The 576,716-nt window shown below is 40.8% G+C and overlaps 7 protein-coding genes, 1 non-coding gene and 1 pseudogene across 18 annotated transcripts in view; 5 read left to right on the top strand and 4 right to left on the bottom strand.

Moving 5' to 3' along the window:
* ADI1 (acireductone dioxygenase 1) overlaps positions 1-7,488 on the bottom strand; it is an 18,156-nt gene extending 10,668 nt beyond the window's left edge. Inside the window, exons 1-2 of one of the 2 annotated variants that reach the window (XM_060187032.1) lie at positions 7,249-7,488; positions 3,047-3,166 (exon numbers count right to left, since the gene is read on the bottom strand). In XM_060187032.1, coding sequence (XP_060043015.1) covers positions 3,047-3,166; positions 7,249-7,368 — 240 coding nt within the window. In that variant the 5' untranslated portion in view covers positions 7,369-7,488. The remainder of the gene's footprint in view (positions 1-3,046; positions 3,167-7,248) is intronic. The other variant, XM_007518927.3, reaches the window with a different exon arrangement.
* Positions 250-648, bottom strand: LOC103109809 (large ribosomal subunit protein eL39). The gene has a single exon (XM_007518926.3). It carries the CDS (start codon positions 582-584, stop codon positions 429-431), a length of 156 nt encoding a protein of 51 aa, XP_007518988.1. The 5' UTR covers positions 585-648; the 3' UTR covers positions 250-428.
* Positions 7,489-33,186: 25,698 nt separating the features above from the next.
* On the bottom strand, positions 33,187-53,230 carry RNASEH1 (ribonuclease H1). Of its 2 annotated transcripts, XM_007518925.3 has the most exons (8): positions 53,035-53,230; positions 50,992-51,107; positions 47,301-47,465; positions 43,514-43,613; positions 40,586-40,640; positions 39,161-39,245; positions 38,414-38,538; positions 33,187-36,035 (listed from the first exon to the last, which is right to left on the bottom strand). In XM_007518925.3, the coding sequence occupies exons 1-8, from the start codon at positions 53,154-53,156 to the stop codon at positions 35,949-35,951; spliced, it is 855 nt and encodes a 284-aa protein (XP_007518987.3). In that variant the 5' UTR covers positions 53,157-53,230; the 3' UTR covers positions 33,187-35,948. The 2 variants fall into 2 exon arrangements, with proteins under 2 accessions (XP_007518987.3, XP_060043024.1); XM_060187041.1 differs by lacking the exon at positions 47,301-47,465.
* Positions 53,231-68,355: 15,125 nt separating this feature from the next.
* On the top strand, positions 68,356-75,420 carry RPS7 (ribosomal protein S7). Its single transcript, XM_007518924.3, has 7 exons — positions 68,356-68,425; positions 68,722-68,805; positions 68,946-69,017; positions 70,230-70,373; positions 71,515-71,579; positions 74,240-74,390; positions 75,308-75,420. Exons 2-7 carry the CDS (start codon positions 68,731-68,733, stop codon positions 75,383-75,385), a joined length of 585 nt encoding a protein of 194 aa, XP_007518986.1. The 5' UTR covers positions 68,356-68,425; positions 68,722-68,730; the 3' UTR covers positions 75,386-75,420.
* Positions 75,025-75,230, top strand: LOC132537900 (small nucleolar RNA SNORA73 family). The gene has a single exon (XR_009549313.1). It is a non-coding gene; the product is annotated as a small nucleolar RNA SNORA73 family (small nucleolar RNA).
* Positions 75,421-103,326: 27,906 nt separating the features above from the next.
* COLEC11 (collectin subfamily member 11) lies at positions 103,327-142,043 on the top strand. Of its 2 annotated transcripts, none has more exons than XM_007518920.3 (7): positions 103,327-103,506; positions 110,552-110,695; positions 118,843-118,914; positions 131,516-131,587; positions 136,777-136,830; positions 140,849-140,944; positions 141,112-142,043. In XM_007518920.3, the coding sequence occupies exons 2-7, from the start codon at positions 110,578-110,580 to the stop codon at positions 141,501-141,503; spliced, it is 804 nt and encodes a 267-aa protein (XP_007518982.1). In that variant the 5' UTR covers positions 103,327-103,506; positions 110,552-110,577; the 3' UTR covers positions 141,504-142,043. The 2 variants fall into 2 exon arrangements, with proteins under 2 accessions (XP_007518982.1, XP_016041821.1); XM_016186335.2 differs by having other exon boundaries at positions 141,094-142,043.
* Positions 142,044-153,222: 11,179 nt separating this feature from the next.
* Positions 153,223-201,046, top strand: ALLC (allantoicase). 2 transcript variants are annotated; one of them, XM_007518918.2, is made up of 12 exons: positions 153,223-153,317; positions 167,288-167,435; positions 172,332-172,382; positions 178,019-178,106; positions 180,599-180,724; positions 183,554-183,633; positions 185,726-185,858; positions 190,622-190,777; positions 192,712-192,785; positions 195,469-195,577; positions 199,051-199,175; positions 200,735-201,046. In XM_007518918.2, exons 2-12 carry the CDS (start codon positions 167,346-167,348, stop codon positions 200,939-200,941), a joined length of 1,239 nt encoding a protein of 412 aa, XP_007518980.1. In that variant the 5' UTR covers positions 153,223-153,317; positions 167,288-167,345; the 3' UTR covers positions 200,942-201,046. The 2 variants fall into 2 exon arrangements, with proteins under 2 accessions (XP_007518980.1, XP_060044562.1); XM_060188579.1 differs by lacking the exon at positions 172,332-172,382.
* Positions 201,047-203,198: 2,152 nt separating this feature from the next.
* On the top strand, positions 203,199-406,392 carry DCDC2C (doublecortin domain containing 2C). Of its 7 annotated transcripts, none has more exons than XM_060187034.1 (14): positions 203,199-203,508; positions 221,929-221,980; positions 251,757-251,833; positions 257,458-257,586; positions 274,389-274,526; positions 277,985-278,027; positions 301,581-301,704; positions 307,349-307,449; positions 314,663-314,731; positions 344,139-344,180; positions 358,502-358,565; positions 392,585-392,632; positions 402,689-403,275; positions 406,143-406,231. In XM_060187034.1, exons 1-13 carry the CDS (start codon positions 203,222-203,224, stop codon positions 403,138-403,140), a joined length of 1,626 nt encoding a protein of 541 aa, XP_060043017.1. In that variant the 5' UTR covers positions 203,199-203,221; the 3' UTR covers positions 403,141-403,275; positions 406,143-406,231. The 7 variants fall into 7 exon arrangements, with proteins under 7 accessions (XP_060043017.1, XP_060043018.1, XP_060043020.1 ...); XM_060187035.1 differs by having other exon boundaries at positions 402,689-403,252; positions 406,143-406,217; XM_060187037.1 differs by lacking the exon at positions 402,689-403,275 and having other exon boundaries at positions 406,143-406,392.
* A 59,942-nt stretch (positions 406,393-466,334) lies between these two features.
* Positions 466,335-466,858, bottom strand: LOC103109804 (thioredoxin-like; annotated as a pseudogene).
* Between the last annotated feature and the right edge of the window lie 109,858 nt (positions 466,859-576,716).

The raw sequence follows: 576,716 nt of genomic DNA, 5'->3' as shown, positions 1-576,716 counted from the left end.
TGAAGCTGAAAGAGTGGAAGAAAAAAAAATGTCTCCTAGAAGCAGTGGAATCACACTGGCATGAGGCCATAGTGGACAAATAGAAGTAAAATACAGGGGGTCAGGCAGTAGCACAGCGGGTTAAGTACACATGGCACAAGGACCAGCATAAGGATTCTGGTTCAAGCCCCTGGCTCCCCACCTGCGGGGGGGGAGGGGGGTCGCTTCATAAATGGTGAAGCAGGTCTGCAGGTGTCTGTCTTTCTCTCCCCTTTTCTTTTTCTTCTTTTTTTTTTTCAAATAGCTCACATATTTATTATTACTGAGTCAGGTACAGGAAGAGATACAAGGCTGAGTGGGGTCCTAATCAAGTGTGCAAGACAGAGCTCCGCTCAAAATCCTAGCAGTCTATCCCAGCATAAACATGTGTGCATCTTAGAGAGGAATCCTTATAGACCCAGCTTTGTTCTTCTCCAGTGTCTCCTCTTGGAGTTGTACCTGATCTTATTACCAGTTTTCATCCGAATCCACTGAGGAATAGGACGGTTCTGCTTTTGCTTCTTAGCCAGGAAGCGCTTGATTCTAAAAGTCTTGTGGGAAGACATGGCGAAGACAAGTCAGTCCGCCACCACGATGGCGGAGAAAAGGAGAGAAAGCTCTCTCCCCTTTTCTGTCTTCCCCTCTCTTGATTTCTCTCTGTCCTATCCAACAACAATAACAACAACAATAATAACAACAAGGGCAACAAAAGGGAAAAAATAGCCTCCAGGAGCAGTGGATTCATAGTGCTGGCACTGAGCCCTGGCAATAACCCTGGAGACAAAAAAGAAAAAGAAAAAAAAAAAAGAAGTAAAAAATAGACAGCAGCTCCTCTTTATAGAAGATCAATTAAAAAAATCAATTCATTAGAAGAGAAGGATCAATGAAAGATCACAACCCTGTTAGTGATAAACCATTCAAGCAGCAATCATGAAGACTGACTTAACACAATCAGTGACAATTTGATAGGAAACTGGATAGTCAGAGTCTAGAAATAGCTCTCCATAAAACTATTGTTATAGAGGGGGAAAAATAGTAACTTCACAATAAAGAAACCTTGTAAACATCAACTTAACCAAATTTACCTCCAATGGTGAGGGGTTCTTCATTGAGGTCAAACTCTGTCCACCAAGCAGAAGACACCTATAGAATTCCTGCTAAGAATGTAACCTGCATCTCATGAGGACAAACCTAAGACACATACCAGATGATCATAGTAAAGAAGGGTGTTTCTAGAAAAATGAGTCTCCAGATCAGGAAAAGAGAGAAAAGCTATGCCAGAAGATAATAATAAAAGTGTCTTCTCTGCTAAAATTAGCAAAATATGAGCCCTCTTATCTAAGATAAAATGTTATTAAGAAGACAGGTCATCTGAAAAATCCAAATCAGAATAGAAATTCAAAAAAAAAACTTACGAACTGTTAAAGCACCTGGTGAGAAATTCCATAAGTTATTTTAATAGCTGTGCCTTAGCTGGCAAAAATAATTTGATCAAGAGCAAAGTCAAAGGAGATAAAAATCATTCACCAGGCTTAGGGAGATATCACAGCAATTTACACAACAGACTTTCATGCCTGAGGTCCCAGGTGTAATCCCTGGCACCATTATAAGCCAAAACTGAGTAGTGATCTAATTAAAATAAGTAAATAAATATTTCATTTTATTTTTTTAAGATTTTATTTATTTATTAATGAGAAAGATAGTGGAGGAAAAAAAGGAAGTAAAGATAATTATGAATACAAGGTCGCTTTTTTAGTCAAATGTATTTAACTCCATTAAAAACTTTCTACAAGGGGGTGCCGGGAGGTGACACAGGGGATTAAGTGCATAGGAGCAGTGGATTAATAGTGCAGGCACCAAGCCCCAGTGCTAACCATGGAGGAAAAAAAAATGGGGGCCAGGTGGTAGCACACCTATTGAGCACACATGTTACAATGCACAAGGACCTGGGTTCAAGCCCCCAGGCCCTACCTACAGGGGGAAAGTTCTGCAAGTGGTGAAGCAGTGCTGCAGCTATCTCTGTTTCTCTCCTTCTCTATCTCCTCCTTCCCTCTTGATTCTTTTTAAGATTTATTTATTTATGAGAAACATAGGAGGGGAGAAAGAACCAGACATCACTCTGGTACATGTGCTACTAGGGATTGAACTCAGGACCTCATGCTTGAGTGTCCAATGCTTTATCCACTGCACCACTTCCCTCTTGATTTCTGACTGTCTCTATCTAATAAATAAATAGAGATAATTTAAAAAAAATTTTAAAGAGATGCAAAAAAGAAATAAAACCTTTAAAAGTTCTAAATAAATTTTAAAAATCCATTCTACAAATGCTTTTCCAAAACTCCAAAAAGGAAGAAGTATTTTTGAGCTTCTATACACTATCAGGTCGAGGAGGTGACACACTGGACTCTCAAGCAAGAGTTCCTGGGTTCAATCCCTGGCAGCACACATAACAGAGTGATATCTGGTTCTTTCTCTCACTTCTCCTATCTTTCTCATTAATAAATTGTTGTTAAAATTTTCGGAGGCTCTTGCCGGGTGGGTAACAGAGACGCAGAGACAACGGCTGGGCAGGGAAGCTGTATTTCTTTATTCAGGAACAACGATTCATAAACTAAGACCAACTAATCACCAAACAGAACTCTGCTGTCTCTTTGCAGCGGCGCAAGCACTCTCTCTTACTCTCCAACTCAGGAACCCCCTAACTCTGGAACTCTGAAACTCTTCAACTGTGGAACTCTGTCACTCTGGAACTCTGGCACTCCGGAACTCTCCAACTCTCGCACTCCCGAACTCTGGCGGGGTCCCTAGGGGCCCGCGAAATTAACTGGACTGATCTAATTCTCTTGGCAGGGGAGAACTAGCACCCAATGTAAAGCATACAACAATAAATAAAATATGTTTTAAAATATACAATAAATAATAAAATAAATAAAAACAACACTACACTGAGACAAAGCTGAAATGAAGTTATTTAAAGAAAAAAAGTTTATGTTTATGAGTATTTCTTCATAATTTATAGTTTCCTTACCTTTTCTTCATAATTTGGCAGTTTATCTTTGCATATGGTTATTATATCCATCCAACAATAGTTTCTTTCTTTGCGAATCTTTTCTAATTCTGGATCATTTTCATATTTGTCAGCATCCAACTAACAGAATTTAAATAAAAACAAAGAGGAGCTCACATTAGTAGAAGGAGACATGATTTTTTTTCTCCTTTGGGAGGCAATGGGGAATAGCTGAGCTGGTGATTGCTGGGCTTGCCTACCTGAGGCTCCCAGTTCAAGACACCCTAAAGTACCACATGAACTAGTACTCTGGCTTCTCTGACACACATATGAAATTCTCTATCATAATTTAAATAATAAGATTGCGTGTGAGTGTGTGTGTGTGTGTGTGTGTGTGTGTAAGAAATTGTCTTTTTTTTTCTTTCTTATTAGAGCACAGCTCAGCTCTGGCTTATGGTGGTGCAGGGAATTAAACCTGGGACCTTGGAACCTCAAACATGAGTGTCTACTCTGCATAACCATTATGCTATCTCCTCCACCTAGAAATACAGTCTTTGATCAAGTTGCTAGTACAGCCTAAGAAGATGACAGACTCATGTCTCAGAAAATCATCTCAGGGGCCAAGGAGTGGTACATATGGTTAAGTACCAACGTTACAATGCACAAGGACCCAGGTTCAAGCCCTCAGTCCCCACCTGCAGGGGAAAAGCTTCACAAATGGTAAAGCAGTGCTGCAGGTATCTCTCTCCTTCTCTATCTCCCCCTTCCTCTCAATTTCTGGCTGTCTCTATTCAGTAAATAAATAAAGATATTTTAAAAAATAAAATAGGGGGAGTCGGGCGGTAGCGCAGCGGGTTAAGTGCAGGTGGCGCAAAGTGCAAGGACTGGCACAAAGATCCCGGTTTGAGCCCCCGGCTACCCACCTGCAAGGGGAGTCGCTTCACAGGCAGTGAAGTAAGTCTGCAGGTGTCTGTCTTTCTCTCCCCTTCTCTGTCTTCCCTCCTCTCTCCATTTCTCTCTGTCCTATCCAACAACAATGACATCAGTAACAACAGCAACAATAATTACAACAATAAAACAACAAGGGCAACAAAAGGGAGTAAGTAAATAAATACAATTTTTTTTAAATTAAAATAGGGAGTCGGGCGGTAGCACAAGGACGGACATAAGGATCCTGGTTCGAGCCCCAGGCTCCCCACCTGCATGAGAGTCGCTTCAAAGGCAGAGAAACAGGTATGCAGGTGTCTTTCTCTCCTCCTCTTTCTTCCACTCCTCGCTCCATTTCTCTCTGTCCTATCTAACAACGATGACATTAATAACAACAATAATAACTACAACAACAATTAAAAAAAAACAAGGGCAGTAAAATGGAAAATAAACAAATAAATATTTAAGAACCTTCTATTTAAAAAAAAATTAAAATTACAAGGACTGGCCTAAGGATCCCGGTTCAAGCCCCCGGCTCCCCACCTTCAGGGGAGTCACTTCACAGGTGGTGAAGCAGATCTGCAGTTGTCTATCTTTCTCTCCCTCTCTCTGTCTTCCCCTCCTCTCTCCATTTCTCTTTGTCCTATCCAACAACGACGACATCAATAACAACAACAACAATAAAACAACAAGGGCAACAAAAGGGAATATTTTAAAAAACTAAAATTAAAATATATCTTAAAAAACTATCTCAACATCGCACACAGACTGTCATCAGGTTTTTAAGGGTAAAGTGCAGGCAGATAGTCTTTGTTGTACTTAAAAAGTAGTTGATACTCCATACTTCACACCACTGGTACGTACAATTTCAACTAGAATGTGTTTTCCCTATTTTCACTGAACACAAGGCTACCTATTATTTAGGGTCAACTTTAATGTCATCTTCATGAAATACTCCCCTAGGGGCTCAAGCAAATTAATCTAACTCCTACTCAAAATTGCTGGCAGTAAATTTAGCATACTATGCCATATGTTACAATAAAACACACAGTTTCTGTTTTCATAATTACTGAACAGCAAGCTCCAAGTATCTCAAAGCACTGGCCACGGATGCAGTACTATTAGAAAAATGACACCCCACACCAGCAATTCCACATGACATGTAGGCTACCACTCCACACTAAAGCAACCTAGCCTCAAATTCTGAGGATGTATATGTTAGAGTTCTCTGTCTCTTATCATTCTGCTGTGTCACTGATAGCAAGTCTTCACTGAACAAGAATAGCTGTTATTGAGCAAACTTAAAAAAATCCAAGTCCTCTGTTACAGTGCACAAGGACCCAGGTTCAATCCGCCAGCCCCCACCTGCAGAGGGAAAGCTTTGCGAGTGCTGAAGCAGGGCTGCAGGTGTCTCACTGTTTCTCTCCCTCTCTATCACCCCCTTCCCTCTCAATTTCTGGCTGTCTCTATCTAATAAATAAATAAAGATAATTTTTTTAAAAATCCAAGTCCTCATTTACCATAGTAAATAGATTCTCAGGATCTGCAACTTTAAGCAAAACAGTATTTTAAGAAGTGCTGGACTAATGCTTTCGTGTTTTGTTCAACATCCGTGGGAATACTTTTCTCATCAACCTTAGAGTGTAATGTTATTCAAGCACCTGATGTACACAAGATACTAAGGCTAGAGTAAAAGTAACTTTAGCAGTCCTTTGATTTATCATTTGAAGCTCAACTAAAAGGTAAGAGCTGCTGGGCTTGACCCCATGGAACAACTCAGAAAATGCCTTTTAAAATAAGTCTGCCATGGAATAACTCAAAGGATACCTCTTAAAATAAGTCTGATTTTTTTTTTTTTGCAGCCCCAGAGCTGGCATACTGGGTACACCAAGCTTCCCTGTATGCATGAGGCCTCAGGCTCATGTTTTACTCTTTGGATACACTTAAAAGTTGGTCTATATTGAATTCTTTCTCTTACACTGTCGATGCACAAATGAAAACCCAAGATATAATTTCACTCTTAACGATTCGTTGGGTTGCAGATAAATTATATTTTATTTTAAAATTTATTTTCCTCTTGGAATAACTAATATAGGGGCCAAGTGATGGCAGCAGCATCTGTTTGAGTGCACATCTAAGGACCTTGGCCTTCACCTGCAGGGGGAAGCTTTTCAAGTGGTGAAACAGTGCTGCAAGTCTCTCTCTCTCTTTGTATCTCCCACTACCCTCTCGATTTCTGGCTTTCTTTACCCAATAAATAAATATTTAAAATAAAAAAGCATAGCTATTATGTATCGTTTGATTGCTTTGAAGATGGTACTGTCCAGATTAAGTATTCACTCTTAGCCCAGAAAAATAATCACTATTATGTAAAAAAATCAACATAAACCCAGACTCAATACTATTATTTTTTCCTCCATCTCTCTCTCTTTCCCTCTGCCTCTCTCTCTCTCTACCAAAACACTGTCAGCTCTGGCTTATGGTGCAGTGCAGGGGACTGAACCTGGGACTTCAGTGCCTCAGTCATGAGAATCTCTGTATAACTGTTATGCAGTCTACCCACAATTTTTTTTTTAAGGGCAGAGACACCTGGCATCACGCACCTTAATCAACTGGCTTTACAGTGGAGGACTGACTTCCCTCGTTAATACAAGATTTAAAAGGTCTTGTGAGTCTCATGGGGAATATGTAGTTATCAGTCTTATTCAGGTTCCAGGAAGAGGCTGAACACATGGAAGCTGATGTCACAGCAGCCTAGCAATGGACCTTTCTGCACAGCCTGGACTAAGCGCAGGCCCCCAGGAGAGGAAAGTCCACCAGGACCCGCACTCCACGCCGGCAGGGTGCACTGCTAGACTTCAGGGACCTCTCTCTCCCCTTTGCTCGCTCCCAGCCTGCTCAAAGCACCCAGTCGGACCAGACAAGCCCTAGAGGGCGCCTGAACCGCGACAGAAGGGGGTGGGGAACGGGGGTGGTGAGGCATCCGTCCTATCCGAGGAGCCCCCGCGTACCAGCCATCCACCACAGACCAACCGACCCGCTGCTGAACTTGCGGCCACTGATCCCAGACACAGGCCGCCTAGCCCCGCTACTGCGCGTGCGCAGAGCACTCAGCCCTCGGACCACTCTGTCCCTCTACTGAGCACACGGGCTTCCACGAGGCTCCATTGAGCATGCGCAGCGCTCCCAGGTCCAATGGCCGCTGCAGCTCCTATGCTGTGTACTTTGGACTTCTGGGGAGGTCGGGGAGGCCTCTTTCCTTCCCACCACCCCCGGGAGCCCCGCGCCCCACACACCTTCCAGTAAAGGACCCCGAGTTTGCGCAGCTGTTCCAGGTCCACCGGGCGGCTGGGCTCCGCGCGGTGGGGCCGCCACGGGTCATCAGCGGACTCGTCCATGTACCAAGCCTGCACCATGTCGGGGCCCACACTTCACAGACACACTTCACCTGCACTCAGCTGGCACCGCACCTGACCACAAACCTGCACCGCGGCCCAAACCCCAGCCTGCCCCGGCCCCGCCCCCGCCCTGCCCACTGCCCGGCACCGACTGGCTGCAGGAGGTGGGACGGCCTGGGCGGGGAGTAGGGGGTGGGGGGTTGGGGCTTCGGAATCGGGCGGCCGGGGAGTTTCTGCTGCCCAGGGCTACTGGATCTTGGAACTTCTACCCACCCACTCCCCACCACCATTTGCTGGGCTCGATCTTTTTTTTTTTTTTTTAATATTTATTTATTTATTCCCATTTGGTGCCCTTGTTTTATTGTTGACAAGACAGAGAGAAATGGAGAGAGGAGGGGAAGACAGAGGGGAAGAGAAAGACAGACACCTGTAGACGTGCTTCACCGCCTGTGAAGCGACTCCCCTGCAACTGGGGAGCCGGGGGCTCGAACCGGGATCTTTGTGCGGGTCCTTGAGCTTTGCGCCACCTGCGCTTAACCCGCTGCGCTGCCGCCAGACTCGCTGGGCTGGGCTTGATCTTAAGCAGATACTCCCCACTCCCCACTGGGAGGGAGACAGGGAGCTGTTTTATGTCTTTAGAAACTATGAATGGGGTGATCCGGGAGGCAGTACAAGTGGATAAAGCATTGGACTTTCAAGCATTAGACTGTCTTGCATGAGGTCTTGAGTTCAATTCCTGGCAGCACATGTACTGGAGTGACGTCTGCTTTTTTCTCTTTCCTCCAATCTTTCTCATTAATAAATAAAATCTTTAATATATATAATGGGGACAGTTAAGTAGATAGCTTAGTGGTTATGCAAAGAGGTTTTCATTCCTGAGGCTCCAAAGTGCCCTGAATAACTGTCAAAGGGGCCTGAGCTTACTGCCAGAGCCAGTTAAAGCAGGCCTACTCAGATGAGAACAGAATTCATTATTTTCATGAGACCGTTGTTGACCCGTGGGACTCCTCCTTTGAAGGAGTCTTTTGAACTTGAGTTTCTTCCAGAAGAATAGCCAGCAGCGATCCAAAAATACGTTCTGTGACCAGAATTTATTGCCCTAAGAATGCAAGCAACTTGGTAAAAATCTGTTCAGATGTTTTAAAGGTGAATAGTTCCAGCGCTGCAGCCCTGCCAGGTTTTCTGCGGGTGCTCTCAGCCAAGGGGTACACTAGCAAATGGTAAAGGAATATGGAAGAGCAGAGTCCAAGCTGCCCAAAACACAGGACATGGAGAAACACCTATGCCAATGGCAGTGATCATCTTTGTGATATTCCAGAGAATAATTTTTCAGATTTTGCAGGTCAAGAAAAAAAATTAAGGATAATACCCATAGTTCATTCAAAAGCAACTACTTGATGTAGAAATCATTCTAAGCTCAGAAAACTTATAAAAAGAGATACCAGAATGCCTAGTGGTGGCGCACTTGATTGAGCACACATACTCCCATGCAGGTGCCTCTCTCCCTCTCTATTTCCCCCTCCCCTCTCTTTATTTCTCTGTTTCTATCTAGTAGATAAATAAAATATTTTAAAATATTATAAATATATCTAAACTTACTCCTTTTTAAAATATTTATTTATTCCCTTTTGTTGCCCTTGTTTATTGTTGTTGTTACTTCTGTCGTTGTTGTTGGATAGAACAGACAGAAATCAAGAGAGGAGGAGAAGACAGAGAAGATAGACACCTGCAGACATGCTTCACCGCCTGTGAAGCAATTCCCCTGCAGGTGGGGAGCCGGGGGCTCAAACCAGGATCCTTACGCAGGCCCTTGCGCTTTGCTCCACCTGTGCTTAACCCGCTGCACTACTGCCCGACTCCCAAAATTACTCCTTTTTCTTTGCATTCACTTAGTGGAACTCTTAGGCTGCTCACTGCCTTCATTATTATGGTGAAGTAGGTCATCTGCTCATCATCTCATGAGATACAGGAAGTGTGTGTCCTATCTAGGGCTGAATGCTCTTCCATGTCTTTGGTGAAAATGAATACATTATCAATTTTAGGACACTTTGATCTTCGAAGAGACCTTCAGTGTTATTGCGGGGGCTGGGTGCCTGCACCACATCCACTGCTCCTGTCAACCATCTTGTTTCCATTGTTGTCTCTGCTGCTGCTGTTGGTGGATAGGACAGAGAGGAGAGGACGATAGAGAGGGGGAGAGAAAGACCCACTTCACCTGCAGACTCACTTCACTGCAAAGCAACACCCCTGCAGGTGGGGAGCCAGGGTATCAAGCCGGGATCCTTAAGTTGGTCCTTGTGCTTGCACCTTGAGCACTCAATTCAGCCCGCGATGTCTTTTTAATTTTCCCTATGGCAAAATGGGGAGAATACAGAAAGCATCCGTACTGTATACCAAAGTGTGATGGTTACAATGAGGAAAAACACTGGTAGGATTGAGTTTCAAGTCAATATAAGTTCATGTGAGTGATGGCAGAAGTTTCATAGTAAATCTGAGATCCCGTTGTGTTTGTAAGTGTTCACCAGAAATGACTTGCAGCCTCTCAGTCCACAGGTTGCCCTATGTCTAATGACCCCTCTATTCAAGGCTTACTTCTTAAAGCAAACAAGGAAGAATCTCGCCCTTGATTGTCTTTTTTCAGAAAGCCTTAACCTGATGAACTCAGACTCATGAAAGATAATCACCCTTTTGATTAACGCAAAGTCCAGATGATGCTATGGTTTTCCCTCCTCTTCCTCTTTTCTCTTATTAAGAAGTAAATCTGTAAAAAGTAGACAAAAGTAAAAAAGGGGGGGAAGTATGACACTTAAAACTTTACAAATCTCTTTACTGTATGACTTAGAAGAAAGAGATTCTGATATCTGCTTCTACTATGAAAGATCATCATTGAATTATATCATTGGAGGCTTAAGGCTGGGAAGTAATTCAGCAGCTAAAGCACATGCCTTAATATTCATAAGATCCTGGGTTCAATCCTTGGCAACTCATAGAAGCACAAAGGAGAGTACCAAGAGAACTCCAAGAATGATACTTTGAACTCTCACTCTCTCCTGAAAATATAGAATAAAAATTGGCTGGCAGGCAGTTGGGCAGTGGCACAGCAGGTTAAGCGCAGGTGGCACAAAGTGCAAGGGCCTGCGTAAGGATCCCGGTTCAAAGCCCCGGCTTCCCACCTGCAGGGGAGTCTCTTCACAGGCGGTGAAGCAGGTCTGCAGGTGTCTATCTTTCTCTCCCCCCCTCTACCTTCCCCCTCCTCTCTCCATTTCTCTCTGTCCTGTCCAACAACAACAACATCAATAACAACGACAATAATAACTACAACAAGACAAGGGCAACACAAGGGAATAAATAAATAAATATTTTTTTAAAAAATTGGCTGATTAAGAGCACACATTATAGGGGGTTGAGCAGTAGCATAGCTGGTTAAGTGCACATGGCGCCAAGCATACGGAACGCAGTGAGGTTCCAGTCCTCGGCTCCTCACCTGCGGGGGGGGGGGGGGTGTCACTTCACAGGCAGTGAAGCAGGTTTGCAGGTGTCTCTTTCTCTCCCCCCTCTGTTTTCCCCTCCTCTCTCGATTTCTCTGACCCATTCAGCAACAATGACAGCAATAATAATAACAACAACAAAGATAAACAATATGGGCAACAAAAAGGAAAAAATAGAAACATAGCTTCCAGGAGCAGTGATTTTGTAGTGCAGGCACGGAGCCCCAGCAATAACCCTGGAGTCAAAAAAAAAACAAAAAAAAAAAACACACATTATAGTGCAGGAGATTCCAGTCTCCAGTCCCCATCTGCACGAGGAAAGCTTTTCAAGTGGTGAAGCAGGGCTGCAGGTGTCTCTCTTTCTCTCTTCTTCTCTCTCTACCTCCCCCTCCACCCCCCATTTCTGGCTGTCTTTATCCAATAAATAAATAATAATTATTTTAAAAATTAAATAAAATTGGACTGCAAAGCTACTGAGCATTTTTCCTTTTTTTTTTTTATTAATGATTTACAAAATTACAAAATAACAGGGGTACAATTCCACACCATTCCCACCACCAGAATTCTGTGTCCCCATTCTTCTTATTGAAAACTGCAGTGGCTCTCCCAAGGTCACAGATATGAGTTGACTTTTATTTCTATTTTTTTAAAAAAGTATATATTTCCCCACCCCCGCCCCCAGGGTCCTTCCAAATGTCCTTCCTTTTTTCCTCTTCTGTCTCTGGGGTCCTAATTAACTTGGTTTTAGAGCCCTGTAGTCATCTTCCCTAACATTTCTCCCCCTCTGAGAGTCTGGACCAAAAAATTTGGGGGGGGGGGATGCAGAAGGTGAGAGTTCTGGCTTTTGTAATTACTTCTCTGCTGGACATGAGCATTGACAGGTTGATCCATACCCTCAGCCTATTTCTATCTTCCCCTAGTTGGGGAGGGATCTAGAGAGGTAAGGTTCTGGAACACATTGGTGAGGTTATCTGCCCAGAGGTCAGGATGGAATCATAGTAGCATCTGCAACTTGGTGTCTAAAAGGCAGTTAAGATATGAAACAAGACCAGATGCTTAACAAACAGGAATCAGCAAGTAGAATAGAGCAGGTAAGAATAGGGATTTTATGTATGCATAAAGTCCTGGGTTCATACCCTGGCAGCAATAGGTGTATAGTCTCACTTCATTTTTGAGAAAATATTTACCAGGCACTATAAGTGGAATAATACTTTGTTTGGTGCTTTCGATTGACTTGAAACTCAATCTCACCAGTGTTTTTCCTCAAAACAATCTTCACACTTTGGATGTTTTAATTTTTTTTAACTTATTTTCCCTTTTGTTGCCCTTGTTTTTTTTTTTTTTTTTTTTAGAGTGAGGATTATAATTTTTTTTTTTTTAAAGAAAGGATTAATTAACAAAACCATAGGGTAGGAGGGGTACAACTCAACACAATTCCCGCCACCCAATCTCCATAACCCACCCCCTCCCCTGATAGCTTTCCCATTCTCTATCTCTCTGGGAGCATGGACCCAGGGTCATTGAGGGTTGCAGAAGGTAGAAGGTCTGGCTTCTGTAATTGCTTCCTCGCTGAACATGGGCGTTGACTGGTCGGTCCATACTCCCAGTCTGCCTCTCTCTTTCCCTAGTAGGATGGGTCTCTGGGGAAGCTGAGCTCCAGGACACATTGGTGGTGTCTTCAATCCAGGGAAGTCTGGCCGGCATCCTGATGACACCTGGAACCTGGTGACTGAAAAGAGAGTTAACATACAAAGCCAAACAAATTGTTGAGCAATCATGGACCCAAAGCTTGGAAAAGTGGAGAGGAAGTATTAGGGAGGTACTCACTGCAAACTCTAGTATACTTCTGCTTTCTTTTTTTTTTTTTTTTTATTTTTTTATTTAAGAAAGGATTAATTAACAAAACCATAGGGTAGGAGGGGTACAACCCCACACAATTCCCACCGCCCAATCTCCATATCCCACCCCCTCCCCCGATAGCTTTCCCATTCTCTATCCCTCTGGGAGCATGGACCCAGGGTCATTGTGGGTTGCAGAAGGTAGAAGGTCTGGCTTCTGTAATTGCTTCCCCGCTGAACATGGGCGTTGACTGGTCGGTCCATACTCCCAGTCTGCCTCTCTCTTTCCCTAGTAGGGTGGGTCTCTGGGGAAGCGGAGCTCCAGGACATATTGGTGGGGTCTTCAATCCAGGGAAGTCTGGCCGGCATCCTGATGACACCTGGAACCTGGTGACTGAAAAGAGAGTTAACATACAAAGCCAAACAAATTGTTGAGCAATCATGGACCCAAAGCTTGGAAAAGTGGAGAGGAAGTATTAGGGAGGTACTCACTGCAAACTCTAGTGTACTTCTGCTTTCTTACTTTGGTGCCATACTCCAAACTCAGTCAATTTCTGCTTTGCGTTTCTACTTCTTTTTTTTTTTTTTACATGCATAACATTCCCCAGATTCCCATTTAGCAATACAACCCCCACTATTTCATTCATCATTTTTCATGGACCTGTATTCTCCCCACCCACCCCCCACCCCAGAGTCTTTTACTTTGGTGTAATACTCCAATTCCATTTCAGGTTCGAATTGTGTTTTCTTTTCTAATCTTGTTTTTCAACTTCGGCCTGAGAGTGAGATCATCCCATATTCATCCTTCTGTTTCTGACTTATTTCACTCAACATGATTTTTTCAAGGTCCATCCAAGATCGGCTGAAAACGGTGAAGTCACCATTTTTTACAGCTGAGTAGTATTCCATTGTGTATATATACCACAACTTGCTCAGCCACTCATCTGTTGTTGGACACCTGGGTTGCTTCCAGGTTTTGGCTATTACAAATTGTGCTGCCAAGAACATATGTGTACACAGATCTTTTTGGATGGATGTGTTGGGTTCCTTAGGATATATCCCCAGGAGGGGAATTGCAGGGTCATAGGGTAGGTCCATTTCTAGCCTTCTGAGAGTTCTCCAGACTGTTCTCCACAGAGGTTGGACCAATTTACATTCCCACCAGCAGTGCAGGAGGGTTCCTTTGACCCCACACCCTCTCCAGCATTTGCTGCTGTTACCTTTTCTGATGTGTGACATTCTCACAGGAGTGAAGTGATATCTCATTGTTGTCTTGTTGATTTGCATTTCTCTGACAATCAGAGACTTGGAGCATTTTTTCATGTGTTTCTCGACCTTTTGGATCTCTTCTGTGGTGAATATTCTGTCCAATTCCTCCCCCCATTTTTGGATGGGGTTATTTGTTGTCTTGTTGTTGAGTCTGGTAAGCTCTTTATATATGTTGGTTATTAAACTCTTATCTGATGTACGGCATGTAAAGATCTTCTCCCATTCTGTGAGGGGTCTCTTGATTTGGGTAGTGGTTTCTTTTGCTGTGAAGAAGCTTTTTAATTTGATGTAGTCCCATAGGTTTATACTTGCCTTAGTCTTCTTTGTAATTGGATTCGTTTCATTGAAAATGTCTTTAAAATTTATGCGGAAAAAAGTTCTTCCAATATTTTCCTTTAAGTATCTGATAGTTTCTGGTCTAACATCCAAGTCCTTGATCCACTTGGAATTTACTTTTGTATTTGGTGAAATACAGTGATTCAGCTTCATTCTTCTGCATGTTTCAACCCATTGTTTCCAACACCATTTGTTGAAGAGACTCTGTTTCCCCCATATAATAGTCTGGGCCCCTTTGTCAAAGATTAGATGTCCATAGGTATGGGGCCTCATTTCTGGGCTCTCAATTCTATTCCACTGGTCAGTGTGTCTGTTCATGTTCCAGTACCAAGCAGTTTTGATGACAATGGCCCTATAATATAGTTTGAGATCTGGCAGTGTGATGCCTCCGGTTCTGTTCTTTTTTCTCAAGATTGTTTTGGCAATTCTAGGTCTTTTCTGGTTCCAGATAAACATTTGTAGCATTTGTTCTATTCTCCTAAAAAATGTGCTTGGGATCTTGATGGGGATAGCATTAAATTTGTAGATGGCTCTGGGTAATATATTCATTTTGATGATGTTAGTTCTTCCAACCCATGAGCATGGAATATCTTTCCACTTCTTTGTGTCTTTTTCAATTTCTTTGAGTAGTGACTCATAATTTTCAGTATACAAGTCTTTCACTTCTTTGGTTAGGTTTATTCCTAGATATTTTATTGTTTTTGTTGCTATAGAAAAAGGAACTGATTTCTGGATTTCAATTTCTTCTAACTTAGTGTTTGCATAGAGGAATGCCACTGACTTTTGAATGTTAATTTTATAGCCTGACACATTACTGTATTGCCTGATGATTTCCAAAAGCTTCTTGCTAGATTCCTTAGGTTTTTCCATGTATACTATCATGTCATCTGCAAATAAGGAGAGTTTGACTTCTTCTCTTCCAATCTGTATTCCTTTAATTCCTTGCTCCTGCCTGATTGCTATGGCAAGAACTTCCAACACTATGTTGAATAGTAATGGTGATAGTGGGCATCCCTGTCTAGTACCTGATCTGAGGGGAAATGCTTCCAGTTTTTCACCATTGAGTATGATGTTGGCTGTAGGTCTGCTATATATAGACTCCACTATCTTCAGGAATTTTCCATCTATTCCTATTTTTTGTAGTGTTTTGATCATAAAGGGATGTTGTATTTTGTCAAAGGCTTTCTCTGCATCTATTGATATGACCATGTGGTTTTTGGTCTTGCTTTTGTTGATGTGGTGGATCACATTGATTGATTTACGTATATTAAACCAACCTTGCATGCCTGGGATAAACCCCACTTGGTCATGATGAACAATTTTTTTGATATACTGCTGTATCCGGTTGGCTAGAATTTTGTTCAATATTTTCGCATCTATGTTCATCAGAGATATTGGTCTGTAGTTTTCTTTTTTGGTTGTGTCCCTGTCTGCTTTTGGTATCAGGGTGATGTTGGCTTCATAGAAGCTGGCAGGGAGTATTCCAGTGTCTTCAATCTTCTGGAAGACTTTTAAAAGTAGAGGTATTAGTTCTTCTTTGAAAGTTTTGTAGAATTCATTTGTAAAACCATCTGGTCCAGGACTTTTATTTTTGGGAAGATTTTTGATAACTGTTTCAATTTCATTAGCTGTGATGGGCCTGTTCATGTTATCCACTTCCTCTTTACTTAGTTTTGGAAGTTGGTAGGTATCTAGGAAATCATTCATTTCTTCCAGGTTCTCTAACTTGGTGGCATATAGTTGTTCATAGAAGCCTCGCATGATCTGTTGAATTTCTGCAGTGTCTGTTGTGATATCTCCTCTTTCATTTACTATCCGATTTATTTGGGTCTTCTCCCTTTTTTGTTTTGTGAGTCTGGCTAAAGGTTTGTCGATTTTGTTTACTCTTTCGAAGAACCAACATTTACTTTCATTGATCTTTTGTATGGTTTTCCTATTCTCAATGTTATTTATTTCTGCCCTAACTTTAGTAATTTCTGTCCTTCTGGTTGCTTTAGGGTTCCTTTGTTGTTCTTCTTCTAGGTCTTTAAGATGTGCAATCAGGCTGTTTATTTGTGCCTTTTCTTGTTTCCTAATGTGTGCTTGTATAGCTATGAACTTCCCTCTTAGGACTGCTTTAGCTGTGTCCCAAATATTTTGATAGCTTGTGTCTTCATTTTCATTGAACTCTCTAAACATTTTGATTTCTTCCTTGATTTCCTCTTTGACCCAGAAGTTGTTAAGAAGTGTACTGTTGAGCTTCCACATTTTGGTACTGTTACTAATCTTTTGTTTATTGTTAAGTGTTAGTTTAATTCCACTGTGGTCTGAGAAGATGCTTGGGATGATTTCAGTGCTCTTGAATAGGCTGATGCTGTCTTTGTGGCCTAACATATGGTCTATCCTTGAGAATGATCCATGCAGATTTGAGTAAAATGTGTATTCCAGTTTCTTGGGATGAATGACTCTGAAAATGTCCAATAGTTCTAGTTTATCTATCTCTTCATTTAGCTCCCTTATGTCTTTACTGATTTTCTTCCTGGATGATCTGTCAAGTTGAGAGAGTGGGGTGTTGAAGTCCCCTACTATGATTGTGTTACTGTTAATATATTGCTGTAGCACTTTCAGTAGAAGTTTGATGTATTTAGATGGCTTCTCATTGGGTGCATAGATATTAATAATTGTTAAGTCCTCTTGATTGACTGATCCTCTGAGCATTAAGTAGTGTCCATTCCTATCTTTTTTAATCTTATCTATTTTAAAGTCTATCATGTCAGATATGAGAATAGCTGTTCCTGCCCTTTTTTGTGGGCCATTGGCTTGAATGATAGTTTTCCATCCTTTCACTTTAAGTCTGTGTTTGTCTTGTTACATTAGGTGAGTTTCCTGTAGACAACATATTGTTGGGTTGTGTTTTCTGATCCATCTTCCTACTCTGTGTCTTTTAATAGGTGAATTCAGGTCATTGACATTTATTGATATCAAAGATTGAAGATATTTTAACGCCATCCTTGTAGAGTTTTAGAGTGTTTTGATATATGTCCTATTTGTGGTGGTCTGGTTGTTTATAGGAAACCTTTCAGAACTTCTTTCAGGGCAGGCTTGGTGATGGTTGCTTCCTTCAACTGTTGCTTGTCTGAGAAGGTTTTGATGCTTCCATCTAGTCTGAATGACAGTCTAGCAGGATATAGTATTCTTGGCTGAAAGCCTTTCTCATTGAGCACTCGATAGATATCTTGCCATTCTCTTCTGGCCTGTAGTGTTTGTATGGAGAAGTCTGCTGCTAATCTTATGGGTTTTCCTTTGTAGGTGACTCTTTGTTTTTCTCTTGCAGCCTTGAGGATCCTTTCTTTATCCTTATTCCTTTCCAATCTAAGTATGACATGTCTTGGTGTCTTTAGGTCTGGGTTAATTCTGTTTGGGACCTTCTGGGCTTCTTGAATCTTTATGTCTTTGGTGTTGTCTAGACTAGAGAAATTTTCAGCTATTATGGCCTGGAGAACGCTTTCTTCCTCCCCTTCTCTTTCTTCCTCTGGTAAGCCAATAATGCGTATATTGTTTCTTTTGAAGTCATCCCATAGGACTCTGTTGTTGTTTTCAGCATCTCTTAATCTCTTTTTGAGATCTCTTACTTCTTTTTTAGTTGTCTCTAATTCATCCTCAATCTTGCTAATTCTGTCTTCAGCCTCATTGATTCTATTCTCTCTGCCCTCTACTGCTTTCTGGAGTTCATCTATTTTGTTGCCCTGCTCTGATACTGTTTTAGCTTGTTCAGCTAGTTGCCTTCTTAGCTCAGCAATTTCAGCTTTCAGCTCTCTAATAACCATGAGATAATTAGAATTTTCTTCCATATTCTCATTTGTTGTTCCTGCAGTTCTGATTACAATTTTTTCAAATTCTTTACTCACTCCTGTTATTATTTCCTTAGCTAATGTTTGGATGTTGAACTCATTGTTTTGTGCTTCACCCTCTGGAGGACTTTTAGCTGGACTCTTGTCCTGGTTTGAGTCTCCAATATTTTTTCTTGTTGTTTTAACCATTTTATATAAGTTAACAGTTTTTTCAATCCCTGAGTTGGAGTTCAGTGGTGTAAAAGCCTTTTTTTTTTCCCCTGTAGGCTATGGGAGCCTGAGGGCTTTTAAACTATCAATAGGCTTCTTAGCTTAATCACTGACTCCTGACCAAGAGATAAAGCAGGGTGTGGCAGAGATAATCCAGTGGTTATGCAAAGAGACTTTCACAGCCCCTCAGCTATGCCACCAAGGTATAGGTCTTCTCCTGAGTTTTCCGGTTAAATCTCTGTACCCTGGTGTACCCTGGTGTCCCTCCCTGTTGCTGCTCCAGATTCTGAGGGTAGTAGCAATGGAGACTCAGAGTTGCACTTGGTGAGTCTCTGGGGAGTCCTTTCCTCCCTTCAGCTGTCCCCTTGTTGGTGGAGCAGACTGGAGGTGGTGTCTCCACTGACAAACTGTTGAACTGTTAGCAGTCACTTAGTCTCTCCTTAGGCCCCTCTCTCCTCTCTGTCACCAGCCACGCGTGTTTGTACTCACGGGTGATTTACTGGGTTTCTGTGGTCATTCTAGTCCTGTCTTGTTTCGGTCCGGGTGGTCTCCTTTGGTATTCCTAGTTGATCCGGGAGAGGAGAGGAGAGGAGAGAAAGCGATCTGCTGCTCGTAGCTCCACCTCCGGAAGTCGAATCCTATTTTTTATTTTTTAAAAAAATTATTTATTAGGAAATTAATGTTTTACATTCAACAGTAAATACAATAGTTTGTACATGCATAACATTCCCCAGTTTCCCATTTAACAATACAACCCCCACTATGTCATTTATCATCCTTCATGGACCTGTATTCTCACCCCAGAGTCTTTTACTTTGGTGCAATATGCCAATTCCAGTTCAGGTTCTACTTGTGTTTTCTTTTCTGATCTTGTTTTTCAACTTCTGCCTGAGAGTGAGATCATCCCGTATTCATCCTTCTGTTTCTGACTTATTTCACTTAACATGAATTTTTCAAGGTCCATCCAAGATCGGCTGAAAACGGTGATGTCACCATTTTTTATAGCTGAGTAGTATTCCATTGTGTATATATACCACAACTTGCTCAGCCACTCATCTCTTGTTGGGCACCTGGGTTGCTTCCAGGTTTTGGCTATTACAAATTGTGCTGCCAAGAACATATGTGTACACAGATCTTTTTGGATGAGTGTGTTGTGTTCCTTAGGATATATCACCAGAAGAGGAATTGCAGGATCATAGGGTAGGTCCATTTCTAGCCTTCTGAGAGTTCTCCAGACTGTTCTCCACAGAGGTTGGACCAATTTACATTCCGACTAGCAGTGCAGGAGGGTTCCTTTGACCCCACAACCTCTCAGGTGGAATTTTTCATGACATCAAATATTCAGACAGCAGGATATAAAAGAGCTCCCTTTGGAAATAGTAATAAGTGTTGGTGTGACCTGGAAAGAAGTGAAGGTAGGGCCATAGAAGTGAATAAAAATGGGCAAATATATATATATTTGCATATATATCCATATATAGAGAGATAGATATAGTTTTGCCTATATAGATATAGACTTGCATCTCTCTCTTCATATATATATATGACAGAGAGACAGACAGACAGAGAGAGATATACACATATAATCAAACCATATCTGTGACTTTGGGAGAACTATTGCAGGTTTTTTTTCTTAATATTTTATTTATTTACTCATGAGAAATGATAGGAGAAAGAAGAAACCAGACATCACTCTGGTACATGTGCTGCCAGGGATAGAACTTTCTGTCTGTCTCTCTCTCCCCCTCTCTCAATTTCTCTCTATCCTATCTAACAACAACATCAATGACAACAATAACAACAACAAGGTCAACAAAATGGGAAAAAATGGCCTCTAGGAGCAGTGGATTCATAGTGCAGTAGTGCAGGCACTGGGTCCCAACAATAACTCTGGAGGCAAAAAAAAAAAAAATACTAAAGAAGAGTGGGCATAAGAAATAATGGAAGCCGTGGCTCAGGAAGTGGCAAAGTGGATAAAGCGGTTGACTCTCAAGAGTGAGGTCCTGAGTTCAAGCCCTGGCAGCACATGTACCTGAGTGATGTCTGGTTCTTTCTCTCTCTCCTCCTATCTTTCTCATCAATCAATAAATAAAATCTTAAAAAAGAAAAGAAAAGAAAAAGACATAATGGAAGCCCTATCTATCTATCTATCTACTTATCTATCTGTCTATGTTCTCTATTTTTTTTTTTTCCAAAGCACTGCTCAGCTCTGGCTTCTGATGGTGTTGGGGATTGAACCTGGAACTTTGGAGCCTTGTGCATGAGAGTCTCTTTGCATAACCATTATGCTATCTATCCCTGCCCTCTATCTCCCCTTTCCCTCTCAATTTCTGTCCCTATGCAATAGTAATAATAATAATTTAAAATGGTGGTCTGAGAGGTAGTACAGTGGATAAAGAATTAGACTCTCATGGTCTGGGAGGTGACCCAGTGGGTAAAACATTGGATTCTCAAGCATAAGTTCCTGAGTTCCATCCCCAGCAGCACATGTACCAGAGTGATGCCTGTTTTTTTCTCTCTCTCCTCCTGTCTTTCTCATTAATAAATAAATAAATAAATAAATAAATAAATAAAATCTTTTGTTGGGAAATTGTGAGGATGTGGAAGAGCCTGGCAGGGCTTGACCTAAGGAATGCATTTACCCTGTTAGTCTCTCTCTCTCTACTGAGAGGTTGAGCAAGAAGAGACAGGAGTAACCCCAAAGGTTTGTCCGTCTTATCAGACTCCCTGCCTCATAAAGAACCCTGCATTCCTGATACTATGGCCTGCTCCCTTATTATCTACATAATCATTGTTTGCCTGAAGGATCCCCACCCATTCCATTCCTTTGATCTACTTTCTTTCTACCACAAGACCCTCCCTGCCTGCAGGGTATTATTATTTATCCTACCAGTTAAAACCTTTGCAAGAGTTGCTAAGGAAGTTACCTTTTCCAGCCCCTTTTGCCTTTCTCCACCCCTTTCCAAATCATGTCAAGCCATTTCCATTTCCCACTTGCCACTTCCAGGTCTGACCTTTAAAAGCCTGGGCTCCCTGATCAATAAAGAATCGAATTGCCTAATTCCCCAATAAATAAATAAATTTAAAAAAAAAAAAGAATCGAATTGCCTCGCCCCACAAACTCTGTTCATGAGTCATCTCCCTCATATCACTGAGTGAGTAGCGGCCCAGGCTGGCTCTGGTTGTGTTCTCTCCAACCCAGAGAGTACGCATCCCTGGAAAGAGGCACCCTCACGCCAGCCTGGCAATCTTAAAAAAAAAAAAAAAAAAGAAAAATAATAATTAGACTATCAAGCATGAAATCCTGAGTTTGATCCTTGGCAGCACATGCACTAGAGTGACAGCTGGTTCTTTCTCTCTCTCTCTCCTCTTACCTTTCTAATAAATAAATAATTGTTTAAAAAAAACAAAAAACTAAAGTGTGTACTTTACTGGTTGAGTCATCTCCCTGCCTTCCTTCTTCATTTTGAAGGAAGAGCTAAACATACAAGTTGCAAACATCAGGGTTCAACGACAGATAAACTGGGTTAACAGGAAGATCCAGAGAATGAAAACTGGGTTCAAGCCCTGGTCCCCACCTGCAGGGGGAAGCTTCATGAGTGGTGAAGCAGGGCTGCAGGTGTCTCTCTGTTTCTATCTCCCCTCCCCTTTCAATTTCTCTCTGTGTCTGTCCCATAATAATTAAATAAAAATATTAAATAAAAAAAGAATGAAAGCCAATGGGACTGCTCTATATTCTGCATATCAAGAAAATTTAAAGTGCTTGCTGACTATTAACTACAGGAAACATTAGCATAATGAAGATGGCAACAGAGAAATAACAGACATTCAAGAAAGTGTCCTCTTTTCATTATATCTAAAAAATTCCAGTAATGATCATGATCATAAATTATGGTACAGTATTTTGAGTTAAGAAACAAGCCATCTGTGCATATAGATGTTCTTAGTTGAGCAAAGGGAGTGTGGGCCTGGATTTCTGAACAAAGAAGCAACATGCAGAAACAGCTGCCTTGAGGCCAGAGTCAGCAACATTCTGTTCAAACTAATTAAAAGGAAACATTTCTCTGGGTCTTAATACATCATTGAAATAAGTCAAAAGACTTTCATAGGACTCTAGGTTCTTTCTCCTGGGGGTGGGGGTGGGAGTGGGGAAATGCAGACTTTCCCCAGCATTTCAATGAATTATCTGGAAACTTAGTGCTTCCAGGGTGAAAATGAAACCAAGTATTTATTCCAGTGTGAAGTCACCTCTCCTTCGTCATCGTATGTAAAGTCACAGTGTCTCTAAAGCATTTGTTCCAATTAGACTGTTCCCAAAGTGTAAAGGTCTTTTCCATTAAAAAAAAAAAAAAAAAAACCAGCCCCAGCGATAACCCTGCAGACAAAGAAGGCACTTGCTAACCCCAAAACTATTTTGTATAATATATTTTTCTCAACACGTCAAAAGTTCAGAAATAGTAGTAGTAGTTATTGTGTAGCACCAAAAAAGACAGTTTGGAAACAACCTGAGCTTAAAATGAGGCTCAGGTGGTGGATTGTTTTAAAGTAACTTGTAGGAAGAGCACAGTGACTAATTACTTTTTACAGTGAGTGGTTATAATAAATTTTTTAAAAACTTTATCATAAACTTAATTTGTTTTAATTATCTTTATTTATTTGATAGAGACAGACAGAAATTGAGCAGAAGGGGGAGGTAGAAAGGGAAAGAGAGAGAAGCAACTACAGAAGCCAGAACTCCTACCTTCTGCTCCCCCAAAACAACCTTGATCCATACTCCCAGCAGGGGAGAAGTGATAAGATGAAGATAAGAGGCCTCTAAACTCCAGCTCCATCAGCACCCAGAGAGAGCGAGAAAAGAAAAAGGAGAGGGACTTATGGAGGTAGTTATGTTGTCATGAGTGGCTTGGAGAGGGAGAGATGATTGAATCAGAAAAAAAAAGGGGGGGGGAATTAGGTGTAAATGTGGACAGATAGTTGTAGAGATGATGGTTGGCCTATGTCTACAACTTTAGGGGAACTGTAGTGGTTTGCAGTGGGAAGACTGAAGATTCAGAACTCTGGTGGTGGGAATGGTGTGGATACAAACCCCTGTCGACATGTAATTCTGTAATATAAAAATAAGTAAATAATTTTTTAAAAAGAGAAAGGGAGAGAGACAGAGAGACACCTGCAGACCTGCTTCACTGCTCATGAAGTTTTTTCCCCTGCAGGTGGGAACTGGGGGCTTAAACCTGGGTCCTTGCACACTGTAACATGTGTGCTCAACCAGGTACGCCACCACCTGGCCCCATAACATTTTTCTTTTTAATGATAGGTAATAGCTAGTGGCTGCTTCATATCCATTTTGAACTAATGGTTTAAGTTTCACTCATAGGGCAGGGAAAATGGCACTGTGGTTTATACAATAGACACTCATGCCTAAGCCTTAGATGTACCAGGTTCATTCATTGTTGGCTGGCGATACCATAAGCTAGAGTTGAGCAGTGCTCTGGTGGAAAAACAAACAAACAAACAAACAAAACATCCAGTGTATCCATTGTACTAACTCCCAGGCTGCATATATAAGTAAATCTCTTTTTTTTCCAGGCTGCATATATAAGTAAATCTCTTTTTTTTCTTCTTCCAGGGTTATCACTGGGGTTCTATGCCTACACTACGAATCCACTGCTCCTAGTGGCCATTTTTTCCCCATTCTTGTTGCTGTAACTGTTGTTGTTTTTGCTGCTATTGTTGTTGTTGGATAAGACCAGGAGAAATGGAGAGAGGAGGAGAAAGACAGAGAGGGGGAGAGAAAGACAGACACCTGCAGACCTGCTTCACCTCCTGTGAAGCAACCCCTTGAAGGTGGGAATTTGGGGGCTCCAACCCAGATCCTTGCAACAGTCATTGTGCTTTGCAAGCCCCAGTCCAACAACAACAACAACAAAGGTTTCACTCATGATTTTCAGAACCATAAGCAAGAAATGACCCAAGTCAAGTTAGTCTTGCAAAATACGCTAAACTAAGCTTCATTTGCATGACCAATTGGTTTTGTCTGCTCAGGTAATTTTCTATTTTGGGGGGCAATTTTTAAGGTTAGTATCTTTTTTTAAAAATAACGTCAATATTAGGGGTCAGGGAAGCAGAAACAAGAGAAAACTAAAATCAGCATTAGAGCTAAATCTCCTTAGTAATAGGAAACTTCAAGAACATATAAATAAGGAAAGTTGAAAACTAAACTACAGTTTGTTCTTTGTTTTGGTTTTTGTGATACTGGGTAATGAACCCAGCACCTGGAACACATGTGATACCACCTCTGAGTGGCCTCCCTGGGGTAACTTTTTCATGCAGATGCTGGCAGGCCCTACCTGGCTCTGCAGATGGAACAAGAGACAGGACAAGCTGAAATCCTAGGGGAATGACAGCCTCAGTTGAGACTCTTGTTACAGAGACAAAAAAATTTTTAAAATTTTTTGTATTAATTATATTTGTTTATTGGATAGAGACAGCTAGAAATTGAAGGGGAACGTGGGGATAGAGAGGGAGAGAAACAGAGAAACACCTGGAACACTGCTTCACTTGCAAAGATTTCCCCTTGCAGGTGGGGACTGGGCGCTTACACTTGGGTCCTTGTGCATTATACATGGGCACTCAACCAGGTGCACCACCTGGCCCCGACAAAAGTTCTTTAAGAATTTTCCCTGGGGGTCGGCAGGTAGCGCAGCAGGTTAAGCACAGGTGGTGCAAAGCACAAGGTCCAGTCGGTGTAAGGATTCCGGTTCGAGCCCCAGCTCTCCACCTGCAGGGGAGTCGCTTCATAGGCAGTGAAGCAGGTCTGTAGGTGTCTTTCTCTCCCCCTCTGTCTTCCTTTCCTCGCTACATTTCTCTCTGTTCTATCCAACAATGAACACAGACAACAATAATAACTACAACAATAAAACAAGAAGGGCAACAAAAAGGGAATGAATAAATATTTAAAAAAAGAAAAGAAAAGAAAAGAAATTTCCCCAAGGGAGTCCCGCAGTAGCGCACGTAGCACAAAGCCTAAGGACTGACATAAGGATACCAGTTCAAGCCCCCGGCTCCCCACCTGCAGGGGAGTCACTTCACAGGCAGTGAAGCAGGTCTGCAGGTGTCTTTCTCTCCCCCTCTCTGTCTTCCCCTCCTCTCTCCATTTCTCTCTGTCCTATCCAACAACAACACAGCAGTAACAATAACAATAATAACTACAACAATAAAACAACAAGGGCAACAAAAGGGAATAAATAAATAATTTAAAAAATTTACAAAAGAATTTTCCCCAAAAGATGGGGACACAGAACTTTAGTGGTTGATGTGGTGTGGAACTATACCTTGTAATCTTACAATTTTGTAAACCACTATTAGTCACAAATAAATGGGGAAAAAATATTTTCCAAACAGAAAACACATTCCACTAGAGACATAAGCAAATATAAAATGATTCCATGGAACACTAAGAAAACTACCAGGAAAGAGCTTGGGAGTCCAGAACTTTCTCCAGTCACTGAATCTTTAATATCTCATAAATGTTTTCATGGTACCCCCAGGCCAAAGCAAATACCTAAGAGTTCCATGTATAAAGCAGTGAGGCCTAAGCAAACTAATAAATATTTATTATAACTGCAAAGAACAAAAACTGTATTTCACTTGTAAGTAACTACAACTGCAGATATTGGGATGTGTGCCCCCAGTGAACCCCGCACAGAATGGACAGGTCACTTCAGTCAGTCTTGGCAAATATTGACTTTCTGTCCCAGCACAGAATGGGAAATGGAGTAGTTGTGCAGTCAAGGCTGCCATAGAACATAACTCCATGTGGAGTGTGGGGCCGGGTGTAGGGGAGGGCAGGGAGTGTCAGATTATGTTCTTTTTCTTAGGTTAAAATTTCCCAGATAGCTTTCCCAGCTGGCAAGGAAGGTCTCCTAAATGAGCTAGAGTGGGCATTGTATTTCAGGATTATGAACATTGAAAAGGCAAAAAGCCAGGTAGGGGGAGATAGAATCATTATTCTGCAAAGAGATTTTCCTTCCTGGGGCTTCCAAATTCCAGGTTCAATCCCCTGCGCCACCATAAACCAGAATATGGATCAACCTGCCAACACCCATGTCCAGTGGAGAAGCAATTATAGGAGCCAGACCTTCCACCTTCTGCACCCCATAATGATAATGGGTCCATACTCCCAGAGAGATAAAGAAAAGTTTCCAATGGAGGGGATGGGATATGAAATTCTGGTGGTGGGAATTCTGTGAAATTATACTCCTCTTATCTTATGGTCTTCTTGATCATTATTAAATGAATAATAAAAAAAAATGCCAAAAGTACAAGGAAAACTCACAAATGGGGAACCAGGCGAGCAAGGATGTGGAAGGCAAACAAAGGGTGAGAGAGGAGAGAGGAGACTTCAGATGGCCAGGAAGCATGATCCTTCAGAAGGCAGTTACTTTATAATTATGTTTGGCATAAAGTGACTATAAATAAACACCTGCACAGAGGCCCAGGAGGTAGTACAATGAGAAAGTGTTGGATGCTTAAGTTTGATCCCTGGCATTCATATGGTAGAGTTGCTACTCCACTCTGGTTCTCTCTACACACATCCCAGTAATAAATAAATTAAGTTTATTTTAAAAAGAATAATAAGGAGAAAAGAGGGTGGGGGAGACAGCATAATGGTTATGCAAAAAGACTCTCATGCCTGAGGCTCCTAAATCCCAGGTTCAATCCCCCAAACCACCATAAGCCAGAGCTGAGCAGTGCTGTGGTGTTTCTCTCTCTCTGAATCTCTCTCAAAAATAAAATAAATAAACTATGTACTCTACTACCTTCTTAAAAAAATTAAAATAAAAAAAGAAGAAGGAAGAAGAAGAAGAAGAAGGAGGAGGAGGAGGAGGAGGAGGAGGAGGAGAAAAGAAGAAGAAAAGAGCTCCACAGTGTAATTTCGGATGGAGGGGATATGCCAAAGATAAGCATGAAGTGGCATTATAGATTTTACAGGGTTGAGAAACACACGTAATTGAAAATGTTTTGCTCCGATGCACACCATCCCCACTGCTTATCACCTGAATGAGGAATACTCAGGAAGTGCCAGGCGAAACAATTAGACATGAGACTGTAATAAGTGATATAAGTACAGGAAAGGTGGAGTGAAATTATTATTATTACTAGCAGATGATAAGACTGCATACCTGGAAAATTCAAGGAAATTAATGGAAACAGTTTCAGAAACAGTTAATTGGTATTAGAAAATAAATGTTACAAGAAAGAGTGGTTTTTCTATGTGTAAACACTAATCATTCTTAATAATTGCATTAAAAGCAGATTAATTTGGAATAAATGGCATACTATTTTGCTGCTGCCAGAGGAATGTTATTTCTTTCCCCCATACATTTAGCTCAGAGTTACATCTTTTCTGTTGTGTATGTTGTTGCAAGTTTCCATATAGCTTTAGTGAGATATAATTAACAAATTTGTATGTTAGAAAAATATGAAGCTGCGTGATTTAGTTACAGTCCTCAGAGAACTCCAAAAGAAAGATGTAGATTGCCTTATAGGGACAGATTCAACCTGCAAGTGAAGGAAGCAGTGTAGGCAGCTGGCGACTGGCGGTCAGAGGACCACGCTAAACCTTGAACTTCCTCTTGGAATAAAAGAAGACTGGACTTTACCAGCCTAAACTGCTCTATGGAATACCACCGGTAGGTGGTGAAAATATTATAGCAATTCTAGAAGCTTGAGAAACCGTAAATTCAATATTCAGTTTCCAGTCAAACTAGCTTCTGGAAAGAACTCTCCCCCTGCTTGTCCTTTCCTCCTCTCCTCAGTGGTAAAGACAGAGCGGGAATGAGATTACTTATCTCCAGCTCTGGGTTAACTGTAAAAAAATCTAATTGTCCCTATTAAATGAACCAAGCAGTATTTCTTCCAGTAAGTTGAAAGTTGTTTCAAAAAAGTGCACAAAGTGGGAGTCCATGCTCCTAGCCTATTTCTATCTTTTCTTAGTGGGTCAGGGTTCTGGAGACTGAGTGAGCCACCCATCTTTTTTTTTTTGGATAGGACAGAGAGAAATTGAGAAGGGAGGGGAAGGTGGGAGAGATAGACACCTACAGACCAACTTCACTGCTTGTGAAGCAACCCCCCTGCAGGTGGGGAGCCAGGAGCTCAAAACCAGGATCCTTGTGCTGTTCCTTATGCTATGCACTATGTGCGCTTAACTGGGTGTGCCACCACCTGGCTCCCTGATTTTTATTTTTTAATTAATTTATTGAGTAAGCTATGGCTTATGGTGGGATTGGGGGTTGAACCTAGGACCTTGGAGCCTCAAGCTTGAAGGTCTTTTTTGCTTAGACACTATGCTATATCCTCAACTCCTAATGTGATTATTTTAAATATTTTAATATTCATTTATAGTTAATAGATCTGAAATCTGCTGAGGGCAAAAATAGGCTGTCCCAGAATGTACCTAAGTGACATTGTTGTATGCTTTACATTGGGTTGTTCTAGTTCTCCCCCACCAAGAGAATTGGATCAGTCCTGCTAATTTCGCGGCCTGCTTGGCCCCGCCCCAAGAAACCCCGAGAGGGTTCCTGAGTTCCAGAGTAAGAGAGAGTGCTTGCTCTGCCGCAAAGAGACAGCAAATTTCTGTTTGGTGATTAGTTTGGTTTAGTTTATGAATCGTTGTTCCTGAATAAAGAAATACAGCTTCCCTGCCCAGCCGTATGTCCCTGGTCGTCTCTGTTACCCGCCCGTGAAGCTAGCCCGGCCAGCTGGAGCCACCGAATTTTAACAACATGACATGATGCTTGTTTTGAGTTAAAAAAGACTAAAGATTCAAGAATGATGCTTTCAAAAAACCTTACCTTGGGAGTCGGGTGGTAGCACACATGGCACAAAGTGCAAGGGCTGGTATAAGAATCCGAGTTCGAGCCCCCAGCTCCCCACCTGCAGGAGGTTGCTTTGCAAGCGGTGAAGCAGGTCTTCAGATGTCTTCCTCTCCTCTCTCCATTTCTTTCTTTCCTATCCAATAACAACAGCTATGACAACAATAACAACTACAACAAGCACAACAACAAGGACAACAAAATAGGAAAAATAGCCTGAAGGCACCGAGCCCCAGCAATAACCCTGGAGGCAAAAAAAAAAAAAAAAAAAACCTTACCTCACTAGAATCAGGAAATCTCACTAGAATCAGGAAATCAATCTTCTCTTTTATTTTACTAGTGATTTACAAGATTGTATTAGGGGGTATAATTCCACACCACTTCCACCACCAAAGTTCTGTGTCCCCTGGAGGTCAATCTTCCCTGTGGTAATCCTAGAAGTGATAGTTTTACCATCCCAGACTTGGGTTTGTAACTTCATTGATAAGTTAAAAAAGAAGGCTGTTGGGCGGGGTAGATAGCATAATAGTTATGCAAAGAGACTCTAATGCTTGAGGCTCCAAAGTCCTACAATTGGTGAGTTACTGTTCTTCTTCTAGCGTTTGCCCTTCTTCCGTAGCCAGTCAACAGCATCAGGTTGAGCCTGATGTAAAGTTTCGAGATCTCCTTTGAATCTGGAGAGGTGGCAGTCGTTGACTATGTGGGACATAGTCTGTCTGTAGCCGCAGGGGCAGTTCGGGTCGTCTCTGGCTCCCCATCAATGGAACATAGCAGCGCACCGGCCATGGCCTGTTCGATACCGATTGAGGAGGGCCCAATCATAATGTGCTAGGTCAAAGCTGGGTTGATGCTTGCAGGGGTCTGTGATGAGGTGTTTGTTCTTTACCTCAGCTGACTGCCAACTCTGTTTCCAAGAGTCTGGAACTGAGAAGTTCAGTGTAGGCGTAGGGGACCAGATTGGGTGACGAGACATCAAGCGTTGGACAGGGTGGGCGAAGGTATCCGCGTATATTGGCAGGTCCGGTCGAGCGTAGACGTGGGAAATGAACTTAGATGATGCCGCATCCCGACGAATATCTGGCGGGGCGATGTTGCTAAGAACTGGCAGCTATGGAACCGGGGTGGAACGGATGGTTCCAGAAATTATCCTCATGGAGGAATATAATTTGGAATCGACCAAGTGGACATGGGGGCTACGGAACCATACTGGGGCACAGTATTCTGCAGTGGAATAGCATAATGCCAGAGATGATGATCGCAGTGTGGGAAGCACTCGCGCCCCATGAGGAGCTGGCCAGTCTTGCAATGATGTTATTCCTCGCACCCACCTTTGCTGCAGTTTTTATGAGATGTTCTTGAAATGACAGGGTGCGATCGAGAGTAACGCCAAGATAGACTGGCTGGGCTTCATGCCGCATTCTCGTATCGCCAAGCTGCACATTAAGCTCACGCGAGGCCGAGGCATGGTGTAGATGGAAAACAGATGATACCGTTTTTGCAGTGCTAGGGATTAGTCGCCATTTTTTACAGTAATCAGATATCAGAGACATGTCTTTCGTGAGTGTTTCCTCAAGGATGTCGAACTTGGATGCCTGAGTTGCACAGCAGATGTCATCGGCATAGATGAACTTCCTTGAAGAAGTTTCTGGGAGGTCATTGATGTAAATATTAAATAGCGTAGGAGCCAGAACAGAGCCCTGGGGGAGGCCACTTGGGACAAGTCTCCATATGCTAGACTTTCTTTCTGTAGTAGGGTGGGGCTCTGGTTTAAGCGGAGCTCCAGGACACATTGGTGGGATCCTCTGTCCAGGGGAGTCTGGTCGGCATCAAGCATGAAACTTTTTGAGTAACAGCTATGCAATCTTCCCGTCTCTCCCAAGGGAATTTTTAACCAAACTAGGGAATGATATAAAGGCAATCAGAAAGTGCTGCCTTCCTGGTGGGAATGGAAAATGGTAAAGGTTAGTAGCTTTCTTTCTCTCTTTGGCCACCAAGCTTGCTGCTGGGGCTCGGTGCCAGTACATTTTTTTCCTTCAATTTTTTAAAAAGTAATTAAATCTTTATTATTTATTAGAGAAAGAAATAGAAAAGGGGGATTTAGAGAGGGAGATACACTTGCAGCCCTGCTTCACCACTCATGAAGCTTCCTCCCTGCAGGTGGGGACCAGGGGCTTGAACCTGGGTCCCTGTGCACTGCAATGTGTGTGCTTGTCCAGGTGTGCCACTGCCTGCCCCCCACTTGTATTTTTTTTATTGATAGGAGAGGAATTGAAAGGGGAAGAGGAAATAGGGGGCAACAGATACCTGCAGATGTTTGATGACTCATAGAACTTCCCTCGCATATGGGGAGTGGGGATTTGAACCCAGGCTCTTGCTCATGGTAATGTATGAGAGCGTCTTATTATTTTTTTTAATTCGTTACTTATTTTAATGAAAAAGATACAGAGAGGAGAGAGTGCTGGCAGTCTGGCACTGCTCAGCTCTGGCTTATGGTGGTGCTAGGGACTGAACCTGAGACCTCAGAGCCTCAGGCATGAGTCTTCTATATAACCATTATGCTATCTCCCCAGTTTGGTTGGTAGCTTCCTACAAAGCTGTATTCACCACTCTACTCCTAAGTGTTTATTCAACAGGATTTAAAACACACACATTCAAGAGAAATGCTCACAGCAGCTTTATTTACAATAGTCTGAAGGTGGTAACCATCCAAATGTCCATCAATGGAAGAATGGATACACAGATTGGCACATTCATCTAACATTACTCTACAATAAAAAGCAAAGGAATGATATACATACATGGGTGGATGCCAAAGTAGCTATGCTAACAGAAATCTCCCCTCCCCAAAAGTTTCTTGTATAATTCCATTTATACACAATTCTAGAAAGTACAAATTAAGTCTACAATGACAGAAAACAAATCAGTTATCAAGGTGAAGTAGGGATAGGAATTCAAAGCAGTGTGAAACAGCATCAAAGTTGTCTCACAGTTGCACACACAGTCTCAAATATGTAAACACGTGCAATTTACTATCAGTTATACTTTAGTACAGCCTGAAAAATCAAGAAGGTGCTAAGACTCTACAAAACCACAATGCACAGGAGTGAAAGGCACAGCTTATCTATCACAGGCCTGGGGAAAACACCAAGGCAGGGCCATTGGGCTCATGAATGATTCTCAAACAGGAATACCCCAATGCAGCAAAGAGGTATCCACTGCAAAGTGTGAGAAATCAGTGTCCAGACAAAGGCTGGTGCTAGCACATTTGTCTGTACCAAAGGAAGAGCAAGGACGAATGGTGAGGTCTGTGTTAGAAGGTGCGGAGGGTCCCCACTTGCAGGGGAGTCACTTCACAAGCGGTGAAGCAGGTCTGTAGGTGTCTAGCTTTCTCTCCTCCTCTCTGTCTTCCCCTCCTCTCTCCATTTCTCTCTGTCCTATCCAACAATGACAACAACAATAATAACTACAACAATAAAACAACAAGGGCAACAAAAGGGAATAAATAAAATAAATATTAAAAAAAAACTTAAAATTAAAAAAAAAAAGAAGGTGCGGAGGGCTGGAGACATGTAGGATAAAGGATCCCTCCTCTAAGGAAACGGGACACAGAGGATAAAAGCTATTAGGAAAGTCCACACTCACTGGGAAGAATAGAGTCAGGGGAGCTCAAAAAGCCAGCTGTCACAACTGTAATATTATTCCAAATGTGACCAGAGAGAGAGAGAGAGAGAGAGAGTTCTGTGAAGTGAGAAAAGCTACCTGAACTAAAGACTTTAGGGAAAAAATGAGCAACAGCAAAGTGTCAATTCCACACAGAGCTATTCTAAAGAAAAAAGCAAATGTCCTACAGATAGTGAGAGCATGCCAGAAAGATTTGCCCATGAAACAGATCAAACATAATGCTTCAAAACATTAACAAACGAGATACAGGAGAGGGAGCACTATAAGTCAGCATTAGGGAATAAGGGAATGATGACAAAACTCAAGAAAATCCAAAAGGCAAGAAAAGTTTTATTTTAGACAACAGTAAATCAAGACAGGAAGGGTAAGAACATGTAAAAAGACATATAAGAAATTAAGAATTTCAAGATGAAGCAACAAGGATTAAGGATGGTCAAATCAAATAAAATTTCAACATACAAATAACAGAAGTCCCCCCTCTCCCAAAGAAATCAAAATAAGAAAAATAGAACACACAGCCCAATAGGTGGATTAAAGCACTGAACTCCCAAGCATGAGGTTCCAAATGTGATTCCTGGCATTACATATACCAGAGTGATGCTGTAATTCTTTCTAGTAAATAAATGCATCAAAAACAAACAAAAATAAAACATCAGGTCATATTTCAAGAAACCTCACTGAAAGTTTTAAAACATTTGTAGAAATATACCATATACATGCAAACTACTGATCCAGGGCAATCAACATATAATTTTTTTTATTTGTTATTGGATAGAGACAGAGAGAAATTGAGAGAGAAGGGGGAGATAGAGAGGAAGAGAGACACTTGCAGACCTGCTTCACCGCCTGTGAAGCACACAATATATTCTAAAATTACTAACTTGAGAAAAAAGGAAGACTTGGGAGGTGCAGGGGAGACAGCATAATGGTTATGCAAAAAGACTTTTGTGCCTGAAACTGTGAGATACCAGGTTCATTCTTCAGCACCACCATTCAGCTAGAGCAGAGCAGTGCTCTGGTCTTTCTCATTAAAAAAATAAAGACAAAGTAGATAAAGACTTTTGAACACCTTAAGAAAAAGAGCCTAGGACTCATAAGGGGGGAAAAAAAGGCCTTTTCTGTAATGCTTTATGCTAGAATAAAACATTTTAAACAAGAAGTCGGGTGGTAGCGCAACAGGTTAAGTGTACATGGCGCAAAAGCTCAAGGATCCGGTTTGAGCCCCCAGCTCCCTACCTGCAGGGGAATCACTTCACAGGCAGTAAAGCAGGTCTGCAGGTGTCTGTCTTTCTCTCTACCTCTCTGTCTTCCCCTCCTCTCTCCATTACTCTCTGTCCTATTTAACAACAATGACATCAATAACAACAGTAAGAGCAACAAAAGGGAAAATAAATTAAAAAAAAAAAAAAGAATGTTTTAAACAGTTAAGGAGTAGAGGTCTGGGAGGTGGTGCAGTGGATAAGGCTTTGGACTCTCAAGCATAAGGTCCCAAGTTCAATCCCCAGCAGCACATGGACCACAGTGATTTCTGGGTTTTTCTCTGTCCTATCATTTCTCATGAATAAATAAGTAAAATCTTAAAAAAAAAAAAAAAAGTCAAGGAAAGAGTGTGAGCTAAGGCTTCCATATCCTGCACAACTAATCTTCTAGAATGAAGGATACAAACTAATTTCAACATAAAAAGCATGGCTAGCCAGATAATAATGAAATACAGACTGGTTGTAAGCAGTAAATTCTCAGAGCTAATTCTAGGTGAAAATAAGAGAGATTCTGTTGAGGAATAATTGACAATGTTAACACAGTACTATTTTCATTCTAAGTACATTACTAACATTAATATACATATGTTGTATGTCAAAGTGGAATAATCAAGCAAGTAATTAAGGGATATTCTATTCCACTATGCTATGTTTTTGCTGAGAACAGAATCCTCAATGTAGGGAGAGAAAGAGAGATTAATTAACAAAGAAGAGGTAACATAACCTGCAGTCCTGAGTTTGTATTAGGAGTATCAAAATATTTAATCTTTCATAGTATATGTGTACATAAATGTAACTTCTTTTTCCTTTATTGGGGGATTAATGGTTTACAGTCAACAGTAAACTACAGTAGTTTGTACATATGTAACATTTCTCAGTTTTCCACTTAACACTCTAACCCCCCACCTAGGTCCTCCTCTACCATCAAGTTCTAGGACCTGAACACTCTCCCCACCTCCCCCCAGAGTCCTTTACTTTGGTGCAATACAATAAAAGTTTATATAAATATCCATTGAAAAAGCCTGGAGGTGACAACCAACCCTGCAGCAATGGATACTCCTAACTTGAAATAACCTGTCATACATTTCATTTCAAAAGGCTTCACAAATTTGTGTCATATCCTTGCACAGAAGCCCTATCAATCTTCATTGTATCATCCCAATTTCAGTGTATGTACTGCTGAAGTGAGCACTGTGTCACGTTTTCAAACAAAAACAGTCAAAGAAAAAAAATTAAATCTAGACATTTTATTGTTTAAAAGTTGTCGCTGCTGCTATGTAATGATCAAGTTGCCAGGGCACAGGCTGGCCCTATACCTGTGTCCAGCCAGCTGAGAACATGCCTGCATTATCTTTGTTGAGCTGTGGCTCCCAGCTGAGCAGTGCACCTTTTAGAGAAAAGTCCATATCACAAGATTACAAGATTCAGTTCTCACAAGTAGAAGGCAAACAAACTCTTTCTGGATATTTCTGGATTGCATGTCTGCAATTTTTAACCAAGTGTTTACTCATCCCTTATTAAACCAAAATCTGAAAATATTTGTCCAGACTAGAGTAAAACTAGTGAGAACAGTATTAAGCCTAATAAATCACACTGTAAATTAAAAGGATCCTCATGTTTTAAAGGACGCTCAATGTATACATTCAATCATATTTTATTACATGATAGCACAGAATGCTACTTTGCCTTTCTGACTCAGTGTGAGGGTTTGTTAGTACATCTGCTCACTGGTCCATCTTTGTATTTTCATACCAGTAAGTAAAGGCAAAATAGTCACAGCCTCAAAATTTTCCAAGAGTTAAAGTGACTTCATTCAGTTTTCAGATTGCTTAGCCCCTTCTCTTGCTAATCTGTCCGCTTCTTCATTGCCTCTAAATCCCGAATGACCAGGAATGTGCATCTGTTAAATAAAATGTATTTATTTTATGTTAATTAATTTTTTTACACAATAGCATATGACTAAATCATTGTTAAACAAACAAACAAAACGGCTATTTTGCATAGAATAGGGGAACACTCAAAATTTCGATGTAATGGACAAAGGACAAATAGGGTTTTAAAAAATATTTATGTATGGGTGTCGGGCGGTAGTGCAGCGAGTTAAGCGCATGTGGCGCAAAGCTCAAGGACCGGCCTAAGGATCCTGGTTCGAGCCCCTGGCTCCCCACCTGCAGGGCAGTCGCTTCACAGGCAGTGAAGCAGGTTTGTAGGTGTCCTGTCTTTCTCTCCCTCTCTCTGTCTTCCCCTCCTCTTTCCATTTCTCTCTGTCCTATCTAACAACAACAATAATAACTACAACAACAATAAAAAACAAGGGCGACAAAAGGGAAAATAAATTTTAAAATATACTAACATATATATATATATTTATTTATTCCCTTTTGTCGCCCTTGTTGTTTTATTGTTGTCGTTATTATTATTGTCGTCATTGTTGGATAGGAAAGAGAGAAATGGAGAGAGGAGGGGAAGACAGAGAACAGGAGAAAGATAGACACCTGCAGACCTGCTTCACAACTTGTGAAACGACTCCTCTGCAGGTGGAGCGGAGGCTCTAACTGGGCTCTTTACACTGGTCTTTGCAGTTCACGCCATCTGCGCTTAAACTGCTGCACTACTTGCCTGAGTCCCCACAAATAGGTTTTAATTAAGAATTAGGTACACAAATTGTAGTTTACACTTTGTACTGGATTTCTCCACTTAATGATGGGATGTAGTAAACTTTCCTAGCAAAACATCTGTCAAAAAAACCCAAAAAACACATGTGTCCTGGGAGGTGAAGTAGTGGATAAAGTGTTAGATCCTCAAGAACGAGACAGACAGACAGATATATAGATATTGATTTACCAGAGCATTGCCAGGGGCTGAACCTGGGATTTGGAGCCTCAGGTATAAAAATCTGTTTGCATAACCATTATGCCATCTTCCCCACCCCCTGGTTCTCACTCTCCTTCCACTAAATAAATATTTTTATTTATTAATGAGAAAGATGGGAGAGAGAAAGAACCAGACATCACTGGTACATGTGCTGCCAGGGACTGAACTTGGTATCTCATGCTTGAGAGTCCAGTTCTTTATCCATTGTGCCACCTCCCAGACCACAAATAAATAAACCTTAAAGCAAAACAAAACATATTAAAAAAGAAACACATGGCTGCCAAATAACTCACTTGAATCATGTATTGCTTTGTATGTGTGCACCCCAGGTTCGAGTTCAGCCCCCACTACACTGAAGGAAGCTTTAGAACTGTGGTCTCTTTCCCTCTCTCTGCCTTTATCTAAAAATAACTAAATAATTACATAAATAAGAAACATAGGAGCCGGGTGGTGGCACACCTGGTTGAGCACACATGTTACAGCGTGCAAGCCTCCAGTGAAGGGGGAAGCTTCATGGACAGCGAAGCAGGACTGCAGGTGGCTCTTTCTCCCACCCCTACCCACCTCAACCCCTCAATTTCTCTCTGGCCTATTAAGTTGAAAAAAGGGGGAAGGAAAAAAATGGCTGCACAGAATGGTGGCACCAATGATAACCCAGTGATAACCCTTAGTAAAATAATTAAAAAATAAAGGAAAATAATTCCATTGGGAAAAACATCACTCTACAAAGTTTTTTTGTAGGTAAACGAGAGAGAGAGAGAGAGAGAGAGAGAGAGAGAGACTAAAGCACTGCTCAGCTTGGCCTTATGGTGGGGCTGGGGAATGAACTTTAAAGCCTCAGAAATGAGGGCCTTTTGCATAACCACCATGCTATCTCCTCAAGTTTTTGTTTTTTAAATGCAGTGAAGGGAGTACATACAACCCAGAACCTCACATGTAAGAGGCGTGTGTTCTACTGCCAAGCCATCTCTTTGGCCCACTAAGGTCTTATCACACAGCATTTTTTATAATTAAATTAGTTATGAATTAATCTTATTTAATTTTATAGCTAATTGCAAAGAACTAACAGACTAACTACTACAATTCACTTTAACAGTGATGAGGTGTGTCCAGGCAAGGCACTACAAAGCACTGCAACATAAGAACACAGACCCCAGCTGGTCTAGAAGGTGTGTTGGTCTCTCAAGGTGCTGAGATTGATCCTGGCAGTGCATGTGCCAGTGCACAAGGTCCCTAGTTCAAGCGCCAGGTCCCCACCTGCAGTAGTATGCTTCACGAGTGCTGAAGCAGGGCTGCGGGTGTCTCTGCCTCTCTCTCCTTACCTTTTTAATTTCCCTCTGTCTCTATCCAATAATCAATAAATATATTTTAAAAAGAAAGAAAGAAAAAAAAGAAAACACTCACCCACTGAATGTCCATGTCCTGGGTAAGTTTCTCCAGCTGCACAAAGTCATCTTTGTTGATCACATCTTTCCCTATGCTAGTTCTCCATCCATTTTTCTTCCAATTTTGAACCCAACTGGTGATACCTAGAAGAAATCACTTATCAGTTAATCTCACGTGTTTTGATCTTTTTTTTCTTTCTTCTTCTTTCCTAGTCTTATTTCTCTCTTTAACCACTCCCACATATGTTCAGGGTAGTCCTCAGGACTTCACAATCCCTTGCTTGAATCCAGCTCTGGCCTCTGGCAGACCTGAAGCACCTCCTTACTCTTACCTTTGCTACAACGTGTCTTCAAGCTCCAGTTCCCCGTCTCAGATGTCACTTCCTCCAGTCTCTTCATCATCTCTCCTCCTCCCTCCCACCCTGATCCTAGACACCGTATTTCTCAAAGGAGCTGTCAATGTGCCATCTTAAGTTACTTAACACACTTAAACCTCAAAGGGCCATAAGAGGAGGTGCTATCTGATAGCTATGCTCCTAGTGCCCAGCGAAGAAAAACTTGTGAAAAATTATGAAGCAGTAAAAGTAAGGCTCTCAAATCCTCATCTTTTTCTAATACTCCAAATATAATCTCCATCTACTATACTAGCTATATTAATCCTTAGCAGGGTAGTAAATACTTATTTCCCCTCATACTTATTTACCAGGAAAACTGTAAAAGTAGACTGGAGGGGAAAAAAAAAAGTAGACTGGAGAAGTGAGCATACCATTTATGGTAAACATACTGTCCGTATAGAGAACCAGCTTATTGATGTTTTGAGCCTTTGCTTGTTCGATGGCTTTGCAGGCTGCCTTGAAGAAATAAGACAGTTATGTTATAGTGATTGTTCACTTTTTCACATTACTCTTCAAAACTACTTGAAAAATGCAAAACATATTACTTCTTTCCTTGTGCTAACTGTAATAACTATATACTCTATGTGACCAATGCAACATACAAATCTCCTATTTAGAAATGCACTTGAAGCTCTTTAATTTTTTTTTCTCTTTTTTAAATTTATTTAAGAAAGGATTAATTAACAAAACCATAGGGTAGGAGGGGTACAACTCCACACAATTCCCACCGCCCAATCTCCATATCCCACCCCTCCCCCAATTTTTTTTTTTTTTTAATCAGAACTCGGCTCAACTCTGGCTTACAGTGGTGCTGGGGACTAAACCTGGTACCTCAGAGACGTTTTGTTTGTTGTGTGAACTATGCATTGTCTTTTTTTTTTTTTAACTTTTAAAATGAAATTTTTTAAATGAATTTTATTTTAAATTTATTTTATTTGATAGAACAGAGAGAAGATGATAAGGGGAGATACAGAAGGACAGAGACAAAGACATCTGGAGACCTGCTGTGAAGCTTCCTCCATATAGATGGGGGTAGGGGTTGAACCTGGGTCCTGGTGCATGGCAATACGTGTACTTAACCAGGTGCACCACCGCCCAGCCCCCGATGTGTTATCTTTCTAGCTGAGCTTTTTAAATTTTTCAATTTTAACATTTTATTTATTCATTCATTTATTGGATGGAGTCGGGAGGGAGTGAGCAGGACTGCTTTATCACTCATGAAGCTTCTCCCTGTATATGGGAAGCAGGGGCCTGAACCTGAATGCTTGTGCATGGTAACATGTGAGCTCAACCCAATGTGCCACCACCCAGGTCCAGCTTTTTTTTTTTTTTAATATTTATTTATTTTCCCTTTTGTTGCCCCCTTTATTTTATTATTGTTCTTGTAATTATTGTTGTTGCTCTTACTTAAATCGTTGTTAGATAGGACAGAGAGAAATGAAGAGAGATAGGGAAGACAGAGAGGGAGAGAGAAAGACACCTGCAAACCTGCTTCACTGCCTGTGAAGCGACTCCCCTGCAGGTAGGGAGCCGGGGGCTCGAACCAGGATCCTTACACCGGTCCTTGCACTTTGCGCCACGTGCGCTTAACCCGCTGCGCTACTGCCTAACTCCCAGCTTTTTAAATTTTCCTTGATACACATACCCTTAAGAATTTTTACTAACCCCAAACTAAATACTTTCTGGACTTTTAATATATTAGATACATAGATAGAAAAAAAAAATCTTACTAATACATTTATAGTCAATGCCAAAGAACAATAAACTCAGTAGAAAAATATGTCTTGATAACTTACATGAATTTCTGCTCTTTGGTTTGTCTGTCGCCCAGGAAGTCTAGTGCTTAAATTTCTGATTTCAAAAAGAAGAAAATGAAATTATAAAGCCAACATTCAACAACTCCTTATGCCTCTTAACCAAGGATTATAGGCTGGTCTGTATTTTTATCTAAAATATGAAAGGACTGTACAGGCATATAGTATTTAAAATTCAAACCAAAACCCCCTGTTACCTTAAAATCTTGTTAATCATTATTAAAGCACTAATAAAAATTTCAAACCAAAAACACTTTTCATTGGAAAGCCCTATAGTATGGTATTGTAGAAAGGCCAAAAAAGGAAAAGGAGTGGGACAGTGGGGAGATGGGACGTGGGAGGGGGGTCTTGGGGTCCTGGTGTAGGTAGGTGGTAAAAGACCTGCATTGAGGATAAGAATGTTTTGCAGACACCTATCATAGGGAGACAAGACATTGTAACCAAGTGTCAACAACTGTATGTAAACCACTAAAATGATAAAGGGGAGGGGGGCCGGGTGATTCCACAACGGATGGTGAAGCAGGTCTACAGGTTTCTTTTTCTCCCCGTCTTCCCCTCCTCTCTCGATTTCTCTCTGTCCTGTCCAACAAGGATGACATCAACAGCAACAATAATAACTACAACAACAGTAAAACAACAAGGGCAACAAAAGGGAAAATAATAAATAAATTAAAATGATAGAAAGGATGTCAGCCAGTCCACCCACTGGATCAGAAGTCAAACCTGAAATTTAATTTCTAGATCCGAAATAATTAGTACATGAGCTTGGGAAACACCAAGACAGTAGATAATTAATGCATAAAGGTATTTTCTCTTCCAGGGTTTGAAGTAATAAGATATCAACATGAAGGAAAACGAAAGAATGTTGTGGACTATAGAGCTCAGGACATGTGAAATGGTATTATTAATGAGCAGTTTGTGTCAATTACACAAGCATAAGTACAGGGCCCTAAGAACTACAGAATAAAGCTTAGGAGAGTTGAGCGGTAGTACAGCAGTTAAGTGCACATGGCACAAAGAGCAAGGACTGGTGTAAGGATCCCGGTTCGTGTCCCTGGCTCCCCACCTGCAGGGGAGTTGCTTCATAAACGGTGAAGCAGGTCTGCAGGTGTGTCTCTCTCTCTCTCCCCCTGTCTTCCCCTCCTCTCTCCATTTCAATGTCCTATCTAACAATGACATCAATAACAACAATAACTACAACAACAATAAAAAAAAAACAAGGGCAACACAAAAGGGAAAATAAATAAATTTTTTTAAAAAAAGAATAAAGCTTGGAACTGATATGAATATTTCCTTTTGGATTTTCAGGTGACTTATTTCACACTTGTGGTTCAGGTGCATTTGAATAATCCTAGTTCTCTTTATCTTGGCTTTGTGCTGTGTAAAACAGCAGTTCAACTCTTTGCTCATATGTCTTCAGAAAAAGTCAGAGGGATAGGACAGAATCCAAGTTTAGTGATCTATCTTTTGTATATCATTGCCGAAAACATCTTTTAGGAGGCAGGCTATTATGGTGTAAAATCTTTTCAATGAGACAGAAGTCTACTGAGATTTAGAACTATAGAAATGCCAGGTGGGGGGAGTCGGGCAGTAGCGCAGCGGGTTAAGTGCACATGGCGCAAAGTACAAGAACTGGCATAAGGATCCCGGTTTGAGCCCCCGGCTCCCCATCTGCAAGGGAGTTGCTTCACAGGCGGTGAAGCAGGTCTGTAGGTGTCTCTTTCTCTTCCCCTGTTTTCCCCTCCTTTCTCCATTTCTCTCTGTCCTATCCAACAATAACGATATCAACAAAAATAACTACACTAATAAAACAACAAGGGCAACAAAAGGGAATAAATAAAAAAAAAAAAACTAATATAAAAAGAAATGCCAGGTGGTCTGGGAGGTAAGGCACTAGACTCTCAAACATGAGTTCCTGAGTTCAATCCCCAGCAGCACATGTACCAGAGTGATGTCTGGTTCTTTCTCTCTTTCCTATCTTTCTCATGAATAAATAAGTAAAATCCTTTTAAAAAAATGCCAGCAAAGCTAAAGTATTCTACATCCTGGAGAGCAAAGTTATCAGTGTCAACATGAATAAATGCTTGCTCTTCTGCTATCCCCTGCTAAGGCTATTTACCAAGCAACCAAATGAGCAAATCCTCCATTTTTTCACAAGGTTTGGCATATAATTTATTTAAATTTGAGGTTTAAAAAACAAGATATTTTGGGAGTCGGCAGTAGTGCAGCGAGCTCTGCACCCCACAATGATCCTGGGTCCATGCTCCCAGGGATAAAGAATAGGGAAGCTGGGAGGCAGGTGGTAGCGTAGCGGGTTAAGTGCACATGGTGCAAGGACCGGCATAAGGATCCTGGTTCAAGCCCCCAGCTCCCCACCTGCAGGGGGTCACTTCACAGGCAGTGAAGCAGGTCTGCAGGTGTCTATCTTTCTCTCCCCCTCTCTGTCTTCCTCTCCTCTCTCCATTTCTCTCTGTCCTATCCAACAGCGACAATATCAATAACAACAACTTACAAAAAAAAGAATAGGGAAGCTATCAGGGGAGGGGGTTGGATACAGAGCTCTGAGGGCGGGCACTGTGTGGAAATGTACCCCTTTTATCCTATAGTATTATCAATATTTCCATTTTATAAATAAAAATTATTAAAAAAAAAAAAGTGGCGCAAAGTGCAAGGACCTGCTGAAGGATCCTGGTTTGAGCCCCCGGCTCCCCACTTGTAGGGGAGTCACTTCACAGGCGGTGAAGCAGGTCTGCAGGTGTCTATCTTCCCTTTCTCTCTCCATTTCTCTCTATCCTATCCAACAATGACACCAATAACAACAATAATAAAACAACAAGGGCAACAAAAGGGAATAAATAAATAAATATTTTTAAAAAACAGAAGATTTTTTTTGGGGGGGGGTTTACTTACAAAGGATGGCCAGGTCCCCAGTACACACCAATTCCTGCTCGAGCCTTCCTGCGCCCATTACTGCAGCAGCAGCCATCAGTATAGACAACAACAAAATCTCCTGTGAGAAATACAGTGAGTGCTGCATTACTAAGAACTGAAATTCATAATGGTTATGCAAAGAGACTCTCATGCCTGAAGTTCCAAAGTCGCAGGTTCAAGCCCCTGCACCACCATAAGCTAGAGCTGAATAGTGCTCTGGTTTTGTTTTTTTTTTTTAAAAAAAGGACTGAAATTCACCTGAAAAGTTTAAGATTTTTTTTTTTTTAAGCAAAACTAAACTGTCTTTTGGGCTGGGGACTGCAAAAGACTTTCATGCCTGAGACTGTGAAGTCCCAGGTTCAATTCCCAGTACTATAAGCAGGAGTTGAGCAGTGCTCTGGTCTCTCTCTGTATAAAATACATTGAAACAAATAAATTAAAAAAAAAAAAACCACCTGAATTGTCATTTTACATGAAAAAGGTATTTTACAACACTGGTATTAAATTTTCTATCTAGGAAAACACTACAAAATACTTGTATGGGGCACTAAATGTTTCACTTAAGAGTCCTCTCATATTTCAGTTCCATATGCCAAGCAAATGAACAACAAACGCATTCACTTTGTAAAACCTAAAACCCACAGCTGTTAAGAACTGCTGCTTATACAGCCCTCCCCTGCTGATGCTAATGAACAATGGCACAGAGGGGTCAGGTTCATTCCAAGGAACTTTTCTTACAGCAAAGTAATAAATGGATATGATGGTGGTTTGACAGAAAGCCAAGTTCTCTTACAAATACTGAACTCATTTCTTTTTTTCCTAGTATTTTTGCCCTTAGGGTTTCATCAACATGCTAAAGCTGTAGAAAACAATACAGAGGGATCGAGCGGTAGCGCAGCGGGCAAAGGCCCGGCTTAAGGATCCCAGTTCGAGCCCCCAGCTCCCCACCTGCAGGGGAGTCGCTTCACAGGCAGTGAAGCAGGTCTGCAGGTGTCTATCTTTCTCTCCCTCTCTGTCTGCCCCTCCTCTCTCCTATCCAACAACAACGACATCAACAACAACAGTAACTACAAAAAAAGAACAAGGGCAACAAGGCAATAAATATTAACAAAAATTTTAAAAAGGGAGTCGGGTGGTAGCGCAGCAGGTTAAGTGCACGAGGTGCGAAGTGCAAGGACCGGCATAAGAATCCTGGTTCGTGCCCCTGACTCCCCCCCCCTGCAGAGGGGGCACTTCATAGGTGGTGAAGCAGGTCTGCAGGTGTTTGATTTTCTCTCCCCCTCTCTCTTCTCCTCTCTCCATTTCTCTCTGTCCTATCTAACAATGAGGACATTAATAACTACAACAACAATAATAAAAAAAAGAAAAGAAAAAGGAAAACTTGGGCGGAGGTAGATAGCATAATGGTTATGCAAAGAGATTCTCATGCCTGAGGCTCCAAAGTCCCAGGTTCAAACCCTCCCCCGCACTACAATAAGCCAGAGCTGTGCAGGGCTCTGGTGTTTCTCTGTGTCTTTCTGAATCTCTCTCAAAAATTAAAAAAAAAAAAAAAAAATAAATAAATAAAAGCTTTAAAAACAAAACAAAACAAAAAAGAAAATGCAGAAAAGGGCTGACACGAAGTCACATTCAGGCTACTGGTGAGTAACATTCCCAGAAATACAGTGGGTAATTAGCAGCCTGGGAGGTGGTACAGTGAATAAAGTAGTGGATTCTGAAACATGAAGTCTTAGTTCAATCTCTGGTAACACATGTGCCAGAATGATGTTCTGGTTCTCTCTCTCTCACCTTCCCCCCCCCCCCATTAATTGATAAATCTTTTCTTCTTTTTCTTTTGGTTTATGGTGGTGGTGCAGGGGCATGAATCTGGGACCTCAGAGACTCAGGTATGATAGTTTTATTTATTTATATATTTTTTTCTTAACCATTATGCTATCTCCTCTGGCAAGTTGATAGATCTTAAATTAAAAAATAAATAAATCTAATTTTAAAAAAATAAAGAAAAGAAAAAAACAGGGCTAGTTTTTTTTCTTTTCAAGTTCCAGAGCTATGTTATGTCTCCCACTCTTTCTCCATCTTTTCCTGCATGAAAGAAGTGACCCAGAGAGGTGAAATCACACATGTATGATGCCCCAGTTCTGCAAAGAATAGATACATAGATAAACTATAAATATATATAGAGAGAGAGGAGAGGGAGAGAGAGCTTCTGAGGGAAAAGCTGAATCTATAAACACATCAACTTATACCAACAATTCTATGCATCCTTTCTGTCCACACATGCAAATAACAAAGATGAAATTTACATACTACATACTGCAAAAACAGAAATCCACTCCTGGAGTGAAACACAGGAGGAAAATTCATGACTATCCTGTGTTTTAGGACAAGGCAGGATCAAGTTTTGCCAAGATTGAATATAAAAGATAAAAAGTACTACTGAGGGTCTTTCTTATTTGAAGATGGGTCTTTGCCTTTCTCTTGTATTTCAAAAGATTACAGTGTAGATTTCATTTGTAGCCTATATAATGAGTTTCCTACAGATGTCCAAATTCTTAATAATTCTACACTATATTAGCAACTATAAAACAGTGGTCTTAGAAGTTTTTAAAGTAGTGGTCCGGGTGGTAGGGCAGTGATAAAGCTTTGGACTCTCAAGCATGAGGTCCTGAGTTCGATCCCCAGCAGCACATGTGCCAGAGTGATGTCTGGTTCTTTCTCTCTCCTAACTTTCTCATTAATAAATAAATAAGATCTTTAAAAAAAACAAAGGTTTTGGGGCTGGGTGGTGGCGCACCTGGCACATGTTACAATGTGCAAGGACCAGGGTTCAAGCCCCAGGCCCCCACCTGCAGGGGGAAAGCTTTGCAAGTGATGAAGTGGGGCTGCAGGTGTTTCTCAGTCTCTCTCCCTCCCCCTTCCTTCTCGAATTCTAGCTGCCTCTATCCAATAAATAAATAAAGATTAATTTCTACAAAGAACTTTCACAGGAAGATGAGAAATTGTACCTACATGTCAACAACTGCATTACAAATCATTAGGCCCACAATAAAATAAACAAAATAAAATAGAAGCCATAAACACACCAAAGATTTCAATGCATATGGGAAAACTTGCTTACTCAAAAAAAAAAAAAAAATAGGGGAAAAAAATTCTTCTGAACCAAACAACATGGATAAAAAGAGAAAACATCAAAGGAATTATTCCATAAAGTGTTATGTTGTAAAAATACAAATAAACAATTTTAAGGTACTATAGAACTATGTACAATAAATACTTATTGAATGATAAAGAATGAAAATAAATAAATAAATAAAGATTAATTTTAAAAAAAATTTAAGTTTTTAAAATAACCTTTTTTTCCTGGTAAAAGTGAGGACATTTGGGCTTGGAAGGTAGTACAATGGTTAGGGTGCTGGGCTCGCATGAGTTGTCTTTGTCACAGTATGTGCTTGAGTGATGCTCTGGTTCCCTTTCTCATATATATAGTTATAGTTATTTTTAATGAGGATGTTAAACACCAGCTCAATTTCTCTCATTGAGAAAAGTAGGAAAGAAGTCCGGAATGTTGCATAGTAGCTGCAGTGTTGGACTTAGGAGCACGACGTAAAAAGTTTGGTCACTGGCACTACATGTGCCAGAGTGATAGTCCGGCTCTCTCTTTCTTATTAGTACATAAATCTTGGGGTGGGGGGGGAGAAAGTGAAAAGTGTTTACATATATATTTCATATTAATATATTAAGAATTTTAAATCCAAAAAAGATATACCCATATATGAAAATGTGTCTTTGCTAACTGAAGGTATTGACTCTGTGTTCTGCTTTACGTATTTCACACAGGGCTCTGTATTTTCATATTCATCTTCCTCCAAGGGCTCACGGAGTCGCTTGTTTGCTTTTACTTGTGGTTCTTGTACAAGTCCATTTTTCTGCCCTGAAAAAATAAGAGTCTATTCAAAGTCCAAGAAAAAACAGACATCATGAAATGATGAAGAATCCAGAAATAATCTAGCAAAATATCTCACTTCAACTTTTTTTCCTTCCTTTTATTTGATAGGGCAGAGAAATTGAGAGGGAGGAGAGGAGATAGAGAGGGAGAGAGACAGAGGGATACCTGCAGCACTGCTTCATCATACATGAAGATCACTGCCTCGAGTAGAGATCAAGGAATTGAACCCAGGTCCTTGCACATGTAGTGTGCCTTCTACCAAGAATGTCACTGCTTGACCTGTTGAAATAGCTCACTTGGATAATGCACTGTACTGTTATATATACAACCCAGGTTTGAGCCTAGATTGCACTGCACTGAAGAAAGCTTCAATGTTGTGGTCTCTTACACTTAAACGCACACATCCACTCTCTCTGAGTCTATCATAAATAAATAAATGAATAAATAAATAAAGTCCAAATCCAGACCCAGACCTGGGTCATGGTACAATGAGTAGGGTATTGGACTTGGAAGCGTTTAGTCCATAGTTTGGTCCCTGGTTTCCCATATGCCTTGGTGTTCTTTCTCATCTTGTTAATAAATAAAATCTCTTTTTTAAAAAATCTAGAAATTCCACAGGTTAACAAAGCTAAATCAGATCAAAATAACCTCCACAAGTAGCCTGGCAAAACTTAAAACATTCTATACCATCTCCGACTTCATCTCAGACTTTGACGTCTTATGAATTATTCTAAACCACAATAAGCTTAGTAAGAGCAATGTGAAAACAAAAGTGATGGTCCTACTTGCAAAAAAAAAATAAAAATAAAGGAAAAATAATAACTCTTACTGTGATGGAGATAGTAGTTCTGAAACCTTTAGGGATTATAGAGAATCTCTAGAAAAGCTTAAAGGGGCCTGGGGAGACAGCCTAATGCTTATGTTAAAAGGTTTCATGCCTGAGACCAAAGTTCCCAAGTTCAATCCCCTACAACACCAGAAGCTAGACCTGAGTGGTGCTCTGTCTAATGTGTGTGTGTGTGTGTGTGTGTATTTATATATACATATATATATATATATATTTTTTTTTTTTTAAAGGAAGGCAAGAAGAAAGAAAGGAGGAAAAATTTAAAGGGCAGGGTGGAGAGACAGCATTATGGTTAAGTATGCCTAAAGAACCAAAGACATCAGGTTCAATCCCCAAACTAAGCTGAGCAGTGCTCTAATGGAAAAGAAAAAAAAAAACAAAAAACAAAACAAACGATGCTTTATGAGTCAAGCAGGTCTGCAGGTGTCTCTCGCTCTATGCCCCCTCGCCCCAATTTCTCTCTATTCTATCAAATAAGATACAAAAGAGGGGGGGAGGGAGAGGGATAGGGAGAGGCAGAGGGAGAAAGCAAGCTGAGAAGTACTCTGGTAAAGAGAGAGAAAGAAGAGATACTTGGAGAACTGCTTCACCATTCCTGAAGGCCCTCCTCCTCCCCTGCTTAGGGAGGGATGGGGGCTTGGACCTGGGTCCTTGAGGAAGGTAACCTGTGGCCCCTCCTCTTTATGCTATCTCTCCTGCCCATGTCTCTTTCTCCCTTCTGTCTCAATGTCTCTGTTCTATCAACTAATAAATCTATAAATATTAAGAGTCTAGAAGGCACGGGTAAGAGGACCTTAAATAAATAAAATATGACACAACAAGACAACAAATAACCCCATCCAAAAATGGGGGGAGGACATGGACAGAATACTCACCAAAGAAGAGATCTAAAAGGCCGAGAAACACATGAAAAAATGCTCCAAGTCTCTGATTGTCAGAGAAATGCAAATAAAAACAACAACAAGATACCACTTCACTCCTATGAGAATGTCATACATCAGAAAAGGTAACAGCAACAAATGCTAGAGAGAGTGTGGGGTCAAAGGAACCCTCCTGCACTGCTGGTGGGAATGTAAATTGGTCCAACTGTGTGGAGAACAGTCTGTAGAACTCTCAGAAGGCTAGAAATGGACCTACCCTATGACCCTGCAATTCCTCTCCTGGGGATATATCCTAAGGAACCCAACATATCCATCCAAAAAGATCTGTGTACACATACGTTCTTGGCAGCACAATTTGTAATAGCCAAAACCTGGAAGCAACCCAGGTGTCCAACAACAGAGGAGTGACTAAGCAAGTTGTGGTATATATATATATATATATATATATATATATATATATATATATATATATATATATACACAATGGAATACTACTCAGCTATTAAAAATGGTGACTTCACCGTTTTCAGCCGATCTTGGATGGACCGTGAAAAATTCATGTTAAGTGAAATAAGTCAGAAACAGAAGGATGAATATGGGATGATCTCACTCTCAGGCAGAAGTTGAAAAACAAGATCAGAAAAGAAAACACAACATAGTGGGGGGTTGTATTGTTAAATGGGAAATTGGGGAATGTTATTCATGTACAAACTATTGTATTTACTGTTGAATGTAAAACATTAATTCCCCAATAAAGAAATAAATTAAAAAAAAAAAAAAAAAGAAAACACAAGTAGAACCTAGCAGAGCTGAGCAGCGTTTTGGAAGAAAAAAAAAAGGAGAAAAGGAACTTTAAGTACATAGACTCTGGCTTTCATTGTAACTGTCAAGAAGTGAGCTATCAGTCCAAGTACTGCTGCTTTGAGTATAATAATCTTTAATATTTTACTTTTGTTTTGCGACAGTTTCACTTTCCTTTTACATATCGTTTAGTATCTGTTGGACTTTTGATCTATAAGTTACTGTTTTCTCTTAGTTTTGCAGATTTCTGTTCTTGTTAGTATTTCCTCACATTGCCATTTCCTTTTCTCTTTCTGGTTAAATGTCAGACTTTCTCTCAAGATATTTATTCTTTCTGTGGCCTAGGAGGTGGCGCAGTGGAGAAAACATTTGACTCTCAAGCATGAGGTCCTTAGTTCAATCCCTGGCAGCATATGTACCAGAGTGATGTCTGGTTCTTTCTCTCTCTCCTCCTATCTTTCTCATTAATAAATAAATTAAATCTTAAAAATAAATAAATAAAATATGACATGTTAAGGGAACTAGCAACCAAAGGTAGAAGGGATTGAATTCCTTGAGTCAGTGGTGTTGCACAGTCATATCTTCATATCTAAGATATGAAAGACATTGGTGGTGCATTGGATAAAGTACTGGACTCTCCAGCATGGGGTCCCAAGTTAGATCCCAAGCAGCACATGTGTCAGAGTGATACTCTGGTTCTTTCTCTCTTTCGTATCTCTCACATAATAAACTATTAAAAATAAATAAATAAAACAGCCTAAGGGGCTGGGTTGTGGCTCAGAGCACGTTACAATGGACAGGAGCTAAGTTTTAGCCCCCGGTTCTCACCTGCAGGGGGAAAGCTTTGCAAGTGGTGAAGTAGTTTTGGAGCTCTCTCTCTCCCCTTTTCTGCCCCTCCCAATTTGATCAAATAAAAATAAGACAGTTTAATAAAAAGAAAGAAAGACACTGAAGAAGTTAAAATGTGGTAGACATAAGTTACCTTCTGAATCATCAGGGTTTACAGAGTTTCTGACAAAGGTCCAGGCCTCTTCCTCTGTGGCAAACTTCTTAAATCTGGCAGCAGGAAATCGGTCCACTTGGGCTCTACATTCATTCCTGAGACAGAGTGTAATATTATTTCCTTCCTCAGTCTCTCACTTACTTACCCAACTTTTGCTTTTTACTTTTGTGTGTGTGTGTGTGTGTGTGTGTGTGTGTGTGTATGTGTCGAATCAAAGCCTAGTGTCTACACCATTTCACCATGAGTCACATTTTCATTAGGAGAGAGTGTCAGGGTGCGACAAGACAGTATGGTGTTTTCTCTGGCAACATAGCACTTCTCATGTGGTGCCAGGGCTCAAACCTGAGCTGTACACATAGCAAGGCACATCCCCTTCACAAGTGAGCTCTCTCTCCTGCCCCCCCACCTCCTTTTTTTTTTCCTCCTCCAGGGTTATTGCTGGGCTCGGTGCCTGCACCATGAATCCACCGCTCCTGGAGGCCATTTCCCCCCCTTTTTTGTTGCCCTTGTTGTAGCTTCATTGTGGCTATTATTATTGCCCTTGTTGACGCAATTCGTTGTTGGATAGGACAGAGAGAAATGGAGAGAGGAGGGGAAGACAGAGAGAGAGGGGAGAGAAAGATAGACACCTGCAGACCTGCTTCACCACCCATGAAGCAACTCCCCTGCAGGTGGGGAGCCGGGGGCTCGAACCGGGATCCTTACGCCGGTCCCTGCGCTTTGCGCCACTTGCGCTTAACCCACTGCACCACCGCCCGACCCCCCCCCCTCCTTTTTTTAACGGATTCTCTTCTTAGGATGACACCAACGTGAAAAAAGATAAGGCTGTCAGTTCTTTACTATCTAATTTCAACTTGCATGTCTAGCCCTTCACCTGTTGTGCTGTCTGTCAGAGTACACCAGCATCAAAAGTTTTTCCTCAAGCTCAAACCATGCTAGAATTGGCGTATCTTTAGAAGAAAAAAAAAAAAATCCTACGTGGGAGTCGGGCGGTAGCGCAGCGGGTTAACTGCATGTGGCACAAAGCGCAAGGACCGGCATAAGGATCCCGGTTCGAGCCCCCGACTCCCCACCTGCAGGGAAGTCGCTTCACAAGTTGTGAAGCAGGTCTGCAGGTGTTTATCTTTCTCTCCCTCTCTGTCTTTCCCTCCTCTCTCCATTTCTCTCTGTTCTACCCAACAACAACGACATCAATAATAATAACTACAACAATAAAACGAGGGCAAGAAAAGGGGAATAAACGAATATTTTAAAAAGTCCTACGTATGATATCATTTCAATTCAGTAAAAGGGCTAATTTATGAGAAGCTTCTTCAACACACACAAAACCAGTAAGTTTTATTTAACTTTTAGTTGTGAAATCAGAACAGCTGGGCTGGGGGCCCTATCATCAAGTGCAAAGACCCGATCTGAGCCTCCAGTCCCCACCTGCAGGGGGGAAGCTTCACACGGGGTGAAGTGCTGCAGGTGCCTCTTTCTCCTCCCTTCCCCCTCTCAGAGTCTCTCTGCCCTATGAAATAAATAAATAAAACGAAACAAAATAAAGAACGTCTGGGTTCAAGTTCTGTCCTTAGATTCATAAACTTCCGGATTATATTCAAACCTGAACGTCAGAATAATCCCATCTACCGGGATGGATGGTTGCGCCAACATAAATATTAGCTAACGATACATTTCTCTTTGAGACACTGGGAAGATTAGCTTTTATCTGAGTTCCGCCATTTTTTCAAAAAGAAAAAAAAGTTTCACCAGCCACTTCAAACTGTATGTATTTCAGAGTTCCCCCAAATCATGAAATGGAGCTGACGTCTCTGTACAGCCTGAAGCGCGTGTGACAGTCGGGGGCAAGCTCGGGACCTGGCTCCCGATCGCTTGCCAGAGGGAAAGGGGGGGACCCCAGCGCGTCCTGCCGCAGCCCGAAGGCCGCACTCGAGGGACAGTCGCTGAGCCCGCCCGCCGCCCAGCACCTTCCCACGGGGCAGCTCCGCGAACTTTCTGCGTGATGACGGGCGGCTCACTCACCAGGTCCGGTAGACCCCGGCCTTGCGGCCCCTCTTCACGGCATAGTACATGCTGTGCCCGCCCGAGCCCGGGTTATACGCGGCGGTCCAGGCTCTATGCACCAAGCTCAAAAATCTGACCATCGCTCACAGCCGCACATCGGGCAGCATCTTAACTTCCGGGCTCGGTGGCGCCTTAGCGCCCACTTAAATTCTGCTCGCGGCGCAGGGATATGACGTATGTTGGGGCGGAGACTGGGTGACGCAACCGCTAGGCGCCAGTGTCAGCGAGAAAGCTGGGATGGGGCGACTGGGATTGCGGTGGGGTGGGTTCTGGAGAAGGGTGGGGTCTAAAGAAGATTGAGGATAGGCGGGCGGGGAAGGTGAGTCCTAGGCAGGGAGCAGTCCCATTTTCAGGTGTGTCAGAAACCTTCATATCTGGTTGTAGGATTTTCTTGGGGATGGATGGTATAATGGTTAACTAGAAAAAAATTTCATCCTGAGGCTCCAAAATTCCAGGTTCAATCCCCAACACCACCATAAACCAGAGTTGAGCAGTGCTCTGCTTTGAAAAAAAAAAAAAAAGGCTTTTGTTTTTTTAAATGAATTTTATTTGATAGGACAGAGAGAAATGGAGAGGGGAGGGGAGTTGCCGGGGGTAGGTAGCACAAATGATTATGCAAAGAGACTGTCTTACCTGAGGCTCCAAAATTCTCAGTTCAGTTCCTTGCACCACCATAAGCCAGATCTGAGTAGTGCTCTGGTTAAAAAAAAAGGGGGGTTGCGGGCCAGATAGTAGCGCAGGGGGTTAAGCGCACGTGGCGCAAGGATCCAAGGACGGTGTAAGGCTGCCAGGTTCGAGCTCCCACCTGCAGGGGATTCGATTCACAGTCTGTGAAGCAGGTCTGCAGGTGTCTACTTTTCTCTTCCCCTCTCTGTCTTCCCCTTCTCTCTCCATTTCTCTCTGTCCTGTCCAACAATGACGACATCAATAGCAACAATAATAACTATGATAATAAAACAACAAAGGCAACAAACGGGAAAAAAAATTTTTTTTTTAATAAAAAAGACACCTACAACACTGCTTCAGCGCTTGCAAAGCCGCCCCGCCCCCCAACCTCCGCAGCTGCAGTTAGGAACCAGGGACTTGAAACGGGCTTTTTGAGCATGGTAACGTGTACTCAACTGTGCCGAGGAAAGTTTTTTTTTAAAGTATGTTTAATTTTTTAATAACTTATTGATAGAGATAGAGAGAAGTTGACAGAAAAGAGGCAGAAATGATTATGTAAATAGGCCATAGTATCAGCAATGCAGGATGGAGCAGGGGGGCTGGCTTAATGCCTTACAATATGTCAATGTGTGTATAAATAGCATGATGTTATGTAGCCATAAAATTGATCTAAAGAGTAAGAAAAAAAAAAGAGGCAGAGAGCACTGCTTCACATTATATGAAGTTTTTTCCTTACAGGTGGAACCAACTACTTGAACCCAGGTCCTTGCACATTGTAACACTTGCATTCAATCAGATGCACCACCAGCTGCCCCCCTAAGTTTTTGTTGTTGTTTATTTTGTTGTTGCTTTGTTTTTAAGATTTATTACATATGAGAAAAAGAGTTTCACAGGAGACAGAGCAGCCTGAGCACCACTGTGGTATATGTAGCATTGGGGATGGGACTGGCAACCTCAGACTTACAAATAGTCTAACACTCTGCTAGTTGAGTTATTTCTCCAGCCAACTGGTCGTTTTCTTTTGCATCTGTGTACATAAGAGGAAACTCATGGAAATACACATTGTGTGAGAATAGCCCAGTGAGCACAGATAAATTGCTGTGCTAATGACATTTCATTGATTGATTGATTTTTGATAGAAACAGAGTGAAATTGAGAGGGCATGAGGAGATACAGAGAAAGACACCTGCAAAACTGTTTCCCCACTCTTGAAGCTTTCCCCTTGTAGGTGGGGATCAAGGGCATGAACCTGGATCCTTGTACACTTTAATTCGTGTGCCTAACCAGGTGTGCCACCACCAGCCCTGGACAACTTTTTTGTTTAATATTTTATTTATTTATTCATGAGGAAGATAGGAGAGAGAAAGAACCAGATATCATTCTGGTGCATGTGTGGCTGGGGATTGAACTCAGGACCTCATGCTTGAGAGTCCAATTCTTTATCCACTATGCCACCTCCCAAACCACAACTTTTTTTTTTAAAGCCAGAACAGTACTCAACTCTGGTTTATGGTGGTGTTGGGGATTGAACCTTACAAAGGATGGTCAGGACCCCAGTGGAGGTGCATCTGGCTAAGCATACACATTACAGTGCATAAGGACCCAGATTCAAATCCCTGCTCTCTATCTGCAGGGGGAAAGCTTCACAAGTAGTGAAGCAGGGATGCATATGCCTGTCTCTCTCTTTCTCTTCCTATCTCCCCACCCCTCTCAATTTCTCTACCTCTGTACAATAAATATACCTTGGAATAGACCTAAAATAGACCTACTAGCTTTTTCCAAAGTGGAAACCCCCAAATCTTCATCTGCCATATTCTTTAGGTTTATGATTAGTCAACAATTTCTTCTGCTTTATATCTTAACTCTTTTTCAGCCACTGGGTTCCAAATGCTACCATGATGCCAACCTGACTTCCGTGAGCAGATGACCTCACCAATGTGTCCTGGAATCCTGCCTCCCCAGAGGTCTGCCCCACTAGGCAAAGAGAGAGAGAGGCTGGGAGTATGGATCAACCTGCCAATGCCCATATTCAGCAGGGAAGCAATTACAGATGCCAGACCTTCCACCTTCTGCACCCTATAATGATCTTGGGTCCATACTCCCAGAGGGATAAAAGAATAGGAGAGCTCTCAGGGTGGGGGGGGGGGATAGGGAGTTCTGGTGGTGGGAATTGTGTGGAACTATACCCCTCTTATGGTCTTGTCAACATCTCCATTTTATAAATAAATAAATTACTAATATAAATATAAAAATTTAAAAACTTGAAAAAGATAAAAGAATGTTAAAAATATGTGGAAGATAAACAAATGAGGTTATGATTTTTTTAAATGTGTGAATTATTTAGTTACCTTCTATCTTTCTAAATGTCTCACAGATTTTTTATTATTTTTATTAGTGATTTAATATTGATGTACAAATTATAACAGGAGTAGGAGCCGGGTGGTGGTGCACCTGGTTAAGTGTACAAATTACAGTGTACAAGGACATGGGTTCAAGCCCCCATTCCCCACTTGCAGGGGGAAAGCTACACAAGGGGTGAAGCAGGTCTGCAGGTGTCTCTCTATCTCTCTCCATCCTCCTTCCCTCACAATTTTTCTCTGTCCTAACCAATAAAATAAGTAAAATTTTAAAAAGAAATTCTCAAATTATAACAGGAGTATAATTCCACACCTTTCCCACCACCAGAGTTTGTGCCCCCATTCCCTCCATTGGAAGCTGCTGTAGTTTTCCCAAGATCACATATACTGGTTGACTTATTTATATAACTATCTATATTTATTATATTTGACCTTTTTTTCTATGGTCTTGCCTTCTCTTCCTAAGTCACACCTACTTCATACTACTACTACTGAGTGTCTTTTTTCCCCCTCTTCTCTCTCAAAGTCCTGATGGAATTGAAGTTAAGAGCCCTCTGGTCATCTTCCTTTAACATTAACCTTTCTGGAAGTATGGACCAAAATTCATTATGGGGTACAGAAGATAGAAGATCTGGTTTCTGTAATTGCTTCTCCACTGGACATGGGCATTGGCAGATTGATCCTTACCCCCAGCCTGTTTCTTCCCTAGTGGAGTAGGGCTCTGGAGAGGTGAGGTTCCAGGACACACTGGTGAGGGCATCTCCCTAGGGAGTTCTGGATGAAATCATGATAGCATCTGCAACTTGGTGTCTAAAAGGTAGTAAGAAATAAAGCAGGACAAAATGTTTAATAAACAGGAAACAAAAAGTAGGAGTAGAACAGATAGGAATGGGATTTTAGGTTGAAAACAAACTAGGAAGTCTATTTTAGGTATGTTCCTAGGAGCCCATGACTTGGGTAATTATTGCTGGCACTTTATAGCTAACATGGAGGTGTATGGGCCTATGTGTAATCTTGATAGAGCTTAGGGAAAACTCCCCCCATCCTTGGATGGAGGTCTGGGAAAGACACCCCCTTGTTAGTCTCTCTCAACCAAGATGAGCAAAGGGGATAAACATTCTCTCAAACTTAGTTCTTCCCTTTCAGACTCTCAAGCCCACAGAAACCTCACTGTCTCTCCCCATTAACTGCAGGCCACATGGCTGCCTGCCTTAAGGTTCATTCAAAGTTCACATAGTCACCCACAGTTCACACAATCACCTCACTTTTGATCCCTAGGGAAAGCATACTCCATCAAACACCTCTCTGACATCAGTCAGTGAAACTCCAAACTTTATTTCCTTATAGCTTTGATAACTACCATGCTCTGTTTATCTTCTCTCTATCTCATCCTGCTGGTTTAACCCCTATGTTTCTCTCAAATACCTTTGGATAATTAAGTTGCTTACATCATGGAGAATAATTGTCTTGACCTTTATGTATCTCATCAATTCCTGTCATACCAGCCCCCTACCATAGGGGCAAGCTGACCTTTAAGAAACCTGTAATTTCTGACATATTTGAAAAATGTTCTTTGTCTGAATCTCTATTTTTTTTTATAAGGACAGCCAGAAACCAAGAGGGAAGGGGATGATAGAGAGGGAGAGAGACAGAGAGACACCTGCAGCGCTGCTTCACCACTTGCAAAGCTTTCCCCCTGCAGGTGGGGACCGGGGGCTCGAACCTACGTCCTTGTACATTGTAATACATGCGCTCAACCAGGTGCGCCACTACCTGGCCCCCTGAATCTCTATTTAAGCCCATGTCCATCTGCCATTAAATGGGAGTGTCCCAATTCTCCCCAGTGTCTCTTATCTCTTTCACGTCGTCTCTTGAATAAGCGAGGGAGAACTGGTCGTTTACCTTCCTTGCTGGAATTCACCTCATGTAAGCTCCAGCAGAAGTAGACTAGAAATGTTGTCCAGGAAGATGGTGTCAGAGTTAAGAACAGAACTAGAAAACTGGATCAGGGCAAAGAGTAGCTACCAAACTTGAAGGAAATATGTAATACAATTAACTGTTTACCACATCAATCTGAACCAGGGCCCATATATATATTCATACTTAGCACAGGAGCTTGTATGACCTCTGAGCCCCTGCCAGTCTGTGTTTGCAGTCCATGGTTACAGCTGAGAATATTCTAGACTTCTGTCATTTCAGGACCAGTCTTCCTGGAGTGGTCCTCCCTTTGGAGAGTGGGACAGTCCTTATCATTGCTAGTTCACATTGAGGGTATCCCTGAAGAAGCCCATAAGAGGGCTTATACTGAAGTTCCTGATGGAAGTGACCAGTGATGGTGGAAAAAGGGGTCTATTAGAGGTATAGGCCCATTGAATTTATGGGTAAATCCAGGCATTCCTTGACTGTCGAACTTTTTGTGGGGAGGCCTCTTCCCGGGCACAAACTCCTGGCTTACCTGCTCTGTTGCACACCAGATGCGGGGGTCCAAAGAATGTTCTGGGGCAGCAAGAGTGAGCCTGGGGGACTCAGTGCCTGGTGCTAGTGCCACAGCAAGAGATGACCCAGGGAATGCTTCATGAGCAATCCATTTATTGAACAGCAAAGCAGGTTTTATAAGGGATCGCAGGAGGAAGTAACATGTGTATACCATGTATAGTAGGGAGGCAAAGGGTCTGGGAAGGGTCAGGACTTTTCCAGTAATTGTTGAGCAAGAGGTTTAATTTGTTAAAGGAACGAAGAAGCAAGGTTATCAGTAACCAGCAGCCAGAGGGGGCTCCTGAGGGCAGAGAGAAGATAGATCTGATATGATCAAAGGAATGGATGGGTGGGGAAGTTAACGGACTTTCAGGCAAAACAGTGATTATGTAGATAATATGGGAGTGGGCTATTATAAGATAGGAAAGCTGATAGGTGGGGCAGATCCTGGAGGCAGTGTCCTTCCTTGCTCAATCTCTTAGTAGAGAGAGACTGATAGGATTGGCCGTGCCCCTCAGACGCCCATCTTTCAGTGGGGGGTCTACTTCCTGCGAAGCTCTACCCTATCCTCACAATTCCCTACACCTGACTAGGGCCCCGGGTGAGGGGGTGGCCTGGTAATGACCAAAAAGTCCATCATCAAGTGAGCCAGTCTCTTTACCTTTTGCAACTTTTGTAGTCTCTTTTTTTATATATGATTATTTAATATTTTTATCTATTTATTATTGGGTAGAGACAGAAATTGAGAGGGGAGAGGAAGATAGAGAGGGAGAGAGACGAAGAAACAATTGCAGCCCTGCTCCACCACTCATGAAGTTTTCCCCCTGCAGGTGGGAACCAGGGGCTTAAACATGCAATCTTGAGCTTAGCCAGGTGTGCTTAGCCAGGTCACCACCTGGCCCCGTGTAGTAGTCTATTCTTTACCTGACAAACTTGGGCTTTCTCCCAGTTGTTAAAGTGTTGAGTTCCATTTGTTGTATCTGGCTGTCTGATTTAAAAAAAAAATTAAAGATTTTATTTTATTTCTGAGAGGCAGAGAGAGAAAATGAAAGAGACCACAGTACCCAAGTACCCTTAATGCAGTGGAGGCAAGGCTTAAATCTAGGTCTTGACCCTGGATCCATGCTCCCAGAGGGTTAAACAATAGGAAAGGTACCAGGGGAGGGAATGGGATATGGAGTTCCAGTGGTGGCCATTGTGTGAAATTGTACCCCTCTTATCCTATGGTCTTGTCGGTGTTTCCATTTTATAAATAAAAACTAAAAAAAAAAAAAGAATCTGAGTCTTGAGCATGGCAAAGTAGGGACAGGAACCAAGTGAGCTATTTCATCTGGGCAGTAGTATACCAGTTTGAGCATATATATTACTATGTGGAAGGACTCAGGTTCAAATACCTGGTCCCTATCTGCAGGGGGGTTGCTTCACAAATGGTGAAGCAGTGCTACAGGTGTTGTTCTTTCGCCCTCGCTCACCTCCGTCTCTCAATTCACTCTATCCTATTAAGTAAATTAATTAAATTTTTTGAAAAGTTACCAAGTGAGCTATGTTATGAGCCTGGCACACTGATATTTAAAGATCATGTACTATTGTATACAAGAGTGACCTTGCAGTTAAATGCATGTGAGTTTCACATCCATCACTGACTTGCACATTCATTTCACTAGCATGCTCTGTGCACAAACCAATAGATAATAATAGCAAAACTGTCATCTTTAAAAGCAAGGAGAAAAACCTTCTGTTAAATTCAATCCATTAATTCTTCATCCAACAGACAGGTTCATAAATTCATTTTTACATGCAAGGACTCATCAATAATCCTCCGAGGTCACTTTGTCAATTGGAAATTGGGGTTTGGAGGGGAAGAGTGACTTTGAAGCCTGGGCTTCCCCCCACCCCCATTTAACCTCTAGGTTTTCTGCCTCCCTGAGATGATTCACACATGGTTCTTTTTCATGGGGAGTTTTACATCCCCCCACCCCCACTCAGACATTTACTAGTGAGTAAAAATTGAAAACAGAAACATACAAATAAAAAATGTGTTTTTTTTTTTTCCCTAGTGTTATTGCTGGGGCTCAGTGCCTGCACTAGAATCCACTCCTCCTGGCAGCCACTTTTTCCATTGTTGCTGTTAACTGTTGTTGCTGTTACTGCTGATATTGTTGGATAGGGCAATGAGAAATTAAGAGAGAAGGGGAAGACGGGGCAGGGGTGGGGGGAGAAAGAAAGACACCTGCAGCCCTGCTTTACTATTTGTGAAGCAGCTCCCCCCCCCCCCCGCAGGTGGGGAGCTGGGGTTGGCACCTGAATCCTTGTGCTGGTCCTTGTGCTTTGCACTATATGCGCTTAACCCGGTGTGCTACCGCCCAGCCCCCCCCAAATGGTTTCTTATTCAAATTTGGTCAAATAGTAGTTGTGCTTTTATCAGGATGACAAGCAACTAATGACATATTACAATATAAATAAACATGTGCCATCTTGAGCAATTTCTTTTATTTTTTTGCAAATTCTTTTTTTTATTTTTTATTATCTATTTATTGGATACTCAACCAGAAATCAAGAGGGAAGGGGATGATAGAGAGGGAGAGAGACAGAAAGACACCTGTAGCACTGCTTCATCACTCTGGAAGCTTATCCCCTGCAGGTGGGAGATCCAGGTCCTTGCTGCTCTGTAACATGTGAACTCAACCAGGTGCGCCACCACCGGCCCCTCATGTGCAATTTCTTATAGAGCTAAGTCAGTTCTTCCCCAAAGTGTCTTAGAGTTGTACCTGAGTTTTAGTTTTCATCCAAATCCACTAGGAAATGGTACAATTCTTTTTCTATTTTGTTTTTCATTTGGTAATTGCTTGATTTGAAGAGTCTTGTGAGAAGACATAGTGGAGCACAGTCAAAGGAGACATCATATGTATAGTTTTCTTATTTTGTAAAAAAAAAAAAAAAAGTTTATCATTTCCATTTTTTGTTTAAAACACATGGAAGAAACCACTCAACAAACAACTGTTACCACACAAAAGGTAGTTTTACCAAATTTCGAGCCGAAAAACATACAGTTATTTATCATGTCTAAAGTAATTGTCGCTTTGGGTCCATGATTGCTCAACAATTTGTTTGGCTTTGTATGTTAACTCTCTTTTCAGTCACCAGGTTCCAGGTGTCATCAGGATGCCGGCCAGACTTCCCTGGATTGAAGACCCCACCAATATGTCCTGGAGCTCAGCTTCCCCAGAGACCCACCCTACTAGAGAGGCAGACTGGGAGTATGGACCGACCAGTCAACGCCCATGTTCAGCGGGGAAGCAATTACAGAAGCCAGACCTTCTACCTTCTGAACCCACAATGACCCTGGGTCCATGCTCCCAGAGGGATAGAGAATGGGAAAGCTATCGGGGGAGGGGGTGGGATATGGAGATTGGGAGGTGGGAATTGTGTGGAGTTGTACCTCTCCTACCCTATGGTTTTGTTAATTAATCCTTTCTTAAATAAAAAAAAAATTAAAAATAAAGTAATTGTCAATGCTTTTCAGCTAAACTTTTATTTAATTTCACATGTCCCCATTTCTTTATTTCCTCCAGGGTTATCGTTGGGGCTGGGTGCCTGTACTATGAATCCACTGCTTCTGGAAGCTATTTTTCCCCCTTTTGTTGCCTTTGTTGTTCATCGTTGTTGTTATTGTTGTTGTTATTGATGTCATTGTTGTTGGATATGACAGAGAGAAATGGAGAGAGAAGGGGAAGACAGAGGAGGAGATAAAGACACCTGCAGACCTTCTTCACCAGTTGTGAAGCGACCCCCTGCAGGTGGGGAGCCAAGGGCTTCCAACCTGGATCTTTATGCTGGTCCTTGAGCCTTGTGCCATGTGCGCTTAACCTGCTGCGCTACTACCGGACCCCCCCCCATTATCCCCATTTCTTTATTTTATTTTATTTTATTTATTTATTTATTCCCCTTCGTTGCCCTTGTTTTTTTTATTGTTGTAGTTGTTATTGTTGTCATTGTTGAGTAGGACACAGAGAAATGGAGAGGGGAGGGGGAAGATAGAGAGAGGGAGAGAAAGATAGACACCTGCGGACCTGCTTCACCGCTTGTGAAGCGACCCCATGCAGGTGGGGAGCCAGGCCTCCAACCAGGATCCTTACGCGGGTCCTTGTGCTTAGCGCCACCTGCGCTTAACCCGCTGCGCTACAGCCTGACTCCCTATCCCCATTTCTTCTGTTCCAGTCACAACAGTAGAAAGATAGGGGAGGAGAGCAGTAGTGCAGCAGGTTAAGCGCTCATGGTGCAAGGTGCAAGGGCCTAGCTCCCCACCTACAGGGGAGTCGTTTCACAAGCAGTGAAGTAGGTCTGCAGGTTTCTATCTTTCTCTCCCCTTCTCTGTCTTCCCCTCCACTCCTGATTTCTCTGTCCTATCCAACAACAACGATAAACAACAAGAGCAACAAAAGGGGAAAAAAAATAGCCTCCAAGAGCAGTGGGTTCCTAGTGCAGGCACCTAGCCCCAGCAATAACTCTGGAGGTTAAAAAAAAAAAAGGCAATGATATATAAATATAGATAGTTGTAGAAATAATAGTTAACCCATATCTGCAACTTTAGGAAAACTGTTGTTACTTAAAATAGAGGTATTGTAGATTCAGAGCTCTGGTGATTGGAATGGTGTAGAATTATACCCCTGTGACTTACTATTTTGTGAACCATTATTAAATCACTAATAGAAAAAAAAAGGGGTGGGCTGGGAGGTGGCACAATGGGTGAAGCACTGTATTCTCAACTATGAGATCCCGAGTTCAATCCCTGGTAGCACATGTATCAGAGTAATGTCTGGTTCTTTCTTTCTTTTTTTTTTTTTTTTTAAGATTTTATTTATTTATTTATGAGAAAGATAGGATGACAGAGAGAAAGAACCACACATCACCCTGGTACATGTGCTGCCGGGGCTTGAACTCAGGACCTCAGTTTGAGAGTCAAGCGCTTTATCCACTGCACCACCTCCCGGACCAAATGTCTGGTTCTTTCTTTCTCTCTCTCTCTCTCCTCCTACCTTATGAATAAGTAAATAAATTCTTTAAAAAGTAAAAAGAAAAAAAGAGGGAAGGGGACACAGAAAAGGAGAGAGACATTTGAGTAGTTTCACCACTTGTGCTTCCCCCCTTGCAGGTTGGGACTGGGGGGCTTGATCCAAGATCCTTGTACTGGGGGCATCATTGTTTGGTCTCTATTTTTTTTCTTTTTCTAATTTTATAAAAATGTTTATTTCCTTTTGTTACCTTTGTTTTATTGTTGTTGTTATTGATGTCGTCATTGTTGGTTAGGACAAAGTGAAATGGAGAGAGGAGAGGAAGACAGAAGGGGAGAGAAACATAGACACCTGGAAGCCTGCTTCACCGCTTGTGAAGCGACGCCCCTCAAGGGGGAGCTGTTGGTATGCTTCTAATTCTGCTTCTAAAAACCCCTTCTGTTTCATTGGTTTAATACTCCCTGCTTAACACTGTATTCTATTTACATAACCACTGTATTCTATTTACATAACCACTGCAGGACATTGGTTTAATCCCCATTGGTTCATGATGTGTTTTTGCTCCGCCCCCTCTCCTTGTCACACCCTGATTTTCACCAGTCACTTTTCTCTCCACCCTCTCTACATCACATCCTGTTTACACCCTACTTGGCAAGTATATATAAATACAGCATTGTGAGTTTTACTTTAGTTTAGCTTAGCTTGGCTTAGATTGTGCTGCGTTCGCATGAATAAAGAGATACTGCGTGCAGCTCAACCATGAGTCCCAGGTCGTCGTCTGTCTCCCGTCAGTGAAGCTCAGCCCGACAGGGAGCCGGGGACTTGAACAGGGATCCTTAATCCGGCATGTGCGCTTAATGTGCGCTTAACCCACTGCGCTACTGCCTGACTCATGGTCCCTATATATATATATATATATATGATCCCTATATATATATATATATATTTTTTTTTTTCCTCCAGGGTTATTGCTGGGCTCGGTGCCTGCACCATGAATCCACCGCTCCTGGAGGCCATTTTTCTCCCTTTTTGTTGCCCTAGTTGTTGCAGCCTTGTTGTGGTTATTATTGCCATTGTTGACGTTGCTTTGTTGTTGGATAGGACAGAGAGAAATGGAGAGAGGAGGGGAAGACAGAGAGAGAGGGGAGAGAAAGATAGAAACCTGCAGACCTACCCAGGTGTCCAACAACAGATGAGTGGCTGAGCAAGTTGTGGTATATATACACAATGGAATACTACTCAGCTGTAAAAAATGGTGACTTAACCATTTTCAGCCGATCTTGGATGGACCTTGAAAAAATCATGTTGCGTGAAATAAGTCAGAAACAGAAGGATGAATATAGGATGATCTCACTCTCAGGCCAAAGTTGAAAAACAAGATTAGAAAAGAAAACACAAGTCGAACCTGAAATGGAATTGGAGTATTACACCAAAGTAAAAGACTCGGGTGGGTGGGTGGGTGGGGAGAATACAGGTCCATGAAAGATGATGAAATAGTGGGGGTTGTATTGTTAAATGGGAATCTGGGGAATGTTATGCATGTACAAACTATTGTATTTACTGTTGAATGTAAAGCATTAATTCCCCAATAAAGAAATAAATTATTTAAAAAAAAAGAAAGAAAGAAACCTGCAGACCTGCTTCACCGCCCGTGAAGCGACTCCCCTGCAGGTGGGGAGCTGGGGGCTGGAACCGGGATCCTTACGCCAGTCCCTGCGCTTTGCGCCACGTGCGCTTAAGGTCCCTATATTTTTAAAAAGATTTATTTCATTGATCTCATGTGTTTTTGTTTAGAACTAGTATCCAAGACTCTGATTCCTTTTTAATTTTTTAAACAGAGCACTGTCCAAGTCTGGTTTACAGTGGTGCCAGGGATTGAACTAGGGCATTCTAGGTGTCTCAAACATGAAAGTCTGTTGTGCTATGGATGGTGCTATCACCCCAGTGTCTGTTGTTGTTATTATTTTAATGTACTAGAATTGCATTAGGAAGATAGCATAGAAATTATGCAAAAAGACTTCCATGCCTGAAGAACCAGAGGTCCTAAATTCAATCCCCAGGACCACCATAAGCCAGAACTGAGAAGTGCTCTGATTAAAAAAAAAAACAAAAAAACTAGGACTGAATTCAAGACTTCTTAAGTGCTCTACTCTGAGCCACCTGTGCCCATTTTATTTTATTTTTTTATTACCACCAGTGTTGTTGCTGGGGCTCAGTGCCTCACTAAAATTCACTGCTCCTGGCAGCCCCCCCCCCCACACACATTTTATTGGATAGGACAGAGAGAAACTGAGAGAGGAGGGAGAGATAGAAAGGGAGAAAGACAGACACCTGCAGATCTGTTTCACCGCTTGTGAAGCATCCCCCTGTAGGTAGGGAGCGGGGTTCAAATGCAGATCCTTAAGCGGGTCCTTGTGCTTAGTACGGTGTGTGCTTAACTGGGTGTGCCACCACCCAGCCCCGTCCCCCAGTTTCCTTCTCCTTTTATATCTATCTATCTATCTATCTAACTATCCAACTACTTATTTATTTAAAATTTTCCCCAGAGCACTTCTCAATTCTAACTAATAGTGGTATGGGGAATTAAATTTAGGACTGAATTTAGGACCTCAGAGCCTTAGGTATGAGAGTTTTTTTTTTTTTTTTTGCATAACTTTTGCTATCTCCCTGCCACTTGCTCAAGAAAATAAATGTTAAGTTTAAAAATAAGATAGAGGGGGGGCAGGTGGCGGCACACTGGTTGAGCGTACATGTTACAGTGTCAAGGACCGGGGTTCAAACCCCCGGTCCCCACCTGCAGGGGAAAAGCTTCACAAGTGGCGAAGCAGTGCTGCAGATGTCTCTCTGTCTCCTTCTCTATCTCCTCTTTCCTCTCAATGTCTGTCTGTTTCTATCAAATAAATAAAGATTAAAAAAAAAATTAAAGTGGTCCAGGAGGTGGCACAGTGGATAAAGCACTGGATTCTCAACCATGAGGTCCCACATTCAATCCTCAGCAGCACATGTATAAGAGTGATGTCTGGTTCTTTCTCTCTCTGCCTATCTTTCTCATGAATAAATAAATAAATTAAAAAAATAAGATAGAGGAGCCAGGCAGTGGTGCACCTGGCTAAGCGCTCAGTTATAATGCAGAAGGACCAGGGTTCAAGCCCCTGGTCCCCACCTGCAGGGAGAAAGCTTCACGAGTGGTGAAGAAGGTCTGTAGGTGTCTCCCTCTTTATCACCGCCTCCCCTCTCAATTTCTTACTTTTTTTTTAAAAAAAAATTATTCCCTTTTTTGCTCTTGATGTTTTAAGTTATTATTGGTGTCGTTTTTGGATAGGACAGAGAGAAATGGAGAGAGGAGGGGAAGACAGAGAGGGGGAGAGAAAGATAGATACCTGCAGACCTGCTTCACCGCCTGTGAAGCGACTCCCCTGCAGGTGGGGAGCCGGGGGTTTGAACCGGGATCCTTATTACGGGTCCTTGTACTTAACCCGCTGTGCTACCGCCCAACTCCCTCCCCTCTCAATGTCTCTATCTCTTACCCAGTAATAAATATTTTAAAAAGTAATAAATAAATAAAAACAAGATAGAGAGGGGGCTGGGCAGTAGCGCACTGGGTTAAGTGCATAGTGCGAAGCTAAGGACCGGCATAAGGATCCTGGTTCGAGCCCTGGTGGTTGCTTCACAAGTGGTGAAGAAGGTCTGCAAGTGTTGTGTGCCCCCCCACATCCTTATCCCTCCTCTCTCGAATTCTCTCTTTCCTATCCAACAGCAATAGCAATAACAGTAACAACAACCACAAAATAGAAAAAACAGCCTCCACAAGCAGTGGATTCATAATGCAGGCACTGTACCCCAGTGATAACCCTGGAGGCAAAAAAAAAGGGGGGGCGAGGTTATGCTCCACCTGGTTGGTTCAGTCCTCTAGTCCCCACCTGCAGGAGGGAAGCTTCAATAGTGGTCAAGTAGTGCTGCAGCTGTCCTCCCTATCTCCTCTTCCCCTCTCAAAAAAATAATAAAAATAGTAAGAGGCCGGGATGTAGTGCACCCAGTAGAGCACACACGTTACCATGTACAAGGCCCGGGTTCAAGGCCCTGCTCCCCAAATCTGCTGGGGAGACAATTTATGACTGGTGAAGCAGTGCTGCAGCTCTGTTTTTGCTTATCTCTACTTGGCTCAAAATTTATTATTTTTAATTTCTTTATTGGGTACTAATGGCTTACAGTCAACAGTAAAATACAGTATTTGTACAATTGTAGCATTTTCTAGTTTTCCACATTTCCATTCAACTCCCACTAGGTCCACCTCTGCCATCCTGTTCCAGGACCTGAGCCCTCTCCCCACAACACCCGAGTCTCTTACTTTGGTGCAATACACCATTCCTCGAAATTTGTCTCTATCAATAAGTAAGTAAATTAAATAAAGTGCCTAGGAAGTGACACAATAGATATGGTGTTGTACTCTCAACATTAAGTCCTGAGTTTCATTTCTAGCCACGCATGTGCTAGAGTGATGCTTTGGTTCTCTCATTATAATAAGCCTTTAAATTCTCTCATCTCCAGTTAGCCTTTCGAAATGACCTATGTGCTATGTAGCAGAATTTGCTGCCTCTGGACCAAGACGAAGACTGAGGGTTAGAGGTTCTCCATGCATGAGCGAAAACTCCTTGGAAACGAAATGCAAATACATCCCAGGAGCTACATCCTGGACCTCTCTAGACATCTACCATTTCTCAGTGGTTCTTCCGAGCTCCGCTCCGCCCACCTCCTGTCTCCTCCTCCTTCTTTCCGGCCGCCGGGATTTGACGTCATCTCGCGAGACTTAGGTCTCTTCCTACGCCGGCGCTCAACAAGGTAAGTCTATGGCCTTCTGTGTCCTCCGATTTTTTGGGGGGACTTTGGGAAAAACACGCTTTGGAGTCCGCGCTTGATTGGGGGGCCATGCTTCTCGGGTGGAGATACGGCCGATTACCTAGCCTGTGCCCCCCGATGGCTGCTGCCGATGGTCCCGGGCACCGGGTCGGGGTCGGAGACTTGCGAGCTGTGCGAGAGCAGAGCGTCGGCGTCCGGAGCCGCTCGGGAACTCGCTGTGCCTTGCGGGCCCCGGGGTGGCGGAGACCCTCCGAGCCCAGCGCCCTGTGTGTTTCCAGGAGAACGCCATGTTCAGTTCGAGCGCGAAGATCGTGAAGCCCAATGGCGAGAAGCCGGACGAGTTCGAATCCGGCATCTCTCAGGTGAGAGCGGGGCGGCCGAGTTCCCGCGCGGGGCACTGAGCTGGCGGGTGGGCGGGCGGCGCGGCCGGGGCTCCCGGGAAGCGCTTGCACGTGGGCGGCCCGGCGGCTCTGAGTGTCGCTTCTCCCCACTGCTGCTCTAGGCTCTGCTGGAGCTGGAGATGAACTCGGACCTCAAGGCCCAGCTGCGGGAGCTCAACATCACGGCCGCCAAGGTGAGCGCGGGGCCATGCGCGTGGGGGGCTGGGTGGCCCCTGGCGGACAACGTGCTGACAGGCAGCCGGAGCCACTGAGCCGCGGACGCCCTTTGCCGAGCTGTTGGCGGGATCCGGGGCGGGGGGGAAGAGGCAGCCGTTTCCGAAACACATGTTAGGAAGGGGTCATAGCTTTTTTTTTTTTTTTTAATCATCTATATTGGATAGAGGTAGCCATCAATCGAGAGGGAAAGGGGTGATAGAGACGGAGACATCTGCAGCCTTGCTTCACCACTGGAAAAGCTCCCCCTCCCCCCAGTGCAGGTGGGGGCCAGGGCTCGAACCTGGATCCTTGAGCACATGTGCACTCAACCAGGTGCGCCACCACCCCGCCCCTCATAGCTCTCTTAGAGGGAAGCCCGCCCGGCCTGTGTGCTGTGCTGTCTGGGGTGGAGAAATGATGCAGAGAAGTTGTCGGGGCCCCAGCTGCAGGCTCTGTGCACTGTTTAATATTTTTATCTGTTACTGGAGAGACGGAAATTGTGAGGGAAAGAGGAGAGGGGAGACACACACACCTGCTGCCATCGGGAAGCTTTCTCCCTCTGCAGGTGGGGACCAGGGGCTTGAACCCGGGCTCCTGTGCATTGTGATGTGAGCGCTTAACCAGGTGCGCCACCACCTCCTGACCCCCATTTGCACTGTTAATGTATGTTGTCTGATGTGTCCCCCACTGCTTCCAGTTTGACTGAAATGGCTTTTTTTTTTTTTTAAAGTTTATCTCCCTGTGCTTGAATGAGGAAGATACTGAAACCACATCACTGCTCAGCTCTGGCTGGTGCTGGGGATTGAATCTGGGACCTCAAAGCCTCAGGCACGATGGATGATTCTTGGCCATAAGCTTTAGTGCTGTCTCCTCAGCCCCAATGCAATTTTCTTTTTAAGTAGACTTATTCTGTACAGCTTGAAATCTTAATTCGTCAGTGATTTTTTTTTTTGAAGGTGCTCTTATGTTGAAACAGCTTTTGAAGAAGCTTGTGCAGGGCTTACAAACAACTTGAATTAACTTTGTGTAAATTCACGTTGTCTTGTGTGCCTGCTTGACTGCCAGCTGGTTCACAGGTTGAAAGTTTAGTGTGGGATCTTTAAGGCATGTGAAAGATGTGGTATGCTGCAGCAGAGAATGGTTAAGATCTTGGGTTTCAGTGTTAACGATGCTCATTTGTTTTCCTTTAGGAAATTGAAGTTGGCGGTGGTCGCAAAGCCATTATAATCTTTGTTCCTGTTCCTCAACTGAAGTCTTTCCAGAAAATCCAAGTCCGGCTAGTCCGGGAATTGGAGAAAAAATTCAGTGGGAAACACGTTGTCTTTATTGCTCAGGTATCAGATTTTGTTTTATTTGGGACTTTTGTTGAAGATGGCTTGTATTTAGACATTATATTGATAGCTAACAATGGAACTATTGAGTAACTGTCCTAGGTAGGATACTGAAAACACAGTGCTTACAGTGGGTTGTTAAAACAGTACTACCTGCTATTAAATGATTTTTACAGTGTCATGATCATACTTCTGTTTGGTCCCAGGCATGGTGGTTGAGTCATGATTTCTCAGCAAGATAGATTACCTTTTTGTACACATTTCCAGGTGTGTCACTGGTGAGCTTGGGAGGAAGAGGCCAAAGAATACTTTGTAGTGGAAAGGACTGGCAGTGAAGAAAAAAGTAGGGACTCATTAGTAGTTAATATCAAGTCTTGTAACAAAAATAGTGGTTGTGGCCAGGCGGTAGTGCAGTGGGTAAAGCACATAGCACAAAGCACAAGGACCTCTGTAAGATAAGAATCCCCGTTCGAGCCCCCGGCTCCCCACCTGCAGGGGTGGTCGCTTCACAAGCGGTGAAGCAGGTCTGCAGTTGTCTTTTTCTCTCGCTGCCTCTGTCTTCCCCATCTCATTTCTCTCTGCTATCCAACAGTGACAGCAATAACAATAATAGCAATGATGAACAACAAGGGGAAAATAGCCTCCAGTATCAGTGGATTCGAAGTACAGGCACTGAGCCTGGTGATAACCCTGGAGGCAAAGAAGAAGAAAATAGTGGTCCTGGTTAAACATGATAGGTGTATTATTGGGCAGGTATAAAAGACTTTTTTTTTTTTCCTGCTAATGTTTTCGTATACACTATTATTTCTGAATGAAGTATCAGGAAGTCTGGAAGGACTTGTTTTTCTCTTGGGAGATTGAACTAGAGGATCAACCTGGCATATGTGGTGTCAAGGATTGAACTCGACCTTTAAGCCACTGCCACCTGCCAGGCCACTCAGAAATACTTCTCAGTGACTCAGTTTGTCTAGGTGGTTGAGTTTTTTTTTTTTTTTTTTTTACACAAATCTGCCAAAACAAAACCCACTAATTTTAGATTGGGTGTGGTTGAGTTTTTGAGTGTATTTTGTTGCTAAAACTATTAAAGCTATTTAGTAGGTCTTAAACCTGTCTTCCAACGTTTTTGTTTTTCTTAATCTTACAGAGGAGAATTCTGCCTAAACCAACTCGAAAAAGTCGTACAAAAAATAAGCAAAAGCGTCCCAGGAGGTAAGTATTTTCTCAGCATCAAATGTGGGTGCTACTGTTAAATGTTGACTTGGGAGATAACATAATTTTATTTATTTATTTTGAGAGAGATGCAGATAGACACAGACACCAGAGCACTGCTCAGCTCTGGCTTATGGTGGTGTGGGGGATTGAACCTGGGACTTTGGAGCCTTAGACATGAGAGTCTGTTTGCATAACCATTATGCTATCTCCCCCACGATAACATAATGATTATGCAAAGTGCCTTTCATACCTGAGGTACCAAAGAACCCAGATTCAATTCCCAGCACCACCATAAGCCAGAGCTGGTAGTAAAATAAAATTAAATGTTGGTAGTATAAAAAAGGATGAGCTAATTGGTTTTTCTCTTTGAATTCTTCAGTAGTTTGAATTTTTTAAACAAATGTAAACATTACTTGTGCTCACTTGAAACATGAGTAAACTTACCCAGTTCTCCCCAATCTTGCACATGGCACATTATAGCTAATAGCAATAATGCTGGTCTTTAGGTATTTGGGGGAGGGATGGGATGACAGTTATGCAAAAAGACTTTTAATGCCTGAGATTGGTAAAAAGAAAGAAAACTTGTTTTTCACCCCCGTAGAAAAAGTTGGGAGTTGGCAGTAGCACAGCGGGATAAGCGCACATGGCATAAATCGCAAGGACTGGCATAAGGGTCCTGGTTTGAGCCCCCGGCTCCCCACCTGCAGGGGAGTCACTTCACAGGCGGTGAAGCAGGTCTGCAGGTGTCTACCTTTCTCTCCCCATCTCTGTCTTCCCCATCTTTTATTTCTCTCTGTCCTATCCAACAACAATGACAACAATAATAACTACAACATTAAAACAGAGGCAGCAAAAGGGAAAGTAAATAGAACAGTAAAAAAGAAAGCTATGGAATGCTAGTGTTATGGGTAGGCACTACTGTAGTGAACGAGTATTCGAAGAAGAGGCAAGTGCCGGGCTTTCTGGAACTGGTATGATTTTAGTACTTGGCATGTACTTTGTGCAATTGCAGTAGTAAAAGAAATTGGGGTATTTGTATTTCAGATAATTTGTTAGTAAATACAGGCTATAAGACATTTATTGTTTGGAAAAGTAAGAAATGCTATGCATGTACAAACTTATTTACTGGTGACTGTAAAACATTAATCCCCAATAAAGGGAAAAAATGTAAAAGAAAAGAATTTGTGAGCAACTCAGGAAAAGTGTCCCAGTGAGTAAGGTATTAGACTTAAAAGGCTAAAGTTCTGAGTTTGTATCAAAGTGATATTCTGATGTCAGTCTCATTCATTATATATGGTCTCAGTTTGATAATCCATGAGAAGCCCTTTGCACCTCTCTGAGGAACTGGCACTATTTTTTAAAATTTCATTTATTTTTCCTCTTGTTGCCCTTGTTGTCTTTTTATTGTTGTTGTAGTTACTGTTGTTGTTATTATGTCAGTTGTTGTTGGATAGAACAGAGAGAAATGGAGAGAGGAGGGGAAGACGGGGAGAGAAAGACACCTGCAGACCTGCTATTTGTTAACACAAACTTGGGAGAGTGAATCAGTATCACTGGCACGTAGAATGTCAGGGGTTGAACTTGGTGTTTTTAAGACCAGAACCTTACTATGCCACCTCCTGGGACTGACTGATCTTTTTCCTACTCAGGTTGTAGATTAACATTTTCTTCTGGAGTGTACATTAACTTGTCTATACAGTGTTTCAGTTACTCATCTCTAGCACTTTTCCTATGGCTTGTCATTGAGATTGCATTGTGTATTTTCCTAGATTATTTTAGAATGGGACATAACTGAATAGCTTGAGTCAGTCACCTAGAATGTAGGAGCTTACAGTCCAATTGCTTTTGGAAAGTGAACTCTGGAAGTAGAATGTGAAACAGTGACAATTATTTGAGATCCGCTACAAAACATGGATTTTTGGGAGTTGGGGGATAACAAGGACCAGAGTAAGGATCCCGGTTCCAGCCCCCGGCTCCCCACCTGCAGGGGAGTCGCTTCACAAGCAGTGAAGCAGGACTGCAGGTGTCTATCTTTCTCTCCCCTTCTCTTCCCCTCCTCTCTCCATTTCTCTCTATCCTATCCAACAGCTGTGACATCAAGAACAACAATAATAACTACAACAATAAAACAAGGGCAACAAAAGGGAATACATAAATATTTTTAAAAAACATGGATTTTTACGTGGGGATGCCAAACAGGAAATGAACAGAGTATAGAACCTGCTCTATTGTGGGGTGAATAGAGCTGGACAAACTACCAGTATAGTTCTGTAAGCAGTGAAAATTAAAAGCTGTCTCCACTTATTCCTGGCATGTGTACATAACCAACCTCCATTCCCTGTCCACTTGGGGATTATAAGTTTTGGAGTGTGGTAAGGAAGAAGCTTCTGTTGATGGTTTTGTGAAGTGGGTTGACATGAGGGACTGCTATCACAGACTTGGTGAGGCAGTATCTTTTGGGGCTGAAATTGTCTCATTCAATTGTAGGAAATAAATTTGGTTACCAAAGAGTGCTGAAGTATTTTAGTCTCAACACATTGCAGGGATGGTTTGGGGTAGAGCAAGAGTAGTTAACCCATTCATAATGCTTTTTTTTGGGGGGGTGTCTTAAAGAGCTTCCGTTGGGACTCACCTTTTTATCACTATTTTTTGTTTAGCCGCACCCTGACAGCTGTGCATGATGCCATCCTGGAGGACTTGGTCTTCCCAAGTGAAATTGTGGGCAAGAGAATTCGCGTGAAATTAGATGGCAGCCGGCTCATAAAGGTTCACTTAGATAAAGCACAGCAGAACAACGTGGAACACAAGGTAATGATTCACTTTATTATGAAAGGATCCAGATAGATAGTGATGGCTTAGATAGAGGATAGCATATCTTCCCTTTTACAACTTAAACACTACTGACAAAAACTATGGCTAGGTTGTTTCATTGGATTATATGCCAGGTTTTATTTTATAATTTTATTATCTTTATTTATTGGCTAGAGACAGCCAGAAATTCAGAGGAAGGGAGAGACAGACACCTGCAGCACTGCTTCAACACCTACAAAGCTTTCCCCCTGCAGGTGGAGATCAGGGGCTTGAACCTGGGTCCTTGTGAACCAAGTGTGCTACCACCTGGCCCCACATATGCCAGGTTTTACATTGGAATATTTAAGGTTGGAGCACGGTATTCTTTATGTTTGAAGTTGCTAGGAACAACAGATGTAGTTTTTTTTTAAGATTTTATTTAATTTATTATGAGAAAGAACCAGACATCACTCTGGCACATGTACTGCGGGGATTAAACTCAGGACTTCATGCTTGAGAGTCCATAGCTTTATCACTGCACCACCTCCCAATAAATTTTATGGCTTGACATGATACTAAGGCTTCATCATTTACAAGTGTGGTGGCAGTAGTGTTCCAAGGCTGGAGCAGTCGTGTTTCATTCCTGGTGTGACCAATGTGGACAGCCCCTGGGTTCTCCCAAGGGCTCTCCAGGTGGCCCAGAGGAGCACCGCACCGCAGTGCAGTGGTGTAGAGTCCTGTCCCACAACATTGGAGATGATGTTGTCCCCAGTCTTGGACTGCTGAGGACATGTCCTGTATATTCCTTATCTTTTCAGTGTCTAGTCGCTGAGGAGAAAAACCATACAGGGCACAATTTCACAAAAATTGTTAGATGTTTAAGAACTATACATTTAAATGCAAATCTTGTGATAATTTCCTTTTTCCTTTTGTAGGTTGAAACTTTTTCTGGTGTCTATAAGAAGCTCACTGGCAAAGATGTTAATTTTGAGTTTCCAGAGTTCCAGTTGTAAACAAAAAATGACTAAATAAAACATCGTTCACAGTATTGCATCAGGCACATTTTTCAAAAAATCTGATGGATACACAGCTACCATGTTTTCTCCAGGAATTTCTACATCGTACTAGTTTTTGAGGAGGGAAGGTGTATAGTTGGTGCCAGGAAGATTGATGTGGATGAAAGAGGTGTACTTATTTCCAGTGATGTGGTGGGTGTGACCATGAAATTTGCCTAAAAAGAAGTGACAGGTACAGGCAATAGGAATATTTTGAACATCTATCCCATCTTTTCACACAGTGCTGTGATTCAGATGTGTCTCCTGGGAAAACAGAATCATACTGCTGATGCTTTTACTTAGCTGAATTGTTCTTTTTAAATACTTACTTATTAATGAGAAACGTAGGAGGAGAGTCAGGCATCATCCTGATGCATGTGCTGCCTGGGATTGAACTCAGGACCTCATGCTTTAAGAGTCCGATGCTGGGAGTTGGGCGGTAGCATAGCGGGTTAAGGTAGCATAGTGGGTTAAGCACAAGTGGCGCGAAGCGCAAGGACTGGTGTAAGGATCTCAGTTCAAGCCCCCAGCTCCCCACCTGCAGGCAGTGAAGCAGGTCTGCAGATGTCACCCTCCCTCTGTCTTCCTCTCCTCTCTCCATTTCTGTCCTGTCCAACAACAGCGACATCAATAACAACTACAACAAAACAAGGGCAAAAAGGGAAAAGTCTGATGCTTTATCCACTGTGCCACCTCCCGGACCACGGACCACAGCTGAATTGTTCTTACTAAAATAATACTTGAAAATAGTTCAGCTTGGGGCCAGGCGGTGGTGCATGGTGCACCTGTTAAGCAAGCGCACACATTGCAGTGCACAAAGATCCAGGTTCAAGTCCCTGGTCCCCATCTGCAGGGGAAGGCTTCATTAGTGGTGAAGCAGGGCTTGCAGATAGATGTCTATCTCCCTTTCCCCTTTCAATTTGTCTGTCCAATAATAAAGTATAAATTTAGTAAAAAAAAAAAAATTTCAACTTAAATTAAGGAATGAACTTAATAACTGGAAATAATGCCATGTGTTTCAGGAGAATTTTTTCCTCAGCAAAATCTGATGAGAAAACAGTACTGCCCATTATTAATTCTATAGCCTTGTGAACTAACCTGTGTTGTGAAATGTCTCAAACCCATGGCATCTTGAATCTATATATGTAGAATATTCCCCCTTCCCACAATTGTTTATTTAGTTCTTAATGCACTTGTGAGATAAGTGTAAGAGCAGGGTTAAGGGTGGGGGAGATAGCATAATGGTTATGCAAACACTGTCATGCCTGAGGCTCCAAAGTCCCAGGTTCAATTCTCCATGCCACCATAAGCCAGAGCTGAGCAGTGCTCTGGTGTTTCTGTATCTTTCTCAAAAATAAAAGAGCAGGGTTAAATTTTGAAACTTTTTTGTGTCTCTGGACTTTGATGCTCAGTTCCCAGATCTATCTTCCCTCCCCTCATTTCTCCTTTTTCCTCTCCCTTGCTGGATTTTTAAAAGTTACTCACGAGAAAAAGAATTCTAGACAACTGGCACGTGTGCTGCCAGGGACTGAACTGACCTCATGCTTGAGAGTCCAGTGCTTTATCCACTGCCACCTCCCAGCCCACAAATTTTGAATCTTTGTAGGTGTTATGTAGAAAGTACTGCTCAACTCTGTTTTTTGGTGGTGCTGGGGATTAAATCTGAACTTTGGAGTCTCAGGCATGAGAGGGTTTTCTTGTTTTTTCAAATATTTTTAGTGAAAGAGGGATACAGAGAAAGATATACAGAGCTACTAGAGCACTGCTCAGCTCTGGCTTATGGTGGTGCTGGGGACTGAACCTGGGACTTTGGAGCCTCAGGCTTGAAAGTCTTGCATAACCATTATGCAGTTCTCCCCACCTCCAAAGCTTCCATTGCAGTGGGGGCCAGTCTTAAACCTGGGTCAAGTACACGGTGTGTGACCACCTCATCTGAGTGCTGTTTTGCTGCCCTCTTACTCATTTTTTTAGTCCTTTGATAATCACTTGAGTTAGTGTTACATGAATTTGTAAAAAGCTGTACTAGGGCCACCAGGTGATCCACCCAATTGAGTACACATGCAAGGACCCAAGTTCAAGCCTACTGGGAGGAAGCTTCACAGTAGTGAAGCAGTGCTGTGGGTGTATCCCTCTATTTCCCTTTGTAAATTTGTCTAATTAGGTTGGAAAATGACAATACAATAAATTATTAATAGAGGGGCCTGAGCAGCGGGTTAAGTTACAATGATGTGTGAAACACTAGGATGGGGCGTAAGGATCCCAGTTCAAGCCCCTGCCTCCCTACCTGCGGGAGGGTGGGGGGGTTAGCTTTACAAATGAAGCAGGTCTGCTGGTGTCTTTTCCCCTCCCCCATCTTTGCCTCTTGATTTCTTTCCGACAATAACAGCAACAAAATGGGGGAAATGGCCTCCAGGAGCAGCGGATTATAGTGCAGGTACTAAGCCCTAGCAATAGTCCTGGAGGCAAAAAGATTATTACTAGAGAATCAGCCTGGCCCTGACAACATCTGGGGTCGAACTCTGGTTACCTGGCTTTCTAGTCAGGTGCTCTACCTGCTGTACCACCAGCACCCAAAGGCCGAGTTGCAAGAATTTTTGGATTGCCAAGTGGTTAGGTTTCACAGAAATGATAAAAACTTGTAACAATTTTAACTTTGAATCGAATCCTGTTAAAGATGTAAATATGTAATACCTTGCAACTACACAGTACCAAGGAAGGTGGTAAATGTCAAGCATTTGTATAGTTGAAACAGCCGATGATAAGCTGCTTCCATTACCATCTTTTTCAAAACTTTATACTGCTTTTTTTTTTGTTGTTACCAGAGCACTGCTCAACTCTGGTTTGTGGTGAGGATGATTGAACCTGGGACTTCGGAGCTTGAGGCATGAGAGTCTTTTTGCATAATAACCAGTATGCTATCTTCCCATGCCCTTTACTGCATATTCTATACAAATCTTCCTGGCCTTAGAATTGGCTTGTTCTGATAAATTCACCCTGTGCTGAAAGTTCTTAAGAAATTGAACATTTTGAGTTTGGGCTACTAGTAGGCAAAAGGTTAGATTTCTTAAAAAGTGGTAGATTTGACGGGAGTCGCTGGTAGCGCCGGTGGGTTAAGGATCCTGGTTTGAGCCCCCCGGCTCCTCACCTGCAGGGGTGTCACTTCATAAGCGGTGAAGCAGGTCTACAGGTGTCTTTTCTCCTTCCCCCTGTGTCTTCCCCTCTAGATTTCTCTGTCCTATCCAACAACGACATCAATAATAACTACAACAATAAAATAAGGGCAACAAAAGGAATAAATACTAAAAAGTTTTAAGTAGTAGATCTGATAAAAGATAACACTGATAGTCTGCTAAAATGTTAACATTTCTAACCAGAAATGGATCTGCTTACTATGATTTCTATTAGTAGAGACCTGTTAATGTTCTTTTAACTTTGTCTCTAAATAGCAAAAGCAACCACTGTTAAAAGCTTCCCCCAGCTCTAAGTACTCATAGGGTTTTGTAGGTTATTCTTTGCTTGTTTTTGCTTTTCAATATTCTAAACTTTTAATCAGGCAAATGAGAAGGCACACAGCAGAGAAATGTGGGCCATTGGGGCAAAGATGAATAATCTTATGCCATTTATCTAATTTTTCTTTGATAGGACAGAGAAATTGAGAGGGCAAGGGGAGACAAAGAGGGAGACAACTGTAGCACTTGCTTCACCACTTGTGAGGCTTCTGTAGGTGGGGAGCAGGGACTGAAACCCGGGTCCTCTTGCATGGTAATGTGTGTGCTTAACCAGGTACACCACTGCCTCGCCCCTCAGATTTTTATATGGTAGTCATGTGGTTGACACTTTCGTCATATTTGGGGTGCTCAGTTTCAGGCATTTTGTTTAATATTTATATTATGAGAGATAAGGAAAGAGCACATACAAGGCACCAGCACACTGCTCAGCTCTAGTTTATGATGGTGCTGGGGATTGAACCTGAGACCTCAGAACCTCAGGCATGATGTCTTTTGCCTAAACATGATGTCTCCTCAGCCCTCAAATTTGTTTTGTGCAGAGTAACCTTACTCTGAGTTGACGACAGCATTGTCTAGTCTAACTGATAATCTCTACATAAGTCACTGTGATTCACTTAGCAAATCCACCTTATATCCAGAACTTTTCTTCAAAATTCATTTAGCCTTCCCCCCAGCCCTAGTTAAACATTTTTTGAGGTGGTGGGGAACTGGTATCAAGTGGCAGGGGTAAGAATGCTGCTACAAAGCATCCCACAATGCAGTTTCCCACCAGCTTACCACCCTACCTCCCACCCCACCCCAGTGTCAGTGCTGAAGTGGGAACCTTTTAATCATCCAATGGCTACTTCAATGCTGCTCAATAGGATAGAAGCAGCCCTTATTTTTAATGTTTGTTAACAGTTTTATATATTTTCATTGCTGAGACTTTACGATTCTGGGATGACTTTTTTTTTCCTCTAGGGTTATCACTGAGGCTTGGTCAAGCCAGCACTGTCCCTGGTAGCCTTTTTTTTTTCTCCATTTTATTGGCTAGGACAGAGAAATTGAGAGAGGAGAGGGAAAGAGAAAAATAGACACCTGCAGACCTCCACCACTTGTGAAGTGTCTCTCCTATAGGTGGAGACCAGGGCCTTGAACCCAGATCCTTGTGTGAGTCCTTGCACTTAGTACTATATGCCTTTAACCAGATGTGCCAACTGCCAGCCCTTACAACACCCCACCCCCATCTCTGGCTGACTTTTTTAGCACGAAAGAAGACGGAGAGAAAGACACTGTAACACCAAATTCTTCCAGTATGGTAGGGACTGGGTTGAATCTGGATCATGCACAGGACAAAGCAATTAACCCTTCCAGGTGAGCAATCTTGCTGGTCCTCAGTTTTGGCATTTAAACTATCTCACTTAGGTCATCTTTTCATCCTACATGTAATACAGAATGGGGCAAAATATTACCACCTAGGTGTGGGTGAGGCTCACTAGGTCACTGCTTGGAAGAAAGCATTCATACCACAGAGAATTAGAGCGCCTACCTTAGGCCATGCGGTTATTGGAGAAGTATCATATTGAATGAACTCTGTCTCAACCAAGCTAGTCTCTTGACTTTGAACAACACTAAAGTTGTGACTAGAGAACAGCCTTTTCCCTAAGGACCACTGACCCATCTGAATAGCCTGGCCATTTCCAGTGTGTTGGAAGAAGAATCTGGCATGCCTCCCAGTTGTTATTTACATTCTCAGAGATAGCTGAGAAATCTGGACGCAAGGTCAGATTAAGCTCACTTATCTCTGGATGACAATTTTCACTATCGGTCACACACTGTGTATAGTTCTATCTGGACATTTTGTTCGGAAGGACATTGACCACAAACTACCTTTTTCTCCTCATGCCTGAGGAGGGTTCACTAAAGGGTTAATTTATGCAGAATGCCCTGCAAGTGTGGGTCTGCATTCAATCTATAAGCTACTTACAATAGCCAGTTAAGGAGACAGAAAATAGAATGTTGTTTGGATGTGGGGGTGGGAATGGAGGGTTAATGTTTCATGAGGAAAAGTTTCAGTTTTACAAGATGAGAAGAACCATAAAAGTGAGTGGTGATGATTGTATATGTCTTCTATGTATCTAATGCTGTTCAGCTATACATTAGAAGTGATTAGTGTGGTCCGGGAGGTGGCACAATGGATAAAGCTCTGGATTCACAAGCATGAGGTTCCAAGTTCAATCCCTGGCAGCACATGTACCAGAGTGATATCTGGTTCTTTATCTCTCTCTTCCTATCTTTCATTAATAAATAAAAAAAATATATTTTTTAAAAAAAGTGATTAGAACCATACATTTTATGTGTTTTGCCATAATAAAAAAAACTTGATCAATTTGGCATGTGTAGACTTATTTCTGTGTTCTCTGTTTCATTCCATTGTATAAGCTTTGCAACTGGACAGCCTGGTTTCTCTTTTTTTATATTTATTTTTTATTTTTGAGCTGTTACGCATTTTTTTTTTAACCAGAGCACTGCTCAGCTCTGGCTTATCATGGTGTAGCAAACTGAACCAGGGACTTTGGAGCCTCCGGTATAAGAGTCTCTTTACATAACCATTATGCTATCTATCCCTGACCTTATTTTTAAAAAATTTTTAATGAGAGAGATGCTGAGAGACACAGAGAAACACCAGAACACTGCCCAGCTGTGGTTTATAGTGGTGCTGGGGATTGAACCTGAGACCTCAGAGCCTCAGGCATGAGATTCTTTTGCATAACCATTATGCTATCTTCCCAGCCCACAATATTCTAAAGCATTTTTAATGGGGGGGGGGGGTTTAATGGTTTACAAGCTGCAAGGCAGGTCTGCAGGTGTCTATCATAATTTCCTCTCCAATAAAATGGAAAAAAAAAATCCACCAGGAGCAGCAGGGGGGAAAAAAGAGGGAGGGAGTTGGGCGTAGCGCAGTGGGTTAAGTACACGTGGCACGAAACACAAGGGCTGGCATAAGGATCCTGGTTCAAGCCCTTGGCTCCCCACCTGCAGGGGAGTCAGTTCACAGGCAGTGAAGCAAGTCTGCAGGTGTCTATCTTTCTCTCCCCCTCTCTGTCTTCCCCTCCTCTCTCCATTTCTCTCTGTCCTATCTAACAATGATGACATCATTAACAACAACAATAACTACAACAACAATAAAAAAAACAAGGGCAACAAAAGGTAAATAAATAAATATAAAAATAAAAAGGGAGAGAGAAAGGTGCAACCCTGCTTCACAGTTCCTGAAGCTTTTCTCTTGCAGTTGGGAGCTGGAGGCTTGAACCTGGGTCCTTGTGTATTATAACAGTACCAGTTTGCCACCACCCTTGGGGTTTTTTAAGTGTACAGTTATGCCACCTGCCACAAGGGACTTGTAATTTTCCCCCTTTCTGATCTGCATACATTTTGTTCCCTTTTTGTGCCTTCTGAATTGACTGGAACCTCCAATATGGTGGTCAGTAATTCGTGAGAGTAGAGGGCTAGCTGTATCCTCTTCAGTGAGTATTTTAAAATATTTATTGATAGAATGAAAACATCAGAGCATCACTCTGTCATGTGATACTGGGGACCTCTCTCATGATGTCATGTTTGTAAGCCCAATACTTGACTCACCGCATCTCCTGCTAGGTTACCACCTGTGATGCTTACCCCTTGCACGTCAGGACAGGTACTTTAACTCAGATCCTTTCACGTAGCAATTAATGTATGTACTCTAACAGCTTTATCACCACCTGAGTCCCCAAGTGTATTTTTGAAAATATTTTATTTTTATTGAGAGAAAGAGAGGGTCTCTGATACACAGAAAGATACAGAGAGAAATACCAGAGTGCTGCTCAGCTCTGGCATACGGTGTTGCTGGGGACTGAACCTGGAACCTTGCAGCCTTAGTCATGGAAGTCTTTTGCATATCAATTATGCTATCTCCCCAGCCCTTGAGTGTATTTTTAAAAATTCATTTATTATTCCTTTTTGTTGTCCTTGTTATTTTACTTTTGTAGTTACTACTGTTGTCGTGGTTGTTGGATAGGACAGAGAGAAATGGAGGGAGGAGGGGAAGTCAGAGATGGGGAGAGAAAGATAAACACCTGCAGACCTGCTTCACCACTTGTGAAGTGACTCCCCTGCAGGTGGGGAGTCGGGGGCTCTAACTGGGATCCTTACGCCACTGGTCCTTGCCCACTGCTACTGCCTGACTCCTGAGTGTATTTTTAAAATTATCTTTATTTATTTATTGGACAGAGACAGTCAGAAATTGAGAGGGAGGGGGAAGACAGGGTAAGAGAGACACCTGCTGCCCTGCTTTGCCACTCAAAGCTTTCCCCCCTGCAGGTGGAGACTGGGGGCTTGAACCTGGTCCTTACACGCTGTAACATGTGTGCTCAACCAGGTGTGCCACCACCTGGTCCCTATATATTTTATTAGATGTTATCAAGTTAAAGTTTACACTCTAAGATTAATTTTTTAATTATAAAAAGTGTGTTGAATTGTGCAAAATATTTTTTCTGAAGCAATTTGATCCTGTGATTTTTCTTTAGTGTGTTACATGGTGGATTATTTTTGTCACCAGGGTTATTTTTTTTCTATAAACAATTGGGATATACTTTACTCACAATTAAACATTTTTTTACAAGATGATCAATACAAAAGGAAGAACCATTTAATTAAACATATCTTGGGATAAAATGAAACTCTTACTGTCTGATGATCAAAGGTGTAGAATTTTTCATGGACACTGCTTCTCCTCTGTTTTGTTACTTTGAAAATACATCTTAGGGAGTCGGGCGGTAGTGCAGCAGGTTAAGCACAGGTGGTGCAAAGCACAAGGACTGGTGTAAAGATCCCAGTTTGAGCCCCTGGCTCGCCACCTTCAAGGGAGTCGCTTCACAGGCGGTGAAGCAGGTCTGCAGGTGTCTTTCTCTCCCCTCTCTGTCTTCCTCTCCTCTCTCAATTTCTCTCTATCCTATCCAACAACGATGACATCAATAACAATATCAATAGGGAGTCGGGCTGTAGCGCAGCAGGTTAAGCGCAGGTGGCGCAAAGCACAAGGACCAGCATAAGGATCCCGGTTCGAACCCCGGCTCCCCACCTGCAGGGGAGTCGCTTCACAGGCGGTGAAGCAGGTCTGCAGGTGTCTATCTTTCTCTCCTCCTCTCTGTCTTCCCCTCCTCTCTCCATTTCTCTCTGTCCTATCCAACAACGACAACAACAATAATAACTACAACAATAAAACAATAAGGGCAACAAAAGGGAATAAATAAATAAAATAAATATTTAAAAAAAACTATAAATAATAACTACAACAATAAAAAACAAGGGCGGAAGTCGGGCGGTAGTGCAGTGGGTTAAGCGCACTTGGCACGAAGCATAAGGACTGGCGTAAGGGTCCGGGTTGGAGCCCCTGGTCCTCCACCTGCAGGGGAATCACGTCACAGGCAGTGAAGCAGGTCGGCAGGTGTTTATCTTTCTCTCCCCCTCTGTCTTTACCTTCTTTCTCCATTTATCTCTGTCCTATCCAACAATGATGGCATCAATGACAACAATAATAAATACAACAATAAAAAAATGGTTCTTATAAAAAAAAAACCCACATGAAAGATGATGAATGACATAGTAGGGATTGTATTGTTAAATGGGAATCTGGGGAATGTTATGCATGTACAAACTGTTGTATTTACTGTTGAATGTAAAACATTAATTCCCCAATAAAGAAATAAATTAAAAAAAAAACCCAAGGCCAACAAAAGGGAATAAATAAATAAATATTAAAAAAAAAAAAAGAAAGTACATCTTTAAATGAAAGCTAGGTCATTGGGTCTAAGAACTCCAGTCTAGGAAAAAAAAAAAAAAAAAAGGAAATGGTGACCAGGAGCAGTGGATTCCTAGTGCAGGCCCCTAGTCCCAGCGATGACCCTGGAGGCAAATAAAACAAAACAAACAAACCAAACCAGGCTTATTGCTGTGGCTCAGTGCTGGCACTACGAATCCCCTGCTTCCAGCATGCTTTTTTTTTTTTTTCATCCCCTTCCCGCTTTTTATTTTACTTGATAGGATGAACTTGAGAAAGGAGAAGGGAGAGAGGAAGACAAACAGAGAGATACCTGCAGTATCTTGCTTCACCACTCATGAAGGTTACCCTCTTGCAAGTGGAGAGTGGAGGCTCAAACGTGGTAATGCTTACACTTAATCAGCTATGCTACTGCCCAGTCTTCTATGAGATAGAAACAGTGGCAAAACATCATTTTGACATCTCTGCACATATGTCTACTGTGTGACTTGTGCTCTCTGTTTCTTTTTCTTTTCTTCCTTTCTTTCTCTCTCTCTTTTTAAAAAGATTTTATTTATTTATTAATGAGAAAGATAGGAGGAGAGAGAAAGAACCAGACATCACTCTGGCACATGTGCTGCCAGGGATCGTGCTCAGCTCTGGCTCATTGTTGATATTTTTGGTTGTAGACCCAACTTTGCATCTTTGGAATAAGCCTGAATTGGTTGTGGTGTATTGATCTTTTTTAGATATTGATAAATTCCATGTGCTAACATTTTGTTAAAGATTTTTGCATTTCTATTCATGAGACTACTTGCCCATACTCTTCCTTTTAACCCCAGGGTTCTTTGGGGTTCCATACCTGTAGGCTTCCTTTACTAACGGTGGACATTTTTTTTTTTCCCTGACATCGAAGACTAGACTCAGAGAGGAAGAAACAGTTAGAGGAGAGACACCACAACACCACTCTACTGCTTGTTGAATCTTGTGATGTGTAGGGGTTTAAAACCCAGGTCCTTGTTTATGGTGAGGTGTGTGCTCTATTGAATAAGCTCTCATGGCCTGGTCCATAGTTTTCTTCTTCCTCTTCCCCTCAACATCTTTATTTATTTGACAGAAACTGTGGTGATGCAGTATACCGGCAACCATGGATGGAAGTCCCGACACAGTGTTGACGTCAACCTTGGTGACAGAGTATGCAGTGATCTGCGTAGGTGCATGGTGGATTGTGGGCGGATCCAGTCTGTGCTGGTGTACAAAGAAAAGTACAGTCAGCTGGAACTCGCTCTCTTTGGCTGCTGTTTCTTTTCCTGGTCAGAAGCATCTTGAAGGAGGTGCTCCAGGCATCCATCCACCATGGCTACTTCTCCTGGGAACTGAACACATATGACTCTGCTAGTTGATAAACTTTTAGACCCCTCTACAGCCATGAGCAACCTTTACCAGAGCTGATAATTGTTTATCTTATGGGACTAAACTTCTGATAACTATACTCAGACTTTATGAACCTAGTGTACTCTTAACCCTTGATGATAAGTGCTTATTTTGGCTTTTACCTGTTTCACCCTAATAAACCTTGTATTGTTTAAACCTGTTCCCAGCTCCTGCTGGGAATCCTTTCACGCTGCAGCAGCCTCCAAAAAAACCTCTTATTAAGTTAAATAACAACAAGAAACAGCCAGACATTGAGAGGGAAGGGGCGTGATAGGGAGAGAGGCAGAGAGACACCTGCAGCACTGCTTCACCACTCGAAAAGCTTCCCTCCTGCAGGTGAGGACTGGAGGCTTGAACCTGGGGGTCCTTGATCAGTGTGACATGTGCACCCAACCAAGTGCTCCACCACCTGTCCCCATAGTTTTCCTCTCTATTTTGTTTTTAGAGACAGAAATTGTGAGTGAAGAAGGAACCAGAGAGAAAGAGAGACACTTGCAGCATTGTTTCACTGCCCATGGAACTTCTCCCTTGCAGGTGAGGACAGGGGGCTCAAACTCAGGTCCTTGTACATTGTGACATATATGTTCTACCAGGTGTGCCACCACTCAACCTCCACTTCCTTCTTCTCTCCCTCTCTTCTTTCCTTTCCTTTTCCTCCCTCTCTCCCTTCCTTCCTCTCCCTCCTTTCCTTTCTTCCTTCCTTTCCCCCTTCCTCCCTTCCTTCCTTCCCCCCTTCCTCCCTCCCTCCATCCTTCCTTCCTTCCTTCCTTCCTTCCTTCCTTCCTTCCTTCCTTCCTTTCTCCCTTTCTTTTTACCACTATCCTTGTTTGGTATTATCATATTAACACAGACTTCACAAAATGAATTGATAAGTGCTCCCTCTTTGTCTATTTTCTGGGAGAGGTATATAGAAATGTTGTTAATTTTCTTTTAAGCATTTGGTAGAATTCTCCTGTGAAACCATCTGGCCTGGAGATATTCTTTTTGGGAGTTTTTAATTATGGATTTAATTCTCTTAATTTTTTATGGGACTACTAAATTCTCTGTTGCACATTCCATTGTAGTAGTTTGTGTTTTTCCAGAAAGCAGTACATTTTTCTTAGGTTGTCAAGTCGATTTATGTTGTCAGTTTACTGTCACAAAGAATCTATTTTCTGTCATATTTTGTGATGTGTGTGAATTTATCAGTTTTTACAATTATAACTAGTGATTTCTTTTTCACTTTAGATAAATATTCATCTTTGAGTCTAACTCTTTTAAAATATTTATATCATTTTAATGAGAGAAATACAGAGGGAAAGATACAGAAAGATTAGAGTATTACTCAGCTCTGGCTTATGGCAGTGCTGGGGATTAAACCTGGGAACTTGGAACCTTAAACATGAAAGTTTTTTTTTTAAGTATTTTATTTATTTTATTTTTGAGAGAGAAAGACAGAGAGAAACACCAGAGCACTGCACAGCTCTGGCTTATTGTGGTGCAGTGGATAGAACCTGGGACTTCGGAACCTCTGGCATGAGAGTCTCTTTGCAAAACCATTATGCTATCTACCCCGCCCAAGCATGACCATTTTTTTCGTAACCGTTATGTTGTCTCCCTGGCTTGAGTCTAAATCTTTTTTTTTTTTTTTTTTTGCCTCCAGGGTTATTGCTGGGGCTCAGTGCCTGCACTACGAATCCACTGCTCCTGGAGGCTACTTTTTTCCCCCTTTTGTGGCCCTTGTTTTATCGTTATTGTGGTTATTATTGTTGTTGTTACTTGTGTGTATGTGTGTGTGCCTGTTGTTGTTATTGATGTCATTGTTGTTGGACAGGACAGAAAGAAATGGAGAGAGGAGGGGAATACAGAGAGGGGGAGAGAAACAAAGACACCTGCAGACCTGCTTCACCACTCGTGAAATGATCCCCTTGCAGGTGGGGAGCCGGGGGCTCGAACTGGGATCCTTGTGCCAGTCCTTGTGCTTTACGAAGTGTGTGATTAATTCGCTAAGCTACCACCCGACCCCAAGTCTAAATCTTATGATCGTTGTTCTATATGTTTATTTATTTAAAAAACTATTTATTTATTTATTTACCAATGAGAAAGATAGGAGGAGTGAAAGACATTACTCTGGTACATTTGCTTCTGGGGACTGAACTCGGGACCTCATGCTTTTGAGTCCAATGTTTTATCCAATGCGCCCCCCCTCCCAGACCACTATATGTTTATTTTTAAAAAGTCTTGAATTTCTCTAGTTATTGTAAAATATTTCTTTATGAGAGAGGGAGGGAGAGGGAGAGGGAGAGAGAGAAGGAACCAGAGCACCACTTTGGCTCATGTGGTGCCAGAAATTAAACTCAAGACCTCTTGTTTACAAGCCCTGTTTTATTCCACTGTGCCACTTCTCAGACCATTGTATCTTTTTCTTTTTTAAATTTCTTTTAAAAATTATTTAAACTGTATTTATTTATTAAAAATTTCCCCCCTTTTGTTGCCCTTGCTTTATTGTTGTTATAGTTATTATTGTAGTTGTTACTGATTTCGTTGTTGGATAGGACAGAGAGAAATGAAGAGAGGAGGCAAAGAAAGAGACGGGGACAGAAAGACAGACACCTGCAGACCTGCTTCACCACTTGTGAAGCGACTCTCCTGCAGGTGTGGAACCAGGGGCTCCAAGCCGGATCCTTATGCTGGTTCTTGAGCGGTCCTTGCGCTTCGCACCATGTGCGCTTTACCTGCTGTGCTACCGCCCGACTCCCAAAATGTATTTATTTTTATTTGGTAGGACCGAGAGAAATTGAGTGGCAAGAGGAGACTGAGAGAGAAAGAGTGACACCTGCAGCACTGCTTCATCATTGCTTCTCCCCTGTTAGTGGGGATCAGGGACTTGAATTGGGGTCCTTGTGCATGGTAATGTGGCACCACCACCTACCCCCCTTTTCTCCCTCTTCTGCCCCCTCTCCTTCCTTCCCCTCCTTCCTTATTCTCTCCCCTTCCATCCTTTCTCTCCCCCTTCTTCCTTTTTTCCTCTTTTTTCTTCCTCTCTGTTTTTTCTTCTTTCTCTTTCTCTCCCTCTCTCTCTTCCTTCCTCCTTCCTTCCTTCCTTCCTTCCTTCCTTCCTTCCTTCCTTCCTTCTTCCTTTCCTTCTTTCCTTCCTTCCTTTCTTTTTCAGATAGAGACAGAGAGACAGAAAGAACACAAAAAAGAACAACATCAAACTTTCCTTCAGTGCAGTGGAGGCTGGAATTGAAGCTGGTTCACATACATGGCATTTCAGCACTATCCATCCAGTTGAGCTGTTTCACCACCCTTGCATCGTTTTCTTAAAGAATCGCCTCTTCTTTAAGAGGGCCACATTTACAGTAGCCTTCACATCCTGTAGTTGTTTTCATGCTTTCCATATTCTTAGTGTTAGGAATGCAAAGTACTGTAGCTCCTCTGGAAAATAGTTTGGAGAATTCTGTAACAAAATAAAAATGGAAATACCTTACAATCCAGCAATACCACTCTTGGGCATTTATCCAAAAGATATGGAAGCACTAACTTGAAAAGATATATGATGAAAAAAAAATTTTTTTAAAAAGGGTCAGTTGGTGGCACACCTGCTTGAGCGCACATATTACAATGTGCAAGGACCCAGGTTCGATCCCTGGTTCCCCCCTGCAGGAGGAAAGCTTTGCAAGTGGTGAAGCAGGGCTGCAGGTGTCTCTCTCCCTCACTGTCTTCTCCTACCCTCTCGATTTCTGGCGGTCTCTATCCAATAAATAAAGATAATAAAAAAATAACTAAAAAAGAGATATATGCACTTCTATGCTAATAGCTGCACCATTCCCTATAGCTAAACTATGGATGCAAACTATGAATACATACCCAATAACAGATGATGGATAAAGAAGTCATGGGATATATATTTGATAGAATGTTCCACTGTGATGAAAAATGATGAGATTGTGTCTGTCATTTGTCATAAAATGGATGGGAATGGAAGTGATTATGCTAAGTGAAAATAGGTAAAGAGGTGAAAGACAATTACCAGAAGACTTTGCTGATATGTGAAATACAGAGGACTAAGGTAAATTAACTGCAAGACAAACATAATCAGGTAACCAAAATGTCTCTTTGACTTGTTGAGAACTATGGTGGTTATGGGGGGAGGGGCACAGAATTTTAGCCAAGGGTGTGGTGACTTATACCAAGTGTGAGTGTGAAAATATCCCCCTGAAATCATATAAAGGTCCAGGTGGTGATGCACCAGTCTGAGTGGACATGTTACAGTGCACAAGAACCTGGGTTTGAGCCCCCAGTCCCCACCTACAGGGGGAAAACTTCATGAGTGGTGAAGCAGGGCTACAGATGTCTCTGTCTCTCTTCCTTCCTATCTCCCCTTTCCCTCTCAATTTCTGACTGTCTCTACCCAATAAATACATAAAGATAATAAAAAATTAAAAATAAATCATATATATTTTATTTTATTACTTAATTATATTTTTTATTTTATTTATTTATTTTTTTTTCAATGGGGATTAGTCTTCAAATTCTGCATAGCAGGATCTTTTTTAATTTTTTTATTTAAGAAAGGATTAATTAACAAAACCATAGGGTAGGAGGGGTACAACTCCACACAATTCCCACCACCTAATCTCCATATCCCACCCCCTCCCCCGATAGCTTTCCCATTCTCTATCCCTCTGGGAGCATGGACCCAGGGTTATTGTGGGTTGCAGAAGGTAGAAGGTCTGGCTTCTGTAATTGCTTCCCCGCTGAACATGGGCGTTGACTGGTCGGTCCATACTCCCAGTCTGCCTCTCTCTTTCCCTAGTAGGGTGGGTCTCTGGGGAAGCTGAGCTCCAGGACATATTGGTGGGGTCTTCAATCCAGGGAAGTCTGGCCGGCATCCTGATGACACCTGGAACCTGGTGACTGAAAAGAGAGTTAACATACAAAGCCAAACAAATTGTTGATCAATCATGGACCCAAAGCTTGGAAAAGTGGAGAGGAAGTATTAGGGAGGTACTCACTGCAAACTCTAGTGTACTTCTGCTTTCTTACTTTGGTGCCATACTCCAAACTCAGTCAATTTCTGCTTTGCGTTTCTACTTCTTCTTCCTTTTTTTTTTTTTTTTACATGCATAACATTCCCCAGATTCCCATTTAACAATACAACCCCCACTATTTCATTCATCATTTTTTATGGACCTGTATTCTCCCCACCCACCCACCCACCCACCCCAGAGTCTTTTACTTTGGTGTAATACTCCAATTCCATTTCAGGTTCGACTTGTGTTTTCTTTTCTAATCTTGTTTTTCAACTTCGGCCTGAGAGTGAGATCATCCCGTATTCATCCTTCTGTTCCTGACTTATTTCACTCAACATGATTTTTTCAAGGTCCATCCAAGATCGGCTGAAAACGGTGAAGTCACCATTTTTTACAGCTGAGTAGTATTCCATTGTGTATATATACCACAACTTGCTCAGCCACTCATCTGTTGTTGGACACCTGGGTTGCTTCCAGGTTTTGGCTATTACAAATTGTGCTGCCAAGAACATATGTGTACACAGATCTTTTTGGATGGATGTGTTGGGTTCCTTAGGATATATCCCCAGGAGGGGAATTGCAGGGTCATAGGGTAGGTCCATTTCTAGCCTTCTGAGAGTTCTCCAGACTGTTCTCCACAGAGGTTGGACCAATTGACATTCCCACCAGCAGTGCAGGAGGGTTCCTTTGACCCCACACCCTCTCTAGCATTTGCTGCTGTTACCTTTTCTGATGTGTGACATTCTCACAGGAGTGAAGTGATATCTCATTGTTGTCTTGATTTGCATTTCTCTGACAATCAGAGACTTGGAGCATTTTTTCATGTGTTTCTTGGCCTTTTGGATCTCTTCTGTGATGAATATTCTGTCCATGTCCTCCCCCCATTTTTGGATGGGGTTATTTGTTGTCTTGTTGTTGAGTCTGGTAAGCTCTTTATATATGTTGGTTATTAAACTCTTATCTGATGTATGGCATGTAAAGATCTTCTCCCATTCTGTGAGGGGTCTCTTGGTTTGGGTAGTGGTTTCTTTTGCTGTGAAGAAGCTTTTTAATTTGATGTAGTCCCATAGGTTTATACTTGCCTTAGTCTTCCTTGTAATTGGATTCGTTTCATTGAAAATGTCTTTAAAATTTATGCGGAAAAAAGTTCTGCCAATATTTTCCTCTAAGTATCTGATAGTTTCTGGTCTAACATCCAAGTCCTTGATCCACTTGGAATTTACTTTTGTATTTGGTGAAATACAGTGATTCAGTTTCAGTCTTCTGCATGTTTCAACCCATTGTTTCCAACACCATTTGTTGAAGAGACTCTGCTTCCCCCATATAATAGTCTGGGCCCCTTTGTCAAAGATTAGATGTCCATAGGTGTGGGGCCTCATTTCTGGGCTCTCAATTCTATTCCACTGGTCAGTGTGTCTGTTCATATTCCAGTACCAAGCAGTTTTGATGACAATGGCCCTATAATACAGTTTGAGATCTGGCAGTGTGATGCCTCCGGTTCTGTTCTTTTTTCTCAAGATTGTTTTGGCAATTCTAGGTCTTTTCTGGTTCCAGATAAACATTTGTAGCATTTTTTCTATTTTCCTAAAAAATGTGCTTGGGATCTTGATGGGGATAGCATTAAATTTGTAGATGGCTCTGGGTAATATATTCATTTTGATTATGTTAATTCTTCCAACCCATGAACATGGAATATCTTTCCACTTCTTTGTGTCTTTTTCAATTTCTTTGAGTAGTGACTCATAATTTTCAGTATACAAGTCTTTCACTTCTTTGGTTAGGTTTATTCCTAGATATTTTATTGTTTTTGTTGCTATAGAAAAAGGAACTGATTTCTGGATTTCAATTTCTTCTAACTTAGTGTTTGCATAGAGGAATGCCACTGACTTTTGAATGTTAATTTTATAGCCTGACACATTACTGTATTGCCTGATGATTTCCAAAAGCTTCTTGCTGGATTCCTTAGGTTTTTTCATGTATACTATCATGTCATCTACAAATAAGGAGAGTTTGACTTCTTCTCTTCCAATCTGTATTCCTTTAATTCCTTGCTCCTGCCTGATTGCTATGGCAAGAACTTCCAACACTATGTTGAATAGTAATGGTGATAGTGGGCAGCCCTGTCTAGTACCTGATCTGAGGGGAAATGCTTCCAGTTTTTCACCATTGAGTATGATGTTGGCTGTAGGTTTGCTATATATAGACTCCACTATCTTCAGGAATTTTCCATCTATTTCCATTTTTTGTAGTGTTTTGATCATAAAGGGATGTTGTATTTTGTCAAAGGCTTTCTCTGCATCTATTGATATGACCATGTGTTTTTTGGTCTTGCTTTTGTTGATGTGGTGGATCACATTGATTGATTTACGTATATTAAACCAACCTTGCATGACTGGGATAAACCCCACTTGGTCATGATGAACAATTTTTTTGATATACTGCTGTATCCGGTTGGCTAGAATTTTGTTCAGTATTTTCGCATCTATGTTCATCAGAGATATTGGTCTGTAGTTTTCTTTTTTGGTTGTGTCCCTGTCTGCTTTTGGTATCAGGGTGATGTTGGCTTCATAGAAGCTGGCAGGGAGTATTCCAGTGTCTTCAATCTTCTGGAAGACTTTTAAAAGTAGAGGTATTAATCTTCTTTGAAAGTTTTGTAGAATTCATTTGTAAAACCATCTGGTCCAGGACTTTTATTTTTGGGAAGATTTTTGATAACTGTTTCAATTTCATTAGCTGTGATGGGCCTGTTCATGTTATCCACTTCCTCTTTACTTAGTTTTGGAAGTTGGTAGGTATCTAGGAAATCATTCATTTCTTCCAGGTTCTCTAACTTGGTGGCATATAGTTGTTCATAGAAGCCTCGCATGATATGTTGAATTTCTGCAGTGTCTGTTGTGATTTCTCCTCTTTCATTTACTATCTGATTTATTTGGGTCTTCTCCCTTTTTTGTTTTGTGAGTCTGGCTAAAGGTTTGTCGATTTTGTTTACTCTTTTGAAGAACCAACATTTACTTTCATTGATCTTTTGTATGGTTTTCCTATTCTCAATGTTATTTATTTCTGCCCTAACTTTAGTAATTTCTGTCCTTCTGGTTGCTTTAGGATTCCTTTGTTGTTCTTCTTCTAGGTCTTTAAGATGTGCAATCAGGCTGTTTATTTGTGCCTTTTCTTGTTTCCTAATGTGTGCTTTTATAGCTATGAACTTCCCTCTTAGGACTGCTTTAGCTGTGTCCCAAATATTTTGATAGCTTGTGTCTTCATTTTCATTGAACTCTCGAAACATTTTGATTTCTTCCTTGATTTCCTCTTTGAGCCAGAAGTTGTTAAGAAGTGTACTGTTGAGCTTCCACATTTTGGCACTGTTACTAATCTTTTGTTGATTGTTAAGTGTTAGTTTAATTCCACTGTGGTGGAAGATGCTTGGGATGATTTCAATTCTCTTGAATTTGCTGATGCTGTCTTTGTGGCCTAACATATGGTCTATCCTTGAGAATGATCCATGCGGATTTGAGTAAAATGTGTATTCCAGTTTCTTGGGATGAATGACTCTGAAAATGTCCAATAGTTCTAGTTTATCTATCTCTTCATTTAGCTCCCTTATGTCTTTACTGATTTTCTGCCTGGATGATCTGTCAAGTTGAGAGAGTGGGGTGTTGAAGTCCCCTACTATGATTGTGTTACTGTTAATATATTGCTGTAGCACTTTCAGTAGAAGTTTGATGTATTTAGATGGCTTCTCATTGGGTGCATAGATATTAATAATTGTTAAGTCCTCTTGATTGACTGATCCTCTGAGCATTAAGTAGTGTCCATTCCTATCTTTTTTAATCTTATCTATTTTAAAGTCTATCATGTCAGATATGAGAATAGCTGTTCCTGCCCTTTTTTGTGGGCCATTGGCTTGAATGATAGTTTTCCATCCTTTCACTTTAAGTCTGTGTTTGTCTTGTTGAGTTAGGTGAGTTTCCTGTAGACAACATATTGTTGGGTTGTGTTTTCTGATCCATCTTCCTACTCTGTGTCTTTTAATAGGTGAATTCAGGCCATTGACTTTTATTGATACCAAAGATTGAAGATATTTTAACGCCATTCTTGTAGAGTTTTAGAGTGTTTTGATATATGTCCTATTTGTGGTGGTCTGGTTGTTTATAGAAGACCTTTCAGAACTTCTTTCAGGGCAGGCTTGGTGATGGTTGCTTCCTTCAACTGTTGCTAGTCTGAGAAGGTTTTGATGCTTCCATCTAGTCTGAATGACAATCTAGCAGGATATAGTATTCTTGGCTGAAAGCCTTTCTCATTGAGCACTCGATAGATATCTTGCCATTCTCTTCTGGCCTGTAGTGTTTGTATGGAGAAGTCTGCTGCTAATCTTATGGGTTTTCCTTTGTAAGTGACTCTTTGTTTTTCTCTTGCAGCCTTGAGGATCCTTTCTTTATCCTTATTCCTTTCCAATCTAAGTATGACATGTCTTGGTGTCTTTAGGTCTGGGTTAATTCTGTTTGGGACCCTCTGGGCTTCTTGAATCTTTATGTCTTTGATGTTGTCTAGACTAGAGAAATTTTCAGCTATTAGGCCTGGAGAATGCTTTCTTCCTCCCCTTCTCTTTCTTCCTCTGGTAAGCCAATAATGCATATATTGTTTCTTTTGAAGTCATCCCATAGGACTCTGTTGTTGTTTTCAGAATCTCTTGATCTCTTTTTGAGATCTCTTACTTCTTTTTTAGTTGTCTCTAATTCATCCTCAATCTTGCTAATTCTGTCTTCAGCCTCAGTGATTCTATTCTCTCTGCCCTCTACTGCTTTCTGGAGTTCATCTATTTTGTTGCCCTGCTCTGATACTGTTTTAGCTTGTTCATCTAGTTGCCTTCTTAGCTCAGCGATTTCAGCTTTCAGCTCTCTAATAACCATGAGATAATTAGAATTTTCTTCCATATTCTCATTTGTTGTTCCTGCATTTCTGATTACAATTTTTTCAAATTCTTTACTCACTCCTGTTATTATTTCCTTAGCTAATGTTTGGATGTTGAACTCGTTGTTTTGTGCTTCACCCTCTGGAGGACTTTTAGCTGGACTCTTGTCCTGGTTTGAGTCTCCAATATTTTTTCTTGTTGTTTTAACCATTTTATATAAGTTAACAGTTTTTTCAATCCCTGAGTTGGAGTTCAGTGGTGTAAAAGCCTTTTTTTTTTTTCCCCTGTAGGCTATGGGAGCCTGAGGGCTTTTAAACTATCAATAGGCTTCTTAGCTTAATCACTGACTCCTGACCAAGAGATAAAGCAGGGTGTGGCAGAGATAATCCAGTGGTTATGCAAAGAGACTTTCACAGCCCCTCAGCTATGCCACCGAGGTATAGGTCTTCTCCTGAGTTTCCCGGTTAGATCTCTGTACCCTGGTGTACCCTGGTGTCCCTCCCTGTTGCTGCTCCAGATTCTGAGGGTAGTAGCAATGGAGACTCAGAGTTGCACTTGGTGAGTCTCTGGGGAGTCCTTTCCTCCCTTCAGCTGTCCCCTTGTTGGTGGAGCAGACTGGAGGTGGTGTCTCCACTGACAAGCTGTTGAACTGTTAGCAGTCACTTAGTCTCTCCTTAGGCCCCTCTCTCCTCTCTGTCACCAGCCATGCGTGTTTGTACTCATGGGTGATTTACTGGGTTTCTGTGGTCATTCTAGTCCTGTCTTGTTTCGGTCCGGGTGGTCTCCTTTGGTATTCCTAGTTGATCCGGGAGAGGAGAGGAGAGGAGAGAAAGCGATCTGCTGCTCGTAGCTCCGCCTCTGGAAGTCGAATCCTATTTTTTATTTAAAAAAAAAAATTATTTATTAGGAAATTAATGTTTTACGTTCAACAGTAAATACAATAGTTTGTACATGCATAACATTCCCCAGTTTCCCATTTAACAATACAAGCCGCACTATGTCATTTATCATCCTTCATGGACCTGTATTCTCCCCACCCACCCACCCACCCCAGAGTCTTTTACTTTGGTGCAATATGCCAATTCCAGTTCAGGTTCTACTTGTGTTTTCTTTTCTGATCTTGTTTTTCAACTTCTACCTGAGAGTGAGATCATCCCATATTCATCCTTCTGTTTCTGACTTATTTCACTCAACATGATTTTTTCAAGGTCCATCCAAGATCAGCTGAAAACGTTGAAGTCACCATTTTTTACAGCTGAGTAGTATTCCATTGTGTATATATATACCACAACTTGCTCAGCCACTCATCTGTTATTGGACACCTGGGTTGCTTCCAGGTTTTGGCTATTACAAATTGTGCTGCCAAGGACATATGTGTACACAGATCTTTTTGGATGGATGTTTTGGGTTCCTTAGGATATATCCCCAGGAGAGGAATTGCAGGGTCATAGGGTAGGTCCATTTCTAGCCTTCTGAGAGTTCTCCAGACTGTTCTCCACAGAGGTTGGACCAATTGACATTCCCACCAGCGGTGCAGGAGGGTTCCTTTGACCCCACACCCTCTCCAGCATTTGCTGCTGTTACCTTTTCTGATGTATGAAATTCTCACAGGAGTGAAGTGATATCTCATTGTTGTCTTGATTTGCATTTCTCTGACAATCAAGAGACTTGGAACATTTTTTCATGTGTTTCTTGGCCTTTTGGATCTCTTTTGTGGTGAATATTCTGTCCAAGTCCTCCCCCATTTTTGGATGGGGTGATTTGTTGTCTTGTTGTTGAGTCTGGCAAGCTCTTTATATATGTTGGTTATTAAACTCTTATCTGATGTATGGCCTGTAAAGATCTTCTCCCATTCTGTGATAGGTCTCTTGGTTTGGGTAGTGGTTTCTTTTGCTGTACAGAAGCTTTTTAATTTGATGTAGTCCCATAGGTTTATACTTGTCTTAGTCTTCTTTGTAATTGGATTCGTTTCATTGAAAATTGTCGTATGTTTTACATTGGTTTGTCCTAGCCCTCCCCCCGCCAAGAGAATTGGATCAGTCCTGTTAATTTCGCGGGCCTGCTTGGCCCCGCCCCAAGGAACCTGAGGGTTCCTGAGTCCGAGAGTTCCAGAGAGAGAGAGTTCCTGGGTTCCTGAGTTCGGAGAGTTCTAGAGTTGGAGAGTTCCTGAGTTCAAGAGTAAGAGGGAGTGCTTGTGCCGCTGCAAAGAGACAGCAGAGTTCTGTTTGGTGATTAGTTTGTCTTAGTTTATGAATCGTTGTTCCTGAATAAAGAAATACAGCTTCCCTGCCCAGCCGTTGTCTCCGCGTCTCTGTTACCCGCCGTGAAGCAAGCCAGCCCGACCAGAGCCTTCCGAAATTTTAACAACAAATGGCGCCCAACGTGGGGCTGACCTGCGCATCTCTCAGATAAGTAAAGACAATTTGGCTACCTATGTACTATGGCCTTCTCTTCTGCTTGTGAAGAGATCTCCAAAGGCCTCTGCTCTTTCTTCATGAGACTGTTTTGCTGTTTCTGGAACATTTATCTCTGGACCACTCTGTGGTTTCCATTCGCTCTGGCGAACTCACAACAGCCAGCGGGAAGAGCCAGCGGGCGGGAGGAGAGGCACGGAGCTGCTGTTTCCGCCTGGTTAAACAGCCAGCCAGCCGGCTGCGCCCAGACAACCCCGCGCACCGCGCCCGCAGCCCCGCAGCCCCACAGCCCGCAGCCCCACAGCCCGCTGGAGGCCTACGCCACCATACAAGAGCCCGATGCCAGCTCACTAGAGCCCGATGCCAGCTCACTAGAGCCCGATGCCAACATGCTGGAGCCCGATGCCAACATGCTGGAGCCCGAGGCCAACATGCAAGAGCCCGAGGCCAGCCCACGAGAGCTGGCTCTCCACCGCGTGGTGCAGGGCACTGGACGCGTGATCCCTCCACGCTGCTCGGCCACTGCGAACAGGGCAGCAGACATGACAGGGCCATGGGGAAGGGCCGCGGTGGCCTATCATGGCCGCCACCCCTGGGCACCTAGGCCCACGCCTTCTACAAAGATGGCCTGCCTGCCCTCTTTCTATAAATTCTGGAACCATCCTGGGCCTCCCAGACCCCCGGGCTCCCTGCCAAAACTGGGCACACGAGATCTCCAGCTGCCGGTCCGGTCTAAAGGCAGACAAGCTGCAGTACGCAGAGATTTGTGCAGAGATCACAACCTGCAATTCCTAGTAGTAGAGCTGCTCGGAAATGGAGCTGCACGGGAAGCCACCTCCGGATGGTGAAAACCCCCCCCCCCCCCAACAACTAAGACAGTACAGACTTAAATTCGTGTTTAAAATGACATGTCTTCGTAACAAAGGTTTCTCTCCTTGTGTATTAATGACCATGTTTATGTGTATGTTTAAAGTTTGATAAACAGTAGCTTTAAGGCTAAATTCTTACTAGTCAAAGTTAAATGAAAAAGGTTTTCAATATAATTCTCATAAAGATAAAATTAACTTACATTTAAAGTCTAAGGTAAAAATTAGTTAACAATCAATATATTTTAACTAAGTTGGTCTAAACAAAAGGTTAAATAGACTTGTTGATATGTAAAACACTACCTATTAGAAATGGTAGATCGCACAATGGCTATGCTAATTATTCTCATGCCTGAGGTTTCCTCTCCGGCCCACACCTAGGGTGTGTCTCCATCTTGAATGGGTGTAACAAAAGGTTAAAAGACGTTGTTGATATGTAAAAGTCTCAAATTCCTTCTCTATTAGAAACGTTGGATCCTGCAGTAGATATGCTAATAACAAGTTTTGTTTCATAGTAAGTAAGTTGCAGCCAGCTGCCTGTGGGACCCTAGGCCGTTCCCCGCCCCCATGCAATTGCCCGTTGAGGCAAGTAGCCCCCCAGAGGCAAGAAATGTTTTTTTTTTTTCAGATATGGCCCCCTCAGGCCTTCCCTTGGCAACATGCTGGTTTTTGTTATATATGTTTCTGTTCACCCCACACCCTTGATACTATAGTCATTTAGTTAAAAAGAAAAGGGAGAATTGTCGTATGCTTTACATTGGTTTGTCCTAGCCCTCCCCCCGCCAAGAGAATTGGATCAGTCCTGTTAATTTCGCGGGCCTGCTTGGCCCCGCCCCAAGGAACCTGAGGGTTCCTGAGTCCGAGAGTTCCAGAGAGAGAGAGTTCCTGGGTTCCTGAGTTCGGAGAGTTCTAGAGTTGGAGAGTTCCTGAGTTCAAGAGTAAGAGGGAGTGCTTGTGCCGCTGCAAAGAGACAGCAGAGTTCTGTTTGGTGATTAGTTTGTCTTAGTTTATGAATCGTTGTTCCTGAATAAAGAAATACAGCTTCCCTGCCCAGCCGTTGTCTCCGCGTCTCTGTTACCCGCCGTGAAGCAAGCCAGCCCGACCAGAGCCTTCCGAAATTTTAACAACAGAAAATGTCTTTAAAATTTATGCAGAAAAGAGTTCTGCCAATATTTTCTTCTAAGTATTTGATAGTTTGTGGTCTAACATCAAGTCCTTGATCCACTTGGAATTTACTTTTGTATTTGGTGAAATACAGTGATTCATTTTCTTTCTTCTTTATGTTTCAACCCATTGTTTCCGACACCATTTGTTGAAGAGACTCTGCTTCCCCCATATAATAGTCTGGGCCCCTTTGTCAAAGATTAGATGTCCATAGGTGTGGGGCCTCATTTCTGGGCTCTCAATTCTATTCCACTGGTCAGTGTGTCTGTTCATGTTCCAGTACCAAGCAGTTTTGATGACAATGGCCCTATAATACAGTTTGAGATCTGGGAGTGTGATGCCTCCGGTTCTGTTCTTTTTTCTCAAGATTGTTTTTGCAATTCTAGGTCTTTTCTGGCTCCAGATAAACATTTTATTTTATTTTAATTTTTTATAATTAAAAAAATTTTGGGTGGAGGGTAGATAGCATAATGGCTATGCAAAGAGACTCTCATGACTGAGGCTCCAAAGTCCCAGGTTCAGTCCCCCACACCACCATAAGCCAGAACTGAGCAATGCTCTGGTAAAAAAAAAAAAAATTTCCCTTTTGTTACCCTTTTTTTTTTTTATTGTTGTTGTAGTTATTATTGTTGTTGTTATTGATGTCATCATTGTTGTTAGATAGGACAGAGAGAAATGGAGAGAGGAGGGGAAGATAGAGGGGGAGAGAAAGACACCTTCAGGGGGTTGGGCAGTAGCAGGTTAAGTGCATTGTGGCGTGAAGCGCCAGGACCACCATAAGAATCTCGGTTTGAGCCCTCGCTCCCCAACTGCAGGGGAGTCGCTTCACAGGCAGTAAAGCAGGTCTGCAGCTGTCTATCTTTCTCTCCCCTTCTCTGTTTTCCCCTCCTCTCTCCATTTCTCTCTGTCCTATACGACAACAACGACAGTAACAACAACAGTAATAACTACAACAACAATAAAACAAGGGCAACAAAAGTGAAAAAAAAAAAAAAGACTGTGAAGCAACCCTTCCCCCAGCAGGTGGGGAGCTGGGGGCTGAAACCGGGATCCTTACCCCAGTCCTTGAGATTTGCTCCATGTGCGCTTAACCCTCTGTGGCTACCACCCGACCCTGCTACTTGGTTTTTAAGTACAATAGCCTGTGGGAAAAACATGAAAGAAAATATGTTTATAGTGTTTATTTGATGTGATAACCAGATGATATAACTTTTGGTTATACTTTGTGGAGTTTTCACACTGTCAATCTTAAAGAAAAAAAAGGGAGTCGGGCGGAAGTGCAGTGGGTTAAGCGCAGGTGGCACAAAATGCAAGGACTGGCATAAAGATCCCGGTTTTAACCCCTAGCTCCCCATCTGCAGGGGAGTCCCTTCATAGGCGGTGAAGCAGATCTACAGGTGTCTATCTTTCTCTCCCCCTCTGTCTTCCCCTCCTTTCCCCGTTTCTCTCTGTCCTATCCAACAACAACGGCACCACCACCGACATCAGTAATAACTATAACAATAAAAACAACAAGGGAAACAAAAAGGAAATACATAAATAAATATTAAAAAAAAATAGTGGGTGGAGGGTATATAGCATGCAAAAAGACTCTTATGCCTGAGGCTTGAGAGTCCCAGGTTCAGTCCCCCTGCACCACCATAAGCCAGAACTGAACAGTGCTCTGGTAAAAAAAAAAAAAAAAAAAGGATGGTATGGAAGATGGCACAGCAGATAAAGCATTGGACTCTTGATCATGAGGTCCTATCCATTTTTTGGATAGGACAGAGAAAAATTGAGAGGGAGAGGGAGATAGAGGTGGGGAGAGAGAGAGAGAGAGACATTTGCAGCTCTACTTCACCACTCATAAAGCTTTCCCCATGCAGTTGAAGACCAGGGGCTTGAACCTGTGTACACTTAACTAGGTGTACCACCACCTAGCCCCTAACTCCTCCTGTTCTCATTCAGAGTCCTTACCATGAACTGATTTCTAACCAGGTGCATAGTTTTCTTTTTAATTCATTTTCCCCATAAACATTGAAAATTTGTTCTGGATTTTGTCTAATTTTAAGTGTGAAGACTTTTTTTTTGCCTCCAGGGTTATTGCTGAGGCTCGGTGCCTACACCATGAATCCACTGCTCCTGGAGGTTATTTTTTTCCTTTTGTTGTCGTTGTCACTGTTGCTTTTACTGTTGTTCTTATTGCTGTCACTGTTGTTGGATAGGGCAGAGAGAAATCAAAAGACGAGGGGAAGACAGGAGGAGAGAAAGATAGACACCTGCAGACCTGCTTCACTGCTTGAGAAGGGACCCCCTGCAGGTGGGGAGCTGGGGCTTGAACCGGGATCCTTGTGCCAGTCCTTGTGCTTTGCACCATGTGTGCTTAACCCGTTGTGTTACCACCCACCCCTCCCTTTTTTTCTTTATTGGGGATTAATGGTTTACAGTTAACAATAACCTGCAGCATTTGGTACATGTGTAACATATCTCAGTTTTCCGCATAACACACATTATTGTGTGAGAGGACCCAACTTAAAGCCCCTGCAATGGGGGGAAGCTTCATGAGTGGTAGAGCAGTGTTGTAGGTATCTTTCCTTCTCTCTATATACCCCCTTCTCTGTCTTTCAGTCAATCAATCATAAATAGAAATACAAAAATAGGAGGAAAATAAGGTTTGGGTGTTGGAGAGTGGGGAGTGAGGAGTGAGAAGGGGCAGCAGGTCCTCCCTGATTCCCAGTGAGAGCCCTGACATCATCATCTCTCCCCCAAGTTCCCACACTCTTGTCTTCACAGCTGGCCAGCAGGGCAGCTGATGTATTTCAAACAGGAAGCTGTTGCAGATAACAGTGCAGCTGCCTGGTCTGATTTGCTGGGCAGCCTGACAGCCGTGCTGCTTGCCTTGTGTGTGGGACTACTGTACCCTCTGTAAATAGCAGCTATGAGGCTCACTGCTGCAGTGTCCTCGTGGGTCCCTGACGGTAAGGACACCCACTTAGTCTAGTCTGCACCTCAGGTAAGAGAACTCTGCCTTCTTACTCCACAGTCTAGGGGAGCAGGACTGGTGGTGGTTGTGGTGGTGGTGTGTGTCTTTGCGTGTGTGTTTGTGGGGGGACTGCATGGTGGGGGGTCTTATTAGTAGGACGATGCTGACAGAGACAGGCAGACTTCAGACAGGGTCAGAGGTAGCACCTGGGCTGAAGCCAGGAGAGAGAACTTGTTCTTCAATTCCGGCAAAGGATCTAGTCTGTCAGAAAACTGGACATTAGAATTACTAAGTTTGACTGGTTTTATAGCATTCCTGCTGGATGAAAAGGGTTTAAGTCTGTCAGTGTTATTAGATGGTAGAATGCATATATTTATTTTTAATACTTTCTTTTTCCTCTCTTTCTGTTGCCCTTGTTTTATTGTTGTTGTAGTTACTATTGTCGTTGTTATTAATGTCATCATTGTTGGATAGGACAGAGAGAAATGGAGAGAGGAGGGGAAGACAGGGAGAGAGAAAGATAAATACCTGCAGACCTGCTTCACCACCTGTGATGCGACTCCCCTGCATGTGGGGTGCCGGGGGTCTCGAACCGGGGATTTTTACACTGGTCCTTGCATTTCGGCCACATACGCTTAACCTTCTGCACTATTGCCCAACCCCTAGAATGTGTATATTTAAAGAGTTGTAAAAGATGGCCTTAGAAACAGTTATTCCAAAAAAAAAAAAAAAAGTAACAGAGAATTAGTTAACTAATAGGGCACTGAACATGGATGCCTGAAATTCCCAGTTTGATCCCTGGTACCACATATAGCAGTGTGGTGCTCAGACTTATCACTCTGTCCCATGTGTAATAAAATAAATAATAAATCCTCTCCAAGGAGTAATTTTATTTATTTCATATGAGAAAGATAAAATTTTACATATGCAAGAAAGAGAAAGAAGCCAGAGCGTCACTTGTCTGACCGGGAGCCTCAGGTATGTAAGTACTGTGCTCAGCCAGTTGAGTTATTGCCCCAGCTGTCACTCAGCCAGTTCCTGAGTGAGAGAGAGGAAAAATGAAATGTTTCATGTGCCTTGGTGACCTGGGAGTGGGACCACTTTGACAAGCTATACTCAGTGACCCAATAGCAGGAATTCCAGATGTGGGGAAAAGTGGGACCTGGTGAGGTAATTTTAAAGAACATCTTATATACAGATGGGTCATCTTATCTTCCAAAGCTGGATAAGATACCAGTCAGTGTCCCAGGGTGACCTGTGACACCTAGTCTTTTGAACTGATTGCCTGTTGGGCTAAAGTTAGATCTGAATTTAAAGGATACTGTTGGTCTTTTTTTTTTTTTCCCCATTCCTTTTATTTATTTATTGGATAGAGACAGAGAGAAATTGAGAAGGAGGGAAAGGGGAGATAGAAACAGAGACACCTGAAGCACTGTTTCATCATTTGTGAAGCTTCCCCCCCTGCAGGGGGGGCCTGGGGTCTTGAACCCAGGTCCTTGCAGATTGTAATATAGGCTCTCTATCAGATGTGTCACTGCTTGGCCCCAAAAGATAATGTTGTAAAGCAGTCACACATGCATGGTTGAATTTTTTTTTTTTTTTGCCTCCAGGGATATTGCTGGGGCTCGGTGTCTGTACCACGAATCCACTGCTTCTGGAGGCCATTCCCCCCCTTTTATTGCCCTTGTTTTTTATTGTTGTTGTAGTTATTATTGTTGTTGTTGTTGTTGTAGGATAGGACGGAGAGAAATTGAGAGCAGAGGGGATGACAGAGGGGGAGAGAAGGATAAACACCTGCAGACCTGCTTCACCACTTGTGAAGCAACCCCCCTGCAGGTGGGGAGCTGGGGTCTCAAACCGGAATCCTTATGCCGGTCCTTGTGCTTTGCGCCATGTGTGCTTAACCCGCTGCGCTACCACCCAACCCCCAGCATAATTGAATTTTTGATTTGATGGGAGACTTTGGTGTTAGGCAGAACACGGCATCAAACTATTTGGGTTGTTTTTTTAAAAAATATTTAATTTATTTATGAGAGATGTAGGAGGAGAAAGAATAAAGAGGACCAGACATTGCTTTGGTACATGCACTGCTGGGGATTGAACTCAGAACCCTGTGCTTGAGAGTCCAACACTTTGCCTACTGTGCCATTTCCTGGTCCACACACAGTAATTTGGTTTACAAGTTTGAAAAATCTTCATGCCAAAGTAAGAGTCCAGACTGATCATATGAGTTAAACTAGGAAAAAATAACAGGGAAGGCCTCTTCTTATTGGTGTTTTCAGTAAAATGATAGGGAAGCTGTGGACACTGTTGCCCTGGGGAAGTCAGATCCAGGGTGGGAGGGGTGTCAGTTTGCCAGTGAGACCAAGTCCCAGGTGCTCCTTGGGATGAGGTTTTACAGTAGATATTTATGGAACTTATACAATTTAGGGCCCTGTTACAGCTGTTTTTTATGAACATGTATAGTTCTGTGCTTGGCAAATTAAACCACTCCCCCACTGTAATTTCATTTGAATAATCTATTTCTAGTAGGAATTCCAAATTGAATCCTTTCCCCACCTGAAAGGTGGTCCCCTTCATTGGCAGGTTGGTCTGAACCTCCTGAAACCTCCCTGGCTAGGAGATAAGGATCTTGGGTTCTTACAGAGGTCTAAGGTGAGCTGTGGCTTCTCAGTTTATCAAACAGAATTCTTCTGACACTTCGACAAAAATATAGAACTTTCAAGGATGAGTTTTCCACTGCTGCCTGCCCTCCTCCTTTTGGCAGGTCGGCTCCACGGAATTAAACCAGGTAGGAGTTGGAGGTGTCTCAGGAGAGGCCTGGAGAGTGTGCAGAGAGTGGACATGGACAGGAATGGACTTGGGGTGAAGCAACAAATGAGGAATCCTGATGTCAGTGTATTCTGGGGTTTCCTTTCACTGCTCACCTCCTTCTGTAGAAAGCAGAAAGTGATCTTCCTTGAAGTTACACATAAGAAGAGCATTTATTTTATTTTATAGATTTTATTTATTTACTAATGAGAAAGATAGAAGAGAGAGAGAGAGAGAGAGAGAGAGAAAGAACCAGACATCACTTTGGTACATGTGCTGTCAGGGATTGAACTCAGGACCTCATGCTTGAGAGTCTAGTGCCTTAGCCACTGTGCCACCTCCCGGACCACTTTATTTTTAAAAGTTCTTTATTGGGGAATTAATTGTTTAAAATTGACAGTAAAATACAGTAGTTTTTACATGCATAAAATTTCCCAGGTTTTCAACCTCCACTAGGTCCCTGAGAGGAGCATTTATGTGGGAGTTACAGAAGACCTAATAAACAATATGGTTGTCTTTTGATCATTATTTCTTACTATAGAAAAAAGTTGTCTCAGCTTCTAATGCCTGAGGTGTTTAACGATTATTTATTTATTTATTGCCTCCAGGATTATCACTGGGGCTTGGTGCCAGCACTATAAATCCACTGCTCCTGGTGGCCATTTTTTTTTCTCCCCATTTTATTGGATAGGACAGAGAGAAATTGAGGAGAAAAAGATAGATACCTGAAGACCTGCTTTGCCACTTGTGAAGTGTCCCCTCACAGGTGGGAGCTCGAACCCGGATCCTCAAGTGGGACTTTTCATTTAGTACTATGTATGCTTAACTGGGTGCACCATTTCCTGGCCCCCATGATTTATTTATTTAACAAAAGACAGAGAAAGAAACCAGAACATCATTCCAACATATGCAGTGCTAGGGGTTAAGCCCAGGGCCTCACATATTCAAGTCCTTTACTTTACAAACTGAGTCACCTCCCTGGATAAGGGAGACATTAAAAGAGAAATTTTAACTATAAGGTCAATTAGTTGTGGACCACAAGAGATAGTGTAATGGTTATGTTAAAGACTTTTTTTTTTTGCCTTCAGGGTTATTGCTGGGGCTCGGTGACTGCACCACGAATCCACTGCTCCTGGAAGCTATTTTTTCCCCTTTTGTTGCCCTTGTTTTATCGTTGTTGTGGTTATTGATGTTGTTGTTGTTGTTGGATAGGACAGAAAGAAATGGAGAGAGGAGGGGAAGACCGAGATGGGGAGAGAAAGGCAGACACCTGCAGACCTGCTTCACTGCCTGTGAAGTGACTCCCATGCAGGTTGGGGAGCCAGGTGCTCTAACAGGGATCCTTGCACTGGTCCTTGTGCTTTGCGCAACCTGTGATTAACCTGCTGTGCTACTGACCGACCCCCGTTAAAGACTTTCATGTCTGAGACTTCAAGGCCCCAGCTTTAATCCCCTGACCCACCCTAAGCCAGAGCTGAGCAGTGCTTTTTTTTTTTTTTTTTTTTTAAAAAAGAGAAAACAAAGCAAAGCAAAACAAAACAAACAAAAAACCAATCAGTGGTTGCTGTAGGAAATAGAGGGCTTGGTAAGTGAAGTAAAAAGGGTTGATTATATGGTGAAGATAAGATTGAGCTTTCAGTCCTTAGTACCTCCATAAACTAAAGCTGAGCAGTATGTTCTAGTAAAAAAAAAAAAAAAATAGGAAGAAATGGAAAGAAAACAGCAACATATTTGCTATTAAAGCAGATGTTGAGTTTATTATCCTTCATCACACAATGGGATAATCACATATGGCTATGAACTACAGTGCCCCGTCTTTAATAAAAATCATTTAGATTTTTCAACTCCAGGGCCAGTGTTGTGAGTTCTTTACTACTGTGGAGGCATCAACCTCTACCCAGTATAGTCACACAGACCAAGTGCCAAGCACACCAAGGAGAACAAAGGGAGTGAATGCATCTGTGAGTTGTGGGTAAATTTGCATGCACCCTTCCTTTCCTTTCCTTTCCTTTCCTTTCCTTTCCTTTCCTTTCCTTTCCTTTCCTTTCCTTTCCTTTCCTTTCCTTTCCTTTCCTTTCCTTTCCTTTCCTTTCCTTTCCTTTCCTTTCCTTTCCCTTCCCTTCCCTTCCCTTCCCTTCCCTTCCCTTCCCTTCCCTTCCCTTCCCTTCCCTTCCCTTCCCTTCCCTTCCCTTCCCTTCCCTTCCCTTCCCTTCCCTTCCCTTCCCTTCCCTTTTCCCTTCCCTTCCCTTTTCCCTTCCCTTCCCTTTTCCCTTCCCCTCCCTTTTCCCTTCCCTTCCCTTCCCTTCCCTTCCCTTCCCTTCCCTTCCCTTCCCTTCCCTTCCCTTCCCTTCCCTTCCCTTCCCTTCCATTTTCCCTTCCCTTCCCTTTTCCCTTTCCTTCCCTTCCCTTCCCTTCCCTTCCCTTCCCTACCCTAACCCTAACCCTAACCCTAACCCTAACCCTAACCCTAACCCTTCCCTCCCCTCCCCCCCTTTTTAAAAAATTTCTTTATTGGGGAATTAGTGTTTTACATTCAACAGTAAATACAATAGTTTGCACATGCATAACATTTCCCAGTTTCCCATATAACAATACAACCCCCACTAGGTCCTCTATCATCCTTCATGGACCTGTATTCTCCTCACCCACCCACCCCAGAGTCTTTTACTTTGGTGTGATATGTCAAATCCATTTCAGGTTCTACTTGTGTTTTCTTTTCTGATCTTGTTTTTCAACTTCTGCCTGAGAGTGAGATCATCCCATATTCATCCTTCTGTTTCTGACTTATTTAACTTAACATGAATTTTTCATGGTCCATCCAAGATCAGATGAAAACGTTGAAGTCACCATTTTTTACAGCTGAGTAGTATTCCATTGTGTATATATACCACAACTTGCTCAGCCACTCATCTGCTGTTGGACACCTGGGTTGCTTCCAGGTTTTGGCTATTACAAATTGTGCTGCTAAGAACATATGTGTACACAGATCTTTTTGGATGGATGTGTTGGGTTCCTTAGGATATATCCCCAGGAGAGGAATTGCAGGGTCATAGGGTAGGTCCATTTCTAGCCTTCCCCTTCCCTTCCCTTCCCTTCCCTTCCCTTCCCTTCCCTTCCCTTCCCTTCCCTTCCCTTCCCTTCCCTTCCCTTCCCTTCCCTTCCCTTCCCTTCCCTTTCCTTTCCTTTCCTATTTACTTATAGCCTGGCCCTTACCACATCTCTCCTCATTCTGTCTCTACATTCCCATCTCTTTATCCTTTTCTGTGCATCATCTTCTATCTTAAAAAAAAAAAAAGTCCTCTGGGAGCAGAGGAATTATGTGGGTTTAGGGCCCTATCAATAACCATGGTGGAAAAATAAAGAGAGAAAAAAGTAAATAAAAATAAACAAATTGTGGTCCGGGAGGTGGCGCAGTGGTAAAGCTTTGGACTATCAAGCATGAGGTCCTGAGTTTGATCCCTGGCAGCACATGTGCCAGAGTGATGTCTGGTTCTTTTTCTCTCCTATTTTTCTCATAAATAAATAAAATCTAAAAAAATAATAAGTAAAATAAACAAATTTAAAAAAGAAAGAATGGAAGAAAGGAAGGAAGGAAGGGTGATTGACTTTGGAGGGGCCAGATGGTAGTGCACCTGGTTGCGTTAACACACTACCAAATGCCAAGGACCTCGATTCAAGCTCCCAGTCCCCCTCTTTAGAGGGGAAGCTTCATGAGTGGTGAAGCAGGGCTGTAGTTGTATCTCTTTTGTTTTCCTTCTCTATCTCTCCTTCCCCCTCTCACTTTCTCTCTGTACTATTAAATAAATAAATAAGTACATATATTTTTTTGTTGAAATATTTTATTTATCTTATTTTTGAGAGAGTTGCAGACAGAGAGAGACACAGAGAGAAACACCAGAGCACTGCTCAGCTCTGGCTTATGCTGGTATGGGGGATTGAACCTGAGACTTTAGAGCCTTAGGCATGAGAGTCTGTTTGCATAACCATTATGCTATCTCCCCTACCCCGTATTTTTTTTTAAAGAAAGAAAATTCTCCAGAGAACAGAGAAAATGTGCATGATGAGAGAGAGAGAGAGAGAGAGAGAGAGAGGAGAGAGAAAGGGGGGGAACAGAAACAACAGGAGAATGAATAGGAGAGGTTCCATTGCCATGTGGAGTGCTCACACAGGGGTGGGCTGGCTTGGGCCTGCTCACTGTCAGGATTGGTCTGGCTGTCAGCGTTTTGTGGAATTCCCGTCACTGTTTATTCCTTCCTTCATGCAGGAGTCAATGTCCTGTGAGCACTCATTATGAAGAGGGATCTGGCGCTAATTGGCCTGGCCTTCCTGTCACTGCTCACATCTGGATATCCTCAGCAGACCGTGGATGATGCCTGCTCTGTGCAAATCCTTGTCCCAGGCCTCAAAGGTAATCTACCTCCTCTTGGGCTTTCATAGCAGCTGTTGGTGGGGGCAGATGGGGAAGCTGTGTGTGACTGGTACACGCTGGTACTGAGTCAGTCCTGGTGCTGGCTTAGGGTCTCATGTGAATCCATTGTTTGGTGACCTGCTACTTCTCTGGTCTCAGTTTCCCCATTTGTAAAATCAAAGATAGGTCTGCCTAAAGTCTTTCTTTGACAAGAGTTTCATATCTCTATCTCCATTAATTAATTAATTCATGAGAGAGAAAGTATTAGAGCATCACTTTGGCACATGCAATGCCTGGGATTATTTATTATTACAGATGGATAAAGTGAAGTGGAGAGAGAGAGAGAGAGAGAGAGAGGGAGAGGGAGAGGGAGAGAGAGAGAGAGAGAGAGAGAAAGATCGCGCCAGAGAGAGAGAGAGAGACTGATACTTAGTCCACCATGCTACCTTCCAGGTCACTGGCTAGAGTTTCTGTCTTCTTGGATGGGGTTCAGCCCTCTCCTTAGAAAGACTGCAGGGAGATGCTGGCTGGTTTCCAGTATGGTATGCATTAAATCCTGTGACTCAGGGATAACTTTATCTGGCCCATTTCACAGATGATGTCATCCAAGCTGCCAGCACAAATTGTTGAGAACTCTGCTCTTTCTTTCTTTGGCAGCTCTGCTACCCTTCACTTTCAGTAGAGCTAACTTCTGCAGATGAGCTGTGGGGTGGGCCCTGGTCCTCAGAGTGGTATTTTTTTTTTTTTAAATCTCAGAAGCTGGGGCAAGGGTAGATAGCATAATGGTTATGCAAAGAGACTCTCATTCTGAGGCTCTAAAGTCCCAGGTTCAATGCCCTGTACCACCATAAGCCAGAGCTGAGCAGTGAGCAGTGCTCTGGTAAAAAAAAAAAAAAAAAAAAAAATTGAAAAAAAAAATCTCAGAAGCTTATGGACCGACCAGTCAACGCCCATGTTCAGCGGGGAAGCAATTACAGAAGCCAGACCTTCTACCTTCTGCAACCCTCAATGACCCTGGGTCCATGCTCCCAGAGGGATGGAGAATGGGAAAGCTACTGGGGAGGGGGTGGGATATGGAGATTGGGCGGTGGGAATTGTGTGGAGTTGTACCCCTCCTACCCTATGGTTTTGTTAATTAATCCTTTCTTAAATAAAAAAATTTAAAAAAAATCTCAGAAGCTACTGTTTTTTCTTTGCTTTGCTTTATTTGCTTTCTTAGATAGAGACAGGAAAGCAGTGAGGGAGAGGGAGTAAAAGAGACCACAGCACTGTAGCTTCCTTCAGTGAGACAGAGATAGGGCTTGAACCTAAGTCATGCACATGACAAAGCAACACACTATATGGGTGAGCTCTGTTGGCAGGCTGCTACTGTTTTTTCTTTTTTTTAATATTTATTTATTCCCTTTTGTTGCCCCTTTTCTTTTCTTTTGTTGCCCTTGTTGTTTCATTGTTGTCATTATTATTGATGTTGTTGTTGTTGGATAGGACAGAGAAAAATGGAGAGAGGAGGGGAAGAGAAAGATAGACACCTGCAGACCTACTTCACCGCCATGAAGTGACTCCCCTGCAAGTGGGAAGCCGGGGGCTCGAACTGGGATCCTTCAGCCAGTCCTTGTGCTTTGTGCCACCTGCGCTTAACCCATTGCGCTACCGCCTGACTCCTGCTGCTACTGTTTTCTACTAAATATGGAATGAGATTCCAGTACCCTGTGTTCCCTAAGCAGGGCCAGTTTCATAATTGGAGGAGTCCATTGCAAAAGGGGAATGTAAGATCTCTTGCTTAAGAGTTATGAATACATTAAAATTATTTATTTATTCTTGGGTAGAGACAGAGAAACTGAGAGGGCAAGGGGAGAGAGAGAGAAAGAGAGAGAGAGAGAGCGAGAGATTGAGACAGACATACAGACCTGCATCATTGCTTCACCGCTCTTGAAGAGATCAAGGTCTTGATCCTGGGTCCTTTTGAATTGTAACATGTGCACTCTACCAAGTGTGCCTCTGCCTGGCCCTGTTATGGATAATTTTAGAACTAGGACAGGAAACCTCACCTTGGAGGGCGAACTTAGGCAGTGTGCTGTTAAGTGTAAGGAAGGTAGAATCACCTAGATTTGAAGAAGTCCATCTGGGTGACATGTGCATTAAGACACCTTTCTGAATCTCTGCTTTTCATCCTCTCTGGGATGGGATCAAAGTTATTGTCGGGGTCTGGTGGTGCTGCACCTGGTTAAGCACTCATTTTATAGTGTGAAAGGACCCAGGTTCAAGCCCCTAGTCCCCACCTGCAGGGGAAACCTTTATGAGTGTTGAAATAGAGTTGCAGGTGACTCTCTGTCTCTTTCCCTCTCCATCTCCCTCCTCTTGTCTCAATTTCTCTATGTCTCTATCAAATAATAAATAAAAATATTAAAGAAAGCTATGGTCTGCTCTTGTATGTAGGTATGTATGTATTTGATAGAGACAAAGAAATTCAGAGGGAACAGGAAGATAGAAAGGGAGAAAGACACCTGCAGACCTGCTTCACCACTTGTGAAATTTCTCTGTTGTAGGTGGGGACCAGGGGCTTGAACCCAGGTCCTTATACATGACAGTGTGTGCACTCAACCCATTGTGCCACCATGCAACCACCATTGTCTGTAATGAGCAGAACATGGAGACAGCACTGGGCTTCTAGGACACAGTATATACACCCACTTCCTTTAAATTCTGACCCTTTCTTTCCTGAACCTGGACTCTACTGTTAAGAGTCTCCCCCACTGCACCTCCAGGCAGCCCTTAACCAAAATGGTGTTGGCCTTTGAGATAACGTTTATATGCAGCTACAGGTCTAATAATTACACATTATGTTTGCATTTGGAGTCACAACTCATTTTGATGGAAAATACATTTCCTTAATGAAAAAAAATTGGCTGAGGTGGGAAAATATTTATGTCTATTAGCAAATCTGCTGCTCAGAAATTTCAAACGGGCATAGCTATGCTTCTAGGTTTTATCTCATTAATTTAAAAATCATCCGCTGTCATCTTGTAAGAGAGAGTGGGTGAAGCCAAGTTGAGACCTGAGTGACATGTGCACTTGGGGTTTTGATCCTCTGACTTGGGGCCTGAGTCTCTTCTTCTCATCACCACCTGCTGTCATTGGGTATGGGCATTTGCATCTGGGCACTTATCAGGATAGTGTCCGTTTGTGAGTTTTTTTCTTTTGGGGTGGCTGGTGGGAGGCCAACAAGGCCTCATACATGCATAGGTTTCCCTCATTTTAATTTCAGGCAGAGAGAGACAGAGAGATATGATAGCATATTATGGGACTGTGCATGGGTCCTTAAGCATCTTTAATGTGTACTCTACCTGGTGCGATAGCTCTTTGCTCATAAACTCTTTCCTTCTCTCTCTCTCTCTTTCTCTTTCTTTCTTTCTTTCTTTCCTTCTTTCTCTTTCTTTCTTTCTTTTTTCTCTCTCTTTCTTTCTTCATTTCTCTCTCTCCCCTTACTGACGAGAAAGAAAGGAGGAGAAAAAGAAAGATAACAAGATATCACTTTGGCACATGTGCTGCCAAGAATTGAACTCAGAATCTCATGCTTGAGAGACCAACACCCTACCCACCTCCCATAACTTGTGGATTTCTTTATTCAGTTGTAGAAGCAGGTTTCATCCTTGGCTTCCTCAGCTGACTGTAGACACATCATAGAACCTCAATCTGCACTAATCACCTGCCCTTTGCCTTCATTGCTGGGCCTAGAATCAGATGCAACCAAGGGAAATACTCTCTGCTCAGATTTTTTTCCCCCCCTTGATTTTCGAGAAGGCCAGTAAGTAGTAAATGCCACCTCCATTTTCTTTATTTCCTTGAATGAGGAGAGAACATTTTGTTAATGATAGTGGAAAAATGAGTGAGATAGCTGAAATGTTAGCCTCTCCTTGCAGCTATAAAATAAGGTGTCATTTAGAGTTTTATGTAGCAAATGAGCCCCAAATCAATACTTGATAAAGAAAGGGATGTGGAGAAAAAGCCATTGTGTTCCCTGGATGGACATTATTGAATGAACCTAATTTCTGAATGGAAATGTTTGTAGAAATACTGCACTTGGTTATTAACACTGGGGACACAGGTTTTCAGGCCTCCATGAGACTAGCTGACAAGCCTTTCCAGATAGAAACAGTGGTTGTAGGGAGTCAGGTATAGCGCAGCAGGTTAAGTGTAGGTGGCACAAAGCGCAAGGACCGGCAGAAGGATCCAGGTTCGAGCCCCCAGCTCCCCACCTGCAGGGGAGTCGCTTCACAGGCGGTGAAGCAGGTCTGCAGGTGTCTGTCTTTCTCTCCCCTCCTCTCTCCATTTCTCCTCTCTCCATTTCTCTCTGTCCTATCCAACAACAATGACAGCAATAACAACAACAATGATAAACAACAAGGGCAGCAAAAGGGGAAAAAAAAGAAAAGAAACAGTGGTTGTAGACAGTCTTCATTCTTAAAAAGCAGGACTAGCTCCTGGCATTCTTCTTGGAACAGGAGGCCTGAGAGAGCAAGGAGCTGGGAGCAGTCCGTCCACATGGGTTCATATGGGGATTGAACTCAGGACCTTATGCTTGAGAGTTCAATGGTTTATCCACTGCTCCATCTCCTAGACCACTCTCTTTATCTCTCTATTTATCCTCTCCTCTCAATTTCTCTCTATTCTATCAAATAAAAAGAAAAGACAAACAAAAAACTAAAGGAAAACTGGTCACTGGGAGTGATGGATTCATTGTACAGGCACCAAATCCTTGTGGCAATAAAAAAATAAATTGGCGCAGGTACCACCATGTGAACTGCTTGACATGGTACCAGCTTCGCAGGAAGTTCAGCATGGCTGGACTCTCCAGGCCAAACTGAAGTCATCTTGCCTTTAGCCATGTATAGGGCTTGGGATTAAGCTCTGTGTGGTCTTAATAATATTTACCTATGGCCAGGCTCAGAGTCTGACCAATAACAAAAGTAATGACAAAACCTGCACTGCACTCTATAAGATTGATCGTAATGGAACAAGCAATACCAATAATGCAGATTTTTTTAGGAGACTCCACGAAGAAGAAATGTCTTCCCTTTTATCTACACCCCTTCCTTTAGTATTCCCACTAAAATATAGGGAAAGATTGGCACTTCCCAGAGTGGAAGGGCCAACTTACATAGCATAATTAATAAATGGAAAGTTATGGTACCTGCCTAGATACAATGGGCCTTTAAATCTACCACCCACCACTGTGCTCCCACTTCCTTATGCAGAAATAGTACATGAGAACCTAGGTCACATAGTGAGCATACACAGAAGATGGATTCCAGTTAGAGAGCTTAACTTTATGGAGAGGCTGGCCAGGTCAGCACCACCTTGGTGCCTTCTCAGTAAGGAACAAAACTCCTTGATCAGACAATCGAACAGATTTTATGAAAAACAGGCTGTTCAATTTGTTTAAGCCCCCAGAAACATAACAAGCTTAAACTTTCTATGAACCATGGCTTGTGATGCATAGGGGCAAGAGAATGGCATAAACATACAGGTAGAATATTAATCTTAATCAATAGGACATCTGCCTAGCACACAGGTACAGGAATAACAAAAAACATAGAAACTGTGATGTGATCTCTAGGGAGAAAAGTGCCCCTGGAATGTGAATGTTTCACAAAGCAGGAGATGTTCCCTACCTGTGCTGTTCTTACTTGGTGATTTTTATTTTAATAATCTAAGCCTTGGTGATTTATGTATTGGTGACCAAAGCCTTGGTGATTTAAGTATTAATAATCGAAGTCTTGGTGATTTTTGTTTTAATGAAACAAAATAACTTTAAATAAAGTTCTACTTAAGTATGACAGATGTCTGCTTGAGCTTGATTCAGCATCAACTCACTCGTCTCTCATTCTTCTTCATTCTACGCCAACGCCCCTCCTTTTCAGGTTACCCTAATAATCTGCTGGGGCTGGCACCCGTTTAATAAATAATTTTTTAAAAAGTCACACACAAAAAAGTCAGTTCATCCAAGAGGACATTTCTGAGTCTTAGCCTAAATTATGTCTCTTGTGTAACATTATTATGTCATTTTTCTTCTTGTAGATTGCCTTGCAAAGGAGACTCCTTATGTCAATTTGATTCTCTTTCCTATGCATTCAGTCTATAAAAATTCTTTTTCCTCTTGAGTAGTTTATGGGAATTTCTCTTGATGTTCTTCAGTGTATCACCCTGACCTGCCTAGGATATTTTTCACTTCATGTCTCCTGCATGGTGCTCTGTGGGCACTCTTAATTGTGTTCCTTCCTTCCTCTCTGGAGTACTAGGAAACCACAGCTATTAAGTCTTTACAGCTATTCCAGCTTCAGCTACTAGTTCTCCCTTTCTGGAATTTCTGTAAGACAAATAGGAGAATGTCCTCAGATTGTTTTCCCTTACTTTCAACTTGATGACTATGAAACCAAATACAAAGGTTTCCAGTCCTACTTCCTAATATTTTCCTCATGAGTTAACTTGTAAAAAATAATTAAATTAGGGCGGGGGTAGATAGCATCATGGTTATGCAAACAGACTCTCAAGCCTGAAGCTCTGTCCAGTCCCAGGTTCAATTCCCTGCACCACCATAAGCCAGAGCTGAGTGGTGCTCTGGTGAAAACAAACAAACTATCAATAAAAAAAAAAAATAATTAAATTAGGGACTGGGAGGTGGGGCATCTGTTAGAGCACACAAATTATAGTGCATAAGGACCCAGGTTCACGACACTGGTCTTCACCTGGGGAAGCTATTACAGTGATAGGGCAATGTTGCAGGTCTCTCTCTCTCTCCCTCTCCCTGCCTCTCTCTCTTATCTCAAAATAAATAAATAGATAAATAATAATTAAGTTAGCCAGTTTTCTTTTATCATTTTATTGGGAGCTAATGGTTTACAGTGCAGTTGTTGCCACATGGAATACAATTTGTCATCTCCCCATCACCTGTTTGTGCAAAAACACCTTCACCTCCAGTTTGAGTCCTTTCCTACCACCATGCACCATGATCCCAAATTTCTTCTATCCTTCTCATGGCCCTTCTTCCTCAGAGTCCTTTGCTTTGGTGCAATACACCAAACTCAGTTTTATACTTTGTTCTCCCTTTCTGTCCTGGTTTTTTCAATTCTGCCTATTTATTTATTTTTACCAGAGCACTGCTCACATGTAGTTTATGGTGGTGCTGGGGATTAAATCTGGATTCTTTTGTGCTTCAGGCATTAATGTTTTTTTCTTGCATAACCATTATGCTAACTTCCCAGCCCCCATGAATTAACTTTTTCCCCTCCAGAGCATAGCTCAGCTCACGTTTATGGTGATGTGAGTGATTAAAACCGGGACTTTGGAGCTTCAGACATCAGAGTCTCTTTGCACAACCATTATTCTATCTCCTCCATCTATGAATTAAATTTTATCATTGACCTTTCTGTTACTTAGCCTATCTATGGAGTGATTCATTAAAAAAAATGGACAGTCTGAGAGTCGGGCAGTAGTGTAGTGGGTTAGGCGCATGTGACGCAAAGCGTAAGGACTGGTGTAAAGATCCCTTTGAGCCCCCAGCTCCCCACCTGCAGGGGAGTCGCTTCAGAAGTGGTGAAGCAGGTCTGCAGGTGTCTATCTTTCTCTCCCCCCTGTCTTGCACTCCTCTCTCTATTTCTCTCGGTCCTATCCAACAACAATAACATCAATAACAACAACAATAATGACTACTACAAGAAAACAACAAGGGCAACAAAAGGGAATAAATAAACAAATATTTTAAAAAGTGGACAAAGTCAGGAGGTAGAACAGTGGATCAAATATTGAACTCTCAAGTGTGAGGTCCCAAATTCAGTCTCCAGTATTACAAGAGCCATGGTGATGCCATGGTTCTCTTTTTCTCCTCTCCTGACCCCCATCTCCCCCCCCCCACACACTCACACGCATCTTCATCAATGGAAATTCACATATACGATCACTGGTAGATTCTTTTTCATTACTGTATTCTCATTTTTATAAAGATTTTCCCCCCCTAATCTTTATTTATTGTTGGATACAGAGAGTAACTGTGTAGAGACAGGGAAAGATTTCTTTTGGTTATTCCTACACACCTCATGCAGAGTCTTGTGTTCAGATTTGAATATAAATATATGTCAATTGTTCTGCAGGGGATGCTGGAGAGAAGGGAGACAAAGGTGCACCAGGAAGGCCTGGAAGAGTCGGCCCCACTGGAGATAAAGGTACCAGCTGCCCCAGCACCCCTCAGAGCATTTCAGGAGAGCACAGCAGGTGTGGAGGGTGTGGGAAGAGACAAATCAACACCTGGGAAACACAAATATGAAGAAGAATAGGAGAAGACACTTTTAAATAGGCCTGCAGGTTGCCAGGAACAGTGCTTGGTATGTGTGCATGACACCGACCTCATCTGCAGAATGGTGATCATTCGTGAACACTACACATAGACATGTAATTATGAGAGTGTACAAAGAACTATGGACGTGTGCAAGCAATTGTAAAAGTACACAGTTTTGAAAGTGCTAATGATTGCAATGATGTAAATATAATTGTAATCATGTGCAATTAGGAATATGTGCAGTTACTGAGGTGTGCAAAGGGGAGTACAGAGACTTAGGTGTGTGTGTGTGTGTGGGGGCACTTCTAGCTCACCATACCTACCATTGAATCTGCTTGCTTCAATGTTACTTAGCAGTTGGAGCCTACTTTTTTCCTGGGGTTGGGTTGAAGTTTCCCCCCCCCCCACAAAGTTATTGCTGGGGCTCAGTGGGACAGAGAGAAATTAAGAGGGACAGGGAGTGGTCTGCAGGTTTCTCTCTCTTTCTCTGTCTCTTTCTCTCACTGCAGACCTGCTTCACCACTTATGAAGTGTCCCCCCTGCAGGTGGGGTTTGGGGGCTCAAACCTGGATCCATGCTCATGGTAATGTGTGCGCCACTGCCTACCTAGCTCCTGAGGTTGGGTTGAATTTTACAGGAACTAGGCCATTTATGTGAATCACCACACAGCATATGGTAGATGTCCAAAACATTTCATACTATTTTTTGGATATATTTACTTTTATTGCCTTACATTTTTTCTTATTTATTTATTTATTTATTTATTTTACCAGAGCACTGCTCAGCTATGGCTTATGGTGGTGCAGGGGATTAAACCCGGGACTTTGGAGCATCAGGCATGAGAATCTCTTTGCATAACCAGTATGCTATCTATCCCTGCCCGCCTTACTTTTTTTTTTTTCAAGTCATTGAAAACTGGGTCAGGCACATGGTAAATCAGGCGCACTGTCCTGGTGAGCTATTTTGCGGCTCCCCTCCCAGATGTGCTCGTTTTTCCATCAGATTGTTTTCTTGTTGGGTTTTGAGTTTTCTCCATACTTTTGGGTATTAAGCCCTTTGTCAAGTGTGTGATTTGCAAATAGCTTGCCTTTTCATTTTGATGATAGTCACTTTCACCTCTAGAAGCTTGTCAGTTTGTTATGTTTTTTTTTCTTTTTCTTCTTCTTCTTTTTTTTTTTTTAAGATAGGACAGAGATTTTCACTGAAAATCATGCTCTAGAATTGTAACTTTTGATGAGCAATTAGCATTGGGGGGGGGGAGAAGGGGAAGGTGTGAGGCAGAAAAACAACATAAAACTCTAGGCTGGTAGGTATGGGGCATGTTCCGTTCTCTTCTTCTCCTCCTTGTCCTTGTCCTTGTCCTTCTCCTTGTCCTTGTCCTTGTCCTTGTCCTTCTCCTTCTGAGGTTGGGGACTCTTTTCACTTGTTATTTTTGCTTTTTGGAATGCTTTGTTTATTTTAAAATTAAAATATTTATATATTTGTATATTTATGTACTTATTGGATAGAGACAGATTGAGAAGGAAGGAGAGACAGAGAGGCAGAGAGAAAGGGAGACATCTGCAGCACTGTCTCATCATTTGTAAAATTTCCTCCTGCAGGTGGGGACTGTAGGATTGAACCTGGGCCCTTGTGCATGGTAATGTGTGTGTACCCTCAACCAGATGAAAAGCCACCCATCCCCTGTTTGTGTGTGTATATATATTACTAGAGCACAGCTCAACTCTGGTTTGAGCACAGCACTGCCAGGAACCTGAAACCTTAGTCTTTTACATAAGCAATATGCTATCTCCCTGCTGCTGTTTACTCTCTTACGTGTCTGTCAGACTGGAACTTTCTTCTTTTAGTCATAGTGATATATGGGCAAATGTGTGCTTTATGGACAGTCCTGACAGTGTGTGGTTGACTTTTCTGTATATGTCAGTTTTGTCACTCCAGTTGTGGAAGCAAAGTCCTGTGGGGGCAGTGATCTCTGGACAGTACTCACCGTATGTTGGCTCTGAGTCTGCACCTACTTTTTGTCACCTATCTTTCATGCTAGGCATATACCATGCTTTGCATTGTTGCTGGGGAGAAAAGTAAATACCCAAGAGCTAGCAGCAGTATGGTAGATTTAACTGAGGGACAGTAATTACTCATTTGTTCACCTACCCACCTGCCATCCATCCATCCATCCATCCATCCATCCATCCATCCATCCATCCATGCATAGTCATACATTTATCCCATCAATCAATCTATCTATCTATCTATCTATCTATCTATCTATCTATCTATCATCTACCTACCTACCTATCATTTAACAGAGTAATAGGGGAGAACGATGAGTGAGCATACCCTATCTATGGGATTTGGACAGCAAGGAGCATGCTTACACTCCTCATGGAAGGACCCTTCCAATAGAAAAAGACATGGTCTCCATGTTCTCTGGGAGGGTGAAGCTGAGGTCATGGGTCTCATTCTGAGCTTGACCCAGGTCCTCCAAACAGGTGTCTTCAGGGTTGTTCTCAGTGACTGTTGGTCTTGGGATGCTGTGAGGAGTCCTCTGCTTTGGGTGGGGAGGGAGGCTTATCTACCCATGCAGGGACTCTGGCTCACCCTCCTACTGGTATAGTTGCTTGGAACTACTTAAGAGCAGCTCATGTAAGAGGATTGCTTGTTCTATACTAATTTCTTCTTCTCCTTCTCCTCCTCCTACAATTCTTCTTTTTACCAGAGTACTGCTCATCTCTGGCTTCTGGTGGTGTGGGGGATTAAACCTAGGACTCTGGAGCCTCATGCATGAGAGTCTCTTTGCATAACCATTATGCTATATACCCCTGTCCCTTCCTTTCTTTTTTAAGATTTTATTTATTTATTCATTAAGAAGATAAACAGAGAGAAAAAGAACCAGACATCACTCTGGTATATTGAACTCAGTAATTCATGCTTGAGAGTCAAATGCTATATCCACTGCACCACCTCCTGTACCACCTATACTAATCTCTCATTCAAAGTTACAATCCTGGAGCATGGTTTTCAGTGACACTGGCTAATTTAGGTTTAGAACTTCTTTCAGGGCAGGCTTGGTGATAGTTGATTCTTTCAACTGTTGCTTTTCTGAGAAGGTTTTGATGCCTCCATCTAGTCTGAATGACAGTCTATCAGGATACAGTAGTCTTGGCTGAAAGCCAGTGAGCACTCGATAGGTAGCTTGCCATTCTCTTCTGGCCTGTAGTGTTTGTGTGGAGAAGTCTGCTGCTAATCTTATGGGTTTTCCTCTGTAGGTGACTCTTTGTTTTTCTCTTGCAGCCTTCAGGATCCTTTCTTTATCCTTATTCTTTTCCATTCTAAATATGATGTGTCTTGGTGTCTTTAAGTCTGGCTTAATTCTGTTTGGGATCCTCTGGGCTTCTTGAACATTTATGTCTTTTATGTTGTCTAGACTAGAGAAGTTCTCAGCTATTATGTCCTGAAGAATGCTTTCTTCCCCTCCCTCTCTTTCTTCGTCTGGTAAGCCAGTAATGGGTATATTATTTCTTTTGAAGTCATCCCATAGGTCTCTGTTGTTGTTTTCAGCATCTTTTAATCTCTTTTTGGATCTCTTACTTCTTTTTTAGTTGTCTCTAGTTCATCCTTGATCTTGCTAATTCTGTCCTCAGCCTCATTTATTCTACTCTCTCTCCCCTCTACTGTTTTCTGGAGTTCATCTATTTTGTTATCCTGTTCTGATACTGTTTTAGATTGTTCAGCTAGTTGTGTTCTTAGCTCAGTTATTTTAGCTTTCAGCTCTCTAATAACCTTGAGATAGTGTTTTCTTCCAGAGTCTCATTTGTAGTTTCTGTATTTCTGATGACAATTCTTTCAAACTCTTTACTCACTCCTGTGATTATTTCCTTAACTAGTGTTTGGATGTTGACCTCATTATTTTGTACTTCAACCTTTGGGGGGCTTTTAGGTGGACACTTTTCTGGGTTCATTTCTCCAATATTTCTTCTTGTTGGTTCTTCTTATTATGAGGTCCCTCTCAGTACTTTTCAAATTACTGATCACTCTTGCCTGGATTGACTTGTGTCTAAGTAAGGTAGTTAAAGGGTTCACAATTGTGGAAATTGATAGTTGTTTCAATATTATTTTAATCCCTGAGTTGGAGCACAGTGGTTTAAAAGCATCTTTTGTTCCTTTTCTTCCCTATAGGCTATGGGAGCCTGAGGGCTTTTAAACTATAAGTAGGCTTCTTAGCTTAATCCTTCACTTATGACCTAGAGATAAAGCAGGGTGAGGCAGAGATAACCCAGTGGTTATGCAAAGAAACTCTCACAGCCCCACTGCTAGGCCACAGAAGTATAGATCTTCTCCAGAGTTTCTTGATTAGTTCTCTGTTCCCTGGTGTCAGCACAGGGCCACGCCCCTGATGCTCCAGCTTCTGAGGGCAGTAGCAATGAAGACTCACAGTTGCATTAGGTGAGTCTTAGGGGAGTCCTCTCCTCCCTTCAGCCGTCTTTTTGTTGGTGAGACAGACTGGAGGTGGTGTCTCAACTGTTAAACTGCTGGACTGTTACCAGCCACTTAATCTCTCCCTAGGCTCCTCTCTGTCCACGAGCCACATGTATTTGCACTCAGTGGTGATTTGGTGGGTTCCTGAAGTTGTTCTAGTCCTGTCTTGTTGTGGTCCCAGATGATCTCCTTTGGTATTCCTAGTTGACCCGGAATTTAGGTTTAAAGTAGTGCTGTGAGATCTGTGCACTGGGTGAGTGACCTACGAAACTTGCTTTGAGCTCTCTATGGTGCCAAAAGGAAGTCACAACCTCTTGAAACAATGGTTATTAAATGTATTATTATTGTTATTGTTATTCTGTGAACCAGAAGCCAGATACAGTACAAGGTGAAGGTAGAATATGTTCTCCTCAGAGCCTTCAGAGTAGAAGAGGAGCCTTTAGGATTGAGAATTTATCTGGGAGATGACACCAGCTATTTATAACCCACACACATGAGCCCTAGCAAAAGAACATTTCTCTTGGGGTCCCTGGGAAATGACCCTGCCTGTGACTAACCTTTATTCCATGTTATGACAGGTACTTGGTGAGCATGGTAGGTCTGTGGTATACTACGGTCATGTCTTTCCACATTTGGTCACCTTACATTGTCCTCTTAGTGTTTCCAGAGCTTTGCACAGGAACAGGTACTTGGAAGGCCTCAACTATTTGAAAAACAGTTTGAAAGTCATCATTTCCAAATATCTTTGAAATATGCCATTGCTCCCCTCTGCAGTTGGCTGAGGGCCTGCCTTGTAAGCACAGCTCCTTCACCAGTTTCTAGAGAGCAGGTGTGCAACTGAGGCTTCCGGCTGTGTCAAGCTGGCTTTAGTCTCCACTGTCTGCTGAGCAGAAGTCTCAATGCACCAACGTTTCTCTAACCTGGTGTGTATGGGAACCAGCTGAGGCCCTGGTGAAATGCAGCACCAGCTCAAGAGGGTGGGCCGTGATGTGGTGCATCCTAACAGAGAACAGAGCTGACCATGCCATATTGCGGCGGGTCAGGACTTGCTCCCAGAGCCCTCTTCCAACCCAGCTCCTGGGAAATGCAAGCTGTCCTCACATGGGATGTAGCTACAGTGCAGGGTGGGAGTCATCCTCAGCTGAGTTGCCATGTTTGAAGGTCTCTGGTTGGTTGGTGGGCACAGGAAGCAGCCCTCACCTCCCCCATGCTGGGGTGGGGATTACAAACATCTGTAGGAGAAAGTGCCCATGCTGACAGATTGCTTTTTCTGAAATAACAAAGGCAAGACAATGGGTTGGCAGGAATCTCCTGCTGTCCTTTGTCCTTTATTGAAGCAAGAATCATTTCCACAGTTCTTGCCTACACAGCTGCGTGGAAATAGCACAGAGCTGGCTTTGCTGACACAATCTGCTGGAAGCATGTCATCTCATGTCCCCAGCTTCTCATCCCAGACACACTCAGACAAGAGCAGGGAGCCTGCAGTGGGGGGGTGGGAAGTGGGGGGGGGAGTGGAGATGTCTCCTAGCATTGGAGGGTGGAGGGCAACCCTGCCTCACAGGGTGGCTTTCTGGGCTTCGTAACATGCATGTGATCCATCATTAAAAATCGCTGAGGAAGCTCAATTCCCAGTGATCTCTTGATCCTGCATCGTCTTCAAACGATCGTGCAGTTTCTTCATTAAAATTAATAAGAATTACCTGCCTGCTGTGAGCTGCTCCTGTGCTCGAGTGCGCGAGTGAGCGTGTCTGGAGGACAGATGAGCACTCTCACACACTTGTCATTCTGGGATGGGGCTGAGGAAAGGCTTACATCACCTTCCAGCTCTTGAGGTGCCTCCCTGGAGCTTCTGAAACTTAAAGGGACAGGATAGCAATGTATCTAGTCATTTCCAATCATCTCACACAACGAGGGGAGGTTTGCTGTTTCTTTACTCTCCCTTTCTTTCTTTCCTTCCTTCTGTCTCTTTCTCTCAAAAAACCTCATGCTAGTTAGAGGAACAAGAAGTCCTTTGTGAAGCAGAAAAAAGGCAACAAAGGGGCCAGGTGGTATCACACCAAGTAGAGTGCACACATTATCATGCACAAGGACTGAGGTTCAAGCCTCTCCCCTCCCCCACCTGCAGGAAGGAAGCATCACTGGGTATAATTTGGGAATGATTCACCTGACTCTTTATCACTGGTGCAAACCTCTAGGTCTCTCTGATGTCTTGCCATGCTGAAGATGCGAATGTTGGATTCTCTTCACATCCTCCTCCTTCATAGGGCACTAGCTTCACCTGAGTGCTCGACCCAGGAGCCTTTGTTTAATCTAACTTAGTGTGTGTGAATTTCTCTGAGGATGAGATCTAGCCACAGACAGCTGAAGATAATGGAAGAAACTGTAAACAAACAAATCCACCCAAGAATTTGGGGGATGGTGGTGGTAATCCCAAGGACATACAAACTTTGACCTTGTCCACTTATCCTGCAGCTCAGCCAATTTTTCCAGCGTTGAGACTGATGCCTAAGCTAACTCCAGAGTCTCAGGAAGGGAACACTGGAGGAAAGATAATTTTTTCAAATAACAGAAGAGAGAGAGGGGACAAAAAAAGGGAGAAGTTTTCTACAATAGGCACTTGGGTCTTAGAATGGCACTAACAGCTGTGTACACGTTAGGGAAAATGTGTAGAATTCTATTTGAAACAGTCAAGAACAGAAATATGTGATCATCTCTGAGATTCACACCATGTGAATGGACAGTCTGGTGGAGAAAAGGGAGATGCCTCTGTTAGCTCAGATGGATATGACTGAATCCTGCAAGCTGGAAATTTATTTTTTTACTTTTTTTAAAAAATGGTTTCATTTGATATAACAGAGAAATTGAGAAAGGAGAGGAGCTAGAAAGGGAGAGAGAAACATAGGGACACCTGCAGCCCTGCTCCACCACCTGTGAAGCTTCCCACTGCAGGTGGGGACAGGGAGCTTGAACCTGGGTCCTTATGCATGGTAATACATGCACTTAGCCAATTGCACAACCATCTGTCCCCCCTTTTTCTTTCTTTCTTTCTTTCTTTCTTTCTTTCTTTCTTTCTTTTTTTTTTTTTTTTACTTTTTATGTGTGTATTTTTATTAGTGATTTAATGCTGCTTTACAAAATTATGAAATAAAGATGGGGGTAGATAGCATAATCGTTATGCAAAGAGACTCTCATATCTGAGGCTCTGAGGTCCCCAGTTCAGCCTGCTCCACCATAAGCCAGAGATGAACAGTGCTCTGTTAAAAAAAAAAAAAGAGAGAGAGATAATAGGAGTGTAATTCCACACTGTTTCTACCACCAGAGTTCCCTGTCCCCATTCTTTCCATTGAGAACTGCAGTAGTTCTCCCAAGGTCACAGATATGGGCTGACTATTATTTATTCTTTTAAAAAATATATTTATTTATTCCCTTTTGTTGCCCTTGTTTTTTATTGTTGTAGTTATTGTTATTGTTATTGTTATTGATGTCGTTGTTGTTGGATAGGACAGAGAGAAATGGAGACAGGAGGGAAAGAAAGAGAGGGGGAGAGGAAGATAAACAAACACCTGCAGACCTGTTTCACCAATTGTGAAGCAACTCCCCTGCAGGCTCGAACCGGGGTCTTTAAGCAGGTCCTTGTGCTTTGCGCCACCTGTACTTAATCTGCTGCGCTACTGCCCGACTCCCTGACTATTATTTCTATAACTATCTGTATTTCTTTTTTTTAATTTTTTAATATTTATTTTATTTATTTATTCCCTTTTGTTGCCCTTGTTGAACTATCTGTATTTCTATATATATATATATTTTTTTTCTATGATCCTGTCTTCTCTTCCTTTCTAAATCATACCTATACCTATTGCTACTTCTGAATGTCTTTCCTTTTTCCCTCTTCTTTCTCCACGTTGATGGAATTAGAGTTCAGAGTTCTCCAGCCAACTTCCCCTAACATTTCTCCCCTTCTGGGAGTATGGACCAAAATATTTTTTGGGGTGCAGAAGGTGGGAGTTCTGGCTTCTGTAATTACCTCTCTGCTGAATATGGGTATTGGCAGGCCAATCCATACCCCTAGCTGGTTTCTATCTTTCTCTAGTGGGGTAGGACTTTGGAAAGGTGAAGTTCTGGGAGACATTAGTAAGGTTACCTGCCCAGGGAAGTCAGGATGGAATCATAGTAGCATCTGCAACTGGTGGATGAAAGGTGGTAAAATATAAAGCAAGACAACATGTTTAATAAACAGAAACCAAAAAATAGCAAGAAAGCAGATAAGAATAAGGATCTTAATGTGGAAAGAAGCTAGGATATCTATTTTAGATATATTCCTAGGGGACCATAAGCCCTCTTACAGGCCTCTCCAGGACCTTGTGCAGGCTGGGATTTTTAAAAAAATTTATTTATTGGGGAATTAATATTTTACATTTAACAGTAAATACAATAGTTTGTACATGCATAATATTCCCTGGTTTCCCATATAACAATACAGCCCCCACTAGGTCCTCTGTCCTTCTTGGACCTGTATTCTCTCCACCCATCCACCCCAGAGTCTTTTACTTTGTTGCAATATGCCAATTCCATTTCAGGTTCTACTTGTGGTTTTTTTTTTTTTTTTTTTTTCTGATCTTGTTTTGCAACTTCTGCCTGAGAGTGAGATCATCCCATATTCATCCTTCTGTTTCTGACTTATTTCACTTAACATGCATTTTTCAAGGTCCATCCAAGATCGGCTGAAAACAGTGAAGTCACCATTTTTTAGAGCTGAGTAGTATTCCATTGTGTATATATACCACAACTTGCTCAGCCACTCATCTGTTGTTGGACACTTGGGTTGCTTCCAGCAGGCTGGGATTTTAAACAGTAGACATTTAACTTCTGGAGGCTGGAAGTTAGATCAGGATGCTGGCAGGGTTGGGTCCTCGTGAGCTTCCTTTTCCTAACTTGTGAACAGCCTCAGTGGGTCTGCCTTCCCCTGGTAAAGAAAGAAATCAGAAAGGAGTAGTAACTGTTTATTTTTCATTTCTTTTTTAGATTTATTTATGAGAGAGACAGAGAGTGAGAGTGAGAGAGAGAAATTGAGAGAAGAACATCATACATTTCTGGGAACTGAACTCAGGACCTCATACTCAAAGACCCAACACTTCATCTATTGCACTACTTCCTGAACCTGTGCTGTGACATCTTCTTGTAAGGACACTAATCTCACCCTTATGACTTCTTATTTGTTGCCCACAGGCCCCACCTCCATCACATAAGGGTTAGGATTGTACTGTAGTTTTTTTTTCTTTCCTAGTGCAGGCTACTAGTAGGTGAACATGCTGATTTATTGATGGGTTGACTGATCAGCTGCTTGAAAACTGTTGTTATTGTCCTTCCCTTCTGTTTGCTTTGGCATTTTGTTATAGAATTAATCAGGTTGGAATCATGTTATGACTTGAAACAGAAAAAACGGGCTCTCACATGTGTGTGATATCACCGCTCTGGGTCACTTTTATTTTCAGACAGAGAGAGAGAAAAACACCACACACAGCACAGTTCCAGTGCCATAGCATCTTCCATATGGTGCCGGGAGTTGAATCTTAACTACGTGCGTGACAATACAAATACCTCATCTACTGAGCTATCTCTCCAGTTCACAACCAGTCCACAACCTCTACAAGCAAGCAGAAGAACACATGGGAAACGTGCTTTGTGAACAAAGACTTCATTTGTATGCCATTTCTGCAGGGTGCATGAGTTTTGATTTTCATTGTAAATCATGCCTCAGCCTATGTTCTCCTCTGATCTCTGTTCTGAATTTAGGAAGATCACAAAGCAAAGAGTTTCTGGCAGAGAAGTCCTCAGTCTTAAGGAGCAAGTTGAGTCACAGCAGGGCAAAACATCATCTACAAGCAGTAGGAAGTCCTTTCTGTCTCCTTCTCTTGAAGAGCTGCTTATACTGAATTCCAATGAATTCTTACAACCCTGTGTGTTAACAGTGGCTATAAAAGTCAAATTGCAGGGAGCTGGGCAGTGGTGCAGCGGGTTAAGTGCACATGACATGAGGCTCAAGGAACAACGTAAGGATCCTGGTCGAGCCCCTGGCTTCCTACCTGCAGGGGAGTTGCTTCACAGGCGGTGAAGCAGGTCTGCAGGTGTCTATTTTTCTCTCCCCCTCTCTGTCTTCCCTTCCTCTCTCGATTTCCTTCTGTCCTATCCAACAATAACAATAGCAATAACAAAAACAACAATAAAAACAACAACAATAAACAACAAGGGCAACAAAAGGGAAAAAAATAAATTAAAAAAAGTCTAATTGCAGTAGTCTGGGAGGTGGCACAGTGGATAGAACACTGGATTCTCAACCATGAGGTCTTGAGTTCAATCTCCGGCAGCACATGTACCAGAGTAATGTCTGGTTCTGTCTTTCTGTCTGTCTATCTATCTTTCTCATGAATACATAAATACTTTATACAAATAAAAATCTAATTGCACATACACACATCCATGGGAAAAAAAGTTTTAAATTAAATGTGATCACTTATTTCCTATTCCAAGTTTTTTTTCTGTGTGTTTTCTGTTTCTTGGTTTGGGGTCACCAGTAGATAAACAAGAGTGACTCCCAAGGCTATAACTGTTTTTAGGGGAAAAAACAGCACAGAGGAAGTTTCCAAGCTGATCTGATGCTCTGTGATTGGGTAAAAGCATCATCCTCCCTCTCAGTGGTTGAAGTGGACGGTCCTGTGGGTTCTCAGGTTGAGCATAATCATTGTGACCACCTGTTGGAGTAAAAAGCATGGAAAAGGAGAGGACAGGAGTGGCTACCCTGGGGCTGACAGTTGTGTGTCACCAGCTGTCACTCTAGTCGGTCTGGCAAAACATCTCTGGATACTCCTCTTCCTCTTCTCTCCTGTCTACCCTTCAACTTTGTAGTTGGGGGAGTCACCATCAACTGGAAAATATTGAAGAGTACACCTTCATATACAGAAGAAAAGAGTCCAGAGTTCTGCAATCTGGCACATGCCTGGATTTGGGCACCAATAACCAGAAGTTAGGTTTCATTTATAGGAATGGAATTTTGATTAATTATTTTTATTGCTACCAGTGTTATCACTGAGGCTTCATGCCTTCATGATGAATCCACTGCTCCTGGAGGAACCCCCCTTTTTGTTTTCCTGATAGACAGAAATTGAGAGGGAGGTGGATAGAGGGGGAGAAAAAGAGACACTTGCAGCACTGCTTTGCCGCTTGTGAAACTTTCTCTCTGTAGGTGGGGACTGGGAGCTTGTACCAAGGTTCTTGTGGATGGTAATATGTGTGTAATCACACATTATGCTACTATCTGGCCTCCCAGGTATGGAGTTTGCTTGATTTGATTTGTGGCATAAATAAGACCTGGGTGGGTGGGGGTAGGTAGCATAATGGTTATGCAAAGAGACTGTCATGCCTGAGGCTCCACAGTCCCAGGTTCTGTCCCCTGCACCACCATCAGCCAGAGTTGAGCAGTGTGCTCTGGCAAACAAAACAAAATAAACAAACACAACAACAACAACAACAACAACAAAAAACACAGACAAACAACCAAACAAAAATCCTGGGATGATAGGGATGGAGGAAAGACAAACTCTCCTTTTAAATAATCACAGAGTAGATGGTCTTGTGTGAGAATGTGCTGTTTGGTTTCCTCTGTTTTGGGGTTAGGAGAGAGAGAGAGTAAGAAAAAGAGAGAGATGAGCCCCTGGCTCCCCACCTGCAGGGGAGTCGCTTCACAGATGGTGAAGCAGGTCTGCAGGTGTCTATCTTTCTCTCCCCCTCTCTGTCTTCCCCTCCTCTCTCCATTTCTCTCTGTCCTATCTAACAATGATGGCATCAATAACAACAACAATAATAACTATAACAATAATAAAAACAAGGGCAACAAAAGGCAAAATAAATAAAATATTAAAAAAAAGAGAAAGGGAAAGTGTGTGTGTGTGTGTGTGTGTGTGTGTGTAAGAGGAAGTATGCTGAATTACCAACTGCGATCTTCTTGTTTTCTACAGGAGACATGGGTGACAAAGGACAGAAAGGCAATGTGGGTCGTCATGGAAAAATTGGTCCCATTGGTTCTAAAGGTATTTGTTGTGCCCTTCTCGCCTTGTATTTGCTCCCCAGCCCCCAGGCCTGGGCATTTTCTGAATGATTCCAGACTGAAGTGTCTGGCCTGGTGGCCTTTGGATGTTTGAGATATGATACATTCTCTCCTGATGTCTGCATATGGGCAGGGGCTCTTTTTTTTCAGGATCCATGTGCCTGTTAGGACAAAGGCAAGAGCTGGTATGCCTAGGCTAGACCGCTTCCTTGACCACTTTAATAATGCCACTAGATCCCACTGGGTGACAGAAAGGTAAGCTTTGGAAACAGTGTCCCCTCCAGTTCTGCTGTCAGCCTTTGAGACTCTGGGAGTTCTTAGTGGGGAGGAGTCGCACGAGGGATTGGAGAGGGAGCTACTGCGGCAGGTGAAAAGTGACATTATTATGGTGCACTTTCAAACTGTATCCTTTTATGACCCAGCTTGACTTATATAGTCCTGTGGGGTGGTGGGTAGGGCAGTAAATCAGGAGACCGGGTCCAGCACAGTTAGGGGAACTCAAATCCCCACAGTGCTCTTTTTTGCCTTCCCCTATCACTCAGTTACCAGAGACTTTCCTTTTTTGCAGACTTGGGGATCTTGAGCATGAATGATTTCACTGCTTCTATTCCTAGATGAACTTTTTTTTTAAAGGAAAAACACAATTTTATTTAAATTTATTTTATAAAGTATTATTTTGGACATTGCCTATAGTTTGACTTAAAAAAATGTTTATTTTTTTCTACCATCACCGAAGGTCTGTGTCCCCACCCCCACCACCCTAGATAACCACTATAGTTGTCCCACAATTTGACATTTTGTTTTTATCAATTCATATACTCAGTTGGCTATATTCTGCATATGAGTGACACATTCTGTACTTGTCCTTCACTTCCTTACTTGCATAACCATTATGCTACCTTTCTTGCTATCTATCAATCATCTATCGAGAGAAATGGACAGATAGAAAGGGAAGGAGAGACAGCATAATATACTATAGAGACACCATAATAGAGCCCCCCCCCCCCCCCCCCGCCTTAGGGTTTCACTGGGACTTCACCTATGTGATTCCATTGTTCCTGGTGGACTCTTTCCCCCTCCTGCTCTTCCTCCTCCTCCTCTTCCTCCTTCTTTTTTTCCTTCAGAGAGAGAGAGAGAGAGAGAGAAATAGCACAGCACTGCTTCACCACTTCTGGAGCTTCCCCATGCTCCTATGTAATGGCCAGGTGCATAGTAAAGTGTGCACTTTACCCAGTGAGCTCTCACCAGCCTCAACAAAGGTTATCTGAGTGCTGGTTTGTTCCACGCCAGTGGTGGACTCTTTTGGTGGGGGTTTGGGTGGGGAGGACACAGTGGAGTGAAAGAGGCAAGGCGCTTCTAGGCCTGTGAGTAATCACAAGGGAATTTTCCCTTCAGTTCTTCCATGGGTGTTAGAGACAGAAATTGAAGGGGGAGGAAGAGGGAGCTGGAGGGAAGGGAGGAGAATGAGGTTGGAGGCGGGGGTTGTTTGCCCATTATAGCTTCCTTCCTTCTTTCTTTCCTTCCTTTTTTATTCATTTATTTATTCAGGAGGGAGAGGAGTGAGTAGGATTGAACCCCAGGATCTCCGAGTCTCAGACATGAAAGTCTTTTGCATAACCATTGTGCTAGCTTCCCTGTCCCCTCCCAGGGCAGGCATGCAAGTGTTTATGTCTTATTAAGCTGCTGGGGGTTTGAGCTGTGAGTGGCTTTGGCTGGTTTGTTCTGATTGGGTGGCCATAGACTAGACCCCTTCTGCATTCCTCAGCTTGTCTCTAGCAGAAGGGACCCTTGGCAGGGAGTGTAACAGTGTGTCTACACTGCTTAGCGGTCACTCCTCCTGGCAAATTATGGGAAGCCCTTGCCCTGTGGACAGCCAGTTCATCGAGTGCACAGACATGCATAGTAGAAGGGCTACATGCGTTTAAAACAGCTTTAAAAACAGTGTGAGAAAATATGGATAACTTACAACTTGCTGTTTCAACTATTTTTAAATACATTTTATTTATTTATACAGACAAATTGAGAGGAAAAGGGGAGGTAGAGAGGGAGGTGTGTTAGCTATTATAAAGAGTACGTTCAGTGGCATTAAGTATGTCTGCAATGTTTCACATGTGTCCCCTTTATCTATTTCTGACTTTTTTTCTTTTTAAACACATTTATTTGTTTATTTATTTATTTTTGATAGAAGTTGAGAGGGAAGGGGAGGTAGAGAGGGGCATATGGTGGTACACTCAGTTGAACACACACTATACCACGTGCAAACACCTGGGTTTAAACCTTTGGCTCCTAGGTGGGTGTAGTGGTGGGGGAGCTTCATGTGCATGGAAGCAGCGGTACATGTGTCTATCTTTCTCTCTTTTAATCTCTCCTTCCCCTCTCAGTTTCTCTTTCTCCTATCAAAAGAAAACAAACAAGAAAAAGAAATAAAACAAGAAAAAGATTTGTCTTTCCAATTCTGACTTATTTCACTTACTGTAAGGTTTTCATTTTATCTATGCTGTAGCATACATCACAGTTTTCTTCCTTTTGGGGGGACTACATAATCCTCCTATCTCTAATAATGCTGCTATACATTGATTCATCCACTCAGCTATTTCTGGGCATTCAGAGTTGGGTCATTTCCACCTTGTAGGCATGGTGAAGAACGCAGCGGCTGTTGGCATCCCAGTTGGACTGTGTACACTACTTTTAATCCATCCATGTGTGCTGGATTCATTTCAACATCTCACCAAGGGACAACTTGCCAAGACCCTCGTTTGGCTCAGCTTACTTGATTTTGCCTCATCTTTGAAATTGTCATCTTGGGTCCTTGTCAGGCTGAACTTTTTGGTCATTGTTAGCCTGGAGGGTTGAACAAAGAACAAAAAAGGACTCAGTTGGCTAGAGAGTGCTGATCGTTCTTTCCTCCTGCACCAAGGGGAGCTGAAGCTCCAGATGGAAAAAGTCACTGCCCCTCACTGGCCTGTGCCAGCTGAGACACTTAAGTTCCTCAGGGAGAGGAAAGATAATGCTTTCGGAATATTCATGTGACTTTCATCTGAATAGTGACTGTCTGATTTTAGAGTCGCTCGGAAAGCTTCGTTGTCATGATTTCATCAAAGGGGTTGTAAAACTCTTTGTTTCGTAAGTTGAGAGAGCTGGAGGTGGAGTGCTGAGGGGGCTGGAGCCCAGCTCTCCTGGTGGCTGTGGCCTCCAGGGACACTAGGCCACCTCTCAAAGGGGCAGAAAGGCCATGGGGACTCAGTGTGAAGTCACCAGCACTGTTTGCTCTTTTGTGTCTGACAGCGTCTGAGCTCCACTCCATATCACCTGTTCTTTCTGAACTTTGTTGTTGCAATTGAGAATACAGAAAGAGCTGGTATAGAAATTAACTGCTACTTACTTAGTCGTGGTAAGGATTCATGAACTCAGATATGCCTGGTACTCCATGAAAACACTCAGAATTTGCCAGAGTTGACTTAAGAATGCTCTTCTGATAATCTTTATTTTTTTACTTGTTTTAATAAATATGTTTAGTTATTTATTGGATAGAGACAGAGAGAAGTTGAGAGAGAAGGGGGAGATAGGGAGAGAGAAAGAGAAACCTGGGGGTTGGGTGTTGGCTGCAGTGGGTTAAGTGCACGTGGCAAAGCGCAAGGACTGGCTCAGGGATCCTGGTTCCAGCGCCCGGTTCCCACTTGCTTGTGTGTGTGTGGGTCGCTTCATGGGTGGTCTTTCTTTTTTAAAATTATTTTTAGTTTATATTTATTTATTTTCCCTTTTGTTGCCCTTGTTGTTTATTATTGTTGTTGTAGTTATTGTTGTTACTGATGTCGGTGTTGTTGAATAAGACAGAGAGAAATGGAGAGAGGAGGGGAAGACAGAGGCAGATAGAAAGATAACTACAGACCTACTTCACCACCTGTGAAGTGACGCCCCTACAGGTGGGGGGGGTGCAGGGTGGGGGGGCTTGAATCCAGATCCTTGCGCTGGTCCTTGAGCTTTGCGCCACGGTGTGCTTAACCTGCTGCGCTACAACCCAACCTCCGTGGTCTTTCTCTCCCCCTCTCTCTGTCTTCCTCTCCTCTCTCGATTTCTCTCTGTCCTAAAATGGCCCCCAGGAACAGTAGGTTTGTGGTGCAGACACTGAACCTCAGTGTCTTTTTTCTGGAGAGAAAAAAAAAAAATAAAGAAAGAAAGAAAGAAAGAAAGAAAGAAAGAAAGAAAGAAAGAAAGAGACACCTGTAGCCTTGTTTTACTACTCATGAAGCTTCTCCTCTGTATGTGGGGACTGGGGGTTTGCAAACCAGGTCCTTGGAAATTGTAATATGTGTGCTCTACTGGGTATGCCAACACATAGCCCCTCCTTTGTTAACCTATTTGTTTTTTACCATTTAAGAATATATTTTATTAGTTCATTATTTATTGAATAGAGACAGAGGGAAATTGAGAGGGAAGGGGAAGACAGGGAGGGAGAGGGAGAGGGAGAGGGAGAGGGGGAGAGACATCTGCAGCACTGCTTTACGCTTGGGAAACTTTCCCCCTGCAGGTGGGGATGAGGGGAAGGGCTTGAACCCAGGTCCTTGTTTATTGTAACATGAACTCAACCAGATGCTCCACTGCCCAGACCTCTTTCTGATAATTTTTTAAAAGTGTTTTCTTTTTTAAAAAATTTATTCCCTTTTGTTGCCCCCCTTTTTATTGTTGTTATAGTTATTATTGTTGTTATTGATGTCATTGTTGGACAGGACAGAGAAATGGAGAGAGGAGGGGAAGACAGAGATGGGCAGAGAAAGACAGACACCTGCAGACCTGCCTTCCAGCCTGTGAAGCGACCCCCCCCGCAGGTGGGGAGCCAGGGCTCGAGCTGGGATCCTTCTGCTGGTCCTCACTCTTTGTCCACGTGTGCTTAAACCGCTGTGCTACAGCACTACTTCCTCTGATAATTTTAAAAATCTTGTCATGTGTATGTATGCTCCATATCACATAAATCAATTTTGAAGGAGGAATTACCTGTAAAACACATTTCTCAACAATTCACGTCAGAAATGGGACTGGGGGAAATCTTAGGGTATTATATATAAAAGAAATAACATTGCTCACCTCAACTTTTTAAAAAAATTTTTTTTTTATAATGCATGTGACATATCTCATGTCTTCTTTGGTGACTTTAACCTTGCTTTCCTTTTTCAGGTGAAAAGGGAGACTCTGGTGACATAGGCCCCCCTGGCCCAAGTGGAGAACCAGGTATAACACAGAGGGTTCAAGTATTATAAAAATATTAAAAAAAGATTTCACTCTTGAAAAAAAAAGTGCATCATGAAATAAATCTGCAACTGACTGCAAAATGGGGACATATTCACTCCATCTCTCAGTCCTTTTAGTAGACCACTATCGATATTTGATTTCCTTTTGCCTGACTGTTTTTATATTTTTCTTTTTTTAATTCCCTTTTTGTTGCCCTTGTTGTTTTATTGTTGTAGTTATTGATGTCATCGTTGTTGGATAGCACAGAGAGAAATGGAGAGAAGAGGGGAAGACAGAGAGAGGGAGAGAAAGACACCTGCAGACCTGCTTCACCACTTGTAAAGTGACTCCTCTGCAGGTGGGGAGCCGGGGGCTGGAACCGGGATCCTTAGCAGGTCCTTGTGCTTTGCACCACCTGTGCTTAACCCGCTGTGCTACTGCCCTACTCCCTATATTTTTCTTATGAAGGCAGTCTGTTTGCTGGCTACACATGATCATCCCTTACACATAGTTCAACCCGTCTAACCCAAACTATGCCATCTTCATTAAAAATATAAGATTTAGGGGTCAGGCTGTAGTGCAGCAGGTTAAGCGCACAGGGAACGAAACTTGAGGACGGGCAAAAGGATCCCAGTTTGAGGCCCCGGGCTCTTCACCTATGGGGTGGGGCGCTTCACAGGCTGTGAAGCAGGTCTGTAGGTGTCTTTCTCTCTCCATCTCTGTCTTTCCCTCCTTTCTCCATTTCTCTCTGTCCTATGTGGCAACAACAACATCAATAACAACAATAATAAGAACCACAACAGTGATAAAAAAAAAAAACAAGGGCAACAAAAAAGGAAAATAAATAAATAAAATGTTAAAAAATATATAAGATTTAATTTATATACTGAGAGAGATATTGAATGAAGACTGAGAGAGAAAGGAGGGAGGGAGGTAGAGGGGAAAAGAGATAGAAAGACAGACAGAGAGAGAGAGATGCAGAACATTGCTCAGCTCTGGCATAAAGTGGATACAGAAATATAACCTGTGGCCTCTGGGACCTCAGGCATGCAAGCTGGTGCTCTTACAGGCTGCGCTGTCTCCTGGCCCCAGCTCTCCTAAGTCACAATGCCTCTCTGGTTCTACAGGGTGCCCCCTAGCTGACCACCTGACTTCTCAGAAAAACACACCTGTACAATCTAGGATTGTCCTTACCCTGGGTGTCCTTAGAGCCATTTCCCCATGACACTCTGCTGAGGCTCCTGAGAGGTCATGGTACCCTGGCCCAGCAGAGTGGGCTTAGCCTGGTCTCCCTTCTGACAGTCCCTTCCTGTGCTGAGGGGGACCCAGCCTGGAGAATGTCCCAGTGCTCCCAGCCCACCCCCATGATATTTTTTTCTTCTTTCTGGAGCTTATCTCCTCTTCTTCCTCGATGTGGTGACAATCTCCTCTGCTCCCTGGGCTTCTCATCACTGTCACCTCCATGTTGGCTCTCTGTCCAGCCTTGCAGTTTCACTTGTCTGATGTCCATGTCACTGGGGTCTTCCTGCCTCCCTGCCCTTCTCTTATTCTCTCTTCACAGTTTCTCCTTCTTGAGCACAAACATCCCACTGAGTACCTTCTGCTGGACTGTGCAGTTTCTTTTTTTTCTCCTGTTTCTGCCGTTACCTGTAATCTCTCAGCGGGTTTACTGAAACACATCCTAACTGGCCTGAACTTTCTCATCCTCTCTCTTTATGAAATAACCACGAGACACAGAACATAGTAGACAGAGGTGGAAGACATGGTGTTTGAGTATCAGAACATTCTTCCAGTTAGATCCCAACTTTCCTTTCCATTTTTAACTAATGAACTTGTAGGTCAGAAGCCAAGAGGAACACCAGAGGTACCAACTATTTATTGTCCCTGGGGCTAGGTCTTGACTTCCATTTCCTGCCTGATGTGTCTAGGGAGATATCTGGTGTCTGCTGTCTTTCACGCATATATATTGCATGCCCACTTGACCTCATTCATCTTTGTAATTCCATACAGATATTATTGATCCAGTTTTATTCTTTTGCACATGTCATCCACATACAACACCACTTTCTTTCCTCCATTTTATGCTCTTGACTCTTTTGTCATAAGTTATCTGTCCAAATATTTGAGGATTTATTCCTATACTCTCAGGTCTATCTCACTGATCTCTGTGTCTGCTCTTATTCCAATACCACCCTGTTTTGATTACTATAACTTTGTAGTGTAGTTGAGTTCAGGCAGTGTATGTCTCTAATATCATTCTCTTTTTGTTCTCTCAGGATTGCTTTGGCAGTGAAGAATCTTTTATGATCCCAAATAAATTTCAGGGCTGGTAAAATAGCTCACTTGAATAGTGCTCTGCTTTGTCATGTGCGTGACCCAGGTTTGCGTCTGACTTCCTTGCACTGAAGGAAGTTTTGGTGCTGTGGTTGCTTTCACTCTCTGTCTCTCAACCTCTTTGTCTCTACCTAAAAAAAATAATAATTTACCTAAACAAAATTTAGTATCATTTGTTCTATGTCCTTAAAGAATGTCATTAGAATTTTAGAGATCACACTGGATTGCTTTGATTTGTGTGTTTGTTTTTTTTAAAATTAAAAAAAATATTTATTTTCCCTTTTGTTGCCCTTTTTTATTGTTGTAGTTATTATTGTTGTTATTGATGTCGTCATTGTTGGACAGAGAGAAATGGAGAGAGGAGGGGAAAGACAGAGAGGGGGAGAGAAAGATAGACACCTGCAGACCTGCTTCACCGCCTGTGAAGTGACTTCCCTACAGGTGGGGAGCCGGGGCTCGAACCAGATCCTTACTTCCAGTCCTTGCGCTTTGTGCCACATGCGCTTAACCCGCTGTGCTACCTCCCAACTCCCTTGTATGGTTGTTTTAACAGTGTTCAAGAGTTTTTTTTTTTTTTTGGTGTGCATTTTTTTTTTTAAGTGAGCGTTTCTCAATTTAGTGTTATAAAGCATGTTTTTTTGATGGGGGGCAGACGTTGATGCACCTGGTTAAGTGCATATGTCATAGTGCATAAGGACCTAGATTCAAGCTCCCAGTCCCCATCTGCAGGGGCCAAGCTTCACAAGTGGCAAAGCCGTGTTTCAGTAATCTCTCTCTCTCTTCTACCTCCTTTCTCTCTTTTAAAAATTGCTACCAGGGTTATTTCTGGAGCTCTGTGTCTGCATTATGAATCCACTGCTCCCAGCTGCCATCCCCCCACTTTTCCCCCTTATCTGGTAGGTCAGAGAGAAATTGAGTGGGGAGAGGGAGATAGAAAGGGGTGGAGACAGAGAGACACCTGTATTACTTGCTTCACCACTTGTGAAGCTTCTCTGCAGGTGGGGAGCGAGGAAGCTCAAATCTCAGTCCTTGTACATGGAGACAGAGAGGCACCTGTATTACTTGCTTCACCACTTGTGAAACTTTTCTGCAGGTGGGGAGCGAGGGAGCTCAAATCTCAGTCCTTGTACATGGTAACGTGTGCTTAACCAGGTGCACCACTGGCTAGTCCCAGTCTCTCCCCCTTCACTCCTGATTTCTCAGTGTCTCTATCCAGTACATAAATATTAAAAAAAATCTTTTGGGGGAGCCAGGCAGTAGCGCTGCGGGTTAAGCGCAAATGGTTCCAAGAGTAAGGACCGGCTCAAGTATCCTGGCTCAAGTATCCCGGCTCAAACCTGGGCTCCCCACCTGCAGGGGCATTACTTCACAAGTGGTGAAGCAGGTCTGCGGGTGTCTTTCTCTCCCCCTCTCCATCTTCCCCTCCTCTCTAGATTTCTCTTTGCCCTATCCAATAACAACGGCAGCAGTGACAACAATAACAATAATAAGGGCAACACAAATGGGGAAAAAATGGCCTCCAGGAGCAGTGGCTTCTTAGTGCAGGCACCGTGCCCCAGCAATAACCATGGAGGATATATATATATATATATATCTTTTGGGGGACTATACATACTAACATATTTCTTCTCTGAGCCCTGCCCCTTGCATAATCTTCCCAGTGTAACAGTCCTGGTTTCTGCAGGCATCCCGTGTGAATGCAGCCAGCTAAGGAAGGCCATTGGGGAGATGGATAACCAGGTCACCCAGCTGACAACTGAGTTAAAATTCATAAAAAATGGTATGTCCTCCACGCTTTCCCTGTTCCTGAGCCTCTCACTCACCTGTCCCTCTGCCCCAACCATAGATTCCAAATACCCACCCCATCTTGTTTGTCTGTGTGGAGCTACACTGAGTTTGTTTATGGAAACGCAAGTGCTCACTTTCCAGCACTGCCCTCCCCCGCAGCTGTTGCTGGCGTGCGAGAGACAGAGAATAAGATCTACCTGCTGGTGAAGGAGGAGAAGAGGTACGTGGACGCGCAGCTGGCCTGCCAAGGGCGCGGAGGCACGCTGGCCATGCCCAAAGACGAGGCCGCCAACAGCGTCATGGCGGCTTACATCGCGCAGGCGGGCCTGGCGCGCATCTTCATCGGCATCAACGACCTGGAGAGAGAGGGCATCTTTGTCTATGGTGACCGCTCCCCCATGCAGACGTTCAACAGGTGGCGCAGTGGGGAGCCTAACAACGCCTATGATGAGGAGGACTGTGTGGAGATGGTGGCCTCTGGGGGCTGGAACGATGTGGCTTGCCACATCACCATGCATTTCATGTGTGAGTTTGACAAGGAGAACGTGTGAGCGCAGCGTGGTTGGCCCCATCATCCATTATGCCAGAGGTGGCACTTCCCAGGGCCCTTGGTGGACAGAGGGCTTACTCCCAAAAGCCTGAGGGAAGGGCTATTATTTCTTATTAATTAAGGGTGATTTTCCTCCGCACCTCACAGAATGGTGCATGCTTAGGAGGCAGAAAAAAAAAAAAGTCTGGGGTGTTGTTTCTGAGGAAGTAAATTTTTATTACTTGTATTGTAGCCAAAACGTTCATTTATGTAAATGCTACTCAGAATCGCTCTTACCTTTCCTCAGGCCGTAACACAAAATCTTTAAATATCTCCCTACTTAAGTACACACAGTGAACTTAGGGTCTTAAACTACTGTCTTCACTTTTAGTTTCTAGTTGGAAGAACACCCCACTCACCTTAGACCAATGTTGCTGTTAATAATATTAAAGCATATGTTCCTTTGTTCAGTGTTATCCAAAATAAAAAAGTAATTTTGCTTTGCTTCAAATCCAGAGTTGAAGAAAAGGAAAGATAAACTTTCCATATTTTAACAACTGAATGTGTGGTGTTATTTTTTTCCTTAAGAAGACACACAGACATGGGCATGTAAGGGAGAGTCAGTCAGGATTGTGGGCAAGAGGAGGTGGTTGGGTGTCAGCTGTGTTGTGTTGGGGCTTCTTGTGCCTCTGTGTGTTTTGGAGGGAGGCCTGAACACCAGTTCTGGTTGGTTTTTTTTCCTCAATCAGTTAGACTGAGGGAGGAGAGGGGTAGTGGGAGGGGGGAAAGAGAGAGAGAGAGAGAGAGAGAGAGAGACACCACAGCATGGGAGCCAACCTTGTGGCACTTCCATGTGGTTCCAGGGTTTGAAAGCTCATCACCCTTCCTTTATGCCTCTACACTGTATGAAATTTTACCTGTAGAACAGACATAGTCCTGGAAGTTGAATGACCACATTTAAATTTTTGATATGTAGTAGGAGATTTGAGTTCTTAATTTTTTTTTTTTTTTTTAGCTAGAGCTCTGGCTTATGGTAGTGCAGGAGACTGAAACTGGAACTTCAGAGCCTCTGGCATGAAAATCTTTGGCGTAACTATTATTTTATCTCCCCTGTTTTGGTAATGCCAGATTTGAGTCAGTTAGCTGGAAGACAAGAGAGAATGCCCTTCCTCGATGAGAAAGTGATAGCTGGGCTGAGGAGCATGGGCAGAGAATCTGAGGCTAAGGTAATTGAGACATGGCGGACAGAGGTAGGAGGCATCCTGAAACAGCCTTGTTGCTTCTCTGTTTGGGCCTTGGAGCTTGTGGAAAGAGATCTTAGGTCCAGAGGGCTGGCCTACATTTTATGTGAGGAGCAGAAGTAATTACCACTAAATTGCAAAAAACAGAGGGTCAACTTTAATCATTATGCTGAATGACTTCTCCCCAGCAATCTTCACATAGCATTTTTTCTTTCTTTCTTTCTTTCTTTCTTTCTTTCTTTCTTTCTTTCTTTCTTTCTTCTCCTCCTTGTCCTCGTCCTTTTCTTATTGCTTCTTTCTATTTCTTTTTCTTTTTGTCAGAACACTGCTTAGCTTTGGCTTGTGGTTGTGCCAGGATTGAATTTGGGACCTTGGAGCCTGAGACATGAAAGTCTTTTTTGCATAACCGTTATGCTATCTTTCTGGCCCTTTATGTTGTGTATTCTCCTTCTCTTTCTCTTTCTTATTACATGGTGGTGCTGAGGAATTGAACCTAAGACCTCTGAAAGTGTTGCATAAATTTGTGGTATCCACCACCTCCACCATCATAGTGTATTCTCCCACTCCCACCACAGTTATCACTGTATTCTTAATTAGGTAACCACAGTATACAAGACTGAGACACAGTACTCCTATGAGGCCACTTCTTGACTCTGGAATGTCTCCTGTGCTCACCGACTAGGGTGTGACTTTTTGGTGCTCTTCCTCACTGTATGAGTGACATCACTGTCCATGTAACCTCACTTGCTATGTGCTCTTGACTCCACCCCCTGCCCCAGTCTTGGGTGAACATGGAGTGGGAAGTTCCTGGGAGAGTTGAGGGTGTTATCTATAAAGGTGACGGAGAGCCTTCCCACGTCCCCTCTCCTCTGTGATCTGGTCACCATCAAGCCCTGTCCTCACGGATCCTCTGCATCCGTCATGCAGCCTGCTCCATCAGGCTGTCAACAGCCACTTTTGTCAAAGAGTGTACAGGGATCTAGATGATATGGGAAGCCCTCACTTGGTCCCATACTAGCCCCCTGTCCTTGTCCTCTTGTAGGTCAGCTCTGCATCTAGACACCTGTCACAACAGCTTGTCCAATGACCTTGATTTGGCTTGCTGCTTTGCAAAATGCATGATGACCACTCCCACCTCACCTATGTGGAGAAGACAACATGAAAAAAAGGCTCAGGGAACATCCCATGGATGAGTATTTCTATCTGATTCACTAGATAACAGTTAATAACAATTTATGATAACCAGTGATCACTGGGAGAAAAAAAGAAACCTGTGCTGGCTGTGGGGGCCAGAGAGCTAGTAAGTTTCCCTCTGGTTCTAGCACAGATCTGAGAGTTGAAAGGGCCAGGTGTGTGTGTGTGTGTGTGTGTGTGTGTGTGTGTGTATGGTATTGATGCTCACTGATTGAAAGGCCAGTGAATCCAGAGGTAAGGGCTGGTGCAGGCAAACCAGTCTTTAACCAGATACCAGCAGGTCTGAGTAGATGGCATGTTTCAAAAACCTTTTTCATGGGAGTTGGGCGGTAGCACAGTGGGTTAAGCGCATGTGGCAGGAAGCACAATGACCAGTGTAAGGATCCCTTTCGAGCCCCTAACTCCCTGCCTGCAAGGGGGTTGCTACAAAGGTGGTGAAGCAGGTCTCCCCCTCTCTGTCGTCCCCCCCTCTCTCTGTTTCTCTCTGTCCTATCTAACAACGACAACATCAGTAACAACAATGATAACTACAACAATAAAAAACAACAAGGGCAACAAAAGGGAAAATAAATTTAATAATAATAACAAAACAAAACAAAAACCATCTTCACATCTCAAGGGTTTTAGAGAGTCAGGAGTGGGGAGGCAGGAGCTGGAGAGAGGCTACAGACACAGGCTCTGGCTTTCTCCACAAACCTCCACAAATTCTTCAGATAAGGCTTATTAGATGAGGGGCCCTGTGAAGAAGCTGAGGTTTTTACTTGTTGGAGCTCCAGCTGTGCTCTGATCTGCGTAATCTCAAGGTCAGCCAGACCCACAGCAAATTTGGAATTCGGTTACGTATGTGGAGAGCAAAATGGAGTTTGTAATACTCATGAACCTTGAGATGTCCACAGGCCAGTGGGGGCACCCTAGGCTGTGGCCTACTGCCCACTGGTGCCTGCCCTTCATTTGGGCAGGGGCAGAGATGTGGTGAGTCCGTGCCAAGAGAACTAACTCTACCCTATAACCAAGGTCAGGCAGGAGTCTGGAGGGGCTTGATGGAGCGTCACTCCCAGTCCTAACATCTCCTGGCCTCTGGGCCATTTCTTCCCATATAAAGACTTTCAATCATCACCCTGGAATGGAACCCCACTCTTTTTCTCCTTTTATCATTTTATGGGGTGTTGGCGGTGGAAGCTAATAGTTTACAATACAGTTGTCGATACATGGGTACAATTTCTTATCTTGCCATAATAGGCGTTTGTAAAACACTTTCACCCCGCCTTAGGTCCTTTTCCATCATTATGCACCCCCAACCCTCCAGATCCCTCCCTGTTCTCTTTCTCTAGAGTCCTTTGCTTTGGTGTAATAGGAAGCCCATTCTTAGTTCTAGGGTGGGTGAGAAGTGTGGGGATCGGGAGCTTCATCTTCTGGCTTATATATGTGAATATATGTGCTTGTTTTAGGCCCATCTCCTCACATGTAGGTGTGGAGGCCAGTGGAAGCACATTAAATCTCCCTGGACCTAGCTGAGGGAACAGAGAATCCAAGGTCTTCTGTTCCTCAAGCCCAGAGGAATCTGTGTAACCTTCAGATTGCAAGGGGGCATACGTTCCTTTCCCTTGCACCCAGTCACAGACCTCTACCAGGCCTGTGATTGTCTTAAGACAATACGTGGCTCTGATAAACAACACATGGAATCAGAACTATTGCCTCATATTATTCCTACAGCTTTGCAGGACCATCCGTTCCCCTCCCCCCCCCCCCCGCCCCAGTCCCCCCCCCCCCCCCCCCGCATCTGGTTTGCAACGTAGAAGGGAGGGAGACGGTTTGATGAAAGAGAGAGCCGGATTTATTAGGTGCTGCAGTGAGGCATAACCAAAAACCTGGTGTGCAGTTTTTTATTTTTTCCTGAGCCCTCAGAGAAGCGTGGGCTGAGATGGATGAGCACAGAGACACCGCCTGGGGCTGCTGGGAGGTGTCGGTGATCTGCAAGTGGACACTGCCATCTAGCGGCAGAGGATGGGTATCGGAACCAGAATTCAAGGCGCTTGCACTCTCGTTTCTGTGGCTGGTGTGTGTGTCTGCAGAGAGGGAGAGGGAGAGGGAGAGGGAGAGGGTGAGAGGTTCTGAAGAACAAAGGGCAGCAGGTAGAGGATGGGGGCTGAGGGGGAGGGACTCTGGCCCTCAACCCCATGGTCACTACCCCTTTCACAAGTCGTTTCTCACCTTTGGTCTCGTCCCCAGAGTGGCAGTGGCTACCCAGCCCTGACAAACAAGACATCAGCCAGGAAAATAGCTGGTTTTATGTGGGTGGAAGGACAGAGTCCGGAAACAGTCTGTCTCCCACCCCTCATCCATTCAGTGCAAGCACAAACCAGGCAGAGGTACAGGAAGATGACCAAGGAAGACAATTCTCCAGGGGCAGCTGGCTCTGATTCCTGGGCAGGTGTCCTGTGGTTCTCAGCCGTCCTTACTGGGGGCACCTGCTGCGTGCCAGGTGGCCACACTGCTGACCCCACGTTTCCTCTGTGGGCTTTGTGGCAGATGACATGAGCCAATTCAATCCCTGATCCTAAAACTTAAGTAGGAGGCATTTCTTAACCATAAGCAGGAAATTCCGAGTCTGACTAATTTAGCAGAAAGGAAATCTGTGGGAAGCATTCTAGGAGTTCATTTGGGAAAGACCTTTTGGTATTGTGTAGCAGGAATAAAGCCTCAGAGTCAGGATGCAGATGACTCCTTGGGTCCCTCTGCTGGTGGCTGCAGGAGGAGCTGCTGCTGTGGAAATTGTATGGTTCTACCTACTACCCCCACTCCAGTTCCTAGTCTGTGTGTGGGGCCTCAGCCAGTGTGTGTGTGTGTGTGTGTGTGTGTGTGTGTGTGTGTGTGTGTGTGTGATTTCTAGAACATGACACACAGGTTGTGTATGCACCTTTCCCGCCTTTAATGGCAGCTGGGGAAGCCACAGTTTCAGTGTCGAGGATTGGAAGAAGCTGTTGCTTTCCAGGGATGCAGATATCCTGAACACACATCAAAGCACCCCCAAATTTAGTGACTTGAGTTGAACTTTATGGTTTGCCTTCTGGGGTCCAGCACCAGAACTTGCTTCTACTGTTCCCTGTGGGCTTTTTTTTTTTTTTTTTCTTTTTCTATTTGGAATTGGTGGGATCTACATGATTTTTTTTTGCTGCATTTCTAACTGGCCAAAGCAAGTTTGAAGGCTAGATCAAAGAAGGGGAGAGAGATTTTATGTCTTGAAGAGAGGAATAAGGGAGTCAGGTGGTAGTGTAGTGGGTTAAGTGCACATGGCATGAAGCACAAGGACAGGCGTTCAAAGCCCTGGCTCCCCACCTGCAGGGAAGCAGGTCTGCAGGTGTCTATCTTTCTCTCTCCTTCTCTGTCTTCCCCTCCTCTCTCCATTTCTCTGTGTCCTAACAATTACATCAGTAACAACAACAATCATATCTACAACAACTAAAAAAACAAGGGCAACAAAAGGGAAAATAAATAAATAAATAATAAAAGAAAAGAACAGCAATTTTGTGACCCAAGTATTTTTTAACTTATTTTTTAAATTTATTATTATTTAAATTTTTTATTTATAAAAAGGAAACATTGACAAAACCATAGGATAAGAGGGGTACAACTTTGCACAATTCCCACCACCAGGCCTCCATATCTCATCCCATCTCCTCCCCTGATAGCTTTCCTATTCTTTACTCCTCTGGGAATATGGACCCAGGATCATTATGGGATGCAGAAGGTGGAAGGTCTGGCTTCTGTAATTGCTTCCCCGCTGAACATGGGTGTTGACAGGTCGATCCATACTCCCAACCTATCTCTCTCTTTCCCCAGTGGGGAAGGGCTCTGGGGAAGCGGAGGTCCGAGGCACATTGGTGGGGTTGTCTGTCCAGGGAAGTTCTGGTTGCATCCTGCTAGCATCTGGAAACTGGTGGCTGAAAAGAGAGTTAACATAAAAGCCAAACAAACTGTTGAACAATCATGAACCTAAAGGCTGGAATGGTGCAGATGAGGAGTTGGGGGAGGGTCTCCATTTTGTAGATAGCTAGAAGGCATATTTTAGTTATATTCCAAAGGGCCTGTGGCATTTGTAACTTACCTTGCATGGAAAGGAGGTTTGGATATAGTCAGATACTGACTTAAGGACAGGCTCAAACATGGCAGAGCTATGTGAAAAGGCCAGGCTCTGACATGTGTCCTCTGAAGGGGGTGCTCCTGAGCACAGCAGAGGATCCAGCTCCACACCTCTTTCCCTGCAGGTATATCATCACTGTTAGAGGGGTGGCCTTGCTGCTCAGAAGTCCCACTGGGGCCTGGGAGGAAGTAGGGACATTAGGTGAGGATGGAGACAACACTTCTGCCTTTGCCCATGGGCTCCCATAGAACTGGAAGCTCCTGGCTCTGGTCTCAGTTTGACTCTGTTTCACCTTCTTTCACAGATCCTGCTTGGGCCAGGCTTGGTGGCCCTATCATTCCACTGGTGATGGCGGCACTGAGGTATATTCGGTTGAGGCTTAAACCCCCCTCCCCACCTCTCTATCATTTTCCACCAGGGTTTTACTATGGCTTCATGCCTGTGTGATTCCACTGCTCCCAGAAGACTCTCATTCTCTCTTCCTTCTTCTCATCCTCCCTCCCTTCTTTTTTCTCTCTTCTTTTCTTCCTTCCTTCCTCCCCTTTTTCAAGATAACAGGTGAGAGACAGGGAAGAAGAAAGAGACAGAGAGACACTAGGGAGCTCGGTGGTGACATACATGGTTTAGTGTATATGTTACTATCTATAAGGATCTGGATTCAAGCTCCTGGTCTCCATTTGTAGAGGGGCGGGGGGAAGTTTCCCAAGAGGTGAAGCAGTGCTGCTGTTGTCTCTTCTCTCTCTCTCTCTCTGTTCCTCTTTCTCTCTCTCCCTCCTTCTCCCCTTTCAATTTCTGTCTCTACCCAATAAAAAGTCTTATTAACAGAAGCCAGACCTTCCATCTTTTGCACCCCATAGTGACCCTGTATCCATACTCCCAGAGTGATGAAGAATAGGAAAGCTATCAGGGGAGGGGATGGGATATGGACTTCCGGTGGTGGGAATTGTGTGGAATTGTACCCCTCTTATCTTATGGCTTTTGTCAGTGTTCCCTTTTTAAAAAATTTTTTTTAAAAAAAATTTATTTTCTCTTTTGTTGCTCTTGTTGTTTTTCATTGTTGTTGTAGTTATTATTGTTGTCGCCATTGTTAGATAGAACAGAGAGAAATGGAGAGAGGAGGGGAAGACAGAAAGGGGGAGAGAGGGGGTCGGGCGGTGGTACAGTGGGTTAAGCGCATGTGGCACAAAGCGCAGGAACCGGCGTAAGGATCCCGGTTCGAGCCCCTGGCTCCCCACCTGCAGGGGAGTCGCTTCACAGGCGGTGAAGCAGGTCTGCAGGTGTCTTTCTCTCCCCTTCTCTGTCTTCCCCTCCTCTCTCCATTTCTCTCTGTCCTATCCAACAACGAATTGCGTCAACAAGGGCAATAATAATAACCACAACGAAGCTACAACAAGGGCAACAAAAGAGGGAAAAAAAAAAAAAGGTCTCCAGGAGCGGTGGATTCATGGTGCAGGCACCGAGCCCAGCAATAACCCTGGAGGAGGAAAAAAAAAAAAAAAGAAAGGGGGAGAGAAAGACAGACACCTGCAGACCTGCTTCACAGCCTGTGAAGCAACTCCCCTGCAGGTGGGGAGCCGGGGGCTCGAACCAGGATCCTTACACCGGTCCTTGCGCTTTGTGCCACCTGTGCTTAACCCACTGCGCCACCGCCTGACTCCCAGTGTTCCCTTTTAATAAATAAAAATAAAAAAAGTTTTATTAAAAAGAAAAAGAGAGACACCACACCACTGTTCTATCATTTGTGAAGCTTCCCCTTTTGGTAGTGTTCCTGTGTAGAACCTGGGGTTTTGAGCCTTGGGGCCTGCATTTGGTAAGTATGTGCTCTTCTGAGTGATCCATCTCCTGGCCCCTCAAGCCTGTTTCCAGTGTGTCCTGTTTCTCAGACTCCCCACCCTTGCTTTCTCTGAGCACCGAGGTCAGCCTGATCTTTGTCCTATTTCATGTCACTAGATATCCCTGCTTGGACTCACTTTTCTTTTCTTTTCTTTTTCTTTTTCTTTTTTTAGCTTTCTTTTCGGTCTGGATTTTTTTTTTTCTTTCTGATTTTTTTTTATCGGGGAATTAATGTTTTACATTCAATAGTAAGTACAATAGTTTGTACATGCACAACATCCCCCAGTTTCTTTTCTTTTCTTTTTAAAAATTTATTTATGAGAAAGGTAGAAGAGAGAAAGAACCAGACATCACTCTGGCACATGTGTTGCCAGGGACTGAATTTGGGACCTCATGCTTGAGAGTCCAAAGCTTTATTACTGTGCCACCTCCTGGACCACTGACTCTCTTTTCTTTTCTTTTCTTTTCTTTTCTTTTCTTTTCTTTTCTTTTCTCTTCTCTTCTCTTCTTTTCTTTTCCTTTCTTTTCTTTTTTCTTTTCTCTTCTTCTCTTTTCTTTTTCTTCTTTCTTTCCTCCATTCTTTTCTTATATTTATTTTATTTATTGTTGGATAGAGACAGAGAGAAATTGAGAGGGGAGGGGGAGATAGAGAGGAAGAGAGACAGAAACACCTATAACCCTGCTTCACCACTTATAAAGCTTCTGCCCTGCAGGTGGGGATCAGGGGTTTGAACCTGGGTCCTTGTGCACTGTAGTGTGTGCGCTTAACCAGGTGCGCCACCACCTGGCCCTCCTTTCTTATTTATTTTTACACTTTTTAAAGGTATTTTATTTTATTTTATTTTTTACCTCCAGGGTTATTGCTGGGCTCGGTGCCTGCACCATGAATCCACTGCTCCTGGAAGTCACTTTTTCCTCTTTGTTGCCCTTGTTGTTCATCATCGTTGTTGCTATTATTATTGTTGTCATTGTTGCTGGATAGGACAGAGAGAAGTCGAGGGAGGAAGGGAAGACGGAGAGGAGGGAGAGAAAGATAGACACCTGCAGACCTGCTTCACCGTTTGTGAAGCAATCCCCCTGCAGGAGGAGAACCGGGGGGCTCAAACCAGGATCCCTACGCTGGTCCATGTGTGCTCAACCCACTATCTGGCCTCCTTTTTTACACTTTTAAAAAATAAATAATTTTATTGGGGGGCTATTGCTTACAATACAATTGTTGACACGAAAGTTCAATTGCTCATCTCCCTATGATAGAAGTCTATAAAACATTCTCCTGCTCCTTCCCAATTTAGGCTCCTTTTCATCATCATGAACTAGGACACCTTCTCTGTCCCATCCCAACTTTCTCCAGAGTTCTTAGCTTTGGTGCAGTAAACCACACCCAACCCAAGCTTCACTTTGTGCTTTTCCTTTCCGTCCTTGTTTATTAAGTTTCACCTGTAAGTGAGAACAGCTGGTCTCTTTCTGGCTTATCTCACTTAATATAATTCCTTCAAGTTTCATCTGAGATAAGGTGAAGGGGATGATTCCATCATTTTTAAAAAATCTATTTCTTTATTGGGGAATTAATGTTTTACATTCAACAGTAAATATAATAGTTTGTACATGCATAACATTCCCAAGTTTCCCATTTAACAATGCAACCCCTACTATGTCATTTATCATCCTTCATGGACCTGTATTCTCCCCACCCACCCACCCCACAGTCTTTCACTTGGGTGCAATATGCCAATTCCATTTTAGGTTCTACTTGTGTTTTCTTTTCTGATCTTGTTTTTCAACTTCTGCCTGAGAGTGAGATCATCCCATATTCATCCTTCTGTTTCTGACTTATTTCACTTAATATGGGTTTTTCAAGGTCCATCCAAGATCAGCTGAAAATGGTGAAGTCACCATTTTTTACAGCTGAGTAGTATTCCATTGTGTATATATACCACAACTTGCTCAGCCACTCATCTGTTGTTGGACACCTGGGTTGCTTCCAGGTTTTGGCTATTACAAATTGTGCTGCTAAGAACATATGTGTACACAGATCTTTTTGGATGGATATGTCAGGTTCCTTAGGATATATCCCCAGGAGAGGAATTGCAGGGTCATAGGGTAGGTCCATTTCTAGCCTTCTGAGAGTTCTCCAGACTGCTCTGCACAGAGGTTGGACCAACTGACATTCCCACCAGCAGTGTAGGAGGGTTCCTTTGACCCCACACCCTCTCCAGCATTTGCTGCTGTTATCTTTTCTGATGTATGACATTCTCACAGGAGTGAAGTGGTATCCCATTGTTGTCTTTATTTGTATTTCTCTGACAATCAGAGACTTGGAGCATTTTTTCATGTGTTTCTTGGCCTTTTGATTCCATCATTTTTAACAGCTGAGTAGTATTCCATTGTGTATATAATACTACAACCTTCTTAGTTACCCATCTGTCCTTGGGCATCTGGGTTGCCTCCACATCTAGGCCATTACAAATTGTGCTACTATGAACATAGAAGAATCAGCCTACTCTCTTTTTGAAGTTTTTATTCTTTATTGGGGGGATTAATGATTTACAGCTGATAGCAAAATACAATAGTCAGGACATGTGTAACTTTTCTCAGTTTTCTGCATTAACACTCTAACCCCCCACCTAGGTCCTCCTCTGCCACCATGCTCCAAGACCATGATTTGTTCAGTGCAGAACACCAACTCTAGTCTCTTCCTTTTTCTCTTCCTCCTCCTTCTTTTATAATCTAATTCATTTTTTATTAGTGACTTAAATATTGATTTATAAAATTGTAAGACAACAAGTGTATAATTCCGCACAGTTCAGTATCCTCATTCTTCCATTAGAATCTACAGTAGTTCTCCCAAGGTCACAGATATGGGTCGATGGTTATTTCTTTTCTTTTCTTTTTTTTTTTTTTTTTTTTTTTTTTTTTACCAGAGCACTGCTTAGCTCTGGCTTATGGTGGTACAGGGGATTGAACCTGGGACTTTGGAGCCCCAGGCATGAGAGTCTGTTTGCATCACCATTATGCTATCTACCCCCACCTGATGGATATATATATATATATCTCCTTTTCCTCTATGGTTGGACCCACTTTCTATTGCTGTGTAACAGTCTAACACTACAGCCCAGCCTCCAAACAACCCACACATGTTCACTGCGCCAGCCCCTTCTTGCTGCACAGAAGTTATTTCCCATAGCCAGTGGCTCAGGAACTTGGGAACAGTTCACTGGGTGGGAAGTGCTGCTTCCCTTAGCGCTCCATCTCCCTCAGCTCTTGTGACATCACACAGGCACAGCCGGTCTCCAGAAAGTTCTGTCTCACTGGCTCACACAGAAGCCTCTAAATTCTCTCTTGGGCTGGCATCTGAGCATCATGGGATCTTGGCTGGCTTGTGAGGAGCAAGAAATTTAATCCTAAACTCTGAGCTTCAGACTCCTGGGTGAGGTTGAAGTGTTGTTTAGCAATGACTTGCTAGCTTTAAAACCTTTAATAGGATAGATATAACTGATATTTGAAAGTAAGAGCAGGACAGGTTATGGTAGACCAAGTTGATTGTTGCTGAACTGTTTGATAATGTCTCTCTCTCTCTCCATCCCTCTCCGCCCCTCCTCCCTCCCTCTTATCTTCTCCCTCCCTCTCTTTCATTGCCACCAGGGTTATTGCTGGGGCTCATTCCCTCTCCCCCCTCCCCCCTCCCCCCTCCCTCTCTCCTTCCCCCTCTCTCTCTTTCATTACCATAACTCTTTCAGGGTTATTGCTGGGGCTCAGTCCTGCAAGATGAATCCACTGCTCCTGGCTGCTATTTTCTCCTCCTTCCTTCCTTCCTTCCTTCCTTCCTTCCTTCCTTCCTTCCTTCCTTCCTTCTTTCCTTCCTTCCCTCCCTCCCTCCCTCCCTCCCTCCTTCCTTCCTTCCTTCCTTCTTTCCTTCCTTCCTTCCTTCCAGAGGGAAGGGGGAGATAGGGAGAGAGAAGAGAGACATCGGGAACACTGCTTCACCACTTCTGATGTTCTGCCCCCCCCTGCAGGTGGGCACTAGGAACTTCAACCCCAGGCTTTTTATATTTATTTATCTATTTTCCCTTTTTGTCGCCCTTTTTTATTGTAGTTATTATTGCTGTTGTTGTCATCGTCGTTGGATAGGATAGAGAGAAATGGAGAGGGGAGGGGAAGACAGAGAGGGGGAGAGAAAGACAGACACCTGCAGACCTGCTTCACCGCTTGTGAAGTGACTCCCCTACAGGTGGGGAGCCGGGGGCTCGAACCGGGATTCTTACGGGTCTTTGCACTTTTTGCCATGTGCACTTAACCTACTGCGCTACCACTGGACTCCCAACCCCAGGCTTTTTACATGGAAAGGTGACCAATCAATTGGTGTGCCACTACCACTTCCCTGGGCACAATGTTTCTAGCAGCAAGAAAGGGTCCCAATGTGAAGGGAGAAGTTCTGGGTTCAGGGCCTATTTGACTATGGTCTTTATAAAAATGCTAGAAGGTGGTGTACTGGGGGGAAATTGGGCTGGCCTCATTCCCCACGTTTAAAGGTTTGTCACACATAAACTCAACAAAGAATCAAGGAGAAAGCATGATGATTTTCCGAAATTTTAAACTTTATTCAGGAAAACTGAGAAAACCCACATGCTGGAGCACACAGGGGGAGAGAGAGAGAGAGAGAGGAGGAAAGAGAGATACATCTAGTTACATGTTGGCAGGCCCACAACAGCAGGGAAGGTGGGGAGAGAAGAAAAGAGAGAGCCATTTAATCACATGTTGGCAGTCCCAAAACAGCAGGAGAGAGAGAGAGAGAGAGAGACCAAGTTAGACCAAGACCATAGAACTAGTTTTTATAAACATTCAAGTCCCACCTTCGCTTCCTAAGTCACACCCACACTCCCATTTCTCCGTGAAACCCCTATTTCCGTTCCCAATGATATGAGAAACATGTGTGCCTGGGGAACATGTGTTCTGGCATGGTATGGCAGAGTCTGTGTTCCCCCAGGTACTTCTTGTGATTTCTGACCTCAACAATGGGATGGGTGGTAGCTTATCCAAAAGGGCACACATGTTGCCATTTGCAAGGACCCAGGTTGAAGCCACTGTCCTGCAGGCAGGAAGCTTCATGGGCGTTGGACCAGTGCTGCAGGTGTCTCTACTTTTCTCTTTCTCATGAACTCTCTTTAAAAAAAATTAAAAAAAATCATCTTTAGTTATTGAACGGATAGAGACAGAAATCAAGAGGGAAGGGGGAGATAGGGAGATAGACAGAGAGACACCTGCAGTTCTGCTTCACCACTCATGAGGCTTTCCTCTTGTTGGGTGTGGGGGGAGGCTAGGGGCTCAAACCCGGGTCCTTATGCACTGTAATGTGTGCACTCAATCAGGTGTGCCAACACCCCACCCCTCTCATGCCCTCACTATAGCTCTCTGTCTCGTTACTTCTATCAGAAAAAAAGGAAAAGGTTGCTGAGAATGGTGGAATAATGCAGGCACGAGGCAGTCCCAGCAATGATCCTGGTGGCAATAAACAAACAAACAACCCCCTCCCCCCCGTGTTGGAGGAACTCAGGCTATATGTTACAAAAACATCCACTCAGGAAAAGAGAAAAATTTGAATATATTATGTCAATCAGAGCTGGGGAGTTAGTTCATGCTCTGACTTTTGCTTCCCCCAAATCTAGTCTTGTCTCAAACTTGAATACTTTTCTCTTACTGCAACTCTCACATTTTTAAAAAAATATTTTTATATTTATTTATTTACTTATAACTTTTGTTGCCCTTCTTATTGATACCGTTGTTGTTGGATAGGACAGAGAGAAATGGAGGGAGGAGGGGAAGACAGAGAGGGGAAGAGAAAGATAGACACCTGCAGATCTGCTTCACTGCTTGTGAAACGACTCTCCTGCAGGTGGGGAGCCAGGGGCTCGAACCGGGATCCTTACTCTGGTCCTTGCGCTTTGCACCACCTGAGCTTAACCGCTGCACTACCGCCGGACTCCCCACACTTTTTCTTCTTTTTTAAAAAAATATTTATTTATTCCTTTTTGTTGCCCTAGTTTTTTTGTTGTAGTTATTATTGTTATTGTTATTGATGTTGTTGTTGTTGGATAGTACAGAGAGAAATGGAGAGAGAAGGGGAAGACAGAGAGGGAGAGAGAAAGATAAGAGACCTACAGAATAGCTTCATTGCTTGTGAAGTGACTTTTCTGCAGGTGGGGTGCCAGAGGCTCGAACCAGGATCCTTACACTGGTCCTTGAGCTTTGTGCCACATGTGCTTAACCCCTGCACTACTGCCCGACTCCCAACTCTCACACTTCTGCCCATACACTGTCTTTTTTTTTTTCTTTCTTTCTTTATTGGGTGGAGTAATGGGTTACACTTGACAATAAAATACAGTCGTTGGTACATGTGTAACATTTCTCAGTTTTCCACATAACACTCTAACTGCCCACGTAGGCCCTCCGTTGTCACAGACTGTCTCAAGATTATCAGCAGCGATGACAAAAAGCCACTTACCATCTTCTTTAACAGGGAATAAGTAACTCCCATCAGAGACACCAGCTTGCTTGTTGAGGAAGGACCCATTTCTCCCACCTACCTACACTCATCCAATTGTCTTTTAAGGGAAATCCTTGAAGGGGTGGGGGAGGGAATGAATGCCTTGACTGTGGAAATTTCAGATTTTATATATATATACATTTTTTTTCAGTAGAAGAGAACAATTGCCTCACCTCACTGAATAGTCATTATAATGCTGCTGGTATTCTGGTGAACAGATTTCAATTTGCATGAGAAGCTTTAGCATATTCATTAGCTAACTCTGGCTGGCCTCAGTCACAGCTGGCTGATTTTGAAGGAGACCTGTTCCTTTGCATAGACTACAGTAGGAAATCTGGTTGGAACCACCCTGTTAGCAAGTTAACTAACAGCTTTAGTTATAGAAGGCAGGGCTGGCTTTTATGATTGTTATTTTTTAATTTTTAAAAATATTTATTTCTTTTTGTTGCCCTTGTTTTATTGTTGTATTTATTATTGTTGTTATTATTGATGTCATCGTTGTTGGGTAGGACAGAGAGAAATGGAGAGAGGAGGGGAAGACATGGGGAAAGAAAGACAGACACCTGCAGACCTGCTTTACCCCTTGTGAAGTGACTTCCCTGCAGGTGGGGAGCCGGGGCTCGAACTGGGATCCTTATGCTAGTCTTTGCGCTTTGCGCCACGTGTGCTTACTGTGTGCTACCGCCTGACTCCTGCTTTTTTTTTTTAATTTCTTTACTGGGGGATTAATGTTTTACATTCAATAGTAAATATAATAGTTTGTGCATGCATAACATTTCTCAGTTTTCCACATAACAATACCATCCCCACTAGGTCCTTTGTCATCTTTTTTGGACCTGTACTCTCCACCCCACCCACCCCAGAGTCTTTTACTTTGGTGCAATACTCCAACTCCAGTTCAGGTTCTACTTGTGTTTTCTTTTCTGATCTTGTTTTTTTTTTTTTATTTCTTTATTGGGGGATTAATGTTTTACATTCAACAGTAAATACAATAGTTTGTACATGTATAACATTCCCCAGTTTCCCATATAACAATACAAACCCCACTAGGTCCTCTATTATCCTTCATGGACCAGTATTCTTCCCACCCACCCACCCCAGAGTCTTTTACTTTGGTGCAATATACCAATTCCATTTCAGGTTCTACTTGTGTTTTCTTTTCTGATCTTGTTTTTCAACTTCTGCCTGAGAGTGAGATCATCCCATATTCATCCTTCTGTTTCTTTCTTTTTTTTTTTTTTTATTTAAGAAAGGATTAATTAACAAAACCATAGGATAGGAGGGGTACAACTCCACACAATTCCCACCGCCCAATCTCCATATCCCACCCTCTCCCCTGATAGCTTTCCTATTCTCTATCCCTCTGGGAACATGGACCCAGGGTCATTGAGGGTTGCAGAAGGTGGAAGGTCTGGCTTCTGTAATTGCTTCTCCGCTGAACATGGGCGTTGACTGGTCGGTCCATACTTCCAGTCTGCCTCTCTCTTTCCCTAGTAGGGTGGGGCTCTGGGGAAGCTGAGCTCCAGGACATATTGGTGGGGTCTTCAGTCCAGGGAAGTCTGGCCGGCATCCTGATGGCATCTGGAACCTGGTGACTGAAAAGAGAGTTAACATACAAAGCCAAACAAATTGTTGAGCAATCCTGGACCCAAAGCTTGGAAAAGTGGAGAGGAAGTATTAGGGAGGTACTCACTGCAAACTCTAGTGTACTTCTGCTTTCTTACTTTGGTGCCATACTCCAAACTCAGTCAATTTCTGCTTTGCGTTTCTACTTCTTTTTTTTTTTTTTTTTTACATGCATAACATTCCCCAGATTCCCATTTAACAATACAACCCCCACTATTTCATTCATCATTTTTCATGGACCTGTATTCTCCCCACCCACCCCCCACCCCAGAGTCTTTTACTTTGATGTAATACTCCAATTCCATTTCAGGTTCGACTTGTGTTTTCTTTTCTAATCTTGTTTTTCAACTTCGGCCTGAGAGTGAGATCATCCCATATTCATCCTTCTGTTTCTGACTTACTTCACTTAACATGATTTCTTCAAGCTCCATCCAAGATCGGCTGAAAATGGTGAAGTCAACATTTTTAATAGCTGAGTAGTATTCCATTGTGTATATATACCACAACTTGCTTAGTCACTCATCTGTTGTTGAACACCTGGGTTGCTTCCAGGTTTTGGCTATTACAAATTGTGCTGCTATGGACATAGGTATACACAAATCTTTTTGGATGGGTGTGTTGGGTTCCTTAGGATATACCCCCAGGAGAGGAATTGCAGGGTCATAGGGTAGGTCCATTTCTAGCCTTCTGAGAGTTCTCCAGACTGCTCTCCACAGAGGTTGGACCAACTGACATTCCCACCAGCAGTGTAGGAGGGTTCCTTTGACCCCACACCCTCTCCAGCATTTGCTGCTGTTATCTTTTCTGATGTATGACATTCTCACAGGAGTGAAGTGGTATCTCATTGTTGTCTTCATTTGCATTTCTCTGGCAATCAAAGACATGGAGCATTTTTTTCATGTGTTTCTTGGCCTTTTGGACCTCTTCTGTGGTGAATATTCTGTCCATATCCTCTTCTCATCTTTGGATGGGGTTATTTGTTTTCTTGTGGTTGAGTTTGGCAAGCTCTTTATATATTTTGGTTATTAAACTCTTGTCTGATGTATGGCATGTGAAGATCTTCTCCCATTCTGTGAGGGGGTCTCTTGGTTTGGGTAGTGGTTTCTTTTGCTGTGCAGAATCTTTTTAATTTGACGTGGTCCCATAGGTTTATACTTGTCTTAGTGTTCTTTGTAATTGGATTTGTTTCATTGAAGTTGTCTTTGAAATTTATGTGGAAAAGAGTTCTACCAATATTTTCCTCTAAGTATCTGATAGTTTCTGGTCTAAAGTCCAGGTCCTTGATCCACTTGGAATTTACTTTTGTGTTTGATGAAATATAGTGGTTCAGTTTCATTCTAGAAACTTATCTTTGCACCCTGTGCTTAACTCGCTGTGCTTCCACCTGACTCCTGCTTTTTTTTTTTTTTTTAAACATACTTTATTAATGAGAAAGATAGGAAGGGGGGGAGAGAAAGAACGAGACATCACTCTGGTACATGCTGCCAGGGATTGAACTTGGAACCTCATACTTGAGAGTCTAATGCTTTATCTACTGCGCCACCTCCTGGACCACAGGGCTGGCATTTTTGGGAAGAAGTGGAGGTCAGGTGTGGCAGGGTCCTGCCCCTTCCTATTATAGGTTATCAGAAGGAAAGAACCAAGTTTCAGGATGTGATCAGAGGGGCTGGTGAGCTCCCATCACTGGAGCTTTGGGCTGACTTCCTTGATGCACAGGTTCTTGGTATCCTTAGAATAGTCTCCTGGGTACACTAGAAGACTTTGCAAAGCTTAGCTGTCAATGGTTGTTTGGGGTTTGTGGGTCCACATCATGAGACCCTTCCATAACTAATGTGGGCAGACATGTGGCCAGGGCCCCTGAACTCTGGGTACCCACACCGGAATTCCATCTACTAGAGATATCCCCAGTAGTCATGGAGCCTTGGAGTTGGGGTTCCTGTTGCTTTTCCTCTAGTCTCTCTTCAACCCTTCCTAAATCTCTTCCTCTCCAGTTTCTCAATGCTTTCTTTTAGTCGTTGCCATAAGGATGTCACTGTTCTGGATGGCTCAGTTCGGGAGAAAGGGAGAGACACCTTAGTGCCACAGTTCTCCCATCTGGTGTACTGGGGGGCTTGAACCTGGGTTGTATATATTGCAAAGCAGGCACCCTCTCAGGTGAGCTATCTTCCTAGCCCCAGCTCTCCTTTCTTGCTTGGGTAGCTATGAAAGCCTCCACCCACTTCTCTTGCTCCTGCTGTTATCAGTCTAACCCATCCCCCTCACTGTGTCTCAGAGAACAGTTCAAAATGTAAATCTGCCTCCCCTGAATGACATGAAAATTCCTCCCTTACCTGCCTCAAATACACAGGATTAAATCAATCCTGGGCTCCGTAGAAAGTTGCATAAGCCTTCTGCCCCTGGTGTCTGCCTGCCTTCTGCCTCACAGCACTCTGTCCTTGGGAACCTTCATTCAGACAAAGCTCCTTGCACATGTAGGTTCTTTTTATGTGTGTGCACAGAAGGAGACTTCTGCTTGCCTTTTTTTTTTTTTTAAAGATTCATTTATTTATGATATCGAGTCAACCAGAGAATCAATCTGGCACATGCAGTGCTGGGGAAGGATCACCATCGGGTCCTCCTATATGCAAGTCCAGTCACTAAACCATGAATTTGGCCAAATGTAGGAGCTCTGTAATAGTAGGAAGCCAAATAGGTGATTTGGTAACACTGTTGACATTTTTATACAAAGATGAAGGCTTATGAAAATTTTCTAAGACCATTACTGGGAATTTCTTTTAGGCCTCAGATCATCAAGAGAAAGGTTTATGAAAACAGTGGATATTTAATACATACCTGATCTGTTGGCTAGAATTTTCCACAAGGTTGGAAATAACCCTTCCGACTCTTCAGCACATAGCTACTAACTATACCAGCTTTTCTTGTTTAAATTTTTAAAATTTATTTTTTATTGGATAGAGACAGAGAGAAAATGAGAGGGGAGAGGGGAGGGGGGATAGAGAAGAAAAGAGACAGAGAAACACCTGCAGCCCTGCTTCACCACTCCTGAAGCCTTTCCCCTGCAGGTGGGGACTAGGGGATTGAACCCAGGTCCTTGTGCACTGTAGTGTGTGCACTGAACCGGGTGCACCACTACCTGGCCCCTATGCCAGCTTTTCAAGCATGTAAAATGTAGCTGACATGACTAAGGAATGGGCTATACAATTTCATTAAAAGTAACTGGAATACTGGTGTATAAGAATATAAGCATGGGAGTCGGGTGGTAGCGCAGCGGCTTAAGCGCAGGTGGCGCCAAACGCAAGGACCAGCGAAAGGATCCTGGTTTGAGCCCCCGGCTCCCCACCTGCAGGGGAGTCGCTTCACAGGCAGTGAAGCAGGTCTGCAGGTGTCTTTCTCTCCTCTTCTCTGTCTTCCCCTCCTCTCTCCATTTCTCTCTGTACTATCCAACAACAATGACATTGATAATAACTACAACAATAAAACAACAAGGGCAACAAAAGGGAATAAATAAATAAATATAAAAATTAAAAAAAAAAGAATATAAGCATAGAGACACCCACCTGGCCAGCATTAGTGCTACTGGAAACTCAGTGCTTTGTATCAGTATCTATTTTGAAAGTTTGACTTCTTGGTGTCAGGACATAGTGGCAAAGGCTATAAAGTCATTGGCTGAATTTTACACCCACCTCCTGTCCCCAACCATCCATCACAGCTATTTATTATTTTTTAAAAAAATTACTTGTCCATTTTTATTATTTAATAGGACAGAGAGAAATTGAGAGAAGAAAGGGAGGGAAAGAGGGAGAGAGAAAGAGACACTGCTTCAGGAGTGATGAAGAGTCCCCCCTTGTATGTCAGCCCCCGGGGGCTTGAACCTAGGTACCTGTGTGTGGTAATATATGTGCACTTACCTGGGTTCATCACCTCTCAGCGCCTCATCACTGCTGTTTCTATTAAATTGTACTAGGAACTTAATGCCTCTTTGAAGCTTATCTCTTATCAAAGCTCCTCTGTAGTGTTTTACAAAGGCCTGTTTGTTGTTCCTTTATCTCAGTGTAACACATTTGAACACATTTAAATCCTGGAGTAGCAGGGTCTTAACAGCAGATGGAGCTTTGTCAAGAGAATAATACAACATTTAAATAACTTTCTTGGAAGGAGCTGTAAAGATCCTTTTCTGACTCAACGTTTTTTTTAATAAAGAATTTATTTATTTATTTATGAGAAAGATAGGAGAGAGAGAGAAAGAACCAGACATCATTCTGCCACATGTGCTGCTGGGGATTGAACTCAGGTCCTCATGCTTGAGAGTCTAGTGCCTTAACCTTTGCGCCACCTCAAGGACCACACCTGACTCAACATCTTTAGAGAAGCTTGTAGGCTTAGGGGAAGCCTGTGAACAGCCATTGGTGGGAAAGACCATGGAAGAAACCTATGGAGGCTGGGGGCTGGGTGGTGGTGTACCAGGTTAAGCGCACGCAGTATAGAGCATAAACACCTGCTCAAGGATCCCAGTTCGAGGCCCCGGATCTCCAACTACAGGCGGCGTTGCTTCGCAAGAGAAAACAAAAACAAAAAAACCCAAGGAGGAGTTTCTGCCCCAAACTAAATACACTTCTGCCAGTTAAAACGTATGTTCCCCAAATGCTAGATTTCACTTGGAAACATTAGCCTTGAAAATTTCTGCCTGCTTTGAGGTGCTGTTCAATGTGTTCAATATTGAATATCTCTTATTCAATCTCTCTCTCTCTCTCTCTTTTAATTGTTGTAGTTATTATTGTCGTTGTCGTTGGACAGGACAGAGAGAAATGGAGAGAGGAGGGAAAGAGAAAGATAGACACCTGCAGATCTGCTTCACCACCGGTGAAGCGACTCCCCTGCAGGTGGGGAGCCAAGGGCTTGAACCCGGATCCTTACACCGGTCCTTGCGCTTTGCGCCACCTGTGCTTAACCCACTGTGCTACCACCTGACTCCATCAATATATCTTAATGAGCTTGAGAAGAGAATGTTCCACCAGTCTGAGTAATAGATCTATGTTGATTGACCCCAGAGGCTGTCTGGTATAGAGAGATCTGTCTGCTTCTGGTACTAGCTATAGAGGGCACTGCTACACTGACTAATGTGTCTGAAGAACTTTGCATTTATTTATTTTCCAAGTGGAAACATTCATTTCCAAAAGTATGCACTCTTAAGAAAAAGTGCTAAGTGGAAATGCTTTATTGTCTAAATTAAGTATTAGTTTTTTTTTTTTTTTGAGGCTGAATATGAAACGTGAAGCACTGAGTCTGATAACCTGGAAAAGAAGAGCAAAACATGGTTCTCTCACATAATCTCTTTCACTACTGAATTTTCAGCCTCTGGTACATGCATGAGAATACAAACTTGCTTGGTGTAGGTCATCTGAGGCACATCAAAGGAAAAGATAAAAGAAGAGATGAAAAGGCCCCTCACTTTCTTCTCAACACTGTGACCAGCAGGGAGGCAGATGATAGGAGTCCCCGGGGACCAGTCTCCAGCTACCAGGGCACCTTGTTTCCTCCATCAAAGATCGGCTGAGAAAGGAGCACTGCATTACACAGGCGAAGTGTCAAAACACTGCCCTGTGCCTGTCAAGTCTGTTGATGCCAACTGAGAGTAAGCAAGGATGCAAGCAAACAGTAAAAGCTGAGCCTTTTTAGAATGGGCAATTAAATGACGTGTTCTGATTTTTTATCAGTGATTTAATTTTGACTTACAAAATTACAAGGTAACAGGGGTACAACTGTGCACTGTTCCCACCACCAGAGTTCTGGATCCCCAATCCCTCCATAGTAAGCTATGCCAGTTCTTCCAACGTTGCAGATATGGGTCAACTATTCTACAACTATCTGTCTATATCTGTATATATTTGCCTTTTTTTTTTTTTAAAGTTTCTATCTTCTCTTCCTTTCCAAATCTCTCTCTCTCTCTCTCTCTCTCTCTCACACACACACACCTGTTACTCCATCCAAATGCCCCCTTTTTCCTTTTCTTTCTGGTTCCTGATGGAGTTCAGATCCTTCTGGCTATCTCCCCCCTAGCATTTCTCCCCCACTGAGAGTATGGATCAAAATTCTTTACGGGGTGCAGAAGTTGGGAGTTCTAGCTTCTATAATTTCATCTCTGCAGGACTTGGATGTTGGCAGGTTGATCGATACCCCCAGCCTGTTTCTGTCTTTCCCTAGTGGGATAGGGCTCTGGAGCAGTGTGTTTCAAAGACACGTTGGTGAGTTTATCTGCCCAGGCAAGTCAGGATGGAATAATGATAGCAACTGCAACTTGGTAGCTGAAAGGTGGAAAAATATAAAGCGGGACAAAATGATTAATGAACAGGAAACAAAAAGTAGGACCAGAGCAGATGAGAATAAGAATCCTAAGATCAAAGCTAGGAAGTTCATTTTAGGCATGTTTAGGGGCTCATGATTATCATATTTTTTGCTTGAGTTAGATAGCTAACATGGAGTTGGACAAAAATACTGCCTGAGAAGATGGTGTCAGAGTAGAGAAAAGGGCTAGAAAATTGGATTAGGGCGAAGGTAGCTCCTAGTCTTGAAAAAAACCTGTGAATAAAATTAACTGTTTTCCCCATCCACCTGACTCAGGGTATATATATATCTTCAATAGCCTGTGTAACCCCTGAGTCATTGTTGGTCTGAGCTTGCAGCTCATGGTTACAGCTGGGAACATTGCAGGCTGTGCTCATTTCAGGACCAATCTTCTTTGAGTGTCAGGGCAGGATGACCTAGCCTTCCTTCAGAGATTGGGGCAGTCCCTATCATCGGTGCTTTATGGTGAGGGAAAGGTCCTGGGAGGGCCCAAAAGAGGGCTTATCCCCCACACCTATGGACATCTAATCTTTGACAAAGGGGCCCAGACTATTACATGGGGAAAGCAGAGTCTCTTCAACAAATGGTGTTGGAAACAATGGGTTGAAACATGAAGAAGAATGAAACTGAACCACTGTATTTCACCAAATACAAAAGAAAATTCCAAGTGGATCAAGGACTTGGATGTTAGACCAGAAACTATCAGATACTTAGAAGAAAATGTTGGCAGAACTCTTTTCTGCATAAACTTTAAAGACATCTTCAGTGAAACAAATCCACTTACAAAGAACACTAAGACAAGCATAAACCTATGAGACTACATTAAGTTAAAAAGCTTCTGCACAGCAAAAGAAACCACTACCCAAACCAAGAGACCCCTCACAGAATGGGAGAAGATTTCTACATGCCATACATCAGACAAGAGTTTAATAACCAAAATATATAAAGAGCTTGCCAAACTCAACCACAAGAAAACAAATAACCCCATCCAAAGATGAGAAGAGGACATGGACAGAATATTCACCACAGAAGAGATCCAAAAGGCCGAGAAACACATGAAAAAAAAAATGCTCCAAGTCTTTGATTGTCAGAGAAATGCAAATGAAGACAACAATGAGATACCACTTCACTCCTGTGAGAATGTCGTACATCAGAAAAGGTAACAGCAGCAAATGCTGGAGAGGGTGTGGGGTCAAAGGAACCCTCTTACACTGCTGGTGGGAATGTCAATTGGTCCAACCTCTGTGGAGAGCAGTCTGGAGAACTCTCAGAAGGCTAGAAATGGACCTACCCTATGATCCTGCAATTCTTTTCCTGAGGATATATCCTAAGGAACCCAACACACCCATCCAAAAAGATTTGTGTATACCTATGTCCATAGCAGCACAATTTGTAATAGCCAAAACCTGGAAGCAACCCAGGTGTCCAACAACAGATGAGTGGCTGAGCAAGTTGTGGAATATATATACAATGGAATACTACTCAGCTATTAAAAATGTTGACTTCACCATTTTCAGCCGATCTTGGATGGAGCTTGAAGAAATCATGTTAAGTGAAGTAAGTCAGAAACAGAAGGATGAATATGGGATGATCTCACTCTCAGGCAGAAGTTGAAAAACAAGATCAAAAGAGAACACACAAGTAGAACCTGAACTGGAGTTGGTGTATTGCACCAAAGTAAAAGACTCTGGGGTGGGTGGGGTGGAGAGTACAGGTCCAAAAAGGATGACAGAGGACCTACTGGGGGTGGTATTGTTACGTGGAAAACTAAGAAATGTTATGCATGTACAAATTGTTGTATTTACTGTCGAATATAAAACATTAATCCCCCAATAAAGAAAAAAAAAGAGGGCTTATGATGACATTCCTGATGGAAATGACTATTAATGGTGAAGAGGAGGATGAATTTGAAGTTTAGGCCCATGTTCTGATTTTTCTTTTTTTCTCTAGAGTTATCGCTGGGGCTTGGTGCCTGCACTACGAATCCATTGCTCCTGCAGCCATTTTCTTTTGATTTTTTTGGATAGGACAGAGAGAAATTGAGAGAGGAGGAGGGTAGGGGAGATAGAGATAGATAGGTAGGTAGATAGATAGATAGATAGATAGATAGAGAAAGATAGAAGACAGACACCTGCACACCTGCTTCACTGCTTTTGAAGTGACACCCACTGCCCCCTGTCCCTCCCCCGCCACCACAGGTAGAGGAGCTGAGGGCTCGAACAGGAATCCTGTGCTTTGTACTATATGTACTTTTAGGAGCATCTCTACCCACACCCCTCTGATATTTCTAAGGCAAGTAAACAGTCATAGTCTCCACTGAGTATCCATAACTGGTCCAGCATTTTGTGACAGTTTTTTTTCCAAACTGTCATGGTGAGGGGGAAATTCAGATTATAATCACACAGTATCCATCCCCTCCCCCACCCCCCCACTTCCATCACCAGGATTTCTTCCTGAGTGGCGATCTTTTGGGGACCGGTCTTGTGAGGTCTTAAAGCCCCTCATGCACACATGCCTGGGGAATCTGCTCCTTCATGGGGGAACTTCTGTAGGGAGAGTTTATATTCTTCTCTGTACCTCATTTTTAGCCAGAGTTGCTTAATGATGTTTCTTTTAATGAACTCAGCGACTAGTGAAAAACATTTTGGTCTATGTTAATTGTTCCCCAGTAAGTAGTAACAGTGCTGCATTCTGTGGTAGTGGATGGACATAATTCATATACACTTCACAAGGAGGCCCTAATTCCCTTCCACTTCATCATATTTGTGCAAAGTTACCTTTCATGCATCTGAAGGACTCCTTGAGCAGATGGTACCTGTTGGCTAAATGTGTGGGGTTTGAAATATTGGCTTTGGGTACCTGATTGAGAGTCTCAATCACTCACACAGGTTTCACATCCTCTACCTCTGAAGGAAAAGACGCCTGACTTCCTCTTTGGTAGGAAACATGGTAGACTTTCCCTGGGAAGGAAGACGGGTCAGGATTCCCGACTTCACCCACCTGATTGACCTGGCATCTGAGAACATAGGAGGCAAGGTAAGTCGTCTCTCTCACATATGACAAACTCTTAATGTTTCCATGCAAAAGATCCACCACTGCAGAGAAACTAGCTAGATGGCAGGTATCAGGCAGAAGGTCAGCCTAACGGAGGAAACTTTAATTGCAAAAAAGACTTCCAAAAATCTTTTCTTAAGTTGGTGATAATTATGAGCAAGCACAGCATTGTCTTAAGAGTTAAACAGCGCAGGGTAAACAGCATAATGGTTATGTAAAGGACTTCCATGCCTGAGGCTCTGAAGTTTCAGGTTCAGTCCCCTGCACTACCATGAGCCAGAGCTGAGCAGTGCTCCCCTCTCTCTCATTCTATACTTTCTTTCTGTATTTCTCTCTCATGAAAATAAAGCATTTAAAGAAGAATTAAAGAGGGGCTAGGTGGTGACACACACACATTACTATGTACAGAAACACAGTTTCAAGTCTCTGGCCCCCACCTGCAGAGGGGAAGGTTGATGAGTAGTAAGTAGTCAGAGTCTCCATGGAGTATGTATAACTGGTCCAGCATTTTGTCTATCTGTCTCTGTCTGCCTGTCTTTTTCTCTTCCTTTAAAAAAATGGCCATTGGGTGGAGTCTTCATACAGGCATAAGTTGCAGCTACAACTCCGGTGGTAAAAACCAACCAACCAACCAACCAACCAACCAACCAACCAACCAGAGACATTCTACCCAGTAGAAGGTTCACTCTCTCTGCATGCTTATTGCAATTCCTCTCAGATTAATATCTCTCAGTTGAGAATCACTGGTAACATCATATACATGTGCTGTGGTACCAGTAATGTACGAGGTAGGTGAGGTCAGTAACGTACAGTGTGTGTGTGTTAAACACTAAAAGAGTTTTCCCCATATTTTGGCTATTGTGAATAGTGCAGCTATGAACATGGGGGTGCATTAATTTTTTCATGTCTTTTGGATAAATGCTTAGGAGTAGTATTGCTAGGTCATAGGGTATTTCCATTTGTATTTGTTTAACAATTCTTTTTTTTTTTTTTAAGAGGTTTTCTTTTTTTAATATTTATTTTTAGTGAAAGAGGGATACAGAGAGAAAGATGCACAGAACTACCAGAGCACTGCTCAGCTCTGGCTTCTGGTGGTGCTGGGGACTGAACCTGGGACTTTGGAGCCTCAGGCTTGAAAGTCTTTTGCATAGCCATTATGCTGTCTCCCCAGCCCTTAACAATTCTTCATACTGTTCTGCACCAGTTTGCTTTCCCATCAGTAATAGGAAAGAGTTTCTCATTCTCCACATCTGCTCCAAATTTATTATTTCCTGTTCTATTGATGGCAGGCCATTATCATAGGTGGGAGGTGAAATCTCAATGTGGTTTTAATTTGCATTTCTCTAATGACTGAAGCTAAGCATTTCTGCACGTCTGTGGGTCATGTGTATCTCTTGTTTAGAGATTAGAGAATAGACTATGAACAGGAGTAGATAGCATAATGGTTATGCAAAGAGACTCTCTTGCCTAAGGCTGTGAAGTCTCAGGTTCAATCTCTTGCATCACCATAAACCAGAGATGATAAGTGCTCTGGTGAAAACAAACAAACTGTACATTAAATCAGTTTATTTGGTGGTGCACTTGTCTAAGTGTACACATTATAGTGTGCAAGGACCCTGGCTTAAGCCCTTGGTCCCTACCTGCAGGGGGAAAGCTTCACAAGTGGTAAAGCAGGGCTGCAGGTGTCTCTCTGTCTCTTTCCCTCTCTATAACTTTCTCCTCTCTCACTATCTCTATCCAATAATAAGTAAAATAAAGATGAAAAATAAGTAAAAATATTTTTTTTTAAAAAACTAAAAAAACAGAGTAAGTTAAAAAAAGAAAAAGAGAATAGACTATTCATACTCTCTGTCCACTTTTATTATTGGGTTGCTTTTTTTCCTTTTTGTTGAACTGAATGAGTTCTTTTTAGATGTTTGATATCAACCACTTAACACATGCAAATACATTCTCCCAGTTTCGGGCTAGCCTATTTATCCTTGTGACATTTTATTTTGACATGTAAAAGCTTTTTTAATTTATTTGTTATTTATAAAAAGGAAACATTGACAAAACCATAGGATAAGAGGGGTACAACTCCACACAATTCCCACCACCAGAACTCCATATCTCATCCCCTCCTCTGATAGCTTTCCTGTTCTTTATCCCTCCTGGAGTATGGACCCAGGCTCATTATGGGGTGCAGAAGGTTGAAGGTCTGGCTTCTGTAATTGCTTCCCTGCTGAACATGGGCATTGACAGGTCAATCCATACTCAAGCCTGTCTCACTCTGTCCCTAGTGGGGCAGAGCTCTGAGGAAGTGGGGCTCCAGGACACATTGGTGGGGTTGTCTGTCCAGGGAAGTCTGGTTGGCTTCATACTAGCATCTAGAATCTGATGGCTGAAAAGAAAGTTAACCTATAAAGCCAAACAAGTTGTTGACGAATCATAAACCTAAAGGCTGGAATGGTGCACATGAAGAGTTGGGGAGGTCTCTGTTTTGTAGCTAGCTAGTAGGCATATTTTGGTTATATTCCAAAGGGCCTGTGACTATACTAGTTTTTTTTTTTTTTTCCCTGAGCCTGAAATCTGATATGTAGGTGGACCCAAGTCACTCTCTGGGGAGATGATGTCATGGCTGTAAAAAGGGCCAGAAAGCTGGATCAAGGAAGAGAGTAGCTCCCAAATATGGGAAAGGTGTATAAATATTGTTGACTGTAACCCCCATCGATTTGATGTGATCTGAGGCCCATATTCAGCTTAGGAGTCTTTGTGATGACCTCTGCATCCCTGTAGATCTGAGCTCACATTCTGTGGTCATGAGTAGGGATGTTCCAAGCTGCCCTAATATCAGAACCCATCTTCCTCAGGTGTAGCATAGAATATATTGTCCATCCTCCCTTTGGAGGATGGAATGTTCTCTACTGTTGTTGATCCAAGTTGAGGGCAAGGTCCTCTGGGGGTCCACAAAGGGGTCTATTGTATTGTTCCTGATAGAGATGACTGGTAATATTGGAGAGAGGGATTTATTCTAGTTATAGGCCCATCATGTCTATTTGGGAATTTCAGGATTCCCCAACTAGGGCCCTAGCTGATGGGGTGGCCCAATAGTGACCCAAGAGTCATCGTTAAAGTATGCCAGTCTTTTGCCCTTAGTAAGCTTTTGCAGTCCTTGCTTTGGCAAGGTTAGCTTTGGAGTGAGTGAGGGAAGTGTAATAGGAAGTAAGTGAGGAGGGTATCTAAGTAGACACTATTTCATTATGAACTTTATACTGACTCACTGTAGACTATTGTGTATTTTTGCTTTCAGGTATATATTTTGCCTTAATTTATGGATACATGTGAACATATGCTCTATCTCATGGGACTTGGTCTATATCTAGGTTTTGGGACTTTGTTAGGAAGTGAACCATCTGGAATAGAATTAGAGAATCTTATGAAAGGAAAGGTCTCAACCTAGTAATGAGGTTGAAGGGTTGATATTCCATGCCTGATGTCTCTAGACACAGTCTGAAGTGAAGCATGCTGAGGTGGTATTCTTTGCGTTGATTAGGTTGGGATCAGTGGATGCAATATTATTTGGTATGAATTGAGAGAAGCATGTAGGAAAGAGAGCCCCACCCTAGGGGTTCCAGGAATGGAGGATAGATAGGCTTTATAGAGGAAGTGGGAGTTTCCTGCTCTCTTAGGGTTTAAGAAGGCAATAGACAGTTATTGCTATAATCATATTATTTGGCAATTGGGTTAACTTTGAAAATACCTTTGTTAGGATTTGCTGTATCATACACAACATCACCATAATTTATGTCCTTTGACATTATTTGTATATAGGTGTGCCACCAGTTGCTTCTGTTTTCTCTGGTCTAAGCTTAAGAGAGTCAACATGTCAAAGACTCAGCCTATGGTCTGTGCATTAAAAACTTTGAGACATTCAATTAATTTTTCCCTCTCATATTAATTAAATAGTGATTTATATGACTACAAATTAATAGGAGTGTACATAAACACCATTCCCATCACCAAAAGACTGTGTCCCATCCCAACCCCTCCCCACTCCAGTGAAGCCAAACTTCCGCCCTTGCCCTCAACCTAGAGATTTTTACTTTGGTGCCCTATTCCAAATTCAGTCAAACCTGCTTTTGAGTTCCCCTTTCTGTTCGTCTTTCTCAACTTCTGTTTATGTGTGGGATCATCCCATACTTGTCTTTGTCTTTCTGACTTAACTCACATAACATAATTCCTCCTTGCTACATCCAAGATTGCTGGGAATACTGAGAACCAGATCTTTTTTTTTCTCTCTCTCTCTGTCTCTCTCTCTCATTCTCTCTCTCTCTCTCTCTCTCTCTCTATATATATATATATATATATGTATATATATATATATATATAGAGAGAGAGAGAGAAATTGAGGAATGGGTGAGACAAAGAAGGAGTAAAACAGAAACACCTGCATCACTGCTTCACCACTCATGAGTGTCCTTGTAGGCGGAAATCAGGGGTTTGATCCTGGGTCCCAGCTTATGGTAATGTGCATGCTCTACTGGATACACCACTGCCTGCCCCACATCCAATGCTATTTGTTAAGAGTCACAAAACCCAATGTCCTTAGTTTTTGAAGAAAGTTGGCTTATTTTACCCTCCCCTCCCATGTTAGAAATTAGCATTTTTCTTCCAGATGGTAAAAAGGATTAAGAAAAACAAAAGGGTGAAAGGAAAGATGGAGGAGGAGGCAGACAATGAAATCTGAACGTTTAGAAAGCATTGTTGTTCAATTGCATATTGTTTCTTGGCCCCTAGGCAATTTCATCTTTTATTTTTTATGGCTTATCGTAATGTTTCACTACAGAGTGAAATAAAATGGTTTTTAATTTATGGTTATTTTTATCTTTATTTGTCTAGGTTTTATTTTCAACAGATGACTTTTTTGCTCCTGCAGAAAACCTTATAAAGGTATTGTAAATTGGCATTCTGCACTGTGAAGTATTGCAAGGCATGATCTATGCAGCCGTGTTAATTAAAATCTACCCGTGTATCTGGGATGGGAGTCATATGATGTGCAGTGGTGAAATGGTACATTAGACAGGAAAAACATCAAGGAATTTGCATTGACTCTTGCTAAGATGTTGCAGAGACAACTGGGCACCTGACACAGCAATTGAGGGAGCCCCTTGCTTTGGGTACAATTAACTGAGCTCCTCATATACTGCTTCTCTGTCTAGCACAAGTTCATAATCAATGTTGAATAAAAAAGTCGTATTCATATTGCATCTTTTGGAAAAAGTTGTACCTGCCTGGTTATTAAAAGAGTATATGTGCTTATTAAAAAGCAACACAAAAGGGGTAGGGGTAGATAGCACGATGGTTATGCAAAGAAACTCTCATGGAGTCTCCGGAGTCCCAGGTTTAATCCCCTGCACCACCATAAGCCAGAGCTGAGCAGACCTCTGATTAAAAAAAAAAGGGGGCTTGCTGGGTGGTACCAGGTTAAGCACACATAGTGCAAAGTGCAAGGACTGGTACAAGGATCCCGGTTTGAGTCTCTGGCTCTCCACTTGCAGGAGGGTTGCTTCACAAGCAGTGAAGCAGGTCTAAAGGTGTCTATCTTTCTCTCCCCCTCTCTGTCTCCTGTCCCTCAATTTCTTTTTGTCCTATACAACAACAACAGCAACAAAAACAGCAATGACGAATGAACAAGACTGGTGGTGGCATACCTGGTAGGTCACACATACTAAAATGTGAAAAGACTGGAGTTCAAACCCCTGGTCCCAGGAGTCGGGCGGTAGTGCAGCGGGTTAAGCACACATGGTGAGAAGTGCAAGGACTGGCATAAGGATCCAGGTTCGAGCCCCCAGCTCCCCACCTCAAGGGGGGGGTCGCTTCACAGGCAGTGAAGCAGGTCTACAGGTGTCTATCTTTCTCTCCCCCTCTCTGTCTTCCCCTCCTCTCTCCATTTCTCTCTGTCCTATCCAACAACAATGACAATAATAACTACAACAATAATAAAAAGCAACAAGGGCAACAAAAGGGAAGATAAATAAATAAATAAATATTAAAAAAACACCCCAAAACAAACCCCTGGGACCCACTTGCAGGGGTGGAAGCTTCACAGCCTGTGAAACATGGCTGTAATTATCTTTCTTTCTCTCTACCTCTGTCTTCTCTATTGATTTCTCTGTCAGTTCAATCAATTGATCAATCAATATAATATTTTAAAAAGCCCACAGAAATCCCAGGCAAATGTAGAGGCTACAGGGGGCATTCTGCTTGGAATCCTGATGTCTTATCAGACCAGTGCGACTATGAGCATCTTCCTGAGTGGGGCACAGGTACAGGTGTACAGAGTCAATGCCATGTGTGCAACTGTGTCTGTAAAGTGTCACTGTAGTGTAGCCTCTGGTCTGCTGTCCTCACTGTGGTGACTGACGGACCATCGAGACACTTAGGCCATGAAATAGTTGTTCTATCTGGGCAGGACCTGGACAGGATCACAGAATGCTGAGGACTTTGCCTTGGGCTTTTATATAGGGGGTTCCATGATATGCTTGTTGGACTCCTACTTATCTGGGACCCTTAAGTCCCACACAGCAGCTCCACAGGAGCCCTATACAGGCCCCATTGCCACCTGTCTGGTCACTTTGTTCTTTTCTGCATCTGCTGCTGGGACTTTCCCTAGGCAGGAATATAAAATCCTCTCAGAGCCAACTTGCAATGAAAAGGGGAAGTGTCACCAACCCTGGCCACTCACCAAGAACAGAACAATATCTGAACATACATTACTGAATGGGCATCTACTGCTTTAAATCTGTTACACTCCTATGAGGGATGGTTGTTATCCCTATTCTTAAAGATCAAGAAGCACATATTCAGGCCCCCAGTCCATACCTGCAGAGGGGAAGACTTTATGAGTGATGGATCAGTGCTGCAAGTGTCTCTTTTTCTCTCTTGCTGCCTCTTTCACTCTTTCTTATCCTATATCAAAAACAGAAATTAAGAGACTAAATTGGCTGCTGGGAATGGTGGAACTGTTCTGGCCTTGGGCCTCAGCAGTAATCCTGGTGACAACAGCAGCAGAAGTAGAGAACCAAAAACATCAAACAAGCAAAAAGGAAGAAAGCAGAAAGAAAAGAAAAGAAAGATAAAAACCTGCCAATGCCTATATCCAGTGGAGAAACAATTACAGAAGCCAGACCTCCCACTTTTTGCATCCCATAATGATTCTGGGTCCATACTCCCACAAGGATAAAGAATAGGGAACCTTCCAATGGAAGGGATGGGATATAGAATTCTGGTGGTGGGAATTGTACCCCTCTTATCCTACAATCTTGTCAATCATTATTAAATCAGTAAAAAGAAAAAAAAGATGGAGAAATAGAGACTCAGATGCTCGAGGAACTGATGGGACAGAAGTACATTTCATATGCATTTTTAAAAAAAATTATTTTTTATTTAAGAAAGGATAAATTAACAAAACCATAGGATATGAGGGGTACGACTCCACACAGTTCCCACCAACCAATCTCCATATCCCATCCCCTCCCCTGATAGCTTTCCCATTCTCTATCCCTCTGGGAGCATGGACCCAGGGTCGTTGTGGGCTGCAGAAGGTGGAAGGTCTGACTTCTGTAATTGCTTCCCCGCTGAATATGGACGTTGATTGGTGGGTCCATACTTCCAGTCTGCCTCTCTCTTTCCCTAGTAGTGTGTGTCTCTGGGGAAGTGGAGCTCTAGGACACATTGGTGGGGTCTTCAGTCCAGGGAAGCCTGGCCGGCATCCTGATGGCATCTGGAACCTAGTGGCTGAAAAGAGAGTTAACATACAAAGCCAAACAAATTGTTGAGCAGTCATGGATGCAAAGGTTGGAATAGTGGAGAGGAAGTGTTGGGGGAGGGGTACTCACTGCAAACTGTAGTATACTTCTGCTTTCGGGTATATATTTTGCACTAATTTATGGATACGTGTGAACATATGCTCTCTCTCATAGAACCTGGTCTATATCTAGGTTTTGGGACTTTGTTAGAAAGTGAACCACCTGGGATGGAATTAGAGAATACTATGAAAGGTCTCACCTGAATAATGAAGCTGAAGGGTTGTCATTCCACACGTGATGTCTCTGGACAAAGTCTGAGCTGAAGCATGTTGAGGTGGCAATCATTGTGTTAGGTTGTGATTGGCAGATGCAATATCATTTGATATGAATTGGAGAGGCATGCAGGAAAGTGGGCCCTATCCTAAGGTTCAAGGACTGGGGGAAATATAGGCTCTGTATTGGAAATGTGAGGTTCCTGCTGTCTTAGGGTTCAAAAAGACAATGGATAGTTATTGTTATCATCACATTAATTGGTAATTGGGTTAACTTTGAAAAGTCCTTTTATTAGGGTTTGCTGTATCTTGTATATAGCTGTGCTACCGGTTGCTTCTGATGTACTTGGTCTAGGCTTTTGAGAGAGTTCACATATCAGATACACAGCTTATATATTAAAAAGACTCAGTCTGTGTTTTAAAAACTTTGAGACATACAATTAATTTTCCCCCTCTCATATTAATAAACTAGTGATTTATATGACTACACTTTACTAGGAGTGTACATAAACACCATTCCCACCACCAAAAAACTGTATCCCATCCCACTCCCACCCCCCACTGTCCCAGGAAGCTGCATGTCTACCCCTCACCACAGGGTTTTTACTTTGGTGCCCTACTTTCAATTTGGTCAGATGCTGCTTTTAGTTTCCCTTTCTGATCTTCTTTCTCAACTTCTGTTGATGAGTGGGATCATCCCATACTCATCTTTATCTCTCTGACTTAGCTCACTTAACATAATTCCTTCTAGCTCTGTCCAAGATGGGTCAGAGAAGGTGGGTTCATTGTTCTTGATAGCTGCATAGTATTCCATTGTGTATATATACCATAGCTTTCTCAGCCACTCATCTGTTGTTGGGCACCTGGGTTGCTTCCAGGTTTTAGCTATTATGAATTGTGCTGCTATGAACATAGGAGTACATACCTCTTTTTGGTTGGGTGTTATGGAGTCCTTGGGGTATAATCCCAGGAGAGGAATTACTGGATCATATGGAAGGTCCATGTCTAGCCTTCTGAGAGTTCTCCAGACTGCTCTCCAGAGAGGCTGGACCAATTTACATTCCCACCAGCAATGCAAAAGGGTTCTTCTGTCCCCACAGCCTCTCCAGCATTTGTTGCTGCTGTCCTTTTTGATGTATGCCATTCTTACAGGAGTGAGATGGTATCTCAGTGTTGTCTTAATTTGCATTTCTCTGACAATCAGTGACCTGGAGCAGTTTTTCATATGTTTGTTAGCCTGTTGGATCTCCTCTGAGTTGAATGCTTTGTTCATATCCTCTGCCCATTTTTGGATGGGGTCATTTCCTTTTTTGGTGCTAAGTCATATGCAGTTTTTTGTGCCATCAGTGTCCCCACTTTTTCACGGGTCATGGGGCAGCTCAGAGCACTGGGATTCCATGTTCAGATAAACTCTGAATATCTGGCTTTCTTTTCTTTTCTTTTCTTTTCTTTTCTTTTCTTTTCTTTTCTTTTCTTTTCTTTTCTTTTCTTTCTTTTTCTTTCTTTCTTTCTTTTTTTTGCCTCCAGGGTTATTGCTAGGGCTCAGTGCCTGCACCACGAATTCACTGCTCCTGGGAGCCATTTTTTCCCCTTTTGTTGCCCTTGTTGTTTCACTGTTGTTGTGGTTATTATTGTTGTTGTTATTGATGTCATTGTTGTTGGATAGGACAGAGAAAAATGGAGACAGGAGGGGAAGTCGGGGTGGGGGAGAGACAGATAAGACACCTGAAGACCTGCTTCACCGTTTTTGAAGCAACGCCCCCTGCAGGTGGGGAGCTGTGGGCTGGAACTGGGATCCTTATGCCTGTCCTTGTGCTTTGTGCCATGTGTGCTTAACCCCTTGTGCTACTGCCCGACACCCTTTGGCTTACTTTTCATGTGAATCCAGCCAGCTTCTTTGTTAAATAATGCTGGATTTCTTTGGAACTCTAATAGCCCTTTTTCACTTTGTTCTGATGGTTTTCTAGCCTAGAGAGATGCTGGGAGTTGCAATATTTGTGGGTCTGTGGAATGAAAAGTGATGTGGGTCTACCTATTGCTATGTGGGTGACTGTAGTCTGAGGCCCACAGAGAAGTAGATATTCTTTTAAAAATATATTTTATTTATTAGAGATAAATTTAGAGGGAAAGGGGAGGTTGAGAGGGAGAGAGACAGAGCTACACCTACAGCACTGCTTCACCACTCCTGAACCTTACTCCCCTGCAGGTGGAGACCAGGGTCTTGAACCTGGCTCCTTGTGTATTGTAACATGTGCACTTAATCAGGTGCACCACCGCCTGGCCCAGAGAAGTAGGTATTCTCTGAAGATTATGCTGAAGGTAGGAAGGCAGTCACTGATTTGGGACGGGCCACATGTGCATGAAGGAAGGGGCAGACCCTCCCATATCGCCTGGAGACAACAGGACTTATTTGCACAGCTCTTCTGTCCTGTAAGAGTAAAATATATGAAAGCCAAGACTCTAGTATGAATACTAATTATCAACTTGTTATACATATTTTCTTTAGAGTGAAAGCCCAATATTTAAAGAACATGAATATACTGAGTTTGGGAAATGGATGGACGGATGGGAGACCAGGAGGAAAAGGATTCCAGGTAATAAGATAACTGTTCGGAAATACTGCAAAGTTTAAGATAAGGGAGATACTACAGTTAGAACACCAGCTGGAATGCCACAGGGTCAGTCCTTGGCACCATCTCAAATCAGAGCTGAATAGTCCTATGACCCTCCCTCCTTCCTTTCTTGTCATTCTCTTTCTCACAATAAACAACTAAATATGACAAAACACTGTGATGTTTAAAAGTAAAGATTGTAGGAAAGTCAGTCTTTACTCTGAGTCCATTAATTTTTTTTATATTTATTTTCCCTTTTGTTGCCCTTGTTTTTCATTGTTGTTGTAGTTATTATTGTTGTCGTTGTTGTACAGGACAGAGAGAAATGTAGAGAGGAGGGGAAGACAGAGAGGGTGAGAGAAAGATAGACACCTGCAGACCTGCTTCACAGCCTGTGAAGTGACTCCCCTGCAGGTGGGGAGCTGGGGGGCTCCAACCAGGATCCTTACACCAGTCCTTGTGCTTTGTGCCACGTGTGCTTAACCCGCTGCACTACCACCTGACTCACTCTGAGTCAATTTTTAACATGGAGCCTACACTGTCATTGTAGATGTCTCTTCTTACATAAGGAATTGAGAATTCAGGAAAGGGTGACTGGAGTCTGACCATCTATCTGTGCACCAGATAGTGGGTGAGGGTGGGTTGCAGAAACTTTGTGTGAAAAATGAAAATCTTCACGAGGACTGTGGATAAAGGGGGAAGACAAGCTACTTTAAAAATTATTTTATTTGCCTCCAGGATTATTGCTGGGGTTCAGTGCTGGCAACAGGAATTCACTGCTCTTGGCAGCCATTTTTTCCATTTGATTGGATAGGACAGAGAGAAATTAAAGGGGGAAGAAGAGACAGAAAGGGGGGAGAGAGGGAGTCAGGTGGTAGCAGCGGGTTAAGCACATGTGGCACAAAGCACAAGGACCTAAGGATCCCGGTTCGAGCCCCTGGCTCCCCATCTGCAGGGGCGTCACTTCATAGGCGGTGAAGCAGGTCTGCAGGTGTCTATCTTCCTCTCCCCCTCTCTGTCTTCCCCTCTTCTCTCCACTTCTCTCTGTCTTATCCAATAACAACAACAACAACAGTAATAACTACAACAAGGGCAACAAAATGGACAAATAAACAAATAAGTAAATAAATAAAAAGGGAGAGAGAAAGATAGACACCTGTAGACCTGTTTCATCGCTTGTGAAGTGTAGGTGGGGGAAGAGCAGCTAACCGAGCAGTGTAGCAAACATTTGGCAAATGCAGTTACATTTGATCTTCACACAACTCTCTGAAGTAGGTGTTCTTTTTTTTTAAAAAATTAAAAAAAATTTTATTTATTTCCTTTTGTTGTCCTTGTTTTATTGTTGTAGTTATTATTGATGTCGTTGTTGTTGGATAGGACAGAGAGAAATGGAGAGAGGAGGGGAAGACAGAGAGGGGGAGAGAAAGACACCTGCAGACCTGCTTCACCGCCTGTGAAGGGACCTGCCTGCAGGTGGGGAGCCGGGGGCTCGAACCGGGATCCTGACGCCGGTCCTTGAGCTTAGTGCCACCTGCGCTTAACCCGCTGCGCTACAGCCCAACTCCCGAAGTAGGTGTTCTTATTTCCACTAAATTACTGTGGAAACAGCCCATTAGGTCAGGTCACCTAACTATGGATAATAGGATAAGCAGGCAGTTGAACCCAGATCTATTCTACGTTACTGTAAACACCCATTTTTACTTTATCTTAAGATGCCACTCATCAGTCTTAAAGCACATCTGTGTAGGTTCAAGAAACACAAATGAACTGGCCTAGAAATAAGCTAATGACATTTCCTCCCACCCCATCTCAAGTACTACAGGAATATTGGATATTTCTATTTTTGTACTCCAAATGTTCTGTACTCAAAAATTCTATTTTCTGAACTCCAAATGTTGTTAGATTTTAATAAACCTGGACACTTAAAGGTGGAGCTATATTTGTCTTGAAAGAACCCAAGAACTATGTAGTGACATATTCACTTTATGAGTTCTTAGGCTTTAGCAGATGCAATGGAAAATGGTTTAAGTGGGGGAGGGAGCTAGAATAAATTCTTATAACTTCAGAAACAATGAAATAGTGCTCTGGAGTGATGTTATCTTGTACCACACAATCAAAATATTCCTAGAGGCTAATCTCATCCTTGATTCCCAATTGAAGAAATGAGAGTCAGAGAGACCAAATAGTTTGCTAAGGAAACCCAGAAAGATGATCAAGGTGGAATCAGAATCAGGTTTATCCAAACACATACCCTTAAATTTTCTAGTCTGGCTAGAGCTGAGGGTTCATGTGGGGCCCAAAAGTCACATGGGCACATTATGAGTCATCTGGAAATCATAGCTGAGAACTGCTCACATTTTTTTTTTTTCCTGCTAGGGAGGAAGGTGTTTCTGTTGTTATTACGTTTTCCTTTTGTTCAATCTATCATATGGTCATCAAACCTAATGAGGATATTCTTGTAATTTATGTCCCAGGTCATGATTGGTGCATCATCAAGCTGGGAGTACAAGGGACTATCCGGGGCTTTGATGTGGACGTCTCTTACTTCATAGGAGATTATGCTCCTCGAATATCCATTCAAGCAGCTAACCTCGAAGAAGGTGTTTTGGGGAAAAACTGGCCTTCAGAATGAGCTTATGGAGTCAGCAGCCCTCCATAGCTGGGCACTTACCTACCACCCTTCACTTCAAATGAGCTTGGAACTCAGATTCCCAATAGAGTGCTCTATGATTTTTTTTTTTTTTTAGCTTAATTCTCTTTGGTCCATACAGATTTCATCTATTTGTATGGTTTTTAGACCTTAATAGAGGTACTTTTTCATGTCACTAGAGGGTAGGGGAGATAGTATAATGGTTATGCAAAGAAACCCTGATGCCTGAGGCTTCCAAGTTCCAGATTCAACCCTCTCCTATAAGCCTGAGCTGAGCAGTGTTCTGGTAAAGAACACACACACACACACACACACACACACACACACACACACACACACACACACACACACACACACACACACACTATATTACATCAACTTACTCAAGTTTGATGAGCAGGTTTCTGGAAGCATGATAGGAGTGGGGCTGCCTGGATAGTTTAGACCACATGGAGCCAGGTCAGAGCAATTACTGGGCCAGTAACACCTGCTCTGCTTTGGACTGTCCCAATGTGCTCATGAAGCAGCAACTATGGGGTATGCTGAAGGGTTTCTTTCTCCATTTGAATGCTGGCTCATATAAATCACAGAGGTTCTTTAAGTGAGGCATGTACCTTTACTTTTTTTTTTCACCATCTGATGTTCATCCCTGAATTAAGTTGTTAGAACTATACATAAATATTATATGTGTGTATACATGACACTTAGGGAAGAGAAATCATGAAAGATGGCAAATATGCACAGAGTGCTTTGTATATTGCTCTGTGGGAGGTTTTATGGAGGTGAGTGGGCCCTGCTTTCAGAAGACAACTGGGGTATCTGAAAATCTGATGGCAATAATAGGAGTGATGTTATTTTACAGGCAGGAAGTGGCTCATGACAAATGCATACGATTTATTCAGCTATCCATCACCTGCCTCTACTCTTCTCTTTCTGAATTGCCAGAGTATCAGTTTTCTATATGCTATTGGGGGGAAATAGTGTTTCTGGAACTGACACTGCAATCTTCCAAAGCTCTTCTGGCCTGTAGTGTTTGTATGGAGAAGTCTGCTGCTAATCTTATGGGTTTTCCTTTGTAGGTGACTCTTTGTTTTTCTCTTGCAGCCTTGAGGATCCTTTCTTTATCCTTATTCCTTTCCAATCTAAGTATGACATGTCTTGGTGTCTTTAGGTCTGTGTTAATTCTGTTTGGGACCCTCTGGGCTTCTTGAATCTTTATGTCTTTGGTGTTGTCTAGACTAGAGAAATTTTCAGCTATTATGGCCTGGAGAATGCTTTCTTCCTGTCCTTCTCTTTCTTCCTCTGGTAAGCCAATAATGCGTATATTGTTTCTTTTGAAGTCATCCCATAGGACTCTGTTGTTGTTTTCAGCATCTCTTAATCTCTTTTTGAGATCTCTTACTTCTTTTTTAGTTGTCTCTAATTCATCCTCAATCTTGCTAATTCTGTCTTCAACCTCATTGATTCTATTCTCTCTGCCCTCTACTGCTTTCTGGAGTTCATCTATTTTGTTGCCCTGCTCTGATACTGTTTTAGCTTGTTCAGCTAGTTGCCTTCTTAGCTCAGCAATTTCAGCTTTCAGCTCTCTAATAACCATGAGATTATTAGAATTTTCTTCCATATTCTCATTTGTTGTTCCTGCAGTTCTGATTACAATTTTTTCAAATTCTTTACTCACTCCTGTTATTATTTCCTTAGCTAATGTTTGGATGTTGAACTCGTTGTTTTGTGCTTCGCCCTCTGGAGGACTTTTAGCTGGACTCTTGTCCTGGTTTGAGTCTCCATTATTTTTTCTTGTTGTTTTAACCATTTTATATAAGTTAACAGTTTTTTCAATCCCTGAGTTGGAGTTCAGTGGTGTAAAAGCCTTTTTTTTTTTCCCCTGTAGGCTATGGTAGCCTGAGGGCTTTTAAACTATCAATAGGCTTCTTGGCTTAATCAATGACTCCTGACCAAGAGATAAAGCAGGGTGTGGCAGAGATAACCCAGTGGTTATGCAAAGAGACTTTCACAGCCCTTCAGCTATGCCACCGAGGTATAGGTCTTCTCCTGAGTTTCCCGGTTAGATCTCTGTGCCCTGGTGTCCCTCCCTGTTGCTGCTCCAGATTCTGAGGGTAGTAGCAATGGAGACTCAGAGTTGTACTTGGTGAGACTCTGGGGAGTCCTTTCCTCCCTTCAGCTGTCCCCTTGTTGGTGGAGCAGACTGGAGGTGGTGTCTCCAAACTGTCCAACTGTTAGCAGTCATTTAATCTCTCCTTAGGCCCCTCTCTCCTCTCTGTCACCAGCCACGCGTGTTTGTACTCACGGGTGATTTACTGGGTTTCTGTGGTCATTCTAGTCCTGTCTTGTTTCGGTCCGGGTGGTCTCCTTTGGTATTCCTAGTTGATCCAGGAGAGGAGAGGAGAGGAGAGAAAGCGATCTGCTGCTCGTAGCTCCGCCTCCGGAAGTCCATCTTCCAAAGCTTTAGTGACCCAACTATGGAAGGTTTCAGGAATTCATAATTAGTTGATGTCTGACCTAACTTGGAAACAATATTTATTATTTTGGAGGGCAAATGGACTATCAAGTGTATAGTAGCACTTCTTTTGAAATGACAGTATTTTAAATATTGAGGCACTTCAACTAGTGTGTCTACTGTTTTCATCATTAGGTCTGTTGACATAAAAATAACTTTAGAGTTATCGGGCACAATGTAAATTATCCTGCAATCCACTTAGAGAGCATATTCTCTTTGAATTTGAATGTGAACCTTAATCTTTGTTGGCTATTCTCACTTCAGATAAGCAACCACAAGTCCCACAAAGAGGAATCAGGACAGGAACCGCAGCTAGCCCTCAGGAATTTGAGATCATTGCTAAGGTAAACCTTTAAGAAAGAACTTTTGTCATGATTGTTAGAATGGTAAGCATGTTGCCTTGTAAGTTTGACCATGCACAGCAGCTTCCTGGTTCAATGAACCTCTCATCTAACTTATTTGGTGCCAGCTCCCAGATACATTAGAGTGCTTCATGCTTCTCTGTATAAGAGTGACTCCAAGATTTATGCATGACCTAGAGCAGTGATGGGTACCTATCTGCAAACTGTTGAGATAGTTATAGTAATTGACCATGAAAGTTTAAGTACTTTTTGTAGCAATTTGAAAAAGTCACTTTATAATATGTTTTAGTTACTTTAATGAGAAAGATACAGAGAGAACGATATACACAGAGTGACTGCTCTGCTCTGGTTTATGGTGGTGCTGGGGATTGGATCCAGGACCTCAAAGCCTCAGGTATGAAAGCTTTTTTTGCATAACCATTATGCTATCTTCCCAGCCCTACAAAGTCACTTAAAAATTACATTTATTTACTTACTTATTTATTTATTTTCCTTTTTGTTGCCCTTGGTTTTTTTTTATTGTTGTTATAGTTATTATTGTTATTGATGTTGTCGTTAGAGAGAGATGGAGAGAGGAGGGGAAGACAGAGAGGGGGAGAGAAAGATAGACACCTGCAGACCTGTTTCATCTTTTGTAAAGCTACTCCCCTGCAGGTGGGGAACAAAGTCACTTTTATGTCTGGTGAATCTAATGGACAATTTGGGTCTGTGCTTTGCTATGCTATTGCTTTTTTTTGAAGCTATTTTTTTTTACTCTTTTTAAAAATTTTATTTATTTTCCCTTTTGTTGCCCTTTTTTTTTTTTTAACACTGTTGTGGTTATTGATGTTGTCGTTGTTGGATAGGACAGAGAGAAATAGAGGAGGGGAAGACAGAGAGGAGGAGAGAAAGACACAGCAGACCTGTTTTCACCACTTGTGAAACTACTCCCCTGCAGGTGGGGAACAAAGTCACTTTTATGTCCAGTGAATCTAATGGACAATTTGGATCTGTTATGCTATTGCTTGTTTTTGAAGCCAATTTTTCTAGTAAATGATGTACACCGGGGTTTTACAAAAGTGTTGCTACATAATAGACTGGAAAAATAAATGTAACAGCAACAACAAACTGGCTTTTTCAGTTTTAGAAGGTCTGATTTGGAGGAAATTGTTACAAGGGCTAGGTGAATTGATTTTCAGCAGCTGATGTGGCCCGTGGGAGTAGCCCCCCTCTTTTTTTGTTTGAATTTTCACCTCAAAATTCTAGGAATTTTCAAGGTGAAAGCATTCAGAGGCATTTCAGATCTTATCTCTGACTTTCAACCATTTCTATCCACACTCGGCCACCATCATCTGGTGACTATTTTGACTAGTGAACAAAAAAATAGCTAATACCTCTATTCAGCTTGTTATTAAACCTGAGACCTGGTCTTTATTAATACTTTCATTTAAGTGTTCCACCAGGCATGTACTACTAATTATTTTTCTTACTTATTAGTGATTTAATAATGGTTCACAAGAAAAAAGATTATAGGGGTATAGTTTCATACTACACATACCACCAAAGTTCTGAAACCCCTTTCTCCATGATAACCATCATAATTCTTACAAAATATATATTAGTTAATTATTATTTTTTTACCATTTTAATTTGTGTTTAATAGTGGTTTAAAAGATTGTCAGATTATAGGCTTTAGTTCCACTCTACACCCAGCACCAAAGTTCTGTAATCTCCCCCACGGTAATCAATAATTCTCAAAGTCCATTATTATTATTTTTATTTGGTAGAGGGTGAGAGATAGAATGAGAAAGGGAGGGAGAAATAAAAGAGAAGAAACAATTGTAGCATTGCTCCACTACTTGTGAAGCTTCCCCCCTGTTGGTGAAGACTGGGGGCTTGAACCTGGGACCTCATACATGGTAACCTGTGTGCTCTGCTGAGAGAACCAGCACTATGCCACACCATCTTAATGTTATCCCAAAGTATTTCCGCCTTATAAGACACACAAAGGCACTAAAGTGAGAAAATTTATTTGTTCCCTAGAGCCAGAACTAAATTAAAAAAAAAATCTTTTTTTTTTTTTTTTTATTGTTAGCTAAACTCCAATGACTGGGATTACTTGGTTCCCATGACAGAGCTAAAGCCAGGAAAGCCTGCTTCCAGTCACAATTATTTTGCTGTTAATTCTCAGCAAAGATGGACTCACATAAGACTCAACATTTTCCCAGGTAAATATGACATGAACCCATCTTTGGAACTATTGCTTCTTTACTGTATGTTGGAAAATTTTAAAAATAGAAAATGAAGTCACATTTTCCTTCTTGATCACTGATCTTCTGTATTCTAGGACTACAATTAGTCAGTTTTTGTGCTGTAGGGATGCAACTAAATTCTATTGTGCTAGGTATCTACTAATTGTTTCATTTCAGGTGTGTAAGTAGTTGAAGTGGCATGTATAAATGATTCACTTTATTTTTATTGCCATGTAATTCTCATATCATGCAATCTACCGATTTTGAGGTACAATTCCATGACTAACAGTACACATAAGCCTATGATTTCAAGTATATGTACATATATGTGCAACCATCACTATGGTAAATTTCAGAAAATTTTTATCATCTCAAGAAGAAATTCCATACCGTTTAGCTATCAGTCTTTATCTCACCCAGTCCTGATTAACCCCTCATCTACTTTCTGTCATAATAAATTAAACTATTCTGGATATTTCATATAAATGACATCACATAATATTGTTCTCTCGCAGCAGACTTCTTTCACCTAGCATATTTTCATCTATGCTATGTCACTGACTTTTTAGTGAGTTAATAATCTATTGTGTGAATAAGCCACATTGTTTATCCATTTATCAGTTTGTATTTCATTTTGGTGGAGCCAGGGATTCACACATATGTGATTTCACTTCTGTACTATCTTTTTATTTTATTTTTTTAATATTTATTTTTATTTATTTATTCCCTTTTGTTGCCCTTGTTATTTTATTGTTGTAGTTATTATTGTTGTCATTATTGTTGGATAGGACAGAGAGAAATGGAGAGGGGAGGGGGAAGACAGAGAGAGAGAGAGAAAGATAGACACCTGCAGACCTGTTTCACCGCTTGTGAAGCGACACCCCTGCAGGTGGGGAACCAGGGCTTGAACCAGGATCCTTATGCGGGTCCTTGTGCTTAGCGCCACCTGTGCTTAACCCGCTGTGCTACAGCCCGACTCCCTGTACTATCTTTTTCAAAATATATTTATTTATTCCCCTTTGCTGCTCTTGTTGTTTTATTGTTGTAGTTATTATTGCTATTATTGATGTCATCATTGTTGAATAGGACAGAGAGAAATGGAGAGAGGAAGGAAAGACAGAGAAGGGGAGAGAAAGATAGACACCTGCAGACCTGCTTCACCACTTGTGAAGGGACTCCCCTGCAGGTGGGGAGCTGGGGGCTCAAACCGGGATCCTTACGCCGGTCCTTGCGCATTGCGCCACATGCTCTTTACCCGTCTGTACTACTTTGTTTATGGTCTTATTTATTTATTGTTTGCATAGATTTTTTTCTTTATTGAGGGATTAATGGTTTACAGTCAACAGTAAAATACAGTAGTTTGTACATGTATAATCTTTCTCAGTTTTCCACATAACAATTCAACTCCCTCTAGGTTCTCCTCTGTCATCGTATTCTAGGACCTGAATCCTCTCATCCACCCTGAATCTTACTTTGGTGCAATACACCAACTCCATTCCAAGTTCTGCTTTTGTGTTTTCCCTTCTGTTCTTATTTTTCAACTTCTATGAGTGGGATCATCTCATATCCATTGTACCACTTTGTTTTTTATTCAGGTAGAGAGACAGAGTAAGGGAGAGATTCCACAGTACCAGAACTTCCTCTGGTGCCATTTCACTTTCTATGTTGTGCCCACACTTGAATCTGGGTTGCGCACTTAACTGGGAAACATTTTCAAAAAGCAACTCTTTGGGCCAGGCGGTGGAGCACCTGGTTGAGTTCAGAAATTGCCATGTTCAAGGACTTGGATTCAGGCCCCTAGTTCCCACCTGCAGAAGGGAAAAAGTGCTGAAGCAAGGCTGCATATGCCTCTCTTTTCCCTCCCCTCTCTACCTCCTTTTTTTCTCTCTGTTTCTGTCTCTATCTAAAATAAATAAAGCATAAAAAAAGGAAAGCAGGGGACAGGGCGGTAGTGCAGTGGGTTAAGTGCAAGTGGCACAAAGCTCAAGGACCAGAGCAAAGATCCCGGTTTGAGTCTCTGACTTCCCACCTGCAAAGGGGGTTGCTTCAGAGGTGGTGAAGCAGATCTGTAGGTATCTATCTTTCTCTCCCCCACTCTGTCTTTCCCTCCTCTCTTGATTTTTCTCTGCTCTATCCAACAATAACAACAGCAATAACAACAACAATGATAAACAACAAGGGCAACAAAAGGGAAAACAATGGCCTCCAGGAACAGTGGATTCGTACTGCAGGCACCGAGCCCCAGTGATAACCCTGGAGGCAAAAAAAAAGAAAGCAACTGTCAACACTTCCATTGTTCTACTGAAATTTTTACATATCACTGTTTCGGCACATTTTTTCATGTAAAAATATAGAAGTTGTAAAATGATCTGATTAACGGCTTTGAATTTCTATATAGAACAGCTTGTCTTTCCACCTTCTAAAAAGTAATAAAATTAAAATCTTTTTATCTTTGTTTTTGTATTGGATAGAGACAGCCAGAAATTGAGAGGGAAGGGGGTGATAGAGAGGGAGAGAGACAGAGAGACGCCTGCAACACTACTTCACTACTTGCAAAGCTTTCCCTCTGCAGGTGGGGACTGGGGGCTCAAACCTGGGCCCTTGCACATTGTAATATGTGCATTCAACCAGGTGTGCTACTACCTGGCCCCATACATTCTCTTTTTCCCTCTTTTTTTTTCTGCCATCATGGTTACTGCTGGAGCTTGTAACAAGCACTATGAATCCATTGCTTCTGGCAGACCTTTTTTTCTTTTTCCTTTTCATTCTTTCTCCCTCCCTTTCTTTCTTTCTCTCTTTCTTTCTTTCTTTCTTTCTTTCTTTTTTATTGGATAGGACAGGGAGAAATCAATAAAGGAGGAGAAGATAGGGAGAGATAAACAGAGATGTGAAGATCTACTTCACTGTTTATGAAGCATCCCCTTTGCAGGTAGGGAGTCGGGAATCAAACCCAGATTCTTGCACACAGTAATGTTTACATTTAATCTGGTGTGCCACTACCCAGACTCTATAAAAATATTGATTGAAACTAGGTAATGCAATAATCTTGGCAGTTATCTTCTACTCTGCAGGCCTACTTCCAGGCTTATTAGTTCTTAGCAGCTATTTGATATTGTGAATATTATCTTTTGCACTCTCAGTTGCATTCCTAAGCAATATGCTACAAAAATAAGACCATAAAACTGTTGAATTAGTTTGTGTAGGTCATAACAGTACTAAGCAAGTATTGTGGCCTCCAAAGATTCTGTGTTCAGGTTGAGAGAGTATAACTCAGTGATCACTCATTTCTGTCATTTCACAAACATCTCATAAAAACTGCAGCAAAGGTGGGCGCGAGGAATAACATCATTGCAAGACTGGCCAGCTCCTCATGGGGCGCGAGCGCTTCCACACTACGATCATCATCTCTGGCATTATGCTATTCCACTGCAGAATACTGTGCCCCAGTATGGTTCCGTAGCCCCCATGTCCACTTGGTCGATTCCAAATATATTCCTCCATGAGGATAATTTCTGGAACCATCCGTTCCACCCCGGTTCCATGGCTGCCAGTTCTTAGCAACATCGCCCCGCCAGATATTCGTTGGGATGCGGCATCATCTAAGTTCATTTCCCACGTCTACGCTCGACCGGACCTGCCAATATACGCGGATATCTTCGCCCACCCTGTTCAACGCTTGACGTCTTGTCACCCAATCTGGTCCCCTACGCCTACACTGAACTTCTCTGTTCCAGTCTCTTGGAAACAGAGCTGGCAGTCAGCTGAGGTAAAGAACAAACACCTCATCACAGACCCCTGCAAGCGTCAACCGGCTTTGACCTAGCACGCTATGATTGGGCCCTCCTCAATCGCTATCGAACAGGCCATGGCCGGTGCGCCGCTATGTTCCACCGCTGGGGAGCCAGAGACGACCTGAACTGCCCCTGCGGCTCCAGACAGACTATGACCCACATAGTCAACGACTGCCACCTCTCCAGATTCAAAGGAGGTCTCGAAACTTTACTTCAGGCTCAACCTGACTCTGTTGACTGGCTACGGAAGAAGGGCAAACGCTAGAAGAAGAAGTGATCACTCAAATGCCTTTGAAGTGTTTTGGGCTAGAGAGATAACTCACTTGGTAAATTGACTGCATTGGCATATATGTGACTCACGCTTGTATCCACCAGTGAAATAAACTGTTAATGTGGTGTTTTCTTCTCCTACTGTATGTTTGTCTTTGTGTCTTTCTATCTGAGTGAGAAAAGTGATCTCTGAGAAATAAACTGTACATGCATGAGACCCCAGCTCTACCACCCTGCCACCCCCTACCATCAAACAAACATACAGAAAAGTAAATTATTTTGTAATCTGGTCTTGGAATAATTATAATTATCATGGATTTAGCAATAAAAGAAAACAATCTCATGCTTTGATGTGACCTAGGGAATAAATATGTCGGGGTGATGATAGCATCAAGCTGGGAATCAGGCAGGGGTCAATTGGAGCAGGAAAGAAGTAACTTTAGAGAGTAAGATGATATGTCTTTCTGAGGCTGTGGTATTTAATTAAGACCTAAGAACACATGGTAGTCTTTTGCAGAGTTGAAAAAACAATTCCAGTAGAAGAAGGAAGTGGTAAGTGCAAAGGCCTTGGGGGGGGGCCATCGGCTGTTGTTTTTGAGAAACAGATTATGAAATGTAGTGTGGAAGACTATGTTGTTTATGATTCCCCAAGACTAACAGAGGCCTTTTCTCTTGCAGATGGTGGAATAGCACGTCTCAGAGTGTATGGTACTGGACAAAAGGACTGGACTGCAACTGACCCCTCGGAACCAGTAGACCTAGTGGCTCTCTCTTTTGGGGGTACCTGTGTGGGATTTAGCAATGCACACTTTGGGCACCCAAATAATATGATAGGTGAGTTAATGCTCCAGGATCTGACTTTTATTTTATTAAAATTTTTTATTAGTGATTTAAAAAATTATAAGATAATAGGGATATAATTCCATACCACCCTTAACACCAGAGTTCTTTGTCCCCACCCCACCTCCAGCAGAAACTGCAATGGTTCACCCAAGGCCACAGATATGGGTTGACTATATACTGATATCTATCTATCTATCTATCTATCTATCATCTATCTATCAATCTATCTATCATCTCTCCATCTACTTATTTATCTCTTTATCCATTTATTCATATATATTATTATTTTGTATATTTATTCACTTCTACAGCCCTGACTTTACTTCCTTTCTAAGTCACACCTACACCTATTACTACTTATGAGTGTCCTTCCTTTTACCTCTTCCCTCTCAGATAAGAGAAACAATGTATGACTTCCTCTGGTGTTCTCTAGATTCTCTTCCTCTCAGTGAGGAACTGTAAAAAATGGCGACTAATCTCTAGCACTGCAAAAACGGTATCATCTGTTTTCCATCTACACCATGCCTCGGCCTCGCGTGAGCTTAACGTGCAGCTTGGCGATACGAGAATCCGGCATGAAGCCCAGCCAGTCTATCTTGGCGTTACTCTCGATCACACTCTGTCATTTCACGAACATCTCATAAAAACTGCAGCAAAGGTGGGTGCGAGGAATAACATCATTGCAAGACTGGCCAGCTCCTCATGGGGCGCGAGCGCTTCCACACTACGATCATCATCTCTGGCATTATGCTATTCCACTGCAGAATACTGTGCCCCAGTATGGTTCCATAGCCCCCAAGTCCACTTGGTCGATTCCAAATTATATTCCTCCATGAGGATAATTTCTGGAACCATCCGTTCCACCCTGGTTCCATGGCTGCCAGTTCTTAGCAACATTGCCCTGCCAGATATTTGTTGGGATGCAGCATCATCTAAGTTCATTTCCCACATCTACGCTCGACCGGACCTGCCAATATACGCGGATATCTTTGCCCACCCTGTCCAACGCTTGACGTCTCATCACCCAGTCTGGTCCCCTACGCCTACACTGAACTTCTGTTCCAGTCTCTTGGAAACAGAGTTGGCAGTCAGCTGAGGAACAAACACCTCATCACAGACCCCTGCAAGCGTCAACCCGGCTTTGACCTAGCACGTTATGATTGGGCCCTCCTCAATCGCTATCGAACAGGCCATGGCCGGTGCGCTGCTATGTTCCATCACTGGGGAGCCAGAGACAACCCGAACTGCCTCTGCAGCTACAGACAGACTATGACCCACATAGTCAACGACTGCTACCTCTCCAGATTCAAAGGAGGTCTCGAAACTTTACTTCAGGCTCAACCTGACTCTGTTGACTGGCTACGGAAGAAGGGCAAACGCTAGAAGAAGAAGAAGTGAGGAACAAAGATTTCTGGTCAGAAATATTCTGAGTTCCAGTGGAATTGAGGATTAAAGCCCTCTGGTTACCTTCCCCTAGCATTTTCTCCTCTAAGGGAATTCATTATGAGGTGCAGAATGAATGAGTTCTGGTATTTGTAATTGCTTCTGGATATTGGACAGTCAGATCTGCCTTTTATTTTGAAGGGCTGGGTTCTAGTATTAAACACTCCAAAATGGTATAATTGAGGAAGGAGCCATCTCAAAACACAGCAAATGAGATTAATTGTCCATTAATGGTCTGATGACTTTGTGACATAAAATAGATCAGTACTAATTTTATTTTTTAATTTTGGCTTAAGTAGTTGCTTACAAAATGAAAAATAAAATTTATCAACTTATGGTCATATGTGAATTTACTGAAATACTAACTTTAGTGAAAATAACTAGCAATGCTCAGGTGTATGGGATCTGTAATTTAATTATAAAATCATTCTCACATTTAAGATACACCATGCTAGTTCATTAAATGATTCCTTTTTCTATAGGAACAGGACCGGCTAAGTCCATAGCAGATGGCTGGGAAACTGCAAGAAGGCTGGACAGACCCCCTATATTAGAGGCAAGAGATTAAAAATAGCCCTGGTTCAATTTTTTTTTCTGGAAAAGAAATTCTCATTTATCTAAAAAAATTTAATTGAGGTAATGTTGGTTTACATGACATTGATTTCATTCTTCCCAATGAGTTACCATCCTATGCCCTACATCAAAGTACCAGTAACACTCATCAAAGGCAATTGGACCCCTTCCGTCCCGTCATTTCCCTCCTCTTTGGTGACTTCAGTGTTGGGAAATTGTGCAGATATGGTCAAATCCACCATGTTGTCCTCTCAGGGTATTATCACTCCCTTCGGGAGCTGATAGAATAATCCCAGAGTGCCTTGTTTATTCTTCCCCCTTCCCATTCCCTCCAGAGCTGTAATCCTATCCCAGAGTACCTTGTTTACTCCTCCCCCTTCCCATTCCTGTGAGAGCTGTAATCCTCTCCCCGAGTGCCTTGTTTCCTAGCCAATTACGTCCCAAATTGTCACTTCTGGAATTTCTCCTATAAAATCCCTTCTTCTTCCACCCCTCTCTCTCCTGCCCGCTTTTCACCTCGTTACTGGATGCTGCAGGTAGCAGAGCCGGCCATTTTGCTAGCTCCACATGGCCTGAACTGCTGCGCTCTCACCCAACTCTGAAGTGCCCTTGTGAATAAAGATTTGTGTTCCCTCTCTGCTACGGATCTCCTCTCTCTCCTCCGCAGCCCAACCCTTAAGTTCTGCAGAGTCCAAGGGCTTGGGAAGCCCCTATTTTAGAACTCTCTTAAGCATTGTTATAAATGCTTATTATGCCTCTACGTTCTCCAGATTTCACACTACTTCATTATGATATTGTGACCAAGATGCAGAAGGACAAATAGTTGATTGTTGCCAGTTACCTTAATGCATTGCTGGAATATTACTTTATTTTTGTAATCAAGAACAAGAGGAGCTATTATCTCAATTTACAGAACCCATGTTGGGTGATCTGGAGAAATACTGCCAATTTAGTTTTTTAAACTTTAATTGTTATTATTATTGTTGCCAGGAAACTTGCAGTACTTGCTTCATCATTTGTGTGAAACTTTCCCCATGCAGGTGGGGAGTGGGGACTCAACCCCAGTCCTTGTGCATGGTAACATGTGTGCTTAACCAGCTGTGTCACCACCTGGCCTCCTCAATTTTAGTTATTTTTAACGTTTATGTATCCCTAGGTGAGATACTTAGTGAACTTGTGACAAATAGGGGACTCTAAAGATAGCTCTTTTTTTTAAAATTTATTTTATTTTATTTATTCCCTTTTGTTGCCCTTGTTGTTTTATTGTTGTAGTTATTATTGATGTCATTGTTGTTGGATAGGACAGAGAGAAATGGAGAGAGGAGAGGAAGACAGAGAGGGGGAGAGAAAGACAGACACCTGCAGACCTGCTTCACCACCTGTGAAGGGACCTACCTGCAGGTGGGGAGCCGGGGGCTCGAACCAGGATCCTGACGCCGGTCCTTGAGCTTAGTGCCACCTGCGCTTAACCTGCTGTGCTATAGCCCGACTCCCTGCTCTTTTTTTTTTTAATTTCTCTATTGGGGGATTAATGTTTTTAGTCGACAAGAGATAGCTCTTACATTTAATTTGGGTTCATAACTAATTTGTGATAGAAAATGACAACAAAAGCAAATGAAACAAAAACTTTCAATTTCTAACTCTCATTGGAAACTTTGTTGTAAACCTTTCTTCCTTGGATTAATTTTCATGTCAGCCAACACTTCCAGATGTAAATGATTTTTTTTTTTTTACTGGACTCTACGGTTTGAGGGCCCAGCAGTGGTGAACCTGGTAGAGCACAAGCATTACCATCTGTGAGGACCTGGATTCAAGCCTATGATCCCCACTTGCAGAGGGGAACCTTCACAAATGGTGGAGCAGTGTTACAAATGGTGTGCTCTCTCTCTCTCCCTCTCCCCTACCCACTCCCTCTAAGGATGAAAGAAAAAATGCCACCAGGAATAGTGAAATCATTGTGCAGGCACCAAGACCCGGTGATAGCCCTGATGGCATAAACAAAGTTTTGAAATTCAGATGATATATGTTGATAAGAGTTGACTAAACACATACCTAATTTGAAAGGTCAAACGAACTGATTAGATGAAATTTGAGTTGGGTGAGATAAAGATGCATGCATAACATTCGACATGAATTCATAATTGCCAGAGAAAAATCCTGTTAGGAATTTATAAAAACACACCATGGGGGAGTCGGGCAGTAGTGCAGTGGCAGAAACTGGCAGAAAGATCCCGGTTCCAGCCCCTGGTTCCCCACCTGTAGGAGAGTCACTTCACAGGTGGTGAAGCAGGTCTGCAGGTGTCTTTCTCTTCCCCTCTCTGTCTTCCCCTCCTCTCTCCATTTCTCTCTGTCCTATCCAACAACAACAACATCAATAACAACAATAATATTAACTACAACAATAAAACAAGGGCAACAAAAGGGAAAATAAATATTAAAAAAAATACACCATGATCCCAATAAATCCGTCAGTATGAAGCATTTAAATGACAACAATGAAGAGGCAATTGACAGAAAAAAATAGTTTGAAATCAAAGTTATAAGAAGCACAATTGTATAGTAAGATATAAGAGAAATAACTGAAGTGCAGCATGCCAACATTTTTCATTTGCTGCCTTTCAGAACTGGTTTCTTGAATGACCTACTTTTAATTTTTTTAATTCCAGAATGATGAGAATGGCATTCTCCTTGTTCAGGGTTCTGAATGGGCAGTATTCCGACTGGCACACCCTGGAGTAATAACTCAAATTGAAATTGATACAAAACATTTTAAAGGTAAGTGCAAAACCATTAGGGAATGTATTATAATTGGCACACTGGATACAAAGAAATAATCCTATTAAGGGTGGGACTCAGGGTGGAATCAGGACACAGAATCTGATAAAATTCTCTTTTCCTATAGACTTTTTTTTAATTTAAGAAAGGATTAATTAACAAAACCATAGGGTAGGAGGGGTACAACTCCACACAGTTCCCACCACCCCATCTCCATATCCCAACCCCTCCCCTGATAGCTTTCCCACTCTCTATCCCTCTGGCAGCATGGACCCAGGGTCATTGTGGGTTGCAGAAGGTGGAAGGTCTGGCTTCTGGAATTGCTTCCCTGCTGAACATGGGCGTTGACTGGTCGGTCCATACTCCCATAGACTTTTTTTTTTTTTTTTTTTTTAACAGATCACTGATTGACTCTGGCTTACAGTAGTGTGGAGGATTGAAGCTGGGACTTCTGAGCCTCAAGCAAAAGAGTCTCTTTGCATAACCATTATGTTATTTAGCCCCCTAGACTTCCTTATTATAGGAATTCTGAATCCCATTTAGAAAGAGACTGTGAATTGCTCTCTGGTTAGATTGTGAGAAGACCTGGAAAGGGGGCATTTTTCCATAGGGAGAAATCCTAAACAACTGATTGGGACTCAGCATTTACTTTTAAGGTAGTGACTGTATTTGAAAAATTGTGCACTTGAAGGGCCAGATGGTGGTAGTATACTTGGTTGAGTGCACACGTCACCATGTGCAAGGACCAAGGTTCGAGCCCCTGCTCCCCACCTTCAGGGAGAACACTGCACCAGTGTTTGAAGTAGATCTGCAAGTAACTATCTTTCTCTCCTCCTCCCTTCTTAATCTCTTTCTTATCAAACAAAATAGAAAGAAAAAAAAATGGAAAAAAATGGCTGCTGGTAGTGGTGGATTTGTAGTGCTGGCACCATGCCCCAGTGATTACCCTGGTGGCAGTTAAAAAAAAAAAAAAGGGAGTCGGGCGGTAGTGCAGTGGGTTAAGTGCACATGGTGTGAAGCTCAAGGACTGGTGTAAGGATCCCGGTTTGAGCCCCCCGGCTCCCCACCTGCAGGGGAGTCACTTCACAAGTGGAGAAGCAGATCTGCAGGTGTCTTTCTCTCTATCTCCCTCTATGTCTTCCCCTCCTCTCCTCTCTCCATTTCTCTCTGTCCTATCTAACAACGATGACATCAATAATAACTATACAACAATATAGCAAATATATTGTTATATTGTTGTTATTATATTGTTGTATAATAAATATAAAACAATAAAACAAGGGCAAAAAAGGGAATGAATAAATATTTAAAAAATAATAAAAAATAAAAGAAATAATAAAAAATAAAAAGGAAAATTGTGCACTTCCATTACTTAAAAAATGTGAGAAGAAAGATGTTGCAGAAGGTAGCTAACGTCAAAGGATGCTTGCCTTTCCATTAAATTTTTTCTAATTATCTTTATTTATATATTTATATATTTATTGGATAGAGACAGTCATAAATAGAAAGGGTAGGGGGTGATAGAGAGGGAGAAAGAGAGAAAGAGAGACACCTGCAGTACTGCTTTACCACTAGAAAAGCTTTCCTTTTGCAGGTGGGTACCAGGGGCTCAAACCCGGGTCCTTGTGCACTGTATCAGGTGCATTCAGCCAGATATGCCATCACCTGGCCCCACCTCTCGATGTTTTTCCCCTAGTCCTTCCCCTCCCCTTTCCCATCCCTCCCCTCTCCCTCCCCCTCTCCTTTTTTTTTTGCCTCCATGGTCATCATTGTGGCTTGGTGCCTGCATTAGGAATCCACTGCTCCTGGTGGCCATCTTTTTTCCATTGTTGTTGTCATTGCTGTTATTGTTGTTGCATAGGACAGAGAGAAATTGAGAGAGGAGAGGAAAACAGAGGGGGAAGAGAAAGACATCTGAAGACCTGCTTCACTGCTTGCCAAGTGACCCCCCCTTCAGGTGGGAGCTGGAAGTTCGAATGGGGATCCTGAAGCCAGTACTTGCACTTGGTACTATCGGCACTTAACCTGGTGCACTACCACCTGGCCCTTACCTTTCCATCTTCTTAGGTCCAGGTTTGAGCCCTACACTACTGTGAGTGCTACAGCAGTGGAGGAAAACTCTATGGATGGTAGAGCAGTGCTGTGATGTCTTTCTCTATTTCCCCTACACTCTATCTGAAAAATTTCCTATAGATACGAGGGAAATCTCTAGAACTCACTTGTGGTAGCAAGTATGCTTAGTATATAAGCAAACATATGCTATTTTTTTTTTGTCTCCAGTGTTATCACTGGGGCTCAGTGCCTGCATTATGAATCCACTGCTCCTGGAGGCTATTTTTCCCTTTTGTTGCCCTTGTTGTTTATCATTGTTGGTGTTATTATTGTTGTCATTGCTGTCATTATTGGACAGGACAGAGAAAAATCAAGAGAGGAGGGGAAGACAGAGAGGAAAAGAGAAAGATAGACATCTGCAGACCTGCTTCACCACTTGTGAAGCAACCTCCCCCCCCGTGCAGGTGGGGAGCCTGGGACTCGAACCCGGATCCTTAAGCCTGTCCTTGTGTTTTGCACTATGTGCGTTTAACCCACTGCGTCACTGCCCGGCCCTCCAAAACATGCATTTTAAATATACTGAAGACATAGAAACAGTTGCTCTGTTAGTCTCTTCTTCATCCTGTGTGTTACTGTGCTCACCCCACATGTTCCCCCATGTTGGCATCCACAGTTAGAAGAGATAAAACACGAAAGGATATGTGAACAGTTAATATCCTCTTTTGTCAAGGTTACTGATATGCAACCTCTCTTCAGTTGAGCTTAATATCTTGAGGAGCCCTTACAAATGTCCTCACAAAGAATGTGGGATACTACCACCAAGGCACTCTAACCCACTGGATATGTGACTCCTATAAAATGCCAAAGACAGAAAAACTCAGGACACTTTATTTTTCACCTATAAAGCACTTAATGATCCTTGAGTACAACACATTTGGTGCTCAGCACTAGTTAACTTAGCTCATTTCTTCATTTTATTAGCTTAGCTTTTCTCATTTTATGGTCACATTACAAACTATAATGCCATAAGGAAAATATTTTCTAGCTTCATGATAATTTCAGATTAGCCAGATAGCAATATGTAAAGTAATTAAATGTGCAATCTAGGAAGCTTATCAAATGCATTCAACTCTCAAAATAAATGCTGTGCATTCAAACTGCAATGCTCCAAGTCATTAACATATGTCAGGTTGTTCTTATTCCTCTGAAAAACAAACACTCATCTATTCACGAGACTAGTCACAAGCTGGAACATCCCTTTCTTCTCACACTTCAGACCTTTGCTTTTGCTTCGAAAGAACAATGATTTGTTCTATGTAGAATGGTCAGTCTGACTCAAAGGGTCTTCTTATATAGTATATATAAGAATGTCTTGAGTAAAAATGGAGTGAAGAGAGTCACTTTTAACTTTGTTACCATAGGGAATTCTCCAGATAGCTGCAAGCTGGATGGCTGCGTCTTGACAACACAGGAGGAGGAAGATATGATCAAGCAAAAGTGGGATCTTCCAGGTCACAGGTGGAAGCCACTGCTCCCAGTCACAAAGGTGAGGACAGTGTCCATTAGAGGCAATGCAGCTGGTCCTCAATCTGGGTTATGCCACTTGAATTTTTAAAAAAAAATATTTATTTATTTATTCCCTTTTGTTACCCTTGTTGTTTTATTGTTGTAGTTATTATTGTTGTCGTTGTGGGATAGGACAGAGAGAAATGGATAAAGGAGGGGAAGACAGAGGAGGAGAAAAAGATAGACACCTACAGACCTGCTTCACTGCTTGTGAAGCGACTCCCTTGCAAGTGGGGAGCCGGGGGCTCGAACTGGGATCCTTAGGCCAGTCCTTGAGCTTTGCACCGCGTGCACTTAACCCTCTGTGCTACTGCCTGAGTCCCCCAGGTAATCTTCTAATCACCACCATTTCATAATAACCCTCTGCGTTACTGCCCGACTCCTTGAACTTGTTTTTAAGGACTACAATAATGACTCCAAATCTTGGTTTAATAACAAAGTGAGTTTTCAATAACTGTGCCACCTAGGGGGTCGGGTGGTGGCATACCTGGTTAAGTGCAAGGATCTAGGTTTGAGCTACCCCTCCTTACCTGTGGTGGGAGGAGCTTCAGGAGTAGTGAAGCAAATACTGGGACTGTCTTTCTGTCTCTCTCCCTCTCTACTCCACCTCCCTTCTCAATATCTTTCTGTTCTACTAAAGAAAAAGAAAAAAAAAAAGGAAAAAAGGTCACTGGGAGCAGTGGATTTTATTGTGTGGGCATTGAGCCCCAGTGATAACTCTGGTGAGAATGAAAAAAATTAACAATACCACACTTTTATGCAATAAAAGGAAAGGCTCTCTATACATTTATAACAATCAGATTTTATTTTAGACCATCATGTGCAAAGATTGCACATATGGAAGAATATTTCTGCGGGAAACTTTTTAGAAGGCATGGCTACTATCTTTTAAACTCTAGTAGTGAGCAGTCCACCTGTGGGATGGATTCTGAGATGCCTCCCAAGTGTCATCTTTGGTCAATAGGAGGGAAATCATTGCTGATCAGAGTGGAGGGTGAGGGCTGCTGTCATGTAACGAGGAGCAATAATCTTTAGGAGACCCCGCTTAACCTGCCCACTCATCTCCTTTTCTTTTTTAATATTCTATCTATTTTGAAAAGAAAAAAAATTGAGAGGGGGAGAGAGAGAGAGAGAGAGAGAGAGAGAGAGAGAGAGAGAGAGAGAGATACCTGTAGTATTACTTCATTGCTCATGAAGCTTCCCCCTTGTAGCTGAAGCCTGGGGGCTTGTACCTGGGTCCTTTTGCACGGTGACTTGTGTTCTCAACCTGGTATGCTACCACCTGTCTCCCTCATCTTTTTCTTATTCATTAATTAATTAACTATCAAAGAAACAAACATTACAGAGATCTGTATTCATGTCATTCTTTGGTACGTTTTTGCTAAAAGCAGATTGCTACAGTAAGTAAAATCTCTATAATCGATTGACTTACTTATCGAAGCTTGTCTGTTTAAGTCATTGGACTGCATTTGGTGAGTGAGCTCATGTAGACCATTACTGGTGTCACTACAAGGACCCTTCCTTCTCCCTTTTTTTCAGCTGTCTGCCAACGAAAGCCACATGTTTGACAGCCTGACCCTTGAGCTCCAGGATGTGATCACTCATGTGAAGTTCACGATCATTCCAGATGGGGGCGTGAGCCGCCTCAGACTCAAGGGCTTCCCCAGCTCCATTTGCCTCCTGCGCCCTCGGGAAAAGCCCATGATGAGGTTTTCAGTTAAAGCGGGGTTCAGAGCGAACCTTTAGTCCCATTCAAGATCATGAGCTATTACTTGATTGCTGAATCATTCTTTAAAGTGTTTTACACACCTGCACCTTCCTGGTGATTTAATAAAGTGGTCACTCTCATTATTTGATATCTGTATTTAATGTTGCCAAGTAATGCTGACGTTCTACAAATTAGCCGTGGCTGTGAATGATATGTGGTCTTATATAGGATTACTTAAAGTAATGTTTACGGGGCCCTGATGGTGGTGCACTTGATTGAGCAGACACATTACAGTGCATAAGGACCTGGGCTCAAGCCCCATAGTCTCTACTTGCAGGGTGAAAGTTTCAAAAGTGGTAAAACAGTGCTGCTGGTCTCTATTTTTTCCTCTCTCCCTGCCTACCTCCCCCTTTCCTCTCAATTTCTCCGTCTCTATCCAAAATAAATAGTAAAAAAGAATCTATAAGAAATTGATATTTAGGAGTTGGTGCAGTGGATGGTGTTGAGCTCTCAAGCATGAGGTCCCAAGTTTGGTTTTCAGCATTACATATATTAAGTGATAATTTTTTTTTTTTAAATCTCTCATAAATAAATATTTAAAAATAAATTTTCAATTGTCTTCCCTCCTCCTCCTCCTCCTTCTTATCCCTCTCTTTCTTTTTTTGCCTTCAGGATTATCAGTAGAGTTCTGTGCCTGCATGATGTCACCATTTCTGGTGACCACATTCCCTTCCCCCCTTTTTTGATAGAGGGTGAGAGAGGGAGAGAGTGGGAGGGCTAGGAGAGACACCTGCTACACTGTTCCACCACTCATGAAGTTTCCTTTGTAGGTGGTACTAGGGGCTTGAGCACAGATCTTCACACATGGTGATGAGTATGTTGTACCACCAACCCTACCCCAATGTTAATATTTATAGTGTTAGTATTTTGCACCTTCAGAATGTAAATTTAGCAGATCATAACATACTGCCTTTAAAAGTTAAAGTCCCTACCTGCAGGGAGGAAGCTTCACAAGTGGTGAAAGTGCTATGAGTGTCTCTCTCCTTCCCTCTTTATCTCCTCTCCCTTGTCAGGTATATGATGACAAATGTATTTCTAGAATCACCCATAGTCCCAGAGTAAGAGAACTGACTCTCTTTGATTTTTTCAGAGATAAACACTCCTTTGAATTGTTCTTCCCTGTGACAAAGGTGCATTTGAAATACCAAATATGTGCTGGCTTCAACTAATAACCCAGTTTCTCATGTGCTCTGCATGGGTCCAGAACAAGCCCTTCCTTGGGCACTTTTGACTGTCAAATGGTTCTTATCTCTCTCACCCCTCCTTTCCCTCTTCCTTTCATAACCTCTTCACCACAGGAGGCAACCATAGCAGGAGCATTCTAGGGGATTCCTGGTGGATCCCTAATACTTTTCCACTCATGTCACACTTGCAGAAGCCTACCTACCTACCTCTCTCTCACTGAGCTCTGCAGCCCTCACTTGTCCAGGCTTTCTCATGTCCCCTCACTTGATGTCTGATGCCCCCCCCCAAGTTTTATTTTATTATTTATTTTTTTCCAAATCACTTTATTGGGGGGAGGGGTTTAATGGCTTACAGTACAGTTGTTGACAAATGAATACAAATTCTCATAATTTCAGGATACATATCTGTAGAACACTCTCACCTCAGCTTATGTTGCTTTCTCTCATCATGCACCAGGGTCCCAAGCTCCCACAACCTTTTCCCTTCTCTGCTTCCACAGAGGCCTTTGCTTTAGTGCAGGACACTATTATTTTTTCTGGGCAGGAATGCGAGTGAGAGCATGTGCTGTGCTGTAAGGTTTGGGGGGGCATCTAATATTTCAGTGCCTCACAAGTACAAAGTATGTGCTCTACAGTGGAGCCACCTTCTGACCCTTGTGAGGGCTTCTGATGCACTTCACCTGTCTGTATAGGGAAGCGTGGGTGCTCTGTAGTCTTTCACCTGTCCTGGGTTTCTGCTGACCCCCTTTACCTGTCCAGTCTCTCCGTGGCCCCTCTCCCAGGGGGGCTGGCTGCTGTCGGCAGTCACAATCGAGGGGGCGCGTCAACACAGTAGGGGAGCATGGGCGCACGGGCAGCTGCAGTCCCACACCCACGGCCTGGCAGCCCCCAGCTCCTGCGCAGCGTCCGTGCCCTTGGCCGTGGCTGAGGCCCTGGCTTGCTGGGTCCGTGGGCGCCGGGGTCTGTCGGCGGTCGCGCGCTCTGCTCTGTCCCGGGTTGGGCCCCCCCCCCCCCAGGTCAGCACAGCGCAGGCGGCGGCAGGGCGCGTGGCGCGGGCGGGGCTCAGACAGGGCGATGGGCACGCGCGGGGCCTACGCGCTGGTGGACACCACGCCAGCCAAGACCATTCTGGTGTACCGCAACGGGGACCAGTTCTACGTGGGCAAGAAGTTCGTATTCACGAGGCGCCGCGTGGCCAATTTCGAGGTGTTGCTGGAGCAGCTGACCGAGCAGGTGGAAGTGCCCTTCGGGGTGCGGCGCCTCTACACACCGACCCGCGGCCACCAGGTCCACCAGCTGGAAGCGCTGCAAATGGGTGGCAAGTACGTGGCAGCAGGCCGGGAGCCTTTCAAGAAGTTGGAGTAAGTGGTCGCGGGAACCCCAGCTCCCAACTCCCTCAGCAAAAACCCTGACACCCCCCCCCCCGGGTTTTGCAGAAAACTAAGAAATTTTGCACTGGTACCAACAACTGTATTTACTGTTTACTGTAAACCACTAATCCCCTCAATTAATAAAAGAAGTCTCAATGGAAAAAAAGATAGAGGACAGTTGAATGTAAACGTGTAATATATAAAAGAATTACATATAATATTGCATGTACAAACCATTGTATTTACTGTTGAATGTAAAACATTAATTCCCTAATAAAAAAATAATAAAAAAAGAAATTGGAGACAAGGAAAAAAAAAGAATTACGTATAATACATATAGAAGTACATTATATACAACCCCCCCCAAAAAAAAAAAACAACTCTGAGCACCCCTCCAGCAGATTCCATTTGCAGTCATGCACATGCACAGGGACAACGGGGGACGGTGCCCACCTCCCCGCCAAAGGGCCCAGGTGCCCGGAGCCACCCCCAGCGAAAGTAATTTAGAGTCCCTGAAGGAAAGGGGGAGTTGAGAGATGAATGAGTGACACACCAGCTGCTTTAGGTGCAGGAGAGAAGTGTCTTTATTTAAATAAAGACACTTTATTTAAATACTTTTTGCCTGGATACAGTTGACATCATGTATAATTGTTTTCATTAACATCAAGGATACAGTTGACATCATGTAAGACTATTTTTATTACTATTAAAAATAACTCTAGACATTATTATCATCATAAGTTCTCCTTGAAAGTTTCGTTGGTCTTGAGACAGCCTGTCCTCCCCTAGGTTTGTGACCGTCTGTGTGACCTTGGTGTGACCCAAATAACTTCAAACATTATTTCATTTGTTTTAACTGTCTGTGTTGGTTAGCATATCTTTTCTGGAACTCAGTCTAACAGCTTTTCTTCTTAACCCATTCTTAGGTAGGTCTAACTAAATAACACTTATTTAATATCTAGCAAACTGTCTACCTAAAGAAATCTGCTATAAAGTAAGCACATACCATGAGGACTCTCTTCTAGCTAGCCTTTGAGTATATGAGAGTTCACTAACTTTTGCCTATGTGAAAGTTTACTAACTTCTACCCATATATCCTAACATTAGCTATTTAACTACACAACGTCTATATTTATCACGGATGCCTATAAGTGAGGCAGGGGGTTTGTGGGTGAGGGTAAGCAATAGGGCCTCTATATAACTAGGTGAAGACCACAGTCTGTCACCCTTTCTATAAAGCCACCCATAATTCTGGCTTTTGGTCTCAGTCCAGCTAATTGAGAAGCTGCAGTGGTGACAAATAGCTCTTTTTCTGAAAGCCTTTCAATGGGTACAGCAACTTCTGCTCCTAGGCTGTTTTTAGTCATGTCACACTCACTGCCATGATTGTTGTCATTATGTACTTCCCCTGGGGATCTCTCTTTCATAGTTCCCAGGTATTATTTATGTATTTTCAATATAGGCAATAAGTTTTCAAATTATCAATGCAATTAAAAAAAACAAATAGCGTAAGGATCCTGGTTCGAGCCTCCGGCTCCCCACCTGCAGGGGAGTCGCTTCACAGGCAGTGAAGCAGGTCTGCAGGTGTCTATCTTTCTCTCCCCTTCTCTGTCTTCCCCTCCTCTCTCCATTTCTCTCTGTCCTATCCAACAACGAATTGTGTCAACAAGGGCAATAATAATAGCCACAATGAAGCTACAAGGGCAACAAAAGGGGGAAAAATGGCCTCCAGGAGCGGTGGATTCATGGTGCAGGCACCGAGCCCAGCAATAACCCTGGAGGAGGAAAAAAAAAAAACAACAACAAAAAAAAGAAAAACAAATAGCTACGGTTTAGTCTAGAACTTCCCTCTCTTCAGTAGGTTCCAGTCTTTTTAGACTTTGGCAACAGACGTGACATCACCTCTGCCATTACACAAAAAGGATGAATAGTTTCAGTGTGGTCCTGGCTTGCTCAGACTTTGTCTGACAGCAGCTGTGATGTCGCCTCCACCACCAGGGATGTGCTCTCCAACCTAGTGTCCATCCTTTGCCCAAATGCTCTCAGCCTGTGCTTCCTAGGTTCCTGGCGCCTGTGACTTAAAGGTGCCAAAATCCCTGCCCTGCTGGGTGTACATTCTTATGGGAGAATAAGCCAAATAATTTCTTTTATTTATTCATTTAAAAAATTATTAGTGACTTTATTGATTTACAAAATTATAAGATAACAGGGGTATAATCCCGCACAGTTCCTACCACCAGAGTTCTGTGTCCTCATTCCCTCATTGGAAACTATAGTAGTTCTTCCAAGATCACAGGTAATAGTTGACTATTATTTCTATAACTGTTTGTATTTATATATATTTGCCCATTTTCCCCGTGATCCCTTATTCTCTTCCTTTCCAAGTCACACATACACCTTTACTACCTCTGAATGTCCTTCCTTTTGGCCTTTTTCTCTGGATCCTGATGGAGTTGGAGTTCAGAGCCCTCTGTTCATCTCCCCCCTCTCATTTCTCTCCCACTGGGAGTATGGATAAAAATTCCTTTTGGAGTGCAGAAGGTGGGAGTTCTGGCTTCTGTAATTGCTTCTCCACTGGGCATGTGTATTGTTAGGCCAATTGCTATCCCGCCCCCCACTCCCACTTGATTCTGTCTTTCCCTAGTGGGGTAGGGCTCTGGAGTGGTGAGGTTCCCAGACACATTGGTGAGGTTATCTGCTCAGAGAAGTCTGGATGGAATTATGATAGCATCTGTATCTTGGTGAAAGGTAAGATACAAAGCAGGTCAAAATAATTAATGAACAGGAATGAAAAAGTAGAAATCAAGCAGAGGAGAATAGGGACCTTGGGGTGGAAAGAAGTGAGGAAGTCTATTTTAGTTCCTAGTGGCCTAGGACTTTTGTAATTTTTTGCTTGAGTTTGAGAGCTTCTTCTTCTTCTAGCATTTGCCCCTCTTCCGCAGCCAGTCAACAGCGTCAGGTTGAGCCTGATGTAAAGTTTCGAGACCTCCCTTGAATGAGGTGGCAGTCGTTGACTATGTGGGTCATAGTCTGTCTGTAGCCCCAGGGGCAGTTCAGGTCGTCTCTGGCTCCCCAGCAATGGAACATAGCGGCGCACTGGCCATGGCCTGTTTGATAGTGATTGAGGAGGGCCCAATCATAATGTGCTAGGTCAAAGCCGGGTTGACGCTTGCAGGGGTCTGTGATGAGGTGTTTGTTCTTTACCTCAGCTGACTGTTTGAGAGCTAACATGAAGTTGGACAAAAGTTTTGTCTGATAAGATGGTGTTAGAGTTGAGAAAAGGACTAGAAAGTTTAATTAGGGGAGAGGGTAGCTCCCAAATCTTAAAGAAAATCTATGAATAAAATCAACTGTTTACCCCATCAACCTGAGCCAGAGTTCATATATACTTATATTTAGCACAAGAACCTGTGTAACCTCTCAGTCCTTGTTGGTCTGAGCGTGAAGTTCATGGCCACAGCTGGGAACATTTTGGGTGGTTTCATTTCAGGACCAGTCTTCCTTGAGTGGCAGGGTAGGATGACCTAGCCTCCCTTCAGAGTAGGGCAGTCCCTATCATTGCTACTTTATAGTGAGGACAAGTTCCTGGAGTGGCCCACGAGAGGGCTTATGCTGATATTCCTGATGGAAGTAACCAGTGATGGTGGAGAGAGGAATCTATTAGAGGTCTAGGCCCATTATATCTCTGTGGAAACCCAAGTATTCCCTGACTAGGGCCCTAGATAATGCGGTGGTTTGGTATTGACCAAAAAAGCCATTATTAAGTGAGCTGGTTTCTTGCCCTTATCCAGATTTTGTAATTCTTTATCTGTGAGCTTGGACTTTCTACCAGTTGCCAAAGTGCTGAACATCATCTCTTTTATCCAAGCAGTCTTAGGTTTTTGGGTTCTTCCTTCTCTGGGCCTTTTTTCTAGATTGCCAAACTTATTTGGTCTAAGTTTGATTGGTTAGAGAATTTATGATGCCTTCTTTGGTCCCTTCTGCTAGGATCCCAGGCTTATTAGGTCTAAATTCAATCACGGAGGGCTATTAAGCACTTTTAGTTTGAGATACATAAATGCCTTTTGCTTCTGGATATAAGTACACCTGTACCCAGTACCCTAAACCCTAGCCTATCTAGTATCTGTAACATTGTTAGATAATGTGCCATCTGAAATGGAATTTGGTAGGCCCATGTGTTAGGAAAGATCTCACCAGATTAGAGGAGCTAGGTGCTTAACATCTCAGGCTTGGTGTCTCTGGTGACAATCTGTAGTAACAACTTGGCATGGCTGTATTGGTAGTGTTGATTTAGTTGAGGTCAAAAGAGACAGTGATATGGTAAGGATTCAGAGAGAAGAAATGTCAATAAATATGGGCATTGTCCGAGAAGTTTCAAGACTAGGAGAAATAAGGATCTTAAAGAGAATGGGAAGGGTTCCTTATAGTGTTAAAAAGAGTTTAAAATAGCAATAGTTTATTATTATAACTAAGTTAGTTGGGAATTTGCTTTTCTATGAAAATCCAGTGATTAGAATACATGTGATATGCTTGTGCCCTTTTAAGGGTGTCTGGTAATTTTTGTATCTTAGATAATGACAGGGCCAAATTGTTTTGATCTATCTGGCCTAAGATTGTAGGTAACGTAGATATTTATTTATCTTTTATTTATTTATTTTTATTAGTGATTTAATATTGATTTACAAAATTGCATGTCAACAGGGGTACAGTCCCACACTGTTCCCACTACCAGAGTTCTGAATCCCCAAATCCTCTATTTTAAGCTATGGCAGTTTTCCTAAGGTTGCAGATGTTGGTTAACTATTATATCTACAACTACCTGTCTATATTTATGTAGAATTGCCTTTTATTTGTTATTCATAACAACAAGGAAAGACTGACAAAACCATAGGATAAGAGGGGTACAACTTCACACAATTCCCACCACCAGAACTTCATATCCCAACCCCTCCCTTGATAGCTTTCCTATTCTTTAACTCTCTAGGAGTATGGACCCAAGATCATTGTGGGATGCAGAAGGTGGAAGGTCTGGCTTCTGTAATTGCTTCCCTGCTAAACATGGGCATTGACAGACCGATCCATACTCCCAGCCTGTCTCTCTCTTTCCCTAGTGAGGCAGGGTTCTGGGAGAGCTCCAGGACACATCGGTGGGGTTGTCTGTCCAGGGAAGTCTGGTCAGCATCATGGTAGCATCTGGAACCTGGTGGCTGAAAAGATAGTTAACATACAAAGCCAAACAAGTTGTTGACTAATCATGAACCTAAAGGCTGGAGTAGTGCAGATGAAGAGCTGGGGAGGGGGGGGTCCCTCTGTTTTGTAGATAGCTAGTAGGCATATTTTAGTTATATTCCAAAGGGCCTGTGGCTATACTAGTTTTTTTTTTCTTTTGCCTGAGCCTGAAATCTGATATGCAGGTGGATCCTAGCTATTGTCTGGGGAGATGATGTCATGGCTGCATAAAGGACCAGAAAGCTGGATCAGGGAAGATAGTAGCTCCCAAATATGGGGAAGGTATATAAATATTGTTGACTGTAAACCCTATTGATTTGATGTGATCTGAGGCCCATATTCAGCTTAGGATCCTATGTGACCTCTGCATCCCTGTAGATCTGAGCTCACATTCTGTGGTCATGAGTAGGAACGTTCCAAGCTGCCCAAATATCAGAACCCATCTTCCTCAGGTGTAGCATAGAGTATTTTGTTTATCCTCCCTTTGGAGGATGGAACATTCTCTATGATTGTTGATCCAAGTTGAGGGCAAGGTCCTATGGGGGCCCACAAAGGGCCCATCTCCTTAATGTTGTTCCTATTAGAGATGGCTGGTAACACTGAAGAGAGGTATTTATTTGAGGTCTAGGCCCATCATATCTGTTTGAGAATCTCAAGATTCTTCTACTAGGACCCCAGATGATTGGGTGGGCTGATAGTGACTAAAAAGTCATCGTTAAAGTATGTCAGTCTCTTGCCCTTATTCAGCTTTTGTAGTTCTTGCTTTGATAAGGATAGCTTGGGAGTGAGTGAGGGGAGTATAATAGAAAATAGGTGAGGAGGGTATCTAAGTCTAAGTAGACACTATTATGAACTTCATACTGACTCACTGTAGACTATTGTGTACTTTTGCTTTCAGGTATATATTTTGCCCTAATTTATGGATACATGTGAACATATGCTCTATCTCATGGGACCTGGTCTACATCTAGGTTTTGGGACTTTGTTAGGAGGTGAACCACCTGGAATGGAATTAGAGAATTGTTGGTATGCTTCTGGATTCTGCTTGTGAGACCTTCTGTTTTCTGTTTTTTTTTTTAATTTTTAATTTTTATTTAAGAAAGAATAAGTTAACAAAACCATAGGGTAGGAGGGGTACAACTCCACACAATTCCCACCACCCAATTTCCATATCCCACCCCCTCCCCTGATAGCTTTCCCATTCTCTATCCCTCTGGGAGCATGGACCCAGGGTCCTTGTGGGTTGCAGAAGGTGGAAGGTCTGGCTTCTGTAATTGCTTCCCTGCTGAACATGGGCGTTGACTGGTCTGTCCATATTCCCAGTCTGCCTCTCTCTTTCCCTAGTAGGGTGGGCCTCTGGGGAAGCGGAGCTCCAGGACACATTGGTGGGGTCTTCAGTCCAGGGAAGCCTGGCCGGCATCCTATGGCATCTGGAACATGGTGACTGAAAAGAGAGTTAACATACAAGGCTAAACAAATTGTTGAGCAATCATGGACCCAAAGCTTGGAACAGTGGAGAGTAAGTGTTAGGGGGGTACTCACTGCAAACTCTAGTGTACTTCTGTTTTCAGGTATATATTTTGCAGTAGTTTATGGATACGTGTGAACATATGCTCTCTCTCACAGAACCTGGTGTATATATAGGTTTTGGGACTTTGTTAGAAAGTGAACCACCTGGGATGGAATTAGAGTATACTATGAAAGGAAAGGTCTCACCTGAGTAATGAAGCTGAAGGGTTGTCATTCCTCACCTGAAGTCTCTGGACACAGTCTGAGTTGAAGCATGTTGAGGTGGCAATCATTGTGTTGATTAGGTTGCAATCGGCAGATTGATATGGATTGGGAGAGGCATATGGGAAAGTGGTCCCTATCCAAAGGTTCAAGGACTGGGAGAAATATAGGCTCTATAGTGGAGATGTGAGGTTCCTGCTGTCTTAGGATTCAAAAAGACAATGGATAGTTAATGTTATCATCACATTATTTGGTAATTGGGTTAACTTTGAAAAATCCTTTTGTTAGGGTTTGCGGTACAGTACCCAGTATCTTGTATATAGCTGTGTTATTGATTGCTTCTGATCTACTTGGTCTAGGCTTTTGAGAGAGTCCGCATATCAAATATACAGCCTATATATTAAAAAGACTCAGTCTGTGTTTTAAAAACTTGGAGACATACAATTAATTTCCCCCTCTTATATTAATTAACTAGTGATTTATATGACTACATTTTATTAGGAGTGTACATAAACACCATTCCCACCACCAAAGACTGTGACCCATCCCTCCTACCCACTCCCACCCCCCACTGGCCCGGGAAGCTGCATGTCTACCCCTCACCACAGGGTTTTTACTTTGGTGCCCTAGACCTTCTGTTTTTATCATCACATTGGGTTCGCTTGTGTTGCTTGCGATGTGTTATGTTTGCATGTCCACTGTTGGCTTGGCACCCCCCTGCTTCTAGGACATTGGTTTGGTCTCCCCACCCCCCCACATTTGGTTTAGTCCTTGCTGGTTCCTGCTTTTTTCTTCTCCCCGCCCCCTATCGTATGTATTTCCTTTGTTCCTGACTCTTCTGCTAGAGGAGAGAGATGCAGGACAGAATTGTGTTGTGATTAGAAGAGATTAGTTTTTTGAACCGCATCCCCACTCGTCAATAAAGAGATACTGCTTCTCGGCTCAGCCATGAGTCCTTGGTCGTCTCTGTCTCCCATCCGCGAAGCTAATCCAGCAGAGAATCCTATGAAAGGAAAGGTCTCACCCAAGTAATGAGGCTGAAGGGTTGACATTCCATGCCTGATGTCTCTGGACACTGTCTGTAGTGAAGCATGCTGAGGTGGTACTCATTGCGTTGATTAGGTTGGGATCAGTGGATGCAATATCATCTGGTATGAACTGAGAGAAGTATGCAGGAAAGTATGCCCCACCTTAGAGGTTCCAGGACTGGGGGATATATAGGCTCTATAGAGGAAGTGGGAGTTTCCTGCTCTCTTAGGGTTTAAGAAGGCAATAGGATTATTGCTATAATCACATTAATTGGCAATTGGGTTAACTTTGAAAAATCTCTTTGTTAGGATTTTCTGTATCATACACAACATCACCATAATTTATGTCCTTTGACATTATTTGTGTATAGGTGTGCCACCAGTTGCTTCTGTTCTCCTTGGTCTAAGCTTTTTTTTTTTTTTTAATTTAAGAAAGGATTAATTAACAAAACCATAGGGTAGGAGGGTTACAACTCCACACAATTCCCACCACCCAATCTCCATATGCCACCCCCTCCCCTGATAGCTTTCCCGTTCTCCATCCCTCTGGGAGCATGGACCCAGGGTCATTGTGGGTTGCAGAAGGTAGAAGGTCTGGCTTCTGTAATTGCTTCCCCGCTGAACATGGGCGTTGACTGGTTGGTCCATACTCCCAGTCTGCCTCTCTCTTTCCCTAGTAGGGTGTGTCTCTGGGGAAGCTGAGCTCCAGGACACATTGGTGGGGTCTTCAATCCAGGGAAGCCTGGCCAGCATCCTGATGGCATCTGGAACCTGGTGACTGAAAAGAGAGTTAACATACGAATCCAAACAAATTGTTAAGCAATCACGGACCCAAAGCTTGGAATAGTGGAGAGGAAGTGTTAGGGAGGTACTCACTGCAAACTCTAGTGTACTTCTGTTTTCAGGTATGTATTTTGCAGTAGTTTATAGATACGTGTGAAGATATGCTCTCTCTCACAAAACCTGGTGTATATCTAGGTTTTGGGACTTTGTTAGAAAGGGTGGGAGTGGGTGGGAGGGATGGGTCACTGTCTTTTGGTGGTGGGAATGGTGTTTATGTACACTCCTAGCAAAATGTAGACATATAAATCACTAGTTAATTAATATAAGAGGGGGAAAATCAATTGTATGTCTCAAAGTTTTTCAAAACACAAACTGAATCTTTTTAATATATAGGCTGTGTATCTGATATGCAGACTCTCTCAAAAGCCTTGACCAAGTAGATCAGAAGCAACCAATAACACAGCTATATACAAGATACTGGGTACTGTACTGCAAACCCTAACAAAAGGACTTTTCAAAGTTAACCCAATTACCAAATAATGTGATGATAACATTAACTATCCATTGTCTTTTTGAACCTTAAGACAGCAGGAACCTCACATATCCACTATAGAGTCCCTACTTCCCCCAGTCCTGGAACCCTTGGATAGGGCCCACTTTCCCATATGCCTCTCCCAATCCATATCAAATAATATTGCATCCGCTGATCACAACCTAACCAACGCAACAATTTCCACCTCAACATGCTTCACTTCAGACTGTGTCCAGAGACTTCACGTGTGGAATGACACCCTTCAGCTTCATTACTCGGGTGAGACCTTTCCTTTCATACTATACTCTAATTTCATCTCAGGTGGTTCACTTTCTAACAAAGTCCCTGGGGTTATACCCCAAGGACTCCATAACACCCAACCAAAAAGAGGTGTGTACTCCTATGTTCATAGCAGCACAATTCATAATAGCTAAAACCTGGAAGCAACCCAGGTGCCCAACAACAGATGAGTGGCTGAGAAAGCTGTGGTATATATACACAATGGAATACTATACAACTATCAAGAACAATGAACCCACCTTCTCTGACCCATCTTGGACAGAGCTAGAAGGAATTATGTTAAGTGAGCTAAGTCAGAAAGATAAAGATGAGTATGGGATGATCCCACTCATCAACAGAAGTTGAGAAAGAAGATCAGAAAGGGAAACTAAAAGCAGCATCTGACCAAATTGTAAGTAGGGCACCAAAGTAAAAACCCTGTGGTGAGGGGTAGACATGCAGCTTCCTGGTCTAAGCTTTTAAGAGTCAACATATCAAAGACTCAGCCTATGGTCTGTGCATTAAAAACTTTGAGACGTTCAATGAATTTTTCCCCTCTCATATTAATTAAATAGTGATCTATATGACTACAAATTAATAGGAGTGTACATAAACACCATTCCCATCACAGAGAAACTGTGTCCCATCCCCACCCTCCCCACCCCATGAAGCCTAACATCCACCCTTACCCTCAACCCAGGGTTTTACTTTGGTGCCCTAAGAATTGCCTTTTTTTTTTTTTTTTTTTTAGAGGTCCCATCTTCTCTTCCTTTCCAAGCTACACACAATCCTATTACTACATCCAAATGTCCTTCTCTTTTTTCCTTTTCTCTCTCTGGGTTGTGTTGGAGTTGGAGTTCAGCACCCTCTTATTTGTTTCCTCCTGTCACTTTACTCCCAATGGGAGTATGAATCAAAACTATTTTTGGGCTTCAGAAGGTTGGAGTTCTGACTTCTGTAATTGCTTCTCTACTGGACATGGGCATTGGTAAGTTGACCCAAACCCCCAGCCTGGTAACTTAAATATTTAGAAAACTACATATGCAAACATATATTTAGAGCTCCTTGAACAATTTAAGCCCCGTGTCAGAATTTGATCGTTTTACACATCTGATACATTAAATACTTAGGCTAAAGAAAATATATATACTTAGAGCTATGGTCTACACAGTTAGAGAACTTGAAGTATTGAATTGATTTTGCCCCTGACCTATTAAATTAGTAGTGATTTATAATATTGTAAATTAGTAGGATTGCTATTTCATGCCTTACCCACCACCAAAGGTCTGGGTCTCCCCCTCACACATCCCTTTAGATAACCACAATAGTTTTCCATAGTCTTAAGCCAAATATTTTCAATGCTATTTTTTATTGGAGGCATTAATGGTGTACAATAGATCTAGTTGTTGGTACATGTGTAAAATTTCTCAGTTTTCTAAAAAACACTCTCACCCCCAGCCTAGATCCTCCTCCACCATCATGCACCATGGCCTGAATGTTACCCCCTTTCCAATAGAATCCTTTATTTTGGTGTAATACCTCAAAGCCAGTTCTAGTTCTACTCTTTGTTTCCCCTTTTTGTTCTTATTTTTTTATTTTCTGTCCATGAGTGAGATCATCCTATATTCATCCTCCTCTTTCTAGTTTATCTTCCGTTAGACAATGTTAGAAAGGGTTGGGAAAGGAATCCGGGAGGCTTCAAATCTTCAGTGGAGGTAATCTTTCTTTTAAAAAATTTTAAAAATATTTATTCCCTTTTGTTGCCCTAGTTTTATTGTTGTAGTTATTATTGTTGCTGTTGGATAGGACAGAGAGAAAAGGAGAGAGGAGGGGGAGACTGAGAGGGGGAGAGAAAGACACCTGCAGACCTGCTTCACACCTTGTGAAGCAACTCCCCTGAAGGTGGGGGTGGGGGCTCCAACCGGGATCCTTACGCTGGTCCTTGCGCTTAACCCGCTGCGCTACCGCCGGACTCCTGGAGGTAATCTTTTTTTTTTTTCTGAAAAGCTATTATTATTATTATTATTTATTTTCCCTTCTGTTGCCCTTCTTGTTTAACATTTTTGTGGTTATTGATGTCGTTCTTGGTGGATAGGACAGAGATAAATGGAGAGAGGAGGGGAAGACAGAGAGGGCGAGAGAAAGACACCTGCAGATTTGCTTCACTGCCTGTGAAGCGACTCTCCTGCAGGTGGGGAGCCAGGGGCTCTAACCGGATCCTTACACTGGTCCTTGCGCTTTGCTCCACGTGCGCTTAACCCGCTGCGCCACCGCCCACTCCCAGAGGTCATCTTTTTAAGAAGATCTGCTCTAGGAAGTTGGGTGGTGGTGCAGCAGGTTGAGTGTACTCATTACCATCCATAAGGACTTGGGTTCAAGCCTCCAGTCCCCACCTGCAAGGGGAAACTTCACAAGTGCTGAAACAGTGCTGCTGGTGTCTCTCTTTCTCTATCTCTTCCATCCCTCTCAATTTGTCTCTGTACTACTAAAGGAAAACAAACAAACAACAACAACAACAAAGAAGAAGAAGTCACCAGGAGCAGTGGTGTTGGACAGATAGAGACTGGATGTTGGCACACGGTTAGAGCACCCACATCACAGCACACAAGGACTGGGATTCAGACTCCTGTCTGCATCTGCAGGGGGAAACTTGATGAGTGATGATGCAGTGCTGCAGGTGCCCTTCTCCATCTCTGTCTCCCTATCCCATATCAAGTTCTCTGTCTCTATCCAAAATAAATAAATTTAAAAAATGGACAAATAAGAAATTTGAAGCATAAACCATGCAACAAGATAGTGAAGAATGCCTACATCAAAATCCAAGAAAGGAAGATCATTTGAAGACAAGAGCACAGTATCTGAGACTACTTTGGTCTGGGATTACTATCAACTGGGAACAAAGAGCTGGAGAAGCGTGTTAAGGTTAAGCAGATAAGGATAATATCTAGGGCAGAGTAATGATGCACTTGGTAGATTGATATGTAACAACATGCAAGGATGTGGTTTGAGCCTCTGGCTCCCACCTGTAGGGGGAAGGCTTCACCTGCAATGAAGCAGTATTGCAGATATCTCTCTTTATCTTGCTCTGTCTTAAACTTCCCTCTCAGTTTTTCTCTGTCCTTATTTCAATAAATGAATAAGTATATTAAGAGAAAAACTTGCTGGGGAGATAGCATAGTGGTTATACAAAAAAGACTTTTTATGCCCAAGGCATCAAGTCCCAGCACCAAAAAGCCTGAGCTGACTGAACACTATTCTGGCAAAAAACAAAACAAAGCAAAATAAACAAAAAAATAACAATAAGCAAACCAACACCTAAACTGACTTGAAACTATGTAGCCAACCAAGAATAGTTCAAAGTCCTCGTAACTAAAAAATACTATGTTGGGGCGGGGGCAGGCGGTGGAGTACTGGGTTAAGTGCACATAGTACAAAAGACAGAGACAGGTGCAAGGATCCTTGTTTCAGCCCCCGGCTCCCCACTTACAAGGGGGTCGCCTCACAAGTGCTGAAGCAGGTCTGCAGGAATCTATCTTTCTCTACCCCTTTACCCCTCTCTATCTTCCTCTCTTCTCTCAATTTCTCTCTGCCCTATCCGAACAACAATAACAACAAAAATAGAAAAATGGCTGCCAGGAGCAGTGGATTTGTGCACAGATATAGAGCCCCAGTGATAACCCTGGAGGAAAAAAAAAATACTAGGGGAAAAAAGTTCATTTGGATAGTATGCTGCTTTGGCATGCACAGAGTCTAGGTTTGAGCCTGACTCCCACTGCAGGAAGCTGTGGTCTCTTTAATCTTTCTTGATCTGTCTATAAATAAACACATGATTTTATTTTAAAGAATCAGGTCTGGGTCACCGGTACATGTCTTGTCTGAGACTCATTTTCTGGGGTGTTAGGGTTACCCATGTATTTCTGATGAGTGCAGTTATTAAAGAGTAGTGGGTCCACTTCACAGCTTTCTTTCCTATAAGACTATCTACAGAGGACCAACATACCTATGATTTCTGTAATCCTTCCACATTAATCAGTACTGGTCTTCTGTACACACACTGGTTGCTAGTCAAAGACAGAGAGATTCCCTCCCTTGTTTTTGCTGAAATCAAGACAGGAAGCTCAAAGGGATGCTAGCTGCCCTGGGCGATAATACTGGTGTGTAATTTCCAGGGCTGTATGGAAACTGATTGACTATATTCAGGTTGTCAACTGGGCTGAGAATGCCCATTTAGAATGTTGATTCTTGTTCAGCATGGTGGCATTGTAATCCCTCTGAAATCTTGTTGCATAAGAGGCTGTACAACATCATTCTATCTGTAATCTTGAATTTTCTTTTTTATTCTGTGTATTTTTTATTTATTAGTGATTTAATAATGGTTTGTAAGATCATAAGAACACCTACCACTATCATTTTGTTCTCCTCTGTCCAAGGATAACCATCATAGTTTCCACAAAGTCTTAGAGACAAGTTGGCTACTAATCCCCCCCCCATTTCATGTGTTTCAATACTTTTAAAAATATTTATTTATTAATTATTTTTTCCCCAAGAGGACTTTAGGCTCCTTACCATCTCTCTGAATTTTCTTGGTTAACTGTAATAATGTCACCAACTTATTGTTAACTTTCAGTGTTTTGTGGGATATGTTTTGTATGCAGGAGAGTATTTGTCCTTATGCATAATTTTGATGTAATTTAAGGACTAGTAGTGAAATAAACATCTGTGTAAATCATAACACAGATTAAAAGAGCATTGTCAGTATTTTAACACTTCCCACTTCCGTGCTCAGCTTTTGCCCAAGGTAATTACTATTTCTACTTTTGTAATAATCATCCTTTTGTAATAATCTTTCTCTGAAAGAGGGATAGAATTTTAGTACTGATTGTGTGCTTTATATAAATACAATTATGTTGCATACATTTCTGTGACTTGTTTTCTTTTGCACAATAATTTGCCTGTGAGACTCATCCATGTTGATGACACATAGTTGTAGATCACTAGTCTTCTTCTTTTTTTTTTTTTTTTTTACTGTGAATAATACTGTTATGTATTATTTCACTAATATTCCAGTTAACTTATCCAGTCTGTTGTTGGGTAATTTGGGTTGATTTAAATTTTATACTAAAATAAACACTGCTGTAAATATTCATTTATATGTCTTCTACTACATTTGAGTAAGACTTCATCTAGGAGGGTATATAAATTTTCTGTTGCTATATAACCATTAGCTAAAGCTTATTGGCATATTACATGTATTGTCTTGCATTTCTGTGGTCAGGAATTCAATGACAGCTCAGCTGCTTGGTTCTGGTTCAGAGACTCCACTGAGGTTGAATTCCAGATGTGCTCAGACAGTCATATAACAGCTTGACCAGATGGTGCTGTCAGGATTTCTCATGTGGATATGTCAGGAGGCTTCATTCTGTATATGGGTCTCTCCAAAGGTGACCTGGTAGCAGTCTCTTTCCATAGCAAGTGACCAAGTTAAGTCAGTCTGAAGCTACAGTGTCTGTGCTAATGCCATTCTTCTCTGATGCTGTCTTCCCTCCCCACTTCCAAGTTTATCCTTGACTATATGCTGGGTATGACTTTTAAGTTATCTGTAGAAATCACCTGAGGCCAGCATGGCATTGTCTTTTACCAAAGTGGAGTTTTGTGAGTCATGGCTACCTGTGTCATTTTCTATTCATGATTCTCTTAATATAATTAACTGTGGAGGTGCTTCTCTGCCCTTGTTCCTGAGGGTTAAGGCATTGCCACAAAGGCTCTGTTACAACCCTAACTTTATAGAGAGATTTAAGTGTTTATTTAAAATGTTTTGGACTCATGGGGAAAATATTGAGAAGGATTTTGGAGTTGTTTCCCCCAGATTTCTTAATTGTTTTGTTTCTGTAAGGAAGGAATAGTGATTCAGCTTCCTGAGCTGGATGCTAGGATTGGGGATGGGGTAGGATGTGGTTGATAGCCTTGATTATTTTGTATTATCTGTGTTTCACCATTTTCTATAAGATAGATGGGTGATATCTTTGTGTTAAGTTCAATGTGGAGAGGTATTTGGATTTCATTTTCATCACTACACTTTTAGATCAATGAAGTATGAAATAAGAATCCAGACTTTGGTGAATAAAGCCCTGAAAAATGTCTTGGCTAGGTTTCCAGTAGTATCAGTAAACTAGCACTTGTTGGAATGTATATTCTGTAATTACTGAGCCATCAGCAGTTAACATTAATTTTCTCTAGCAAATAATCTCCTAATTGTGCCATCAGCAAGTGAATTTCATAGTGAAACTTGATGATATGTTCACTATCTTATAGCTTTTCTCATGATAATGACTATGAAATATTACATAAAAAAGACAAATACCATGGAATTTATCCCAAATCCAAGCAATATTCAAACATATCTTATGTTTTCTAGAATAGATGAATTTGAGAAGAACAATATACTTTTTTTCTCTTCTATAAACAAAATAGTACAAACTAGTGGTTACTAAAAATATCCTGCCAGGCCTAAAACTATAATTTTTTTTCTTTAAATACTCTGTTGAGGGACGATGGTTTACAGTACAGTTATTGTCACATAGGTACAACCTCTCATCACCCAGTGATAAGTATCTAGGTGTCTGCAAGATATCTCAACTTAAGTCCCTTTTTCTCCATCATAACATGGACCCCAACACTCCTTCATCTCATCACCATCCCTCCTTCCCAGAGCCCTTTGCTTTAGTGCAGTACACTGTAGCCAATCCAAATTTCACCTTATGTTTCCTCTTGTAATTATGGGTTTTGGTAGTGAAGAAAGTCATACTTACACCAATATCTAAATTAGAATTTTAGGAAGATCCCAAATGATTTGAATTATAGTAGGAATATTAACCTATCCACTTTGTGCATTTGTAGATAAGATAAAAATGCAAGTGCTAATTTAAGCTGAACTGTCATCTTCTGTTTACACCCCATCCTTTATTTCAAATGTTTCTTGAAAAATTATTTTATTTGATAGGGACAGAGAGAAATCCAGAAAGTAGGGGAGTAAGAGAGGGAGGGAGAAAGACATACTCCCAGAGGATAATCAACAGGGGAAGTAAGCCAGAGGGCTCTGTACCCCATTCCACCAGGACCCAAAGTGTTGGTCACCAGGAGTCTTGTTTTTATACCATTAATGAAGGAGAAACAAATCTGGATAACACCAGAAGAAGCTATGCATGGTTTCACTTATTTTAGATAAAGGAAAAAAGGAAAGACACTTGAAAATTGTAATAGGTGTAGGTGGGAACTAGAAAAAAAGCGAAGGCAGGACAGTTGGAAAAAAAAACGAGGAAAAATATATATGTAGATATATAGTTATAGAATTATCCTGTATCAGTGACCTTGGGAGAACCACTGTTTCCAGTGGAGGGGATGGGGCACAGAACTCTGGTGGTGGAAACTCTATGGGACTATACCCCTATTATCTTAAAAAATGAAAATCAATTAAAATCAATATTAAATCTCTAAAAAAAAAAAAGAAAGGGAGACAGACATAGCACTACTACACTGCTTGTGAAGCTTCTTACTCTCTGTAGGTGGGGGGACTGGTGGTTCAAATGCAGGTCCTTGTGCATTGTAATAAGTGAGCTAACCAGGTGCACCACTGCTTGACATCCTTGAATCTCTTTCTCTCTCTTTTTGAATCTCTCTTCTTACTCTCATTTGATTCTTGAAGACTTGTGATACAGAAAAGAAGGGAAGTGTGAGGAGAGAGCAGTGAATGTAGTCTTTGAGCAGTAGACCTAGGTTGAACTGAATCCTGACCTTTCTTCTTTTCTTAGCTGAGTAATATTTAGTAACTAAAGCAACCTTGCAGACTAAGTTTCTCAAGAATAAAATGGGATATATGAATACTCCATGGTGTTGCTGAAAGAAGTAAATGAGTGCAGAATTTCTGACTTGCCTAATTGGATAAAGCTTGGTTTCTTCCTCTTTTAGATTCACTGAAGGCATCAAGGAGGGGACTTGACTTAGTCTCTACTTCAAATACATGCTCTTCATTTCATGCCCAAGGACACCCCAAGCAAACTCCTCCAAATATTTAGCATAGCGACTCCAGTACCCTTCCCCTCTGAAGAATTATTTCCGTCTCTTTTTGTTCTATTATTTTTCTGGACTGAAATGTTGAATATTAAGTAGCATTTTGAGTTTCTGCTGAATTTCTTCTGCCATAGTTTTTACTTTTTGTTTCCACTGATTTTCTAATAAATTGTCTCAACAGAAGATTCACATTCATGATGAAATATGGAATTTGGAGGTTTGAAGCCTATTCAAAACATTTTTATATATTGATGACTAGGTGAAATATATTTGCACATTCATATATGGTCTATGTTTATTTTTAGAGAGAGAGGGAGAAAAGTAGAAGAAAGAGGAAGATGTAGAGAGAGGAGGGAAGGAGAGAGGGAGAGAGAGAGAGCAAAGACATACAGCACTGTTTCACTGTGATTTACTGTTTGTGAAACTACCCCTTTTCCAGTGTCCATGGCACTTCTATTTGGTATCAATGCTGGAATTCAGGGCTTCAAAAACATAATAAAGAATCTTTTTCTTTTTTTTTGATACAACAGAGAGAAATCGAGAGAGGAGGGGAAGACAGAGAGGGAGAGAGAAAGATAGACACCTGCAGACCTGCTTCACCACTTGTGAAGTTACCCCCCTGCAGGTGGGGAGCCAGGGGCTTGAACCAGGATCCTTGCATGAGTCCTTGCACTTCATACTATGTGCACTTAACCTGGTGGTTTAAAGAGGTTTATATGTTTGATGTATGTATCTTTTAACTTATGTTTTCTTCTTTTTCAGTTATATTCATATTGTTCCAAGAAAACCTATGAAGATGAAAAAATTTAAGGAAGTAAGTGTTCACTGATAAGTACTAAAGGTGAAAAAATAGGGTGATTTAGTAAAGATTGAAATGTCGGGATTGAATAGTTGGATATTTTTTTTTAACCAAATCAGCACTTTGTAGGGAATGCTTATAAACTCTGAACAAATCAGAACAAAAGGATGAATATAGGATGATCTCACTCAGACAGAAGTTGAAAAACAAGATGAGAAGAGAAAACAACACCAAGTTGCAAATGCTACCGTGATGCTAACCTGACATCCCTGGGCAGATGACATCACCAATGTGTCCTGGAACCCTACCTCTCCAGAACCCTACACGACTAAGGAAAGATAGAAATAGGTTGGGGGTATGGATCAACTGGTCAATGCCTATGTCCAGAGGAGAGACAATTACAGAACCCAGACCTTCCACCTTCTGCACCTCATAAAGATCTCTGGTCCATACTTGCAGAGGGATAAAGAATAGGGAAAGATGGCATAATGGTTGTGCAAAGAGATTCTTATTCCTGAGGTTCCAAAGTCTCAGGTTCATGGTAAATTCACCTTCTTTACTTCATCTTGGATGGAGCACAAAGATATCATGACAGAAAAGGATGAATATGAGATGGTCTCACTCATAAACAAAAGTTGAAAAGCAAGATTAGAAGGGAAAACTCTAAGCAGAACTTGGACTGGAGTTGGTGTATTGCACCAAAGTAAAAGACTGTGGTTGGGGGAAGGGTTCATTCAGGTCCTGAAACAAGATGGCAGAGGAGGACTTAGTGGGGGTTGCATTGTTACGTGAAAATATTATGTATGTACAGCTATTGTATTTTATTGCTGACTGTAAACTATCAATCCCCCAACAAAGAAATTAAGGAAGAAAAAAGTCACATTGCACTCAAAGCCAGAATTCACTGCATGAACTTGTCATGCTTGTCAAAGAACTTACATAACTAAATAACAGAAGTTAGTAAAAATACTCTAAGACCATTATTAGGAAGAGAGTAATCTTTGAGATTTCACTGTGCAATTATTTATGAAAGTTTTCACGTATATGTTGGGGGATTTAGAAAGATGGGTGTCAAAAAACGTTATTTTAAGGTGCCTAATGTTGAAGCTCATTATAATGCTAAATTTAAAGTCTTGCTCTAAGTTTACAGCGTTTTTGTAGCTGATAGACATTTGAAAGGTTTCAGGATAAAACTTTCCGTCACTCTTCACTTGATTCTTAGTAAAACAGAAAGAAAAACATAAAAAAGAGACTCAATGATAGGTGATTGACCTGTCTAGAAGAGAAGCAATTATAGAAGCCAGAATTCCCACCTCTGCACCCCTAAAAGAATTTTGGTCCATACTCCTAGGGGGGAGGAGAACTGTTAGGGGAAAATAGCCAGAGGGGCTCTGAACCTCAATTCCATCAGAACATGGAGATAGAAGAGGAAAAAAGGAAGGACACTTGGAAGTATTAATAGGTATAGGTGTGGCTTAGAAAGTAAGAGAAGGCAGGGCCATAAGAAAAAATAATAAAAAAAATAAAAAAAGAAAGAAAAAATAATCAAATATATATATATATATATATAGTAGTATTCAACCCATATGTGTGATCTTGGGAGAACTACTGTAGATTCTAATAGAGGGAATGAGGATTCAAAACTCATGTGGTGACAACAGTGTGGAATTATTGACCTGAGGGCTGGCTGGTGGTTCACCTGGTTAAGTGCCCGTATCACCATGTGCAAAGACCAGGGTTTGAGCTTCTGCTCCCCACTGCAGAGGGAATGCTTCATGAGTGGTGAAGCAGATCTGCAGGTGTCTAACTTTCTCTCCCCCTTTCTAACTCCCCTCCTCTTTCAACTTCTCTCTGTCCTGTCAAATAAAAATAGAAAAAACAAAAACAAAAACAAAAAAAAAAAGGAAAAAATTGCCACTGGGAACAGTGGATTTGTAGTGCAGACACAGAGCCCCAGTGATAACCATGATGGCAAAAAAAATATAGCCCTGTTATTTTATACTTTTGTAAATCAATATTAAATCATTAATAAAAACAGTAGGCTTTATGTTTAGGTAGTAAAAGAAGAGACCCACTTTTTATGATCATTTTTTATATTAGTGACTTAATATTGATTTATAAAATTATAACAGGGGTATAATTTTGCACAACTACCAGAGTTCTGTATCCCCATTCTTGGAAGGTTGCAAATATGAGTTGACTTATTTTTATAACTCTTTCTCTCTACATATATATATAAATTTATACATATACGTATATTTAGTTGTTCTCACATCTTTATTCCTATTCTTGTTGTAGGCACTTGCTAACTGGTCTCTGTACACTACCCTTGCCACTTTCCAGGAAGATCACATTACTTCCTCTGCTCAAACACTTTAAAGCATGCATCTTTGCTCCAAAAGGATGGAACAAAATCATCTATTCACTTGAATTTTAAAGCTCTCTTTTCTTGGTTCTTGTTTCAATCTTCAGACAAACTTTTTACCACTCTATCATCTATGTTCAGGCTCCAGTTTGAAATCAGGAAGTGTGAAGTCTCCCAGTGTGGTCGTTCCCATAGACAGGATTTTGTGTATACTGTTTTCCCTGTTTTATTTAATATTTCTTCCTGTTCTCAAATGACCAATTTCCCCCTTATAATCTTAAACCTAGATGGCCCTTCCTCCAGGAATCTTACATCTCTTTTCTGTCCCATGCAGATGTCACTCTATGCTTGCCCTGATATCAGAAGCCCTCATCCTAGTGCTGTGTGTGCTTGCTTATAAGTTAATTGTGTCGTAAGTTAATTGTTTGGTTGTCTATGTTCCTCCTAGGGTGCTCTCAGCTCTCCAAGGTCAGATATGATGATGATTTTGTTCATCCTTGCATGTCTATGATTTAGCACAGTTTCTACCAAATGGTGAATCTTTCAGAAATATGTTTTAAATAAACTAGTAAAACAATGACAGAAAAATGCCCTTAGGAAATCTGATAGTCTGGAAGGATTTCAGGGGGAAATTATTTTCCTGTTTCTTGAGTCCTTAGCTGTTTTTATAGGTCAGTTGCTCTGATTTGCAAAGTCAGCAATTGGTGGTGGTGGGAAGAGGGGGCAGGGGATGGATATTTAGTGGATTAATCCCGACATATAAATCCATTACGGAGTTCCTTTGTGGGAACATGGCATATAAATAAACTGTCAGACTGTTGACACCTATGATGATCATGTGATCAAATTCAGTTCAGTCCCCAGAGAGTGAATGTTTTACTCCCTACTCTGGGGCTGCTCTTGGTCCTTAGTCTCCAAGGAAGTTACGGGATTTGTTGACAGGCCCTGGCCATAGTGTGGAGGACCCAAGTTACTGAGCTTTGTCCTGAGTGATACAGAGCTTGGAGTGGTGGTAGTGAATGTTATATCAGTCTTTATCTTTATTAAGTAATTTTTATTATAGTGCTAATAATAAATACACCTCACTGAGTCCTTCCTCTAGGATATTCACTCTGGTGGACAGAAAAATTGAAAGAAACATCTAACTTTCTCTCTCTCTTGAATTATTGCTTTAGTGAGGAAATATTAATTTATAGGATTATTATTTTCACAGGGGCAGAGTTTCACATCTCCCCCAGATAGGTCAGCACACCTCACCCTCCACCAAACTATCATTGAATGGATGCTTTTTATATTGTATCTCAAAGTCTTAAAAGATGCTGCAAGTTTGTTACAAATGTGTCCTTTTTAAAAATATATATACATATATATGTAAACAGTTATATATGTGTATATATTTATTTGAATAGAGACAGTGAAATCAAGAGGGAAGGGGTGATTGAGAGGGACACACACACACACACACACACACAACTGAAGCATTGCTTTACAACTTGTGAAACTTTCCCTCTGCAGATGGGGACTGGGAGTTTGAACTAAGTCCTTGTGCATTTTAAAATGTACATGCAACTGGGTGCGTCCCCACTGGCTCCTTGTTATAACTGTTTCCATATTGCAGGTATACCTGCTCTTTTTACATCTGCCCCAGCACCTCTTCCTGCCCAGTGTTGGTGGACTGGGTTCAGCTCTCTAATTCTGAGCTGGCACTTCCATCGTTTTCTGTAAGCTCTCGGTTAAAATTGGGGCTAGAAGCAGGACTGAAGTAATGATAGTGGTGAGGCAGATTTTCACACCCTGTTTATTATTATTTTTTAAATATTTTATTTATTTGTTTTAATGAGAAAAGGAGAGAGATACTGAGATACCAGGGCACTTCTCAGCTCTGGCTTATGGTGGTGCATAGAACTGAACCTAGGACCTCCGAGTCTCAGACATGAAAAGTCCTTTGCATACTTATTCACTGTCTCCTTAGCCCTGTTTATTTATTTGTTAATTGTTATTATCTTTATTTATCAGGTAGAGACAGTCAGAAATCAAGAGTGAAGGGGGAGGCAGAGGGGAAGAGAGACAGAGACACTGCTTCATCACTTGCAAAACTTCCCGCCTGCAGTTGGGGACTGGGGGCTCAAACCCTGGTCCTTGTGTATTGTAACATGTGTGCTCAACCAGGTGTGCCACCCCTTGGCTCCCTTATTTATTTTTAACCAGAGCACTGTTCAACTCTAGCTTACGGTGGTGCCAGGGAATGAACTTGGACCTCAGAGCCTCAGATATAAATGTCTTTTGCATAGTCACTCTGCTATTTCCCTGGCTTACTTTATTTTATTTTATTTTACATTACTTTATTTCATTGGCAGGAGAGTTATTACTATAGTTTGGTACCTGCATAATGAATTCACTACTCCTGGTGGATTTTTTTAAATAGAGACAGAGAAATTGAGAGGGAAGGGGGGAAAGAAAAAGAAATATGAAAGACTTCTCAGTACTGCTTTACCACTCATGAGTATCTCCCTCCCTGAAGGTGGGTACTGGAGGCTTGAACTTGCCCCTTGACATGGTAACATTTAAAAAAATATTTATTTCCCCTTTTGTTGCCCTTACTGTCTTTTCTTTTTTCTTTTTCTTTTTTTGACTCTGATTTTTTTTATTGGGGAATTAATGTTTTACATTCAACAGTAAGCACAATAGTTTGTACATGCATAACATTCCCCAGTTTCCCATATAACAATACAACCCCCACTAGGTCCTCTGAATCCTTCTTGGACCTGTATTCTCCCCACCCACCCACCCCACAGTCTTTAACTTTGGTGCAATATGCCAATTCCATTTCAGGTTCTACTTGTGTTTTTTTTTTTTTTCTGATCTTGTTTTTCAACTTCTGCCTGAGACTGAGATCATCCCGTACTCATCATTCTGTTTCTGACTTATTTCACTCAACATGATTTTTTCAAGGTCCATCCAAGATTGGCTGAAAATGGTGAAGTCACCATTTTTTACAGCTGAGTAGTATTCCATTGTGTATATATATACCACAACTTGCTCAGCCACTCATCTGTTGTTGGACACCTGGGTTGTTTCCAGGTTTTGGCTATTACAAATTGTGCTGCCAAGAACATATGTGTACACAGATCTTTTTGGATGGATATGTCAGGTTCCTTAGGATATATCCCCAGGAGAGGAATTGCAGGGTCATAGGGTAGGTCCATTTCTAGCTTTCTGAGAGTTTTCCAGACTGCTCTGCACAGAGGTTGGACCAATTGACATTCCCACCAGCAGTGTAAGAGGGTTCCTTTGACCCCACACCCTCTCCAGCATTTGCTGCTGTTACCTTTTCTGATGTCTGACATTCTCACAGGAGTGAAGTGGTATCTCATTGTTGTCTTTATTTGCATTTCTCTGACAATCAGAGACTTGGAGAGTTTTTTCATGTATTTCTCGGTCTTTTGGATCTCTTCTGTGGTGAATATTCTGTCCATGTCCTCCCCCCATTTTTGGATGAGGTTATTTGTTGTCTTGTTATTGAGTTTGGCAAGCTCTTTATATATGTTGGTTATTAAACTCTTGTCTGATGTATGGCATATAAAGATCTTCTCCCATTCTGTGAGGGGTCTCTTGGTTTGGGTAGTGGTTTCTTTTGCTGTGCAGAAGCTTTTTAATTTGATGTAGTCCCATAGGTTTATGCTTGTCTTAGTCTTCTTTGTAATTGGATTCGTTTCATTGAAGATGTCTTTGAAATTTATGCGGAAAAGAGTTCTGCCAATATTTTCTTCTAAGTATCTGATAGCTTGTGGTCTAACATCCAAGTCCTTGATCCACTTGGAATTTACTTTTGTATTTGGTGAAATACAGTGGTTCAGTTTCATTCTTCTGCATATTTCAACCCATTGTTTCCAACACCATTTGTTGAAGAGACTCTGCTTTCCCCATTTAATAGTCTGGGCACCTTTGTCAAAGATTAGATGTCCATAGGTGTGGGGGCTTACTTCTGGGCTCTCAGTTCTATTCCACTGGTCGATGTGTCTATTAATGTTCCAGTACCAAGCAGTTTTGATGACAATGGCCCTATAATATAATTTGAGATCTGGGAGTATGATGCCTCCAGTTCTGTTCTTTTTTATCAAGATTGTTTGGCAATTCTAGGTCTTTTCTGGTTCCAGATAAACATTTGTAGCATTTGTTCTAGTCTCCTAAAAATGTGCTTGGGATCTTGATGGGGATGACATGGTAACATTTATGCTCTATCAGGAACACTACTGCCTAGCCCTACCTCTTGATTTTTGCACAACTTTTCTCCCCACTTCCCTTTCCTTATTTCTTGCTTCCTTCCTTTATTTCTCTCCACTTCTTATTTTATTTAATTAATTTTTTTTTAGCAGTTCTCAGCTTTAGATTATTGGGGGTATTAGGGATTGAACATGAGACCATGAAGGTTCAGGCATGAAAGTTGTTTTACATAAATATTATGCTTTCATCCCATTCTACCCTTTGATTTAAAGAATTATTAGTGATTGAATAGTGAGTTACAAAATTATAAGATAATAGGGATATAATTCCACACTGTTCTTACCACCAGAATTCTGTGTCCCTGTACCCTTCCAGCAAAAACTGTAATAGTTCTTCTAAGGTCACAGATATAGGTTGACTATCTATCTATCTATCTATCTATCTATCTATCATCGATCTATTATCTATCTATCTATCATCTTTAATCTATCTCTATAGATTTTTTTTGCCCATTTTAATTTGCTTCTGTGTTCCTGTCTTCAACTCCTTTCTAAGTCACATTTATACCTATTACTACTTCCAAATGTCCTTCCTCTTTCTTTTTCTCTCTCAAATTAATAACAGGCTCTGACTTCCTCTGGTATTTTCCAGATTTACTTCCTTTTCAGTGATGGTATAAGAACAAAGATTCTTATACCTGGTGACAAATATTTTGAGTCTGGTGGAACTGGGGCTCAGAGCCCTCTGATCATCTTCCTCTATTTTTCTTCTACTTCTTCTTCATCCTCTTCTTGTTTACTATCAATTTGCAAGAGAATGATTTACTGTTTATTTTATACTTTTATTTTTTATTTTTTAAATTTTTTATTTATAAAAAGGAAACATTCAAATATTATTGCATCTGCCGATCGCAACCTAATCAACGCAATGATTGCCACCTCAACATGCTTCAGCTCAGACTGTGTCCAGAGACTTCAGGTGGGGAATGACAACCCTTCAGCTTCATTACTCGGGTGAGACCTTTCCTTTCATAGTATTCTCTAATTCCGTCCCAGGTGGTTCACTTCCAAACAAAGTCCCAAAACCTAGATATAGACCAGGTTCTGTGAGAGAGAGCACATGTTCTCACTAACATGTTCCATAAACTAGTGCAAAATATATACCTGAAAGCAGAAGTACACTAGAGTTTGCAGTGAGCACCCCCCCCAACACTTCCTCTCCACTATTCCTACCTTTGGGTCCATGATTGCTCAACAATTTGTTTGGCTTTGTATGTTAACTCTCTTTTCAGCCACCAGTTTCCAGATGCCATCAGGATGCCGGCCAGGCTTCCCTGGACTGAAGAACCTACCAATGTGTCCTGGAGCTCTGCTTCCCCAGAGACCCACCCTACTAGGGAAAGAGAGAGGCAGACTGGGAGTATGGACCGACCAGTCAACATCCATGTTCAGCGGGGAAGCAATTCCAGAAGCCAGACCTTCCACCTTCTGCAACCCACAAGGACGCTGGGTCCATGCTCCCATAGGGATAGAGAATGGGAAAGCTATCAGGGGAGGGGGTGGGATATGGAGATTGGGTGGTAGGAATTGTGTGGAGTTGTACTCCTCCAACCCTATGGTTTTGTTAATTTATCCTTTCTTAAATAAAAAATAAATAAAAAAAGGAAACATTGACTAAACCATAGGATAAGAAGGGTACAACTCCACACAGTTCCCACCACCAGAACTCTTTATCCCATCTCCTCCCCTGATAGCTTTCCTATTCTTTAACCCTCTGGGAGTATGGACCCAAGGTCATTGTGGGATGCAGAAGGTAGAAGTTCTGGCTTCTGTAATTGCTTTCCCACTGAACATGGGCATTGACAGGTAGATCTACACTCCCAGCCTGTCTCTCTCTTTCCCTAGTGGTGAAGGGGTCTGGGGAAGCAGAGCTCCAGGACGCATTGGTTGGGTTGTCTCTCCAGGGAAGTCTGGTTGGCATCATGCTAGCATCTGGACCCTGGTGGCTGAAAAGAGAGTTAACATACAAAGCCAAACAAATTGTTGAACAATATGGACCTAAAGGCTGGAATAGTACAGATGAAGTGTTGGGGCGGGATCCTCCATTTTGTAGATAGCTAGTAGTCATATTTTAAAGGGCCAGTGGCTATACTAGCTTTTTTTTTTTTCCCCTGAGCCTGAAATCTGAATTGCATGGGGGGGGGGGCACAGTCTTCCTCTATTATTTTACCTCTCTGGGAGTATGGACCAAAATTCTTTTTGGTGTGCAAAAGGAAGGAGTTCTGGATTCTGTAATTGCTTTTTCACTGGACATGGACATTGGCAGATCAATTCATACTCCCAGCCTGTTTCTATCTTTACCTACTTGGGGATGATTCAGGAGAGGCGAGTTTCTGGGACAGGTTAGTAAGGTAATCTGCCCAGGGATCACCCCTTGATTTTTTTTTAAATTTATTTTTTATTAAAGAAAGGATAAATTAATGAAACCATAGGGTAGAAGGGGTACAACTCCACATAATTCCCACCACCCAATCTCCATATCCCCTCCCCTCCCCTGATAGCTTTCCCATTCTCTATCCCTATGGGAGCATGGACCCAGGGTCATTGTGGGTTGCAGAAGGTGGAAGGTCTGGCTTCTGGAATTGCTTCCCCGCTGAACATGGATGTTGACTGGTCTATCCATACTCCCAGTCTGCCTCTTTCTTTACCTAGTAGGGTGGGTCTCTGGGGAAGTGGAGTTCCAGGACACATTGGTGGGATCTTCAGTCCAGGGAAGCCTGGCCGGCATCCTGATGGCATCTGAAACCTGGTGGCTGAAAAGAGAGTTAACATACAAAGCCAAACAAATTGTTGAGCAATCATGGACCCAAAGGTTGGAATAGTAGAGAGGAAGTGTTGGGGGGGGTACTCACTGCAAACTCTAGTATACTTCTGCTTTTGGGTATATATTTTGCACTAGTTTATGGATACGTGTGAACATATGCTCTCTCTCACAGAACCTGGTCTATATCTAGGTTTTGGGACTTTGTTAGAAAGTGATCCACTTGGGATGGAATTAGACAATACTATGAAAGGAAAGGTCTCACCTGAGTAATGAAGCTGAAGGGTTGTCATTCCTCACCTGAAGTATCTGGACACAGTCTGAGCTGAAGCATGTTGAGGTGGCAATCGTTGCGTTGATTAGGTTGTGATGGGCTGATGCAATATTATTTGATATGGATTGGGAGAGGCATGCGGGAAAGTGAGCCCTATCCTAAGGTTCCAGGACTGGGAGAAATATAGGCTCTGTAGTGGAGATGTGAGGTTCCTGCTGTCTTAGGGTTCAAAAAGACAATGGATAGTTAATGTTATCATCACATTATTTGGTAATTGGGTTAACTTTGAAAAGTCCTTTTGTTAGGGTTTGCTGTACAGTACCCAGTATCTTGTAAATAGCTGTGGCACTGGTTGCCTCTGATTTACTTGGTCTAGGTTTTTGAGAGAGTCTGCATATCAAATACACATCCTATATATTAAGAAAACTCAGTCTGTGTTTTAAAAACTTTGAGACATATAATTAATTTTCCCCTCATATTAATTAACCAGTGATTTATATGACTACACTTTACTAGGAGTATACATAAACACCATTCCCACCACCAAAAGACTGTGTCTCATCCCACCCACCTACCCCCACCCCCCACCGGCCCAGGAAGCTACCCCTCACCACAGGGTTTTTACTTTGGTGCCCTACTTTCAATTTAGTCAGATCCTGCTTTTAGTTTCCCTTTCACATCTTCTTTCTCAACTTCTGTTGATGAGTGGGATCACCCCATACTCATCTTTATCTTTCTGACTTAGCTCACTTAACATAATTCCTTCTAGCTCTGTCCAAGATAGGTCAGAGAAGGTGGGTTCATTGTTCTTGATAGCTGTATAGTATTCCATTGTGTATATATACCACAGCTTTCTCAGCCACTCATCTGTTGTTGGGCACCTGGGTTGCTTCCAGGTTTTAGCTATTATGAATTGTGCTGCTATGAACATGGGAGTACACACCTCTTTTTGGTTGGGTGTTATGGAGTCCTTGGAGAGGAATTACTGGATCATATGGAAGGTCCATGTCTAGCCTTGTGAGAGTTTTCCAGACTGCTCTCCACAGAGGCTGGATCAATTTACATTCCCACCAGCAATGCAAAAGGGTTCCTCTGTCCCCACAGCCTCTCCAGCATTTGTTGTTGCTGTCCTTTTTGATGTATGCCATTCTTACAGGAGTGAGGTGGTATCTCAATGTTGTCTTAATTTGCATTTCTCTGACAATCAGTGACTTAGAGCAGTTTTTCATATGTTTGTTAGCCTCTTGGATCTCCTCTGAGGTGACTGTTTTGTTCATATCCTCTGCCCATTTTTGGATGGGGTCATTTGCTTTTTTGGTGCTAAGTTTTCTGAGCTCTTTATATATTTTGGTGATTAGTTTCTTGTCTGATGTATGGCATGTGAAGATCTTCTCCCATTCTGTGAGGGGTCTCTTTGTTTGTTTACTAGTTTCTTTGGATGTGCAGAAGCTTTTCAATTTGATGTAGTACACCCCTTGATTTTTAAAACATATGGTTACAGAGTATTGAATAAGACATTACCCAATATCTTTAATTTTGGCTAACATTTCTTTTTTTTTAAATTTTTAAAATTTATTTAAAAATGGAGACATTAACAAAACCATAGGATAAGAGGGGTACAACTCCCCACAATTCCCACCACCAGATCTCCATATCCTACCCCCTCCCCTGATAGCTTTCCTATTCTTTAACCCTCTGGGAGTATGGACCCAAGGTCATTGTAGGATGCAGAAGGTGGAAGTTCTGGCTCATGTAGTTGATTCCCCACTGAATATGGGCATTTACAGGTCGATCCATACTCCCAGCCTGCCTCTCTCTTTCCGTAGTAGGGTGGGGTCTGGGGAAGCAGAGCTTCAGGACACACTGGTGGGGTTGTCTGTCCAGGGAAGTCTGGTTGGCATCATGCTAACATCTGGAACCTAGTGGCTGAAAAGAGAGTTAACATACAAGCCCAAACAAATTGTTGAACATTCATGGGCCTAAATGCTGGAATAGTACAGATGAAATGTTGCTGGGGGTCCTCCATTTTATAGATAGCTAGTAGGTATATTTTAGTTATATTTCAAAGGGCCTATAGCTATACTAGTTTTTTTTTCTCTCTGAGCATGAAATATGATATCCAGGTAGATCCAAGTTATTGTCTGGGGAGGTGATGTCATGGCTGAAAAAGGGACAGAAAGCTGGATCAGGAAAGAGTGTGGCTTCCTAATATGAGGAATGGGTATAAATATTATTGACTGTAAACCCCATCAATCTGATTGGCTGACATTTCTTACATTCTAAAGTGTCAGATGTAAAAATATAAATCTTCATAAACTGCCAAACCAGTCCACTCACCTTTATCTTGTATATCTCATGCAAGACAGATTGTAAATTAGAAAATTATTGAAAGAAAGGTGTTTTTAAGAACAGAAAATGCTGGGCTTATTAACTCTTGTAATGTCTTTCCCTGTTTGTGTTGTTATTTCTTTAAATATTTGGTAGAACTTTCTAGTGATGCCATCTAAGTCTTGACCTATCTCTGAGGTAGGTTTTTTGGATAATTTCATCTAATTTGGTATCAGTTTTTTCTTAAATGTTTGATTTTTTTATGCCCTTCCCTCTCAGGACTCAGGTCTTAAAAATATTTTTATTTATTTATTATTGGACAGAGACAGATAAATTGAGAGGGAGGGGGAGATAGATAGGGAGAAAGACAGAGAGAGACCAACAGCCCTATTTCATCACTCATGAAGATTTTCCCTTGCAGGTGAGGAACTGGGGTTTGAACCAGGGTCCTTGTGCACTGTGATGTGAGTGCTTAACCAGATGTGCCACACCCCTGGGCTCAGGCCTTTATGGATACATTGTGGAGCTGTGTCAACTGGAAGAGATTAATGTCCTTTCTCTCTGCCCTGTGATGCATTTTCATTTTCATCAGGGACATTTTGGAAACAATGTGTTGGTCCTTAGAGTATCCAGTGGTGGAGATGTTGATTTCAGGGCCAGGTCAAGGGTAGGACACTTTTGGATGGTGAACCTTGGCACACACCAGATTATGCATGCCTGCTGGTACTCAAGTGGGGGACCTCTCAGCAGACGAAAGTCATACTGGCCTCTCGTGCTAACTCTAGTGGCTAACAACAGGAAAAGACCAGGAGACAACTTGGTTGCAAATGATCCATTTATTGTACAGAAGGCTGGGCTTAAATAGCAGAAAGGAACAAAGGACATTTTTCATATGTGGTGATAATAGTGGGCTTTTGAAGGTCAGAACCCCCATGGTGAAGGTTCTAAGGAATGAGGAGAATTGATAGTGGTAAGGGAGAGTTCCGGAATGATTATTGGCAATTAGGCAAGAGAGTCAATTAGCTGAAGGTATTTAGTAGGACATGTTAATTATCCAGCAAGAGAGAAGCAGACATACAGGATCCTTGAAGGAAGAGAGATAAGATACAGAAGTTAGATCAAAGTGGAGGAGGGGTTTAAGGAAATAGGAAGGAGAGCCTTTTGGTCTAGGCAGAATGGTGATATATGGAGTATGTGTGATCACAGCAGGTGAGCTTTTGAGCAGGCAAACCATTTGGTTTATAACAAGAAAATGAGTTAAGTGTTAGGGGGGGTGTAGGTTCTTGTAATGCTTGTGAGACTGATAAGGGGAAACTGAGTCAGGAAAGCTTTTCTCCTCCATGCTTGATCCCTGAAAGGGAGAGGCTATCTTTTCAGACCTCCATCTTTATGACGGGAGTTTCCCCATGTTCTACCATGCTTTCACAATTATCCCCACACTTGCCTTGTGGGCTGCTTCCTTGCTTCTTTTCTATTCTTTCTGCTGACTTTAATCTGTAGACCTGGCATTCATTTATTGGACTATTTACAAGGGCTACTGTCAATGACTCTTGTCCCCTCCATAAATGACATTTATGTTATTTTTTAACTATATAATGACCACCCTGACAGGAAGAATCAACTGACTTTGGCAGAGTATGTAACTGATCAGATGTGAGTCATATGTTTCCTGAATTCATTTTGGTTCTATTATGCTTCCTTTTCCCCCAAACTCCCCACTCCCTTGAGTATCAATTTCTGTCTCTTCTACCTTTTTAGTTTCTTTATTCACAATGGCTATCAGACAGGACAGATAATGTAGGTGATTAACACCAGCCAGTAAGAGTGATTAACCTCATTTGTAACAATGTTATTTTTACTAGAGAGGTAATTGAAGGGTGACTCAGAATGTGGAGCTCTCTGCAAGAGTACTTGAAGCTTTTTAGAAAAAAATTCTCACAAAATTTTAATTTTACTTATCTTTATTTATTTATTGAATAGAAACAACTAGAAATCGAGAGGGGGAGGGGGTGATAGGCAGAGACACCTGCAGCACTACTTCACCACTTGCAAAGGTTTCTCCCTGCAGTTAGGGACTGGGGGATCCAACCTGGGTCCTTGGGCATTGTAACATGTGCACTCAACCAGGTGTGCCACCACGTGGCCCCTAAAGCTTTGTATGATGCTTGTTCTTCTTTTTGAGAAGGAGGCTTCAGATTGCTGAGAGAGTGATAATGGTATGAGGAGGAGACAAACTTGTGTTGAAGGTAATTCTAAATTATTTGGCAAACTTATCAAGTATCTTCCAATATAAAGAAGTAAATCATAACTAGGTAGGGTTTTATCTAAAAATGTGAAGAATTTGGGGGCCCAGTGATACTTACCTGCTTATGTGAACACCTTGGTATGAACCCCTTGGTACTACATGGAAACATTTTGCTAAGGGAAAGCTTCATGAGTAGTGGAGTGGTACTGTGGTGACTCTCTCTTTCTCTTCCTCTCTGTTTCTCACTCACTAACTGGCCTGTCTCTTTTCCACCCCTTGTGTCATTACTACAGAATGGTTACCCTTTGACATTCAAGAGAAAAAGTAAAGTCAGCCAAATAAGAGTTTGAGTTTTGTGGGAGGGTTGGCTCTGGATCTGAGAGGGGGCCTAAGGGCCAGTTTCCTCAGGGCTGTTGGTCCACTGACAGGTGTTGCTTAAAAAGAATCACGAATGATTCCCGGGAGTTAGCATAATGGTTATGCAAAAAGCCATTTTTATTCACTTCTTAAAAATTTTTTGTATTATCTTTATTGGATAGAGACAGCTAAAAATAGAGAGGGGAGGGGGAGACAGAGGGAGAGAGAGAGACACCTACAGACCTGCTTCACCATTTGCAAAGTTCCTGCCTACAGGTGGGGACTGGGGGCTTGAACCCAGAACCTTGAGCACTATAGCATGTGCACTAATCAGGTGCACCACCACTCGGCCCCTTTTATTCACTTCTAAGACCTTGCCTTCACTTCCTTTATAAGCCACACTTAAGACTGTTAAGTTGCTACTGACCAAGCCCTATCACAAACTGAGCTGACACAAGAAATTGATGGTTTAAGTATTTATTCATACAAGCACATAGAATAGCCAGTATTATAAACTCACACAGACATAGACACACAGAGGGTCTTAGCTGAGGGGTAGACACATGGGTGGGGGTTTGTGTCTCAGCTAAGAGGTCTACAAGCCGGAATGTCAAAGTAGCCCCAAAGCTTGTGGGACTTCGAGCTCTTTAACCTAGGGCTTTTTATAGCCCTCTGGGATGGGGGTAGTCACTTTTATCTAAGGAGGCAGAGGCTACTTTCCACATCCATACATGTTAAACTCTATCTTATGGCATCAATCTATATCTAAGCAAAACAAGTATTACAGAAGCAGAGTAGAGCAGGTTAATTTTAAACTTTCAGACTCAAACATGACCACATATTTTGCAATGCCACTTCAGTGCACTAGGCTAGTCCTTATCAGGGAGCAGCCAGCTGGTCTAGGCAGTTCCTGAGAGGCTAGCTTTTTTTTTTTTTTCCTGTCATTATTCTATGGCTATTAAGCTCTTTTAAACTGGGAATTTATGAAAAGGAAGAGTTAATGTAACTCACTCTCTCACATTCCCTCACAACACCTATTACAACTTTGGGGTGTCTTTCTTTTCTCCTCTCCCCACTCAGATAAGGGAAGCAGCACCTGACTTCTTCCGGTGTCCACTGGAGCATTTTTCAGCTCTAAATTATGACGATTCCTGGGATTGAAACTGAAATCCTGTATTCTCAGGCATGAAAGTTTTTTTGCATCATCAGGATTGTGCTACCTCCCATCCTCTGGTTCTGTATTTAATAAAAATGTGAGGGAGAAGGGGAAGAGGCAAAGCCAAGGAATTTTTCTATTATATTTTTAATTTGTTATTAATAGTTTGTTAACAAGATTATGAGATTATAGTGTATATTTCCACACCACACCCACCACTGAGCTTCTGTATCCTCACCTTACCACCTCCCAAAGATAACTACCATAGTTCTCACAAATCCTACAAATAGTGTGCTTGCTTCTGTTTTGTTTGGATTTTTTTTTTTTTTTGGCAAGCTCATGTCAGTCAGATGTCTAGATTCTACATATGAATGAAACCATCTGTTAGTTGTCTTTCATCTCTTTACTTATTTCATTAAGTATAATCACCTCCCAGCTCCAGTTCTATCCTTTTTGTCCTAAAGGACACGATATCATCTTTTCTGATAGCAGAGTAATATCCCATAGAATATATATCCCTTAACTCCTTTAGTCAGTCATCTGTTGACACGCATTTAAGCTGTTTCCACTCTTTGAAAGCCAAGAAATTTTATTCTTCAGTCAGTGTGTGTGTGTGTGTGTGTGTGTGTGTGTGTGTGTGTGTGTGTGTCTGTCTAAGGACCCTTACTGCCACAGTTTCTATCTGTTACCAAACTGCTTTTCTCTGAAAGGCAACTACTGCATGGTTTTGGTCACATATACATTATAAGTAATTGAAACGCATTAACTTGTGTAAAAAAAAATAGCCAAAGATAAGTTTGACTACTGTCTTTAAGACTTTGTGAAACTATGGTAGTTATCCTTGGGCAGGGGTAGAGAGGTGGGAGTGGGGCACAGAACTGTGGTGGTGGGTGCAGGGTGGGATTGTACCCCATGTACTCTTATGATCTTATAAACCATTATTGCATCACTAATAAAAATAAATCATAACTATTTTGATGATGTATCATGACTAGGACACTTAGTAACTGTATTCTTGGAAAAATTTTATAACCTCTCTGATTTTTATTTTGTTAATCTGGATATTTGGAATATTAGGTCTGAATGCAATTGTGAATGTAGTACCTGATATACAGGATGCATTTAGCAAACTAGGTGTGTTATTTAGGAAGGTACACCTGTGGTGAGTTTGAGATTCTTTCTGTCATTGGTTTATATTTGGTGTAATTACCAAGTTGTTGGTTTTTTAAAAAAATTCTATTTATAAAAAGGAAACATTGACTAAACCATAGGATAAGAGGGGTACAACTTCACACATTTCTCACCACCAGAACTCTGTATCCCATCCCCTCCCCTGATAGCTTTCCTATTCTTTAACCCTCTGGGAGTACGGACCCAAGGTCATTGTGGGATGCAGAAGGTGAAAAGTCTGACTTCTGTAATTGCTTCCCCGATGAACATGGGCATTGACAGGTCGATCCATACTCCCAGCCTGTCTCTCTTTTTTCCCATTGGGGAAGGCCTCTGGGGAAGTGGAGCTCCAGGACACGTTGGTGGGGTTTTCTGTCCAGAGAAGTCTGGTTGGCATCATGCTAGCATCTGGACCCTGGTGGTTGACAAGAGAGTTAACATACAAAGCCAAGCAAATTGTTGACTAATCATGGACCTAAAGGCTGGAATAGTGCAGATGAAGAGTTGGGGGGTAGTTGTTGGTTTAAGAGCTCCAAAGCCCACTGATAATTGTAGCCTCTCAGGGCAGGTGAGTGACATGAGTCTTTGAAGCTGTCATCATCATCAGAGGGTAACAGAAAAAACACTTTTTTTTTTTTACATTTCTTAGAAGATCATTATATGAAGTACAGGGGAAAAAAACTACCCAGAATCATGTATTCAGCTGCAAGTGTTGTTTAATTAGGCAGGTGATATCAGGGTTAATGGATCATTATCACATAAAAAGAGCAATTAGCTCATTGTTTCATTATTTTATGCAATCAAGCAGAAAATGGTTTGTCAGGGTAGCTGTCCTTAATAGAATTTGCAGAGGATAATTTCAGTTTTGTTTTCAAACTAAGTCTTTAAATTCATACTAGTCATTGATATTCATTACATTGTTTACTCATTATCAGTTTGCAGGTGTACATAGTCTTATATCTTGTATGACAATAGGTAAGCAATGAGTATAGATGTTTATTGCAACAGCTTTCAATTGCACCTCTTTTCCTGGGATCCTTTCTGGAGTGTCATCTGTTTTTCACTATACATACATATACATACATTCATATCCATGAATGGTATGAGTAGTTAAATTCTTGGCATGGGTGAGACCTTGTTCAGGCACTGAGCATATTTTGTGACATGACAATAAAGGTCCATACTCTCAAGAGTCTTACATACTGCAGGAAGCAAATCCACGAACATGAAAATAATGGGCAGTGCTGAGTGCTGTGATGAAAATAGATCTTGGTGTGGGTAGGGTAGATAGCATAATGGTTATATAAAGAGACTTTCATGCCTAAGGTGCTCAAGTCCCAGATTCAATCCCCTGCACCACCATAAGCCAGATCTGAGAAGTGCTCTGGTAAAAACCAAAAAACCAATAAATAAATAAATAAATAAAGGAAAAAATAAAATAAATCTTGGTGTGTGACTGGCCAGGGTCCTTTTTGAGAAACTGGCTCTGATTTGACTTCTTAATGGAGAGGGATGGTGTGCAGAGACTAGCACAATCCAGTTTTGAGTCTTGTGTGGGACAAGTTGAGATTAGGAAGTAAGAGGAAGAAAACATGCCTTCCATGTGTGGACAGGTAAAACCAGAAAGGCAATAGATACCAACTATCATTGGCAGCATGAAGACTGTGATTTTAGTAAGTTTTGGTCTTTCCTCTACTAGGAGCTCTATGTCAGAACAGAGAAAAGCAATGCTTGGATTGACAGAAGAGGGGCAGCTGGAGACAGGCTCGGTGTGGGGTTGGGGCACAGAGGAATGGCTTCTGGGGGACACTGAAGATGGCAAGAAAGGACTGCTTTCTAGATCTAGTTTGGAGGCAGAGCTGAGAGAAGTGATTTAATTGTTGACATAGTGGAAAAGAAGACTCAGTTAAGTCTTACCTCTTTTTGTCTCTGTGTGCATATTTATGAGTTGGGAGATAGGTATTATGATTTTATGACTTTCACAAAATGTTATTACATATAAATTATGCAAGGTATGTTATCCCTCTTCTTAAAATTAAGGACTGGAATTTGAACCCTGGTCTATGCCATCTCCCATGCTTGTGGTTTTCCCATTTACCAGGCTGCCTTCAAGGCCAGCATTGCATTTTTCATGCTTCTCAATCAACTCTTCCTTCAGATTACAGACATGTCAAGTGTTTGTTATCTCTGTTACTGGCAACTTGCTCTTATCATTCATGGAGAACCCTGGAGCATATTAAGTTTTATTCTTGGCAATGAAACTCAGGTTGTCCCAATCAGTAGAGTTCTATCAAGATTAGAGGGTTAGCTTTTCTTTTTTCAATTTTAAGATATATATTTTCAAAAATTTTATTTATAAAATGGAAACATTGACAAGACCATAAGATAAGAAAGGTATAATTCCACACAATTCCTACCACCAGAACTCCATATACCATCCTATCCTCTCCTCTGCTCCTCTGATAGCTTTCCTATTCTATATCCCTCTGGGAGTATGGACCCAGGGTCATTATGGGGTGCAGAAAGTGGAAGGCCTGGCTTCTGTAATTGCTTCCCCGGTGAACATAGGCATTGACAGGTCAACCCATACTCCCAGCCTGTCTCTCTCTTTCCCTAGTGGGACAGAGTTCTGGGGAAGTGGGGCTCCAGGACACAATGGTGGAATCATCTGTTCAGGGAAGTCCAGTTGGTATCATGCTAGCATCTGGAACCTGGTACCTGGAAAAAGAGTTAGCATACAAAGCCAAACAAATTGGTGACTAATCATGAGTCTAAAGGCTGGAATATTGCAGATGAAGATTTGGGGTCGCCATTTTGGAAATAACTATTAGGTTTATGTTAGGTATATTTCAATGGGCCCATGACTATACTAGATTTTGCCTGAGTCTGACCGCTGATATGCAAGTGGACCCAAGTTATTATCTGGGGAGATAATGTAATGACTGGAAATAGGTCTAGAAAGCTGGATCAGGGAAGAGAGTAGCTCCCAAGTATGGGAAAAGTGTATAAATATTGTTGACTGTAAACCCCATAGATTTGATCTGGGGCCCATATTCAGCTTAGGATTCTATGAGACCTCTGCATCCCTATAGGTCTGAACTCATATTCTGTGGTCACGAGTAGGAACATTCCAAGTTGCACCAATTTCAGGACCTATCTTCCTCAGATGGTAGATAGAGTATGTTATCCAACTTCCCTTCAGAGGACAGAACATTCTCTACCATTGTTGATTCACATTGAGGGCAAGGTCCTATGGGGGCCCCCAAAGGGATCCATTGTGTTGTTCTTGATGGAGATGATCAGTGATAATGGAGAGAGGGATCTATTCGAGGTTTAGGCTTATCAGGTCTTTGTGGGAATCCCAGGACTCCCCAACTAAGACCCCAGATGATGGGGTGACCTGACAGTGACTAAAGAGTCATCATTAAAGTATGTGAGTCTCTTGCACTTATTCAGCTTTTGTAGTCCTTACTTTGATAAGGTTAGCTTTGGAATGACTGCTGGAAGTTGGTGAGGAGGCTATCTAGGGCAAAGTAGAAACTATTTCATTAGGAACTTTATAATGTCTTTTTAGGTCTTTCTACTTGCTTGTTTCATTTATTGACTCACTGCAGACTACTGTGCACTTTTGTTTTCAGGTATATATTTTGCCTTAATTTATGGATACATGTGTACATATGTCCTATGTTATGGGACCTGGTCTATATCTAGGTTTTGGGACTTTGTTAGGAAATGAACCACCCAAAATGGACTTAGAAAATCCTATGAACAAGGAAAGGTCATGCCTGAGTAATGGGGCTGAAGAGTTGACATTCCACGTCTGACGTCTCTGGACAGTATGAAGTGAAGCATGCCAAGGTGAAATGTTTTGCATTGATTAGGTTGGGATCAGCAGATGCAGTATAATTTGGTATGAATTGAGAGAAGCATGCAGGAAAGTGAGCCCTACTCTAGAGGTTCCAGGACAGGGGAAAATATGGGCTTTATAGAAGAAGCAGGAAGTTTCTGCTGTCTTAGGGTTTAAGAGGGAAATAGATTTGATTGCTATAATCAAGTTATTTGGCAATTGGGTTAACTTTGAAGTACCCATTGTTAGGATTTGCTGTATCATACATGACGTCACCATAATTTATGTCATTTGACAGTATTTGTATATAGCCGTGTCTTATAAAGTATTGCCACCAGTTGCTTCTTTTCTCCTTGCTCTAAGCTTTAGGAGAGACATTTCATAGAACAAGTCTTTATTAGAAATGTATTAACAATTTGAGACCACTGTTAAAATTCAGCCTGGTTACACGTTTGAAATCTTAAGTGCTTAGACTGAAGGAACATATACTCAGCTTATGGTCTGTGCATTAAAAGGTTTGAGACATTCAATTAGTTTTTGCCCCTCTCATATTAACTACTACAAGTTAATAGGTGTGTACATCAACACCCTTCCCACCACCAAAGGACTGAGTCTCCCCCCACCAGTGAAGCTGAACATATACTTTCTCACCCTCCACCCAGAGATTTTTTACTTTGGTGCCCTACTCCAAACTCAGTCAGATCCTGCTTTGAGTTTCCCTTTCTGTTCTTCTTTTTAAAATTCTGTTTATGAATGGGATAATTTCATACTCATCTTTGTCTTTCTGACTTAGCTCACTTAACATAATTCATTCTAGCTCCATCCAAGATGGGTCAGAGAAGGTGGGTTCATTGTTCTTCATAGCTGTGTAGTATTCCATTGTGTATATATACCACAGCTTTCTCAGCCATTCATCTCTTGTTGGGCACTTGGGTTGCTTCCAGGTTTTCACTATTACAGATTGTGCTGCTATGAACATAGGTGTACACATATCTTTTTGGTTGGGCATTATGGAGTCCTTGGGGTATATCCCTAGGAGAGGAATTACTGAGTCATATAGAAGGTCCATCTCTAGCTTCGTGAGGGTTCTCCAGACTTCTCTTCACAGAGGTTGGACCAATTTACATTCCCATCAGCAGTACAGAAGGGTTCTTTTGTCCCCACAACCTTTCCAGCATTTGTTGTCTGTCATTTTTTATGTATGCCATTCTTACAGGGGTAAGGAGGTATCTCAAAGTTGTCTTTATTTACATTTCTGACAGTCAGTGACCTGGAGCGAATTTTCATGTGTTTGTTAGCCTTTTGAGGGTTAGTTTTCCTTCTTGTGCCTGAGTTAGGGGGTATTGGTAGAGATTTAAGAGTGGAGAAAGATTAGAGTTGAGCTGACTGGGGCTGAGGCCCAGTAGTGGGCCCTGGGTAGAAATCCTCTCTCATTGGGTCCTACCAACTGAGTCTGTTGGTTTAGGAGTCCATCAGCTCTGAACACCAGTGTCTAACACCTGCAGGTTGGTGGTGCACTCAGCTAATTTGAGGGGTCCTTGGGTTATACTGAGAAAAGTTTCCCACAGAGCCCCAGGTTTTGGCAAGGAATGTATGCTTTTGAGAAAAAAGCATAATGTGGGTTTGATCTCTTTAAATGAGAAAATACCTGACTTTAAGCTCCACAGAAGGGTTGAAAATGTTAACTAAAGTTAAGGAAAGGAAAAAGGTAACGAATTAGCACATTGAGAGTATAAACATTAGTTATAGGAGGGTAGGCAAATTAACTCCTTTGGATAGTATGTGGCTTTGCTATGCATGACCCAAGTTTGAACCTGGCCACCCACTGCATTGCTTTATTAGATATTTACATATTTATTTTTGTAGAGCACTGCTCAGCTCTGGTTTAAGGTGGTGTTCGGGATTGAACCTGGAATCTTTGGTGCCTCAGGCATGAAAGTCTTTTTGCATAATCACTATGCCTCCTCCTTCCTTCATTGAAAGAAGCTTCAGTCTCTCTCTCAAAAAAGAAACAGACAAAAAAAAACCAACTAGTTAAAGTGATAGTACCTCTTCAAGAAAGGAAGGATGTGCTATGGAAGTAAGTCTTCCTTGAACAAAGGAGCTTTTGGATATATATACATTCTTAGTTCAACTCTCATGATCTGTGACTGACCAATTCATGTTTGTGCAAGCTGGTTTGGTCCTTATGATTTACACAGGTTAAAACAAATGGGCACTGTGTGGGTTTGCAGGCAGGCAGTATTCCATCAGACAGCTTATCTCTTCATGCTCACTTCTAGCGTTTGCCATTCATTCTCACTCATGGGTCATGGCTCATGGTCTGCACATCTTGGATGTTATGAGTTAAATGCACAGACCTAAAACGGGGGCCATTGGGCCTGAGAGGATTGGAGGAAGAAGAGAGGTAATTTACTGTTTGTTTACAGTTCTTCAGGCTAGTGAGGAATTCATCTGCTCCTTCTTGCTCTGGAGCAAAGCAAAAACAGCTTTGTAACAATGTGATTCCTTCTCTCTCTGCTCCCTCTTCTAAAGCCTCAGTAAAGTCTGGTGCTGGGACTACAGTGCCCACAGACCCAGGCTGCAGGTAGAGCTCATATGCCAGAGCCAGGCAGTGACTGAGACTCATATATAGCAGATTAGGATTCCACGTTGTTAGCAAAGACTTTTGATATCAAGCAAATCCTTTAAGCTTAATGTGGGGGCTGGGTCAGAGGGGGGAAGGAGTGGCAGGCAGTCTGGAGGTGGGTGGGAGGAGCACTAGGCTGTAGTACTAGCCCTGGGAAAGTAGCCCCAGGAGATGGGGTCCAGGTTAGTCTGATCTCTGGGGGACTTGGTGTGAGGTGTGACAGCTCTAAGCCTTTTTAATGCTGCTCAGAATCCCTTATGGGGATTGAGAGGGGGGCCCTGAGTGATACTGAAAAGGCATTAATCCTGGGGATTATATATCATCTTAAAGGGCCAGAAGAGTAGGTGGGTATAGCAGGAAAGAAATGTTTATGGAGGAACCCAAATCACAGTGCCTGCAGTAAAGACCCAGGGCCAGTGTGGTGATTAACTAGAGGGCCAGGAGGCTTTCTTCCTACCTTTGGGCTCCTGTTTACTAAACAATGTGTCCTGCTTTATATCTTACTGCCTTTCAGTCACCAAGTTGCAAACAGTACTATGATGCCATCCTGACTTCTGTGGGCAGATAACCTCACCAATGTGTCCTGAAATCTCACCTCTCCAGAGCCCTATCCCACTAGGGAAAGATAGAAACAGGCTGGGGGTATACATCAACTTGTTAACATTTATGTCCAGCAGAGAGGCAATTACAGAAGTCAGACCTTCCACCTTCTGCTCCCCATAAAGAATTTTGTTTCATACTCCTATAAGGATAAAGAATAGGGAAGGGAAATTTCCAATGGAAGGGATGGGATATAGAACTCTGGTGGTGGGAACTGTATGGAATTGTCCCCTATTATCTTAATAATCTTGTTAATCATTATTAAATCATAAATAAAGATAAAAAATACAGTATATAGAGTGTCAGGAGGTCAGTTGGGCCAGTTGGGTAAATTGGGAGGGGTTGGGAAAAGAGAAGATGCAGGCCTTATATGCTGGGTGGGTCATCTGAACTTGCAATGATTATAAGGGAGAGAACCAGAACTAAATTCTTTGGCTTGGTGTGCCAAGGGCAAGAGAAGGAGCCTAGACATTCACTGAAAAATTGAGGTAACCTTGAGGAAGTTCTGAGCTTGACATTGGTAATTGTGGTGGTGTCTCAGAGAACCTCCCTATCTGAGGTCTTAGTCCCAATGGACTTGAAATTGAAGTTGAACCAGTTTCTCAGTGGGGCATTCACAGAGTTGAGGAGGGTTATAAGAAACTACTGCCAGAGATTCTGACTCAAATTTCAGGGTTTTTATGTGTTACAGGCCTATTCTTCAACTACATCTTTATGTTGGGGAGTAGATGATGGATGCTTGTGGATGGATACCACAACCCTCAGTAACCTCCCTGACCTCTGAACTCTGGAATTTTTGTATATTGGAATGCATAGACTCCCGATCTCACTTTGCTCTATTGTTGGGGAAAGAGATCCAGGAATATCTCCTTGATGATATCTGTTTTGCCACAGTTTTGTTCCCTAAAGAGCAAACACCTATCGCAAAGGACTGTGGTCTCAGGCATTATAAACTTTTATTTAGGACAATGAGACACATAACCCACATAGAGACCACATAGAGATATGTGGGTCATTTATGCAAAATGGAGTAATGTCCAAGCTGTGGTTTCTTCTTATTAAAAATTTTTTATTCATGATTTAATATTGATTTTGCAAAGTTGTAGGATAATAGGGGTATAGCTCCACACTTTTTTAAAAATAATTTTTATTTATAAAAAGGAAACATTGACAAAACCATATAGTAAGAGGGGTACAACTTCACATAATTCCCACCACCAGACCTCTGTATCCCATCCCCTCCCCGATAGTTTTCCTATTCTTTAACCCTTTGGGAGTATGGACCCAAGGTCATTGTGGGATGCAGAAGGTGGAAGGTCTGGCTTCTGTAATTGCTTCCCAGTTGAACATGGGCGTTGACAGGTCCATCCATAATCCCAGCCTGTCTCTCTCTTTCCCTAATGGGGAAGGGCTCTGGGGAAGCAAAGCTCCAAGGCACATTGGTGGGGTTGTCTGTCCAGGGAAGTCTGGTTGAATTCTGCTAGCATCTGGGAACCTGGTGGCTGAAAAGAGAGTTAAAATACAAAGCCAAACAAATAGTTGAACAATCATGGACCTAAAGGCTGGAATAGTGCAGATGAAGTGTTGGGGGGCCCTTCATTTTGTACATAGCTAGTAGGCATATTTTAGTTTTATTTGAAAGGGCCTGTAGCTATACTAGTGTTTTTTTTGTTTGTTTTTTTGTTTGTTTGTTTTTTCCCCTGAGCCTGAAATCTGATATGCAGGTGGATCCAAATTATTTTCTGGGGAGATGATGTTATGGCTGGGAAAAGGACCAGAAAGCTGCATCAGGGAAGAGAGTAGCTCCCAAATATAGGAAAGGTATATAAATATTGTTGACTGTAAATCCCATCAATTTGATATGATCTGGGGCCCATTATTAGCTTAGGAGCCTGTGTGACCTCTGCATCCCTCTAGATCTGAGTTCACATTCTGTGGTCATGAGTAGGAACATTCCATGCTGCCCCAGTATCGACCCATCTTCCTCAGGTGTAGCATAGAGTATGTTGTCCATCCTCCCTTCTTACTGCTTACCCCCAGCATAACATTCTCTACCATTGTTGATCCAAGTTGAGAGCAATGTCCTATGGGGGCCCACAAAGGGGTCTGTTTTGTTGTTCCTGATAGAAATGACCGGTAACAATGGAGAGAGGGCTTTGTTCAAGTTCTAGGCCCATCAAGTCTGGTTGGGAATCTCAGGACTCTCTGATTAGGGTCCCAGCTGGTGGAATGACCTGATAGTGACTAAAGAGTCATTGTTAAAGTATGCCAATCTCTTGCTCTTATTCAGCTTTGGAATGAGTGAGAGAACTGTAACAGGAAGTAGGTGAGAAGGGTATCTAAGTCTAAGTGGACACTATTTTATTATGAACTTGATACTGACTCACTATAGACTATTGTGTATTTTTGCTTTCAGGTTTGTATTTTGCCCTAATTTATGGATATGTGTGAACATATGCTCTATCTAATGGGACCTGGCCTTAGGTTTTGGGACTTTGTTAATAAGTGAACCTCCTGGAATGAAATTAGAGAATACCATGAAAGGAAAGGTCTCACCCGAGTGATGAGGGTGAAGGGCTGGCATTCCATGTCTGACATCTTTCTACACAGTTTGAGGTGAAGCATGCTGAGATGGTACTCCTTGCATTGATTAGGTTGGAATTGGTGGATGCAGTATCATTTGGCCTGACTTGAGAGAAGCATGCAGGGAAGTGAGTCCTACCCCAGAGATTCCAGGATTGGGAGAAACATAGGTTCTATAGAGGAAGCTGGGGATTCCTGTTGTCTTAGGGTTTAATAAGACAATAGATAGTTATTTCAGTAATCACATTGTTTGGCAATTAGGTTAACTTTGAAAAGTCCCTTTGTTAGGATTTGCTGTATCATACACAGCATCACCATATTTTATGTCCTTTGACATTATTTGCATATAGCTATGCCATCGATTGATTTTGCTCTCCCTGGACTAAGCTTTTAAGCTTTTTTTTTTTTTTTTTTTTGCCACTGCCAGAGTTCTGTGTCCCCATTCCTCTTCAGCACAAACTGCAGCAATAGTTCTCCCAAGGTCACTGATGTGGGTTGACTATGCCTGTCTGTCTCTCTACTATATATGTGTGTGTGTATTTTGTCCATTTTTATTCACTTCTACAGTCCTGCCTTTACTTCCTTTCTAAGTCACACCTATGCTTATTACTGCTTCTGAGTATTCTTTCTTTATCCTCTTCTCTCTCAGATATGCGACACAGTGCCTGGTTTCCTCAGGTATTTTCCAGATTATCTTCTATTGTAACTAAAATAAACAGGGCTTTTGCTACTGTGAGGCATGTAAGGAACTGACTGTGGGCCAGCTGAGAATAGGTTTAAACAACTCTAGGTTTTATTACGGCAACACAAGGGTAAAGGACAAATATCTAGGTACTGCAAAATAAGCAGTTATCAGCTGGGGTTGAGAACATGCTAGGCCCAGGAGTTCAGCCCCAGTTTTCATTGTTGCATTCAGCAGTGGTCTTGCAAGTCCTAGGAAGCCTAGCTGGGGTCACTTGTCCCAGAGAAGGCTTTGGGAAATCAGGGGAAGAGTCAGCCAGATCATGAGAAATGTAACTAGTAAGGTTAAAATTTACATGTGTCTCCCCATCAGCTGGGGCCCTAGTCGGGGAGTACTGGGATTCCCACAAAGACATGATGAGTCCAGACCTAGAATAGATCCCTCTCTCTATTATCACTGGTCATCTCCATCAAGAATAGCACAATGGATCCCTTTGGGGTCCCCCATAGGACCTTGCCCTCAATGTGAATCAACAATGGTAGAGAATGTTCCATCCTCTGAAGGGAGGTTGGATAACATACTCTATCTACCACCTGAGGAAGATGGGTCCTGAAATTGGTGCAACTTGGAATGTTCCTACTTGTGATCACAGAATGTGAGCTCAGACCTACAGGGATGCAGAGGTTGCATAGGCTCCTATGCTGAATATGGGCCCCAGATCAAATCTATGGGGTTTATAGTCAACAATATTTATACACTTTTCCCATATTTGGGAGCTACTCTCTTCCCTGATCCAGCTTTCTAGACGTATTTCCAGCCATAGCATTATCTCCCCAGATAATAACTTGGGTCCACTTGCATATCAGAGCTCAGGCTCAGAAAAAAAAAAGCTAGTGTAGTCAATGGGCCCTTTGAAATATAGCTAAAATAGGACTACTAGGTATATTCAAAATGGAGCCCTCAAATCTTCAGCTGCAGTATTCCAGCCTTTAGTTTCATGACTAGTCAACAATTTGTTTGGCTTTATATGTTAACTCTTTTTTCAGCCACCAGGCTCCAATTGCTACCATGATGCCAATTGGACTTTCCTGAGAAGACGACCTTACCAATGTGTCTTGGAGGTCCATTTTCCTGTCCCACTCGGGAAAGAAAGAGACAGGCTGGGCTTATGGATCAACCTGTCAACATTCATGTTCAGTGGGGAAGCAATTACTGAAACCAGGCCTTCCACTTTCTGCACCCCATAATGACCCTGGGTCCATAATCTCATGGGGTTAAAGAATAGGAAAGCTATCTGGGGAGGGGATGGGATACAGAGCTCTGGTGGTGGGAATTGTACCCCTCTTATCCTATAATATTGTCAGTGCTTCCATTTTATAAATGAATACATTAAAATGAATAAAAACTAAATATAGCAAAGTAACTTGCATAAATAGTAACTAAACTGTCCCTTAATTTTTGTTAGCACTATGGTGGTTATGGAGGAGTGAGTGGACATTGGTGGTGGATGTGGTGACTCAAGCATACACAAATATATGTGCAACTATGTTCTCTGATATCTTAAGATTTTGCAAACCACTGTTAAATCCCTAATAAAAATATCAGAACAATAATAAAAAAAGAGAATAGGAAAGCTCTCAGGGGAGGGGATGGGATACAGAGTTCTGGTGGTGGGAATTGTATCCCTCTTATCCTATGGTCTTGTCAGTGTTTCCATTTATAAATAAAAATTAAAAAAAATTCATGTGTGTCCAAGTCCTGGGAAAAGAGCCATCCTCTGTGGCATCTCTCTGCCTCCAATCTCGAAATCCTGCACCCGTCACTCCCTGGCACAGTCACCTTTCCCAGCATCCGGACTTCTGGCCACTTGTTCCATCAGGATGACACCATCTCCAGCCAATTATGCTACAAAACACTCTTCCTTTTCAGTGATGGTATAAAAATAAAGATTCCTGGTGACAAATGTTTCAGGTCCTCATGGAGTTAAGATTCAGAGACCTCTGGCCATCTTCCCCTATCATTTTTCCCCTCTGGGAGAATGTGATTGCTTCTTCACTAGACATGGATATTGGTAGGTTGATCCATACACCGGGGCCACTGTGCACTTTCCATGACCCCACCTTCTCTTCCTTTCTAACCCAGACCCACACCTTTTACCACTTCCTGTTTCCTTCCTTTAGGTAAGGGAAAAAAAGGATGTGACTTCCTCAGGTGCTCTTCAAGTTCTTCTCCCTGACAGAGCAAAAACAAAGGGTCTTGGTCACAAATGTTCTGTGTTCCAGTGGATCTGGAGTTCAGGACTTTCTGATCCTAATTTTCCCTCTAACAGTCCTGACTATGATCCTGTTTTTTTCCCAGCATACAATCCAGCTCCTCTGAACTCCTTAGGCATTCCCTATGTAGGTCTATGAGCAACCCCCAAGGGTGGTAGTGGCACAATGCAGACTATTGGTATTTAACAAATGTTTGCTAGTTTAAACTAAATTCTTTAATTTATTCATTTCTTTCCAGATCAAACCGGTGGTACATTGTGATATCAATGTGCCTTCCAAGTGGCACACATTTCACGGATTATCTCGACATATAAAGTGAGTACAGCACAGGGAGTGAGAAATCATATCTTGTCTTAAAGACAATACTTCTTATCATCTGTAACAAAGATAATAATGGACAGACTTTCTGTCACTTCCACCTCCCAGCTCATCTCCTCCTCTGTCTCCCCCCTTTCCTTCTTTTTCTGATTGTTAATTCTCTCTCCAGCAACGTCCCTTGCATACTTCCTCCTCTCACATACCCATATTTTCTTCCCGATCTTGAAGGCTGATTTTGGGAAAGCCATCTCCAACTGTCATGCTGTGTTTACATTATACAATTTAATTTTAGAGGGTTAGTTGTTTTTTAATCAAGTGATAGCAGCTGCTCAGTGCTGAAAGGAAATTTCAAATTTATTTTTTCCCCACTGTGAGCTCATACTAGCAAAGGCCTCATAGAATTATAGCACATCCCACTTCAGCAATGAATAAGGGCCAGAACTGCAAGGCTTGGATTTCTACTGCCCAGGGAGGCCACCACAGAGTGTCAAGGAGAATATGTGCATGTTAACTGAGATTGTTTTGAGAACCAAGATTTGGAAAGTTGTAGAAAGAGAACAAACACACTTCTTTCAAGACACTGTTAAAATATTCCTTTACCTCTCATGGGTTCTGTGAACTTCATACCTTCCCTCTCCTTAGTTGGCAGACTGAATACTGCTAACTGAATACATGCCCTGAGGGGTTCACCCGGTATATATATATATATATATATATATATATATATATATATATATATATATATATATATATATTTATGTGAAATGCCTATTTTAGGTCAAAGTATTTATTTTTGTTTTACAAAATTACATGTCAATAGGTGTTTAAATCCACCAACAATCCATTCCCACAACCAGAGTTTAAAATCTTTAGTCTCCCCACTGCAAGCCACCGCAGTTCCCCTAAGGTTGTAGACATGGGCCAACCATCATCTCTACAACTATCTGTCCACATTTATCCATAATTGCCCCCATTTTTTTTCCTGATGCAATCCTCTTTTCCCCTCCAAGCCACTCATGACAACATACCTACTTCCATATGTCCCTCTCCTTTTCCTTCTCTCTCTCTGGGTGCTGATGGAGCTGGAGTGCAGAGCCCTTTATCTTCATCATCACTTCTCCCCCACTGGGGGTATGGATCATGGTTGTTTTTGGGGTGCAGAAGGTAGGATTTCTCCCTTCTGTAATTACTTCTCCGCTGAACATGGATGTTGGCAGTTGATCCATACTCCCAGACTGTCTTTCCCTAGTGGGCCAGAGCTCTGGAGGTGCGAGGATCCAGGACACACTGATGAGGTCGTCTGCCCAGAGAAGTTCAGATGGAGTCATGGTAGCATTTGTAGTTAACTTGGTGTCTGGAAGGTAACATGACCTATGTTGAGACAAAATGGTTAGTGAACAGGAACCAAAAAGTAGGATCAGAGCAGATAAGATTAAGGATTTTAGGGTAGAAGAAAGATAGGAAATCCATTCTAGGCATGTGCCTGGGGACACACAACTTTGATAGTTTTGCTTGAGTCTGATAGCTAGCATGAAGTTGGAAAGGAATATTGTCTGAGAGAATGATGTCAGAGTAGAGAAAAAGGGCTAGAAAGTTAGATTAGGGCAGACAAAAAATTCTGTGGCTAAAATTAACTATTTACCTCCATCCACCTGACCCAGGGCCCACATGTATTTTTATATTTAGCACCAGAGCCTGTGTAATCTCTAAATCCCTACTGGTCTGAGCTCACAGCTTAGGGTCACAGCTGGGAACATTGCAGGCTGCACTTGTTTCAGGACTAGTCTTCCATGAGTGGCAGGACAGGATACCCCCAGCATCCCTTCGGAGACTGGAGCTATCCCTACTCTCATTGCTTTATGGTGAGGACAAGGTCCTGGGAGTTCACCTGGTATTTGTTATGGAGGAATAATTCTCCAAATGGAAGTTCATTTCTTAAAATTTTTATTTATTTATTTTTGGATAGAGACAGAAATTGAGAGGGGGAGATAGAGAGGGAGAGAGGAAAGAGAGACTCCTGTAGCCCTGCTTCACCACTCATGAAGGCTTCCCCTTGAAGGTGGTGCTCAGGGCCCAGGTGTGTGTGTTTAACGAGGTGCACCACCACCTGGCCCCTGCAGTTCATTTTTTCTCCCTTTCTTTCTCCCTTTCTTCCTTCCTTCCTTCCTTCCTTCCTTCTTTCCTTCCTTCCTTCCTTCCTTCCTTCCTTCCTTCCTTCCTTCCTTCCTTCCTTCCTTCCTTCCTTCCTTCCTTCCTTCCTTTCTTTCTTTTTGCCTCCAGGGTTATCGCTGGGGCTCGGTGCCTGCACCACGAATCCACTACTCCTGGAGGCCATTTTTTCCCCCTTTTGTTGCCCATCGGTATTGTCATTTTTCGGGGTGTCTCTCTCCTTCTCCGGCAGGGTGTCCTCCAGGGGAAAGGTAACGGGCTGGTTCTTTCTCGCTCACGACAGGGGTGACACGAAGTAAAAGACACCAGGGGACTCTTAGAGTGAATCTAGAATCTGAGTCCTTAGATTCCCAGAATCCTAGAGTCTGTTTATTAGCAAAGTGGACATGAGTTAAATAGAAAAGCAATGGAGGTAATTATTGTTGCAATATGACAGAAATTACAAGTTTCTTAGCAGTCAGTATGCCCCTAAGGTAGGGGGTTGGTATGACAGGAATTGATGAGATACAAGACAGTTATTTTCCATAACACAAGCAACTTAATTATCCAAAGGTATTTGAGAGAAGCATAGGGGTTAAACCCGTAGGGTGAGACAGAGAGAAGATGAATATCAAAAGGCCATATAGTTTGGCATTTCTCTTGTCTGGGGTCTGAGGTGTGTGATGAAGTGTGTGATAAGGTGTGTTCTTCTGTGATCAGAAGGTGACTTTGAATGAGTAAGTCTGTGGCCATGTGGCCTGCAGTTAATGGAGGGAAGTACTGGGGTATCTGTGGGCCTGAGAGTCAAGAAGGAAAGAACCAAGTCTGAGTTTCCCCCCTTATGCTCACCTCGGTTGAGAGAGACTTACCAAGAGGTTATCTTCTCAGACCTCCATCCAAAGATGGGGGTGGTTCTCCCTAAGCTCTATCAGGCTCACACATGTTCCCAACAGTCGTTGTTGGATAGGACAGAGAGAAATTGAGAGGGGAGGGGAAGACAGAGAGGGCAAGAGAAAGGTAGACACCTGCAGACCTGCTTCACCGCCTGTGAAGCGACTCCCCTGCAGGTGAGGATCAGAGGGCTCAAACCAGTCCTTGCACTTGGTGCCACGTGCACTTAACCTGCTGCGCTACCGCCCGGCCCCCTGCATTTTTCTTATCTGTTTTATGTTGTCATGCTGGATACTTTAGAGATAAGATCCCTGATGTAAGGTTCCAGATGGCATCTCCTGCCCCTTTTCCTATGTTCTCCTTGTGGGAAGAATGTCAGTATCCAGGATTGGGTGCTCAGTGTCAGAAGGACATCAGCAGAGCATGTAACCCAAATTTTATTCACTGAGCCCATCTCTACATTCCTGGGGGCTTGTTCTTCAAGAGCCTACAACCTATTTAAGGCATCTATTGTCCAGGCTTAGAATGATTTAGGTTTAGAATTGGTTCATCTGATGTCTGGAATACTTTTCATTCATTTTAACCCGACACTTGAATTAGTTCTTGGTTGTGAGCTCTGGGAAGTGGCTTACAAAAGACACACTGTTGTGAGTGGGGGAAATAGCTTTTCATAAAATATAAAATGCTTAGATTAACAGGTCAAAACTTTACTTCTTAGAAAACATACCTTTGTACTTGGGAGGTGGTACAGTACTTGGAACTTGAATTTATTTATTTATTTATTTATTTATTGACACAAGGTTTATCACTGAGGCTTGGTGCCAGTACTACAAATCTGCTGCTCCCCGAGGCCACTTTTTTCCTTCCTCCCTTCTTTCCTATTTTGTGTGATAGAACAAATAGAATTGACAGGGGATGAGGAAGATAGAAAGGGAGAGGGAAAGACGCCTGCAGATCTGGCTTCACTGCTTGTTAAGTGTCCTGCTGTAGGTGGGGAGTGGGGGCTCGAACCCAGGTCCTTCTATACAGTAACATGTGTGCTTCACTGGGTATGCTACTGCCTGGCGCCCTGGACTTATAAAGCATGATGATCCAAGTTTCATCTCTAGCACCACATGTGCCACACTGATGCTCTGGTTCTCTCTCTCCTTCTCTATGACTCATTTTAATAATGATGGTATAAGAATGTATATGGGGAGTTGGGCTGTAGCGCAGTGGGTTAAGCACACGTGGCGCAAAGTGCAAGGACCAGTATAAAGATTCCGGTTTGAGTCCCCGGCTCCCCACCTGCAGGGGAGACACTTCACAGGCAGTGAAGTAGGTCTGCAGGTGTCTGTCTTTCTCTCCCCTTCTCTGCATTTCTCTCTGTCCCATCCAACTACGACGAGAACAATAATAACTACAACAATAAAACAAGAAACGCAACAAAAGAGAATAAATAATAAATAAATAAATATTAAAAAAGCTTTTTTTTTTTTTTTTTAAAAAGAAAGTATATGTATGTATATGTATATATGTATCTGCCATCATTGGTAAAATGGAACTAACTCTGGTCTTTTGGGAAACACAAAGTAAAATATTGTCTTTAAAATGAAATTTATTTGTGGCTTAGAGAAATTGTTCAACTGATAGTTATCAGTTCTGAATGCCCAACGTTCCTTACTTGATTCCCAGGGTAATGCTTTGGCTTCTTTTTCTCTCTTCCATCCCCTCTCTCATAAAATACTTTCATATGTAATAAATACATAAATTTAATGCAGTTATCTTTCTCTTCCTATGGAGCCAAGACAGTGTCTCAAAGGAAATAATGTGCAATCTTCAGAAAGATAAGAGAAGCAATTGACTTCACTATTGCAGTTTTTAAGGCAGCTATATTGTTGTCCACATGGAATTATTTGATTATTTCTGAGTGCCTGGGCAGATGCTGCTTAGAGTTTCAAAATCCAATGAAAAGTTTTAGTTCTCAGATGTCAGTGAGGTCCTGCCACTAAGTTAAAGTCATGATTCATATTGGAACAATGTAAGACATGAGAATTATATCTTTTAATCTCAAAGTAAAACATAATTTTAAAAGTTTTTATTCATTTATTTTTTACCAGAGCACTGTTCAGCTCTGGTTTATGTTGGTGCGGGGGATTGAACCTGGGACTTCAAAGCCTCACATGAGAGTCTGTTTGCATAACCATTATGCTATCCACCCTCTGCCCCAAAGTAATAAATAATTTTTAACAATGTAGCTCAATTTATAATCTGGCAATCTGGTTTTCAGTTTTATGCCATTTATTACTACTATTGTTGATTGTTTTTTATACCATTTATTACTATTATTTTTGATTGTTCTTTATACCATTTATTACTACTATTGCTGATTGTTCTTTATACCATTTATTACTACTATTGTTGATTGTTCTTCTGATTGTTCTGCCATGTATTACTACTATTGTTGATTGCATAGCTACATCGTCCCCTCCCCCCCCGCCATTGTTGCAATTGTATAGCTGCATAGATATATTTGAATTTCTGATGTTTTCTCTTCAACTTTAAGGTACTGATGCATGTTTTTCTTTTCTTAATTCTTTCAGTGTTTTCACAAATGGAAGACTACTTATTCCACCTGTAAAAATCATTATCCCCAAATTCACTCTGATGGACTGGGAGAACGTGCTGGCTGTGGTTGGAGAAAAAGTCTTTCCTCTCGGAGGTGTTCGAAAGTAAGACTCTCACATACCTCCAGGAGAGCCCCAGTTTTAATGACTTGTTTTGCATTTTTCTCTGAGAATTTCCTGCTTGGATCAGCAAGGTCTTTAAGTCTGTAATGATTCATTATAAACTCAGACTTTACTTCCTGTCTTGGGATTATACGTATTTTTTTTAAAAATTTTTAAAATTTATTTCTTTATTGGGGAATTAATGTTTTACATTTAACAGTTAATACAATAGTTTGTACATGCATAACATTCCCCAGTTTCCCATTTAACAATACAACCCCCACTATGTCATTTATCATCCTTCATGACCTGTATTCTCCCCACCCACCCACCCCAGAGTCTTTTACTTTGGTGCAATACGCCAATTCCATTTCAGGTTCTACTTATGTTTTCTTTTCTGATCTTGTTTTTCAACTTTTTCCTGAGAGTGAGATCATCCCATATTCATCATTCTGTTTCAGACTTATTTCACTCAACATGATATTTTTCAAGGTCCATCCAAGATTGGCTGAAAATGGTGAAGTCACCATTTTTTACAGCTGAGTAGTATTCCATTGTGTATATATACCACAACTTGCTCAGCCACTCATCTGTTGTTGGACACCTGGGTTGCTTCCAGGTTTTGGCTATTACAAATTGTGCTGCCAAGAACATATGTGTACACAGATCTTTTTGGATGGATGTGTTGGGTTCCTTAGGATATATCCCCAGGAGAGGAATTGCAGGGTCATAGGGTAGGTCCATTTCTAGCCTTCTGAGAGTTCTCCAGACTGTTCTCCACAGAGGTTGGACCAATTGACATTCCCACCAGCAGTGTAGGAGGGTTCCTTTGACCCCACACCCTCTCCAGCATTTGCTGCTGTTACCTTTTCTGATGTATGACATTCTCACAGGAGTGAAGTGATATCTCATTGTTGTCTTGATTTGCATTTCTCTGACAGTCAGAGACTTGGAGCATTTTTTCATGTGTTTCTCAGCCTTTTGGATCTCTTCTGTGGTGAATATTCTGTCCAAGTCCTCCCCCCATTTTTGGATGGGGTTATTTGTTGTCTTGTTGTTGAGTCTGGCAAGCTCTTTATATATGTTGGTTATTAAACTCTTATCTGATGTATGGCATGTAAAGATCTTCTCCCATTCTGTGAGGGGTCTCTTGGTTTGGGTAGTAGTTTCTTTTGCTGTGCAGAAGCTTTTATTTTATTTTATTTTTTAAAATTTTTTTTATTTAAGAAAGGATTAATTAACAAAACCATAGGGTAGGAGGGGTACAACTCCACACAATTCCCACTGCCCAATCTCCATATCCCACCCCCTCCCCCGATAGCTTTCCCATTCTCTATCCCTCTGGGAGCATGGACCCAGGGTCATTGTGGGTTGCAGAAGGTAGAAGGTCTGGCTTCTGTAATTGCTTCCCTGCTGAACATGGGCGTTGACTGGTCAGTCCATACTCCCAGTCTGCCTCTCTCTTTCCCTAGTAGGGTGGGTCTCTGGGGAAGCTGAGCTCCAGGACATATTGGTGGTGTCTTCAATCCAGGGAAGTCTGGCCGGCATCCTGATGACACCTGGAACCTGGTGACTGAAAAGAGAGTTAACATACAAAGCCAAACAAATTGTTGAGCAATCATGGACCCAAAGCTTGGAAAAGTGGAGAGGAAGTATTAGGGAGGTACTCACTGCAAACTCTAGTGTACTTCTGCTTTCTTACTTTGGTGCCATACTCCAAACTCAGTCAATTTCTGCTTTGCGTTTCTACTTCTTCTTTTTTTTTTTTTTTTTTTACATGCATAACATTCCTCAGATTCCCATTTAACAATACAACCCCCACTATTTCATTCATCATTTTTCATGGACCTGTATTCTCCCCACCCACCCACCCACCCCAAAGTCTTTTACTTTGGTGTAATACTCCAATTCCATTTCAGGTTCGACTTGTGTTGTGCAGAAGCTTTTAAATTTGATGTAGTCCCATAGGTTTATACTTGCCTTAGTCTTCTTTGTAATTGGATTAGTTTCATTGAAAATGTCTTTAAAATTTATGTGGAAAAGAGTTCTGCCAATATTTTCCTCTAAGTATTTGATAGTTTGTGGTCTAACATTCAAGTCCTTGATCTACTTGGAATTTACTTTTGTATTTGGTGAAATACAGTGATTCAGTTTCATTCTTCTTCATGTTTCAACCCATTGTTTCCAACACCATTTGTTGAAGAGACTCTGCTTTCCCCATTGAATAGTCTGGGCCCCTTTTTCAAACATTAGATGTCCATAGGTGTGGGGCCTCATTTCTGGGCTCTCAATTCTATTCCACTGGTCAGTGTGTCTGTTCATGTTCCAGTACCAAGCAGTTTTGATGACAGCGGCCCTATTATATAGTTTGAGATCTGGGAGTGTGATGACTCTGGTTCTGTTCTTTTTTCTTAAGATTGTTTTTGCAATTCTAGGTCTTTTCTGGTTCCAGATAAACATTTGTAGCATTTTTTCTATTCTCCTAAAAAATGTGCTTGGGATCTTGATGGGGATAGCATTAAATTTGTAGATGGCTCTGGGTAATATATTCATTTTGATGATGTTAATTCTTCCAAGCCATGAACATGGAATATTTTTCCACTTCTTTGTGTCTTTTTCAATTTCTTTTGAGTAGTGACTCATAATTTTCAGTATACAAGTCTTTCACTTCCTTGGTTAGATGTACTCCTAGATATTTGATTGTTTTTGTTGCTATAGTAAAAGGAATTGATTTCTGGATTTCAATTTCTTCTAACTTAGTGTTTGCATAGAGGAATGCCACTGACTTTTGAATGTTAATTTTATAGCCTGACACCTTACTGTATTGCCTGATGATTTCCAAAAGCTTCTTGCTGGATTCTTTAGTTTTTTCTGTGTATACTATCATGTCATCTACAAATAAGGAGAGTTTGACTTCTTCTCTTCCAATCTGTATCCCTTGAATTCCTTGCTCCTGCCTGATTGCTATGGCAAGAACTTCCAACACTATGTTGAATAGTAATGGTGATAGTGGGCAGCCCTGTCTAGTACCTGATCTGAGTGGAAATGCTTCCAGTTTTTCACCATTGAGTATGATGTTGGCTGTAGGTTTGCTATATATAGACTCCACTATCTTGAGGAATTTTCCATCTGTTTCCATTTTTTGTAGTGTTTTGATCATAAAGGGATGTTGCATTTTGTCAAAGGCTTTCTCTGCATCTATTGATATGACCATGTGGTTTTTGGTCTTGCTTTTGTTGATGTGGTGGATCGCATTGATTGATTTACGTATATTAAACCAACCTTGCATGCCTGGGACAAACCCCACTTGGTCATGATGAACAATCTTTTTGATATACTGCTGTATCCGGTTGGCTAGAATTTTGTTTAATATTTTCGCATCTATGTTCATCAGAGATATTGGTCTGTAGTTTTCCTTTTTGGTTGTGTCCCTGTCTGCTTTTGGTATCAGGGTGATGTTGGCTTCATAGAAGCTGGCAGGGAGTATTCCAGTGTCTTCAATCTTCTGGAAGATTTTTAAAAGTAGAGGTATTAGTTCTTCTTTGAAGGTTTTGTAGAATTCATTTGTAATACCATCTGGTCCAGGACTTTTATTTTTGGGGAGATTTTTGATAACTGTTTCAATTTCATTAGCTGTGATGGGCCTGTTCATGTTATCCACTTCCTCTTTACTTAGTTTTGGAAGTTGGTAGGTATCTAGGAAATCGTCCACTTCTTCCAGGTTCTCTAGCTTGGTGGCATATAGTTGTTCATAGAAGCCTCGCATGATATGTTGAATTTCTGCGGTGTCTGTTGTGATATCTCCTCTTTCATTTACTATCCGATTTATTTGGGTCTTCTCCCTTTTTTGTTTTGTGAGTCTGGCTAAAGGTTTGTCGATTTTGTTTACTCTTTCGAAGAACCAACATTTACTTTTGTTGATCTTTTGTATGGTTTTCCTATTCTCAATGTTATTTATTTCTGCCCTAACTTTAGTGATTTCTGACCTTCTCATTGCTTTAGGGTTCCTTTGTTGTTCTTCTTCTAGGTCTTTAAGATGTGCAATCAGGCTGTTTATTTGTGCTTTTTCTTGTTTCCTAATGTGTGCTTGTATAGCTATGAACTTCCCTCTTAGGACTGCTTTAGCTGTGTCCCAAATATTTTGATAGCTTGTGTCTTCATTTTCATTGAACTCTCGAAACATTTTGATTTCTTCCTTGATTTCCTCTTTGACCCAGAAGTTGTTAAGAAGTGTACTGTTGAGCTTCCAAATTTTGGGACTGTTACTAATCTTTTGTTGATTGTTAAGTGTTAGTTAAATTCCACTGTGGTCTGTGAAGATGCTTGGGATGATTTCAATGCTCTTGAATTTGATGATGCTGTCTTTGTGGCCTAACATATGGTCTAACCTTGAGAATGACCCATGTGGGTTTGAGTAAAATGTGTATTCCAGTTTCTTGGGATGAATGACTCTGAAAATGTCCAATAGTTCTTGTTTATCTGTCTCTTCATTTAGCTCCCTTATGTCTTTATTGATTTTCTGCCTGGATGATCTGTCAAGTTGCGAGAGTGGGGTGTTGAAGTCCCCTACTATGATTGTGTTACTGTTAATATATTGCTGTAGCTCTTTCAGTAGAAGTTTGATATATTTAGATGGCTTCTCATTGGGTGCATAGATGTTAATAATTGTTAAGTCCTCTTGATTGACTGATCCTCTGAGCATTAAGTAGTGTCCATTCCTATCTTTTTTAGTCTTATCTATTTTAACGTCTATCATGTCAGATATGAGAATAGCTGTTCCTGCCCTTTTTTGTGGGCCATTGGCTTGTATGATAGTTTTCCATCCTTTCACTTTAAGTCTGTGTTTGTCTTGTTGAGTTAGGTGGGTTTCCTGTAGACAGCATATTGTTGGGTTGTGTTTTCTGATCCATCTTCCTACTCTGTGTCTTTTAATAGGTGAATTCAGGCCATTGACATTTATTGGTATCAAAGACTGAAGATATTTTAACGCCATTCTTGTAGAGTTTTAGAGTGTTTTGATATATGTCCTATTTGTGGTGGTCTGATTATTTATAGGAGACCTTTCAGAACTTCTTTCAGGGCAGGCTTGGTGATAGTTGATTCCTTCAACTGTTGCTTGTCTGAGAAGGTTTTGATGCCTCCATCTAGTCTGAATAACAGTCTAGCAGGATATAGTATTCTTGGTTGAAAGCCTTTCTCATTGAGCACTCAATAGATATCTTGCCATTCTCTTCTGGCCTGTAGTGTTTGTATGGAGAAGTCTGCTGCTAATCTTATGGGTTTTCCTTTGTAGGTGACTCTTTGTTTTTTCTCTTGCAGCCTTAAGGATCCTTTCTTTATCCTTATTCCTTTCCATTCTAAGTATGATATGTCTTGGTGTCTTTAGGTCTGGGTTAATTCTGTTTGGGACCCTCTGGGCTTCTTGAATCTTTATGTTTTTGATCTTGTCTAGACTAGAGAAATTTTCAGCTATTATGGCCTGGAAAATGCTTTCTTCCTATCCTTCTCTTTCTTCCTCTGGTATGCCAATAATGTGTATATTGTTTCTTTTGAAGTCATCCCATAGGACTCTGTTGTTGTTTTCAGCATCTCTTAATCTCTTTTTGAGATCTCTTACTTCTTTTTTAGTTGTCTCTAATTCATCCTCGATCTTGCTAATTCTGTCTTCAGCCTCATAGATTCTATTCTCTCTGTCCTCTACTGTTTTCTGGAGTTCATCTATTTTGTTGCCCTGCTCTGATACTGTTTTAGCTTGTTCAGCTAGTTGCCTTCTTAGCTCAGCAATTTAAGCTTTCAGCTCTCTAATAACCATGAGGTAATTAGTATTTTCTTCCATATTCTCATTTGTTGTTCCTGTATTTCTGATTATAATTTTTTCAAATTCTTTACTCACTCCTGTTATTATTTCCTTAGTAATGTTTGGATGTTGAACTCATTATTTTGTCCTTCACCCTCTGGAGGACTTTTAGCTGGACTCTTGTCCTGGTTTGATTCTCCAATATTTCTTCTTGTTGTTTTAACCATTTTATATATTGTTATGAGTTCCCTTTATCAGTACTTTTCAAATTATTGATCACTATTGCCTGGATTGACTTGTGTCTTAAGTTAATTAAAGGGTTCACAGTGGCAGAAGTTAACAGTTGTTTCAATAGTATTTAAATCTCTGAGTTGGAGCTCAGTGGTTCAAAAGCCTCTTTTTTTTTTTCTTCCCTGTAGGCTATGGGAGCCTGAGGGCTTTTAAACTATCAATAGGCTTCAGCTTAATCACTGACTCCTGACCAAGAGATAAAGCAGGGTGTGGCAGAGATAATCCAGTGGTTATGCAAAGAGACTTTCACAGCCCCTCAGCTATGCCACTGAGGTATAGGTCTTCTCCTGAGTTTCCTGGTTAGATCTCTGTCCTCTGGTGTCCCTCCCTGTTGCTGCTCCAGATTCTGAGGGTAGTAGCAATGGAGACTCAGAGTTGCACTTGGTGAGTCTCTAGGGAGTCCTCTTCTCCCTTAAGTTGTCCCCTTGTTTGTGGAGCAGACTGGAGGTGGTGTCTCAACTGATAAACTGCTGAACTGTTATCAGTCACTTAATCTCTCCTTAGGCTCCTCTCCTCTCTGTCACCAGCCACATGCGTTTGTACTCACTGGTTATTTACTGGGTTCCTGTGGTCATTCTAGTCCTGTCTTGTTTCGGTCCCGGGTGGTCTCCTTTGGTATTCCTAGTTGATCCGGGAGAGGAGAGGAGAGGAGAAGAGAGAAAGTGATCTGCTGCTCATAGCTCCGTCTGTGGAAGTTCGATTATACGTATTTTTAATCTGTTTTACTCATTCATTCATCTGGCAACATTTATTGCAAGACTACTATGTGCTAGGTGTAATGAATTCAGTCTGACCATGACTGGGTCCTGTCCTGACACCTTCAACCAGGTGGGTAATGATAGGTAATGATTCAATGATTCAGTGCTGCAGTTGGTAACAACAAGACCTCTGGTCAGTCTGGAGTCAGGGATAGTCACAGGGGGTGACAGTGACTGCATTGAGTTGCACTTGGAAGTCTTGATACTGGATTGGAGGGTGATTTGGGCAAGGTGGGGTCAGAGAAAAGTGGTTATGACAATATCTGCCCAGGGTTCTAGTGAATGGGAGAAACAATCAGATTGTCACAGGAGAAGGGGGAGAGGTCAAGTGCCAAAGGTAGTGGGGCACAATCCTGAATATATAGAAGGCTGTGACCTGGTGCAAGAAAGATCATCATTTGTGAGTGGCAAGGAGGAGTGGGGAGGTAGCAGAGGAACATGGTTAGGACATGCCATGTAATGCTATGACACATCTAGACTGGATGCAGAGACCTGGTGGTAGAACCTTCTCCAGGGTTATGCTCAGACTCTTCGCAGCTCTAGATAAGAGGGAAAAGTAGAGAGATGAATTTGTCCACAGGTGAGTGTGTGTAGAACAGGAAGGGCAGAGGGTGAGTGAATAGTGAGAGTCAAGGTGAAGCAAGTAGAGACAGAGTTCCTACAGAAGAAAACTTGGGAGCATCCAGTAGTCTTGGACCAAGTATGGCTGTTAGAGTGGACCAGAGATTGTGGTGACAGAGGTTAAGACATTGGTGTAGGGAAGTCTGATGGGGGAATGAAGAAGCCCAAAGTCTTGCCATGGACATGAGTTGAGGAAAGCTTAGGAAGTGTGTGGTATGATGCTGATCACAGTGTGGGCAGCACTGGTGCTGGGTGATAGGCACTTGGGTGTGGGGTGGTAGTGGAAGGGAGGAATATTTGCTCTGTTCTTCCTTTTTTGGGTGGTTAAGTCTCTCCTGGAGGTGAATTAGGAAAAAAATTGAGTTATAATCCACAGTTGTATTACTGACTCTGAAAATTAATCTATCTGTTTATGTGTGGGACATGGAATAATATTTAATACAGCAAGAGTCGTGACCAGCATGGTACATCAAAATGTTCCACAGGGGGAGATGTGGAAAAACAGCACTGTAAGTACCCAAGTGGTTCTGAAATCAGTTGTGAATATTAGTGTCTTATTCGTAAAGAAGTAGAGACAATAGTGTAGATAACAGCGGAAAAGTAATTACAGAAGCCAGAACTCCTACTTTCTGCGCCCCATAAAGAATTTTGGTTCATAATCCCAGCAGGGGGAGAAATGTTAGGGGAAGATGACCAGAGGGCTCTGAACTCCAATTCCATCAGGACACAGAGAGAGAAGAGGAAAAAAAAAGGACATTGAGAAGTAGTAATAGGTGTAGGTGTGACTTAGAAAGGAAGAGAAGGCAGGATCATAGAAAAAGTGGGCAAATATATATATACAGATAGTTAAAGAAAGAATAGCCAACCCATGTCTGTGACCTTGAGAAAACTACTGCAGTTTCCAATGGAGGGAGTGGGGATACAGAACTCTGGTGTTGGGAATGGTGTGGAATTATACCCCTGTTATTCCATAATTTTGTAAATCAATATTAAATAACTAATTAAAAATAAAAGTAAATATTTAAGATATAAATATAAACTTAACGTGGACAAAAAAGACTTGTATCATTTTGTAAGATGCAAGGTACAATAGTAGAATTAATTATGTCACATATGTAGATGGCGGTAGTGATGGTAGGGTATAATCATGGTATAGGAGCAATAAACAGCAGATATCAGGTATTTAGAAAGAAAATAGGATATCAGATCAATATACTTATCTCCACTTCACTTCTCACCAGACTTAAATTGGTTTGTTATGGATAACTATAGAAAACGTGCAGTGCTTGGAAATAAAAGAAATGCTTAAAACGCACAACTAGTAGATTTGAAAGAGTGAAATAATCTGCACATAAGTTTTATATTATGTATTTGATAACCACTGAATGGAAAATGCAGTCAATCTTCATTTGTTTTTATCTATGTGTAGCATGGTTTAGTTTCTGTTGCATCTTTTCTATGTGTGTCAGTCAGAAACTTAGCCAATTTCTCAGCTGTAGTTGATCTATTAAACAGTTTTGAAATTGTGGTACAATACATATATGTATATTCCAGAGGTATCTTTATGTAAGATTGTGTGGGTCTCTGCATGAGGATTATTATTGATACTTGTGTTAGAAAAATACATTTTTAACCAGAAAAATACAACAGTAATAACTCATAGACTGTAAAAAAGTACATGGTGGTTGCTAGAGAGAAAAGGCCAGGGGGGAGGGAGGAATCTTGTTGAAAAAAAAAAAGGAACCTTGTTGAATATTTTAACATTATTTCAAAGCAGACTGTACATTAAGAAAACAACCAAATTGATTTTACTTTTTGAAAGATTTAAGGGAAATGTAGAGATAGCTACACGTTCTCTACACCTCTAATACCTAACTACATTAAGATAATTTTATGTGAGCTTAGGATAAGTCAAAGTTTGGGCTTCTTTGTTTATTTTGTTGTCAGATGACAAATAAACCTAGAAAAATAGTTGGAAAAGAAAGGTCATTTAGTAATTGACATTTTATTTTTAGTTATTTTTTTATATATAAAAAGGAAACACTGACAGAAGTCATAGGATAAGAGGGGTACAACTCCACACAGTTTCCACCACCAGAACTCCCTATCTCCTCCCCTCCCCTGATAGCTTTCTTATTCTTTTTAAAAATTTCTTTATTGGGGAATTAATGTTTTACATTCAACAGTAAATACGATAGTTTGTACATGCATAAAATTTCCCAGTTTTCCATATAACAATACACCCCTACTAGGTCCTCTGTCATCCTTCTTAGATCTGTATTCTCCCCACCCACCCACCCCAGAGTCTTTTACTTTGGTGCAATATGCCAATTCCATTTCAGGTTCTACTTGTGTTTTTTTTTTTTTTTTTTGATCTTGTTTTTCAACTTCTGCCTGAGAGTGAGATCATCCCGTACTCATCATTCTGTTTCAGACTTATTTCACTTAACATGAGTTTTTCAAGGTCCATCCAAGATCGGCTGAAAACAGTGAAGTCACCATTTTTTACAGCTGAGTAGTATTCCATTGTGTATATATACCACAACTTGCTCAGCCACTCATCTGTTGTTGGACACCTGGGTTGCTTCCAGGTTTTGGCTACTACAAATTGTGCTGCCAAGAACATATGTGTACACAGATCTTTTTGGATGGATGTGTTGGGTTCCTTAGGATATATCCCCAGGAGAGGACTTGCAGGATCATAGGGTAGGTCCATTTCTAGCCTTCTGAGAGTTCTCCAGACTGTTCTCCACAGAGGTTGGACTAATTGACATTCCCACCAGCAGTGTAGGAGGGTTCCTTTGACCCTACACCCTCTTCAGCATTTGCTGCCATTACCTTTTTTGATGTTTGACATTCTCACAGGAGTGAAGTGGCATCTCATTGTTGTCTTTATTTGCATTTCTCTGACAATCAGAGACTTGGAGAATTTTTTCATGTGTTTCTCTGCCTTTTGGATTTCTTCTGTGGTGAATATTGTGTCCATGTCCTCCCCCCATTTTTGGATGGGGTTATTTGTTGTCTTGTTGTTGAGAGTTGCAAGTTCTTTATATACTCTGGTTATTAGCCTCTTCTCTGATGTATGGCATGTAAAGATCTCCCATTCTGTGAAGGGTCTCTTGGTTTTGGTAGTAGTTTCTTTTGCTGTGCAAAAGCTCTTTATTTTGATGCAGTCCCATAAGTTTATACTTGCCTTAGTCTACTTTGTAATTGGATTCATTTCATTGAAGATGTCTTTAAAATTTATGCGGAAAAGAGTTCTGCCAATATTTTCCTCTAAGTATCTGATTGTGGTCTAACATCCAAGTCTTTGATCTACTTGGGATTTATTTTTGTATTTGGTGAAATATAATGGTTCAGTTTCATTCTTCTGCATGTTTCAACCCATTGTTTCCAACACCATTTGTTGAAGAGACTCTGCTTTCCCCATTTAATAGTCTGGGCCCCTTTGTCAAAGATTAAATGTCCATAGGTGTGAGGGCTTACTTCTGGGATTTCAATTCTATTCCACTGGTCAATGTGTCTATTAATATTCCAGTACCAAACAGTTTTGATGACAATGACCCTATAATGCAATTTGAGATCTGGGAGTGTGATGCCTCCGGTTCTGTTCTTTTTTCTCAAGATTGTTTTTGGCAATTCTAGGTCTTTTCTAGTTTCAGATAAACATTTGTAGCATTTGTTCTATTCTCCTAAAAATGTGCTTGGGATCTTGATGGGGATAACATTAAGTTTGTAGATGACTCTGGGTAGTGTATTCATTTTGATGATGTTAATTCTTCCAAGCCATGAACATGGAATACCTTTCCACTTCTTTGTGCCTTTTTCAATTTCCTTGAGTAGTGACTCATAATTTTCAGTATAAAGTCTTTCACTTCTCTGGTTAGGTTTACTCCTAGATATTTTATTGTTTTTGTTGATGTAGCTTTCCTATTCTTTAACCCTCTGGGAGTATGGACCTAGGGTCATTATAGGGTGCAGAAGGTGGAGGGACTAGCTTCTGTAATTGCTTCCCCGCTGAACATGGGCATTGGCAGGTCAATCCATACTCCCAGCCTGTCTCTCTCTTAGTAATTGACATTTTAATAATGTCTTCCACTTTGTAAAACAATTCTCTAAGTTATTGTTTCTTTTGCTATCTACATCTTTTGAGGTAGTCAAGAAAAGAAATACCTCGTGTTAAACTGTTTTATGTAGTGAAGTATTTATAAGCAGGGTATAATTTGACAGTAATAACCAGACTACCCATTTTCATACTGTTCACACCAGCAAAAGCTACAGTTTTCTAAGCATATTGTACAGGCTCACACATACAAGCCCCAAAACATGAAATCTGAACACAACACACGTTTATGTGTACACATATGTAACATGAACATGAGAAGTTCACATGTTCAAGTTGCCACGTCTATAATCTAAAAGTCACATATGGCTTACATTCTCAAGTCTAGATGTATACTTTTCTTTCTCTACATGGTCCTTTCTCTGTCTTATCCTAGTAGTGGATTTCTGTATTCCCCCTTTCTTCAACCTTTTTTTTTTTCCCTACAATGGGCTGTGTTCCTCTCCTAGAGGAGAAGGAGGTGAGGTGAATTGAAGGGCAATGTATTGAGCAGTTCAGTCCTCTGAGCTATGAACCAACCAGATTATCTTTTGGTTCCCATTGAGTTGGAAGCACAGATTAGTTATTGTGGCTTTAGTCCAGTTTAGTTGTCCACCGTTGTTTTTTATTGATTCCTCTAAAGTTCTGTATCTTATCACTGAATGAAGATAAACAAATAAGCACATAAACAACAACAACAACAATACAACTTCTTGGAACAAACATGACCTCTTAATCTCATCTATGAAATTTTTGGCTGCAGCTGTTTGATGTGTGCTGGGATGTCCAAGTTGAGTTTGCTCAGCACCCATGACCTCCACTACACCCCCTGTTAATCGCACTTTTCTTCCTTTCACTCTAACCCAGTCATCAGTTTCATTCATTATTTTGCTTGTTCCTATTCATGGTTCTGTCACTCTCCTTGGTACTCAGAAATAAACCTGGTCTCATATTGAACAGTCCTCATTGCCCTCAATATCTGCTAATTACCAAGTCTTGTAGATTCTGAATTTCTCTCTGTATCTCCCCCTTCCTGTCCCTCCTGCAAACTGGCACCATAAATAAATTTATTTCCATATTCCTTATTTCTCCCCCTTAAACAATACCATTACTATAATCTAGAATTTGATTTTGTGTTTGGTTCTTTTTGTATGTGATCAACTTCTTTGTGGCACCTTCTAGAATGTGCCTTAATACTCTTAAATGTCACAATAATGTGTCTAGAGGTGAACTTTTCTACCTCTTTTTTGATGTCTATGGATACTTTCACTTTAAAGGAGGTCTTTCTTCCTTTAATTTTACCTTTTTACTTTTTTTTTTTTTTAATTCTTACTATCTTGCTCTTGGTACTTCTACTCATCCTTATATTTTTCCTTTTTGTTTTTGTGGACCTGGGGTCTCATGCACATGACAATTTCTCCACCCCTGGACCAACATTATTCAGACAACAAGTCAGATCTATCTCTATCTGTCTCTATCTCTATCTCTGTCTTTGTCTCTATCTAAAACATTGTTGGAGCTCCTCTCAATGCAGTGGTATTCCCACATGGTGAGGGGGCTCCACATGTGCCCTATCTGGTATCTGTCATCTTTAATTCTTAACTTCATTTGTGAATTTTTTGCTATATCCTCATTCCTTGCTATCTCCTATGAGAATCATTTAATTAATTAATTAACTAATTAATTATACCTATAGGGTTATCGCTGGGGCTCTGTGCTGGCACTGCAAATCCACTGCTGCTGGAGGCCATTTTCTTTTTCATTTCAACTGGATAGGACAGAGAGAAATTGAGAGAGGAGGGGAAGATAAAGAGGGGGAGAGAAAGAGAGACACCCACAGACCTGCTTCACTGCTTGTGAAGTGATGCCTCCCTGCAGGCAGGGAGCCAGGGGCTCAAACCAGAATCATGGCCCAGGCCCTTGACCTTTGTACTATATGCACTAACTTGGTGTGCTACCTTCAGGTCCCCTAAATTTATCTTCCAAACAATACTTTTTGCCTCATCTGTAGTCATTTTATTAGCCACCTCTTTACTGTGTTCTTTGTTCCCACTCTTCTTGCTTCACATAAATATTTTGACTGGTTTCTCTCTTTATGGCTTCTTGCCCTTGTTTTATGCTGATAATCTCTCCCCTTATTTCTTTTATAACATTTTCATGTTTATGTTAATTTTTTGTTCCATCTGTTCCATCACTTCTGCTTCTGGTGGCATCTGCCAAACAACTTCACCATGTGGAGTCTGGCTGTCCCACCATACCCAGGCAGAGGCTGCTTGCTGGTGGAGGTCCCTTTGCCCTCTGCCTCTTGCCTGCTAAGGGCTTCTGTGCTTCCCTTATTCTTAGGGATGCTTGCCTCAGTGTTTGAGTCCTCTGGGATGACAGGTGCTGTAGTCCCAAGGCAATGACACAAGAACAGAACTTCAACAGTTGCTTTTTGTACAGAAGCCTTCTGCTCCATGTCATATGCCTGCCCTGCCCACAATAATAACTCCTGGATGGTGTCTCACCTTGTTTCTTACTTTGAAGTTTCCTTTTTTAAAAAAATTATTATTGGATAGAAACAGAGGAAAATTGAGAGGGGGAGGAGACAGATAGATAGATAGATCTGCAGTCCTGCTTCACTACTTGTGAAGTTTTCTGCCTCCAGGTGGGAACCAGGGGCTAAATTTTTCCTTTTAGAATTTCTCCAAGGTTGATCTAAGTCAGCAGTCTGTAAAAGGCAGGGTTCCAAAAGCAGCATCAGCACAAAGAGGCATGTATCAGAAAGGAAAGCCCAGATCCCACCCTAAACTTGGACCCTGCACTGAAAGTGAGGCCCAGTCATTTATGCGTTAGCTAGACTTCCAGGTGATTTTATGCACACTAAACGTTTGTGGATAATGACTGATGGAGGGGAGGAGTGTTGTCAGTGAATTCTGCCTTTTCGATGTGCTCTGTATGCAATATATTCTGTTTTTACCCCCATCCTGACCAACGTGGGTAACGGCAGCATTGTACACTTGACGTCGTGTAACTTACAACAGCTCACTAGTCTCCTCTGACAGGTGAGGTTGTTGAACTCTGTCACATTTGATCCACAGTCTACTTACTGTTGGCAAACCTTTTCTGTCATCCCATTCCTTGATAGAAGTCTCCAGTCACTGGCATACTTTAAAGATGACACTTTAGTCACTATCAGGCCACCCCATCAGTTGGGGCCCTATTCAGGGGGTCCTGAGATTCCCAAACAGACATGATGGGCCTAGACCTCGAATAAATTCCTCTCTCCAGTGTTACCAGTCATCTCTATCAGGAACAACAAAATAGACCTCTTTGTGGGTCCCTCCATAGGACCTTGCCCTCAGTTTGGATCAACCATGGTAAAGAATGTTCCATCCTCTGAAGGGAGGATGGACAACATTCTCTATGCTATGTTACACCTGAGGAAGATGTGTCCTGATATTGGGGCAGCATGGAATGTTCTTACTCATGACCACAGAATGTGAGGTCAGATCTATAGGGATGCAGAGGTCACATAGGCTCCTAAGCTGAATATGGGGCCCAGATCAGATCAAATCTATGGGGTTTACAGTCAACAATATCTATATAGCTTTCCCATATTTGGGAGCTACTCTCTTCCCTGATCCAGCTTTCTGATCCTTTATGCAGCCATGACATCATCTCCCTAGACAATAACTAAGATCCATCCTTTCAGGCTCAGGGGAGAAAAAACAAACTAGTATAGCCACAGGAATATAACTAAAATATGCCTACTAGCTATCTACAAAACAGAGACGACCCCCCCCCCCCCAACTCTTCATCTACACTATTCCAGCCTTTAGGGTCATGATTAGTTAACAGTATGTTTGGCTTTGTATGTTAACTCTCTTTTCAGCCACCAGGGTCCAGATGCTAGCATGATGCCAACCAGACTTCCCTGGACAGACTACCCCACCAATGTGTCCTGGAGCTCCACTTCCCCAGAACCCCACCCCACTAGGGAGAGAGACAGGCTGGGAGAGTATGGATCGACCTGTTAATGGCATGTTCATCGGGGAAGCAATTGCAGAAGTCAGACCTTCCACCTTCTGTACCCCACACTGACCTTGGTTCCATACTCCCAGAGGGATAAAGAATAGAAAATTTATCAAGGGAGGGGATAGGATACGGAGCTCTGGTGGTGGGAACTGTGTGGAGTTGTACCCCTCTTATCCTATGGTTTTGTCAATATTTCCTTTTTATAAATAAAATAAAAAAATATATAAATCTCCAGTCACTTTGACTAAATCAAACATCAGGCCTTCTCTCTAGAATTCCAGGCTCCTGAGTTTTGTGTTCACATTTCTTTATCTGTGCCTGACCCTTTGGTGAAAGACCTTGTGCTCTGGATTTTTGAATAGGTCTCTCTCACTTGATTTCATGTCACACCATGAAATCGCCCTTACCTCCTGCAACTTTTGCCTTTGTGAAGCCTACATGGCATTTACTCTTTCTTTCCTGGGACTTTGTTCCTCTCTGACTCTGGTCATATTTAGACTTATAGTTTTTAAATTTATATTTACTGTAGAGAAGCAATGACTTTCTTATTCATATGTTTATTTGTTGTTGCCAGGACTCCACCACTTCAGGCCAACTTTTTCAGATAGAGAGAGAAACAGAGTAACAGAGAGAAAGAAAGACACCACAGTGCTGTCATTTCTTAATTAATATTTTTACCCAAGGTAATTTTTGCCTCATTGTCTTGTGCATAATAAAGTCTCAGCACTGAATGAATTAAATTGGTTCCTGAATGAATGAATGAATGAATAAACACCTATGTGCCAAAAAAGAATACTAAAAAATGTAGACAAATACAAGTCTTTTGGCACTTTTAAAAAGGCACAAGATTTCTAATACATGCTTGCTTTACTTTCCAAGCATTATTGTAACTATATAAACCAATTTGGATTAATTTTAGGTGTTATTAATTAAAATTAAGTGAACACCAACCAAGAGTTTAAAATGTTCTTCAGGGCCTCCGAGCACTTGTACATAATTAAAAATATACTCTAATTAAAAAAAATCTAAAAATGGAATGCAAACCCAGTCCTAGAAGAGCAGCTCCCAGAGGGCAGATTAGCCCATTTGGACTATGCCTGTTTATGAACATATCAATTCTCTAGTAGATACAATCAGGCCACATCATATCCAAAGCACCTTTAGCTTTTACACTGCCAGTCTGAAATCTTAAGCCCAGTTCTTCTTTCTTTATTTGCAGATTATTTACAATGAATGGACATCTTTTGGACAATTCAAAGGATTTGCAAGACAACCATTTTTATGTCGCCACAGGACTGGAGGCCTTCAAGTATTTCCCTTACTGGAAGTCCCCAAAAGTTCCCAGTGAGGTCCAACAGTGAGCACTTTTTGTACATTTTCTTCCTGAATTGGCAACATTTGCTTCCCTCCTCCAGTATCTCTCTCAAATATAGTTAATTATACTATGGGCTCTTTTTATTTCTTTTTTTAATATTTTATTTATGTTTAGATAGAGACAGAAAAATTGAGGTGGAGAGGGAAGGAGAGACACCATAGCACTGGTTCACCATTCATGAAGCTACCCCCTGCAGGTGGGGACCGGGGACTTGATCCTGAATCCTTGTACACTATAACATGTATGCCCAGGTCCTGGGATCTTTTTCTATAGTAAAGCCTAATGTTCCCATTTTCTATATGAAAAGAGTCTGGATTCTCAAAATTAGATGTGGGGGAAATATTGCTGTTTGGCATATTCTTAAGGATGCAGGATCTCATGCTGAACTCATTGGGTGTTTTCTCTGGGGATGCTGGGCATTTTAGTGATCAAAAGTGTAAGTAGGGGCCTGGATGGTGGTGCACCTGATTGAGTCCACATGTTACTATATGCAAGGACCTGGGCTCAAGCCCCCAGTCCCCACTTGCAGAGGGAAAGCTTCCTGATTGGTGAAGTAGTACTGTTGGTGTCTCTTTCTCTCGCTTCCTCTCTTTCTTCCCCTTCCCTCTTGATTTCTCTCTGTCTCTATCCAATAAATAATAAATAAAAATTAACAAACATTAAAAAAGTCTAAGTGTGCAAAATATTGATAGTTGCAGAACTGGCTCTAGGACAAAATTAGGAGAGCCCACCCTCTGCCCAATGCAATGCTTCATTTTCTTGTTTTCCCTTATCTAAAAGACAAAATTTGTGTTGGTTCAGCCTGGCTGGTTGGATATGTATCTATGAATAGAAATGACTAGAAAGAAGATGAATATTTTGGGAGAATTCCTAGCCTTTGATAACCTGAGAGAAATGATGCTACCTGCTTAGGACATCCCATTTTTGCCAAGCACTGTCACATGAATGGTGTATGACGCTATCTCCTGGACTCACATCTAAGGGATGACCACTTTGCCCTTAGGCAGAAGAGCCCAGCATTTGAGCTCTGCCTTATGCCTCCCAGTTTTGCATACTGCTGGTCACTTAGACATGCTGGGCTCTCATAACTGTATCTGCAGAGACTTCTCACAGTTACTGTCCCTGAAGTAATGTGACGAGATGGGTTGACTTATGTCCTAGGACACAGTTGCTTTTGCTTTCAAATGAATTTTAGTGTTCTACCCATTTTGGTCTTTGGTCATTTGCACATAGGTACAAATCCTCCACATTTCCTACTCCAGTTGCCTGTAGGATTGTATAGTCCAAGACAAATCTCCTACTTCTCTGTCAGTGTGTTGAATAGATACAGAATCTCTTTGCGGGTCTGGGGCCCTCAATAACCATGTATTGTGGTGAGCTCAGGTGTTTCTGACAACTGTATGCAGGAGCTGGACCAGGCTCTGTGAATGACTAGCAGCATCTGTAGTTTCAGGAATGTATACTGATTCAATCTTCATTTTTTGGGGTCCAAAATGGAAACTCTGTCACTAGGGTTGAGGCTGAGTTTCTTGTCATCAGGTCTGATTCAGAGTGACTACAAGCTGCTTTTTTCCCCTCCCTTTGAGTGTATGATTGAGATTTTTAACGATATGGAAACTTTGTTTCTCCCCTCACACATTTTTACTTTCTGAACAGGTCAAATCACTGTTCCTAGCAAGCGTGCCTGGTCACTGGTGGGCTCTCAGGCACATGAGTAGCCTATAGTGTGCAAACTGCGGATGAGAGATTGTCAGGTAGATTTTCTAATAAATCACCAAGCTCCAGCTCCTCTACCAAGGGATGCTTCTCATTTCCAGGTCTTGCTGCCTCAAGCAGTTCCTAAAGCCAAGATGTGAGATCTGGCATCCTTGGCTGCTTAGCCCCAGGGGTGTGGGTGACCTCACTGAGTGTCAGGAACTCTCTGAGGATCTGCTCAAAAGCTTCCCTGCAGCTCTTTCTCTGTCAGGGTTTTATAGACACTCTCTAGAGCAACAAAGAAGCCAGTTTTCATTTCACTGAAGAATAGGCTGTGGCTTGGGATTATGGAGTTTATTTTTAGAAACTGTGCAGGTGATGGTCTCTACTCCTGCTCCTGTCCTTTTTGTCCCTTTGCAGTGTGAAGTGTGCTAAGTTGGGCAAACATTTATAAGTTTTATTTATTTATTGAGAGACAGTGGAAGAGAGACTAGAGCATCACTCTACCACATGTAATGCTGAGGATCAGACTTGAAACCCTGTACTTGAGAGTTCAATGCTTTAGCCACTGAACCACCTGCTAGGGTGCTGTATTTGGGAAATCTGGGTCATCAAGAGGATTAGCACCTGTAACTTACTTTGTGTCTATTCCATCTCTATGCTGTTAGCTTCCCTACTTTAAGGCAGAGAATAATTTCCTTTGTCCTATGCAAGGAATGATAACCCCATAGCAGTTTGAAGTCCATATGTTGGCTAGGTCCTTTCTACATGCCTGATAATCATGGTCACTTCCCAATTTTATGGACTTAAGTCATTCCTGATGCTTCCAATAGCTGGGTGGTAGAAATACAGTAGGATTGCTGAACTGAGTTCACCCTCTGATCCTTACACACATTCCCATGTTTTTTGCTTTCTTCTCTCCACCTGTTCATGTGTTGAACACTGAACTGCCTCTACTAGCTGCTTAAATGGAGCTTGTGTGTTGGTAAGATGAGTGTCCACTGAGTCTATGAGACTGGAGTCCGTTTACATACACAGAAAGGTGCTCTTCCCCCAGAAAGTATATGGTGAGAGCATTTCTGAACATGTATGGCAGTGATTGGAGTAAGCCTCACAAGACATGGATTAGCAATGAGATGCATGGGTTTGCACCTGTGGCAGACATAGAAGACGTAAAGTAGTAGTTATATAAGGGCTGTGTGATGTGGTAGAAAGAACATGGAATTAAAAAAGGAAGAGAATGGAGTAGATTTTGGGTTGAATTCAAGTTTCATTTCTTCCATTGGTGAGCTATGGGGCATTAAGTAAAATCTTTGTGTTCCTGAACTTTGGTTCCTTACCAGCTTAGAAAAGTAGTGCTGACTCCCCAAGTTATTGTGAGAGCATCATGAAGAAATAGTGTTTGTGGATATGGTGAATCCAATGTCAAAAACTTAGAAAATGTTTGGGTTTCCTCCTATCATCATATAATATCCTCAGGGCAGACGGTGCCTATAACTTGTGCCCTTAGACTGCACCATTACTCTGCTGAATAAAAACCTATTAGATTTTTCAACCATCTCAAGGAAGGCAACTAGATGGATCTCCTTGAGGGACTGATCTACTCCTGAGGCCAACCACTAGGGTCAGTAAGCTCATTTTCTGCTTGGTAAGTAGCTCTGAAAGCCAAGGCTGTAAACTACACACTTATAAAGATGTCTTTGGGTGATTTTTAGACACTAAATGGACTGTCTTTTGCTTTTCAGAAAGTGTGCAGAGATTGAAAAACACTCACGAAGAAAGAAAAAAGTAAGTAGTTTTAGAAAAGGAAAAATGACAACTGTGACTGATTCTAGTGTCTTCTGGCATTAGCACGTGTAGTCCCCAGTGTGGTAGGGCAGAGTTTCATGGGCATAGCACTAGGTATCAGGCTTGTGAAGTGCATTTGTGCACTTCTGTGAGGAGGGAATGAGATTCAAGCTTAGAATATAAGAACAGGAGGGCGTGTAGATGTCTGGGCTGCAGCACAGTAAAAAAATAATTTGCAAACAGGTTTTATGGGATAGGCAGGAGTGAAAGTGAGCCAAGTATCTTACATTTGTGAGGGAGGTCTATCAGGCAAATATGAAGAAAAAATATATATTTATTCAGTAATAGTAATACTACTGCAGTTTCTTCTGGAGTTTCAGAAATGGGGATACAGAAATCTGGTGGCGGGAATGGTGTGGAATTATACCCTTATTTTCTTATAATTTTTATTATCTATTTTTGGATAGAGACAGAAAGAAATGGAGAGGGGAGGGGGAAATTGGGAGAGAAAGAGACAGAGAGACACCTGCAGCTCTACTTCACCACTTGTGAAGCTTTGTCCCTACAGGTGGGGACCAGGGGCTTGAACCCACATTCTTACATACTATAGTATATGTGCTTAACCAGGTGTGCCACTGCCTGGTCCCTTATTTTATAATTTTGTAAATCACAATTATATTACTAATATGACTTTTAGTGGCTCTGCTGACTTTAATATTTATTCAACAAAACTAATGAATGCGATTTGACAGTTCCTGAGCTTATTTGGTCAAGTTCTTCTCCTTTGAGGCTTAAAGACCTAGAGGCTACTCAATATATTAATTTATTCTTTTATTTATTTATTTTTAACATTTTTTACCTTTATTGGGGACTGTTTCACAGTCACCAGTAAATACAATAGTTTGTACATGCATAATATTTCTGAGTTTTCCACATAACAATACAATCCCCACTAGGTTCTCTGCCATCCTTTTCCAGGACCTGTGCTCTCCCCCTCCACCCACCCCAGAGTCTTTTACTTTGGTGCAATACACTAACTCCAGTCCAATATTAATTTATTATTTACAAATACCTAACAAATATTTGGATTTGGTTTTCTCCTGTTACTTTTTTGTCCTTTACACTTCCATTTTAATTTCTAATTGCGGCCTTGCAAATAGCTTTGACTTCCTTCTCCATAGGTACCATGATGTCCCCTGGCAAAAGTCCAGTCTTGGGATTTTTGAGCTCAACTTCTGGGTTTGTGCTTGTACTAAAGAAGTTTAATGTTGCTAGAGATAGGAACACAGCTGACTTGATCCTTTTTTTATTATTTATTAATTAAAAAAATTTATTGGTAACTTTAATATTTATTGATCCACAAAATTATGAGATAGCAGAGGTATAATTCCACAGCATTCTCAACATGGGAATTCTGTATCCCCATTCCCTACATTGGAAACTGTAGCAGTTCTCCCAAGATTGCATACATGGGTTGACTATTGTTTCTATAACTGTCTATATTTATGTTGGGAAATTGTGCAGATTTGGTCTAACATTGGCAGGGCCCACAAACCACTATATTTCCATGCAAGTATTATTTACAGATCTCCACCATGTTATCCCCTCAGGGTATTGCTAATTCAGTTAAAACCATTGTAACAGTTGCTAAGGACGCTTCTACCTTCCCAACATACCTTTTGCCTCTCTCCACCCCCTTTCCTAGCCAATCCCGCCCCAACTTGCCACTTCTGGAATTATCCCATAAAAATCTCTCCTGTTTCTGCTTTCGCTCTCTGCTCTTTTCTCTTCCGTGACCTGACCTGGAGAAGGGCTGGTGGGCATAGTGGGAGGCGGCCATTTTGCTAGCTCCACATGGCCTGAACCACTGTGCTCACACCCAATTCTGGGGCATCTGTGTGAATAAAGATTTGTGTTCCCACTCTGCCATGAGTTCCTGATCTCTTCTCTCTCTCCCACAATGCAACCTGACATATTTATATATATTTGTCCATTTTTTTCTATGATTCTTTCCTCTCTTCCTAAGTCATACCTATACCTATTACCACTTCTGAATGTCCTATTTCCCCCCCCCCCCCCCCTCTCTCTGGCTCCTGATAGAATTGGAGTTCAGAGCCCTTTGGTCATCTTCCCCTATCATTTCTCTCCCTTTGGGAGTATGGACCACAATTCTTTTTGGGGTGCAAAAGGTGGAAGTTTTGTATTCTGTAATAGCTTCTCCTCTGGACATGGGTGTTGGCAGGTTGATCCATGTCCCCAGCTTATTTCTGTCTTTCCCTAGTTTGGTAGGGCTCTGGAGAGGTGAGGTTCCAGGAAGCATTGTGAGGCATTGTGAGACATCTTCCCAGGAAAGGCAGGATGAAATAAATCATCTGAAACTTGATAACTGAAATGCAGTTAGGTGGAAAGCAACATAAAATATTTAATAAACAGGAACCCATAATGTAAGAATAGATTTGATGAAAGTAGGGACTTTAGGGTAGAAAAAAAGCTAGGAAATCTATTTTAGGAATGCTTCCATGAGCCTATGTCTTAGTAATCTTTGCTCTAGCTTAATAGATAACATGGGGGTGGATTGGAAATATTGCTTGGAAGATAGTGTCAGAATTGAGAGTAGAAATTGAAAGCAGAATTAGGGCAGAGAGTTGCTTGCAAACTTGAAGAAAATATAAATTCAATTAACAGTTTATCACAACAATCTAATTTGGGGCCCATATCTATTCATACTTAGCATGGGAGCCTGTATAACTTCTGAGTCTACCAGACTGAGCTCACAGTCCATAGTCACAGCTGGGAACATTCTAGGCTGCAGTAACTTTAGAACCAGTCTTCCTTGAGTAGCAGAGTAGGATGCTCTAGCCCCCTTCAGAGAGTGGGGCAGTCCCTACCATTGCTAATTCAGAGTGAGGGTATGGTCCTGAAAAGTCCACAAAAGGGCTTATTATGATGTTCCCAGTGGATGTGACCAGTGATAGTAGTGAGAGGGATCTACTAGAGAGGTCTAGGCCCATATTATCTATGGGGGAATCCAAAAATTCCCTTTCCAGGTCCCTGGGTGATGGGGTGACCTGATAGTTTTTTCCCATTTTTTCAATGGTCCTGCCTTCACTTCCTTTCTAAGTCACCCCTACATCCATTGCTATTTCCAGGTGTCTTCCCCCCACTTCTTTCTCAGATAAAAGAAACATGTCTATCTTCCTTTGGTGTTTTCCAGATTTGCTTCCCTTTCAGTGATATTATAAAAACAAGATTCCTTTGGGTCTTGGTGGAATGGGGGTACAGGGCCCTCTGGTTTTCCTCCCCTATCATTTGTCCCTTTGGGAGTATGGACCAAAGAATTTTTTTGGGGTGCAGAAGGTGGGAAGTCTGACTTCTGTAATTGTTTCTCCACTGTACAGGAACATTGGCACTTATTTGACCCTTTGTACACTGAATCCATGACCCACTGTAGTCAATATAGAAGCTTTATCACTAAAAATATGTTTATGAATGTATTTTGTTAAAATATGTTAGGGATTGTTGTATGTATGTTCATGAGATTAGTTTTTAGTACTCATTTCCCATGTTGTCTTTTAAAATAATTATTATTATTTGTTTATTGGATACAGTCAGAAATCATGAGCGAAAAGGGAGCTAGGAAGAGCAACACCTGCAGCCCTGCTTCATGATTCACAAAGCTTTTCCTTTGCAGGTGGGGCCTGGGGGTTCAAACTTGGGTCCTTGTGCATCGCAACATGTCCACTCAACCAGGTGCACCACCACCCAGCCCCTGCTATGTTGCCTTTGCTAGTTTTTGGTAACGAGGTTTTTCTGAATTGACTTGTTTTTATAAATTAGTGATTTAATAATGTTTTACTAGATTCTAAGCTTACAGAAGTATAGTTCCACATTAATCCCACTGTTGTGATCCTCCTCTCCTTGCAAATAATATCACCATAGTTCTCACAAAGTCTTAGTGAAAGTTTGGTCTTTTTTTTTTTTTTTTTTGGTAATTGCATGTGTTTCAATTGAAAGGCATATCTTTTTTCCTTTTAAAAATATTTATTTATAGTGGTTCAGGAGGTGGTGCAGTGATAAAGCTTTGGACTCTCAAGCATGAGGTCCTGAGTTCGATCCCCCGGCAGCACATGTGCCGGAGTGATGTCTGGTTCTTTCTCTCTCTTCCTATCTTCCTAATTAATAAATAAATAAAATATTTAAAAATATTTATTTATAGATAGGAACAGAGATAACTGTACAGGGGAGGGGAGAGAAAGAGGGAAAGAGACAAAGAGAAACCTGCAGGTAGGGACCAGGGGCTTGAACCTGGGTACTTGCTCACTGGAATGTTTGTGCTTAACCAGATGCACTATCACCTTGCCCTTTGAATTTTTTTCTTTAAAGAAATGTTGATAAATATTCTGGGTATTTATTTACAACTCCTTTTCTATTATACTGTTTAACTTCAGATCAGTACCATTTATTGATATTATGTGTTTAAGATACTTCAGTGGCATTATTCTAAACTTTTCTGAGTGTTGACATATGCCATATTTTTGGTGATGTCATTGTTTCCAGGAGACCTTTTAGAGTTTCTTGCAGATCAGATTTGATGATAGCTGTTTCCTTCAAGTGACGCTTGTCTGAGAAGGTTTTTAATCCCTCCATCTAGTCTGAAAGGCAATTTAGCAGGATGCAGTATTCTTGGCTGAAAGCATTTCTCATTGAGTACTTGATATATATGTATATATTGTCAATCTTTTCTGTTTTTTAGAGTTTGCATGGAGAAATATGTTGATAATTATGGGTTTTCCTCTGTATATGACTCTGTGCTTTTCTCTTGCAGTTTTCAGAATCATTTCTTTATCCTTACTCCTTTCTATTTTAACTATGAAGTGTCCTGGTGTCTGTAGGTCTGATTTGATTTCATTTGGGACTTTCTGGGCATTTTGAATCTTTATGTCCTTTCTATTTTTTTAAATCAGGGAAGTTTTCTGCTAATAGCTTCTCTAGGATGTTTTCTTCCCCTTTCTCTTTTTCTTCCTCTGACAAACCAATAATGCATATATTACTTCTTTTGAGGTCATCTCATATGTTTTTTTCAGTGTCTCCTTTTTTGTTCTCTTACTTTCTTACTTTTCTCTAACACATCCTTGACCTTATCTTATCTCTCTGTTATTCTGCTCTATCTTCCTTCAGCTCTATTTCTTAATTCAGTTAAACTGTTAAATTGTTCAATTACTATATTTGTTCAGTTTGTTGGGCTTTTATGTTGGCAACTTCAGTTTTTAGCTCTTTAATTACCTTGAGATATTTTTGATTTATTTTATAGTCTCATCTGTTGTTTCCCCATTTCTGACAATATTTTCATAAAAAGATTTCCTCCTGTGATTATCATATCAATTATTGTTGGGATACTTTTATCTTATTTTTTTCTTGGCTTCTGTCCTAGTTCATTGATGCACTAGTTATTTTTAGTTTGGCTCTTATGTTTTGTACCTTTTGAAATTTGTGTCCTGGGTGTTTATCTTTGTAGGTTTTTATAGATGCTCTCTTCAATGAATTTATCTCTGCAGGATGTGTGGAGTATGTTTCCTCTGCAGATACAAATGAGTCCCAGGAAAAAGTCCTATAAGAACTCCACAGAAATAAGGCTTTGCTTAACTTGTGATGAAGATGGATGATATGAGAGTCCCTCTACAGACATAGCCCAGTCCAAGTGAGCAACTTCCAAGTAACAGAACTAGACACTCCAGTCCACAATGTACCAGTTGGTTGGGTCATATGTTAGATTCTGTGCATATGAGCAGTATGCACAGTTGTGGTTTAGTTTCAATAGTCCTATGAGGTTCCTCTGCAGCTGTTGATCACTTTAGGCTGTAGATACTGATTGTTGATGAAGTTTCTGGAAAGAAGCCATTGTAGGCCAGTAGTTTGATGCCTGAAGTTCCAGGAGAAGCCTGGATTGGGGCACTGTGGCTCTTTGCAGAGACAGCATCCCTTAGGGTCTTGTGTTATTGTTCAAGTATGGTATGAGGTGGCCTCTGGTCTGACATATTGGTTCTATGGCCCCAGAAGCCAGTCACCTTGTTATGTGTCTCAAAAGGAGGGTGGAACTGTTGTTCTAATAGTGACACCACTGCCTCTAGAAGATGAGAGGTAGGATCTCCTCTGTTTAAATTGAAGATAATTAGATGAGTGGGGAAAAAAAAGAGGAAGAAGATGAAGAAGAAGGAGGGAGGAGGAAAGGCCAATGACAGCAAACAAAAGGACTATATGCAGAGAAACAGAGAAGGAATTAACAAACTAATAGGACATGTATATACTCACTAAGAGAGACAGAGAATATACAAAGCAACACAGAAAGAAAAAAATGGTGGCAGAAAGAGAAGAGAAAAAGGAAGCAAACAAAACAAAACAAGTAGGAGTGTACATACATGCTCTCACCACACCTGATAGTGATAGTGGTGTTGTTGTAGGTAGGTGTCAGACTAGTTCTCTTATGACCAGCTGGGGAGGATATTGGTCTGATGGAGCTTCTCCAAGTTCCAGAAGTACCTATGATAGCAAGTCTTTGCTGCAGTGATGAGTGGGTGCAGCTATTGTTCTAGGTTGACAGTGTGGCTACCTGTTTGTTTCAGGGGGCAGACCAGTCAGGTGCCAAGTTGCTTCAGGGCTATCCTTTTATTTTTGTGCTGAACAACTGTTGGTTGTAGCACAACTATAAGCTGCTTAGTTACTTTCAATAGTCTTTACTGAAGGGTTCTGAAGTGCCTGGAATCTGAGCCAATGGATGTTACTTTGCTGGGGACCTTTGCCTCAAAAAGGCAGAAGCCTGGCCAGGCCCTCTTGTTTCCCTGGGTTGGGGTTGTTTGTGGGGCGTGCAGTAGAAAAATTCCTGGATTATCTTTGTTCTTTTTAGTTCTCTTTTGCTGGTTGTTATAAGGATTTAAGTTTACTCCATGGTTTCTTTGTAGTCCCTGCTCTGTAGTTACTTTCTAACTGGTCTGAAAATCCTGTTTCCATTCACAGATGCCAGGCCCTGGGAGATTCTTAAGGAGAGTCAGCTTAAGTGTTGTCTTCATGCAGCCATCTTGACTCTGCCTCCTCTGGAAAAACTATTTTAGGAGTCTGTCAATCTCTTGCATGCCACAATTAACTTGAGCCATGGCATTTTTCTTTCAGTACAATGAAAGTAACTGAATGAAGTATCTCTTATTTTACTATATTGCAGCTCAGTTTTACAGCATTTGCATTTACTGTGACTTTATATCTAGAACCTTCCAAAGAAATAGGACTAATGAAAAAAAAATTTAAAGTTGCACCCATAGATTGCAATGAATATTTTGGGGTGCAGGCTATTGTAAATCATCAATAAGTACTGGCTGATAGATTAAAAAAATTAAGTTATTTTATGTATGTATTTACTAGAACATTGCACAGCTCTGGCTTATAATGGTGCTGGGAATTAAACCTGGGACCCTTGATGCCTCAGGCATGAGAGGCTTTTTGCAGGGCTAGGTGTTGGCACACCTGGTTAAGCGCTCACATTACAGTGTTCAAGGACCCAGGTTCAAGCCCTTGTTATCGACCTGAATGGGGAAAGCTTCATGAGTGCTGAAGCAGTGCTGTAGGTCCCCCCTTTCTCTTTATCTCTCTCCCTATCTTCTCTTCCCCTTTCAATTTCTCTGTCTCGATCCAATAATAAGTAAATAAATAAAAGACTCTTTGTATAACCATTATGCTATCTCTCCAGCCCTTTGTTGATAATCATTATATTTATATCACATTTATGATAAGGCCATCATTGTTCCCTACTTCTCTTTTGGACGTAGAGCACAAATGTTGATAGTGAACAATAAGGAAAAAGAGATAAAGCCTTTTAAGAAAGCAGTCAGTTGTAGAGATGACTACAGCATGAGACTGACACCCACACTTTAGTAAACAGGTCTAAATGGCAAAGTTCTGTGTGAATTAAGTGCTTGGAACTGACATTTGCAAGATGATAATGTCAAGGTCAGTGTAATATCACATAACAATGGGAAAATATTGTTGTCATCTTCCAGAAGCCTGGAGATGCTGTAGTCAGGTTCAGATGTTAGCAGATCTTGCACTTGAGTAACACTCAACTCAGGGACTACTTCATTGATGGGGACCCTTGACCCACTTTGGAAGCAGGGCACTCACTCAAGATGTCAGTGGAATGCCTTCAGCTGGAAAAATTCATAGTTTTCAACCTTTGGATGAACTGACTTTGAAATAGGTTGTTACTATTCTTCAATTAGACTAACTGTCTGATTTTCCCAGGTTTCCCAGGGAGGCTGCTTTTCATGTGTTTGAATGAGATAACTTGTTACAATAGCATTAAAATATAACTGGATTGATTGAAATAGACTCTGGAGAAAAATAATAAATCTTGAAGTACTGCAGAGCAATAAACTTAAAGTACCTCAGGTGTTATTTCTGGAAATGTTTTTAATAGGAAGGAAGATTAATGAAATTGGAAAGAAGAGGCTGTTGCTTTTGTAAGTAGAGTTTACGTTGTTTTTCTCAGGAAGAGAGGCAGGAAGATGGAAGACTGGGGATCATAGAACTTTCCTTGCATTTAGGGCTGGGAAAGGTGACTTATTATTATTTTCAATATTTAAAAAATATTTATTCATTCATTCCCTTTTGTTGTCCTTGTTTTATTGTTATAGTTATTATTATTGTTGTTATTGATGTTGTCATTGTTGGATAGGACAGAGAGAAATAAAGAGAGGAGGGGAAGACAGAGAAGGGGAGAGAGAAAGATAGACACTTGCAGACCTGTTTTATCACCTGTGAAGCATCTCCCCTGCAGGTGGGGAGTTGGGGGCTCAAACTGGGGTCCTTACACAGGTCCTTGCGCTTTGCGCCACCTGTGCTTAAATTGTTGTGCTACCTCCCGACCTCCTGAAAGGTGATTTATTCTTAGAGTGCATGCTCTGGATATGATTCCCAGCACTTCATGAGAGTATCAAGGACAGAGACAAGTGGAACTTAGTGGATGGTGAGGTGTACTTTGGTACAGGTCCTGATGGAGCTGGAGTTCAGAGCTCTCTTATTCTCTTCCTCCTATCACTTCTCCCCCCCTGGGAGTATGGATCAAGGTCGTTTTTATGATGCAGAAGGTAGGAGCTCTGGCTTCTGTAATTGCTTCTCCACTGGATATGGGCATTCAGGTACCACCAGCCTGTTTCTATCTTTTCTAGTGGGGTAGAACTCTGGTAGGTGAGTTTCCAGGACATATTGGTAAGGTCGTCTGCCCAGGGAAGTCATACTGTAATCATGATAGTGTCTGCAACTTGGTGTCTGGAAGGTGGCAGGACATAAAGTGAGACAAAATGGTTAATGAACAGGAACCAAAAAGTAGGAATAAAGCAGATGAGATTAGGGATCCTAGGAGGAAAGGAAGCCCAGAAGTCTATTTTAGTTTGTGCTTGAGTTTGATAGCTAGCATGAAGTTGGATAAGGTTATTGTCTGAGAAAATGGTGCCAGAGAAGAGAAAAGAGCTAAAAAGTTGTATTACGGCAGAGTAATTTCCATTCTTGAAAAAATTCTATGAATAAAATTAACTATTTACCTCCACCAACTCAGCCCTGGGCTTTATTTTTTTAATTTTTATTTTATTATTTTTTTATTGGGGAATTAATGCTTTACATTCAACAGTAAATACAATAGTTTGTACATGCATAACATTCCCCAGATTCCCATTTAACAATACAACCCCCACTATTTCATTCATCATTTTTCATGGAACTGTATTCTCCCCACCCACCCACCCACCCCAGAGTCTTTTACTTTGGTGTAATACTCCAATTCCATTTCAGGTTCGACTTGTGTTTTCTTTTCTAATCTTGTTTTTCAACTTCGGCCTGAGAGTGAGATCATCCCATATTCATCCTTCTGTTTCTGACTTATTTCACTCAACATGATTTTTTTCAAGGTCCATCCAAGATCGGCTGAAAACGGTGAAGTCACCATTTTTTACAGCTGAGTAGTATTCCATTGTGTATATATACCACAACTTGCTCAGCCACTCATCTGTTGTTGGACACCTGGGTTGCTTCCAGGTTTTGGCTATTACAAATTGTGCTGCCAAGAACATATGTGTACACAGATCTTTTTGGATGGATGTGTTGGGTTCCTTAGGATATATCCCCAGGAGGGGAATTGCAGGGTCATAGGGTAGGTCCATTTCTAGCCTTCTGAGAGTTCTCCAGACTGTTCTCCACAGAGGTTGGACCAATTGACATTCCCACCAGCAGTGCAGGAGGGTTCCTTTGACCCCACACCCTCTCCAGCATTTGCTGCTGTTACCTTTTCTGATGTATGACATTCTCACAGGAGTGAAGTGATATCTCATTGTTGTCTTGATTTGCATTTCTCTGACAATCAGAGACTTGGAGCATTTTTTCATGTGTTTCTCGGCCTTTTGGATCTCTTCTGTGGTGAATATTCTGTCCAAGTCCTCCCCCCATTTTTGGAAGCCCTGGGCTTTATATTTAGCGCCAGAGCCTGTGTAACCTCTAAGTCCTTATTGGCCTGAGTTCACAGCTCTTGGTCACAGCTGGGAACATTTCAGATTGCACTTACTCAGGGCCAGTTTTTCATTTATTTATTTATTTATTTATTTATTTATTTATTTATTTATTTATTTAATGGAAATATTGATAAGACCATAGGATGAGAGGTGTACAGTTCAACACATTTCCCACCACCAGAACTCTGTATCCAAATCTCTTGCCCTGATAGCTTCCCTATTCTTTATCCCTCTGGGAGTATGGACCCAGGATAATTATGGGATGTAGAAGGTGGAAGGTCTGGCTTCTGTAATTGCTTCCCTGCTGAACATGGGCTTGATCCTGTTTGCTTTGTATCATAGTAGCTTTTGTCCTTTATAACATGGTAGATAATATTTGTCATGGTCCGTTGAGTATTTAAGAACTAACACTACAAATTGTGTCTTTATCTTAGTGTCTAAAGGCATGGAAAAATAATTGCAACAAACAGCTATAAGTGAAGCTAAGAGTCAACAGGTTTTCAGACCCAGTCCTGCCACCACAGCTGCTCCCAAAAGAAAACCACTCCATACTATTACATTTCCAAAAAAAAACAGTTCTGATAAGACCTCATTTCTTTTACTTATGATCATGATATCAACTTGTAGGAAGGTCCTACAAAATAGGTAGCAAGATTTTCTTAGTCTTTTGTAGAAAGTTATAGAATTATTTTCACACTTCAATTTCCACATTGAAAAAAAAAATCTGGTGGTTTGCATCATGCTGTCTATGTTAATGGTACAAGGTAGGTATTTTTAGTTTGACATTTTCTTAAGTGACAGAGAGATCAAGAGAAGTCTATTTATATGGTGTTGTCTGTACTTAGTTGCAAATACCTTAGTGAAGATACAAAAAATGAAAACTAGAAACATGATTTGTATTATAAAAATAGTTTAGGGAAGAGGGCTGGTAGTAAGGATTAGTTTATCATTATTGTAAACCATTAACCCCTTCAATAAAGTGTAAAAAAGGAAAATTTTATCTTGTATCATGATTTACTTGTGCTTTTATATGATTGTCTATAGATGATTTAGAAATCTGAACATTCTAGCAATCCCACAATACACCCCTCCTTTTTAAAAAATTAAATCAGAAGTGTTGTCATCTTGTTCAGATACGTCTTCTAGCAGGAAAGCTTTGCAGTTGTCATCAAAGCAACCTTGCTGCTGGGGTTATGAACTGACCTGCCAATGCCCACATCCAGCAGGGAAGCAACTACAGAAACCAGACCCCCCACCTTTTGCACCTTATAAAGAATATTTGGTCCATACTCGTAGAGTGGGAGAAATGTTAACGGAAGATGACCAGAGGGCTCTGAACTCTAATTCCATCAGGACCTGGACAGAAGAGGAAAAAGGAAAGATATTTGGAAGTAGTAACAGGTGTAGATGTACTCAGAAAGAAGAGATGGCAGGGTCATAGAAAAAAAGGATATATATGTAGTTATAGAAATAATAGTCAACCCATGTGTGTTGCCTTGGGAGAACTACTGCAGTTTCCAATGAAGGGAATGGGGACACAGAACTCTTGTGGTAGGAATGGTACAGAATTATTCCCCTGTTATCTTACAATTTTGTAAAACAATATTAAATCACTAAAAGGAAAAAGAAAAAGCAGAAGCCTTACTGGCATTAAGGAGTGCCTGTCCTGAGAGTATGGATCTACCTGTGAACGCCCCTATTCAACAGGGAAGCAATTACAGAAGCCAGACCTCCCACCTTCTACACCCCATAATGATCCTGGGTCCATACTCCTAGAGGGATGAAGAATAGGAAAGCTAGCAAGGTGGGAATTGTGTGGAATTGTACCCCTCTTATTCTATGATCCTGTCAATACTTCCATTTCATAAAAAAAAAAAGTAGTGCCTGTCACACCACATGGGCCTGTTTTAATTAGTTGTTTTCTGTCATGTTTCTTTTCTTTTACCATTTGATTTGGGGTTTAATGGTTTATAGTACAACAGCTGACACATAGGTATAATTTCTCTTCTCCCTGTGATAGCTGCCTGCAAAACACTCTGACCCCCAATTTATGTCCTTTTCCGCTATAACACACCAGGACCCCAATCCCCTACACCCTTTCCCTGTCTTCCTTACTCAGAGTCCTTTGCTTTGGTGCAGCACATCAAACCCAGTTCAAGTTTTACTTTGTGTTTTCCCTTCTGTTCTTATTTCTCAATTTTTGTTTATAAGTGAGATAATCCCATATTCATCCTTCTCTTTCTGGCTTATCTCACTTTACACGATTCCTTCAAGCTCCATCCAAGATGAGGCAAAGGAGATGGCTTCATAATTTTTAACAGCCAAATAGTATTCCATATGTATATATTTTTTGTATATGCATGTTCCATATGTATATACAATTTAAAAAAATTATTTATTTATTTAAAAAGGAAACATTAACAAAACCATAGGACAGGAGGGGTACAACTCCACACAATTACCACCACCAGATCTCTATATCCCATCCCCTCCCCTGATAGCTTTCCCATTCTTTATCCCTCTGGGAGTATGGACCCAAGGTCATTGTGGGATGCAGAAGGTGGAAGGTCTGGCTTCTGTAATTGCTTTCCTGCTGAACATGGGCATTGACTGGTCGATCCATACTCCCAGTCTGTCTCTCTCTTTCCCTAGTAGGGTGGGTCTCTGGGGAAGTGGAGCTCCAGGACACTTTGGTGGGGTCGTCTGTCCAGGGAAGTCTGGTGGGCATCGTGCTGGCATTTGTCACCTGGTCGCTGAAAAGAGAGTTAACATACAAAGCTAAACAAATTGTTGAACAACCATGGACCTAAAGACTGGAATAGTGCAGATGAAGTGTTGGTGGGCATTCCCTGCAGGCTTTTGTGTACTTTTGCTTTCAGGTATATATTTTGTCCTAGTTTATGGATATGTGTGAACGTATGGTCTATCTCAGGGGACCTGGTCTATATCTAGGTTTTGGGACTTTGTTAAGAAGTGAACCACCTGGAATGGAATTAGAGACTTGCCGGGCCAGTGTTGCGGTGTTTCTTCCTGAGCATGTGCTCTCTGGGTTGGAGAGAACTCGACCGGAGCCAACCTGGGCTATTGCTTACTCAGTGACGTGGGAGAGAGACCAGGAACTCGTGGCAGAGCAGGAATGCAATGCCTTTATTGATCAGAGACAAAGCCTATATATCTATATATATCTATATATCTTTAACCAGAAGTGGCAAATGGGAAAAGGAAATGGCTAGGAGAGGGGGTGGAGAAAAGAGCGTGAAGGTAGAAAGCTTCCACAGCAGCTGTTGCGAAGGTTCTAATCAGTAGGATTAACCAATACCCTGCAGGCAGCACGGGTCTCAGGCAAAACAATGATTATACAAATAGACCACACTATTAGCAATGCAGCATGGAGCAGGGGGAGCTGGTTTAATGCCCGACAAAGAATACTATGAAAAGAAAGGTCTCACCCGAGTAATGAAGCTGAAGGGTTGTCATTCCACACCTGAAGTCTCTGGACACAGTCTGAAGTGAAGCATGCTGAGGTGGCACTCGTTGCCTTGATTAGGTTGGGATCTGCAGATGCAATATTATTTGATATGAAATGAGAGAAGCATGCAGGAAAGTGCACCCCACCCTGAGGCTCCAGGACTGGGGGAAATATAGGCTCTATAGTGGAAATGTGAGGTTCCTGCTATTCTTAGTGTTCAAGAAGACAATGAATAGTTATTGTTATCATCACATTATTTGGTAATTGGGTTAACTTTGAAAAGTCTCTTTGTTAGGATTTGCTGTATAGTACCCAACATCTTGTATATAGCTGTTCCATTGGTTGCTTCTGTTCTCCCTGGTCTAGGTTTTTGAGAGAGTCAGCATATCAAAGACTCAGCCTATGTGTATATACAATTTTTCTGAGCCATTCATCTGTTCCTTGTTGCCCTTCTGAGGCACTCCCTCATTTCTTCCTTCATGCATAGTGCATCTGAATGGAAGGAATCTGCTTTCTCTAGCTAAGGCTCTATTGCCAAGTACCTGGGAAGAAAGAAAGGAAGTGCTTTTTGCCACTTTATTTATTTATTTTTTAAATACTATTTATAAAATGGAAACACTGACAAGACCAGAGGATAAGAGGGCTACAATTGCACACAACTCCTACCACCAGAACTCCATATCCAATCCCCTCTTCTGATAGCTTTCCTATTCTTTATCCCTCTGGGAGTATGGACCCAGGATCTTTGTGGGGTGCAGAAGGTGGAAGACCTGGCTTCTGTAATTGATTCCCCACTGAATATGAATGTTGACTTGTCAATCCATATTCCCAGCCTGTATCTCTCTTTTCCTAGTGGGACAGAGCTCTGGGGAAGCGGGGCTCCAGGAATAATTGGTGGGGTCATCTGCCCAGGGAAGTCCGGTTGGCATCACGGTAGTGTCTGGAACCTGGTGGCTGAAAAAAAGAGTTAAGATATAAAGCAGAAAAAACTGTTGACAAATCTTAAATCTAAAGGCAAGAATATTGCTGATGAAGATTTGGGTTCTCTGTTTTGGAAATAGCTAGTACGTCTATGTTAGGTATATTCCAAAGGGTCCATGACTTTACTAGTTTTTTTCCTGAGCCTGATATCTAGTATGCAGGTGGACCCAAGCTATTGTCTGGGGAGATGATGTCATGGCTGGAAAAAGGGCTAGAAAGCTGGATCAGAGAAGAAAGTAGTTCCCAAATATGAAAAGGTGTATAAATATTGATAACTGAAATCCCCATCTATTTGATCTGGGGCCCATATTCAGCTTAGGAGCCTATGTGACCCCTATATTCCTGTAGGCCTGAGCTCACATTCTGTGATCATGAGTAGGAAAGTTCCAAGCTGCACCAATTTCAGGACCCATCTTCCTCAGGTGGTAGAGTATGTTATTCAGCTTCCCTTTGGAGGATGGAACATTCTCTACCATTGTTGATCCACCTTGAGGACAAGGTCCTATGGGCCCCCCCAAAGGGGTCCATTAGCCACTTTATTCAGCGTATATTCAGCATTTTTTTCCAGTTTGGCAATGATTTTATTTTTCATGAATGACAAAAGATTTATTCAGTGAGGGCTTCAAGTTTTACTACTACCCTGCTTGCATTCCCCCCACTCCCCAATTGCCTATTTCCTTACACCACATGACAATTCAGATACTAAATTGTAGAAGAATATTTTCCATCTTTAGTGCTTAGTTACTGAAGTCATGAAATAATCGTCAGGCTAGGATGACTACTGCTTCACTTCGAAGAGCAAAATTACTAGAACTATGCCATTACTGGGGCCAGATCAACACCGCTTTTGATAAGAAAATACGTAGGTGGAGTTTGCCCTGAAGGCAGATGCAGCTTCAAGTGTACAGTAAAATGTGCACTGTGTTTCAATGACACTAAAATTCACTTTCCCCCTACTTTGTACATCTCTAAAGTAAGGTTTCTCTTACATTTGATGGCATTTTATGGTTTATTTCTTAGTATTTCTTTTTATCTAGTGTTGATAGTGACAGATGGAAAATTATCATAACATTCTGTGATATAATAGATATCTTACATTTTAAAAATATGATATTTTATTTTTTGAGATATTATTTTTATAATTCCTACCACAAGCCTTACTAATGTTACAACTAAGGCTTCCCCTTTAAATTTTTTTTTATTTATAAAATAGAAACAATGACAAAACCATAGGATAAGAGGGGTACAACTCCACACAATTCCCACCACCAGAACTCCATATCCAGTTCCCTCTTCTGATAGCTTTCCTATTCTTTATTCCTCTGAAAGCATAAACCCGGGGTCATTGTGGGGTGCAGTAAGTGGAAGGTTTGGCTTCTGTAACTGCTTCCCTGCTGAACATGGGAATTGACAGGTCTATTTATACTCTTGGCCTGTCTCTCTCTTTCCCTAGTGGGGCCGGGTTCTGGGGAAGTGGAGCTTCAGGACACATTGGTGGGGTCATTTGCCCAGGGAAGTCCAGTTGGCATCATTTTAGCATCTGGAACTTGGTGGCTGAAAAAGAATTAACATGTAAAGCTGAACAAATTGTTGACTAATCATGAACCTAAAGGCAAAAATATTGCAGATGAAATTTGGGGTCTCTGTTTTGGAGATAGCTAGTAGGTCTATTTTAGGTATATTCCAAAGGGCCTATGACTATACTAGTTTTTTCCTGAGCCTGACATGTGATATACAGGTAGACCCAAGGTATTGTCTGGGGAGATGGTGTCATGGCTGGAAAAAAGGCTAGAAAGCTGAATCAGGGAAGAGAGTAGCTCCCAAATATGGGAAAGGTGTATAAATATTGTTGACTATAAACCCCATCGACTTGATCTGGGGCTCATATTCAGCACAGGAGCCTGTGTAACCTCTGCATCCCTGTAGGTCTGAGCTCATATTCTGTGGTCATGAGTAGGAAAGTTCCCAGTTTCCATAATTTCAGGACCCATCTTCCTCAGATAGAGTATGTTATCCAACTTCTCTTCAGAGGATGGAACATTCTCTACCATTGTTGATCCACCTTGAGGTTCTATGGGGGCCCCCAAAGGGGTCCATTATGTTGCTCCTGATGGAGATGACCAGTGACAGTGATGAAAGGGATCTTTTAGAGGTCTAGGCCCATCATGTCTTTGTGGGAATCCTAGGACTCCCCACTAGGGTCCCAGCTGATTGGGTGGCCTGATACTGACTAAAGAGTCATCATTAAAGTATGCCAGTCTCTTGCTCTTATTCAGCTTTTGTAGTTCTTACTTTGATAAGGTTAGCTTTGGAGTGACTGAGGGATGTGTAATAAGAAGTAGGCAAGGAGAGTATCTAGGTCAAAGTGGAAACTATTTCATTAGGTACATTATGGTGTCTTTTTAGGTCTTTCTACTTGCTTATTTCATTTGTTCACTCACTGCAGATTATTGTGCACTTTTGCTTTCAGGTATATATTTTGCCCTAATTTATGGATACATGTGTACATATGTCCTATGTCATGGGACCTGGTCTGTATCTAGGTTTTGGGGCTTTGTTAGGAAGTGAACCACCCAAAATGGAATTAAGGAGTTCTATGAAAAAGGAAAGGTCTCACCTGAGTAATGAGGGTGAAGGGTTAACATTCCACGCCTGATGTCTCTGGACACAGTCTGAAGTGAAGGATACTGACGTGGTACTCATTGCATTAATTAGGTTGGGATCAGCAGATGGTATGAATATCATTTGGTATGAATTGAGAGAAGCATGCAGGAAAGTGAGCCCCACCCTAGAAATTCCAGGACTGGGAAAAATATGGGCTTTATAGAGGAAGCGGGAGGTTCCTGCTTTCTTAAGGTTTAAGGAGGCAATAAATAATTATTGCTGTAATCAAATTATTTGGCAATTGGATTAATTTTGAAAATATCATTGTTAGGATTTGCTTTATCATACATGACCTCACCATAATTTGTCGGTCTAGCTTTGTGAGTGGGAGAGAGACGACCAGGGACTCATGGCTGAGTGGGACGCAGTTCAATCTTTATAGAGCAGGAATGCAGTGTGATCTAACTAGCTCTAATCACAATCCTGTCCTATATATATCTCCTGAGGTGGAAGTGTCAGGTCAGAAGAGGATGTATGTAGGATAGGGGGTGGGGAGAAGGAAAACTCGGGAACCAGTGGGGATTAAACCAGTGCAGGCAAAACAATGATTATGTAAATAGACCACAGCAGCAAGCAATGCAACAAAAGGGGTCTTAGAAGCAGAATTTAGAAGCATACCAACAAAGAGGGGTACAACTTCACACAGTTCCCATCACCAGATCTGATAGCTTTCCCATTCTTTATCCCTCTGGGAGTATGGACCCAAGGTCATTGTGGGATGTAGAAGGTGGAAGGTCTGGCTTCTGTAATTGCTTCCCAGTTGAACATGGGTGTTGACTGGTCGATCCATACTCCCAGCCTGCCTCTCTCTTTCCCTAATAGGGTGGGTCTCTGGGGAAGTGGAGCTCCAGGACACTTTGGTGGGGTCATCTGTCCAGGAAGTCTGGTCATCATCATGCTAGCATCTGGAACCTGGTGGCTGAAAGGAGAGTTAAGATACAAAGCCAAACAAATTGTTGACCTATCATGGACCCAAAGGCTGGAATAGTGAAGATGAAGTGTTGGGGGGAGGGTGTCCTCCATTTTGTAGATAGCTAGTAGGCATATTTTAGTTATATTTCAAAGGGCCTGTGGGTATACTAATTTTTTTTTTCTCTGAGTGTGAAATCTGAAATGCAGTTGGATCCAAGTGATTGTCTGGGGAGGTGATGTCATGGCTGGAAAAGGGACAGAAAGCTGGATCAGGGAAGAGAGTAGCTTCCTAATATGGGGAAGGGGTATAAATATTGTTAATTGTAAACCCCATTGATTTGATTTGGTCTGGGTCCCATATTCAGCTTAGGAGCCTATGTGACCTCTGCATCCCTGTAGAACATTCTGTTGTCATGAGCAGGAATGTTCCAAGCTTCCCAAGTATCAGAACCCATCTTCCTCAGTTGTAGCATAGAGTATGTTGTCCATCCTCCCTTCAGAGGGCGGAACATTCTCTACTGTTGTTGATCCAAGTTGAGGGCAAGGACCTATGTGTGGCCTACGGACCAAAGATCTTTATGGGGTGCAGAAAGTAGAAGATCTGACTTCTGTAATTGCTCCTTCTCTGGACATTGGCATTTTTTTTTTGGTTGATTCACACCCTCAGTCTGTTTCTATCTTTCTCTAGTGAGGTAGGGCTCTAGGGAGGTGGAGTTCCAGGACACGTTGGTGAGGTTGTCTGCCCAGGGAAGTCAGGTTGACATCATAGTAGCATCAATAACCTGGTGGCTGAAAAACATTAAGACATAGAACAGAACAAATCACTTAATAATCATGAACCTAAAGGTAAAAGTATAACATGAGATTTGGGAAGAATCTAGGAAATCTATTTTAGAATAGAATCTATTTTATTTTAGTCTATTTTAGAAAATAATCTAGGAAGTCTATTTTAGCTATATTCTGATGGGCAGTGACTTAACTAATTTTTGTCTGGGCCATAATTTTTTTGGGAGACAAATATCTTTATATCTTTATGATCTCATGCATTGTATACAATCAGACAAAAGGAAAAGATTTAGGTCATATGAGGGCAACAAGCACCATTTACGATGACACCTGAAGTACACATCATTTAGACAGAGGCGCTGAAAGGTCCAAGGGGCTAGTTGGTGGTGCTCCTGGTAGAAAGGACATGTTACTATATCCAAGGACCTTGGTTCAAGACCTGATCTCTCCCTTTGAGAGGGAAGCTTCACAACTGGTGAGTGCTGCAGATGTCTCTTTTATTTATTAATTTATTGTTTTTTAAAGCTTTTTATGTTAAACAATTACATTTATTTATTTTGAGCAGAGATTGAGAGAAATTGAAAGGGAAGGGGAAAATAGAGGAGGGACACACACACACACACACACACACACACACACACACACACACACACACACACAGAGTGAGAGTGAGAGAGAGACCTGCAACACAATTACACTGCTTCAAGAGCTTCCCCTATGCAAGTGGGAGCTGGGGGCTTGAGCCCAGGTCCTGGAACACTGTAACGTATGACTTAACCAGGGGCACTACCACTTGGGCCATAAACTTAATTTTTTTTATTGTTGTAGTTATTATTACTGTTGTTACTGATGTCATCATTGTTGGACAGGACAGAGAGAAATGGAGAGAGGAGAGGAAGACAGAGGGGAGAGAAAGACAGACACCTGCAGACCTGCTTCACCACCTGTGAAGCGACTCCCCTGCAGGTGGGGAGCTGGGGGCTCGAACCGGGATCCTTACCCCAGTCCTTGAGCTTTGCACCACGTGTGCTTAACCCACTGCGCTACTGCCGGACTCCCCCCCAATTTTTTTTTTTTTAATTTATAAAATGGAGATATTGACAAGACAATAGGATAAGAAGGGTACAATTGCACACAATTCCCACCACCAGAACTTCATATCCAATCCCCTCCCTTGATAGTTTTACTATTCTTTATCCCTCTGGGAGTATGGACCCAGGATCTTTGTGAGGTACAGAAGGTGGAAGGTCAGGCTTCTATAATTGCTTCCCTGCTGAACATGGGAGTTGGCAGTTTGATCCATACTACCAGCTTCTCTCTCCCTTTCCCTAGTGGGGCAGGGCTCAGGGGAAGAGGGGCTCCAGGATACATTGGTGGGGTCGTCTGCCCAGGGAAGTCCGGTTGATATCATGGTAGTGTCTGGAACCTGGTCGCTGAAAAAGAGTTAAGATATAAAGCAGAACAAATTGTTGACTCATCATGAATCTAAAGGCTGGAATACTGCCGATGAAGATTTAGGGTCTCTGTTTTGGAAAAAGCTGGTAGGTCTATGTTAGGTATATTCTAAGGGGCCCATGACTTAACTAGATTTTGCCTGAGTCTGACAGCTAACATGCAGGTGGACCCAAGGTATTGTCTGGGGAGATTGTGTCATAGTTGGAAAAAGGACTAGAAATATGGATCAGGGAAGAGAATAGCTCCCAAATATGGGGAAAGTATATAAGTATTGTTAACTGTAAACCCCATCGATTTGATCTGGGGCCCATAATTAGCACAGGAGCCTATGTAACCTCTGCATCCTTATAGGTCTGAGCTCACATTCTGTGGTCATGGCTAGGAACACTCATTCCAGGGTGCACTAATTTCAGGACCTATCTATATTCAAACAGTTTAAAATATGATTTATGCAGCTAGAGAAAGGATATATGGCAAAGATTGTTTTAAACTAATTATTGAGGGAGCTGACAAAATGGCAAGGCTGGTTCAAAGAATATTAGAGGATTTGTGAGATATCTCAGCCCCTAGAGCACATGCCATATCATATGCAAGGTCCTTGGTTTGAACCCCAACACCACATGAGAAATATATATATATATATATATATATGGAACTTGCCAAGAGCAGTGGAATGACTCACTTGAATGATATAGTATAGTATGGGTGGTATAGTATGTTGTCCAACCTCCCTTTAGAAAATGGAACATTCCCTATCATTGTTGATCCACACTGAGGGCTAGGTCCTGTAGAGGCCATCAAAAGGGTCCATTATGTTGTTTCTGATGTAGATGACCAGTTACCATGGAGAGAGGGATCTGTTAGAGGTTTAGGGGCCATAAACTATTTATTTATTTATTGTATTTATTTATTCCCTTTTTGTTGCCCTTATTGTTTTATTGTTGTAGTTATTATTATTGATATCATTGTTATTGGATAGAACAGAGAGAAGTGGAGAGAGGAGGGGAAGACAGAGAGGGAGAGAAAGATAGACACCTGCAGACCTGCTTCACCACTTGTGAAGTGACTCCATTACAGGTGGGGATCCGGGGGCTTCAACCAGGATCCTTATGCTGGTCCTTGCATTTTGCGCCACGTGCGCTTAACCTGCTGCACTAACCACCCAACTCCCCATAAACTATTTAAAAAATTTTTTGCCTCCAGAGTTATTGTTGGGGCTCAGTGCTGGCACTATGAATCCACTGCTCCTAGAGGCTATTTTTTCCCTTTTGTTGCCCTTGTTGTTTATCACTGTTGTTTAATTATTATTGTTATTGCTGTCATTGTTGTTGGATAGGACAGAGAGAAATTGAGAGAGGAGGGGGAGGAGGGGGTGAGAGAAAGATAGACACCTGCAGACATGCTTCACCATCCTTGAAGCGATCCCCTGCAAGTGGGAAGCAGGGGGCTTGAACTGGGATTCTTACATGGGTCCTTGTACTTTGTGCCAAGTGCGCTTAACCCACTGTGCTACCACCCAGGGGTTCAGTAAACTTTTAATCAGGAAAACTAAAAGGCATGTACCAGAGAAGCACATGGGTCATTTGGACAATGATGGATTACCCCATATGGAAGCTGATGCCCATTTTTATTTACTTCTAAGGTCCACTTTCACTTCCTTTCTAAGTAACATCTACACTGATTACAACTTCTGGGTGTCCTTCCTTTTTTTCCTTTTCCTTCTTAGGTAACAGAAATTGGGCATGACTTCCTCAGATGTTCTCCAGATTCTCTCCTCTCAGTGATGGGGCAAAAACAAAGATTCCTGGTGAAAAATGTTCCAGGTCCAGGGTGGCACTGGGGTTCATGGCCCTTTGATCATCTTACCGTAATATTTCTTACTTTGGGAGTATGGATCAAAATTCTTTTGATCCATACTCCCAGTGCAGAGGGAAGGAGTTCTATCTTCTGTAATAGCTTCCCTGCTGGACATGGACATTGGTAGGTCCATCTATATCCACAGCCTGTCACTATATTTCTGTCATTTCTCTAGAGAATTAAGGCTCCTGGACATGTCGGTGTGGTCATCTGTCTAGGGAGGTCAGGATGAAATCATAGTAGCATCTGCAACTTGGTGGCTGAAAGATAGTAAGATAAAATACTTAATAAATAAGGGCCAAAGAGATGGCTTAGAGTCAGTGAGAATAAGGACTCTAGTGTGAAAAAAAGCTAGGGTGTCTACTTTAGGTATGTTGTTAGGAGCCCAGGAATTTAGTAATCTTTGCTTGAGCTTAATCGCTAATGTGAAAGTGGACTAGGGGATGGTGCCAGAGTGGAGAATGGAACTTGAGAGTTGGGTTAGGGCAGAGAATTGCTACTAAATGTGAACAAATACATAAATAAAACTAACTATTTACCACATCAATATAACTGGGGGCCATATATATTACTATTTAGTATTGGAGCCTGGTCACAGCTGGGAACATTCTAGGCTACACTCATTTCAGGACCAGACTTCCTCAAGTGGCAAAGTAGGATCTCTCCCTTGAGAGAGTGGGGCAGTCCTTACCATTGCTAGTCTGTGGTGAGGGTAAGGTCTTGGAGAGGCCCACAAGAGACCCAATGAGCACATTCTTGATAGTAGTGACCAGTGATTTGTCTGATATTTTTCAAAGCAACTATTAAGATGGCTCACTGAATGTTACTGTTCCTAACACAATTTATTTTTCCTAACACAATTTTTATTCTTAACTTATGCCTTAGGAAAATCTCAAAGGAAAAGAACTTCATAAACATGACTCAGATTCATCTAAACTGCAAGATTCTGTTTACTACGCCAAGGAAGAGAAGAAACAAGTGGTAGAGCGTTTAATTCAATCTGGTGCAGGTAAAATGAAATTTCATTTTGTCATAGGCAATCAACAGTGCTATCATATCAAGAATGGCTTCTTTTTTTCCCCCAACAAGTTCATAACACAAAAATGTGACTTGTACATATATAGTTTAAAATATTTTCATAATCATCAACTTTATTTACTTAAAATTTTTTTATTATCTTTATTTATTGAGTAGAGACAGCCTGAAATTGAGAGGAAGAGGGAAACAGAGGGAGAGAGACAGAGTGACACCTGCAGCCCTGCTTCACTACTTACAAGGCTTTACCCTTGCAGGAGGGGATTGGGGGCTTGAACCTGGGTCTTTGCACACTGTAGCATGTGCACTCAACCAGTTGAACCACCACCTGGCCCCCAAAGATTTACTTTTTAATGAGAGAGAATGAAAGGGGGGAGGGGGATGGAGAGGGAGAGGTGGGAACAGAGAGAGAGAGAGGGGGGGGGAAATGAGAACACCAGAGCATCTCTCTGGTACATGTGATGCCAAGGTTTAAATTCGGGATCCCATGCTTTCAAGTCCAATGCTCTATGAACTTTGTCACCTCCCAGTTTGTGAAAGTTTTAACTTACAACTATCTGGTTTACTTGATCAGCTAACCGGATAGTGATATAGATTGAGAAGAAACAAAATTAGAATGCAGAAGGCAATATGATTCTCTAAGAAGCACTCCAAGGTGAACACAGTAATTCTGTTTTCTGTGTGTAGAAGGTTATTATATTTTCTATGTGCACATCATGTTGGTACCAGTGACACTGAAAACAATACCAAGCAACTCAACCTTTTGTGAGAAACATGAAAATAAAAGTCACTGGAATTGTTTGGGTTTACATTTTTAATTAGTTATTCAATACTGATTTAAAAATTGCATGTCAACAGGAGTATAATTCCACATCATCTTAACCACCAGAGTTCTGAATCCCAAGTCTCTCCATTGCAAATCCCTGAAGTTCTCCCAAGGTTGCAGACATGGGTTAACTAACATTTCTACAACTATCTATCTATATCTGTACATTATTTCCCCCTTTTTATTCCAGGTCCAATTCTCTCTTCCCCTCCAAGCCACACATTACTATATACAAATATCTTTCCCCTTTTCATCCTCTCTCTTTGGTACTTGTTGGATCTGGAGTCCAGAGATCTCTTATCCTCTTCCTCCTATCACTTCTCCCTGCACTGGGAGTATGGATCAAAATTGTTTTTGGGGTGTAGAAGGTAGGAGTTCTGGCTTCTGTAATTGCTTCTGCACTGGACATGGGTGTTGGCAGGTTGATTCATACCCCAGCCTGTTTCTATCTTTTGTGAGGTTCCAGCCAGGCAGGACACATTGCCCAGAGAAGTCAGGGTGGAATTATGGTAGCATCTGCAGCTTGGTGCCTGTGAAGTGACAGGATATAATTAGTGTTTTCTTCCAGAGTCTCATTTGTTGTTTCTGCATTTCTGAAGACAATTCTTTAAAACTCTTTAATCACTACTGTGACTATTTCCTTAACTAGTATCTGAATGTTGACTTCATTATTCTGTGATTCAACCTTTGGGGGGCTTTTAGCTGGACTTTTATCCTGGTTCAGTTCTCCAGTATTTCTTCTTGTTGGTTTAACCATTCTAAATAGTATGTTATGATGTCCTTCTCTCAGAACTTTTCAAATTACTGATCACTCTTGCCTGGATTGACTTGTGTCTAAGTAAGGTACTTAAAGAGTTCACAGTTGTGGAGGTTAACAGTTGTTTCAATATTATTTTAATCCCTGATTTGGAGCACAGTGGTTGTTAGACTCTTTTATTCTTTTTCTTCCCTGTAAGCTATGGGAGTCTCAGGGCTTTTAAACTATAAGTAGGCTTCTTAGTTTAATCAGTCACTCCTGACCAAGAGACAAAGCAGGGTGGAGGAGAGATAATACAGTGGTTATGCAAAGAGACTCTCACACCTTAAGGATCCAAAGCTCTGGTCTCAGTTCATCTTCTCTGCCAAATTGGGCAGCACTGCTGGGCCCTGTGAGTTTCTAAACAAGTACCATTTATAATATGTAGGTTCTGAGGCAATTATTCACCATGTTCTCATTAGGAGAACAATGTAGAAAGGCTCCCACCACACAGTCCCACTGCTAGGCCACTGAGGTTTAGATCTTCTCCTGAGTTCTTGGTCAGTTCTCTGTCCCCCGATGTCAGCACAGTGCCTTCCCCTTGCTGCTGCAGCAGCCTCTGAAGGCAGTAGCAATGGAGACTCACAGCTGCATTTGGTGAGTCTTAGGAGAGTCCTCTCCTCCCTTCAGCAGTCTTTTTGTTCGTAAAACAGACTGGAGGTGGTGCCTTAACCGGTAAACTGCTAGACTGCTACCAGCCTCTCAATCTTTCCTTAGGCTCCTTGCTGTCCACGAGCCACACGTGTTTGCACTTACTGGTGATTTGTTGGGTTCCTGAAGTCATTCTAGTCCTGTATTGTTATGGTCCCAGGTTATCTCCTTTGGTGTTCCTCCTGAAAGGTGCCAGGATATAAAGTAAGACAAAATGGCTAATAATGAACAGGAACCAAAAGGTAGGAACAGAGCAGATGAGATTACGGCTCATGGGGTGGAAGCATGTTTCTAGGGGCCCACAGCTATGGTAGTTTGTGCTTGAGTTTGCTAGTTAGCATGAAGTTGGATAAAAACCTTGTCTACAGAAATGGTGCCTTTGTAGTGAAAATGGCTAGAAAGTTGGGTTAGGGCAGAGAGTAGCTCTCATTCTTGAAAATATTCTGTGGACAGAGTTAACTATTTACCTCCATATACCTGATGCCTGGCGTGTGTGTGTGTGTGTGTGTGTGTGTGTGTGTGTGTGTGTGTGTATGTGTGTGTATTTAGCACCAGAGCCTGTGTAACCTCTGAGTCCCTATTGGTCTGGGCTCAGAGCTCATGGTCAGCTGGGAATATTTTAGGCAGCACTCATTTCAGGACCAATCCTCCTTGAGTGGCAGGGTAGGATACCTTAGCCTTGCTTCAGAGACTGGAGAAGTTCCAACCATAGGGAAGTTCCTGAGATGGTGCACAGGAGGACTTGTGATGATGTTCCTGATAGAAGTGACTTGTGGTGGTACAGAGAGGGATACATTAGAGGTCTAGGCCCATCATATTTGTGTGGTAATCCAAAGATTCCCTCACTAGGGCCCCACATGATGAGGTGATATTGACCAAAATTGCCATTATTAAATGAGCCTCTCTCTTGCCTGTATCCTAGTTTTGTAGTCCTCTCTTTGTCTAATGACCTTAAACTTTCTTCTAGTTGTTTAAGCATTGATTGTCATTTATTCAGCCCAACCAGAATTAGTTTTTAGGCTCTGTATTTTTTGGGTCTTTCTGTTAGATTGCTAATCTAATTTGGTGTAAGATAATTGATAATAGAATTCATGGTGCTTTCTTCAGGCACCACAATTAGGATTCCAGGTTTACTAGGTCTAAGTCTAATCATCAAGGCCTATTGAATACTATTACTCTGAGTTACATAATTGGCCCTAGCTTATGGCTACATGTATACCTGTACCTAGTACCTTATATGCTACCCCATACCTAGTATCTGTAACTTTGTTAGATGATGAGCTGTCTAAAGTGGATGTAGGTAGTCCCATGTGTTAGGAAAGATCTCACCAGATTTGAAGAATTGAGAGGTTGACATCTCAGGCTCCTTGTCTCTGGTTGTAGTCCACCATAAGTATTCAGTAGTGGCATAATGTGGGATGTCAGCACTAGTAGCAATTTGGTTGAGGTCACCATAGGTGGTATGATGTGTTACCACTATATTTATTACTATTATTACTATGATAGTTGCTGCAATAGTTTCTATTATACTACTACTACTACTGCTTCCACTACTATATTATTACTATTACCCTATACTATTACTACGGCAGCTACTATTACTGTCATTATTGCCACTATTATTAGAGGTCCTGCTATCTTATTTGTTACTACTGTTGCTACTTCTGCTACTGGTATTACTACTATTATAGTTACTGTTAATATTACTACTATCAACATATCACAGCCTTTTATTGAGCTCATACTGGGTGCCAGACTCAGGTTAAGGCACTTCCTGTGTCTCAGCTCATCAGTATATGCACTAGACACTTAAAGGCCATGGCTCCTTTAAAAGGAAGAAAGCAAGAAGGAAGGAAAGAGGTACTATGCTTCTTTGTAGTGTTTGCTAACATGTAAGTCATTTTTCTTCTCCCTCGGTTTCCACTGCCATCTATATGGCTCCGATTTCTCTGCCATGTTCTTGCATGAGTACTTAGCATCCTCTATTGATTTTGCCTGCTCTCTCTTCTACTTACAAGACTATGTCTCCCAAATGCTTCTGCCTAGCTTCACTCTCTCTTCTGACTCTCCCCAGCCTAAGATGAGTAAGCATACTCTTGCCTGCCACAGAATGCATAGCCTTGTGGGCAAGTACAACCTGACCAGTTCAAAGACAAGTCTTATGAATCTATACTACCTGAAATACTGTAAGATATCAGTGTAATAGAAATTGGAGTCACTATGTATCAAAGTTTGCTCTCAACAAAACCCATCCTAACAAGTAGCTGGGATTGCCCAGTACACATTGAATCTCCAATTTGGGAAGTAGCATGGTGTGATAGTATTCAAATTCCAGCTGTGGTCCTCATGAACTAGTAACCATGGGAAAATTTCTGTAGAGATGAGAGTGGAAAATTTGAGAATTGATGTGGCTATTGAATATCAAGTATGTGAGGAGTGCCTGGGATTCAGAGTGTCCCTGATGAATGTACCTTCCTTCCTCTCTGACCCTCTAGAACTTGACCTGTGAGACTAAGGGACAAGACACTGGGGAGAGTTCTTTTAGGACTGAGGGCCATGAAGGGAGATGAAGGTTGAATAAACCTCTTGAGTGGGAGAGAGGTCCCAGACTCTGAGCTGAGAAGTGGAATGAGTCTGTAACAGAAGTTTCCAGTTTTGAGTTACTAGGCTCATCAGCGTTCACATATATATCCTTTTGGACACTGAAGTAGTTGGCTGACCTATTTATTTTTCTTCTGCTATCACTACTGCTTCTCATCAGAAGAAGCACAAACTTTCTAAGAACCTATTGGAAAGATAATAAAAGTGTGTTTTAAATCTATCATGTGTTTGGTATCTTACTTAATACATAACTTTAATGCTTAAGTTTGTTCAATTCAGCTCTTGAACAAATTTTGAAACAATAAAGTCTCATGTTCTTATAATCTTTGATGCCTGGTGTATTGCTTTGTATTTATTTCTAACTGAATTTTATGGATACAGACATTTGTTAAATACTCATTATATTTTGTCTCTAGGTCTGAGAGCTGTGGTGGATGGACACAGCATAATCATGAGTTTCATTGACTAGTGGCTTAATGAGGATAGGGTTATAAGCAGATAGTGCAGTCTTTGAGGTCTACTAATCCCAGTGCCTTGATAACAGTAAAGGCTCTGGCAGTGGGGAAACTGAAATAGGGTGGCTTGTGGGGTCTGGTTCTGAGTTAAGTCACTTGGTGGGTGACTCAGGAAGTTCAAAGGATGTTGATCTGTAATTATGGTTCAAGTCAGGAAAGTAAAATGGGTTTTTCTGGGTGCTGATATCAAAATTGATTTGAAATTCCTGCCTATGTTATTTCTCTACAGAAGGGGATGTGTACAAAGCCCAGACTCCCAACATAGAAACCCAAGGAGCACCAGTAGTTATAGAGGACCAGGAAGTGAAGGTGGAGGTACCTGTGGATGAGGTAGGTATTGATCATGGCATGTCTGTGCTCTATACCTTCTAATTCTTCTCCTGCTTGCCTTCAGCCTTCTGCTCTACCTCTCCCCAAGTTCTCCCTGGCTTCTAGGATATTCCATACCCACTAATATTAGCTATGGTGTATCCTTCTGGTCCTATATTACAAATTTCTTGTTAATTTTTCTCTTTATGGTTTATTTTATACCTAGACTCTTCCTAACATCTGTTACAGCTGTGACTGCATATTTAACTTAGTCATTATTTAATTATTGTTCTCCCCCCCCCCCCCAGTTATATGTTCCACAAGGAAGGAGGCGATTTCCTGTGGTAATTAAAAAAATAGAGGACTTGGCTGTGGTGAGGCTGGGAGCAGATTTAAACAATCAAAGCTTTATTATGATGGCACAGTAGTATGGGATGTAGATTTTAGGTATGGCAAAATAAGCAATTATTGGCTGGGGTAAGAATGAACTAGGTCGATAAGTCCATGAGTTAGTTACCAGTAGTTCAGCCCTATGAGATAAGTGATTATTAGCAGAAATATAGGTTACTCATTATGGCTGTTGAAGAGAGTCTTAAGAATTTGCTGACTAAATGTTATGCATGTACAAACTATTGTATTTACTGTCGAATGTAAAACATTAATTCCCCAATAAAGAAATAAAAAAAAAGAATTTATTGGCTTTTTAGAGAGTCAACATTTCAAAGACTCAGCCTATGGTCTGTGTATTAAAAAGTTTGACTTTCAGTGTTGACTCTCTTAAAAGCTTAGACCAGGGAGAAAGAAATAACCGGTGGCATTATTCTATAAGACACAGCTATATACAAATGTCAAAGGACATAAATTATGGTGATGTCATGTACGATACAGCAAATCCTAACAAAGGGATTTTCAAAGTTAACCCAGTTGCCAAATAAGTTAATTACAGCAATAACTATCTATTGCCTTTTTAAACCCTAAGACAGCAGGAACCTCCCGCTTCCTTTATAAGAGCCTATATTTTGCCCAGTCCTGGGACCTCTAGGGTGGGGCTCACTTTCCTGCATGCTTCTGTCAATTCATACCAAATGATACTGCATCTGCTGATCTCAATCTAATCAATACAATGAGTACCACCTCAGCATGCTTCACTTCAGACTGTGTCCAGAGACGTCAAAAAAATTAATAAAAAAGAAGAATTTACTGCCTAGCTCAGTTACATGTGTTCAGTTCCTCTGGAGCAGCATGGAGGGTTCTGGGAAGCCAAGACAGGATTCATATGAGCAGAAGAATCCAGCGCTCAAAAGGCTGGACTTTTGGTTGCCTGTTTAAGTTAGTTTGTTCCACCAATAGTCCCTTGTGGGTTTGCGTAAGTTCGCACTATGAGCCGAAGACTGATGTCAGCCCCAGCCAGTTAAGTTCTGCAATCTTTACTATGTTACAACAATTTTCTTTGCTCATGATTGTAGCCATTAGTCCCTACCAGGGTCCCTGGCAGGCTGAAGACCCTTAGTGTAGTCATTTGTGGAATGACAACATGGTAGGATGAAAAGTATATTGGCTGATGCAGTTGGGAGTCATGGTGCTACCAGTTTCTGGCTTTCTGACCTTGGATCTCTATCTCCTTATCCATATAAGGACATGGAAATGACATCTCCATGAAGGCTTGGATAAGGCTCAGTGGCATAATGCATGTCCTCAGTTCAGGATACGGGGGGATGCTTACTCCTATTCCCTCCTCCACCTTCATAAAGAAGCGAAGAGACATTTATAGAAAGCAAGGGAGATATAGAAGATAGTTACTGAGTTAGTTACACTGGAGAAAGGGAGAGGGATGCTTACAGTAAGGTCCACAGGACCAGTGCCAGAACAGAAGCAAAACCAAAGGAACTTAAGTAAAAACAAAGGCCCGGGTTCCAGCTCAGCTTGGTCTTCAGGTGGTGAACCATGTCCACAGCCCTCAGATTCATTTCTGCTACTGAGAAGGGGGAGATGGTTGGGTGAGCTCCAGGATGCATGGTTTTGTCTCCAGGCGCTGTCTGAAGGTGCTAACTTATACCCATACACATTGATTTTTGAGAACTTTTTTTTTTTTTTTGAGAATTCTGCACTTGTAGTTATATGGAGCCAATTCCAATTCCTGTTTTTGTAATCAATCATCCAACTTTTCTACTTTATTTTTAACTTTTGCTATTTTTCTCATAACATTTTTAAAAATTGTTATAGATTAAGTCTTAGTGTATGAACTTCCTACTTCCCTTTGGCATAGCGAGCACTTTCTCTGTGTGTCCTGTCACAATTTCCATTTGATGGGAGTCTGCAAAACATTCTTATACTAACTCAGGCTGTTTTCCACCATCTTGTGCCAGGATCCCAATGCCTACTTCAACCCCTCTCTTCCCCCTCCTTCCCCAGAATCCTTTGCTTTGGTGAAATATGCCTGCCTGCCTGCCTGCCTTCCTCCCCCACTCCCTCCCTTCTTCCCTTCCTTCCTTCCTTCATTCCTCCCTCTTTTCCTCCCTCCCTCCCTCCCTTCCTTCTTTCCTCCCTCCCTTCCTTCCTTCCTTCCTTCCTTCCTTCCTTCCTTCCTTCCTTTCTTCTTTCCATCTTACCAGGGTTATTGCTGGACTCTGTGCCTGCATGACAGCACCATTCTCAGTGACCATTTCCTTCATTTTACCTTCTTTTTGATAGAGAGTGAGAGACAGAGATGGAAAAGGAGAGAGAGAGGGAAAGAGAGAGAGAGAGAGAGAGACAAAGAGACAGAGAGATACCTGCAACACTACTTCACCACTCATGAAGTTTTTCCCGTACAGATGAAGATTGGGGGCTTGAACTAGAATCCTTGGACATGTAATATGTATACTCTAGGCATGCCACTATCTGACCCCTCATCATTTTAAAAATAATTTATTATTTTTTAACTAGAACAGTATTCAGCTCTGGCTTATGATGGTGTGGGGGATTGAACCTGGAACTTTGGAACCTCAGTCATGAGAGTCTCTTTGCATAACCATTATGTGCTCTATCCCCACCTAAAGTATTTATCTATTTGAAGGAGGGAGAGAGAGGCGCACCTGATCATCATACTGCTTTATGCCATGTCAGGGATTGAACTCATAACCTCATACGAGTAAGTCCAATACTCTCTCCCTGGATACTATAAGGACACAGAAAGAGAGAGAGCGAGAGAGAGAGAGAGAGCGAGAGAAAGAGAGCGAGCGAGCGAGCGAGAGAGAGAGAGAGAAAGAGAGAGAGAGAGAGAAGGAGAGAGAGAAGAAGAGAAGAGATACAGAGAGATTGAAATACAATTACAGACTTGTTTAGTCCAGAACCATGACTTCTGATATATATTTTTTCTCAAATGTGTGTGTGGGTGTAGGTTTTCTCTGGGAAAATAGATTTTTTTTGCATGCAACAAATTCTATCTTAGTAAAATAGTCTTCTTTTATCACCCCCTAACAGGTGATAAGCATATTGTATAAATATAGGTCTTCAGTTGATGCACAAGAAGAATGGATTCACTGAAGTCACAGAGGACAGGATTTAGTTCTGATCTCTAGTGAAATTAAGAGTCAGTGGAAGAAAGGTGTGTCTTAGATTCCTTGTAGTGACCAGAGAGAGAGAGACACCCCACACTGTACTTCCTTTAATTCATTTCCCTCCAGAGAAAGAACTAAGAACAAGACACTAGCTGAAGTAAAACCAAAATAACCTGGACTAATTAGGAGCAGGTCAGTTTAAATTTATGTAATCTATGACTTGTTTAATTAGAAAAAAACATAATGGAGCTTTAATGTGGTATTACTTTCAGGTGCATAGGGCAACTTGGAAGAAGCTAGCAGTGGTCCTTGGGGTACTGGCTTAATGAATAAATTAAAAAGTATAATTAGTACTATATCTGTTAGGATGCTTTTAGCTATAAGGAGCAGAAAATTTAAAAGGAAGTGGCTAATCAATAAGGGAGTACATAATAGAAGACTAGCAGTTCTCCATGTAATGGAAGGTCCCAGAGTTGGGCGACTCAGAGGTTCAGTGGTATAATTGAAGGCTGGGTTCTTTCCATCATTTTGTTCTGCCTTCCTCAGAACAGTGACTTCTGGCTACAGGCTTGTTTTTCCAAAATGCTCTTCTCGGCATTGGTCAGCATCTGTGATAGGGATGTGGACAAGAAAGTGACTTTCTCAGATAGTGAAGGACCATCTTTCCCAGGAACTTCTGGAAATTTACCATGTTCCTTGTCCTCATCTTTATCTCTAGCCAGGAAGGAGAAGTTATTTCCTTTGCTTGTGTAAACCAGTCAGTGTTTACTTCTTGTGTCTGGAAAGGAGCCAGAATCTCCTGAAATATATCATCAGTAAAAATTGAAATGCTTTTAGGGGCCGGGTGGTGGCGCACCTGGTTAAGTGCACATGTTATAATGCACAAGGACCCAGGTTCGAGTCCCCGGTCCCCACCTGCAGGGGAAAACTTCACAAGTGGTGAAAGCAGTGTTGCAGGTGTCTCTGTATCTCTTCCTCTCTATCCCCCTTCCCTCTTGATTTCTGGCTGTCTCTATTCAATAAATAAAAAAAGATAATAAAAAATTTAAAAAGTTGAAATGCTTTTAAACAAGGAACAAGGAAAGATATACAGCACTATGACATAGTTAGCTGGCTATCAGGGTCTCTAAATTCTATCAAATACATATATTTTAATAGACAATAGAAATAGAATCTGTATCTAGCTATTGATTAGTTATGAACATAGGTATTAGATATAATTTCTATACATGAATGTATAATTACACTCTAGTTCCTTCCATGATGTGTCTTCCTCCTACACGTTTCTAGACACTTGGAACCCCTTCGGGTTCTAGTCCTTGAGCTCACTGCAAGCAACTATGTTATCAATGGTTTATTTTCCTTTTCTGCATATTCAGCTTCCTTTACATGAGTCCTTCTGGTTGGACTTTAAATCTCTCTCTATTCATGTGGAACATGCCTTTGGAGGTAGGAGGTAGGTCTCTTCTCATTCCCTTTATGTCTCCCCATTTACCTCGTTTAGGCTTTTTCTATAGTGACACAAAGCAGCTTTTCAGCTCACGTCACAGCATTCCAGATGTTTCTCATTTCTCATCACAGTGACAATTCATCTTCAGTTGATGTATGCACCTACTCTCTTCTCCTTAAAAATTACTCTCTGTTCTGTAAGGAGTAAATTGGTCCAATACTCTAGACCAAACTTCTGACATTTTCTGGTTAACTTGTCATAGTTGTGCTTCTTTTCCATGTACTGAGAATCCCCAATTTTTCTCTTTTTTATTTTTTATTAATGATTTAATATTGATATACAAAATTATAAGATAACAGGTACACAACTCTGCACTGTTCCCACCACCAGAGTGCTGGATCCCCAATCCCTCCATTGTAAGCTGCAGCAATTCTCTCAAGGTTGCAGATAAGGGTTAACTATTATTTCTACAACCATCTATCTATCTATCTATCTATCTATCTATCTATCTATCTATTTTTTTATGGTCCCACTTTCTCTTCCTTTCCTAGTCACATGTACACCTATTACTGTATTACAATGTCCCTCCCTTTTTCCTCTCTCTCTGGTTCCTGATGAAGTTGGAGTTCAGAGCTCTCTGATCTTCTTCCCCCCGTTATTTCTTCCCCACTGGGAGTATGGATCAATATTATTTTTGGGGTGAAGAAGATAGGAATTCTGGCTCCTGTAATTGCTTCTCTGCTGTACATAGGTGTTGGCAGGTTGATCCATAACCCCAACCTGTTTCTATCTTTCCCTAGTGCATCCCCAACATCTCTAAGTTTAGTGTTTCCTGCTGCAATATGGCTGACAGATGCCACTCCTTTTGTTTCCACTATTCTTTCTATGACCATTTTATCCTTCTGATTTGAAATTTTATAGTTACACCAGAGGGAGTGCTCACCTGTGTCTTACATATGTTAACTCCAATCTCCAATTGTTCTCTTTCAGCTCCATATATTTCTTTTGTATTACAGTGGTGGCTTTCTGCTTAATTCTGTAATTATTATATGCCTTCCCTGTAAGATACTAAGCTTTGAATTTCTTTTAGGGCCATGCTTGTTTGTATTACTGTTACTCTTGTATCTGAGCATCCTGGGATATAGCATGGTAGGCGTTCTCTTTACCTGCTGAATAAACAAAAATCAATGATTAGTCTCTCATTATTCTTTAAAAGAATCTGTTTTTGAGAGCTTATACTTTATGTGGTTTGAGCAGTTCCCACAGAGTGTTATTTATCATAACTACTTTTCTTAGTAAAGCTATAAGGAGAGAGAACACTCAGGTAGCCTTGGTTTGGATTTTCAGAAAGCAGATACCTGAGGTCTGGGTTAATGGGATTGTCTGTATTGAGCACTCACTCACCTGTTCACAGACTCACAGAACTTAAATATCGAGGGCAGCTGGCAGGAATTGCTGGGTGCTTAGGGTTCATCATTACCACCAATTCTGTCACATGATAGAGTACACTTCTGCACCCACTTGAGCTCAGGTGAGCCTATGTAACCTACCTTAAACAGTGATAGGTGAGTGGAGGTAATGAGCAATATTTCCTGGCAGGCTTTGTAAGAGCTATTATGTCATTTACCACACTCTGTCATTTGAGATTTCAGGAGAATAAGGAACGAGATAGAGTGTTTTTCAGTATGGTGTCTTGGCGGCTGATGGGTACCTACAGGGGACACATGGAACATGCTCTCAGTTCACTTATTACTGAGAAGTCATTCACCTATTTTGACTGACACAGGATTCCCATTGGGAGACTTTATTTTGGCTACAAAACTATGATTTTCCCCAAGACTGGAGAGTTTCCAGAGTACCAATTAGATAGCTCATTCTTATGCTAAGAAATCACAAAAATAGGGAAATAATCCAAAAAGAGAGTGAATCCCCCTCTCCCACCTTCTTGAGTGAGATCAGTGAAGCTGTGGAGAATACAGAGAAAGAGGACATTTATAACTTGCTGAACCGAGACACCTGGAATGACCAATTCACTCCCTTTTCTACAAAAGGGGTTTATAGTGTTTCTCTGACCCTTCTATTAAATGAGTTGGCATTTTGTTGATGGAGGCAGTTCATCTGCATTTGAAGTAACCTCTGGAAGAAAAACGATAATGACTTAGTTTTGTCCATTGGAAGTAGTCTCTGTTTCTCTAAAGTAGGTTAGCTGTAATTAAATCTAAAGCATGGTGTGTTTTCTCCTCAGACACCAGCTGAGATAGTTAAAGAAGATAAAGGAATAGATGACAACACACCTGATTCAGGAAGCAACAAGGTGAGTTAAAATTACTACATAATGAATGTTTGGGCCTTAGTTACCTCTGTGTCCTTTTAACACTGAGTGTTGTTCTTGCCTAATAATGGAAGAATCAGAGTGTCCAAGTCAGTTTTAAGCTACAAATCAGAATAGAATTAGTAATGTAATTGTGTTTTCTAGCCAGCTTGTACATAAGGTCAAGTCTCTTGGGTAACAGAATTTACACAAGCAATTTAAAAATTACATGAATTATGGGGGCCAGGCAGTACACACTGGGTTAAGCGCACATGGTGTGAGGCTCAGGGACCTGCGTAGGGATCTGGGTTTCAGCACCCGGCTCTGCACCTGCGGGGGCTGGGGGGGCATTGCTTCATAGGTGGTGAAGCAGGTCTGCAGGTGTCTACCTCTCTCTCTCCCTCTCTGTCTCTATCTTCCCCATCTCTCTCCATTTCTCTGTCCTATCCAACAACAATGACAGCAATAGCAACAATGACAATAACAACAACAACAAGAGCAACAAAATGAGAAAAATGGCCTCCAGGAGCAGTGGATTCATAGTGCAGGCACTGAGCCCCAGCAATAACCCTGGAGGGAAAAAAAAACTACATGAGTTATTTTAATGGATTCTCAACTTTTCTTCATTAAGAAGGTCTTTTATTGTACTTATACTCAGAGTAGAAAAAATATGATAAACTTCCAAGATATATTTTTTAGAGGGGGGGAGTCAGGGCAGTTGAACCAAGGCTCCATTTTCATAGACTGCCGGTGTTTGTTTTGTGGTTGCTTGGTGTGTAAATAACATGTGTTATTGTGGAGAGTAAAGCTATATTCAGTGTCCTCTATAGATGGCAGCATGAGCTAAACTAGGAGAATTACTGAGTGATCTTTTCTCTCTTCTTACAATTCAGATGCGATAGTTTCACTATTTCCGTGATCTTCTAAAGGGAGATTTTGGGACTAGCCTTTATATATGTATTTGAAAAATAAAATTTCACTTATCTATCCTAGTAATTTTATTGAGGGGTGTTTGGCAGTTAAAATTTATGCATTTAAGATGTTAAATTTGATGATTCTATGTAAACATGAAATCATCACTATAATAAAGCTAACTAACATATCCATCACTGCTGGTAGCGGTCATTTTCTTTTTATTGTTGCTGTAAGATCAAGACAAAAATTTGTTTACATGTACAATGCATAGAGCTAAAGTGTATTTATATTTATAAGCTACAGTTGGAAGTTTTTTTTTCAAAATTCTGACACCATATTAAAAAAAATTTTATTTATAAAAAGGAAATATTGACTAAACTATAGGATAAGAGGGGTACAACTACACACAATTTCTACCACCAGAACTCTGTATCCCATCCCCTCCCCTGATAGCTTTCCTATTCTTCGTCCCTCTGGGAGTATGGATCCAGAGTCATTGTGGGATGCAGAAAGTGGAAGGTTTGGCTTCTGTAATTGCTTCCCTGCTGAACATGAGCATTGACAGGTTGAGCCATACTCCCAGCCTGTATTTCTCTTTCCCTAGTGGGGAAGGGCTCTGGGGAAGCGGAGCTCTAGGATATACTGGTGGGGTTGTCTGTCCAGGGAAGTCTGGTTGGCATCATGCTAGCATCTGGAACCTGGTGGCTGAAAAAAGAGTTAACATACAAAGCCAAACAAATTGTTGACCAATCATAGACCTAAAGGCTGGAATAGTGCAGATGAAGAGTTGGGAGGCCCTCCATTTTGTAGATAGCTGTAGGCATATTTTAGTTATATTCCAAAGACCCTGTCTGCCACCAGACTTTTTTAAAATAAAAAATTTGTTCTTTGTTTTAAAATGTTTGATCCTATGCAGCAGGTTGTATAATAAAAATTGGGACCTCAATTCTTAGTCTGTTTTACTGCCAAATCCTTCAGAGCTCTTTAATAAGCACGATTATGCAACTGCCTTGCTAGGGACCTTCTTTTGCTCTTAAACTTGCCCAGTTCTTGCTCCATGTTTAAAAGGGAACACTACCTTTGAAGGAGGGCACCTGGAAGCTGTTGAAAGTTGTCTCCTGGTTTTTGCTCACCTTGATCAAAGGCAACTATAAGCAAGGACATAGGTCCTCGGGATGTTTGGCCGAGTTATTAAACATCAGTGGGACCTAAGATCTTAAACAGTCTCTCAAGGGGACAGGAAAGTGGCCTCGCAGTAAAGCACCCACCTTTCTTGGGTGAGACTCTGGGTTCTATCTGTGGCACCACATGAGAGCAACAAGGAGAATTTCATGGATGGTGGGTCAGTGTTTTCCCTACTGTCTTTTCTTAAAAATATTATTTATTTATTTACCAGAGCACTTCTCAGCTCTAGCTTATGGTGGTATGGGGGATTGAACCTGGGACTTGGAGCCTCAGGCATGAGAGTTTCTTTGCATAATCATTATGCTATCTACCCCCACCCTTCTAGTGTTTTTTTTTTTCATTCACTCTAAATATATTGTACATGTATGTGTGTGTGTGTGTGTGTGTGTATATGCATGGTGAAGTGCTTGTGTGACTCTGGATTGCTCTCTGGTTCTGCATAATAAGTCAGTAAGTAAATAAAACAGTCTTGCAGAAAACATAGTGCTTTTCAAATAATTATGCTTTTTAATGTTATCTTTTCGATTTGGAGGAATTTTCAGTGAAAGGTGGACTATGTCTATATGAGCAAGGAAAATATTCAGATATGGAGGAAAGAAAACATGTAGTTGCTTTGGGGACAGTGTATTACTGTGTTCTGAGAGCAGGACTAACAGTGAAGAAGACATTTATCTGAGCACTTCAGAATAAAAGGGGTCAGAAAGATTACCTGTTTGCATTGGGAGAACAGAGGGAAAGGATGCTATTATACTTTAATAATGCAATATTTGAGTGAATAGATGAAAGAATGAAATGTATACTTTCTTTGGCTAGGTATCTATTTAGATCCTTTGCCCATTTCTTAAAAGTCAATTTTTAAAAAATACAACCCCACTAGGTCCTCTGCCATCATGTTCCAGGACCTGAACCCTTCCCTTGACCCACCCTCAAGTCTTTTACTTTGGTGCAATACACCAACTCCAGCCCAAGTTCTGCTTAGTGTTTTCTATTCTGATCTTGTTTTTTTCAACTTCTTCCTGAGAGTGAGATTATCTTATATTCATCCTTCTGTTTCTGACTTATCTCACTTAACATGATTTATTCAAGCTTTATTTAAGATGGGCTGAAAATGGTGAAATCACCATTTTAAATAGCTGAGTAGTATTCCATTGTGTATATAGACCATAACTTGCTCAGCCTCTCATCTGTTGTTGGACATCTGGGTTGTTTCCATGTTTTGAATATTACAAACTGTGCTTCCATGAATGTAGGTATACATAATTTTTTTTTGGATGAGTGTGTTTAGTTCCTTAGGATATACTCCCAGGAGAGGAGTTGCAGGGTTGTAGGGTAGATCCATTTCTAGCCTTCTGAGAGTTCTTCAGACTGCTCTCCATAGAGGTTGGACCAAGTTACAGTCTTTTTTAAACAAATTTTTAATTTTCTTTCTTTTTTATTATTTTATTTATTCCCTTTTGTTGCCCTTATTTTTTATTGTTGTAGTTATTATTGTTGTTGTTGGATAGGACAGAGAGAAATGGAGAGAGGAGGGGAAGACAGAGAGGGGGAGAGAAAGACAGACACCTGCAGACCTGCTTCATTGCCTGTGAAACGACTCCAACCGGAATCCTTACTCTTTGTGCCACCTGCGCTTAACCTGCTGCGCTACCACCCAACTCCCCAAGTTACATTCTTAACAGCAGTGCAGGAGGGTTCCTTTGTCCTCACAACCTCTCCAGAATTTTTTGCTGCTATCTTTTCTGGTGTATGACATTCTCATAGGAGTGAAGTGGTATCTCGTTGTCTATATTTGCATTTCTCTGACAAGTCAGTGACTTGGGGTATATTTTCATATATTTCTTGGCCTTTTGGATCTCTTCTGTAGTGAAGAGATGTCCTCTCCTCATTTTTGCGTGGGGTCATTTGTTTTATTATTTTTTTAAAATAAATTTTATTATCTTTATTTATTGGATAGAGATAGCCAGAAATTGAGAGGGGGGAGAAAGAGAGAGAGTCATTTGTTTTCTTGTTTAGTTTGGCAAGCTCTTTATATACTTTGGTATATAAGTATACAATCTTGTCTGATATATGGCATGTAAAGATCTTCTCCCATTCTTTGAGGGGTCTCTTGGTTTTGGTATTGTTATTTTTGCTGTGCAGAAGCTTTTTAATTTGATGTAGTCTCATTGGTTTATTTTTTTTTAGTCTTCTTTATAATTGGATTCGTTTCATTGAAGATATCTTTAAAATTTATGTGGAAAAGAGTTCTGCCAATATTTTCCTCTAAGTATCTGATAGTTTGTGGTCTAACATCCAAGTCCTTCATCCACGTGGAATTTACTTTTGTGTTTGGTGAAATACAGTGGTTGAGTTTCATTCTTCTGCATGTTTCAACCCATTTTTTTCCAACACCATTTGTTGAAGAGACTCTGCTTTCCCCATGTAATAGTCTGGGCACCTTTGTCAAAGATTAGATGTCCATAGGTGTGGGGAAATGAGTTTTTTTTTTTTAATTTTTCTGTTCACTGTGCTCTTTACATACTTTGGTTATTAATCTTTTTTAGTATGTATAAATTACAAATCTCTTCTATTCAATAGTTGTTTTACCATTTTCATATATATATATTTTAGTTGTACAGAGGCTTTTTATTTTGATGTAGTTACACTTGGTTTTGCTTTTGTTTTCCTTGTCACTATAGTCAAATCTCCAAAGGCATCTCTAAGATTGATATCCAGAAGCTTACCGCCTATGTTTTTTTAATGTATTTTATAGTTTTAGGTTTTACATTCAAGTCTTTGACACATTTTTTTTGTGTGTGATATAATATAGTGGTCTGATTTCATTATTTTGCATGTGACTATTCTGTTTCCCCAACATCATTTAGTCAAGAGGTTTTTCTTGTTCCATTGCATGTTCTTGGTTTCTTTGTCATGGATTAGTTGTTCATGAATGTGTGGGCTAATTTCTGGGCTCTCATATCCATTCCATTTTGTCTTTCTTAATACCAATACTATACTTTCTCCTCCAAAGATTTACTTATTTAATTTTTAGGTATGAGAGGAGTGAGAGAGTAGAGAGAGCCAAAGACCGGATTACTGCTCATCTCTGCCCTAAGGTGGTGCCAGAGATTGAATCTATGGTCTCTGGGATTTTAGGCATGCAATTTAATGTATTAACAGGCTGAACTAACATCCTGGCCCTGCCAAGGTATTTTAGTTACTATTGTCTTGTAAACATGATTGGAATTGAAAACTTACTCCTTTTTTTCCCTTACAGGGTTGTATTACTTATTTGGGATCTGACATAATTCTAATTAAATTTTTATATTCTTTTTTGGTTTTATTTCTGTGAAAAACAGCACTGAGATTTTTGATAGGGATTGCATTGAATATATATTATTACTTTAATGCCATTTAAACCATCTTAAGTCTTCTAATTCTTAAGCACAGATACTTTTCCATTTTCTTGTGTCTTCTAGTTCTTTCAGCAGTGGTTTAGAGTTATCCGTATATACACATTTAAATTTCTTGCTTATATTTATAACTATTTAATTTATTCTTCTCTTAATTTCTCTTTCTTTTAGTTTATTGTTTGCATATAGAAATGTATCAGATTACAAATTGTGCTGCTATGAACATAGGTATACATAGATCTCTTTGGATGGACGTGATTGTTTCCTTTGGATATATCCTCAGGAGAGGAATTGCCTGGTCACAGGGTAGATACATTTCTAGCCTTCTGAGAATTCTCTAGACTGTTTTTCACAGGGATTGGATCATTTACATACCTACCAGACATACAGAAGAATTCAACACAACTTCTCCAAGTTTTGTTGTTACTGTCCTTTCTGATATATGACTTCTTCTTCTTCTTTTTTTTTTTTTTTTTTACCAGAGCACCACTTAGCTCTGGTTTATGGTGGTGCGTGTGCAGGGGATTGGACCTGTGACCTTGTGTTCCTCAGGCATGAGAGTCTCTTTGTATAATCATTATGCTATCTACTCCCCATGTATGACATTCTTACAGGAGTAAAGCAGCATCTCACTGTTGCTTTAATTTACAGTTCTCTGATAATCAGTGACTATGAGCATTTTCTCATATGTCTGTTGGTACTTCGGATCTCTTCTTTGGCTCATATTCTCTCTTAATTTTTGAATGAGATCATTTTTTCTGTTGTTGTTGCTGAGTTTGATGAACTCTCTATATATTTTGGTTATCAGCCTTTTGTATGATGTGTGGGATGTAAATAAAGAAAATAAAGATATTTTCCTATAGGAAAATAATATTTTCCTATTTCATAAGGACTCACTCTGGGTGGTGGTTCCATTTGCCATTGAGAAACTTTTCAGTTTGATGTAGTCCCATTGGTTTATTTTTATTTTGTTTCCTTGCTATGTCACTTGAATCACCAAAGACACTTAAAATTTGGAAGCAACCCAGATGTCCAATGACAGATGAGTGGCTAAGATAGTTCGTATATACAGGACTGCCATTCAGTTGTTAAGAATTATAAAGTCATCTCCTTTGCCTCATCTAGGATGGAGTGTAAAGGAATCAAATCAGATAAATTGAAAAGGATGAGTATCAGACCATCTCACTCATAGGTAGAACTTAAATAAGAACATAAAGGGAAAACTTGGAGTGGGTTTGGTTCACTGCACCAAAACAAAGACCTCTGGGGAAAAAGGGAAAGAGAGGGGATTATGGGAACCCAGACCCTGATTATAGTAATTAAAAAAATAAAAGATTCTATGCAGCTTTGGTCAGGATTTAAACAAATGGGGAGTTTATTACATTGAGGTTATTTAGCTAAAGTAAAGTAGGCAATGGGGCAAATGCCAGATAGTCATGATGGCCAGAGAGACTAGTCTTTTAAGTTAAGTTTACCAGAGCTTTGCTATATATGTTTGGATCTCTGGGGGAGCAGCATGGCAGGTCTGGAGAGGAGAGCATGCAGGAACTAGAGGACAAGAACCACAGAAACTGAGAGTAGAAGCAGGACATAGCAGGAAAACACCAAGTTACATAAGATCCAGAAAGAACCTGAGCTATTTCAGGCCCTTGCTTATATAGTTTCTTATACCCATAATCCCTTGTGAGTTCATGGTATGTTTTTCAGACTGATGTCAGCCATATCTAACTAGGTTCAGTGTCTCAACACCTGATGGTGGAAAAGGAATTAAGTTGGGAGTGAGAGTGTTTTGCAGCCTTTATGCTGAGATGAGAACTTGTATCCAGGTGTCACTCACTGTACTGTAAACCGTTAATCCTCCAAATAAAATGACAAATATATATGTAACAATAAAAAAGAAACATGAGAGTTTTGTATATTGATAGTGTAGCCTAATTTAAAGTATTATTTCTAGTACTTTTATGGACACCTTTGGAACTTTCCATGTCTGTTAAATTTGCAAATAGTGATAACTTCTTCCATTCCAATTTGGATACTTTCCTTGTACTTTCCTTGCTCTAACCTAAGAAAACTTTTAAAAATATCAATTAAAATATACTTTTTAAAGATTTTATTTATTTATTAATGAGAAACATAGGAGGAGAGAGAAAGTACCAGACATCACTCTGGTACATGTGCTGCTGGGGATTGAACTCAGGACCTCATGCTTGAGAGTCCGATGCTTTATCCACTGCACCACCTCCTGGACCACAATTAAAAATATTTTTTATTGAGTGTTCACACATGTGTGCACATGACAGAGAAAGAGGGAGGGAGAGAGAGGGGAGGGAGAGGGAGAGAGAGAAAGTGAGAAATAGAGCACAGAAAACACAGCACCACTTTTCACTTTATGTGGTAATGTAGATTGGAGTTAGGGCCTCATGCATTCAAAGCATGTGCTCAGCTACTGAACCAAGCTGTCTTTCTGATGCCAGGTGTCTTAATGTGACCAGTGTTACTGGAATAATGGCAAATTCAATTACCCATTTTTTACATAATAGGTTAAGGACCTAAGATTTTGAGGAAGGAAGGTGTTATAGAGTACTAGACCTGCATTCTTCAGTGCTAACTAACATTGATGACAAAATGAGTCAGGGAACAGCTGGAGAGAGCAGCTGTGTTCCCTGAGTGTTTATTCTCTGCTATGTGTGTACCTACTGCTCTCAGTGCCCCACTTCACCCTTGAATTCAATCTTTGAGGTGGGAGAGGGTTATCACTACTCCACTTTGCAGATTCCAAAACAATGAGACTGATTGCTTAAAGTACTTAACAACATTATGCAGAAAGGCCACGGAGAGTCTGGATCTGAACCCACATTTGAATAATACCAATACCCAAGTCTTCCTTTCCTTTCCTTTCCTTTCCTTTCCTTTCCTTTCCTTTCCTTTCCTTTCCTTTCCTTTCCTTTCCTTTCCTTTCCTTTCCTTTCCTTCCCTTCCCTTCCCTTCCCTTCCCTTCCCTTCCCTTCCCTTCCCTTCCTTTTTATTTATTCTTTCTTTCTTTCTTTCTTTCTTTCTTTCTTTCTTTCTTTCTTTCTTTCTTTCTTTCTTTCTTTCCTTCCTTCCTTCCTTCCTTCCTTCCTTCCTTTCTTTCCTCAGATATAGTGCTACTTGAGATTTGCTTTACCAGACTTTATGGTACAGTTACCCTTAGGACAGTTGCATTGTCATCTTATGTACTATGTTAATGGTGTGCAAAATGCTCAGGATGTTTACATTAAAAAAAAATTTTTTTTATATTTATTTTATTTATTTATTCCCTTTTGTTGCCCTTGTTGTTTTATTGTTGTAGTTATTATTGTTGTTGTTGTTGGATAGGACAGAGAGAAATGGAGAGAGGGAGGGGAAGACAGAGAGGAGGAGAGAAAGATAGACACCTGCAGACCTGCTTCACCGCCTGTGAAGCGACTCCCCTGCAGGTGGGGAGCCGGGGTTCGAAGGATGTTTACATTTTATAAAGTCCACACAATTGTCTTTGCTTCCAGCACGGAGTGAAGAAAACCTGTTGTTTTGTCTTTTCCTTATTGATGTAAAGCATGACATAGAATTCCAGGTTTTCTCCCTTTGAATTTAGCAGGGCCAGGGAGATAGTACTAGTGGTAGTGCAACAGACTTTCATGCCTGACACATCAGAGGTCTTAGGTACAATCCCCAGTATTATCATAAACCAGAGCTGAACAGTGCTATGGTAAAAAATATCATCCTAGGGCTAGATGCTGGTACCATCACCTAGTTGAACATACATGGTATACAGTATAAGGACCCAGGTTTAAGCCCCAGGCTTGAACAGGTGTCTCTCACTCTTTTCCTATTTCCCTTGTATCTCTTGATTTCTCTCTGTCTCTATCCAATAAATAAATAAATGAGTAAATAAATAAAATATCCTATATTTTTGTGGGCTTAGAAAGAGAACAAGCTTTTATATCTATTTATTATTATTATTATTCATGTACCAGTAAGGTTATGGTTTCATCTCTGATCACTTCAGAGATTACTCAGGCAACTCATGTGGGAGTTGATCAGACTTCCCCCTTCTTTCCCTTTGAGACAGGCTTCCACTCAGACCTAGGTCTTTATCATACCAGTCAAACGATGCTCCCTTACCTCCTGTCTCTGGTCCTGTCACCCCATCCAGATTCTGTTTTGCTCAGGGTTGTTTCAACAAGCCACTGGAGGAGTCTCTCTCCTCTCTGGACAATAAGTCCAGTGGCACCTGGGGAAAATCTGCCTCCTCCAGCCCCAGTGACAGAGAGGCAGAACACACTGCTGTGTTTCAAATAGACCCAGCTTCTCCTGATCTAAGTGCACGGTTTATATCCACCCACCTGTGCTAGAGGTATTGAAAGAATTCTGAGAGAGCCCTGCTTCCTCAGAGCCCTGCACCACTAGGGAAAGAGGCAGGATGGGAGTATGGATCGACCTGCTAACACCCATGTTCAGCGGGGAAACAATTACAGAAGCCAGACCTCCTACCTTCTGCACCCCATAATCACCCTGAGTCCATACTCCCAGAGGGATACAGAATAGGAAAGCTATCAGGGGAGGGTGATGGGATATGGAGTTCTGGTGGTGGGAATTGTGTGGAGTTGTACCTCTCTTATCCTATGGTTTTTGTCAGTGTTTCCTTTTTATAAAAAAAAAGAAGAAGAAGAATTCTCAGAGTGACACACCCAGAGGGAGGCAAAGCAAGTTCTGTTTGACTGTGTGATACCGACCACTGTGTGTCATGGCTGGACACCAGAGTAAACAAATCCCATTAAGATATATAGTGAAAAATTCCTAAAGCCTTCTCAGAGAATGGAGATATAAAATTTCTGTCTGTGATGATACATTGGCTCTCTCGATGTAAAATTACCATCAGATGACTCTCTAGAGAAAACAGTGATAGCCAGAGCTTATAAAGCCATCAAAGCTCCTGGCCACTGTAGCCAGCATATTTAAAAACACCTCTTTTCAGAGGTTAAATGGCTGTGATTGTCTACATATCTAAATGCCTGTTTTAGTTAGTTAAAGAAAAAATTTGAGGTAAATACATAGTAAAATTATAGTACATATTTTATAAATAAAATTTTTCTTTATTAAAAGATAAAATAAAACTAGATAGGTTAAATCTGTGGCATATTAAAAAGAGACTATAACAATGACTGATTAATATAAAAATGATTCTTAAACTGATTGGTTCTGAATACTGTTCAAATTATGTCATAGTTAAATAAGACTGTTGAATGAATTAGCAATAATATTTGGGCTGTTGTAGTTTTTGCATAGTTTATAAAGCTGCATTATATAAATCTTGCTAATTTCTTATGAAAAATAAATAAAAATCTCAAGGGTTAAACATGATTGTTTAAATATTATTAAATTCAGACCAGAGCAAGATTAAAACCTGAGTCTAATACCTTTATATAATAAAAGACAGCTATACATTGATAACTACTCCCAAGTGCTTAAAGGATTATTTAATGACTTTACAATAGTAGACTAACTCAGACTCTAATCGAGAACTCAGGCTCTGTGTGATATACATTCCAGAGTTATGGTTACATGAGAATGTATACCATAGTAGCTAAACAAGATTGTCAAAGCTGTGGTCACTTTTGCTTGGGGTTTATCAAAAAGGTAGGTTTATTAGGAGGGGGCCAGGTGGTGGCGCTTGTAGTTGAGCTCACACATTACAGTGCACAATGACCCAGGTTCAAGCCCCTGGTTCCCACCATCAGGGGAGGAAGAGTCAATATAGACAAACAAACAATCGAAAAGGGCACTACTTGTAAAGAAAGAAAGTAATAGACACCAGGCAGAGACAAAAAGAGTCAGAAATGCTGGGTGTAGATATTTCCATTATACAGAAAGGTAAACATGTGGTGACGTCATTTTTAAATATATGTCTGATATTGTGACCTCCAAATACCAAAATATAATACAGATTATGACCATGAGTTTAAGCAGAGAACCCAAGATATTCTTTAGAAAATAGAGAGAAATTACCATGTGATTGAAAGACATTTTAAAAGTTTTAACAAGAGTTTGCTCAGAGAAGAGTTACAGGTTCCAAACAAAGGAAAAAAACCTCATGCAGGGCCAGAGACTAAAACAAAGTTATATAGAGAAAAACCTTCCCAGTACATTGAAATACATAAAATACATAAAATAGAGTCAAAAGGTAAACTTGTAAATTGCCTGAGCTTCAACACCTCCTGTCTACTAACTTTCTAACATATGTTGAGAAAAATAAGGGACAAAAGAGTTTTTCTATGATTATAGAGTCAACATATTTAAATCTCAAAAATCAGCAAACATTTTTGGAAATTTTAAACTTTATGCGAGAGAGAGAGAGAGAGAGAGAGAGAGAGAGAGATACTTATTTGTCCTTAACATTGCCAGGTGAAAATAGAGGTCACACTCACACCCATTACAGCTTTCAGGTGTTCCCATATTTCCCTTTCCCCCCTGGGAGGGGGAAATAAGACTCTCCTGTCCCAATAAAAGAACAAAACAAAGTTTCCTAGTCACAACAGTTCTGGGTTTTGGTTACCTTTTAACTAGAGACACCAAAAGCCCAAGGCTTGTCTCTACCAGGCTAAATAACTTAAAGCTATCGATGAAGCTTAATACAATAAAGATAAGAGTAGTAAACAGAACCTTTTAAATCTAAAAATATGTGTTGGGCTAATTTGCAAATAAAACCTTTTAAATAATTTTTAAATTGTAGTTCTACTAGAGGCTGACTTAGAGTTTTAGACCAAATTTGAGATTGTCATTATAATAGGGTTGGCAAGACAGCATAATGGTTATGCAAAAAGACTCTCTCCTGTCTGAAGCCCTGAGGTCCCTCATTCAGTCCTCAGCAGCACCTTTGGTTAGAACTGAACAATGATCTGGTTTCCTTCTTTGTGTATCTTACTTTCTGCATCTCCCCTAAAAGTAAATAGTAAGGGGTTCAGCGGTAGCACAGTGGCTTAAGCTCACGTGGCACAAGGCACAGGGACTGGCCGCTCCCCACCTGCAGGGAAGTCACTTCACAGGCAGTGAAGCAGGTCTGCAGGTGTCTATCTTTCTCTCCCCCTCTCTGTTTTCCCCTCCTCTCTCCATTTCTCTCTGTCCTATCCAACAACAAATGACATCAATAGCAACAGTAATAACCACAACAAGGTTACAACAACAAGGGCAACAAAAGGGGTAAAAAAAATTGGCCTCCAGGAGCAGTGGATTCATGGTGCATTCACTGAGCCCCAGCAATAACTATGGAGGCAATAAAATAAAATAATGGTCTTTTCATTAAGAGTTAAGACTGTTTAAAAGTCAATTTGACTAAATTCTTATGAAATCTGTCCATGTCCACGTGTCGACATGTTTTATACTAGTTATCTTGGGTGTCTAACTCAAAAGTACTTTGTTTTTGAGACATGATCAAAGGTTTATTCTGAGTAAATTAAGACTGAGTTAGAATTTAGAGGTTAAGGGAGTTGGGTGGTAGTGCAGCAGGTTAAGCCCACATGGTGCAAAGCTCAAGGACTGGCATAAGTATCCCGGTTTGAGTCTGGCTCCCCACCTGCAGGTTGTTGGATAGGACAGAGAGAAATGGAGAGAGGAGGGGAAGACAGAGAGGGGGAGAGGAAGATAGACACCTGCAGACCTACTTCACCACTCATGAAGCTTTCCCTCTGCAGGTGGGTACCAGGGACTTGAACCTGAGTCCTTGTGTGTAATGTGTGCACTTAGCCAGGTGTACCACCACCTGGTCCTATTAAAGTTATTATTTTTTTTAACATTTAAACAATTATATAAGGTTTAGTTTAAAGCTTTTTTTTGTGTGTGTGAATTCAAACTTATGCTGCTTAAGCTAACCAGAACAAAGTTTTAAAATGTATATATATATATATTTTTAATTTTTTGTTTAAGAAAGGATTAATGAACAAAAACATAAGGTAGGAGGGGTACAACTCCACACAATTCCCACCACCCAATCCCCATAACCCACCCCCTCCCATGATAGCTTTCCCATTCTCTAGCCCTCTGGGAGCATGTGAGTACCTCCCTAACACTTCCTCTCCACTATTCTAAAATGTATATTTTAATATAGCCTGGTAAAGGATCTTCCCTGACTTAGTCAGAACCACTCCATGGGTGTCATAAAAAAGTACAGAATGTGTTTCCTGGTTAAGAAGGTAACAGAATATATGTATATGAGAGAACTGGAATACAGTTGAACAAAAAAATGTTAATAGGTGTATAGAATAAATAAAACATATAATAAAAAGTTTGTAGTGGGTGAGTTGTTGAAAGACAACTAAGAGTAAATTATTAATTTCTAGAAGTTTATTTTTATTTTTACTTATTATTGGATAGAGACAGAGAGAAATTGAGAGAAGAGGAGGAGACAGAGAGGGAGAGAAGATACACACCTGCAGCCCTGCTTCATCACTTGTAAAGCTTTCCTCCTGCAGGTGGGGACTAGGGGCTTGAACCTGGGTCCTTGAGCACTATAATGTGAGTGCTTAACTAGATGCACCACTACCTGGCCCAAATTTCTAGAAGTTTTTACACTGAATCCTGTGTCATATAAAACCAATTTCTGGTTCTCCTTTTTCGTAAAATAATGTTATTCTTTTTTTTTTTTTAAGATTTTATATATCTTATTAATGAGAAAGATAGGAGGAGAGAGAGAAAGAGCCAGACATCACTCTGGTACATGTGCTACCAGGGATTGAACTCAAAACCTCATGCTTGAGAGTCTAGTTCCTTGACTACTGCACCACCTCCCAGACCACAAAATAATGTTATTCTTAAGTGACTTTGTAGTAAATACAAATTATTATTATATGATATTATTTATTATTTATATTATTTATTATAAAACAAATAGCCTTCAAGGCCTTAACAACTGAGAAAAAGCTTGAACTTTGCCATTGGGCACCAATATGCTGGTCCCTGTTCGGGCGCCATATGCCGGGCTAGCTTCGCGGGCAGGAGAGAGACGACCAGGAACTCATGGCTGAGCAGGAACGCAATCCCCTTGTTTATTGATCAGATACATCGCCTTTTATGTATCCCTTCACCAGAAGTGGCAAGGGGAAAGGAAATGATTAGGAGAGGGGGCGGAGCAAAAAAAGAGCACGAACAGAACATAGAAAGCTTCCATCTAACCAGTGGGGATGAAACCAATACCCTGCAGGCAGGGTGGGTCTCTGGCAAGACAGTGATTATGTAAATAGACCACAGCATCAAGCTATGCAGCAGACCTCGCATAATGAACAACAGAATTTGTCAGACAGAGAGACTATAAAAACTGTTAGAGACAAGAGACTGGCTCGCCTAATAAAGGCCATTTTTGGCTAATGCCAAGACACCTAATAACATGGGGTCCTAGTCATGGAATCTGAAATTTCTCATAACTACTATAAGCCTAGACCTACAAGGGATCCCTCTGCCTGCCATTGCTGGTCACTTCCATCAGGGATGTTTTTGTCAGCCCTTTTTGTGGGCTTTTTCTCATTGCAGAGTAACACTGGTAATGACTGCTCTGCTCTCTGAAGGGAGTCTGTGTCACACTACTCTGCCACTTGAAGAAGCCTGGTCCTGCAACATGTGGACATAGCCCTAGCTGTGACACAGACCGTGAGCTTAGACTTACAGGGTCTCAGAGGTCATACAGGCTCCTTGCTAGATAATAATATACATAGGCCTGGGCCATATTGATCTGGTACATAGTGAATTGCAAACACTGTTTTAATTTGAGAGCTCTTCTCTTTGCTATAACCCAGTTCTCAAGTTCCATTCTCCATTTTAATACCATTGTCCCAGATATTCTTTAGGTTGTAATATTTGTCTGCATTTCTTGCTTGTCTTTCAAATAAAGACCTGCAGATTCTCTTTTTTATATTATTTATTTTAAAATTATTATTACTATTTTATTTTTATTTATTTGTCATTGGATAGAGACAGAGAGAAGTTGAGAGGGAAGGGGAAGATAGAGAGGGAGAGGGACAGAGAGACACCTGCTGCTCTACTTCACCACTGGTGAAGCTTTCCCCCTGCAGGTCCCTGCACATTGTAGTGTGTGCACTTAACCAGGTGTGCCGCCTCCCAGCCCCAAGACCTGTGGATTCTCTACCTTTTCTTATCTAGACAACGAAAATATTGTTAGCTCCAAAACCTATCCCAATAGTAGAGGGGATAGTTCTGTGTAAAAAAAAAATGATACAAAGGTTACACTGCTGCCCAATGCCATTCTGTTGCCCACATACCTTTAAAAACTGTTATGCTTCCAATTTGTAATAACCAAAACCTGGAACCAACCCAGGTGTCCAACAACAGATGAGTGGCTGAGCGAATTGTGGTATATATACACAATGGAATACTACTCAGCTATTAGAAAAGGTGATTTCACCTTCTTCACCTGATCTTGGGTGAATCTTGAAGGAATCAGGTTAAGTGAGATAAGTCAGAATCAGAAGGATGAATATGGGATGATCTCATTCATAGACTGAAGTTAAAAACAAGATCAGAAGGGAAAACACAAAGCAGAACTTGGAGTAGAGTTGGTGTATTGCACTGAAGTAAAAGAGTTTGATTGGGGTGGTGGAGGGTTCATGTCCTGGAACATGAAGGCAGAGGAGGACCTAGTGGGGGTTGTATTGTTATGTGGAAAACTGGGAAATGTTACGTATATACAAACTATTGTGTTTTACTGTCGACTGTAACCTATTAATGCACCAATAAAGAAATAAAAAAAAAAGAAGAAAAAAACCAAATCTGTTGTGCTTCAACTCATAATTGTTTGTCCTAACAACTAACTTGCAAGTTGACTCTCCAAGAGAAGACATCAGATGGGCCTGTGGACCAGAAATATGCCAGCTCCAAAACTGAACAATAGAAACTAAAGACTCAATCACTGATAAGACGAATAGATGGTCCTTGTTCTCTACATGAGTTACCTTACTATAATATACAGTCACTTCTCATTAATATTTGTTACTGTAGCTTACTCTTAATAGTTGTTATAACTTGATGCTGTTTGACCTTTCTGAGTCAGGTCAAGCATCAAATGAAATAGGGAGTGAAGTAGTGTATAAAAATAATTAAAAGGGGGGCCAGGTGTTGGTGCACATGTTACAGTGTGCCAAGGACCCAGGTTCAAACCCCTGGTCCCCACCTGTAGGGGGGAAACTTCATGAATGGTGAAGCAGGGATGCAGATGTCTCTCTGTCTCTCTCCCCCTCTATCTTCCTCTCCCCTCTTAATTTCTGGCTGTGTCTATCAAATAAATAAAGAAAAAAAAACACATTTAAAAATATAAATAAATAAATATATAAAAAATAATAAAAAAAAATTTTTTTTGCCTCCATGCTTATTGCTGGGGCTCAGTGCCTGCACTATGAGTCCACTGCTCCTGAGGCGACTATTTTGATTTTTTTTGATAGGACAGAGAGAAATTGAGAAAGGAGGAGAGAGAGAGAGAGAGAGAGAGGGAGAGAGAGAGAGAGAGAAAACAAACCGCAGACCTGTTTCACTGCTTCTGAGGCGACTCCCCTGCAGGTGGGGAGCCAGGGGCTCAAACCAGGACCCTTGCATGTGTCCTTGCACTTTGCAGTATGTGTGCTTAGCCGGGTGCACCACTGCCTGGCCCCCAATTTAAAATATTTGTACCAGATCTAAAGGACATCTATAAACTCCAGGTTTAATTCCCCTCCGTGTCCTTATGTTTACAGGGCCTTGAGGACTTTTTAAAAAGTTAACTTTTTACTATCCACCCCCCACAATGGTTTACATGTCCTCTTATGGTCTGCATGACCCCTAAAATTGTTAATCATTACTCCAGCTTACTTTGTATGCTATTATGGTATAAAAAAGAAACTCTATCAATTTGGGGCCCAGGACTTATAGCATGATCTATTTCTGGATCAGTGTGAGTAGATTGTTTTCCTCCATGCCAGATGTCATACCTTTTCTTCACCAATTCCCTGTTTACAGAGGAACAGTCAGCAAAATGCCCAAGTCATCATACACAAGGACATAAGTTCAAACCCCCAGTCGCCGTCTGTGGGGGGTGGTGGTGGGGAAAGCTTCATGAGCAGTGGAGCAGATTACAGGTATGTCTCCTTTCCTTTTTCTTCTTCTTCTTTCCTATCTCTATCATAATTAAAAAATAAACTAAAACAAACAAAGACTACCAGGAGCAGTGGAATCTTTGGTTCAGGAACAGAGTTCAGGTAAGGGCCAGGGCGGGGGGTGGTTTAATGCAATTTGAATGAATCATGTAAATGCAGGTATCAGGATTAGATCTTGCTCATTCACCATTCAGGGAATTAGGCACACAGGCATTTAATTTGTCATTATGCTTCTCTCTGACTTAGAAGTGAGATAAAAATAAAAAAATAAAATGAAAAGTAGAGCTATTCTGTCACTGGCAAGTAATCTTCAGAATGCTTTCAATGTTTTTAGTCCTGACAACTCTGTTTTTCACCTTAGAAATGCAGTGTTACCACCATTAATCAACTAATTTATAAAACCCTTCTGAGGACTAATAAAGATGAAACATATACTTTCCATTTTGCTTATTTCAGACTGTGTCTAAGGTGCAGGATTTTAATTAAATTGGGTTGCTTGAGAATTGTCTGAAGGGAGGCAAACTGGCATTTCTCCAGTTCTTTGTGCCTGATTTGTTGAGACACATTGATTATAAAACATTTTTTTTGTGTGTGTGCAAGCAGCATTTTGTTTCTGTGATGCTTCCTAAGTTTAGAGAAAAGTATATGAAGGTTTTGGAAAGATTCAGTTCCTTCCTGAAGGAATGTGGTATGTGAACAGGAGGGCTGGGGCTATATCTTCAGACCTTGTATTTATGGCTCCCCAGAGAAGGCAGGAGTTCCTGCTCCTGGAAAGGACCAGTGTGGTCCACAGACCAAATTCAACAGGCAGATGGCAGATAAGACATTTTGCCTGAGAATGGTAGGGCCCTGGCAACTCAAGCGTTCTAAATTTTGACTCTGAAATCTGGGTTATCAACCTTTTCATATATTTTTAAAATTTCTTTATTGGGGGATTAATGGTTTATAGTTGACAGTAAATATAATAGTTTGAACATGCATAACATTTCCCAGTTTTCCACATGACAATACAACCTCCACTAGGTCCTCTGCCATCATGTTCCAGGATCTGAACCCTTTCCAACCCTTTCATATTATTACTGCTACTACTACTATTATTATTATTATTATTTTTGCGTCTAGGGTTATCACTAGGGCTCAGTGCCTGCACTACAAATCCACTGTTCCTGGAGGCATTTTTTCCCATTTTCACTAGGCAGGACAGAGAGAAATTGAGAAAGGAGGGGAAGATAGACACCTGCAGACCTGCTTCACCGCTTGTGCACCTGCAGGTGGGGTATTCTTGCGTGGGTCCTTGCACTTAGTATTGTGTGCACTTAAGCCGGTGTGCCACCGCCCTCCCCTGCCCCATTTCATAGTTCTATAGTTTTGTCTACCTTCTGAAAAACTGCATAAAATTTTAATTTATTTTTTATTCTGAGAAGCCAACAGAAAAGAGAGCGAGAAAAGGAGTTAGAGAAAGAAAGAAGCAAAGGAGAAGGGAATTGGAAAAGTGTTGACTTAAATATTTTGGGTGTTAAATTTCTTCCTCTGAAAGTACTTTTGCACTTTCTGCCCCTTTCCATTCTCAGTGCACTGCTCAGCATGCCTTCTGTCTCATTTCCTTTCTTTTTTGATTTTTAAAGTATTTTTATTAGTGATAGTCAAAGCTCAGGCTCGCTGGCTGAAGAGAGGTTCAGGGAGGCTTTTAGCTTTTAGCACTTAGAGGAAAAGCACAGAGCACCATAGTGAATAGTGAATGAGAGTTGGGGCACTGGAATGCAAGCTCTGCTTCTGCTTGCTGGCTTCCACTTTTATTGTTGTTCTACACAGCCTTTGTACATTACATCAATCAGTATCAGGTGAAAAGGGTTAACATCACATCAATCAAGCAAAACTGAGCTTTGAGCTAAAGCTATCATGTACTTCAAGTCAGGATTATCCTATCCTGACAGTGATTTAACAGTGATTACACGATTGTAAGATTATAGGGGTATAATTCCACACCATTCTTAACCACCAGAGTTCTGTGTCTCTCCTTATTCTCCATGATAAACATAATTATGAAGGTCATAATTATAGCTTGAATATATATATTCTTTTTCCAAGTTCATGTGTCTCAATTCTCTGTATTCCACTTATGAATAAAACCATCTCTTAGTAACCCTTTCAGATAAGTGCTTGATTTCCTCAGATGTTATTTAGAATCTCCTCCCTCTCAGTGATGGTGCAAAAACAAAGGTTGCTTGTCACAAAAGTTCTGTGTCCAAGTAGAACTGTGGTCAGATCCTTCTGGTCATCTTCCCCTAATATTTCTTCCTGTGTGAGTATGGACCAGAATTATTTTTTGGAGTGTGGATGGAAGGAGTTCTGTTTTCTGTAATTGCTTCTCTGCATGACATGATTGTTGGCTGGTTGACCCATATTCTCAGCCTGTCTCTATTTTTCCCTTGTAGGCTAGCTCTCTGGAGAGGTAAGGTTTTGGGACATGTTGGCAATATGACTAGAGAGATAATATGACCAGAGAGGTCAGAATGGGATTGTGGTAGCATCTGGGACTTGGTGTCTGAAAGGCAGTTAGATATAAAACAAGTCAAAATGTTTAATAAATGAGTAACAAGAAGTAGAATAGAGACAACGAGAGTAAGGAAAGAAGCTAGGATGCCTATTTTCTGTATTTTCTTTGGAGCTTGATAGCTAACATAAGTGTGGGCAAGAAATCTTGTCTGGAAAGATGGTGTCAGAGTTCAGGATAGAACTTGAAAGTCAGGTTAAGGCAGAGAATGGTTCCCAAACTTGAGAAGCTATATAAATACAGTTAACTGCTTTTCATGTTGGTCTGCTTCTAAATTCTGCTTCTAAGACCCCTTCTGTTGCATTGCTTGTGGTCTATTTACATAATCATTGTTTTCATTGCTTTAATCCCCACTGGTTCTCATGCTTTTTTCTTCTCCCCACCCCTATCCTATGTACTTCCTCTTCCTGACACTTTGGCCTCAGGAGATATATATATAGGACAGGATTGTGATTGGAGATAGCTAGCTTGCTCTGCATCCCCGCTCGTCAATAAAGATTGAACTGCATTCCCGCTCAATAAAGATTGAACTATGTCCCAGCTCAGCCATGAGTCCCTGGCCGTCTTTCTTTCCAGCCCTCGAAGCTAGCCTGGCATCTGGTGCCTGAACAGGGACATGAACCCTGGACCCTCAGATTAAAAGTCTGATGCTCTTCACCCAATAGGCCCTGCCCTTTGAGGTAGGAAACGCTCCCTCAGGCCTCCCCTTGGCATCATACTGGTTCTTGCTGCTCTCCTTTTTGTTCCTCCATGTCTTATGCAAGTTTTTTTGAAAACGCCTGCACGATATAGGTTTCTGTTCACCCCACACTCCTGATACTATGGCCATTAGTTAAAAAGAAAGGGGGAAATGTTGGTTTGCTTCTAAATTCTGCTTCTAAGACCCCTTCTATTGCATTGCTTGATGCTGTGGTCTGTTTACATAATCATTGTTTTGCCTGCACTGGTTTAATCCTCACTGGTTCGCATGCTTTTTCCTTCTCCCCATCCCCTATCCTACGTACTTCCTCTTCCTGACACTTCAGCCTCAGGAGATATAAAGGACAGTATTTTCTAATGAATAGAGATTGGATTGTTGAACTGCATCCCCACTCATCAATAAAGATTGAACTGCGTTCCCAGCTCACCCATGAGTCCCTGGTCATCTGTCTCCTGCCCGCGAAGCTAGCCCAGCATCTGGCGCCCCGAACTGGGACCAGCATTTTCACATTGATCTAACCTGGGGCCCATTTTCTTTAGTAAAGGAGCCTGTATGATCTCCAGTTCCCTGTCAGTCTGAGCTGACATGTCTGACCATGGATTGTGATCCATGGTCCCAGCTGGGAACATTCTAGGCTGCCCTTCTCCAGAGCCTCTTTCTTGGGTGGCAGAGTAGGATGACCCGGCCTTCCTTTTGAGAGTGGGATAGTCCTTGCTGTTGTTAGTTTGTAGTGAGAGTAAGGTCCTGAAGAGGCTCACAAAAGGGCTAATGAGGAAATTATTGATGAGGTGACCATTGCCCTTTGTCTTATTTCTGTTCTGAGTTTTCTCTTACTCTCCAGGCATCCTTGACAAATGTCAATTTCCTCATTAAGCTTCCTGGATCCCTCACCAAAAGGTAGTAAATAGCCTTCTCTGACCCCAACAATATTTTGTTTCTAGTTCCAACACCATATGAATCACACTTTGATATTTGTTATACTATTTATGTGCTTCTGTTACTTCCTGTGACAGAGAAAATGCTGTGAAGGAAGAGCCTGTGCCTCATTTATTTTCTTGACATCTTTCGTATTACACCCATTACATTGAACACAGGAGGAACTAGTTTTGAATTTGTTCAAGAGCCTTGAGCATAGTAGGTTTGCTTTATTATTATTTTTCATTTTAGTAGAATTTTTAATCAATTAAGATAGTAAGACTACAATGTATAGATCCAGACCACACATACCATCAAAGTTCTGTACCCCCATCCTTCTGCTACCCAATGAAAGCAACCACAGTTCTCACAAGTCTTACAGATTTTTGCTTCTTTTTTATTTTTTGCAAGTTCATATGAATCAGATTTCTGGATTCTAAATATGAGTGAAACCATCTGGTAGTTGTCTTTCATCTCTACTTGTTTTGCTAATTTCACCTCCAGTTCCGTCCATTTTGTCCTAAAGGACACAGTATCACCTTTTATATTGCAGAGTACTATTCCATGGAATATATATATCCCATAAATTCTTTAGCCAGTCATCTGTTTAAGGCATTTAGGCTGCTTCCACTCTTCAACTATTGTGAATAATACATCTACGAACATAGCGATGCCAGCCTTCTCTGAGCACTACTTTTAGTTATGGGATCTCTTTCTCTCATCCCCTTTTCCATCTACTCACCTGTTGCTTCATGAGTTTCTGAAGAAATTTTGGTTGTATTTTGTTGAGCTTTCATTACTTTTTGTAGTTGGGGGGTGGTTTGTGGATAGCAAAGCTAGTCTGCTTTTACTCCATAGCTATGCCTCCGGAAGTACCAGTAGATTAGCTTTACATGCTTGTGGTGGCAGAAGGTGATGGGGAGGGCAAAGGTTAGGTGAGGAGATGATTCCCAATAGGAGGCACTGAAAATGAAGCCTAATAGTCAGTGATTCTCAAAAGTCTTTGTTTCAGAAATAATCATCCCCCAAAGAATAGCATTTCTCTACATGAAAATTAAACACTTCTCTTTGGGCATACTATAAAGTCAAAACACAACAAATAGAACATTTGCAACTTGCTTATTTTACAAGTAGCTTATCAAATTCTCCAAAGCTGGTGTCGGGCCGTAGTACAGCTGGTTAAGTGCACGTGATGTGAAGCACAAGGACCAGTAAGGATTCTGGTTCAAGCCCCCAGTTCGAGCCACTGGTTCGAGTCCCTGGCTCTCCACCTGTAGGAGAGTTGCTTCACAGGTGGTGAAGCAGGTCTGCAGGTGTCTCTCTTTCTCTCTCCCTCTCTGTCTTCCCTTCCTCTCTCTATTTCTCTCTGTCCTATCTAACAATGACAACATCAACAACAACAACAATAACTACAACAACAATAAAAAAACAAGGACAACAAAAGGGAAAATAAATAAATACAAAAAAATTAAAATTCACCAAAGCTATATGATTCAAAGTGGGCAGAAGGTAGAATAGAAACTTTTCAAAGAATATACAAACAGAGATGCTCAACACCACTAAGCATTAGGGGAACCTTAAAGAGACAGTACTTCACACCTGTTAGAATGGTTGTTACAAAGACAAGAGATAATGTATTGGCAAGATATGGAGAAAAGAGAGCCCTTGTACACTGTTGGTGGAGATGTAAATTTGTGTAGCTGCTATGAAAAACATTATGTAGTTTCCTAAAAAAAAAAAAAAAGAAAAAGAAAACTAACAAAGGAACTACCTTGTGATCCTATAATTCTACATTTGACTATAGGAGGAAAACAATAAATATGCATTCCTGTGTTCATTGTAGAATTATTTGTAGCATGTGTGGGGGAGAATACAGGTCCAAGAACGATGACAGAGGTGGGGGTTGTATTGTAATATGGAAAACTGAGACATTTTATGCATGTACAAACTGTTGTATTTACTGTCGAATGTAAAACATTAATTCCCCAATAAAGAAATAAAAAGAATTATTTGTATTGGCTATATATATAAACATTCTAAATTCCCATTGGATTATGAATGAATAGAGAAAATTCCATTTGCACAATAGAATACTATTCAGCTATAAATTAGGAATATATTTTGTCATTAATAACAATAGAGAAAGATCTCCAGATCATTATGTGAAGCAAAATAAATCAGATAAAGGCACTATATTATGACTTATTTATATCTTATATATTACTTACATAAATACATAAATTACAAGACCTCAAAGAAAGATTAAACTCAGAGGGGGCTGGGTGGTGGCAAACCCCTGGTTGAGCATACATGCTACAATGCACAAGGACCCAGGTTTGAGTCCACTGTTCCCACCTGCAGGAGGAAAGCTTTGCAAATGGTGAAGCAGTGCTGCACGTCTATCTCCCCCTACCCTCTTGATTGCTGCCTGTCTCTATCCAATAAATAAAGACAATAAAAAAATTTAAGAAAAGAAAAATTATACTCATAGACAAAGAAAACAAAGTAATGGTTTCCAGAGGCAGGGGTTGGAACTAAATAAAATGAGTGAAGTACTCAAATGCTAACAGACTCCCAGTTATGAGAGTTATGGGCATGTATTATATAACATGCTACTTCAGTTAATCATACTATATTGCCAAGTTCAAGCCCCTAGTCCTCATCAGCAAGGGGGGAAGCTTTGTGAGCAGTGAAGCAGTGCTGCAAGTGTCTCTCTTTCTCTCTCTCTATCCCCCTTCCCTCTTGATTTCTTTGTTTCTATACAATAGATAAGAAAGAAAACATTAAAAAATACTGTAAGTGTATTTGAAAATTGTTAGAATAGATTTTTACAGTATGTGCTGATAGATGCTAACTGGTTGACTTGTCATGATGATGATTTCACTATATACAGATATCAAAACATTCAATTGTACAACAGAAACAAATATGTTGTATGTTGATTATACTTCAGAATAGGATATACTTGAAATTATACCTAAAAATGGCTAAGAAATGCATAGATTTTTAGCCAACTCATCTGAGGTGACATCTGTGCTATCATCAGTGGGCCTGTAACATTAGCTTTGCTGCTCTGTACCTTGGTCTCCTGCTCTGTAAAACAGAGTAGTAGTGAAATCAGCCTTACAAGCTGTCATTCATAAGTCACAGACGCGCTATACTTAGTAAATGCCCACAACTGTTATTTGTTATAACCAGACTTTAACTAGTATCTTCTGCTGCATGTTGGGGTTTTGCTCCTAAATTACGTGCTCCTCTCCCAAAGCTGCTGTTTTGAGTTTCTATAGGTGATATATATCTTGCTCTCTGGAAATAATAGTTAAGAGCTTAAGTTTTAATAAATGTTAATTAGTATTACTATGAAAGAGAAGGAGAGTTTAGTATATTTTAAGGATCCAGACAGAAAAATAAGGCTGTTCAAGGGTTGATCAATTGAGCACCATTAACATTTGGGATTTATTCTCCTTTTCCATTTTTCCTCCTTTAAGATGTATCTATCTATTTATTAATGAGAGAGAAAGAAAGGAAGAAAAAGGAAAGAAAGAGGAAATATAGAATCATTCTGTATATGCAGTGCTGAGGACTGAACTCAAGACTTCATGGCTGAGAGTCCAATGCTGTGCCACATCATATCCTGGGGCACCTTATTTTTTTAAAAAAAAGTTATTTATTTAATAGAACATAGAGAGTTTTGAGAGAGGATATGAGAGGAGAGAGAGAGAGAGAAAGGAGTCACAGTACTACTCTGGTAGAGAGAGAGAGAGAGAGAGAGAGAGAAAGAGGATTCACAGTACTACTCTGGTACATAAAGTGCTAGAGATTAAATTAAAACTCAAACATGCAAGTCCTGAGTACCAAGTACACTATTTCCTTTGGATACAAAAAGCTTATTTTCTTTGTTGTGGGAACTCTTCTGTTCATTGTTGACTTCTCAGGCAGCTTTGCTGGCCTCTACCACCCACCTCTCCATATAAAAGAATTAGTTTGTCCATATATTTCCAGTTTAAAGAAATGTGAGGAATCCTCCTGCATTGCAAATGGGAATGTAAATGAGTTTAACTACTGTGGAGAACTCTGGAGAACTCCCAGAAGGCTAGAAATGGATCTACCCTATGACCCTGCAATTCCTCTCCTGGGGATATATTCTAAGGAACCAAACACACTCATCCAAAAAGATTTATGTATATCTATGTTTATAGAAGCACAATTTGTAATATCCAAAACATGGAAACAACCCAGGTGTCCAACAGCAGATGAATGGCTGAGCAAGTTATGGTCTATGTACACAATGGAATACTACTCAGCTATTAAAAATGATGATTTCCTGGGGCCCTAGTCAGGGAGTCCTGAAAGTCCCAAACAGACATGATAAGCTTAGACCTCAAATAAATCCCTCTCTCCATTGTTACTGGTCATCTGTATCAGGAACAACAAAATAGACCCCTTTGTGGGTGCCCATAGGACCTTGCCCTCAACTTGGATGAACAATGGTAGAGAATGTTCCATCCTCTGAAGGGAAGCTGGACAACATACTCTATCTTCCACCTGAGGAAGATGGGTCCTGATATTGGGGCAGCTTGGAATGTTCCTACTTATGACCACAGAATGTGAGCTCAGATCTACAGGGATTCAGACATCATATAGGCTTCTAAGCTGAATATGGGCCCCAGATCACATCAAACTGATGGGGTTTATAGTCAACAATATTTATACACCTTTCTCATATTAGAGAGCTACTCTCTTCACTGATCTAGCTTTCTGGTCCTTTTCCAACCATGACATCATCTCCCCAGACAATAACTTGGATTCACCTGTATATTAGATGTCAGGCTCGGGGGAAAAAAAAAAAACTAGTATAGCCACAGGCCCTTTGGAATATAACTAAAATATGCCTACTAGCTATCTATAAAATGGAGACCCCCTCCCAACTCTTCATCTGCACTATTCTAGCCTTTAGGTTCATGACTGGTCAACAATTTGTTTGGCTTTGTATGTTAACTTTTTTCAGCCACCAGGTTCCAGATGCTAGCATGATGCCAACCAGAATTCCCTGGATAGACAACCCCACCAATGTGTCCTGGAGCTCCGCTTCCCCAGAACCCCGCCCCACTAGGGAAAGAGAGAGGCAGACTGGGAATATGGATTGACCTGCCAAGACCCATGTTCAGCGGGGAAGCAATTACAGAAACCAGACCTTTCACTTTCTGCATCCCACAATGACTTTGGGTCCATAATCCCAGAGGGTTAAGGAATAGGAAAGCTATCAAGGGAGGGGATGGGATACACAGTTCTGGTGGTGGGAACTGTGTGGAGTTGTACCCCTCTTATCCTATGGTTTTGTCAGTGTTTCCTTTTTATAATAAAATAAAAAATGGTGATTTCACCATTTTCAGCCCATCTTGGATGGAGCTTGAAGAAAATCATGTTGAGTGAGATAAGTCAGAAGTAGAAGGATGAATATGGGATGATCTCACTCACAGGCAGAAGTTGAAAAACCAGATCAGAAGAGAAAACACTAATAGAACTTGGGCTGGATCTGGTGTATTGCACCAAAGTAAAAGACTCAGGGGTGGATCAGGGGGAGGGTTCAGGTCCTGGAACATGATGGCAGTAGACCTAGTATGTGTTGTATTGTTATGTGAAAAAGTAGGAAATGTTATGCATGTAGAAACTATTGTATTTTCTGGCAACTATAAAACATTAATCCCCCAATAAGAAAAAAAGAAATAAATGTAAGTGGGGGGTCATTTGGTGGCGTACTGGGTTAAGTGTACATAGTATGAAGTGCAATGACCCAGTGAAGGATTTGTGTTTGAGCCCCGGGCTCCTGACCTGCAGGGGGGTGGTCCACTTGGTGAAGCAGGTCTGCAGGTGTCTTTCTCTTTCCCAATCTCCTCCTCCTCTCTCAATTTCTCTCTGTCCTATTATATATATATATATATATATATATATATATGTATATATATACATATATATATATATTAAACAAGAAGCTTAAAAATCAAATTGACAATATTTTCTAGCATTGCCTGGAGAAAAAAAGTATGCCTTAATAGGATTAAAGTATAAGTTGCAGGGGGTCAGGCGGTAGCACAGTGGGTTAAGTGCAGGTGGTGCAAAGTGCAAGGACCTGTATAAGGATCCTGGTTTGAGCCCTGGCTCCCCACCTGCAGGGGAGTCACTTCACAGGCAGTGAAACAGGTCTGCAGGTGTCTATCTTTCTCTCCCCCTCTCTGTTTTCCCCTCATCTCTCTATTGCTCTCTGTTGTATCTAACAATGATGACATCTACAACAATAATAATTACAACAACAATAAAACAACAAGGGCAACAAAAGGGAAATAAATAGTAAAAAAGATAAAGTATAAATTGAGGTAATATTTATGGAAGGATTTTATACTTTTCTGTTAATTAATTAATTTATTTTTAATTTAAAAATTTTTATTTATAAAAAGGAAACATTGACAAAACCATGGGATAAGAAGTGTTTAGCTTCACACAGTTCCCACCACCAGATCTCTGTATCCCATCCCCTTCACTGATAGCTTTCCTATTCTTTAGCACTTTGGGAGTATGGACCCAAGATTATTGTGGGATGTGGAAGGTTGAAGGTCTGGCTTCTGTAATTGCTTCCCCACTGAACATGGGCATTAACAGGTTGATCCATACTCCCAGCCTGTCTCTCTCTTTCCTTAGTGGGGAAGCGGAGCTCCAAGTCACATTGGTGGGGTTGTCTGTCCAAGGAAGTCTGGTTGGCATCCTGCTAGCATCTGGAACCTGGTGGCTGAAAAGAGAGTTAATATACAAAGCCAAACTGATTGTTGAACAATCATGGACCTAGAGGCTAGAATAATGCAGATGAAGTGTTGAAGGTGGTGGGTCCTCCATTTTGTAGATAGCTACTAGGCATATTTTAGTTATATTTCAAAAGGCCTGTAGCTATACTACTGGGTTTTTTTTTTTTTTTTTTTTGGCCTGAGCCTGAAATCTGATATGCAGGTGGATCCTAATTATTGTCTGGGGAGATGATGTCATGGCTAGCAGAAAGACCAGAAAGCTGGATCAGGGAAGAGAGTAGCTCTCAAATATGGGAAAGGTGTATAAATATTCTTGACTGTAAACCCCATCGATTTGATGTGATCTGGGGCCCTTCTGCAGAGGAAAAGCCTCACTTGTGGTAAAGCAGGTTTGCAGGCGTCCCTGTGCCTCTCTTTCCCTCTCTATCTCCCCCTTCCTCTCAATTTCTCTGTCTACCAATAATAAATAAAAAATATTAAAAAAAAGAGACCACAGCACCTAGGCTTCCTTCAGTGTGGTCAGGGGAAATCTCAAACCTGGGTCATGCCCGTGAAGCAGTGTGCTATCCAAGTGAGCTGTATCTCTGGTTCAGTTTTTAATATCTTCATGTTGCAAAAGGAACTGAAAAAAAGGAAATTTAAAAAAGGAACAAGAATTAAACAAATATATCATGAATGACATTTATAAAAATATAAAACTGTGAACCAACCCCAAAGAGATAGAGGAAACATGGAAGATTAGGATTTACTTAAAAATTTCCTTTCTCCAGGTAGTTCATTTATATCTTTTTTTTTAATAATAGGAAAAAGAAGAGGAAGACCTTCATGAAGACAATGAAAGACAGGTTTGTATCAACACATTCTATAGTAAAGTGACTCCTATTCTGAAAATAGATTTAACAACATGATCAAAGGAGTCTAAAGTCTTGTTAAATGTTTTTTTTAAGTTTTTTTTTTAAGAATATGAAATTCTACATCTTTATAACAGGCCACAGTACATACATCTGAATGTGTGTGTGTGTGTGTGTGTGTGTGTGTGTGTGTGTGTGTGTGTGAGAGAGAGAGAGAGAGAGAGAGAGAAGACAAACTTAGAAGAAATAAACATTATTAAGGCGTTTCAAGTTGGAAGATGGAGTTGCTGTAAAGGTAGATAATAAACAGGAGAGTGAAAAGTCCTTTAGGGTCGTGCATTAGGCAACCTGCTCCATAAGTTATCTGCTAGCAGGCACCTGGAGACATTCCCTTAGGTTTTCCAGGCAGTCATAAAACCTGCACCTTCAGACCCTAGCTATTAGGCTGAGGATAAATGTGTCAGCAGACAGGGCTGAAGGAGAACAGCTTCTTCATAGCACTCTGGGGGAGGTAATGGTTCCAGTAGAGCAACTGGCCCAAGTGGGCGAGGGCATGCTTATCTCTATAGCTGCAGTCCATTTGCTTAGCAGTAGCTCTGCCCTAAGCAGAACTAAGGTCCCATCATTATTTGTTAAATGAAGTGACAATGCTGATTTTTATCTGAGTGCCTAAGATTTTTATTTATTTATTCCTTAGTTTACTCAGACTCCTCATCATTCCATAAGCAACGTGGGCCATAAATACTAATATCGAGCAAGGTTACCTAATGAAAACCAGCTTGGGAAAACCGTGTGGGATTTAATGTCAGGTCCTCTCAGAGTTGAATGCCCCATCCATCACCCACTAGTACGTGACCTTGGGAAAACCCTTCTACTTAAGAGTTTCAGTTTCCTCTCCTGTTGGAAGTTTGTTTACGGTTTATTTATAACATCACTCTCCAGAATAAGAGATCATATTTATAACATATACTAGATGTTGCTGTTATATTTAATTAAAAATAGAACTGAATACCTAGTTAAATGATCCTGTTGGTATTTAGGGTGAGGTCACACATATTTGTAAATGTATTTCTATCTTGAGAAAGTGCATGGGTGGAAAGCACTAAATTTCATTCTCAGCTCTGCTATGAACTTGCTTAGTGCCCCTTGATAAGCAAGTTCAACTCTCTGAACTCCATTAATTCAATTAACCAGTAGTCTTACAAGTTTCTAAGTTTGCTAACCTTGCAAGAATCAATCTAGAAAATAGAGTTGAAAGTTCTTGAGCAGTATAGCCTTTCTATGTTAAAATAATGTTTGTATCACTTAGGCTTAAGCCAGACCATGAAAGCACTTTTTTTTTTTCAGTTGAAAGTTTGACACTGGATTGTTCCTCACGCTTACTTCTTGTTAAATCAGTATAATCAACTTTGTTACATGGCATTTTGTCTTACGAGACTCTCAGTTTTCAATCATTGGGGATTTTGCTGGAAAATATGAATAAAGTGTGTGGATGGTGTTCCCCCTGCAAACTCAAAAACATCCACCTGGATTTAGCATATAGTAGCCCTTAGGAAATTGTTTGACATACACATCCTTTTAATCAATATTTACTAAACACCATGAAACTAGGAATGCTAACGTTGATGCATGTAAACAGCCTGAGAGTGGCATCACTTCTTTGAGCCTCTGTTTCCTCATCTATAAAACTGGGTTATTTTCAACTTATAAAACTAGTATCAAAATTAAAAATAGTCACAAAGTATCTCATACTGTGGCTTGGGAAAGAATTATAGCCATTATTATTATTTTTAAATTTTATTAGTGACTTAATAATGATTAACAAGATTGTAAGGTGACAGAGGTACAATTCCAGAAAGTTGCCACCACAAGAGTTCTGTGTCCCATCCCCTCCATTGGAAGCTTCCCTATTCTTTATCTCACTGGAAGTATGGACCAAAATTCTTTTTTTAAAAAAAATATTTTATTTATTTATTAATGAGAAAGATAGGAGGGGAGAGAAAGAACCAGACATCACTCCGGCACATGGATCGAACTCAGGACCTCATGCTTGAGAGTCCAAAGCTTTATCACTGTGCCACCTCCCGGATCACTAGACCAAAATTCTTTATGGGGCACAGAAGGTGGGAGTCATGGCTTCTGTAATTGCTTCTCCACTGGACATGGATGTTGGCAGTTGATCCATACTCCCAGCCTATTTCTATCTTTCCCTGATGGGATAGGTTCTAGCCGGTATTATTAATACTATTCCCCATCCTACTCGTGATTTCTTGCAGAGGTTTAAGTTCCTTGAAAACAAAATTAGATTTGACTTCTAATCCTGTAATCAATGGCTTAGTTATAGTTGATATTAATTAAAGTGTTTAATGGATTTTTTCTATAATAGTTCACCTTTAAAAAATTAAGAATATCAAATTAGAAGCAATTCATATTTATTGCAGACTTATTAACAAACTCCAAGATTACTGAAAGCCTTCAGTTTCTCTGGTTAGAATCTGCTATTATTTTTGTATCTATGCTCCAAGACTTTTAAATTTATTTTTTATGTAGAACATTAAGAGGGTCATAGAAAAATTTATTTTAACAAACACTATAAATAATTAATATTGAGAATAATCTTTTCACCGTACTTCAGAAAGTTGGGTTTATTATTTGAAATAGATTTAAATATTTTTGCACAGAGCTGTCATTCACATAAAAAATAACAATAGCAACAACAATAAACCTTCACCCAAACAACATAATGAACCCCTTGTTTTTGTGGAATTCTTTTAGAGAAAGCTTACCTGTTTTGCTTCTTGGGTATCATTTGCTCTCATGCCAGAATTTTAAAAAGACAGTTTCAGTTCTCTTTCTTTTTAAAATTGCCACTAGCTTTAATGCTGTGATGGACACTAAAAACCTACTGCTCTAGGAGACTATTTTTTTCCCTCTATTTTTTATTTGTTAGGTTAGAGAGAAATTGGGAGAGGAGAGGGAGATAGAGAGGGGAAGATAAAGAGAGATATCAGAAGATCTGCTTCATCACATGCTACCTACCACCTTGCCTTCAGTTCTCTTCGAATAAACATTTGATTTCTTTACTGGGTATGTTTTAATGGTTATAGTAAAAAAAATTAATAGGTTTAAGAAAAGTAATTAGAATAACTTACCCAGTCATATATTTCAAAATGTCAGTTAAGGCTGAGTAGACAGTTCACTGGGTGGGCTGTGTCTTGCCGTGTATACCAGCCAGGTTTGAGCCCAGGTACCACACGAAAGGTGTTAATGCCAGTGGAGGAAGCTCTAGTGCTGTGGTATCTCTCCTTATATCTGTCTGTCTCTCTTTCTGAAAGAACAGAATGGCCTGGGTCAATGAAATCTTGAATGCTTGAGGTCCAGTTTGAACAAAAAAGTCAGCTGAAACTTAAATCATTTGAGTTTCATGTTGAATCATTCTTCTGCCCTATGACAGACTGGTAACTCCCTGAAAAATAAACAATAGCAGAGGATATTCAGAACATTCTGCATATACAGAATATAGCTTGTGTTTTTATTTATTTATTTATTCATTTATTTTATTGCTAGCAGTGTTATCACTGGGGATAGCTGCTGGCACTGTGAACCCACCGCTCCTAGTGGCCATTTATCCCCCTCCCCAGTTTTTATTTGATAGGACAGAGAGAAATTGAGAGGCAATGGGGAAAGAGAGAGAGAGGAAGAAAAAGATAGATACTTGTAAACCTTCTTGGCCACGGACCAAGAAGGTTTTGTGAAGCGGACCCCCTGTAGGAGGGAAGTGGGGACTCGAACCTGGGTCCTTGCACTTGGTAGTATGTGCACTTAACCAGGTGTGTCACTGATGGCCTGCACTTGGTGTTTTGTTTTGCATCATGGAGTATTATGTGAACACATGGATGATTTCTGATTTATAAGCATCAAGAGAGGTTAACCTGTCTTAGTGGTAACTGCCAGGGGCTGAGAATGGTAACTGTGAACAAATTAAGACTTCAAAAATATATAGGACTGTTGGAAAAGTCATGACATTTTTCTGTGCCAAAATGCATCATGAATTTTCCAACAGCCCAGTAATATAATTTAATAATTAATATGCTACTGGTAAAAGTATATTAAGTATTTTATTAGCATTTATATTCAGTTTTATGCAATGAGCTGTCACCTTCAGAGATTTTTTTTTGTTTATCTTATGATTTCATGTATGAGTAGATAAATAAGTAAAGTTCCTTCAAATTGCATTCATTGACGGCAACACTGGACCATAAGACCTGCTGAGTACCATGTGTTCAAAACTGTCAGTTTGATAGAAAAAGTAGACCTTGTCTGCCTTTGAAGCAGTTGTATTTTAGTCCATTGGAAAATGAGAGCAGAAAAATTATTAAGCATGTGAATAAAGATCATGCCTATTATCAAATTTATTCTTCGGGACTCATGTAAATTTTATCCGCTTAGCCAACTCACCAGTCTTGAATTGTAAAAGCAGTACACCCGAATTCACCTGTTCTGATGAAATCTTGATATCTATAAATTAAAAATTTTATAAGCTTAACTTGAAATCTACTATGTAATCTCTGAATTGCCAATGAAACAAAAACAAAACCAAAAAACTTTATTGTTCTTTGGGAGAATTTATGGAAGTCATACTTTAGGTGGCTAGGTTTGCATCTTTTTCACAATAAGGGGGAGTTCATCGCTTAATCTTCTTACTCAAGAAAGTTCTGTTAACAGTGGTGAACCAGAAAAGGGAGTGTTTGGGTGAGCAAAAGTGGCAGATATCTCCCTAGGCAATGCTTCCTTTCAACTGGAACTCTAGCCCTCATGTTTCATTTGAAGAAATACCTTTCAGTATGACACCAATTCTCATACTTTGTCATTTTCTAAGTTTCCATTTTTTATCTGACCTTATACTATCTAATGTCATATTTCCAGTTAGGTCATAAGTCACCTCTTCCAGAAATCTATTCTCTTCCAGTTACCCATTCTGATCATTTCTTAAAACTATTTTCTTCTAGAAAATGTGGGTGCTATTTTAATCATGTAATTTCCCCAACCACCCCAAACTATTTTGTGTGTACCTTAACATTTTCCAGCAACTATTTATCTCACCCCTTCTGTTTATTTTTCTCCTACTACCAGGTGGTAGTGTACCGGGTTAAGCATACATAGGAGAAAGTGCAAGGACCCCTGCAAGGATCTGGGTTCGAGACCCCAGCCCCCCACCTGCAGGGGGGGTCACTTTACAAGTGGTGAAGCAGGTCTGTAGGTGTCTGTCTTTCTCTCTCTCCCCCCTCCCTTTCTTCTCTCAATTTCTCAATTTTCTCTCAATTCAATAAAATGGAAAAAAATGGCCTCGAGGAGCAGTGGATTTGTAGTGCTGTCACTAAGCCTGGATGATAACCCTGGAGCCAAAAAAATATTAGATACATAAAGAAATTAAGAGAGAAGGGGGAGACAGAGAGAAAGAGAGACACCTGTAACACTGCTTCACCACTTACTAAGCTTCCTCACTACAAGTGAAAACTAGGGGTTGGAGCCTAGGTCTTTGCTCATGGCAACATGTGCCCCCAACCTGTTATGCCACTGCCCAGCCCTAGTGCTTATTTTCTTAAAAAAGAATAATGATCTACTTTATTTCCATATATGTTTTTGCCATTATGACTTAACCTGAATCATTTTGTGCTCAGACATTTGTTGAAGACTGAATTCTCCATGGTCTAAGGAATGGTGCTGGCAGAAATGAATACTTCCTTTTTAATGATATAATTTTTTTATTATTATATTTTTGTTTAATCATAAAATGTAAATAGTGACAAGAACGTAGGATAAGAGTGGTACAATTCCACACAATTCTCACCACCAGAACTCTGTATCCCATGCCTTCCCTTGAAAGCTTTCCTATTCTTTATCCCTCTGGGGGCATGGACCTCCAGGATCATTATGGGGTGCAGAAGGTGGAAGATCTGGCTTCTGCCATTGCTTCCCTGATGAACATGGGCATTGGCAGGTCTGTCTATACTCCCAACCTGTCTCTCTCTTTTCCTAGTGGGACAGGGGTTTGTAGAGGTGGAGCTCCAGGACACATTGGTGGGGTCGTCTGTCTAGGGAAGTCAGGTTGGCATCATGGTAGCATCTGGAACCTAGTAGTGGAAAAAGAGATAAGATATAAAGCCAAACAAATTGTTGACTAATCATGAACCTAAAGACAAGAATATTTCAGATGAATATTTGGGGTCTCTGTTTTGGAAAAAGCTGGTAGGTCTATTTTACGTATATGTTTCAGGGGCAGTGCCAAAAGTGGGATGGGGTATACTTTGTGCCAGACTAACAGATAATAAAGTTTGTAAGTGCTGTTACTAGCAATGTATGAGTAATAAAACACTGTGACCTTTTAAAACCACCAGTGTAATGGTTTATATCAATGAGCATAAATTATATTTAAACGATTTACGATGTTTAGTAAACTCTAGGCTCAGAACATTAGACATTTTCCATTGCCTGCAGCTACTGATGAAAACACTATTTAAACATCATGCAGGAGTAGCATGCATACACAAATCCATAGCAACAATTTATTCTTGTTGCATTCTTTACCAGTCAGTCAGCAGAGGGGTTTTATTTAATTAACATGGCCAGAAATGCCAATAAAGCCAGTTTTTTTTTTAAATCTAGCATTGTCTCTGACTCAGGATTTTTGTGACAGAATGAAAATGGTATTGATTACTGAATTGATTTCTGAAATTCATTGCCTGCCTAGTATCTTTACCATTTTATGCTTTTTATTATCTTGATGCCATTCTGTCACTATAGCTAAGTATTTTATTGCTTTCCTAAGAGACAAGGTTAATATTGATCAACACAGGAGTCTCAGAAGCTAAGTGTAAGTCATCAATATTGCTAAGTGGGATATGGTGAATTAAATATTAAGTAATGAAAATTTTAGATGACTGCATGGTTCTGGAAAGATAAAACTTGGATTCCCCTATATATAGGAAATTCACTTGGAATCAAGTAAAAGAAAGTTTCACTTTAAAATTCTAATGATACTTTTATCTTCAGCATAATCTCTCTCTCTCTCTCTCTCTCACACACACACACACACATACACACACACACACACACACACACACACACACACACAGAGTCTGTGTAATACTCCACCTTAATAAAACACAAGGCACTGAACTGATGTTCTATAATAGAGCAGCTATGGACAAACCCATCTGTCTTTTTAAATGTGGGCCTAATTGCAACTTGAACCCAGATCCTCATGCATGATGATATGTGCTCTACTGGGTAAATCAACACCTGGCTACACTGCTGTCTTCTTACTGGAAAAGTAGTATTCCACTGAATACACACACATTCCATAGCTTCTCTATCCAGTCATCTGTTGGTGGAAATTTAGGTTGACTGCATAGTTTGGCTATTGAGGAGAGTGCGGTTATGAATATTGTGATACATATATCCTTTCACATGAGTGCTTTTGTGTCTTTTGATGTATGCCTAGGAATGATATTTCTGGATCATAAGACATTTACATTTTTGTTTTTTAAGGACCAGAATATCTATCTTTTTTAGTTTTTTAAAAAATTTTTATTTAGTTTTTTTTTTAAAAATTTTTTATTTAAGAAAGGATTAGTGAACAAAAACATAAGGTAGGAGGGATACAACTCCACACAATTCCCACCGCCCAATCCCCATAACCCACCCCCTCCCATGGTAGCTTTCCCATTCTCTAGCCCTCTGGGAGCATGGACCCAGGGTCGTTGAGGGTTGCAGAAGGTAGAAGGTCTGGCTTCTGTAATTGCTTCCCCGCTGAACATGGGCTTTTATTTAGTTTTTATAGAGACAGAAATGGAGATGGAAGGAGGAGAGAGGGGGGAGAAAGAGAGAGGGGAGGAGAGAGAGAAAGAGAGAGATGTACTTGCAGCTCTGCTTTGTTGCTTGTGAAGCTTCCCACTTCAGGTCTGAGGATTTGAACATCGGTCCTTGAATATGTGTGCTCAACCTGGTGCACCATTGCTCAACCTGCAGAATATCTGTGGTAAGTGTCCTCTCATACTTGCTGTATGTACAGCAAGGTGGCTCTGTGAGGTGACAGGTGTATTAACTCGACTGAGGTTATCATTTCAGTGTATATATATTCGAAATCATCATGTGCTTCCAAAGAAATTTTCACAGCTTAAATATGTAGCTTTTTCTTTGTCTATCAGACCTCAATAAATGTAGAAAACAGATTAGCACATGCAAACCAATGTTACAACCAGGTCTTCCACCTCCAAAGCTTCTGTTCCTTTGCTCTCCTGGTTTTTATGTCAAGGACTCAATTAACCTCCCCACTCCTTTCTCTAGTGGACTCAGAACTTTTTCCTATGCCTGTAACTCTTCTAGCTTTGCATTTGTTATTTTCTGGCTTCCATTCCAAGTCCAGATTTGCTCTGCTATCTTCCAAAAGACTGACATCCCACACTGGGGCAGAGGGCTGAGCCAAGGGTACTTTTTTTTTTTTTTTTTTTTTTAGATGTGCTGGGCTTTTTCTTTCCAGTTTATTTGTTACGCTTGACATTATGAGATAGCTAGAAGAGGGGTAAAATCAGATGTCAGGCAGGCAAATGAGTCTTCCTGAGTCTATAGCCTGCTATTACTCCAGTAGTCCATGATATTATCCATTACAGGAAGTTGATTCTAAACAGATGAAGAAAACTCTTACTTCATTCAGGTCATCTGCTGGGGGCCTGCACAGAGGACAGCACTAAGATTTTTCTAAGAGGAAAACTCTCATTTCAAAGTGTAAGCAGAGGTGAGAGTACAGATCTCTTAGAGAACTTTTTGCCCAGATTTTAGTGGGTAAGTATCAGAAATAGGATATGGTGAAAGAATTTATTCCTTTCAGTTCATCATGAATTCAGGGAGGCCAGGCAGTGGTGCACCTGGTTGAGTGCACTCATTACCAGAATGTGAAATCAGTTGTAAGTCTAGGTCTACCATACAGGCTCTGGGAATTCATTTCTGATCTTAACTGAGTTGTTGCCTTAGATGGACACATTTTTATAAAAATATAGATACACGGTACACAAACTATTGCAGTTATAAAAGAAAAACATTTTCTCTTGGGTTTCTACATGAGTTACAGAGGTGCTAGCAATAATTTTTAAAGGTATTAACTATTTTAAATTATAGGAATGTATTTGGTTAATTTACAGTGTTTATGGTATCAGACAACTGGAGTTTTAGATTTGTGTAACAGACAGGACGTAAATATAATTTTTGAACACTAAGAGTAACCTTTTAAGGGTCCATTTCTGGGAAGGCTTAATGAGAAACCTGTATTGGCTGCCTACACCACACTCTGGGAAGGTACTTTTAGGTGAATTTATTACTTAGTTACCCTAAATTGACAGCCATATTTTGGAGAAAAAAACACCTACTCCCTTGAGTAGTTTAGAGGAAAGAAAATCAGAAACATGTACAGGAAAAGGACTTGAAGGTCTATGGGCAATCTGAATTGACAAATGAGAAAGTTCAGGGCTCTTTTTTCTTTATTCCACATGTCTTCTGTGAACTTTTCCCAAGAGAAAAGCCTAGAGGGGAAAGAGGTGGGTTAAGTTGTAATTCAGAGCTGAGGTCTGCTGTGAAGCTTGCTTGAAGACACTGTCCATAAGGCCATAGAATATCGATTTAAATCAAAGCATCTATTTTTTTCATATTTACTTATCTTTAGGGATTGTCTGTATTGATACTTGAAGGAGGCAGAGTCTTGGCAGAGTAAATAAAGAGTTCTTTAGATAAAACCCACATTTTCTGTTTGTGAATAGAAAGAGGAGGAACAAGTAAGGGTTTTTTTTTTATGTTGAAACATATTTTAAAAATCATACCTTACAATGAAATGAGTGCAAACATATTTCAAATATTGGCAAACACTGTAGGCAGAGGATACCCATGAATTTTAACAAAATATTTGGGATGGAATGAAATGTTCCTAAGTGTCCTTGATTCCACGATAGTCTTTCGACAGTTTTTTTGTCACTGTTGTTTAAATATGTGTAACCTAACCTATGCACCTACCACTGATAAATAAACTTTTGTTAGTCTAGTAGTTGACTCTCTGCCTGGATAGTTCTATACTAGGTCTATAGAACCTTAAAATTGTGAGCCAAAATTACCTCAGAAATGTCGCTCCCTAATCATTACATACTACTGCAACTGCTGTAATTTTTGATTTACCCATTGAATTGAGATGACTTAAGCCAATCCAAAATATATAAAAATGGCATCCTCTATTTTTAATGCTTATTTAGGTGTACAAGACTCCATCCAGTGTTCAGATATGATCAGACTTTGTCATCTGATTCATAGTCATGCTACTTCCCTCAGCAAAGCTTCAGACAAGGCAAGGGGGCAGAGTGAGACTAGCTTACAGGGTATAGTTGTACATCATGCCCACTACCAGCGTTCTATGGTCCCCACCCTCCCAACAATAACCACCATAGTTCTATTAAAATCTTAGCTTGTTTATTTTGTTTTTTTAAATGCAAGTTTATGTGTTTCATCTTTCTAGATTCCACATGAGTGAAGTCATCCAGTAGTTATATTTTATCTCTTATTTTGCTAAACAGTCACCTTCATCTCCATTATTCACTTTGTCTCAAAGGACACAATATCATCTTTTTTTGATTGCAGAGTAGTAGTCCATGGAGTATCTATCCCATAACTCCTTCATGCAGTCATCTATCTATAAGAAGACTATATATCTTTGCTTTTCTTTATTAGTGATTTATATTGATTTTAAAATTATGGGATAACAGGGGTTTAGGGGTATAATTCCACACCATTCCCCCCACCAGATTTCTGTGTTACCATTCTCTCCACTGGAAACTGCAGTAGTTCTCCCAAGGTCACAGATGTAGGTTGACTATTATATCTAAAACTATCTGTATATATAGTTCCCTATTCCCTTTTGTTGTCCTTGTTGTTTTATCATTGTAGTTATTATTGATGTCCTTGTTGTTGGATAGGACAGAGAGAAATGGAGAGAGGAGGGAAAGACAGAGAGGGGGAGAGAAAGATAGACACCTGCAGAAGCCCTTCACTGCTTGTGAAGCAACTTCCCTGCAGGTGGGGAGCTGGGGGCTCGAACCAGGATCCTTATGCCGGTCCTTGCACTTTGCGCCACGTGAGCTTAACCCGCTGCGCTACCACCTGACTCCCATATTTCCCATCTTTTATGTAGTCCTGCTTTCTCTTCTTAAGTCATACCTGCACTTATTGCTACTTCCAAATGTCCTTCATTTTTTCTCTTCCTTCTCCAGTTCCAGATGGAATTAGAGTTTAGAGCCCTCTGGCCATCTTCCCCTTTCATTTCTCCCCATCTGGAAGTATGACCAAAATTCTTTTAGTAGTGCAGAAGGTGGGAGTTCTGACTTCTGTAATTGCTTCTTCACTGGACATGGGCTTTGGCAGGTTGATCCATACCCCCAGCCTGTTTGTATCTTTCCCCATTCAGGTAGGGCTCAGGAGAAGTGAGGTTCCAGGACACACTGGTGAGATCATCTGCCAAGAGAGGTCAGGATAGAATCATAGTAGCATCTGCAATTTGGTGGCTGAAAAGGGGGTAAGATATAAAGTAAGATAAAGTGTTTAATAAACAGGAACCCAAAGATAAGACTAAGGCAGATGAGAATAGGGATCTGGGGGTGGAAAGAAGCTAGAAGGTCTATTTTAGGTATGTCTCAAGGGGCCCATGGCTTTAGTAATTTTTGCCTAAGCTTGCTAGCTAATATGCAAGCGGTTTATATTGCCTGGGAAGATGGTGTCAGAGTTGATAATAGACCTTGAAAGCTGGATTAAGGTAGAGAGTATCTCCCAAACTTAAAAAAAAAGTATATCAATACAATTAATTGTTTATCCCATCTTTCTGACCCAGGGCCTGTATATATTCACATTTAGCACAGGAGTCTGTGTAAACTCTGAGTCCCTGTTAGTCTCAGTTTACGGTCATGGTCACAGCTGGGGATATTCAAGGCTGTACTCATTGCAGGATCAGCCTTCCTTGAGTGGAAGACTAGGATGATCCAGACTCCGTTTGGAGAGTGGGGCAGAAGGACTACATTTTAAATTTATTTTTAAGTTGTGATTAATACTGATTGACAAGATTATAAGATTACTTGGTATAGTTCCAAAGTGTTTCTCCCACCAAAGTTCTGTGTCTCCACCAGGATATTTTTTTTCCGAAACCCTTTCTTTGATAGGACAGAAGAAATTGAGAATAGATATAGATATGCAGGGGGAGGATAGATATAGAGATGGAGAGAAACAGAGACACCTGCAGGTGTCTTTCCCCTGCAGGTGGGAACTGGGGGCTTGAACCTGACTCCTTGTGTCTGATAAGGTGTGTGCTCAACTGGGTGCACCGTTGTCTGGCTCCAAGATGTTATATTTTAAAGCAAGATTTCAATTATTTCATTTGGTGGTCAGGTTACACAATAATAAAAATAAGATCTTAGAAATTCTGATAAGATTACTATTTTAGGAATAATTATCTAAATAGGTGAAGCCAGTCACTTTTTTCTTTTCCTAAGAAGACACTGTAAAGGGTGAGCTTGGAATTCTTGGCTGCATTTATTTTAGGCCTTGGTTTAGTGTATGAATACATCATGATAATAAGTTCTTGGTATTACCATTAACAGTAATGGACAACGCTGAGTTTTTATAATATGCTAATAAATTTAATGGTACTACCAAATTTTGATAGGTTAGAATGGCAGTTCTCAAACTTATGATTTCTAGGATCCCTTTATATGTAAATGTTCCTAAGGAAAAAAATTATTTATTTGATTTTTATTGGAGGACTAGTGGTTTATATTATAGTTAATCACCTCTTCAGATAATTAAAAAAATTATTTATAAATGGAAACACTGACAAGACCATACAATAAAAGGGGTACACCTTTTCAGATAATTGTGTGCACTCTGTGGTACTATGCCAAAACTTGACATGGGGTTAAAGGTTAGCTGTAATTTGGAATCAAGTTGTTTTCCACTCATGCATTTTTTCTTCTTGATTATTTTTTTCTTGCCTTGTGTGTAGTGTGCTGGTTCCCAGTTCTGCTCTGCCCTCTGCTCTGTTTTTCTTGTACCTGCTATACACTTCTGTTCCTTGTTACTTGGCCCCTAGTAGCTGGCTAGTAATGTGCTCTCTTTTTCCTTAGAATTATCACAATTAGGTAGATTTTGCATCTCTGGGTCTGGGCATGGGACTGATTGTTTCTACCTTTGAGGGTCACTAAGTGTTGAGACTGTCAGGATCTGGAACTGTAAATGTGTTTGCATCTCCCCAAAGGAACTGGTTGTTCTTTCTCCAACCTCAGTGTTTTCATCAGTGACCCAGTGTGATGGGGCTCTTTGTCCTCCCAGCTGCTTAAATACTGTTCAGAAGTCAGAGTAATTGGGTCAAGGCTATGTCTGTACATTTCTTCCTCCACAAAGTCACAACAAGGAAGGCTATCTCTCATGTTTCTCTTAACCTAGTATTTCTGTGAGTCCCCAGTGAGGTCTGAGGGAAGAGTCAGAGGAAGGGTTTATATCCCTGGGTTTGCATTCTCTGCTATGTGCTCATGTCTCCCCACACTCAGAAGAACTTAGTTGACACTTTCTGATCTCTTATATGGCAGTGCCCTCTTCCACACTCTGCCCTTGGGAGTCAGTAGTCCAGCCCTCTAGGGAAAGTCTTTCTTGCCTTAGTTTTCAGGCAGCTGGTTGCTTTAAGATTGTAACTCAAAGGTGTTAAAGACAGTCATTTTGGAAATTAGTTGGCTTTTTTCTTGTTGTTTGTATGGGAGAGATTCTCTTTGCAGTCTTTGCATTCCAAGGTGAAGCCAGGTTGTTTTTGATATGGGACATATTTAGGTGGTGAAAAAAAAGTGACCAATGGAATCAATCTGAGATGGGTCTAAAGGTCTCAATCCCCTTCTGGCCCAGAGAGGCCTTGAATCCAACAGACTAGAACTGGATCATGAGGACAGAACAGGGAGCTTCTCTAGTCCATTGTGATCTAAAGGCTTCCTTTATTTTGCCTGAACAAGCAGGTCAAGCCAGAGTAAGGCTGACACTTTACAGCAGCAAGAGAGGTGAGTGACCTTTAGTATGTCTACCATGCTTTGGCCAGTCATTGTTGAGTATATTAATCTTTCCAGTGGATTAACTATTGTTGCAAACATCAGTTCTTAGGGCCCAGTAGATGAGAATTCTACTCCAGAGGACTCTTGTTTATGTTCAGAGAAATTAGTATCCACTGCTAATACTGATGGTTTCTATTGCAGGAAGACAATTCACGAATGTATTTTAAGAAAAAGTTTCCCTTAAGACACAACACAAAGAAAAAAGGTATGTCACGTAGATGTTGGAGAAAATGTTTATATATTCTTTAATAATGCAGCCTTAGGTGAGGCTTCTTATATGATCCTATGATGAGCATCTAGTCATATTTGCTTCTTGAAGTAGAGTTAAAATATCCAAAGAACATGCAGCACAGAGAAGGTCTTTCTCCTTTCTTCTTCTTCTCCTTCTCCTCCTTCTTTGTTCTTCTCCTCCTCTTCTTCCTCCTCCTCCTCCTCCTCCTCCTCCTCCTCCTCCTCCTCCTCCTCCTTCTTCTTCTTCTTCTTCTTCTTCTTCTTCTTCTTCTTCGTGAAGGTGTTTCTTTCTGCTCCTCATAAAATTCCCACAGTATTGCCATCTCCAAATTATAAACTCTTTTCGTAGTTTTTTTTTTTGTGGTCATAATGCTTTAGAGTTGTGGTTTTTTAAATAATCTTTTAAAAATATTTATTTATTCCCTTTTGTTGCCCTTATTTTATTGTTCTAGTTATTATTGTTGTTGTTACTGTTGTTGTTGTTATTGGATAGGACAGAGAGAAATGGAGAGAGGAGGGGAAGACAGAAGGGGGAGAGAAAGATAGACACCTGCAGACCTGCTTCACTGCTTGTGAAGCGACTCCCCTGTAGGTGGGGAGCTGGGGGCTCAAACCCAGATCCTTACACCGGTCCTTACACTTTGTGCCACCTGCACTTAACCTGCTGCACTACTGCCCGACTCCCAGAGTTGTAGTTTTAAATACACATAGAGTGTCTTCATGTATGCCTTTCTGTATGACAGATTAACCATGTTAGAACTATAATATATTGCACTATTAAATGATATAGTGCTTAGGGAATTGTAAAAGTCCTATGGAAATATTTAAAGCTTATTTATTATGTTCTTTTGATATTTTACAGACGAGAAAACAGAGAATGAGTATATATCTTTCTAAAGGTCACACGGTTGTTTGCTGTGTTACTGAACTTGTAATGCTGTAGTCAGTACTCATTCATGGAGTGTGGTTTGTGAGGTTTGAGCTTCTCTTACCCATGAGTAGTGAGAGAAAACCCAACAGTTCATTCCCTCTCTATGAATTGTGAATTCACATCTTTATCAATAACTGTGTGCTCTTTTGTTATGATATAGTTCTTGAAGCACTGGCATCCTTTTCTTCCCTTTAAATCATGGTGATTATAATTCTGTGAGAATGATAGTATATTATAAGTAGTAAAGATTACCTAGGGATGACAGCATATCACCAATTCTCTTTAGTAATGTGCTAATTTTCCATATATATAATCCAGGTTGGAGCCTGGTCCGTATTCTAATGGAGGAAGCTTTGTTGCTGTGGTTTCTTTCTCTCTGTTCTACTGTCTATCTGAAAATATAAATCTGGAGTGATGAAGGCTGGAGATGACGAAAACAAAAAACAAAAACAAAGTTAAATAAAACAACCTAGTGCTATTTTTGGTATGCCTTTCTCCTCTCTTTTCCCTTCTATTGCTCCATTGCTCTTCTTTTATTCTTCTCAGCTCTCTCTTTATCCCTCCCACTTCCTTGTTTTCTGTGAACCTAATATGTGAGGACCTAAACATCGTTCTCTATAAAAATAAAGGAAGAGTCATACCCAAGGAGAGAGTAAAGAGAGATCTGCTACCTTCTGGGTGTCAAAGTTCAAACTTCTTTCTCTCAGGCTCTTAATATGGCTTCCTAGGTAAATCCTCTTGGCATTTATTCTTGGTTAAAATCAGATTTAAAAAAGTCTGAAGGGAGCTCTGCAGTGAAAAGAGATCACAAAAGAAGGACTTAAATGTTATCTGTGGAAGTGAAGTACTGGGGTCACATTGGCTGACCTGGAACTGGAAGAGGAACAATGTCTGGTCAGTAGGACTGGGTTCAAAAGTGGTTAGTGGTCTCCACCTTCTGGGATAGTCCTGTGAGTTCTTTGTGTGAAATGATCTTTCATCCAATTTGTTTTCTGTGGAGCAAAAATAGGCTAAGAAATATAAGCTTATTTGGGACCTACCATACTTTGTGATACTTCCATTAAAGTTTCATTATAATTGTCAGTATCTTCTGAATTAAAACCTTTCAGCAGAAACCAGGGAGAGGACTTAGTGGGCAGAGCATAGGATTTGCATATTGAAGCTCTAGATCTGATCCACTGGCACTGAATAGCTAGTACAGTACTCTGGTTTCTCTTATAAGATAATCTATCTTAAGAAGAAAAGTCTTTCAACAAATAATACTCTTAACATCTTACAATTTGGCAAACCACCATTAAATCACTAAAATAAAATAATAAAAATTAGAAACAATTAAAAAAATATTTTATTTATTCCCTTTTGTTGCCCTTGTTGTTTTATTGTTGTAGTTATTATTGTTGTTGATGATGTAATTGTTGTTGGATAGGACAGAGAGAAATGGAGAGAAGAGGGGAAGAAAGAGAGGGGGAGAGAAAGATAGACACCTGCAGACCTACTTCACCGCTTGTGAAGCGACTCCCCTGCAGGTGGGGAGTCAGGGGCTCGAATCGAGATCCTTAGGCTGGTCTTTGTGCTTTGTGCCACCTGCATTTAACCTGCTGCGCTACCGCCTGACTCCCAATTAGAAACAATTTAAAGCATCTAGTTAACACAGAAAAATAAAATCATTCAACAACTATTAGATGTTGGAGAAATAGATTGTCCATTGAGTGTGGGAAGTATTTACCTTTTCATTTTCGTTCCTTCTTTCTTTCTTTCATTCTTTTATTTTTACATTTCTTTAATGGGGGATTAATAGTTTACAGTCAACAGTAAAATACAATAGTTTGTACATGCATAATATTTCCACATAACAATACAACCTTCACTAGGTCTTCCTCTGCGACCATGTTCCAGGACCTGAACCCTCCCCCACTACCCCAGAGTTGTTTACTTTTGTGCAATACTCTAGATGCAGTCCAAGTTCTGCTTTGTGTTTATTGATCAACTTTTTTTTTTTTTGGTAATTGGATTTGTTTCATTGAGGATGCCTTTAAAATTTAGATAGAAAAGAGTTCTGCCAATATTTTCTTCTAAGTATTTCATAGTTTCTGGTCTAACATCCACAGGGTGTTGAAATCCCTTACTATTACTGTGTTGCTGTTAATATATTGCTGTAGCTCTTTCAGTAGATGTTTGATGTATTTAGATGGCCTCTCATTAGGTGCATAGATGATAATAATCGTTAAGTCCTCGTGATGACTGATCCTCTGAACCTTATCTCTATCTTTTAAAATTTTACTTATTTTAAGGTCTATCATGTCAGATTGAGATTCGTTGTTCCTGCCCTTTTTTTGTGGTCCATTGGCTTGTATGGTAGCTTTCCATCCTTTCTTGTTGAGTTAGGTGGGATTTGTGCAGACAGCATATGGTTGTGTTGTGTTTTCTGATCCATTTTCTGACTCTGTGCCTTTTAATAGGTGAATCCAGGCCACTGACATTTATTGATATTATAGAATGAAGATATTTTAATGCCATTATTCTAAAATTTTAGAGTGTTCTGATACATGGAATGTTTATGATGATGTGATTGCTTATATAAGAGAGCTTTCAGAACTTCTTTCAAGGCAGGCTTGGTGACAGCTGATTCCTTCAACTGTTGCTGTCTGAGAAGGTTTTTTATGCCTCCATCTAGTTTAAATGATAGTCTAGCAGGATACAGTAATCTTGGTTAAAAGCCTTCATTACTGAGGGCTCAATATATATCTTGCCATTCTCTTCTGGCCTTTAGTAGTTTGTTGGAGTAGTCTGCTGCTAATCTTAATGAGTTTTTCTCTGTAGGTGACTCTTTGTTTTTCTCTTGCAGCCTTCAGGATTCTTTCCCTATCATTATTCCTTTCCATTCTAAATATGATGTGTCTTCAAGTCTGGGTTAATTCTGTTTGGGACTCTTTGAGCTTCTCAAACTGTTATGTCTTTTATGTTGTCTAGATTAGGGAAATTCTCAGCTATTATATCCTGTAGAATGCTTTCTTCTCCTCCCTTTCTTCCTCTGGCAAGCCAATAATGCACATATTACTTCTTTTGAAGTCATCCCATATGTCTCTGTTGTTGTTTTCAGTATCTCTCTTTTTTTTTTTTTACCCTCCAGGGTTATTGCTTGGGCTTGGTGGTTGCACTATGAATCCACTGCTCTTAGAGGCCATTTTTTCCTATTTTTGTTGCCCTTGTTGTTACCCTTGTTGTCATTATTATTATTGTTGCTGCTGTTGTTGTTGGAAATCGAGAGAAATAGAGAGACGAGGGGAGACAGAGAGAGGGAGAGAAAGACAGGCACCTGCAGAACTGCTTCACCACTTATGAAGTGACCCCCCTGCAGGTGGGGAGCCAGTGGCTTGAACTGAGATCCTTCTGCCAGTCCTTGCACTTGGCATCATGTTTGATTAACCCATTGTACTACCACTAGACCTCCCTTTAATTATTGCTTAATCTCTTTTTGAAATCTCTTAATTATTTCTTAGTTTTCTCTAATTCATCCTCAATATTGCTAGTTCTGTTTTCTGCCTCACTTCTTCTATTCTCTCTCCCCTCTGTTGTTTTCTGTAGCTTAGCTATTTTGTTACCCTGTTGTGATGCTGTATTAGCTTCTTCAGCTGGTTGTGGTATTAGCTAAGCTATTTCAGCTTTCAGCTCTCTGATTACCTTGAGATAGTGTTTTCTTTAGGAGTCTCATTTGCTGTCTCCCTATTTCTGATAATACTACTTTCAAACTCTTTCCTGTCACTAATACCTCAATTAATGTTTGGATCTTGTTCTCAAAACCCTTTAGGGGGGTTTCTCTGAATTTTCATCCTGGTTCATTTCTTCAGTGCTTCTCCTTGGTTTAACCACTGCATAAAGTGTGTTATGAGGTCCTCTCTTTGTACTATTCTATCCACTTAATCACACTTGCCTGGACTGACTTGTGTCTAAGTAATGTACTTAAAGAGTTCACAGTAATGGAGTCTTGTTTTGTGTTCTCAGGTAATCTTCTTTGTTATTCTTAGTTGACAAGGGAGTGTAGAGAGGCAGCTGCGGCTACTCTTTGCTGCTTATTGGTGGCCAGCAGGTGGTGCTATTGTAATCTCTAGCTTTCTCTTGTTTGTATTATCTGTGGCAGGTGGGATGGGGGGGGTTGCTTTGGTCTGTCTTGTGGTCACAAATGCTCTGTTTTATGTTGTGTCCTTGCCTTATATTCAGAAGCCTAAGAATCCCTTCAAAGATTGAGAGGTTTTAAGCTCTTTGTCTTTTCTTCTGGCACTAGGAACAATGTTACTGCTTGCTGCACTTAAAATGAAATTGCCAAAATGGTGCAGCTCAGTGCTGATCCCCTCAGAGCTCTAATTTGACTTTAATGTTCTTCAGCCTATGCCCCTTTTTGCTGTTGTTGTGCGTGGGCCACAGAGAAGAGAGAGAGGAGGTCCGGAGTGAAGAGGGAACACAAATCTTTATTTGCGCTGGCACCTCAGAGTTGGGTGCTAGAGAGGCAGGTTGGGCCACGTGGAGGTGGAGAAAATGGCCGCCTCATGCAGTAACCTTTCCTGCATCTGAACACCGGAGTGAAGTGCTGGCAAGAGAGCGAGGTGCGGAAGAAGAAGGGATTTTATAGGAGTAACTTTCGCGAGAATGGGAGGGGGGGAGGAGTAACCAAAGCACTCCAAATATTGCGGGGATATAGACAATGCCCTGAGGGCACAACATGACTGAACAGGCACTCCGAGAATGTCCCAACTCTCGTGGGAACTAGCAGTAGCCTGAGGGGACAACATGGCAGATGTGACTGCATTGGCACAATTTCCCAGCATCTCCCCCTTTCCTTTTATCTAATGCCCAGGGCAACAGTGTGTAAAGTCTATGAACTACTCAGGGTCAGTCTATGAAAAACCAGCAACGTGAAGGGAAGGAAGCTGCTGTAAAATTGTCTGAAGTGTCCAAAGGGTATACCAGCAAGTCCGATAGAAGTCTCAGTCCAAAGTAGGTGACTAGGGGGAGAAATGGCAGGGGATGAAATGCTGCATGAGGAAGGTCAGCCTCTGGAATTCCGCTTTCCTGTAGATTGTGAGCTGGAACCGCCAAAACGTGACAGGCAAAGCAGAAGCAAGAAAGGCAGACTGACAGTAAAATAGTTCTCTCCTTGGAGTCTGTGAATCAGGTTCTTCAGATCGCGTCAGGTGACATCTAGGGTTTCGGGGGGGGGGGTGCCACTGTAATCGTGCCATCTAGTGGGTGATGTCAGGGTGTGCAGGGGTCCAGATGTTTTCTTCTGGGATTCCTGTGGAAGAAACACAAATAATCTGCTTCTCGTGGTTAGCAGGGCATCTGATTTGAATGCTTTATAAAAAAAGAGGTTTGGTGCCTTAGCCAACTGAGTATTGGGGGGTGTATCTTTTCTATTCATTTATTATTATATATTCATGGGGAAAAAGAACTTATCTTTTAACAAAGACTCTAAGGTGTAGGGAAGTGGGAACTATCTTATCCCTTTTTTTTTTTTTTTTTTTGGTATCTTGCCTTTTGTTGCCCTAGTTGTTTTATTGTTGTAATTATATTGTTGTTATTGCTGATATTGTGGTTGTTGGATAGAGCAGAGAGAAATGGAGAGAGGAGGGGAAGACAGGGGGAGAGAAAGACACCTGTAGACCTGCTTCACTGCCCGTGAAGTGATTCCCCTGCAGGTGAGGAGCCGGGGGCTCAAACTGGGATCCTCAAGCCAGTTATTGCACTTAGTGCCACCTGCGCTAAACCTGCTGCACCACCGCCCGATTTCCAGGAACTATCTTTTAACATAAACTCTATGGCCATGCCAATAGCAACCTTGAGGGCACATGTGGCTCCCCACATGTCCCCCTGTCTTATATCATGTTTTGATGTTTGGTGGACTTTGTTTTATGGCAGGGTGGACTGTGCCTGTCTTAGGTTGGGGATCAGCCTTCCATCTTACCCGTCATTGGAACACCTGGTCATTTTTGCCCAGTAGTACCAGGTGCCCTGTCTTAGGTTGACTGGAAAGCACTAGTTTCCTCTTACCCGTCATTGGCTAGCCAGCCCTCTACATGGTGGACGTTCTGATGGAGGGGGGCAAATCCTTCACAGTAACTCCATATTCTGCCATGTCCAGCCTATGATAGTGAGTTTGTATAGTTTGCATCTTTATGGCATCAATCTGTTGCCACAAAAAGGCCATGAGCTTGTTAAGAATTATAGGACCGTGGTCTGGGAGGTGTGGTAGTGGATAAGGTGTTAGACTCTCAAGTGTGAGGTCCCAAGTTCGATCCTTGGCAGAACATGTACCAGAAAGATATCTGGTTCTTTCTCTTTCCTCCTCTCTTTCTCATTAATAAATAAATTAAAATGTTGAAAAAAAAGAATTATAGAACCTATTGTGAGCAGAAGAAGTAAAACAAGCTAGGGTCCCACAACTAAGGGTAGACAGGTAAGGAAGGAGGAATGTATCCATTGGTATGAAGAGGTGGGATCATATCTTAAGTCTAAGGGAAGCAGTCAGTGGATGTGATGTCCAGGGGAACAGCCATTTGTCTTTGGGGGTAGTAAAGGATGTCCATGGCATGGGTGATGTTATAAAGGGAAACATCTTTAAATTATTGGCTGACAAAGGCAGGCCTATGGTGGCAAGACAAGATACACCAGTTAAGTGTACAAGAATATGTGAATGTTGTTAATTCACATAGGTTGGATATGGAGGAACTTCTTACAGTTTAATACCTTACCATATGAACAGATGATTCCTCACATGAAGGCTTAATAGCTGTAATCATTTACTTGTGAAAAAAAATAAAACTTTTAACAAGTTAGAGGTTTACTATAATTGACTTTGGACTATAAACAGACTCAGGTTACTTAGAGAGTTAACGCATGTTAGTGACAATGGTTTTAACATTTAGAGTACTCTGAGCAGATGGGTCATACAAAAATTTTTGGTCATTCAACACACTCACTCACAAAACACAACTGGCCAGTCATAACATAAGACATTCAGGGAAGGGGTGGGAGAGAGGGCTCTGTGAGCCAACTTTTGTAGGTTCTGCCATGTCATATTATGGATCCTGGGATGTATCCTGTGGCTAGTCCTCTTGTATTTCTTGTTCTTCAGGGATAACAGTGCCATGAGGAGGGTATTGTCGGACATGGCGGGCAGGAACCCAGACAGATTTAGAGTAATTATGTGGGAAAATGCATGCAAAACCTCTTCCCATGGTCAATAGAGGGTCAGGCCCTTTCCAAATTTTATCAAGTGGGTCTTTCCATTTGACCTTAATAGATGGGAGAGTAGATGGTGTTTGTCAGTGAAGAATAATAGGAGGTAAGTCCGAGTTATTGTAAATATTAAAGAGATTTAACGTAGTTAAGGCTTTTGCTAGCTGGATATTGGGGGGGTACATTCCTCCTTTATCTTTAATTGAGCCTTAAGGGTTTGATGGGCCCTCTCGACAATGTCTTGTCCCTGTGGATTATAGGGAATGCCTGTGGTATGAGTAATGTTCCAGAGGGAACAAAAATCTTTACATTGTTTGCTGGTAAACACAGGTCCATTGTCAGTTTTCAGTTGAAGAGGTAAGCCCGTCACAGCAAAACAGGAGAGCATATGGATTATAAGCTTTTTAGAGCTTTCTCCTGTCTGAGCTTTTGCCCACATAAATTTAGAAAAGGTATCAATTGAGACAAACACATATTTTTGTTTGCCAAAGTTTGGTATGTGGGTGACATCAATTTGCCAAATAGCATTAGCTTTTAAGTCTTGGGGGTTAACACCAAAAGTCTGAATAGCAGGTGTTTTATGAGACTTGCACAGGAAGAGCATGTAGCTAGGATATGTTTTAACTGTGGTAAAGGAACATCAGGAAATAGAGCTCAAAGGCCTTTAAGATTAACATGGGTTAGAGAATGGAAATCAGCAGGATCAGAGACAGAGACTAGGACAGCTCCTGTGGAGGCAAGGCGGTCAGCTGCATTCCCTTCGGACAGGGAACCAGGAAGAGGGCTGTGGGAACGAAGGTGCTGAATATATCGTAGTTGGGTTCGAGAAGAGAGCATAGAGGCGATTTGAATCAAGAGAGGGGAAAGTGGGTTGTCATCAATTTTCACTAAGAACGAGCAAGCCATGGAAGTAAGTTAACAGTATACACACTGTCAGAAAAAAGGTTGAAGGATTCTGGTACAGCTTTTAATGCAAGGAAAACAGCATAAAGTTCTTTGTACTGAGGGGAATTATCAGGAAGTTCAGTAAAGAGAGGTTTAGGGGATTGTTTGTCCGGGTAATATATAAGGGCAGCAGCTCCCTTTTTTCCACCATCAGTGAAGACTGTAGGAGCAGAAGGAATGGGATCCTGAGAGAAAAGTTTAGGTGCTAGTAAAGGCAAAAGAGGTAAAGAAGCTATCAATTAATTAGAAGGAAAATGGTTATCTATTTGTCCTGGAAACCCCATGAAGCTTATGGCAAAGCAGGAATGATGGTGTATGAGCCACTCTGTATCTGTGAGAGAAAAGGACAGAATAATTAAATCCGGTTCTTTCCCTAAGACCTGCACAGACCTATTTCTCCCTTGACGAACCATGAATGCTAACGTGTCTATCTCAGTGAGGAGTCTTGGAGTTCCTCCTACTGGCGTGTGAAGCCACTCAAGAACCCCATGGTCTTGCCACAATGCCCCTACTACTGTGGGGGTGGAGTTGAAGATTAGAAGGTTTACTGGAGAGGAGGGGGAGAATTGAACAAGGTGCATGTCCTGGAGGGCCTGGTTAACCCTTTCCAGTGCCAAGGAGGCCTCAGGAGTTAACTTACATTTTGAGGAGGGCTGTTTGTTTCCTTTTAACAGGTCAAACAGTGGTTGGAGGCAGCTTGTAGGCAGATAGAGATACTGCCTAAGCCAATTTAAATTTCCTAGAAAACTTTGTAAAGAAGCAAGAGTAAGGTTAGAAGGAAAGGTGACATTAGGTTTTAAGGGACGAATTTGCGTTAAAGAAATCTCTGAACCTAAAAAAGATATTGGAGGAATTAGCTGTATCTTCTCAGGAGCCACATTAAGGCCGCTTTTCTTTAATGCAGGAATGAGAAAATCACGTAAGGCATAGAGATCTGTATTGATTTTCCCCATATTAATACGTCATCCATGTAATGAAAAACATTAAGGCCCTTATGGATATATGGAAAAAGGGCAGATTTAACAGCCTCTTGACAAATTGTAGGACTATTGGCCATGCCCTGGGGCAGCACCACCCATTCAAATCTGTCAGCAGGGCTGGCGTTATTAATAGAAGGAACAGAGAAGGCAAAACGTTTACAATCTTGCGGATGCAAGGGAATAGAGAAAAAACAATCTTGTATATCAATAGCTATGATTGGAATTCCCATGGTAATTGCAGAAGCAAGAGTCAAACCCCTTTGGGGGGGAGCCCCAGACCTGCATGGTTTTATTTACCACATGGAGATCTTGAAGGAGATGCCATATTCCCGAGCGCTTTTTAATCACAAAGACAGAAGTATTCCATGGGCTTCGAGAATGACGAATGTGTCCCAAGAACAACTGCTCTCAGACGAGCTCTTTTAAAATTTCTAGTTTATCCCTAGGTAAAGGCCACTGTTTCACCCAGACAGGCTCATTAGAAAGCCAGCTTAAGCAGGGTGTTTGGCGATGAACAGTGGCATTTAGTATTGCGGGTGCTGATTAGGTCTGGTCTCACGGGAGCAGGTGTTACGCTCTGCAGAGGCATCTGTGGATATCCTAACATCAAGACATTCTAGAAGATCCCTGCCCAATAGGTTGGTGCTAATATCAGCTACCAATGGGTGGAAGTGTCCAGTAGTGTTCCAGGTCTTCCCACATGAACGAATCTCGTGTGAGAAAGGATTGGGTCACCCCTCCAACACCATGTATACGAGGTCCCGGGAGGAGTTCCCAATTTTGGGGAACCTCTGCTTGCCTTAAAATCATCTTTTCTGCCCTCATGTCAATCAAAAATTTAAAAGGAATGTTGTCATTCTTTACTGTCATAGTAGGCTGACCATGTTCTAAAACAGGGGTGGTCCGCAAAATCTCAGGCCCTGAATTTGTACCATTTGTATCTTTAAGAAATTTGGACCAACAATCTCTCTTCCAGTGAAACCCTTTACGGCATCTGGGACACACTGTACATGGCTTCTGGCTCCCTAACTGAAAGCGGGGTTGCCCTGACTGGAGGTGGGGTTGCCCTGATGGAGGCGTGTTAGCTCTAACTGGAGGCGGGGTTGCCCTGACTGGAGGCGTGGTTGCAGCTTATCAGGACATTGGTTACGCCAATGTCCTTGGCGACCGCACTGAAAGCAGGCCCCATTTTGATTACGTGGGGTAACTGCATAAACCTGTGTCATAGCGGGTGTCCCATAATTTCCTGATGTAAGTTCCTGTGTCGCTAAAATCCAATTATCTGGGTGTAGGTGTTTAAGACTAAGGCATGCCTGACAGAATTGTGGTATCATGCCATCCAAGACAATAGAATACAGGAGGAAAGAGAGGATTTCAGGATTATAAATCTTTCTCTCTAAGGTTTGCCTCACCCTTGAGATGAAATTTGCTAAGGTTTCATCAGTGTTTTGGCGAAGAGAGTTAATAGGGACTGAGGAATCTACATTGGTTGGGGTCACCCTTTCCCATGCTTGTGTTGCACAGATGTGTACCTGTTCAAAATAACCAGTTGGAAACTTAGCTTCTGCCTGCTGAGTTCCAGATTCAAATGCTCCTGCTCCAAACAAAGCATCAAAATTCCATTCTACCTGTTTATTACTATTTTCCTGCGATTGTCTAGAGCATTCATCATGGAAGCATGCCTTCCACTGTAGGTAGAGGGGGTCTGGGAGTACAGCACAAGCCAGGTCTTTCCAGTCCTGGGGGGTGTTAAGGTGCTGGTAAAAACTCCTTAAAATGGACTTGGTCCATGGCGCATGAATTTCGTCCTCCTTCACGGCTTGTCTGAGTTCTCTGAAGTCTTTGGAGGAGTATGGATACCACACCTGAGGATTTTGTCTAGTTGGGGCCACATTTACCAGGAAGGTATGGATTTGGTTCGATGACACTGGGGAGAGATCTACGGAAGTGGAAGGTGCTGTAGTGGCAGGAGAAACTGAACACTTATCTACGGGGATGGAGCTCTTGGGGTGGACTGCACATGGTTTAAAGTCCTTAAATGCTGAAAAAATATCCTTTAACTCTCATATCTCAGCCACAAGGTCTCTTAATGACGACGTATCAGCAGGGGGCGGGGTCAGAGAACCGGAAGCCTCAGAGGAAGCAGGGGGCAGGGCCAGAGAAGCAGAAGCCTCAGGAGAAGCTGAACCCGGGGCGGCAGGGGGAGGGGCCAGAGAAGCAGAAGCCTCAGGAGAAGCTGAACCCGGGGTGGCAGGGGGCAGGGTCAGAGAAGGCGCTTCTGAACATGTGTACGTGTCTGTGGGAATGGAATTTTTGGGTCTAGCCACTGATCGCTTAGGGCATCTAAGTCTTAAGCACATGTGCTTTAACTCTTGTATCTCAGCCTCAAGGTCACTTATCCTCATGGCAGACCACGTTGTACATATCTTGTAAGTGGAAATTATAGCTATGAGAACCCACGGTGTAGCGAAAATTAAAGTATCTCTGAGAGCGAGAACCTGTCCCGGGAGAGAAGGAAATAATGTCTGGAACACCTCTTCATAAAACGAAAAAAATCCCATGGTGAGGGGAAACGCAGGGCCACAGAGTCAGGTGGCTGCCACTTACCTGTGTCTGGGCGGCTTTTCTGGACCTCAGGCCGGGTGTGAGTGCGGGACACGTCAGGTGTCAGATGTTGTTGTGCGCAGGCTGTGGAGAAGAGAGAGAGGGGGTCTGGAGCGAAGAGGAAACACAAATCTTTATTTGTGCTGGTACCTCAGAGTTGGGTGCTAGAAAGGCAGGTTGGGCCACGTGGAGGTAGCGAAAATGGCTGCCTCACGCAGTAACCTTTCCTGTGTCTGAACACTGGAGTGAAGCACTGGCAAGAGAGCGAGGTGCGGAAGAAGAAGGGCTTTTATAGGAGTAGCTTTTACGAGAGTGGGAAGGGGGAGGAGTAGCCATAGCACTCCAGGATAGGATAATAACTCTCGTGAGAATGGGATGGGGGAGGAGTAACCAAAGCACTTCAAATATCGCGGGGATATAGACAATACCCTGAGGGCACAACATGGCTGAACAGGCACTCCAAGAATGTCCCAACTCTCACGGGAACTAGCAGTAGCCTGAGGGGACAACATGGCAGATGTGACTGCATCGGCACAATTTCCCAGCATTTTGCCTCAACCGCACTCGAGCACTCACCTTAGGCTGCAGATCTTTCAGCTGTAGATTATGTTTTTATTTGTTATTTTGGGAGGAGAGACTATTAGATCCCATTTATTCCATGGCCATGCCTCCTGGAAGTCTCATCTTTTCATTTTCTACTCTCCTTGATAGCCTTAAGAGAAAATTCATTAACATGTATGCTGACTGCCAATGAATTGGTTTTTATGTGGACTCCCTGCCACTTCCCTTATTAAAATATGATAGTGAGATTAGTACCACACTGGAGTACACTGTGGCTCTTGACTATTACCTGTTGACCACTGGACACCAAAATTAGTGTCTTGGACATTGTGATTTACTTTTAGAGTGTGGATCTAAACTATTGCTTCTCTTTACTTTTTGTTAATTGAGTTAGACTAGAAGAATCTATAGGGGTTAGGTGCTGATCAGTGTTGCACCCACTTGAGCACATACATTACAATGTGCCAGCATCTAGGTTTGAGCCTCTGGCCCACACCTGCAGGAGGGAAGCTTCATAAGCATTGAAGCAGGTCTTCAGGTGTCTCTCTTTCCCCCCCTCTATATCTCCCTTCCTTTAAATTTTTTTCTCTGTCTTAACAAATTAAATTTAAAAAGGAAAATGGTCTTATCAGTAGCAGTCAATTTGTCATGCAGGCACTGAGCCCCAGTGATAACCCTGGTGACAAAAAAAATCAATCTCCTGGGGTCAGGTAGTGGTATACTTGTAGACTGTAGAGCATACATATTACAATGTGCAAGGACTTGTGGGTTCAAGCCCCCATTCCCTACCTGCAGGGAGACAGGTTCATAATCAGTAAAGCAGTGTGGCAGGTCTTTCTCTCATTCTCTACCACCCTTTTCCATCTCAGGTTCTCTCCTCTATTAAATAAATAAATAACATATTTTAAAAAAGAATTGAAGAATTCCTTAAGGAAGTAATCAGTCTCTCCTGCCCTTTCCCTATAGTGAGGGTTTTGAGTATTAAAAAATTAAATATTCTAAGCCATTAGTGAACCTTAACTATACAAAACATACATTGAGCCATCTGCTGTACAATAATTTAAAAAATATGACCAGATTGTACAATACCTTCACAGACATTTATTTTGTTTTTTTTTTTCCCCCTTATAATAACCCTGCTAGATGATGAGTCTTAGGTGAAAACACAATGATTACCTCTTCTGTCCTTGATGACAGTGCAGACATTCAAGCAATTTCACTTCTCTTTCCTCTTTTAACTCAATGTCAATAAGGCATTACCGGTAGCCTGACATGGTTGGGGTCAGCTCAGCCATGAACTGACCCTGAAACTGTAGGTTGACTGCTGGGTTTATCCATGTCAGCGTGGAGTAGCCTGATGAGTGGATGTGGGGGATTTTATGAGCCTCCAGTTGGTTTCCAGGTGGCCAGGCTACCACTGGGCTCTACCCAATAGCTCTGCAGTTCAATTACAGCCTTCAAAACCTCTGAGCAGTTTTTCACTGAAGCACTTTTTACAGAGCTGTTGGAGTTAATCAGCCAATCCGAGGCCAACAGGAATTGTGGCCCAACACAAAGATTTATTTGGAGCAGGGAATGAGCTCATTTCACACCTCACTTAAAAAACGTTACCTTTCCTACCAAATGCTTATGGCTGTTAGTGGCCATTCATCCTATCAGATTCTATAGAATCAGGTGCTTAAAAGTCCCAGAATTTTTACCAGTTGAAACACTTGCTTGGAAAACATTGCAGTGCCTACTTGTATTTTATAAGAGTTTGCAGGTTTCATTTTTTCTGGAGAATGAGGCAATTTTAAGTTGCTGAAGTTTATTTCAAGGCAGTAATACATCTTTTTTTTTTTTTCCTCACTGGGAATCATTCTCAGCTATGTTTTATTGCAGCTATTTTTGTTTGTTTTTGGGAAATGGAGACGTATTCAGAAAGAAGGAACAAAAAGCATCCGAGAGAAGAATCTCCTTTTTCCACTCCCTAGGATTTCATTTATTTATTTATTAGTGATTCAATATTGATTTACAAAATTACATATCAACAGGGGTAAAATTCCACACTATTCCCACCACCAGAGTTCTGAATCCCAAGTCCCTCCACTGCAAACCACTGTGGTTCTCCCAAGGTTGCAGACATGAGTTAGCTACTAACTATACAACTATCTGTCTATATTTTTATATAATCGCCCCCTTTTTCTTCCAGGTCCAGTCCTCTCTTCCCCTCCAAGCCACACATAACCCTATTACTACATCCAAATCTCTCCCCCCTTTTCATCCCCTCTCTCTGTGAACTCATGGAGCTGGAGCTCAGAGCCCTCTTATCCCCTTCCTCCTATCACTTCTCCCCCACTGGGAGTATGGATCAAAATAGTTTTTGTGGTGCAGGAGGTAGGTGCTCTGGCTTTTGTAATTGCTTCTCCACTGGATATGGACATTGGTAGGTCGATCCATACCCCCAGCCTGTTTCTATCTTTCCCTAGCGGGGTAGAGCTCTGGAGAGGTGAGGTTCAAGGACATATTGGTAAGGTTGTCTGCCCAGAGAAGTCAGGATAGAATCATGGTTGTGTCTGCAGCTTGGTGTCTGCAAGGTGCTAGGATATAAAGTGAGACAAACCATAGTGACCCGGGGTTTATACTCCCAGAGGGATAAAGAATAGGAAAGCTATCAGGGGAGGGGATGGAATACAGAGTTCTGGTGGTGGGAATTGTGTAGAGCTGTACCCCTTTTATCCTATGGTTTTTGTTCAGTGTTTCCTTTTTATAAATAAAAATTAAAAAAATATTCCCCCCCCCAAAAAACCCCAACCCAAACCAAACCAGACCAAAACAAAACAAAATAAAACAAAAAAATAATAAAATGAGACAGAGTGGTTAGTGAACAGACACCAAAATGTAGGAACAGAGCAGATGAGATTAGGGCTCATAGGGTGGAAGCAAGCTTGCAAGTCCATTTTAGGCAAGTTTCTAGGGGCCCACAGCTATGGTAGTTTGTGCTTGAGTTTGCTAGCTAGCATGAAGTTTGATAAATATCTTGTCTGAGAAAATGGTATCAGAGTGGAGAAAAGGGCTAGAAAGTTGAATTAGGGCAGAGAGTAGCTCCCATTCTTGAAAAAAAAAAATCTGTGGATAGAACTAACTATTTACCTCCATCTGCCTGATCCAACCTATATATACACATATATATGTATATTTAGCACCAGAGCCCGTGTAACCTCTGAGTCCCTATTGGTCTGAGCTTGCAGCTTATGGCCACAGCTCTCCCTAGGATTTTTAAATCTGCTTTATTTTGCTTCGGCGTATTTACAGTTTCAGTGGCAAAGTTAGAAAAGCCAGAGCTGTCTGGCTGGGAGTTTGCTTGTTTCCATTGTGGTGTGGGCCAAATGGATCTCTTCTTATCATTAGTTCTTTTGTGAACTATAGGTGTGAGAATCAGGAGGCCATCCTATTTAAGCCTAATTCTCATCCTATTTGATATTTTAAGGGTTTATTAGATGGATTTATTTCTTTCTATATTAAAAATTACTTATAAAATAAAAATATCAACAAGACCATAGTACATGAAGGGTACAACTCCACAAAATTTCCACAATGCCCTCCCTTGGAAGCTTTCCTATTCTTTATCCCTCTGGGAGCACAGACCCAGAATCATTATAGGGTGCAGAAGGTGGAAGGTCTGGCTTCTGTAATTACTTCTCTACTGAACATGGGTGTTGGAATGTCAACCCATACTCCCAGCCTGTCTCTATCTTTCCCTAGTGGGGAAGGGCTCAGGAGATATAGAGTTCCGGGGTACATTGGTGAGGATTTCTGCCCAGGGAGGTCAGGTTGGTATCGTGGTAGAATCTGCAACTTGGTGGGTAAAAAAACATTAAGATACAAAGCAGAACAAATTGTTTAATATTCAGGAACCTAAAGACCATAATATAGCAGATGAGATTTGGGGTCTTCATGTTGGAAGAAGTTAGGAGATCTATTTTAGGTATATTCCAAAGGACCCATGACTTTACTTTTTTTTTTTTTGCTTTGATTTTTGTCACTTTGACAACTCAGGAATTGTTAAAAAAAAAGTTTTCACTTTTATTTTTTGCTCTCATAGTTGAGCTTGGCTCTGTCAAGACTGTTATTGATTGTCATTCAAAGACATTCTAGCAGTTAGCAACAACTGGGGTCCATCGGAACAGTGGAAAATTCATATCCAATGACTGATTTGCTTCTTTTGATTAACATGTTTATAGTTCAAAAGCATATCATAACTTTTCTGTGATTTTTACAAGTTTTGTCTCTTTTGACAGTCTCTTTTGGCTTGCAATAACAGCCTGCTCTAAGCAGAATTAGTTGTGATGGTCTGTTTTTTTAATTCTTATTTTATATAGTTATTTAGAGCTACAGAGTTGTACTTGCCTGGGCCCTGTTTCTGCTTGCTTTGTTTGTTTGTTTCTTTCCTTTTTTGAAAAAAATCATTGTTATTTATTGGATAGAGACAACCAGAAATTGAGAGGGAGGGGGAGATATAGAGGAAGAGAGACACCTGCAGCACTGCTTCACCACCGATACCCCCCCCCCCCCACAGGTGGGGCCTAGAGGCTTGAACCCAGGTTCTGGTGCTTTGTAATGTGTACACTCAACCAGGTGTGCCATCACCCAGCTCCCCTTCTGCTCATTTTCCTTGCTGGTTTATAATTTTCATCAGAGAGTCTAAGCAGAAAGAGAGCTACTTCAGAGTTCTGGGTGTTCAGTACCTTTCCCATCTCTTCTTCTTTTCCTCTTCCCACTGTGTGATTCATGGATTAAAGCTTCTGCTTTTGGAAGCTGTTTTTTGCACCATAATGTATCAATGAGTCAGCTTCTCAGGTTCAGTTGTAAATGGAAACCACCTTTTCTTTGCAGAAGTGAAGCTCCAGTAAGTAGGCAGAGATAAATAGCTGGACTCTAAGCTCACACTCTATGGTAATATACATAGACTTGTGGGGTAACCTGGCTCTATAGGTAAATTGCTACAGTGTAGAAAATTATCCTACTGAATATCCTACAGTTTACTCAAGAACAAAGAAAGCTGAAAGTAAACCAAATTGTTACTTTTTGCATAGTGTTGTAGGGCCTGGCCTTGTGCAGTGAAAGCTCATAGACCCATCAGAGTGGCTAAATGTTTCTGTGCATTTTTCATAGCTATTTGACAGGTGATCAATTAGCCATTTGGTATTTGTTTCCATTCTGTAAAAGTGATGTTGTCTGAGAGGGCTAGTTGTTTTTGGCAAGTCCACTTAGTGATATTCTGTGATCTTTTGCTTAGGTTTAAGACGATGCTTAGAACTGCACCATGATACAAAGGAGAGCAAGTGGCTGCATCCTCAAAAATCTCGTAGTAGCCCTGGATGTGCTGTCGTGGGTCTGTGTCAAGTCAGACCAGACCAGGGGCCCAAAGCGCTCGTTGGTAAGAGGAGGCCATGGAATTGGAAGCTCTTTTTCCTTTTTGTCTCCAAGGCCAGTTGAGTTTGTGACATCTAGTCCATAGGCAGTTTGGCTTGTCCTGTCGTTTTATCTAGATCAATGAATGCTTGCAGAGAGCTGCCTATCCCTCCATCTGTTGTGTAGGCTGAGGCTGGACTGTGAGTCAGGAAGAGTCTGTGCTGGGAACAGCAGCATGGGAACCTGCATCTCAGAATCCACTTGGGACTGTGTGGCGAGACTGACTTTAATATAGGGGGTTATTTTACCTTTGAATTTCGAGTTGTTGACTTTAGATAAGATAAGACCCAAACAATTCTAGAGAAGGAGTTCACTATACTTTCATTTAAAAAATATATTTCTGTGGCGCTAAGCGCAGGGACCAGGAGGAGGATCCCGGTTCGAGCCCCAGGCTCCCCACCTGCAGGGGAGTCGCTTCACGGGCGGTGAAGCAGGTCTGCAGGTGTCTGTCTTTCTCTCCCCCTCTCTGTCTTCCCCTTCTCTCTCCATTTCTCGCTGTCCTATCCAGCAATGACGACACCAACAACAACAACAATAAAAAAAGACAACAAGGGCAACAAAAGGGAAGATAAATAAAAAAAATTACAAAAAAAATATATATTTCTAAATTTTTACAAATCTTTTTTTTATTTTTTATTTAATTCTTATTGGATAGAGACCGAGAGAAATTGAGAGGGAGATAGAGAAGAAGAGACAGAGAGACACCTGCAACCCTGCTTCACCATTTGTGAAGATTTCCCCCTGCAGGGATCAGAGGCTTGAACCTGGGTCCTTGAACACTGTAATATGTGCACCCCACCAGATGAGTATTTCTTAGATACTTCTTTATCTTTCTCAATGAGAGTGGTAGAGAAAAACAAAGAGAGGGCAGAGAGGGAGAGAGGGAGATAAGGAGAGGGAGAGAAGGAGAGAGAGAGAGAGAGAAAAAGAGAGAGAGAGAGAGAGAGAAAGGGAGAGGCCTGCTGCATTGCTACATTGCTGTAGTGCTCTATACCTCCTGACTCTGAGGCTTCTGTAAGTGAGGATTTGAACCTAGGTCCTCTGGTAATGTGTGTGCTTTACTTACCCTAGCCCTAACCCTAACCCTAACCCTAACCCTAACCCTAACCCTAACCCTAACCCTAACCCTAACCCTAACCCTAACCCTAACCCTAACCCTAACCCTAACCCTAACCACCTGGCCTTAAGACTTGAGTTTTTCCATGTGTGCTCTACCAGGTGCACTACTGCCTGACTCCTCTTTTTGAGACTTACAACAACTATTTCATAATGATTAGAACACAGGTTAGATTTTTATGATAGCTTTCCTCTTTAATGATGGAGGACTATATAATTTACACATGGGGTACATGAAAAAGTGTCTTTGCTATGAAAATGGGATTTTCCCTGTTCATAGATCATACTGGCTACGGAAGAAGGGCAAATGCTAGAGGAAGAAGAAGAACTCCAAAATGGTCTTGGCGAAGCTCTCACTGGATAAATTAAAATTGTTAGCAGGATCTTACCATACAATTATTTTAAAAACTGTTTTAAACATATTTAAGATTTTAAAAATGAGAGGGGCCAGATGGTGGTGAACCCAGATAAATGCATATAGTGTGAAGTGCAAGGACCTGCACAAGGTTTTGTGTTCAAGCCCTCAGTTCTCCACTTGCGGGGGGGGGGGGGCACTTCACAAGCTGCGAAACTTGCCTGTCTTTCTCTCTATATATATATCTATATATATCTCCTCCTCCTCTCTCAATTTCTCTCTGTCTTATCCAATAAAAAAAAAGAGGCTGCCAGGAGCAATAGATTACTAGTGCCAGCACCGAGCCCCAGTGATAACCCTGGAGGCAATAAAAAATTAAATTAAAAGAGGAGAAGCTGAATGAACAACAATATTGGAGCAGCATTAGGGCCAGCAGTATAGCTTACTTGGGGTGCTGCTTACTTCGCCGTGTGTGTGACCCAAGTTTGAGTCTGACTCCACCACACTGTATTGTTTTTATCTCTCTCCCTATTTCTCTCTCTCTCATCTTTATTTATTTATTATTGGATACATAGAGATCAAAGTGAGAGGGGGAGAGAGCCAGACACCTGCAGCTCTGCTTCACCATTGGTGAAGCCTTCCCCCCTACAGATTGAAAGTAGGGGCTTGAACTAGGTTCCTAGTGCACTGTAATGTGTGTACTTCACCACACACCACCACCTACCCACCCCCAGCTCCCCATGTCTCCCTTTCTATCTGAAAAAGTTGGACTTGCAGCGATGAGTCCAAGCAATAACAACAGCACCGACAACATTAATAACAAAACAGTATTAAAATGAACTTTTATAGCTTATTTCACCATTTGACCAGTAGAAATTGTATCCTGAAGTCAAGCACCAGCATCATTCCTTGGTGTTTTTTGGAATGCTAAGCAAGTAACTTAACCTTTCTGAACATTTCCTCCACCAATGGAACTGTTGTGGTAGGAAATGAGATAATGGAAAGGTGTGTTGTATTAACTGGAACCTCATACAGCAATTCTTCTGTTTTGAACTGCCACCAGGGTTATTGCTGGGACTCCTTGCAAGCACTAAAAGTCTACTGCTCCTGGAGGTTATTCCCCCCACCCCAAACCTCCTTTTTTTCTTTCTTTCTATTATATCTGACAGGACAGAGGGAACCTGAGAGGGGAGGAGGAGATAGGGAGGAACAGAGAAAAATAGACACCTGCAGACCTGCTTCACCACTCCTGAAGTGGAGTAGTGAGTGGGCTTGAAACCAGTGATTGAGGGTGTGGGCTTGAACCCAGATCCTTGTGCATGGGAATGTGTACATTCAAGGGGTGCCCCACCAACTGATCCCCACAGTGATTCTTCTTATATAGTTCCCTGAGTTCTTGTCTGGCTTAATGTGTTGTATAGAGAAATCTGCCTCTCTTGATTTGAGAGGCTTTTTTCTGCTTGTTTTTATATTATCCTTTAAAAAAAATTCCCACTGCTTCTGTGTACTTGATTTAGTTGGCATTTTGTTCTTACACATGCCAAACATTCAGGTTCAAACATCTGCCAATACTGAATGATCCAAAAATGTCCTTTCTTGCTTTCTTTTCTTTCTGTTTGATGGGACAGAGAGAAATGGAGAGGGGAGAGGGAGCTGGAGAGGGCAAGTGGAAAAGAGACACCTATAGCATTGCTTCACCACTTGTGAAGCTTTCCCCTATGAGTGGGGACCAGGGGCTTGAACCAGGATCCTTTCACATGGAAACATGTGTGCTCAATTGGGTGTCCCCAGGAATGGCCTCTGATCTGCTTTCTCTACGTATTTTTATTGAGTGGCTTTGTTAATTACAGAGGAATTATATCTACAGAACAATAAGATGTTCTTCTAAAATGAGACACTGGCATGTTTTACATAAGAATAGGCAGTTATGATACAGTTGAAATTTAGACTAGGGAAGGACTTTAAATATAGCTCCCTCCCCCCCCCTCTCTTTCTCTCAACCATTTCTCTTCTGATGGGTGGTCCAGCTGCTCATTAAGCATACCCTGAGGCGACCATTCTGTTGCTGGGAGCTCTGAGTACTTTGAACTAAAAGCCCTTGAGCTTCTATGTGCTAAAGCTAATCCCCTTTTCATATATTTCATTTCAAACACTCTATTTCCATTCAGGGGATGCTTATTTTCTATTTCAAGATATTTTTATGTTCCATCTGAGTTTTCTCCAAACCAGATGAAACTGAACCAAGCCTATCAGTTTCTCCAACTTGCTTTGTAGTACTTTTCCTCAGAATGCTTAAATTTATTTGCTTGCCTCAGGGTATACCCCCAACACTGATGCAGGTTTATCTCCATCAGAGAGTATACTAACCCCCATTTTACTTCTCCAAATTAAGCTAAAGATAGCAAATGTTTCATTTTCTTGTAAGGAGTCCCACTCTGGCTGAATATTGAGAGTTACTTTTCACTAAACTCAGTGTATTGGCTTCTTATTCTAGCTGTAACAAATTAACACCTTAATGGTTTTAGGGCTGGAGAAAATAGCATAATGGTTATGCAAAAAGGCCTTCATTCTTGAGACTCTGCTAGGAGTGTACATAAACACCATTCCCACCACCAAAAGACTGTGACCCATCCCTCCCACCCACTCCCACCCCCCACTGTCCCAGGAAGCTGCATGTCTACCCCTCACCACAGGGTTTTTACTTTGGTGCCCTACTTACAATTTGATCTGGTCCTGCTTTTAGTTTCCCTTTCAGATCTTCTTACTCAACTTCTGTTGATGAGTGGGATCATCCCGTAATCATCTTTATCTTTCTGACTTAGCTCACTTAACATAATTCCTTCTAGCTCTGTCCCAGATGGGTCAGAGAAGGTGGGTTCATTGTTCTTGATAGCTGCATAGTATTCCATTGTGTGTATATATACCACAGCTTTCTCAGCCACTCATCTGTTGTTGGGCACCTGGGTTGCTTCCAGGTTTTAGCTATTATGAATTGTGCTGCTATGAACATAGGAGTACACACCTCTTTTTGGTTGGGTGTTATGGAGTCCTTGGGGTATAACCCCAGGAGAGGAATTACTGGACCATATGGAAAGTCCATGTCTAGCCTTCTGAGAGTTTTCCAGACTGCTCTCCACAGAGGCTGTACCAATTTACATTCCCACCAGCAATATAAAAGGGTTCTTCTGTCCCCACAACCTCTCCAGCATTTGTTGCTGCTGTCCTTTTTGATGTATGCCATTCTTACAGGAGTGAGGTGGTATCTTAGTGTTGTCTTAATTTGCATTTCTCTGACAATCAGTGACCTAGAGCAGTTTTTCATATGTTTGTTAGCCTTTTGGAACTCCTCTGAGGTGAATGTTTTGTTCATATCCTCTGCCCATTTTTAGATGGGGTCATTTGCTTTTTTGGTGCTAAGTTTGCTGAGCTCTTTATAAAAAAAGTTGTTAAAAAAAACAACTTAATGACTCAAACCAGCTTTTTAAAAAAGAACTTAATGACTCAAAACAGCCAAATTTATTATTTTACAGTTCCTTATATCTGAGATTCTCCCCACCCCACCCCCTACTAGTCTCATCAGGACTAAAATTTAGTCATGATGAGGCTGTGCTCTTTCTGGGCATTCTTGGGGAGAATGCTTCCTTGCCTTTTCAACTTCTCAGGTTCCTGAACTCCTTTATGGTTCCCTTTCTACATTTTCAAAGCCAGTGACATTGCATCTATGATCATCTTCTGTAGTCACCCCTCCACCACCTCTGCCTCACTTTTCCCATTTTAAGGATTTTGTGATTACTTTGTGACTACCTGAGCAATCCAGGATGCTTTTTCTCACTTAAGGTTATCTCATTAAATGATTTTTAATTCCATCTAAAACCTTAACTCCCACCTGAGGTGTAGGTTAACACTTCCCACAAGTTCTGGGGATTTGGATGTGCACATCATTTTTGGGTGTGATTATTCAGATGACCATATCCACTAGGTCTTCTATGTGCTACATATAGTTTATTTATATTTAAGTTCAATAATATGATGTTCTGGACAAAAAACCACAATCTAAAAATTATTTATTATTGGATAGAGACAGAGAAATTAAGAGGGGAGAGGAAGATACAGAGGGAAAGAGACAGAGAGACACCTGCAGGCCTGCCTCACCACTTATGAAACTTTCCCCTTGTAGGCAGAGACCAGGGGCTTGAACCTGGGTCCTTAAACACTGTAGTATGTGCAGTTAATCAGCTATGCCACCGCCTGGCCCCCAAAGTATTTTTTTATCTGATGAGTTTGTCTATCCTCCCCAGCTCTTTGTCATAGTCTTTGTATTCTTATGCTTTAATGTGGAAAGGCTCAAGACCTAATCCAAAGAATGTATTGACTCAGTTTGAGCCTTCATTTTTTAAACATGTCTACCTTTGCAGATGTACTGCCCATGGAGAATAGATGTCTGATTTGTCAACTCAGTGCTACTAAAGCTATGTTCAGCGGGGAAGCAATTACAGAAGTCAGACCTTCCACCTTCTGCATCCCACAATGACCTTGAGTCCATACTCCCAGAGGGTTAAAGAATAGGAAGGCTATCAAGGGATGGGATGGGATACGGAGTTCTGGTGGTGGGAATTGTGTGGAGTTGTACCTTGAAAGAGTAGTGGAGACTGCTTTCTCTTAGGGCTTATCCTTACATGATGGAACTGATTTGGGGGTAGAGAAGAACTCAGAAGAGCCTGGTCATTGTTTTATTAATTTTTGAAAGTAAACTTAATATATATATATGGTTCTTTTTTTTTTGTCACCAGGTGTTATTGCTGGGGCTCAGTGCTGGCACTACAAATCCACCACTCCTAGTAGCCTTTTCTTTTTTTCTTTTCCTTTTTTTCTCTTTTATTCAATAGGATAGAAAATTGAAAGAGGAGGAGGAGATCGAGAGGGAGAGAGAAAGACAGTTATCTGCAGACCTGCTTTACTGCTCATGAAGCATCCCCCTGCAGGCGGGGAGCAGGGGCTCAAACCTGGATTCTTGTGCATGGTAATATGTGCACTTAACCTGGTGTGCCACCACTTGTACCAACTTAGTATGTTTTTAGAGTTGTCTTTGGTTTAAAGAAAAATTGAGTGGACAATATACACCCTGCCCCCCACATGCATTCCCTTGCTTACTAACATCATCCCTAACTATAGATTCTATGGGTCTGGGCAAATGTATAATGATATGTATCCATAGTCATAGTTTCATATGGAGTATTTCTTTGCACTGTGGTAAAGATTCTCCTTTTGGAAATTGGGGCTATCTTTATTATCATTGCTTTATAGTCAGGACAAGGTCCTGGGAGGGCCCACAAGTTACCATTTCTTATGGAAGCAACCAGCAGTAATGGAGAGAGAGGGAACCTTTAGAGGTCTAAGCCTATCATATGTGTATGGAAATCCAAGGATTCCCTAACTAGGGCCCCAGATGATAAGGTGGTGTGATAGACCATTATTAAGTGGGCCACTCTCTTGCCCTTATCCAACTTTTGTAGTCCTCTCTTTGTCCGATGATCTTAGATTTTCTCTCAGTTGTTTAGGCATTGAGTATCATTTGTTGAGCCCAGCCAGAGTTAGGTTTTTGGGATCTGTCTTCTTCTAGGCTGCCCAGCTAATTTTGCCTAAGTCCAATCAAATTACAGAATTTATGATGCCTTCTTTAGGCACTTCAACCATTATTGAGCACTTTGAATTTGAGTTATATAATTGCCCCTTGTTTATGGATATGTGTACACCTGTATCCAGTACCCTAAACCCTTGCCTAATCTGGTATCTGTTAGTTAAATGATGTGCCATCTAACATGGATGTTAGTAGTCCTGTGTTCTAGGACAGAAAAGCAGAATTACAGTGGTTGACCATCCCCATCAAGACAGATGTGCAGTGTTTCATCCCCTGGCATTTCATCCGTGGTCATCTGCTTTGGACTGACACTTCTATCGAACTTACTGGTACACCTCTTGGACACTTTACACAACTTTACAGCAGTTTCCCTTTATGCTGCTGGGTTTCTCAAAGACTGACCACAGCAGTCCATGGACTTTGCAGCCAGCAGCCTTGGGACTCTATAGGCCATGCCCCTCACCTGCAGGCCCTGTCCCCAGAGTCAGGAACCCCCCTCCTTACTAGGTCCTGCCCACAGAGGCAGGGAACACCCTTTGAGGCATGAAATGCCCCCAGAGGCAAGAGATGCCCACATATGCAGGAAAAGCCCTTTGAGGTATGAAATGCCCCCAGAGGCAACAGATGCCCCCCAGAGGCAAGAAACGCCCTTTCGCCTGTTAGGCACTGCCCTTTGAGGCAAGAAACACCTCTTCAGGGCTCCCCTTGGCATCACACTGGTTCTTGCTGCTCTCTTACTTGTTCCTCCATGTCTTGTGCCAGTTCTTTTGAAAATGCCTGTACCATATAGGTTTCTGTTCACCCCACACTCCTGATACTATGGCCATTAATTAAAAAAGAATGGGGGAAATGTTGGTATGTTTCTAAATTCTGCTTCTAAGACCACTTCTGTTGCATTGCTTGACGTTGTAGTCTATTTACGTAATCACTGTTTTCATTGGTTTAATCCCCACTGGTTCGTGCTATTTTCCTTCTCCCCACCCCCTATCCTACATACTTCCTCTTCCTGACACTTCTGCCTCAGGAGATATAAAAGACATGGCTTTCTAATGAAGAGAAATTAGAAGAGATTAGATTGTTGAACTGCATCCCCGCTCATCAATAAAGACTGAACTGCGTTCCCAGCTCAGCCATGAGTCCCTGGTCGTCTGTCTCCTGCCTGCGAAGCTAGCCTGGCAAATGGCGCCCTGAACAGGAACTGGCATATGGCGCAACAACATGGGACCTAACCTGCCCATCCCCCAGATAAGTAAAGCTGTTTGGCTACCTATCCACTATGGGCTGCTTTTCTACTTATGAAGACGTTCCCCAAAGCCTCTACTCTTCCTTCATGAGACAGTTTCTCTGTCTCTGGAACATTTTGCTCTGGGCCACACTTTGGTTCCCTGACTGGGAATTTTGGTTTCTTATGACTGTGATCGTAGAGCTTGGGAGATGCACGGAGATTTCTCCTTGGACTTTCTGGACTCCCTCTTGCGTGTTTTCTGCAAAGAAGGACTACTCTAACTTGAAGAGCATTCTCCAGTTCCGTGGCAGTCCCCAAGAATGGAGACATGTGGTTAGTTCTACCCTCCTGATTCAATTCTTTCTTCGATGGGAAGACGTTTTAAAAATGGGTGCCTGCAGCAGTCCTGCAGGAACTGTCAGAAGCACCCTAAATGGAATTTCAAGGATCTTTTTGAACTAGGACACCCTCCGGGGACTCATGCCACTACATGGTGAGATCTGGATAATCTGGTTCAAGGTGAAAGAAGCAAAAACTACCTACAGCTTTTCTCTTACTTCCCCCCTCGTTGTTCTTTCTGAATATCTTAATTTTGCTGTCTGCTTTCAGTTGTGTTTCATAAGAGAGTGATTTGAATGACTGAATTTTTGTATGACATTGACTTAAAAAAATGCTGTACATAGCCATGATTTCTAGAGACACCCAGAAACAATCCAAAAATTGGTTTTTTTTCTTTTGATTTTTTTTACGTCTTGGCATAAACATGAAATGTTTAATCCTGAAACTGTATGAGTATGGGTGGGGTAGATAGCATAATTGTTTTGTTAATGATTCTCATGCTTGAGGCTTCTAACCATGGTTCTTCTGTTTACCTTTCCACATTTTATTGAGTTTAAACTGTTTAAACAACCTTGAAATCATACTAGAAAGGACTTCCAACTATAATGGAGTTATCAATTATAGTAAGCTTTTAATCTGCTACAAGTTTTGTCTGACAAGTAAGTGAATTACAGCTGTTAAGTCTTCACATGAAAAAGAATCTGCTCAAATGAAATCCCTGGAAATCTATTTGGACCCCTGTTCTCTGACATCACCCACAAGATGCCATGACTACAGCAGCCCCCCCCACCCAGAAACCAATGATGTGACCTGGCACGACCTGAAGAAACAGATTCACAGACTCCAAAGCTCACTCTCTACAGAAAAGCAGAATTACGATGGCTGACATCCTCCATTGAGATAGACGTGAGGCATTTATTCCCTGATCGTTGACATTGGACTGACGCTTCTATCGGACTTGCTGGTACACCTTTGGACACTCCCTTTACACTGCTGGACTTCTCAAGGACTGACTGTAGCAGTCCATGGACCTTTCTGCCAGTTGTCTCAGGATTTCGCAATGCCAGATCACCCCTTTCACCCCTCAGGCTTATCAGGCCCCCACTCCTCCACCCATCAGGCAGCCCTCCTCTCTGCCTACCAGACCTCTCTTCAGTCTCACTCTGTCCCTTGCTACTCTTACTTATCCCTCTCTGTCTTGTGCTAGTTCTTTTTGAAGATGCTTACATGCTATCATTCAGGTTTCTTCCCAACAGGTTTCTGTTCACCCCTACACTGCTATTCCCCTGACAGAGATGGAGCCTTTTAAAGACATTGACCCATTTATATGGCCATTAAGTAAGAGGGAGATGTTGGGAAATTGTGAGGATGTGGTTGAGCTTGGAAGGGTTTGAGCCTGAGGGGTGTGTCAATCCTGTTAGTCTCTCTCTCTACCAAGAGGTTGAGCAAGGAGGGACAGTAGAACCCCAAAGGTGTGCCTCCTCCTATCAGTCTCCCTGCCTCACAAAGTGCTCCGCACTTCTGATACTATGGCCATTAGTTAAAAAGAAAGATGTTAAAAAGGAGATGTTGGGCAGTATGCCAGCTTCCCCCTGCTTATCCCTGCAGTCTATTTACATAACCATACCTAGGAACCGCCCTGCCTGCAGGGCATTGGTTTAATCCCCACTGGTTCTTGATGTCTTTTTGCTCTGCCCCCTCTCGTAGTCACCCTGATTTCCACCAGTCTCTTTTCGCTCCACCCTCTCTACATCACATCCTGTTTCCACCCTACTTGGCAAGTATATATACAGCTGCTCATCTGTTTTAACACACTTGGGATTGCCTTCTGGCTGCGAGAGTTGCAGAGTCTATCTCCTGCGACGTTAACTCGGCACGAGTTCCTGATCCCTTTCCCACGCAGCAGCCTAGGTTGGCTCCAGTTGAGTTCTCTCCAACCCAGCGAGCACTTGCTTTGGAAGAAGCACCCTCAGACTATCCCAGCAAGGTCTTACCAGGTTTGAAGAGTTGGGAGGTTGACTTCTCAGACTCGGTTTCTCTGGTTACAATCTGCAGTAGGATTTCAGTAGCAGTATAATGTGCGGTGGCAGCACCAGTAGTGAATTTGTTGAAGATGACAGAGGTGGTATGGTGGTAAAGAATCATTGAGAAGGAATATTAAGAAATACAGCCACTGGTTTTGACAGTGTCTTCCAACCCACACCCTATTTTTCCCAACCGCATGCAGGCACCTGCCTGAGGCTGTAGATTTTTCTTGTTGTGTTCAATAGTTGTTTCAGGGAGAGTGGAGGTTGGATTGTGGCTACTCCATAAGCCATGCCTCCTGGATATCCCCTCATTTAGGCTTTTTATCAGGCTCTGTAACCAAGCCTGTGCTTTCAGGATCCTCACTCCATTTCTCTATCTACTTGTTGAAGGTCTGTTAGTCAATTCACTGACAGAAAAGGAGGGTGGGGATCTATAACTTGTCAAATAACCTGGGACAGGATGAAGAGAGCTGGCCCATGCATCATAAAGTGTTATGGGGGCAGCTCTGAAGTAAGAAAGCAGGGGAAAGGGAAGCGACAGTGACTATGAGCACATAGTCTGTGAAGGGACTATGTTTAGTGTTTCACTTAAATTTTTTTCATTTTGTCTTGAGGGGAGGTAAGGATCACCCTTGTAATAATACCTTCTTGTATGTTAAGTTGTATTAAGTGAGACTCATAGTTATTACCATTTAAGTAGAAAAGAGACTTTAAATCCAGGTCAGTTTCATTCCCAATGGTTCTATTATATCCCTGAGGACATGCATTTGCTTTTTTTCTGTAGGTGGTGGAATATACCATTTCTGTATACCCTGTAATACATTTGTGAAACCAGTCATTTCAGAAGTTCACACAAACATTACTTGGGTGAATTTATTGAAAAAAAAAAGCTGTTAAGAAATTACCTTTCTCTTTTAAGAATACAGAAAAAGGTTACCTAGACTAACTAATGATATACTCAAGGACCCTTTCTTTCCCTTTTTTAATTACTGAAAAGTATTATTCTATTTTGTGCTAAAAGAATTTGAGGTATTTTACATTAATGATGGAGGTAAGAGGAAATTGGAAATTAAAAAAAATGGGAACACCAAGAAATAAATTAGAATGTCAGCTAGATGATTACTCTAAGTAGGGGATGAAGAGAGCTATTTCTAGCTGATGTCAGGATGTTTTTTTAAAGTAGCTGGGAGATTTTGGAGGAGTAAGAAATCAAGATCTGAAAAAGGCAGTGAGGGGCAAAGAGGACTCCTACCAACATCCATGAATGTGGAAGAGCAAGCAGTTCTCACTTGAGAAAGTTTCTGGGGAAAACATATCTTTTTTTCTTGAATTCCTGATTTTTTAAAAAAATTAATTAACTTATTAATCAATTAGAAAGATAGGAGGAGAGAGAGAGGAAGAACCAGACATCACTCTGGTACATGCACTGCTGGGGATTGAACACAGGACTTCATGCTTAAGAGTATAGTGCTTTATCCACTGCACCTCCTAGACCACAGAAAAATCTTCAGTAGGGCATTACTTGGGTCATCTTTTCTATAGGGCACTTTGGAGTATGTATTGCAATCTTGGAAAAATGTCTGGTTATACTATTTTGAATCAGCAAACTTTATAAGTTTTTTTTCTAGGACTGTAAAATGTGAGATAAATTTAAGTACTTATTCCTTAGTGTGTAATTTACTTAGTATAGCAAGGAGTGGGTCTATGACTTGACTTTGTTTTCGTCGAAGGCGGTCATCTCTAATATCCAACTTTTCTTTTTTTTTTTCTTTTATTAGTGATTTAATATTGATTTACAAAATTACATGTCAGCAGAGGCATAATTCCACACTGACCCAACCAACAGAGTTCTGAATCCCCAATCCCTCCACTGCAAGTCACTGCAGTTCTCCCAAGGTTGTAGACATGGGTTCATCTCTACAACTATCTGTCAATATTTGTATATAATTGCCCCCTTCTTCTTCCAGGTTCAGTGCTCTCTTCCCCTCCAAGCCACACATAACCCTATTACTATATCTAAATGTCCCTCCCTTTTTCCTCCTCACTCTCTGGGACTTGATGGGGCCCTCTTATCTTCTTCCTCCAATCACTTCTCTCCCACTGGGAGTATGGATCAAAGTAGTTTTTGGGGTGTAGAAGGTAGGAGCTCTGGCTTCTGTAATTGTTTCTCTGCTGGGCATGGGCATTGGCAGGTCAATCCATACCCCAGCCTATTTCTATCTTTCCCTAGTGGGGACACATTACTGAGGTCATCTGTCTAGAGAAATCAGGATGGAATAATGGCAATATCTGCAACTTGGTGTTTGGGAGGTGGCAGGATATAAAATGAGACAAATGGTTAATGAATAGGAACCAAAAAAGTAGGAACAAATTGGATGAGATTAGGGCTCATAGAGTGGAAGCAAGCTTGCAAGTCCATTTTAGGCAAGTTTCTAGGGGCCCACAACTATGGTAGTTTGTGCTTGAGTTTGCTAGCTAGCATGAAGTTTGATAAATACCTTGTCTGAAAAAATGGTATCAGAGTGGAGAAAAGGGCTAGAAACTTGGATTAGGGGAGAGAGTAGCTCCCATTTTTGAAACAAAATTCTGTGGGTAGAATTAACTATTTACCTCCATCCACTTGACCCAGGGCCCATTTATATGTAGCATCAGAGCCTGTGTAATCCCTGAGTCTTTAGTGGTCTGAGCTTGTAGCTCAAGAACACAGCTGGGAGCATTGCAGGCTGCACTCAATGCAGGACCAGTCTTCCTGGAGTGGCACGGCAGGATACCCCAGCCTCCCTTTGCAGACTGGAGTTGTCCCTAGCATCACTGCTCTATCATGAGGGCGAGGTCCTGGGAAGGTATTTTCCTTCTTTTCCATGATAAGGACATATAAAAATTATTTTAAGACGAATTACCTCTTTATCAGCTGCAGAAGTATTCATCAATTCAACTACTTTTAAATCTCACTTGTAATCCTCTACAAAGACTGACAATACTTTCACTGATGTATTTAAAATTTTTCCAGCACGATGGACCTAGTGGGGGTTGTATTGTTATGGGGAAAACTGATAAATGTTATGCATGTATAAATTATTGTATTTACTATCGACTGTAAAACATTAATCCTCCAATAAAGGAAAAAAATATTCCAGCCTACAGAGTAGTAATCAGATGCCTTGGTTATAGCCACCAAGAAAAAGAAGTGCACGAACAGCACACTGAACTGAAACATGGCTTTATTTATTTATTTATTTATTTATTTATTTTTTCACAAATTTGAACCTGAAGAATGAATGCTGAATTAGTAGTGTACTCTGGCTGTCACAAAAATAAGTGAAGATAAAGACTAGGTTTTAAATTAAGAGTTGTATACATACAACATGTTCAAGTGACATATACTATTTAAAATAGACCATTGATGGACAAAGGCAATGGCAGGTTTTCTGACCTCATCCAGCTGTTGTGGTAAGTCTGATTGTTGGTGGCCTCTGACCTCACATGGTTGTCATCAGAACCAGCTTCCTCTTGAAACTCTCGGGTCTTGTTCCTTTTTTTTTTTTTTTTTTTCCTCTGCTTCAATTTTCAGATTCCCCCAGCTGTTGCTGTTGGCAGTTTAATCTCTCCAATCAACTCCTCAAACAGCTTCTCAAATTCCTCTCTCCGATGACTGTCAGCTCCCCCAGCTGTTCTTGCACTTTTTCATCTCACTTGCCAAAATGTCAGGCCTTCAGCACAGCTTCGGTCTAGTTATTTGGCTCCTGAGTTCAATTTAACTCAAGTGCTTATTAGCAAAAATATTTCTGTGTTAATTATGCCAGTGGAAACGTTGACACACAGATATACTTAGGGGCATATATCTATAACAGGACATATGTTTTCATGTTATGTAGATGAATTGGCAGAGATTCCCATAGACTTCAAACTACCTGAAATCAAAGCAGTCTCATCAGATAAGATGGAGGCAGCTCTATGGATGTTTTACTACATTTATTTACCTTATACTAGTGTGTATTAGTGTGGTTTATTTTGCAGGTTCTGATGTAAGTCACACATTTCTAGTTTTAGTATTTTTCATGTAAGAGTGAATATTCTGTTTTTATTGCTATTTATTACAGAGGTTTTTGAAAAGCAGCTGCAGTGTAAACTGAGCGTGTTTCTAATTTATAGTAGTTTGTAGAATATACTCAACACCTGCGTTTTATGGTTTTCTAGTCCAACTGGTCCTACTGTTACCTACTAGCTCTTGTAAAGAGCAGAGGAAATGCCCCCTGGTGTCCTTGACTTCCTGCTATAAAAATGCACAGGAATGGAGTTCTTAAAAAAATAACACCATAACTAAAATATGTCTTCTTATAGGAAGAAAAATAAGATCAAAATTCTGCCAGTTTCCCTGTAATATCAGATACTACATTCATATTGCTAGCATGTATTTCTATAAAGATAAAGCATGGATATACATTTACCAAAACTGGCCCTAATTTCCTTCTACATTTCTATTAAGTTTAATGAAGCTTTTAGCCATAGATCTAACATCAAAAGCTCATGGTTTTAAAATCCTGTCTGCATCACTCTTACTCTCCCCTTTTCTCTCTCTCTTTAGCAACTCTCAAGAACTTCAGTAAGAATAAAAAGATGGTTACGTTTCCTGGTAAGAGAATGACTTATTAGTGATTGTGGTGTGTGTGTGTGTGTGTGTGTGTGTGTGTGTGTGTGTGTGTGTGTATGTGTATGTTTTGTATGTACACGCAGATAGCTGCTGGTTCTCCATATGTTTTGTGGTTTTGTGGGAGTTCCATTGTAAGCCTGCAATTGGGCCACTTGGTTCATTGCCCCACTGGGCTTCCACCAGCCTTTCTAGTTACAAGCAGTCTTCAAGGTCAATTATGTTATTTGACCTTGAATAAATGATTGAATTTTTTTCCCATCATTATGCATTGGCTCTTCTAAACCTTCTTTGATACGGTACAACTTTCAGGTCAGTTTGACAAATGCAGACTTTGACTCACCATATGGTGGCACTGTGTGTCAGTCTACAGCTCAGTTCAGTCTGTAAGCTTACACTGTTTTAACGATGCAATTATTTTTTATTACTTCAATGCATTAATTAGTTAATTTTTAGCAGAGCACTGCTGAGTACTGGCTTATAATACTGCTTAGGACTGAACCTCAGACCTCTGGTGCCTCAGGCATGACAGTCTATTGCTCTACTGGTAGCTCTCACTCACTGGCTGCATTAATTTTATTTATTTATTTTTTTTGTGTATGGATCCAGGGCCTATCACATATTTGATTTCTCTAATCCTAGGATCCAGGGCCTATCACATATTTGATTTCTCTAATCCTAGGCCACTTTTTTTTTTTTACCAGAACACTGTTCAGTTCTGGGTTATGGTGGTGCGGGGGATTGAGCCTGGAACATTAGAGCCTCAGGCATGAGAGATGCATAATCATTATGCTATCTACCCTCCACACTCCTAGGCCATTTTAAAATTCAGACAGAGACAAAGGAGAGAGAAGTAGAGAAAGAGAATGGCCACAGGTTCAGAGCCTCTCTTCTGCCATAGTATTTTTTCTTTTAAATTAATTATAACATAATTAATTAGTATATAATTAATATAATTAACTATATTAGTAATTTAATATTGCTTTGAAAAATTACATGACAACAGGGGTATAATTCCACACTGAACCTTCAGTCTCCCTACTGCAAGCCACTGAATTGCCCCTAAGGTTGTAGACATGGGCCAACCATCATATCTACAGTTATTTATATACATTTGTACATAATTGCTCCTTTTTCTTTCAGGTTCCTCTCTTTCTTCCTCTCCAAGCCACTCATGACACCATCACTACCTTCAAATCTCTCTCTCTTTTTCTTCCTCTCTCTTTGGGACCTGCTAGAGCTGTAGTTCAGAGCCCTTTTATGTTCTTCCTCCTATCACTCCTCTCCTACTAGGATTATGGATCAAAATTGTTTTTTGGGGTGCAGAAGGTATGGGTTTTGGCTTTTGTAATTGCCTCTCTGCTGGACTTGGGCATCGGCAGGTCGAGCCATACCCCTAGCTTGTTTCTATCTTTCTCTAGTGAGGTAGAGCTCTGGAGAGGTGAGGTTCCATGACATATTGGTGAGGTCATCTGCCTAGAGAAGTCAGGGTGGAATTATGGTAGTGTCTGCAGCTTGCTGTCTGCAAGGTGGCAGGACATAAAGTGAGACAAATGGTTAATGAATAGGAACCAAAAAGTAGGAACAGAGCAGATGAGATTAAGGCTCATAGAGTGGAAGCAAGCTTGCAAGTTCATTTTAGGCAGGTTTCTAGGTGTCCATGATTGTAGTAGTTTGTGTTTGAATTTGCTAGCTAGCATGAAGTAGGATAAAAACCTTGTGTGTGTAAATGATGTCAGAGTGGAGAAAAGGGCTAGAAAGTTGGACTAGGGCAGAGAGTAGCTCCCATTCTTGAAAAAATTACTGTGGATAGAATTAACTATATACTTCCATCCACCTGATCCAGGGCATATATGTATATTTACCACCAGAGCCTGAGTAACATCTGAGTCCCTATTGGTCTGAGCTTTCAGCTCAAGATCCCAGCTGGGAGCATTGCATGCTGCACACATTTCAGGACCAGTTTTCCTGGAGTGGTAGGGCAGGATACTCCAGTCTCTGAAGGCTGACCCTACCATCACTGCTTTATGGTGAGGGTAATGTCTCAGGAAGGCCCACAAAATGGCTTATGATAACGTTCTAGAGGGAAGTGACCAGTGCCAGTGAAAACAGGAATCAATTAGAGGCCTAGGCCAGTCATATTCATTTGGGAATCTAAGGATTCCCTGTCTAGGGCCCCAGATGATTAGGTGGTGTGACCAATAGGGCCATTATTAAGTGAACCAATCTCTTACCCTTATCCAATGTTTGTAGTGTTCTCTTTATTTGATGATCTTAGAGTTTCTCCCAGTTTAAGTATTGAGTATTATTTGTTGAACTCAAATATAATAAGGTTTTGGGGATCTGTCTGCTAGGTTGCCAACCTAATTTGGTCTAAGTCTAATTGATGCTTATTAGGTCTAAGTCTAATCATTGAAGACTATTGAACACTTTTACTTTGAGTTGTATAATTGCCCCTTGCTTATGGATACATGTATACCCAGTACCCTAAACCCTAGCCTGTATCTAGTATCTGTTACTTAGTTTAAACAATGTACTGTTTAATGTGGGTGTAGGTAGTATCATCTGTTAGGAAAGATCTCATCAGATTTGAAGAGTTGGGAGGTTGACCTCTCAGGCTCAGTATCTCTGGTTACAGTCCACACTAAGAATTCAATAGTGGCATGATGTGGGATGACAGTACCAGTAGTGACTTGGTTGAAATCGACAGAGGTGGTATGGCAGTAAGGAATCATCGAGAAAAAAATATCTAGAAATATATTTCAACCTAATTTTTCCAACACCATTTGTTGAAGAAACTCTCCTTTCCCATTTAATAGACTAGGCACCTTTGTTAAAGATTAAATGTTCATAGGTGTGGGAGCTTACTGCTGGGATCTCAAATCTATTCCACTGGTCAATTTGTCTATTTATGTTCCAGTACCAAGCAGTTTTGATCACAATGAGCCTATAATACAATTTGAGATCTGGGAGTGTGATGCCAGTTCTGTTCTTTGTTCTCAAGATTGTTTTGGCAATTCAAGTTCTTTTCTGGTTACAGATAAACATTTGTAGTTTCTGTTCTATTCTCCTAAAAATTGGTTGGGGTCTTAATGGGAATTGTATTAAGTTTGTATATGGCTCTGGGTAGTATGTTCATTTTCATGATGTTAATTCTTCCAACCCATAAACATGGAATATCTTTCCACTTATTTGTGTCTTTTCCTATTTCTTTGAATAATGACTCATAATTTTCAGTATACAAGTATTTCACTTCTTTTTGTTAGCCCTACGACCCTGCAATTCCCCTCCTGGGAATATATCCTAAGGAATTAAATGTACCAATACCCATCCAAAAAAGATTTGTGTATACCTATGTTCATGGCAGCATAATTTGTAATAGCCAAAACCTGGAAGCAACCCAGGTGTCCAACAAAAAATGAGTGGTTGGGTAGGTTGTGGTATATATATATAATGGAATAGTACTCAGCTATTAAAAATGGTGAATTCACCTTCTTCACCCCATCTTGGATGAAGCTTGAAGGAATCATAAGTGAGGTAAGTCAGAAACAGAAGGATGAATATGGGATGATCTCACTCCTAGACAGAAGTTGAAACACAAAATGAGAAGTGAAAATACTAAACAGAACTTGAACTGGAGTTGGTATATTGCATCAAGGTATAAGCCTCTGGGTTGGGGTGGGGGGTTCAGGTCCTGGAATATGTTGGCTGAGGAGGACCTAATGGGGATTATACTGTTATGTGGAAATGTTATGTATATACACACTATTGTATTTCACTGTTTACTGCAAACCATTAATTATTCAATAAAGAAATTTAAAAAATACAGCCAAAATTAGAGGGTTCCCCATAAAAAATACCAAAAAGAAGTATGGGCATAGTTCTAGAGTTCCTGGAATAGGAGAAATGAGGATATTAAAGAGAATGCAAGGAGTTTCTTGTAGTCTTAGAAAAAGTTAGAATATCAATAATTTAGAATATAAGTTATTAATTATTATTACAACCAGGTTAGTTGGGGGTTTGTTTTCTGTTATAATCCAATGGTTGGTATCTATAGCAATATATTTGACCACTATTCTTTGTGCCCTTCTAGTGGTATCTGAACATTTTAATATTTTAGATATTGACAGTGCCAAATGGTCATGATCTATCTGGCCCAAAGTAGATGACTTAGATGTTTAAAGAGCTATATATGGAGATATATTTTTTAGAGCTCCTTGAACAATTAAAGCCCATTGTTAGAGTTTGATCATCTTACAGATCTAAGATATTAAATGTTGAGACTAAAGCAAATATTTTTACTTAGGTCTATGGTCTAGGCAGTTAGAGAACTTGAATTATTTAATCTATTCCCCCTCTGACATGTCACATTAATAGTGATTTATGATAATATAAATCTATAGGATTAAAAATTCACACCTTTCCCACCACCAAAAGTCTGTGCCTGTCCCCCTCCCCCTAGGTAACGCTACTGTTTTCCACAGTCTAAATATAGGTTATATTGTGTTTGGATGTTGGTTTCAACTGTGTATTCAGTTATTTAAATTCCACATATGAGTGAAACCATCCTGTGGTTTTTCTTTCTTTTTTTTTTTTAATTAATTAATTTATTTTATTTATTTATTCCCTTTTGTTGCCCTTGTTGTTTTATTGTTGTAGTTATTATTGTTGTCATTGTTGGATAGGACAGAGAGAAATGGAGAGAGGAGGGGAAGACAGAGAGGAGGAGAGAAAGATAGACACCTGCAGACCTGCTTCACCGCCTGTGAAGCGACTCTCCTGCAGGTGGGGAGCCGGGGTTCGAACCGGGATCCTTATGCCGGTCCTTGTGCTTTGCGCCACCTGCGCTTAACCCGCTGCGCTACAGCCCGACTCCCGTGGTTTTTCTTTACATCCTTGTTTCACTAGGCATATTGTTCTCAAGTTCCATCCATTTTATCCCAAAGGATGTAAAATCATATTTTTAATTGCTAAGTAGTATTACACTGAGTATATGTCTCATAACTTTTTTATACAGTCATCTATTGAAGGGCATTTTGGTTGCTTCCAAATTTTGGCTATTGTGGATAATGCAGCTATGAACATGAGGGTAGTTATCCCTTCAAATTAATGTTATTATCTCTTTTATATAAATGCCTAGGAATCAAGTTGCTGGATCACAAGGAAATGACTATTTCCATCTGTATTCGCTTAAGGATTCTCCATTGTATTCCCACTAGCAGTGCAATAGAGTTCCTTTCTCTCCACATCATTTCCAACATTTATCCTTTGCTGTTTTATTGATGAAGACCATTTTCACAGGTGTGAGGTGGTATCTCATGTTTTTAATTTGCATTTCTCTGGTAATGAGTGAATTAGAGCATTTCCACATATGTCTGTGGGCCATGCATATCTCTTCTTTAGAGAACTGTCTATTCATATCTTCTGTCCACTTTTTTTTGGGTTGTTCTTTTTCTTTTTGTTGAGCTGTATGAGTTCTTCATAGATGTTTGGTATCAATTGCTTGTCTGAAGTATGAAGTGTGAGTATGTTCTCCTATTTGCTAGGTTTCCTGTTTATCCTTATGGAGTTTTCTTTTAATATGTAAAAGCTTTTAAATTTGATATAGTCTCATTTGTTCAATCTTGTTCTTGTATCCTTTGCCCATGGGTGTGACGTTTCCAAATATGTCTTTAGTATTAATATTATGATATGTTTCACCAATATGTTCTTCTATGTATTTTATACTTTCAGGTCTAATATCCAGATCTTTGGATATGTTTTGAGTTAATTTTGGTGCATATTGTTAATTAGTGTTCTAGTTTCATTTTTCTACATGTGGCTGTCCAATTTTGCCAACACCACTTGTTAGAGACCTTCTTATCCCCAATGGGAAGATTTGTGCCATACCATTTCCATGTGGTGTTGGGCTTTGAACCTTGCTGAGAACATGTAAGGCATGCACTCTACTCAGTGAACTCTCTTTCCAGTCTTACATTTATTTATTTATTTATTTATTTTTTAAAGTTTTTTTTTTATTTATTCATTCCCTTTTGGGGCCCTTGTTTTTATTGTTGTAGTTATTCTTGTTGTCATCGTTGCTGGATAGGACAGGGAGAAATGAAGAGAGGAGGGGTAGACAGAGAGGGGGAGAGAGAGGGAGACACCTGCAGACCTGCTTCACTGCCTGTGAAGCGACTCTCCTGCAGGTGGGGAGCCAGGGGTTCCAACCGGATCCTTACGGCAGTATTTGCACTTTGCGGCATGTGCACTTAACCCGCTGAGCTACCGCCCAACTCCCTTACATTTATTTTTTATAATAGGTTGAATAAGACAAAAATGAAGCAGAGAAGCTTGTAAAATCTATAATAAGAATTTTGAGTATCAGTTAGGCACCTGGGGAATGATGGTGGAAAAGGACTTGAGTTATTGGGGTTTGAGAGTATTTTGCAGACACGTATCATGGGGAGATAAGAAATTGTACCAGTATGTCAGTGACTTTGCTCTAAACCATTACAGCCCAGTAAAATGATTTAAGAAGTGATGGGGATCAGACAAGAGGGACTTCAGTGAAATATGAAAATTCTTAGGTGCTCTGAAGTGGCTTTTTTTTAGCTGTGTTTAGAGACCTATTGGAGTGTGGGTTCAATTAAAAAAAACAGTGTAAAGCACACATGCTGTGCTTGGAAATTTTGGCAATTGCATTGTGAAAGGAAAAGTGAAAGCAAGGATTTTAAAAATACATCTTATTATTTATTAATATAGCACATACCTAGTTTTCTATTAATTTTTAACATAACATTATAGTAATATATTATTCATGTAATATAATTTAATCTCGATTCTATTTTTAGTTTTGAGACTTTACTTTTATATGACCTTATGAGTGTTTGATGTATAGAATTACTATTCATTCATTTATTATTTACTCCCTTATTCTCTCATTCATTAAGCATTTTCTGTATTCTAGGATAAGTTGGGATCTTGAGAAGTAGATACAAGTAAGACACAATCCTTGCCCACAATTGATGGTGGTCTAGTTGGGGAAGGAGGCTTTGAAGGAGGAACAAGTGCAGTGTTTAGGGCAGAATCTGTGTGAGGACTGAGCCAATCTACCTAGGGCTTTGCAAAGGGCAGCTATACTTCATTACACCTCTCCCTGCCACACCTTCCCTTCAGCATATAATAATCTCTTACCTTGTGGCAGTTTTTGGGTTTGCTTCTATAATCTCCCCTCTTTTTATTTGTATTTAAGCATTTATGTGATATTTGTGTGGTACTGATAGTGTATATCAATGTTTACCCTTTACTATGTTGCTTTCACTCATTTGGCACCATAATCCTTCATTCTCCTGCTTCTATTCTTACTTAAATTTTTTTCTTACTAGTGATTTATCAATGGTTTACAAGACTATAAGGGTACAGTTTCACGCAGTACCCAGCACCATAGTTCTGTCTTTCTCCTCTTCACTCCCACTTCCAACCACCACAGTTCTCACAAACTCTTAAGAGATAGTTTGGCTACCTCCCACCATTCCCCCTATTCCACCAAGTTTATGTGTTTCTATTATCTATATTCCACACTAGAAAAACCATTCATTCTAACCCTATTTTAAAAGAAATAATTGAATCTCAGAAGGAGAAAGTGATTTGCCCAAGATTATGCAAAAAGTAGACTCCTAAGTCTGGATTCATGTATTTAATCAAATCAACAGACCCAAGATAGAGCACACACTTTGCTTGGTACTATGCTGAGTGTTGAGAGCATATATATGGCAAGTTTTGTCTTTCTCAAGAAGTTCACTTTTCTTAAGCTGATGCATAGATGTTTAAACAGTGGTTTGTGAAGGATGCCAGGGAAATATTTTAGGAGAGAACAGAGGACAGTCTTGACCTACAGGAGAGGATGCAGGGATTAGATTGTGCTATGAATGAGAGGATGACTCAAATGACTTGTGAAGAGATTTATCTTAGCATTGCTAGCAAGGGTAACTGTACTGATAGGCAGATTGTACTAATGGAGGAACAGTTGTACATAAAACAGTACAACAATCGAAAATGAAAATCAGGGAAGAGTGTGAGCAGAGATGGAAACTCAGAATAGGCCCAGATTTTCAGATCCTTTGTACCAGCAAGTGTGAGCTAGATCAAGATGTTAAAAATATGCCACCCCAATTCTCAGTTACTACAGAGTGAACACTGATTTCTTGATTTTGCAAAGCCTACTGTGGATGGAAGGTTTTCTTGGGTACCCTTAATTGTAGCTATGACTCAGTAGATTTTGTGAAATTTCCATCTCACACATGACTAAACTCAAAGGAGATTCTTCTGCAGAGTGAAGGCAGAAAGAGATTATATCAGATGCCAACTACCTGAATGGAGGGACGGACACACTGTGTTTCATGGACTTTTGGTCAGAACTCATCTTCTGACTGGAATTGCATGTGAATTGTCTGGAACTATCTCTGACAGCTTTGTGCCAGTCAGGGAAGTAGCTTGGCCATTGGATGACCATTGCTGCCATGCCACTCTAAGCTGTGTGCCACTCCATGGGTTTTGATATTTTTCTTGTAGATAGTGTTAAAGCAGGGAAACGAAATAACTAAATTTCTGTCTTAAAACCATCACCCTGGTGACAAGGGGAGAAGGCAAAGGTAAGAGACCATTGCACATACTTACAACTTTCTGTCTTTTCTGTTGGGGAGTCTCAATGGGGCTGTGGGATGAATAGGAAGTGATGAGTTTCTGGGGTTAGTGAACAAATTTACCAGAATTGACCAGAGTCAGTATGGTAAGTTTTTGTTTTTATTTTTTATTGGATACAGACAGAGAAATTGAGAAGAGAAGGGGGAGATAGAGAGGGAAAGAGACAAAGAGACATCTGCAGTCCTACTTTACCATTCATGAAGCTTTCCCCTTGCAGGTGAGGACCAGGGACTTGAACCTTTGTTGTTGCACAACTGTAATGTGTGTGCTTAACCAGGTGTGCCACTACCTGGGCCTTCTCCAGAATCGAAAGAAATGCTGTAAATGAAATTTAAATCATATTTTCTGGATTGGGGTCTGATGTTACATCTGAAAAAAAAAGAAGTAAGGGTAAGATTTGTTTGTTTTGAAGGGAGGAGGAAATAAACACGGACGTTGAGGCAGTTCAATTTTCTGTTTTTTGTCAGGTTTTGGGATGCCTTTTGCTGAAAATTCTTCCTTCATGCTATCTTAAAGAGTGATGTTTTTCATTTTTAGGATCAGAATTTAACTTCTGCTATGTTTTGTTTGTCACTATGTGAATACATAATGTTGGCATTGAGAAGTAGGGACTTGCCAGTGAAAGGTTAGTAGGATAATCTTTCTGCATCTCTACATTGTTCCCATGTGTTGGTTTCTCTTCAGGAGAACAGTAGGCCTGGACTTTCCTGCATCTGATTAAATCTTTTTCATTTTAACTAAAAATCTTTTCTCTAGGACTGGGAGGGTGACAGATAACTTTGCCAGGTGTGACCCCACCCCAACATCACTGGAGCTTTGGTGATAAGGTTTCTTTCTCTTTCAGATATTTGGTTATATAAGTTTAATTAATGTTTATTATCATACCTTTTATCCTTTTTTCTGCTAGACTTCTCTGACATCAATCCACTCTTTGTTTTATCTTGTTTTGGTTCATATGATAATATATCAATGACATTTTGGTCAGTGATAGACTGCTTATATGAAGGTGGTCCCAATAGGCTCTACCATATATCACAGGTTATGCCATCTAGATCTATGTGAGTACACTCTTTGACATTCACACAATGATGAATTCTCCTAACACATTTCTCAGGATGTATTTCCAAAGCTAAGCAACACATGAATGTATTTCCAAATGAGAGTAAAAGTGATAATGTATGTAAAAGCACATTGTAAGTATGATAGCATATGTGAACATTTTTATAAAATTATCAGTATCACTGGGAAGTCAATGATATAGCAGCAGTGCTTGTTGTTTTATAATTAATTTCACTTGGTTTAGATGGCTACTGTGTTTATTGGTGACTTTGTTTTATTTTGTTTGCTGAAAACAAGAAAAAGAACCAAATGACATACTAGAAGAAAAAAATACACCTGTACTACTAGAAACCCAAGGCAAACTAGAAGAACAAAGAGAAACACCAATGGAACAACAATCACAAGAAGATTCAGCAACACAGTTAAAAGAAACACCCAAGCTGGAGGAATCACTGCAACAGTCAAACTTAGGACAACCATTCCAAGGACAGATACGTCATGAAGAAGAACCCTCTGAACAGTTTTACTTGGGAAAACCATCCCAAGAACTGATACCTTATGAAGAACGCTCTATACAATCATTAATGAGACAACCATCCTCCAGACAAATACTCGACCAAGAAGAACAGCCATCTTTGGGACAACCATCCCAAGAACAGATATCTGACGAAGGAGAAACCTTTGCACAGCAGTCCATGGAGCAACCATTTGCAAACAGAGTATCTACGGGATCACAAACTCCATTTTGATACTATGAAAGCAAAATGTCACTCACTGTAAAGAGCAACAGCCACAATCTAGAAAATTTCACAAGGAAAATGAAAATACAGTTAGACACTTTCCCCTCATTACTCTGAAGAGGTATGCTGTATAATAGTAGAATTGTGAGTTCCATATTCTAGTGGCTAAACATAAACTTTAAAGAATTGATTGAAACTAAATTTATCTTGAATTTTGTCCCTTCTATTCCCTGCATATAATGCCAGGCACAAAGGAAGTTATTAGTGAGACTTAGATCTCCTCTCTTCAGAACAGCAGCACCTATCTGGTACTCCAGCGTGACGAAGTCACTATTGAAAGTGCCACCTGTACAAGCTGTTTCCAATTCATTCTTCCTGCTTAATATTGAATTAGGCATCATATACTAATTATTCACATTATGTCTATATATCTTCACATACAGCATCTATCTATCTATCTATCTATCTATCTATCTATCTATCATCTATCTATCTATCTATATCTGTCTATCTATTTATCTTTATATCTATCTATCATCTGTCTATCTATGCCTTATCTGTCAGAGATAGACAGTAGAGCCCCATGGAATCCCATATTGTTGATTAGGATGATGGATTTTTAGGTAAAAGTACACAAGTTTGGTTGCTTAATAAGCATGTGACTTAGGTCTGAGAACCAGTTTCTCTGTCCATAAATTGGGTTCACAATGATAACTAACTCATAGGGTATTGGGAAAATTTAAAGAGATAATGCCTATCATAAAACCACTTGGAAATTACCAGGTACACAAAAGGACTAAAAGTACTAACACTCACCATTATGCCATTTTGGTTGGTGTCTTTTATGTTATTTAAGTCATTTTACCCAGAGGCTCTGCTAAATTTATTATGCTATTATTGTTAGCCAATTTTTTTGACTGCCAGAGCAAAAAAGAAAACAAGGATTTTAGCACTTCCAAAGTTTAGTTAAAGATCAAAGAAGTGTGTCATCACTTGTTAATTAGTTATTCAGTGTTGATATGTAGGAGGAGCAATCGATGTTGCTATTTAGTGGTTTCTTGATTTGTTGTTAGACTTCATCACAGCATTTATTAGACTTTAAATTGGAAAATATAGTATGAGGACCAGCCTCAAGCCTGGTCCCCACCACACTAGAGGAAGTTTCAGTGTGGTATCTCTTCCTCTCTCTCTGTCTCCATCTTTCTTTCTGAATAGAAGCCTGAACTGAATGGTGAAGCCGCAGTGATAGTAAAAAAAAAGAAAAAAAGGAAAGAAAGAAAGGGAAATATAACCAAATGATTATCATCAATAACTTTTGGCTTATTTGATTTTTAACAAATAAGTTTCTGGTAGAGAGTCTATTGATTTGGTTTAGCCCCATCCTGAGCACATGTTTTGGCACTTGAGGAAGAACTTTAGAAATACATTGCCACTCCTTCTTGCTTGAGACTTCTTTTCAGCTTGTGCTGTTGTATATGATTGCAGACAAAGGAAGGATTAGCAATAGAAAGATAGTTTAGTCCAGGGTCTGCCAACCACAAGGTCTTGAACATTTACTATCCTCTCCAAATATTAGTTGTCTTCTGTAAAATGAGAATGATGGTAGTAGGTTTGGGAGCAAATGTAGTGATCATAGAGTTTACAGCAGACATTGTATTACGAATTCACCAGAGGGACTAGGTAGTTGGCATAAATCAACATGATATGTGTCTTATAGGTATCAGCACAGGAACTGAACTTTTTTTTCTTAAAAGCATTTGTATTTTTTCTTTTTAAAAATATTTATTCACTTATTATTTATTTTAGGTAGAGACAAAGAGAAATTGAGAGGGAAGGAGGAGACAGAGAGATACCTATTGCACTGATTCACCACTCATGAAACTCCCTCTGCAGGTGGCTTGTGCACTGCAAAGTGTGCTCTCAACCAGATACACTACCTCTGCCTCCCCCATAGGAACAGAACTTTTCTCTCTTCCTTTTCATTAGAAATGAATTCTAGATCCACTGCATATTCAATTTTTCTTGGTACATAATTATGACATGAACCAAATGAAACTTAAAAATTTCTTCTCTGAACCTATTTTATTTTGTGAACTAGGAATAGATGGACTAGAGAGAGAGCAGCACAGAAACTTTGCTCAGTACCATAGTATTCCCATGAGGTACACTACGAGCTTAGACCTTGGTTGTATATATGGTGAAAATAAGTACTTTCCTGGGTGTGCTATTTTGTCTACCCCTAACCTCCGAAATTCATAATGCTGTACTGGTTAAGACACTTATTTTATTTTAATGGATACATAAATACTGATTCATTGAAAATTAATTGTGCCAATGTTTGGAGTCTAGTTTTAGAGTAATTAGGACACTAAGGGGTATGGATTAGAAAATTCCTTAGCATGGTATTCCTACTACTATTGAACAAGACAGAAACAAAAACCAAAAAAGTAAACAAACAAAAAGCCCCATGCAGATTTAATCAATGCCAGAATATTATGGCACATTTCAAGATGGCTAGCTGGGGTCTGGGAGATGGAGAAGAGGGAGGAAAAGGCAGAAGAGATAGGAAGAGGCAGCTTATTTTACATTTTACTTATTACTGCTACTACTATTATTTTTAACCAGATGACTGCTCAACTCTGGCTTATGTGGGTGCTAGGGATTGAACCTGGAACTTCTGGGGCTCAGACATGAAAGTCTGCTGTGTAATCTGCTGTGCTATTTCCCTAGCTCAAGGGAGTAGTTTTATATCAGCTGAAATGAGAGGACCGTTAATACTGAATAAACCTCATTTGAGAATATATTTTCAAGGTTATTTTCTGCAACATTCCTTGCCAGAAGTTAAGTGCTGTATAGATACTCCCTGTTTAGCTAATCTTTAATCCTGTAGGTCTTAGTTTTCAATGTGTCATGAGCTCAGACATTCACAACCCAGTCTATGAGAATTATGTATCAAAGGAGTCCACATCATGCCTTTTTTCCCCTTTAATCTGCTTTTCTGTGTCTTTCAGATGGTCTGGGAGTGGAAACCCGTAGATTAAATCACCATTCTATCTACTTGAAGCCAGTTTCCCATCAGTCATGGTGCTTCTGACTCTTATTTTAACAGCAAGAACACGTTGTTCATGGTGAAACTGATGCCCTCGTCATAATGTCTTCTCAAAAGTGAAAGCTGTGGATGTTTCCAGTACAGTTCCATATTGTTCTTATTCCTTTTTCTTGGTGATATTTCTTTTTATTAAACATTTAAAAGGATGAAAATGTGGTTCTTTGTAATTAAGCCTTACAGAAAAACAAGAGGTTGATTACATATACAACTTGTGTATATATTTTTTCCTGATCTGTCCTTGTAATATGTATTGAAAGATAGTTTTACTTTTGTATAGCTTGAGCATTCTCACAAAAAATGGATCTGGGACCTCTTCTATAGGAGGTTTGGAATACGTAACATGTTATCTTCTGGATGGGTAATTCAAAATGAAAAGGAGTGAAAAATAATCTGAGGTTAGGTAGGGAGAACATTTTTACTAGACTGCTTACTTTCTGGAGATGAAATTACCTTGTACCTATGTGCTAAGATTTAACAGTTTTCTATTGCAAAAGTTGTAATTTTTCTTTTTTAAAAATATAATTTAATTAAAAAATGTTATTTATTTATTGGATAGAGACAGAGAGAAACTAAGAGGAAAGTGGGAGATAGAGAGGAAGAAATACAAAAGACACTTGCATCATTATTTCACCTTTTGTAAAGTTTCCCCCCTGCAGTTGGGGACTGGGTACTTGAAGTCAGATTCTTGTGCCTTGCAGCATTTTTAAAGATTTTTAAAAAACTGCCTTTATTTATTGGATAGGACTGTTTAATTTAGAATGTGTGAACCCCAGATTATAAATTGTTATGATTCTTTCAGGATTATGGAAATATGTCCATACAAAACATTTGGTTATTATTAAAAGTAGTATAATTTGGGGGACAATCCAAAAAATTAACATTTGGAATAAATTTTAATTCAGACTAATTTATAAGCATTTTAAGAAGCACCAGTAAAAATATTAAAAGTTGAAACTATGGAACCTGTAGACAACAATTTTAATTATTATTATTATTTTTTAATTTTTTATATTTATTTATTTATTCCCTTTTGTTGTCCTTGTTGTTTTATTGTTGTAGTTATTATTGATGACGTTGTTGTTGGATAGGATAGAGAGAAATAGAGGAGGGGAAGACAGAAAGGGGAAAGGAAAGACAGACACCTGCAGGCCTGCTTCCCCACTTGTGAGCGACTCCCCTGCAGGTGGGGATCCGGGGGGCTCGAACCGGAATCCTTATGCCGATCCTTGTGCTTTGCGCCACCTGCGCTTAATCCGCTGCGCTACCGCCCAACTCCCAATTATAATTATTTTAACAGTAATTCTGAGGCTAGTTAGTGGTTCACGCTGTAGACTGCACATGTTACCAGGTACAAGGACCACCAGCTCAAACCCCTCTACCCCACCTGCACTGGGAAGCCTCATAAATAGGGGAACAAGGTTACAGGCTCTTCTCTTTGTCTTTTCTCTCTCCCACTCTTCCTCTCTTTCTTTACTTCTCATAGTTTCTCTTCCCCTATTAGGGAAAAAATAATAATAATAGCCTTCAGTAGTGCTGGAGTCATGAGGCACCGAGCCCCAGTAACAACCTTAGTGGTGATAATGATGATGGTCATGATAATAGTAATAATAAACATTCAATATATTTAGTTCTTTTTTTTTTCACCATGGTTATCACCTATATGACAAATCTACCACTCCCAGCATCCAGTTTATCATTTTATTTGATAGAACAAAGATGTATTGAGAGGGGAGAGATAGGAAGAGAGAATGGAGGCACCTGTAGCACTGCGTCACCACTCCCAAAGTGTCTCCCACACAAGTGGGGACCAGGTGCTTGAACCCAGATCCTTGCACATAGCAACATGTGCACTCAACCAGGTTTGCCACCTATAAACACATTTAAGTACTTAACATGTCTACTACTTTGTTGATGTCAATATCAAAGTCTTTTTATATTTTTTATATTATCTTTACTTATTTTTTGGATAGAGAGCCAGAAATCAAGAGGGAAGGGAATGATAGAGGAGAGAGACAGAGAGACACCGACAACACTGCTTTACCACTCACAAAGCTTTCCCCTTATAGGTGGGAACTGGAGGCTCGAACCTCGGTCCTTGTGAATTGTAACATGTGCACTCAACCAGGTGTGTCACCACCAGACCCCCTAATATCTAAGTCTTTATTGCAAAAATTCAACCTTGGTGAGAGCACAGGAATTTTTAACCAAAAAAATAATCTACAACTTCTTAAATGATGTCTGGAATGCAAATAAAATAGAGATAAAACTTGTAAGTGAACTTTAACTTTAATCCCCATATTTTTTGCATTTCCATAGATGAACAAATGATATATACTATTTCTGGAAATTAAAAATCTTGGGCCAGTGAAATGGATTACTTAGTAGTGTGCTATTTTGCCATGTATGTGACCCAGGTTCAAGACCAGCCGTAGTCTACCACACTAGAGGAAACTATCTCTAAAAAAAAAAAAGTTTATCCTGGTATATTGAATGAAAAAATTTAGAATGCCACCTGCAGGGGGAAAACTTTGCAAGTGGTGAAGCAGTATTGCAGGTGTCTCTCTCCCTATCACCCCCTTCCCTCTCAATTTCTGACTGCCTCTATCCAATAAATAAATAAAGGTAATAAAAAAGTTAGAATGAATCACTAGCATAATAGCATTTAAAATTTTATTGCAAGTATACAAATGTAAGTGGGTATGTTCATTATTTGATATGTCATCTTGACACTGATAAAGGTGCATAGTATGGCAATTGATGCCAATTACAGTCCAAAGTGACACTGACATTATATTTTTTATCTAAATGTATAAAGAAAATAATAGATGGCTTTGTCTATACTATATTTCTAAATAAATAAGTACTATATACTATGTATCTAGATATGTATTTATGATATATTTGTTTATCTGGGGAGCCAGAGACGACCCGAACTGCCCCTGTGGCTACAGACAGACTATGACCCACATAGTCAACGACTGCCACCTCTCCAGATTCAAAGGAGGTCTCGAAACTTTACATCAGGCTCAACCTGATGCTGTTGACTGGCTACGGAAGAAGGGCAAACGCTAGAAGAAGAAGAAGAATCTAGAAAATATAAACCTATAAGAATCTACACCAATTTTCTGTGTAGGAAGGAGAGACTAAAGAAAACATAGTTCAATTTCATCTGTAATGTACCTGTTTTTTGTGTCAAAATAATAAGAAAAAACTTTAAAGTTATCCTGAAACTGTGAAATCCCCAGTAATGCTTATAAATGCTTATAAATTAGTCTGAATTAAAATTTATTCCAAATGTTAATTTTTTTGGATTGTCCCCCAAATTGTACTACTTTTAATAATAACCAAATGTTTTATATGGGTATATTTCCACAATCCTGAAAGAATCATAATAATTTATAATCTGGGGTTCACACATTCTAAATTAAACAGTCTTTATAAAAAGTTGAATGTGAAATATTGCCCCACCCAAAGCCATTTTCTATGTTGAATTTCTCATGGTTTCTGAGTTAATTCCATAAACCTCAATTTATTGTCCAATAACTCAGATACAAGTTGAGATTTTTTGCTTAAGTACATCCAAATGGCTTCTGGTCTCAAGCACTTGAAAACATAGGAATGCTTTCAGTGATGCTTTTGAAACTTCAGAATGTATTAAAACCCCTTTGTTTTCTTATTGATCAGGTAATGTTTGTCTGAAGGTAGGAAAGAGATTCTAAAAGAATCTTTTTCCCCCTAAAAGCAAGAAAGTGCATCAGACTTAAACTCTGCTGTGTATATATATATTTTTTTCTAGCCTGCCTCAGACATCTCAACTAATAAAATCTTACAGAGAATTAGTTTTCTCTTGAGTTGTAACTGTACTCTGAGGTACCTTAATGTATGTGTTCTTTCTACCCTGGTGCAAGCATCTTGTTGGTTGACTTTTTTCATTTGAATGGGTGTTCCTGCATAGAGCTCGTATCTGAATCTCTATAGTCATTTCACTAATTTCATCCAAATTGTTGTAGCCCCACATTGTATCAAATAGTTGGTGAGTACTAAGCAAATTTAGATTTTTGGGTTCATGCTTCAAAATTGATTAAGAATATTTTTGCACATTCTTTCCTTTTAGTTCACTTTCTCTTTAATTGGTCTTTTCTTTTTTAGTGGGAAGGTTATCATGCAATCTTGTTAATCATTAAATCACTAATAAAAATTTTTAAAAGTGAATTATGACATAGGGATAGATCATATTTCAGGTGATAAAATGGAACTATTTCCTTAAAGGGACCTAGAATGAAAAAACTGGGACAGGAGACCCTTAGCACTGCTGATAAGGACTTAATGATAGCATTTAGCATTGAACAGAATTTAGAGTTCACTTTTTTTTGCATAACTTAATAGCATATTTTTATAGAAGTCAAAGTATTTAATAACTCTAACATTCCGTGTCTACCTACTTTTGGTTGTAAGGAAGTGTGATTACATCTTGTGAAGACTATGTCTCGAATGTGTACTAAGCTTCCCTAGTGATATATCCAGATCTACATCTATACAAAGGTGATCATGACAATTATTCCCGGGACAGAGTATTCCTTAGCTACCCTGCACAGTTGTTGCCAGTGTCATGCAAATTCTCAAGATAAGAGTCAAGACATTAAAAATAGTAAGAAAATGGGTCCCTGGATTCATTGCTTCATTCCTGAGAGGAAGGGTGTGAACAATTAATGATCTAAGTGTTTGTATAGTTCAGCGGTATTGCTCTGGAAGAGTATCTATTTCTGACAGTGCGGGTTCCCAGTGCACACCTGCACAGGACCCAGGTGTGTGTCACCTTGAGGGAGTGAGGTGGAATGAGAGCTGGACGTCCCTAGGTCTGAAGGTGCCAGGTAAGGAGTAGATGCAGGGCTGTGCTTGGTCCTGCAAGATTGGGCTTCCTGGCTCTGAGCTGTAGATCTTCCTTGTATTTTCCTCAGCTTGGTCTCTCCCCAGGTACCCCCTTTAGGTATGTGAGTTAATTCTAATTCTAATTTTAAATGACTTTTCCCCCTCTCCTCCATCTGTTTAACCCCCAGATTGCTAATTCTGATTTTCAGTCTGCCAGTTGGCAACAGCACAGTGAACTGTCAATACAGAAAATAAATTGATGGGCAAGAGGAGGAGTTGGCCTCTGGTTGGCTGGCTGACATCTCTGGAGAAATTTCTCAGAAACTGCTTGCTCTATAGATCTGCCCCAAAATTGAACAGGAGATTGTAAATCCCTATGTTCCAATTTAACCTTTCCTACTTTAGTGCAGTAATTGCAGATGGCTCTGGAGAGACGGGGCAAGAATATTCAGTTTCTAGAGGAAATAACTTACAGAACAGCTCCCAGTGATTTCCTAAATGGAATTTGAAATTATGACTCTCCCTGGCTTATTAAAGGATTGATGGCTCTGATATTGAGTTGCTGTAGCGAGCTTCAGATGATATTTCCACGAATGCGACTGTGCAGTGCTGTGAGCAAGAAGACGCAAAGATTTCCTTGATGGTAGCAACCCAGGCTTTTGCTGTTGATTCTCTTCTAAAACCTCATCATAAAATACAAAACAGTAATTCTAACTGTTAAAGTTATCAGAGTGGGAACACAATGTTAGATGCTGTGAGCTGCTCTGTGTACTTGTCCAGTTTTACTGATGGAAAAGGATTATGAAACAATTTACACTTGCATGAAATGCCAGTAGTGGTGTGGAGTATGTTCTTTGTGTTTACTTGCTGTCCTTTCCTTCCATCCTTTGATTTACTGCTTGCTTTAGTTTTTTTTTTTTTTTTTTTTTTTTAATATATGGCTTTGCTTCTTTTTTCTTTTTTCTTTTTTAATCAGAGCACTGTTTAGCTCTGGCTTATAGTGGTGTGGGGAATTGAACCTGGGATTTTGGAGCCTCAGGCATGAAAGTCTGTTTGCATAACCATTAAGCTATCTACCCTCCACCTGCTTTAGTTTTTTAATTTAATTTTTTTTTTTTTTTTTGCCACCAGGGTTATTGTTCAGGTGTGGTACCTGCCTGATGAGTTCACTATTCCTGGCTATTTTTTTCCCTTTTCATTTATATTTTCTTATGCTAGAGACAGAGAAAATGGGGCAAGAGGAGGGGAGAGAGAGAGAAAAAAAGAGAAAGAGAGACACCTGCAGCTTGCTCTGTTTCTTGTGAAGCTGCCCTACTGCTGGTTGAGTCCAGGTCCCTGTGCACAGTAACTTATGTGTTTTACCCATTGCTTCACAACCTGGCCCCATTTATACTACATTTCTTAGTTCAGTGTAGGGCTGCATGTAACTGCTCAAGTTTTAATCCTAAAAGGGTTGTGATGCTAACTCAAATAGAAACAAAATCCTGATGTCTATCCCGCCCCCTTTCTTTATTTGATGTGACAGAGAGAAAATGGGAGAGAAGGAAGACGTAGAGAGGGAGAGAGACAGAGAAATACCTGCACTTGCTTCACAATTTATAAAGCTTCCTCCCTGTAGGTGGAGAACAGAGGCTTGAACCTATGTCCTTGCACATGGTAATGTATGTACTTAAACAGGTGAAACAGGTGTGCCACAGCCCAGCCCCTCCTTTTAAATTTTCATAAGGGCAGAGTTGTGCAATTACAGGTCACTAAATTCAGAGGTGGTTTAGAAGCACCAATTCCTGCCCATAGGTATTCACCCATTCCTTGTCATCCGATATAAGTAGCAACAAATACTTTGTTACTTTGGGTTGGTCTTTCTGAAGTGCATGGATGTTATTCTTCATTTCTGCCCTGTAGGGAGAAGAGACAGGTGTTAGGAAGAAAGTTTGTAGACAGTCTATACCTGGTGAAATTTTTGTGCAGTGGTGTGCCTAGGATTCAGGAGACTTGAGTTCAAGTCCTTACTGGGTACCTAGTCATGTGACCTTTATCATCCAATTGAAATCTTTTAGTCTTATTTGAAAAATGAGATTACCATTTCTCTAAGAATCTCTAGCAGATTAGTAGACATATGCTAGCAAAAATATTTCACTAAACAAAAAAAATTTCACTAAACAATCCTTATCTTTAAAAAAAATTTAATTAATTAATTTTTTACCAGAGCACTGTTAAATTGTTCAGCTCTGCTTACGGTGGTGGACTGAACATGGAACTTTGGAGCCGCAGGCATGAGAGTCTCTTTGCATAACCATTAAGCTACCTACCTCTGATCCTTGATTTTTTAAAAAACTTTATCAGAGTAGGGCACCAAAGTAAAACCCTGGGTGGAGGGTGACGGTGAGGGTGGTTGTTCAGCTTCATGGGGTGGAGGGGGGAGGATGGGACACAGTCTTTTGGTGGTGGGAATGGTGTGTTTATGTACACGCCTAACAATTTGTAGCTTATAAGTCACTATTTAATTAATATGAGAGGGGAAAAAATGATTGAATGTCTCAAATTTTTTAAAGCACAGACTCTTTTTAATACATAGGCTGAGTCTTTGATATGTTGGCTCTCCTAAAAGCTTAGTCCAGGGAGAACAAAAGCAACTGGTGGCATAGCTATATGCAAATAATGTCAAAGAACATAAAATACGATGATAACACTATGATACAGCAAATCCTAACAAAGGGATTTTTTGAAGTTAACCCAATTGACAATGCAATTATTGAAATAACTATCTATTGTCTTCTTAAACCCTAAGACAACAAGAATCCCCCCGCTTCCTCTATAGAGCCTGTGTTTCTCCCAATCCTGGAACCTCTGGGGTGGGGCTCACTTCCCTGCATGCTTCTCTCAAGTCAGGCCAAATGATATACCATCCGCTGATTCCAACCTAATCAATGCAATGAGTACCATCTCAGCATGCTTCACCTCAAACTGTGTACAAAGATGTCAGACATGGAATGCCAACCCTTCACTCTCACCACTTGGGTGAGACCTTTCCTTTCATGGTATTCTTTAATTCCATTCCAGGAGATTCGCTTCTTAACAAAGTCCCAAAACCTAGATATAGGCCAGGTCCTGTAAGATAGAGCATATGTTCACATGTATCCATAAATTAGGGCAAAATATATACCTGAAAGCAAAAATACACACTAGTCTGCAGTGAGTATCAAGTTCATAATGAAATAGTGTCCACTTAGACTTAGACACCCTCCTCACCTACTTCCTAGTACAGTTCTCTCACTCACTCCAAAGCTAACCTTAGCAAAGCAAGGACTGCAAATGCTGAATAAGGGAAAGAGACTGGCATACTTTAAAGGTGACTCTTATAGTCAATATTAGGCCATTCCACCAGCTGGGGCCCTATTTGGGGATTCCTGAGACTCTCAAACAGACTTGATGGGCCTAGACCTCAAATAAATCTCTCTCTCCACTGTTACCGGTCATCTCTATCAGGAATAACAAAATACATCCCTTTGTGGGCCCCCCATAGGACCTTGCCCTCAACCTGGATCACCAATGGTAGAGAACATTCCATCCTCCAAAGGGAGGAGGAACAACATACTCCTTGCTACACCTGAGGAAGATGGGTCGATACTGGGGCACCACAGAATGTGAGCTCAGATCTAGAGGAATGTAGAGATCACACAGTATCCTAAGCTGAATATGGGCCCCAGATCCCATCCAATTGATGGGGTCTACAGTCAACAATATTTATACCCCTTTCCCGTATTAGGGAGCTACTCTCTTCCCTGATCCAGCTTTCTGGTCCTTTTCCCAGCCATCACATCATCTCCCCAGACAATAATTAGGATTCATCTGCATATCAGATTTCAGGCTCAGGCACAAAAAACAAAAACAAAAAACAAAAAAACAAAAACCAACCAACCAACCAAACAAACAAAAAAACCCAAAACAACAAAACAAAACAAAAAAACCCATACCCACTAGTATAGCTACAGATCCTTTGGAATTTAACTAAAATATGCCTACTAGCTATCTACAAAATGGTGGACCCCCCAATACTTCATCTGCACTATTCCAGTCTTTAGGTCCATGATTGTTCAACAATTTGTTTGGCTTTGTATGTTAACTTTCTTTTCAGCCACCAGGTTCCAGATGCTAGCAAGATGCGACCAGACTTCCCTGGACAGACAACCCTACCAATGTGCCTTGGAGCTTCCCAAAGCCCTTCCCCACTAGGGAAAGAGAGAGGCAGGCTGGGAGTATGGATCAATCTGTCAACACCCATGTTCAGCGGGGAAGCAATTATAGAAGCCAGACCTTCAACCTTCTGCATCCCACAATGATCATGGGTCCATACTCCCAGAAGGTTAAAGAGTAGGAAAGCTATCAGGGGAGGGTTGGTGTACGGGGGTCTGGTGGTGGGAATTGTGTGAAGCTGTACCCTTCTTATCCTATGGTTTTGTCAATGTTTCCTTTTTATAAATAAAAAACTAAAAAAAAACTTTATCAGACAGAGGTGTGATCTGGGGAGTTTAACACTGCTTAAGTGTCTACCTCCTGTTAGCCCTGGAGGTACCCCTATACTCAGGTGCCTGAGCATCTTCCAGACTTCTTTGAGCTTAGTGCCATCCAGTTCCAAATGTCTGTCAAATGTGATGTTGTAAGTCACAATGAATTCTGAGACCATAAGATCTATCCTTGGACAGGGTCTGAAGTGGATCCTATTGAGACACTGAGTGCCAATAGGTCTGATGCCATTTGCCACTATTTTAAAAAATTTATTTATGAAAAGGAAACACTGACAAAAACCACAGGATAAGAGGGATACAATTCCACACAATTCCTACCACCAGAACTCCGTATCCCATCCCCTCCCCTGATAGTTTTCCTATCCTTTAACCCTCTGGGAGTATGGACCCAAGGTCATTGTGGGATGCAGAAGGTGGAAGGTCCAGCTTCTGTAATTACTTCCTCGATGAACATGGGTGTTGACAGGTTGATCCATACTCCCAGCTTGCCTTTCTTTTTCCCTAGTGTGGTGGGGGTCTAGGGAAGCGGAGCTCCAGGACACATTGGTTGGGATCGTCTGTCCAGGGAATTCTGGTTGGCATCATGCTATCATCTGGAATCTGATGGCTGAAAGGAAAGTTAACATACAAAGCCAAACAAGTTGTTGACTAATCATGAACCTAAAGGCTGGAGTAGTGCAGATGAAGAGTTGGGGGGGGGGGTGTCTCCACTTTGTAGATAGCTAGTAGGCATATTTTAGTTATATTCCAAAGGATCTGTGGCTTGCCACTATTTTTGCAGCAATGTTGCTGTTGCTGGAGGAAGTTATCCCAGCAAGACTGTGTAAGATTAGACAAACAGGCCCAATAGCATGATTCCAGAAATCCTATGACATCTGAAGAAATCACTAGTAATTCCTATATTGTAATTTGCTCTTTAGAGTTCTAGAACAACAAAAAGTATGATTATGCACAAATAATGGAAATAATAGTTGTAAACAGTGGAGACTTGTGATTTTATCTGTTAAGTTACAATCTGTGTGAACTGAATTAAATTCCCTCCATATGCTGGCTCATGTGGAAATGACCACCTGCTCATGTCAGTCTCATCAGCTATAGTTTTATTTCATGCCCCGATGTATATAGATTTCTGTGTTTGTGAGGCTTACTGAGATTACTCACATAGTTGAAAATGGACCATTAATAAGTGAGAACAACAAGTATAAAAGAATTTGTTGAAACAATGAAGACCTAGCCTCTTTTCACCATATGACTCAAGGTCACTCTCCTGCACCTGTCCCTTCTGTGACTCACCCTGTCAGATATCCCCAAGTCTATCTTAAGACATTTCCCTAAGAATTTCATATTATGGCTGCTGAGTAACTGAATATTATTACTTGTACTAGAAATGATGCCTTTGATCCATCAAAGAATGCCAAAATATAAGACAAAATGGTGAATATATCATGGGGAACTGCATTGGAATCACTGACTTGTTTCAACTTACAAAGTGATTATAAAAACAGAAAAGCTGGGGCCAGTGAGAGATAGCCAGCAGGGCAGGGGGGGTATACCTTGCCATGTGTGTGATCTGTGTTCAATTTCTGGCACCACATAGGAGGTGCCATGGAGCTGGAAAAAGCCCCAGGGCTGTGGTGCCTCCTCCTCTTTCTCTGAATTCACATTTCTGGGAAAGTATACGGCTCCACACAAAACCCTCTCTTTGATCATGCCTACTGCTTTCCTTAGCCTCTTCATTTTGCCTGCTTCTTCTTTGTTTAACCATCTTGGATCCTATCCTCATACACATATCTCTTCAACTTCTTCCTACACCAGGTTATGGATTGTAAAACCTGTCACAGTTCTACATTTCAGGTTTTTCCCTTTGAACTCAGTTTGGACTATTTGCTGGGATATGCTGTTTTTGGTGACACTGGATATGGACTCCAACCCATTCTTCATTTAAAGGATTCTGCATAGTGGGAGAAGTATAAGCGTTGAAATGGAAGGATTAATATATTTCTCTAAGTCAACCATATCTGGCTATTTGGACAAACTACCAGAGTTCTCTAAGTTTAGGGGTAGGGAGTAGTAAAACAACTGAATAGTGATGGTCATTATCTGACATATTTTATAGTTGCTACTTAGTAAGTAGAGACTATTTCATTGTCTTCAAACTTTAGAAGAAAGGAGTCTTTGTCTTAGTATCAGGCTCTCACAAGGTGCTCAATACACAGTTCTTGATTTGAACCTGTATCTGTATGGTGCATTTACCCTAATCCTAAGAGTTTTATTTGTGTTGTCGGAGACAGCTTACTTCTTAGAATGGTGGCTTCAGGAGGAAAGGATGTTGATCTGTGCTGTTTACTGCTGTGTCTTCAGGGCCAGAAGAGTAACTAGCACATAATTATCACTCACTAAGTATTTACTGAATGGGTCCCTGCTGGCAGCATTTCAATTCTGTGACAATGTGATAGTTTGTTTTATAATCTGTTTTGCATTTTCTGAGTACACATCAATTCAGGGTAAAGAAGAGATAGAAGAATGTCCTATAATGTTGCCAGAGATCAAGATCTGCATGGAATTTGTAATTCATCTTTGTTGTTGATAATCTACAAGAATGAGTGACTTACATGTGGAATGATTCAAGTGCCTTTAGCGAATAACCAGCACACAAGGCATTATGAAGCCCTTGAAACGATACTATTTTTGATTTAAAGAAGTAAAACTATTCTCTCACAATGATACTGATGCATCCTGCTTTTTTGTAAGCCATACACAAGATATTGTGCTAGTTATGGCAGTTTTACTTTGGAGAGATCTTCCTGTTAAATGACCTCTCATGGTGAGGGGAGATGAAAAGTGGTGATCCTCACACTCCTAGCAAGAGTCTCTTTGGGATGATGGATTTCAGGGAGACTGGTTTTTCCCACATAGAATAAAACACCTATTTCTTCCCAATTATACGTTTCCAACCAATTTCTGACAAGATTGTTTACCCTTACGCCCCTCCCACCTGAACTGCAAGCTCAGACTGACAGGGATTCAGAGGTTACACAGGCTACTGTACTAAATATGAATATATATGGGCCTTAGGTTAGATTGATGTGGTAAACATTAATGGTATTTATATACTTTCATCATATTTGGGAACTACTCTTTACCCTAATCTAGCTTTCTAGGCCTATTCTCAACTCTAACACCATCTTCCCAGACAATATTTGTAGTCTACCTGTATGTTAACTATCAAACTCAAGCAAAAATTATTAGTCATAGGGTCCTTGGAACATACCTAAAAGACTTCCTAGCTTCTTCCCACCCAAAAACCCTTAATTTCACTGCTCTATTACTACCTTTGTGTTTCTGTTTATTAAACAATTTGTCCTGCTTTATTATTTTTTAATTTTTAAAAGTATTTTATTTATTTATATTTTTGAGAGAGAATGCACAGAGAGAAAGGCACAGTGAGAAACGCCAGAGCACTGCTCAGCTCTGGTTTATGGTGGTCCGAGGGATTGAACCTGGGACTTCGGAGCCTGAGAGTTTCTTTGCATAACCATTATGCTATCTACCATAGCCTGCTGGGAAATTGTGCAGATGCAGTCACATCTGCCATGTTGTCCCCTCAGGCTGCTGCTAGTTCCCGAGAGAGTTGGGACATTCTCGGAGTGCCTGTTCAGCCATGTTGTGCCCTCAGGGCATTGTCTAGATCCCTGCGATATCTGGAGAGCTTTGGTCACTCCTCCCCCTTCCCATTCTCACGAGAGTTATCATCCTATCCTGGAGTGCTATGGTTACTCCTCCCGCTTCCCATTCTCGCGAAAGCTACTCCTATAAAAACCCTTCGTTTTCTGCACCTCGTTCTCTTGCCAGCGCTTCACTCTGGTGTTCAGACGCAGGAAAGGTTACTGCGTGAGGCAGCCATTTTCGCTACCTCCACGTGGCCCAACCTGCTTCTCTAGCACCCAACTCTGAGGTGCCAGTGCAAATAAAGATTTGTGTTTCCTCTTCGCTCCGGACCCCCTCTCTCTTCTCCGCGGCCCGCGCACAACAACATCTGGCTCAACAACAATAGCCCACCCTTTGTCCTGCTTTATATCTTACCACCTTTCAGCCACCAACTTGCAGATGCTACTATGATTCCATCCTTTCAGCCACCAGGCTGCAGATGCTCCTATTATTCCATCCTGACTTCCTTGGGCAGACAGCCTAATCAATGTGTTTCAAAGTCTCACTTTTCCAGAGTCCCACACACCTGGGAAAGACAGAAACAGGCTTGGATTATGGATAATCTGCCAACTCTCATGCTCAGCAGAGAAGCAATTAAAGAAGCCCAAAACTTCCACCTTCTGCACCCCATAAAGAAATTTGGTCCATACTCCCAGAGGGATAAAGAATAGATATGTTTCTGGAGTTGGGCAGTAGCTCAGCGGGATAAGCGCACATGGCACCAAGCGCAAGGACCAACATGAGGATCCTGGTTCAACCCCCCTGACTCCCCCACCTGGAGGGGGGTCGCTTCACAAGTGGTGAAGCAGGTCTTCAGGTATCTATCTCTCTTTCCCCCTCTCTGTCTTTCCCTCCTTTCTTGATTTCTCTCTGTCCTATCCAACAATGACATCAGTAAAAACAGTAATAATAATCACAACAATGATAAAACAGCAAAGGCAACAAAAGGGAAAAAAAATATCCTTCAGGAGCAGTGGATCTGTAGTGCAGGTACCGAGCACCCAGCAATAGCCCTGGAGGCAAAAAAAAAAAAAAGAATATGGATGTTTCAGTGGAGGGGAGGAGATGGGATACAGAACTCTGGTGATGGGAACTGTGTAGATTTATATCCCTGTTATCTTGCAATCTTGTAAAAAAAAAAATACAAGTATAGTCATGGAATATAACTAAAATAGTCCCACTAACTATTTACAAAACTGAGATCCCGAAATCTTCATCTGCACTTTTCCAGCCTTTGGGTTCATGATTAGTCAACAATTTGTTTGGCTTTATATGGTAACTCTTCTTTCAGCCACCAGGTTCCAGATGCTACCTTAATGCCAACCGAACTTTCCTGGGCAGATGACCCCACCAATGTGCCCTGGAGCCCCACTTCCCCTGAGCCCAGCCTCACTAGGAAAAGAGAGAGACAGGCTGGGAGTATGGACCAACCTGTCAATGTCCATGTCTAGCAGGGAAGCAATTACAGAAGCCAGATCTTCCACCTTTTGCACCCCATAATGTCCCTTGGTCCATACTCCCAGAGGGATAAAGAATAGGAAAGCTATTAGGGGAAGGAATGGGATACAGAGTTCTGGTGGTGGGAATTGTTTGGAGTTGTAACCCTCTTATCGTATGGTTTCTGTTAGTATTTCCCTTTTATAAATAAAAACAAACAAAAAACCCCCAATATTCCTGGTGACAAATGCTTTGGGGATACAGATCCCTCTGGTTGACTTCCCCTATCACCCTTCTGGGAGTGTGAACCAAAATTCTTTGTGGGGTGCAGAAGATGGAAGTTCTGGTTTCTGTAATTGCTTCTCTGCAAGGCATGTATTTTGGCAGGTCCGTCCAATGAGTTCATCTGCACAAAGAAGTCAGGATGGAATCATAATAGTATCCAGTTTCCTAGGTTTAATTCTCCACCACTATAAACCAGAGTTGAGCAGTGCTCTCTGGGTGCCCAGGTGAAGAGGTTTCCCTGCCCTTGCTCCATGCACCCCGTCGTCTGCTGGGAGTGGGCACTGTGTGGGGGTGGAGGTGGGGTGGAGGTCAGCACTTCAGGCTGCACTCCCTCCAAAGTGGTGGAACGCTGGTGGAAATCTCAAGGTGAAATTTAAAAGATTCATACACTTGATGACATATTCACATTGTTTAATTTCCATTGTTCTTTTAGGTGGATAGGAATCAAACATAAAAATTGCTCATAAATTGTAAAAGAAATGTAATGTGACCTACTGGGATCATACAATACATTGTGTGAAATATTTAAAAGGTGAGAAATTATAACTACAGATATGATAAAAATACAAATACTGTAAACTATGACCTGAATGCAATTTTTAAAAGCATCTTTTTGCTGATATTAATTTTGTAAATTCCCTTCACTGTGTCTACAGAGTAAATTATTTACCTTAAATGAAAGATAATACATACTAAGGCAGGGGCACTATGACCCCAGATCTAGTAGCACTAACTACTCAGCACAGAAGCCCATTCAAGAAGTTCTACAAGTGGACCTGAGTTCCTCAGTAATTAATTTGCTAATGACAAATCAGAGGAGAATTATTCTATTAAGTTAGACACTAAAAATGCATGTCTAAGTTTATTACAATCAGTAGTTCTAGTCAACTTGATTGATGTGGACAAAGAATTGCATCCATGAGAAATATGCTAATGAAGAATTTAGAAAAATGTCTGACCCATGAATTTGTCACCAATTGAAAATGTAAAACATTTCCATCACCTACAAAAGTTTTCTTGTGTTCTTAGCTCATTTCTATTTGCAGGTATGAACCCAGGCAACATTACTGATAATTTTCCCCCTTTTAAAAATTATTTTATTAGAGAAATAGTAGTTTACAGAGTAGTTATTGACACGTAGATGTGGTTTCTTATCTCCCCATGTTCAGTGTCATCACTGATTATTTTTCTATTATTTACACTTTTAAAATATTTAATTAATTTATTTCCTTTTGTTGCTCTTGTTGCCTATTGTTGTAGTAGTTATTGTTGTTGTTATTGATGTCGTCATTGTTGGATAGGACAGAAATGGAGAGAAGAGGGGAAGGCAGAGAGGGGGAGAGAAAGATAGACACCTGCAGACCTGCTTCACCACTTGTGAAGCTACTCCCCTGCAGGTGGAGATCTGGGGGCTCAAACAGGGATCCTTACACCGGTCTTTGTGCTTTGCCCCACGTGGGCTTAACCAGTTGCACTATTGCCCAACTCCCTAAATTATGCTTTTATGACATAAACACTATATGCAATTTCCAATTTTTGATCAGTCATATGAAAAGCAAAACACAACTGTTACACTTAATTTTAATAATGTACATTATTTAGTTTCAAATTCAAAATAGTCCCTTCTATGTGCAATCAATATAACAATATAAATGAGATATTTGACTTATTCCTTTAGTTAGTCCTCAATCCCAGTGTACAGTTTACATGTATAGTATATCTCAATTGGAATAGTCATGTTTCAAGTTCTCAATGGAAGACATGAGTCCAGTGGGAGTCATATTGGGCATTACAGTGATAGAACAACCATTTGAAGTCATGCCCCTTTGAGGTAATTCCATTTCTCTGAGCATCAGGAGCAGAACGGATGGTGGAAACAAGCATCTGATACAACCTCCTTGGAGCAAAAGGTATTTGTGGTGTTCCATGTACCATCTCCATCTCTATAGTATTCCTGTCAGAAAGAGGTACTATGATCAAGAAGGATGGAGAAGGTGTGGCTGTGGACTTCGCAGATAAGAAAATGTACTGGGACATCATTATTTCACTCAAAGTCATACATACAGGAGATGGAGGATTCAGGATCAAGGTTTTTGTTTCCTTTTAGTAAGGCTCCTACCTCTTCTTTTGAAATATTTATTTTATTTTAATGAGAGGTACAGAGAAAACATATATAGTGAGGCATCAAAGCACTACTCAGCTCTGGTTTATGGTAGTGCTAGGGATTGACCCTAGGACTTCAGAACCTCAGGCCTGAAAGTCTTTTGCATAATCATTATGCAGTCCTTCACCTCTTATTGTTGTCTTTTTTTCTGTTGGGGGGGCTCTTTTCCTGGGCCAGAGGACCCCTAGTGTTTCTTATAATACCTAGCATTGTACTTTCTGTGTTTGCACAATCTTTGGCCCTAACGATGCACATGTAAACGTGCTGTCTGGCAGTAAGTCTGCCATGCTCATAACAGCTGGGAGTTTGGGATCGCTGCATTTCCATAGCTTCAATGTTTGGATGGAGGAATGATTAATGATAAAAGCAGAAAACAAATGGTCTGAAATCCAGATACCTCAGCCAAGACTCAGATGGCTAAGTCCCAATAGTGATAAATAATAAAATAATGACATCACTTTTCTCTGTGATTCAATATGGTGTGAAAGGAAAATAAATCGCTTATCATTCGCGAGTTTCGGCTATATTTTATATTGTTTTACTTCTTCTCAATGTGTTTTTCTCAGTTGCTTCAACACGATGATCTGTATTTCTGTCAGTTTTATCCCACATTCAGCATATAAAACATTCCTCAACTCACTTATAGATATGTTTAATTTGCTTTTACAATTGCTGTAAAAGCTCAGAATGCAGTTGGTACTTAATCTTTTGATCCCCAAATTCTGATGCTGTCAGTGTGTGGGTACCTTTGAAGATCTAGATATTATGTTCCTGAACCCTAAAATAGAAGTCTCTAGAAAATAAACAACCCAGGCAGGAGAATGAGACCCAATGAGCTGCATTTCTTCACTTCAGTCTGGTTTAAATAATTTACCAGGCACAAGAGTTGCTTATTTTCAAAAGGTCCTGGCTTCCTGCTAAGTATTGAGCTCAATACTCACTCGTCTATCATCCATTTACATGAACACATCCACCAAATGTCCCTAGGTGCCAAACTAGGGAAAGCTTTTGGAGAATCTACCTTTTGTGGAGTCAGAGAGTGACCTGTTTTTAAAGATGGCTAGTGCTGTGGGCATGAATGAACCCCAATAAATACTTATAATAAGAACCTGACATATAGCCTGAGGGTAAAAAAATGAGTAAGATGTAAATGTAAAGAGTATTTTATTTTTAAAATAAAGTAAAAGAGTAAAGGTCTGCATATTTTTTTTCTGCATAATGTGACTAGCATTTTATTCTTGTAACTGTTCCGTGAGGTGTTGGGGTTCCAACTTTTAGGTGAGGGAATGTGGCTCAGTCGTATCAGTGCTAGCTACATCAGCAGGAAGTAGTGTTTACCTTGATTCTTGGGTGAGCCTCCCTAACCCCTTTTTGGCAGTCCCAAACCAATGCAGGAGAAAACCAAGGCTGTCTAAGGCTGTTCCATGTCTTATTGTATATTTTCAGACTGACCAAGAGGTATCTTTCCTAGTTCAAGAAATTGAGATATGGTAGAAAAAGTGAACGCTTAATTTTTACTTAAGTATAGATAATGTAATCTTGAAAAGTCACATGCATCTGGTGGCTGTCATCATGAAGAGCACAGCTAATGTCTTCCCTCATCCAGCCTTTTAAAAAATTGGAGCACATTCTCATCTCCTTTCTCATCATTGGAGTAGGAACATCCTTAGCTCCAGGTAAAAAAAAGGTCCTGCAATTATCAGTCTCAATATCAAATATCCAGCAAAGTGCCCATAATAGTTGTGGGTGTGACAAAATGGAAGAGAAGGCAGGACCAGAGGGAAAAAAGGGCAAATATACAGAGGTCTCAAGTTTCTTTAGCCATTATGCTACTTTTCTGGTCCCTACCTTTTTTTTTTTTTGCTTTCTATAAAATGGAGGCATTAACAAAACCATAGGATAAGAGGGGTACAACTACACAGAATTCCCACCACCAGATCTCCATATCCCATCCTCTCCCCTGATAGCTTTCCTATTCTTTATCCCTCTGGGAATATGGACCTTTATCCCTCTGGGAATAAGGTCATTGTGGGATGCAGAATGTGGAAGGTCTGGCTTCCGTAATTGCGTCCCCGCAGAACATAGGTGTTGACAAGTTGATCCATACTCCCAGCCTGCCTCTCTCTTTCCCTAGTAGGGTGGGGTTCTGGAGAAATGGAGCTCCAGGACACATTGGTGGGGTCATCTGTCCAGGAAGTCTAGTCAGCATCATGCTAGTATCTGGAACCTGGTGGCTGAAAAGAGAGTTAACATACAAAGCCAAACAAATTGTTGACCAATCATGGACCTAAAGGCTGGAATAGTGCAGATGAAGTGTTGGGGGCTCCTCCATTTTGTAGATAGCTATAGGCATATTTTAGTTATATTCCAAAGGGCCTGTGGCTGTACTAGTTTTTTTTTTTTCCCCTGAACCTGAAATCTGATATGCAGGTGGATCCAAGTTATTGTCTGGGGAAATGATGTCATGGCTGGAAAAGGGACAGAAAGCTGGATCAGGGAAGAGAGTAGCTCTCTAATATGGGGAAGGGGTATACATATTGTTAACTGTAAACCCCATTGATTTGATGTGGTATGGGGCCCATATTCAGCTTAGGAGCCTATGTGACCTCTGCATCCCTCTAGATCTGCCATCTTCCTCAGGTGTAGCATAGAGTATGTTGTCCATCCTCCCTTCGAAGGATGGAACATTCTTTACCATTGTTGATCCAGGTTGAGGGCAAGGTCCTATGGGGGGCCCACAAAGGGGTCTATTGTATTGTTTCTGATAGAGATTACCGGAAACAATGGAGAGAGAGATTTATTTGAGGTCTAGGCCCATCAAATCTATTTGGGAGTCTCATGATTCCCCGATTAGGGCCCCAGCTGGTGGAATGGCCTGATGGTGACTAAAGAGTCATCGTTAAAGTGTGCCAGTCTCTTGCCCTTATTCTGCTTTTGCAGTCCTTGCTTTGGAGTGAGTGAGAGAACTGTAATAGAAAGTAGGTGAGGAGGGTATCTAAGTTTAATTAGATACTATTTCATTATGAACTTCATACTGACTCACTGCAGACTATTGTGTATTGTTGCTTTCAGGTATATATTTTTCCCTAGTTTATGGATACATGTGAACATATGCTCTATCTCAAGGGACCTGGTCTATATCTAGATTTTGGGACTTTGTTAGGAAGTGAACCAACTGGAATGGAATTAGAAAATATTGTGAAAGGAAAGGTCTCACCAGAGTAATGAAGCTGAAGGTTTGGCATTCCACACCTGAAGTCTCTGGACACAGTCTGAAGTGAAGCATGCTGAGGTGGTACTCATTGCATTGATTAGGTTGGGATCGGCAGATGCAATATTATTTGGTATGAATTGAGAGAAGCATGCAGGGAAGTGAGTTCCAGGACTAGAGGAACTCAGTTCTAGAGGCTCCAGGACTGGGAGGAATATAGGCTCTATAGGGGAAATGTGAGATTCCTGCTGTTTTAGGGTTCTGTTATCATCACATTATTTGGCAATTGGGTTAACTTAAAAAATCCCTTTGTTAGAATTTACTGTATCATACCCAACATCACCATAATTTATGTCCTTTGACATTATTTGTACATAGCTATGCCACTGTTCTCCCTGGTCTAGGCTTTTGAGAGAGTCAACATATCAAAGAATCAGCCTACGTATTAAAAAGACTCAGTCTGTGCTTTAAAAAGTTTGAGACATTCAATAAATTTTCCCTTCTCATATAAATCAAACAGCGATTTATAGGACTACAAATTAATAGTGTACATAAACACTATTCCCACCACCAAAAGACCCTTCCCACCCACCCCCACCCCCACCCCCCTGCCACCCTGGGAAGCTGAATGTCCACCCTTACCCTCACCCCAGGGTTTTTACTTTGGTGCCCTACTCTAGATTTAGTTCAATCCTGCTTTTAGTTTCCCTTACTGTTCCTCTTTTTCAACTTCTGTTGATGAGTATGATCATCCCATACTCATCTTTATCTTTCTGACTTAGCTCACTTAACATAATTTCTTCTAGCTCCATCCAAGATGGGTCAGAGAAGGTGGGTTTATTGTTCTTAATAGCTGCATAGTATTCCATTGTGTATATATCCCACAGCTTTCTCAGCCACTCATTTGTTGTTGGGCACTTGGGTTGCTTCCAGGTTTTAGCTATTACAAATTGTGCTGCTATGAACATAGGTGTACAAATATCTTTTTGGTTGGGTGTTATGGAGTCCTTGTGGTATACCCCAAGAGAGGAATTACTGGGTCATATGGAAAGGCTATGTCTAGCCTTGTGAGAGTTCTCTAGACTGCTCTCCACAGAGATTGGACCAATTTACATTCCCATTCATGGGGTATTTCCAGGGTTCCATGAGGAAAATTTATGTCTATTCAGTCTTTTAATCCATGGAAGGAGCTAAAAAAACATTGCCATTGTTCTTAAGTGACATGCCATCTACCAAAGTTTTCGTTATTTTGGAGATCAACATAGGAAGAACTATGATAATTTTATAAATTTGAGGTAGTTATCCCAACCTTTATCAGTGGAATCATTTAATTTGATAGATGATGAACAGAAGCAAAGAAGTTAGTTTTTTTAAATAGAGGTAAAGAGTAAATGAACAATCCTGTTTTATGAATTATTTTGAAATACTTCAGGTGTTCTATTAAATAAAATCAGTTGTGGCATTTCTCCCTCTAGTTTTACTGATGGTAAAGGAATTTTTTTTATATAGGATATATTATTGTATGCATTTTAAACATCTGTAAGTATCAAATTTCAATTATCTTTTGTTATGAAAGATATATGCATAAATATATATCAAAAATCAATAAATACTATGGAATTTGAGCCGGGAATTTGAGCACACTTGACTGAACTTTCAGAGTTTCCTGTCTCCACATGCCAGCGGGAGGGAGCCTCAGGAACATTAAAGCAATGCTGCAGATATATTTCTTTATCTCTTTTTCTTTATCCCCCTATTCTTTCAATGTATATCACTCCTATCAAGAACTGATGATATGTCTAGAACTTCTTAAAACAGAGACTGAGTCTTTTTAATGCATAGGCTGTCTTTGATATGTTCTCTCCCAAAAGCCTAGACCAGGGAGAACAGAAGCAACTGACAGCACAGCTATATACAAGATGCTGGGTATTATACCCCAAATCCTATCAAAGGGACTTTCCAAAGTTAACCCTGTCACCAAATAATGTGATGATAACAATAACTATCCATTGTCTTCTTGAACCCTAAGACAACAGGAACCTCACATTTCCACTATAGAGCCTATATTTCCCCCAGTCCTAGAACCTTAGGGTGGGGCTGACTTTTCTGCATGCTGCTCTCAATTCAAATCAAATAATATTGCATCCGCAGATCGCAACCTAATCAACAAAACGAGTGCCACCCCAGCATGCTTCACTTCAGACTGTGACCAGAGACTTCAGGTGTGGAATGACAACCCTTCAGCTTCATCACTTGGGTGAGACCTTTCCTTTCATAATATTCTCTAATTCCATTCCAGGTGTTCCACTCCCCAATAAAGTCCCCAAACCTAGATATAGTCCAGGTCCCCTGAGATAGAGCATAGGTTCACCCATGTCCATAAACTAGGGAAAAATATATACCTGAAAGCAGAAGTACACAAGAGCATGCAGGGAATACCCCCAACACGTCATCTGCACTATTACAGTCTTTAGGTCCATGATTGTTCAACAATTTGTTTGGCTTTGTATGTTAACTCTCTTTTCAGCCACCAGGTTCCAGATGCTGACAAGACTTCCATGGACAGACAACCCCATCAATGTGTACTGGAGCACCACTTCCTCAGAGCACCACCCTACTAGGGAAAGAGAGAGACAGACTGGGAGTATGGATCGACCAGTCAACGCCCATGTTCAACGGGGAAGCAATTACAGAAGCCAGCCCTTCCACCCTCTGCAACCCACAAGGACCCTGGATCCATACTCCCAGAGAGATAGAGAATGGGAAGGCTATCAGGGGAGGGGGTGGGATGTGGAGATCGGGTTATGGGAATTGTGCGGAATTGTACCCCTCTTAGTCTATGGTTTTGTTAATGTCTCCTTTCTTAAATAAATAAAAAAAAATAAAAAATAAAAAAAAGCAAAAGAAAAAAAAAAAGGAAAATTGGTTACCAGGAGTGTTCAACTTGTTGTGCAGACCCCGGGCCCCAGTGACAACCATGGTGGCCATTTAAAAATATGCAAATTATTAACATCTATGGTTTTAAATATTCAAAAGAGCTGTACATTTTTTCCTTCTGTTTTCCAGAGCAATATATATCTTGATAATTTTAACAGTAAGGAATCTCTTTACCTGTTGGAAGTCTATATATTGCATGATCATATTCCTTATATTTTGCCTTTAATTCAGAAATTTGTTGAGCTTATATTTTGACTTATATTACTTGACTGTATTACTATTACTTTGATGTAATATTTATCAGCCATGATAGCTATCTTTTGATCTAGATAATAACAATTGTAGATACCATTTCAGTTTTATTGAATACAGGCCCTGGACTACAGTAATAAATCTAACATTTAGAGTAACAGCATTGAGTAGTGGAGACTATAAATTAATTTAGAGGCTGAGTGAAAGTATTGCTAATGATGTTGAAAGTAGATTTTAAACTGCAGGAGAAAGCATAGCAATATTAGCCTAATAGCCAGGCCAGCTAGAGTAAGGAATACTTTCTTAACTATACTAGTTCTTTTATTTTCACCTAATGAGACGTGGATAAGGATGCCTGGCACAGTGTCTTAGAATTAATAGGATCAAGAAGGGAGCAACACAGGTCTCTTCTCAGTACGAGAATATGTTATGTGACTCTTAAAGATTTAGGATTAATCATTGAATTCTTGCTGTTGTCCAAACATGACATATATTTTCATTATCTTCTGATCTCTGCTCTGTTCTCTCTAGTTGGGAGCAATCCTTCTACTTTCTGACTGATCAAAACCTACATACGTTTTAAGACTGACAGATCGTACCTCCACTGTGCTGGCTTCTATGTTTCCGGAGAAGGTTTGTACTTCAGATAGGGTTTTCAGAGAGCCTTTGTGATTGGGTGTCTGTCTCCTACTCCAACTCTTTATTATTTTTCATTTTTTTATCTTGCCTTATTAGAGACAAGAGTGGAAGTGCTAAGTAGGTTGTGAGTCCTTTGCAGGGGGGGTACTTCTCCCTCAAATGGCCCCACATCATGCCCGAGTAAAGGAAGTACCATTAAGGGCTATCTACTTGCATTCACATCCTCCCCTTCTCCAACACTTTCCTCACTTTTATCACAGTAAGGGCACAAAGGGGTCACCATAAATTTAGACTCCATGGGCGGGCAATTGGTAGCTGATTCTATTTTTTCAAGTCCTTCAGATTTCGTTAGTTTCTAGACTAAATGAGAATGATTATGGAATGAAGGAATGGCAAGAAATTGAGGAAAATTCTTTCTTTTACTATCAAGTTGACTAGATAGTTTTAGATTAACTATTCCCATTTGGTGAAACAGACTTTACAACACTGTGGAAAGCTCTGAGGGATGAGCAGAGGTGGGTGAGTACAATTCACTGGGATACATTTTGTATTTGAAGACAGACAGGCTGCTCTTATTTGTTTTAGAGAAGGTTACAATCATATATATCTCACAGCAGGACTTTGCCCGTGGGATCTTATTATTTTTGAAGCATGTTGAATGTTAACTTTTTCGAATCCAATTGTAGATAATGTCCTGGAAGGAGGAAGTATTTCTTCATTAAATGGCCATAAATGAGTAATGATCATATGGAAGGAAAGTTGTTACCAAGTAAAATAATGTTTCATTATTTTGGAAAAGTATTAAAAAAGAAAAATGTAGAAACATATAAAGTATAATAAGATGACATTAGTGCATATTAGCAAATTGTGGATTTCCATCATGCTTTGAAGCCTCATAGCTTATTTTCCAGGGATACAGAGTATACAAGAGCAAATAAAAAATGCCCCAAGCAAATTTATTTTTGGGGCCAGGTAGTGGTGCACTTGATTGAGTGCACATATTACAATGCACAAGGACTCAGGTTCAAGCTCCCAGTCTCCACCTGCAGGAGGAACGTTTTTCTAGTGATGTAGCAGTGTTGCAGGTGTCTCTTTGTGTCTCTCCCTATCTCCCACTTCTTGATTTCTGGCTGTTTCTATTCAATAAATAGATAAAGATAATACACAATTAAAAGGAGTTATTTTTAAAAAATATTTATTTATAAAATAGAAATATTTACAAGACCACAGGATAAGAGGGACACTTCCCCCCCCCCCCCCTTCTCTCTTGCCTCCATTGTTATGGCTAGGGCTTGGTGTGAGCACTAGGAATCCACTTCTCCTGGTGGCTATCTTTTCCCCATTGTTCTTGGTGTTGTTGCTGCGGCTGTTGTTATTGGATAGGACAGAGAAATTGAGGGAGGAGGGTGAGACAGAGAGGAAGAAAGAAAGACAGACACCTACAGACCTGCTTCACTGCTTACAAAGTGAAACTCTAGCAAGTAGGGACCCAAGGGGCTGGAACCAGGATTGTAGTGTGGGTATTTGTGCTTCACATATGTGCTTAACCCACTGTGTTACCACCCGGCCCCCAGATGATTTATTTTCTAAGGTCCAAATAGATATTATTCTTCAAAAAGTAAAGAATCAGAAATAATGATTTATAGCTTTTTAATAATTTTCATAGACTTTTAGGAGTAATATTACAAATGCATGAAGCAACTCATAGTAAATTTTTCTTACTTTTCTATTTAAGGTCGGTAAGTAGGCTTTGGATTTCTTTTGCGTTCAGGAAAGAACTTGCATTAACTGACAACGAAATCCCAGTATCATTCTAAGCAGACTAGTAGGTACAATCACTAAGAAGCTGATAGGAACAGAGAACAGGATCAGAAAGATGATAATAATGTCATGAATGAAATAGAATAATTCTGTTACTAGTTGGAATGCTGAGGGAACACAATTAAAAATCAGGCAAGAAGGTGCTGGGTAGTGGTGCACTTGCTTAAGCACACCTATTACCATGCTCAAGGACCCAAGCTTAAATCCCCACTTTCCACCTGTAGGGGATAAGCTTCAGAAGCGGTGAAGAATTTCTGCAGGTGTCTTTTCCTTTCTCCCTCTCTATCTCTCTCTTCCCTCTTGATTTCTCTTTGCTCTATCAAGTATAATAGGGAGAGAGAAAGAGGAGCAGTGGGTTCATAGTGCCAGAATTGAGCCCCAACAATAACCTTGATAACAATTAAAGAAAATCGGGGGAGTTGGGTGGTAGTGCTGCGGGTTAAGCGCAGGTGGAGCCAAGTGAAAGGACTGGTGTAAGGATCCCGGTTCGAGCCCCCAGCTCCCCACCTGCAGGGGAGTCGCTTCACAAGTGGTGAAGCAGGTCTGCAGTTGTCTATCTTTTTCTCCCCCTCCTCATTTTTCTCTGTCCTATCCAACAATAGTGGCATCATCAACAACAATAATAACTATAACAATAAAACAACAAGGGCAATAAAAGGGAATAAATACATAAATAATAAAATAAAAAAAACACATCAGGCAGAGGGTAGAGGGCATAATGGTTTTATGCAAAGAGTCTCTCTAGCCTGACTCATGCCTGAAGCTCCAAAGTCCCAGGTTTAATCCCCCACACCACCATAAGCCAGAGCTGAGCAGTGGTCTGGTAAAAAAGAAAAAAATCAGGGATGAGAAATTTGTTTTCTGAAATCAGTTTTTCAAAAATTGAATGCATTCCATTATAATAGTTAAAACTGTTTTATTTATTTACATATTTATTTACTGTCTAGAGACCAAATTTGAGCTGGAAAGGGGAAGTAGAGAAGGAGAAAGAATGATACCTGCAGACCTGCTTCATCACTTGTGAAGCTTCCCCTCTGCAGGTCCTTGTAATGTGTACTCACGTGGGTGTGCCAGCATCCAGCCCCCTGCATTATAACATAAGTTTCAGCCATAAATCATTGAAAACCACTTTGTGTATATACCATATTCAGTTTATCACTGGAAACCCAGTTTTATCTTTCACAATTCAGTGTTTTCTTTGTCCTGACTCTCACAAGACCTACATTTTGTATTTAGGTGGAGACTCTTAGAGATGAGTCCTGCCTAAAATCACTACGCTGTGAAACCCCAGACTCTGAAATGGTTGGGAACCATACATTGCTGATTGAGGTGCAGAAACCAGTGAGTGTAGACATCTTATGTGCTTTTGCTCTAGACACTGTGTTAGAAAGACAAGAGCAGTGTTCAGGAGATGGATAGAAGATGAGCATAGCCCAGGAATTATCAGGGAATTACTGTGGAAAAAGCAGTGCTGCCATTTAAAGGCTTCCCTGGGGCTTTACCTGAACTGAAACCTCAAGCTGACCTGTGTACCCTGTGGGCCTAGTCTTAGAAAGGATGAATGTATTGATGGTGGTGGGGGCATCTATATTGGCAGTTAGAGGGATCACAAAAAAGACAGACTTTTGAAGCTAGAGGGAGTAGGAAGGGAGTGAGGGCCAGAAGCAGCAGAATGACATTCAGTTAAATGTTTCTGTTGTTTGAGAAATTTTCCTCAGATTCTGGAAGAGGTCCGGGTAAGTTATTTGGAGTCTGAATCCACTGGTACTTGTCACTTCCTGTTAAACTGCAGGGGAAGGAACTGGTGTGCCGGTAGTCAGAGTATAGATTGTCCACCTAAAAATTTTGTTGGTCACAACTGAATCATTTATTTGGAGTCATAGAACTCAGTGGCAGTTATCACTTCAACCCATTTTATTTTTATTTCTTTATTTTCATCGTTTTTTTTGGGGGGGGAATTAATGATTTACAATGTAGTTGACAGATGGGTACAATTTCTTATCTCTTCATGCAACATGCAATTACAGAAACCAGATATTCTACCTTCTGCACCCCCAAAATAGTTAGTCCATACCCCCAGAGGGGGAGAAATACTAGCAGAAGTTGAGCTTTGAAAGTTGGGCTTTGAAACAGATTTCTATCAGGACTCAAAGAGCAGAGGAAGAAAAAAAAAAGACATCAGAAGTAGTAATATGATGATGGAATACTGAGTTCTGGTGGTGGGAATTGTGTAGAATTGTACCCCTTTTATCCTATGGTTTTGTCAGTGTTTCCTTATTATAAATAAAAATAAAAAACAAAGTAGTAATAGGTGTGAATTAAAATGGAAGAGAAGACAATATCACAGAATAAATGGGGAATGTATATATATATATTTGTAGAAATAATAGTCAACCCATATCTGTGACCTTTGTAATTTTGTAAATCACTAATAAAAACAATAAAAAATAAAATGAAAGCCTATATCTCCATATATAATACACACACACACACACACACACACACACACACACACACACACACACATCTCCATTCTAGAGCTCTGTCTAGGGTTCTCCATGCCATTTCTGTAACCTCCTTCTTGGGAAGTAAGAAAGATAACCTCAAATTTCCTTAAGAATCACAGTTCTAACAGCATTACTTGAATGTGGAACACCCTTCCACCCTTCCCTTCCCTTCCCTTCCCTTCCCTTCCCTTCCCTTCCCTTCCCTTCCCTTCCCTCCCCTCCCCTCCCCTCCCCTCCCTTCCTTCCTTTCCCCCTCCCTTTATAACTTCTTGTTTTTTAAATTTCCCCTCCATTCCTTTACATGAAAACAATCTCCCCAACTCAATGAGCCTCGGACCCTCAAAGAATATGCTGACTCTTTATTTAAACTTTTTATTTAGCATTTTAATTCTTTCTCCAAGGAAAGTGGATGCTAGATATCCTAGCACTGTCACATTGCTATTTTTCCATGTCATCATAGTCACATTACTTTACTGCCTTTCCAGGACATCAGATAAGGTTTTTAACAGAAACTCCCATGGAGTTGTGTTGGATTTTTTTGGTCCCTACTAGGGTTATCTCTGGGGCTTGTTGCTTGCAATATCACCATGAATCCACTGTTCCTGGCAGTCATTTTTTGTTTGTTTACAGAGGTAGAAACAAATTGAGAGAGTAAGGGGAAGTAGAAATGGAGAAAGAAAGACACCTGCAGTACTACTTCACCTTTAGTGAAGTTTCCTCACTGCAGATGGGGGCTGGGGGCTTGCCCCTGGGTCCTTCTTTCTGGTAACATGTACTTTACCTCGTTCACCACTATATGGCCCTAGACCATCTCTCTCTCTCTCTCTCTCTTTATATATATATATATATATATATATATATATATATATCTTAAAAAGTGAATCCCTGGAGGAGACAAAAAAAGTTAAAAAAGTAAATTATTCACAAAATATGACTTTGTGAGAAAATCATCATATTCGGTGTTTACTCATGAGTACCAATACCCTCCCTGCCTAGCCTCTTCCACTAGAGAGAGAGCTATAGAATATTCAGGAGTTAAAGAACTACTTGTTTAAGCAAACCAGTTCTACAAGTGAGCACAAAAAAAGATAGTCTTGGATTCCAAATGCCAGCTTGAATGTCTGAACTGTATTCTTAAAATATACATTATAGTTTTGCATGTTATGCCCATAATACAAATTACATGCAATGAGACAGTGTGCCACTGAATTACGAACCTTAAAAGCTCTTCTCTGGCTGGCAAAAATAGTTTGTTTGGATAGTGTGTTCCTTTGTTTTGTGTGTAGCACAAATTTGAATCCTGTTCCAATCTTCTTGGAGGAAGATTTGGTACTATGGGGTCTCTCTTTCGTTCTTTGTCTCTGTCTCTCTGTCCCTGTCTCTCTATTTGAGAAAGTCAGCCTGGATAAGTGATACCCCAGTGATAACAACAACAACAATTTCATTTCCCAAGAACAGCCATATAAAATCATGGCTACTACAAAGATTATAGACATAGTGTGCACCATATACACACTTGCAATCTTAATAGAGTTTGGATTTTCAGGTTGGCTACCATGTAATACTAGGAATAGTTTTTTTTTTTTTATTTAAGAAAGGATAAATTAACAAAACCATAGGGTAGGAGGGGTACAACTCCACACAATTCCCACCACCCAATCTCCATATCCCACCCCCTCCCCTGATAGCTTTCCCACTCTATCCCTCTGGGAGCATGGACCCAGGGACATTGTGGGTTGCAGAAGGTAGAAGGTCCGGCTTCTGTAATTGCTTCCCCGCTGAACATGGGCATTGACTGGTCAGTTCATACTCCCAGTCTGCCTCTCTCTTTCCCTAGTAGGGTGGGTCTCTGGGGAAGCGGAGCTCCAGGACACATTGGTGGGGTCTTCAGTCCAGGGAAGCCTGGCCTGATGGCATCTGGAACCTGGTGACTGAAAAGAGAGTTAACGTACAAAGCCAAACAAATTGTTGAGCAATCATGGACCCAAAGCTTGGAATAGTGGAGAGGAAGTGTTAGGGGGGTACTCACTGCAAACTCTAGTGTACTTCTGCTTTCAGGTATATATTTTGCAGTAGTTTATGGATATGTGTGAACATATTATCTCTCTCACCAAAACTAGTGTATATCTAGGTTTTGGGACTTTGTTAGAAAGTGAACCACCTGGGATGGAATTAGAGAATACTATGAAAGGAAAGGTCTCACCCGAGTAATGAAACTGAAGGGTTGTCATTCCACATGTGAAGTCTCTGGACACAGTCTGAGTTGAAGCATGTTGAGGTGGCAATCGTTGTGTTGACTAGGTTGTGATCGGCAGATGCAATATTATTTGATATGGATTGGGAGAGGCATACGGGAAAGTGGGCCCTATCCAAAGGTTTCAGGACTGGGGGAAGTAGAGGCTCTATAGTGGAGATGTGAGGTTCCTGTTGTCTTAGGGTTCAAAAAGACAATGGATAGTTTATGTCATCATCACATTATTTGGTAATTGGGTTTACTTTGAAAAGTCCTTTTGTTAGGGTTTGCTGTACGGTACCCAGTATCTTGTATATAGCTGTGCTATTGGTTGCTTCTGATCTACTTGGTTTAGGCTTTTGAGAGAGTCCGCATATCAAATATACAGCCTATATATTAAAAAGACTCAGTCTGTGTTTAAAAAACTTTGAGACATACAATTAATTTTCCCCGTCTCATATTAATTAACTAGTGATTTATATGACTACATTTTACTAGGAGTGTACATAAACACCATTCCCACCACAAAAAGACTGTGACCCATCCCTCCCACCCACTCCCACCCCCCACTGGCCCAGGAAGCTGCATGGAACATTTTTTTATGCCCTCTCTGATTCAGTGTCTTCTAGCAGTGAGGGGAATCATGTGTAAATGGTAAAATGCTCTTTGTTGACCAAGGAGAGAGGTAACATTGTCAGTTTATGCCATAGGAAAGCCGGGAATACCAGAAATTATAATTTGAAATCTTCCAGATATCATGTTTCTAATTTAAGATTATCTCTAGTACTGCTCAAAGTAGCTACTTCTCTTGTATCATTATCAGAATCTCTCTCTGTCATTATCGGTTAGAGTCATTTAATTAAAAGAGAACACTTCAAGTCTCCTCCCTGGGCCAGACTGACAGCCTGAAGAGAAGACTGAGGGGAAGTGCTGGCTGATCAGAGGAGTAACTGGATCCTGTGTTATCATTTATCTTGGCTGCCTGCTTTCAAAGTCAAGTATGCAAAGACCCCACTTCTGGTGTTGAGGCTGCTTTTCAGTTTTTCCCTCAAGGCACTTGGAGACATGATCGGTCCATCACAGCTTGTCCACAGACAGCCTGCACAGAGGGAGCTCTGGCCACACAAGCTGAGGTTGTGTTAATCATAACAGAATTTTAAATTCTTTAATCATCTCTATCACTGTTGGAATTTAGGATCTCATGTTATTTCAGTGAAGTTTTCAGCAGAGTAACTTCAAACTGTTGGCATGGGGTAGAGTTGGAGCTGTGGAGGGCTCTCTGGCATTCTTAGGAGAAAGAAGATAAGTGTGACTCCTGGGACCAGGAAGCTTGGTGATTTTGTTTTGCCCAGGAGGTCTCTGGGAAGAGATAAACTTCAGATAAGCAGATTCATTCCTCTCTGACCACTAAAAAGCTATCAGATAGGTAATTAAATTAGAGGAGAGGAAAACAAATAGGCCAGTCATTTGAGAATATTATGAAAAAGCGGAGCAAAGCACAGAGGGAATTCACAGGTGTGTAGTTTTGTTTTGTTTTTAATTTTTATTTATAAAAAGGAAACACTGACAAAAAATCATAGGATAAGAGGGGTACAACTCCACACATTTCCCACCACCAGAACTCCATATCCCCTCCCCTCCCCTGATAGCTTTCCTATTCTTTATCCCTCTGGGAGTATGGACCCAGGGTCATTATGTAGCTTTCTTCCTATTCTCCTCAGTCTCAGGCTCTTGAGACAAGCCACTAAAGTGAAACCTGCCAGAGGTTTCTCAGTGATGTGGTTCTACTTCAGCACAAATCAGACCTGGCCCTATCAGGGTGTGATTAAGGAGAGAAGCATCACTTCATCTTTCTAGTAAGATCTCTATTCCAGGAGCTGGTGGGGGCACACATGTTTGAGTGCCCATGTAATTGTAAACCATGCATAAGGACTCACTTGCAGGGGGAAGCTTCACAAGCTGTGAAGCAGTATCACTGGTGCCTCTCTTTCTCTCTACCTCTCCATCTCTCCTCCTCCTTCTCAATTTATCTCTATTCTATCAAGTTAAAAAATTATCAACACCTAATAAATAGCAATTCTATCCATGAGTCTTACTATGTGCACTCAACCCAGTTTACCACTGCCTGACCCTCTCAATGAGTCTTGAACTTTACCCTTTTAAACAAAATCACAGATACAAGAAATAGGGATTTTTTTCCCCCTCAGAAAATGAATCCAGCCCAGTTTAGAAACAGTGTACAGGCTTTAGTTAAGAAGTCATTGTTCCTGAGGGGGACATATTTCTAGAGACTGAAGTGATAAACTGTCATCTGGGTTTAGAGCCTTGTCCTGTGAGCACAGGACACACATCTAGTACTAGCTAAGATTCTATGAGTGTAAAATCTACTATCATGTCCAGCTTAGGTTCTTTTCGTCATCACACATCAGGACCCCTTGCTCCAGCATTTACAACTAAATTAGAGCACATCTAAGACAAGCATGGAGGTTAATAATACTTAGCAATTTCTCTGAAGCTTAGCAGAGAGCTGTGGCTTTGGGGACCTCTTCCTGGTAGTGAATTAAATCTACTTTTCCCTGTCTACTCACCTGTTTCTAGTTTTCCTAAGTAGTCCCATATCTTCTGTAAAGCCACAGAACTGTAGACTTCAGTCATTCTTTCCTCTAAGCATTGAGCAGAATTGATTATTATATGGTCATCAATTTGTAGACTGCTAACTACTCATCACTGTTTTGTGCTGGCCACTTCAAAAAAGGAGATAAAGGTGACTGACTGGTAGGCTTTACCTTTGCTTGACTCACACTCTGATGAGAACATACATTTGCTTCTATGCACATTCTGTGGGGTGATGAGTGTTGAGAAGTTACAAAGTCTAGTGGTGGGAAGAGTTCTGCTTGGGAGGCAGGGGAATGCTTCTCAAAGAAGGTGACACATGGAGACAGCCGTTACTCATTTATCTCTCTTGTTTTCTAATTATTCACTTAATATCATTAGGCCTCACAACTGGAGTACAAGTGATTTGAATATAGGTACTGGCATATCTTGTTCTGTTTCTCCCATGGGGAAAGCACAGGTGGGGGTCACCTTTGAACTGACAGTGAACAGTGACTGACACAGGTGAGGGCTGTTAGACTCTCCACAAGCAACTTCTGTGTGGATACAATAGAAAGTGCTTTACGATAAATGGCCAGAAGCACAATGACCTTCATGTTCATGTTCTAAACAAGGCTACAGACCTGCCCTGGAGGCAGAGGGCTATTTGCTGTTCCCAGAGGAGCCTTTCCTCCCATAAATAAAATGAAGACAGAGAGTGGAGTAGACATTTTTTTTTTCCTGTTAGGTTTTTCACTGGAGCTCCACAATTACACTTCTTCAGGTGGACTTCTTTTCTTTCTTCTTCTGATATATATATATATATATATATATATATATATATATATATATATATAGAGAGAGAGAGAGAGAGAGAGAGGAAGAGACACAGAGAAGACAGGTACCACAGCACTGCTCCAATACTTGTGAAGTTTCTCCTGTGGAAATGTTTCCATGTGGTGGCTAGAGGATGGAACCCAGGTCCTCATTTATGGTAAACTGTGCACTCTAGTGGGTGAAATATCTTCCAGTCCCTGGAGGAGACATTTTAAAAGAAGGGTGTCAGAGTTGGCTCCCATCAGGTTCCTTTGTGAGGGTAAAGTTAAGCTCCTCAGAATAAAGTCACAAATGTAACATTTCCTGATGTGATAATTCAAGTGATCAGTCAAAAATGGAAGAAAAATATGCTTAAGAATCACAAGCTTTATGTTTTAAAGATATTTATTTAATGAGTAAGGAAGGAGACTAAGACATTTTTCTCCTCTGGCACATGTGGTGCCAGGAAATCAGTCTGGGGACTCACACACATAAGCTGTCTGTTCTAGCCATGAAGTCACCTTTTTGTGGCAAGAATCTGAATCTTTTATTTCCCTTAAGATTTATTTTGTTTATTAATGAGGGTGGGGAGAGGGTTTCGCATAAGATGGAGAGAAGGAGAGAGATATACTTGTAGCACCAGGGTTCAAACCAGGAACCTCTGGCATGCTAGCCTGTTAAGCCATCTCCTGAGGCAAGATGTGTATGTGTGTGGTGAATTAAACTTCCTTTTAAAAATTTTATATAACTTTAACATTTTATTTTTTATTAGTATTTATATTTTATGCTTCAACCTTTGGGGGGCTTTTAGCTGGACTCTTGTCCTGGTTCATTTCTCCAATATTTCTTCTTGTTGGTTTAACCATTTTATATAGTATGCTATGAGGTCCCTCTCTCAGTACTTTTCAAATTATTGATCACTCTTGCCTGGATTGACTTATATCTAAGTGAGGTAATTAAAGGGTTCACAGTTGTGGAAATTGACAGTTGTTTCAATATTATTTTAATTCCTGAGTTGGAGCACAGTGGCTTAAAAGTCTCTTTTTTTCTTTTTCTTTCTTGTAGGCTATGGGAGCCTGAGGGCTTTTAAACTATAAGTGGACTTCTTAGCTTAGTCACTGACTCCTGACTAAGAGATAAAGCAGGGTGGGGCAGAGATAATCCAATGGTTATGCAAAGAGACTCTCACAGTTCCTCCTCTAGGCCACAGAGGTATAGGTTTTCTCCTGAGTTTCCTCCTTAGTTCTCTATTCTTTCATATCAGCACAAGGCCTTCTCCCCTCCCCCGCTGCTCCAGCTTCTGAGGGCAGTAGCAGTGGAGACTCAACAGTTGCATTTGATGAGTCTTAGGGGAGTCCTCTACTCCCTTCAGCAAGTCTTTTTGTTGGTGAGACAGACTGGAGGTGGTGTCTCAGCTGTTAAGCTGCCAGGCTATACCAGCCACTTAATCTCTCCTTAGGCTCCTCTCTGTTCATGAGCTACACGTGTTTGCACTCACTGGTGATTTGGTGGGTTACTGAAGTCATTCTAGTCCTGCCTTGTTGTGGTCCCAAGTGATTCTCTTTGGTGTTCCAAGTTGACCCAGGAGAGGGGAGGAGAGAAACACAGCTGCTGCTGCTCCGTAGCCCCACCTCTGGAAGTTCCAGTATTTATATTTAAATAATTATTTATAGGACTTTAAGATTATAGAGGTGTAGTTCTGCATCCACCAAAGTTGTCCTCCTACCCCCAACCTCCATAGCTCTAAAAAATTCTTAGCATATGTTGACTCAATTTCTTTTTTTTTTTTTTTTTGCAAGTTCATGTGTTTCAATTCTTTATATTCCACAAGTGAACAAAACCATTTGGTAATTATGTTTCACTTTCTTCCTTCCTTTAGTAAACACAATCATTTCTATTTCCACTCATTTTGTACCAAAGGACACAACGATATCTTTTTAAATTGCAGAGTAGTACTCGGTGGAAAACATATTCCATAACTTCAGTCATCATTCAGTCATCTGTTGACATACATTTCTGTTATTTTCATTCCTTGGCCACTGTGAATAAATAAGCTGTGATTACAGAGGTGTGTATGTCCCTTTAAATTAGTGTTTTCATAGCCTTTGGATATATGCCTTGAAGTGGTATTTCCTAGACAAGAATCTTAGATTTGATTCTAAAGGTTAGGAAAACTGAATTTAATCTAGATTTTTTTCACTTATGTACAGTGTCAGAAGGAAGTCTATATTGTCTCAGGAAGAGTTAATTGGAGTTGTTTGGCTAGTTATGAAATTCTGGTGTTTTTTTTTTTTTTATCTAGAAAAGCAGAGAAGAGGTGAAATTGCTTCTAAACTATGTTGTTAGTAGCATTTTTTCACTGCCACTTTAAAACGGGTGTCACAGACAGAAAAGGCTTGTCAGTTACTGCTGACTATGTCTTTCAGGTAGATTAGTTCTTTTTCGGAGCCTAGGTAGCTTCATAGTTTCACCTGAGAAAGTAGAAATAGTATTTATCTTCCAAGATTGCACTGAAGATTTAATGACCTAGCACAATGGAAAACAGTTAAACCTCCAGTGGTTGCAGACATTTCACAAATGATGTCTCAATTCTCCTTTCTTTCTCCATCAATATTGTTTCCTTCCTCCCAATATATTATTCAATTTTATGTCTATTCCCTCTTCTGTCCCTGTCTCCTTGCCTTCCTTTCCTCCAGAGCTACATATTCTTGCTTTAGTTGCTATGGTTCTCATTGAACCTTTCTCTGGAGCTGTTATTCCTGCTCCACTTTTTCTCTCTGCACATATAATAGTTGTCTTTTCAAAATTGAAGCTAAAGTAAATTGAAGTTTCAATTGAACTCAATATTCCTTTTCCTTAATTGTCTGCACCATCTCTAAGTTAACACAACCTTTATAAATACAAATTTTTAAAATGAAAAATATGACTATGAAAAGTCAAGTCGATAATTCCATAGAAGTCTGGGTAGACTTACATTTGTCACTGTGACACAATAGTTTTTTCATGAATCTAGCCTAGAAGATACTTGAGCTCAGCAGAGAGATAATAAAGAATGTGCTATGAAAAGCCATGATTCTTTGGGAAGTTTATAAATGAAGTCTTTACCTATGTATGAAGGTGGGTTTCAATTTTGTTTATGTCAAAAAGTAATGTGAATTCAAAGACAGCACACACATTTTCTGTTCTCTTAGCGAATTCTTTTATGTTTTCACAAGTGTGGAGAGCCACAGTTGAGCTCTGGTTGTGTATGACGTGGTGGCCCGTGATTAGATATGGTGGTTCTTGAAGTGTGGGTGCTGTGGCAGTGACCCCTGACTCATCTGGATAGACTGATAAGCTGGGCAAGTGGAATGAGATGGTTTAGCAGGGGTTTGTAGCCTGGAAGAAAGGCAGATGAACAGGGCATATGTAGAGAGAGGTGGAGGTTAAAACTGATGGTCGGAGCAGCAGAGATTTGGGACCTGGAGGTAGAAACCGGCTTGCCCCATATTAGCCTCTGAAGTGTGTCTGTATGATAAGTATCAGAAAAGGCAGGAGACCTGTGAATGTGACTTCTAAAATGTTCCAAATTCCAAGTTAATTGAAGGTAGAGGTTATTTCTATTATCCTTTTTGTTAGTATCTGTCCTTCCCTAGTGTTACATTTGTGTGTGGTGTGTCTGATGATATTAATAAGGGTTATGAACCAGTGAATGGTCATGAGGCTGCCATGGAGTAGGAAGGGGGGCTTTGGTGTTGAAGAAATTTTCTGATCTCAGACTTCCTGATACTTGCTATTAGAAATCCTACTGATTGTTACCTTTGCCTTTATGGTTATTAAATATATGTTTGTTTGTTGTTTGTCTGCCAGATACCTTCCTTTTGACTAAACATACCATGAGTTCCATTTTTCAGGCTATATCTCACATTACAAAATCCTATTCTAAGGCAAAGTCTGGATATGTCAGAGATTTTAGTAGCCCACAGGCAGTAGAATGGTATTGTCACATGCTATCACCCATAACTCTTTATTTTATTTTATTATTATTACCAGAGCATGGCAGCTCTGGCTTATGGTGGTGAGGAGGATTGAAGCTGGAACTTCAGAGCCTTAGGCAGGAGAGTCTGTTTGCATAAGCATCATATTATCTACCCCCATGCACCCATGACTCTTTTAAATGTTTTTTTATCTTTTATTTTTATTATGTATTTATTTTTTATGAATGATTTAGTATTTATTTACAAAATTACAAGATAACAGGGGTACAACTCCACACCGTTCTAACCACCAGAGTTCTGGATCCCCAACCCCTCTATTGTAAGCTACCGTAGTTCTCCCAAGGTTGCAGATATGGGTCAACTATTGTTTCTACAACCATCTGTCTTTATTTATATATATTTGGCCTTTTTTTGGGGGGGGAGGGGTTCCATCTTCTCTTCCTTTCCAAGTCACACATACACTTATTATTACTACATCCAAATGTCCCTTCCTTTTTCTTCCTATCTCTCCAGGTCCTGATGGAGTTGGAGTTCAGAGCCCTCTGGTCATCTTCCCCCTACCATTTCTCCCCCACTGGGAGTATGGATCAAAATTGTTTTTGGGGTGCAGAAGATAGGAGTTCTGGCTTCTGTATTTGCTTCTCCACTGGACATGTTGGCAGGTCAGTCTATAACCCCAGCCTGTTTCTATCTTTCCCTAGTGAAGCAGGGCTCTGAAGCGGTGAGGTTCCAAGACACATTGGTGAGGTTGTCTGCCCAGGGAAGTCAGGATGGAATCATGTTAGAGTCTGCAACTTGGTAGCTGAAGGGCAGCAAGATATAAAGCAGGATAAAATGATTAACGAGTAGGAAACAAAAGGTAGAAGTAGAGCAGATGAGAATAGGGATCTTAAGGTGGAAAGATGCCAGGAAGTTCATTCTAGGCATGTTCCTAGGGGCCCATGACTATTGTAGTTTTCTGCTTAAGTTTGATAGCTAACATGGAGTTGGACAAAAATATTGTCTGAGAAGATGGTGTTGGAGTAAAGAAAAGGGCTAGAAAGTTGGATTAGGGCAGAGCGTAGCTCCCATTCTTGAAAAAACAAATCTATGAGTAAAAATAACTTTTTACCTCATCCACTTGATGCAGGGCTAAATATATAAATATATATATTTAGCAGAGGAGCCTGTGTAACCTTAGAGTTCTTATTGGTTTGAATTCGCCATTCATTGCCACAGCTGTGAAGATTGCAGGCTACATTCATTTCACGACCAGTCTTCTTTCAGTGGCAGTGAAGTCCTTACCATTGCTGTTTTATGGTGAGGCAAGGTCCTCTGAAGGTCTGTACAAGGGCTTATGATGTTTCTGATTCAACCCAAACCCTCCCTTTTTTGTTTATATTTTCTATTGTTTGCTTTTTATTAATGATATAATAATAGTTAACATGACTGTAGGATAAGAGGGGTATTAATTCCATATAATTCCCACCACCAGAGTCTTATATTCCATCCCCTCCATTGCAAGTTTCCCTATTCTTTATCCCTCTGAAATTATGGACCACAGATCTTTATGGGGTGCAGAAGGTGGCTTCTGTATTTTCTTCTCCACTCAACCTGGGCATTGGCAGGTGGATCCATCTGCCACCCCCCCAGCCTGTTTCTAGCTTTCCCTAGTGGGATAGTGCTCTGTGTAGGTGGGGTTCTAGGACACATTGGTGAGGTGGTCTGTCCAGGAAAGTCAGGTTGGTGTCATGGTAGCATTTGCAACTTGGTGGCTAGAAAAGCATTAAGAAATAGATCAGAATAAGTTGATTAATAATCAGGAACCTAAAGGTTTGGGTCTTTAGGTTGGAGAAAGCTAGGAAGTCTATTTTAGGTGTGTTCCCAGGGGACCATGAGTTTTATTAATTTTTCTGAGCCCGAAAGCTAATATACAAGTGGGATAAAAATACTGTTTGGAAGATTGGCTTCAGGGTTGGGAATAGGACTACAAAGATGGATAAAGGCAGAGAGAAGCTCCCAAAATATAGGAAAAATATATAAATACCATTCATTGTAAACCCCATCTATCTGACCTCGGGCCCCTGTCTATTCATATTTAGCACAAGAGCCTGTGTAACCTTTGCATCTCTGTTGATCTGAGCTTGCATCCCACGGTCACAGCTAGGAACATTCTAGGCTGCACTCATTTCAGGACCAGTCTTCCTCAAGTGGCAGAGTATGTTGACTCTGCCTCCCATTGGAGAGTGGAAATCCCATAACTCTTGATGTGTGGTTGCTGCATGTTGTTATCAACGGTTATGCTGTTTTCTCCGGGCTGGCTTCACGGGCGGGTGACAGACGACCAGGGACTCATGGTTGAGCAGTAGGCAGCATCTCTTTATTCATGCAGGATGCAGCACAATCTAAGACGAGCTAAGCTAAACTCAAGGTACTGTAAAACTCACAATGCTGTCTTTATATATACTTGCCAAGTAGGGTGGAAACAGGATGTGACATAGAGAGGGTGTAGAGAAAAGTGACTGGTGACAATCAGAGTGTGACAAGGAGAGGGGGTGGAGCAAAAACATATCATGAAACAATGGGGATTGAACCAATGCCCTGGAGGGAGGGTGGTGCTTGTTAACAGCAGTTATGTAAATAGAATGAAGTGGTTATGTAAATAGAATAGTGTTAAGCAGGGGGGATTTAAACCAAATGAAACAGAAGGGGTCTCATGCACACCAACAATCAGCTGCACTAAGAATCTGGAGATTGTGCATGTGGTAACTGGAATAAACTCAATATCTTATGACATCAGAGGATTGTACCTGACATAATGATATTCAGACAATGGCACTTTTAAGCACCGCTATCTACATTTCTAATGTTTTCCATCACCATGAAAATATGCTCTGACTTTTTGATACTGATGCTTAACCACTTGTTATTTGTGCTTTGACATTTAGCCCTGGTGTATGCTTTTTAAAAAAATTCATTTTTTTACATAAAATCCTTATTTTATTTACTGGATAGAGACAGCCAGAAATCGAGAGGGAAGGGGGTGATAGAGAAGGAGAGACAGAGAGACACCTGCAACACTGCTTCACCACTTGCAAAGCATTCCCTCTGAAGGTGGGGACTGGGAGCTTGAACCTGGGTACTTGTGCACTGTAACATGTGCACTCAATTAGGTGCACTACTTGATATATATTTTACTTAAAAAAAACCCAAATAACTTTGATCTTTCTCATTCCTTTGCAATGTAATGCATAAGTTTATCAATAAATACTCTGGAAGAAGCTTGGGATGGTGGGTCACATTTGGCACTGCCCCAGCTTGGGGTGCCTTGTGTGTGAGTCCCTCTAGATCTCTTCTGATCATGGGTGTATGACTGAAGTGGATTTATCTCAATCTTGAGATGCATCTGCTATCAGGCTCCTGGCAACTGGCAAAGGCCCTCCATCCACCTACCAGCCATATTTTGGCATAGGAGACTCAGGAGAATGAGGTAGGCATAGAAAAAGTTTGGAAGGAGGGGCCAGGTGGTGGTGCACCTGGTTGAGCACACACATTACAGTGCATAAAAAGACCCATGCTCGAGAACCTGGTTCCCACCTGCAGGGGGAAAGCTTTGTGAGTGGTGAAGCAGTGTTGCAAATCTCTCTCTCTCTTTCCTCCTCTCTCCCTCTCCCTTCCCTCTAGATTTCTGTCTCTATTCAATAAATAAATAAAGATAAAAAACCTAAAAAAATGATAGAAAATCTTGGAAGGGTCTGTTTTTCTCAGTAAATATGAAGAAGCCAGAAAAAGTAGGAATAAAAGGTGAAGTGTGTTATACAATGCAATGTAAATGGGGCTGATTTTGGTCAGAGTGGTGAAGGTATGTAGTGGTAGACATTGGCATATGGATACATGTATGAGGGCAAATGGTCCCCAGAGGGCCATATCTAGCACTGCATGGTCATCCTCCCATACAGATAATAGATAATACTTGAGTTGAAGAAATAATGGAGAATGTACTATGAAAATCCATACTTACTCTTTTGTTTGGGTTTTGGGATTCAGAAACTCTTCTGTGACTCTAGGACCTACAAAGAGTACACACAAGAGTAAAATCCTTGCAGACAGAGAGAAATTTATTTTCTTGTTGATAATTGCAGCTATAGAAAATTTCCTGATGCATATATATATATATATATATATATATATATTTTTTTTTTTTTTTTTTTTTTTGGTCAGTAAGTGGTAACTGGAGTGAAGTTGTAGTCAGATTTCTCTTTGAGTAGTTCATTACAATTTTAGGGAATTGACCACCAAAAATAAGTCTTCAGAAAAGGCAGATTTCATAGGAGGGGCCCAAGGCAGCTGGAGATTGCCTTTGAAAGAGATAATTACACATAAATATCTCCCTTAAGGGCATTCCCAGCAGGAAGATCTAATCAAGGAAGAATGCAGAACTTAAATTGTTTTACTTTTTATTTTGCTTAACTTGCCCTTTTCTCTATCGAAGCAACATCTGCATTAACTAAGCTTTGTAAAGATGGCATCTCAGATGACCTAAGTGAGTTACTTAATTTTCTTGGTCTCTCTTGTGTTTATAGTAGGTTATATATGTTGTTTATAACTTTCTCTTCATTTTTCTCTAATTAATCTGCCTGATGCTTGTTTGATGGTTTGGCCAATCTCTGAAAGACTCAGAGTGGTTTAGGATTATATATTTTGTACTCCACACATTAAAGCACACACACACACACACAAGTCTCTTTTAGTTTAAACTTTTCAAAAAAGACTCAGGAGAGGTATTTGTAGTTGGGGGAAGCCATTTAAAATGATCATGCTGAAGAGAATTCAACAAATTTGCTGTGATATTTGAAATAATGGCTTTTGTGATTTTTCCTTACCAGTTTTATCTGAACATAACACCCCTAGCAAAGGGATGACTGTAAACAAGTTCCTACCTCATCATATTGCAAAGGCACAGCATGAAATTCCAACTAGACATCAATAAGCAAGATTGATCAAAGATAAATGAACCATGGGATGAAAATGGAAACCCAGAACCCTTTCCCATACCAGAGATTTGCTAGTTAATTTGAAATCCTAAATCACAAAGCAAGAGACAACCCTTAGTTAGACTTCACCTTTGAGCACACCTACTTTGAAAAAGCAACTAAAAACACAGTGGCTTGATGTCCCGAGAGTTTGAACCCACCAGCTCTTCATGGTCTTTGCCCTGGGGCCTTGGAGAGGGAATGTCAGCTCATGGTGTGGTGACCCTGCATGTTAGCCTCAATGACCTACTTCTACTGGTCATTGCAGCCCATCTTCTTATAGTACACAGGCCCAATTATATTTTCTCTAATATAAATGACTTTCCTTTCTTTTCACTCAATACTATGTCTATTTACAAATGGAGCCAATTCTTTGAAAGGTCATGACCTCCTTAGCAGACCATATGACCTTTGACTTTCTCCTCTCATTCCAATGTTAAGAACACTGTGGGAATTCAGTGTCCATTAAAGCACAGTGATTTTGTAATCCTTAAGGAAAGCTTGGTTTCTATTTTCTCCTTCCTTTTTTCTTCTTTGGAGTTAGAATCACAATACAGGAAGGCATGTTGTGTTTTCTAAATATCATTCTTTTCTTTTCCAATATGAGCTGACATTTGTTTTTAACACTTAGACTAATGCTCCATCTGCCAAAGATATTTCTTAGAAAGCATTCAGGTGCATCTGTGTAGTGTTAATTTTTAAAAATGCTTTGCCTTTTAAAATGCCCTTTCCTGCTTCAATCAATAGGTTGACCTTAGCTAGAAGGCTCAGAATATTTATTTCTTTGGGGTCTTTGCATAGAATACATCTTGTTACATAAGCACTTTGGTGAAATTCAGTGCCATAATTTACTTTCATGACACAAAGTGTGTTCTGAGCATATAGATTCATCAGGACAGAGGATGCTAGTTCATGATTTTTTTTTTATTGATGTCATAGTTATTGGATAGGAAAGAGAAAAATAGAGAGAGGAGGGGAAGACAGAGAGGGGGAGAGAAAGCTAGACACCTGCAGACCAGCTTTACTGCCTGTGAAGCGACCACCCTGCAGGTGGGAAGCCAGGGGCTTGAACCAGGATCCTTATGCCAGCCGGTCCTTGTGCTTCACACCACTTGAGCTTAACCCGCTGAGCCACCTTTCGGCTCCCATGATTTTCATCACTGAATCTAAATTATTTCTAAAAATAACCCCTTAATCCTAAAAAATATTTTAGCTTACATTTTATCAGTTATATTGGAATTGTGATAGGGAGTGTCTGTCAACTACATGGTCAGTGCTTAATTATTTTTTCCTTTGGTCTGGTTCTCCTGAGATTATATATATATATAGCGCTGGTGAGCCCTTGTTTGTGGACAAAAGGAAAATGCATTAAAAAATTTTTTTCCCCCACACTTTTTGTAAGAGTAGTTTTCTAGCATGGTTAAGTGAATTAAAGAGGGTCTGACCTCCATCAAGACTGAATTTATGTGCATTCAAATGTAAAGGTACTTGAGAAAGACACAATGACAAATCCTCTCGTTGTGACATGCCAAAGATCATGAAGGGGATCAATTTGTTACCTGTACAAAAGTTAAATTGGGACTCTGAAAGTTAATTATATGCAAATGTAACACAACTTGAAAGGAAATTCTCTGTGTCTTACAGCTAGACATGCTCAGGAACTCCAAAATCCTAATGCATCACAAATAGCTTTTTGTGTGTGAGTTTATTTACATCTCTGCTGCTATCCAATTAAAGTGAGGCACTGTCAGTGCTGATATTTTATCCTCCTATGGGACCAGATCACGTGCATTGTCATCAAGGTCTCAGCTGAAAGCCAAAGGGCAGGAGCTTCCTGTAAAGCATGATATAGATGAAGGGCGAAGTAATTTAACACTTGAAATTATTTTGTTACTCAATCACTACAGCTATTAGAAAGGTAGGGAAAATGTCCATGAAACGAGTTACTTCTGAATACTCAAGAATTAATGATAAAAAATGCCAGTTAAAAAAAATCTGTCTAAAATATGTTACCTACTTTAATTTCCTCTCTGTGATGGTGTGGAAAATAAATAACTCTGTGGGTAAAGATTAGAAAAAAATGTAAAAATGCAAATGGGAATATGCTTGGTTCTTTCCTTTAGCTTATCTTTAAAAAAATATTTTTTTATGGAGGCCAGGTGGTAGTGAAGCGGGTTAAGTACACATGAAGCGTAGTGCAAGGACTGGCATAGGATCATTGTTAGAGCCCCTGGCTCCCCACCTGCAGGGGGGTCGCTTCGTAGGTGGTGAAGCAGGTCTGCAGGTATCTATTTTTTTCTCCTCCTCTCTGTCTTCCCTTCCTCTATTTCTCTCTGTCCCATTCAACAACAACAACAGCAATAATAATGAGAACAACAACAAGGATGATAAACAACAAGGGCAACAAGAAGGGAAAAAGTAGCCTCCAGGAACAGTGTATTCGTAGTGCAGGCATCGAGCCCCAGTGATAATCCTGGAGGCAATATATATATATATATATATATATATATATATATATATATATATATATATATATATATATATTAGTGATTTAATAGTGATTGAAAAGATTGTGGGATAAGAGGGATAACATTTCATACAATTCCTACCACCAGAGTTTTGTATCTTCTCCCTTTCATTGAAATTTTCCCTATTCTTTATCCCTCTGAAAGTATGGACCAAAGACCTTTATGGGGTACAGAAGGTGGGAGGTCTGTCTTCTGTAATTGTTTCTCTGCTGAACATGGACATTAGCAGGTTGATCCATACCTCCAGGTTGTTTCTGTCTTTCCTTAGTGGGTTAGGGCTCTGGGGAAGTGGGGTTACAATATACCATGGTGAGGTTGTCTGCCCAGGGAAGTCAGGTTGGTGTCATGGAAGCATCTGTAACTTGGTGGCTGAAAAGCATTAAGATATAAATCAGAACCAACTGATTAATAATCAGGAACCTAAAAGTAAGAGTATAGCAGATGAAATTTGATTTGTGGTCTTCATGTTGAAAGGAGCTAGGATCTGTTTTAGGTACATTCCAAAGGGCCCATGACTTTACTAATTTTACCTGAGCCCAATAGCTAACAGAAGGTGTGCTAGGAGTGTTGTCTATGAAGGTAATGTCAGAATTGAGGATAGGAGCAGAAATCTGGATCAGGTCAGAGAGTACCTCCCAAATATGGGGAAAGTATACAAATACCGTTCAGTGTAAATAAACCCCATCTATCTGACCTCGGGCCCATGTCTATTCATATTTAGCACAGGAGCCTGTGTAACCTCTGCATCCCTGTCAGTCTGAACTTGTATTCCATGGTCATAAGTAGGAACATACTAGGCTGCACTCCTCATTTCAGGACCTGTCTTCCTTGAGTGGCAGAGTATGTTGACCCAGCCTCCCTTTGGAGAGTGGGGTAATTTCTACTACTGTTACTGTACATTGAGGGCAATGTTCTGTTGAAGCCCCCAAGAGGGTTTGTGATATTCCTGATGGAGATGACCTGTGATGGTGGAGAGAGGGATCTGTTAGAATTCTAAGCCCATCATGACTATATGGGAATCCAAGGATTTCATGACTGGGGCCCCAGATCATGGGGTGGCTTGGTGGTGACCAAAAGGGCTTTCATTAAAGCATGCCAGGCCAGTCCCTTTCCCTTATCCAACCTTTGTAGTCTGTACTTTATCTGACAAGGTTATACTTAGAGTGGTTGAAGGAAGTGAAATAGGAAGTAGGTGAGTAGGGTACCTAGGTCTAAGTAGAAACTACTTGATTAAGTACTTTATGGTGTCTTTTTAAAAAATACCACAGTTTTTTCAAAAAAATTTATTTATTCAATAGAGAGCCAGAAATAAAGAGGGAAAGGGGAGTTAGAGAGGGAGAGAGAACGAGAGACACCTGCAGCAATGCTTCACCATTTACAAAGCTACCCCCCTTCAGGTGAGGCCCAAGGGCTCAAACCCATGTCCTTGCACATTGTATCATGTACACTCAACCAGGTGCCACCACCTGCCCCCAATATTACAGTTTTCTTAAGCCACTTATCTGACATTGGATGTCTGGGTTGCTTCCAGGTTCTGGTAATTACAAATTGTATTTCTATGAACATAGGTATACACAGATACCTTCTGATAGATTTTTCTCCCCTTTGCATATATCCCTAGGTGGGGGAATTACTGGGTCATAAGGTAGGTCCATTTCTAGTGCTGAGACATCTCCAGACTGCTTTCTACAATGGTTGGACCATTTTACACTCCCACCAACAGTGCAAAAGTGTACTCTTTCCCCCACATCCTCTCCAACATTTGTTCTTTCTGTCCTTTCTGACCAACTTAGCTGCTGTCCATGGGTGTGATCATGATATAGACACATTTTTTTTAATCTCATAAAATTCTCAGAATTACCGCCTGCATTTTGTAGATGAGAAAATGGAAAACTCAGAGAGGGTAAGAACAAACAGATGATAGAAAGTGGTGAGGCTCTAAAATCCGATGCTTGTGCCTCTGGTAATTTACTTCTTCCATTAATGTGCTTGAAATAGAAACCTAGTAAGTAGTGTTCAGAGTTAGTGACTTTTGGGAGAAAAACAACACCAGACCATTTGTGTGACTCACAATAGGATTTGTCCATAACCCATAGATTACTGAACTGAATTAGATTATAGTGGGGAGTGAACTCTGAAATAATCACACATGAGTAAATTATGAACCTTTGAATTTGGAATGAACCATGTATGAAGCACTAAGTACACCCATACTTTGCACTTCTTTGGTTACATGGCTCATGTTACAGAGAGAAAAATCTGAGACTTGGACAGTCAATAGCATAAGCTCACACTGTAGAAGAGTCAAAACTGAAACCGTGCTGTTTTGCCACTATTGCCCCATCCTGATGTGACTGGGGTCCAGATCCTGGTACCTATCCCTTTTCTACCTCTCCCACAACCCGCCTTTGATGAGTTTTTTACTGCTGCCAAACTTCAGTGGTGCTTGGTCAGGTGTATCTCACAGGCTGCTGTCTGCTTGCTGAGAAGCTACCTCATCCAAACCCAACTGCTGTGATTCCACTGTGAAAAGATTAACCTGCAAGTACAAATCCTATCCTGAGGGTCTGCAGAACCTAAATATGATACTAAAAAAATGCAAACTCTCCTATTCAATTAGAAGCCTCTATTGGCTTCACTTCAAATACAGGGTTGTTGCTTGATTGTTGCTTTAGACAAACATGGAACACTTTAGATAGTTGTTTGCTGATGTGTTCCATTAAACTATACTCTTGGAATGCCCCAGGCACAATAAATGCAAGGGAACAAGGGCTTAGCAAAGTAAAGTGGGCTTCTCTCTGAGAAACAGAATAGTAAACTCTTTTCACACTTTTAATTTTTGCATATGTAGCTGTGGTTTGGAAACTTCTGTTTGAGTAGCAGTTTGTTCATTCAGCATTCTTAAGTGCTAATTCTGTTCCAGATATGGGCTAGCATTGGAACTAACTCTGTAGACTTCAGTGAGGAAAGTATGTGGTCATGGACTTAGTTTGGGGTCTTGGAGTCAGCCTGCCTGTTAGCTGTGTCCACTTGGCATGAATGTAAACTTCCTGCCATTGCTTCCATCTGTAAAATGTAAGCGATGACAGTTCACTTAATGCATATCATTGCTGAGATGACATTAAAATGCTTTCTGGTGTTTGCAAAGGCTTAGAGTGTTGCATGTAATCAAAGAGAACCTAGTATTCAGTAACTTCTTAATATATGCATTTATTAGCAGCATATTTTATTTTCTGTACATTGAGGGCCATAGAATACTATGCTAGGCTAGATTTTGAATCTGTAGCATCTCAGCCTGCTGACAGGCACATTAGTAATAAGTTAGAAATATTTGATGAAGGGAGTATGAAGGCTGACAGTTAATGAGAGAAGAACATGCAAGAGGGAAGGAAGGTCCTAGAGAACCTGAGGATGAGGATTTCAATTGGCCAATGTGATAGAAATGGAGGTAAGGGGAGTTGGGCTATAGCACAGTGGGTTAAGCATACGTGTGCGAAATGCAAGGATCCGTAAGGATCCTGGTTCGAGCCCCCCAAATCCCCACCTGCAGGGGAGTCACTTCACAGGTGGTAAAACAGGTCTACAGGTGTCTTCCCTGCCTCTATTTCTTTCTGTCCTACCCAACAATGATGACATCAGTAACAACAACAATAATAACTGGAACAATAAAAACAACAAGGGCAACAAAAGGGAAAAATAGATATTTAAAGAAAAAAAGAAACGGAGGTAAGGTTGGATTTCTTGAGAGACCATGTAGTGTTTTTATAGAGCTTGGTGTTTATCCAAAAGGTAACAGTGGCAATGAAGGGTAACAAGTCCATATAAGTGTTTTGATATTTGGATTCTTAATTTCCATGTGAAGAGGAGAAAAGAGCTTAGGAAAGACCACACCAGAGAACATCATTACAAGTCAGAATCTGAGCTGGTGGTGAAGAAAAGGAGACAGATTTGATATTCATTAAGAAGAAAAACAAAATGTGGTAACTAGAGTCATGTGAAGAGGAAGGCTTTCAAGATGCTAAGCAGAGGTGGCTGGTGACATGGAATATTTTTGTTGTTCCTTATCTGAGAAGAGGGGTCTCTTGGAACCCTAGCCTTCCTGCAGCTTTCTGAGTTTCTCAGCACATATTCAGTTGGCTGTCATCACTGGCTAATTTTCATTGATGGAATATGATTAATGATAGGTCAAAGTTTATGAGAAGCAAGTGGATTTTCCTGTTTATAACTTGGAGCATGTGACCCATGATGTGGTGAACTCACTTGATAGGAGATTAAAGCACATGATGTGGAATTTTGTCACACGATGCATCACACAGAAACACCAAGGACTGAAAAGGGGGTGAAAAGGCTCAGTAGGTGGGTGTTCTAGAATGGGTGTAATGGGTAGGCAAGGAGGTCCTATAGAGTTGGGGTGGGGAGTCAAAGGGCCCACGGTTACCAGGCATTGAGGATCTGCAGGCATTTTGCTGGATTGGAGTTGCCAATACAAGAGGCTGCCATGAAGCTGGGTTTAGGAAAAGCAATGGGTCTTCAGGGCCTCATCCCAGTAATGCAAACGCCAGAATCTAGGGCCTCAAAGGTCTAAGTCTGGCAGAATTGTAAGGAAGCATTAACCCTGTTGGAGAGCAGCCCAGCCACCCTTGGGATGACTTCTGAATGCTTATTGTGTTCAGTGATGTCTTTCCCCTCCAGATAGCGATAGTGGGATCTCTATTCTAGTCCCAGGTGCACTGTGAAGATAATTTGGCTTATGGCTCCCTAGTAATTGTTTTTACTTCCAGTCAGCTCTTTTCCTGACCTTAGAGAATTTCTCTTGTGTTTGTAGATTGATCTCAGGCCAACACTTCAGGGCCTTTTGTGGGTTCTGGAAAGATCCCTCTACCTAGCAGCATCCTACTTGATCCAGTACTGCAAATTCCAGCTCCCTCTGCTCCCTTTTGGCTGTTGTGTCTTTGGATTTTCCTTTCTCTAGGTTGTTTCCACCTTTCAGGAATCATAGTCCTGTATTAGTCCAGTATAAAAAACACATGATTCCCACATATGCCCAGTTTTTGAGTTGCTTATGATCAGAGTGTAGGTATGGATCCTGTCATTCTCTCAGGTGGAAATGATGACAACCCAATGTGCTTTCAGCAGCAATTCCTGGGTCTAGAGTTACATTCACACTCAAGATAATCAGTGAGTTATCATTTAAAAATAACTTTTATTTAATAGATGCAGAAAGAAATTGAAAGGGAAGGGGGAGATAAAAAAGGGAAAAGACACTTGTAGTACTTCTTCACCACTCATGAAGCCCTCTTTCCTGGGACAGGTTGGAACTGGGAACCAGAACCTGTGTCCTTGAGCATGATGACACATACCCTCTACCAGATGCACCACTGCCAGAGCCCAACAGTGTGTTATTTTTAGCATCTGTGCACTCCATATTGGGCATCCTGGATTTTTGGTCCTTCTCTGTTAAGATCTGTGACTAGTGTGGGATGCCCCAGAAAGCATCACTTTGAGAACCACTGTGAGTTTAGAAATCATTCTGAGTTTCTCCCTCCTCACTCTGAACTGACATTTTTTTTTTTCCAGAGAAAACTAGACCTTTGGGAAAAATTTCTGTTTAAATCTGGGGATTCTGTGGTTTAACATTAAGAAAATTTGGACCGATTTTGGAAAACTAGGAAGTGGGTAGTAAGAGAATTGTTGGTAGTTAAGAATCAGAAGGGACAAGGAATATGGATGAGCCCTTGTTCAATACCCTGTCTCTTAAGCTACCCAAGGACCAGAGAACTCTCAACATTTAACTAGCCAACAGAATTCAGTTTTGACCTGGATGTCTCATGGCACATAAAAAGAGAGAATATTTAGGAAGCGTCATCAAATAAATGAAACTTAAGCTTTGATTATAAAGTAATTCACATTTTAGCTCTGAATTGTTACTGTGATTACTTGTGCAATTAGGGAAATTGCTAATAGCTTTTACTTAATGTGGACATTGTAGTAATTCTTTACAAACTCGACAAATTAAAAGTGGTTTTTAATTGGAAAAATAATTATGAAACAGGAATATGATGCTTATTAATGTTTAGTTGTTATTAAATAAAAGTGTTAATTATCACCAATGGATAGAAGACAAAATGCATTTCAAATGTGAAGATAATAACTGACCATTTTATCTTTGGCAGTGCCAATTAAAATTTCAAGAGTCTATAAATAACACTTAATGTGAAATAAAGAAGTGAACATGTTTTAAAGCAGATGTTGGTGAAAAGGAAAACTGTCTTTGTATGAGGGGGTCCAAGAAAACAATTATTTTCTAATTTTATTATTTTAATAAAATTAGAATAGGGGCATATTTATTAATTTATCTAAGATTCCTTCTTTAAAGGAAAATATCTTGGTTATGTGTTTAAAATATTCATTGAAAATGATCAAGTTGAATTTCACTGTTTTGTTTTATTTATTTAAAAGATTTTTTATTTGATGAGAGAGAAAGATAGATGATAGATAGATAGATAGAGTTAGTTCTATTCTAGTTTATGTGGTATCAAAGATGGAACTTGGGACCTTGCTTGTGGAAATCCTGTGTTCTACCCCTGATTCACTTCCTGGCCCCCCTTGATAGTTAAACTTGAAAACCCAAATGGAGTGGGTAAGATCACAGACATCAGAGGAACAGAAGAGTAGTCCAAATGAACTTTCTGCCTTAGCTATTTCCATTCTGCTCAAGGGTCTGGTGGTGAGACATTCTTGACTCTTAGAACTGCCCATGTCCGCTTCTTCATGGACTGGAGAAACTTTATAGATCATCTTCTGGTGGTGTCCTTCTACATTATTTTCTCTGTCCTCTGTTGAACTCTGTATCTTTTTTTCACACTTTTTCTATCACCTTGTACTGGGTCCTCAGATGGTCTCATAATTCTTGTTCTGGTTGAATCTGTTGCAATATTTTAGACTGCCATTTTTGATTCATCCCCTAAGATTGAGCATTTAGGCTGTTCATGTACTGCTTGATAATAATATTTAGGAGGCAAAGAGACAATTCTTTTTTTTATATTCATTTTTCCTTTTGTTGCCCTTTTTTCATCGTTGTTGTAGTTATTATTGTTATTGATGTCATTGTTGTTGGATAGGACAGAGAGACCTTCCCGTGGTGCATCCCGTGAGTACCCATTCATTGGGGAAACTGACAATCCTTCCTAGAAGACTGAATCCACATGGATCCCAGTCACTTTCAAAGCCATTAACTGGCTACGGAAGAAGGGCAAACGCTAGAAGAAGGACAGAGAGAAATGGAGAGAGGAGGGGAAGACAGAGAGAGGGAGAGTAAGATAGACACCTGCAGACCTGCTTCACCATCTGTGAAGCTACTCTCCTACAGGTGGGGAGCCAGGAGCTGGAACCCAGATCCTTACGACGATCCTTGCGCTTTGCTCCGTGTGCGCTTAACCCGCTGTGCTACCGCCCAGACTACCCAAAGAGACATTTCTGCCACATTGAAACAAATATGCCATTACAGAAACCGACTTTTCAGTCCCATCTCTAACAAGTTAACTGAACACTTGTGCTTTTTTTTTTTTAGATTAAAAAAATTATTTATTTATTTCCTTTTTGTTGCCCTTGTTTTTATTGTTGTTATAGTTATTATTGTTGTTGATGTTGTCGTTGTTGGTTAGGACAGAGAGAAATGGAAAGAGGAAGGGAAGACAGAGAGGGAAGAGAAAGATAGACACATGCAGACCTGCTTCACTGCCTGGTAGTGACTCCTTTGAAGGTGGGGAGCCGGGGGCTTGAACCCAGATCCTCACGCCGCTGGAACCAGGATCCTCACGCCAGTTCTTGCGCTTCGCCACGTGTGCTTAACACGCTTCGCTGCCGCCCAACTCACTACACTTGTGTTCTGTCCATTAATCAGAAGAGGCTGTGAGCAGAGGTGCTCATTCCAAAAAATTGAGTTAAAACAGTTGTATTGGATCAAGCTTATGAGAAGGTCGTCACAGACAGAAAAATGAGGAGACACAGGACCAAGGTTTGCTTCACTCTTCCAACTCTTTCACTGATATTAGAAAAGGGCAGCATTCGTCTCATGCCATGATGTCAGCTGCACTGTATTCCATCTTTTCAGAAGCTATAGGAGGGAATTCACTTTCTTCTTTTTCCACTTTCTGGAGGTGCCTGCATCCCTGGGTGCATGACTTCCTCCATCCTGAAACCCAGCAATGTAATCCTTCCCCATCACGTCATCCTGTTGCTGACTCCTGCTTTCTGTTTCCATCTGTTAAATACACTGATGACTACTGGTGACTGTAATCTAGAAAAATATTCCAATACATGGTAAGTTGATTTAGCATCTGTAATATTAATTCTCCCTGACAATATAACATATTCACAAGTTCTGAAATAAAAGTTCCAATCATACATCATTTGAACATTGGGGAGACAGTATTATTGAAAATTTTCATATTACTATGATGTGAATATTTAATCTATTCCTCTAGTTGATTTGTTAATGTCCTTTTACAAATTTTTATTAGTTAGTTAATAAAATAATGATTAAGAAGATTGTAAGATAATAGGGGTACAATTCCATAACAGTTCTGTGTCCTATCCCCTCCATTGGAAGTTTCCCTATTCTTTATCTGGCTGGGAGTATGGACCAAAATCCTTTATGGAGTGCAGCAGGTGGAAGTTCTGGCTTCTGTAATTGCTTCTCCACTGGACATGGGCATTGGCAGGTCATACATACTCCCAGCTGGTTTCTGTGTTTCTCTAGTAGGGTAGGGTTCTGGAAAGGTGAGGTTGTCTGCCCAGGGAAGTCAGGATGGTATTCTGGTAGCATCTGAAAGTTGGTGGCTAGAAGGTGGTAAGATATAAAGTAGGACAAATAGTTTAATAAACAGGAACCTGAAGGTAGGAATAGAGTACATGAAATTATGGTCTTTGTGTGGGAGAAGCTAGGAAGTCTATTTTAGGAATGTTTTAAGGGGCCCATGGCTTTAGTAATTTTTGCCTGTGTCTGATGCAGGTGGACTAAAAACAGTGTCTGGGAAGATGGTGTCAGAGTTGAGAATAGGACAGAAAAGCTTGATTACAGCAGAGAGTAGCTCCTAAATATGAGGAAAGTATATAAATATCATTAACTGTTAACCCCACTGATCTGACCTTGGGCCCATATATGTTCATATTTAGCACAGGGACCTATGTAATCTCTGGGTCCCTATCAGTCTGAGCTCATAGTGTATGGTCATAGCTAGGAATATTCTAGGCTGTATTCATTTCAGGACTAGTGTTCATTGAGTAGCCAAGTGGGGCAGTGAGGGCAAGATTCTGGAGAGGTTTACAAGAGGGTTTATGATGATATTCCCAATGGAAGTGACCAGTGATGGTAGAAAGAGTAATCTATTAGAGGTCTAGGCCCATGTGGGAATCCAAGGATTCCCTAACTAGAGCTCCAGATGATGGGGTTACCTGATAAAGACCATCAGATAATGTCTTTTAAAGCTGACAGAAATGTAATCAAGGATCATGCTCTGGGTTTAGCTATCATGTCTCTTTATCTTAATCTAGAATAATCCCTCAGCTTCTTTGTCTTTCATGATGAATATTTTGAGTAGGGTAGGTTCAATGATTTGCAATTTACCCAAATTGTTAATCTCAAAATTTAAACTGATTAAAATTTTTCTTTTGGTCTTAAGTCTAGCTTTCCTGCAAGGATGCCTGCTTTGCTTTTAACTCAGGTTTTATTTTGGTTTGCACATCACAGGGGGAAGACTTCAGTGTTGTTGTTCTCTCTTTTTATCTCTGTCTCTATGTGAAAATTTTGACCTGGAATGGTGGAATTCCAATGATACTATATGTCTATTTCAATTTTTTTTAAATTAGGGGGATCAATGATTTACAGTAAAGAATATATACAGCTGTTGGTACTTGTGTAAAATTTCTCAGTTTTCTGCAAAACACTCTAATCCCCAACCTAGGTTCCTCTCCACCAACATGCACCAGGATCTGAACCCCATTCCTTGCCCATCCCCCCAGAGTCCTTTACTTTGGTGTATACCTATGTTCATAAGAGCACAATGTCTGTTTTTGGGTAGTGGGTCCACTGATGTGGAATTAAAAGTCAGAAAGTTGAGCGGTCCCAGGAATGGGGTATGGGAGTGGATAATGTGTAAAGCATTGGACTTGCAAGCAGAAGTCACGAAGTTGCTCACAATATTTAAGTTTCGAGAAAGAAATACACTCTCTTAGAGGAGCATGACCAGTGGCACTCCACAGCTCAGCCTCTGGCTAATGGATAGAAGACAAGTACACAGTCAGCTGATTAGAGAGGGGACTGAAGAGTCAGCCTCTGTAATGGCATCTTTTCTCCAATGTAGCTGAAATGTTCCTTTGCCCCCTAAATAATATGTTGTCAAACTGCACACAAACAGCACTTTTCAGGTTTGTTCTGGCATTTTCATCAACATATCAGCAATTTTGCCAAACTCACAAGAGAGGTCAGGAAACCTATAAATGGACAATTCCCATAGTAATACTATATTAAAAAATACCTCTTCCCCACTTCATTTTGTTGACAGCTTTTCTTATTTTGGAGATGACTAGAGAGGGCACCCCCTTTTGCATTTTTCATTTCTGTATATAGTTAAAAACATAAAAATAAATAAATGGATTTATATGTGATGGGAAAATAATTTTGTTTTCTATGGTTACTTTTCTAAATTTAATATGCAATCTTTGGCAAAAAAAAATTATGTATTTTTTTCTTTCAAGACTCTTGAGCTTAATAGATAAGCGTTCCTTTTCTGAACCTATCACTGTGCTAGGAATTCCACACTTTTGTTCTTGTAAGGTAAACAGTATGAGACTCTTAACACTTCCAACAAATGAGACATTTAGTGAGTCATAAAGTCATAATAGAACAGGGTCTCTCATCAGTGTGCTGCTTACAGGGTTGATTTTAACTAGCCCTACCTCATGCAAGAGAATCTTAGATCAGCAGGGCCAAGGCGCCGAAGTTTTTTCAATTAAGTCTAATGTCTCTTGATAAAACAACCATTTTCTTTAAATGTTACATAGGCTTTATCACATCAAAAACATTCTGTTGAATGAATTCTCACTTTTAGAAGTGTGCATCTTTTTTTTTTCTTATGCTATGCTTTAGGATCAATTTCATGATCTGGATTCTGAGAGCAATGTAATTATTAAATAAAATACAGTTAGAACACGTGGCCAGATATCCTGCTTTTGATTTTTAATGAGAAAATGTGAGCCAGGAAAAGAGAGCTCATGTTAACATCTGAAGGTGACTTTGAGAATAGGTCTTGGGCTCAAAATAATTTCATTTCAATTTCTGAGCTCTGTGTCTCCTAGCTCCTTAAGTTCTGGAAAGCTACATTTGTGACTGAAGGTGCCTCTTCTGAGACTCAGGATAGGAGTTCCCCACCAAGGGTCTAGGAATGAAGGGCTAGAGTCCTGCATCAATTGATATGCAAATGTATGCTCAAAAATGAGTTTAGGGGGCAGGGAAGTGGCACACTTGTTGAACATTCATGTTAACAAAACACAAGGATCCAGTTTCAAGCCCCCAGTTCTCACCTATGAGGGGGAAGCTTCACAAGCAGCTAAACAGTGCTGCAGGTGTCTCTTTTTCTTCTGCTCTCCCTATCCCCTCAGTTTTTCTCTGTCCTATTAAATACATACATACATACATACATATTTTTACAAAGTAGGTCTGCTGAAGAGAAGAGACATAGTCTTCAAAGTCAGAAAAAGGGACTGTTTTGTTTTCAATTTCTCTGATAATTGGTGATTTTGAGTTTTTTGTTTTTTTCATGTTTGTTGGCCATCTGAATATCTTTCTTGGTGAATAGTCTATTTAGTTTCTTCCTCCATCCTTTAAAATGGGTTTTTTTGGGTTGTTGCTACTGAGTTTTTTGAATTCTTTATATAATTTCATTGTTGACCCTTTCTTTGTCTGATATATTTTGTGTAAATGTGTTCTCTATATTGTGTCTTTCTGTTTTGGTAATGCTTCCTTTTACTGTGCAGAAAATTTCAATTTCATGTAATCTCATTAGTTAATTTTCTTTTTTTTACTTTTGTTTTCCTTGCTGTTGAAATTGAGGACATTTACAAAGCAGATATCATGTAGTGTTCTCCTGATGTTGAATTTAATGGTGAAGAGAGAATTGGGTGTGAGAAAATGGTGAATGTCAGATGCTTGGAGAGTTCTGCCTGTTATAACATCTTCTAGCAAGACTGTTGAGTCTAGAATGGTCTCCTCCTCCTCCTTGCCATTAGGGTTATCACTGGGAAGCAGTGCCTGAAGTACTTCACCAATCCCAATGTCTTTTTTTTTAGGGAGAGAGAGAGACAGAGAGAGAGAAGAGAGAGAGAAGAGAGAGAGAGAGAGAGAGACAGAGAGAGGTAGATACCTGCTACATTACTACGCCACTTTAGAAGTGTCTTCCTTATAGGTCGGGACCAGGGAATTGTACCTAGGCCCTCCTTCATGGTACCATGTAAGCTCTTCTACTGAGCGCACCACCACCGTCCAGTCTCTAGGATGGTTTTCTTGGCTAATTTGTTTTAAGTTAATGGTAGATATTGGAGCACACTCAGAATTTGAAGGATTGGATTCATTTGGAAAATACAAAGTTGCATATAAAGAGAGAAAGGATACTTGAGAGCATAAAATCTTACTCTATGATTTTTTACAGCCATTTTCTGGGATTTTCAAATTCATATTGCTGTTCAGAAAAGTAGTTCTTGTGATTAAATTATAATATTCTCTTACGGGTTTTGCTACTACACTGTTTTATTTAGAAGGTTCAAAAAAAGTGATGCTGTTTGTCTCTTGCTTGTATGTGCTTCTTTTAGCTGAGCTCTGTTCAATACCTGCCACTCAATGCAACTTGATGAATGCCCAATACAAACAACCAAACAATTGCAGCCTGTGAAACAGTGGCTGGTACTAGGACCAGCATCTACTGTTTGGTGATGAAATGCTGCTAGATGCTGAAGAATGTCTTCAGTGGGTAATAATGGAAGGTACATTTACCACCACTAAGGTCTTGCTAAGTGTTCTTCTCATTCAAAAGCAAGGAAATAAAACAAACAAAAATACTCCTAGAGTCACTAAGTGAATTTCCCTTCATTTGTCCTAAGTGAATCTTGTGAGCCCACTAAATCTGTGTTCTTAACAGGAAAATATTGTACTCAAAATCTAGATTAATTTGTCATAAAGATGAAGCTTCTGCTAAATAAAAAGCCATCAAAACTGGGAACAAAGCATCAGTATTATTACCTGGTGGCTTTGCTGGGAAATTGTGCTGATGCAGTCACATCTGCCATGTTGTCCCCTCAGATTACTGCTAGTTCCCCGCAAGAGTTGGGACATTCCCATAACCTAGATATACACCAGTTTCTGTGAGAGAGAGCTTATGTTCACACGTATCCATAAACTACTGCAAAATATATACCTGAAAGCAGAAGTACACTAGAGTTTGCAGTGAGTACCTCCCTAACACTTCCTCTCCACTATTCCAAGCTTTGGGTCCATGATTGCTCAACAATTTGTTTGGCTTCGTATGTTAACTCTCTTTTCAATCACCAGGTTCCAGATGCCACCAGGATGCTGGCCAGGCTTCCCTGGATTGAAGACCCCACCAATGTGTCCTGGAGCTCAGCTTCCCCAGAGTCACACCCTACTAGGGAAAGAGAGAGGCAGACTGGGAGTATGGACCGACCAGTCAACGCCCATGTTCAGTGGGGAAGCAATTACAGAAGCCAGACCTTCTACCTTCTGCAACCCTCAATGACCCTGTGTCCATGCTCCCAGAGAGATAGAGAATGGGAAAGCTATCAGGGGAGGGGGTGGGTTATGGAGATTGGGTGGTGGGAACTGTGTGGAGTTATACCCCTCCTACCCTATGGTTTTGTTAATTAATCCTTTCTTAAATAAAAAAAAAAAGAGTTGGGACATTCTCGGAGTGCCTGTTCCGCCATTTTGTGCCCTCAGGGCATTGTCTATTTCCCCGCCATATTTGGAGTGCTTTGGATACTCCTCCCCCCTCCCATTCTCACGAGAGTTATTATCCTATCCTGGAGTGCTATGGTTACTTCTCCCCCTTCCCATTCTCGCAAAAACTACTCCTATAAAAGCCCTTCTTTTTCTGCACCTCTCTCTCTTGCCGGCGCTTCACTTCAGTGTTTAGACGCAGGAAAGGTTACTGCATGAGGTGGCCATTTTTGCTACCTCCATGTGGCCCAACCAGCTTCTCTCGCACCCAACTCTGAGGTGCCAGCACAAATAAAGATTTGTGTTCCCTCTTCGCCCCGGACCTCCTCTCTCTCTTCTCCGCAGCGCAGAATGACATGGCTTCACTGTTATTTGTCTTTAATTTGTGATAATGATTCAATTCTTAATGTTGTGCCTTGTTCAATTTTCCTCATATGCTAATCAGGAAAATAAAGTACTTTCAGTAAAAAAAAAAAAAAAATAGGAATTTTTTTTTTAAATCTTCTTATCTGGTCTTCATTTTTTGTAAATAAAAAAATTACAACTGATGAGCTTATGTTATGAGATCATAATTAGATGAAATCATTAATGATAGCTTCAAGTTTTTTCTTATTAGCACCAGAAAATTCACCCATCTTTTGTCCCTTTTTGAAGAACTAGAAGGGTGGCATATATTTGACATCACGTTCTGAGGCAACATCCTGGGTTAGGTATCAGGACGTCAGAAGACAGCATGGCAGAAGGCAGTACAGCTAGGAGCTCAAGCACTGACAGGAGTCAATGGCCCTCAAGTTTGATGCACCCGGATTATGACTTTGCTTTTATATGTGTCTAAATAAAAATCCTGGGACCAGTAGTCCACAAGCAAATACTTCTTCAGCCTGAGTAACTAGGAGTCCTGGGCTTACCTGACAGTCATCACATCTACTTCAAGGAACACCACATCCGAATACTTTCCACAAAGGGAATACAAGAAAGGCTTGATCATTTTGCAAGATCCACACTACATGGCTGAGAAGTCTACTATTACTAGTTTATCTCCTGCAGAATCCAAGGCTTCCTGAAAAGCAGACTTGCTCTCAATCTGCTTCACCATCATGGCAGGCGGAGCGGGATTCAAAGAGCAGAAACTTTTAACATTTGGGTGATTTGCTTCATAAAACAGATCATTATTAGATTTCACATTGTGGTATTGTGGCTAGTTCCAAAGATTGTCTCCCAGTAACACTGGTTACTAGATCTTTTAGCGATATACTCCCTAGTGAATCGGAGACTTGTATTACCAAACTAATGTGTCCTGGATCTCTGTGCAGGTCTCCCCATTTTTTTTTAAAGATTTGTTTTTTACATTTATTTATTTACTTTTTGTTGCCCTTGTTGTTTCCATTGCTGTAGTAGTTATTATTGTGGTTGTTGTCATTGTTGTTGGATAGGACAGAGAGAAACAGAGAGAGGAGGGGAAGACAGAGAGGGGGGAGAGAAAGATAGACATCTGCAGACCTGCTTCACCGCCTATGAAGCTACTCCCTGGCAGGTGGGGATCCGGGGGCTCGAACCAGGATTCTTATGCTGGTCCTTGCTCTTTGCAACACGTGCGCTTAACCTGCTGTGCTGCCTGACTCCCATGGTCTCCCATTTTGCTGAGAGGAGTTAATATCTTTCATGGACCTCTCCATCTTCTCTTATCCTCCCAAGTGTTGCCACCAGTCACCTATTGCTCTCTAAGTGTAGGTATCATTTTTGTCTCTGATGAGAATGATCAAATTGAGACTTATAGTTTAACTCCCCCCAAAGGCACACAAGAGGTAAATGGTGCTAGAGTTTCAGTCTCAGTTGTTTGACACTAATACACTAATATTCTAGCTGCTAGATTGTTCTTCCCCTTGGTATGGGACAGACTCTTTAAAATGGAATCTTAGAGGTCCTGGGTGGTGAAGCACCTAGCTGAGTACATGTTACAGTGCATAAGGACCCAGGTTCAAGCGCCTGGTTCCCACCTGCAAGGGGAAAGCTTAGTGAGGGGTGAAGCAGGTCTCCAGGTATCTCTCTGTCTCTCTGCCTCTCTTTCACACCTTACCCTCTTGATTTCTGGCAGTGTCTATCTAATAAATAAATAAAGAATAAAAATATTTAAAAGATGAAATCTTAGATTCATATACTAGCTAGGTTTTCCTAAACCAATGTTTTAAAAAGCATAAAAGGCTGTGAAATATTGAAGACCAAATAGGAGTGCCAAGACAGAGACTGTTGTTTAGTTCAGGGGCGCCAGCAGGCCGGGCTAGCTTCGCGGCGGTAGACAGAGACAGAGACAGAGACTCGGGGGCACACGGCTGGGCTGAGAAGCTGCAGTTTAATCTTTATTCACGAACGGGCAAATCACCACACCATGTGCTTCTCCATCATTCTCCCTCCGCAGCTGCTGTTGGGACTCTTGATGTCCTTAGCATAGGGGGCGGGGAGAAAGCGGGCACGAAACTAGCAAGGGCCAAACCAATTCTCTCAGAGGTCGGGGGGAAGGGGAGCAAACCAATATGACCAACAAGAGATGTTCTTTTAACCAAATACTAAAATTCTGGTATCACTGTTGTCATATCAACTCCTAGTCTCATTAGAGTTGATAGCCAGGTTGCCTAGATGATCTAGATTTGATCAAAACCAGTGATAGTTTATGCTCCGTGCTTCAAGGCTAAAAGAAGGTAGATCTGAAATCTAATTTCAAAAACTAGGTACTATGAAAAAATAAAAAAGGTTTTTTACATTGAACTATAGAAATAAGAATATGTACAGATTTTTGCCTTTAGAAAATCTACCTCTGGGCTGGTGAAATAGTTCACTTGGATAGTGTGCTGTTTTTGTATGTACATGACCTAGGTGTGAGCCTGGCCCCTATTTCTCTCTGTCTCTCTTTCTCACTCTCTGTCTCTAATTTAAAATATAAATAATAAAAAGGGAAAATCTACGTTAGCATAAATAGATGGCAGAAGTTCTTTAACTTAGGATCCTCCAAACCCAATGAATGAATTAAAACAACCCAAAAGAGTTTCTAAATTTTATGTACAGTGAAATTAAGGTCAATTTAATCAATTTAATGTTCCTCTCCTTTCTACCTCAAATAACACACACACACACACAGACACACACAGACACACACACACACACACACACACACACACACACACCCTCATTTAGGGACTCATCACAGACCACATTTCAAGCAGAAGATCACCTCTATGTGTTTAACTTTCTTTAAAAGAAATAATTAAGGGAGTTGGGTGGTAATGTAGCAGGTTAAGAGCACGTGGCACAAAGTGCAAGGACCGGTGTTAAGGATCCTGGTTCGAGCCCTTGGCTCTCCACCTGCAGGGGGGTTGCTTCACAGGCGGTGAAGAAGGTCTGCAGGTGTCTATCTTTCTCTCCCCCTCTCTGTCTTCCCTTCCTCTCTCCATTTCTCTCTGTCCTATCTAATAACGATGACATCAATAACAACAACAACAATAACTACAACAAAATTAAAAAACAACAAGGGCAACAAAAGGGAAAGAAAATAAATAAAAATTAAAAAATTAAATGTATTTTTATTTTTAATTCTTTTCATTTTTTATTTGTGATTAGTAATGAGTTACAAACATCATTTTTTTTGCCCACATCTTTCCTAACTTCTCTAGTGTTTCTAAGACAAATGATGCCCACATACTTAGAACTCACATTCCTACAGTTACATGAAGTGTCTTCTTAGAAACATTCTGAAGACAAGAATTAAATTGGCCAGTTAGGCAAATGCCACAGAGGCTTTGCAACAGAAAGTGAAGTGCTATTGAACCACTGCCAATTATCATGTCAAAGCCCTCATCTATTTTGCTTTATCACATTTTCATGCTACAGCTGTTGCCATACCTTGTAAAGAGCTAAGGCTAAGTGTTAATTTACAGGGACTAATAGAAAAGACTAGGAGGGCTCATAGAAACTGTTGCCACACTGAAAGCGTAATATACATTTTCTTTTAAAAAAAAGATCCAAGCCTCCATGTACACATGATAGACTACAGTAATTTCAAGAAAGTTATTGTAGTCAGTCTATCAGGTAGTTAATGTGCATTTAAAAAGTTTTCTATACGTACTCTTATGATAGATGATAACTGACATGTAAATAATTTCTGTTATGAAAACCCTTTAACACACTACATAAATTTGATGTTTATTTTTTAGTTTTCTGGATCCAGCTATGGACTCATCATGATTACATTGCATTGGAAAAATTGCCTTCCTAACACCTTGTCAGAGCTATGTGCATGTAACCATGGTGTATTATGTGCTGCCTTATAATACTGTGTCCTAACACACTGATTGGATCTTTCTATAAACAAAGAGCATATATCCAAATATCATCCCTGTCAAAATCAAATTGCTCAGTATGGAAATGTGTGCATTGCAACAGTACATCCAGAGGACTGGCCCGTAAATAAGGAAAGGTTTTGACAACCCTGGAAAGAAAATTAAATTAAATTGTCCAATGTTGAAGCAGCAATAGGCATAGTAATCAGGATGCTGAGAGACATATTTCATTGTAAATACATTTCCCCCTTTTGTTCAAAACACACACTGGGTTGGCTTTGTCATCAACCTTTTACCTTAGCCTATGTGAGATGTTCTTTAAGCACAGTAAACAGTAGCTTGCTATCTGTAAGGCCAAACGAAAAAAAAAAAAAAAAAAAGAACCAGGCGTTGTATTGCAATTTCCTATAATTTCCATCACAAATTCTAGTCTTATATTTTTATGACGATAAAATTGCAATAATGGCCAACTCTTGCACATTAGGGCTAATACCATCTTTCTAATACCGAACTTAGAATACTATAGCTTTGTTTAAAAACTTCAGTGCAGATTTCCACAAAAGATGAAATTCATATTCTTTTACTGACTGAAGAATGTTCAGATTTGAATAGTTTTCAAAAATATTTTATTATTTTTCAGTATGAATGATAGAGATAGACATACAGATAGCTAACTAGCTATATAGCTAGGTAGATAGATATGGAAGTCGAGAGAGAGAGAATGGATAACTTCTTAGCTCTAGCTTATTGTGCTGGGGATTGAACCTAGGACCTCAGAACCTTGGGCATGAAATTTTTTTGCATAGCAATTATACTATCTCCTCAGCCCTGCACATCATTTTTTGATCATCTCCTATTTCCTTGGAGAGGATGAGACCTTTTTCAGTCTCACCCAGCCAGGATAGGGAAAGGACATCTAGTTCCAACATCCAGGCTGGTCTCAAAGATTAATGTCTTGCTTTCTCTTAGCTCTTCCACACTCTTCAAGGGCTTGTCTAGATCCCTATTTGATCAACATTTATTTGAAAAGTATTATGGGGGGGGGCGGGCAGTAGCGCAGTGGGTTAAGCTCACGTGGTGCCAAGCGAAAGGACTGGCATAAGAATTCCGGTTAGAGCCCCGGCTCTCCACTTGCAGGGGAGTCGCTTTACAAGCAGTGAAGCAGGTCTGTAGGTGTCTCTTTTTCTCCCACTCTCTGTCTTCCCCTCCTCTCTTCATTGTTCTCTGTCCTATCCAACAACGATGGCATCAGTAACTACAACAATAAAACAAAGGAAATAAAAGGGAATAAATAAATATTAAAAAAGAAAAGTATTATGAATACCTGAAGCACCTACTATATGTCTATCATGATGAATGTATGGAAGAAACATATATACAGGCATTTACACTTGGGCTTAAAAGAGCTAAAAAAGTCTTTAAAGTTCAAACATGATCTGATTCTAGCCAAGGGAAGGAAGTGTGCTGCTCACAATATGCTCCTTTAAAAAGCAGGGAAGATTTCAAAGAGGGTTCTGAAGGATGAATAGAAGTTTATATGGAGAGTCATAGTGAAGAAGAATGGTTTATTAAGCCAAGTAAAGACCCAGTATAGAAACAATACAATCAAAGCAATCAAAACAATCAAAGGGGATGAAATGGAAGTGATAGAAGACTTCTTGAAAAAGCAGGGACAAGTCCCATCCAGTTTTACTGCAGGTCATTGTAGACAACAGAAAATTATGCTCGTGTTGGGCCAGGTGGTGATGCACCTGATTGAGCGCACATGTTACAGTGTGCAAGGACCCAGGTTCGAGTCCCTGGTCCCCACCTGCAGGGGGAAAGCTTCACAAGTGGTGAAGCAATGCTGCAGGTGTCTCTCTGTCTCTGTCTCTCTCTGTCACACCCTTCCCTCTCAAGTTGTGAGTGTCTCTATCCAACAAGTAAAGATTTAAAAAAAGAAAGAAAATTATGCTCATTTTTGTTACATAAAAACATCATATATATAGCCCAAACAAAGAGACCCCTCACAGAATGGGAGAAGATCTTTACATGCCATATATCAGACAAGAGGCTAATAAAGAACTTACCAAACTCAGCATCAAAAAAGCAAATGATGGGGGTCGGGTGGTAGCGTAGTGGGTTAAGTGCAAGGACCGGCATAAGGATCCTGGTTTGAGCCCCCAGCTCCCCACATGCAGGGGAGTCGCTTCACAGGCGGTGAAGCAGGTCTGCAGGTGTCTATCTTTCTCTCCTCCTCTCTATCTTCCCCTTCTCTCTCCATTTCTTTCTGTCCTATCCAACAACGAATGACATCAACAACAATAATAAATAACCACAAGAAGTCTACAACAACAGGGCAACCAAAAAGGGGGGGGAAGCAAATGAAGAGGGGTTATTGAACCTGGGTCCTTGAGGACTGTAATATGAGTGCTTAACCAGGTGCGCCACCTCCTGGCCCTTCTCATTTTTTTTTAATTGAGAAATAGTATTATATTAAATATATGTCTCATAGCATCTTTATTCAGTTATCTGTTGAATAGATCTAGGTTGCTTCTGCTCCTTGGATGTTGTGAATTGTGAAGCTATGAACATAAAAGTATCCCTGCATTATGACATTTAAAATTTACTATGAGCATCTCTACCTTATAAATAAAAATGGGTTTAAGTGACATCAGAAGTAGAAATCTCAGTTTGGTAACTCAATGATTTGTTTTATGAACCATGATGCTGGCAGTAGAGGCCTGTTCTAGGTGGCGATACCTTCCCTGTCTTTCTCTTGTTCATATCTTATAGTTTCTTTTAAAAAAATTTTTTTTTATTTAAGAAAGGAGACATTAACAAAACCATAGGATAGGAGGGTTACAACTCCACACAATTCCCATCATCCAATTTCCATATCCCATACCCTCCCCAATAGCTTTCCCATTCTCCTCTTCCACCTCCTTCTCCTCCTCCTTTCCTTCTTTTTCCAACTCCTCTTCTTCACTTTCTCTCATCCTCCTGGCTTATGGTGGCATTGAGAATTGAACCAGAGTCTTAGGCAGGAAAGAGTTTCCATTCTCTGTCCCTTGGGAGTTTAGATCTAGTGTCACTGTGGGTTGCAGAGGGTGGAAGGTCTGGCTTCTGTAATTGCTTCCCCGCTGAACATGGGCATTGACTGGTCAGTCCATACTCCCAGTCTGCCTCTCTCTTTCCCTAGTGGGGTGGGTCTCTGGGGAAGTGGAGTTCCAGGACACGTTGGTAGGGTCTTCATTCCAGGGAAGCCTGGCCAGCATCCTGATGGCATTTGGAACCTGGTGGCTGAAAAGAGAGTTAACATACAAAGCCAAACAAATTGTAGAGAAATCCATATCTTACAGTTTCTACAAAGAAAATGTGCTGTCCTAGGGAAATAGCATACTAGTGATGCAAAAACTCTTTCCTGCTTAAGACTCCAGTTCAATTCTCAATGCCACCATAAGCCAGGAGGATGAGAGAAGGTGAAGAAGAGGAGTTGGAAGAAGAAGGAAAGGAGGAGGAGGTGGAGGAGGAGATAGAAGCAGAGGAGGAGGAGGAAGAGGAAAAGGAGGAGGAGGAGAAGGAGGAAAACTGAATTTAAGTTGTCAAGGTGATGTACAAGAGAACAAAATTGTTATAATTGTAAATATTGTGGAGAAACATACAAATAGTGCCTATTTGAAAAGAATATATGGATACTAGAGCTTTCATATATGATTTCACCAGTTATGTATATTTTCAGTGTTTAGTCAAGGTTTGTTTGTCTTTGCCTGATCCAGGCTGATTTTTTTTTCCTGAATAGAAGGAGAGAGACAGATACTAAGTGGTAGAAAGAGAGGGAAAGAGACCCTATTACAAAACAGCAACACTATCCAGGTGTACTATATTGAAGGTCCTGACATATATATTAATGATCAGCAAGACTGTGGTATAATTCAACGTAATTCCCATCACAAGAGTTCCACATCCCATCCTCTCTATTTGAAAACTCCCTATTCTTTATCCCTCTGGGAGTATTGACCAAAGATCTTTATGGGGAGCAAAAGACGAAAGGTCTGGCTTCTGTAATTACTTCTCCATTGAACATGGGCATTGACAGGTCTATCCATATATCTTCCCCTGTTTCTATCTTTCCCTAGTGGGGTGGGGCTCTGGGGAGGTAGGATTCCAGGACACATTGGTGAGGTCTTCTTCCCAGGGAAGTCAGTTGGCATCATGGTAGCATCTGCAGCTTGGTGACTGAAAAGCATTAAAGTGTAAAGCAGAACAAATTGTTTAGTAATCAAGAACCGAAAGGTAAGAATGGGTGTTCATGTTGGAAGAAGGTGGGAAGTATATTTTAGGTATATTCCAAAGGGACCATGACTTTACTAATATTTACCTGAGCCCAATAGCTAACTAGCAGGTGGGCTGAAAGTATTGTCTTTGAAGATGGTGTGAGAGTTGGAAATAGTACTAGAAATCTGGGTCAGGGTAGAGAGTAGCTCCCAAATATGGGAAAATATATAAATACTGTTAATTGTAGACCCCACTGATCTGACCTAGAGCCCATATCCTGGCCGGTCTGAACTCACATTCCATGGTCATAGCTAGGAACATTCTAGGCTACAGTCATTGCAGGACCAATCTTCCTTGGGTGGCAGAGTATGTTTACCCAGCCTCCCTTCGGAGAGTGGGGCAATTGAATATGTATGTGTATGTGTATGTATGTATGTATGTATGTATATATATGTATGTATATATATATATATATATATATATATATATATATATCAATTCCATGAAATTCAGTTACTGTGTTAGTGAGCTTTGATGTCATTTTTAAAAGATAGTACTAGTAGAATTAGGTTTTGGGATAGAAACAGGCTGGGGATATGGATCAGCCTGTCAGTGCCCACGTCCAGCAGAGAAGCAGTTACAGAAGCCAGAGCTCTCACGTCTATGCCTCAAAAATAATTACATCCATACTCCCAGAGTGAGAGTGATGTTAGGGGAAATGACTAGAAGGCTCTGAAACTCAATTCCATTAAGACTCAGAAAGAGAAGAAGAAAAAATGAAGGGAATTTGGAAGTACTAATAGGTATAGGTGTGATTTAAAATGGAAGAAAAGGCAAAACTACAGAAAAAATGGGCAAAAAAATTAGATATGTAGATAGATAGATAGGTGATAGATAGATGATAGATAGATATAGAAATAATAGTCGCACCATACCTGTAACCTTGGGAGAACCACTGAGATTTCCAATGGAGGGAATGGAGACACAGAACTCTGATGGTGGAAACAGTGTGGAACTGTACTCCTACTATTGTGGTTTTGTAAATTGTAGGGAAATTGTGAGGACATGGTTGAGCATGGTGTGGGACCACCCATTGAAAAGTGGTTGTCTGGATGGCACAACCTTTCTGTCAGTCTCTCTCTACTTGAGATTGAGCATGGAGGAAACGACCACCAGGAAATGTCTCCTCTGTCAGTCTCCCTGCCTCACAAAAAACTCTACATGCAGCCCATCTCCTTGTTTCCAAACCAGTTGGTTCGTTTACTCGGAGGCTAATAGAAGTCCATCTTTTTTTTTTATCATATATGGCCCTTACATCATTGTTCTGCTCTGTCAAACTATAACCAGTGACATTCTCTTTACTCCTCCACCCCCCCTCCAGTTCTTTTAATCCTACATGATCCATCTTCTCTCCTAAGGCTCCTCTCTGTCTGCTGGTTATTTGTAACCCTACTTCCTTCATTCCTTTGATCAACAAAACCCCTTGTTCAACACTTACTAGGAATGCTCTGACCTTTTCCCAACCCCCTACTTCTCTTTATCCCTCTTCTCCCAATCCATGTATGGAATGGATAACTTGCTTCCTCCTATAACCCCTTATAAACCCTACATTGCTGTTCAATAAGTGGATTATACATGAAACATTACCCTGGCAATCTCTTGGTGCATCTCTAGCTATGAACACAGAGAAAGACCCAATCGGCTCACTCCTACTGTCCCGGAACATTCTTCTGGGCCCCTTATCTGGTGTACAACAGAGCAGGTAAGTCAGGAGTTTGTGCCTGGGAAGAGGCCTCCTCACAAGAAGTCTGACAGTAAATCACTAGTAAAAATAAATTAATTAACAAAAAGAACTTGGTCTTTGGTCCTGGTTTATGTTTACACAGCATCAGGGAATGAACTCAGGGCCTTGTGCATATATTACACTACTGAGCAGCACCCTTGTTTTAGGCTTAATTTTATATCATTTTTACTTAATTAATTTAATTTTTAAAATAATTCATTTATTTTTCTTTCATTGGGCAGAGACGGAGACATCAAGAGGGCAAGGGGAGATAGACAGATAGATAGATAGGTAGATAGATAGATGGGAAAAAGAGAAACACCTGCAACTTCACTAGTTGAGTTGTGAAGCTTCCCCTTTGCAGCTAGGGACTGGGGGCATGAACTTGGGTCCTTATGTGTGATATCATGTGAAGTCAACCTGCTAAACCTCCACCTAGCCCCTCATTTTTTATTTCTGAGAAAGATAGAGACAGAGGAGAGACAATGTTGCACTGCTCTGCCTTCCATGGCATTCTTGTGGTGCTGTCCATGGCGGTTTTATGTGGTGTTTGGTCTTGAATCCAAGGTTTCATGTATGGCAAGGTGTGTTGTCTGCTGGGGCAGCTATCTCCCAGTCTCTATTCTTTTTAGATGCTCCTACACATAGATTTTCCAGTTGACTGGCACACTGGATCTTTAATTTTAGGTAACTTCTACCCTTCTTCTTAGGCTTTGCTTGACTTTGTTTACAGCTATGTTCAATTTTTAAAAATTAACTATCTAGAGTAGTGCCACATACCCTGATGTATTTCATGCTCATAATAAAGTTAAGAAATCAGGATATCATAGCCTGTTACTAAGTAAGAGCTTGCTGGGAATTGCACTAATTTCTTTTATAAGATTTCAATCTACACTGCCATGTATGTCCAAATAACAGTGCCTTGTTTCCTTGAGACCTATCTCTGGAGTTCTTCATTTGGTTGACAAAAAGCTGCATTCAGACTTCATTTCTTTTAACTTGCTAGTAAATCCTATTCTGTATTAACTGTCTGTTGCAGTTTCTTCTTTTTTCTTCCACTTGAAATACATATATATATATATATATATATATATATATATATATATATTCTCTGCTCATTTTTAATCTTTCTGACAGAAAGAATCATGTTTACTATTATATATGAGGAAATGCAGCTTTAAATATGAATGAAATTTAGCAATGGAGTAGAAAATGGAAATACACATATTTAATTTTTGGATTTTCAATGCTTCCCATTACCATTCTGTAACTGTACAACATTCAGCAGACTTTCCCTGAACTTTAATTTCCTCATCTACAAAATGGTGATCAACCATTGTAACACTTGGCACACAGGGATGAAAGAATAATTGGCATTATATTGATATTTTTTTCAAGTGGAAAACAAAAAGACTTAATTTCCCCTACTCTTCAACATGTTTTGAAGAAATTCCAAGGTGAAGGTTTTCAAACATATACTTCAGTGCAATTTCTACTAATGTTTAAGAGAGCTGTATGTCAAAGTTCAGTTCATAGTGATTCTGAGAAAATGTGTGAGGTTCACACATAGCAGAATCATGTAAAATGCATGTGGAAAAGACACTAAGATCTATTGCATCAGAGCCACTGATTAACATTGAATTAACATAAACACTCTTGTTTGGAAGTCAGGTCAATTTAAGGCTTGATTAAAAAACTCATATTAGAGAAAGAAAGCTGTTCTATCTCATTAACTCGTATTCATTGGAGATTTTTTCCAGGGAGGCTTCTAGTCTCTCACTAGTTTCCCTTGTGCAACTTGGATTCCTTACAAGGAGGATGACACAGAGACTTCCAGAATAATACTTCTAGTGCTCAGATAACGGGTAGACTCCTGAGGAGGGAAGGACAATGCTTTCAAAACATTGCCAGTTAGAGATTCTCAGAGAGCCTTAGGACTCCCTTAATGAAGGATCAATGGCTGTGATACTATAAACAGCAGGAAAGCAGTTTTCTGACTATACTAGGCATATTACCCCCTTTTATCTTTTAAAAATTTATTATTGATTTAATGTTGATTAAAAAATTATTACAGGGGTACAAGTCCACACTGTTCCCACTCTCAGAGTTCTGGATCCCAATCCCCCCATTGTAAGCTATGGCAGTTCTATCTATATTTGTATATACCCCCCACCCACGTTAAGGTGCCATCTCTTCCTTTCCAAGTCACACATACAGTTATTACTCCACGCAAATGTCCCTCCTCTTTCTCTCCTCTCTTTCTAGTTCCTGGTGGAACTGGATTTCAGGGCCCTCTGGTCATCTTTATCCCATCATTTCTTCTCCACTTGGGTGTATGGATCAAAATTCCTTTTGGGATGCAGAAGGTGGGAGTTCAGGCTTCTGTAACTGCTTCTCCACTGGACATGGACTTTGACAGGTCGATCCATAACCCTCACCTATTTCTATCTTTCTCTAACAGGGTAGAGCTCTGGAGCAGTGAGATTCCAAGACACATTGGTGAGATTGTCTGCCTGGTATTACCCCATATTTTTCAACTATCGTTATTTTTGAGTAGAAAGTCATCAGTATCAAGCTTTTGAGTTTTAGCTTAGCTTTGAATGATGGCAAGAGACAGAAGCAAGGGGGCAACTTCTTTTACTTTTCTCTTCTTCCTCCTATTTTCTAAAGAGAATAGTTATTGGTTTATATGTAGAATGATATATAGAAGACCTAACGGCAGAGGGACTATATAATGTTTTTTTTCCTCTTTTTTGAAATTAATTTATGACCAAAATAGAAAGATTAGAAATTGCATGCAATTTTACCATTCCTAAGGTTAACATGGTTATGTTTTGCTCTATGTTTCTATACCTCTTTATTTTTACTTATTTTTTTCCATCAGATGAGGGCTCCAGGGAGACAGAGATGGTTCTCAGTTACTGGAAACCCACATGGCTTGAAAGTCCAATTGTGCTGGCTGCTGATCTACCCTCTTGGGAACATAGAGTTGTTTGTACAGACTAAACTAGCAGTCTTTCAGAAGGGTCAAGCATCCCAAACATGGACTCTCAGGCCTTAGCTGTGGAAACTCACACTGCAGCAAGACCCTCAAGTCATGTGAGCTTATTTGGGGGAGGGCAGGTGGGAGATGGTACTTAGCTTCACAAATGAGAAAACATGGGCTCCACCTGTCAGGTATCACTGTTTTCATGAGAAGTTAGAAATCTAGATATTCCTTGAATAGATCCCTAGATCCGTCTCTCCATTATCACTGGTCATCTCCATCAGGAACAACACAATGGACCCCTTTGGGGGGGCCCACAGGACCTTGCCCTCAATGTGGATAGACAATGGTAGAGAATGTTCTATCTTCTGAAGGGGGGTTGGACTACATACTCTATCTGCCACCTGAGGAAGATGGGTCCTGAAATTAGTGCAATTTGGAATGTTCCTACTGATGACCACAGAATGCAAGTTTGGACTTACAGGGATGTAGAGGTTACAATAGGCTACTATGCTGAATATGAGCCCCAAATTAAATTGATGGGGTCTATAGTAAAAAAATATTTGTATACTTTTCCCATATTTGGGAGATACTCTCTTCCCTGATGCAGCTTTCTAGCCCTTTTTCCAGCCATGACATCATCTCCCCAGATAATAACCTGCATATCAGATATCAGACTCAGGCAAAATTTAATGAAGCCATGGGCCCTTTGGAATATACCTGAAATAGACCTAGTAGCTATTTCCAAATGGAGACCCTAAATCTTCATCTGCAATATTCCAGCCTTTAGGTTCATGATTATTCAACAATTTGTATGACTTTATATGTTAACTCTTTTTTCAGCCACCAAGTTCCAGATGCTAACATGATGCCAACGGGACTTCCCTGGAAGATGACCCTATCAATGTGTCCTAGAGCCCCACTTCCCTAGACCTTTGCCCCACTAAGGAAAGAGAGAGACAGGCTGGGAGTATGGATTGACCTGTTGACGCTCATGTTCTGCAGGGAAGCAATTACAGAAGCTAGCCCTTCTACTTTCTACATCCCATAATGACGTTGGGTCCATACTCCTAGAGGGTTAAAGAATAGGAAAGCTATCAGGGGAGGGGATGGGATACGGTGTTCTGGTAGTCGAATTGTACCCCTCTTATCCTATGGTCTTGTCAGTGTTTCCATTTTATAAATAAAAATTAAAAAAATAAAATTAATAAAAGAAATCCAGATGTTTACAAAACCATCTCATTCCTTTTGTAAAAGCAGCTTTTTAAAATTGGAAGTAGAATCTGAGAACAAACAAAACATATCACCAGAATGTCAACTGGTGTAGCTCCTTTCAAAAACTATATGAAGAGTCCTTATACAGATAAAAAATGAAATGACTTTATGATCTAGCAATACCACTCTTGGGAATTTATCCAAAGGACACACAAATATGAATTCAAAGTGTATATATCCCATAACTTATTATTTTTATTTATAAAAAGGAAACACTGACAAAACCATAGGATAAGAGTGGTACAACTCCACACAATTCCTACCACCAGAACTCCTTATCCCATCCCATAACTTCTTTTAAAATTTTTTTTAAGTTTTTATTTATAAAATGGAGAAACAGTGACAAGACTGTAGGATAAGAGGGTTACAATTCCACACAATTACCGCTACCAGAACTCCATATATCATTCCCTCCCCTGATAGTTTTCCTATTCTTTAACCCTCTGGGAGCATGGACCCAGGGTCATTATGGGGTGCAGAAAGTGGAAAGTTTGGCTTCTGTAATTGCTTCTTTGCTGAGCATGGGTATTAACAGGTCAATCCATGTAGGGAAATTGTGAGGATGTGGTAGAGCTTGGCAGGGCTTGACCTGAGGGGTAGGCATCCATCCCGTCAGTCTCTCTCTCTACTGAGAGGTCAAGTGAGGAGGAACACAAGACCCCCCAAGGTTTCCCTCCTCTTATAAGACTCCCTGCCTCACAAAGCACCCTGCATTTTTCTGCCTCCAGGAGCAGGGCATTCCTTAAAACATTAAGCCAGCTCCCTCTGCTCCACCCTGCATTCCTTGATACTATGGCCCACCCTTTTATTATCTACATATCAATCTTCTGCTTTGTCTAAAAAATGACTTAAGGCCTCCACCCTACTCCCCCCCCCCATTCTGCTCATTTAATATATTCGTTTTCTACCTTCAAGACCTCAGGGTATTATTAATCCTACCAGTTAAACCCCTAGCAACATTTGCTAAGGAAGTCCCTACCTTTCTCAGCACCCTTTTATCTTTCTCTGCCCCTTTCCTAACCATGTATGGTATTGTCAAGTCACTTCCATTTCCGACTTGCCTCTTCCATTGTCCAGCCTAGAGAAATGTGTGCAGATTGGAAGACTGACACTGGCCATTGTGGCTTGTAATGGTGTGCTACTGCCCGACTCTGGGGCCCTCAGATGAATAAAGATTTGAACTGCCTCACTGCCACGAGCTTGGTTCCTGGGTCATCTCTCTCTCACATAGCTAACCCCACAGATCCATACTCCTAGCCTGTCTTTCTCTTTCCCTAGTGGGGCAGGGCCCTGGGGAGGTGGGGCTCCAGGACACACTGGTGGGGTTGTCTGCCCTCGGAAGTTCATTTGGCATCATGGTAGCTTCTGGAACCTGGTGGCTGAAAAAAAGTTAAGGTAAAAAGCAGAGCAAATTGGTCACTAATCATGAACCTAAAGCCAAGAATATTGTGGATGGAGATTTGGGGTCTTCATTTTGGAAAAATCTAGTAGGTGTATTTTAAGTATATTCCAAGGGGGTCTGTGATCCAACTAGGTTTTGCCTGTGCCTGACATCCAATATGCCAGTGACCTAAGCTATTGTCTGGGGGGGATGCTGTCACAGTTGTAAAAATAGCCAGAAAGCTGCATCAAGAAAGAGGGTAGCTTCCAAATATGGGAAAAGTATATAATTATAAACTGTAATAAAATGGGTCCCATTAATCTGATCTGGGGCCCATATTCAGCATAGGAGCCTATGTAACCTCTGCATCTCTGGCCTGAGCTCACATTCTGTGGTCACGGCTAGGAAAATTTCCCATAACTTCTTTATCCAGTTGTAGTGTGGAACTATATCCCTACAATCTTGCAATCTTATAAACTATTGTTAAATAACTAGTGACAAATTTCAATGAACTATAGAAATGATCCCTGAAAGTATAGTCAATAATGATAAATTTTAAAAAGGATATATTTTATGTATTTTAGAATGACAGTAAAACAAAGTATTAAAACAAAGAAATCAAATCTGTATACTAGTGTTTATTTCCAGTTTCTCTCTCCCTCTTCCATCCCTTCTCTCTCTCTTTTTCTCATTCTTTCTCTCACTAACCATCCATAAAGGGTAAAACTGTGGGTCTGGGTGATGGTGTACTTCGTTTAGTGTACACATTACCATGTAAAAAAAAACAGGTTCAATCTCAGTGTCCCCCACCTACAGGGGGAAAGTTTCAAGAGCAGTAAAACAGGGCTTCAGGGGTCTCTCTCTCTCTCTCTCTCTCTTTATATCTCTACCTCCCCTTTAAGTTTCTGTTTCTTAACAAAATTAAATAAATAAAAATAAAATAAAATATGTAAAAAGGGTAATACCCACTAAAATCCTAGGTGTAGGGGCCAGGTAGTGGCACATCTGGTTGAGTGTACATGTTACAATGCACAGGGACCCAGGTTTAAGCCCCTGTTGCCCATATACAGGGAGAAAGCTTTGCAAGTGGTGAAACAGCATTTAAGGTGTCTCTATGTCTTTCTTCCTCTTTATCTCCCCTTCCTTCTCAATTTCTGATGGTCTCTAGACAACAAATAAAGAAAATAAAAATTAAAAAAAACTGAAAATTAAAAATAAATACATAAGTAAAATTCTGGCTGTATTCTGTCCTTAACCTGAGGCCAGAACCCACAAATTTAATACCAATTTGGATACAGAAGTGACACTCAACACTTTAGCAACTGGGAGAAAGTCTAAGCTCATCAGAAAAAGAAATAACTACAAAAACTAGAAAAGTGTGAGAGACTGGATCACTTAATGGTGGTCCTTTTGGTCAATACGAAGCCTCCCCCATCATCTGGGATCCTAGTTAGAAAATTCTTAGATTACCACACAGATATCATGGACCTAGATCTACAGGAGATGCCTCTCTCCACCATCACTGATCACTTCCATCAGGAATGTCATCATAGACCCTCTTGTGGGCCTCGCCAGGACCTTGACCTCACAATAAAGCAGTAATGGTAGGGACTACCTCACTTTCTGAGGGGAGGCTGAGTCAGCCTACTCTGCCACTTAAGAAAGATGACCCTGAAATGTGTGCAGCCTAGGATGTTCCCAGCTGTGATCATGAACTGTGAGCTCAGACTGACAGGGACTCAGAGGTTACATAGGCTCCTTGGCTAAGTCTGAATATATATGGGTCTTAGGTCAGATAGATGGGGTAAACAGTTAATTGTACTTGTATACCTTCTTCAAGTTTAGGAACCACTCTATGCCCTATTGCAGCTTTTTAGCCCTACTCTTAACTCTGACACCATCTTCCCAGACAATATTCTTAGCCCACCTCCATGTTAACTATTAAGCTCAAGCAAAAATTACTAAAATCATGGGCCCTTCAAGCCATATCTAAAATTGACGACTTCTAGCTTCACTCCACCCTAACATTCCTATTCTCATCTGCTCTATTCCTAGTTTTGGTTTCTGTTTATTATTTAATTTTATTATTTTGTCTTGCCTTCTGTCTTACTGCCTTTCAGCCACCAAGTTTCAGATGCTACCATGATTTTATCCTCTCTAGGCAGATGAGCTCACCAATATATCTAGAACCTCATGTCTCCAGAGACCTACCCCACTAGGGAAAGATAGAAACAGGCTGGGGTATGGATCAACCTACATCCAACAGAGAAGCAATTACAGAAGCCAGATCTCCCACCTCCTGGATCCCCCAAAAGCATTTTGGTACATATCAGAGAGGAGTATGGGGGAGAAATGATAGGGAGAAAGATGACCAGAGGGTCCAGAACTCCAATTCCCTTAGGACCCAGAAATATAAGAGAAAAAACAAAGGATGTTTAGAAGTAATAATAGTCCAGGACTTTTGTTGTTGGAAAGACTCTTAATAACTGTTTCAATTTCTTTGTCTGTGATTGGTGCATTTAGGTTTTGTAGTTCTTCTTGGTTCAGTTTTGGAAGGGCATATGTTTCTAGGAATTCTTTGGTTTCTACCAGATTCTCTAGCTTGGTGGAGTATAGTTCTTTTTAGAAGTTTCACGTGATTTTCTGAATTTCTGTGGTGTCAGTTGTGTTACCTTGTTATCTCCTCTATCGTTTACAATTCTATTTATTTGAGTCTTCTCCCCATTTTTTTTTCAGTGAGTCTGGCTAGGGGTTTTTCAATCTTGTTTAATTTTTCAAAGAACCAACATTTGGCTTCATTGATCTTTTGTGTGGTTTTCTTATTTTCTATGTTGTTTATTTCTGCTCTAATTTTAGTGATTCCCATCCTTCTGGTTGCTTTAGGGTTCCTTTGTTCCTCTTCCTCTAAGTCCTTAAGGCATGCAGTAAGGTTGTTTATTTGAGTTTTTTCTTGTTCTCTAATGTGTGATTGTGTGGGTATGAGTGTCCCTCTCAATACTGCTTTAGCTGTGTCCTAAATATTTTGATAGCTTGTGTCTTCATTTTCTTTCTTTCTTTTTTTTATTTATAGAAAGGAAACATTAAAAAAACCATAGAATAAGAGGGGTACAACACCACACAATTCCCACCACCAGAACTCTGTATTCCATCCCCTCCCCTTATAGCTTTCCTATTCTTTAACCCTCTGGGAGTATGAACCCAAGGTCATTGTGAGATACAGAAGGTGGAAGGTCTGGCTTCTGTAATTGCTTCCCCTCTAAACATGGGTGCTGATAAGTCAATCCATACTTCCAGCCTGCATCTTGCTTTCCATAGTAGGGTGGGGCTCTGGGGAAGCAGAGCTCTAGGACACATTGGTGGGGTTGCCTGTCCAGGGGAGTCTGGTCGGCATCATGCTAGCATCTGGAACCTGGTGACTGTTTTCATTTCATTTGTTTCCAGGAACATGTGAATTTCTTGCTTGAGTGTTGTTTTATCCGGGCTGGCTTCACGGGCGGGTAACAGAGACAACCAGAGACACATGGCTGGGTTGAGAATGCAGTTTAATCTTTATTCACGAACGGGCAAATCACCACGCCATGTGCTTTTCTCCATCATCCTCTCTCCGCCGCTGCTGCTGAGACTCTGCCCGTCCTTAGCATAGGGGGCAGGGAGAAAGCGAGGCGTGAAACTAGCAAGGGGCAAACCAATTCTTCTCAGAGGTCGGGGGGAAGGGAACATACCAACACTTGAGTGCCTCTCAGACCCAGCGGTTCTTAAGCAGCATGTTGTTGAAGTAACAATAGGTATAAGCGTGACTTAGAAAGGAAGTGAAGGCAGGGCTATAGATGAAATAGGCAAATATATTCAAATATATTTGAAGGGAGGGAGAGATAGTTGTAGAAATAATAGTTAACCCATATCTGTGACCTTGTGAGAACTACTGTGGTTTCTAATGAAGGGAATGAGAATACAGAACTCTGGTGGTGGGAACTGTTTGGAATTATACCATGTTATCTTATATTTTTTTAAAAAAATTATTTATAAAAAGGAAACACTGACAAAACCATAGGATAAGAGGGGTACAACTCCACACAGTTCCCACCACCAGAACTCCGTATCCCAACCCCTCCCCTGATAACTTTCCTATTCTTTAACCCTCTGGGAGTATGAACCCAAGGTCATTGTGAGATACAGAAGGTGGAAGGTCTGGCTTCTGTAATTGCTTCCCGGCTGAGCATGAGCATTGACAGGTCAACCCCTACTCCCAGCCCATCTCTCACTTTTTCTAGTGGAGCAGGGCTCTCAGGAAGCAGGGCTCCAAGACACATTGGTGGGGTTGTCTGCCCAGGGAAGTTCGGTTGGTATCATGTTAGCATCTGGAACCTGGTGGTTTAAAGAAAACTTAACATATAAAGCCAAACACATGATTGTTGACTAATCATGAACCCAAAGGCTGGAATATTGCAGATGAAAATTTGGGGTCTCCATTCTGAAGACAACTAGTAGGTTTATTTTAGTTATATTCCAAAGTGCCCATGACTATAGTTTTTTCCTGAGCCTGACCTCTAATATGCAGGTGGACCCAAGTTATTGTCTGGGGAGATGATGTCATGGCTGTAAAAAAGGCTAGAAAGCTGTATCAGGGAAGAGAGTAGCTCCCAAATGTGGGAAAAGTGTATAAATATTGTTGACTGTAGACCCCATCAATTTGATCTGGGGCCCATATTCAGCACAGGAGCCTATGCAACCTCTGCATCCCTGTAGGTCTGAGCTCACATTCTCATATTTTTAAAAATCAATATCAAATCACTAATAGGAAAAGGAAAAAATAAAATAAAAAGGTTAAAACTGTAACTCATAAATGTAGGGCTCATGGAGATGAGTCATGAAATGGGTTTACCTGAGAACTCTGAAAATAAAGCTGCTATGTAGTAAAATAGGACATTGTCTGAGAGGAGGACTTTCTCTATAGAGGAAGAAATATTTCTACTGCTGTTATTTCTAGAGGATTTCATTTTCTTTGCAAGAAGTGAGAGAGTGTGGCTTAAAGGTAGTATTCTGCTCAGTCTGGTCTGGACTCAGCTTTCAGAAAGGCCTGGTCCTTCTAGAAGCATCACTTGTGATATGGGATAATGAGATGTACCTTTCACAGGGTGTATGATGGGTGGGTGTCTTAGTGGAAACCTAGGGTTGACACAGGTCAGTAGGTGGTGGCACTATGATTGAATTATAATGATGATATTACAAGCTAAACAAAGGAGATTCAGAATGTGATCCAGTTCAGCAACATTATAATGTTACTTCATGCTGATGGACCTGAAAAAAGGAGGAAAGAGAATCTTGACTCTCCCAGAGTCAAAGTCATGGGGAAATAGCTGATGTTATAGCTGGTGGGGAGCAAACACCATAGGATATTCACCCCCACCCAGTTTATCAATCCCAAATTTTATCTGGGGAGCCATGTACCAGCTACAGATTACCTCTGAGCTAATGTGACCATGCTTGCATAGTGTTTAATGAGATGCAAAGAGAGAGGTCCTAACCAGCATGTAGCCAGGGCCTTTACAGGAACAAAGCAGTGCTTTTCTTTCAGTTTCTGTGCTGGAAAAGTTCAGCTTGCTTTGATGAAGGTTTCTGAAAATTTACTTTACAGTAAGGAATGCATGCAGATATTTTTCCTTCCTGTACCCACAGCAACACATTTTCTTTGCTTATGAAGATGCCCCAAGAAGGTGTCTCCTGACTAGTTCTGGGAGGCCAAGGGGGCTATTTTCCTTGTAAGGATTCAGGTGACTTTTCTGGTAATTATGAGGACAGGGGAGGGGTAGAAGTGTCTCATTACATCATAGCCCCAACCATTGGCTGCCACTTAGACTTAGAACTACAGAAACTATCAACTCAAGTGTAGGTTTTCAGGCTTTTCAGGTTCAACGTTGAGAACATTGGAGATGGTGTCTCAGCTTCAGTGGATGTTCTTTAAGTAGGAAAATAAATTATTTTTCTTTTTCACTGTGTGAAACAAATTTGCCTATATATACCTGGAATATGTGACCATGACTTTATTGATTCTCAACCTCAGTTATTCCCATACCACATTTCACTTGCAGAGCTGGTTCTGGAGTCGGATGTTGCTTGGATCACAGAGCAGCTTGGCCTGGCAGGGGTTCATAAACAGAGGAGAATGGAGCTGCCCAGAAACCTCCTGGTACTTTTTCACTAGAGAATTGGATGTAAGAGAGAGACTGGAACAGAAGTTGCCATTTGGCGATGGTCCAGTTTGCAGCTGGATAATGAGACGGAGATTAATGTGAGGAATGTGACAATGTGGGCAGCAGGATGTGCATCTGTGTGGCTCACAAATATGGTATGCACTCACTTCTTTCTCTTTAGAAGCATGCCGTGCTCAAAACCAGAAGACTTTTAGATCACTGGATCCAATTTTGCAGAGCAGCAAACAGGCTTAGATCAAGGTAGTGACTAGAACTTTGAGATACTTCATAGCTACTCTGGCTGCAAACTTCAGGTAGCATTCTTTTTTTTTTTTTAATTTTTAGTAGAGATTTAATATTGATTTACAAAATTACATGTCAATAGGGGTATAATTCCATACTGTTCCCACCACCAGAGCTCGGAATCCCCAATCCCCTCCATTGCAAGCCACCACAGTTCCCCCAAAGTTTCAGACTCTCTACTACTGTGTACATGTGCACATAATCAGGCTGCATTCTTCTCTGGTGAATTACACTTGCCTACCTACTATAAGCCATCCTAACACATATATGTCAGTATATCTATAAACACAGATATCACATATAGATTATTTACATATTTCTATGTTGTCAAAATTTTTTGTACTATTGAAGCAACATTGGCTGATAACAATCCATAGGTTTCACGTATACAGCATTATATATCAACATCTTCATAAACTATATCATGATCATCATTAAAAGTCTTGCTTCTATCTTTAATCAAATAATTGTACCCCTTCAAGATCATTTAGCTACCTCTCCCTTCCCTTCTGGTCACTACTATTTTGTTCTACAAACCTGATTTTGGCTTGCTTTGCTTGATCATTAGTTTTATATCATTATGTTCCACAGAGGGATAGCCTATGGTGTTTGTCCTTCCCCATATAACTCCTTTCTCTAAGAAGAATGCCCTTTAGTTCTGTCTGTGTTGAAACAAATAACAGAGACCTCTTTCTTTTTTTGCTTTTCCATTTTTGTATACCTGATTAGTATTTTGTTCTTTATCCACTCATCTTTATGAGCACTGAGGCTGTTCCCTACTCTGGGCTATTTTGAATTGTGCTTTGATGAGCATAGGGTGCTCATAGCTCTTCAAATTAGTGTCTTACTCTTCTTTATATAAATACCAGAATCAGTATAGCTCCATCATAAGCTATGATCTATTTAATTATTTAATTACTTTTTGAGGCTTCTTCAGATTGTTTTCTTTCATTATTATTTAAACAAAATTTTATTGGTGGGTTAATGGTTTATAGTATAGTCCTTAGTACATAAGCACAGCTTTTCATCTGCCTTTGGTTAGTGTCTAGAAAACACATCAAAACCCTAATGCTCCTTCATCCTATCCCTTAGTTACCCTCCTTCCTCAGAGTTCTTTGCTTTGGTACAATATGCCTCTCAGACTTGTTTCTATAAGAGCTTCCCATTGGTACTGTGAAAGTGTTTCTTTCTGTCACACCCTCACCTACACTTCTTATTTCTAGTCTTTTTTTGATAGTAACTGTTTTCATCAGTGTGACATTGTGAATTTCTACTGGCATATTTATCCCTGTTGTTGGTGACAGCTTTGAAATTCTAGTAAATCTGTATCTTTTATGTTTATTTTATATGGTTTTCTCTTTGTGCACTAGAACTAAAAATAAAAACATTAATAATTGTAAATGTAAATATAGCTATACTAAAAAATTGTCACTGGTGTTTCATCTCTCTTGAAGACTGGAGTTAGGAAATATGTGAAACTCACTGATGTATTTCTAGTGTTGTTATTATAGCCAAAAATATTCATTTAGCTTGCAAATGTATAAATTATTTCTCCTATTTCCCTTCTGCCTGAGCTCCCCCTTTCTATTCATATTCATGCAAAAATGTGAACTTCTACATATGAGAACTTATTAGTCCCCCCTAGTGAGTTAGTTGGGTTGAAACAGATTTATTCAACTATTTATATGCCTTTATTGCAGCTTTTCAAAAATTTAAAATATTTTTACACTATTAGTTCACCCTATGGCATGGGAGAGCTCTTGAAAGAAAAATGACTATTCCTGTATCAAAAAACCTAATTTACTGAAAGTATTTTGCAATTTGAAAATATAGTTTTAAGCTCAACTCCCTATTCCATCATATGATCTAGTCTGAGTCTCTGATTTCTTAGCTAGGAAATAGAATAAGACCACCTTTGATTAAATCATAGGTCTTATGACTAGTTTGAGATGAATGATGGGAAAAAAAAACTCTGTGAATTTCAGATGACATTTTAAAATTGTATTTATTTATTTATTTTGCCGACTGGGCCTTTATATCTTCAAAATTCCATCACTCTCTGTTGACTCTTTTTTTTTTTTCATCTTCTTCCTGATACAGGGTGAGGGACAGAGAGGGGTAGACAGAAATAAGTAGGGACACCACGGTATTATCTCACTGCTCATGAAGCTTCTTTCCCTTTGCATGTTGCTCCCAAGTAATGACCAGGGGCTGGAACTCAGACACTTGCACAGGGCAAGTGTGTACTCTGCCTGGTGAGCTATCTCTTGGCCTCTGTTCCTTTGTTTTTACAACAGTAAAACCAAGCTGCTCAGACAATGTCTGTAATAGAATCATATTTAAAAAATTAAATTTATAGATTTACCTTGAGAGCTCTTGACAATTGTAATATATACTCTGCATTAGAAAAGATGGATGGATTCACTAGGACTCATATTCTAAGCAGGTGGTTCATACTTCCAGAGGGGGAGAACTGATAGGGGAAGATAACCAGAGGGCTCTGATCTCCCAACTCCATCAGTACCTAGAGAAAAAGAGAAAAGGAAAGACATTTGGAAGTAGCAATAGGTGTAGTTATGACTTAAAATGGAAGAGAAGGCAGGACCACAGAAAAAAATGAGCAAAGGATGTGGGTAGTACTGTACCCAGTTAAGCTCACACCATGTTACCATGTCTGTGCTTGAGCCCCTGCTCCCCACCTGCAGGGGGGGACACTTCACAAGGGATGAAGTAGGACTTTATATAAATTACTTTTCCTTTGCTGTGAAACTATAAGAGAAGCATTATGGGAGTTGGGCTGTAGCACAGCGGGTTAAGCGCAGGTGGCGCTAAGCACAAGGACCCGCATAAGGATCCTGGTTCAAGCCCTGGCTCCCCACCTGCAGGTGTGTTGCTTCACAAGCGGTGAAACAGGTCTGCAGGTGTCTATCTTTCTCTCCCTCTCTCTGTCTTCCCCCTCCCCTCTCCATTTCTCTCTGTTCTATCCAACAACAATGACAACAATAATAACTACAACAATAAAACAACAAGGGCAACAAAAGGGAATAAATAAATAAAAATAAATATTAAAAAAATTTTTTTAAAAAAAGAGAAGCATTATTGTTGGATAGTCAGGAAAATTGTCAGAGGACAGTCCTTTTAAATAGTCTAGGTGTGTTTTAGAGTTGGGTGAAAAATATTTATTTATTTATTTATTATTTTTTATTGCCACCAGGGTTATTTCTAGAGTTTGGTGCCTACACATTGAATCCACTGCTCCTGGTAGCCATTTGTCCCCCTTGTTTCTTCTTGATAGGGATAAATTGAGAAGGAAGGCGAAGACAGAAAGGAAAAGAGGCACTTACAGGTGGACTTAAGAGAGGGAAATCACAAAATGAAACGTGAACTGGATATGGTATGTTGTATCAAAATGAAGGACTCCTGGGAAGGAGAGATGAGAAACGGTGAAGACAACCTTGAGGTCTTATTGCATGATGCCCCGGGAGATGAAAAATTGTGCCTATGTGTCAATAGCCGCACTGTAAACCATTATCTCCCTATCCCCAATAAAATGATTAAAAAGAAAAAAAAGGAAGGACAAGAAAAAGAATGACACCTAAAGCACTGTTTCACCACTCATGAAGCTACTCTCTGCAGGTGGGGACCAGGGGCTTGAACCCAGGTCCTGGGGCACGGTAATGTGTATGCTTTATTGCATCATGAGCCACTGAGCATGCCTGAAAAAGATTCAACAACCCTGTTCATTATGAAAACATGAAAAAATTCTTTTGCTTTCTCTGCAATTTCTCTCTCTCTCTCTCTTCCTTTTGGTGCCCTTGTTGTTTTATTGTTGTAGTTATTATTGATGTCGTCATTGTTGGACAGGACAGAGAGAAATGGAGAGAGGAGGGGAAGACAGAGATGGGGAGAGAAACATAAACACCTGCAGACCTGCTTCACCGCCTGTGAAGCGACTCCCCTGCAGTTGGGGAGCTGGGGGCTCGAACTGGGATCCTTGTGCCAGTCCTTGCGCTTTGCGCCACCTGTGCTTAACCCGCTGCACTACTGCCGAACTCCCTAGCTTCCTCTGCAATTCTTGGGATAACAACTCATGGTAATTTAAAATGTTTACTGTTAACAATTTTGAAACATCAGCCCAGACAATGGTGTTCATCCATGGAAGTGGAAGCTGTGTCACTAATATTTATAGGAGACAGACAAGGACTATCCCTATCTGGCACTCCTCTGTGTGGGAGGTGCTTTGTGGAGATCACTGCCAAAGCACCAGAAATGACTCCCTACTATGTTTCTATTCAGAAGAACACTGTCAAGGAAATCAGTAGTAAACTTGAAGAACTAGACAGAACCCCCTCAATAATTAAAAGCTGAATTACAGTCCAAATGAATTTCTTTCCTGAAAAGAAAAATCCAATGATCTGAACTTTTCTCTCCCTTCATTTAAGCTCTGCTCTCCTTTTTATTTCATTTTTTAAAGTAAAGAACGTGTTAGTGGTTTAAGAAAACTGTCAAATTGAGGTTACCTGAGCCCATCCTCCTTCATTTCCTCATAGACTTTTTGATAATTTTCACATAAAGAAATATATTTTCACCTACTGACTAGAGAGGGGGTTTTCATTGCATGTCTGTGGGCTTTTTGTCATTTAGATGAAAAAAAAAAAAAGCAAAACAGTGAGGAGGGAGTGAGAAAAAATTATTGTCTTTTTTTTTTTATGTGCCACAGATAGTGACCCCCAGTCCCCATCCTGTTTTTGTGCTCAGCTGCAGATGGCATGGAGCATTTACTCAGCATTCAGCCCTTGCCCCACGGAACACTCTGCATTTCTCAGCTCGGTCTGGTTGGCTGAGGTCAGTCTGCCCTGCGCTTTGAAGGGTTGCAGCTTCCAGCTGGTGAGTAGGGTGCTCGGTGTAAACTTCTTTGAAAGCAGGCATCAGAGTGTTTTTGATTAAATATGGAAAAGCTAGCTGGAAGCCTTGGCATGAAATTTGAAAGGAAACCTCCTAGAATTCGGAACTCTCTAGTGCTTTAATGTCTTGAACAAGTGGAAATTAATGCAAAATCTGAAATGAGAAAATGAAAGAGTGCAGATTCCATGGAACCTTGAGGAAAGCACTGTTGCCTCAACAACTGAAGAGAGAGTTCATTTTTTTTTTTTTTCCCCTGTAGTAACAGCCACTTTCACCTTGATCTGGGAAAGTGTGCCTGAGTTGGAGGGCATTTCATCCCTGGAATTTCATCTTATTATAACAGCCGGGGACAGGCATGGGGTGTCTCTGGTCCTTTTGAGTTATTATGAAGTGTATGTCTACTTGCTACTGTGTAGCTGGCTAACACAATGTTACATGTCCAGTCACATGTCCAACATTCCATGGAAACCAGAATTTGTCCCTGAATGGTTTTGCTTTCTGTTACATATATATACACACACGATCCTCTCATCTCCTATGTTTCTGTATGATCTGTTTTTTCCATCTTTTGAATATACACAATATTAGTCATGTCCTTTCTTCCCCTGCTGGAGCATCATCCTTATAAGCTGTGCAATACTTACCTGGCTAGTTGGCTAGTTCATAACTATCTTCAGAGTAGGGCTGTAGCACTTAACCCTGTTAACCCTTCTTACTTTATTTCTTCTATTCCTTCTCCTTCTCCCTTCTGTTCTCCTTTTCCTCTTCCTCCTCCTTCTAATCCTCCTCCTCTTTCTTCTTTCACCAGGCCACTGATTAGCTTTGGCTTATGGTGGTGCAAGGGATTGAACCTGGGACTTCAGAGCCTCAGGCATGAGCCTCTTTGCATAACCAATATGCTATTTACCCTTGGCCTGTAATTTCTTCTTTTTAATTTTATTAGTGATTTAATATTGATTTGCCAATTATGAGATAATAGGGGTATAATTCCACACGATTCCTACCACCAGACTTCTGTGTCTCCATTCCCTCCACTGGAAACTGCAGTAGTTCTCCCAAGGTCACAGCTATAGGCTGACTATTATATATATATTTGCCCCTTTCTCTCTTTTGAGAAATGAAATTAACAAGGCTTGCTGCCTGCACTATGAATCCACCACTCCTGGGGGCCATTTTTTCTTTCTATTTTATTTTTTAATTGGATAGGACAGAGAAATTGAGAGGGGGGAGGGAGGTAGAGGGAGAGAGAAAGACACCCACAGACCCACATCACCCCTTGTGAAGTGTCCCCCCCCCCCCCCGCAGGTGGGGAGCAGGGGCTCAAGTCCAGACCCTTGTTCAAGGTAACATGGTGTGAGCTTAACTGGGTACGGCACTACCCACACCCTTTGCTCTACCCCCTTTGCTCATTTTTTTTCTGTGGTCCTGCCTTCTCTTCCATTTTAAGTCATAACTACACCTATTGCTACTTCCAAATGTCTTTCCTTTTCTCTTCTTCTCTGGGTCCTGATGGAGTTGGAGATCAAAGCCCTCTGCTTATCTTTCCCTATCAGTTCTCCCCCTCTGGAGGTATGGACCACAATTCTTTATGGGTTGCAGAAGGTGGAAGTTCTGGCTTCTGTATTTGTTCTCAACTGGACATGGGCATTGGCAGGGTGATCCATACCTCCAGCCTGTTCCTATCTTTCCCTAGTGGGGTAGGACTCTGGAGAAGTGAGGTTCTGGGACACATTGGTGAGATCGTCTGTCCAGTGCTTACTTTCCTATGGTGTTTCCCTTTTATCCTTAGTAAGCTTGTGAAATAGTTTCAGTACTTAGTCATTGCTCAGACCTCAGAGAAAAGCACAAGTGTTGGTATGCTTCTAGTTCTGCTTCTGGGATCCCTTCTGTTACATTGCTTGGTGTTGTGGTCTATTTACATGGTCATTCTGTTACATTGGTTTGGTCTCACTCCCCCTGCCTCCAGGAGATTTTGGTTTAGTCCTTGCTAGTTTTCAGGTTTTTCCATCTCCCTGCCCCCTATCCAATATACTTCTTTGGTTCCAGAAGCTGCGGCTGGAGGAGAGACAGGCAGCACAAATTTGAGTTGTGATTAGATTAGATTAGTTTTTTGAACTGTTCACTTGTGAATAAAGAAATACTGCTTCTCCGCTCAAAAGAAATACTGCTTCTCCGCTCAGCCATGAAGTTTCTGGTCGTCTCTGTCTCCCGCCCGTGAAGCCAACCTGGAGAAAACAACACACAAGTAGCTCCTACTCAGTCTTATGGTTCAGTCTGATCCTGTTTTTTTATCTGAGAAATGAAGTTAACAAGACTTCTTTGCCTATGTCATAGGCTTCAGGAATGACTTGAGACAGATAGTAGGAAAGGACTTCACGAATTGCAGATGCTATAATAACATAAGGTGCCATTTTTTGTTTTGCTTTTGGAACCTCAAGCCCAAGGCTGCTCATATCATATTAAAACATTCAATTTAAAGATGCTCTTGATAGTATCATTTTGCTCCAGAAGACAATTATTATTATAATATAAATAACATTATATATATTTTTGGGTGCTCATGATAATAGACATGAGGGAGAAATATCTTGATTCTCTAAAAATAGAGAATGTTGTATTCTGATATTCCTATTTTTTTTTGTTTAGCTTGTTTAATAGTGTTTTTTGTTTACTCCTATTTTAGTAACCTAGACTCTTTCTTTGAAACTTACTGAATATGTAAATGTTCCAGGTGATTTCCTTGTCAAAGTAGGTATAATATACAATATAAATCTTCAGTGTTTCTCATCTTAGATAAAGAATTGCTTTACTTGAGGATATTAATTGCTTCTTTTATGGTCTTCCTCCAGATTTCATTAAAAGATGTTGGTTGAAATCCAACAACTAAGGGTGGGGGCTGAACTCGAGTCATTTGCTACTTATCTTTTAAAATATGGAATTTCTACTAATAATTTTATTTAGTTAACATTTTATTAGTTAACACTTAATAATTAAACATCACACATATTAAATCTATTGTGTGTTTCCTTTATATCCGAGTATAATTAAGCACAATGATTTCTTCTTTCCTCCTTCCTTCCTTCCTTCCTTCCATCCTTCCTTCCTTCCTCCTTTCTTTTTTTTTTCTTTCCTGGATTTTTTTTTTCTTTTTTCTTTTTGTCATTGGGGTTATCACTGGGGCTTGGTGCCTGTCTGATACCACTGCTCTCTCTATCTAGAGGGAGAGGCAGAGACAGAGGGGACAGAGAGGAGAGACCCCACAGCACCACTCCACCACTCATGAGATTCCTCCTTTGTGGGTGCCCCCATGTTGTGGTGGCAGCTCAGGGTGCTAACCTAAGTGAAGTGTGCCATCTGCCAGTCCTCTGGAATGCTTATTTCTTTTAGGAGGAGTGGGGCTGGGTTTTTTCTGGGAACGTGAGCACACTGCTCCAAATGCAATCAATTTAATCTGAAAAATGTGTGCAGTCAAATGGTTGGTTAATTGGTTGACTGAATCAGAAAAATAGTAGCATCTATTTTTGTTTTTAACTGGTGATTGATTTGATGGAAGTTGTGAAAGCATTCTGTTTTGGAACACTTTGCAGGTACTTGAGTTTTGAACCAGGTAATCTTCAAAGATTTGGATGCATATGAACTAAGATTAAAACACTAAAGATCTATGCAGGAGTGAAGTTATAAATAATATCTAGGAACCTTGGAAACCTGTGATTTAATGTCTTTGTCATGTGGATAATTTATACCAGCACATTTGAAATATAGGCTTTTTAATTTAGTGGCAACTACAGGAAGTGGCTTTTTCTTTATGGACTCATAACTCCCATGTGTGAACTTCAATGGAAATGAAGAAATTCTGCTGAAATATAACTGGTCTCATTGGAAGAAATCTCACAGGGATCCATCCGATTTTACCTCTTGGTGGCATGGAAAGGCTCAGCAGGTGGGGCTGGCAAAGGGAAAAGAAGACATCTTTTACTGAGTGATGAGGAACTTTGAAAAGCAGAATGGGACTCAATTCATAGAGGTTGCTCCCTAAATCCATGAAAATGAAAATATTTTTTGTCTCTAACCCATAGCTTGTGAGGTGAAGATTGTTTGTTATAACAAAGACAGTCAGTGAGGTCAATAACTCTCCCAAGAATGCCAAGGTTATATCACTTGTGGTGATATAACAAGTCTTTCCATCCCTTCTTCAGGTGTTTCTTTAATTTCTCCAAATTCTGGGAGAAAGGCACCATGAAAGTGACTGTTCATTCTTCATGAAAGTGGAGGCTAGCCAGATTAACATGTCATGGAGAAGATGATAAAGGAGAGGAAGAAGAATTTCCCTGTATGCTGGAGATGAGTACCCGACATAAGCTAATAGCTAGTATGTGAATCAGTGGACAAAAGAAAAGTTGTGAGATTTACAGTCAAGCAGTCCTATGGAAGCTTTCCTGGCTAGGTACCCTATAGAGTCTTTCTTTGGCAACTCATTGCTCGCTAATATAATTGGCCACTAGATGTCACTGTTTATCCACCCACTGAGTTGTCGCCTTCCCCACCCCCCATCCCTTTCGGGTGCCCTTCCCCCTCTTCCCTCCACCTGGTCAGGACAAAGCCTTTGGAAGCAGTTCCAGGTGCAGACATTTCAGGCTTGTTTCTTCTAAGTAACCTGTTTTCTCCTGGGGGGAAAGGAGTGATTCCTGAGTTATTCAACCGGGGATATTTTCTGCTTGCTGCAATTTAGACCCAGCACTGGTGTTTTTTTTTTTTTCTTTCTCCCCCGTGAAGAAGTTTTCCTTGGCTAGCACAGACACGACTTTTTATCTTGCAGTTCTTGGAAACAGGAACATTAATTTGTACAAGAATGTAAGGTTTCATATGTAGCTTTTATATGTAACTATTGAAGGCCCTTGGAATGTATTTTAGTCTTACCTGGTGCAGCTGATTCTTTTATCCTTGTTGTGCTGAGGTTTCTTGGAATCTTTGGCATCATTTCTGCAGATGAAAAAAAAGATTGAAATTCCACTGTTTGTACTCTGCGTGGCTTTGGAAATGTTACTCAATATCTCTAATCTCCTGGCATCCTGAACTTTTGGACTCATCTTCTAATTCCACTTCCTAGTGTTGCAGGGTAGTACCAAGTTCAAACTCAAAATTTCTTACATTTCTTTTGTTCCTGGGGCCCTCTGTTAAAGTCGTGAGTTGATTGGATAGATGACCTGGGAAATAGCACATTCCCTTTGCTCCTTCCTTAAAATGGATTGAGTAGGGAGTCAGTCGGTGGCACAGCGGGTTAAGCACAGGTGGCCGGTTAAGCACAGGTGGTGCAAAGCTCAAGGACCAGCATAAGGCTCCCAGTTGGAGTCCCAGTCTCCCTACCTGCAGGGGAGTCGCTTCACAAGCGGTGAAGCAGGTCTGCAGGTGTCTATCTTTCTCTCCCCCTCTCTGTCTTCCTCTCCTCTCTCCATTTCTCTCTGTCCTATCCAACAACAACGACATCAATAACCACAATAATGTTAAAACAAGGGCAACAAAATGGAAAATAAATAAATAAAAAAAAATGGATTGAGTATAATTTGCCATCCCTTTATAACAAAATCTAATATAGGTAGGTCCAAGTAGCTAGAATTCCTGAGACTCTTACTGTGGCACTTGACTGTCTTGTCCAAGTTACATTTGCATCTTTCACCATTGTAACGGAGAATGAAGATAGCTAGTTTTAGGACTAGAGGCACCGAAGAGTTGTTCTAATCATCCTCCTTAAATTTTCCTTATTTTTTAAAAAAATAATTAGTGACTTAACAGTGTTGTACCAAACTGTCAGCTTTCCTGGGTCTAGTTTCATCATCACCACACCCTCAGCCAAATTCTGTGTACCTTCCTATCCTCTGTCCCCACCACACCATAGTTCTCACCCAGTCTAAGAAACACTTTGTTGTCCTTTATTACTATTATTTGCAAGTTCATTTGCTTTAGCCCTCCTCTGTATTCCACATGAGTTGAAAACATCTGGTAGTTGTCTTTCATCTCCTTACTTAACTCACTAAGCATCATCACCTCCAGTTCCAGTCGTTTGGTCCTGAGAGATACAATCTCATCTGTTTCAATTACAAAGTAGTATTCCATTGAATATATATCCCATAACTTCTTATCTTGGTGGACCACTTACATTGTTTTCATTTAGGTTGTTCTCATACCTTAGCTATTATGAGGATTGCCTCTAGGAACAATGGGGTGCCTATATCTTTTTGAATTAATATCCTTCCTACTTCCAGTCATACCTTTCAGATATTTTCCCTTCTTCATCTCACTTTTGCCCTCTTTCTTCCCTTTCCAGGCCATATCTCAACAAAGACCGAACCGTCCCTGCATATCCCACTTTTCCCAAACTATCCCTATGTACCCTATCATTTTCCCTCTTTGTCCTTAGTAATGCTTTTGTTATTTTTGCTTTTTAAAAGTTCCACATAAATTCTTGAATAAGCTGTTCAGTTTCCTCTGCATATATATCTTGGTCAACCTGTTGAGGAACAAAATACCACCCAGAAAATAGGAGTGGTTATATGTGTGGCTTGGAAAGGGGGAGATGGGGGCTTGGATTTTTTTTTTTTTTTTTAACCAGAGCACTGTTCAGCTCTGGCTTATGGTGGTGTGGAGGATTGAACCTGGGACTTGAGGGCCTCAGGCATGAAAGTCTTTTTGCATAACCATTATGCTATACCCCCACCCGGGGCTTGGATTTTAAAAGAAGTCTCTCTCTCTGCCTGGACCACCATGTAAGTGTTAACTTGGTCCTTTTTACTTTCTCTCTTTCTCTCATTCCTGAACATGTGAATGTTCTCAATTTTTCTAAAATTGAGTTTAAGTTGATAAAAGTTTAAGTATCTGAATAATCATGCTTTCACCTCAATTCTTAGTTGAGATGATGTGTGACAAACTTTTTAATGTTGGGGGAACAAACGCCACCTCCCCTTTCCTCCCAATACAAACCCACCTTTTATTTTTTTAAAATTTTAAAATATTTTTATTAGTGATTTAATAATTATTGACAAAATTGTGGTAAAAGAGGGGTACACAGTTCCCACTGCCAGAGTTCCATATCTCCTCCCCTCCTTTAGAAGTTTCCTTATTCTTTTTCCCCTCTGGGAGTATGGACCAAAGATCTTTATGGGGAGCAGAAGGTGGAAGGTCTGACTTCTATAAGTGCTTCTCCACTGTATATGCTGTACATGAGTATTGACAGGTCAATCCATACCCCCAGCCTATTTCTATCTTTCCCTAGTAGGACAGGGCTCTGGGGAGGTGGGGTTCCAGAACATATTGGTGAGGTTGTCTGCCATGGAAGTCAGGTTGACATCATGATAGCATCTGCAGCTTGGTGGCTGAAAAGCATTAAGATATAAAGAACAACAAAGTGCTTAATAATAATCAGAAACTTAAAAGTAATGTATAGCAGATGAAATTTGGGGTCTTTATGTTGAAAGGAGCTTGGAGATCTGTTTTGGGTGTATTCCAAGGGGCCCGTGACATTACTAAAAGTTAATGTGCAGGTGGGCTAGGAACACTGTTTGAGAAGATGGTGTCAGAATTGAGGATAGGGCTAGAAAAGTGGATCAGAGCAGAGAGCAATTCCCAGATATGGGAAAAGTATACAAATACCATTAACTGTAAACCCCATTGATCTGACCTAGGGCCCGTGTCTATTCATATTTAGCACAGGAGCCTATGTGACCTCTGCATCCCTGTCTGTCTGAGCTCACATTCGATGGTCATAGCTAGAAACATTCTAGGCTGCACTCATTTCAGGACTTGTCTTTCCCGAGTGGCAGAATATGTTGACCCAGCCTCCCTTTGGAAAATGGGACAATTCCTATCACTATTGCGAGCTAGGTGATGGTGCACCTGGTTGAGCGCACAATGACATTGTGCAATGTGCAATGACGGGGTTCAAGCTCCTCTTCCCCAGCTGCAGGGAGAAAGCTTTGCAAGTGGTGAAACCCTGTTTCAGGAGTCTCTGTGTCTCTCTGTCTCTCTCTCTCTTTATCTCCCCCTTCCCTCTTGATTTATGGCTGTCTTTACCCAAGAAATAAATAACGATAGTGAATCCTTTCTCTGTGCAAGAGCAATGTCACTTTTTTAAATTTTCACAATTTCATTTTTTCCTCACTCTAGTGAGGCGCTCTGAGTGTTACCTAATTTTCAGGTGGCAAAGATACAGGCTAGGAGAGGTTAACTACCTCATGCAAGCAAACCACTCAGGTAGTTAATTAGCAAAAGTGAGTTGGACTGCTGGTCTTGGATAGCTTAGCTGCTAACCATCACAACTATAGCTTCTTATTGGGGAGTACTTTGATGTGTGGGGTTATCAGGTGACAACCACTTCTCACTCACAATATTCTGAGTCACAGAATATTGACCCAAGTCTCAGGTCAAAACCTCAAGGGATTACTTGATGGTTTGCCTTTCTTTCTCCTGCCATCTCTCCCTCCCACTCTCTTTCCCTTTTCTTCTCTTCCAACCAACCATCTCTTTGGCATCTTGTGTTTGCTGAGCTTTGCTTTGACTGAAACTACTACATCTATCATCCTATCTGCACTATTTTTAAGTCCTCCCCCACCTACCTGATGGTGCTCAGTTAGCCTAAGGAAAAGCACAGACAATACAGTAAAGACCTGCTGGATTTACTGTCCTAACTCAAGTTTCTGATAAACGGCAGGCTGGGTATATTGTGTTTGGGAGGCTGAGAATTATTATCTATGAGAAATAATGTATATTAAAAGAGGGAAACCTGAAACATAATTTAAAGACTTAGCTCCTGTCAAGGGAAGAGATTTTGTAACTATCTGGATTCATTAGAAGTTGAGAGGAGGGTTACTACAATTTGTAGCAGAAGCTGCATCGATGAAGGTTTCCCCTATGCATATCGATTGCCTGAGGGTTTCCATTAATATTGATTTAGGAAATGCCAATGGAGTTTACACTGCTGAATTTTCATCATCATTGTCATTGGAAACATGTCAGTTTGTATTGAGGTGGGGCAGCTCTGGGATTTCTGGGACTTGGGGATAAGCAGGTTCAGTATCAACTTGAACTTTCTGCTCGAGCCTTAATTGCTTCTTGGAGGCCATCAGACATTCACTTAACCTCCTCTTTCTAAGAATTCTTACATTTTACCAGCTATGCTATCTTATTAAATGGTTGGGAGGAAGGTAATTTTCCTAAGACTTAGGAGCTTGGCACATAGGTTAGAAGTAAAAGAACTGCATTTGGGAAGAGGGCAGTTTTCTGGAATGGTCCCTAAGGAGTTATTCAAATATTTAAAAGGGAATATTTGGATGAGTAAATCCATAGTAGGGTGAAGATAGGGATGTTTTACATGGAACAACGTGTAGGTAGACATATTCTACCCTGTTCTTTGCTGGAATGGAAATAAGAATATTGGCCTTTGGGACACAGGTTTTTGTTTCTTTCTAGGATGGATATCAGGGGACTTGTGTGATAGTGTTACATTGCAGAGAAGTAAGAACTTAAAGTCAGGTTCAATTCTTCAATATAAGGGTTGACCAAGACTTAACATTTAGACCTCTCAACTCTCCAATTTGTTCACTTTCAAATCGAAGAAGTGCCTATTCTAACTACTATGCACAGTTGATGGAAGAATTTCATGATATAATAAATGTGAAGCATTTAGAGGGAAAAGGGGAGACAGACAGACAGCTAGCTAGCTAGCTAGCTAGCTACCTGCAGTACTATTCCACCTCTTATGAAACTTTCCCCCTGTAGATGGGGACTAAGGGAAAAACACAAGACTTGTAATTAATTCAGTGGGACATTTATAACTGCCAACAACCATGATATTGGCCAAGCTTCTTACTTCTGAGCTTCAGTAAAATACATCCATGTATAAAATAAGAATCATGATGGAACCTCATAGTTACTGCCTTTGAAACTCTGCACATAAAATCACTTTTACATAGTTTGTATTCACATGTAATTTCTTTCCCTCCATTCCTTTCCCCCTTATTAATTGATCAGTCTCTTGAAGAAGTGATTAGAGAACTTGATGAAGCATGCAAATGTGGTCCCCATTTATAGATCATTAATTCACTGGCCTTTGGGAAAATTGCTGATGCTGTCTGCCAAGTCATTTGTCTTTTCTCAATCTGAAATTGTAATCTAATTTTCCCAATACAGTTTTTTAGATATGTTTAGTTAATATGTTTTGACAGAATATGAAAAGCTATGTTATTTATTATAACATTTGGAAATATATATTTGCATATATATTATATAATGTTCTTTAGCATGTTTAATATGATGAGATTTTGCTTTTATGTTGATTATTAATTACTTATAAAAGTCTCTATCCTTTCAAAAAGAACTTGATACTATTTCCAGTGAATGGCTGTAGGAGCAGAATATAAGAAGACCCCAATTCAAGAAACAATAAGCCACCAAGACTTGTTGATCAGACCTCTGGTCATTGTTTCCTTAAGTCTAAGTTTAGAAAAATTGGGTAAAAGCAATCACTGGGTTTTGCTTTTCTCCTTATCAGGTTAAAACAAATAGCTATGCTTTTAATGAAGGTCACCTTTTTCTGACATGAATCCTATCCTGATTTTTTTGAGAAACAGATGGACTAATGAATGATAACAGAAAAAAAATATTTAAAGATTTATCTATTTATTTAACATCATATCATCTGACTTTTGATTCTCAGTATTCTCTGGCCTCTGGTTAATATTCCTTATAGATGGGTAAATGGCTACTTGGGTTTCCTTTCTTTCTTTCTTTCTTTCTTCCTTTCTTTCTTTCTCTCTCTCTTTCTTCTTTCTCTCTCTCTCTCTTTCTTCTTTCTTTATCTCTTTCTTTCTTTCTTTCTTTCTTTCTTTCTTTCTTTCTTTCTCCCTTCCTTCCTTCCTTCCTTCCTTCCTTCCTTCCTTCCTTCCTTTCTTCCTTTTGATGATGCCATAATTCTAGCTCCAAGCATGTTATAAGCCACCCACTTTTGCTTAGCTCCTAGTTTGGAAATTCACAGACATTATAACATTGCATGTAAACTAATTCAGTTCAGTTCTACATAGTTCAAATTTAGCTGACCTCAGCAAGGCTTTGAGTAAGAGAGGAGATTAGACAGTAAGAGCTGACTCAGAGGAGAGATGCCTCTGTGAGTTAGTGAGACTTGGTTCTTGTCTTCAGCACAGCCTTCCTTTAAGGAGGAGGCAAGCACAAGTTCCTGTTTGCCCTGTGGTAGAGAATAAAAGGCTTTACAGAAACCAGAGGAAGTGCTGTGGGAGCAGCTCAAAGGAAGCGACTCTGTGGAAATATCCTTTTTTAATTTAAAAAAAAATTTATAATGGTAGAGTACTCTTTTGTGTAACGAACCTTGGTTAGTTATATATTACTGTAGAGTTTCCAATTATGCTGTGCTTTAAAAATATTTTTCCTGAGGGTTAATGTTTACATTTACAAATGTGTACAGCTTAACTAACAGTTTAAATGGAAATTTTAATGTATTCTATGAATTGTTGTCTCATTTGCATATTTTATCAATTCACCATCATTCTGGGTTGTATATAGTGCAGTAATTAGAAATAGAATTAAAAAAGACTGTGTGTTTTAAGATTTTCATTTCAGAATGCAAAACACTAGTTGTTTAATTGCTGCCTTATCAATAAGGGTTGTGCCAAATATACAGTTCAAGTGATTCTCAGAGCCTCTAAGTCTATATATCACTCACTCAGTTGACTGACCAATTGATCAATATACATATACATTGAATATAAGAATGAATGGGATCTAGAATGAATTTTCAGTATATTTTATTTGTCTTAATGAGAGACACAGACAGAAAATGTGTGTGTGTGTGTGTGTGTGTGTGTGTGTGTGTGTGTGTGTGTATGTGTGTGTGTGTGAGAGACAGAGACAGCAGAGCACTACTCAGCTCTAGCTTATGGTGGAGTGGAGGATTGAACTTGGGATTCGGAAATGTCGAGCATGAAAGTCTTTTTGCATAATCATTATGCTATCGTCTCCACTTTGATCTGGGATTAGCTGACACTAAGGAGAACACAGCAGGTGTAGTGCTAGTGGCAGCTGTGTTCCTCATTGTTTTCTTTGGCATCCAGTCTTCTCTATATATTGTATCAGACTAGAATTACAGTCTTGTAGAGCCATATAGCTGTGCAGTGCACAAGCTTTACCAAAAACATGAATAGCAATTGTGTAACTGCTTCATGTAAATAGTCAAGTCAATTTGCATTAGGTCTGTTCTGTGAACATCAGAGGATCCATTTGAGTGTCCCATGAGAGATTTCCTGTAAGAACTGAATCTCACAGTTACTTTCACTTCTGTCTCCTCTATGTTATTACTGCTTGTGATGAACAAGATAGGCCAGCATGTATAGTATATACATATATAGATAGTACCTTGCATGTTCTGACACAGCATGGCATCAAAGATGCCAGGTTGTCTATGCTTGTGACATATCACACCTATAGTATTCCAGAGCCAATTGTCCTAGGCAGTCCCTTTAGATCTCCTGTAGCTTCTAATCTATCTTTTTTTTTTAAATGTTCTTTATTGGGAAATTAATATTTTACATTTGACAGTAAATACAATAGTTTGTACATGCATTACATTTCCCAGTTTTCCATATAACAATACATCCCCCACTAGGTCCTCTGTCATCCTTTTTGGACCTGTATTCTTCCCCCACCACATATCCCAGAATCTTACTTTGGTGCAATACGCCAATTCAGTTCAGGCTCTACTTGTATTTTCTCTTCTTTTTCAACTTTTTCAGCTTGTCTTTTTCAACTTCTGCCAGAGAGTGAGATCGTCCCATATTCATCCTTCTGTTTCTGACTTATTTCACTTAACATGAATTTTTCAGGGTTCATCCAAAATCGGCTGAAAATGGTGAAGTCACTGTTTTTAATAGCTGAGTAGTATTCCATAGTGTATATATACCACAACTTGCACAGCCGCTCATCTGTTGTTGGACACCTGGGTTGCTTCCAGGTTTTGGCTATTACAAATTGTGCTGCTAAGAACACATGTGTGTACACAGATCTTTTTGGATGGGTGTGTTGGGTTCCTTAGGATATATCCCCAGGAGAGGAATTGCAGGGTCATAGGGTAGGTCTATTTCTAGCCTTCTGAGAGTTCTCCAGACTTTTCTCCACAGAGGTTGGACCAATTTACATTCCAACCAGTAGTGCAGGAGGATTCCTTGACCCCACAAACTGTCCACCATTTGTTGCTGCTACATTTTCTGATGTATGACATTCTTACAGGAGAGAAGAGGTATCTCAGTGTTGTCTTGATTTGCATTTCTCTGACAATCAAAGACTTGGAGCATTTTTTTCATGTGTTTCTTAGCCTTTTGGGTCTCTTCTGTTGTGAATATTCTGTCCATATCCTCTCCTCATTTTTGGATGGGGTTATCTGTTTTCTTGTGGTTGAGTTTGACAAGCTCTTTATATATTTTGGTTATTAAACTCTTGTCTGATATATGGCATGTAAAGATCTCCTACCATTCTGTGAGGGGTCTCTTGGTTTGGTAGTGGTTTCTTTTGCTGTCCAGAGCTTTTTAATTTGATATAGTCCCATAGGTTTATACTTGCCTTAGTCTTCTTTGTAATTGGATTGGTTTCATTGAAGATGTCTTTAAAATTTATGCAGAAAAGTGTTCTGCCAATATTTTCTTCTGATAATTTCTGGTCTAACATCCAAGTCCTTGATCCACTTGGAATTTACTTTTGTATTTGGTGAAATATTGTGGTTCAGTTTCATTCTTCTGCATGTTTCAACTCATTTTTTCCAACACCATTTTTCGAAGAGATTCTGCTTTCTCCATTTAACAGTCTGGGCACCTTTGTCAAAGATTAGATATCCATAGGTGTGGGGGCTTACTTCTTGGCTCTCACTTCTATTCCACTGGTCAGTGTGTCTACTCATGTTCTAGTACCAAGTAGTTTTGATGACAATGGCCCTATAATACAATTTGAGCTCTGGGAGTGTGATGCCTCTAGCTCTGTTCTTTCTTCACAAGATTGATTTGGCAATTCTAGGTCTTTTCTGGTTCCAGGTAAACATTTATTGTTATATTCTCCTAAAAATGTGGTTGGGATCTTGATGGGGATAGCATTAAATATGTTGATGGCTCTGGGTAGTATATTCATTTTGATGATGTTATTTCTTCCAACCAATGAACATAGAATATCTTTCCACTTCTTTGTGTCTTTTTCAATTTCCTTGGGTAGTGACTCAATTTTCAGTATAGAAGTCTTTCACTTCTTTGGTTAAGTTTATTGCTAGATATTTTATTGTTTTTGTTGCTATAGTAAAAGGAATTGATTTCTGGATTTCATCTTCTAACTTAGTGTTTGCATAGAGGAATGCCAATGACTTTTAAATGTTAATTTTGTAGCCTAATACATTTCTGTATTGCCTCATGATTTCCAAAAGCTTCTTGCTGGATCCCTTAGGTTTTTCTATATATACTATCAATAGGGAGAGTTTGACTTCTCTTCCTATCTGTATCCCTTTAATTCCTTGCTTCTGCCTGATTGGTATGGCAAGAACTTCCAACACTATGCTGAATAATAATGGTTATAGTGGGCAGCCCTTTCTAGTACATGACCTGAGGGGAAATGCTTCTAGTTTTCCACCATTGAGTATGATGTTGGCTGTAGGTTTGCTATATATAAACTCCACTATCTTCAGGAATTTTCCATCTATTCCCATTTTTTGTAGTGTTTTGATCATAAAGGAATGTTGTATTTTGTCAAAGGCTTTCTCTGCATCTATTGACATGAGCATGTGGTTTTTGGTCTTGCTTTTATTGATGTGGTGGATCATGTTGATTGATCCCTGAGATAAACCCCACTTGGTCATGATAAACAATCTTTTTAATATACTGCTGTATCCAGTTGGCTAGAATTTTGTTGAATATTTTAGCATCTGTGTTCATCAGAGATATTGGTCTGTAGTTTTCTTTTTTGGTGGTGTCCCTTTCTGCTTTTGGTATCAGAGTGATGTTGGCTTCATAGAAACTGGAAGAGAGTATTCCTGTGTCTTCAAACTTCCAGAAAACTTTTAAAAGTAGAGGTATTAGTTCTTCTTTGAAGGTTTTGAGGAATTCATTTGTAAAACTATCTTGTCCAGGACTTTTATTCTTGGGAAGGTTTGTGATAACTCTTCAATTTCATTAGCTGTGATGTTCCTATTCATATTATCTGGTTCCTCTTTATTTAATTTTGGAAGTTCGTGGGTATCTAGGATATCATCCATTTCTTCCAGGCTCTCTAGCTTGATGGCATATAGTTGTTCATAGAAGTCTCACATGATATGTTGAATCTGCGGTGTCTGTTGTGATTTCTCCACTTTCATTTAAGATCCAGTTTATTTGGGTCTTCTCCCTTTTTGTTTTGTGAGTCTGGTTAAAGGTTTGTTGATTTTGTTCGCTCTTTTGTAGAACCAACATTTGCTTTCATTGATCTTTTGTATGGGTTTCTTCTTTTCTTTTTTTTTATTTTTAAAATTAATTTTTTAAAATCTTTACTTATTTATTTATTTTTGGATAGAGACAGCCAGAAATTGAGAGGAAGGGGGAGAGAGGGAGGCAGAGAGACACCTGCAGCCCTGCTTCACCATTTGTGAAGCTTCCCCCCTGCAGGTGGGAACTGGGGGCTTAAACCTGGGTCCTTGCGCACTGTAACATGTGCACTCAACCAGGTGTGCCACCACCTGGCCCCAGTTTTCTTATTTTCAATGTTGCTTATTTCTGCCCTAACTTTAGTGATTTCTATCCTTCTGGTTGCTTTAGGTTTCCTTTGTTCTTTTTCTCCTAGGTCTTAAAGATGTGCAACCAGGTTGTTTATTTGTGCTTTTTCTTGTTTCCTAATGTGTTCTTGTATGGCTATGAACTTCCCTCTCAGTACTGCCTTAGCTGTGTCCCAAATATTTTCTTAGCTTGAGTCTTCATTTTCATTAAATTCACAAAACATTTTGATTTCTTCCTTTTTGACCAATTTTTGTTAAGGAGTGTACTGTTGAGCTTCCACATTTTGGGACTATTACTAATCTTTTGTTGATTGTTAAGCGTTAGTTTAATTCCACTGTGGTCTGAGAAAATGTTTGTGATTATTGCAATGCTCTTGAATTAGCTGATACTGTCTTTGTGGCCTAACATATGGTCTATCCTTGAGAATGACCCATGTGAACTTGAGTAGACTGTGTATTCCAGTTTCTTGGAGTGAATTACTCTGAAAATGTCCAATAGTTCTAGTTTATGTGTCTCCTCATTTAGCTCCCTCGTTTTTTTTTATTGATTTTCTGCCTTGATGATCTGTCAAGTTGAGAGAGTGGGGTGTTGAAGTCCTCTATTATGACTGTGTTGCTGTTAATATATTGCTGTAGCTCTTTCAGTAGATGTTTGGTGTACTTAGATGGCTTCTCATTGGATGCATAGATATTAATAATTGTTAAGTCCTCTTGATTGATCCTCTGAGCAATAAGTAATGACCATCCTTATTTTTTCAAATTTTATTGAAATCTATCGTGTCAGATATGAGAATAGCTGTTCCTGCCCTTTTCTTTGGGCCATTGGCTTGCATGATAGTTTTCTACCCTTTCACTTTGAGTCTGTGCTTGTCTTTTTGAGTTTGGTGGGGTTTTCTTAGATAGCCTATTGTTTTTTTATGTTTTCTGATACATCTTCCTACTCTGTGCCTTTTAATAGGTGAATACAGGTCATTGACATTTATTGATATCAAAGATTGTAGATATTTTAATGCCACTCTTGTAGATTTTTAGAGTGTTCTGACATATGGCATATTTATGGTGGTCTGACTGTTTAATTGAGACCATTCAGAACGTCTTTCAGGGCAGGCTTGGTGATAGTTGATTCTCTCAACTGTTGTTTGTCTGAGAAGGTTTTTATGCCTCCATCTAGTCTGAATGACAGTCTAGCAGGATATAGTATTTTTAGTTGAGAGCCTTTGTCATTGAGCAATGGACAGATGTCTTGTCATTCTCTTCTGGCCTGTAGTGTTTGTGTGGTGAAGTTCACTGCTAATCTTATGGGTTTTTCTCTGTAAGTGACTCTTTGTTTTTCTCTTTCAGCCTTCAGAATCCTTTCTTTATCTTTATTCCTTTCCATTCTAAATATGATGTTTTTTTTGTGTCTTTAAGTCTAGGTTAATTCTGTTTGGGACTCTGGGATTCTTGAACCTTTATGTCTTTGATGTTGTCTAGACTAGAGAAGTTCTCAGCTGTTATGTGTTGAAGAATACTTTCTTCCCCTCCTTTTCTTTCTTTCTCTGGTAAGCCAATAATGTGTATATTATTTCTTCTGAAGTCATGCCATAGGTCTCTGTTGTTGTTTTATGTATCTCTTAATGTCGTTTTGAGATCTCTTACTTCTTTTTTAGTTGTCTCTAATTCATCCTCGATCTTGCTAATTATGTCTTTAGCCTCATTTATTCTATTCTCTCTGCCCTCTACTGTTTTCTGGAGTTCATCTATTTCTTTACTCTGTTCTGATACTGTTTTAGCTTGTTCAGCTAGTTTTGTTCTTAGCTTAGCTATTTCAGCTTTCAGCTCTCTAATAACCTTGAGATAATTAGTGTTTTCTTCCAGGGTCTCATTTGTTGTTTCTGCATTTCTGATTACAATTCTTTCAAACTATTTACTCACTCCTGTGATTATTTCCTTAACTAGTGTTTGGATGTTGACCTCATTATTTTGTGGTTCAACCTTTTGTGGGGCTTTTAGTTGGACTTTTGTCCCGGTCATTTCTCCAATATTTCTTCTTATTGGTTTAACCATTGTATATAGTATGTTATGAGGTTCCTCTCTTAGTACTTTTCAAATTACTGATCACTCTTGCCTGGATTGACTTGTGTTTAAGTAAGGTACTTAAGGGTTCACAGTTGTGAATATTGACATTTGTTTCAATATTATTTTTATCCCTGAGTTGGAGCACAGTGGTTGTTAAAGCCTGTTTTTTCTTTTTCTTCCATGTATGTTTTGGTAGCCTGAGGTCTTTTAAACTATATGTAGGCTTCTTAGCCTTATTCCTCACTCCTTACCAAGAGATAAATCAGGGTAGGTGATAGATAATACAGTGGTTATGCAAAGGGACTCTCAGAGCCCAGGAATCCAAAGCTCCAGGCTCAATTCAACTTCTCTGCCAAGCTGAGCAGCTCTGCTGGGCCCTGTGAGTTTCTAAATAAGTTTTGTTTATAGTCTGCAGGTTATGAGGCAACTATTCAGTATATTGTCATCAGGGGAACAACATGGAAATGCTCCCACTATACAACACCACTGCTAGGCCACCAAGGTGTAGGTCTTCTCCTGATTTTCCTGGTCAGTTCTTTGTCCCTTGGTGTCAGCACAGGGCTTTCCCCCTGCTGCTTCATGCTATGAGATCAGTCACAGTGGAGACTCACAATTACATTTGTAGAGTCTTAGGGGAGTCCTCTCCTCCCTTCAGCAGTCTTTTTGTTGTAAAACAGGCTGGAGGTGGTGCCTCAAGTGGTAAACTTCAGGACTGTCTTTAGCTACTTAATCTCTCCCTAAGCTCCTCTCTGTTCATGAGTACAAGTATTTGCAGTCACTAGTGATTTGGTGGGTTCCTGAAGTCGTTCTAGTCCTGCCTTGTTGTGGTCCCAGATGATTTCCTTTGGTATTCCTAGTTGACCTTGGGGATGAGAAGCCTAATCTGTCTTAAAAGAACTCATGCTGCTGTTGATTTTCTTTCCAGTAGACCTTTGTAGAAGGGCCTTCTTTTCCACAGAGTAGCCCTACCAGAATCATTGTCAGTGACTGCATCGATGGAGCCTAGAGCTGCCCCTGTACTTAGAAGATGCTCAGTGTATCAGTCAAAGAGCCAGGATTAGGCAGAGTAACAAGCCTCACCCCTGTTTTAAATGTTTTAGGTGCTTCTTTCTGGTGGTTTTAACATCACTTGCAGCAGACACAAGTGCAGGAATAGTGAAGCCTGCATCTGCCTATAGAGACCTATCTTTGGGAGAAACACAGGTTCCTTCTGCTCATATATTTTGTCAAAGTGGGTTATTACCCTGATCTAATTTCAGAGAGGATGAAAATGTACTATAAGTGAACAGCACTGGTTTCTAATACATACAACATATTTTTTCAGGTTAGCTTCAATGTATGAAGTAAATGCCTATTTGTTAGTACTTAATGCAAATATTTGACATTAATATCCAGGTGAAGATCTTGATATAAGACTGTAAATGCCTAGATATCTTGAATTCTTAATGTTAGACATTTAAGTTGGTGGATTTCACTCTACTCATGAGAGCAGGTGCTTTGTTCAGAATCTCTAGAACAGGCTCTTTTCTTGCTTAAGCCAGACTGTGGTTTGTGTCTTCTATCACTTTGTACCTATAAGAAATCAAGTTGAGGTTTTACTACAAAGACTGTTTCCAAAGACTGTCTTAACAGGGGCCTTCTCCAAAGTTGCCAAGTACTAATAATGTGAACTCCCACCAGTCTATGGTTTCTCCCAGCTCAGATTCTGTATCATGATGAGCCTGGATACAATGTATGTGAACATTGCCAATTTGTTATTATGCCCAAACTTACTATTATTAGGCTGGGGGTATGGATCGATCTACCAAGGTGCATGTCCAGCAGAGAAGGAATTACAGAAGCCAGAAGTCCTACCTTCTACAACCCATAAAAAATTTTGGCCCATACTCCCAGTGGAGAACAGTTAGTGGAAGATGACCAGAGGTTCTCTGAACTCCAATTCCATCATGACCTGGAGAGAAAAGAGGGAAAAAGAAAAGGTATTTGGAAGTTGTAATAGGTGTAGGTGTGACTTAGCAAGGAAGGGAAAGCAGGACTATAGATAAAATGGGCAAATATATACAAATATAGATAGCTGTAGAAATAATAGTCAACCCATATCTGTGACCTTGGGAGAGCTACTACAGTTTACAATGGGGAAGGTGGGGACACAGAACTCTGGTGGTGGGAACAGTGTGGAATTATACTCCTGTTATCTCATGATTTTGTAAATGAATATTAAATCACTAATAATAATAAAAGAAAGAAATTGCTGCTATCATTGTAGGTGAGTTCTGATGTGGCCTTTGGTTTCTCCAGGCATAGTAGATGATTAAGGTTTCAGTCTTCTGCTTTTATTTTATTTTATTTTTTCCTTATCTCCTGTGGTGTTTGAATTTTGGCATCTACTGTTTTTACTAGTAAGGACACTCATAGTAAAGAAATAAAACACAAGGGAGTCTGGAGGGAACCCTGAGGATAGGAGGGACAGAAAGAGATGTTAGAAGATCAATTAGAGGATTTTCAAATAAAGATACTAAACAGTCCAAAAGTCCCAGATAAAAGAGAAGAGGATAGGAAGAAGCAAATCACAAAAGGAGCAGTGCTGTTACAGACAAAGCCTTATATACTTACTGCAATGATTCTAACAGGAGATGTGGCAGTTATCTTCTGTAAGAGCCAGTTAAAGCCAGAATAGATCTGCCAGTGGTATCCATCCAGACCTTGGCCCAGTCCCCTAGTTCATCTGGTGGACTAAGATGGCCAATCAAGATGGGACTTTCCCTAACATAGCTGTCCTGCTATCTGGGCCCTGTCAACTCAGGAAATTTCCTGTATCTCTCTCAGCTCAGCTGTGATCCTCCTGAAAGGAAACATCCCCTGGATAGAGGAATGATATAATATTATGAAGGAAATCCTAATAAACAGGGCTTCATGAGGAGGAGGGGAATGAAAGTAGTGACAATATATATTTTTTATTAGTGATTTGATAAAAGTTTACAAAATTGTGCCCATGTTCAGTGGGGAAGCAATTATAGAATCCAGACCTTCCACCTTCTACATCCCACAATAACTTTGGGTCCATTCTCCTAGAAGGATAAAGAATAGGAAAGCTATTATGGGAGGAGATGGGATACCGAATTCCGGTGGTGGGAATTGTATGGAGTTGTACCCCTCTTATCCTATGTTTTTTGTCAGTGTTTCCTTTTTATAAATAAAAATCAAAAAAAAATTTAGAGGTAAATTTTTCACACATCACTCCCACCTCATCAAAGTTCTGTGCCCCTTCCCTCCACACAAATTCCAAAAGATAGTTTGCTTGCTTCCTTCTTCCCACCTCTATTTATTTATTTATTTTTAATTTTTACTGTCACCAGGGTTATCACTGAAGCTCAGGACAGGGGCTCAAACCTGTGTCATTAAGCATGGTAATATGTGTGCTTAACTGGGTGTGCCCACAATCTGCCCCCTCCTTCCTTTTTAAATCACAATTTCTTTTACTGGGATCCAGGAGTAAGGTTAAATATACTTTCTTTTCTTTATGTGTTATTTATTAGAATCTTAAATTATCATCATTGTGCTAGCAAGCAAGAAAATATTCATAGACCAATAAGGACACTACTATTTAATCAACTTGTTACTTTATATTTTCTGTCTTTTGTTTCCATAGCAGTATTAAATGGGGGGTGGTTAAAAGGGAGAAAACCTTGCTCAGAGAGATTAAGCAAGTTGCCCAAGTCTCTGTGTCTAGTGAACTGTGATAAAGACTATGACTCAGAAGTATGTCTGGTTCACTTCAAAGCCAGCACCAGGGAGTGCAAACCTCCAAAAGCATGTTAACAGCCCATGTTATCAACCTTTTTTTTTTTTTTTTTTTAAAAAAAAAAAGGAAATTGGACTCAGGGAGGTCCAATGATTTAAATAGAATCCACAGCTTCTTGAAGTATTGAGATTGGGGATAGGGTGGTGGTGTACCTAGTTGAGTGCACAAATTACCATGAGCCAGGACCTAGGTTTAAGTCCCTGCTCCCCACCTACAGTGGAGAAGATTCATGAGTGGTGAAGCAGGACTGCAGGTGCTCCTCTTTCTCTTTTCCTATCTTCCCTCTCAATTTCTCTCTGTCTTATAAAATAAAATACATATTAAGAAAAGAATATTGAGATTGTTTTGGATTCACCCTTTATCTTCCCCTCCTCTCCTTCCTCACACCAGTTCCATAGCCATGGCAGCTGGCCCCCATGATGTCGATCATGAGGATGCAGATGTGCTCACGGTCTTTATCAAACCTTGTCTGGGCAGTTGGGCACTTGGAAAAATCTCAAGTAGCTTTTGGAAAATGTTGGGACTCTCACCCCACAGCGGTTTGAAAGTCTAGTTTGTGGATGTCTGGAGACAGTGGGGTCATTTGTACTTTGTCTCTGCAGTTTTGCAGAGCACTACTCACAGGTAACCCTGCATGGGAAGGAGGGTAATCATAAAATTTGCTTTTTATAGAGTTGCTACCCTGTGCCCATGTCATGTACAACCCTGGAAGTAGAAATTATTATTATTATTTTTTTCTTTGAATACAGAGAGCTGAAGTTAGGGGTAGTTAAATAACTTCTCTATGGCTTCACAACTAATTAAGTTGGGCAATTTTTACATCAGGTTTATGTGACTCCAAAAAATGACATGTTTGATGACCTGGTGCACTTACTATAAATTTATTATTCCAGAAGAAAAGGAAAGCAGAGTATTTAAACATTTTTAAAATGACATTTTCTTAAAAACTTTTTTCTCTCTTCCAGAGAGAAAAAACTAGGCCAGAGAATATTTAATGGAAGAACACTCAAGACAAATAACTTGAAATCTTAAAGTGAGATTTGGGCACTCTGTAGTTTTGATTTATATTCCTCCTTTAACATAGGTAGTCAAAATTTGGTTTTATCTTTCTGTTCCTTGACATGTCAACTCAAGAGCTTATCTATTCTCTGATGTGTAAAAGAGTCATAGTTCGTGAGACTGGGCTTGTGCTCCTACCAATGAAATATGTTTCACTGGCCATGCTGTGATAGCCTTGAAAGGGACATTGGATGTCAATAGGAAAATCCTTACTTTAACTTTTTCTGATGGCTTGTTTGTTCAATTAAAAAAAATAATTGTGTACAATGACTCTCCCTGGCTAGGAAGGGCATCAGGACAGACCACACAACAAACAGGACAGGTGAAAACACAGAAAAAATAGTGCTTGTTACCACATCATTCCCTGATGCCAGTCACTTCCGGGAAAAACTTAGCAGGTAAGAGGCCATCTTCTTAAATCTTATTACTGTAATTGTAATCAAGAATGTACTGTTGACTGAGTTTCAGATTTAATGTTACAATGCCAGAGCCCAAGAGAATCCCATGAGGCTCCTGAGATGTCATAACAGTCTCTGCAAATCTCCAGCCATAGTCTGTTCAACGAATCATTACATACGTAAGACTCACTCAGCGCTGGTACAAACACAGCAAGTGGTTGTGTTTTCTTGAACCACACAGAGCCACAAGGGATTAAAGATTGCTATGTGAGCTGCTGCAATAATTTGTTCAATATTTTTCAATCAGGCAACATGTGCTAAGACTTCTTACTGCAGACTAGGTACTGTGATGACCATGAAGGGTGAAAAAAATAAAGTAGATACTGCTGTCTTTGATGTATACATACATTTCAGAGGAAGGGAGAGTGCCCACTTTTGGTTTTAATTTTGGAATGTTTCTCCTTTCTTATTCCATACAGCAGTGCTTTGTGAAAATGTTGTATATCTGCACTAAGTAGATGGTAGACTGGTGATAGCAGATTGGTAGGTAGACTGATCAACATTTATGGAAACAAAACATCACACTATCATGTAACTCCCTGATGCCTTGTTGGCGGACAATCTAGACTGTAACAAGTGCCTTATTCATGTAACCCAAACCATAATTGTAGTTCATAAAGTGATTTAATGTACATGCATTGCCTTGGGTCATAAATTCTTTTGCTGTGCTTTGGAATTCATTGCAAAGCATCCACTTTATTTAAACTAGTAAATGAGGAATGTATACATCTTCTCCAGACTGTTTATTATCTTAATAATTTAAGGACCACCTTGCCTACGAAATGCTTCAATTATTTAAAGGGTCAGGAGTAGTTGCATGATAGCAGAATAATTACAGAGATTAGGAAAAAAAGCATGAATGTAACCCTTCAAAGAATATACGATCAGAAATAATTTCCTGGAAATTTATGATCTATGTAAATTAAATAACATGTATTCAGTCTTTACTTAGAAGAAAAAGAAAAAAATTTGAAACAAAGAAATGTCAAAGGTCTAGGTAATGGTGGACTTGGTTTAGTGCACACACTACAGTGCATAAGGACCCAGGTTCAAGTCCTCAGTCCCCACATGCAGAGGAATGTTTCATAAGTGATGAAGTAGTGTTGCTGGTCTCTCTCTCTCTCCCTTATTTCTTGATTTATCTTTATATCTATCCAAAAATAATAAATAAAATGTTAAAAGTAATTATAAAAGAAAATCTTTGCTAAATCAAAGGTAATACCTGTAGTGTCAGTATACCTGGCAAAGCATACCTGTTATCATGTGCAAGGATCCTGGTTTAAGCCTCCTGGTTTCTACCTACAGAGTGAAGAAGGGGGCACTTCATGAGTGATGCAGCAGTACTGCAGGCATGTGTCTCTTCTCTACTTTTCTTCCCTTTGAAATATAACTAAAATATGCCTACTAGCTGCTGGTCCCTGTTCAGGCTCCAATATGCTGGGCTAGCTTTGCGGGCAGGAGACACATGACCAGGGACTCATGGCTGAGCTGGGAAAGCAGTTCAGTCTTTATTGATGAGAAGGAATGCAGTGCAATCTATCTAATAATCTCTATTCATTAGAAAATCCTGTCCTTTATATCTCCTGAGGTGGAAGTGTCAGGTCGGGAGAGGAAATATGTAGGATAGGTGCTGGGGAGAAGGAAAAAGCTTGCAAACCAGTGGGGATTAAATGGTAGAAAACAGGATGTGACTAGGAGAGGGGGCAGAGTGGAAAAAGAGCATGAACCAGTGAGGATTAAACCAGTGCAGGTCTCAAACAAAACAATGATTATATAAATAGACCACAGTGTTAAGCAATGCAAGCGAACCTGATATGATAATCAAAACAGAAGGGCTCTTAGAAGCAGAATTAGAAGCAGACCAACATTTCCCCCTTTCTTTTTAACTAATGGCCATAGTATCAGGAGTGTGGGGTGAACAGAAACCTATATCGTGCAGGTGTTTTCAAAACAACTGGCACAAGACAGAGAGAAATAAGTAGGAGAGCAGCAAGAACCAGTGTGATGCCAAGGGGAGGCCTGAGGGGGCTTTTCCTGCCTCTGGGGGCATATCTTGCCTCTAGGGGTGTTTCTTGCCTCAAAGGGCATTTTCTGCCTCTGGGGGCAGGACCTAGTAAGGTGGGGGGTTTTCCTGCCTCTTGGGAGCAGGGCCTGAAGGTGAGGGGATGTGGCCTATAGAGTCTCAAGGCAGCAACCTGCAAAGTCCATGGACTTTGAGAAACCCAGCAGCTTAAAGGGAAGCTGCTGTAAAGTTGTGTAAAAGTGTCCAATATGTGTACCAGTAAGTCCAATAGAAGTGTCAGTCTAAAGCAGATGACCATGGAAGAAATGCCAGGGGATGAAACACTGCATGTCTGTCTCGATGGGGAAGGTCAACCACTGTAATTCTGCTTTTCTGTAGAGTGAGCTTTGGAGTCTGTGAATCAGTTTCTTCAGGTTGTGCCAGGTCACATCATGGTTCCAGGGCAGTGATGTTGGAGGACAGGGGTCCAAATGGATTTCTAGGGATTCCATATGAACAGATGCTTTTTCATGTGAAGATTTGGCAGCTGTAATTCACTTACCTGTGAAACAAAACTTGTAGCAGATTAGAATTTTACTATAATTGATAACTCAAATATAATTGGCTTAAATACCTTTATAATTTTGGAAGTCCTTTCTAGTATAATTTTAAGGTTGTTTAAACAGTTTAAGCTAAATAAGATATGGAAAGGTAAACAGAAGAACCATGGTTAGAAGCCTCAGGCATAAGAATCATTGGCATAACCAATGTGCTATCTACCCTGCCCATAACTCATACTGTTTTTAATATTAAACATTTCACATTTATACCAACATTAAAAAAAATCAAAAGAAAAAGAAACAATTTTTGGACTGTTTCTGGATGTCTCTAGAAATCATGGCTGCATCCAGCATTTTTTTTTTGTAAAGTCAATGTCATACAAAAATTTAGTCATTCAAATCACTCTCTTATGAAACACAATTGAAAGCAGACAGCACACTTAAGATATTCAGAGAGAACAATGAGTAGGGAAATGAGAGAAAAGTGGTAGATAGTTTTTTTTTTTTCACCTTGAACCAGATTGTTTAGATCCCACTATGTCACATCATGAGTCCCTGGAGGGCGTCCTAGTCCAAAAAGCTCCTCAAAATTCCATTTAGGGTGCTTCTGATGGTTCCTGTGGGATTGCTGCAGGCACCCATTTTTAAAAACGTCTTCCCATCGAAGAAAGAATTGAATCAGGAGAGTAGAAATAACCATGTGTTTCCATTCTTGGGGACTGCCACGGAACTGAAGAATGTTCTTCAAGTTATAGTAGTCCTTCTCTGTGGGAAATATGGAAGAAGGAGTCCAGAAAGTCCCAGGGGAAATATCTGCATATCTCCCAAGCTCTACGATCATGGTCATAAGGAACCAGAGTGTGGCCCAGAGCAAAATGTTCCAGAGACAGAGAAACTGTTTCATGAAGAAAGAGTATAGGCTTTGGGAAACCTCTTCATAAGTAGGAATGCAGGCCATGGTGGATGGGTAGCCAAGTGGCTTTTACTTATCTGGGGGATGGGCAGGTTAGGTCCCATGTAGGTACGCCATATGCCAGTCCCTGTTCAGGTGCCAATATGCCAGGCTAGCTTCACGGGTGGGAGACAGACAACCAGGGACTCATGGCTGAGCTGGGAAAGCAGTTCAATCTTTATTGATGAGCAAGAATGCAGTGCAATCTATCTAATCTATGTAATCTAATGAATAACCTCTATTCATTAGAAAATCCTGTCTTTTATATCTCTTGAGGCAGAAGTGTCAGGTCAGAAGAGGAAATACGTAGGATAGGGGCTGGGGAGAAGGAAAATATGCGCAAACCAGTGGTGATTAAATGGTGGAAAACAGGATGTGACTAGGAGAGGGGGCAGAGTGGAAAAAGAGCTTGAACCAATGGGGATTAAACCAGTGCGGGTCTCAAACAAAACAATGATTATGTAAAGAGACCACAGTGTTACTCAATGCAAGTGAACCTAATGTGATGATCAAATCAGAAGGGGTCTTAGAAGCAGAGTTATAAGCAGACCAACAACTAGCTATCTACAAAATGGAGGACCCCCCCCAACACTTCATCTGCACTATTCCAGCCTTAAGGTCCATGATTGTTCAACAATTTGTTTGGCTTTGTATGTTAACTCTCTTTTCAGTCACCTGGTTCCAGATGCTAGCAGGTTGCACAGACATCCCCACCAATGTGCCTTGGAACTCTGCTTTCCCAGAGCCCTTCCCCACTAGGGAAAGATAGAGACAGGTTGGGAGTATGGATCAACCAGCCAACGCCCAAGTTCAGCAGGGAAGCAATTAACAGAAGCCAGACCTTCAGCCTTCTGCATCCCACAATGACCTTGGGTCTATACTCTCAGAGTGTTAAAGAATAGAAAAACTATCATCGGAGGGGATGTTATACAGAGGTCTGGTGGTGGGAATTGTGTGAAGTTGTACTCCTTTTATCCTATGGTTTTGTCTATGTTCCCTTTTTATAAATAATAATAATAAAAAAATGTCCACTAGAAGCAATGGACTTGTGCAGGCACCAAGTCCCAGTAATAACGCTCATGGCAATTAGGAAAAATAAACAATGCCGTGTCTTTATCTTACCTTCTTTTTCAAAACATGAACTTTGGATTTTTTTTTTTTGCTTTAATCCCTTGAGCTTCCATGAATTTTTTTTAAGGTAATCAGTCAATCTATAGTTTTTGAGTTAGCCAAAGAAATCAAATGTACTGTAATTCAGAAATGAAAATGCTATTTTATCTCCAAATAAAACTAATGCAATGTAGCAGTTACTCCTTTGCAAAAATGATTGCTCTTACTTACTTAGTCACAACAAATATATTTCTTTTGGAGCTACTTTGAGCTCTACAAGATATGAAAGCTCTTTATGCAAGTACATCATGACCAATATGCAATCTAATCTATCTTGGAGCCTTTTCGAAAGAAACACAGAGAAAAAGTAGGGGGGAAGTGACAAAATGTTATGGAACAGTTAGTATGTTTCCTTTCTATCTTCAATCTTGCAGTAGAGTTTTGATCTAAACAAAATATTACCCTTCAAGTTTCTATATTTTCAAAGTACTTATAACTCCACTGTTGGAAATCCAAGAGGGTAGACAGGCATAGGCTAATTTTTTCTATTCAAGTGGCATGAAAGAATCCAGGATACAGACTATGTATATTGTTTAGGATATATTTAGACCTTGATATATATATATATATATATATATATGAAAGACATAACTATTTTTTTGCTCTCAACTGATTAAATTAAGCTATATTCTTCTCTGAAAAAATACTTTAGTCCCAAGACCTTGCCTTCATGATAAAGTAGTGATGTTAGGGACTGCCCCAGTCTCCAAAATGAGGCTGGGTATCCTGCCCGCCACTCAAAGAAGACTGGTCCTGAAATGAGTGCAGCCTGCAATATTCCCAGCTGTGACCATGAGCTATGAGCTTAGGCCAATAGGGACTTAGAGGACTTAGCACAGACTCTGGTGCTAATTATAAATCCCTGGTCTGGATGGATGGAGGTAAATAGTTAATTTTATCCATAGAATTTTATGTTTTTAGGAATGGGGATCTACTTTCTACTCTAATCCCAATTTCTAGCCCTTTTCTCCGTGCTAACACTATTTTCTCAGACAGTAGTTTTATTCAACTTCATGTTATTTATCAAACTGAAGTGCAGACTACTATAGTCATGGGCTCCTAACTTACTTCCACCCCATGATCCCTAATATCATCTGCTCTACTCCTACTTTTTGGTTTTATTTATTAACCATTTTGTCTCACTTTATATCCTGCCACCTTTGAGACACCAATTTGCAAATACTATCAAGATTCCATGCTGACATTCCTGGGCAAATGACCTCACCAATGTGTCCTGGAACCTCACCTCTTCAGAAGTGTACCCCGTAAGGGAAAGATAGAAACAGGCTGGGCGTATGGATCAACCTGCCAAAGTCCATGTCCAGTAGAAAAGCAATTACAGAAGCCAGAACTCCTACCTTCTGCATTCCTCAAACAAGTTTGATCCGATCCATACTCACAGTGGGGGAGAAGTGATAGGAGAAAGAAGATAAGAGGGCTCTGAACTCCAGCTCCATCAGGACCTGGAGAGAGAGGAGGAAAAATGGAGGGACATTTGGATGTAGTAATAGAGATATATATGGCTTGTAGGAGAAGAGAGGAATTGACTTGGAAGAAAAGGGGGCAATTATATACAAATCTAGACAGATAGTTGTAGAGTTGATAGTTAACTCATGTCTGCAACCTTGGAAGAACTGTAGTGGTTTGTAATGGAGGGACTGGGGATTCTAAACTCTGGATGTGGGAACAGTATGCAAGTATACTCCTGTTGATATGTAATTTTGTAAATAAATATTAAAGCACTAATGAAATTGAAAAAGAAAAGTTGAATGCCATATAGATAACTTATTTTAGACAGAGACAGAGGGAAATAGAGAGGGGAGAGGAAGATAGGGCAGGAGAAAGAGATATGTGTAGCACTTTTTCCACCACTTGTGAGTTTACCCTTGCTGCATCTGGGGAGGGGGCTTGAACCTTTATATTTGTGCACAGTAATGTGTGTTTTCTACCTTCCCACAATATGTTGTATTCTTTCTCCCTCTCTTACCCAAAAAAACACATGGCAGAGAAAAGTCCTCCATGGTGGGGACAGGAGATAGACTACATTCTTGAAAAGAAGTAAAAGCTCAGATTGGCTTCTATTTGTAAATGAAGAAGTTCAGGTCCTGTTCATGGATGGAAGCTGTACTTCATGGGCACAAAATTAACAATATTTCTTTAAATTCAGTCAGAGAGCAGGTGGACCTGTGCTTCCAAGCATCCATCTGAGTCCACTGTGGCAGCTTAGCTGACATTTTTCTAGAAGTGACCATAGAAACTAGCTCCAGAGACCTCTGAGTCTGGGCACAGGGCCACATGTGGCTTCTTCCATGCAGCAATATTAAATAAGGGCAAGCAGTCACTGGCTCCCTGTGTAATGCCAGTTGATGCCACTTGCAAGGTGCATCATGATGCTACCCTGACTTTCTGTCTGGGCAGAAAATGCTTATTTTATACTTGCTATTATGTTTAATGGTTTGTAAAATATCTATACAAATTGCTACTTCCAAGCTTCAGGTTTTTTATCCCTCCCTCCAGTGTCCACTACCATCCTCCTTATCTTCCCTTGACCAAATACCAAATGCCTACTGTTCCACCCAGGCTATTTCTGAAATCAAAGAAAGAACAGCCCTGGGAAAGTTCCAGCAGACATTTGTGGCAATATTTATCATGATTTCCATATCTGTAAAGCAGGGGACTTAACACTGTAAGTTGAGATGACTGACTCATTTGATTCTGATGACAACCCTACTGGGGAGATAGGGCACTATTCTATCTTCTCACTCTGTAAATGAACAACAACAACAAAAAGAATAAGAGAAAACTTAAGTTGTGCAGTTCATCAAAAGAACAAGAAGGATGAAGATTCAGGCCATTAAAATCAGTCCAAAGGGAGGGGCTACTGAAGGAGCTGTGACCTGAGAATCCTAGTGCCTAGTTCTTTGGAGTTCTATATTAGCATTCTAGCTCCATCATGCCCTTCTTCCTATTTAAGATGGCTGTATCCTGTAAGAAAGTTAGTGTCAAAGGTATATGACAGTGTCTAGATAAGGTTTACCCATCTATTTTTTCTCTCAAAATCTCTCTCTCTGTGTGTGCTTCTCTGCCCCTATGGGTATTGCTGTGGCTCAGGATCTGCATGATTCGACCATTCGTGGAAACCTTTTAATACAGGGTGAGAGTCAGGGAGATGGAGAAGGGGAGAGAGAGAGAGAGAGAGAGAGAGAGAGAGAGAGAGAGAGAGAGAGAAACAGAGATCTGAGACACTGATCCACCACTCATGACCTCATATGTTGGGACTATGTGTGTCCCACTGAGTACACCACCACCCAGTACCTCTCCCCTTAATTTTTTTTTGATGATTTGTAAGGAATTTTATTGCTGGAATTCAGAGAAAGCTGGGAACTTCCACATGAGAAAGTCCTGGAATTACTTCAATTCCTAGTAGAAAGCCTGCCATTAAAAAAATATTGGGAGGCTAATGATTTATAGTTTAGTTATTGGCACATGGGTAGAATTTCTCTTCTTACCAACAAGGTGTCTGAAAAACATTCTTATCCCAAATTAGGTTCTTCATCATATTTCAGGGCCTAAAAGCTCCCATCCCCCTAAACTTCACCATGTCTTCTTTTACCAGAGTCCTTTTCTGTGGTCAAAGATTTATTTTACTTTATTTCTCCTTTCTGTTCTTGCTTTTTAAGTTCTGGCCATGAGAGTGATCATTCCATATTCTTCTCTTTCTGGCTTATTTCACTTAATGTGATTCCTTTAAACTCCATCCAAGATGAGGTCATAAAGTGACTCCATTATTGTGGGGAAAGGCCCACTGTCTGGAAAACCTGGCCATTATCTCCATGAGAGTCTGAGAGGGTCGACCCAGTGCCCCCTTCTCACAGGAGGGGGCGGTAGGCAGGTGCCCAGTCGACACCATGGCTGGTGATGGAATTTTCCAAGCTAGGGACTTTCTTGCACATGCTTCCTCATTCCCTTTGAACAAAGGCCATAATCTAAGGTCAACTGAAGCTCAACACAAACATCCTGGTTTTGCTTAATACCCTCCTCCCCCTCTGCCCTGAGGTGTTCATGACTTACATTTAGAGAGAAGCTTGCCTATGCATGGTGAGCTCATGACTAGACCTTATACAGTAACTTCCCAGCAATGATCAAATCAAAGACTTAACCCTTTATTGTGTGTGGCTTAATGATTAGTAAGGTAACTTTCCCATAATGGTCAAATCAGATACTTAACCCTGTATTGTGTGTGGCTTAATGATGACTGACCTCTTCTCTTCCCTAACTGCTTGAGTATATCTGCTTGCGTGTACACCCAATAAATGAGATGTCTCCCTGAAGCTCTCCGGGAGGTTGTGGTTTCTCTCCATCCTCTTGCCCTAGTCAGCAGTATCCCCAGGACCCCTAGTGGTGGCCTGTCTCCCCCTCCTCCATGATCTCTGGATGACTTGCAGAGGAGAACCGGGCCCCACACATCATTCTTAACAATTCTGACTAGTATTCCATTGTGTTTATATACCACAACTTTCCTAGCTACTCATCTGTTGTTGAACACCTAAGTTTCTTCCAAGTTTGGGCTATTATAAAATCTGCTGCTATAAACATAGATATACACAGATCTTTTTGGATGGTGTGTTTGATTTCTTAGGATATATCCCCAGGAAAGGATTGCTAGACCATGTACTAGGCCCATTAGTAAACTTTTGAGAGTTCTCCAAACTGTTCTTCACAGGCGTTACACCAATTGACATTCCTACCAACAGTTCAGGAGGGTTTCTTTATTTATGTAACTTCTCCAACACTGATAGGTACTGTTTTTTTTTTCCTGATATATGACACTCTCACAGGAGTGAAGTGGTATCTCATTTATTTGCATTTCTATAATAATCATTGATTTTGAGCATTTTTTATATGTCTTCTGGCCCTTTAGATCTCTTTTTTGGTGAATATTCTGTTCATATCCTTTTCCCACTTTTGGTTGGCACTGTTTGTTCTTTTGTTGAAGAGTTTGATGGAACTCCTTATATATTTTTGCTATTTACCTTTTGTCTAATTCCTTGAAAACCACATAGAAATATTGAATTAAAAACATAATTTTTAATGAGTATCTTACCTCTTACAAATTAGACAGAGACTACTTAAGGGTCAACAAAATTGTATCATTTTAGGAGAAAGTAGTTATGTTGGTCTGAGTGAGGAAGAAAGCTAGATTTATGCCTTTGAGTCATGTCTCATAAAAAGGTGACTGCAAAACAAATCAGTTCTCCTGGAATTTTTTTTTTATATAGAAAAGAGTGAAAGAGCCCATTTCACTGAAGCTTTCTTCAATGCTGTGGGGGCTGGGTTTGAACTTGGGTTATGTGCATGCATGCAAAACAGCACACTATCAAAGTGGGCTACGTAGTCTACCCCTAGTTTTCCTTATTTAGGCAACTCAAGTAAAGCTTATGTAATAACCAAATGTAATATGTGGATCTTGATGGAGTCTGGTTAGGAGACAGGAGATGGGTTCTATGAGTTCTATATAGAACAAGTGGATAAAGGATGGTGACAAGACCTTGTATAGGAATTTTTGTTAATTTTCTTAGGTGTGATGATACTGCGAGAGAATTCTTGCTTTTAGAATTTGCATGCTGAATCATTTAGGGGCTGTGTGTTTCCAGTGAAGATTCAGAGAACTTTATTTATTTATTATTTATTATTTATTTATTTATTTATTTTTATACCAATGATTTATTTATTGCATCATCTCCTGGGTCACATTATACCACCTCCTGGGTCACACTCTACCACTTCCTGGGTCACACTATACCACTTCCTTGGATACCAATTCACTTTCAGTTAGGGTGCTCTAGGCACTGACTAAAGACAGCAAGCACTACACATGAAAACACTAGCAGTGACTGCCCCAGATGTAGCTATGTATGTATGCTTGACATAACACAAAAATCAGTTACACAGAGAAATCTCTCATAGCAAGAAGAAGCTTGTTCAGCTACCAACTAGCTCCACCAAGACTTGGACTCTAGCTGCCTGTACAAGCCCAAGACAGTCACCACTCTGGACCATATCAGAGAGTTTTACTTGTTGTGAATATTTTGTTGAAAAATAAATTGGTCATCACCAGGGAAACTTCCAGAATAGTAGAGAGAAACAGGGCCCTTAGCAGTTGTATAGTTAGGATCCTTAGAGCATGTGTATACAATTTATAATATATTGTATAAAATAAAATCCATAATTTATACTATAATATATCTATTATTGTTATTTTTTAATTAACACCAGGTTTATTGCTGGCATTCTGCACTGGCACTACAAATCCACAGCTCCTGGTGGCCATTTTTTTTCCTTTCTAATTTTTTGTTTAATTAGATAGGATAGAGAGAAATTGAGAGGAGAAGGAGATAAAGAGAGAGAGAGAAAGATAGATACCTGCAGACCTGCTTCACTGTTTGTGAAGCAGACTCCCTGCAGGTGGGGAGCAGAGGCTTGAATCTGGATCCTTGCACTTGGTAATATGTGCGCTTAAATGTCTGTGCTTCCACCTGCTTCCTATTTTAAATTTTATTCCATTTTATTTTATAGAACAGAAAGAAATTGAGAAATAGAGGGGGAAAGAGAAAGACACCTGCAGATCTGCTTTACCACTCGTGAAGCTTCCGTCCAACAAAGGGGGAGTAAGGGCTTGAACCTGTATCCTTGTGCATGATAATGTGTGCGCTTAACCAGGTACGCCTAACCAGGTATGCTACTACTCGACCCCTATATTCATATTATTATATTAAAAAATCTACATATAATAAAATATAATATACACAAACATATAGTTGAACTATGCTTCATGGTAAAATAAGTAATTTATAGTGAGATTTTGTAACCGTAGACTGACCATTATGCAGGTCTCAGCTTTGAATTTATTCTGTCTACATGATGTGAAACTACCTGACATGATCAATTAGCACAAAAAAGTATTACAGGTTGACAATACAAAGAAATGCCTGCAGAAGGAAGCACAGCCTAAGTAAGGGTACACACGTTCTCTACTGGGATATGCGTGTGTCCAAGATGAAGCCACACATACCAGGATCACAATTAAGACATGATCATACTCAGGAATTGAGTCGTCAGGAGAGGTGAGCATGAACAACAGGTATCATCCTTAAGTATGTGCAAAGATGCCAAAGGAAGCTCTGAAGAGAAGATGACATGTAGTTCATGAGTAAAATCTTTGAAAATAATGTAGTAGGTATTCAAAATATACCACAGAATTTTTAGGTCCAAATTACAAGCTTATGGCAATAAAAAGCTGATCATATTAATTGAAATGAAATTAAGTATTAAGTCAGTGATCTGAGATATAAAGCAGAGAATATTACTCAGAATGCATTACAGAGCAAAGAGGAGATGGATACTCGGAGAGGGGGTGGGGGGTTGAGAGACAATGGATGGATAAATGTAAACCTAATAGAGAGGAATAGAAGGAAGACAGAATGATTAATATACATAGAACTTTGACAGCTCAGAATCAGTTATCTCAATGATCCCAAGCAGCATTACGAAACACACACCCATAAATTGGCAAGTGTATATATTCTGATAAAACAACAGAACACCAAGCAGAGAGATGATTTTAGAATGGCTCACCTACTTAAAACAACTACAGTTAGAGTGACAGTGAAGGGTGAACAGGAACAGAAAAGAAAAGACAAATTGACTTTAAAGTATTGATAGAAAATAATTATGGATATTGAACAACTGCATTTTCAGTTTTTTGAGAGAGGAGTGGGCAAAGAAAAGGGAGTGGGGCAGGCAGAGATCCCATAGCATGGAAGTTACTTTTCAGTGTGTTGTTGGCCAGGTTGAAATCTGTGTCATGCACCTGGCAAAGCAGTATATTAGCTAAGTGAGCTATTTTTGCTAACATAACATCGTTAAACAGTGACATTAAAATAAAGTATTTTCAGCATCTTCTAAGAAAATGTAAAATTTAGGATGCATGGTGGTGCACCTGGTTGTGTCCACAAGACACAGTGTATAAGGTCCCGGCTCAAGCCCCTGTCCCCATCTGCATGAGCAGTGAAGCAAGGCAGCAGGTGTCTGCCTTCCTCTCTTTCTCTTTCTTTGCAATTTCTCTCTGTCTTTACCCAAAATAAGTGAATATTAAAATTATAAAAAATAATGTATTTATACAAAATAAAATTTAATATTTGCCTAAAGTGAAACATGAACAATGACACAGGTTTAGTATACTTTAAGATTTAAAAAACTGGGGGAAGACAGTGGTGCACCTGGTTTAGTGCACATATTATAGTGTATAAGTACTTATGTTCAAGCCCCCAGTCCTCACCTGCAGGGCGGAAGTTTTATGAGTGTTGAAATAGTGTTGCAGGTGTTGCTCTCTCCCTCTCAGTCTCCTCTTTTTCTCTCAATTTCTGTCTTTATCCAGAATAAATAGACTAAAATAATTAAAGTATTAAATGATTGTATTAATTTTTAAAATCAATCATAAGACAAACTACCTGTTCCAAACGAAAACCTGAAGATTGTTTTACATGTAGGATCCAGCGAATAATCAAGAGAAGTATCCGCCAGTGTGAGAAAGAAATAGAAGGCAAATCTAAGTCTGTTACATATTTATGTTCAATATGACCTTCTATCAATTTCAAAGAAGTAAAATTAAGTTTGAATCTTATATGTACAAACTGAAATATACTAAATAAAATATTATCAAAAAAAATCTCAGAACTGTACATGAAAGGTCATTCTGATAATGTGGGATCATCACAGGAATGCAAATATGTTTATGATTAGCAAAAATATTTATAACTTAGTATACTTCAATGAATAAATAGATGGGAGAAAAATGTCATTTGATATATACAAAAAAAGGATTTGGTTCCATGTGTATAATGATGGATGATAGTATTGGGAAGATCTCCACATCTATTTTCAATGTTCCCCCAAGGGATCCCTCCTTTCTTCTCTCTCTCTCTCTCCTCTCTCTCCTTTCCTCTTCTCTCTCTCTCTCCTCTCTCCCCTCCTCCTCCTCTCTCTCTCTCTCTCTTTCTCTCTCTCTCTCTCTATATATATATATATATATGTGTGTGTGTGTGTGTGTGTGTGTGTGTGTATGTATATGTATATTTCTCTCCTTTTATTTCTGGAATGAGATAAGCCACTGAAATAAAAGCTATGTAACAAACCACCCCACAGCTGAGTGACTCCATATCTGTATTTTATTTTATTTTATTTTATTTATTAAGCTGTGATCTACAGGGTTCTGTGGGGCTTATCTTCACTTTCAGTTCCAGGGTCTAGAGGCTATGATGGGAACAGTCTAGAGTCTCCCACACATCCATCTAAAGCCTGGGTTGGAGGGGCACTTGCTGCTAAGCAATAGATGAGACTGCAGAGAGTGGGACTCTTGGCTTTATGTAGGTAGTCTTCTATTTATTTTTATTTTTTTATTTATTCTCTTTTGTTGCCCTTGTTGTTTTATTGTTGTTGTTATTGGTGTCATTGTTGTTGGATAGGACAGAGAGAAATGGAGAGAGGAAGGGAAGACAGAGAAGGGGAGAGAAAGATAGACACCTGCAGACCTGCTTCACCGCCTGTGAAGCTACTCCCCTGCAGGTGGGGAGCCGGGGTCTAGAACCGGGATCCTTAAGCCGGTCCTTGCACTTCGCACCACCTGTGCTTAACCCGCTGTGCTACAGCCTGACTCCCGTAGGTAGTCTTCTTACTTGATCTTCCTACCACCAGCTTTCCTGGGATTAATATGTTGACCCAGGTCTCCAAAACATGTGTCTCGGGAGAGGCAGGGGGAAGTTGTATAGTTTTACAATCAAACCTTGGATGACACAAAGGCATAATTTTCACCATACTCTATCATGTGGGTCAGTCATGGGACCTCACCTACATTCAAATGAAGGAGTTAGATAATAAAATCAAAACATTCAGTATTCTTTCTTATGCTTTTGACTTATCTCCCTTAATATGATTCCTTCATGTTCCACCCAAGTTTTTGCAAATGAGATTTAATCTTTCCATTTTTTTTCATAGCTTAGTAGTATTTCCTTGTGTATTTCATAGATACAAGTTAAGAAACGAAGGTGAAAACACTGGGTGAAATTCGGATTGCTTGTGATTTACTGCAGCAACTCTCAAGACTTTGAGGGGATGATGATGGGAGGTGATGGAGACACACTGCAGGGTGGTGGAGAAAGCCGGTTGGTAGTAGGAATGTTGTGATAATACCTATGGGGGAGATGGAACATTGTACATATGTGGTAACTGCCTTATAAATTATTATTTTACCAGCACAGAGCTCTGGAAAAAATATAAAGTTATAGTAGTGGTGCATGGAGAAAAAAATGATAAGTGGAATGGTTTATAAAGTGGAATAGACCTCACATAGGAAAAAAGTCTTATGTCCAATGTAGAAATGCAAATCACTGGGTGAAGAATAGACTATAAATTTCAAGTGACTAAGCAGAGAAGTACATGAATAATGACTCAGGCATGAAACTTGTTCAGGCATATGATGAAAAATTATCTTCATCATCAACTTAGCATTTTTTGAATATTTGTTATGTTCCAGGAATTTTAAAAATACTAATCTTTATGAATGGAAGGGAGGGGGGAGGGAGGGAGAAAGAAATATAAATGAAACAATGTACTGTATTATCTCAGGGATGGAACTTGGGACCTTTAGAGTCACAGGCATACAAGTGCTGTGCTCTAACATTAGTTCTAGGCATTTCACATTTCTCTTTTTATACTTCAATAATAAGTTCCCTTTTTATACTTCAATAATAAGTCTTAAATTATAAAGGTGTACTGGGTTTACTGGGAATTGAACCCATTGTCTCACTGGTGCAAATCCTGTACTCTACTAGTGAGCTCCCTTTCTAGCCATACAGGAATAAATCTTATAGACCCATTACTTACCTCAAATTAGATCAGAAACTTGTCAAGTGGAGGGACTAGGATTTGAATCTATCTTTTTAAAAAGTGTGAATGAAACTTCTTATCATTAACTCATTCTTAGAACAGTGGCTACTGCACCATACTTTAAAGAGGTTTTTCCCTTTTCCTGAAATCTCTCTTTGATCTCAAACATCTTTGCCGCTATCTACTTTGTACTATATAGTACTACGTGTGTGTGTGTGTGTGTGTGTGTGTGTGTGTGTGTGTCTGTGTGTGTGTGTGTGTGTGTGTGTGTGTGTGTACTATCTATTTTTCTCTGGATCATCAGTCATCACTGGTCTTTGCAGTTTTTCCTGTTATTTCCCTTCTCTGAGACAGCAAAAATATCAGAAGTGAATATATCCAGTTATGGAAATTGTAAAACAAACATAGTTCTCTCTCTCTCTCTTTAGTTAATTTATTGTCAATGAGAGATAGAGAGAAGTATGAGAGAGAGAGAAGAGGAGAGTGAGAGAGAGAGAAAAGAGAAGAGGAGAGGAGAGAGAGAGAGGGAGAGAGAGAAAAGAGGAGAGTGAGAGAGGGAGAGGGAGAGGGAGAGAGAGAAAAGAGAAGAGAAGAGAAGAGAAGAGAAGAGAAGAGAGAGAGAGAGAGAAGGACAGAGAGAGAGAGTGATATCGGTCACTACGTAGCTCTGGTTTGTGCTGGTGCTGGGGATTAAACCTGGGACTTCAGAGATTCAGGCATGGAAAATCTATATAACCATTATACTGCTTCCCCAGCCCTCAAAAGTAGTTTTCAAGGAATTCTGTAAGATGAAATTGAGTTACTCCTCAGCGTCTTTACTATTAATCTCACCATCAATGTTTAGAATTTTCTTTTTAAAAAAATTTTTATTTATAAAAAAGGAAATATTGACAAAAGCCATAGGATAAGAGGGGTACAATTCCACACAGTTTCCACCACCAGAACTCCGTATCCCATCCCCTCTTCTGATAGCTTTCCTATTCTTTATCCCTCTAGGAGTATGGGCTTAGGGTCATTATGGGGTACAGAAGGTGGAAGGTCTGGCTTCTGTAATTGCTTCACCACTGAACATGGGCATTGGAAGGTCAATCCATACTCCCAGCCTGCCTCTCTCTTTCCTTAGTGGGGCTACAGGGCACATTGGTGGGGTCATCTGTCCAGGGAAGTCTGGATGGCATGATGGTAGCATCTGGAACCTGGTGGCTGAAAAAAGAGTTAACATATAAAGCCAAACAAATTGTTAACTAATCAGGAACCTAAAGGCTGGAATAGTTCAGATGAAGAGTTAGGGGGGTCTCCACTTTGTAGATAGTTAGTAGGCCTATTTTAGTTATATTCCTAAGGGCCCATGACTATTCTAGTTTTTTTTTTTTTTACTCCTGAGCCTGAAATCTCATATGCAGGAGGATCCAAGTTATTGTCTGGGGAGATGGTGTCATGGCTGGAAAAAGGACCAGAAAGCTGGATCAGGGAAGAGAGTAGCTTCCAAATACGGGAAAGGTGTATAAATATTGTTGACTGTAAACTCTACTGATTTGATCTGTTCTGGGGTCCATATTCAGTTTAGGAGCCTATGTAAACTATCCTGGATTTCTAAATGCAAAAATTGTAATTTTATGTGTGTTTTCTTGGCCTTTTTAGGCTTTGTCATTATGAAAGAAGCATAACAGAAACCTTTCAGTACTGTTTTAATAGGAGATTAGAGTTTCAGATAAGGTGACCCTAACTGGATGATCTTTAACTGGAAATTTAGTTAATCTTTTCTCATTGTGTTATTTCAGTCTTATCATGCCTATATTTATGACTGACTTCTTGATAGACTTAAAAGTAATCTGTTTCTGATAAAATTGGTTTATTCTAATTGTATTTGTTTTAACAATTGAAGTGAGGCTTTATTTGTAACCACTTTCCTTTATTCCATTTGTTTATCCTTTTGTCCTTTCTATTTTTATTTTTTTTTTCTAAAGGTCTTATTTATTTATGAGAAAGATATGAGGAGAGAGAAAGAACCAGACATCACTCTGGCACATGTGCTGCCGGGGATTGAACTTAGGACCTCATGCTTGAGAATCCAAAGCTTTACCACTGCGCCACCTCCGGGACCATTGTCCTTCCTAGTTTTCTGATTTTTTTTTTCTGATTTCTTTAGTATAAGTTTTCCTCATTTAAATAGGATTGTTTTAAATGTATTTTGTCAGTATATTGAATGGTATAAACTCCATACCTATTGTTTGATTTGTACTCTAGAAAACACAACAGAGTCTGACTGTAATCAGTCTGTTCATATTCCTGTGAGTTAACACTAGGTCGAAGATTTTTGACTCTCCTCACCTGCCTCCTAACTTTCAGCTATTGTTTTCCAATGTTCCATTCCTGCTTTGTTTCTGATAAATTAAAAAAAAACGGGTTTATTATGGTATAACTGACATTAATAACAGTGTATGATAAAGAGTGTAATTTGATAAGTTTTGATAGATATACACATGCATGAGAGAATCACACAATCAGGATAATGAAGAGATCCATCATCTCCAAAGGTGCCAATGTCCTCTGTGATTTCATCATCTGTCTTCTCCTTAGTTCTCCAAGCTCAAAAAAAAAATTTCTGATCAGAGTTCTGTCATTAGTTCTAAGTTTCTCATTTTTAGTATTTTATTCAAGTGGACTTATATAATAAGTAGTCATTTTTGTTCCTTGCATTTACTTAGCATAGTTGTTTTGAGATTGATAGCCTGTATCAAAAGTTCGTTTCTGGTCACTGATGGCCATGTTGAATTGTATGCATATATCATAAATTATTTATTAATTTACCTAAACATTTGGATTGCTTCTAGCTTTTCTCTGTTGAAAATCAGATTGCTCTGAAGATAATTTTTAAACCTTTACATTAATAGATACATTACTTTCTCTTGGGCAAATAAATTTGTAGCAGCACTAAGGGCCTCTTAATACTTTTTAAAGAAATTGCAAAACTATTTTCCAAAGTCATTGAACAACTTATTTTACATTCATAACAACAATGCAGGGAATTTGAGCTGCTCTTGTCTTCACTAATACCTTATATGTTCAATCTACCTTTTTTCAAACAAACTTTAAAATTTTCAGTGATTTTATAATTATAGAAAAATTGCAAAGAGTATACATAGGGTTTCCATATATGCTTTGTGCAATGCCTCCACTTAGTAATCCTTTACACAAGTATGCTACATTTGTCAAAACAGGGATTACTGTTGTTCCATTACAATTTACTAAATTCAGAACTTTTAATTTTACCAACCTCACCACTAATTTCCCTTTTTGTTTCATGATCACACAATTTTTTCCCTCTCTTTTAGAAATGGTTTTATTTTTATAATCAAATAATGAATAAGTGCTTTTTTACATAAATTCGATTTTTCAAAAGTAATTAGGTGTTTTTAGAAAAAGAAAATTAGATAATTTTTTATGGCGCTGGATTCTCCTGTTTCTACATCATTGGTAAACTGGAGAAAATAAGAACTGAGAAACATCCAGAGTAGAAGTTATAAACTATAATGTCATTGCAGGAATAGGTTATTCAACTCTCACTCTAAGCATTTGCAATGGCTTCTCAGAACCAGTTGCAACCTAATCAACACAATGATTGCCACCTCAACATGCTTCAGCTCAAACTGTGTCCAGAGACTTCAGGTGGGGAATGATAACCCTTCAGCTTCATTACTAGGGTGAGACCTTTCCTTTCATAGTATTCTCTAATTTCATCCCAGGTGGTTCACTTTCTAACAATGTCCCAAAACCTAGATATAGACCAGGTTCTAGGAGATAAAGCATATGTTCACACATATCCATAAACTAGTGCAAAATATATACCTGAAAGCAGAAGTACACTAGAGTTTGCAGTGAGTACCCCCCCCAACACTTCCTCTTTACTATTCCAACCAACCTTTGCGTCCAATTGCTCAACAATTTGTTTGGCTTTGTATGTTAACTCTCTTTTCAGCTACCAGGTTCCAGATGCCATCAGGATGCCCTGGACTGAAGACCCCACCAATGTGTCCTGGAGCTCCGTGTCCCCAGAGACCCACCCTACTAGGGAAAGAGAGAGGCAGACTGGGGGTACGGACCGACCAGTCAACGTCCATGTTCAGCGGGGAAACAATTACGGAAGCCAGACCTTCTACCTTCTGCAACCCACAATGGCCCTGGGTCCATGCTCCCAGAGGGATAGAGAATGGGAAAGCTATCAGGGGAGGGGGTGGGATATGGAGATTGGGTGGTGGGAACTGTGTGGAGTTGTACCCCTCCTATCCTATGGTTTTGTTAATTTATCCTTTCTTAAATAAAAAATAAATTTAAAAAAGAACAATTAAAATAGGTCAAAATAATCTTATAAATATTATTTTAATATATGAAGCTGTTATAGTATTGTAAATGCTAATAAATCAAGACAAGAAATATTAAAATAATAAGATATTACTTGAGGCTAATTATAATATATTATAAACTGCTTATTGTACCCTCAGATTCATATTAATAAATAATATATTTCAATAAAAAGAACATTTTATTTTGTATATCACTAGTTGTAGTTTTTTGTCAGTATTTATTGCATGTATGCTTCTTAGTGACATTTTTCAAAAAGCATGGTTATTTTTAAAAAGTCTATTTACTCCTGTATTTAAAGATAGAATTTTATGACTTACATAGCAATATCTAACACTGAAATTTTAACATTGTTATTCAGTTAATTAACATATGTGATTATATTATTTAATATATGTGACCAATATATGTGATGTTTTATAAACTGCAATGCAGATTATACATTTTAATCATTTGAATGGCCTTATATAAACAGTAAATCAATAATTTATAAAATTTTTAGTCTCCAAAGGAGTATTTCAATGAACTTATAGAAATGGTTATAGATCGTGAAATCTTTTGGAAACATCTTCCATGTCTGTATTCTTTTGTAAGTTCTGTCCCATTTTTTTCTTCCAGACAGGGACCTAGATAAGATGAATGTTTTGTTTGGTGTCTTTGTAGACCTGAATATAGTAGTTCTTTTGTTTTTTATTCAAGCTGAGTACTGAAAATTAACTGGGTGTTTCTGTTTGATCTCATTTCTTTTCATTGTAACACGTTTTATTCCATACATCACTTTGAATTTTGAGAGGATTATTTATTTATTTTTAATTTAAACTAATCATACATTCAAATATTCTTACCAGTTACTTTTCAGGGTGCTTTTATCCACCTGACTATGTGAGGGTTGTCCTTGTAAATATTTTTTTTTGACACTTATGTTTATAGGATTTGAAGGCCTAGCAGTCATTGCAAACATCAATCAGTTTTGTGATAGACTCATCACCAAAAAAAAAAGGACCAGAAAGCTGAATCAGGAAAGAGAGTAGCTCCCTAATACAATACAATTTTATAAGGAGCAAAGATTTCAACTGGCTTTCATCAAGTACATACAATGGCAAATATGTACAGAAGAATGTCTTCAACATCATTAATTATTAGAAAAAATCAAACTAAAGGCACACTAAGATGCCACTATTTTCCTATTAGAATATCCAAATGAAAATTACTGATCAGAATCACCTTTGTTACAGCGCTCTACATTTGACAGGAATGTACCCACAAGGTGCAACTTACTGTGGAAGAGTGCTATTTTTGTGATGAGTCTATCACAAAACTGATCGATGTTTGCAAAGCTTTTGGTATCAGGGCATCAAAACCTTCTCAGGAAGATAACAGGTAAAGGAGGCAACCATCACCAAACCTGCCCTGAAAGAGGTTCTAAAAGATCTCTTATAAACAAGAACATCACTATAATACTTGCAATATATCAGAGCAAATAAAAAATTGTTGAATAATGGCACTACAATACATTAAATCCATAATATCAATAAATGTTAATGCTTAAACTCACCCATCAAAAGGCACAGAGGGGGAGGATGGATCAGAAAATATAACCCAACCATCTGCTGCTTGCAAGAATCCCATCTGACCCAACAAGATAAACACAGACATAAAGTGAAAGGATGGAAAACTATCATACAGGCTAATGGACCACAAAAAAAAAAAAAAAGGCAGGAACAGCCATTCTCATCTCTGACACAATAGACATTAAATTAAATAAACTAATAAAAAATAGGCAAGGCCATTACATAATGATTAGAGGATCAATCAGCCAAGAAGACTTAACAATTATTAACATCTATGCATCCGATGAGGAACCATCTAAATACATCAAACACCTACTGAAAGAACTACAAAAATACATCAATAGTAGTACAGTAATAGTGGGAGACTTTAACACCCCACTCTCACATTTAGACAGATCAAGAAAGCAGAGAATCAACAAAGAAACAATAGAATTAAATGAAGAGATGAACAGACTAGACCTCCTGGACATTTTCTTTTTTTTTTTTTTTTTTTTTTATTTAAGAAAGGATTAATTAACAAAACCATAGGGTAGGAGGGGTGCAATTCCACACAATTCCCACCACCCAATCTCCATATCCCACCCACTCCCCTGATATCTTTCCCATTCTCTATCCCTCTGGGAGCATGGACCCAGGGTCATTGTGGGTTGCAGAAGGTAGAAGGTCTGGCTTCTGTAATTGCTTCCCCGTTGAACATGGGCGTTGACTGGTCGGTCCATACTCCCAGTCTGCCTCTCTCTTTCCCTAGTAGGATGGGTCTCTGGGGAAGCAGAGCTCCAGGACACATTGGTGGGGTCTTCAGTCCAGGGAAGCCTGGCCAGCATCCTGATGACATCTGGAACCTGGTGATTGAAAGAGAGTTAACATACGAAGCCAAACAAATTGTTGAGCAATCATGGACCCAAAGCTTGGAATAGTGGAGAGGAAATGTTAGGGGGTACTCACTGCAAACTCTAGTGTACTTCTGTTTTCAGGTATATATTTTGAAATAGTTTACGGATACGTGTGAACATATGCTCTCTCTCACAGAAACTGGTGTATATCTAGGTTTTGGGACTTTGTTAGAAAGTGAACCACCTGAGATGAAATTAGAGTATACTATGAAAGGAAAGGTCTCACCCTAGTAATGAAGCTGAAGGGTTGTCATTCCACACGTGAAGTCACTGGACACAGTCTGAAGTGAAGCATGTTGAGGTGGCAATCATTGTGTTGGTTAGGTTGTGATCGGCAGATGCAATATTATTTGATATGGATTGGGAGAGGCATACGGGAAAGTGGGCCGTATCCAATGGTTCCAGGAATGGGGGTAGTAGAGGCTCTACAGTGGAGATGTGAGATTCCTGCTGTCTTAGGGTTCAAAAAGACAATCGATAGTTAATGTTATCATCACATTATTTGGTAATTGGGTTAACTTTGAAAAGTCCTTTGGTTAGGGTTTTCTGTACAGTACCCAGTATCTTGTATATAGCTGTACTATTGGTTGCTTCTGATCTACTTGGTCTAGGCTTTTGAGAGAGTCTGCATATCAATTACACAGCCTATATATTAAAAATATTCAGTTTGTGTTTTGAAAAACCTCAAGACATACAGTTAATTTTCCCCCACTCATATTAATTAACTAGTGATTTATATGACTACATTTTACTAGGAGTGTACATAAACACCATTCCCACCACCAAAAGACTGTGACCCATCCCTCCCACCCACTCCCACCCCCCACTGTCCCAGGAAGCTGCATGTCTACCCCTCACCACAGGGTTTTTACTTTGGTGCCCTATTTACAATTTGATCAGGTCCTGCTTTTAGTTTCCCTTTCAGATCTTCTTCCTCAACTTCTGTTGATGAGTGGGATCATCCCATACTCATCTTTATCTTTCTGACTTTGCTCACTTAACATAATTCCTTCTAGCTCCGTCCAAGATGGGTCAGAGAAGGTGGGTTCATTGTTCTTGATAGCTGCATAGTATTCCATTGTGTGTATATATACCACAGCTTTCTCAGCCACTCATCTGTTGTTGGGCACCAGGGTTGCTTCCAGGTTTTAGCTATTATGAATTGTGCTGCTATGAACAAAGGAGTACACACCTTTTTCTTTTTTTGGGTGTTATGGAGTCCTTTGGGTATAACCCCAGGAGAGGAATTACTGGATCATATGGAAGGTCCATGCCTAGCCTTCTGAGAGTTTTCCAGACTGCTCTCCACAGAGGCTGTACCAATTTACATTAATACCAGCAATGTAAAAGGGTTCCTCTGTCCCCACATCCTCTCCAGTATTTGTTGCTGCTGTCCTTTTTGATGTATGCAATTCTTACAGGAGTGAGGTAGTATCTTAGTGTTGTCTTAATTTGCATTTCTCTGACAGTCAGTGACCTAGAGCAGTTTGTCATATATTTGTTAGACTTTTGGACCTCCTCTGAGGTGAATGTTTTGTTGATATCCATTGCCCATTTTTGAATGGGGTCATTTGGTTTTTTGGTACTAAGTTTGCTGAGCTCTTTATATATTTTGGTGATTAGTTTCTTGTCTGATGTATGGCATGTGAAGATCTTCTCCCATTCTGTGAGGGGTCTCTTTGTTTCTTTAATAGTTTCTTTAGCTGTGTAGAAGCTTTTCAATTTGATGTAGTCCCATTGGTTTGTTTCTGTTTTAGTCTTCCTTGCAATTGGGTTTGATTCATCAAAGATGTCCTTGAGGTGTAGATGGGAAACTGTTTTAACAATGTTTTCCTCTAAGTATTTGATTGTTTCCGGTCTGACATCTAGGTCTTTGATCCATTTGGAGTTGAGTTTTGTTTCTGGTGAGATAAAGTGGTTCAATTTCATTCTTCAGCGTGTTACAACCCAGTTTTCTCAGCACCATTTATTGAAGAGATACTCCTTTTACCATTTAATGCTTTGGGCCCCCCTATCAAAGATTAGATGTCCATAGGTGTGGGGATTTATTTCTGGGATTTCAATTCTGTTCCACTGGTCTGTGTGCCTATTTTTGTTCCAGTACCATGCTGTTTTGATGATGATGGCTTTATAATATAGATTAAGGTCTAGGAGTGTGATGCCTCCATTTCTGTTTCTTTTCCTTAAGATTATTTTGGCAATTCTAGGTGTTTTCTTGTTCCAGATAAATGATTATAGTGTTTGTTCTATTCTCTTAAAGAAGCTTGGTGGAACTTTGATGGGTATTGCATTAAATTTGTATATGACTCTGGGGAGAATATTCATTTTGATGATTTTTATTCTTCCAATCCATGAGCATGGGATATCTTTCTATTTCTTGGTATCAGTTTCTATTTCCTTGAGTACAACTCATAGTTTTCAACATACAAGTCTTTCACTATTTGGTCAACTTTATCCTAGGTGTTTGATTGATTTTGCTGAAACAGTAAATGGGAGTGATTTCTGGATGTCTTCTTCTTCAGATTTAGTGTTTGCATAAAGAAATGCCACTGATTTTTGTACATTGATTTTGTAGCCTGATACCTTGCTATATTGCTTAATAACTTCCAGTAGTTTTCTGCTGGATTCTTTAGGTTTTTCTATGTATAGTATAATATCATCTGCAAATAGTGAGAGCTTGACTTATTCCCTTCCAATCTGTATTCCTTTGATTCCTTTCTCTTGCCTGATTGCTATGGCAAGAACTTCTAATGCTATGTTGAAGAGTAACGGTGACAGAGGACACCCCTGTATAGTCCCCGATCTGAGGGGTATGCTTTCAGCTTCTGTCCATTGAGTATGATGTTGGCTGTAGGTTTGCTATATATAGACTACACTATCTTGAGGAGTTTCCCATCTATTCCCATTTTTTGTGGAGTTTTGCGCGTGAATTGGTGTTGGATTTTGTCAAAGGCTTTCTCTGCATCTATTAAGATAATCATGTGGTTTTTGGCTTTGCTTTTATTGATGTGGTCAATGACATTGATTGACTTATGGATGTTGAACCAGCCTTGCATTCCTGGGATGAATCCCACTTGGTCGTGATGAACAATCTTTTTTATATGTTGCTGTATCTGGTTGGCCAAGATCTTGTTCAATATTTTGGCATCTATGTTCATCAGAGATATTGGTCTGTAGTTTTCCTTTTTTGTTCTGTCCCTAGGAGCTTTTGGTATCAGGGTGATGTTGGCTTCATAGAAGGTGGAAGGGAGTATTCCTGTTTCTTCAATCTTATGGAAAAGCTTCAGAAGTATGGGTACTGTTTCCTGAAAGTTTTGTAGAATTCATTTGTGAAGCCATCTGGTCCAGGACTTTTGTTGTTGGGGAGATTCTTAATAACGGTTTCAATTTCTTTGTCTGTGATTGGTGCATTTAGATTTTGTAGTTCTTCTTGGTTCAGTTTTGGAAGGGCATATGCTTCTAGGAATTGTTCCATTTCTTCCAGATTCTCTAGCTTGGTGGCGTATAGTTCTTTATAGATGTTTCGCAGGATTCTCTGGATTTCTTTGGTGTCAGTTTTGATATCTCCTCCATCGTTTACAATTCTATTAATGTGAGTCTTCTCTCTCTTTTGTTTTGTGAGTCTGGCTAAGGGTTTGTCAATTTTGTTTAATCTTTCAAAGAACCAACATTTGGCTTCATTGATCTTTTGTATGGTTCTTTTATTTTCGATAGTGTTTATTTCTGCTCTAACTTTAGTGATTTCTGACCTTCTGGTTGCTTTAGGCTTCCTTTGTTCCTCTTCCTCTATATCCTTGATGTGTGCAGTAAGGTCATTCATTTGAGCTTCTTCTTTGTGTTTAATATGTGATTGTATGGCTATAAGTTTCCCTCTCAGTACTGCTTTAGCTGTGTCCCAAATATTTTGATATGTTATGTCTTCATTTTCATTTGTTTCCAGGAACATTTGAATTTCCTGCTTGAGTGAGTCTCTGACCCAGTGGTTCTTAAGGAGTATGTAGTTTAGTTTCCAAATTCTGTGACTTTTAATAATTTTCTGTTTGTTGTTAAATGTTAGTTTTACTCCACTGTGGTCTGAGAAGATACTTGGGATGATTTCAATGCTCTTGAATTTATTGATGCTGTCTTTGTTCCCTAACATGTGGTCTATCCTTGAGTTTGTGTTATGTGGATTTGAAAAGAAGGTGTATTCCAGTTTTTTGGGGTGAAGGACTCTGACAACGTCCAAGAGGTCTAGTCTGTCAATCTCTTCATTCAATTCTCTTGTATCTTTATTGGTTCTCTGCTTTGTTGATCTGTATAAGTGTGAGAGTGGGGTATTGAAGTCTCCCACTTTTATTGTATTACTATTGATGTATTTTTGAAATTCTTTCAGTAAGTGCATGACGAATTTAGATTGTCCCTCATTAGGTGCATAGATATTAAAGATTGTTAAGTCTTCTTGGCTGATTGATCCTCTAATCATTATGTAATGTCCTTGCCTATCTTTTATTTATTTAATTTGAAATCTATCGTGTCTGAGATGAGAATGGCTGTTCCAGCCCTTTTTTGTGGTCCATCAGCCTGTATGATAGTTTTCCATCCTTTCACTTAAAGTCTGTGTTTATCTTGTTGTGACAGATGGGATTCTTGCAAGCAGCATATGGTTGGATTATGTTTTCTCATCCATCCCCCAACTCTGTGCCTTTTGATGGGTGAGTTTAAGCCATCGACATTTATTGATATTATGGATATAATGTATTGTAGTGCTATTGTTCAAAAAAAATTTTTTTGTTTGCTCTGATATATTGCCAGTATTATAGTGATGTTCTTGTTTATAAGAGGTCTTTTAGAACCTCTTTCAGGGCCGGCTTGGTGATGGTTGCCTCCTTTAACTGTTGTTTGTCTAAGAAGGTTTTGATCCCTCCATCTAGTTTGAATGAAAGTCTAGCAGGATATATTATCCTCGGTTGAAACCCTTTTTCATTCAGGGCTCCCTAGATATCTTGCCATTCCCTTCAGTCTGGAAAACTCTCAGAAGGCTAGACATGGACCTTCCATAAGATCCAGTAATTCCTCTCCTGGGGTTATACCCAAAGGACTCCATAACACCCATCCAAAAAGAGGTGTGTACTCCTATGTTCACAGCAGCACAATTCATAATAGCTAAAGCCTGGAAGCAACCCTGGTGCCCAACAACAGATGAGTGGCTGAGAAAGCTGTGGTATATATACACACAATGGAATACTATGCAGCTATCAAGAACAATGAACCCACCTTCTCTGACCCATCTTGGACGGAGCTAGAAGGAATTATGTTAAGTGAGCAAAGTCAGAAAGATAAAGATGAGTATGGGATGATCCCACTCATCAACAGAAGTTGAGGAAGAAGATCTGAAAGGGAAACTAAAAGCAGGACCTGATCAAATTGTAAATAGGGCACCAAAGTAAAAACCCTGTGGTGAGGGGTAGACATGCAGCTTCCTGGGACAGTGGGGGGTGGGAGTGGGTGGGAGGGATGGGTCACAGTCTTTTGGTGGTGGGAATGGTGTTTATGTACACTCCTAGCATAAAGTAGACATATAAATCACTAGTTAATTAATATGAGAGGGGAAAAATCAACTGTATTTCTCAAAGTTTTTCAAAACACAAACTGAATCTTTTTAGTATATAGACTGTGTATTTGATATGCGGACTCTCTCAAAAGCCTAGACCAAGTAGATTAGAAGCATCCAATAGCACAGCTATATACAAGATACTGGGTACTGTACAGAAAACCCTAACCAAAGGACTTTTCAAAGTTAACCCAATTACCAAATAATGTGATGATAACATTAACTATCGATTGTCTTTTTGAACCCTAAGACAGCAGGAACCTCACATCTCCACTATAGAGCCCCCACTTCCCCCAGTCCTGGAAACCTTGGATAGGGCCCACTTTCCCGTATGCCTCTCCCAATCCATATCAAATAATATTGCATCTACCGATCACAACCTAACCAACGCAATGATTGCCACCTCAACATGCTTCACTTCAGACTGTGTCCAGAGACTTCACGTGTGGAATGACAACCCGTCACCTTCATTACTCGGGTGAGACCTTTCCTTTTATAGTACACTCTAATTTCATCTCAGGTGTTTCACTTTCTAACAAAGTCCCAAAACCTAGATATACACCAGTTTCTGTGAGAGAGAGCTTATGTTCACACGTATCCATAAACTACTGCAAAATATATACCTGAAAGCAGAAGTACACTACAGTTTGCAGTGAGTACCTCCCTCACACTTCCTATCCACTATTCCAAGCTTTGGGTCCATGATTGCTCAACAATTTGTTTGGCTTTGTATATTAACTCTCTTTCAATCACCAGGTTCCAGATGCCATCAGGATGCTAGCTAGGCTTCCCTAGATTGAAGACCCCATCTGTGTGTCCTGGAGCTCAGCTTCCCCAGAGACACACCCTACTAGGAAAAGAGAGAGGCAGACTGGGAGCATGGACCGACCAGTCAATGCCCATGTTCAGCGGGGAAGCAATTACAGAAGCCAGACCTTCTACCTTCTGCAACCCACAATGACCTTGGGTCCATACTCCCAGAGGGATAGAGAATGGGAAAGCTATCGGGGGAGAGGGTGGAATATGGAGATTTGGTGGTAGGAATTTTGTGGATTTGTACCCCTCCTACCCTATGGTTTTGTTAATTAATCCTTTCTTAAATAAAAAAAAAATTTAAAAAAATGTTGGAGGTGGGATGGGGCAAATCGGTGACTCAGAAGTAGAATGTGTGTTCAAGATCCTGGTTTTGATCCCTAGCACAATATAAAAAATATCCTGGATCCTAATAGTTTATTCCTTGAACATTGGGAAGCAATTTATTGTTGTATATTAACCTGTGTAATGTGCTACCTTTCTTTCTTTTCTTTTTTTTTTTTTTTTGATTTAATAATGAATGACAGGATAGTAGGATAAGAGCTGTACGATTCCCTCTACCAGAGTTTTGTATCCCATTGCCCTCATTGGAAGTTTCCCTATTCTTTATCCCTCTGGGAGTATGGGCCAAAAAATTTATGGGGAGCAGAAGGTGGGAGGTCTGACTTCTGTAATTGCTTCTCTTCTGGACAAGGGCTTTGGCAGGTTGATCCATACTCCTATCCTGTTTCTATCTTTTTTTAGAGGGGTAGGGCTCTGGAGAGGTGGCAGATGACCTCATCAATGTGTCTTGCAACCTTTCTATACTCATTTATTAGTTCCAGTAATTTATTTTTTTATCTTTTATTTCCTTTTATTTGTGCTGGGGATTGAGTCTAGGCCTTATGCATCTGAGGCAATACACTACCAATGAGCTGCTTTTTCAGTCTCAAGAATTTTCTTTATAAATAATCCTGTCATTTGTGAGTAAAGCCAATTTTACTTCATCCTCCTATCCTGTTTTTTTTCATTTATTTTTAATAGTCTCTTGTACTTGATAGATTTTGTAGGGTTAATGGTAAATAGGAATGTTAAGAGAAGATATCTTTTGTCCTGTTCTCAATCTCAGGGAAAATACATAATTTCTTATCATAAAGCATGATAAATACCATGTTTTCATACCAAGTTGAGAAAGTTTCTGCATATGTTTGTTGAGATATTTGATCATGAATCTCTGTTGAATTTTGTGAAGTGCTCATTCTATAATCTTGACATAATGTCATATATTTTTCTGCCTATCTTACTTCAGAGATAGTGTGTTTGAAAACTTTTGACATAATATTAAATGGATTTAAGGCTCACAAAGGTTACCTCACTATCTTCTGATATATATATTTCTAACAAGTGTCTAAACCAAGGTGAATCAGGAGGCTTCTTATCTAAAAGGCACTTCATAGAGAACTAAAACATGTGGCGAGCTAGATGAATATATGAAAGTTGAGTCCTTTCCCTCAATGAGGTTTCTTTTTACATGTTGAGGTTGACTTAGATAACTACTCAGTTAAGTACAATTTGCTTTTACTTTTCCTTTCTTTTTCTCTCTTAAAGCACTTGAAATCTGCACTTTCTTGATTTGAATGTATCTATAAAGAGTAAACTCATAAAACTAAAGATCCCCAACCTTGGTCTCAATAAGAGAAAGCCTTCAACCCTGTGCTTTCTCTCCTATACATACTAGCTCACTGTGGCCCTGACTGATGTTTGTAAGAAAAAACCACAATTATTCCAAAATTTTCTGACACTTACTGTTAAAGGAGCTCTTAGAATTTTGTAGAAATTTAAGGGTTGACTCAATCTTATTATCAATAGACAGGAACTAAACAACACAGCAAATATGAACACCTGAAGCACAGAAAGCCTATTAAACACTTCTGCTTTCAATACAATGTTTAGAAGAATTACTTAATTCATGTTTACTAGACCAAGTAAATGCTAGACTCCATCTCATTGGATTTACTCCATCACTTTTATTCAGACAAGATCTTTATATGGCATTCTTTCATCCAAAATGTTTTCCCCCCAAATCTTTGTTCTAGCTGATGGCTTATTAAACATTAAGCTCACTCCATACAAAGGACAATTAGCTTCATACTAACATAGCTACAGGATAAAAGGATGACCCATATTTTTCTGCCAGGAGAACCCAAAGATGCTTTAAAAACTTAGACAAGTATGCAAAGTTTAGAGAATCTAGAGGTCAAATTTTCACAACCCATTGCATTTGTGATAGGCTTCAGTAATGAAATTACTACAGTAATATTATATTAGCATATGCTTGAGTATTTTTGTTCTGTATAAAATAATTAGAAAATGCTACTTCTGCAGGAGATTGTATTGGAAGCACAGTGATACTGGGAGAAGCAGATTATTAATTATAATATATTTTGAGAATAAGAAGAACAAGTACTTTAAATTTTTAAATTATATTTATTTATTTTACCTTTTGTTGCCCTTGTTGTTTTTATTGTTGCTGTTGTTAATGATGTTGTCATTGTTGGACAGGACAGAGAGAAATGGAGAGAGAAGGGGAAGCCAGGGAGGGGAAGAGAAAGACAGTCAACTGCAGACCTGCTTCACCACCTGTGAAGCAATTCCCCTGCAGGTGGGGAGCCGGAGACTAGGACCAGGATCATTATGCTGGTCCTTGCACTTTGTGCCATGTGTGCTTAACCACTGCACTACTGCCTGACTCCCAAGAAGAACAAATTCTTCTACTGACTCTATGACTTTTCCCAAATTGTTGCTATGGCCTGATAAGCACTATAGGAAAAAGGGTGACACTGTCCAACAAAATTAGTAAGTGGAGAGTAATCAAACTGAAATAAAAGCCACCTTTGACTTAACTTTAAAATGAAAATATAACTCAGAGTTTATCAAGGTTTTCTTTTTCTTTCTTTTTCTCTTTTTCTTTCTTTCTTTTTTTTAATTGTGAGGCTTCTCAGGACTTCTGGTATCTCAATAGTGGATGTTAAATTCTGTGGACAGGGGTATTAAATGCAGTTTCTCATTTGATATATGACTGACTTTGTCAAATTTTAATTCCAGATGTATCCTGTAAAAAACCCTGGAAATGAAATGTAGACAGATATCATCTGGATGCTCCCGAAATTCTGCGAAACTGGTGTAGTTGATGAAATGACATGCCAGATAGGGACACAAAGTTTCCACAGAGAGCCACTATTATTGTAGATTCAGTGTGGTAGTGGGTCCACCATCGATAGGGATGTTTAAAGGTGTTCATAACTGATAGGAGCCCTTTATTGATAGATTGACTTTAATCATCATTTTTATTTTACTTTTATTAATGACATAACAGGGTTGCAGACAATTCTAAGATTTCAGGGATATAATTTCACACTCATACGTAGTGTAAGTCACCACTCCCTCTACCAATGTTCTGTGATTCACTCTGCCCTCCTTAACCACTATAGTTCTCACAAAATCCAAGAGACAGCTTACTGTTTATTTTGCAGGTTCATTTGTCTTGGTCATCTGTAGTCACCATTATGAGTGAAACCATCTAGCAGTTGCCCTCCATCTCTTTATTTCACTTAGCATAACCACTTCCATTTTTATCTATTTTATTTCAAATGATACGGTCTTATCTTTGTTGATTGCAGAATAGTGTTCTATTGAACATATATCCCATAAATTCCTCTTCAACTTTTAATTGTTTTATTCTCATATTTATTGCTGGAGTGCAGTGCTGGCACTATGTCTCCATTGCTCTCGGCAGCCCATTTTTTCTTTTTTATTTGATAGAACAGAGTGAAATTGAGAGAGGAGAGGGTGATAGAGATGAAGAGAGAAAGATAGATACCTGCAGACTTGCTTTATTGCTTATGAAGTCTCTCCCCTACAGGTGGGGAGCAGGGGCTCAGATCAGGTCCTTGTGCATGGTAACATGTACATTCAACCAGGTGCACCAAACTCCTGGGCCACCCCACAACTTCTTTATCCAGCCATCTGCTGTTGGATATTTAAGTTACTTCCATGTTTGACAACTGTAAATAGTGCACATGAACATAATGAATAATGAACATAGGGTTGCACATATATATAATTTTATGCATTTATTAGAGACAGAAAGAAATCAAGAGGGTAAAAAGAAACAGAGAGGGAGAGAGAAAGAATCATCCATAGCACTGCTGAACTGATTGTGAAACTCTCCCTGCAGGTGGGGATTGGAGGCTTAAATTCAGATCCTTGTACATTGTAACATGCGGTCTACCAGGTATGCCACTGCTTGGCCCTTGAGGTGCACATGTTTTTTTCAAATGAGCTCTCCCATGCCACTTGTATATATACCTAGAACTGATATTAAGTATCCAAAGGTATTTAATTTTTTAGTTTGTTTAAGGACTTCCCAAACTGTTTTCCATGGGGGCTACATCAACTTGCATTTCTTTCTTTCTTTTCTTTTTTGAATTTTTATTTATCAAAAGGAAACACTGGAAAAAAAACATAGGATAAGAGGGGTACAAATCCACACAATTCCCACCACCAGAACTCCATAACCCCTCCCTTCCCCTCCCCTGATAGCTTTCCTATTCTTTATCCCTCTGGGAGTATGGATCAACGGACACTATGGGGTGCAGAAGGTGGACGGTCTGGCTTCTCTAATTGCTTCTCCACTGAACATGGGCATTGATAGATCAGTCCTTACTCACAGCCTATCTCTCTCATTCCCTGTTGGGGTGGGGTTCTGGGGAAGCAGGGCTCCAGGACACATTGGTGGGTCATCTGTCCAGGGAAGTCTGGTTGGTATTATGCTAGCATCTGGAACCTGGTGGCTGAAAAAAGTTAACATATAGAGCCAAACAAATTGTTGACTAATCATGAATTTAAAGGCTGGAATAGTTCAGATGAAGAGTTGGGGGGGGGGAATCTCCATTTTGTAGATAGCTAGTAGTCCTATTTTAGTTATATTCCAAAGGGCTCATGACTAGTCAACTTGCATTTATAACATGTGTTGAAAATACACCAACATGTGTCCTGATAATTGGGGCAGCTTGGAACGTTCCTACTTATGACCACAGAATGTGAGCTCAGATCTACAGGGATGCAGAGGTCACATAGGCTCCTAAGCTGAATATGGGCCCCAAATCACATAAAATCTATGGGGTTTACAGTAAACAATATTTATACCCCTTTCCCATATTTGAGAGCTACTCTTTTCCCTGATCCATCTTTCTGGTCCTTCTGCCAGCCATGACATCATCTCCCCAGACAATAATTAGGATCCACCTGCATATCAGATTTCAGGCTCAGGAAAAAAACAATACAAAACCCCAAATAAACAAACACTAGTATAGCCATTGGCCCTTTGGAATATAACTAAAATATGCCTACTAGCTATCTACAAAATGGAGGGTTCCCCAACTCTTCATCTGCGCTATTCTAGTCTTTAGGTCCATAATTAGTCAACAATTTGTTTGGCTTTGTATGTTAACTCTCTTTTCAGCCACCAGGTTCCAGATGCTAGCAGGATGCTGACCAGACTTCCCTGGACAGACAACCCCACCAATGTGCCTTGGAGCTCTGCTTCCCCAGAGCCCTTCCCCATTAGGGAAAGAGAGAGACAGGTTGGGAGTATAGATCGACCTGTTAAGCATGTTCAGCAGGGAATCAATTACAGAAACCAGACCTTCAACCTTCTGCATCCCACAATGACTTTGGGCCCATACTCCCAGAGGGTTAAAGAATAGGAAAGTTATCAGGGGAGGGGATGGGATATGGAAGTCTGGTGGTGGGAATTGTGTGAAGTTGTACCCCTCTTACTCTATAGTTTAGTCAATGTTTCCTTTTTAAAAATAAAAAATTAATAAAAATACACCAACAGTGTATCAGGATTCCTTTTTCTTCACATCCTCACCAATACTTGTCATCTTGTGTTGATGTGGATCATTCTCACCAGTATGGCCATTTTAGTTTGATGAGTTTCAGCTAAGAAGTAAATGTGCTTTTCATTTTTATAATGAATTTTAAAAAATATTTATTTGATAGAAACAATGAGAAATCAAGAGGGTGCAGGGTGACAGAGAAGGGGAGAGACAGAGCGACATCTACAACACTGCTTTAAAACTTGCAAAGCTTTCCTCCTGCACTTACCTGGTAATATGTGCACTCAACCAGGTGTTACTGCCACTGTCACTGTTACATTTTAATGACTATGCACATCCTTAACATACTGTTTAGTGTACCAGTCTTTTTCGCTAATCTTATCATTGTAAATGTACAAGATGACAGCCATAATTTTTTGGCAAATAAAACTGATAAAACAACTTCTGTGCAACAATGTAGGAATTTAAACAAAGTTTCCTAGAAACTCTAAAATTAAAAGATACCTTTAAATGGTATTTTTTAAATTCAAGTCCAATCACATTTCTGGGAACTGGAAGTCTAAGATCAAGATGTCAAGGGTTACAGTGTTTGGCCAGGACTCTTTCTGTGTTATAGTCCACTCTTCTTTTCTTTGATGGCTTGAGAGTTCTTATATTTATAATTTTTTCTAAAGATCACTAATTCCATCATAAAAGTCTATCTTCATGACCTGATTATTCTTAGAAGCTCAACCTGAAATTATAGTGACATTGATGGTGACAATTTCAATAATTGGGGTCAGCAATCACTCACCTGGATAGAACACTTGCTTTGCCATGAAATTGACCAACTTAGAGCTGGCTTCAACACATTAGTGCTTTGGTGCTGTGTCTTTACTTCTCTGTCTCTGTTCCTTTTTCTTTCTGTATGAAAAAGTTGACCTGGAGTGGTGAAGCACAGCTATGACAGAAACAAGCAAACAAACAATAATAAATAAATCAAGATTTTGATAAGTTAATTGGAGGGATACATGAACATTCACCCACAGTCTCTTCTGTAACTCTTAGATGACATTTTGTGCTTTCTCTAAAAATTAGTTCTCTTCCTCTTTGTCAATTCACCTCAGTTAGAATGTTCTCAGTGGTCACCAGCTTTGCATTCTAATATGACAGGATTTAACTTGGTGACATAATAAATAAATCAAGATTTTGATAAGTTAATTGGAGGGATACATGAACATTCACCCACAGTCTCTTCTGTAACTCTTAGATGACATTTTGTGCTTTCTCTAAAAATTAGTTCTCTTCCTCTTTGTCAATTCACCTCAGTTAGAATGTTCTCAGTGGTCACCAGCCTTGCATTCTAATATGACAGGATTTAACTTGGTGACATATGAGATGAGAAACAGAGTCACTATGGGACATTCTCAGATTTAGTTTACATAATCCTAAAGGGATAACCCATCTTCTGGGGGATATTGTTTAAGAAAGTGGGGTGCTGACCACAGCTGCCTCTAATACCATACCTAAACATCTCTTTTTTCTGTCTTGTTAGCATCCCTCTGCCTCACTCTTGGTTTCTGACATACTGATAAAATTCTGTGCTCTCTTGGTTTTTTTTTTATTAATAATTTTTTGTCAGGTTAATTAATGGTTTATAGTGCAGTTGCTGACACACTGGAACAATTTCTTATCTTTCTGTGAAAATTTTCTACTTTCCCCCACAGCTTAGGTCTTTTTCCATCATCATGCAACAGGACCCCATGGCTCTCTTCAACCCCCTCCCCCCTCCTTCCCCAGTGTCCCTTGCTTTGGTGCAATACATCTCACACAGTCCAAGTTTCACTTTTTATTTTCCCCTCTTTGTTCTTACTTCTTAAGTTCCACCTGTGAGATCAATTAGAATTTTTTTTCGGGGGAAGGGCTATCTCACTTAACACAATGCTGTCAAGGTCCATCCAAGACAAGGCAAAGTAGATGACTACAACATTCTTCAAAAAAAAAAAAAAACAACAAATTTACTTATTCAATGAGAGAGACAGAAACACACACACACACACACACACACACACACACACACACACACACACACACACGCACTGGGGTGGGGGCTAGAGTACCACTCAGCTCTGATATGCCAGGGATAGAACCTGGGGCCTCAGGTGTGCAAACCCTCTATGCTAATGCTAATCTATTGACTTGGCTTAGTTTCTTTGGCTCTTGATCTCACCTCTAGCCCTAGATAAAATATCAAATATTAATTTGTAGTTACTTGAGTATTTGAACCTCTTGATCAACCTTTTTTTGTCCCAGTGGTGACAAAAAAAAAACCAAGATAATCTTTTACACAAAAATAGAATAAGAGAATGTACAAAGTCATGTATTAAAGGCTTATTCTGAGATTAATAGAATAGAAAAATATTTCTGGTTCATATATGAATCCCATCATTTGCAAGTGGAATTCTATAAACATACTGACTATGAAGAGCCCTTGTGATGACAAATACTAAAATTCAGGCATATTTATGACTGCAAACAAATGACAGCAAACGGTGAGCACAAACAAATAATTAACACTCACTGGAGTAAAATAAACAGGACTCTAATAACTTTGCTAATTGGTTTCCTTCCCTGTGGACATGAAGTTGCATTAACTTTTGACTGTTTACACACACACTGATGTACACACACAGGTAGAGTAGCACCCTAATTGTTCTTCATAGCTTATGTATGTAGGGCCCCCAAAAGGTGTTTTTCTAGATAAGGAAAACTCGTGCCTTTTACTATTATGTTCCTTCTCTACTTTTCCCCAAGTTTGCCATCATCTTTATTTTGCATCCATGATTATTTCCTAAAAGCTTATTTTTTTTCTCAATTTCCCTGGAAACCAGATTTACAGTAATTTTACACAGAATGTCAGTAAAAATGATGGCTGCAGGAGGCTAAGCAGTGACATACCTGGTTCAACACACATTATAATACACAAGGGCCAAGGTTCAAGCCCCAACCCCTACCTGCAGGAGGAAGTGTTACAAAGCAGAGGTTTTATAGATGCCTGTCTCTCTCTCATTCTATCTTCTTATCCTCTATCAAATTAAAAATAAGTAAATAGAAATTTTTGAAATATGATGTATGCAGATCACCTTATTTGAGTGAGTTTCCACCTTTTTTGGGGGGGTACACATCCTCCACATCTTCTCTCTTACTGCCATCAACTGGTGTTTGTTTTGAATCATATCAGCATCTACAGAAACTTTAATTCAGATGACTAGAATCTAATGTTAACAGAAATTAGTGAAATTATTGAGATATTTGTAGTCTAAATTGTGGAGAATGTATATATATATATATATATATATATATATATATATATATATATGTATATATATACCAGAGCACTGATCAGCTCTGGCTTATGGTGCTTGGGGACTGAACCTGGGATTTCAGAGCTTCAGTCACAAGAGTCTCTTTGCATAACCATTATGCTATCTACCCCCACTAGAAACACTTTTCATAAAAATTATTGTCAGTTTTACACACATGTGTTGTAATATCTAAGGATTTAAGTGTTTTACTAACCTGAAAATGTTATAAATATTTGATTAAACCTAAAACTCTATAAAGAAGTTATCTAGTATGCATTACAAAAACAGGTTCATTATTGCTAATTATGAGCACAACTGACATTTTCATTGAGATTGCAGGACTGAAAGCTGACCTAGGGATATTTCACATTACTTGTTAATGTGGAACTATATGCCATGTAAGATGGTCCATATTATGAACCACAGGAGAAAATGGGAGACACTTAAATTAGAACAAGGGAAGCTAGTGTCTGGAAGACTATGACATCATAAGGAGCCAGGCTTTTCCTGTAATATTCCCATAAGAAAGTGAACTCTTTAATGATTCACTGATGAAGCAAATGAGGTGTGACTGTAAAGTTAGAAAATCAGTTATTTCGAAGCATAGGTAGAAAACTGTGCTCTTTTCTTGGGCCCTGATTTCTTTTTTCTCTTCTTCTCTGAGCTAGTCTTCTGTTGCTACATGGAGTTCTGCATCTTCCTTCAGGTAGTTAGTACTGCAGGTCATCTTACCTCAGTGCCTGTCTCCATGCGGTTCCATACACCCTGATTATTATATACTTGCATTCCTGCTCTTCCTGTATATGTACCACATGTTAACCAATTGCGCCACTGGAGCTCCTGCTCTTCCTGTTCCTACATTTTCATTTCCCTAAAATCCATTTGAGCTCTTCATCCAGAGAGTCTTAATCATTGCCTGTTCCTCTGCCTAACCTACTCTTAAGTGTTTTTTATCCTTTTAAAAATTATTTATATATTTATTTATTTTGCTCCCAGGGTTTTCGCTGGGACTTGGTGCCTACACTACCAATCCACTGCTCCTGGAAGCCATTTTTCCCATTTTTGTTGCCCTTGTTGTTATTGTTTTTGTTGGATAGGACAGAGAAAAATGGAGAGAGGAGGGGGAGACAGAGACAGGGAGATAAAGATAGACACTTGCAGACCTGCTTCACTGCTTGTGAGGTGACCCCGCTGTAGGTGGAGAGCCAGAGGCTAGAACCGGATTCCTTACACTGGTCCTTGCTTTGCATGCCATGTGCGCTTAGCCCGCTGCACTACTGGCTGGCCCCTGATTTTATTTTTTTATCCACACCTCTAGGACACTTCATGTGCTTTTCTCATTGCTTTTGAGTCACACAGACATGTGTTTTCAATATCTGCCTCACAAAGCCTTTCTGAAGGCATGGTTATACTTGCTACATTTCCATACTTGCAGTAGTGGATGATGCTCAGTTATACTAAATGCTCCAAATGTTGGTTGAATGCATGAGTTCAAATGATTCTTTCCAACAATTCCACCTGAAAGGTAAGTGAAATGATTACTTATTCCTGCTAGAACTTCATAGAAACTAGCATCCAGGTATCCAAAGAAGCATATAAGCAAGATAAAAAAACAAAACAAAACATGTACTAAGCAGAGACAGTCTTAGGATCTATTTCGTGGTCCTCTGTCCACTCTGGAATTTATAACCCTGTCTCTTATAGACTTTCCAGAGCTGCTGTTATCTTGGAGGCACGGTCCTAATGAAGAGTGCCTTGACGGGTGCCTTGGCTTAAGATGTTTAGGAGACTCTCCTTTGAACATAGCTTAGCTGGGGTCAGGAAGTGGTATATCTAGTTAAGTGTATATAGTACTAACTGCAAGGATCTGGGTTTGAGTCCCCCATATCTGCAGGTGGATCATTTCACGAGTGGTGAATCTGGTCTGCAGTTATCTTTCTTTCTCGCTCTCTATATCCCCCTCCTTTCTCAATTTCTCTCTGTCTTGTCCCAAAAAAGAAATTATCTCGGTCCATTTATGAAGTCTCTCTTTCTCTCTCTCTCCTTCTCTCTCTCTCATATAAACATACACTTCCCGATATTCTTTAAAACTGCAGCTTTTTCTTATTTGTACACAGTAATTATTCAATAAAAACAACCAATTTTTAAATTAGTTAATTACTTTTTTGTCTTCATTTATTTATGGATAGAGACAGTCAGAAATTGAGAGGAATTAAAAAACAAAGAAATTGAGAAGAAGGGGAAGGTAGAGTGGGAGAAAGACATAGAGACACCTACAGACCTGCTTCACTACTTGTGATGCTCCACCTCTGTGGGTTGGGACAGGGGCTTGAACATGGGCTCTTGTACATTGTAATACGTATGCTCAACGAGGTGTGCCACCAACTGCCTGCCAAATTTTTAATTTTCAAAAGCCCATTTTTATAAAGAGAAGCTTTTGGCTCACAACAAAATTGAAGGATGCAGATGTGTTCATATACTCCTTCTTCTACACATGTACAGCTCCCCCCATTATCTGTATCCTTCCCGTGTGAGACATTTGTTGCAGATGGTGGACCTATGTCACCATCACCCAAATCCCTTAGTTTATATTTAGGTTTATTCTTGGGTTTCTGTATTCTATGAGTTTGGATAAATGTATACAATGAAATGAACTTTGTTGCTACATGACATGTGCATACTATTACAGTATCAGAGTATTTTCTTGTATTGATCTACTTAACATTTGCCATCAAAGAGAAATTCTTTCCCGTACTGAAAACATTAGAACACTTAAAGAGAATTTCCTTTGAGTCATACACTAAGTGTGCTTTTCTTTCATTATTGATGCAATTGATTCTCATACTAACCTTGAGGCAGGTAATTTATTATTCTGTTTTACACATAAAGAAACCAAGACCTGATGGGACTGAATAATTCGTCTGATAAGAAAAATCAGTGTGAGTTTTGAGTTCTATCACTGGCTCCCATGCTGCTACTTTTGAGGACACTGTGGGTAAGTTCCTTTACAACCCTGCAGCATGTTCAGGATGGCATCTCCAGAGCTGCTTTGGGCTTTGGGTGACGTCTCACATTGACTGCATGACTGACAATGTTCCAGAACTTCTTTATTTGTCAGCTATAGAAATGCTATTGTATGGCCAATTATAACCTATATACTTTTGCAGATGTTTTGTTTTGGATCAACTTCATCCTAGTCAGAAATGCTTTCTTTTGCAGTTTCTCCACTTTGTGAAATTTTGGTCCCATGTGAATGCTGGCCTGGGCATTTCGACTGTTTCATTTGTTTTGCTAATACTTTTTTTTTTGGTGGGGGGAAGTTTATATTTACTGCAATGAGAAGAAGAAGACAACGAAGAGCAATGTTTCTAGATTACACATTCTTATTTTTATTAGTGATTTAATATTGGTTTACAAAATTATAACAGGGGTATGATTCCACACTTTTCTCACCACCAGAGTTCTTCTTTCTTTCTTTTTTTAAATTTATTTTTATATTTCAGAATTGCATGTCAACAGAGGTTTTAATCCACACCACTTCCACCACTAGAGTTCTGAATCTTCACTCTCCCCACTTCAATCTACCACAGTTCTCCTAAGATTATAGATATGGGCCAACTCTCATCTCTATAACTATCTGTCCACATTTATACATAGTCCCCCCTTTTTTAGATTCAACCCTCTCTTCTCCTCCAAGCCACTCATGACAACATAGCTACCTCCATATGTCCCTCTCTTTTTCCTTCTGTCTGGTTGCTGATGGAGGTGGAGTTCAGAGCCCTCTTATCTTCATCCTATCACTTCTCTACCACTGGGAATATGAATCAAGGTTTTTTTTTTTTTTGAAATGTAGAAGGTAGCAGTCTGGCTTCAGTAAGTGCTTCTCTGCTGAACATGGGCCTTGACAGGGTGATCCATACCACCAGCCTGTTTCTATCTTTACCTAGTGGACCACCCTCATTAAGACACTTTTCTGGTGAACTGGTTCATCACAAAATGGATTTTATATTTAGAAGGTGGATAAAAGTATGGCAGAGAGAATGTGGATCATTCTCATGTGAGCTCATTTGGCCTTTTATTTCTTATCCTATGGCAAAAATTACTCTCTGTGCATTGGGAAGTGGAGGATTGAAAATTCAGATTGCTGGTGCCTAAAATCATTGGATTCCTGTGGTTTCAGATAAGTAATTCTCTTCCAATAGGGACCAGTTATGCTGCACTTACTTCATATGGAAGATAAAGTCCCAGGAAAAGAATGGGAAGTTCTTATCTTAGAACTTACATTAGAGGATGAATACTTGATAAAGTTCTTTACCACTATGGAATACTACTCAGCTATTAAGAATGATGAATTCACCTTCTTCACCTCAATCTAAGTGAGATAGGGCAGAAAAATAAAGATGAATATGGGATGGTCTCATTTATGGACATAAGTTGAGAGGTAAAAACAGAAAGGGGAAACAAAGGAAAATTTGGACTGGGTTTGGTGTATTGCACCAAAGTAAAAGACTTTGTGGCAGGGGTGGAGGGCACTTTCAGATCCTGGAGCATGATGGTAGAGGACCTAGGTGGGAGGTAAGAGTTTTTGCAGAAAATTGAGAAGTATTACACAGGTATCAACAAATATATTTCCTGTAAACCATTAATCCCACTCTCCAAATAAAGTTCTTTACCAGAAAATTTCTCGTATTTGTATGTCCACAGCACTCTCTAAGCAATATGAAAAGTGTGTATTCAAATTTATGTATCCAATTTTTCAACATAGTTTAATCTAGGTAAAAAGGTATTACCTGTGTTATGGGACTTGACACATTGGATAAAGCATTGGACTCTCAAGGAAGAGGTCCTGAGTTTGACCCTCAGCAGCACATGTATTAGAATAACATCTGGTTCTTTATCTCTCTCCTCTTATCTTTCACATTCATAAATAAGTAAATAAATAAGAAGGTATTACCTTTCAGGATCTTTAAATAGTAACATTTTAAAATATAATTATTGTATTCCATTTTTATTTTTTATTATCTTTATTTTTTTATTGGATAGAGACAGCCAGAAATTGAGAAGGAAGGGGCTAATAGAGAGGGAGATAGACAGAGAGACACCAGCAGCACTGCTTCACCACTTGCAAAGCTTTCCCTCTGCAGATAGGGACTGCGAGCTCAAACCTAGGTCCTTGTGCATTGTAATATATACTCTCAACCAGGTTTGCTACTACCTGGCCTCCTTGTATTCCATTTTCCCAACAGAATATAAATATCATGAAAAGGTGATTCTACCAGTTGATTGAAGAACATCAGTCTTTTCTCTTCCATTGTGTTAAAATTTCCTTTCTCCACATAGTATTACATATTAATATCATAGAGTATGTTAAAGATCAAAGGTATTTTGTTGGTCTTGTTAGTTTTTTGAGGGTGGGGTGAGGGTAATGTTGAAAGACTCCCCCCACACACCAGACTTATTGCTGGTGTTCTGCACCTGCATAATTCCTCTACTTTTGGAGGACTCCTTTTTTTTTTTTTTAAGCAGAGACAACGAAGAAGAGAGAGGGAGAAACACACACATGGAGAGAGAGAAAGAGAGAGAGAGAGAGAGAGAGAGAGAGAGAGAGAGAGAATTCTATTCCATGGTAAAGCATGGTTCTATTAGGTGAGCTATCTCTTGCCCCTTTGACCCAGCTCTTTACAATAAAAGCCCAAATATATAGCCTGGGTTTCTTTTGTCTACAGGCTGTAAGTACTAGAACTTCCTCAGTATTAAACCCTCACTATAATAGGATCAGTGGGACATGTATCAAACACAGCTTAAAGGTATTTATATTTTCATTAAATATTAAGCATATAAGATATTATTGAAAATGCCCAAGTTAATAGATGGCTATATCTGCTCCATTTATGTTTCTCCTTTTACTTCATGTAGTCATACTTATTACTGTCATCTATCTATCTTCTCTATATTTTTCTATCTGGACTTTTTTTGTCCTACTAATCATAAGTTTCCTAAAGATGAGAGCCTTGTTTGGGTCATTGCTATATCCGAGTACTTACAGTAGTGCTAGATGTACATCTTATGTGCAAGGAAGGAGGGGGATGGGTGGCACTTATGCCTGAAACTGGGAGGGTAAGGACTATAGTGTTTGTGGATTCCCACTTGTAATTACCAAGTTGCTGAATCTCTTACCCTGGGCTTCTCAGTGTTCTGTTTCCTACTCGGAACTAGCAGAACTACTTCAGGGGAATATTTTAGAAGACCTCTTTGTCTTCTTAAGGGCCCTTAGCTCATCCTGGCCTCTGGAGTCAGAGCCACATACAATGTAGGCCTTTCACAGGTTGGAAGGGCTATGGCAGAGGGCCCCTAATGACTTCCTGAAATGAGGATCTGCTGTTTATCCACTTACTTCTTTCATGCAGACACTGTTGCAGTTTTCACCTTGCCTTCCTTTCACTAGCTCCTCCTCCCCCAACCCATAACAAAATTGACCTCCACCCCTGAAGAGTCAGCCATATGATTTATTGAAGCCATTCAGATAAAATCTTCCATCTCAGAGCAGAGATTATTTATTTATTTTTTTGGCACTACGGTATTCTCAAAACTCACTATGACAACAGGCTAAGCAACTTGCTCTGTCTTACTGACCAAGAGAAAAAAGCAGTTGGCAAAATGTACTCAAAATGTACACCTAGCCGGTGCTAGGTGTTCTGCTGTTAGGGTATGGGGTGTATGTGAGGGGGTGGGGGTTCCTACATTTTGCTCCCCACATTATTCAGTTATTTGCACATGCAAATATTTTCTCATTTGGTTGATTATTCCAGGGAACATCTGGAATCTGTAAAATCAAGGGCACAGTGATGACTGATCTTTGCAAGAGGCTGAGCTCATTTTCAGTTTTATGCCCATGTATGGTTGCAGCCAAGAGCATACATTTATCCATGCAAAGACAATTTTGAAAGAGAGACATTTTCTCCCCTTTCAGGTTATTGTATAATGAGAAAACAGCCAGCACCATGATAGATAAGACACTGTCAAATGCTGTAAAAAAATCACATAAAACACTTGTACTATGTATAGTATTGGGCTTCTCTTACCTTTTCAGTCTAGGGCATCTTTGACTTCCTAAGTGGTATCTCAGTACTTACAAATTGTTCATCTCTTGTTTTGACTGGTGTCATTTTTTGTGTGTTTTGCATCATCTATGTGAACTCCAAGGAGAACTGAGCTTGCTCTTATCAAGTACTAATGATATTCAGACGATGTCATTCCAGTTTCCTTTTGGAAGCAGAAACTCTCAGGTGACTAGATCTTGATTATAGGGATGGAGTTCGGAAAATTGTTTTCTTCCAATGAATTAAGTATACAACTTACCAACCATCAGTAACAGTCTTACAATAAAAGTTATTCCCTACTAGTAACAAACAGAATCAATGTGGTGCTGATCAGCATCTCTGAAGCCTGAGGAATGTTCTTAGAGGTCCATTGAGGAGATAGATGGAGAACACTTGTCTGTAAAATGTTTACCCACTTCAAGAGGAACTGGGATAGAAATCATATTTGCGTAAAAATAATTGAATGCCTTGAAGGCATGTCCATGCTATTAAGAATAATAGCGGGAGTCGGGCGGTAGCACAGTGGGTTAAGCGCACGTGGTGCGAAGAGCAGGGACCAGCTTAAGGATCCTGTTTCGAGCCCCCGGCTCCCTACTTGCAGGGGGGTCACTTCACAGGTGGTGAAGCAGGTCTGCAGGTGTCTATCTTTCTCTCCACCTCTCTGTCTTCCCCTCCTCTTTCCATTTCTTTTTTTCCTATTTAACAACGACAACATCAATAACAACAACAATAACTACAACAATAAAAACAAGGGCTACAAAAAGGGAAAATAAATAAAATTTAAAAAAATTTAAAAAAGAATAATAGCGTACTCAAAAAGACTTATTTGCTATAAATCTGAGAGAAAAGAGGGGAGGGAGAGAGAGAGAAAATAAAAGTGAGCCAGAGTATTGTTCAAATCTGGCATAAAATGGTCAGGGATTAAACCTGCAGCTTCAGGCATGCAAGTTCAGTGTTCCAACAGGCTGAATTATTTCATTAATCCTAACAATATATTTTAATAACAATGTACAGAGCACTGAGTGAAAGGTTAGTGACTATTTTTGTTAATTTTCACTTTCTAATTTTGCCATCACTGGGGCTTTATTGCCCCAGGACAACTTTTTCAGATAGGAAGACAGAAACAAGAGACAGAGAGACAGAGGGAAGGACACCACAGCACCAAGTTGTCCTTAAGTGTGGTGGAAGTTTGGCTCAGCCCTGGATTCTATCCATGACAAAACAAGCACACTATTCAAGTAAATTTGCCAGCACTGGTGGTTGTATTTCATGCTGGGCCTCAAGAATTAGCCTTCACTGTCTTTTCGGTGTTTTAAATGAGATATATAATACACATACACCCCTCACAGTTTGCTCATGTAAAGTGTATAGTTCAGTGGTTTTCAGTATATTTAAGTAATAACAAAATTTAAGATGAAACATAACAAAAATTTTTTCATTTTAATTATTTTGAGTGTCATGAAATATACAGATGTGTTGTGTAGCCATCACCATTATATTCAAACCCTTTTCATAACCTCTAATAAAAAGCTCTACTCCCATTAAGCAGTATATCTTTCCTGTTGCAACTTCCTAGTAGCCTCTGATATATTTCTTGTCTCTTTGAATATGTATTTTTTTTTAGTTTTATCATATTTATTTATTTACTGGCTAGAAACAGCCAGAAATTGAGATGGAAGGGAATGGGAGAGATGAGAGAGACAGAGAGACATCTGCAACACTGCTTCACTACTTGAACATGTATCAAAAATTCCGTTCTTTTCATGAATGGATAACATTCCACCTAGTGGAATGATCATAGTTCATTTAGTCATCATCTATGGGGTCTGTGTGTTTTTTTTCCCCACCTTTTGACTACTGTGCATTGTTCAATACTACAATAAACATGGATGTGCAAGCATCAGAGTGGGCTTTAATTTAAGGTAACTAATAATCAGCATAGGATGAGTGATAATGAATTCTAGCTTCGGTAGAACTTTATTCCTCAGTTTTCTCATGTTATTGCCTATAGTGATGAGCAGCACAGTTGACATAGAACTTTTTGGATCCCACCCACTGAATGTGCTCAGGGTCTCAGGCTCTTGTCTGGGCAATCCTGCAGCCAGCTTGCATTGATCTGCAAGATAAAACTTATTTGCCATGTGAAGTTTAGAGAAGATATTAAAATTATAGAAGGAGCAGCAAAATATAATGTCCTCTGTGTTTTCAAACAAACATAGTTTTCTACTTTTTAATTCCTGATATTATGTAGATTCCCAGTTCATAAGATTTTAGTTTTCAAATTTTTCTGGTTCACTCTACCTCACAGCTAACACACTCAGCTTTTAAGACTATGTAAGCATGTTGTAGCATGTTGTATACTCTTCACATATATTATGAAAAGTTCATTAAAGTAGTGATTTCCAAACCATCTCATTAACTGCTCTTAAAATTCACAGTTGCTAGTGGAGGAAGAAGGAATGAACAGGTGGAGCTCAAAGGGAGCTTCAGGGAAGTGGAGCTCTTCTGTATGATACTGTTGTGGTGAATCTGTGTGTTTATAAATTTGTACAAAGGGAAAGGAAAGCAAAGTGAAATTTGGACTGGGAGGAGTGTACTACACCACAGCAAAATACTCTGGGAAGGGAGGTGAAGAGAGTCTCAGGGTCTTGACATATGATGATAGAAAAGGCCCCAAGGGGGCTAGGTGGTGGTGCATCTGCTTAATAGCACCCATTATAGTGTGCAGGGATGCAGGTTCAAGCCCCTGGTCCCCACCTGCAGGGAGAAAGCTTCATGAGTGGTGAAGCACGGCTGCAGATGTATCTTTGTCTCTTTCCCTCTCTATCTCTCTCTCCCTTCTCATTTTCTCTGTGTCTCTATATTAGAAAAAAATGAAAAGTTTCTAAAATAGGAGTGAGAATGCTCTGCAGACACCTATCGTGCAGAGATGAGAAACAAATATGTGTGTGTCAACAATCAAAATAAAATGGAAAAATAAATTTGTTCAAAGCCATGGAATCCAAAATTATAAACAAAATTGTGAAATGTGTGAAACTGCCATAGTAATGGAAATTCATCACTTGTAAGATATATTCGGCTGTGGAGGCCACCAGGTTCCAGATGCCATCAGGATGCCAGCCAGGCTTCCCTGGACTGAAGATCCCATCAATGCATCCTGGAGCTCCGCTTCCTCAGAGACTCACCTTACTAGGGAAAGAGAGAGGCAGACTGGGAGTATGGACCGACCAATCAATGCCCATGTTCAGCGGGGAAGCAATTACATAAGCCAGACCTCCCACCTTCTGCAACCCACAAAGACCCTGGGTCCATGCTCCCAGAGAGATAGAGAATGGGAAAGCTATTGGAGAGGGGATGGGATATGGAGATTGGGTGGCAGGAATTGTGTGTTGTACTTCCCCCATCCTATGATTTTTTTTAGTGTCTCCTTTCTTAAATAAATTTAAAAAAAAAGAAAAAAAAAGAATGGCTGTGGAGGTTGATAGTGAGAGAGAGTGTGCATTGCATTGTATTGGGGCAGGGTATTTATGAGAGGTCTTTATAACTTCTTCCCAGTTTTGCTGTGAGCCTAAAACTGTTTGACAAAATATCAGTAGTTTATTTTAAAATATTTATTAAATATTATTAAAGATACATTTAAAAAAATAAAAGGTCTGTGTTGTACAGCTAGTTTCCTGAGAGTTGTCCAAAGACTATAATGTGGATGAGGTATCACTCAAAAATTTGTGTATGCATATTATCTATCTTTATTATAATGATTATATCATATATTTCTTGCTATCTGTATATGTATTTTTATTATGTATATATGACACACACATATTCATCCATGTGAATTTATATACTCTATTTGAATATAATTTATACATATTACATAGTTATGTGATATTATGCATTACATACATGTGTATATGTGTGCATACATATAAGTTTTCTTAATTCACACAAGGTAAAGGAGTCAGATCACAAAGACACTATTAAGTTTTCATCGAGATAGAGTCTATTGTGTTTTCAAAGCTGAGAATTGCAGGATGAAATTCGATCACCTTCCACTCTCCATCCACATAATTCATATAATTATAAAGTAAATTGCTCCTCAGTGCACCTTGGGGCACATTCAGTCTGTCTTTTCTAGTTTAGTCAAATGATTGGTGTTGGAAAGAGCTCCGTGTGCCTACCTGTGGTGAGTCTTGCAGGAGCCAGTCTGTCCTGATTTCTCCCTCAAGTAATGTGGACACAGAGCAAGAAAAACAAAAAGCATCCTATTGCTTCTCAACATTGATTAACAATGGCAAAAATTACAATGGACTGCATTTTGATGGTCAAGGATCATTTTGATCAGTAGACGTTTTGGATATGAGATCTGGTTCCTGTCTAGTCAATTATTCATGATGAGGCTTTGGCTATTTGAGTGGATTCAAGTTAATGCCATTTTAAGAAATGGCACCTGTAGGTCATTTGATATCTATCATCATACCACACACATGCCAACCATCAAGACACCAACTAAATTCAAGCATTAATGTTCATAGTGATTTACCAGGTGGTTACAATACAGTTTTAAAACTAAAACTTTCGGAATAAGCAGTTATATTGGAATAAAATTGCTCCACACTTATGCTTCTCTCTCTCATACCATTTTCAAAGTTTCACACAAGTTTCATCTTTTCTGTGAAGTTGCCAACCTCAAGTCATTTCTCCCTTCTTCGAGGTAGACAAAACCTGTATACATTTCTCATGAGCCTGTATACCTCTTTAAATATAATGTAACTGTTGTTTGTATTTTTTTTTGTTTTGTTTTCTTAAGTTGACTAATATTTCACTTGGAATTAGGGGGTTTGTGTACCACCTCAAGAGAGCTGTTGAGACCAATTTTAACTCCTATCAAGGTATTAATACCATTGTGGGGGCCCAACCCTCATCTAAATAGAAGTATACCTCCAACACCTCCCCTGCATACATCAGCACATTAGTATTGAGGAACTATGCCATCTGAAGGAGCACAATTTAGCCTCCACAAAGCAGGTTTTAGGAGCTGCCCTAGGAAATATACATCCTTGTCAGATATGGGGCAGCTGAGAGTGACTTTTACTTCTTAATGCAAATGCAGTTCACTATGGAGACCATCTGCATCTAGAACCCAGCTGTAAGAGGGTCTTGGACACTATAGATTTTAGTCTTAAAATTCTGAAATGTTGGAGATAGGCTGGGGAATAATCACCCTCTGTCCAGCAATCATAAATCATGGAAAAATAATTGACTGTGCTACCTACATCATATGAATACCTTCTCATCTACTTACAAGAAAGTCTGCGTAACTAAACTCAATATCCAGGCACCCATTTAGGCATATTTAGTTAAAAACCATATATATATATATATATATATATATATATATATATATATATATATATATATAGTTTATTTTATGTGAAGTAGAGCTGCAGACAAAAATAGAAAGAAAGATAAGAGAGAACATCACTCCGGTATATGCAACACCAGGTATCAAGCTGGGGACTTAAGGCATGCAAGCACTGTGTTCTACCACCTGAGATATCTCCCTGACTTCCAAGTAATATATTGGATATTTTAATTAAAAGTTATGTTTTGCAAAGAAAAAAATGTACATGTATGTGTAAATCACAAGCTCTAAGCATGAGGCTAACAGGTTTTACTTGGCAGATGAATTAGTCCTCCTTTGTGTAGAATCAGCTATCCCTGACAGGTGAGTTTACCAGAGTATCCTACTTCCTGTGAAGAACTGTAGTTTATGAAAGGAATGAATAATGAGTTGTCAGAAAAGTCATGTCTAATTTTTTTTATGCAAAAGTGCATCCAGACTTTTCTGAAAGCTCAATAGATAAAAATTCTTATCATCATTATTTCAAGGATAACACCACTAAAAACATGTATGGGGAGCTGGGCAGTGGTGCACCTAGTTAAGCTCACATAGTACTAAGTGCAAGGACTCACGCAAGGATCTGGTTTTCAGCCCCCCGGTTACCCACCTACAGAGTGGTCACCTCACAAGCAGTGAAGCAGATCTGCAGGTGTCTATCTTTGTCTCTACCTCTCCATCTCCCCCACCTCAATTTCTCTCTGTACTTTCCAATGAAATGGAAAAAGAAGGCTGCTGGAGCAGTGGATTTCTGGAGCTGGCACCAAGACAGATCAATAACCCTGGAAGCTAACAAACAAACAAACAATGTGTATGGTAGAGTATGCTTGAATTTCTCATAAACCTGTGCTTGTATTCCTTGTGTCAGATATTGAGAGCTGCAAGAGAGAAGTCCATGTGTGGGGGAGGTGAGTTTGTACAGAGATGGACTCTACTTTTCAGTAACAACAGTAGGGAGAGATTGGACTCCAGTCCAGGTTGACACAAATGGGATTTTCTTCACTTTTTTCCATTTATTTATTTATTTATAAAAATGAAACATTGACAAAACCACAGGATAAGAGGGGTACAATTTCACACAATTCCCACCATCAGAACTCCGTATCCCATCCCTTTCCCTTATATCTTTCATATTCTTTAACTCTCTGGGAGTACGGACCCAAGGTCATTGTAAGATGCAGAAGGCTGAAGGTCTGGCTTCTGTAATTGCTTCCCTGCTGAGCATGGGTGTTGACTGGTCAGTCCATACTCCCCGCCTGCCTTTCTCTTTTCCTATTAAGGAAGGGATCTGGGGAAGCTGAGCTCCAAGGCACACTGGTGGGGTTGTCTGTTCAGGGAAGTCTGATCAGCATCCTGCTAGTATCTGGAACCTGGTGGCTGAAAAGAGAGCTAACATACAAAGCCAAACAAATTGTTGACCAGTCATGAACCTAAAGGCTGGAATAGTGCAGATGAAGAATTGGAGGGGGTCTCCATTTTGTAGATAGCTAGTAGGCATATTTTAGTTATATTCCAAAGGGCCTGTGACTATACTAGTTTTTTTTTCCCTGAGCCTGAAATTTGATATGCAGATGTATACAGGTTATTGTCTGGGGAGATGATGTCATGGCTAGAAAAGGAACTGAAAGCTGGATCAGGGCAGAGAGTAGCTCCCTAATATGGGAAAGGGGTATAAATATTGTTGACTGTAAACCCCATCTATTTAATTTGGTCTGGGGCCCATATTCAGCTTAGGAGTCTATATGACCTCTGCATCCCTATAGATCTGAGCTCACATTCTGTGGTCATAAATAAGAACATTCCAGGCTGCCCCAATACTGACCCATCTTTCTCAGTATACTGTCCATCCACCCTTCGGAGGATGGAACATTCTCTACCATTGTTGATCCAAGTTGAGGGCTAGGTCCTATGGGGGACCCACAAAGGGGTCTACTTTGTTGTTCCTGATAGAGATGACTGGTAACAATGTAGAGAGGTATTTGTTGGAGGTCTAGGCCCATCATGTCTGTTTGGGAATCTTAGAACTCTACAAATAGGGCCACAGCTGATGGGGTGGCCTGATCGTGACTAAAGAGTCATCATTAAAGTGTGCTAGTCTCTTACCCTTATTCAGCTTTTTCAGTCCTTGCTTTGCTAAGGTTAGCTTTGTAGTGAGTGATAGAGCTGTATTAGGAAGTAAGTGAGGTGGGTATCTAAATGTAATCATATACTATTGCATTAGGAATTTTATACTGACTCACTGTAGACTATTGTGTACTTTTGCTTTCAGGTATATATTTTGCCCTAATTTATGGATACATGGGAACATACGCTCTATCTCACAGTACCTGGTTTATACCTAGGTATTGGGACTTTGTTAGGAAGTGAACCACCTGGAATGGAATTAGATAATCCTATGAGAAAGGAAAGGTCTCACCAAAGTAATGAGAGTGAAGGGTTGACATTCCACTCCTGATGTCTTTGGACACAGTTTGAAGTGAATCTTGCTGAGGTGGTGGTACTTGTTGCAATGATTAGGTTGGGGTCAGCGGATGCAATATCATTTGGTATGAATTCAGAGAAGTATGCAGGAAAGTGAGCCCCACCTTGAAGGTTTGAGTGGCTCTCAGCCACCTGCCAGTGTCAGAGTCATTCTCAGAGTACCCAGTCCCTGATCCTCTCATAGAAAGAGCCTGCATTGGCAGCTCTTTCTTCCCACCCACAACAGGACTGGAAGGACACAAAGGAGAGAAGCAATTTCTTACTCTTTAGAGCCAAGGAGAGAAAGTTTGGCTTCCCTCGACTTCCTCCACATTCAAAGCTCTAAGACTGAGGTGACACATCTGTTCCCCAAGATTTTAATGACAAAGATAAAGCAGCACACCTGCAGAACTCAGAAACTGTGATTATGGGAAGCTGTATCTTTACACATGTCTGCATTTACTGGGGCTCACCAGAGAAACAGAGCTAAGAGTTCTATTATGCAGGAGTAGCTTTTGCAGTTACGGGGGCTGAGTGGTCTTATACCTACTGTCTACACACTAGAGATTAAAGAGAGCATTTAGGTTACCCACCATACTCACTATCTAACTGACAACTTTTTAAAGTATAGTTCACTGAATCCCATGAAGAGAGACATCTTACACATTTATAAATCCTGGTAAATACAAACACTAGAATTTTCTTTTTATCATGTAAGTCCAACTGACTACCACTCATATTGCTGATGATAAAACTGTCCATTTTTCTCTTTTGGCTTTCTTTCTGCAAAGATGTACTAGACATGGTTTTTTGAGTCAGATATGATTTCTTGGAAACTTCAGAACATTCTTTAGGGGTTGATGAGATAGCTCTCCTCAGAGAGTACCTGCACTGCTTTGTGTGCAACCCAGATTTGAACCCCTGATCCACCACAGAGGAGAGAGACAAGACTAGGGGAGACTGGCCCTGCACACAACCTGGCCTCCTATGGAAAGAAGGATAGGGATTACTTAGCAGTGCTATTATAAGGATACACAATGTATTTAATAAATGAATGACATTTCTTTTTGTCTCCTCAATGGTTTATTTATGTTCCACAAAGTGTTTTGTTTTATCTTAAAATATAATATTTATTTACTTATTCTGGAGGAAAGGAAGAAGAGAGAACCAGAGAACTCCTTAGCTCTTACATAAGATGATGCCAGGGACTGAACCAGTGACCTCTGGCATGCATCTTGGTGCTCTAACATATTAGGCAATTCAGAAAGTATTTTATCATCATAATTGCCATCCTTTCACTGGGATCAGGAGACTTGAGTCTCTTGATGCCAGGGATGTGACATTGGCTTAGGTTCAGTAATCATGGAGGAGAACCATTAGAAAGTGTAGGACTGGGGAGTTTAACAGTTATGCAAAAAGCCTTTCATGCCAGAGGTACTGAAGGTCCCAGGTTCAATCCCCCATACCATCATAAGCAGAGGTAAGGAGTGCTCTGGGAGAGGCAAGAAAGAAAAAAAGAGAGAAAGAAAGAAAGAAAAAAGAGAGAAAGGAAGGAAGGAAGGAAGGAAGAGAAAGAAAAAGAAGAAATAAAGAGAGAAAGAAGAGGAAAACAGGAAGTAAGTAGGGAATACTTGTGGGTTTCTGCTCTACTTGATATGAAAGTCCAGACCGAAATTACTGAATTCAGTCTACGCTGACCTAAGGGATAGAGTAAGGACAGCAGCACACTCAGCACTCTGAGGCCACCTTGTTTGTACACAGGGCTGTGTAGATGCTTCCATGGTGGCCAGAGGGTAGCAACAGGAACAAAGAGGAAAAAAAGGATTATATGTTCACCTTCTGTTGAAGGAAAGAAAAGGTAAGAGTAGAAGGTGAAACAGGAAATCAAGAACTTATACAAGCACAATCAGGAAATTCTCAGCATTGGCTAATTTCCTAAGACCCATCGGTTACCCTCCCATTGGGACTTGGAACTTATCAGCTGGACTTGCCGTCTATGAAAAAAAAAAAAAAGAAAGAAAAAAACCTTTCCCAGTCTGCTTCCTGGTGAAGACATGATTTAGTGCCATCATCCTTAGCTGTTGTCTTCCATCTCTTAATCACTTTTCAGAGGGATTTGTGGCCTCAAGACTAAGCTGAGCACACATGGTAGGGGCAAGGCAGCCTGACAGCCACGTTTAGACAAATGAGTATGCAGTCTTAACAGCCCCAATTGCATTGGAAACACTAATTACATTTAATTTAATTTTTAGTCAAAATCCATTTTTCACTGTAATTTCCATTTTATGCGTATCATCTTAAGTGAAGAGAGAAAAGGCTATGTTGTTAGAGTGACTGAACTCTCCATAGAGAGAAAAGACATTGCTGGGAAGAGGATCTACTGAGAGAACTAAAACAAGGAAGAACACTGGGACCACAGTCATGAAGGGTGGTTAAGTTGCCTTCAAAACTATGACAATGAGAATATTTTTTCCAGTCTGTATGTTTAATCACATGGATAATTTAAGGCCAAGGTCAGTTTTTTTTACAAATATATTACATTGAAAACAATTTAGGTTTCACTGCAGTATTAGTGGACAGAAATCTGTGTCTAAAATTACACCATCAAAATAATTTAGTAAACATATTCTCAACATGAGGACAACTTAGAAAATACTAGAAACATTATCAGTATGTACTATTTATTTATTTTTTTTCTTTTTATTCCTGGGAACTTAGGTGAACTGGTTAAATAAATACATGGTTGCTAACTATTCAGCATCTGGGCATGCAATATTCACTTAGAAATTCAAAATAATAAAATAAGGAATAATTTACTCATGGAATGTGTGTATCAGCATTTAACTAATATGGAGCACATAAAGTTTTATTTTGATAAGTGTCAGTTGATAAAAATAACAACCACATTTACAACTGCAATTTTGGAAGCTGCCAGGTGATCATTAAAATCTATTCTGGTGGAATGAAACCAGTTGGATAACTTTCCCATAACCTCCCCATGCTTGGCTTCAGTTCAAAACTTGTGCTTTCATTTGAGCACACCTAACTCCACCTAAAATTATCTCTTACAATATTTCTTCTTATCTGTTATCAATATTGACCCTTTCTTATTCACAATTCCTCAAAACCAGCTATCAGAATTGTAGAGTGAAAACTCAGGAATCATCCATACTTACTTTCTACACAATCATTTTGAAAGAACATCACAAGTCATTCATTCCTGTCTGTATATAGTGTAAGTCATGATGTGGGCAGTGTGGAGGAAATCCTGGGGTCCTGCTTCTGAGCTGAAACACCCTTTTTGGCAGGGTCTAGGAAGTAAGCACTTATAGAACATGATTTATAATCTGCTTAAGACAAACTGCTTGAAGCTCCCAAAGAGGAAGTGAATATTGTTCATATATTACATAAAAGAGTACATTTGATTTTAATAAAGTGGCTCATAATAGATTTGTTCATTTTGATGTCTAGTAGAATTGAAGAAGATAGGTGGTAGGGTCTTAAGGAAAAGGATCACACATTCATGTTTATATATTCATGTATACAAATTTTATAACTTGGAGGGGAAGAGAGGATTGGATCTGGAAGAAAAAAAGGGAAATTATGTATTGTTGGGGTTCCTCAGGGGGAATGAGCCAGCCTGGCTCCCACTTCAACGCCTGGCCAGTTGGCCACCAGGAGACAGGTGAGGAGTGGGGAACCACCAGCTAGCAGAGGCAGGAGCGAGTTGGCTAAGGGATCTTCTAGTGTACTGTGGCAGCGGACAATACACAAACCTCCTTAGGGTACCGCTGCAGAGAATAGGACATTTTTATTGACGCAGTTATAAGTTTATAAAGGAGTAGCTGTGCAGGGGAAGTAGCCAGCTGGCCAATAAGGCTAATATCTCCTTATAAGGGAAAGGAGAGCAAGGCAATGAGAGGGTATGAATGGTGTTGCAGGAACAGGGGAATAGAAATATAATGAAGGCAAGGCCCAGGTGGGAATTCCCCCGTGTACTCTGGCCACATCTCACTAGACCACAAGGATGGCATGCCAAGGGGAGTCTGATAGACGAGCTTCAGGGGGTCAACCATCCATGCTCAAACACATAACAGACCCACAATGTATAAATGTAAACCAACAGTTATAGAGATGATGTTTGACCCATGTCTATAACCTTAGGGGAACTGTGGTGGTTTGCAGTGAGAAGACTGAAGATTCAGAACCCTGGTGGTGGGAATTATACCTCTATTGACATGTAATTTTTGTAAATCAATATTAAATCACTAATAAAATTGAAAAAAGAATGCAAATTTTGTATACATAGCATTTTATTAAATGTTTACCCAGTAATATACACTTGATGAGAGGGAAGAGGGAGGAAGGAATGAATGAGTAAAGTCAGGAACATAAATGAAGAGGCTCTTAAATAACCAGTAAGGGTAGGGGTCAGGCAGTAGTGCAGTTGAACACACATGTCACAATATGCAAAGATCTAAGCTCAAGCCCCTAGTCTCCAGCTAAGGGGAAAGCTTCATAAGCAGTGAAATAGTACTGAAGGTGTCTTTTTTTATTTCTCCCTTTCTATCTTCCCTTTCCTCTTGATTTCTCCCTTATCTCTATTCAAACAAACAAACATGCAAATAAATAAATATAAAAAAGTAACTCTTAGGCTGGTTGAGTGTAAAATTTCCAGGATATAGAGGATTTTTTTTTGTTATCTATTCAATATTAATTTACAAAATTACATATCAACAGGTCTACAATTCCACACTATTCCCACCACCACAACTCTGTATCCCTTATCCCTCCATTGCAGTCCTCCATGGTTCTCCCAAGGTTGCAGGCACGGGTTAACCAACATCTCTACATCTATCTGTCTATATTTGCATATAATTGATGAAAGGGAAGAGGGAGGAGGGTCCATTCTTCCTGATCCATTCTTCTTTTCCCCTCCAAGCCACACATAACCCTATTATTTAATCCAAACGTCTCTCCTTTTTTGTCCTCTCTCTGAGATGTGATAGAGCTTGAGTTCAGAGCCCTCTTATCCTCTTCCTCCAATCATTTCTCCCCACTGGGAGTATGGATCAGGGTTGTTTTGGGGGTGCAGAAGGTGGAAGATCTGGCTTCTATAATTGCTTCTCTGCTGGACTTGGGTGCTGTCAGGTTGATCCATAACCCCAGTCTGTCTCTATCTTTCTGTCATGGGTAGAGTTCTGGAGAGGCGAGCTTCTAGGACACATTGCTGAGGTTGTCTGCCCAGAGAAGTCAGGATGGAATTATGGTAGGGCCTGCAACTCGGTGTCTCGAAGGTGGCAGAGACAAACGGTTAATGAGCAGGAATCAAAAAGTAGGAACAGAACAGATGATATCAGAAATCCTAGGGTAGAAGAAAGCTAGGAAGTCCACCCTAAGCATGTTTCTGGGGGCCCATGTATAGAGGATTTTTAAGAGGAAGTGTTTTCTAGTCCCTATAATTCATCTGGTCCTGAGTCCATATAAAGTACTAAGGAACAAGCTTTACCCATGAGTTGTATGAAAATGACTTTCTGGGGAGTCGGGCTGTAGCTCAGCGGGTTAAGCGCAGGTGGCGCAAAGCACAAGGACCGGCATAAGGATCCCGGTTCGAACCCCGGCTCCCCACCTGCAGGGGAGTCGCTTCACAGGCGGTGAAGCAGGTCTGCAGGTGTCTGTCTTTCTCTCCTCCTCTCTGTCTTCTCCTCCTCTCTCCATTTCTCTCTGTCCTATCCAACAATGACAACAACAATAATAACTACAACAATAAAACAACAAAGGCAACAAAAGGGAATAAATAAAATAAAATAAAAAATTTAAAAAAAGAAAAGAAAATGACTTTCTAATGTAACATTGTCTGGATTGCAAAGCAAGAAGATATGTCATAGAAAGGACTTTTTTTTTAGATATACGCCCTCAGCTTTTCAGACTCATCCATCACATATATTCCCCCCCACTTTCTTCTTTTTAAATTTTTATATTTATTTATTTACCCTTTTGTTGCCCTTGTTGTTTAACATTGTTGTGGTTATTGATGTCATTGTTGTTGGATAGGACAGAGAGAAATGGAGAGAGGAGGGGAAGACAGAAAGGGGGAGAGAAAGACACCTTCACACCACTTGTGAAGCGACTTCCCTGCAGGTGGGGAGCCAGGGGCTCAAACCAGGTCCCCCCCACTTTTAGCCATCTCCCAATCTTGGTGGTAAAGAATCTGGATTTTAAAACTGGCTTTTGTAGCACCTGGAGATGTAGGAGGGGTTATAGAGTTATAGGGAGAGGTAAGGTGGCAGGCTGACCCAGAGTTTCCACCTCTTATAAATGTAGAACATTCTTGAAAGAGAAATTGGGGGATTTATGAAACTTCTTGTATCATCATCTACCTCTGCTACTTTCTTCCTTTCTTTTCTTTTGCCACTAAGTTATCACTGGGGTTCGGTACCTGCATGAATCCACCATTCCCAGAGGGTTTTCTACCCCCCACCCGCTTTCTTCCTTTCTTTCTTGATAGAAGTGAGAGACAGAAAGATGTGGGGGTGGAGAATGAGACCCACCTGCGGTATTATTCCACTGCTCATGAAGCTTCCCTTCATCGTGTGTGGCAAGAATCTGGTGATTGAAACTGAGTCTTCAGGCATAGTAGCCTGTGCTCTTTACGTGGTGAGCCATGACATTCCCCCTTCTCTCTCTCTCTTTCTCTCTCATTTGCCTCACCCCACCACTACCACCCCCCTGCCCATGACACCCAATGTCTGAGGTTCCCATTTTATTTTCTCTGTTGAGCATGGCTGGATGCATAAAAAAAAAAAAAAACCAACAACTATGGTTCAGTTTCATTCTTCTGCATGTTTCAACCCATTGTTTCCAACACCATTTGTTGAAGAGACTCTGGTTTCCCCATTTAATAGTCTGAGCCCCTTTGTTAAAGATTAGACGTCCATAGGTGTGGGGGCTCACTTCTGGGATCTCAATTCTATTCCGCTGGTCAGTGTGTCTATTCATGTTCCAGTACCAAGCAGTCTTGATGACAATGGCCCTATAATACAATTTGATCTCTGGGAGTGTGATGCCTCCAGTTCGGTTCTTTTTTCTCAAGATTGTTTTGGCAATTCTAGGTCTTTTCTGGCTCCAGATAAACATCTGTAGCATTTGTTCTATTATCCTAAAAAATGTGCTTAGGATCTTGATGGGGATAGCATTAAATTTGTAGATGGCTCTGGGTAGTATATTCATTTTGATGATGTTAATTCTACCAACCCATGAACATGGAATATCTTTCCACTTCTTTGTGTTTTTTCAATTTCCTTGAGTAGTGACTCATAATTTTCAGTATACAAGTCTTTCACTTC

This window comes from Erinaceus europaeus, chromosome 3 (genome assembly GCF_950295315.1).
Source record: "Erinaceus europaeus chromosome 3, mEriEur2.1, whole genome shotgun sequence".
Classification (NCBI taxonomy): domain Eukaryota; kingdom Metazoa; phylum Chordata; class Mammalia; order Eulipotyphla; family Erinaceidae; genus Erinaceus; species Erinaceus europaeus.
Note: the sequence above shows the minus strand (reverse complement) of the source record. Positions and strands in the feature narration are given on the sequence as shown.

Coding starts and splice junctions, on each gene's coding strand:
- LOC103109809 (XM_007518926.3), bottom strand. CDS start 584: ATGTCTTCCCACAAGACTTTTAGAATCAAGCGCTTCCTGGCTAAGAAG.
- RNASEH1 (XM_007518925.3), bottom strand. CDS start 53,156: ATGGTCAGATTTTTGAGCTTGGTGCATAGAGCCTGGACCGCCGCGTAT. Junction 43,614..47,300: donor AGACACATTTTCATATATGG/GTATATCTTTTT, acceptor TATTTCTCACAG/GAGATTTTGTTGTTGTCTAT. Junction 36,036..38,413: donor AGGACATGGACATTCAGTGG/GTGAGTGTTTTC, acceptor TTTATTTAACAG/ATGCACATTCCTGGTCATTC.
- RPS7 (XM_007518924.3), top strand. CDS start 68,731: ATGTTCAGTTCGAGCGCGAAGATCGTGAAGCCCAATGGCGAGAAGCCG. Junction 70,374..71,514: donor ACGTTGTCTTTATTGCTCAG/GTATCAGATTTT, acceptor TTAATCTTACAG/AGGAGAATTCTGCCTAAACC. Junction 71,580..74,239: donor AAGCAAAAGCGTCCCAGGAG/GTAAGTATTTTC, acceptor TTTTTTGTTTAG/CCGCACCCTGACAGCTGTGC.
- COLEC11 (XM_016186335.2), top strand. CDS start 110,578: ATGAAGAGGGATCTGGCGCTAATTGGCCTGGCCTTCCTGTCACTGCTC. Junction 110,696..118,842: donor CCTTGTCCCAGGCCTCAAAG/GTAATCTACCTC, acceptor ATTGTTCTGCAG/GGGATGCTGGAGAGAAGGGA. Junction 131,588..136,776: donor TGGTCCCATTGGTTCTAAAG/GTATTTGTTGTG, acceptor TTCCTTTTTCAG/GTGAAAAGGGAGACTCTGGT.
- ALLC (XM_007518918.2), top strand. CDS start 167,346: ATGGTAGACTTTCCCTGGGAAGGAAGACGGGTCAGGATTCCCGACTTC. Junction 183,634..185,725: donor AATTTGAGATCATTGCTAAG/GTAAACCTTTAA, acceptor TTTTATTGTTAG/CTAAACTCCAATGACTGGGA. Junction 190,778..192,711: donor GCACCCAAATAATATGATAG/GTGAGTTAATGC, acceptor CTTTTTCTATAG/GAACAGGACCGGCTAAGTCC.
- DCDC2C (XM_060187034.1), top strand. CDS start 203,222: ATGGGCACGCGCGGGGCCTACGCGCTGGTGGACACCACGCCAGCCAAG. Junction 251,834..257,457: donor GGATTATCTCGACATATAAA/GTGAGTACAGCA, acceptor TAATTCTTTCAG/TGTTTTCACAAATGGAAGAC. Junction 307,450..314,662: donor TGGAGGTACCTGTGGATGAG/GTAGGTATTGAT, acceptor TTTTCTCCTCAG/ACACCAGCTGAGATAGTTAA.